Source organism: Anser anser (assembly GCF_964211835.1).
Source record: "Anser anser genome assembly, chromosome: 5".
In the NCBI taxonomy this organism is placed as follows: Eukaryota; Metazoa; Chordata; class Aves; order Anseriformes; family Anatidae; genus Anser; species Anser anser.
The window spans coordinates 61757963-62334678 of record NC_139725.1 but is presented as its reverse complement, the minus strand read 5'-3'; the positions used below and the strand labels follow the sequence as shown (position 1 = coordinate 62334678).

Sequence of the window (576716 nt, the reverse complement as noted above, 5' to 3'; positions counted from 1 at the left end):
GGCCCTGAGACCTTAGTGTTCCCAATAGATTAACTCTGTTGATTTCCTAAGAGTGGCATTTCAGCATATCGAGAATGTATTGCTTTCAGAAGGAGGACAGGTGCAAGTCCCAGACGTCAAAGGAGTCACCCTTTTATTGTAAGGAAGCTGAAGTGTATTGACAGGTCTTACAACGAAAGCCATTTCATTCATCACATGTTGACTTTGGCAAGTTTTTGCCCTGCTCAGTGGAGCAAGAATAAAATAAATTTAAAGCAATGACAACCGAGGTTTTGCCAGGTGGGTGTGCTATAGAGATGCTCTACCGCTCTTCCACTGGATGTCACTCTGACATTGAGCCGAATTCTAGACTTTCTGCAGACCAAAGTGGCTTTGTTCGGGGAATAATGCAAGAGCTGGTGGAGAGAAAAGCTAAGTGACTTCTTATTAAAGCAGCTTCAGATATCCAATAACTCCTTAAGAAGTGGGATCGTCCTTTGTCACAGGGATTGAAGGGGGCAAGACAGCACATAAAGAATAATTCTTCAGCCCTAGCAAAACAAGGCTGGAAGGGGATAGATCTGCTCTCTGTAAATAAATCTGAATGTTTAATGCCTAGAGGGAGAAAGTACTGAAGCTAAAGGACAGCAGTGCACATGAGCATAAGAGAGTTGTGATCTTATTTAGACTGGAAATTAGAGGACAGCCTCAGCCTATACGATCAGAGGGGCACGGGGCTGGCTGGCTGGCTGAGTGGCCTAGCAGGACAGCTCTCCCCCTCCACCCAAGCAAACAAACCCCGGCTAGGTCTAAAAAGGACCTTGATCTGTTTATGAATGGCACTGTAGCATGTCACTGCATGGGCTGGGGGCTGACCTAGCTCAGTGACCCAGGAGGTCTCCTCTTTCTTAGGTATCAGCAGCACCTTAGCTACTGCTCACCTCTGTGGCGTACTAAGGTGAAGGATTTCACATGGAGCCCAGCCCACAGCACAGAACAGCCAGAGATATTTCTGCCTCCTGGCATCCTCCTGCCTCCCTACACTTGGCTCTGTCACTCTCAGAGGGGAGGACAGTCAAACAGGACTAAAAAGCGAACCCAAACTGGGCAGGTTTTACAGCACTGTAGAGGAAATCAGCAGGAAATGTATTCACATCAAGCCATTAATATTTAGTCTAGACACAGGACTGAAAGTGAAGCGATACGTCACGTACTGCTACATCCGCTGGAAATGTTACTGCAGTATCCCAGGAAATTCTTTAGCAGAGACAAGCTCGTTTTTCTTCCAAACTGAGAAGCTGCTTCACGCCACCCCGACCACTGGTAGGTTCCTGCTGACCCCTGTCAGCTGCAGGGGCGCAGGTAAGCGGGGCCTGGGCAGAGGGTGTCGCCGTGGGATGCTCAGCACCTCGGGCACCTTTTACCTGAGTTTCCATCTGACCACCAGGAGCACACCAGGACCTGGGCAGCGATGCTCGCTGCCAGCTGGCACTGGTACCTGAGAGCCCTTCACCGCTTGGTGAAGCCGGCAGCAGGTGACACACGGAGGCCACCCAGGCAGAGGAAAGCCTCAGCCTGCTCTGACAGCATCTGTCACAACAAGCTGTGCAGTGCCCAGCCTTTGGGGCAGGTCACAGGCCTGCAAAAACACCCCCCTCACTGCACAATAGAGCCGCACAGCCAGCAATGCAGCAAATAGCTCGGTAACACTCCACCACCAAATCCTAAAGAGCTAGGGAAGGAAATGACTGCTTGCTATGAAAAGAATTTTTACGTGATAGGCACGGACAACTTGCAGAGGTAATCTCAGACCACTTCCCTTGGGAAGCCTCAGAGGTTCTCACAGGCGATGTTTCGGGTGCTCTCCACACTTCTCGTTTGCTCTTCTCCCCATATATCCAGCAGGTGGGATAAGGCAGTATCACCTGCAGCAGAAACATCTGGATTCCCAAATCTCTGGCTTCTCAGAGGTGCTGCACTGCTTGCCTACAGGTGGACCCAGCAGCTCTTACGGCTGCTGCCCTGCACCCTGCCTACAGGAGGAATCCCCAGAGGATCTTTCTTACCCCTGTTCTCCACCTTCCTTACTGGAAAGACAGCCACATAAATTGCTAACCCAGTAATGAAGAGAAACCCCTTCACAAAGGAACTCACAACACCTCATTTAAACAACAGCTAAAAGCCTAGGCACCTAGACCATCTCTCTGCTGTTGTCATCTACATCATCACCACGAAAAGTCTTCTCCTGCTCTTCAGACACAGCCTCCACCACAACATGACAACAGCTGAAAAAATGACAAGAGGTTGGATAAGCCAAAGTAGCTAACCAAAAGTAGCTTACATTCCCATGCCAACGTTACTTGTGCAAGGGAATCATTTAAAGGATCGCTGGTAGACTCCTAACAACCAGGGAAGCAAACCTTCAAACAGACAAACTCCTCCTCCTCCTGTCTGTGATCGTGGGTTCTCATCCAAGCGTTAAGCAGGTCTTGCAAATGCCAGCCAAGATCAGGCATCTTCAGACTGCCACCACTAATATTAGAAAAAGACCAAACTGCAACACAGCAGGGCTTCTTGTTCTCATATGGATGGTTACTAAGCCAGAAAAAAAAAAAAAAAGACAACAAAGCCCTACATTTCAAAATACAGCATTGATACAAATCCTGAGTTCAGACTGTACCCACAGAAAATTTAATAGAAAATAATAGAAAAGTATGGAAGGTATAGGAAAAATACAATGAGCATAGTGAAACTCAAATTATAGCAATAAATTGCAAATGCTGAGTGACTGAAGACAGGCCAACTAAGCATCTCTGGGAAGGCCACAGCACAGGCATTCATCATAGCAGACAACGAGAAGAAGAAATGAAATTGAGCACTTAAAAAAAAATTTAGAGCTTTATTAATTTTTACAAAGAACTACCAGCATGTCCTCGGCAGGGAGAAAGAGGGGAAGCTTTAACAGCAAACAATCATTTCTTGTGTTTGCAAAGCCAGGAATAAAAATGTTTTGTGATATAAAAATTATTCTTTATTTCCAACTATATGAATTACTGTCCACAGAATACAACTATTTGTAAGTGTGTAATAATTTTATGTAAACATTCAAGTGTCAGATGTACAGAGAAAAGATGTCACTGAAACTTAGCCATGTGACAAGTCTGAAGTGACTTTACCACCGTATTACTGAAATTAGCAAGGAAAGAAGAGTCTGACGTTCCTAATTTCTTAAAGGATGAATAATTTAATTTAATTCCCACACTGAATAACAGATTTACTTGTAAATGCTCAGACTTTCATTCTGCACTCAGGGTAAGCGCTGTGGCTTTGGGGAAGAAACACTGTGTTTTCTTTTGTATACAATACTAAGTTTGCGACAAGCCTCCAACTGCAAATCTCAATTCCCCTCATTTATTGGGCCATCATTGGTGCGTCTGTAACAGCAGAAGGCAGAGATTTGAGGGTCTTGTAAAGGGTTTAGATACACAAGACCCATTAGACTCACGGGAACTGTTCCTGTAAATCTTTCAGGCAGCTCTAAAAAATCTCAGCCTGAATTCCTTCTCTCTCTATTTGCATGTTTTAAGGAAGTTAGACAAAGCCCAGGAAAAGAGAAGCATGCAGAGAGGAGACTACATTATCAGAGGTACTGCTGTTAGCAAGGTAAAATAAGAGAATTAACTTTGCATGGCAGAAAAGCCTAATAAAGTGCACTTAGAAGTGCCTTCACATTTGTCCTGCACAAGTACTTGCCACATGTGATATCAAGCAAGAAATGTTGCAATGCCACGTGTGACATGGGACAGTTAGCTGCGTACAGTGGTTGGCCAGAGATGAACGTGCTTCTGAAAGACAGCAAGTTACCGAACACAACAAGAAAGATAAGTTTAAGTAGCTGAAGAAAGGAAAGAAATCCATTCCGTTTCAATTAACTGGAAAAGGCTGAATGGAAATATTTACTCCAAAATAACACTATCAGCTTCAAGTCTGATTCTCCTTTAGGGGACAGAAAGTTTGATAAAAATGCAGCACCCTGGTGCTGATTATGATAAATGCTCATTGAGGACGTACTTTGGTGGCGATAAGGAGCTGCATGACCTTGTGGAGACCCAGTGCTCAAAGGCACATGCTTGCAGTGGCAGCAGCCACACCTTCATGCAGGAGCATTCCTTCTGCAGAGAAAGCAAATAAAGAAATTAGCCCAGCACTGACACAAAACATCTTTTAACTCAATTACCGTTTACAAACAGAGCTGTGCTCCTGTCTGGGGAAGCAGAGCCCAGATACTGTCAAAGTGGATAAAGGAAAACGGGAGGAAAAAAAGAAAAAAAGGAAAAAACAACAACAACAAAAAGGCTTTGCCCCAGTATCCCTCCTATTTCTATCCGAGGTCACTCAGAGAACTGCCTTCAGTCCCACCAGGAGAAGCAGCGAGGATTGCCCTCCCGAGAGGAGCGGGCAACATGAAAGTCTGGAATGCGCTCCGCTCTGCACCCATCACGGCAAGGCATTTGAATATTGGATTTAGTGTTGTGCTTCCACAGATATAAAATTAGGCCGACAGAAGTCTGGATTCAGGCCCTTGCTCCATACTGCTAACTTGTAGAGAGCTGGTAGCCAAAAGCATTTGGAACGGTTGTCTCTCTCCAGATGCTGCCATTCATTTCTGTGGGAACAAGACCACTTACATCTAATTACAGTTTCTGCTCAAATTAACAGGACAGAAATGACAGCAAAAAAAAACTTCTCTGGACTAACTGGGAGACCTTTCGTCGGCATGGCTTGTGAAATGGTTGACTTTCAAATACGTCGACTTTTAAATAATTTAAAGTTCATGTTTCAGCTGCAGAGTTTGTCTCATCAGCATATTAAAGCATCAGCAAAATGGGGGGAGTAGGGAGGGGAAGGGACAGTTTTAATAAAAAAAGATTTAATTTGTGAAATATCTGTGGAACAACCATGCAGATGACTATAGAACTCAGATCATCATGGCATAAAACATTACTTTTTCTATCCAAATAAATGCCAATTGCACATTGCATTATATGATGTAGACTACAAGTTATGTAAAGAGAGGTACATGTTTTCACCAAATATTGCATACAAACTGAAACATACACATGCAGACTTACACATGTATATGTAACTGCATCTTACTTAATTGTGGAAATCCACTGCAGGGTAAGGAAGTTACATGGTCTGCAGTTTTCAGATGAGAATCAAGCCACCCATGTACACCTCCCTTCCCTGCATAACACGTACCACCTGGATTATATCCATAGCTCATCATATGCAGAATATTTCTGTCCTGAGTCCATGGGAGTTTTGTTATTGCTTTCAGCTGGACTATGTTACCACCATAGGTGTTAACTGACACTGCTTAGAGTGGTCCAGGCATGAAAAGGATGGAAAAAAGGAAGGTGTAAAGCTATGAAATACCTTCCTGCTGCCTCATCAGGCAGTAGTAATGGAGTGGCTATAGTCTCATAAGGGGTCTCCACGTCCTGCTGGTGAATCAACATCCTATTCAGGCTCCTCCCAGCTGAACAGAAAATCTGCACATGAAAATCATTCTGTGGTATTACTCATTACTGATATATTATTCTGGTCCAACCTTGGATAAAAAATGGGAGTTACATCAACATTGTTTATAGCTTAATAGATTGAATGGAAATTGCTGTCTTTTTTATATTTTTTTTAAACACAAGCTCATTGGAAAATAGGTACTTTTGCAGCTCCATACTAGCAATACTACTGTATTTGGATATTACATGGATGTACAGGCACAGCCCTGGTCTAAATACGAAAGGGGGAGAGAGAGCCGTGCACAAGTGCCGTACAGTGCAGAGACACACACTGTCCTACTTAGTGTTTAATCATTCCTAAGCTGTGAGTGAATCTACACCTGATACATGCAGATATATACAAGCAAACACTTACCAGCTCAGAATGAGCAAACTACAAACCTGAAAAGAAAATGAATGGACAAATAACCATGCACAGAAGTTGCTGCTAGATATGGGCCTTCTGTCTGATGTCACAGGTAAGCAAAGGCCAAACACAAGCAATGACTTGACACTTCACAGCACACTGGCAGCCCATCTCAAGACCTAAACTACCACCAAAAAAAATTACCACCAAAAAAAATTAAAATGAGTCTGTAGCTGGCTTCCCGTACACCAGCTCCTAGATTTTGAAAGCCATTTCTCCTCCAGATTTCACAACTGGGCACAGTTTTAAAGAACCTGGATCTAGGTCCAGCTTCTGACTTGTCACAAGGGGCAAAGTGAAATCTCAGTAACTGTGAGGCATCTGTTTTGTGTGTGCCAGTTGTGAAAGCAGCAAGAATTTGCAGACTGCGAGGCACAAAATTTGGCTCTCCCTTCTGTTTTAGCAGCAGAGCCCTCAAGACACAGCAGTCAAAGTAAAAATCTCTCACGAGAAATACTGGACTTTTCCTCGTGCTGGGCAGACTTGAGAAACAATTTCAAACCTGAAATGAACTGAAGTGGAGGAAACATACAGTGTGGATCTAGACCAAATTCATAGGAAAAGCATGAATTCATTTTAACTGTCTTTTGTCCCGCCTTTCTTTAGCAGAACTCAAGGCTCTCCATTTGTTCTTACATAATTATTCCAAACACAGGAGACACGGCATGGTTTCAGCACATTATGCCTGTTTAAAAGTGATTTTCAAACAAACACTGTAAAATCTATGAGACATGCGTAGAATTCCTTGCTAAGAGTCCAGCGAGGCCATTTCCATTGAGGTTGGCACTTGGAGTTGAATGGCAGTTGCATTGGACCTTTAAGGTGAGATTTTCAGAAGCTTCCCAGTGACTCATAGTGTGTCTACACAGCTAGTTAGGCTTGTGTCTGTCCTTAACTCGCTAGTCACCTCCATTGTTAACCCTAGATGCTCCTCTAGACCGATGCTCGAAGACCTTCAGGAAAAGTAGAATCAGTGTTTTTGGTGAACTACAAGGGAAGATGCGAGCTGCAGCACTGTTAACTAGAGCACATGAATATTCCAACGAGAACTAATAGGTCATTTGTATACTTAAAACTAAGGTATGTTCATCTGTTCTGCTGAATCTAATCTAGAATCTTGCAGATTTCCTGCTTTTCACAGAATACATATCCCAGCTGATCTTCAGGTAAGTTCAATGGAATAGGGAAATACAGAAGTATATTATTATTATCATTATCTTTATCATTATCATTATCATTATTATTATTATTATTCCAGACAAGTTAACATATCTGTAGTTTCCTGAAATTAAGCTTGCATTGATAGCTGTAAGAAGAAACCAGTATCTATGAACCAGATAAAAGAGAAATAAAGCTGCTAAAAAATTGAAGTTCTTTGCAAGAGACTAGCTAAGAGTTAACTTTTTTTTTCCTAGCAGAAAATCATAGGGCATTGGAATTTGTATAACAAGGAAATGGACAACTATCAATTTGTGATCAGCTTGCACTATTTTAATCTTTCCCAGAAGAGATTTTCTTTCTAGCCAAATATTAGGGATATTGTCACTTGGTTCCAAGGATAAATTCCTGGAACAAGAGCCACGAAGTTGACAGGTTTAAAGCTTTATCTAGAGGGAACATGGTGGGAATGTGCTACAGAACAGATTTTTCATTTGAGACTCATTCCAAGAGCTGCAAAACTACAGCAGTTTCCAAAATATAGGACAGACCTCCTCAGGTTATTGCCTTACAAACAACATGTCTGCACAGCCAACAATGAAAAATTCACAAGAACAGCTTGTCACATGGCTCAGCATTCAACTTGCTTTCCAGCCTCTGAATCTAATCTTACCTTGAGCGTTCCTTATCTCAGGAGGAAGGTAGTCTCGCAGTTAAGACGGGACTAGGCTGCAAAGCCACAAGAGTTCAAGTCCCAGTCCTGATTCTGAGTTTTGAAGAGCTTGCTTAATACTTCCAACATGCAGTTTTCCATCTGTAACATGGGGATAACAGCACTTTTGGTTTTCTTTTCAGTCCTCCCAGATCTTGGAATTATTAGGAAACAGTCTTGTTCCACATATTTACTTTCTGTTTTGTGGAACAGGACATGAAATGCCATTTGAACCCTTAAGCAATTTAGCAATATTAATGAAAGCTAATGAAGCAATTAAATAAATTGCCCACAGATATTGTGGTCTATGTAACTCTTAAGGCCAGGTTAGACCAAAAACTTCCCAGAATGATTTAAACAAAATCGATCCTATCTTGGGATAAGTGGTCCAGCTACATCATTGCTTCTCAGTATTGTTCACCACTGAAGAATCCTTTCTTGCTTGGCTCTGGTATGACACTTCTGGGTCTGAAGAGATTTCGTCTCTAACTCAATTGTTTATTCTACAAACACCAGGGAGGCATCAGTGAAGGAAAAAATTTTGCGACTAAAGCTAAACTGTAATTCAACCTGAAGTTGCTGGGCCTGATAGAGTAACTTCAGGATGAAATTCTCTGGGTAATGTGGGCCAGACGTCGGGACAGACGATCGCAGTAGATCCTGCAAGTCTTGCAAAAAAATGGCTAATCCACTGTGACCAACTGTTAGCCAGGGCTCATGAGCAATTAGTGATTTCTTATTCTAACAACACACAAGCCATGCAAGGGGTAGCTATAGGGAAGCCTTCGCAAAATTCAGAGGAGCAAACATTGTCCCAGATATTGCTGATCGTTCAGTGATTTTCTGCACATCAGATGAAGGCATACGCTTTGAAGAATACAGTCTGCAAATTGTTCACCCTGTTCCACTAAGCCTACTAAATCATCTGGAGGTGTCCCAGTTAAGCAGAACAACAATCCCTATTAAGTGGCACTCATTGCCACTAAGCACCATTGGACTTACATGATTTCCCTTGTAGATGTCTGGATTAAGTGGTTTTGCCAACTAAGCACCTCCTTTTTCTGATTCAGCGGAGCATACTGAATCGTACGTATTTTACTGCTTTATATATTTCAAATAGCATGAAAAACTGGCCGGTTTTGTGGAAATTAAAATACAGTTTATCTGTTGCACAAGTTTTCAATACACGTGAGCTCCCAATGCATGTGGAATACATTTCATCCCATCTATATATACAGTCCCGCATTATGTATATAGAGGTTTTCAGAGAGCAGCGAACAGCCTTCCCGTGCACTTACCCTGGTCTGATAACATTCTTAGGAAACAGAAATCATATGCTGAATGTTGGAATAATGTCAGCGCATAAAGGAAAGGGAAATAAATAAATAAAGCGAGCCCAAATCCCGGCACCTTGAAGCAAAGCTCTGAGAAACCGCCTGCCTCAATGGAAAATCCTAAGGCTGGTGAATTTGGCCGCTTTCAGAGCGCGGTTCAGCGAGTAATGCCTCTTTCATTGGGCACTCAAAGCTCTAGAGTCACATCTGTTTGTGCTGGCGTGAGATTGGCACGTTGCTCCCGCTGATGAAAGCCGAAGCGATGGTGCCAACCTACAGGGAAAAGCATGGCTTTCAGGATTTTCCTTTCTTTCCTTTTGCTGCAAGTAGTCTAACACAGTGCCAAGGCAGCAGAAGAGGTGAGCGCGCACAAGTTTCCTTTGGAGGACAAGGAAGGAGGGGGTGAGGTGGAGGGGGGAAAAGGTTCGGCTTTCAGACAAGATGCCTTGTCATAGATTTCTTTCTTTTTTGGTAATAACAGAGCAGGTCAACAATGATCTGGACCTACTGAAGGCAACAGAAGGGTTGCCATTAACTTCCACAGAAGCAGCTTTAGTCTCTATGCCTCTGCACAGCAAGCACACACGTCCCCTAGCTTTGAATGTGAATGTGCCTGATTTTCAGAAGACATGCTTCAAAAACTCCTTCCTTTTCAGAAGTGGCAGAACAAGCCCTCATAGGTTTGCAGACTCTCACATTTGCCCCAGAGAAGCACTTAGGCACTGATGAGCTATGGGCTGCAAAGCCTAACATTCAGGCAGCTGGTCCCAAGAGCCCAAACAGCTTTTTGGTGCATGCCTAGGTTCCTTCCCCAAGGGATGGAGAGAGCTAGAGGCCTCTGAATCTGGCTGCCAAGCATCTTTTGCAGCTCATGCTTAGAACAGTAACCCTGTCAACTTTATTCAGCATGGTTCAAATAACTCGCACTTCCATTTTTTCTCCATCCTTTCCTCAGAGCAGTCAGGGAACAATATCCACGTCTATAGCTGAAGAGATGCAGACTAGGTCCCAGCTGCTACCTCCACCCAGGATAGCAGGGATGGGCCAGGAACATGCACTGCATTTCTAGGTAAGCTCAAATTAACAGGAAACGATGCTACATCCCACAGACGATCTCAAAATAGGGCTCAGCCAGGAAGAAATATGAGACCCAAGGCTCTACTCGTCTGACAGAGCAAAGACTGCAAATTGTTTGATACCAAGGTTTCTGATATGGTTCCCTAAGCATCATGTGGAAAACAGGGCCAGGAAAATAACACACACCACACCTCTTAAAACAGTGTCACCAGGAGGAAAATAATACAGGTAAATGAGGCTAGAACTCGGAGGTTTTCAGTGCCTTCATAGAGGAAGATAGAGACAGAATTTGGGGTTAGAGCAGGACTGATATTTCAGCTAGCCTCATTCTCATGCCTTGTAAAACATCTGAGAATAATTAAATCTGTTCCTTTTCTTTAATTAGCCTTGTGTCTCATTAGACTAGTTCACTGCCATGTCTTTATATATCTCCTCCACACCTTTGCTTCCCTTGTTCAGCTAATCTTAACATCTCTCTTTTCCTTCCCTTAAAGCTCTTTACTTTAGTGCTTTGATGTTGTACTGGCTTCCCCCACAACCTCTTTATTTAAAAGAAAAACAAAGTAAGAAAATCTATACACAAAACAGAAGAGTCAACTGCATCTTGACAAATCAAGCTTTTAAAAAGTCAGGAAAAGCAGATTTAAAGATGAAAGCTCATCCTTAACCCAGCTTCCTTTTTCAGAGACCTTAATATGATCTCTTTATGTAACTGTTTGCCAATTAATTCAAAATACAATGCAAGCTGCAATTTCTCAGAGACATGCATTCATTAGGTTTGTGGAGAGTATATAGTTTTCAGATATTGATTGATTTTTAAATGTTGTTGAGAAGTACAGAGAATGACTTCTTTTAAAGACATCAATTATGCAAACAATCACTGTTTAAATCTACAAATTCACAAGGAGTGGATGTTTTTCACACGAGTGGAAAACAGAGTTTCCCTAGAAGGCCAAATTACAACATTTAAGCTTGGAGCAGTGACAAGCCATGACCTACATTTGAAGAAAACAACAGTTCACCGTCACAGAGTTTGCCTTTCTCAATGCATTACCAAAGCTTATAAGCAAAGGCTAATTTTCAGGCTATGATAAATCAGATTCTTGAGCATGCAATATTATATAATTTACAAAAGTCATTCCAAGCAGTTCCTGAATTTTGTTGTCACTTCCATCCTCTTGAAGATGCCCTCGCATTGTATCTGTGGTACTAGGACACATGGTTTTACAGGGTGACACATGTCTAAAACCAGTCCCAATAAAAATAGGCATATGAAAGTTCTTTCCCACCAATTTTGTTTGAGAAATACAGTTTAAACTGAATAGACATAATTTCAGGGACAGAGATTTCACAGATGCTTTTTGAAAGGCCTTTCAGATTTCATATCCAGGTAGTGCTACTGCCCCAGAGTTGTTCGGCTGATCCTTCATACCATACCTCACTGGCATATTCTGACATACAAGGAAAGATAAATAAACCATAGGCTGTGGGATATGACATTAGACTTTACTGGTATGTGTTTCAGGTACTCAGAGTATTCATTAAAAAGGAAGGGGTTTAATTGAGCTCAACAAATTTAATTTTCAAGGACTCCTGAGTGGAATCAGCAGTCCAAACCCTGTTGCTTTTCAGAACTTTCCACTCCTGACTTACTGGAAGTGCTCTGAAAAGCCCCTGCCCTGCTTTGCCTCCAGGTGCAGCATTGTTATTAGACAATGATACAGCAACAATATGCTGCAGAGGCAGTCTGTCTGAGATCCCATCTAAAATGGGGTGACTGCCTGAAACATGACAGATATCTAAATCCTGATGTGAACCAAAGTATTCCCTGCATTTTTCACATATAAATGGCCTGAGGCACCAGCCACAATCCTATGGTGTCACACTTAACAAGACCAAGTAGGATGATGGCCAGAATCTCTCTGAGATGTATTGCAGTAGACACTGAGTAGCTTCTAGGTGAGCTCTCCTCAGCAAGCTGTGTGTTCATTTCCCTGTTCTGATTTTTTAAAAATTCCTGCCCAGATATTTTTTGTTACATCGATTAAATGTGTTAGTGCCATGTAGCTGCCATGCACGTATGGAGTAACAAAGCTAAAATAAACTGTCAGCTGAGTGTTAGCACTCACAGTACATGGTTGGAAACCATCCCAGCTGTGCACGAAAGAAGGCAATCTTCAGCCCCTAGTACGTTCTTCAAATACAACATAATACAGGCCTCATATTAGAAAGGGTACAAAAATATGTATGCAGATAGAGCACTTTGAGTATGGTAGGACCCAACGTTCTTATGCCACTAGTTCTTAGGTGAAATAGGCCAGGTAGAAGATGAAAAATTAGCTGGGATTGACAATGAGAGAGGGGGGCACAGTACAAACACAAAGCAGATGAAGGAAAGCTCGTTGCTGTCAGGCGAAGGGGTCAACTTCTGGCTGACCAGAAGAAGACAGAAGCAGAAGAGAAAGTCCATTACCAGATGTATGGAAGCCAGGCACAAGACAGAAGCCCCGGTCTGTGGTGCAGGCACTCTCTTCCCTTGAGCCTGGAGAGGTCCAGAGGTAATCATACATCCTAGTTGTGCTACCTTACACAAGAAGATCAAATTCCACATCAACATTATATACATTATATATATATATATATATATATAAACTGCAGCTGAGTATGCTCTGACCAAGTCTCCTTGCTCCTTTGGCCACCACATTCTTACCCCAGAACCTCAGTGAGGATGGCAAACTGCTATCCCACAGGCACCCACAACTTGGATCTGATTTCCTAGTGAGACCACTCAGGATTTTTCTCTCCTGACGTGTCACATCTCACCAGCTGCCTCAGAGGACCAGGAAAGGCCGAGTGCTCAGCTGCAACCCCATAATATGAGTGCAAGATGCTGTGGGGGAACACGACCGAGCTGCAGCACAGCACCATGCCTTTCCTCATGCTCCAAGACCCTTCCCTCAGAACAGCTGTAGGTGGCAGTCAGGGTGGGAGAGCAGGAGGGTGGTGGCTGCACTGCTCTGCAAGTGTACAAGGTTTTCAATTTATGAGAGCAGGAGCCTCACATTCAATGCATGAGGCCAGAAATTTTGAAAGGAGGTGCTCTTAGCATGGGAACAGAGGCCAGAACACTGCCTTAAGCCTGATTCAGAGAGAGACTAATGCTGTTCCAAAATCTGATGCCATCAGAAGTTAGGGAAAAAAGATGTAACAAGATGACAACATAGACGGGTTCCTCAAGAGTCCCAGATAAACAGGATCCTGGTCCTGTCTTCTTTGCTTAGACAAAACTACTGAAGAGAGGAATTTCCTCTGCGACAGAGCACGCTGGAAGCATGCCCAGGCCCACCACGGCTCCATCCCAGTAGTTCAGCATGGAGCCCCCAGTGCTATTCACAACCAGGAGTGAATTCTATAGCCCCCTGCCTTCTCCTGCCCCGCTGGCAGCCAAATTCCAGTGCTGGCATTATGCAAATCGAGCTCAGGCCCCCCTTCCCCACTCCTTAGCCCCGTGCAATATTTGATTGAGCTATTGTTTCTCTAAGACACTGCAGAAAACATCACATATTGTCCCCCTCCACTGACAGTCTCAAGCCACAAAGGACAATATTCCTGCCTTTAGAGATGAGTTTTGCAAGCATGCAGTGCGTGCTCACACCCCATTCACGGTAGCACACCCTCCCATGCACTGAACTGCGATCGAGTGCAGCCTGTTTTCTCAGCTCCTGCCACCCTAGGCACCGTCCCAGCAGCGGGCTCCCCCCTCAGCCAGCTGACAAGCGGCTTCTGCAGCATCCGAGGTGCACAACTATGCACCCAACATCATCCACTAATCGGCCCATTGCAGTTTACAGGCAGCTGTATTCCCTGCAGACGGGGTTGTGTAGCCGGGGTTTACAGGCATATATCCTACAGCACCGGGCTCTGCTGGGCTCCTCCGCTGACCCGAGGAACCAGCGGGCACATCCAAAGCAATTCCAGAGGCATGCCTCGTTGAGGCGGTTCACCGGTGTAGCAACACTTTATTTCTCCCACCTGACAAAATAAAAAGCAGGAGAGAATTATTTGTCAGCTCAATCCCTGTGTTAATCTAGTTGCAAGTGTAATGTGATTTCCCTCCTGCCCCAGTAGTAGGTATTGCAACACCTTACATATGGATCATTTTAATCTAATATAATCTGGCTGGCTAGAAAGAAGGTTTCCCTCCACCACAGCTGCTTGTGATTAATGCTAAATATACATGCCAAGCTTTAATCAGCAAGAGTGTGCATCTTAGCTAGCCTGTATTTGGCAAATCAACAGTAAAAGCTATAAAATGCAGAAGATTTTGCAAAGCTTTACACGCTTAAGTCACACCAGCTTTTTTTGAAGGCATCTTCTATTTGCCATTTCAAATGTATCATCATCTTTTACTTTTTTTCTTTAAGCAAAATGGATTTAAAAGCTCCTGATCACAGAAGATACGCGCCACCTCACCTTTACAAATAAGAAACCATGGGCAAATGTTCTTTAACTATTTTGTCCTCTTCATTTTACATTCACGTACTGCAAACTTCAGCAAGGAGAAAGGCATTTCTGTTGAAACGAAGATCGAGCACATATGTTGTTATGTTAAAAAAAATAAAATAAAAAACCACAACCACAAAGCCAACAAATGATAGCTTTTTTCATCATTATCAAATACAAACATGTATTCTTATTTTACTATAATTATCAAACTAGGATTAATATAATCTTGTATATTGCTTCCCTTCACGGTGAATTAAATTATGTAAAAAGTCTCCCACTAGTATTCTTACCCAGCAAGAAACATTTTAATTGTAAATTCGCCTTTTGGAGTCTTTAAATTACACACACGGGCACATTAAAAAAAGGCGAGTACTATGGATACTGTGTATCCACTAATCTGTAAATAGACTCCCAGTCCAGGACTCATCTCTGAAATGTGGCATCAATTGCACAGGCTCCCATTTAGTTTTAGTTGAATAAAGCCATACTAGATACGCAAATAACATCAGACTTGCCGGATTAGAAAGGGGCACCTCGTACTCTAAATCATGATTGTCAATCATCACCCAGGATTAAGGGATATAGTTTAAAAACCTAAAAGCAAGCACTTCCTTTTAACTTCTGCCTACTGTGCATTTTGGATTATCGCCCAGAAATAGCATTACTTGAAGCAAGACTGCCTCCCTTCTACCGTCTCAGGGAAGTGCATCCTTACCATCTGCTAACCTCTGTCTAGGGGGAAAAAAAAAAGTCTCAGCAAAGCATACAATTTAGATTTGAGATCTACTGCTGACTGTGATTATATTTATAACTCGCTTTTCACAGAAAAATGGGGGGTTATTTTTGGCTTAATAAGTGCTTTCTGAACACAGTCACCATTCTTATCACAAAGATGTAAGGCAGTTAAAAACCAAAGCAGCTACCCTATTCTTATACAAAACTGGCAGCCTTCCTGAATCGCTGCCTCTCACTTGAAGGGTTTTGAGAGAATTACTCGGAACATATTTCATTGTACTCCTAAAAACTGAGCAGCATCCCATGGATAACTCCACCTGCTCTTCTGCACACAAGACAGCAAACTCTCAGCCTTCCTATTTTGTCCCCTGCCCATCTTGGCATGTTCTCTGGTCGAACTACAAGACAGTTCTGCAGAGCTAGAGCTGATACTTTCAAAGTCTTTCCTCCATTGTCAAAAAAGGCCACGGAAGGGGGAGATCAGTGAACAAATGCTAGTGCTGGACGTATATGATAGCTCGGTGAACTGAGCTCAGGACTGGATCATAAACTGGGAGCCGTGGCTGGCTGCTTTGCTTGGTCCTTAAATCACCACTTAATACCTCATTTTCCAGGCAATCAGGTACGTGGTTATCCATACTTGATGTAAAATTCAGATCTTCCTTGAGTTTAATTGCACTTAACTTTAAGTTTAATTGCACTTAACAACTGTCATGGCAATTTATGTACCTGCACGCTCAAGTTATATAGAGAGAGGGACACATAAGCACTAGTGAGACTCAAATGTGGCTAAATCCACACAAAAAAGAAGGCACAGAAGGAAGTGGGCAGAGAAGGTAGCTGTCTACACAACTGAGGACCTGCCACTTTGTTTGGAGGTGTTTCCACCTGTGGCTCTGTGGGGCACCAGTCAGCAACATACATCCCACCACTCGCATCATCCTCGTGGCCCCAGCTAATGCTTGCAGAGCACTAAGGTATGCCACGTTATGGCACAAACTCATTAAAGTCAGACATGTAAAGCCCCTTAAAACAACAGGATTTGAACATCTAGTCACTTTGGTGGACCTAAGTTTCTGAAATGGAGGCTGCAGTGTTGAGCCTACTCGCGGTTGCTCCAGTGTCCTAGGAAGTGATCCTTTACAAGCAAAGTTTTCTTCCTACATCTGTTCATGAGTTTGTGTCTCTTCCTCTCTCTCTGTGTATATTTACACACACACATTTGTAACATTCCTAACCATATGGGATGTGAAGTAGTCAAGTTATACGGAAGAAAAAGCCAAACTGAAAGAAAATCAAGTATCACCACTGCTATCTTATTCTATAAAAAGTAGGATTAAATCAACTTCCACACCTCATCAAAATCTAAATTTTTGGTATATCTTTATAATTAAGATGCTCACCAGAAACCATGGACAAGGGTCATATACTCAGCTGGTGTAAACTGACTTCTTCTGCACTTGCACAATCTAAATGAGGCAGTGATCTTGCCCCTAAGGTACAGTTTATGACTGCATACTGATTAAAGAAAATATACTCTGGTTCTTTAAGCAAGAAAGGGGAAAAAACTCAGCTAAGGCTAATCTTATCAACATATAACCTTTTAATCAGATTATTGAAACAACATGTTAATTTATGAAAAGTTCAGCATTCTATTAAATTGCAAACAACGTAGTGAATTGCAACCCAACAGGCTGCTTCATTGAATTCATGCAGCCACTCCTGGCAAAGGCATTCCAAATTTGAACTTAATTAATATTCCTACTCCTGGTTTCCATAGTTTCTTTTTAAACATGAGTACCAGCAGAAACTGGCAGTAACTTTACCCATATTCTCAATAATAACCCCCCTCTGGCTGTCAATATGTATGAAAGGAAAAATTTTTTGCATACCCCAAACAGCCTGTCATTTTCCTGTCTTTTGTCAAAAATATGTTGGCAACTTTTCCCTCTCTCTCTCTCTCTCTTTTTTTTTTTTTTTTTTTGCTTACACAGCTTAAGATACTTAACTATTTCTCTGCTTGGGTTACAAGTAAGGCACCTTCCCTATTTCACATACCGTAAAGTGAAATTAGTAACGATGCTCCTACAGCCTCAGATGAAGGCCACATTATGAAATTGTTATTGGACCAAATAAGAGCAGAGATCTGAAAAAAAAATTAAATTAAATTAAATTAAAAAAAGAAAAAGAAAAAACTTCCTGTAAAGAATCAGGAACTTACATGGATAAAATACTTGGGGAAGTGTTTCATAATTTCCTCCTTGTCTAAGAACTTCAAAAATGTCTATTTTTCTTCTTGAACCAAGGAGTTATTCCTCTAAATATGCTTTAAACCAATGTTTTATTTATATATAAAAAGGGACTGCCTTTCACACAAACTATACCTGAGCTAGCCTGAATACCAGTAACACAGACCAGTAAAGTCTCTCTCGCTCACTACCTGGACAGAAAGCTGGAGAGAAGCATAGCACCGGATTGCACTTGGGCAGACAGAAAGAAAAGAGGTATTGCAATTTATTGCCTGAATCCAGTACTGACCCTGCTTTTAAAGTAGGACCAGATGACTTTCTGAGTTCCCTATCAATCTGAATTGTTCCATATTTATGATATACCTAGGAATATAAACCATAAGACCTACACCTGCCATGCAGCTAAGTACAGCCAAAGTGGCCATTTTAAAGGTTAGACTACACAAAAACAAAACAAAACAAAAAATAAAATAAAGATTAATCTCACCTGTGACAAACTGGCACAGCAAGCCTCTGGCATACTCTCATGGGTACAGAAAACAAATATGGATTCAATGAACCAACTATCATACATTAAAACATGAAGCACGACAAGGGCTGGGCTGGACAGGAGTTGTATTTCATTCCATCAGTGCTGACATCAACCACAATTTCCCAGATTTTGCAGAATAAGAAGCCTGCCTTCAGGGTACCACAGCACAAAAAGGTGATCTTTCATCTTGTCGTTCCAAATTCTTTGGTTTTGTTGAGTTGAATCAACTAGGCTGCGTTAGCAGTTGCCTCTTGTGTTGCCAGACGGGGAAGCTCAAAGCCACCTGTGCATCAGGAGGGGACAAGATGACAAGCAACTGCTTGACTGATGAAGATCCTATTCTTGGACTAGTTCCTGTCTATTCTGCCAAATATGCCTTGGCTGAAGAGTGCGTGGTGGCTTGGGAGGAGGGATGGAGAGAGGGAAGGGAGCGCTGAGGATCAAAACTGTCTCCAGGTAAAGTAGGCCCAGATTCGAAAGAGAATGGCAAGTCAGATGGAAGCACCCTAGGAGAGACTGGACATCTGAGAGGATGTCCAGCCAAACCCAGGATTTTCCTCAGAGGGAGATAAATAATTTCTCCTTGATGTGGGAGGTATCCTTTACTTTTATGGACTCTCAAAGCCCTAACCTCAGGGAATTAGTTAAAAAAATAAATTATATATATATAAAAAAAAGTTCAGGAAGCTCTCCTGTGGCTAGATCCTTTGACAGGACAAAAAAGAAAAAGTTTTACAATTCATAGTTCATACCACAGAAAAGAGCAACTATGATGGTTAGAAATCCCATTTCCTGCTGCATAGGGAAAAAAATATCTCTAATTCTTCAGCGTCACTGGGATATTGGGAAGCACAGCATCATTTTTATTCCTATTACAACCTGACAAGCATTTGCCAAAAGATAGCTCCAGGAAAACAAGAGGGTAACAGTAGTGAGGACATACAAGGGCAGCTCATAAACAGAGCCCTGCAGGAAGCAGACAGACATGAGGTGCACCCCAACAGACTGCCAGAGTAGCTCTAAACTAAGAAAAAGCCTGAGAAGTCAGACAGGACCAGCACTGCAGAACTCCACCTATGAAGGAAAGTTAACTGTGTTCGATGTGGAAGAAGAGATCCAGAAAACAAACTTCCAAGGACAATGGAAGAAAGTCAGTTTCCAAGAGGAGATGGTGATGGAACAGACGGATGGCATCTGTAGATTGTCTAACTTGCATCGTCCCTCATTGCACAGCCTTAGACAAATGCACAATCACCAGTCGACCAAATGGTCAGACAGCAGCTGTCACTCTTGCAGGCAGAGATGGGATCCAAGGGGGAGCGAAACCAGAGGGCCTGTTCCTCTCTGCCAAGCACCAGCAGGTGTGGGAGCGGAGAGATGCCAAGCAGAAGGGAACCAAGCTAGAAGAAAACTCATTCTGTTTGAAGTTAGCCAGTGTCAGATTAAACAAATCAAAGACTTGTTTAGAGTAAAGCAAAGAGGAATAAAGGAAGCGTCTCTCAGATTTCAGTCCAAGCCTTTTGTCCAGTTTAACCTCTTTCCTCTTGTTCCTCCATTTGCTCGTTTTCTTCATCAGTCGCAACAGAACAGCCACTCCAGAAAAAAAAACTCATCCTTTGGCTTTCAGATCACCAAAGAGACCAAGATCAAAGCAACCTGGGAAGCACAGTTTTCATGCCTGCATCACCATGTACACTAACGTGTCTTTTCACACAGCACTGTCACTGGGAGATAAATCCATAAGAAATGTCATGCCATAGCAGCCAGAGCTACTGTTCAGCCTTCGTAAAGATAACTAATGAACACTGAAAGGCAGTGTTTGCCTGCTATTATATTCTCCGTTCTCTATCAGCAGACTTTGAGGCAGAAGGAAACCACCTCTAGATTCTTCCATTTTCAAGAGAAAAAGGAAATCCAATGGGCCAGGCAACCTGAAAGGGCTGAATTCATGACAGACAGTCTTCAGGGGTAAAAACAACAAGGATCAGTAGGCTTTCTTGGCCTCTCCAAGTAGTTGAAGCAACCTTACCCCTTCAGCATCTCATTTAAGCTGCTCTAAACAAATTCCTTGCTATCTGTATAACTGATGAAGCAGCTGAGACTCCTAGGAAGCAAACCAGCTGTCCTACTTGAGTTAAATGCCAGGATGAAGCAGACTTTGAAATAGCTCTCTTCTCTTAGTCCATTTTGTACCAAGCCTATACAACTAACATATTACATATTTAACGTCACAGAGAGGGAATTCAGTGATACCCATGCCTGATGGTGTTTCTGTACCTAAAGAACTGTTCCACTTTTGCCTCTTTTAGCTCCATTCTAGCATTGCTCTCCTCCATAATCTTATTTCATCACAGTACTGGCTTCATTACATTTTCCCCTTGGAATCCACATAGTTTTGCATCCCAAAATAACTTTTATTATTATTATTTTAAATTTAGGGGAATGTTATGCCACTCTCTCCTTGTTCCCTCAGGATATCTAGACCTTTCTACATCTATTTTATAAAGAGAGCTCTGCTCAAGAATGTCAGCCTTTTCTCATCTTTCTGGCATGAAGCAATTTGTTGGCACTAAAAATTAACAGAAAGTGCACTCCAAAGTTCTAGACAAGTGTAAGAGCGTCTGAAACAGCACAACATATCACTTGCACAGTTTTTTAAACCAAGTTGACAGACTCTGACAAGTTTCTAAAAGTAAAGGGCAGGCATTTCCTGAGCCTGATTAAGACTTTATTCAGTCCTGGAAATAAAGAATCAAGATGAACTCTCTGCCCTGGCTGATACTGCTGTTGATTTCTGCCCTCACAACATGAGTGCACAGTTGAGCACCGAACACTCCCATTGAACTATTTTCTGCCTTCTCTTTTTAAGCTAGGCCCCTAATGTTTCTAAACATACCGTTTTTACACGAAACAAAACACAGAACTGCCCACCTTCCCGTTCATTATCTCATACAGTGGGTCTGAACTGAAAACACCAACACGGATAGAATTACAAGTTGCACAAAGAGGAGCTTGGGTTTTCTCCACATGTGCAGTGTCTTAAATGGGAAAGAAACTACATTTAGGATCATAGCACTGCTGTACAAGGCATTCTCCCTCCGGTGGTCTGATCCTAGGGTACATTCGTAAACAGTGTCCTAGAGGGAAACTGACAGCTCTTTCCCACCCTTTTCCTTCTCCATGCACACAACTCGCAATACTACTCTTACAGGACTGTTATTTATCAAAACCTTAGAATTTCTTTTAAAGCGGAGCACCTCTGTGGAGTAAAGACTTGAAAAGGATCTTTGCCCATCCCTGTAGAGACTACCACCTACTGCACCTGGGATTTGTCTTTTTGTCCCCCAGAAAGCACTTTCACCTACTTTTCCATTTTCAGAAAAAAAAAAAAAAAGGCTTTTGTTGTTGTGAACAAAAGCAGCACCTCAGCACCTAACCCACCAACAAATCAAGTGCTATCAGCTAAACATGCTCCACCGTCTTCTCCGAGTTACACACCAGTCATGGTAGGTTTTAATTCGATTAGTGATTGGACTAAAAGCAGCTAAATAAAAATTATAATGCCCAAGAGCCACTTAGACTTGTTCAGACACTTTAAATACCAAATCCCTTCAGCAATATAACATTATCTTTACAGACAAAACTGAGTTTAAAAGTACAAATCTAATTGATCTCAAGTGCATTGGAATTACTATATTTAGGCATTGGATTATGTACTACAGAAAGCCTTGTGCTATGTAAGCAACAAAACTAATTGTGAAGAGACAAAGGTATGTGTCTAACATGCTTATGGACTTGTAAAAATTGATATTTTCGTTGAAGCTGGCAAAGTTACAGCTGCTCACACCAGCAGAGAATTTGGCACGGCGCCCTATATTTTGAGTGAACATAAGCTGGCTATTTCTGGTCTCCTTCAGAAGGCCTGGACTTCAAGCTCTGCTTCTAAATTACTATTTAAGGCTTTCACCATTACAGGGGAAAAAAAAATAAAAAAAATAAAAATTGTGCATTAAAAAAAAAAAAAACAGAGCAAGTTATTGCTCAACAGCTATGCAAGACTTTTCTTTCTTAATAATAAGAACACGACACAAAAATAGAGATTAACTGGTCTGGTTGAAAATCAACTTGTGTTAGGCTGGACAGGGAACTCATTTTAGTGTCTTGAGATGGATGCATGGATTGTGGCTGCTTTGAACTCTGCTGTTGCATTCACCTCCCAGCTGCCTGCCTGCAGACAGACATCCCTGGGAGGGAAAAGTAACTAAGTCCATTTTTTCTTGAACAGGACACCTGCCCCAGGCCTGCACACCACCAGAACAGGTCTCAGATCAAAGCGACTGTCAAGAAACACTTGCAGACATCATGACTCGAGACATGCCTCTAAAACTTAGTGGCTCAACCCACGTCACGCTTTCTGCTTAACGCGGGGTTTGCCAGTGCTAACAAGGGCCAGAGAGACCTCTCCTCTCGCTCCTCCTTCGTAAAAAGAGACGTTCACTGGCTAAACAGGCTATCTTTGCCTTCAGAGGCTTCCAGAAGGAAAACGCATTAAGAGGAAAAACAACAGTTTACATGGTAGAAGGCAAAAACAGGTCCTAAAAAAAAATAATAATAAAATAATAATTCAGGAAAATCTCCACTGGGAATCCACCTATCAAGCACCTAAAATTGTATGCCAGTATTAATACAACGGATTGAGCCTTGGAGGTCTCATTTCAAGATGTTTCCTACCAGGCTTGGGAGAGCAGGAGTGAAAGCGGTTTGGATAAAAAATTCCACACAAGAGCAAAAATCTTTCTAGCTTGAAGGTTGCTTTTTATTATTTTTTTTTTTATTTTTAATGAGAAATTAAAAACACACACACAGGGAAACAAAGTTAAGTTAAATCTAGCCCAGCTTTGCACATTTTAACAATTCACTCTGCTGTCTGTAGAACACAGCAATATAAATATTGCTATCTCTGTTAAAATGAATTATTGACAATTTTAATACATGTTGCACAGTACATATTAATATAGAAAAATACATGTTATCAGCAGTGTAATGTTGACCATGTACTAATCCATTCCACCTGCTCAAATATTAGTGCAAATAATTATATATTTGTAATGCATCATTGCTGTCTAGCTCGAATCTCTGCCTCCAGAATAAATGTCTCTTCTCTGAAGTTGTTTGTTATTATGAGTAAAATGTTATATATTCATACTCAAATTGACTTTGGGTGGATAAGTGAAATGAGCAACCTTCAAAAATCCACTTGCCTAAGACTTAGCAAGTTATTTTAATGAATTGTTTACAGCGAAATGAACATTATAAAAATGCTTCACGCGCAAGTTCATGCCGGCTGGCTTCTCTGCAACACCCAAACACCACAAAATGACTGCCTTCACCTCGGCTCGTGCTGCCAGTTGAACTGTAACCACGTCTTCCAACGGGAGTTATTGACCTTGCTTTGGCTCTGTTACCGTGCATTTATCCAGCGAGGAATCAAGCTGGGGGTTCACCCCTCCCCAGCTTCACCTCTCTTTTCAAACAGGGAGGTGGCCTCGAGGAGGCTGGGCACTTGGTGGAAGAGCAGCTCCTATCCCCAGCAGGCCGATGGTCGAGGTGGGAAAAGCAGATGTACGACAGAGAGAGGAAAGAACAGACTGTGAGCAGAAACAGCCTGGATTTAGAGTCCCATTTCACACCCAAAAGGCCCTGTGCCTCTTAGTCCTTCCTCTCCTCCAGCCCTGCCAAAATCCAGGTTAGAGAAAAACAAACCCGCACGCCAAAGCTTTCAGCAACAGCCAGTGCTGCCACGATTCCTGTTGGCCTTCACACACCACGATCCCCAAATACCATTTGTTTTTCTTCACGCTCTGGCCCCAGCAGCCTCATGAGACCGTTTTGGTTTTCAGTGAAAGAAAATACCAGCTTTCAAAGAATGTCACGTACTGTAAGATGAACCGAACAATACAGCACTTGGAGCTAAGTGTCTCATGAGACCACTTCTGGCCCTGCAAGGATGACAAAATGTAGTGTGGAGCTACTGGACCCTTTGGACAGCCTAGGAAGGACAAACCAAAGTCTCTCCTTCAACACAAAGGCCTCACATCGCTCTGTACCAAGGCTACACAAGATGGGGAGGACGAGGGCAGGCAAGGAGCGTGTGCGCTGACCCTTCCCTCAGGGGTGAGTTGTCAGCAGGACAAGGACAGGCTTGAGCATGGTGAGGGTAGGAACTGCCACAGCTTGCCACGGGGACATTTTTGCAGCCTCTGTTCCAAGGTCCCCTCCATTTTTAGAGGGGAAATTGCACGTACAGATAAGCAGGATTTAGGACCACTCAAAGGAAGTCCCAAATTGATTTTTATCTCAAATCACTATAAAGAATTTATTAAAAACAAGACATTTGGACACTCAAGAATGATTTTTTTTTTTCATTTTAGTTTATTAAGCCATTTTAAAAGATACTATTCAGACAGGGCTCAACTTTAAATCTCCTGTTATTTTTCTGGACATTACCTAGTGGGCACTGGAGATGCAGGACACCTTTTCCCCACTGCTGGTCCCTTACATGAAATATCTCATATAATGCACTGCACAGCCACTTGGTAGGTGAGAGCATATTGAAACCATTGACCCGCAGAGGTGATGGAATATGGGGAAGGTAGCAAGATAAAGGGGAAGGGAGACAAACTCCTCCACTGACCGGGCTACAATTAGCTGAATTACCACTGCAGTGCGTGTAGGGGTCTTTAGAAGCCACGCTGTAAAGTTAAAGGACTTACTCTCTGGTAATGTTGTGACACTGGGGAAGGGACTGCAGTCCTGAGAGATCTGGAGAGGAAAATAGGACACAGAGAAGTAAAGCTAATAGAATAAAAGTAGAAAGCAGGGCTTCCACATAGACTAAAGGCTGTATTGACACAGGATAAGCAGTGCCCCGTACAAGTGAAAAGAAGACAGGCAAACACAGCTGCTTCTCCACTCAAAGATAAGCAGAAGACATAGTATAGAAATCTCCTGCCACCAAAAGAAATTAGGAGAGAGGAGGAAAAAAGAAAAGACAAGCTAAGCAGCGAACATGACTGGGCAGGCAATCTCCCTCCCTCCGCTCCTTTGAACAGGTGTAGAAACAACTGAGAAAGAAAAGCCAAACAATGTGCCAGCCTGTCCCCTCGATGTCCAGAGAGAAAATACTCCAATGCAGATAGCAAGACACAAACCTGCCTCTGCTTACCAGTGGGGGTTGGGGAAATGTTGCCTTGAAGCCAGTATCTAGCATAACAAGAGGGCAGGAGAGATACTCCTACCTTTCAGATGTCCTCTAGGAGAGCAGCTTTTGGCGTGGAGAGCTGGTTTATCCTCCCTGCTGCTCTGGAGCCAGGAAGTACAAAGCAGAGCCGTTACCTGCATCTGAAATTAGATGAGCAACTGCCGTGATCTGCTTCCTTCACTGAGAAGGAACGAGCAGCTCAGCCTGGACTGGTTTTCCTGTCCGTGACCAGTTTAACTCCGGTGCTAATCCAAAATGGGACAGTTACCGCAACAACAACAACAAAAATAATAATAATCCAAAGAGCACCACTCCTTTTTGGAATTTGTTACGCCATCTGAGTACGCTAGATTTACTGCCATGCATGTACCTTAAGAAATTTACCTTAAGAAATTTCCTTAAGAAATTTGGAACTAAGGGTTTCTGATGAGCAGGCCAATGCACACCTGGAGCCACAAAGGAACCAAAGGCCCCTCCCTTTTCCTGGCACTTCACGAGATGCAGCTTTTTTGTCACCCATTTGCCACATTTCCTACAGAAATGTTTCAGATAACACTCAGTCACAACACTCCAGCGCTAGACAGCTCATGAGAATTCCTCCTTGGGCAACAGAAATTTGTTATCTGTGGCGGTCACACGCTGAAGCAACCAGTCATTTAAAGTGACTTAGTGAAAGCTGAGAGGAAAAAAAAAAGAAAACAAAATCCAAACCAAGTTCTCTTATTGATTGTGAGATTAAAGAGACCTGCCCCCATCAATACTGTGCAGCTCTCCAGTCAGCCACTTAGCATTATCTGGATCGCTGCAGTCTTGGAAGAAATAAAAATACAATTAATAAAAGAAGCTCAACTCTGGCAATTTTTCCTTCCATCCAATCAGACTGCACATTGCCGAAGCATTCCTACTCACGGCAGAAATAAGCAGAGCTCACGTTTGCAGCATTATTACCTGTCCTTCAGAGCAGATTGACACTCGAGTATGGAAAGCTGTTGAATCCAATGGTTTCGAGATGAACAAGCAGCTCCAAGGCAAAGCGTTTTAGCCAGTCCCCCTCCTCTGGAGGCTCGCTTCATTTCAGGATGGGAATGTAGCTGAAAAACAGACTTTAATTCCAATCCTGCTTATTCTCACAGGTTGATGTGTATGCCAGGCTTCTATTAATCACACTTTTAACCTCCTTCTTCCACGTGCCATGCTACTTCATTTAAAAATGCTTGTTCTCCATATCCTTTTAGTTAATGTCTCCACTTCTTACTCTAAATATCTAGATCTTCTCTTTTTCCAAGCACTTCCATTTCCCAATTTCATTTTCATTTGCACTGAGAAGTATTCTAACAGAGCACCAACTCCTCCTTGCGCTCTGTGTGCACGCGAACATTATACAACGCCAAATAATGTTACGAAATTATAGGACTTCTAAAAACACAGCTTATTTTCCAGCCTACAACAGTTTACTGCAAAGCCATTTTCACCAATTGTAGACAACATAATTACACACACATTCACACACCTCCTCTCAGGCATCCACTTGGCTGCCAGCCTGTTAAATGCCAATGTTCTAGGAGCGAGCATTAGGAAGGCAATACTTTACTTCATTGCATGAGCGTTAAAATGCATATTTGTATTTTGGATAGTACTTTCTTGTATTCAGAAACCAGCGGAAATATTTTCCCAAATTACACGCTATAATAGCTCTAAACTTAAAAATGTGTGAAAATTACAGTTCCCTGCCCCATCCCGATCCCAGTTGTATTGCAAAGTAAACTTACTGACAACGCAGTCTTCTCTCGAAATAGAAACTCTGTGTGTGTGTGCCTGGGGAGGTTTTTCAAGGAAAGGGGAAAGGGAAAGCTCACACCAGTGATAAATTTGGTCAGTAAAGTTACTTTTATTCTTTTTTTGTTTTATTTTTAAATAGAAGGGTTTTTTACAATTGAGTATAAAGATATTTGTAGAACGTGGAAATGAAATGAAAAAAGTATCTGGAGGAAATTCTTTTTATTGAGGAAGAGTTTACATATCTACGTTTTTAAGTATTCACCTACTTTATGCCGCCTCCTGTTAACAGGCATAATGAGAATATTGCACTGAGCATATGCATGGGAAACACAGCTAATAAAGCAAGAAATATGGTAAATACATTTCATACAACCTTAAAATAAAACAATCATACAACAAATTCTGAAGCACTTCTGTGATCTGCAATCTTACAATGATGTTCATTGTTCTTAAGTCTTTATTACAAATTGACACTTTTTGTAGAAAGATTTTGTATTGGTTAATAAAACCACAGCCTTAAAATTGTTGGCTTTCAGTTACAGAGGTAAGAGAGGTATCATCTGAATTCACATCAGAGCTTTTGAAAAAAAAATGGCAGCAGTGCAAGCATGTGCCTCCTCCAGTGTCCAAACCTCTTTGTGGCTCTGCCATGGCCAAGGAACAGAGCTATGCAGCTCAACAAAGCAGCCAGTCTCACAGAATACTTTGAGAAAGTCTGGCACCCATTCTCTTGTTTACCGATATAATGCTCTGCTAAATATAAAATGAAGCAGAAGAAACTCAGCTAACCAAGAGAAGTTCCACACAAGTCTGTCAATATTGACTACACGTGGGAAGTCATTAACAAAAGAGGAAAATAATTTTATTTGACCAACCAATAAAGTAAATTTATAGAAATGCTGCTCTAACAATGGGAAAGAAAGAAGTTTTCATAATATATGCTGAGCCCACTGTAGAAATAAAACGAAGTGTTACAGATTATCTGTTCAAGGATGATGCAAGTCAGGCTGAAGACACAAACCACAGCGGTTCCAACCTGTTTTCCACATGAACTTATTCTGAACAAAGGTCTATTCACAACAATTTTCAACTGTTTGTGGAAAAGCCACCCCAAATGTTTCAAACAACGCCATTGCTTCCGTTTACTATATGCACACTCTGGGTCCATCTCAGAGGCACCTTCAACAAGTGCTGGAACATAACTGACCTAAAAGTAGTCTGTCTCCAATATTGAAATTAAGAGCAGTGGAAGAGAAGCTTTTGCACACTTCACCATTTCATATTGCTCAGGCACTGAGGATCAATTATCTTCAGCACAAGAAATTTTACCTTTAGTTTTTTTGCTAGAGCTGCCGTCCGTTCCTCCCACATACAAATGAACAGTTGGGCTACATTTTGTCCTTTCACTTGTTATAATCTGAATTTATTTACATACAAAACAAGAGACAGGAAAAAGTTGTATTAACCCAAACATGTGAACCTTTGCCTTGTAGCAAGAACGCATTTGACAAGGCAGCTGCATTTACTTTAGAAGCATATATAAAATTCAGTGTGCCAATATCAAACAAACAGAAACAAGAATGTCATACAACCCCAATATATTCCAGTGGGCCCTTGACTATTAGGTACAAAAAAAAATTAAAAATCTTTTCACCACTTTAGTTCTGTTCAGGATGCTACACAATGAATAAATTACATCTTTCTGGGATAGCGTTCCTTTCACTTCTACACCTCAAAGAAATTCCAAACTAATTAATTAGAGCAAGAAATTACATTGAGCAGGATAACATTTTAAATGAAAGAAATGACTTAGAAACACCAATCAAAGATAATTTTATTATGATTAGCTGTGCTGAAGTCTAAGTCATTAAAATTGATGAAGAATGTTTTTACAGTGGTCTATTCTATGTAATCCATTACCTACGCTATGCTCTGTAGTTCAAGTCTAACAAATGGTATCTGATAATTCAATATTGAAGACTAAAATACTTCCAATGTACCACTTGCTTTCCCACAACGTTTCCAATAAGAAAAAAACCAAACAGTAGCAAGTAGTTTTGCAAAAATTCATCAGTGGGAGAACTTTAGGTTACATGAGATATTCTGATTTTTACCTGCTCGCATTCTACATAGTCATGTCTAAATATGGCTGCTGTTTTAGTCTGAACAGTCATTATCCCACAAAAGTTACAACCATGGTTTGGTAAGAAATCATTCCCTGTGCTTTCTAACTGAGGACTGCCCAAAGGTACAACGTTTCATTCCATGCTCTCAGCTGAAGTGACGAGCAAGACGAGCAGACCTATAATCAACACGCAGCTGAACAAAGGAGTGAAGGATGTTCTTGTCCAGATTAGCAAGTTGTTCTCCTGAGCAAACTTGCTTTAAGTTATCCGGGGCTACAACCAGAAGGTTGCAAAGTGCATGCAAAGTATCAAAGAGCTGTAACACCAGTGCAATCTGTGGTTAAGAGAAAAAAAAAAGAAAGAGATGGGTATTAAGAATAAAAGCTACTTTTTTAAGTCTTACAACACAACATCCATCTAGATTCCCAAAACGCTTCATCCCTACAGAAGATTCATTGCAGTCATTCTTTCTTCATGTGTGCATAAGTATATATACAGGCACATGCTTTTCTAAGTTTGTGGCTTTTTGTCTTCTTTAGGACATGATAAAGAACTACCATTACAGGAACAGAATATATAACATCAGTATGTGAAATGCTGATGTTCAAACAGAAACGGAGTATTTTTATGAGGACTTCTTATGAAAACTGCTGGTGAAAAATAGTATCTAACTCCGAAACATGGCTGTACATCACCAACATACACATAGCTTACCTTGAAGTCTTTGGCACACTTCCTATATTCAGCCACATCACAAATAGCCAACATGCCTCCCATGCAACTGTAGGAATATTGCTGTAGGTGTTCATAGATGAGTCGATGAAAACGAACTCCAAGCTCCATCAAAACTGTGTCCACATTCTTACCATCCATAGAATTCCTAATCTTTTCCACCTGCTTTCTGACATAGCTGCAGACTTTAACGCAAGCCTTTAAAAAAATAAATAAATTCTAGAAACCTGTTCTCATAAAGTGGCTACTAGATCATAAGCTAAACATCAGTTACTAAGTTCTTTAAAATTCCTGAAGCACGACATCATTAGTTATTTTCTAATTAACAATTCAGTTTTTCATTTGCCACAGAGGCAAAAATGCAAGTAAAAAGACAGATGCAAGACAATATTCCACTAAGTTATACTTCATGTCAGTTCAGAAGAGAGCACTTCTGTTTGTGCTTTTAATTTAAGCAATGCTTGACCAAGGGGGAAAACAAGGTGATTACAAGCCTCATCAGCAGTAATTATAAGCCCAAATTAACAGCCATCTTCACTCTTCCCACAAAGTACCAATCTTACTGCTCCACTTTTCCCATTTCCGTCTGGCTTCAGGTATTCAGGCAGTCCTCCTACTTTCTTCCATTAATAATAATTTGTTCTCTACACCTCTCTGCATTTCCCTAACAACAGACTAATGTAACCCAGCCCTTGAGCTGTATTTCTGCAGCCTGGAGTCTGGGATTTCAACAGATACAGCGGTAAAGAACATTTTACAGGAAAAATTGGTCTTGCCATACCCATCATGTTTTCTTATGCTTCTGACATCCTAAGGGGAAAAAGCACCCAGCAACTAGAGTATCTGATAATTAGCTTTAAGCTATGAGTTTCAGAAACTAGTTATCAGCTAAAAACCCTGTTTTAAATCTGGGCCTCTTGGGAAAGGAAAGAATGTGACACTTTGTCCAGCACCTACTGATCTGTGTCTGACGCTAGATACAAAACTCGTAATGTTCCTTTTCAGCTTGGGGAAGAGAGTCCAGAACAGTTTGCAATTGCTTAGTACAAAATGGAATTGCTAAGTAAATTAATCAAATACAAATGTTGTCAAATGCCTATTTGTTAAACATAATCCTGTACCTGATATCATTCATGTGCATTTGAAGCTATACGGATGAGTTGGAACTTGGTTTACTTACATTAGTATATTGAATCAAAACATTGTTTTCATCTTCTGGTTTAAAATCTGTCTTCTTTTGCTCTGCAGCCAAGATGTGCTTCATCTGTCCAATCATACAATTCAGCGTCCTTTAAAGTTACAAATAAATTTGGGGTTTTAAAGAGAACACTTTCATTTCCTTGATTTTTATATGTACATATATTGAAGTGATTCTATGCAAAAGCATGCAGCATAAAACGATGAGAAAAAAACCTCACTACCTGACATTTCTGTAATCTATAGAATATATACTAAAAGCAAATGTATTATAAGCAGTAAGGGATTGAAGTTGCAATGCAATTCTCTAGAGAAGACAAAGTTGATTTTAAATAAGCAGTTAAGAAAAGGAGAATGAGGGGAAAAAAACCCAAACACCTCTTTGCTCTAAGTTAGGTATCTTCAAGACCAACACACAGCATGCTGACCAGCTAGTTTTACAGTGGACACATTAACAGGGAAGTAAGCCATTCAAATCCAGCTCTTCAAAGAAACTGGCTAGCATTCTTCATTGCTGAGGGAACTGGGCAACTGAAGGAAGCGTTCCAAACACTTAGTTTAGTAGAATTAGATCACATTGCATCAGAAAACACTTGCAAAAAATTAAAAAAAAGGGGGGGGGAGTGAGGGCAACACCTCTTTCTGTGCTAGAGCTTGGTATTTCTCTTGTTCTAAAATGCCTAGTAGAGCTTTACAGTGTCTTTTATTCCTCCCCCTCCAGATATATTTTTTTCAGAACATTATCTAAGGCCAAGGCATTGGTTTACTTTTGAGCACAACCCAGAAGTTAAACACCAATGCAGCTGAGAGAGGCTGCATACCTGTCTCAGCACCTACCTTTGTCAGGAATCTCCTCCTGTCTCTCCCCGTGCTTTTTCCCCCCCTCAACCTCCACCCAAACTTCCCTCCTTTCCCCTGCTCCCCTCCAAAAAAACACAGTCAAGGCTGTTATGGGACTTGAAGGAGTCAAGTTCTATGGGTGAGAAGGAGAACACCACATATGTCCAAAGAGGGACTAAATTGATCCTTTAAAACTCATTCTTTTCTATACATAGAGTAAATCACTTTTATAGAGGTAGACAACTGTAGGGAATGCCATTCCAGAACGTGCTGTAGGACTTGTACAGATTGGGTGGCATTGAAACCATCAACACTGAGAAATTTGCCTTTTTTTTTTTTTTAAACTAGATCAGTTCTTTAAACAAGATAATCAGTTCCTAACAGCATCAGTGGTACTACAAAGCAGCATGTAAGCAGGCACGTAAACACATTTTACACGTAACATTCATCTGAAAGCTAATCTTGTTTGTACGTGCCAAAGCTTAAATGTTTTTGAAGACTCCATCCACAAACCTTTGAATGTACTCTTTTCCAACAGGGACTTGTTCTCCAAAGTCTCACTGCCACTTCTTAGAGATTAGTTATTTTACACAAACAGCTACAAACTATTCTAATGCTGTTGACTGACCCATGCCTGCTAGACCTAATCATACAGCCTTAATAATACTTCAAGTATTTCAAGCTTTGAATTTAAGCCTCTAGGTAAAGTTCTAGCAGGAGCAGCTCAAACTTCGATTGTTACTTGCACATGTTCCACCTCCACCTTTATTTTTGCACATGCAGAAAATGCCTTTTAAGAAATAACTCTTTGAGCTCTCTGCAAATAAATTATATCAAATCTCTTCCTTATCTCTGCAGAAAGTGCCCTGTAGGACGCAAATGCAATGCCTGCTTTTCCTATGCAATGCTGTTCTCATCCCTCTCCAGTACGGAGTGATTCTCATAAAAACTTCAGTGATAATTTCCAGAGTAGCCCTCACTTCCCACAAGTAGGTTTATTTCCATCACTGCAGAGACAAAACAGCGATGTAAAGGTTAGGTAACTGGTTCTAGGCTGAATACCATCCTTGAAATACTGGAAGACTACTTGCTTCCTGGAGCAAAGTAGGGCAGTCAGTCACACAAGTTTGGTTTCCTAACATTAAGCTTGTTACTTTCCCCTGCTGCAGAACAGCTATGATTTTCATTTACAATTTTTATGGCTATCCCCTCATTTTTATACGAAGAAACGGAAAAAAGATTTAAATGAGTCACAGCCTCAAAGCAAGTCAATGTCAGAAGCAAAATTATTCCAGGTCTACAGACTTCTATGACTAGGTCTAATCCATAGCACTGCACAGATTCAAACAAGTCATCTAACCTATTTTTGTCAAACTTTGCTCCTTATGGAAATTCTGCAATCCTTTAACCTATTTCAATCATCACTCCTTATGCCTTTAAAGGGAAAAAAAAAAAAACTAGCGTGAGACAATAAGATAAAACTGAATTTTATAAAATAAAATAAAAAGCACTCTCTCAGCATAACCAAAGACGTCAGTAATATCTTTCCAGAGGTCAGAAATCTGCCAAGGAAAATATACCCTCTAAACAAACAAAATCTAAACTTCCTATGCAGAATAAAGGTAGAAGAAATCAATTCTGTGTTCAGAAATAATTCACCTTTAAAAAAAAGGAAAACTAGTAATACATCACAAAGGAGTTTTACAGGAACCAGTGATTAACAGAAAGCTTAAATGTCTACTTGCCTATCAATGCCCATATCCAGCTTCACTTCCATTTGTTCTATGATGTCCTTTTTCTTCTGAAGGCATTCAGACAATTTAGGAGAAGAACTGCAACAGCATAAAGCGTTGTAGAAGTGAGGTTAAAATACCAAAACAAATTTGTTTGCTGGGGCTGTTAATTACAACAAAAATGTGCGAACATTTCCCATCCCATCAAAAAAAAGACTAGTTTAGATGGAGTTAGCTGTCTTTAGAACAGCAAATCAACAGCCTTAAAAGCCATCTGACCCTACACACAGGACTTGTGGAGTGCTGACGGGCAGTACTGCAGGACACTTCAGGCAGCATTGTGCCTACTGAACACGGTGCTTCTCTGCTGCTGCCAGCTCCGGCCACACTTAGCATGCAAACCCAGCTTTTCACAGAACATCTGTGAGCTCTGCCTTGAGCGATTCCAACCAGTGGCTCCTTAACAACATACAGCTTTTATGTAGCTCACACGTGGCTCCATGGCCTGGTGAGCTTCTTCCTCGGCAGAGACTGATGTAGCCCCCAGCAATCTCTGCAGCCCTGATACTGCCAGCTCAGCCCAGGATGCAACCAAAAAAACCCTTTAGTCCAGGCCTTAAATATAGCAGCGCGGTCTCTGCAGAGCAACTCGTCTTTTCTTCCTATCAATACTCTTGGAGCTCCCTCTCTCCCCCTGGTTACCCAAGATACAGATCAACTTCCCTTCCTCCCCCTCCCATTACAGTATTTTATCTTCCGCAACATCAGGCGGAACCACTCCAAGAATAAACTCCTCTTGACAGAGATGAAGAATAAAAAAATTGCTTTGTTCACCACAAATGACCATTCACAAAAAGGAAGGAACAATCAAAACAAAGGTACCTGATTAATGGCATTAGATGATCATTGAACTGCTTATCAAATAAATGGAAAATAGTATTGGCCTGGTGGACAACATCCAAGAAATAAAGATTTGCGTTCTTTGAATCAGAAGAGGGAATGCCTAAAGCAAAGAAGGTTTCGTTAGGACTGTAATGATATGCAGTTCTTTAATTAGCATGATGATGTTTTAAGTATGCAGAATTTTTCCATGAGTTATTAGATCACAGGCTTAGAGTTTGAAAAATTTACCATGGTGCCACATATAGAATACTTCTCTTAGCTATATCAGGTAAGCATAGAAATATCTTGCTTTTAAAGTTTCTGAAAGCAAAATGAAACAATTTAAATATTTATTCAGAACACAGTTTTTATGCTTTCACTGAGGAAAGACTGGTTCTCCTTGTCAAGATTTTAACTTCTTAATACAAGCAGTTTTCTTATTAGTGTCACTTTTTAAAATGCACAACTATAAAAACATGTTTGGAGCTCTTATAAAATGTGAAACACTAAGCCTTCATATAAAAATATTATTCTGCTAGGGCACAGAGAACAATTAATAGAGGTAGTGTTGATGTCCAGATCTTTGATACAAATGTTTTTGAAGACAGTAGCACATTCTCATCTGTGCATGAATTCTCCAAGTAGAAGTAACACTTCAGAAGACATTAAACACTGACTCCCAAACACACAAACCAAATTTCATTTAGCCAATATATTTTGAACAAAGCCAATCAATAAGGCAAGGCAATGATCTGTAAAGTTGGTCTGCACGAAAAGGTCAATGAGATGAAGCGTTCAAAAGATATTGTACTCACCAGCAAGGCCTGTTTCTAATGCATAATCGATGTGTTCAGTACATAAGAATTCTACAAGCATAGAAAAAATTCTGAAAGCATTCTTCGGTAAGTCAGACGGATCAGAGAGCTTTAAAGAAGAAGAAAAAAATATCCTAAAGGTCAGTTCTACATACATTTGAAAGTTTATCTGATATTGATAAGCTTAAAATATAGCAAATACTTCAAAATAACTGGAATTTTATTCTAAATTAAAAGTACCCATACAGAGAACTACTCAGGAGCAGCATTTAGTATCAACAAATTCTTCAGCATCTACAGTTAAAATGAAGATAATATGCCACAGGATGTTATGTAAAGCAAAAATATAAACAGGTTCTAATAGTAATAATAATAAATCAATGAAGCTATTCATTAAGTTCTTAAAACACAAGCATCTAGATGTAATCTCAGTAATCACCTGAACCACAGACTGCGGGAGAAGGTACCTGGAGAAAATGACTCTATACACGCCCTGCCTTTTTTTGTCTTTTACTAAGCTTCTGCTACTAACCACTGCTAGAGGACAGGACACTGGGTTAGATGGACCTTCAGTGTCAGCCACCACGGCTGTTCTTCCATCACTGTCACCATACCTCAAAAAATAATCCAGACCGAACGTCAGCTCCATTTATCACAGTTCAGCTGGAGTCAGAGCATGAAAATTTTTATTAAGTAGAGCAATGCTCACATATATACCTTCATGAACTGTAAGCAACACAGGATTTTGGACAGCAACCTGTCAGTAAATCCATTTTCTAAAGAAAAATGTGACAGGGCTTTTGCAGGTAAGAAATAGGCCTTTGGTTTCTAAGGAATTAAGTGAAGATTTATGAAGCTCGGAGTAAAATTACTATTGCAATTCAAGTTAATTTACATAACAGCACTCCCAAAGATTTCCTCTGTATGCCTAAAACCCAACCACACAAAACCCCACCCTGTTACAGAAATTTCTAAGCACAGGAATATTTCAATATACAGGTATGTTCAGAACCGTCGACTTATTTTTCCTAAAGCAGTCAGGACAAACAGTGTATCTGTATCTGTCACATAACATAAATATTAAAAGAAGCTATCCAGGGTGTTGTTTAACTTCTTCCTTTGCATAATGAATTGCCCCCATGACAAGCTTAGCAGCATGTATGATGACAAAGAAGTTTTTATGTACCTGTAATTCTAAAAATTCTCCTTATTTGCCAAGATCCATTTTGCACTGCTTCCCTGCTCCCCCTCCCAAAAAAAAATACAATTGGTTTTAGACCAAGTATGAAAAAAAATCTGATCCTAACAGGAAGGAAAAAAAAAAAAGCATGAACAATTACAAAAAGTGGGTATCATGAATTTAACAAGTTTGTAGCAACTACCATACTGAGAAAAAGAGATGTTCTACCTGTGTGTCCTGCAGTCACTGCCTTCCACCACTAGGAATGGCTGTCGTGCCTGTGCCGTACCTGTATTTTGTTACATCTTTACCCCCTCTTAGAATCTAAAATATTAATGCTTCTGAATATCTAAAATGGTAAAAGCTTTTATACACTGAACTAATTTAGAATGTTAGAGGCATAAAATATTGTTAGAATTAAGTGTGTTTAGCTAATAAAAATCCCAATTATTGATTTACGTCTGCAATTAAATTAAAAGGGGTTTCGTTTAAACTAAATATCAAACAGTAAGTGGCAGGCAGTAAAACAAGTGATTTAATTAAAACAAAAAGCTGTTTTCTTTTTAATCTTAAAGTATTTTTAAAGAACAGTAGAAAATTACCAAGGCAAACAATATTAAAGATTATTTCTACTCATGTAATAAATAATTTTGCTGGTGATACAGATGATTGGTCTCTTAAGCTAGAACAAGTGGCATTTGACACAAAAGAACAATGGCTGAACTACTCTCTGTATTCTTAAAAAAGGAAAAAGAATACACTAAATGCTTCCCAGTTTTTAGGTCCAGTTTATTTTTAAAAAAAAAAAAGCACAGACAGTATTAAAGAACACATGTAAAAGGAAACCTATAGCCCCCATCATGACCCTGAATCAGTGAAAACTATAAAAGAGAATTTGTTTAATAGACTAAAGCCCTCCCTATCAAACTGAAAACTGAACCTGAAGATTTAATTTCATACACACAATTATATCACTAGTGGAGATTACAGGAAGCAAACTTACCCTGTGACACCTTTCAAAGGCTTGTTTAGTTTCTTGCAAAAGGTTAACCACCACTTCTTGTGAGAGAAAGGTTTCTCCATGGGTATCAATACTTGGCCCCAATGGCAAGTTTGTACGTTGCCTTATTCTCTCTTTGAGGTCTTGAATGCTAGGACAAAGAAATACCAAAAGATTTCACTGGATGGAAATTTTGATGTTCACATTCAACAGTGATTTAGGATGTTTTAGTTGTTAACTCACAAAAACAGAACCCAAGACACAGTTTAGGATTTGCAAGCACTAAGACAGTCTTGCAAGCTTAAAAAAATTGCTAGTAAATGCAAAACAACCACCTCTGATCCCAGAGTCAACCATATTCTACCATGGCACATTTGCACCATGGGAGCAGCTATTCCCCCGCTGGGGAATAAAAATAATTTCAATTAAATTCTCTGGGATGTATGCTCTGTGGACAAAGTTTATCTTTCATACATTCACGCATTTTACTTTCAAAACACAAATGAGAGCTTTCTATCTCATCCACACCCACAAGGCCTCTCATCCTCATTCCTATCTACGCAGTCCTGACTTAGTTGAGCATGCTCCAAAACATTTCCATGCATAATGCAACCCATAAAGTCTGTCATTATAATCAATTTAATTTTCCCCAAGAAAATTAAATTTTCATCTTCGCTTTTTAATTCATTTAATTATTTTGTTATTGTTGTTGTTCCCTCCAAATCACTTTTCATGCCTGACACACTGACCCCAACAACTCTTTGAAAGGTGCAGTAGTCTCATCACTTCTGTCTCATAAATTTTAATTCTTCCTTTCCCACGTCTCACTACTCGTTTATTAGTTTCTCTACCTTGAGGATAATTAAGTCTTGTTTTTACCTTTCTCTAAGTCCATTGCATCTTCTGGGCTCATTAAGAGCTTTCTCACTGACATTGCTATGGTCTTTTCCCCTTCCTAGGTCTTGGGAGGGGACCACAAGACCTGGGCAGGTGAAAAAAACGTATGCTTTTAGATACACACATACACATGCGTTAGGTACCTTAATTTTGCTTCAGTCCTTTTGTGGATCTGGATCCTAAGTTGAAACATAGGTTTAACTGGTATTTTTCATTTTCCATGAGTATATAAATACCATGCATCACCTTTCACATGTATCAAGAGCAATACGCTTTTTAAGGGAAGTTAACATAAAATGATAGCAAATGTAAAAAGCTGTAGGTCACTTTAGAAGTGACTTTGCCCTTTTGCAGTTGATCACTGCGCATCTGGCATGGTAAATACTATGTTTCTCCCCTTACCACCTCCCTTCCACTTTAGAAGTAGGGAACTAATAGAAGAAACTTACCCTCCAGTGCCAATAGACCTCTTCTGGTGGTTTTTGGAATCATAATAGCGTTGCAGAATCATAGCGCTCCTACTTTTCAGATAACCAATTTCCACCTCAATGTAATTCTCCAAGTAGGAAATGAAAATGGATTTGATAAGCTTAGACAAGAAAGTCTGCTTATCAGTACCCAAGTTAAATTCCATCAATTTGCTTGAAAGATTAGTAGTTCTTTATGCAAAAGAAACAAAGAAGGGGAGAGGGGGAGAAAGCTGAATTTGTATGAATTACAGCATTTAATGTTTGTAAAGTACATAGTACAACAGAATCCTGATCGTGATTAGGACTTCTAGCAGCTTTATACTTAAGAAAAGAACTTCGCATAATTCATGTTTGATTACATACAGCACAATTGCAATCAAAGTGAGATATAGAGGACTGGCTTTTGCCCAGATTTAAAATTACACTCAAAGACCACTATACTAACTACTTCCCATTAAAAATAACAATGGCTATTTAAAGTTTTCTTTAGGAATGTGATCACCGGAAAGGATAAAAGCCATTAATTTTTTTCTATTTTTTTTTTTTGAGTTTACTTTTTTGTCCTCTCATCCTACATCTTGATGACATATTCAGTTTATTACAAGAGGATATCAACAACAGTAACTTCATCATCAATATGTAAATACCTTGTATACAGATCGTAGAGATTCTTAAGATACTGCTCTGCATCTGATTTCCTGTGTTCTTCTAGCTGGTCCTTTACATAAATCTGCAAAATTTAGGTACATCTGTTAGAAGAACAGATATCAAACCTCAGGTCATACTCACTACCTGTTAGGTTTACATATGTTTCCTTCAAAGCACACATTTTCAGTAATTCACGTATTCTTTGGTTTTAAGTCTCTGATTTACAGCCCTTGCATCACCTGCAGATAGTTAAATGCATCTTTTTGAAGAAAGTGATTTAATAATATGAAGTAGTAGAATGTGAAGCGAATAAAAGAGAGAGACTGCTCTGAAAAGATACTTGACCAAACACTAGATTTCTTCTCTTTAAGAATCAAAACCACTGGAGGTCTAAATGCGTTTCTGCATTTGATAATAAGCAAAAGACATATATTTGCTTACCATAATAGATACACAAAGCACATACAAGCTTAGAGCCTTCTTGTAATTGAATACTTGGCCAAAAATATTATTTACCATAAAATATTAAGTCAAAATTGATGCACAAATTTGGGAACGAAACACAAGCTCAATCCCTACACTATATTATTGTCAATAAGGGGAATAATGCTGACAGGGAAATTGCTTTCTGCAATGAGTAGGCATGCTGTTGACTTTACACACTTAACAGAGTGTATTTGCAGGATGGATAACAATATTTTCAACTACTACAAACTTTCATATAAACAGTGTATTAGCTGCAGGAAAATACTCCTGGCATAAGTTCTTTTTTCTTATTTAAAGCTAGCCTCATACATGAAACTTAATTCCAAGCATGAACAGAAAAAAGACACTATTAAATGTGAAACTTCCTTTCCTGCTATGTTCTAGGGATAGCATACAGAAAAGAATCAAATGTGTATGATATCTTATGAACTAGCTAGGGCAATCAGCTGTGATTCCACATCTTATACACGATTATGAATATTGTAAATTCACAATAATTGTTATTACCAGATAAAACACTTATGGAGGTAAAGCTTGCTTAATAACTTTAACATGCTAAATTTGAAATACCTGAAGTTTAACTTCAAAGATATTTTGAATGAGTTTGGCTAGCACGGTCTCTGGATTGCTAAAGACTTCTCCAACTTGCTTATTCACTCGTTGGCAGAGAATGGCTGCATCTTCAAACACATCATTCCTCAGGAATGCACCCTAGGGTTTCAGAAGCAAATTTAATATTATATTTACAATTACCTATAGGACTAAATAAATCAACACCCAAGGAGATGCATGTAAGACAAAAAATGCATTACCTCTTGACACTGTTTTATGTACACATCAACACAATGGGAATAGCCCTGTGGAAGGAGAAAAACAATTCAATGTTAAAGCAGGTTCTCCGTGGTTTTGGTACAGAATGAAATTAATGAAATACAACTCCTCTGAAAAAGTTATTGCAAAAAAAAATACATTCATCTAAAGTGTAGACTGTTTCAAATCCATTTTTATCACAAATCTAGCATAGCTTCAATAATCATCACTCTCCATGGTTATACACCACAGGTTTTAACACTCCTCAAGCATGAATGTCAGCTCACACACATTCAAGAAAAGATTATCTCAGAATGGTCTCTACTGACACTGCCTCTGATTCCTCATCATCTGCCTCCTTTATTCCCCTGCATTTGATTTCAGATGGAACACCTCAGTATTTGCAAAGGTGTATGTGTTATCTGATATGGTCATTGTGCCTGTGCAAATATTTTCACTTAAAAGAGGCATTTATTGTATCCTGGTGTTTTTTTGTTGTTGTTATTTGTTAAATTAAGACCCCTGCTTTTACCTTAAAATGAAGCAAGACTGCTGCTACTTCTCTCATTCTGGAGATTTCACCTCTCCGTTGTGCACTGGTAAACTCTTGAATTAGCTGGCACTCTAAATCGTGGTACTTACCTGGAAAGGAATGGAGAAAATAAGAAAAAATTAAAATAAAAAAATGAAATCCATCAAGCCATGTAATAAAAGCACTCGCAAAAATGGTATCACTAACAGTATTGCATATTTCTTTGATCAGTTTTAACAATTCATATATAGGAATATGGATTGAACTGGATAGATAACTTACTTGCTATCTTTGATTTTACTTCAGAAAACCTGTTAATATCAAAAAATACCATGATTAAATTCAAATCCACGTCACAGGAGAAATCAGACATCCTAGAGAGCCTGTTACCCATGATCTATTTCAAAATGAAAATACGTAACACAAAGATGACGGAAAAGTTACATGCTTCATAACCATAAAAACCTACAAGCATCTAATCCAAATCTAATTAAGTCAGCACACCAAAATTATCCCATTAAAAGTCTGTTAAGCAGTTTAGGATGTGTATGTAAAGATGATCCTGCAACATGAGTACATGAACACGAATTCAAGAATAGAGGGGACAGAAATAAGCACATGATCCATCTCAAAAGCTACAGGAATCACGAGTGAAGTAAAGCCCCTCTCCCATCTTATCCCTCCCCATGTCCCCCACCACCTCCATAAAAAGAGAAGCATCAGAAAATTACAGCTGTGAAGTAGTTGTGGTAATTTTTTTTTGTTTTTAAGAGATGTTCAGATAGAATTTTACCTGTCAAAAGGTAGTTCCTGTGCAATCAAATGCAGTTTCTGAATAATATCAGCTGCTTCTTTAATCTGTTAGAAATAAAAACATGACAGTCGATTACTAAAGATCTGATTGTGGGCTATTCCTTTCTTCCACCTCCACTGTTCAGCTTTCATACATGTAGTTCCTATCTCTAAAATTAATTGATATACCTGTGAAGAGATCACCTCCTTGAAGTATGCACTTCTATGATGCTTATGATAAATTCTAACATACAATTAAATAGATGAAAACATTAGAAAAATTCTTTCACTATATGTTCATATGGGACACTCCTCTACAGGTGTTTAAGCTGTCTGGACACATAGCTCAGCACTACATCAGGCCAACAAGGCTTACAGACTTACAGACTTAGTTTCCGAGCTAATCAGCCCCAAATAACGTGGCTAGAGCAATCTCACGTCAATAAGTACCCTTCCATTTTGTAAAAAAATACACAAATATAACACACACTGCCAGCTGAATTGCAACATGATACTTTACCATGAATTAAGATAAAAATCAGACTGACTTGCACCCAACCAGAAGAGCTCTCTGTTGAGCTCCAGAAGTGAATTGGCTAACAACCCTTTCAGACACCCCAGGAAAAGCACCAATGAATTCTTCAAGAAAGTACAGGATAGTTGCATCCAGAAAAGCCATGACTATGCTTGGCACGAAGAGGAAAAGAGGGGGGAAAAGGGATCAAGGCAGAGCATAGCTAACATTCTCCCCAGAAAGGAGAAATGGAAGCTGTACTAGAAATTAAAAACTGTGAGGTTTAAAGGAAAAATTAAAATGAAATTTCATTTAACATGCATCAACAAAATATGAATAGTCTCACGGATACAAAAACTAGAGAATAAAGGTAAAGCAGCATGCAGATTTCTGCTGCCCTGAACAGCAAGGCCTTTTACCATTTGTCTTTCAATGATCAATCAGCATGGCAAGCACATCTAAGTAGTGCTCAGCGACTGTTTCACCAGGCTAACTAGAACTACAGAAAACGGCAACTGCTAATTTTGAAAGTGTCACAAAAAGAGCTGGTTGAAACCAAAAAAGGGTAGATTTAGGTTAGATGTTAGGCAGAAATTCTTCACACTGAGGGCAGTGAGGCCCTGGCGCAGGCTGCCCCGAGGAGCTGTGGCTGCCCCATCCCTGGTAGTGCCCAAGGCCAGGCTGGATGGGGCTGGGGGCAGCCTGGGCTGGGGGCAGGGGGCCCTGCCCATGGCAGGGGCTGGAGTTAGATGGGCTGTGAGATCCCTGCCAACCTAAACCAGCCTGTGATTCTGCGATTAAGAGCAGCGAATTTAGCAGACAATGTTGACTGGTGCAAACCACGGCTCTGTGACAGCTGTAGTCTTTATTTGGTCTTGGTGACGGGAAGGCCCCTCAAAGGGAGCGATGAAAAGTAACTACTGCATCCAGGCAAAGCCCTCACATACACTGGCACAACGGATCACATGGAGAATGTGCTCATTGTGTCATTTTTCCTGTTAGCCACGTTCCAGGGAACGAGAGTGAGAGGAATGGAAGTAACGAAATCCTATTCTCCCACCACTTCAGAGCAGTTTGGGATTAAAACTTTTCAGGAACGGAACACCACACACAGGTAGGAAAACAGGGCACAGTCATCGCATGAGGATGGCTGTTCAGCAAAAACAGGGGCTCTAACAAGGCGCAGTCACTCTGCTTATTAAGAGCAGCTTATGTTTTGAACTGTCAGCTTACAATAGCCTCTTAAATCAAAAGCAGCCACGCTCCTCAAATAAATCCAATGAAACAGCAGTTATTTCTATTAGCTTAAAGCAACCTTAATACCTAACGAGCTTTTCTGTTTGATACTGATGTCATTAGGATAGCCTATATATTAGCAGTTATTCATCAGTATTACCAAACGAAAAAATCAAAAAGGGAAAAAAAGTCACCCGACAAATGGAACGTTTTCTCTGTCTTCTTTTCACACAATAGCTGTTAACTAACTTCTTAGATTTTTATTGAATTCGTGGCCTTTTCTTATGCACAACAGAAGCCATGACAAATCAATTCTCCATGGTTTCTGCTTAAATCCAGACATATCTCATTTTTAATTGAATCATGCTTCTGTAAACTATTACATCAAAATAAATATGGATTCTGTAAAACACAGACTAAAACATCTGAAAAAAAAAACAACAGAAGAAAAGGTGGACAAGGAATAGCAAGAGAAAATTTTAACAGAAAATATTGTTATGAGCCAGTTAAAAGGCATAATGGAATGATGTTGAATGCAGAACATAAATGAGGAAGAGGGTGTAGGAATAACAGTAAACATTAAATATGACAACGCTACTGCATGACGAACCAGTGAGGTGCTGCATCATTTTATAATTGAACTGTTTTAACTGGAGTGATTTGCTTGCTTTAAGACACTTCCGTGAAGAGGAGGTCCTGGTTAGCTGGCAGCGCAAGGCAAATCATAACGACTCTGAGGATGAAGACACACAACACCTAGCTTAGGACAAGAGAGCAAAGGAAAGCTATCACGGAGACAATATCTGGAAATTACTCAGTACAGCTAGGAGAAAGTAATGGGAGAAACAACAGCTTGCATATAGAGAAGAAAAGAGGAGGTAAGAATCCAACAGGTTTTAAAAAACTGACATCACTGAGAAAAACACGAATCCCTGACAAAATAACTGCTTCACAACTCCTTTATTGCCTCTCCTTTCTCAGTATCCCTTGCCCTCAATGTCTTAGAGAAAAACTCACACTTGTGAGGGACGGCATAGTATAAGAAATCCCAGCATCCTCCAAAATACAATCTAAAACCACATCAGTTCGAAAATCAGAAGACAGTGATAAAGTATTAGTGATTTACATTTTAGAATATCTGCTACTATGCCGTGCTTTAGAAATACTTTTAGTTCAAAGACGTATTAAGCTGTCACACCACACATCTAGGCAGGTTCTTTTATTAACACTATTGCTACCTGCTATTTAAATTTGGAGGCAGAAAGTTACAGAGCAGTACTAACACACCTGGGCTGAAAATACTCCGTGTAAAATAACATAACCGGAAATTTTCATTTGTGTTCTCACATGCTTCCTTTGCAGGCTGACACAAGACTTTTGGCCTTTCCTACGCTTGTCTTCCTCCAGATTTGCTGAATGTCTTCAGGGTGTACAAAGATGAATTTGTTTACCAATTTCCAGGCTTACCACATATATCTACCACAGAATTTTCAGACCCTCCAACGGGAAATATTACAAAACAAAGTTTTGAGTAAAAGTTGAATTCTTTACGAGACTCTTCAGGAGACAATACAACTTTCTTTAAATTATGCTTTGTTATTTACCATGCTGTTTTAAAGTCACTTTGAAATGCGTCTTTTATTTCTACTTAGGGAATAAAAAAAAAAGAAGACAACCTTGAACAGACTATCTACATAAGAACTTTTGTTATGTTGGAACCTTTCTGTTTTCCTTGGAAATCAGAAAAGTGTTTTTTGCACTCCCTCGCAGACTAGGGCAAATTATCAACTGGCAAATTACCATATATCCACAGACCATGATTCAAAAATCACTATGCAACTGAATTCTTGGAAATAAAAGTATATGAAGCTACTAGTTTTCCAACTCCCTGAAAGACGCTTTTGGCTTAGTAGTGAATGGATGACATTAACCTATTCTTAGGTCCTTTATGAGAGGCATTTCAAGAAAAAACACTTTTTGCTGAATGTGCAAACCAAGTTTTTGCTGTTCCCACGCACTGCAACTTTTCCTGACTACAGTCATACCATTGCACACAACTTAAGCAGAGCAGGATGATTGTTCAGGACACACTTGGGGGGAACAAACAAAACAAAACCAAAACACACACACAAAAAACCTACTTATCTTACTACAATGTGAATGCGTCTTTTTGCTTACAGCTGGACACTATTCCGTCAATTTATTTCTATTAGTCAGACCCCTCAGATTATATTTGCATCACGAACATACTTTTGAAGCATAAGAAAAACAAAATGCTTTAACGTTTCTTTGAAGTTTTCCTGCCTGGTTCCTCTAAATTCAGAGGGTGGAGACATAACAACAGGACTATACAAAGCCCCAAGGCATGCTGTGACAAAAAGGTATCCAAGGCCAGTGGACTGACCCAACAGAGTAAAGTTTCACAAAGAAGTTGTATTCAGAAACATTCTGCATTACAGGGTGGATCTGAGGCAAGGGGTTCAAAGAAAAGGCAGATATTGTACAGGCTCTAAAGTTGCCTCCCCAGCATTTCTCAAATCTCTGATAATTTCATAAAATGAAAAATGCCAACATTGCCACATTAAGCATCACTGAATACAAGTGCTTTATCAGCAATCTGCAGCCTAGTGTTGTTAATTTACATTTCAGAACAATGCAACTTTAACAAGTCAGTCACTCACTGGTTTGAAGTCTGACCATGGTAAGTCATGGTAGCAGCTTGTAATTAGGGCAGTACTGCTTATTGCTTTGAACTGCTTTCATCCCGCTGACAGCTCTTACCTTTTCAGAGTTTGTAAAAACATCAGACTTCAGCTCTCCATCCAGAAACTCATTAAAGTATTTCATCAGCTTCTGAGCCTCCACAGCCCGTTGCCGTGGCGTGTTTACCCCCTCCAGTTGGTCTCCAAGGTGACAGACCTTAGTTGCTACATAGCTGATGTGCTCGTCCAGCTCTTGGAAATGTTGGAAGGCAACCTGGGAGAACATGCACACGGACACAATTCTCGTCGTTTCCATTTACCGTGCTTTAGGAAGCACGAGATTTATATCGGTAAGAAGCGCGGGGAAGCCAGGCATCAGCTTTCCAGGCTATCTCAAACTGCAGAACTACTCGGAACCGCTAATTAAGTGCACATAACTGCTTAAAGTTTAGTGCCTTCCATTAAGCTATTGTGAAGACTCACTACTTCTGGACTAGCTAACGCTCATTAATGGAACATGCAGATAAGCACCCTCTGACAGGGGAAACTGTTTTCCATCAAATCCTCTATTTTTACCCCAAACAGTAGCACACTGTACCAAGAAATGTTAATGGAGCACGTGATGCTTTTAAAAGTTTCAAAGCTTAGCACTGACTATACGCTTTAGATTTTACCTGGTTGCTCTTCTGCAGCTCTTGTACTTTCTTGGCAAATTCCTTTGCTTCCTTCTGGCATTGCTGTTCGAGTTTCTCCACCTTTCTCTGAATCCTTTCATCCATTACCTGTAATTCTTGGATGTGATTTACAAATTCTTCCAATAATCTGATTTAAAATAAAATACGGTAAAGCAGACTTCAGTTTGAAAGGCATCGTCTTACACAGAGAGCTTTTTAAAAAATAAAAAAAACTCACAAGGCTGACGTAGTCATGCCTACCTTTGGAAGGCTATTTTGTTTTAAACTGCACCATCCTAGTTGTGTAGAACTCTATGTCTACATAAAAGCTTTGTGATCATGTAAACGGTAGATGAGAATGGAGGAAATGGTTAAACATTGATTGCTCAAGAACCTGGCTCTTTCACTGGCACAAGAATCCCTCTATCCCCATCTTCCTTAAATACATTTTATCAAAGCAAAGAAAGCTTAGGCCGCTACATCCCTTCAATGTAGGGGTTATAACAGTAAAGTACTTTCTACTGTACTCTAGATTTTATAATAAACTTGTAAATCATTGTCTATTTAATAGGCAATGAATGCAACTACATAGTCTAATAATGTTGTTTTGGTTATAACCATATTGCTTCCTGATTTTGTTTCTTTTCTTCCTATAACATATACTATTTAAAGCTTTTTCCTTGCCATTTCCCATCACTTTCATTTTACTTTCAGACTCACATTTTACTCTTTCCCAGCACAGTGTATTTGAATGCGTTCTTCAATTTCCTCTATTCTTTTTCATTCGATTCTCAATGTGTCCCTCTTTCATTCCTGTTTTTGTCCATTCTGTCCCATTCCAGTCAATTTTTCAGCTCCTATTTTTCTAAACATCTCAGTCACTGATGCACAGGAAATTGACTATTCCCACATCCTCCATAGCCATAAAACTTACACTAATAACTGAAAATACATGAAAGATTGGAGAAGTCTGCTGTCCATATTTCATGTCAGAGCAGAACTGGGAGGAAGTCAGAATCCTTTCCTGGGAGCTTCTTCCAGACTGCCGAGGAATCTGCATTTTCACATATACTCTGTTCAGGAGGTATCCTGTGAACCTGATGCCCTTCCAACGTGCAGTACTGCTGAAAGGCAGAACGAGCATGCTGTTCCTCTCCTGGCTCCCCTTGCACTTGACAGAGACTCTCAGCAAGCAGAAGGGAAAAGCGGAATGCGTTGTTCTATCCTCACATGACTCCTTCAGCACTTCATGACTACAGCACCTCTTGGCCAACATCGAGGGCTTTCTCTGAGCAACACCTCAATAATATAAAGTGACTCTCTCTAGTTGCATGGAGGGTCACTGAATTTTCAGGTTTAATTTCTGCTAAAATGAACGGGTTTTTATCTTGCTGCTTAGACCATCTGAGGCACCTTTTTTTCTCACTGTATTAGTTTAAAAAACTAATTAGTAATACTAAAAAAAAAATAGTATTTCAATTGGTATTTTTACAACAGTAAGTGACCAGAAAAAGTCACTACTTATTAAAGAGAACCTTGATTGTGGCAGGTGCTTATGACTTCTTTCCTCCATTTCCTGCTTGCTAGAAGTGCAAAAGGTAAGCACGTTGCATTAGATTCCAGAGAAAACTATGGGGAATAGGCTTGAGTTTTGAAAAGTATTTTTAAAATAAAATTTTAATGATACTAAGTAACACAAAGCATACTTTCAAACAAAATCATAGAGAAGTACAGAAAGTTTCTATTCATTTTACAAGCTAATTCAGTTCAGTTTGGGGGGTTGATTGGTTTTTTTTTAAGTAGGTATTGTGCCAATTCAGCATTTAGTCAGCAATAGCATTCAACATATAGCAAGAGAGGAAAATGCTCAAATAGAAGAGGTAGCTGCTGGTCAGGTTTCTCAGACCAGAAACAAGGAATTCAACATACTTTCTACAACAAAAGAAAGCACCACTTTCTAAAAACGGAAAAGAAAAATCATATACCAAAAAGAAACAGAAACCTTCTGGTATTACTTTTACCTCCCTTTCTCCCCATACTAGAAGATCCCACAAGTAAACTATTTACTGTGGCAGGAATCCCCCACTTGTCCTGATACATATAAAAGTACATCACAGAAGTTAACACAAGCAAGCCAACACAAATTAAGAGAAGCTACATTGACTTGGAGTTAGTACCAATCACTAACTACACTGAAGTATACACCAGACACAACTGCGGAGAAAGAGCTAGAGGAAGCAATGCTGCATATTTCCAGGCTTCTTCATATTCACATTTCTTCCTGCTTAACTTGCATGTAAAGATCTCCATAGGATACTGGCCTTAAATTCAATGTTAACAGTTCATCATCTTGCTACGAACTCCAGCAACAGCCCCCCTTCTCCAAAGAGCCAGACTGCTCTTGAATGAATGTCCTTTGACTGTCCTAAAGAAGCATTTCATATCTGTTTCAAATAATAACAGATTGTCTACAATTGGTAATTCCTAAATTTCTTAAGACTTCCAGCTTAGGTTACTACAAACGACCTCAATCTGGAACAAGACTGTGTGAATGAGAAGTCACTAAACCACTGCACTTTGAATTAATTCACCATCATAATGTAAATTAACATTCAGGTAGCTAAACGTTTTGTTGAGCCTCCTAGCTCAAAAGCATTCCAAAAGAATAACAGGAGGACGATCAAGCTCACCTCCTTAATTATAACCATTTGAAAAAGGAAAACATTTAAATTAATTGCATCTCCAGAAAGAATACTAATACTGGTACAAAAGCTAAGATGCAGCGCTACTTGAAATGGTCGCTCTTTTGAAAACGGAAGAAGATCCAGAAGTGCAAAGCACAGAAGCTTCCGTGCTGAAAACTACTGTATAAAATCATGCATCTGAGTTCCCACCTGTTCCTGGCCCAAAAACCAGAAAGCTTTTTTCTTAACTTAGGGTGAGGTTTCTCAACAGAGCCAAGCCAACTCACCACAAGCAAGAGGAGAAGGTCCTGCTCTGCTTCTTCCTTCCCCACTTTCCTGACCTCGCTCCTTTCCTCACACACATTCCTCCTTGCCACCAGCTCACAGACACACCATCTTCTTCCCTTCGCACCTGTTCCTAGGCTTTTCTGTTCCCCCAGAATTGCCAACTCAGCTAGAAAAGAAGATGACTTTTTGTCAGGTTAGTTTTTTAGTCAAGTGGATTAGCTTATCCCAGGACCGCATGCCGAGAGCTGGCTCAAGATGAGCCATCACAGCATGCAGCTAAGTGCAAGGAAAAGGGGCACAAGTCCACCTCCATTCAGCAGAGGCAAGCTGTTCATTTGGTTCAGACTGTAGCGCGCACATTCAGTTTGAAACAATCTAAGCCAACATTGCCATGTTCCGGCCTTTCCTCCCATCCTGTTTGTTTGTGCCTTGTATTTGCACCAATACTGTAAACTACTGGGTCCTACAAGTCAGTGTAGGGAGCTAAACTAGCAAGAAGCTCATTAAATTGACTTAACTATCATAGCAGCAAAGCCTAATATTATGCTTTAATCCAGAAACTTTTGTGCTTCAGAACATTCATGTCCGACAAAGACAAACAACATCAATTCTCCTTTATTCAAAAGGTCTAAATCAGAAAGTGACTTTCCCTACTCTTGTTACTAAATAATTGATTCTGAATAATTGGCTCATTGTCACAAATTCTAGCAATTCTCCCAGATGGGTATTTCACTGGATACACACCAGTGCCACATTCAGGCCTTTTGTTGTGCGTGTAATAGAACAGTACAATTCGAGATGCATTCATTTTGACCATTATGCAATTTTATTTTACCTTTTTGGATCAAAAGCTTCTCCACCTCTGGAACCTCCTCCAGGTGTCCTCCATGCCAGGCGTTCAATGTATTCATCTGCCACAAAAGGCTCCTAGCCACAGAATAAAAACTCTTTACAACGTGCCATAGCAGGGTTGTTCCTTAGGCAGCTGCTTACGCATCATTTTGAAAGTATTTAGAAGCTTTACTACAACCAAGAGCAAGTACAGCATTGACAATGACCCCATCACCTCTTTCTTATGTTTACATATTTAAGAGAGAGCACTGTTTTTAGTGTGGTGGGTTTGAACATCCAGTCTAGCAATTGTCAGACTACTAGAAAGTGCTTTGTTAACAGTCTGAAGAGGCGGCTCTACGCTACCTGTAGTCATTTCCAGGTGAGCTTATGGGTTGTCATTACAAAGCATCTGACACATGCAGCAGCCACTCCGATCTGAGACACTGAGAACTGAGAGAGCACCAGACTCCGCTGCAGCCCAAGAGCTTTTCATTGTGCAGCAAACCAGATGAGAGAACAGATTTGTTTAAAAAATTATGGGGCAAAGTACGTTTTCTTTGCAGATGCTCAGTTCTCTGATTCAGTTCGCAACATGTCATCGCAAGCAAAACTGACCAAGGCATTGCCCTGACCAAGGACAGTGCCAGATTGCCACGGGACACTATGCAACATCCAACTGCAGCTGCAGAAACAAAGCAGATAAAAGGGAAAATAACAAAGGCAGCATAAAAACAGACAACGGACTTTACTTTCCCAAGAAAGCGGGGCCTGAACGATGCTAAAAACACAAGGTTACACAAGTTTATCCCATAATATTTGCCAGATCTTCCTCAAGAAATACTGCACAACAGTGAAGAGTTAAGAAGATTATTTTCCCACATGACAATGTTTTCTGAAGGCAGAGACCTCGTAATAAAACCAAGAGCTCATATTCTAGTTGACCTCATATCAGCTCAAACATTTCTTCACATAGTTAACATTAAGTGCCCAAAACAAAGCGTAACGACACCTATCCTTTAAAATAAAACCCACATTATTATTTATCCCTTCAAATTCACTGGTAACCCAGCTGTATCACTTTGGTGCTAATATTAGCATATCTGAGCTTGGTAAATGAAGTATTCTTGCAGACCTTAGGACTTCACGGAAAGCTGTTACAGAACACGCAGCAATGGGTCTAAAACTGTGCAACACAACCCAACACCGAGCCAGGAGTGGCTCTGGCTGATAGTGGTACGTGCCACAACTCCATTCTGATAATGAAACACACAAACACAACATCACTGCCTTTGATAAAGCTTGGGACAGACAGACAGAAATAATAGGGAGGGAAAACCATTATTTTCATAACTAAAAGCAAGGGTTGGAAAGCAAATATTGCCAGTCATTGCTCACATTAATAAAGCCACTTTAGCGTTCTCCTAAAACACATTACGCCCCATCCAGTCAAGCCCAGATATTAAACAGAAATATAAAAGCTTTAAAAATATATTTTGCAACTTGCAGAATCCTGCTAGACAGGGCAGAAACTTCAGCAGATCACCCGGTAACTCCTCTTTCAAAGACTGACCAGAGTAACTGTTTTGCTCAGCCAGTTAGGCTGACTTGTACTTGGGTACAAGTCACTCAGCTCTTAGCCCCAGTTCTTCCTGATGCACAACCTTGTTTCCTTTACCTGAGTCCTTTTCATCAAAAGTTTTAATGCAATGTTTTCATACTAAGTATAAACTCTCTCCTTAAGTCACCTTTACATCTCAATGTCTGGGAATGTTTTTGCAACTTTAATTACAGGCGAAACGAGCCATTCAATAGAGTAACACTCCCTTCAGGGGAGTCCTCCAGCTTCATAATTACCTTACGGCTCTTCTCAGCACTTTTCCTTTATATGAAAATCACAACCACAACTTTTCCTCTGAAGATCCCGTAATCCTGCTGGAGTACCGCTCCACTTACAAGGACACCAGTGTCAAGCACAACTCTGTGGAAGACCCTTATATAGAGGGTGCACTGTTTAGTGATGCTGTGTGCATACATCTATGGATGCATATATAGGGAGAGTGGGTATATATATATATCATAAATATATATAGTGATAGTGCTTATAGTGATGGTTTTTTTGGTCAGACAGTATTTACAGGGCTTTTCTGCAAGCCAGAGTACCAAAGCTTTGTCTCCTAAGGAAGTTTGATATACACACCCTAGAACCTCAAGAAATAATAACTGTGCCAACATCACCCTATCCATTACACCTCTGTTCTCCTCTAAATCTCCCTTGAATATACGTGAACGCAGAGTGTCTGCAGCTCCCTCCCCTACATCCCAAATGCCAGCAACAAACAACTCGGTCAACTCCTAACCAAACCGTGCTGCCCAGCCACACGACCAAACCTAAGTTGCAGCACCCGTGTCCCCTCCGCTGTCCTTTTGTGTGCCCTGCTCTCCTGCAACACTCCTCCTGCCTCCCTCCTTCTGCACCATCCGCACTGCAAACCTGCATTGTGTTTTAACAATTTGACACAGCAACAGAGGGTGTTAATTAGTTTAGTCAAACCTAAATGATGGCAGAATCACTACTATATGCAGCCATAGTATTTTAAAAGGGCATTACTCTGGAACGCGTCTGTTTCTCAAGAACACTTACATAGACTGAAAGAAGCTTTAAGTCAGGTCTCCTTTGTCATATAAATAAACCCTGTTCTGTATTACTCAAATGGTAACCGTAGGGGATGTTATGGTGTGCAGCATGCTGACCAGCAGAGTAAGAAATGAGCTCCTTCTTCTGAATTTTCACAAAGGGTAAACTAAAAATAATCTCTCTGATTTATAAAGAATAAATGAAGCCTGGGATGATCATTTTAAGACATGGTTCCATGATTTCAAATGTTCCCACTGCAAATCCAAAGTTTTAGTTTTGTTTAAAATACCTCTAATATAGACTTTTTAATGTTATCTTGATAATATGGTCACCTATAGCTATCTGACAGCCTAATTCCTATTTTAATTTTCCTCTCCAGTTCTGCAGAAACTGCTGAAAATCAGTTTTTACAAATGTCATTTGCAAGTTCTTTGCCTGTTATCTGATGAGCCTCAACAGTCGATTTCTTCACAGCTTTGAACTTCGCTCTAGCTCCAGATGAATTAACGTGATCCTATCCATTCAGCCAATACTACTGATTTAATAAGAGATAGGCCTGAAGTGGATGATAACCTGGTTTGATCTGGTCTGTATAAATGAAACTAAACTGGACCTAGCCATGTTAAAATCCAGTTTAGCGATAATTATTTTTAAATTACATGTTGAATTATACATAGGAGAATGAGTCCCTGTCATGTCCATTTTCAGCACAGATCCTTCTACATAATTCTATATATCTATACTGAAAGTTACTTTCAAACATGCTTTCATGTAAACATTGAAGCCAAATACCACCCTCAGTATTTGGCTCAGGATTACTCCCATAGTATCTTCATGTTCTAACCTTTATGGCAGTCACCTCAAACTAATACCAGGCAATATTAATTTATTTAACGTCCATATAACCTCTCCTGCCTTTGTAGTGAAAGAGAAGCGAAAGCAGGAGAGAAAGAAATCTGGGTTTCCATATTGAAAAACAACATTTCAAGCCTTATCTCTAGGCAAAGCTCTCGCCTACTTTGCAATTCCACTTTTATTGCTATTGCAAAATGAAACACGTTGTTGCGAGATCCAACACTGCCAAAACAGACAGTTTTCTTTCCACATACAAGTCATCTCATATTCACCATACCACAAAGAACAGAACCACAGTCGTCATCTTGAGAAACGAACAGACTCCTAGAGAAGAGTGTTAAGGAGGTGTAGAGAAGGTATAAAGCCTGGCATCTACCTGCTTAGACCATACTATATTATTCTTATTTTTTTTTAAACCAGGCAAGCAATAAGACATGAGTCATAACACTCGTGTGTCAGAATAGTGATTCATAAACACAAGCGAGCACAATGCGTTTATGTAAGCCGCATATAGAGGACCCTACAGCGAGACGTGAGGCCTCTCCTGAAGGCTGGGGAAAGCGAGTCCTGGTGTTAACACACCAAATGAACACCAGGCTCTTGAGTGACTCAACAAGCAAACACAGGACATCTGGTACCGATACCTCACCCCCAGCACTAGCAATGGGGACAAACACCGCCTGTTAACCACAGATCCCATCCTGAAATGCCATGGTCCAGGCCAGAAGAGAAGTTGCCGGCGCGTTGTTCGATTTCCTGCTTGTGGCCTTGGGCGAGCAAATTGGCTCCTTGCACCTCAGTTCCACAGCAGCTCAAGGCAGGGCAGAGGTATTTCCTTATTCTCAAAGGCACAAATTGCACTAGGACACTACGGTGCCAGGGTCAACCCGATGTGCGTGTTCAGGAGGAGATGGGTTACTTTACCAGCCAGCCAGGCCCTCACAGACCCAGGACCCCCAGGAGAAGGGGGCCGCGCATCAGGGGCGCTGCAAGCCCTCACCTGGGGGGCGAGGAGGGACAACGCCCCCGCCGCCCATCACCCAAACCCCCTCACCCTCCCCATTTCCTCACGTTTTCGGTGCACACCCCCGCCCTCCATCAGGGCGGGAGGCCCCGTTTCCCTCCCCGGGCCCTCCCCACCCGCAGCCAGCCGCCGCCCCCCCCCGCACCCACCTCGAAGAGCTCGGCCGCGGCGGCCATGGCCCGCAGGGCTGGGGCGGGGTGGGGGGGGGGTTCCTCAGCGGCCCTCCGCCGCCCCACGGCCGCCTCCCATTGTGTCCCGGAGCCCCGGCACCGCCGCCACCGGCAGCAGCCGCCTCGGCACCGCCTCCACCCGCCGGAAACGGGCCTGCGCCGGGCGGCCACCGCCGCACGCAGCTCCCGGCTCCTCCCCGGCCCCGGCCGCCATCTCCTGCCCGGCCCCGGCCGCCCCTCGTTGCCCGCAGCCGTCCCCCCCCCCTGCTTTGCCCGGCGCCATGGCGCTGCGGGCGCTCTGGGTGCTGAGGCACGACCCCCGGGCCGGCGGCGCGGTGCTCTTCTCCAGGTAAAACCCCTCTGCGGGGCCGCTGCCGCCGGGGTTGTGCTCGGTGTGGGGTTGGAAGGGGAAAGGGAAGCTGGCAGCGGGGGCATGCCGCTCTTGTAGCGGGGCTGAGGCTGCTCCGGGCACCCCCTGCAGCCCCCCCGTTGCCTTGCGGAGCCCCAGCGCTCTGCTTTTATCGCTGGGGGGTTATCTTGTTATTTTTAACAACTTCTGTATTTCGCACGGGGCTTTCTTGACTCCGTTCCTCTTCCTGTGTTGCTTTCTCTTCTAAATCTTAAAATTTTTGAAAGATTTTGCCAAGCTGCTCTCTGCCTTGATATGAATATTGACGAAAAAGCCAAAGTAGCCATAAAGAAATACTGTCAGAGGAACAGGCAGGGCACAGAGCACGCATTTTGTTTATAAACTCTTAATCTTGCTCAGTAATTGTACTGAGAATACAGCATTTTCAGGCAGAAATTTAACTTTCAAGTTGATTTTAATCTTTGCATACAAAGAGGTTTTTAAGTTAGTGAACCAAAGCAGGACTTCTTTTTTTGTTACTATTCAGAACTCTTACACAGTTTTAAGTAAGACTTTGGGCGAGGAGAGTTGGTTTTGTCAGTCTGGGAAATGTTGTGCCCCTTTCCTTGCACTCTGTGATTCCAGAGGACTCGGTACCAAAGAACGAGAGGAAAAACAACTGGGGGCTAGGGAAAGAAGAAATGCTGGGACCTGGATAAAGATGTGACTTACAGTCCTCACCTGAATTCAGAAAAGCTGAAGAGAGAACCTAGAAGGAAATAGAAAAAAAAGAGCAAGTGCAGTATCTTCCATTTTCGGGTGCAGACAGCTCTCCACATTGGGCATTCCTCTGATTGTTTTAGGATTAGTATTGTAGTCCTTGTATTACCTACGGGACTAGAGATGAGGCCTCCCCTCTACAAACACAGAGAAAGAGAAAGCCTTGTCCCAAAAGTCTGCGAGTGTAATCACCATGGAGGACGGGGGGGCGGGTGGCAGGGATATGTGAAGTAACTTGTCACACAGTGAGCGGCAGAGACAAGGAATAGCGCTCCTTTGAAAAGGGCAAACTCAACTTGATACTTCAAGTGATTTCCAGACTTAGATCTTTCAAGTTCCCAGAGGAAATAATAGGGCTGTGGAAACCCCAAGTTTATCCTCCTAACTGACCTTAAATTCAACAAAGCGCGTAGACAATATAAAGAATGCTGGATCACATGGAAACTGTTGGTTTCGGGACTTAGGCACTCAGCTGGAGATACGTGAGCCCTGATCTTTAACCTTAGAGAAGACATCTGGGACATCAAAGCATTCCAGTTTTTTGAGCTGATCATAACTTAATTCAGGCAACAAGTACGGTCTCTCTCTTGAATCACCAAAGCTCATTCATCCATGGAAACTTTCATCTTTTTAAGTTTTCATCACTTTCTAGAGGGAAATACTGAAAAACCAAGATCAGAAGGGCTAACTAATCATCTAATGACTCAGCTAAAGCTGAGAAGGTTCAGTAGGAAGAGGAAAAGGTTGCTGTGGTGTGGGGACGGCTTCAGCAAATGCAGCAGGCAGATTGGGACAGAAGACAGACAAAACTAGACTGAAATATGTCCTCTTCCTTTGCTTTGGAAACAGCTGCTGAAAATAAGAGATTCTTACCAACATTCGTACAGCATCTTATCAACAACCTTGCTCAGGAAGTCCTCATAAATTTCCAAGCAGCAAAATCACACTGTTTCCTTGCTGTTCAAAATAGACATGAGACTGTAGGGAGGCGTTTTACTGTCATCAGTATCCTGTTTACGAATTTTGTAGCTCAGGCTTCTCTCTGCTTACACTTCCCTTTTCCTTACAGAAAAGAAAAAAAAAAAAGCCCTAGATGCCTGATTAAGAATCAAACAAAAAAGCACAGTCAGTGAAAATAAGCATGAGGAAGCATAGCTGCCTCCAGCAAAAGACTCTGCTACGCAGTTAAGAAAAGATGATGTAGGTGGGACTTGTAGGCAATAGGATAAGAGCCATGCAAGTGTTCAGGAACAGAAGGGGGACGTTACATGTGGAGGTCACAGATAAAACAAAGTACTACATTGCTGGGATTACAAGTTCCATGGCAATTTAAGAAACAGCCTGTCAACATGTCTTTAAAAAAATTGCTTAACAAGGAGAATAAGTAAAGGTTCACGTGTCCATGGATTTGTTTCTCCCATTTTCATTTGTAAGTGTGGCCCTGAGCACAAACAAGCATATGGCCTGAGAGCAGATCAACTGCAAGGTGATTCATGAAGTGATTTTTCTAGTTCCCTGCATATAACCCGTGATAGAAATTTTGAGGGTCCACAGATAACTACTATGGGAATCCACAAAGAAGAATAAAGAAAAGCTAGCCCGTTATCAAACTTAAATTAAGGGAGAGTCAGGGGAGTCTGTAGTTCCAAAAAGGGTGAAAACCAATGCATTAGTGGAAGTAATCATTTTTCTTTTCTCTGCTATTTATTAAAAGACAACTCTTTAGTTCTTCGTGATAGATTTAGTTTAGCTTATGAAGAAATTCATCCCTCTTTCCTTTAAAAAAATACTGCTTCAGAAGAGAATAAGATTTTTCACAAACATTATCTCTAGAAAATTTGAATTGAAATATGCACATTGATACAACATAGCAAATTTAAAATATACAAAGCTTTGTCTCTGAAACATGAAGATTACATCTTAAATACTCCAATGTCAAAAAAACAAAATGATGAAGCAGCCATAACAGCTCTTAAGTCACGCATATTGCACCTGCACTGTAGAATCCAGTTTGCCCCCTTACAAAAACCATGCAACTGTTGCTGAAATTATTGGACTTATTCACGGTGAAGTCTTTTTGGCTTTACAGTATTGTAAAGATTTGTAGGTAATCTTGTTAATTAGTTAAAGCAACTGCTGCAGATCTATTGTGCGAGTTCAGAACAGCAATGCAAAGCCTGGACGTAAGTAACTTCAGTGATACTGTCTTACAGGGTTTAGCAGAGTAGCAGAGTTAGAGCAGTAGCATACCATAGGTAGGGAAAAAGCTCTTGTAGTTGAATTTGATTACATGTAGCATCCATGTTCTGATGCGTCTAAAAGCTTGTCTTCCATGTGATCTCACCTCGTAGAAATATTTTGTTGTTGAAGTTTCATTGCACTGGTAGGCCATGCTTGGGTTCATTAGTGTCATTTAAACGTCCTATATACCTTTGTGCAACAAGACAGTAGACAGACAGATACACATTTCGTTTAAGAAAAATCATTTGCTCAAAGTTTCCCGTGAAAATCCACCTGCTAGTATGAATCCTAATTAAATGAGAAATAGTTATAATGACTGTGGTTTAGTTTGTGATCCTCTCATTCTTTCTATCAGGACAATGCCAGTGTCTGCTGGCTCAAGGTTACTTCTAGGAGTTTGGCCTTCAGGAGTTACACGGATACTTGAAACACATCCTTGACTACACCAATACTCCAAAGATTTTTGTGGTGTTTTTGCGTTCTCTGACAGCCAGAAAAGGGATGGTGTGCTTCTGCTTTTCGGAATCCTGTTGGTATGATATTCTGGTTGGAAAAGTTGAGATAAGACACTCTTATTTCCATGTTGCAGGCGTTACCCCACCGTTGAAACACGTGCAGAGGCCTTCAACGGATCGACGCATGTGGCTATCCCATCCGACGGCGATTTTCTTAAAGCCTTGCTCTTTGAACTTAGGCTCACAGATGACCAGAGTTTTGTGGAGCATCGGGATACGTGTACCCGAATTGATCATTCTTCGGTACGTTCAGTTCGCGTCGAAGGAGGGGATCTCTGGCCTGTGGTGGCTTTCCAGAAGAGTGGTCTGATCTATGCCTGTCTTCCGCTGGTTGAAGAGACCCTGGAGCCCCGGCCACCCCTCCTTACCATCAGTGGGCTCTCACAAGGACTTGCTCTTCTGTTTGGCATTCTGGACTACATTTCTCCGAGCCGGAAAAATGAAGCTGAGATGAGTGCAAAAATAGGCCAGCTTCGAAACTTGCTTATACAGGCCTGTCCGCTCGGCACCCCCTTGAACACAAACATAAGCAGTTTAAACAGCTCTTTTGATGACATTCAGGTTATTCCTACAGATGAGAAGCAACCGGTTTGGAGATCCAACACATATAAAGGCAAACCTCAGGTTAATGTCTGTATCACTGAAAAGGTCAAGTGCATGCAGTATGACAAGAGAGATGTTGTGGACATGTGGCAAGTTTACGGAGTGGTGAATTGCAAGGTGAGAGCATTTTTTGTGCCAGTCTCACCAAAGTGCTTTTCTTGTAAGCGCACTAGGAAACTGAATTCTCATTTCATTTTACCCTGGTATGTTGTGAGTGAATTTCTAATATGGTAAAATTTGAAAGCATAGCAAACTATTGCATATTAGATTAGTGTGTTAGCAGTGTTCTTTATTTTGGTCTTTACTGTTTTTTTTTTCTGCACACTTCATACATTTTTCAGTAACTATTTTTGGGACTTAAATCTCCAGCAGTAGCTAAATTGCATGTATTTTCCCATTTCTTGTATTCTAAATGAAATAGGGAGAAGTCATTTCGTACAGCTTTTGCATGTAAAGACTAAAAAATAGTAGTGCTAACACCACATTTGTTTCCAGCTACCTAATAAATAGTTAGAAGACTCATTCAGAAATAGTCTGCAAGTGTCTTTACGTGAGCATTTTTACTTAATTTTCTTACCGTACAAAAATTTAAACTTCTATTCACTTACAACAAAATTTTGAACCCACATAAGAACTGTTGATACAGAATCCATGGAAAGAAACCAGTAGTACAATTAATTTGAATGTTTTTATATATGGCAATGACTTTTATTGTTTAATACTAAAATTTGGGGAATGTTGACTAAATAGATTAATAGTTATTACAGAATACATTAATATTTTTGTATAATCTATAATTGATGTATTTAACATTCTTTGTTCCAAATTATACCTTGTATGTTATCACAGTACACTGTGTTTGTAACTGCCATTGTTTTAAGAGGAGAAAGACGTAATAAAAAGTGGATCATGCTAATTTAATTATTAGTAAGAGGTGGGATACTCGTCTCCAAAGGAAGCCAACTTAAGTAATGCACTTCTGAAGACTTGCTTATTTCCCACCAGCCATGCTGGTAGGGATTATGTGGGTGAACAGCATCCTGCTCTCAGAGGGACAAGTTTCTAGGTCATCTTGCAGAGTGGATGGTCTTACATAAATGAAAGCCGTGGTATAATCATGCGCTGCTGAGCTGGCACGCGAAGGGACGAGACAATGGATGCACTGCACATGGTTGCTGTGAGAAAGCTGACATGGGACCACAGTGGCCATTAATAGCATGCTTCAGTCCATTAAGTGGATGTTGTAAAAGTAACTGAATTAATTAGACTGTCACCAAGTCCGTTTATGTAATGTTCAAAATGATTTAGCTATAGCAGTAAGTCCTTGGCTTGCTTATGTACTGTTTTGCTGCTAAAGAGCACTTGTCAGTTAAGAGACATCTAGCTAAGGCTGCTGAAGCCAGATGAAAAATTTAGTGTGATGGTTTAATATTTGTATTTCATTTTTGAACGTCTAATTCTGACTTGAGGGAAATACTGTGGAATAACTTTTTGTCTTCATTTTTTTCAAGTGTGATATAGAGGGAGCTGCGCCAAATGTAACCCTCACTTTGAATCTCCCAACTAATGGCTCTCCACTCCAAGATATCCTGGTCCATCACTGCGTGACTTCCATTGACCCTGCCATGCTCATGTCCAGCAGTGTTGATCCACTGGATGATTCTGTGTATAGTGGACCTTACAAATTTCCTTTCATTCCTCCTTCAGATTCGTTCAACTTGTGTTACTACACTTCCCAGGTAATAACATCCCTGACCCTTGTTGTTTTCCAGCCCTCAGACAGGAATTAAAAATACGTGTGGTGTTGAATGCATCTAAATGACTTTCAGTCCAATACAGGCAGGTAAAATGTTCTTTATATCGTAAACTGCTTGGAAGGCACTTCAGGACTTGAGTCATCTGCGTCACTTTCAGAAGGTGCCAGTACCTTTGACTGCTTTTAATTTGTGAGCAACTTAGATGCCTGAATTAGACAGAATGAATCCAGGCTGAGATGTCAAGTACATACATGACAAATCCATGTGTTGTAAGCAGCCCAAAGAGTTTGGCGGATACTGCACAAAACCAGTCAGCAATTAACAAGTTTATTTTCTTAAGTACTTCAGAAATTAAAACAGAATATAACTGCTCTTACAATGGTATTGTTGACATATCTTGAGAATTAATGTGGTTTTCTCCAGGTGCCTGTTCCACCAATTTTGGGATGCTATCAACTCGTTGAAGAGGGATCACAGTTAAAATTAACAGTTAATTTGAAGCTTCATGAAAGCATAAAGAATTCTTTTGAATACTGTGAAGCTCGTATACCTTTTTTCAACAGGTAAGAGTAAAAGAATCCTAAATACATTTCTTCCTTTTCTCTGTGATCTTCCAAAAATTAACCTGTCAGGAGTCAATGTTGTGCCCCATCAAAGACACCAGCTTTGCAAATATTGGGAAACAGCCTTGGAATTCTTGTAACTTCTGACCGGAATATTTGGTAATACTCTCAATACTTCCACTGAGTATCCTGTTTCCCTGTGTTATTTTTTTCCATGTGAAATGCTGCCACAATCCTTCAGGTGGATTAAGTCTTGAGATCGCTTCTAAACCAGGGTTACCTGTTCCTTAAGACTGCTAATCCTAGCTACAGATCAGCTTATCAAAAATACAGTTATTTAAAATTAAAACGATAGTTTTCATGTAAGCCTCTCTGACAACTGCCGTGACTACACTGTCACATAATTATAATGAAAATTTATAGATGAAATGATACAGAGTTGCTGATGGTGATCATAGTGTTAGTAAAATGCTATCAGGGAACTAAAGACAGTAAAATATCAACAGCTCTCATGATTACTAGGTTGAAACCACAGTGATTTCCTCCTGCTCTGTAATTTCTTTCCATAAATTAGCCGTGTGCTTAGATACGTATGATTTGTCTGTATGCACATAAATGATGTCTTTCAGCATTTGTTGCTTTCTTTAACAAAATTATTGTTAATAACCAAATGATATTCATTCCAGTGGCTTTATTGCTCCTTTTTTCATACTGTAGGGGCCCAATCGCTCATTTGGAGTACAAAGTTAGTTATGGCCAACTGGATTTGTCACGAGAGAAGAGCCTACTGGTTTGGGTCATTGGTAAGTAGAATACCCCTGTACACTCGTCCTGCTTTGGCAGGGGGGTTGGACCCGATGACCTCTTGAGGTCCCTTCCATCCCCTACAATTCTGTAATTCTGTGATTCCTCCCCAACTTGGTTTTCTCTAGTGTAAGCACAGCTGTATAATTTCTTATAGATGCTGTTTCTGGCTTTAGGACAGAAGTTCCCTAAATCTTCAGAAGTTTCTCTTACTGGAACTGTGACTTTTGGTGCTGCAGGTGAAGAGCACCCAACTGACTATGTTTGCACTGGGAACACGGCTTATGTAAAAGTAAGTCATAGTTTCTGTGAAATGCTGCCTTAATAGCCAATTTTTTTATTATTTTAAACTGGCTATGAAAATACATTGACTTTAATGAGGTGTACTCAGTGTAGAGTCTCCTGTTGTCTTGCTTACAAGATTTGACATCCTGTCATTTTGGGGTTTGCTTGCACACCAACAGCATCTAACACAGGTTGCCAGTATTTGCACAGCAGCCATGATGCTATGCATCTTACCGTGTATTTCCTCTTTCTGTAGATGTATTTTAGGATCCCAGACTTCACACTTACTGGATGTTACGTAGACCAGCATTCTGTCCAGATCTTTGCACCAGGAAAACCCAAAATTACTGCATGTGAGTTGCTAAAAATGTCAATTATAACTTCAGTATGCAGTTTCAGTTAAATAAATCAGATATCAACGATTAAATTTATGTAGTTAAAATTGCACAAATCTATTTCCTTGTTTCCTTGGGACATCCCAGAAATTTTGTTTTCTGCTTTGTACTTTTTTTCTTGCAATGCTTCATGGTTTCTTGGAGTAGAGACTGGCATCACCCTTATAGATGAAAGCTCTTACTGCTAAATGACCAAGTCAATCCCTCTCAGGCTCTGTCCCATTCACCCTGTGGTGTTTTACAACATTCTGCGTAATGGCAGGACTTTATAATAATGGGGGGACAGAGAACACCTTTTTGTAGTCTGGCCTCTTGTTTAGGACACTTTTATTTAAAGATATGTGTGGACTGGAAGTACAGTCTGCAGGCACAGAACTCAGCTCTTGCATGCAAGCTGAGACTCTTTCTGTCTGTCAGTGTCATCACACCAACATCCGTTGGTGGATGTGGTTCTGCATTAAATCTGTGGAGCAGAAACCACCGCCTGTTCTGGAGTTAACATGTCACTTCTTCCAAGTCTGTATCAAAAATATACTAAATGGGAACACAGTCATTACATCTGGCAGTCATTAAATTTGACCATTACTGTTTAATAGCAACATTTTTATTTGTTGCTTTCTATCTGCTGTAACTTCTGTTGGTCGTGTTAGAAATAGTCTGTAAATGCCTTTTGAAAACTGTGATCTACACTGTTAAGTTTGTGACGGGTCACATTCAGTCCTAAACTGTAACACAAAAAAGTATCATTTTCATACTGTGTGTTTTATATCAAGTATGCAATTTATATTCATTCAACAAAATCCAAGACATCCACCTGCTTTTGACTTAACCTCTGAATTTTAAGCTTATGACTGGTACATTGGTAAAGGTAATTGAAGCTGAGACTTTAAATGTATTATTATCAGAAATAATTTTCAAATAATAAGAGTCTTACAGTTTAAAGAGGCCATTATATCTTTTCTGTAAACTAGTAAGGATGTATTAGCAGTCTCTTGGATGAAGATACGTCTGATTGTAAAGTACCCTGTAATGTATGCTTTTCTTGTCTTTTTTTTTTTCCTGTTTGTTTTTTAGCCCGGGAACTGATTTCATCTGATTATTACATCTGGAATTCTGAAGCATCGGCACCTATCATGTACAAAAGTTTATATTACTGATGTAATTGTGAATGATTTTTGTGTTTAAACAAAATAGCAAATTAAAGTAATACCATGATACAGTGAAAATAAATTTGATCCAGCATTCTTCTGTTTGTTTAAAAACGTCTGTTGTGATTAAAAACAAATGAATTCACTTCTCTTAAAAACATAAGTTTATTTTAGATTGTTTAGTCCTGGATAACAGCCTAGAGAAGACGATTTGAATTGCGTTTTCCCTGGCCTTTTTTACTCTCCATTCTAACATTAACTGGTGCAATATAAGTACCTAGTGATACAGATGATAAAAACGGGTCTGTGTGGGCAGGTCTTCTGGAGGACACCCAGTTACTTCATTGGTTTTGTGAAACGAAAAGCTTACCAAGACATGAAAGCTTTCAGTGTCTTACTCCCTTCCTGAAGTTAAAAGAATCTGATTAGTTTCCTGATTAGCAGGACAGTCAAAAGCAAGAGTTCTCTTCTTTTCACAAGATTATTTTGTGCATGTATGTACAGAATATATGAGTCAATAATCAACAAGAATCTTATTAAGAGAGGCAGTATGACATGAGCAGTGCTTCTAAAAGGGGAGACAGTACAGGAATCTTTATGGCCTCTGTCAGCAAAAGTGGTGAGTTCCCTTTCATACATGCATGCAAACTCTAATTAATAAATATTAGGAAGGATCCAGAGGTGTGAACCTGTTTTTTCAAATCACAGGACTAACTCTGAGGAGGCAAAAGCAGCTAAGCTTGCTGGAGGTTCCAAAAAACATCACCGAGCCATTTACCTTAGAAAAATAAGCATAAAAGAAAAGGACTCAGTTTACGGAGGCAGACCTCTAATTTTGAGAAGAAAATTGGTATCTGCAGGAACACGGGAAATGGACTTTAAGAGAGTTATCAGGAAATGAGCAAAGTCTGAAAGGCTGGTGAAAAACTGAGAGAACCTGGAGAGCAGCACAAAAGAAGAGAAGAATGCCGTCTAATAACCGAGCATGCCGGCTGCTCCTGCTATACCTCTTGTTTAACTGTACGCTGTGAGATAAATAAGATTAATGATTATGTACAGAAAAAAGTTTTAGGCTATAATTTAAAAAATGCTTAGATTGAGACAGTAATCTAATTGGTTGGTTAAATGTTCTAAAGGGTGGATTAATTCATGTGAACCATGACATTCAGCTGAAACATGCAAACTTACACGAGAGCGCTGTGTTATGACTTGTTTCACAGAAGTGATGCATCTGTTCTGATTAGCAGACAAAAGGTGAGTTAATGAATTTGCCCAGAATCCAGCCCCCACTCATTACAGCTGTCTGCATGCCTCAACACCACAATGTCAGTGGTGAAAGAGGTCTTTCTGTTGGAAAGGGTGTGGATCATGTTCTGCACCGTTCAATGCAGAATTTCAGTGTGTGGTGTTCGCTTTCAGCCTAGCTCTAAGAAAGATGGGAGCTGTCTGTTCTGCACTGCAGCACCGTGGAGGAATGGCTTTTCTTCTTCACGGGTGTTCAAAGAGAACTCCCCGAGAAATGCTCTGTCAAAATTCTGTGCGTTAGAATAGGAGGATCGCCTTGCAATTAATAGGAGGGGGGAGGAGGCTCCACAAGTCGTGTTCCATTTCTTTTTCCTCTTGTCCATGTTTCTAATTGTCACATGCCATAATCAAGTGGTCTTGTGTGACAACCACGAGACACCAATGCTGGTGGAGAGAGGGTCAGGCGAGGCCATTCCCCCGGCCTGGGGGCTGCACTTGTCTTTGGTGAAGGGCCCATTCTCATGGATCTGGTGTCAAAGAGAAAAAATAAGAATTCGCTTTTGGTACACAGCACTGTTTCTTCTGTGAGAGCGCTTGAAGAGCTTATAATTTCATCACAGGTGTGAACTGTATGAGATCTATACAGATAGCTTTGCGCAAAGAGTTTTTCAAGAACTGGCCGTGGGTTTTGCCAGACTTAGTATTGCATTTCAGAGGACTAGAAGAAAACTAACATGCAAATCTTTGAAAAGAATAAACAGAAGGATGTACATAAGTATTGTTTGTCAACCCAACATTGTTCTCAAATAAAATTATGGATATAAATAGCAAAATCTAATACGGAACTGACTTCATTAATAAAGTGTACTCACCATCTCATAAAAAATTTGGAGGTAATGTAACTAATGCAAATTAACATTAATTTAAAACAAAAATATAGTACCAAACAAAGTTTTTAGATGAGACTGCACCTTTATTTGGGAAAGAGAATTGATGTAACAGACCTCTGAGAAATTAAAATAATGCAAAATCCATATATAATGTAAAAACTGGCTGACATTTCCAAACACAGTGGCAGTGGGGAGCCATCATCAAACATGTTTTGGATCCCAGCTGTGTTATTTAGCACTTAGTGGAAGGTGTGGAAGGAAACAGAGAATTTGCATTGATGAAGTTCACAGAGGGTGCGAAGACCAAGATGCAATATTTACTGAATGTGCTGAAACCCTCGTTCAGGATGGTTTGAACGTTTCAAGGGGGAGGAAAAAAAAAAAAAAAAAAAGTAGGTGTTCCAGCACAAGTGCAAAGGTACCAATGTGAGAACAGATGCCCTTGATACATGGTGAGAGGGAGGAGACCAAGAAGTGTCAAGACCTGGTATGAGGTTTAGGTGCACATTGCTGTGGCCAAAAGGGCCGATGCAATCACTGAATGTTTAAGGAGGAAAAATACAGGAGCATTTATCACTAGTGCAGTTGTCACCAGCCCACACTGCTCCCATTTCTATGAAAATGTCCAGACTGAAGCTACTGAGAATTTGGGAGCCCTCACCAAGGTCTCCTTGGTTCCTCATGCCCCGACCCGTTGGCTCCCCTCAGTAAGACCTGCCTCTCCCTGCAAGTGTGAAGTCCAAAGGGTTGGGGTGTACCAAGGTGCTGGGGTGAGGAGAGACATCCCCTTGGTTGTCACGTGTGACCTCTTCCCCCTCCAATTCCTGAGCTGTACCAGAAGCAAGACAGGACCAGTAAGTCCCTCTTCCCTCGACTGGAAACTATGGCTGGACAGCAGCTTCCCAGCCCCCTGGGAGCACCCTACCACCTCTGTCACCTCAACCATATCTCCTCACTTACTAGTCATGTCAGTCATGGCAAGGCAAAAACACCACCAGTGCACATGTGTGAGACACCAGGTGTCCCCCCCAAATCCACAGGGCTTGTTCCCCTCACTGCAGAAGGAATTAGTCTACCTAACATGGCTCGATGTTGTCAAATCTGTGCTGCCTGTTACTTATCACCACTCCCCTTAGAGGTAATCTGTTGCTTTTCTATTTTTCTTCCTCCTACCAAGCTACTCGGTGACAGCTCCAAGATAGTCTCTGCCAGTTCCTCAAGTACTTAGGGGTAAATCCTGTTACTTCAGATAATTTGTAAGCAGCTACTTTTTCTACATACTGCCCAATTTATCCCTTCCCTCCTCCACATTTATATGCTCTCTTTCAGCAGTGTTAATTACTTTGGCCAATTGGCAATGAGTAAACACTGAAAGAACAAAGCATCTACTTGTTCGCGCTAGCCTAGAAATCTGCCACACTTCGTCCTATTTGTACAAGCCCTGCTGACTTTCAGGTCATAGCACAGCTTGTGAGCAAGCCCGTGTTTGTCCTTCATTACATTTGCCTTCTCCTTCATCGTCACCTACCTCTACCCTCGTTCTCTCATCCCCTTCCTTTAGAAAAGACCCATTCCCCTGGGCAGCCTTGTCTCTGACTTACTGCCTAGAGGCTCCCACTGTCATTTGGTCCTGTTACCCCTCGTCCCCATGACTGGATTTCTCTGAGCTTTATTTTACTGCCACTATTTCCCACAAAGAGTTTTGTGGATCCCAGTCGGGGAAGTAGCAGGGGTAGCTGCTATAGCACTGTATGGCTGTCAGTGGGAATCCCATGGGGGCACCTTGGGTTGTTCCTAAGCTCTGTTCCCATCGTGCCACCCCCAAGTTATTCAGGCACAGGGCATAGAAAACAGTTTTAAGTCTCGGTCTGACTCCCACTGATGTTGATGCTAAAAATTCCTTGGGCACGACTAAGACACTGTATGGACCTGACGTGGGCTACTTGGCTAGGTGCATCTCCAGGATTATCTAGAATTTTTGCCCTAAGATGCTCCAACCCACCAATTTTTGCAGGAATGGAAAGATGATTCATGCAGGGGAGGAGGATCTGAGAGGAATAAATAAATAAATAGCTTTGTTCTCCTAAAAATGTGAATTCTCCCACTTGTGAACAGATGGGAAGGAAAGCAACTGGCCCTCTGCCCCCACACCCCGGCCCAGAGGACCAAAGTTTCATGGCCTACTGCTGCCCTTCCAGGAGACAGGACACAGCAGCGTGTCCCCCAAAGGCTTTCAGGAGAAACCAGCATCCTTGGAGCTTAAGTGCTGGTCCCTAAGGAGCTTCACCATGTGTGAGATGCCTGGAGGGATTCCCAGACAAGTTGGTGGGGTCATGGAGAAGCTGGAAAACAGAGTAGCTGTGCTCCTCCAGGGGACGGGGTGGCCTGCTGTCCCCCAAACCTTGCCTTGCCACCCCCAGAGTGGCTCCTGTGGCTCTCCCAAAGGTCTTCTGTCCAAGCTGCACCTGTCGGCATAGATGGCTCATCCTCTATGAATCAAGCCAAATGATGATGGGGAAGGCTGAAGCCACATGGAGTTTTTTCAGGGACTCAGATCCCACAAAGCAGCTAAAAACCTGTATTTTAGGGCAAAGACCTGCTCCTTTCCCTTTTCTGCCTTCATGGAGCATCTTAGAAACCTGGCTAAACTCTAGATAATTTTAGTCTGATGCCATCTGTAGAGACATGTAACAGCAGAGAACTAAACCCAGCCCATTTTCTCCCCATTGAGATCAGCTGGTTGCACTGCGATGCTTTTGATTTTCTCTAGAAACCTATCTCTTCAGGATCTTTTTTTTTTTTTTTTTTTTGAAGTCAAAGTCTGTTTCCCGTTTGGTAGGTGACCTGTTTAATGTTTTCCCTGTGTCTGGGAACTCCTTAGTGTAATTAGCGACCTTTGAACTCCACAACTAATCCCGAGCTATTTTGTATTCCTTACTCATCTTTAAGGCTGGACCTTTCTTTTCTTTTGAGTCCGCTGCCACAATTAAAGAAGAAACAGCTGCATTTCAAAGGGATTCCAATTCCAGAAGCTTAATCGTGATTGACATGTTCTTATTCTAAGCTATAAGAAACTCTAAGAGTCCTTTCTTGGGTTAAAACTTCAATCATTTTCTAAAAAATTATCTCAATATGGATTTTATTCATTTTCTTTGATAACCATTCTTTGCAATTTTTTTAACTTGAAAGATGCTTTGAGTTTGCTGTGAATATGAACTGCGCCCGCTGAAAGAATGAATGGTGTCAGCCACATTCTAGATGCAGAAGTGGCTAAATTCCATTTATTGTCAAAATCTGATTATGAAATCTGACGTCCACCATGTAGCTTGTCATCCTTCCATATGCCCAAAAGGTAGGAGAGGTGGAAAAGCTTGCAAATGAACCCCAGGGAGGGCTGAAGAGAAAGCACCTTCCAGAAACCAACATTTTTAAGTGTTTTCCCCAATTTTTATAGTGCAGATTAAAAAACCATTGCCTTACAGCCATGGAAGAGCCCTTTGTCTCCCTTCCACTGCAAATTAATTTTCCACAAAAAGTCACAATAAAATGAGGTAATTCATTTAGTTTATAAACACTGATGCAATTGTACAACAAAAACTGAACAAGGCTGTGGTGGTTGAATCTCTTCCGAGGACTGATCTTAGAAAATTATGGAAGCCTATTTGGTTCAGTTATTTAATTATACCCGTCCCACTTACATTTGAATTCATTGTGACCTCAGAAAGGCGGGCTTGAAAAAAAAAAGGCCTGAAAATCTGTTTGTGTGTGGGTGTTTGTGCAGATACGTAGACGCAGTGGGCACACAGATACGTGGGCTTCACTTATAGCCCCGTGTATAAACCTATACCGAATTATCAGGGAGAGCCCCGGGGAAGGCAGCAGGCAAGAAGCATTGTTTCTAAGACAAAGGTCAAATAAAAAAAGGATGTTAATAAACAGCCCTCTGGTTTAAGGGACTTTTTTTAAGGATTACATCTTAAATTCCAACAAATCAGATTTAGGAGTTACTGAAAGTGAAATTGATCCATCCCTCATCCAAACTTTGCAATACTTTCCTGTTCTGACATCATTTAGATAGTTAGCTGCATTATCAGATTAAAAACCATTGTACAGGGCCGCTGAAAGGCAAAGGAGCCAAAAAGCTAAACACTGGATGAATTCCGAACCTTTTAACCTGGCTGAAGTACGCGGGTCCCTGTTATGCAAATACCTTCAATCCTCTGCTAAGTTCAGTGGAAATAATTTTCTTGAATGACAGGTTTATTCAGCAAGGATTCAGTTGGCGATTAATCCCCCTTTGATCTAAGGTATTTCACTTAACGACCAGTTACCTCGTTCTGACAAAGTGCAACTGAGATTAGCGAGATCACTAGAACACGACCAGGGTGTGCGCTTATTCTCCCCAACCTTTCAAAGCGAGGGCCAAGAATGCAATCTATTTTCAGTATTTGAAGATGTGAAGTCCTGTCTCCCGAGTTAGAAAGTCAATTGAATGCCGAATGGGGTTTGTTTCTTACATAACGGGACAGGCGGCTCCTCTCGCTCTTTGGCAATAAGGCTTCAGGACATTGTCTTCAGAAAGGCGATATTCCAGCTAGCCGCAATTTTTTGCTACTTGACCTGTCCGGGGCCTTGCTTTGCAACCAGGTTTTTCCTCGCTCTTACAAAGCTGCTGTTTTATTTCAGATTAGGGTGTGGCGCATGTAAATGATCTTTCCTTTCTGAAAATCCGATAAGGCACACCATTTCCCTGTTTAATCTGATCAAATATTGTTCCTTAGGATTCACGTTGTGTTTTGCTAAAAATCTCTTTTCTCCTTCTCCAGCTGCAGCCCTATGAATACAAGGAAAATATATCACAACAGATTACAGAAGTCATTCACTAAAATCAAATATTTCGAACCATCTGACATCCGAAGCTAGATTTGTACTTTTTTTTTCTTTTCCATTTACCAACATGTTGTCTTTTTGCTGAATTATTGCATCATTTTGTACAAGCATAAACTACAAAATATTGCACGGAGCCAGACTTGGAGCAAGGTCCTGAGCCTGTTTTTGTCTGGGTCAGCCACGATTAGGCACAAAGTTACATTTTCTTACGGCAAGTGGAAGGACAGAACAATATCATTTGTGGGATTTTTTATTATTATTATTTTTATTTTTGTTAAAGCAACTGCCAGGATTTTCACTGTGAGCTCTCTTATTTGAAGAGGGTTGTTTGTGTGTAAATGCTGATTATGTGCCTAAAAGGGGAAGAAAAAATATTTATTTCCACTTTTTATAGTTTGCACATCCTGAGATATTAGATAGTTTCTTAAATTAATTTCCTGTCAGCAAGATCTGTTAAAACCAAGCTCCTAAAGCCAGAATATGGATGTATATTACTGCAGAACTGAGGCTGTATTTGGGATTTCTATGTTCTGCAGGCAACCTGTAAACCATTCGCTAGATACATCGTGTGTATGTTTATTCCTTATATTAAGCACGTCGAGCTTTTAAAAAGACACTCTGCACTGGGGTGCCCCTACCTGGATTTTGTCCCCTCCTCATTTTCCTCCAATTTCTAAGCATTTCCAAGTGAGACTCCTTGCTCACAACAGCCACAAAATCTCCCCCAAGGCTCATCGGCAGCCCCCATTGCACTTGATCAGGTCAATAATACACAAACTAAGAAGGATTTACACTCTAGACAGTAACGGCTTCTTAAGAGCCATTACAGTGTAGTGGGTTTAGGAAAGAAATCCCTTTTAAGAAATGCCAAAATCTGGAGTAACATGATAGTTTGTAAGACTGCCGAGGGAACATTTAGGGTGTTTCTGGTAAATATAATGTTGCATCTCCTCTTGATTCAGTGAAAATAAAAAGGGAGAGTTTTAGAAGGTTGTGTATATTCACCAAAATGACTATATGTACTCCACAAAAAGCCAGAGAGGGAGAGAAAATGAGCTTTGAAAAGAAGCCAAAACGTTGCCTGCCCAACGTTATAACGTAACAAACACAACACAGTGACCACAAACAATCAAACCAAAACCCCACAAGCCCCATGCTGATCTCTGCACTGCCCCATTGGGGATTGAAAATTGATGACTCGATTTAGCTAACGACTGGGTTAAATTATTTAGGAAGATTGGGTTGCATTTATACAAGATATAGAAAATGCCTTGACTGCATCACTCGTGTTAAAGCAAAAAGAAAAATGTGGAGAGGATGAGCTTTCTTTGCAGTTGTTGTGTGTGTCTGTGTTCTTGTAAATACAATATTTATGTATATAAGTATGTAATATACATATATAAGTATATAGCAAAAATAAGATGAGAAATATCTAAGACAAAATATCTGAAGGGCATTAATCAGTTTCATTTTTTTTTCCCAAGTCAAGCAATAACAAACTTTCATCATACGATATATGATACAGAATCTGTCCCAATTACATTAAAATCTATTTCCTAATTCATCACATTAATCTATTGCTTAATTTCCTAATAAATATCATTCATTCGCAAAACAGAAGTTATCTTCACCACCATTACTGTGCAGCTATTCTCCCTTAAGAGTATTTCTAGAGCACAAAGGCCTTAAACTACCTACCACTGCACTGACCACTGCTTTACGAGCCATGTGCACGATAGGTCAACCTCCTAATTTCAAGAAAGGGTACAAATATGCGAGAAAGAAAGGAAGAACTTTCGTCACTTGAGAAACGCCGCAGGTTTGATGGGCAAGGCTCCTATTCTTCAAAGGCCTTTTCTGCCCCCCGGTGGTGATGCCAAACCACTGCTACGGCTGCAAAAAAAAAGTCTTGCAAGAAGGGAACGGTTCCTAGTTGTCATTTATTTGTGTTGCTTGTGCCTGTCGTGCTGGTTAGCCAGCAGGTCACCGATTTGCAGACACATTTTGGCATGAGCACTGCAAAATCCATCTCTCTATTGCCTTGGGTCCAGCCATCCCTTTTTATTTTGTATTTCCATGTACTGCTCCTCTAGCTAGATATTCCGTGGAGTCTGGCTGTGAGGTAGATTAGTTTGGGGGACGAAGGAGGGTTGGGAATGACTTTGCAACCCAAGCTTGGCCACTGCAAAGAGTGAGGTTCACTCTCAGCTTAATGCTGTAGCAGTTCCAATCCCTTCTGAGCCCAGAGCAGACATGTCCTCAGCTGGGGACACGGCAGCTCTCTGCCGTGGTCGAGGTGAGCAGAGGTTCGTCGTGCTGCTAAGGCTCTGACGACTATGACAAGGTGTGCAAAAGGCACTTTTGAAATGGACTCAGGGTTATATTCTCACAGTGCCATGAAATCACTTTACTACTTGCAGGGCTTCTCCAAGGTTTCTCCCAGAATTCAGGTTCCACACCTGCAAGACTCAGGATGTGCCTTTCACCCCCAAACCCCATTAAAAATGCAACGGCAACCACAGGCTATGATTTCGTTTCCATTTATCTATTTTCTGATGGAAGCATGTCTGTAGTTAACCCCGAGCTTAACTGGAAGTCAGCAGGCTTTGCTGCAGCAGCAGGCACGAGGTCAGAATCCAGTTGGTATCCCTGTATTTCCCGATACCAGTGGGTGAGCTGAGACTGTAGACTGAGCAGTTAGAAAAATAACACCTCTTGTTGCTAAAACAGGCACATTGGCCCTCAAATCAGAGAGAGACAAGCTGCATGAAGCGACATGAACCCATTTGTACAGAATCACCTTTCAAATCACTGCAGTTTCAATCCTTTCCCCAACTCACTGCTTGTGCTCCTCAATCTCTCGCGTTCACCTGAAGAACAGGCTGGAGAACGACTGCTACAGCCCGGTGTGCCGGCTTATGGGAGTTTCATTGTCAGACCGATTTGAGAAGCGAATCGGGGGCTATCATCAGGGGAATAAGCCATCCCCAAACATTTCTTCACCTTCTCACCAGGTGCACGTATCTGTTTCTGCAGCCGAAGGGAGCTGGTTTTCTACATGAAACCGTAGATCCGCAGGCAAGCTCCTGGTGGCACTTCTTAATTCAATTAACTTACTCATTGGAACTACCGGGGAAACTAAATATGAGGAGAACAAGAGGAGAGGCTGGGCCAAATTAATAGAGCGAGATCCTTTTACAGGCTCGCCCGCAATCCTGATCAGCAGCCCTGAAAAGCAAATTGGAACAAGCAAATTGCTGTTGAAAAATTCTTTCAGCACTCTGCCGTTGCCACTCAGCCGGTCATTGCTGGGAGTCAGAGGTTGAAAAATCCCGGTTTGGTGCTAACAATGGGGGCATTATTATGACAAACATTTACATTTTATTTATTGAAGTGCTGGAGATTGATTAGCCTCATCTTCAACTGCTCTGGCCAGACCGCCCCATTCGGACCAGTGGAAACAAGCAGTTTATTGTGGGGGAAAAAACTGCATTTCCCACTCCCAGCCTAATGAAAGGAAATTCGGTTTTTGAAGATTACACTCAGGAGAAAGCTTTCTTCCCCCAGGACTCATTCTTTTTAGGAAAAGTGCAGCGCGGGGGATTTTTCCTGATTCCAAATCAAGTTCCCTTGAAAATAATGTCATTTTATGTATATGGCTGACTTGACGTGTGCTTTATGCAACAGTCCCGCTGATTTCCTACATGGAGTCCAGGGTACACAGCAAACAATCAGTTCAAAGTGTCCAATCAAAGCTTTATACAGATGCAAACTAGTGTGTGGGTATTGTTTAAGTGGTTGTGTAATTGAATATAGTGATCAAATATGCATGGGATATTCGTTAGCTTGTAAAAAGAATAATTGCATGTTCATAGCTGCAATTTCCACTGAACCTTTTGACTTTAAATAAGCAGTGGAGAGGGAGAGGGAGGGGAAGCTGAGCTGGGGGAGCAGAGACAAGTAGTAAATTTTATGCACATCATCAAGCATCCTGCTTCAGATCTACATCCCAGATTTTACTTTATAGATAATAAAGCATAAATGCATCTGCAGAATAAAATGTTGGGGAAAAAAAATAGGGAAACTTGCCCAGTTAAAGCCCAACTGAATGATTTCAACTGGAAGAATAATTACAGCGATTAAGCGCAGTAGTTTCTCTCCCTCGTGGCAGTGCTGGCTCTGGTGCAGCGGTGCCCACGCCAGGACTCACGTTTCTGGGTAGGGCTCTGGCTTCGGATGTCCAAGCAGGGGAGCACCACTACCCAGCAAGCCTGGGGACTGCTGCTAGAGAGGTACAAGACCCTTTGCCACCCTCTTTTTCGGTTCTCGTGTGACGGGGCTCGCAGCAGAAGGCTGTGATGGTTTTCGCAGTAAGAGCTTCAAAGCTGTCTCTGTCCTTGTCAATTATTTGGGAAAGCTAAGCCCCAAATCCTCTTCTGCTCTTCTGCTGCTCATGTCTGCTGGCCCACAGACAGGAGCCAAGGGAGCTCTTACTCACAGAAAGAGACATTTTTCAATTGTGTTGTGGTTACTGTCACTTCTCCTTGACATCTGGGGGCAGTGGAGAAGGAAAGTCCAGCGAGGGCAGCAGCCAGTCCCTGCTCCTTGGGTCAGGTGCCTACAAGGAGGTGTTGCTTCATCTTCCTTCTGATGGCCCCAAACAGGCACACAGCACCCTTTCTGTGGCTGCCCCCCAGTGTTCCTTAATTCCCTCTTGTGTCAGGTGATGCCCTTGCCCCAAGGCAAGGACCGTCTTTGTTTTCTTGTCTTGCACAGTGCTTCCAGCAGGTTCCACACAAGCACAACCAAAACAACTCGCTCACGATGAAAATCCACAGGTGTTAATGCCAGCATGCATCTCGATTCTATTATACACTGAAACTTGGAGCACCATCATACACTGAGGAAGGGTGCAAAGGAAGGGCATCCACGGCATTTCTTTTGCAAAAGCATGATCAGATATGCAAGGGATTGCTTCATCCTTTTTATCTGGGAATAGCAATAACTTGTCCCTGGAGAATGGGTGTTGGATACTTTAATGCACCTTAGCAGCGTGAATAGTTGGACTACTGGCACCCGGTCCAAAGAGCAAAATCACTGTATTAAATTCTTTGCACACTTGTAATTCCAGTGCCTTTATTTAAAGACTTCAATATTTTCTATCATTTTTGTTTCAACTTATTTTTAGCCTTTCTTTCACCCTCAAATGTATTGAAGCTGACATAATTATCGCCCTGACTTCCCCAAAGGCATGTATTTACCTACTTGTTAAAAGGCTTTTTCCATGCTGCCACGCTGTTGCTGTGACAAGATGACTTTGAAGGCACAGTAGGTAAAATAATATTGTATATTGCACAGCAACCCCAACAACGAAATGTTAATTTAACCAATAAAGTAACCACATCGTAATTATAATAATCATTATTCCTTATCTCTTAACAGGGCTAAAAGTGGAGTTCGCATTTGCCATGTAGTGCTTGTCAGCTCTGAAATTACTACTCAAATCACTCCGAGCAGGGAAGGTTTTAGCCCCACCATTTCTAACTCATTGGAAGTGAAGAAAGGGTTCTCCCGAGGAGACCAATGTGGTCTCATAGCCATCAGCTTCCTCCTCCAGCTCCAGCTTCCCATCCTGGTATCATTTTCCTTGTCAATGAATGGGATCTTCTTGGGTAGAAGGGTGGATATTTGAGGTTTTTGCACCTTAGGACTTCTCCAGTTGCTGTTAATGCTCCGCAGCAAAGGAGCTCAAGTGAAAGAGCCATCCCTAAAGCAACCAGCTTCAAGGCATTAGCCCTGAGGAGCAGGTGAAGTGCAACACCACTGCCAACAGAGCAAGAGGAGCTCTCAGCGTGGCCAAGCCTGGTTTCAAAGGCTGGACCTGCACGTCCCTGGGTGCTGGGCTGTGCTGGGCACGGCCATGCACTTCATCCAGATGGGGCCAAACTTGGGCAACACATGGCTCCCATGTCTTTTACTTGTTTGCATCTTCTTTCCGTCAAAACTGAGGCTCTAAAGCAGCCGTGCCCGTGCAGGTCTCACTCTGGCAGCAAGTCATCCAGGAGGCATGCCAGGACATGCTCTGTGATCAGGTAATTTGAAATCAGCCATGGGATTTAGCTAACGTTCGTTTGCGCTCCTAAACCTCTCTGCTGGCTTTGGATGTCCTGTCCAAAGGCTCATTCCCAGCGTCTCACACATGCATGGATGCCAAATTATAGAAAATATAGTGAGTCTGTAGGAAAGATGGACATTTAGGAAGGCAGAGAGCGTACAGGAAGGGAGAGAGATGGAGAGAGACTCGTGTTTGTAGGCATGGCAGAGATACGATAATGCTGCAAAAACTGCTTGCCCTTTGGCTTAGCAGCAAGTTAGAAAAACTGTGGTTCGGTGTAGCTTGAGGGAGGATGATCTAAAGCTGTGCAAGGAAATTAGCATGTCCTAGTCCATGGCTGCTCCCCAAATCGGCGTGGCGGGAGCCCTCTCAGGGTGGTTGTCTCAGCCTCAGCACGGGGGAGTCTGGCACTGCTGGTCCCACCGCGCTGAGGTCCCACCACCAAGGTGGCTGTTGTCCCCCCAGGGGCCTGTAGGTGCTCCCAGGAAGGTCCCTGCTTCACCTGTGTCCTCAGCAGAGGGGTTTATGAGGACTGTTACGTTACGGGATGAGCAGCGGGGAGATACGGCAGCACCACAAGCCTGTGTGAGGCCCGAAAAGAGATTTTTCCCTTCTCACATTTTATGGGGTGTGGAAATAAAGCCAACCCGCATTACAGGACAAATGCCCCTGCCAGATGCCAATCTGGCTCCCAGCTGTGATCCCCAAGCCAACATTAACTTGTCACAGAGGCAACAACAGAAATGAAAAACGGAGCCGGGTTCATCTTCGCTGTGAAGAGAGGGCCTGGGTCCATGCCAGCGTAGGTTTTGAGTTTTGCTCCAGGGTTTCTGATGTGAAAGTTGATCTACGACTTCACAACCCTCCTTAGGAGTCACCATTAAAAATCGATATACCTAGCATTTGCTCTGGGTGGGTTTTCAGGATGCGCTGTCCAAATCACCCTGCACGAAACGAAGCAGCTCTTGGTGAGAGCAGCGTCTGTTATAAACCAGAGCTCAAGCAGTCCTTTTGCAGTAACAGCCTGTGTGAATCCAGCAAGGTATCTCCTATATTTCCTGTGGCTACTTCCAAAGCTGATATTTCTTCCTTCTTCTCCTCTGGGGATATCGCAGGGCCTGGACAGCAGAAAATTGTTCACATCCTCTGCTCCAGCTAATGAGGCAATGTACCAGTAACTCCTTCCTCCGCATTAAAAGCGAGGGGGTTAAGCCATCTCCACACGCCTTCTCGTCGCCCCAGCGCTCCCAAGAGCATTTAACACCAGATCCCCAACACGCACGGCATTTCGCAGGTCCCAGTGGTGAGAAACGTTCATTGTCACCAGCAAATGCCACGTCGTACATTCTGGGAGCTAATGGTGAGAAAATCTAAGTGTGCCTCTTTTTAATTTTCTCATCGGGTTGGAGGCATGTACATCGTAGGGGTTAATTGTCAGAAACTTTAATTGTTACCCTATGACTCCTGCTTCCCTTGTGTGTTAGTGGCACGCAGTCGGGGCTAATAGTGAGAAAATTTGACTGTAGCTCTACCACACTCTCTTCATTAGGCTAATGGAACATTTTCCTCTCATTTTCTCCCTAGGGTAGCTGTAGGAGTGCTACCTTATAATTGTTGCTCTTACTGTAATTGGCAGTAGTAGGAGTATGTATAATCTCATTGTCTTTCCCGTGCGGCGGTAGATTTATTTATGCCCTATTGACAATTCCCACCCAGCAGCTGCAGCACAGTGAGTGTTGCATTAGCCTTTCCCCCCAGCAAAGCGAAGACTACGCAAAGGCTGTTATTATCCAGAAAGAACATGAACCAAAGATGTCCCACGGGACCAAAGATCAACTTCAGTAACTGCAGACAAAGGTGCTGCTGGCCCCAAAAATACATAGGTGCCATTGCTGGGATGGGCATGGTTTCTGGCATGCCTCACCTCGCCAGGGATGCACAAATGCTTATATCCACTTCCAGGGTTGTGCCAGAAGATTAACACCAAAGATGGACCATAGCTGGGTGAGACGAGCGAGCAGAGCGTGTAAGTGAGGGGCACGTTGTGGCCCCATGCAGCAAAGCACAGAAAGAAGGGCTTTGTTTTCAGTTCCTGCTTTGGGATTTTGGTCCAGGCCCTGGACCACAATGCTGTACTGTGTTACAGCAGCCTCTGTTTTATGGGACTGTGTTACAGGCACTACAGTGGAGCAAATAAATAGAGGTAAGTATCGGCGTAGGTCAGTGTAGGACCAGGGCACGAAGCTAACGCAGAGCCCTTTCGCCACCTGTTTTTCAGTGGGTGCAGCGATGTTTTTTTTTGCACCTCTCACTGTCAAGGCTAAGGCAATCAAAGCAATGTCTGGAAAATCCCTGTGTCGCCAAAATCAAATGCACTGGGAGTACATGAAAAGCAAATCTCTCTCCTCCACACTTTTCACTTTATTTATTTATTTTCCTTCCTCTCTCTGCTTTTCAAAAAAAAAAAAAAGCAGAGAACAAAAAAAGAAAAAAAAAAAGAATAATACTGACCTAGATTCATTGGCAAATCAGCAATAAAAGAAAGCGAGAGGGAAACATGAGATATTTGCACCCTGTTTCTGCATTTACCCTTATGGCAAGAGTCCTGCTCACCTTCACGCTGCCCAGCCAGGTCTATCCTTGCTCCCAGCTCTTTCCAGCCTGGGAAAAGCAGGTCTAGAGAAGGTCAAAGGCATCTGTTATCAGGCATGACGCTCTCATGCAGACATTTGCCAGCTACGCCCCAGAACTTGACCAGGTAATGAGCTCTGCCATTCGCCACACTGCATGCAGTGTGTATTTTGGGAGCCAAACCAGCTTTTCCCTGCCACTGAAATGCTCTCAGCTCGGAGGGGCTGTCTCAGGGATGAGAGCCACAACACCAGCCATGGCATCTTCAGCACAAAGTTCCTCTGCAGCAATGGCGGAGGAGAAAAAAGAAGAAATCAGAAAGGGGACAGGCACTCAGCCAACCCAACCATGCACCCAGCTTGCTGAGTATGGGATTTTCAATGGCAATTTGGGGTGCCTTTGGAAGAAAGAGAGGCTGCCCCTCTGCAGGCAGAGCTGCAGGAGGTGCTCAGACACAGCCTGGCATTAACACAGCGGGAGACCAAAGTGTGCAGGAGTTTTGCAGGAGTGAGAGCCTGGGTTGTCCCGTGTGAATGAGCCCTGGGGGCCGTGAGGAGTCGTACCCTGAAAATGAGGTTTGTGAAGAGCTACTGGCACATGGCTCTAGCAGGACACGTTGCTTGCACAGGAGAGAAAAACTGCCCTTATCAGCACAGGGTCAACCCCCACAAACACCGGCACATAGGTATTGATGGACAGAATGGATTTTCAGAGTCAGAAGAGTGGTTTTGCTTATCTTTCACTGCACACAGAAGAGTTTATTAAGGCAAAGTGGGTTAAACACATGCTATAAGAGCACAATCTATGTAAAAGACCTTGGGAGGTGTTCATTGTGCTCCCCGCTCCTGAGAGATTAATTCCTCCTTATACAAAACTCTTGACCAGAGCCAAATCTTCCCAACAGATGCAGCAGCAAACTCTCCACTAACTTCAGTGAGATTCAGTGCCAAGATTTCAGCATCATGCACGGGTTTGTTCAGGGACTATTTCAGTGGGTCCATGCAAGGAAATACTCTGGGAAGTGTGAAAGAAAGAAAAGAAAGAAAAAGAAAAGAAAGAAAAGAAATAAAGAAATAAAGAAATAGAAAGAGAAATGAAGAAAGAAAGAAAAAAGAGAGAGAGAGAGAGACTCAAAGACTTTTACAGGTTCCTGAACGCAGGAAAAGCAGTTTTGCAGCTCATGAGGTGCATTTGCTGGGCTCCTTCCTTCCCAGTACACCCACGTCTGATCCCTGGTCCAGCTGACATCGATGAGGTCTTCTCCTGCTTCCCTCTCAACTGCATCCTCTCCCTGACCCAGCTGGCCACAGCACAGATGCCAACACAAGCCTGCAGGCTGGATACAGCCCAGGACTTCACCTCCTAGACAGCAGATTATTCTCATTTAGTTGTTAGCTAACCCTGACTTCTCACCGGTGGGCATCTGGAAGCAGTACCACCTTCAGCTGGTGGCAGAGCCAGCAGAAGATGCCTGCCTCTGGCCGGGGAGATAATCTCTGCCTCATGTGCTCCCCAGTGACGTGCACCATCCAGTGTTATCAGACCAGCTGGTTAGCATGGCTGGCTCGTGCTCAATCAACAGCTTATTTAGAAAAGTCAGTTTGCTAATTGAGAAAAGTTTAATGAATTTTTGTTTTATAAAAAAAAAAAAAAACACACACACAAACTCTATAATTACTTTTTATTACCAATGTGCTCATTTGAAAAATTCATTACATTTATGTATTGTGTTTTCATGTAAATACATCTTCCAAAATGTATTAGCAAAGAATACAATATTATGGTTCATGGTTCATGTGGTATCTGAAAGGAATAATTGTATAACTAATCAGTGAAAACAAAGTAAATGTTCCTCTTGAGCTTGTACAATAAAAAACTGAATTAAAACTATTCAGGCTCAAAAATGCAAATACACCATGTTTCCCATCAGCAAGAAAATAAAAAAATAAAATTTAGAAACCTTATAGGAGATGCGGGGTCTCTGCAATTTTCTGGCAGTATCACTGCAAGGTGATGTGTTATTGCGCAAAACACTTGTCCTTGACCAGATATCTTGGGCTGCACTGGGTAGGGTGGTTTTGGTGGATGGCCTTTAATTGTACTTTTGGCAGTGCTGCATCGCAGCCCAGCTCTGAAAGCAGCTCCTGGGACAAGGGGGACTTGGTGGCTCTCCTCTCCATGTGACAGCAAGGATGGGGGACAGGTAGAAAGGAACAGCCAGGGCAGGGAAAATTTTCCATTCCTCCTGCTGCTGGAGATATGGTGCAGGATCGTTCCCTCCGATCAGCGCTGTTGATTGCTGTGAGCCGTATATGGCCAGCAGCAGGAGCCAGGCAGAAAGGCAGCACGAGCAAAGGAAAAGCAGGTCAGGAAATTAGGGCTGTCAGCAGATGCAGGGTGAGAGACAGACGCTTTGATAAAAAATGTGAAGGTGTTTGGTGAGGTGAAGGTAGCTGGTGTGTGTGTGCGCACTGAGAGCCGCTCGCTTCACTGCTCGGAGAGGCAGCAGCAGATGAGTTGGAGGAGGATGGATGAGGCTGTGAGGCAGCAGGAGGTAAACACTCTGCGTGCACGTGTTGGGGCTGGTGTGCATGCAGAACCAAGAAGTGTGTTGGCCGCGCACAGCAAGGTCACAGACCTGCCTGCTCCCTGTGCATCATCCCATCCAAACCCACTGGGTGCAAAAAGCAGAGGCTACCTGTAAAATCCAGGTAGGAAGCAAACAGCAATACCACCGGGTAGGAATATCTATGAATTGGTCATTTCCTCCAGGCCCTGGGTGCTTCCAAAATGTAGGGGAAAAGGAAGCTTTGCTCAGAATACAGAAAACTCAACATGGTCCCTCATGCTGTGTCTCTGATAGACCCCAGGTAATGCAGAGCACTGGAGCAACTCAGATAGGATCTATGTGTCCTGGCAGCAAAAAGAAAACAAAACCACCAAAGCAGCATGAAGCAAAGAAAATCCACTTTCAGCACCACTTCAGGGTTTTCTGTTTTTCACAGCCAAGTGCCAACACCTTTCTTATTAATCAGGTGCCAGCAGGTCTGAGGGGCTTTGCCCAGGCTGCCTACAAAGAGACAGCCTCCCTCAAGCAAAACCACAATAAGCAGGGGTGGAGGAGGTTCCATGCAGCGAGGCCAACTGCTGAGGCTGCAGGGCACAAGGTGAAGAGCATCCCAGGCCGCTCAACTGGGAAGGATGTGTGGGCAGAGTTGCCTGTTCCCAAGACAAGTAGAGCTATCCAGGATGCCCCATGCAAGGTGACACGAATCCCACCCCTCTTCACTGTGTTCACAGAATAACAGAATCACAGGCTGGTAGAGATTGGAAGGCATCTGGTCCAAACCCCAGCCCCAGCAGGGCCACCCAGAGCAGGGTGCTCAGAATCACGACCAGGCAGCTTTTGAAGATCTCCAAGGAGGAGACTTCACAACCTCTGAGCAGCTTGTGACGGCTCCGGCACCCACACCACACCAAAGTGCTCCCTGATGTTCAGATGGAACCTCCTGTGCTCCAGTTTGTGTCCAGTACCTGTTATCTTGGCACTGGGCACCACTGAAAAGAGCCTCTCTCCTCTTTGCACCCTCCCATCAGGTGTTTATGGACATTGACGGGATCCCCCCGAGCCTCCTCCTCTCCATGCTGAGCAGCCCCAGCTCCCTCAACCTCTCCTCACAGCAGAGCAGCTCCAGGCCCTATGTTGGACTCTCTCCAGTATGCCCAGGGTCTCTCTTGTACTGGGGGGCCCAGAACTGGACCCAGCACTCCAGGTGTGGCCTCACCAGTGCTGACCAGAGGGGAAGGATCCCCTCTCTTGACTTGCTGGTGATACTTTGCTAAATGCATCCAAGAATACCATCAGCCTTCTTAGCGGTGAGGGCACATGGCTGAGTTGGGACCCCAAAACCTCACCCTGTGCAGTACAGCAGCTGAGGTGTCCCTTTTCCCAGAAGCAGGCACGTTCCTGCAGACTGGTTAATAGCTGCAGTGCTAAATTATTAACCACCTCTGGGCACACGCTGCTGCTCTGAGCTAAGACTGATAAAAGCTCTCACGCAGGTTTTTAAACCATGCTGGATGCTACCGTGACAGCCCTGATTGTTACGGATGCACTGGCTGAGGTGTGTGAGCTGGTGCCAGCCTGTGCCCCGAGCAAGGAGGACAAGCCCCGGGGTCACGTCTGCAACTGTGTGTGGAGACAGCCTCGTCCAAATGTGCACTAGCTGTCTTCAACCACAAGAGTGTGCCTGGACCACAGTTTTGGGAAAATGTTAGCATTTTGCTAAAGCTGTTAAAACTTCTCCTCCTTTCATCCAAGGGCCATCCATGATGTAGGCTTGGAGAGAAGAAGCAAGAGTTTGGAGCAGAGACTGTTGTTATGTGTCTAAATAGGGGCTTTCTGTCCCAAGGATGTTTTTATTTCCAGGTATATAGCACTGGGCATCAGTAATGTTCCTTAAAGCTGTAAGCTCTGCAGATGAGTCCCTGCAGCTGCAAGGTGGAATTCTTCTCGCCAGTCTTTCTAACCTGGTTACCCAGGTATCCCAAGTTGGAAGGGACCTACAAGAATCATCAAGTCTAACCCCTGGCTCCACACAGCACCACCCAAAAATCAGACCATGTGGCTGAGAGCGGTGTCCAAATGCTTCTTGAACTCCAGCAGGCTCAATGCCGTGACCAGTTCCCTGGGGAGCCTGTCCCAGTGCCCGACCACCCTCTGGGTGCAGAACCTTTCCCTCACACCCAGCCTGACCCTCCCCTGTCCCAGCTCCATGCCGTTCCCTCGGGTCCTGTCGCTGTCCCCAGAGAGCAGAGCTCAGCGCCTGCCCCTCCGCTCCCCTCGTGAGGGAGCTGCAGGCCGCCATGAGGCCTCCCCTCGGCCTGCTCTGCTCTGGGCTGAACAAACCAACGGACCTCAGCTGCTCCTCATATGTCTTGTCCTCCAGACCTTTCCCCAGCTTTCTAGCCCTCCTTTGGACACTCTCTAGTAGTTTTATGTCCTTCTTATACTGTGGTGCCCAAAACTGCACACGGTGCTGGAGGTGAGGCCGCACCAGCACAGAGCAGGACAGTCACTTCCCTCAACTGGCCAGCGGCAAAACCTATCTGGATTGCTTCAGCTGGTGGCTGCAGGATGAGCATGGACTGTGGGATTAAAAAACATATTTCAACCCACATAAAGGGAGCCAAGGGTGTCTAGCTTGGTTGTAGGTGTCTGTGCCTGCAGACGTTGAGTATGGTCAGCAAATCTCACCTCCAGTGTCTGGATATGGAGTGTGTTTGTATGATATTTGGGGGTAAGGTGTCCCCTGGGGGATTTTTTTCAGGGAAAACCAAACTGATTTGGAAATTTCCTCCTGCAGTTTGATACCTTCTTTCCACGCAGGACTAGTCAAATACATGTATCACTCACGTAGCTGGGAGTGACTGCTCTGAGCACGGCTTGATCTCAAATCATTTGAGCATCAAACCTGACCCTTTTCTGCAAGCACTCTGTTTTCTCCAGGTGCTCTGAATCATCCCATGCTGGTTGTTGCCAGAAGTAGGAGGTGGTGGAGCAGTGAGTCAGTGCTGCATGGCTTCACCTTCTGCACAGATGGGCAGCCTTCTGCAGGCAACACCAGCTGCAAGGCCCAACAAAAAGACAAGTTTTGTTTTTTTTTTTGTCTACAGAGAGAAGATGTGCTTCAGAGTAAAACTCTGTGCCCCTATATCCACCGTGACGCATGTACCAGACCGATAAAAGTGATTGCTGACCTGCATAGGGCTGAGAGTTTTCGTAACACACAGCTCCATATGGTGGGCTCATGCTGGGGATCTGAGGTCTGACCTGAACACTCCCACATCCACGGGTATTTGGATGGAGCTGTTTGGGGAGACACTGCAGGAATCAAGTCAAGCTGCCAAGCCTTGGGCTTGGTGCAAAGCTGAGCTCCCTCAAAGCAAAGGTGATGGGTAAGATGGGTTCAGGCTGGCAGTAGTTCCTTGTCATTTTCCATTTGCGAATGAAGACCAAACTCTGCCGGCAGTTGCCATCTGTATCAGTCTACGTGGAGACAGCCATGTCTCTGCATGGGATCCAGGCAAAATAAGAATGCCAAGATAAACATTTGGTTCAAAAAGTGCTCACAGGCTACCAGGAGCAAAACGACACGTTGCTCATCTGAAGGCCAAGGCTCCTACTTGGCCACTGTTTAATTCTTCCAAAATGGGACTGGTGGCCTGGACTATCTGTTCATTGGTCTTTATGTCATCTTTTCTTATGCATATAGGTGGGAGGATTGAGCGTAGTATCTGTGCTATAGCAACCTTTGAGCAGAGAACTTTTTGGAAGCTACCAGGCTATTTCATCAGCAGTGGCTTCCTGGCTCTACATCTACATGATTTCTCAAGCATACTCATTTTGAACAGCTTTTATTGTATTAATTCAGCAGAGGTGTTTTGATTTTTTTTTCTTTCCACGAACCTTTATTTTTATATTATCTTTCTTCTCTTTAAACAATTAGTAATTTCCGAGAGGGTCTACACTCTTACCCTATGTTAATGTCATTTCTTTAAGAATTTGCTATGATAAAATTGCTAAAAAGCTTTCTGTAGTGACTGACCTTCCCCAGTCAGTACACTAACTATCCTAGTACAGAAATTAGATGATACATCTTACTGGGTTGCCTGCTAGAAATAACATGTGCCAGTCCATGGTTTCCAGGGTATCCCTTACAACACCTAGCATTGCAACACACTGAATCAGACTAATTCAACCAACGCTTGTTTTTTTATCTCATCTCCAGCACTGTCCAAAGTAAACATCTAGGAAAACTACACGAACAGGATGAGCATAAAGTGGGGTTTCCTCTGGTGCTATCTCCATCTCCAATTATTTGCCTGTCGGGAACTTGATGAGCCAAAGATGTTTGCAGATATTTAGTAATCGTCAGTGGATGATTCTCTCTGGCCTCTTGAACCCATGTAAGCTGTTGTCATTTCCAATTTCACTTTATCTGTAGCCTTTTGCTATTCCCCTTTATATATCTAGATCTAGATCTATCTATCTATAAATATATATACCGTCTATATCCATTGAGGGACCAGAACACTGGTCAGATGGAGGGAGACAAGGATGTATGCCACGACATATCAATATTTAAAAAAATTGTGTCACATTTACCACTGTTCATTCCTCTGTTAAGTATCATTGTGTTCATACTATCTTTATGTTACATTTCTGATGTTTATTTTTCTCTTTTTAAAACTCAGATTTGGAAAGTTTCACATTTTATGTACTCAGATTTAGAAAGTTTCACATTTTTTGTACCCTGAATGTTTCAGAGAATGATGGAAAACATCCAGTACTCATTTCCTCGCTTTACTTTTTGGACAGATTTCAGTGTAGCTTTTTTTTTCTTTCATGCAGAATTAGAAGATCATAAAACAGGTTAGTCTTTCATTTAAAAAAAAAATTAGTTTAATTTAGGCTCCTTTTGTGTTCATTTTCCACAGACTTTGTACTCAATATGTTTACTACCAACTGAAGACATCATGAATATATGTGTGTATTAGAGGATAAATGCAGAAATTACATTTTCAATTCACTGACACACACATTCACCCCCACAACATGGTTTTGAGAGTTTAATCAAGAAACAAAAACTTGTGAACCCAAACAAAACATCTTGACTTTCTCATTTTAATTGCTAAATACTCACCCAGGCTGCATATGAATGAATTACAGACCAGAAATTATGTGCATACATTATTTGGCAAACAAGGCTGAGTAATGAACAAATGTGGGTGAATTGCTGTGTTGGGGAAGAGAAAGCAAGGCATGATTCATTCAATCACTGACTCGTTATGGCTGATTCCCAAGGCTCAAATTAGGTGATAATCAAGGATCCGCCAGCACAGCGGCTGCGAGCCTGCCGACACAGGATCTGAGAGTGCCTGTGCAGCTGGGGCCGTGCCGCCGGCATCCAACTCTCAGTCATGGCACCAATGCGCCCGGCCACTCGGACACCCAACGCGAGTCAGGGAATTACCATTCCTGATCTCGCTTCAAAATACCCTCAGGTTTCTCTATCTCTGTGCCAAATATTAGTAAAGGCTCGCCTAATCCAGACAGGCTGCTATCTTGTAGTGTGAGAAGGGTTATCACGAATGCACAGGTAAAATGTGTCATGTGTTGTATCTGAGTCCAAGAGCTTACACTGCATATACAACATGCCCTGAAGCCTAATGAGGATGGCTCCTGCAAACTCTGCTTCCAGCCTGTCCTGCAGGCTAAGTCCCAGCAAGGTTTCAGTTGCAGGAAGCTCTTTATTCCAGCCAGAAACATCCATTCTGAATATCTGTCCATAATCCTTGTCTTTGCAGAGTGGCATGGCAGAGAGAGGACGGGCTCTCTGCAGCTTCTAGAACATGAGCCTGGTCCTCCTGAAGCCTTGCTCCAATGAAACCAGCTGGGAGAACCAAATCCCTTGTGCTGAAACAGTCACACCACCCTGCCACCATGCTGCTGCCTGCAAAGCTCTCTGCCACACTCTCCCAAAGGCTCTACAGGGCATTGACAATGGGCTTCCAAGCAGGTTGTGTTACAGGATATATTACCCCTTGTTCTGCTGTCTGCTGTGGGATGACTTCCTCCTGCTAGGAGCAAGAAATAATGTTATCATAATGCACATCTGCAGAGCAGAATAGCCATTATCTAAAAATGGGAAGATGATGCATTGACCAAATCAGACCCCAATTTGTATTCTCAGATATTATTACAGAAGATGTTTAAGAGTGATTTAGGAGTTCTCTCTCTCAAGAATAAGCCTGTCATCTAACCATTTTTTCAAATGCACATTCTTCTTTTTCCATGCAGAAATATCAGTCTCTTGGATTATGAGGTTTGCGTGGGATTTCTGAAAACCTTGATCTTGATGAAGGACCATGACCAGCCTGTACACAGCTCACACACTGAGCGCGACCTCTCACCGACAGCTGCTCTCCATCCAGCCTTGCCTTCAGCCCCACCTCCTGCCTGTTGGAACTGCACCACACATCAAGGCCACCTCCCCAGCTTCCTGACTGCCCTTCGGCCTCGCCATGCATGTGTTTCATAAGTCTGATGTTTTGGGATAAGCATTGCACTAGCTGTGCTACATGGGTACTGTGTGCACGCACGTAACAGAGCCTGCATCCAGCAAACATCCAGGAAGCCTGAACATCCTCTGTCCTGAAGCCTTTTCTTTAAACACTTCTCCAATCTGATTTTTGGCTACTTTTGCTGAATTACAGGACACAATGCACACTGTAGTGGAGAGCAGCAGGTGGATGTTTTCTGTGCAAACACAGGGCTAGATAGATAATTAGCAGTAGCCAAAATGAGCTATGTTCTCTCTTTGTGTGCCCCCATCCCTTTTGCAGGGTCTGTCCTTGAAATACCCACAGCCTGGGTTTAGCTTGCAAAGCTCACTTATTGCTTAGGCAACATGGAACATGTGTTCAAAATGCCTTGAGGAATTCAGATACTACCATCCCCATTTTAAAGGAGGGGAGATATAAAAGCAGGAAAGAGATTGAAAACAGCAGTCACGTAGTGGAGAAAGGTTTCCACTGTACAAGTCCATTGTTATGGCAATAGCTTTACAATTAAATATTTTCTCTTGCAAAGGCTGTAGCAGTCAGTCTTTTTTTGTTCTTTTCCCCAGTGCATGGACTTTAAATCAAGACTGTAATTGTAACAGTTTTGTTCAGAGTCATGAAAGGGTATCAGTGAAAGAACAGAGTAATAGTATTCAGAGAACCAAAGGCCCTGTTATTTTTCTTTCAGGGAAAATACACAGCCCAACAAGACTGAACATTCAGCTAACTCTGAATTTTGGTCGTGCTGAGCATCAAAACAAGTCTATAGGTGAGGTCCCTGGGCAACCTCTACCCCATCCATTCTCCTTCAGCCACTCCTGATTTCCTGAGTATCAGCAACAGGAGGTGAAGGAGACACTGCCAAGGATCTCTTGGAGGATATTTTTGAAAGCATTAAAAAAGTTCCCTTGTAGTCTTCTGAGCTCTGCAGGCAGCACTCTTCTGCCTCAGAAAGGAATCTGGAAACTTGTATTTCCTCACTAAAAGCAAAATACCACTGCATATCCTTGCCCCTGCATGAGCCAGCTAAGCCTCAGTATAGAATAGGCGGTAACAGTTGAATTCTTGCCCTGGGAAAATCAGAGCTGAGTTATTGTTCATCAGCATCAGGATTTGATTCATCATGAAAGGGAGAAAAATCAAGGCAAAACTATGAGATCCCAGCCAGCAATACACTTAAACCCACATCTAAGCTTAAGGTCATGAGTAGTCCCAAATCACATACAAGTACTGGATGTACTGGTCTTAAGGGAATAAAAATGGGGTTATACATTCACAGTAATAAATTTTAAGAAGGATGATGTTTTAAGTTGCCTAATTCCCTGCAGCATTTTGGAGTTTCTGTTTCTAGTTATCTTAAATATCTACACCATGACTAAGAGAGAGTGACAAGATCAGCGTTGCCACAGTGTGGTGTGGAGCACGCGGGAGTTTCACTTCTCAGGCCAGCTCTTCTCCCTCTCTGCTCCCCGAGGGAGTCCCACTGAAGGGGAAACTTGCCACTGTAGTGTCATATAAGAGAACCAAATCATCAGTTTCATATGTGATTTTCCACTGAAAATTTGTTGAATACTCTCTGTAATGTAATCTTGATACAATTAGCTTAGCATTCACAAAATACTTTTCTAGTTCTGCCCTCAGTGCCCTGCCAGCGAAGTCAATAAATCGAGTGATGTGGCGTTGGCTTCCTGTTTGCCACATGCATCTGCAATGCAAAATCCACTTCTGACAATAGAAGACACTGCTGGAATTTGAATAAAAGCAGGGTAGGAGGAGACCTCAAGAACCTTTCCTAAATTATTCATCCATCACAAGGCAGGACCAGCTATATGTTTTTTGTTGTTGTTCTTAAAAGCTTTTCATGATAGGCTTCTCAGGAGTTTATTGCAAGATTTCACTGCCTTCACAGTTAACATATTTTTCAACTACTTAACCAGAATTCTCTTGGTCAGTACTTCTTGTCCTGCCACCACAAACACAAACAAGAGCCTGATTCTGGGCTGCAGGTCATGCTTCCTGATGGTCGTGGAGAGAGAAGGCGCACCTTTTCATGCTCTTTTCTAAAGAAGTCCATCCAGCACAGCTGTTCTCCAGCTTGTATTTGTGTAGCTGTTTGCTCTTTCCGAAGCGTAGCAGCTTGTGCTCACCCTTACCAAATACTGTCCTTCCCTTTACAGACTCATTTCTGTTTTCTCAATACTTTGCAATTTTGGCCCTGTCTTTGCAATCCATCCCTGCATGCTTTTGCCTCCAAATGTAAGAAATATCCTTTCTAGCCCATTGAAAATATTGAATAAAGCACAAGCTCTCATACAATTTATCATACACTTTATTAATGAGCCAGAGAACTGTTCTCTGAAATGCCTTGCATGTAGCCAATTTATAATTTCACATTTACCACATATCATTGGCTTGCTTATGAGAATGTCCCCTCAAAAGTCTAACTAATGTCAAGACTTGTGAGTTGAACTGTTTCTCCTCTGTCTCAGAGCCTGTTACCCTGTCATGTAAGGAAATGAGATTCGTTTGACATGATTTGTTCTGGACAAATCCATATTGACTGTCACTAATATCCTTGTTTTCTCTTAAATGCTTACAAATTGTTTGATTATTTGTTCCAGGATGTTTCAGGAAATTGAAGAAAAGCTGATGTCTCTGTAATTCCCTAACGCTTCCTTCCAACCCTCCCCCTTTTAAATAAGTTTCCATTCCAATCTTCTTCATCCTCCAGAGTTTCTAAAGGTACTGTCTTCCCTAAATATTGCATACTATAGGGAACCTATCAGCAAAAGAAAAACAGGAACATGCAGAGGAACTTCTAAAAAGATTACCATACTTTAATGACTAAATATGCTACATCATATTTTAAACTATTTTTGTTAGATTATTAGTGGGTTTTTCAAAGGACTGTAGTGTTGGTCTGCCTCTGTTCCTGCTGAAGTAATAACAAATGTCTCAATGGCTCCATTGAGAAATCCACTGAGGAATCCAATGTGTAAGCTCACAGATTTTGAAAACTTCTTTTCCTAAGTTCAGAGATGTTAAGTATACATTGACATGGAAAAAAATGAGGAATATGTTGCCTGTTGTACAGGTTTCAGCAGGCTCCTTTAAAAGTACAGAGTCACATGATTTTTGAATTTAGAGTATCTACGTTTTCTTTTTGCTTGACAGGTGTAAAACAAACCCAGCTGAAGCAGTTAAAATTAACCTAAATCCATTGACTGATGTTATTGTAAGAAGGTATGCCTGAATTTCCTGCCTGTGAGCTCCTTTCACCCAATGAAGTGGGATGGATCAGAGCCTGTGTGTGAGCAGTTCGTGCACTAAGATCATCATAAAGACTTGCTCAAGTTAAAATGTGTCCTTGTGCAATACCAGGAGCACCAAATAATGATGGAACAAGCAACCAGCTGGATGAGAAAACCAAAGATGTGTACTTCTCAGAATACTTTTTCTTCTGTGCCAGCTGGGCCTACATACACCAGATGAGATCTCAGCTACCGGATTTAGCTCTGCAGCATATATTGAGTTTTCTCGTATATCACATCTGCAGCTTCCCCCAAACCCTTCCTTCTGTGCCTTTTTGAAAAAGAGTTTGGAAAAAGAGAGCTGTCTTGGGCTATTCCCAATGAAGCAAATCATTTTAAATTAATCAGTTCTCATCAGCTTTACAGGCCAGGTGCCAGGCATCGTGGAATCAATCCTCTTTTATGAAATAATCTCTAAATAAGCATCTCTGCTCTTACATACATTTTCACTGGGTTTCTAAGTACACATCAGGCCCTGGTGTAACAGAAAGGCAGGGAGATTCCCTCTGCTCTCTCTGTTGTTTCTCCCAGTACAAGTGAGGGCCGCTGTGTCCCCATGAGACTGGGAAAAGTGAGCAGAATCGTGACAGGGTAGCAAAGACAGAAAATCAGCCTGAAAGGCTTCAGAACTCATTAGAAGAAGCTTGAATGAGGCTACTGAGACACCTTTACTGCTCCTGCACAACCATGACTTTTTCCTCCCGTAGAGAACAGGCTCTGGTAAGAGAAGCCAGCTTCGGTAAGTTATCAGGGACTTGTGTGATTTCACCTGGAGTAGGAAAAAAAAATAAAAAATAAAGTAAGACTAAGAAATGGAATGAATATTGTCATGGTTGACTCGTCTTTCACAGACCTCTGCTTTGTTTATTTTATTTTTCATTTTTGCACCTGTCAGGTCTCTCACTGTCATTTCACACTTGGTTTCAATGCAGCTGCAAAGGTGGAGCTGGCAATTTCACTGGTGTACTGATCTTGACACTACAAGTCCCAGTCTTGCACAGAGACAAATGTCATCCTCCCAGGACTGCTGTCAGAAGCGATGCAGACAATGACTTTTGTATCTTCCAGTAAAACGAACTCGGTTTACGGCACAGGGCCGCTGCTGTGGGAATTGCAGAGGCTGGAGAGCTGTACAACACTACCCCCTTGCGATTTCTCTCGTTAACAACACTTTCTAAAGTACAGTTTTTTCGGACTGCTCATTTTATATGGAATATTCCCTTTCTGAGCAGCGCAAAACCTACCACTAAGCAGCCAGTTTCCTCAATGGGAACTAAACAACAGTATTTGATAGGAACACATACTTTTTTTTTTATTTTTTTTTTTACTGAATTTCTCTTTTCCTGTGCATTTAACCTTGTACAATTTTTATGATTCTGTATTTGCTGTTTAAGGAACTTGGGCAGGCCTGATAGTCCCATCTCTGCCTGCACACATTGCACTTCCCCTCTGAAGGCAGAGCACAGTGCAGAAATTCCAGACTTGCTTGTACACCTTTGCTATCATCTCGCACGTATTTGAGGTGCAGAGGACCAAAGCCAACGTGCTTGAGGTGGCCTCACTGACATAGGCACAGTCCGTTAATACCTGAACAAAGCAGGTGACGGAAACCAGGCTCAGCTGAGTCCAGATCACCAGACAAGTCCATGGCAATGGGGCAAGTGCAAGGCCACACAGGCATGGATGTGCCTGCCAGCCACCAACTGCACTATCTCAGATCTGTCCCTGAGCCCAAACAGTCAGACCCACAGGAAGGGAGATGTGCTCAGGGCTCTAACACTAGCAAGGCCCATGGAAAACTTTCATGTGCCTACCTGAAAAATCAGACTCCAAAATGTCTCACCTACGTTTGACTTTGACAGGTGGAAAGGAAAAAGAGACAATTTCATTATTGTTTTGCTGATGAACTAAGAGTTTGAGTAACATGATCACTGTTACATGCAGGGTAACTATTTTAAAGAATCACTACGGATAAGTGAAGAACAATGGAGAACATGTTATCTGGAAGGAATTCTACTTCCATGTCAAACGCTCATGCCAAACTACTTCCCCTTCTTTGAGAAAAAAAAAAAAAAAGGACAAAAGAAAAAGAATGCTTCTTTGTAAAGCATTGACCTGTTCCTACTGCTTATTGCCTAAAGTACAACTCAGTACTCTGCGACATCCTCATTTCTGGTGCATCTGGGATGTCAACTTTAATACAACAGAGAATATGGCACGTTTAGATGTCAATTTTCCTTGAGTTCAGATCTAACGTAGAGCAACTGTGAAGTTAAGTCAGTGCATAGACACTTCCCTTGAATGCTTTAGAGAAAAAGAGGAAGGCCATTGACAGCTATGTTTGTTCTCCTAAATAACAGAACTCCACAGGAAGAGTTTCCTAAGTGTGTGCTGTTTTGTTAACAAATAAGTTAGCCATAGAAACCCCCACGGTCACAGAGTTACTGAAAAATGACCTAGAAACAATGAGACTTGTGTTCGAGCCCCATCCCTCCTTCAGATAAAGGGATGGCTTGCAACAGTATGAGGGTGCTCAGGGTTGATGGAGGTTCGAAAAGCAGTGAGAGAAGTCTATGGAATAAAATACACTTGAAGGTATTTAAAAAAATAAATGTCACCTGGTTTAGAAAGACCGTTTTAAAAGCAGTTATCATAAATACATACAAGAAATAAGACAAATTGCCAAGTGGGCACTCAGACCAAGAACATATCAACAGCGGCCGTAGGACACCTTTTACCTAACTTCAGACAGTGATAGCAGGAGTATCTGAGATGAACCAGTTATGCTGAGGTCCCTTTATTTAATGGGATGATGACACCTCCAAAGCACAACTCACCTAACCTGCTTTAGGAATCGGCTTTAGGATGACCTGAATCCCACCACAGGAGTGCCTTTTCCTCTCTGTGGCAATAAGGGAAATCAAAGGCACTAGCTCAGAGGAGTCTGCCCTATCCATCCCTACCTTTGGTCAGATCCTAGCTGTGGGCAAAGAACTGTTAAGATCAACATAAAACGGGGAACCTTCCAAGTCTGGAGGTGGTTCAAGAGGTAATGGAAGTGGAACAAAGGATGTTACCAGCAGGTCAGAGCACAAACGAGAGGCTTTTTTCCATGATACCTGTAACCACACTGCAGGTAACACGGTATGTATCCATGATAACAGAGATTAGATCCTCTTCACCCTATCTGACAACTTTTGCAGGCACTGGATTATCTTCCTAACATGGACACCACCATAGCATGTGTCTCTGATGCTTTCAATCACACTGCTCTAACATGGCAAATGAGAACTGAATTTAGGCCATTACTACACTGACAAGACATTTGTTTGCTCTTTTTGTTTAAACTACCCGAGGACAGTGAACTTAGCTGCACTGCCAGTGTGCCAGAGCAGTTCAGATCAGGTCCACAAAGGCACTTTGGTGCCTGAAAACACACACACAAAAAATCATTAGACCCTTAAATGAAATTATGTACGTGAACACCTTTCTAAAGCAGACAGAAAGGTCTAAAAACTGGTAGGCAAAGCAACTGTAGAATACATAAAGCCAACCTGAACAGAGATAACATGCATCACTCTTTCTGAATGGAGTCTCAGAAAAGAAGAAATAAATCTAAAAGGATACAGAGACCCATTTCATTCGCAAAATCTAAGTATTTCCATCATTAATTACTTTGGATAAAAGCTTTATAATTCTCTCTTTCAGTCAGATATTTTATTTTTTTCCTGCTTTACTTCAGAACTCAGCAATTCATAAACAGAAGCCTGAAACTCCGCAGCCTATTTTCTTCCTCATTAAAGAGCCCTGTTAGGACATGTACAGAAATTGCTGGATTTTCCTTGTAAGTCCAGACCTGTCACTTCCTTGAAGAATAACTGTAGCAAAGGAAAACAAGCAAGTCTTACAACAGCCCTGCAAAGCTTCCTCGGGGAAAAAAAGGCGGAATCCACCATTTCTCTGTGTTTTGTGGGGCTATGTGTGTGTTTTAATAGAAAACTTCCCATGTAAAGGACTTGTCTGATGCTGTGAGATCTGGTGGCATGTTCTTAAAACATGGATTATGTAATGGAACAGAGTAATAGAGAAATGGGATCACTTGAGATTGTTATCTGTAGGTTTATGCCCAGTGCTCCCCACCAATAAGTACACAGAGTCAGAATTCATATGAAGGTCTTTTAATGTTTTTTTTTTTTTAACTTTAACAAGGTTTTTTTTATTATTATTATTATTCTTTTTTCTTTTCCCAGTTTAGGACTACTAGATCACTTCTGTCATCTTTGCAGTTTCCACTGTTATCAGTCGAACAACTTCCTTGCAGTCCGAGGCCTGCCTTTGCCTGCCCTGGGTGAGGAACGACACCCCTCACGCTGCTTGTGGAAGGCAGAGCAACAGCTCCTGCACTCTGATCCATACAAAAGCCTCACCGAAATACTGCAGGCAGCCATCCCTAGGCTGAGCACCGCTGCTGGCCCCCTTCTTGGCAGCACCTGTGCCTGGCCGGGATCGGGGTGAAGAGAAAAACAAACCAAAACAAGGTGCCAACAGTGACGTGAACATGTCCTGGGACACGAAGGGGGCCGCGGGGCAGCCCCTGGGGTGCTGTGAGGGCAGGGGCGCCGCCACCCAAAACTGCTGCGGGATTCACAGAGCGGGGCCGGCAGCAGCGGCCTAGGGCTCGGCGGGGGCAGGCGGCGACCCCCGGAAGGCGACACCACACCCCTGGAGGCGACACCAGACCCGAGGAGGCGACACCAACCACGCCGCCATATGGAGCCCTATGGGGCCCTACGGGCCCAGGCCCGCGGCCCTAACCCCGCTTCAACCCCCCGGGCCCCGTTGCTAAGGCCGGCCCGCCCCGCCGTCGCTAGGCCGCGCCGTCAAGGGAGGAAGTGTCGCAAAGGCTGACAGGAAACTCGGCCGCGGGTTACGGCAGCGGCGGCCGCGCTTGGCGGCGGCTGGATGAGCGGCGAGTGGGAGCCGCGGCGCTGAGGGGAGCGGCGGTGAGCGGCGGCGGGCGGGGGGGGCCGCGGAGGCCGCCCCGGGGCCCTTAAGGGACCGGGGAAGGGCCCCGGAGGAGGCAGGGGGGCGTGGGGCAACGGGAAAAGGCGGCGGCGGGGCGGTGAGGCGGGGCCCGGGCACCGGCTGTGCCTTTGTTCGCGCCCCCCCCCTCCCCCCCCACTTACCCCCCCCCCCCCTCCGTCCAGGCCCGTGAGGCCGCCGCCTGTCGCCCCGTGTCGCCTGACGCCCTCCTCCCCGGGGGGTTTGTGTCGGTCTCTCCCGTAGGATATGGCCGAGGTACCGCCGGGGCCTAGCAGCGTCCTCTCCCCGCAGGGGGACGCGCTGTCCCCCTTCCCCGGAGGAGGAGGAGGAGGGGGGGCTGCTTCCTCCTCCTCCTCTTCTTCCACCTCCGCCGCCGCCGCCGCCTGCGCCGGGGCCCAGGACGAGGAGGCCGAAGAGGAGGAGGAAGAGGAGGGACCCGCGGGCGGACGGGAGCAGCAGCGAGGAGGAGGAGGCAGCGACGGCGGCAAGGGGGGGCCGCAGCAGCAGCAGCACCGCCTCCACCACCACCACCACCACCCCCCGCACCACAACCACCAGCTCAACGGCCTCATCAGCCCCGAGCTGCGGCACCTGCGGGCCTCCCTCAAGAGCAAGATCCTCGGCTCGGAGGCAGGGGCAGCCCCCGAGGGGCAGGAGAACAAGCGAGCCAGCAAAACAATGGGCTCCGGACAGCAGCAGCAGCAGCAGCAGGCATTGCCTCCGGCCGCAGCACCGTGCTCGTCCCCCCTTAGCAACCACGTTCCTCCCCAGGGAAGGACTGCACCCTCTCCTCCTCCTTCTCCCCCAGCAGCAGCACCAGGGGACAGGAGCCAGCCTGCTGCCACAACTCCGACTGCTGCTAAGACTGCAGCCCGCAATGGACTGGCAGGAGGGACTGGCTTGGAGGAGGAAGAGCAGGAGGAGGGGGATGAAGGAGGGGAGGAGGAGGAGTCCCTGCTGCTACTCTCTAGGTCCTTAGCAGCAGCCTGCAGTTTGAAAGGCTCGGGAACGGACTCTCAGCCCGAGGAGGACCTAACGATACGATACGTCCGATACGAGTCAGAGCTGCAGATGCCCGATATCATGAGACTGATCACCAAAGATCTGTCCGAACCCTACTCCATTTACACGTATAGGTATTTTATCCACAACTGGCCGCAGCTTTGCTTTTTGGTAAGTGCTGGGGAGGGAGGGCAGGAATTGGGAGTGGTTTGGGACAGGGGTGGGGAGAGGATTAAAGGGCTGACGTTTGTGGGAATGCTCCTGCTATTCTTTTTATGGCTAAGGGGAAAGACCAAGCTCTTCTGGAAGTACTTATCCCTGCTGAACTCCTTTTCTCACCTGTGCCTGTACAAGTAAACCCCGTGTTTAAAAGTCCTGTATTCATTAATACATGTTTTAAGTGGTGGGGAAAGGCTTTGAACGCAGGGCTAGGATCCAGGAATTCAAGGCTTCTAATCTTGGTTTTGACATTGACTTTTGTGACCTTTGGTAGCTCATTTTGTCATTCTGCCTCAGTTCCTAGGTTTCTATTTAAAAAAGAAAGTACTTAGTCCACGGGTGTCTTATGAGTGCTTCGTAGTTCTTGCACAATGGCTTTCAAACTGCCCTCAGCATGACTGGCATAGAAACGTTGACATGTGGGGAGACACTGTTAAAGGTCTTGTGGACTTTTTGATCTATTTGCTTATTTTAAAAAGATCAGCTGCAACTGTATTGCTTCTTGCGAGCGTGATAGCGTGTGCAGCAGTTCTGATTTTACTTAGGTTGTCTTGCTGTACTAACAATACGTTTATTCCTCCTACTGCACAACCAGAAAGATTGCTTTAGTTGTTACCCAGTCTTTCTGAACGTTTAGAGCACTTCTTATGGCTAAACAACAGCCAGACAGTTTTAGAACTCGAGTCTCGGTAGAAAAGCATGCTTTCAGCACAGTAATTCATGCGCAGGTATACGAGAGTGAGCTTAAATTGGCCTGGGGGGTGTATATGCACAGTGGGAGCTTAGCTGTGTTTGATTTCCTCGTAGGAAAATTTGTCTGCAGAGCAGAACGTTTGTGGGAGCGTGTGGCACTTCCTCGCTAAAGTAAATGATGAATTCTCTCTTGATCTTTTAATCAAGGCTGGACACCTCTCTGGAAGGGATGGTGTAGCCAGGGCCAAGGCGCCCTTCAATTCAGAGGTTCTCTGTAAAATTTTAATAGGATATGAGTACAGGAGGTGAAGCTAATGGAATCCATCTGGCCTTAAACTTCCTGAAAGTTCTTGTTTTAGGGTCCAGTGTAATTTATAGCAGGATTTATATGATTTATGGGAGGATTTTCAGAAATGTGCCTCTTGCAGCCCTGAAGAGGGAATACAGTAGGATTATAGGAAGTTGAGCAAAGCATTGCCATCTGGAACAAAACAAAAATACGAAAATATTTGAAATCATTCTTCAACACAAAGTCATGTTTGCTTTTACACAGCGAGTTAAAAGGATGCTGATCACAGCAAAACTGTAATTTTTCAGGCGCTGAGCATACACCTAGCTCTGTGCGTGACTGATTTGCCTCACACTGAAAAGAAATGCGTGTGAACTGCAAGTGTCTGTACTTTCAGCATCAAGTGTATCGTCGGTGATGCCAAGGCAGCGTTGGATATTAGCTCACTGTGCGTCTGCTTAGACTTCAGGTCTTTGTGTTTTTTTTTATTTTTTTTTTTTGTCAGGGAGTAATTTGAGAATTTTGTTAGGAAAAGAGCAATGGCAAATTAGTTTGACAGGGCACTAAACCGGATTATTTCTAATATTTACTTCTAACAAATGCATTCAAAGAGCAAGGTTTCACTCAAGGAAAATAAAACATCTTAAGCTTATTTTCTAGGGACAACTTCTTTTAATAGTCTTGAAGAATCGACAAAACTTTATTTGAACTCCAATTCTACTCAGATTTGCCACTTTTATGAAGGGTGGAACAGTATGAAGCACGTAAAACAGTAGAGAAGAATATGTGGCTGCAAGTGTCTAAAGCTCTTAGCACATTGTTTTACATACATAATCATCTGAAGCTCTTCCAGTATCTTGAGTCAATTTCGATGGGTTTTTGTGAGTGATTTTAGCGTTTTTAAGGCTTGGTTTTTAGTGGTTGTCTTGAAGACTTTCTGTTCTATAAAATTAAATTTGTTCCTGCAGTTAATGGATTCCTGAACTACTTCTATCTAATAACTCTTTAAAATATTTATCTTGAGCTGGAACTGCATATTCCAATTAGCTAGAACAGTGTCAGGATGGTGAGCAGAAGCACAGCGCCTGATCCCACAGAATCATTTGTCTTTAATGCCTTAAGGCCTCACAGCCTTCTGGCTTCAGGTTTTTCCTGGGGACAGGGGTTAGACTGTAATTTGTTCGTATTAGAGAAAAATATCTGCAGGGTTTCTGTCAGTTCAGTTACTGAATTTCACCATCACCACTTTCAAAAAGGGTGATGAGGGGAAAGACCAACTCCATTTAAATTTGAAGACAGGATGAGTGCTTTCCTGAAAAGATCAGCGGTTGTCCGGCGCTGATGTATTCGGTGAGCGACCTTAAATGTTATAACGCTGCTATCGAGCATCTTGGATACCTGACAGCGCAGAAGTTTTCCAGGGGCATTAGGAACGTTATTGCTGTGGTGATCTCATGGGCTTGAAGCTTGCTGAGTTTCAGCTTGGTCTTCCCAAGGTGGGCTGTCACTAACAGCTAGCACCAGTCCAAGGCTGCTGCTTTCTCTTTCTCTTCAGCTGCCTCTGCCCTGCCTGTGTGCCAGCCCGTGAGTTTATCTGCCTTGGGAAGCTCAGCTGGCCCTCACCCCCAGCCGTGTAGTCATACGTGTGTGCGTGTGCTTGTGTGTTGTGTCTTAGGGTCAGGTTTCTGTCTGTTTAGGTCTCCAAACATATTCATAGCGGGATGACATGAGCACTGGTGTTGGCACGAGGAAAGAGGTGAGAATACACAGCTGGAGGGAAGGCACGGGACCAATCCGAAGTAACCACTAGCGTGGTTTTGCTGTATCAAACTGCTTCCTAACTATACGCTCAAAACCAAATTCATAGTCCACTTTAAAAGGAACTGGAGATCGTAGGATAATCTTCAAAACCCACTCATTTTAACATCAAATTAATCCATGTAACTGTCCCCTGACTTTTGAGGTAACACGTTGAGAATACTTGGTAAATAGTACAGGTAAGTTACGTGGCTGTGTTACCTGACCGAGCTGTAGCAAGGTAACAACCTTCTCCTCCCCAAGCTGCAGCTGTCTGCTGAAGCTTGGATTTCTCCTGCCTCTGCAAGAGCAGGTTGGCAGCATGTGCTAGGTGTGGGGGCCCTCTAAATGCTTGGGGTTTATCTATTCCCAGGAGCTCTGTCAGCCCAGTTTTTCTTCAGTTGACCAATGATGACCGTTTCCCCATCAAAGACGGGAGAGGATGGGTATTCTCGTCAAGTGCTTTTAAGCATTGCTACAGCTTTGTTCCTGTGTTGGTTGTAAGTGCGTTTTTGAAGTTGTAGCTCCATTTTGAAGTGGTTTTGCAGATTCTTGTCCTAGCAGTGTGAAAGTTCTGAAACACCTTCCATTTAAAGCTGGTAAATCAGCTATTGCAGAAAATTGTTTTCAAAATACTGCAGCGTGGGAGAGGTGAGCTTGGGAAACCTTGCCCTGTTCCAAAGTTTGGATAAGGCAGGACGTAATAAACGCAGGGTTCTGACTGAGTGTTGTAACCTCTCCTGTAATTCACCGCTGCAGACTTGCTGCACTGCTCAGCTGCCTTTTAAGAAAAATCTGGAAAATGCATGCTTTTATTGGGTTCTTAACTTTGCCAGTAGCTATAGCAGCAATTATAATTTAAACTTTCACAATTTTAGAAATAACTGATTAATTCCATGTATGCGGTTTTAGATGTGCTATAAATCCTAAACGACTGCAGTTAAGATCCTGTTTTCTAATAATACTTTGCTTTTTTTTTTTTTTAGTTGGATTTTATTTAAGAGGCTCTGTACTTCATGTTGAAACTAACGACTTGTGAGACACCATCGCTGTTTTTCAGTTGCAGAGAGCTTGAGGGATAAAGGAAGAACGAGAAAAGTTAGGAAACAGCGCGGGAAGTCTTAGCGGCCTCATGGCAGACCTGGGAAGACATCCTGTAATATCCATTCCCAATTTGCAAACTCCACCATATGCCAGTTTCCTCTTAGGAATGATCATGGTTTGAGACACGGCTGGCTGTGCTGCTTCTTGCTCCCACAGGCTTTGTGAAAGCCTCAGTCCTTGTAGCATATGGGTATTTAACGACAGCCAGTGTAGTTATTCTGGCAGCGGCCCTGCACAGGAAGGAATTACTCGGGTCCAGTTTCATAGAGTGGAAGCAGGGAGAGTGACTTAGTGATTTGCCCAGTGTCGTAAAGAGCTCTGACCGAACTGCCGGACTTTGGGTTAAAACCATTAGCCTAAATGCATCCCTTAATGGCATTCGGTAACACGATCGCTAGATGTAAGCCAAAGGATTCGTGCAGAGCTGTTTCTGTGATCCTCTGAGGTGGATTTGGGTGCGTGTGTGAAAGGAACCTGCAGCCGTGCAGGTTCTGCTGCATTTGAATCGCAAAGTGTTTCTCTTTTAGGGGCTAGTGGGTTGGTTTCACCTTTAAATGGGAACAAATATCGCGGGCTCTGGGTGTGAAAGGCATGCTCAGGCTGTGCCTGACAGAGTTAATGCCACCTTTGCCAAGGAATTAATGCCGATTGTTTAATTTTGAGGGAGGTAACATTCCTGCTGTTTTATAGACATTTCTGTGCTAACTCTAGCAATCCATGGTTGCAGTACAAAGATATTAACATCTAGTTTGTTTTAAACATTCAGACTTATAAGAACAAAGTTGATGCAAATATGGGATTTGAATACATGGATGTTAATCTTGCTAAGAATTTAGGATTGAAGTAAATCCTATAGTACTCCGTGGGGCTTATAATATAGTAACTTGGGCTGAATTCTGTTTGTAGAAACCTGTGTGCTTAGAATTGCTCTCATTTGGCCCGTGATTGTTTTCTCATAAAGGATGTTGTATGGGAACTAGTTTTCCTCTTGCCCCCCTCCCTATTTCAATCTGATTTTTTTTTTCATTTACACAGTTTAACCTTCCCCAGGGAGTTAAATTGCAGTTCTACATCACCTTTTAGGTTCACTTCCAGCTTTAGATACAGTCGAAAAGAAGGAGAAAGGAGAGGAAAGGCAACAAAAACTCCAGTTGAGGTAGAAATGTGGCACTCACCCCAGTCATAGCTTAACTGGCAGATTTACCTGCTTGAAGACAAGAGAAGGAGATTTAAGTGTTCTGGGAACTGGCAACACCGTGATAGTTCATGCAACTTTGTGGCAACGGTGGTGAAATCAGTGGGTATTTCCTTCTTTGATCACTGAAAATGATTTTAAAATACGCCTTAATGAACACAGCTCTTAAGAAAAGTGCCCCTAACGAGAAGGAAAGCAAGGCTGCAATGTGTCACTACTTTTGAAGAGCAGGGGGGAAAAAAATCTAAAAATTCTCCGTAGGACTGTTACGATCAACAATTTGCACGTGTTCGCTTCAGGGCAAAGCATAACTATAACATGCTAGTTTGTGGTGTCTTTTTTTTTAGCTAGGTATAAGATTACATCTAGGTACTCTGCATAATTATAGCAATGTTATGAACAGGCTGTCTGATGATACTCTTTATTTAACTCCCTGGTTTTCTCAGGTCTGAGCCGAGATACAAAACTTGCCTTGAGCTGACACTTTGCATACACAGTTTTAGTATAAGTACAGCTTTTCTTTCCTATGAAATAAACTTGTGTTTTAGAACAAACAAAAGACTGCTTAGAGGCTGTGTATTTCAGTCCACTTAGATCATGTTTCGGTTTTTGTTTGTTGTTTTAAAAACCACTTGTTTAGATTGTTCAGGGTTGTTCTTGGATACTGTTAGAAAAATGTATCTTCCTGCCAAATAAAAACTCTAGAAATAATTATGTTTGCGTGACGAGCTGAAACTATATTAGAAATGGTGTTAGGCTCGTGCTGCATCACAGTGCTTTGGAATTGCAGCCCGTTCGTTTGGGGCTGCTCCATTTTACCTTTGGTAGGGGCTTTTGGCCGGCAGCTGGCTTGGTTAGTAACCCGCCGCTCAAATGGAGATGCTAGAACATTATGCTTCGGGTACAAACTCCCTGTGGATCGGTGCCTACAATATGATCTCTGTGTAAGAATTTTCCGCCTGTAGATCCTTGTGCTACAAGCTACAGAAACACTCAGGCGGCTGAAGGCTATGGAGTCCATACCACGGCCTTCAGAGAAGCTGGGTTCACAGGAGGTCTGGTAATACTGGCTCGGGCAGGTCCTTTTTGTTTGACTTAGTGGAGTGTTGTGAATTTGGATTATCCAGGGGCTCTTGTGCCAGCACATGCTTGTGCCAATCATGTGCTGTACTCCTGGTTTGGGAGCCATGCTGGAGCTGAAGGCTGCTTCCCCCTGCAGATACAGGTCTCAAACTTCTGCGGATCAGTTTATACGCCCATGCACACGGTTCGGAGCTGCTTTTTTCTCTCTGTCAGTCTTTCCCTGAATATATAGTAATTCATACTCCCTTTGGATGCTATCCTACTCTGCAGCATTATTCGCTTTACTGCTGCAGGTTATAATGTCATTAATGCTGCCTAATCCTTCGGTTAACATATGACTTAGTTATTCTTATGCTCTTTCTCAGTGTATTTCATGGTAAATTTTTTGTAAACGCAGTGGCCGTGCAAGTGGCTTGATAAGTGTTTGGGGAGGGGGTAGGTATTTTGTTTGTTTGTTTTCGTCTTAATATTTCAAAATAATTGTGTCTCCTCGACCACATTTTTTGTGACAACACCATTGGGATTAACTGTCAGCTCTTAATGAATGAAATCTCTGAACGGTTAAAATGTGTGAAATTAACTGTATGCTTTTTTGTTTGTTTGTTCCTTGGATGTCATATGACTGAAAATGACGGTTTCTAAAGATTAAGCGCAAAGACATTTTTCTCTGATCCATTATGGCCTTGACATCAACACCAGATAAAAATTAAGCAAGTTATCTGCCCAGCCCTTGCGCATGAAAATTCGGATCACTGTAAAACAGGAAAGGACTTTTTTTTTCCCTATGTGGCAACCCACGTTAAAGGATGTTTTATGCTTCAACCTGGTCTTTTTCTTTTTTTTCTACCCTTTCCTATCACATATGATCTTGCTGGTAGAATTGATGGAATAATACTATGATTCTTTCCCAGACAATTCATTGGCTGTTAATAGACTGTGACTTTATCTGTGTGTAATACAGAAATAAGAGACCTTTAATCTTATTTGTACTTTTGGAGATGGTGTTTATTTTTTTTATACCTTTGTACAAGCAAATTTAGTGTGGCTGTCTCATTTTAAATGCACTGGTTTACTTTTTCTGGTAGCACTGCAGATCACGAACTGAGAATGCATACCTATATGTTTGTCTTTAAGGCCATGGTAGGGGAAGAGTGTGTAGGTGCCATCGTCTGCAAGCTGGATATGCACAAAAAGATGTTCCGCAGAGGTTATATAGCCATGTTAGCAGTGGATTCCAAATACAGAAGAAAAGGAATTGGTAAGAATAGCCTTTTTTTGTTGTTTTCTACTTAAATCCTATAGTTTGTTGGGGTAAACGTAGGCGCTGTAAAGATTTAAGCAGAACTGAGCCTCTAGATGTGGTGGTTTGTTGTCATCCCTGCTTTACTTATCCACACAAGCTCCCTGCTATCTTTTTTCATTCTGTTGAAATAACCTGAAATGCCCGTGCCCTGTGAGATTAGCATCTGGGATATGAAGCTAAAAAAGAAACTCAGTCAGCAGCCCCTTACCTCTGCAAATTACCATTATCAAATAACAACTGCAGAAATTGCTCTGCGTTTTTATGTGCTCTCATCATTGTATGTCTTTATTGTGTTCAGGTGTGGGTTTTTTTAGTGAATTTATCCCCTGGCTTTCCCATATCAATTACATATATATTGCCCACTGGGGATAATGTATATAGCTAATGCTTGAAGTATGCGCTAATACTCGAAGAAAAATAGTTGTGCATTACTACCTGCATGACCAAAATGAAGAGCTGTTTTGTTGGCAATTGCATGATGAAAGAAAGCTCTCTTGGCAGGGAGCTTGCCCTCCCCCACGGGTCAGTTTTGCCCTAATGGAAGGGACTTTCCTGCAAACGCTGGTTATCCTAGCTTGGTTGATTAAAGAACCGTTCTTATGGAACTCCATTCTTTTTAGTTTGGTATTGTGAAATTACACCTTGTAACGTATTTTTAATTTTAAATGTAGATGTCAGCTTTAAAGGCCAGAAATGTGCTTTACCACCCATTCTCACTAACAGCTCGTGCTCTGATTAAAGACAGAAAATTACTTACTATGGAGAAATATGGGAGCAAGTTACAGATTAATACCATTATGTTTATTCTCCTCTTAAAAAAACAAAACACAAAAACCTTTAAAAACCTTGAAACAATTAAGTATTATCATGACTGTTTTAGCATATGTGATTTCTTTGTTATTTCAGTGCAGTTCAGAAGCTGTTGGTGGTTTCTGTAGTGGAGCGGAGGGAAGAGGATACAGAGAAATCATTCTCTCCTTTCTTTTTAGCTGAGTCATGAAGGAGCCTGCCATAATTTCATTGCAGGTGCTAGGATTCATAAGTAAATAAGAACTAATGCTGTTCTTATGAAGATCTCTGCAAGATTTTTCTCCTGCTTTAGTCAGATCATCATTTTACAGTTATATAAATAGAATTTATATTTAACGTTTTGCTTACTTTAGCATTATATAAATGTTAACTTTTTCCCTGCATTTATCATGTTGCTGTTTCTCATAAATTATGCTGTTAATCTGAAGATGTTTTATATGCAGTAAAGTTTTGTCGTATGTTCAATGAAAATCTTAATTGATTAAAGCTTTGAGAATACTTTAAAGCAATCTCTAGATTCCTTGGGTTTTTGTTTTTCCTTTTCCTTAGCTTTCTTATGGAAGTGAGATTTATACAATTTCATTGAACAGCAGTTTTTTCCACTAATAACTTTGAAATCAACTTTCAATTTCACCCCAATTCTACAGACAGGTAGGGATATTACAGTTGTAGAACTGTTGTGAAATAGATGAAAAGTAATGATACAGAATTAAATTAATGCTTGACTGAAGGGAAGGGATGGGCTTCAACCATATTATTAGATACTAGCAAATCCAAATGGGAGTGAGCCACAAGAAAAGTGGTTTCATAAGTTCTGTTGCTAATAGAAGTATTTGTTTTAGTAAGAGGAAATTCCCTTGGAAGATGAATGTCCTTCAAGTACGTGCCAGAAGATTTTGACTTTAAATGCAGCAAAAGGGAATGAATCACATCTTGGAAGGCTATATATAACACTATGTTAAACATTGAAGCCTGTTTCTAATATCCTTGTGCTAGAAGACTTTTGCACTCAAGCTGGGTCTCTGGATAACTTTAGGGATAATTTTAATGTTCAAACTTGAGACTGCAACTTGACTGCAAGTTTTTGTTGCATTCTTTCCTCCCTGATTTCCCCAGGAGTCATGCCATGTAGGTAGCACACAGTAGTTGTATATAAGCTGGCATCTTTTGCATTGCAACTCTGACACTTATTGAAATCTGTATTTCAGGTACAAACTTGGTTAAGAAAGCTATTTATGCTATGGTTGAAGGAGATTGTGATGAGGTAAGACTTTATAATCAACAACTTTCATAATGTGAACGGCTTGTATTCTCCATATGTGGATTCATTTCTTTTTTTGTTTTGTTTGAGTTTTGTTTTTAGGTGGGAGGTGGGTTAGCAAGAAGCTCTTTCTTTCATAATAGAAGTAAAAATAACCTCCAAAAACATATGGCACAAATAGAAGGGCTTTCTAAATTTGTCCTAAGTTCTCAAATACAGAGTTTTGGGTTCTGTTTTACTCCGGGAAGTTGCCTCAGCCTTTAGTTGCAGGCACGTTTTCCTCTAAAGATTCTCGTTTAAGGTGCTGTTGACCAGTGTAACTTGTATGTTGTCGTAATACTTCCATGCTTTCAGAATATACAAAGATACTGGAACAGTACGTGCTGTAATATTGCAGAATGTAGTTTTATCACAGCAAGTCATCATTGTTATTCTGACAATGCTTAAACCATGTTACAAAGCACTAACAGCTCAAGTGATTCAGCATGTCGGTGAGTGCTTCAAGGAAAGTGACTGAATCACTGTCAAACTTTCTTTGGCCTATATATTATTAGTCTTTCCTTTTACGAGATTACAACCCCTCTGTCCCTCTCTGTCTCTCTCTTTTGCATAAATGAAGCAACTATCTTTATGTGCCCTGTTTAATTTGTGAGGAACTCTCCCTACATCCATTCTCCTTAATCCAGTTATCTGTACCTTTAACTTTCATCTGCTTGCTACAATGCAATTGTTAGCTTGTTCCTTATACCTGAACGCTCTGTCATTTCGGCGTGTCATAGTTAATGATCCTTTGATCTCTCTGTTATCTCCTTTCAACTGCTCCCCTGATTGTCCTAATGAAGTTTTTTATGCAAAATTACAATTTTTCTTACAAGACTTCTGGCACGTACTCTGTTAACTTTTCCACATGTTGCGTTACATCTTTTGCAGTATTCTTTTATATGTTCTGCTTTCATTCAACAACTTGTTTGAGCTATTTATTCCTCCCATCAGATCCCCTTATGCCTTTGTTTTCTGGTGTCATTTTTTTCTATGATTCCTGTTGTATTCAAGCATTGTAGTGCAGTTTGATAGTTCTGCAATAGTTTAAGTACTTTGTTTTGTCGTGATGCTTGTATCACATGTAATATGCTTTGGTCTAATCTGTTTTACTGCTTGCGACCTTGGGCTATTCAAGGAAAGCTTTTTGTTTGTTCTTTTCCATGGCTTTCCACAGTGGTCATGCGTTCATTTGCCATCGCTAAGTTCCCAAGATTTAAAAAATAAAAATAAAGAAGTATGATATCAGAGTGTTCATGTCACATTGGGAGAATTGAGATGCAGAGACACGAAGTGAATTGCCTACTGCTGTTAGAGAGTAGCAGAGCTGTGTATTTCTGCGCAGGCCACCAGATTTTCAATACTCCCCATATTATTTAGGAGTATGTGTGTATTACTTCTCCTGTAACTTCATTTCTAAATTGGACTATCTTACACGTATACATACAATGATCTCTCCTGTGTATTTGATCCTCTCCTGATCTAATATTAATCCCAGAGCCCTTCTTACTGCTTTTTGTCATTGTTAAAATGAAATAAATGTGATAGGGATTGCAGGCTGCTCTGCAGTAAGACCTCATTAAGTCTTAGTCATAGATTTTCATCTGTGGTGCTGCATAAATGCTTTGTACTAAATTTGTAGGTCGTTTTTCAGAGGCCAGTGCTGTCCCTCTTTAATCGAATGCACTACAGTTCCAGCTTCTTGAAGTGTGTGCTGGATGGGTGCAGGCAAGTTTCAGTTCCAGTTTGGAAACTGCGTGTTTGGGGGGTGATGGTTCAGAACCAATTATGCCCTGCTTCTTGGGGGTTTTTGTGTCAGCTCAGTTTTAAGCTGGCACAAAACTTTGAAACGGGAACTCATGTCCAGGCAGCAGGGAGCACAAGCAGAGTGTATTTCTGACTTCCTACTACACCAGTCTGCAGAGGCGTGCCCGAAGTAATACGATATGTTTGTGCTGTTCTTTTTCGTGTATAGGTTATCTACAGCAAAATAGAAAATGTCTTCATGTTTTCTTCTTTTCTTTGGCAGCAAGTGTAGGTTTCTTCTAGGTATATACGGTACAACAATAACGATGTTTACTTCTCCTATGTGGTGGATTGCTGAGAAATTTTCAGGCTCGACCAAGGTTTGAAAGACCTAATTAGCCACCTGTTATTTAAAGCTCTCTGACAGAGCTGAGAAACTTCCCTCACTGCTTTCTGCAGCAGTTGCTGGGGAGAACAGTTTCTGGCCATCTGATTGATGCCTGGCTGATCAAACCTGAAGCAGTGCATCACAGTAGCTTGTCTTTGTGAAGTGTGTAAACAGTTTAATTATCTCTGCTGCTCTTAGGATATTTTTCTACATCCCTTAATAAAATCAAAAGCGTGATGAAAATCCAGAGATGCTGCTACTTGATGTAAGGTGAACTGAAATTCAAAAAGACTCTCTTCTGAAATTTGCTTGGAAAACAATTAAAACCAGGAGCGTGCACATGTGGGTGTCATTGAAAAATTCCAAATTGTGGTATGTAATATGATGGTAATTTGTGGCATATAATCTGATAAATTTTTATTTCAATATAATACTTTTCAAAGTGCCATAAATTGGTACCACAACAGTCTGTAATGTTGAGTCTTGAAAAGTAAAGGATTTTTACAACACCAGAGATGAAAATCTTGAAAAATCACTAGTGCTGTCCTGGCATTTCAAAGTCTGTCACAATATTGTAGTGATCAAAGACTTTTTTTTTTTTCCTGTAAGCTAATTCAGTGGGAATAAAACAAAGGCAGGCCTATGGAGCAAGTGATTCACAGTGCCAGCTTCTGCCTAGCAGGTCGTTGATGCTATGTTGCATGCTTCAAAGCTGAGAGGTAATATCCTTCCAGCCAGTGGCTGTTTCCTGGCTTGAGGAAATTGTAGGGTGAGCGAGTGAAGAGGTGAATTGGCTGGGATGGGATCTGTGTGGAGAGGCAGAGGTGGTCATGGCCTAATGCAACAGAAAGAAGGAAGTGGTCTGATGTTGGGGTGGGTGGTTCAACCAGAAATGGCCTTCAAGCCTGAAGAAAGTACTGAACAGCGTGCTTTGGGCTGGAGTGTCTAATAACATTACAATATTTAGGGATCTTTGGTTGTTTGTTTGGGTTTTGTTCTGTTTGTTGTTGTGGTGTTGGTTGATTTGGGGGTTTTCTTTTCTCTTTTTGCTGGTGGTTGATTTTTGCTTTTTCTTTTTTCTTTTCTCTTTTATTTTTTATTTTTTACCTTGGTGACCTTCCCAAAACATCTTCTGTTAAAGAATTCTAATATTCGTAGTATATTAGATTTTCAGGTGTATAATGGGCTGAGTTTCCATTAAGTCACAATGATTTAGAATAATTTTATTGGGCTCATTACATAGAAAATGGGAACTACTAAAATAAATCGGGTGCAGGTGAATAGTTTTCTCCCATCTCAGGACTTTTGAAGAGATTTTTCTTCTAGTGTAAAAAGGAAAGTGCATGCAAACTCCAGCAAGTCGAGCATCTGGCTGCCTTTTGTACGTTTGCTCGGCTTTTACTGACAAGCAACTTTCAAAAGTTGTGCTCTTAAGACTGTTGCATGGAACTGCTGCATTCCTTAATCAAAATTAGGAAAGGGAGAGTCGTATGCAGATTTTCCATCTGTAACAAATGACTAAGTAATCTGCAGATGATTCATTCACCTCATATTGCATTATTTCAGCACCATGCAACTGCTAAATAATCAAAGTAAGGCTCTAGTAAGTGGAACTTTCTTAAAAACTTTTTCAGCAAAATGTGGAACGTGAAAAGGAATTGTGACTTATTTTGAGAATTTCCATGAAACTTTAAAGTGTTTTTAAGAGAGATGTTTCTGACTTCACCACCAGGAGTGTCATTTTAATTCAGTACCATGCTTCTAAAATTAACTATGTATTTTTATATAACCCTATTTGAAATTATCAAACCATTGACAACTTAAATTTTTCTTCATCTACAGATCATTCAGTGCATTAAATGTTATATTTTGGGTTCTACCTCTCTTTAAATGTTAAAACAGTTAAACTGATGAAGGACACTGGATAAGCGCCTATAACTTGAATCTTAAAATATGCCAAACTTACTTGTAAGAATAGCAGCTTCTTCTTTGAGTGATGAAAGGATATTTTCTTCATTTGTTTATTCGATTTGACTGTATTCCGTGAGTTGGTTTCTAAACATGTGCACTCAAAGTTTGAACTAGAATCAAGAAAGCCCCTTTTTTTTAGTTTAGGAATAAACTAGGTATGAGAACATAATAACAAGAAACACAGTATTCCACTCTCACTACGGTAAAAGATTCCTTGCTTCTAAAATGAGTTAAAATTAAAGAGAGTTGAGATAAAATTGTAGGTTTATGAAATTTTGGAAATAAGATAAAATAACGGCCTTCAAAAAGTTGCAACTTGTGCAGAAAATCAGATCTTTGCTGGTTGACAGGAGCAGATGATGATATGTTATTAGAAGGTTTAACAGACGCATTTGTATGACAAAGTAGACCAGAAATAAAGGTAACAATTGAAGATTTGGAGCTTGATTGAAAATCTCCCATGGGAAGAAAAGGATCCTTCACGGAATCAAGCTGATGAAACCTGTATAAAATACAATCAGGTTCCCTACTAGATTCAGGAACGTGTCCATAGCCCTTTGTGAGATCAACAGGATATGTTGAGGTCAGGGGATTGTTTTTCAATGTGCTAAGTCTTTCTTAGAAATACCCAAACAAATCTATTGCGTTAGCTTTCAAGATGAGCATTCACTCAAGTACTGGGATTCCAACAAACCTGAATTTCAACATTTAGCCACTCCCTTAAATTCAGTGATCTGTGGTGGTGGAAATCATTTAGCATTGCAAGGTGTGCAAGCTTGCAGCTGAATACAGACATGTTGTATCGCTCTGCCAGATTACTAAACTTCTGTGCGAGGGAATGTCATTTGTAGTCAGAGTTCAAATAATGGTTTCCTGCACTGTGGATTTTAATGGGTCAGATTTCCTGTTGGTGTAATGCTCTAATTTGAAGGAAAAATACTGCACTTTGATAATTGATTATAATTTGGAAGTTATCCTTTTTAATAGAGTAAAGTTGCTAAGAGTAATTATCAAGTCACAAGATCTGACAGTACTGTTCCATCAGGTGCTAGCAAGAGAAATGTAATCCCTAATTCTTCCCATAAGACTAAGAATTGAATTAGCCCTTCTTAAGAGTACAGGTATGACAGACTGTCCTGCTGTAACTTAAGAACTCTGACTATTAATGTCACTCTTCCGTTTAGAAAAAACAAACTTCTAAGTTTTATTTTCTTCCAGGTGTATTTTGTTCATTGTTAGCTCCAGCTTTACTATTCTTTCAACATTCATGTGTTGAGAAGCACAGAGGGAATTATCTGTTGGGATGTGGTCAGAGAAGCTTGAAACTTAAGTAATGGCCAAATGTGTACGATAAGTGGATTTTCAAACCTTACTGCAGGTGACCAGTCTAACTGCAGTAGCCTCCCTCTCTTATATTGACTTAGCCGCTCCTCAGATTGCAGAAAGCAAATGTAACAGAGAGAAAAATGAATAGTTTTTCTACCAGGTTGCTTTATGAAGTAGATCAGCAAGAAACCTAGTGAGCTGACAGAAGGGCTGATGGAGAATAGAAATGCCTGCCTGAAGGCAGGGGGGTGAGAATCCATAAGGTAGACTGGCTTAAACTGATGTACAAGTACAGGCTTAAATATATATATTTCATTTATAATATTTATATAATTATTTATTATATACATGATAATTTATTATATATAATTATTATATTTAATATAACATATATATCCTGTTTTTTATTGGAAGAGAAGGAAGGAGGTGGGGTAGTTGGGGTAGATTGCTATTCTTTTTGACTGTGAGATTTTTCCATATGTAATTTTAACAACACAGAGCGGTGGATATTAGATGCTGGTTTGGATGTAGCTGTTAGTGGGCTTATTCCGACACTGATCGCTGGCTCACTGCGTAAATTGCTTAGGTTGTATATTCATTACATGATCTTTCTACAGTGCCCATCAGCTCTTGTTTAATAAGTGAATGTGCATGGCCATGGGATTGCAGGTAGTCTTGTCGGCTTGTTGGTTCTGTATGTGTTCTTGAGCATCCAGGATCCATCCTTAAAAATAGAATCCTTAAATAGTTGAGTTGGACAACAGTAAGGAGGCAAGATTTTTTTTTTTTACTGTTTGGAATGGGTGCACAGCTTACCAGATATGTCAAAGGTCTGTTCACTGCATTTGGAGAAAAGGAAAACCATTCAGAGGGACGTGCTTCAGCAGTTTAACTTCTTGTTAATGCTTTTGTAAATTTTTTTTTTTTTTTTGCTTGTGCTTGAGGCTGCTGGGACAACTTTCAGTCCTTGCTTAACTTGGACTGCACTTGGGTTTGTTCTGAGCTATTGATGACAGGTCTTCCTGGAACTGGGGTGTTACCATCATAGAGGACAAAAAAAGAAAACGGGGAAAAAAAAGCTGCTCTTTCTTCCTGCACTTTGCCAGGCTAGTTGAGAACAATAAAGGCCAAGACTTCTTAATCTTCTGAAACCGATGCAGTACTTGAAATGCAATTAGATGCCCTTGACTTGCTCACTAGAATTGATTACTTCCAGGGCAGGCCTATCTTGCACCGGCTTTGCTGTCCGTAACCTCTTGCATGTGAGATTTTGGTGCGAGGCACCCAAGAAGCCCTGAACAGAGCCTTGTGAGTGTGGGACCTGTGTGGTGTGTGCACTCTGGTTTGAGTCTGGGATTCCTGTGTTGAGCACAAATACACGCTACAATCATTGGTGTGACAGCTTGTCACAGAACGGAGGAGTTTGTATGTAGGTCTAAATCTGTTGAATTAGAGGTGGAAGATACTGAATGACAAAACCTAACGTGTGTCAAGTTCAGTTCATTCAATGCATGTTTTGGAGCCTTAGATGTTCAGTGCTACCATTTTTTTTAACCATAGCTTTTAGGTAATGATTTGATACAGTATTTACAACAAACAACTACAATCTAGATATGAATGAAACTAGCTTACAACTGGTATTGTTGATTAACTGCTGTGTTCTTTTAAATGTGAAGATTGAGGAGGGTTGCTTGTATAAATAAGGACAAGAAAAAAATGATTCTGCTGACTGCTTTTAAGTGTACCTTTAAATAAAAACGTTGAAATTTGTTCAGTAGCAACATAATGCGACTGCTTTCTAACATGATGTACTTTTCTTTTTTCTTTTCTTCTTAAAGGTTGTATTGGAAACAGAAATCACAAATAAGTCTGCTTTGAAACTTTATGAAAACCTTGGTTTTGTGCGAGACAAGAGGCTGTTCAGATACTATTTAAATGGAGTTGATGCACTGCGTCTTAAACTATGGCTGCGTTAAAAGAAACCATCACATCAAGCAACTGACGTCCCAACAGCGCAGAGTTGTCCTTTGCATGCAATGCAATTTGTACAAAATTGCTTTGCAGGTGGACTTAGTAATTCCCATGCAGCTCTTATCTGTCAGTGTCTCATTTGAGTGTCGCACATATTTGTTGCACTTTGGCATGGCGCATTTGTTCAGAATTAAAGCCGATTGTTTCAAACTTCGAGTTCTTTTGGTACCAGCAAGATGTGCCAGTTGATAGCCAAGATATGTTCGTTCATTTGCAAGTCTACTGACTGTATTACATACAACGTGAACATTTTATCAAAGAACCTGTATGTGGAACACGACTTTTGGTTCCAGCAAAAAGCCAATGTAGATTGTAAAATTCTATAAGTATACTAACATTTCATACAAAAAATTGCCATAGTTTTCTGGAAAAAGGCTTCAATTTTAGGTTTTATTTTTCAATATTGAATTTTCCATTCTTAAATATTGGTACCTCAGTGATTAGTGAATGAAAAAATGTATTGTAGGGTGGGGTGTGTGTTACAATGAGTAACAGTAACAATTAAATTGCGTCTGCCAGTGCCTGTATAGATAAGTATATTTGTCTTCACCTCTAAGTTTGGAGTGCATGCTTTTATTCTTTTACTTTCTTCAATTGTCTTTGCAAGAAAAATTCTGCTTTTATTTAAATTCTGGATTTGATAATAAATTATTTCAGATTTTTATAATTTGGATACTTCTCCCAAACAAGGGTTTGGAAGGCCCTTCTTTTCTTATAGCAAGAAGTGTAAGCTATTTTGAAAACCTTGAGTAGCTGCTAAAACAGAACCTGATGTTGCCAGTAAATCTCTGCTGGTTTTGGATGCACTTTTTTCTTTAAAAGAGTGAGGGACTTTTAAAAGAAGATATAGAAAATTAATGTAAATTGGTATGATTTTATTTAATCAAAATTATCGCTAGAAGCTCTGAAAAACATCTATTTTAAAATAGTTGGAACAATTTTTTTTTATCCAGATTCAGTTTGCTTTGCTTCAGTGTTCTAAAATGCTTCAATCTTTGGTTCTTGGTCTTGGAAATAAATTTCAAGGTGTATTGTATCCATTTTTAGCTGCTCTCATTTTCTCTAAACTTACATGAGCTAAATTATTGGGGGATTTTTTTTTCCTTCCAAAATCAAAGCAGTGGGGAAGAGATTTCTCTTTTTCTATCCCCGCCCCTCCTCCCTCTCCCATCCCCTATCTCTGTCTGTCTTTACATAGGTTTTACCAATACCCATCAATTTGTTCAGTAATTACAATGTCTAGGCTTTCTTGTTCAGCGTGATTATATAGCCCAGTTCTATGAATCAGTTGGGGTTTTTTTGTTTTGTTTTCTGTTTATTTGGTTTTTTTGTGGGTTGGTTTTTTCCACTTTGAAAAAAGGTATTAGTTGGCTTGTGGAAGAACCTGTGTAATCTGTGGAAAAAAGGATGAGCTCAGTGAGCCCGCTCTTCTGCAGTTGAGCGTGCTCTTCAGATTTGCCTTACTACATTTTTTTTTTTAAAGAGTTTGGTTTGAATCATGGTCACTTTGCTAATTACTGTACTATTAAAAACAAAAACAATAAAACCCCTACCTCCAGTACCATTTGGAAAAGATCCCTGTGCAGGAAAACTGGATTTAAAGGAAAGCCTTATTTTGCATAGACCAATCGCACATGGTGATGGGCATTTTTTACCATGTACAAATTATGAGTTGTATTTGAAAATAAAGACTTTTAATGGGAATTGGCCCTTCTGAGTTTTCCGCTCGTAGATGCTATTTGTGCTTTTGAGGGGGCTTGTTCCCCTCAATAAAGAAAACTCATGTTTAAGATGGTGCCTGAATCAAAGCGTTATAAACAGGAGTGTCTTACAGAACATGCTGGAGTTCAGAGTAAAGCCTTCTGTTTGCATTTTCCTGATCCCTCAGGTTTGCCAGCTGTTCTGAGCACTTCTTCAGGAGGTTTCAGACATAGTTAAGACTTTAATTGTTGGGAATGCTAAATCAATAGAAACAGACTTCTCTCAACCGTCTTCCAGTTGTCTGGGAAATAGTGGCTGCTCTGGCTTGCCTGAACTGAGGAGGCAGATAAGAGAAGCTTCATGCCTTGTTAGCAGCTGCTGGGCTTGTATCGCAAACTGCAAACCAGGCTGTCTTGTGTGTCTGCTGATGTTTAAAAACCGAAAAGCCAGACAGGCAAGTTTCCTATAGGTTAATATTTAAGCTGTGGGTGTCTTGAGATTGAAAAGCAGGCTTGAAAGTTAGCTTAAGTCACTTTTTGGGAAGGCACTGCCAAAAAAAGTGACGTCTGAGCAAACTTCAAATACAATTCTGTTTGTGCGTTGTAAGAAGCCGTTCTCGCCATGCCGTTTTTGAAGATGCTGCGCAAAATAGGTGCACGTTTCTTTTCAAAGAGCGTATCGCCTGAAAGGTTCTGGTATTGCTGCTGTGTAACACGCAGTTCACTACGGAAGATACTGAAGCTGTATGCGTTGGTTTATATTAAAAGGAACAGATTTATTGTCTGTGTTGCTTGAAATTGGTTATCAAGTGGGAAGTTATGAATTGCAAAGAGATGGAAATGGGTTTTCAAAACAAATCTAGCAATGAAAAGTTGTTTATTTCTCATGTCTGTTGCTAAAACACAGTCTTCTTCCCCCTCACCTTTTGCATTGACAAATCTTACTATGGAGTTGATCATTTGTGTTTGACTTTGCCCAAATATTGCTATTGGCTGACATGTCAGTATGGATGTTTGCTTTATATTGTTGGTTTTTTATTTTTCTTGTTGTTTTTATTCTTTTTTGTTTTTATTTTTTAAGAAAATGATCAGGTTCATCACCTTTAAGAAAAGCAGGCATAGTCTAATTGGCATTGCATAGTACACCGCAAACTTTTTCAGGGCACCAGAAGACATTGCTAAAACTGAGTGCTATGTTTGAAAAAGAAAACAAAACTTTCAGGTCTTGTATAACCATTACAACCTATATTGGAGTTCAGGTATCAATGGGCATCTATGGAAATATCAAGTGTATCTCAAAATACTGGACTGCTGTTTTGAGTGGATTATATTCTTCTGTCCCTTTATCCTTTTTGATGAGAACAAAAACAGTGGGGTTATGAAATGTACAAGCTGTCTAAATACAATGCAGTCAAATAAATGGTTAAGTTGTTTATCTATTTCCTTTTGAATAGAAATGTTCTGATAATTGTTTTGCTTTGTCTACAAATATGTGCACACACTCATTCCTAACAGAGAAGTGGTCAAAAAAAAGTTTTACAAGAAAATTGTAAACATTCTTTTTTATATCACTATTTGATTTTTAATTTCCATGCCTCTGCTAGAAGCGTCTTGAATGGTATTTGTGTGAACTTCAGTTTCACAGCTGAACTGAGATGGAGCCTTTTTCCATGTGTATTAAGTTAGGACTAATGTAGTCAGTCTGGGCTTTTCCTGGGAGATAAGGGGGGGTATTATTATTTAGGTTGTAACAAGCAGGAGTTGGGAACTCCTTGCAGCCCTTGCAAAGATGAGAACAAGCTCAGTTTTGAAGATCTTCTGTGCTTTATTCCCTCTGCAATTGCATTTAGGCTCCTGAAACTTCCCAGTTTCTCAGCAGCCCGTGCTGTGTGTGTTCAGCTGTGTCTCGGTCACCTGCACGCCTCCTGTGACCAGCCGCAGCCAACTTCTGCTGGAAGCAGCTCCAAGTCTCTTGGGCTTGCAGCAGCTTTGCTGATTCCTTACAACCAGGCTACCAGAATACTAGTTTGTCAGGAACTAAGCCTCCACAGGCATCTTACTGCTTTTTACACTTCTTTCCGTTTGTCCCAACAATTAGGAACTGTTTATGCAAGTGAACATCAGGAATCAGATGCTGGGTTTTGCATATAGCTTTCTGCCTGGTCAGAACTTCAACTCTTTCCTCTTCAAATTCCTCCACGTCATGAACTCTGTGCAAGAAGCAGGTCAAATTATTTTTCTGTCTTGCACTGTAGTGTATTTATAGCTCTAGCATATCTGGTTAGTACATGCAGGCTAAAATAGATTTGGAGAGACCTAACATTTCTTTGAATGCAAAAGTTACAAGAAGTATTTTTCTCACAGCTAGCTCAGGCAAGACTGGTTTGGTGATATTTTTAGGAATGAGTGTTTTTTGTGTTGCCCAACCATGTGCACTTTTAAAATCTGTGATTTCCTTAAAAATACAGTGCAGAGGGATCCCAAACTACGACTCGTACAGGGAAAAGGGAAATGCTTCTAGGGGTGGGCACGAATTTTTGGTAAGGAAGCCGAGGCTTCTCGCCTTCCCTTGCTGTCTGGCTCCCCATGGGGAAGGCAGGGCTGCGATTTACTCTTGGTTATTGCTCTTCGTTGTAAGGCTCAAGGGCAAGGTAAAGAGCAAAATTCAAAGGGGCTTAGAACAGATGAGGTATTGATCTCTTCAACTTGATGTCCTCCGCAGGAGGACAGGCCCCTCCACTGAAGTCTCTGTGAGCTCTCTTCAAAGGAGCTCGTGGATGCCTGCGGTTTCTGTGGATCACAGAGACTTTTTTTTCCAAGTGCTTGAAAGAGAGATGAGGGGAAAGGTGCTGTGGAGACAAACTCTGTCAGGCTCAGGAAACTTCCAGAGCTGAAGAGCCTTGACAGCCAAGAGAGCACGGAATTGTCAGCAAGTACACTTGCCCCGTTCTTCCTTTTCCCAAGACATTTCATCGTGGCAGCTGTTCCCGTGCTCCTGTTTTATATCAATGTTGGATGTAAGAGACTGGAGGGGATGGGCCCTTGGCATGAGCTGGGGTGCCAGCGCAGGACTGAGTGATGCTACCACAGCAGGCCTTAGAGGGTGAAAAGGCTCTCGATATGCAGACTTCAGAGCTGGGACCCTGTAGGACAAGTGGCTTTTACGCTCAGTCCTAATCCTTTGCTCTAATGCAGTGCCAGGAAAAATGCCCTGGGGATAATTGGAGTTTTCTCTGCGTTTTGCTGCCTGAAGGTCTTTGTACCTGTGCAGTCAGGGAGATGTCAGCGATACCCCATTACAAACCGAGTGCTTTCTAATGGGATTTCCCTAAAATGTGCCTCATTAAATGGCACCGGTTCTTACACCTTGCTAGTATTGCAGTTATTTTGATCCATCGCTCAAGTACATTTGTTTTCTGACTTCGCTGAACATCTGTTATTGTTTAGAAAACATAGCTAAGGAGAAGAAACAGCCCCCGTCTCCCTGCCAGCAATCCTTATTGATCTTCCTTCAGCTACATAAAATAGGAAAAAGGTCAAATCCAATTTGTGATTTGTGGCCTAGGCAGTCCTCTGCCAAAGCTCGAGGGCAGGTTGCTGCATGCTTTTCTGTGTATGTTGGTGCTACCTGCGGGCCGTAGGTTGATGATTCTGGGATTTTTAGTAACTGAGAGTAGGAAATGAGAGATTTTCCTGGTCTGAAAAGATCTGAGTAGAAACAAGAATTCACCGGACAGTTTTTAATGATTTTTCAGATATTTTAAGGTTCCTGAGGTGTTTGGGGGGAACCTCCCAGATTCAGATTTTTGTTAAATTAGTTCATTTTAAGCAGGAATGGAGAATGAATGATTCCCTGAGCTTTTCTCATTGCCCTGCAGGTTGCTGGAACTCATAATTCACAGAATCACAGGATGGTTTGGGTTGGGAGGGACCTTAAAGCACATCTGGTTCCAACACCTTGCTATGGACAGGGACACCTCCCATGGGATCAGGGTTCTCAAGTTTGGAAATACAGATTTAAATACCACCTATGAAATTCTCCAACAATCAAAATCATGAATCCAAAAGGCGACAAACAACAAAAATCATCCAAATTGCTTTTGTGAACCTTCTGATAGACGTTTTTTTTTTTCACTAGTTAGTGCCTTGAGGGTGTTTAAAACATTAAAAAAATGCTAAAGCAGGAAAAAATCATTTTTGCTGAAGTGAGCACTTCTTTCAAGGTGCCTGGAGAGCGGGGAAAGCTGATGAAGAGGAGGTAGTGCCTAGAGATGTAATGTGGCAGCTTAATAGGAACAGCTTTCTGCTTCTTTGTAGCAGTCTGTAGTAAGATGCAAACAAAAACAGAAGCAGCAGATGAGCTCCATTAGGAACTGCCAGGTGTAAAATACCAGTAAAGGTGAAGTCTGAAAAAGTAGGTGGCCGAGCAGCTTTGCGAAGGCAAGAGCTGTACGCAAAGCTCAAATTATTGCTGGTATCATCAAGGAGGGGACAAAACTCTTAGCCATGCAAACCCTCCCAGGTAGGTCTTTGAAAATACACCGCCTGTCCACATGACCACGCTCCTCGCCGTGAGTAATTTAGAGCAGACAACTAATTGAGTGCTCTCACGTTGCCACGGCTCCCTCCCAAGGGATGGCTGCGCTGGAAAAGGCTCTTAGTCTCCACCAGAATTAGCCTTTAATATTGGGAAGAACAAACAAACGAACCCTCTGAGTTTGATGCGTCTGATGGAAGCAGTTGGTGTCATTGCTGAATTGAGCTGAGTGTGCTTCAGCCTCCTTGAGTCAAAGCACGAGGGCCTGCTGGAGGAGCTAATTATATTAAGAAGAAAGCCAGCCACTCTTCAGCCAAATTAAGGGTGGCCTTCCTCCTCCACTGTCCTCTCCGCTCAGCTGCATGCTGATCTGCAAATCCTGCAGCTTTCCCGAACTGCCTCAGGTGTGCAAAGCTGTCCTTGCCTAATTAAGGGCTCACACCACCCCCGGCTGGTGCTGCTGCTGACAGAATTTGCCAGGAAGTGCGACTTGCAGGGTTTTTTTTGCACAGAGTTCATCCAGAAGACTTTAGGTGGCCTTAGGTCCGACGTCTGTCTCGTGGCTGGCACAGAGCGCATTTTTGCAGCTCTCGGACTGGTTGGGAAGGAGCGAGCTGGGCCAGCCTGCAAATGTAAACTGCCTCAAAAAAAGTAAATAAATCGGAAAGTGGTTCAAGCTGCAAATGGCAGGCAGAGTCCTTTTCTGCAAAATGCAGAGATTTTTATCTCGCTGTCTGAAAGTGACATTCAAAGAATTGCTCTCTTGGGGTTAGGAAAAGAAGTTCTTCATTACAGAAAACAGGACTGGCTATGATTAAAAAGAGAAAGTGTTCTCCTTGGGGTTTTTTTGTTTTATTGAAGTGAAAATTGAAAAGCTGGCAATCTCTGGACTATCAATGAACCAACAATGACTCGAACAGTTTCATGTATAAGTTAACAAATGGAATATGTCCAGTGCATCTACATAAAGAGGTTACTGTGTGCTCTGCTCCCTCTTAAGAGACCGCGTTGATGTCTGCTGTATACTCAATCCTATACGCCTTACTGAAGTATACAAGAAATGCATTTATTAAAATGTAAAACATCGACGTTTTGCCTTTCTCCATGTGGAAATAGCTTTTGTATCTCTCAACGGGAATTCTGTAGTTCTTAGTGAGATTGTTTTGCAGTAAGCTATGCATTCTTGGAAAGTTCTCCGGAAGAAGTGCACTCTGAAAACCTTGCCAGCATCAAAATCCCGGTAACGTTTTGAGACCTACAGAAAGAAATCCTTCTTCCTTCACAGGTCTTGGAAGGGACTTCTCCTGGTCTTTGCTCACCAGCTAAGTAAGTTCTTCCAAACAACGGAAATAAAACTTATATCAAAGGTTTGGAAAAACATTTTAAATTATCTTTTAAAATATCTTCTGCCAGCTTCATCCCTCTTCCACTGCTGTTTGAGCTTTGCAAAGTTTTGCTTTTCAACCCGTCCTGGTATTGAAAGAACGGTCACTGTAACAAAGTTTTCTTTGGTAAATTATTCCTAGGTAATTTTAAATTTTCTTAAGCTGTGAGTTTCTGAAACTTGAAATTCAAAGGTTTTCTGAGGTTTCTTTCAAAATGTTTCCAGCCCCCAGACTCTCTTCTGTTACTGTGTATAGGGTAGCTGGCAGTATTGCCTACTTATTTCGCAGGATTGCTTTTAAAGCCTTCCCTGGTCATCTTGTGGAGGCATGAGGCTGCACCACGGGTGTGCGTCCCTAGGAAACCCGCGGGCTCGTCCTCCGCACTCCGTCCCTCTGCACAGGAAAGAACAACTTCACCTGGCACTGGCCTACTTAAGACACCAGATCGTATGCTGGTGGAAGAAAAACAGAAAAACAGAAAGTGAGAATTTGGTTTGTGAGCTCCCCTTTTCCTGGGTTTGGATACTACAGGAGCATGATCTCATGGACTGGAGCCAAAGCAGGTTTTGCTGTGGACTTGATGCAGCTGCAGGGATTAATCCTCAAAGCTGGTCCTGACACACAGGAGAGGGTTTCCAGCTTGTGGGACTCAAGGGTTTGAGAACCTCCCTTCGCTGAACAGAAACCAAATCCTTCTTTAAAGCTAGGACTTGAGGAAAAAATGGTGACCTGCAGGAAGTTGTAGCTAAGACAGCCTTATTAAAGTATGTCCCTTGACCATGAAACTGCAGCCTCAGCCATACTCAAGATATTTTTGTCATTTTTTCCTGTTTCTAACTGTTGGCCTGTCCCTCCTCCTCTTTCCAGCAAGAGGTTTTTATCTATAGCATTTAAAGGCAGCTCAATTCAATCCATGCCACTTAAAGGCAGTCTATGGGGTCTTATACATGGGAGAGACAAAGTCGGACAGAAACATCCACTTGATGTTTCCTGCCCCAAATGCCCATTTGTTTGTTTGCTACAAGGGCCTTTGCTCTTTTTCTGGTGCTTATGGGATGGCCACAAAAGCACACCAGGCTTCCTACTGCTGCTGGTGGGGGAGTTGGCTTGGGTATGTCACGCAGCAGGAAAAAAGAAGGCAGAGGTGAATAAAAAGGAAATTCTAGTGTGTTTTTTTTTTTTCACCATCCATGCTTATGTCAGGTGTAGGTAAATCTGCAGATCCTCTTAATGGGAAGTCAAATCTCATTTAGAAATCTGCTAGTTTCCTAGCATGTTTGGCAAGCTGAATTTCCTCCCCAAATCTACATACCACAGTGCTGCCCTCGCCTAGCCCCGTTCATCCCTGCACAAACAGATTTAGGCAGTGAATGAAAGCTAAAAGCACCTCTCTAAAACCTTAGGCCATGCCCGATTTAAATGGTGCCTGCAGCCTACTTTTCCCCAACTTGCTTAGAATTTTTTTTATTTATTTATTTTTTAACTTCAGAGGCTAAGGGGAAGCATCTCTCAGAAATGGTGCCCTGTCTTCACTGCACAGCAGCGAAAGTTTTACTGCTGATCTGTGACTCCTTGGCTCACAGCAGATGTGCAAGTGAGTTTCAGACTGCTTCTCAGTGCTGGGCTCACACGTTTAGCTTACGGGAGGTCAGCGTGGCTGAATTCATGGAGCTCACTCAGAAGCATCAGGGTTTGGACCCTGTGCAAAGCGTTTGTCCTTCCAAGAGAAACCTCTCATTCAGTGTAGCATCAGTTTTTGCCCAATGTTAAATCCGGGCACCTTCTAAAGACGAAATCCACTGTGGTTCAAGCTTACCTCTTGCGAAAAGCTCTGTAAGACTTCAAAACTAGCTCACAGCCTGCTGGCTCCCACGGCTGCTCCCCACGCCGCTCTCCATCCAGTTGGACGAGTATTGCCGGGCTGCTTTCGGAGGTCCTGAGCACCAACGGCGCGTCTGGGTTCTGCTGCAATCTGCTCAGAGGCTGCTGTGCAGCCGGGGAATTGTCTGCAGCAAAGGTGTTTGGGGCTTGCTGGTGTGTCTGGTGGGAGCTTTACATAGAAATGAGGCAAGCGAAGGTTGGGGAACACCAAGACCCTGCAGGGAAAACAAACGGGGTGAAAAAGCAGTCTAGGTGTGTGCCTTCACTGAGGAGCCCATAACCAAGGGATAGCTGTGAAATTTGTGAACACCTTCCTAAAAACCAGTGGCCCTGGCCTTTATGGTAGCCAAAAATGACCCTACTAGGTAATACGTCCTCAAGTGAAATCACAAGTGGGTCTGTGTGAGGGTTATCGTCCCTCAGTTGAGCGTGGCCAAGGACGTGGAGGCTCCAGCAGCTCCCAGGCTGCAGGCTTTGCTTCCAGCTGCTGTTCTCCAGCTTCCCATAGGCTTGGCTGTTGCTTTTTGTCACTAAAAATGGAACTGCTCCAGGAGGTGTCCCAACAACAGCCGTGCTCTGCCCTGGGAGCTTGCCGTGGGCTGACAGAAAGCAAGGAGGAAGAAAAGAAAAGGGTTGGTGACCTGCGAGGGGTGGGAAGCTCCAGTTCTCACAACGTTTCCTGAAAGTTCAGCCCCTCTTGTTAACCTTTTTTCCTGCAGCAAGGGCTGTCCTGGAGGCAGAGGGGCTCCCCAAGGAATTTTGGTGCCCACCCGACACGTACGTGGCCAGGGAAGGGGCACCTGGTGCAGGCGTGCTCAGGTGCGCTGTCCTGCTGCAGCAGGCCCAGCCGAGCCTCCTCTGAGGCGGTTTAAGCAGGCAGACAAATGTTATCATGTTTAAGAGCAGTGAATTAATCACAGCTGCCAAATCCTTCTCAGTAAATAGGATTAAAGCTCTAAGACTCCACCTGGAGAGCTGCACCCAGCTCTGCGGTCCCCTGTACAAGAGTGTCATGGACCTGCTGGAGCAGGACCAGAAGAGGCCACGAGGACTCTCAGAGGCTGGAGCCCCTCTGCTGTGAGGACAGGCTGAGGGAGCTGGGGGTGTTCGGCCTGGAGAAGGGAAGGCCCCGGGGAGACCTCACAGCGGCCTGACAGGGCCTGAAGGGGCTGCAGGACAGCTGGGGAGGGGCTCTGTGTCAGGGCCTGTTGGGGAGGGACTCTTTGGTGTAGTGACAGGACAAGGGGTGATGGCTTTAAACTGAAAGCGGGTAGGTTTATATTGGATATAAAGGAAACATTTTACATGATGAGGGTGGTGAGGCACTGGAACAGGTTGCCCAGAGAAGCTGTAGCAGCCCCATCCCTGGGAATGTTCAAAGCCAAGTTTGGGCTTTGAGAACCTGAGCAAGTGGAAGGTGTCCCTGCCCATGGATGCCATTGGGCGGGATGATATTTAAGGGTTCCCTCCAACCCAAAATATTTTGTGCTTCTAAGTTTTATCAGAAAAAATGAAATCATACACCCTACTTTTTCAATTGAAAAATCATTTGTTTCCTTTTAATAAAACTTCATGTTTTTGTTGCTGTTGTTGTTGTTTTTGCCTTGTTTTTTAAGAAAGTTCAGAGTTATTGTCTGGTCCTAGCCAGTCACTGGGGGAACTGTCTGAAATGGGCAAAAATCACACAAACTTCTGCAAAAGCCCTTTTTTCTGCAGCCGGGATGAGCCACCTTCAAAGCTGTGGGCTGTGTCCCTCTGAGCCCCCCGAGTCTGCTCTGAAGCATCACAAAATATCGGATGCTCAGAGCCTTTGCAAATGCCACAGCTTTTACCTCACCTGGCATCATCCCAAAATATTGTGGCACTCAGGTCCCTCTGGAGGCCCCTGAAAGAAATTTGAGCAGGAGCCCACATCCATCCCTTTTCACATCTCTAGAAAACCACCTCGGGGAAAATATTTTGGCTGTAAATGACTGAAGAACTGCAACTGCAAAACCTTTAGGCAATGTGAAGCTGCAGCAAAAGATGCTGGGGAGCATGGACAGAAGCCGAATAGCCTAAGATAATGTCACCTGGATGGGTGGGGACAAAAAGTACCCATCCCAGCCTGTGGTTCCTCAAACCAAGCTCCACTCCTGATCCTCCAGCACATTTAGCCCAAGATCTGTATCTGCAAGGAAAGGCTGGGTTTCACCTCAACAGGCTTTAATTGTGTGGGTAATGTGCTTGCTCCTCCAGGTGTTGGGTTACTGGCTGTCCTCTGAAAGCAAAGACGTTTCTCCTCAAGGTTAGGAGCTTCGTGTGTATTTATTTGTCTGTTCACTGAAGTAAAACCTTTCCTCTCGCTAACGCAGGAAGGTGGTGGTGCTTTCTGCACTGTGAAAAAAAAAAGAACCAGCAGAAAACATTGTTCGCGGTTGTTTGCTTTACATTTCTCTCCAGGCTCGTTTTGTTTGTCTTTTAAAGAAAAACGTCATCTTTCTTGGTCAGCCCTTAACTCTTTGAAATGCACCACATGGATGATTAAGCGCAGGAAGCATCCAGCCTCTGAGCGTGATTTGTGTGCTAATCAAGGAGAGCGGCGCTGCTGAATCATATTACGCTCGGACATCAAAGCAGGCCATTAGGCCGCGGCTGGCAGAGATCTGATTATAACCGCGGGCTGGCGGCGGGCACCGGAGGCATGGCGAGGCGAGGCTCCGCGCAGGCCTCGCCGGGCCGGCTCGTGGAGTTGTGCGTCTGGCTGGCAAAATCCACCGCTGAAGGGAAGTAACTCGAGGGAAAACGTTGCCCCAAAAGCATTTCATTATTTTTTCCTGCGACGGAAGCCGTCTGAATTGGAGCGCTTTGGTGTGGTGAGATGAATTTTGTAAGGCCCCGCTCCCTCATTTTGTGGAAGCTTTGCAGAAACACCCCAATTTCAAAAATAGCTTCTAATGACCACCAGTCCCACGAACCCCAAGGGCAAAGGACTTCATTTAAGGGCTGAAGAAGCAAACACAACAGGTAGGGTTGCCAAAGGGGGGGTGTTATTTTCTCAATATGGGGCCTGAAGCTGAACGCGTCTAGGTTAAGAGCAACGATTTTCTTTGGAGGGGTTTGTTACCTCGGATTCAGGCCCTGCTCCAGATCTTGGTGCCCCTCTCCGGTTCCTTGTGTGAGCACAAAGGCAGGGCTCATCGTGCTTAACTGGAACATCAGTTACAAAATCTGAGTGCCGGAAAGCCGGGAAGTGAAGAGGTAAGACAATATTCACTTTAACTATTTCCACATCATAACCACCAATCATTTGACTTTTTTGGACAATAAATAAAAGCCTTTTCCATCTCTTCAGTTTACTAATTCCTACTCAGACACATGCTTAGCAGTCTTCTCTGTTTTTTACAATAGATTTTTAAAAGTTTTTGCTCTTTGTGATTATTTTTCTCCTTCTTACCCAGCTGAAGACCTGGATCAGAAAACTTATCGATGGATTGAGTCAAAGGAGTGTCACTATCCTTGTGTAATGTGCAGCTGGACATCCATTTTCCCCTGGTAAATGAAGATGCATTGTGCTGGCTGTACCCACGTCCATCAAGTCCCCTGCCCAGACGTGATGCCACCCTGTGGAAGACACAGTCCTATAGAAGGGAGTCCAGCACCGGATCCTACAGCTGCAACATCACAGGCTCTGCCACCTTGCTTCAAGGGCAGACCTTTGCCACCTTCGTGGACTGACATACCCAGCAGGTCTGCCATCAACCCATACAGCCACGTGCTCCCCCGAGGCCTTAAAGCTCATTCCTGCTCATGCACAACATTAACAACCTCCCATCAACACAAGCTGGTGCACATGTTCACCTGAGACTTTTCCTTACAGAGCACTGTAAGAGGGGTGGAATTTGTCAGGCGGCCACTGACGAAGCAGTATTTCAGTGTCACTACCTTAGAGTAAAACCCCTAAGAGGTTGAAGCGTTCCTCTCAGCTCCCCGGACCCACTCTCCTGTGCCTCTAGAGCAACCACGGAGTTGCTCTCCCAGCAGCTTTCCCAGCTGTTTTTAGCTGAGTTGGAGGAAAACCTCACTTTTGCTACTCCAGAGATGTGTGTCTTTTGCCATGGAAAGGTGGAAAGGAAAAAACAGGGCATAGCGGGGAAAATAAGTCAGAGCTCTCAGCACCTGGCTATTGGTGACTTCTGCATGCAGGGAAGCACAAGCTGGCACTGCCTGCAGCCTGTGTACCCCAGTCTGAGCAGCACCCAAAGGTTGCTTGAGCACGGAGAAAGTGCCACATTGGCACGGAGTCCATTGAGTGAGGGATGCTGCAGACACCCGGGCAGGATGGGGCCCTGTGGGGGTGTTGGGAACGGCCGGGAAGGCAGCAGCCCCCCGTTAGCATCCCTGCGAGGCTGCCCCTCTGCAAAGCGCCTTCGCAGTGTTAACCCTGCTGCACAAGATCCCTGCAGGTAGCGCATTAAGTCGCGTCTTCTTCTGAGAGATGAAGCTGGGGAGGAAAAGAAAATGAGGGCAGAGCAATGTAATGTGCCCTAAGCAATGGGAGGAGGCAGTTATCAGCACCTAGAGCAGCAGTGGGCTCTTCCCAACCCCTCGTCCTCAGCTGTGAGGAGATCAGGTAATTTGGTTTTCCAAATCCTTCAGGTAATCCTTCAGGGGAGAAAGGAAAGGAAAGGAAAGGAAAGGAAAGGAAAGGAAAGGAAAGGAAAGGAAAGGAAAGGAAAGGAAAGGAAAGGAAAGGAAAGGAAAGGAAAGGAAAGGAAAGGAAAGGAAAGGAAAGGAAAGGAAAGGAAAGGAAAGGAAAGGAAAGGAAAGGAAAGGAAAGGAAAGGAAAGGAAAGGAAAGGAAAGGAAAGGAAAGGAAAGGAAAGGAAAGGAAAGGAAAGGAAAGGAAAGGAAAGGAAAGGAAAGGAAAGGAAAGGAAAGGAAAGGAAAGGAAAGGAAAGAAGAAAAATGTAGGCTGTGCAGGAAGTTTTTAACCTTTTTGTTTATGGCCACTTACAGTCTTTCTGTTTGCAACAACAAAGTGGATTTGGCAAGCACTGGGAATGAGAAAAGTTCAAAATAAAGGTTGAAAGCCAGGGCTGTGGCAAAAATTGTTCTTAGAGATGAAACAGACCCCTGAGTTTTTGCCTTTTTACTGCTCTTTTGCACAGCACTTTCATCCACATCTTTGTGCTTACTTTTAGCAACATCTAGCTAAGTCATTCTTACAAATTAAAGAAAGAAAGAAAGAAAGAAAGAAGGAAAGAAAGAGAAGAAAGAAAGAGAAGAAAGAAAGAGAAGAAAGAAAGGAAAGAAAGAAAGAAAGAAAGAAAGAAAGAAAGAAAGAAAGAAAGAAAGAAAGAAAGAAAGAAAGAAAGAAAAAAAGAAAGAAAACCCCCAAACCCAAACTCCTAATCTTGTTTTGAATTGCAACTCTGCAAAAGTTTCAGGGAAAAGTGCAAATTTTTTTACATTTTTTTTTTGCACAGACCTACAGATGCATTTTGTACAACCTAATTTTTCTCAAAAACCCATCTCTTTCTCTAAGCTTTGCATACGGAAAAACACACCGAACCGAGTTAGTTCTGAACGTGAATTCTCCATCTGCTGCAAAAAAAAATAATCTACAAGCGTGTTATTGTATCAGCACCAGTCAGTAGCGTGCTCAGGGGCACGGCGTAGCGCAGCACAAGAGAGGTGCTGCCCCAGTGCCCGCACAAACCCGCACCGACGGGTGCTGTCCGTGCTGTCCGTGTGCTAGAGGAGATGGGAGGCTGCGTGCAGGAGCTCTTTTGAAGACAGAGGAGCACTGTAAGAAAAATCTGCTCCAGCGAGTCTCACAAGGGAGGCTTTGTGTAGCAAAAAGCTGTATTTTTAGGTCAGCTTGGCTAAGCTGAAGGAGGTGATTTGTGTGTTAAATAGAAGGGGTGTTTGGCTTTTAATCTCAGCTCTTTTGCAGTGCAGACGTAAGTTGTGAGCCAGGTTGATTACTTTGGCGTGGTGTTTGCAACGGGGATCAACTGGTGACCAGCAAGAGGCCAGTGGCTGGCCCCAGAAGTTCAACGAAAGATGAGGGAGGACCACAAAACTGACACTTTCCTGCTTCTCTTTTCTCCCAAAACAGTTGTTAACCAGCAAGTTCTCAGTTAATGCAGTCATTTTGGTTGATAACAAGATCATATGCTGTATAAAACCTGATTTGATTAAACAGGTCATTTGCAGTTTGCCTGGACTACCAGCTAATACCAGCACAGGTATCATCTGTGTCACAGGATGGCTTATAGGGACAGGGAAATTCAAGGCTGGACCAGCAACATAGCAGGTTTTTACTTTTATTTTTATTTTTACTTTTTTAGGGGGTGTTAGCAAAGCATGGTGCTGCTGGAAGTGAAGGTGAGCGAAAGCTGGATGGACCAAAATGAGAGAAGCGCTGAGCAGATGTGGGTTCCCCAGCTTTTGGGCTTCCCAGGACCAACACAGGTATCTCTTAATACTGAGGACACTTTGTAAAGGCTCCTATTTCCACTCAGAGCCCTTGAGAAGCCAAGGGTTGAGCATGCTTGATAAGCACAGAGAGGGCTCAGCTCAGATGATCTTCACTGCAACTGCACAAAGGGACAAAAGAGGCATCAAAATTGCCATGTGGAAGACATCCTCATCTCGAGTGGAGACAAGAAAATGTGCTCTTGCAGAGTTTGCAGTTCACTCTGAGCAATGAGTTAGCACTATCAGCTCCCTGTGCTGCTCAAGGCATCCAAATAGGATTGAAATGAAGCTTTGCAGTGCTCAGGGTCCTGCAGAGCCCTTCTGTCTGCCGGTCACAGGCCCTCAGCAGAGCTAAGGAAGGAGGAACCCTGGGCGAGGGCAAAGCCAGCAGAAACTTTAGGAGGAGTCAGTGGGGAAAAAATGTTAAACTGGGGAAAAGATAGAAGGGGAAGAAGCCAAGACATTGCTTTTCAAGTGAAATGCCAGGCTTCTCCCGTGCTACTGCCCTCTGGAAGGATGAAGTTACCGTGCCCAAGGGATGTGGCAAGGAGGGAATTATCACAGGAACACAGAATATCCCAAGTTGAAAGGGAGCCACTAGGATCACCGAGTCCAGCTCCTACATAGCAAGGAGCAACTGCTCACATACATGTGGCTCTCCTGCCAGCGTGCCAAGTGGGGTGTTTGCTCTGGCTTTTATTCTTGTGGGTGGCTCAGGATGCTGGGTGCGCTCTCAGACAGGCAGCGTACAAGTAAGCCTATCTGCAGGGATTCGCAGGATGAGCCATTCCCACAACGTGTCAGTAGGTGGCAAAAAGCTACAACCCTTGTGCTCAGCAAGGAATCAAGGTTTTTTTTTTCCTGCTCCTGCAGGAACAGGAGGTATCTGCAAGCCGCTCCATCCCATCGGTGGAGATGGAGCGTGTGCCTCTTGGCCAAAGGTCCTGCTCTGCTAGGACAGAGGGAGCATCACAGAAAGGGCAGCATCCCCTGCAGGTCCCCCCTCTTTAGTCATCGGGGGACCCCTGTGCCATCGCTTGACCTTCCTCAAAAGGAATTTTTAAAAAGCAGGGAACACAGAGGGCTTAGTCAGTATTTCCAGCATTGGGAAACAACAGGTTTATGGCTATTGCAGTATAGTCTGAGGTCACCTGTTAGACAAACCAAAACTGGACGTGGCTGGTGTTTTTTAAGCTGATGATGACACTAATCCTCACGTACAGCCTGAAACAGAGCCGCTCACGTCGGTGGTTTGGGGCATTTCTTTTTTTCTTGCAGCTTTGGGTAAGGAGATTGAACCGATCCCAGTTACCTGGCCCACACCTCCCAGTGAGTCAGGGAGGGAAGGATTTGATGAGGTTAGTGGAAACTGCCTCGTGCCTTTGATGGTGGTTTTTAATGCTGCTGGATGCGTGCATGTGCTGGGGAAGGGAGGCAGCTGCGTGGCGCTGAGCATTCCTGAGGAGGTCAAAGGCGCTGAGCACCAGGTGGGGCAGGGCCTGGGAGGATGAGAAGATCACGTTAATGCAGGGTACGTGATGAGATCCGATTACAGCACAGCGCTGAGCCTTGTTCTGCTTTGTTTACCTCTCTTTGCTAAGTGTAAGTAAACCACATTTCTGCTCGAGAACAATAAAAGATATTACAGCAACCTGGGCCTCGAGACCTCTGAGATAACTTTCAGCTTTTTTAAAGACAGAGATGAGATTCTTCAAGATTTCCTGTTGTAAGTAGCATACTTCATTGCTAATAATTTTGCCGGGTATTAACCGTCGGTGCTGAATTTCCCCAGCTCAGCTGGCTGCATGAGGCCGAGCACTGTCATTTTGCTTTAACATTTCACCAAAATCAGTCTGGCTAATCCTGAGCGAGAGGAACTTGCATTCCTCTGTCCGTATTACTACCTATGCCAAAAGCAGCCTGTACCCATTTCACTGGGAAGATAAACACCCTTGTGTGTTGGGGCAGGGATCTGTGTGACCTACATTTCCCCTACTTCAGGACTGTGCCCTGTGCTGATGCCTGTGGCCAGGTCATTACCTGCATAAAATCTCAATGCTTGGGCATTTTGGTGAAACCTGACAGCTCCAGTTCTCCAAAGGTGCTGCACCCGGCTGGGCAGCCCCTGTCTCAGCCCAGCTCCTGCTGGGGATGGGTTTAGCTCACAGGATGACTCCAGCCTCGTCTCAAGGCTGGGAGGAAATCGCAGCAACACCTTGTTAGCCAGCAGGAGACAGCGTGTCCTCTCCAGAGGGTAACTCATCCCACCACGGGACAGACAGGGGACATCTCTTCCCACTCTGACCATCGCTCTGCACCATCCAAATCCAGCCCAGCTCGGGTTTTGTCATCATTATCCATCAAAACTCATCCCGTGCCTGCCAGCTGGGATGCAGGAGAGCTCCAGCCTCCCCCGGCCGCGGCAGCAAGCTCGGACGGAGGAACTCGCTGCTCTTGTGCGCGACTTGCACCAGCGCTGCGGGTGCTCGCTTCTGTCGAGCGGCAAATTTCCTCCCCTACATAGCTGTCTGTAGTGACTCATCCTTCAAATGACGAGATGATATCAAACGTTTGGAATTGGGAGCTATTCAGAGAAAAACATCTCTGCAAGGCTCTCCTTGCTGAGTCGCAGCACATGCATCGTGGGGTTCTTGTTGTTGCTTTTTTTCCCCATCTTCTGTAATTTGTAAAAAGCCTAAGTTTCATCTTTAGTAATAGAGAAAACATTTTCATTTCCAGCCTCTGGAAGGATGTTAGAAAACATGAGAACAGAATGAGTTGCCGTCTGCCTCTCTACAGGTTATGATGAGTTAACACAATTGAAAGCGGCTGAAAATCAAACAGTTTTGAGCACCAGAAGCAGAAAGCAGGTTTGCCGGCTTTATTGCCTCCATAAGAGCAAATTCTGCACACTGTAAATTGATAAATTAATGCTCAGAGTCCCTTCTCTGCACAGTCTGTGATATGGATCGACTGGTCCACACGCTCTTCTCCGTGGGCAGCACTCTTCCCAAGCGCTGGCAACGTGATTATTGGAAAACTAATCAGCTCTATCTGAGATAAATTGCATTTCCACCAATTATCGCTTAATTGTTGACAGATGGGAACACAGAAGGGAGATATGTCGAATCATTAAGAGGACAGGTGTACAGACAAGTGCCAGATTAATTGTTCCAGCCCATTAAATCATTGACATTTTCAGCCTACCCTCAACACCGAATCCAAAGCTCTCACGATACTTCCAGATCGCACACAATGCCCGTGTTTATGAGGAAAGTTCGCAGGGGCATTTTTGAAACGCAGACTCCAGACAAGGACTCATTAGCCACTAACAGTTCTCCTTTCTCATTAAAATCACTTCCCTTATTTCTCCTTCTCTGAGCCGGGGTTTGTTTTCTTGGCTTTTCCATGAACTCGCACACGGCGTGTGGGCTTGCTCCAAAGAGCAGTTTTCTCCACGAGGCGTGCAGACGTGCTGTAATGGGCTGTACATCCAGAGACGGCGAAAAGACAGAGAGGGGTGAAGCCAGGACAGAGAAGCTCAGCGCCGGGCAGCTGTGCTAGAGGCTCCAGCTTTGATTTGGGGCTTTGGCTGTGACTTCCAGCCCCTGCTTTTTCATTTTCAATAAAGTTCAAGAGAGACAAATGGCTAAACACTGTTGAAACCGAGTCAGCCACAGGTGTCTGATTCCTCTAAACACGTGTGAAAATGTGTCTTCTGCTCTTTTTCTGGCTATGTTAAGCCAGGAGGCTGAGGATATAGAGCTGACACATCCAAAACAGCCCCGTGGGAGGACACGCTCCACTTGAGCCCCCCAGACCCTACCCTGCCCTGGGCACGCAAGAACTGACTCCGGATCAAGTTGTTGTGGATGCCCTGCCTTAAACAATAAGGGGGGCAGGTTTCCAGCAGAAGGAGATGGAAGCAGCTGTGGTGGTGATGCGACCTGTTGTTTGTAGGGTCCCTGCCCTGTCCCAAAATCCTGGGGAGCAGCCCCAACTCCCTTCTCGTGCATTCGAAAATCCGACATCGCTCAGCTGAGATTAAAGTCAGCCAAGGCACACGAGGGAAACGCAATCAAACAGCAGTGCAGGGCTTGGGTTAATTAGGTGGTGCCTAAGCGAGCGCATGGCACGTGTGTCTGTCTGTCTGCCTGTCTGTCTGTCTGCAGGAGGCTTCCAGTCTGCCCCCGCTGGTGGCCAGGCCAGCCAGCAAGCTCATCTGAGGATATTTTACCCTCTGGTCAGTTTTAGGCAGACCAAGGGGAAAGCAACCCAGGAAGACGTTCCCAGGGAATCGTTTTATGCACGTGCCTGAATGACTTTATGCTGTTCGCTGACAAAGCTGATGCACTGCTACCTCACAGACCTACGGAGAAAACCACGTAGGAGACACGGGAACTGGTTGTAATTCTCTCTGAGATAATGGATGATTTTATATGGAAAGCCAGAGAATTTTATGAAAAAATACAGGTGGGAGAGACGGGAACTGTAAGATAAAACTGACATCTTTCGTAGCACCATTGCTTTGAATGTATTTGGAGATGACCAGCACCCTGCAGCACCAGGGGCTGCTGGAGACCCCTCTGTTCCCACCACTCTGCACAGTGCCGAAACCTGAATGCAGTGGGCAAGTGAACAAAAGCCAGTGTTTTTTGGAAGATTATCCATAAAACTGGGGGTTAACACTGAAGAAAATACATACATTTCTCTTCCTGGAGCAGGGGAGGAGAGGAAATTCAAAAAAAAAAAAATCAAAAAGGAATTTCAGAAATGCCAAAATATTTATTTGAAAGACTTCCTAAAGCGATCATTCTACCTTTCATTTTGAACTGCTTTTCTGTGGCTTAGAAAAGGATGTAAGGCTGAAAACAAGCTAGGCGGAAAGGTCGAGCAACTCAAAGGCAAGGGAAATATTTCATCCCAGCTGGAACTTCTGCTGGAACATTTTCCAGCTTCTGCTTGTTTGTTTTGCCAGCCTCCTCCTCCTCCTCCCCCTGCCCCCACGTTACTGCTGCTCAGTCCAAACTGTTTTTCCCCAGCTGTTCAGACGCAGCCACGTACCCAGACCTGTCGCTACCGACCCCATCGGCCACCTCCGTGTTTCCAGTGGCCCTGTCCACCCGCCCTGCGCACAGCACCGCTGCTGACTGCAAACACCGTGCCCGCACCCTGGCACCGTGGCTCGGTCCTTCAGCACGTCCCGAGGCACGCCACTAGAAATCTGTATCGAAGAACTCGTCGAAGAGAGAAACCCTCTCCGTCCTGGTCCTCACCAGCGCGGGTTTGCGGTGAAGTTTCCTCTCTTCCCCCTCGCAGCCCCCCGAGTCGGTGCTGGAGGTGTCCCAGAGCAGGTCCCTGGTGCGCGGCTCCCTGCAGAGCCACAGCCCGACCTTGCTGTTGCCGTCGTGCTGCCCTGAGAGTCCTCCATCCCCTCTGTTTCCTGGTAGAGAAAGTGAAAATAACTGGAATTTTGCTGAGCGCCATGCCCCAGCCCATGGGATTCATGTGGCAACCGCTACGGGCAGCTGGGGGTGTGTAAAGAAGATCCTGAGAAACCCCTGCAAGACCAGACCACGTGTCCAGGGCTGGGCAGGCCAGGCATAACCTATTTGGGATTATATTTGGTAAAATTAGAAAGCCTGGTGCGAGGCAGTGTGGTTTAGCACTGCCCCACAGGTGCGGGTGGCTGGATCCTCGTTCCTGCTCGAGATGCTGGAGGATTCCTGCTGTGTGTGTCAGGGAGCACCGTGCCCAGTGCCTCCACGTGGCAGCAAGTCTAGCAGAGCCGTCCCACCAGAACACCCTGCCCAGTGGCCTTCCCACAAGGGAAACCCCCCAGTGTTTTTTTCCAGGACGAGAACTGTGCCCTGCAAATCCCTTCCTGAAACCAAGCTTCCCGCGTAGCTTTTACCCCCAGGCAGAAGAGAGCTGCGGCACAGAAACGTGGTGGCTCAGACGGGACCTGGACAACCCTGGGGACATGGTACCGCAGGTCTGGAGAGGGCTTACTGGAAGGTTCAGCCCCTAGCATGGGCATTCACCCCCTGGCATGAGGAGAGGCCGCCCCAAAGCCCTCTGGCCAGAGACGGAGCCGCTGCTGTGCAGGGAAACCCCATCCTGGGGACAAGGTGACAGCTAAGGACTTTGCCACCAATATCCAACAGGCGCCTGCTTGATCCTGTTTCTTCCCCTAATGATTCTGTGATATTCTGTGATATTCTGTGATATTCTGCGATATTCTATGAATCCAGCACATTTTGTGACATCCCCATCCCACGCATGTGGGCCGCAGCCCATGGCACGGTGCTGGCACCGGGCAGGGACATGGGGAACACATGGGACACGATGAGAATCTTCTGCTGGTGGGAACCCGCTCCTGCAGGAGCCTGTGGTTTTATGACCCTACAGCTATCCCACAGCTTCCACGGGGAAACTGTTCTGATGGTATTTAAGATGCTGGGGAGCTTTACATCTCCTTGGGAAACTATTCTGCTTACCAGGGTCTCCATTAAAATGCTGATTGTGCTCAGCGGGGACAAGGTCTTGGCTGCCGGTGCTGTCACCTCTCTGGCGAGTGTCAAGGACTTTCTTCGGGCTGAACTCCTTGATTTTTTGTTTATTGATTTTTGCCTCCCTGTGGAGATTTCGCTTCAGCTCTGCCTGGGTTTGCAAATGAGTCGTCAGCACAAGCAGCAGAGGAGCAAACACGTTTTAACAGCTCGGCGCGGCATATCATTAGGGGGCTGGCACTGAAAATAATTACACAGCCAGGTAGCTTAAGTAAGGAAAATCATATTTGCCAACGTGGGTACGTGACAGAACATGACCCGGATGGAGGTTTGTGGTTTCTCCATGGGCTACGGCCAAACGAGGGCAGAGCGCTGAAAAAAATCAGAAGTAATTACTGAACTTTTCCTAGGGGGGAAAAACCTCGTGGGTTCAAGAACTCCACTGGATAAAAAAAGAATGAGAAGGAGCCTGCAGGAGGGTGTTCCTGCATCTCTGGAGGGGAGGAAGGCTGTGGGCATGGGGACAGGGAGCAGGGCATCAGCAGGAGCCGGGGCTGCCTCTCGGTGCCAGCATCTCCTTCATGTGTGGGACATTCCCCAGCCCAGCGGGGAGGTGTGGGTGCACCCACCACCCTGGGGCTGCTCCCCAGCCTCATCCACACTTCCCAGCCACAGGATTGAGACCTCCTCGCCTATGGGGGAGACCCCAGGATGGGAAAACCCCGCGGAGCCTCGGCCTCTCCCCAGAGCCCTCCCCACGTTACCTCTCGGCGCCGGCGGGTCAGCTCCAGCATCTGCAGCTTGTGCAAGTGCTGCCGCCTGCCAGGGAGGGCTCTCAGGCTCTGCCCGCTCTTCTCCAGAGCCTAGAAGGGATTTTAAAACATAAATAAAGACATCTGCCTGTGCTGAAATGAAAAGAAACAGCTACGGGCTCCCAAACCCACGCCTGGTCCCTCGGGTTCTCCCCAGATGAAGGCAGTGAGCATTTTCCTGCCCGGCCAACTTGCAGCAATTCAGAGGATGTTTTCGCAGCGCTTGCAGTTCATCTCGCGGCTCTGGGGCATGGTGGAAGATCCTCATTAAAACCACGAAAGCGTGCTTCTGCCCCCTGAGGTGCTTCTGCTGTGGGCTGCCTGAGCCGACATCGCGGCCTGCAGGGAGAGGAGGCTGCGCGTGGTCGGTGCGGCCCCACCTGGTCCTCACCTTGGCTTCTGGGGCTGTATCCACGTCGTGCTGGCTCCAGGACTTTGCAGGAGCAATCCCCCGTGGAGGGCCGGCGGGTTCAAGCCTCTGCAAGTGCAATATTTACAGTGTTCAGCATTCCCCCTTCCACGCCAGCATGAAACCTGATGCGAAACTACCTTGACGTTTTTCCAGCTCCGGTTCTGGCCTGGCTGCTTGGGATACAGGAAGGAGATCGGCATCTTTAGCAAATGCTTAGCACACACAGGTATTGTAATTTAATAAAATGTCTCCTGGCAGGTCATCCAAGGCCAGATCCCAGTTACCTAAGACCCCAAGTCCAGCCATTAGCCTAACGCTGCCAAGCCCTCCACTAACCGTGCCCCTAAGCACCACGTCCCCACGTCCCTTAAACACCACCAGGACGGGGACTCCACCACCTCCCTGAGCAGCCTGTTCCAGTGCCCAACCTCCCTTTGCATGAAGAAATTCTTCCTGACGTCCAACCCAAACCTCCCCTGGCACAACTTGAGGCCGTTTCCATCAAGGGCTCCATCCCTAAGCCCTGCCTTGCACTTTATGCGGGACATCATTAGCCCCCTGAGGATGAGCAGGCGTCCTCCAAATGGTGCCGTGCTGTTGGCTGGCCGCCCTGAACTGCTGCCAAAGCCTGGGCTGTCATTTTCAAGCATCCCGTAAATGAAGGCATCATTGCAGGACATAAAAGGCAGCAGCAGTGAAGGAGTGCTGGAGAGGAAGCCCAGCTCAGCCCAACACGCCCAGTTAAGAGCAAACCGGCTCCCTAGAGTCAATGGGAAGCTTCCACGTGGCTTCCCATATATATATATGCTTCTGCTCTGCCCTATTTTGGGTTGTACCAGCAGGTCACCTCCAAGCTGGTGTCTCCAGCCGAAGTGGAAGGGACGCTGTCTGCTGCTCCCTTGTTCACCTGCATTTGGAGCAAACCTTCGCGTGCCCGCAGCGCTGCACCGCACTCGCTCCTCCCGTCCTGCTCCCCACCCGTGCTCACGGCTTGTGGTCGGGTTTTGTGCGCACAAAACTGAGCATGAAGCTGAAAGAAATGGCACTAGATGGCAGCATGTGACACCACAAGCTGCATCACTCAGAGGCACCGCTGAGGCTGAAGGCAAACCGAGTCCTGCAGGGAAGGGAAATTTTGGGGCTGTCGGATAAAGTTGTGTCAGGGGCTGGAACATGGCCCTTGCAAGGGCCATGCCGTCCTGCTCTGCGCTCCTTTGGAAGCCTTCCTGCAGGGAAAGGGGCTTCTGCTGGCAGTTAGAATCACAGAATCACAGGATCATTAAGGTTGGAAGAGACCTCCAAGATCATCTGCTCCAGCCACCCCCCTACCACCAATGTCACCACTAAACCATGTCCCCAAGCACCACGTCCAACCTTTCCTTGAACACCCCCAGGGACGGTGACGCCACCACCTCCCTGGGCAACCCGTCCCAACGCCTGACTGCTCTTGCTGAGCAGAAACGTCTCCTCGTTTCCAACCTGAACCTCCCCTGGCACAACTTGAGGCCGTTCCCTCTGGTCTGCAGTGGCAGCGGCCAAAGCACAAGGTGGGATTAGCAGCGGCTTTGTCCTGCAGTGGGTGTTGCCAGTGCCCTAACAATACTTAAATACAGCTGGGACAGAAATAAGATCAATGACTATAAATAATACATGTGGTTAAGAGATTTTTAGGCAAGGCTGTGATTACACCTGGCAATTTACAGGGCGTAGCTGGGTTCATTACTGCCTCATCCTCCCACCGATTCAGGACATCAGTGCTTGGTGTCCTTCAGTGCTCCCGGAGCCACCCATGTTGGCCAGGGCTGCGTATTTTAATCCCAGCAAGGAAGGCTGGAGCAGAGCACCCCTGCTTCGGGGGGGGGGGGGGGGGGGGGGGGGGGGGTCACCTTAGTGCTACACGTACAGCGGACTGCTCGATGAATTTTGGGAAAGCAGAGAAGCTCTCGGGGACAACTGGGATCGTCGGTGTGACAGGGGTCTCAGAGCAGGGCAGGGAGGTGAGAAGCTCACCCAAGGACTTGATCTGCAATGGGTTGACCAGCTGGGGAAAATACGGCTCTGCCAGGGGAGCCCCTCAAACCCCTTACTTGTGGTCGCCGAGGCGGGTGCAGTTTGATGATGCTGCTGCCTTCATCTGCCGGCACGGTGTCGAAGGAAAGGGGCCCTTCAAGGTCAGAAAAGGAGAAGACAAGGATGAAGTCACTTTGGGGCCAGTGTTGTACCCAGCGACAATTTTCTGCCCTGTTTTTTGTTTGGCATGTCCCACTCCCATCTCTCTCTGTGTACTCCGATAACACTGGGCATAAATTATTGTTAGCTGCAGAAATAACATGTGGATGTATCCGTGCCTGCAGCTGCTAACAGCTCTGCCTGCCACGTACCTCTCTTCTTCCCTCTACAACCTCTTAAATACCCTATACGTGACTACAACCACCCTCCATGTCTCCTGTGTCCTCGTCCAAGCAGCGATTCAGGTCCCTTCTTGCTGCTCAGTCTCTGAGATATTATTATTATCACTACTACTAATAACATTATTATTACTACTAATAATAACATTATTATTATTATTATTATTATTATTATTATTATTATTATTATTATTACTACTACTACTAGGTGGAACTGTGAACTATCCCTGGCACTTTTACTGGCTGCAGAAGAAGTGGGTGACATCCAGCCCTTCATCTGTTTTGGAAACCAGCCCAAAATACGCACGTGTGGGGAAATGTGCTGCACACCAGCAGTCCCCTGTTAGTCATTAAAGCTGAGCTTTAACGAGGCTGAGCAATGGGCCCGAATCTGTTCTGCGCTGTTGGTCTCGGATGGACGCTGTTGCCTTTTTTTTTTTTTGCTTGCACAAATAAACCCATGGGCAGTAGCTATTTCTTTTACAATTTCTCAATCCTCCTCATCTCCCCCAAACCTGCCTCGTTGTGTCTGGGTGCCATTTTAAAGCAGTGACTGAGCTCCCACCTGGCAGAGCCCCAGGGAGGGGAACTGGGGATAAAACTCACGAATTTGGAGTGGAGGCTGGGGAATGGCATGGGGATACAGGGAAAGGGCATTTCGTTAGGGTTGATGAGAAACGTTCCTAAAAATTGCCCATTTTGACTTTTTTTTTTTTTTAACCTTGCACTTCAGGAACAACAGATGCCCCCCACTGGAGGAGGAGGAATTTAACACTAGCCAAATTGAATCCTTGTAAAGTAAACAATATCTGTTCTCTCGGAGGCTTTGTTTAGTTAGACAGCAGGCTGAGCTAATACATCACTCATGTAGTTTGAGAACGCACTTCTAAAAATGAAACAGGTAAAAGAAAATGGCATTTACTGATTTCTTTCCCTTGCCTGTGGGGAGGTTTTGGGTACAGGAGGTTTGGAGCACCACGCGCATGGACACACACTGCTATGGGACTGATGCCTTGTGGGGTTACCCCGCTGCGAGACATGGCTCTAATTTATTTTAATGCTGAATTTTGCCTGCTGAGCACCTTACCCAGAGTCTAACTCCAAGTAAAGTAATACAGATGTGCCCAGTGGTGCACATTATGGGGTTATGCTGTGACAGCCCGAGGACCAACCCCCCCCTTGCCCCTTACCTGTGGAGGCCCTCCAGTAGGAGGTGTTGCGGAGAGGGGGGAGCTGCCCATGAGATGCGGGGGTTCCCCACTCCCCCACGGCCGGCGGGCGCAGGATGGGCCCCCCCAGCACCGCGGGGTGTGGGATGGGGCGAGCGGGCAGGTCCTCGCTGGAGAGCATCGGTGCCACCCTGGTCACCTTGGGGTGCGCCTTGGAAGAGCTCAGGCCCATGGTGCAGAGCGGGGGCCTTGGGAGAAGGAAGAAACCTCGTGCTGTGCCCCCCTGAAGGCAGAGAGACCCTTGTGCTCCAGCACAGGGCTCCCTGCTGGCTGCCCGGCTGGGGCTGGCTCCCACGGATGAATGCACCTGTGTGTCCTTCCCAGGTGGGTTAAACATTGACTTGGCCCCGGCATGTCCCTGCAGGGACAGGAGGAGGCCACTGCTGACGGGTGAGCCCCGAGCAGGCCGGGAAGGCAGCGCCAAGCTTTGCTTTTCATCTGCAAGCCACTTTCAGCAAGAAGCACCACCACAGCTGGCAGCCCTGGAGGTATTTCTACAACCGGTTCTTTGGCTAAATCTTCAGCCTTTGGAAGGAAATTCAGTGTTCAGAGGATTAAAAGGGTTACAGCACTTCCAGAGCCTGCCCTGGCGTGGGAGAAGCATCCTCTATCCCTGCTCCAGGCTGTGGTGGCACTGCTGGAAAAATACTACAGGTTTGTCACCCACCCGCCTGGGGCACGGTTTGCTTCGAGTTGTTTGTGTCCAAGGCTGGAAAATCTGCAGGGAAGATTATTCCTGAAACAAGATTCATGAGTGCTGGGACCAACATCCCCTGCCAGGGGTGCCTCAGTGCCTAAGGATCAGCTGGAAAATCCCACCTTGTTAGCCTGGAAGCACCGCTCAGCACCTTGAGGCTGCATCCATCAGGACCAGCACCTCACAGCGCACCCCTAAAGCCCCCACACCCCTGTCCATCAGGGCTGTAGGGCTGCACTTCGTCATGAGCCGTGCGTGCTGCAAGGCACTGCTTAAAGCTGGGAGGTACTTGGCTGTGCAGGACTCCACGCAGCTCCTCCCAGGAGCCCCGGAACCTCTTTGTACCTTCCTCTCATTTCATGTATTGCCTGAAACCTTCCTCTAAATTCAGCTAGGTCTTGTAAATACTGGCATTGCCTAAAGTGGGTTTTCCAGCAAATTTATTATGTTCGGAAAGAAATAATTGGCCTGCAAGTGTTCTGATGCTCTCATTTTAAGGAAGATGCATGGAAAAGCCCAAACCACTGAGCAGCAAAGGAGAACCAAGGCGGGGATTTGGCACAGGGCACCTGTCCCATGCACAGCCACAACCATGGGCTGCTTCCCCCCCATCTGCCTTGAAAAGGTGTTTTGAGTTAATGTCACAGCCACATGTCCTGTGTGTTTGTTTCCAAAACGCACATCTCGCCCCCAACGCCCAGGGAAGGCAGCCACTCTTCAGGGCGTCACGCCTTGTCACCATGACTGGGGTGGGGGAAGCTTAAGGTCCGAAAGAAAAACGCCAGGAAAAAGGTCCCCGGAGGAGCAGATGGTGGTGTGAGTGTGCGCAGTGGGATAAGTGTGCTTTGTGCTTTTCTTGCCAAAATACTACCTGGACTTCATGAAATTCCCTGGCAAGTAAAGCAGGAGGGAGAGAAATTATGCGAATACTCTTGTTGTCATTTATGACGTTTGCAGCGTGTTTAGGGGGAGTGTGAACAAATCAAGCAACAACGAGAGGACAATAACCCAGCATCGTTTCACTGGCTGGGATCCACGCTGGTGAAGAAGGCCAAAATAACAGCAAAATAGCCTCAATTTATTGTCTTATTTCTTGTTTTTAGTGAGATTTCTCTCGTTGAAAGGCAGAGCTGCACTCTAGAGAAAACAATTACCCTCCTCGCTTCGTAAGAGGAGCGGCGAAAGCCTTCTGCTGCCCTGCTTCCACCCTCAGCCCCGGGTAGTGCCCAGGCAGCACGGCTGGCCCCAGGGGAGGGCTGGGGGCCTGCACCCCGTGCCTGCCAACTCCATGGCTACAGTTTTTGCCTGCTGGGCCGCAAGGGCCATCGCTGGACCCCAGGGATGGGCTGGGAGCGCACATCAGGGCTGCTTCATGTGCTAGGCCTCACGTCGAGCCCGCTCCTGTCGGGCTGGCACAGTAACACCTTCTGCCATGAAACGTCTCAGGCAGGGGAAAACTGACTCAAACGCTGGGATTTCATGTTATTTTCCCTGCTGAATACACAATGAGGTTCCTTGAAGGATCCAGTCCTGTGCCTGAAGATGCTGCCACGAGTGCTTGCCAAAAGGTCCTCATCAACGCGTACTACAAGGAAATGTTTGTGTTCTCCATGTGTTCAGCTTGGCAGGAACTAAAATTTCAGTAAAACACATCTCTAAAGCTCTCTGTTAGTGTAAAGGAATATATCAGCTCCAAAATGGGCTCGGGGTGGTGCTCCAGCAGCCGTGTGCTATTTGCTCTCAGCCGCATCATCCCATCCATATCGCCTGTTCGGCACGGGTCACTTTTTCAAGATATTTTTAAGGACTGACTTCTTCAAAAGCAGCGGTTGAAGCTCTGAGCCCATCTCTTCAAATGCTAGAAGAGACATTTAAAAGACTACGTGGGTACCAAGACCTTACATGTCTGGGTTTAGCGCAAGGGGGATGCTTGTTCAGGTGGTTCTTCCAGCTCTTGTTGTGTAGCCATGTGATAAAAGAGCCTGAGCTATGGTGTTTTGTTAGTTTTCAATGTAAATGAGTATTTTGTTAGCTCTGCTGGTTGCAGCAAACAGTTTATATGGACAAACATTAACGATAAAAACCATCAGGTAGAAGAGAGTCAAATTAAAGGCTGCATTTGTAATTATCGCCACGAATGGCTGCACTTGCAGCAGCATTAAGCCCTAACGCCCATGGGGACAGGGTGATTTCTGCACCACCCTCCGGCCCCAGCCCTGCCACAGCCCTGCCACAGCTGCTCCTGAACTCACGATACCGCCAGGGTCCCCCCAAATTGTGGGGTTCACGTGGGGCCCCACGACTCACAAACCCACATGTGCCCATTGAGAGGTGAGCGTGCGATCAGCACTCTTGTACATCGTGCTGGCTGTGCTCTTATTTAATAACAAACACTGTTGTTGCTATCATATAACCAATACTATTCATCACGAACCCCTTCTTAATCTTTTTTTTTTTTTTTTTTTTCTGGCAGAAATACTGTCAAAAAAGCCCTCCTAACTGGAAATCAAAAGCACAAGCACTGGGCAGGCTGGTAAAGCTCAGCAATCTGCACTTCCTTCCAGTTGCTTCTACTCTTCTTAAATTAAAAAAAAAAAAAAAAGGAAAAAAGGAAAAAACAGTTTCTGTCCGCATATCAAGCACTCTCAAATATAAGTAAGTCATCTTGCATGACTGATCTTAGGAATGCTGCAACAGAAAACAGCCATCCTAAATTACCCAGTGAGTTAGGGAAGGAGCTGGCTTGGTTGGTTTGTTTGTTTCGGCTTTTGAAAGGTTTTGCACTGCGGAGCTTAAGAAAAACATGTTTGGCCCAAAGGAAAAGCTCTAGAAAATGGGAACTGGCATTTCCCAGGGATGCCGGTGATTTGGGGTGCTCAATCTCTCACGAGAAGCTCATTGTTCAGGCAGGAATGCAGCTTTTCTGCAAGGAAAAAATGAACGAATAAATAAACAAAGCTGTTTTGGCTTTACTAAAGGCACCCCCATATCTAGGTTGCTGGAAGGAGGCGCAGCTTGGTGTGGCTCTGGCTGCTGCCGGGCTGGTGCGGGAGCTGGGTCCCTTTCAGGGGGTGAAGCCATGGGGTGGCGCCGGGAGCTTCCCAGGCTGGCTGCAGCTGGGCGCCCACAGCCATGGGAGCCCTGAGTGGGGTCGGTTCTTCTGCCGCATTCACTAAGGGATTTCTTGCTTCCAACAGACTGGGAGGGAAGGTGTCCCGGCAGCACGTGGCCATGTCACTGTCCCTGACAATGTCCTGGCTGTCACGTCGATTCAGGCATCAGGAGCGAGCCTTTGATTTCCACCGCCTGCACGCACAGCACGTAACGGAGAGGAGACGAGCGTGCAGCACCAGAGGGCAAACAGCACTGCAGCATTCTGTTATTATGTGCGGAGTAGCTTTCCTCACATATTTCACAACAGTGTAACCTAATGAAAGATTAATTCTTTGTGTGACACGGGATAATTATTCTGATAACAATCCCTAATAACAATGTGAACGTCAGCTTCCTTCACAAATGGCTTCTCGAGACTTCTGTGAGAGGTTTGGAGCTGCTTTCCAAACCCACTGCCTTACTGAAAGATTGGTATATTTTGAAGCTAAATTCATGTGTTCAATTCTGAGACTTAGCTGGAAACGTTGAAAATTTGTATCCTCAAGAACAGCCCTACTTTCGCCACCAGAAGACCAGTGATGTAGACTTGATCCATATTTTAAACCTACCAGATCAGTAAGACAAGAGCTTAAATGTTTTTTATTAGAAAACATTTTATTGTGGTTATTTACACCCTTTCCTTGATAATTGTATAAATGTAAACATTTCTTATAGATGTATTTCTCTTATCTTACAGTTCATCCCCAGCTCAGAGTAAATGTCATCGTTAAGCATACAAGTAGTGAGGAAATTTAAGCTATATTCACAGAATATACATCCGCGTGCAGTTCAAGTCCACCAGCCCTAAGCTAGTGGTATAGACACTGTCCCGTTAGCTCTACTTCTGCTTCTCGTGTGTACGCTGGAGTCTGTGATGTCGTCAGCGTGATCCTCGCTCTTCTTCTCCTTTAAGCTGTTGATGAACCTCAGGGTGATTTCATCCCACTCCTCGGGGAGCAGCATCAGCAGAAACCCAATGCAAATGATGATGGTGGCTCCCAGCCTCACCACACTGAAGATCATTTTGTGCTTCAGGAGATCTACAGCTGCGAAGGAGAAACAACAAGGCCATCAAAATGCAGCAGGATGAACTACAGCATCAGAGCAGCCTGGCAAAAACCTGCGCGTTGTGCTCTGGCTGTGATCGCCCCCAGTCCTGTAGTGACCAGCTCCTAGGGTTCAGGGCATGGCCTCAAAAAAGGAAGCCTCAAAAAGCCAGTTTAGCCTCAAAGCTTCCATTTCTGCTCTGAGAGGGAAGGTGTTTTATGGTAACTCTTTATCTATAGCAGGCTGAATCAGCATAACACTTCCTTGTGCTGCAGAGGTCAGCAGTAGGGATGTCAGAGAGCTGGAGATGTCTCCAGGCCCAGCCTCCCAGCTCCACAAGCCGCAGTAACAGCACATCTGAGCCCTTCAGCAGCCTCGTCCAGGTACCGACAACCACATTTCACATCTCTGACCTGCACACACCTATAAATAGCCGTCTATTTGAAAACATGCTCAGACACCTCGAGTTGCAAGGCCAGGGAGGTGGAGGAGGAGATCAGAAGAGCAGAGAAAGCAGCTGTTCAAGAAGAACGAGCTTTGGCCAAAAATCCCACGTACGCACCCTGCCCTGGTGCTGCACGGCAGGTCACCAGCACAGCACCGAGCCACGGCAGCGGCACGCTGCCCCCTGCCACGTCTCAGCAGACATGGTGGCAACCAGCCTGCCCTCTCCTGTGCACAGGATGGACATACCCCATCACTTCCACAGCAAAGAATAAAGATTTTAAAAAAGGCTTTTACTAACTGAAACACCCACCATCACCAGGAGCAGCTGTGGAAGGTGAATGAGACGGAATTGTTTGTGAAATATGTGGCAGCAGATTCTGAGCATTTAGACAATAAAGTGCCTCTGCTGTGTGCCACCACGTTTCTCTTTCAACCAAAGAGCGTATTACTATACCTGCATTGCCAGGGACGCTGAGCACCGTGCCGATAGAGATCAGGATGGGGTACGTAAGCACGACGCCAACATTAACCAGAATGTTGAATGCTGGGGAAAAAAACAGAAAAAATAATATATGATTATGCAGAAAAGCATTAGAGCGAGGCATTTTTCCTCCACCCTGACCCCACGAGTGTGATGGGGTGATAGCAGCAGGGAACTCAGGCTCTAATGGGCAGTAAATACAATTACCCTGTGAAGTTAACCAAGCATGCTGTAGTGAGACCAGGGTTTTGCTGCCATGTTGAAGGCAAGCTGAAAGCGGAGAGAAGTACAAATGCTCAACGCCTTTAATTTATGGATTTATGGGGTGCTTTGTTTTTAGTAACAGTCTTCCCATCCAGCTTCAATTTTCTTGAGATAACAAAAGCCAATTGTAAAACTTCCCTTTCATACCATCCTTCAGGGTGCTGCCGTAAGGGAGCAGCAAGCTCTCAGAGCCAAGGCTGGTGCTGAGCAGTGTGGCACTCCCTAGGCGTTCCTCTTCTGCCGGTGGCAGTCCCCTGTGTGGAAGGAGCAGGTCTGTCTGCTCCACAATGCTGTTTCCTCCTGCCTGGGGTTATATTTTCAGGCGGAACTCTGGGTGGTAAGTCATCCCTATATTTCTTCCCTTGGGTGCTGACAGAGAAGCTGCAGCTCAGGTTAGAGTAGCTTCAAGGAATGGCAAAGGCTTGCTCTCGACACCTCAGCCGTCAGTCCTGCCACCCCGCAGGATGGCTGCACTATATGCTATGTACTGGCACCGGCGTCCTCTTTGTTTCCTTTTAATATACTTGCAGTGGAGGCAAACCTCTTCAATTATGAAATAATAGAGACTTTAGTAAAGGGAAGTATGTTCTTATACCTCTAAATTAAAACACCCTGGGCTGAATCCAATAGCTATTCTGCCTGGCTACGGGATAGCCGTTGGGGCTCTGAAAGAAGTGCTGTGGAAGAGAGGAGGGGAGGTGGAGGCTGCAGGAAATGATACAGACAAAGTGTCCCACCCCGGTGGGTCCCCATATTGGTGTGTGCATACCAGTCCACATCAGTGCACAGCAGGAGCTGCTTGAGTACATGCAGCCCTTTGAAATTCAATTTATAGCGATCAGACTGTGCCAGAGACAGAGAAATATCAATAAAACCACCGTAGGAACGTGAAGATGAGACGTGGACAATTAGTAAGGCTGCTTCGTGTTTATTCTCTGCTACTAAGATTCGTGTTAAGGCTTCCTATGAAATTGTTACTCGCTCATCAAGGAGTACCCATTTGCACTGGGACCAGATTTCACTGTGAGAGCTTTGCTGCTAATCAGAGGGGAAATGTTTGTGTCTGACACTCACCTGGTACCGGGGACAGGAGGAGGAAACAGAAATGAGTACACGTTATCACATACCTAACCATAGGCCAGCCACTCCGCACAGGTAACCCCACGGCACAACAGAGAACGGCGACCAGTACTCCACTTTGGTAAAGTACAGTATGATGGGGGTAACCGAGATGAAAATTAAATTGAAGAAGCCCAAGGTGGAGACAAAATGAGCGGCCTCCCCGAAGTTTGCACTGCCAAGAAACATCTTGAACAAAACCTGCAAAGGAGAGCAAAGAGGAAGATTTAGGCTCACGTCTGTCCTGGAGAGCAAAGTCCTCCTGCACAGGGTCCTCTGTTCCTTCGGGGAGAGCCGGGCACAGGGGCAGCCCTGACCAGGACACGGTGCCACAGCCTAGGCTCTCACTAAAGGAGAGTTTTGCAAGGGAGATTTGGGGATGATTTCTGCCTTACTTGCATTTTAGCACAACGAGAGGTACCGTGTTGTTGTTAACAGGGGGAAGGTTGAGTCTGTACAACAAAGCTTAGCACAAAGTGCCAAGAGGAGTGAGTGTAATTATGAAGCCAAAGACAACGTGGTCCTTGCAGTGAAAGTTACTGGAGGGGGGCTGTGAGAGGAACGTCTAGCCTGGAGAAACTCGCTTCAGAGTTGCTTCAAGGCAGCACGAGCCTTGTGGAGGATTTGCCCTAGACGACCCTAAATTCATACACTTTGAGGGACTCACGAATGCTCACAATGAATTTATCCGAGAGACAGCAAAATCTAAAACCAGGAGGGAACTTCTCATCCTGCTACAATGAAGTCTGAACTTCTGCCCGTCTTCACACACTCTCTGCCCCCCCCTGATCTGGCAATAACCACAGCCACCTTTAGCCCACCCTGCCTCTAGGTCATACATCCCTCCCTTCTCCACCCCTCACCTTCAAGGGCAGCCACTGCTTTCACACAGCGGGGGCAAAGCGCCGCACGTCTGCAAGGCACAGGCTGCACCAGGGGCTCCCAGCCTGGCACGAGAGCAGAATATGCAAGAGAGCTGCACTGCGGACCGGGGACGAGACATCTGTCCTCGCTGGAGGAGAGCGGCGCTCGCCGCATTCTCCCTCTCCTCCCGCTGCATATGGCAAGCCCGTTCGAAACGGTGTCAATAAAGCGCGGTGGCAGGAAATGATTAAAACATGATACCGAACTCCTTGCAGCATAATAATGGAGATTTCATTAAAGGCTCATAAAGCAAAGGCACGCTGAGTATTCGGCAGCTCCAGACTAATTGCTCTCCTAGTAAATTTTCTGATGTTGTGACATTGCCCGGGCACAACACGAATGATGCGGGAGGGGTGAATAAATTAAAGTACTTATTTCATAGGGATTTACTTTGTACTTGTGCGTTTTTAACATCCAACGTTACAGAAATAAGAATATTAATAAACAGTTGTGACTTACCTTATATAATGCAGATGTAGAGGCTGATCCAACAGCATATGCTACCCCGATAATTGAATCACCCTGGAAACCATCTGCATATGCCATCATTACGATTCCTGTGATTGCCATTATTGCTGCCACTATCTGCACAGACAAAGCAAAGCGACATAAAGCTCAGTGCAGTTTCATTACACGGGAAGAGATTATCGCTGTGTGGGGTTTCAATGAGTGTCACTAGCTGCTTTCTCTGACTTTCAGCCTTACCCGTTTCCCTTAAATAGGTGGTTAAGAACTGTTGGGAGAAGCGGAAAACATAATGAAAGGCATCCACTTGGGAGATATGACTCCAAGAAATCCTAAGATGTTGTGCTCAACTATACAAGAGGACAAATATTCAGCAAAGCCACCAATTTGACCAATTTGAATTGAAATCTAAGCACTGAAATGCAAATGTGTGTGTGTCCCTCATCTGAAGAGCCCAGACAGAGCTTCTAAGAAACTTCAAAGACAAACAACAGAACTAACTATCAGCACCATGTCTGAAATCCCGGGTCTTGACTCCAAGGAACTCCAAGCAGTGTCAGGGATCCCTCCATACTTTGTTCCTTGAAAAACTCCTTCTCTCTGCCTAATTGCTCTAAGAAGGTAAATACAGAGTCTACATTTCAAAGGTGCTGAATAATTAACTTCCACAGACTTAAAGGAAAACGCATTTCCTCAGACCTGTGGAAAATTGCAGCTCCATTTCTGGAAGATTTTTATATAGATTTAAAATGAATTACTGTGACATTAAACATTTTGTCGTTATAAAAAAGGTCGCTCATTACTAGAGCTCGGTGTAGAGCAGAGGAAGCACAACTGCAGATACCCAGGGTTGGCTGTTAGAGAATCACCAGCGGTATTTAAGGATCAGACACTTCTCTGTCATCAGATATCCATTAAATCACACAACTCCCCAGTGAGAAAGAGGAGGAGGGCTCTCCCCGTTCATACAAGCTAAGAAACAAATGCGGTTATCCTCGACAGAGTAACCCTGTGTGCCTCCCACAGGTCAGATTAAGCAGACGTGGCTCTGGGTCAACTTCAAGGCTGGCATTTGAAATTCAGGTCCCCCCAGCCTAATGGCGAGGGCTGGGGTCCCATATATACCCACATCTCTCGGGTGTAATGCAAAGGTTCAATGAGATTTGGAAAAACCTCAGGAAGAGGGGACAAGGTGGCTTCCCTCCCCTTCCCTGAATAACAGCCTGGTGGTCAGGCCCCTCTGGAGAAGGGCTGAGTCCCTTCGTGCCCCCAGGACAGCCACCTGAGGACGCAGGACTTTCAGCTGCAGCCTATCGAGGCAGATAGGGGAGCACGTTGCATTTTTCAGGGCCTAAATGGAAACCTGGCCTCACTGCTTCAGTGAGTTTGGGTCCTGGGAGAGCTGACCCTCTGCTGCTCCCCCTGCAGCACTCGGGGCAGGGGTGGCACGGGACCACAAACCAGCACCCAAGATGCAGCAATGCTGACTTTGACCTCAAACCTATTTCTATCCAAGGACCTTTGAGTAAACTAAAGTTAAATTCTCTTAGAAGAATGAGTTTCAGTGGCATTTCAGGCCGCCCCCAGCCCCATCCAGCCTGGCCTTGGGCACTGCCAGGGATGGGGCAGCCACAGCTCCTCGGGGCGGCCTGCGCCAGGGCCTCACCGCCCTCACTGTGACGAATTTCTTCCTTATATCTAACCTAAACCTACATTCTTTAACTTAAAACTGTTACCCTTGTCCTATCATTACACTCCCTGATAGATGATGTAATAATTCTGTAATACTGCTGTTCCTCCTTACGGTTTATCCTAGCATACGAATACCACAAAGGCCCGGCCTGGAAGCAATGCAGAATTAGACCCAGGACCTTTCAGAAACCAGCACGACACCTCCTATTAGTCCTCAGAAGCCTCCCCCTTGCCCTGCTGCGCTGCGTGTCTGTTTTAATCTGAGGCTGCGTTATCCACCTTGCCTCGCACATGAATTCAGACGTAGCGTTTCAGCTGTCAGCTGCAATGCTTCAGCAGCAATATCTCAAGCAGTATCTCCCACAAGACAAAATAGAAAAGTCCGATAGCGATGCCCTTCTCCAAACGGAAAGGATGAAGACTTAACACCCAGACCCAGCAGGAGAAACCTTGCCTTGTGCTAGGGGCGAGGAGTAAATCCATCATCCCCGCGGGGAGATCCTTCCCGGTGGGAAAAACACCTCCCCGGTCTGACCACACCAAATTCAGAGAGACAGCTTCCTAATTTAATCAACGATTTAGAAAGCCAGCCGCCTTTTCCCCTGAAACAACTAAAATGATGGACACTATGGAGCATCATCTCATGAGATTTCAAATAAATATGACCTGATATGGGAAAAGAGGGAGAACGTTATTTAAACTTCATGTTGGAAGCTCGTCCTGCAAATTACACATCACTGCATTAGCACAGTTGACCTCTGCCTAGCAATTGTGGCATGTTTGCTTTAGAAACCTGCGAGCGCATCCTGCAGGCTCCTGTGAGCTGACGAGCAGCAGCAAGGTCACAAAGCAAAGCCGGCTGTTGTAGCTGACAGCTCGTTAAACGAAGCTTTTAATTAACAGAGGAGCGTAGTAACTTTCTTTTGGAGCCTCTTAGGTAAGGAATGAAATTAGCCTGCCTCTTTTTTTTTTTTTTTTTTCCTGGAAGAGAGCTGTGCCAACTAACATTTAGTCAAGAACATTTGTTTTTCCACTTGGAGCATAGCAGAAAATGGGGTGCTGCAGTGAAGAGATCTGCCTCCGTGCTACAGACAACCTTCTTTCGGGGAAAACTGTCCCCAAAGCATTCTGCACCTACCTAATAAGCATTAATTCAGCTTAACAGATGAAACACAACCAAAGGCTCAAACATTGAGAACTTTTAAGCACATGGCTACAGCAAAGCATCATAAACCAGCAGAGCTATTCAAATACATGAAGTATTTTAAATATTTGTGCTCGCTCTGAGCTACAGCTGTCTGGACTTCCCCAAGTCCCAGTGTAACGTGGATACAGGCTGCCTTATTAATTCATGAGACATTCACAAGTGGCCAAGCAAACACGGCTATGGCACAAGCAGGGGCTGTGCCGCTCCCCTGGGCAGTGCAGTAGGTGCTCAGGGTGGCTAAGGGTCTACCTGCACTGAAGCTCTGACTCTTTGCATTTTTATAGGTAAATAGCCACACACTCATTAATGTATACATCATTCTCATGCGTATATTCTTCCTCCGGTGTGAGTTTTGCTCTCTGTGGCTGGGTGCAGGCTCCTTCCCACACTACAGCATCCCTGCCAAGGGCACTGCAGAGCGCACACTCCAGGTAGCTCAAATGCAGCCAGGCGTGGAGCCCTTGAAGCCCTCCTGCAGCCAGCTGATGCTTCCACAAGCAAGTCTACGCTGCACCATAAGGCGGCTACCACGACGGGTTTGTCTTCAGACAGCCCACCTGAAAATCCAGCTCCCAGCAGCTGCTTTTCCAGGACTGGGGCGCCAGCAGGGAGCTGGCAACGCTGGCGATCTGCTGCAGAGCTGCTGAGCCGTCACGGCCGCTGGTTCTCGAGCCCAGGCAGCCGAAAGCTGCCTCAGGTACACGCACCGGCTGCTTCCCCACCACGATGCGCTGCAGACATGCCCTGCGGCTCCACGGCCCTGCCAGAGCTGCTGGGAGCTGAGCTCCTTTGAAAAAAACCTGGCTGTGCTCCTGGCTGCCGAGTGCTTCTGTACAAACACTGGCTCGGAGTATATCATTACCCTTATTTCTTCTCGTCCCCTCGCTGTCCAAATAACCTAATTACACCTGCTGTCTGAGAGCCTGAGATGCATTCAAAACACACGAGGCTGGATCCGTGCTGCTTTGTCGTATTTCAGTTCTCAAAACACTTTCCTGCGTGGTTATTAACATCATTAAGTGTTATTCTGGCAGGAGGGCTGCTGGAAAACGCTGCTAATTGCCCTTCCAAGCACGCTGCATACAGAATCTGCCAGTTAGCAGCAAAAACGGTTTCTTTTACGTGCAGGATTTGCTCTTCACTTCTTCTGCCAGGATTTTTTGTACAAACCTCGCAGTGTTTACAGCATTAATACCAATGCATATTTATAGTAACTTCTTTTCAGTCAGTGAAAAATGGCTAATAACTGAGGATAGCTGTAGTATTTTTTACCAGAGTGTTTTTTTTTTTTTTAAGAGAGTGGTCTAGGGAAATACAATAGTTGTGTTTGCTCTTCTAGAAAGAGGCTGATTTAGACAAAAACAGTAGCTTAAAAGGTACAAAATTTCCTATTTTTTCTGCAGGGCTCAGTAGCACCTTGCACAAGTGAGTAGTAACAGCAGGAGGCTGAGATGATCAAGGGATGGGGAGGGAAGTACAGCCTCAGAAGTTACTGCTCCTGTTAACTGCTGTAGAGAGGAACTGAGCATTTCAAACCCTGCTTATTCTTTGAGTTAGCCATCAGCATGAGGGCAGGTCACACTCATCTGATGTTTTCACGTTTTATGAAATAAATATACAGATGTCTGGCTTTAGCACCGTAAGGTGAAATGTCCGTGTCCTTACCTTCAAGGAAACCATGGCTGGGGTCTATGAAACACCAGGGAACCTCCTTCACTTTGTCTGGTCTGGTTTTGAGTTGACCCTGGTGGGACACGGACCCTCCAGTGAGCCCGTCCAACAACCCCCTGCCGGCGGATCCCCACCCAAAGGAGAGCTTGCTCGTGTGACGACACGCAGGTGTTTGATGCTCAGCCTCCATGCCGTGACCAACCACCCGGCCAGTCCCGTCCTGCTGGGAGACCCAAGGAACTGTTTTCCTTTAAATAGTTCCCTCTTCTGCTCCCAAAGGCCAAGCACAGTGCTCTGCTCAGCAGGCTACATCAGCTGCCCGTGAATCAGGATGCCTTGTCCTTTCCTTTCTGAGCCCCTCTACCTCACTATTAACCAAAAATGTTGGTGTCTTTGTCATTTTTCATAAAAGCCCATTTGGATGAGATCCCGATCCATCATGCTTTCCACAGAACTTACATCCAACTGCCCCTCTGGTCCTGGGCATCAAACCTACCCCAAGGAGTCCCTAATTAAGTTCAAGGCCCTTGGCAGTTCGGTCAGGATTGTAGCCAACGAGACCATGAGGCCTTGGATCATTTCAGTGGGACAACCTGCATGAGCAGAAACAGCAGAAGGGGCATACCTAGTCCTCAGCCAAGATATAAAGGCAACAAGTTAAATTGCTGGCTACTAGGACATTTGGGTACATAAAATCACAGGAAACACGCCTGCTCTTCCCCAGGTCCATGCACACATAATTTTGCTTGAGTTCTTTTTTTGTTTGTTTGTTTGTTTTTCAAGAGTAAAACATTTCCATATGACTCACAGTGTGTCCTGTAAAGGCTTTAATGAAAAACACGCCTTCATGCAAAGCAGCTGCTGTCACTTTTAAACCCTATTTGGCACATGTATGGAGGGGTATGCATGTGTAAAATGTAACAGGATGGCATAAGAAAATACGCTACTTATTGAAAAAAAAAATACCTATTCAAAGAACTGTTAAAATTGCTTTGGTTAGAACCTAAGCATTTATCATTAAGTTTAAAATAAAACTGAGTGTTCTTCAGCACTGTAACCCAAGACAGAACAGTTTTATAAGAATTTGGAAGTCCTCCTATTGTAATTAATCTAATTACACTTAGTTGTAACTGCTAAGTTTGTATTACCTCTGGAGTCTGACATCTCTAACTGATCTTAAGGCTCAGGTTCGCATCATTAATCGAAATGAGAAATGGTTTCATGGTATATGCATACCATAATGCAGCAGCACTATGGTAGCACAATAGCTTATGGATTTAAGGGTAGGTATGAAAACAAGAGAGGTGAAAATCAGGCATGTCATTACCCTTGCTCCCATGAACCTGTCTTTCAGCACGATCCAAGAAAGCAAGAAGACAAAAGCTTTGTTACAACAGAACAGGGCAGAGACGTCTGTGGCTGTCAGCTTCTTTAAAGCCAGTAAATACAAGTAGTTAGTCAAAGTCCACAGAATAGAAAAGGGAGCAGTCCTTTTAAGAAAGAGTTTCAGCGTCAAACCGTCTTCACCAAAAATCCGACTGCATTCCCTAAGGAAAGAAAAGAGTTTAAAGCTCAGCTAGAATTGTGCTTAGCATTCACTCCAGCACAGCAGACATTCATTAGACTTTTATCACACTCGATTAAGTGCTTTTCTTAACTACTCTGCACACCCCTAAGAAAGTATTGGTTAATTCACATAGAGCAAATAACCTACATTTTTCTCAAACAGCAGTTTCCCAAATAGAAAAGAAGTAACTTACCTGGAATAATCACACTGTGTGCAACAATGATCCCAGGGCCTCGCTCACATAAATGAAGGTTATCTATAAAATACTGACAGTTCTCAGCTTCTGCCTCCAAGGCCGTGAACACGACGATTATAACTGCAATTTTTTTTTTCTTCAGCTTGACAAATTTTCTCTCGCTTTACTCTGAAACCTGCTTTTATTTTTATTTAAATATATTCTAGTCTACGGCCAAGCAAGCTTTGAGAATCGCCCGGGATGCTCAGAAGCCCTGCCAGCCACATCGCCGCAGGGGGACAGGCACCCACCGCAAGTGGGGCTGAGCTGATGGGGCCGAGTCTGGGGAAAGAAAGGAAAGGGGAAGGGAAGGGTGTTTTACAGCTGCATTTTATTGTAGAGGGAAAAGTTGTGTGCACTTAAAGACTTCTCTTTGTGGATCCAATTGCAAAAAGCCCTCTAGCACAAGCTAGAGCTGTGTGTCACACACGACTTGGGCGAGCTGTTTGCTTCTTAGGATTTCAAGAAACAGAAGTGTCAGCTCGGAAGACTGCCCACCTCTACCTTACCCAACTGCGAAGGCCAATTTTTAGCAAATCCATTGTCTGTGTGCTTGGTTAAAGGGATTCCTCGAGATACCGTGGTACGATTCAGTTCTTGACTTCAGTGCAGGCTCGCTGGCATATCTGTATAAAACAGGGGTTGTCCCAGACAGGAACGCGTCACAAAACTAAAATGCCAGGGGAGCAAACCAAGGTACGATCAAACCACATCATTACGAGGCAACATTAAGGGACTCGTTGAAATCCCATGAGGCCTCAGGGCCCCAAAGTGTTCACAGCCAAACATGGCTGTGGTTGGAAAATTCCTAAAATACCAACTACGTGGAACTAACGAGCAACTTCAAAGAATGCATTGCAAAACAGAGCCAAAAGCACTTGAGGGTTTTGGTGGTGGTGGTGGTGTTTCTTTGTTTGTTTGTTTTTGAGGTGGGAGGATAATCATTATCCAGTTTTGAGCTTTCTTTTATAGACAGAGTTGTTTTCAGGTGTCCTAAACCACTTTTCCTAAATTTGGGGAGTTGAACTGTTGAAATTTTTCTTTTTTTTTTTGCTATTACAAATAGAAATCATCTCATTTTCAGGAAAGCTGAATAATAACATCTACGTAACAAGTAAGATGAGCTATGTCTTACTTAATAACTACTCATTCCCTGCTGCCACTAAAATGACCCAAGATACAACGCAGTCATTTTTGGTAACAGTAAGTTCCTTTCTCAAATTCTGTACTGGCGTGTGCAACAAGCTAATGCTCAGGCAGGTGGATCTGCAAATTATCTCCTTCACTCTGTCTGACCTAGCCTTTCTCAGAAGTCAGCCCTTTTCCTATAGGTCTGAACACGGAAAAAGAACAGCTAGTGGTGTGTACCATTTATCTGGGATGCAAAGCAAATTAAGTGCAGCAAACAAATTAATGCCTAAGTTTGAACATAGGCTGTTGTGCCACTCATTTCCACAGGAGTTAAATGCGATGAAACTCCTTGTCTGAGAACAGACCCACTGGTAGCAGAGACGTGAATGTTTGTTGGCTTGCAGATGTAGCAGTTGATGTTTAAAAGATGTTTTTCTCCCCATGAGACTTAGGTAAATGCCGAGATGATTCTGAGCTCAGACAGATGGCCTCTGACCTGGATGCACCATACCTGTGCTAGCATTACATGACACCAGGGCTGGTGTTCACTGTCTTGTCAAGAACAGATCTGAATTGTGAGCTCTAGACTTGTACGGAGCCTGATGTCCAAACCAGTGGGAATTCCGTATCGATTTAGAAGCACGATCGGATCGTTACAGGGTTGTAAATCCAACCTGACTCAGACGCCGTCAGGATCTGTCTTAGAGGGAACAAGCTTGTGCTATATTAAAAGAGAGAGAGGTGCTTGGGCTGCTTGCAATAACGCAGGGCACAATTCACTACCCCAAAAGCAACAGCAAAATCATCCGAGCACGTCACTGTGGCACAGTCTGCAAGGCAGCAGCACAAGCTCTTCTAAAAATGTGCCACGGGAAATTATATCCCTGTAATCCCTGTGCCTGGCAAGGTGAGGCACTGAGAGCGGGCAGATAAAAGGGACCGGCAGCTGTAGCTGCAGGCCGGCTGGGCCAGAGCTATGCACGAGACGCTGGGAATATGCCCAGCACTTCTGCTCGTCTGTCCGTGGGGAGGGCAGGAGGCTTCCAAAAGTCAAAAAGGGGTGCTGGAGGGGGGAGATGCCAGAACGGGTCAGGTTTTCTTGTCCTGTAGATCTCCAGGATGTCTGCACCCCGACGAACTCCGAACAGAGCCAGGAGGATGGGGTCCAAGGTGCCCTGACTGTGAATGCTTGGAAGGAGGAAGCCTCGGCAAGTTTTGTATTATTCTGGGTTGGGCTCTCTGGGCTGGTCAGCTATCTGGCATGGACAGCTGTGGCACTGCCAAACACGTCGCTTCTCTCTGAGTTCTCAGAAGCAGTGGGAGGGATGAACACAAATTCACAACTAGGAAAAGAAATCTGGAAAAGCTTCATATGCCCCAGGCAATGAACTGTTCAAGTACATCAAGGAGCCTTCATCACACACAGGAGAAAGCAATGACCAGACAGAACAGAGGCCAGTGATTCAGTGGTTCCTCATCTGTCAGCTAAAAGAAGAAGGAAAAAAAAAAAAAAAAAAAAAAAGCAGCAAAAATTTGTGGCAGGGTCGTGCTGAGCAAGACAGAGACCAGATGAACTCACCTCTGTGCCCAGGAGAGCTCCGAGTGCCCGATGAATAATGCTCAGCGAGTGAGGAGATGGGACGAATACTTTATTTCCCCATCCATGTCTACAGGAGATTGCCTCGGCCTTTGTGAAGGCTGGCTGCTCAGTGGTTAACTCAGCCTCTTTGGCATGCAACTAAAATTAAACTTGCAGAAGTCATCAGGACCTGACAGTGATTAAAACCCTGCGCTCAGGGGAGAGGGCTCGGCGGATCCCTCCTTGATACAGATATCTGCAGGCTGTTGACTTAAAGGCAGAGACAGATCTAAGGGCAGCTGACCCTGAAACTATGACACAAACTATTTCCAAATGCACAAGAAGTCTATTTAAAACCTGCCCTCTAACACAAATAGCTCCTTTTATTTGCAGGTAGCCCTCAGCCATCAGCTCTGGGCAGCGTGCCATGCTCTCAGGAATTACAGCACCTCAGGCAGACGTGTAGCTTTGCCTCTGGCACCCACCGAACAGCTTGCACCACCTCGTCGTTATTCTGATGCCAGAGCCTGCAGAAGAATAGGTTTATTCACCCCTGACGCACGGCAGACTCTGGAGTGCGATGCAGCAGCTGGTTTTAAAACAGCTTATAGAAAAAACAGAGCTAACAGAAGCTACCTGGGGTAACATGAATATGAGGAATGTAATTACCGCATCCAGAGTAATACTTGACAGGGCCGCCAGTGACATTAGGGCAGCGAGAAGCACTGCAAGACCTTTTGTCAGCACGAGTTGTTTCCGTGTCGTTCGGTCCTTCTATCCCAATGCTGGCACCTGTGCACTAAAATGTCTTCTAGCTCCGTCTCAGGAGATGGACACCGCAGTAGTGGTGGTTTAACAAACGTTGAATTGTTTTCCAGGAATGACCGAGTTCTCATTTTGTGTCTTGTCTAAACATAAAGAAAGAGCTCAGTTTTGTGTGAACCTCTCACACAAGCCACGTCTGGCTCCAGAAGCACAGGATTGCTGTCTCCTAACAGGAATGGCCCAAGGGAAGCCCTGGTTTTGTGCTGCTGGTCTTCCTCCCTACCATTGACCCATTTGGGGCAGCTTCAGGAAATACAGATCCTCATGTCTCCTCTGGAAAGACCTTCGCAGTGAAGATCTAGAGTTGAGTGCTATTCTAGAAGTGGCTGAGGAAGCTGGGACGAGCTACTGCTGCAACATCGATGGAGACATTTGTAGATGACAAACTTGCAGATGGCAGAAGACAGCAAACATCAGCCACTTTGGGCTCTATTTAGCTTAAGTGAGGCTCACATCTTGTTGTCCTTCTTCCTAGAAAACCAGCTCTTCCCAACATGCTCATCTTTCCTCAAACCCACACCAACAACACCCTTCCTTGAAGGCTGCATAGCACCTGGCATTACAGCAAGCTATATTCTGGCAGAAAGCCGTCCTACATTACAGAGTTTGTCCTTGAGAAACCAAGACAGGGCACAGGGAGGCAAAATTTCCTGACATTGAAAATATCTTCCACCTAACCCCAGCCATAACTCTATCAGGGCCCTACGCCAAGCCTGTGAAGTGCTTTCTGCTGTAGTAAATATCAGCAGGGTTAAAATTTCCACTGCTGAGCTTCAGGACTTCTTGTTCATGGCTATTGCAAGGACTCTCACATTTCAAGATCTACATTATGTGGGACATACCTGTTATCTACAACACTGGGAAGAGACAAAGAGCTGTGTTTTCCACCTGAAGATAACTAAGATACTTCACAGAAATGCAGCAGGGAGGTAATAACTGTGAGTTAGTTTTTGAGACCACAAAATTTAATCTCTAAGGTAACGTATGAGAGGTAAGAAGCACACAATTTACAGTCTCAAGATTATAGCCTTTCAGAAAGCCAATGTAAAGCTGAAGACAGACTTCTATCCTTCCAAGCAGGATTTATTTGTTGAGCCATAAAAAGTAACAATGGCCCTATACAGCTTTACCAGCCTGGGGCAGCACTCTGCAAGTCACTAGCATGATCACTGGTCTCTGCCAAGATACCTCGACATTGTTTGTTCAGATCCACTGGGAATATCTGCTGGACAAAATGTCATATGTCTTTAAAGCTCATAGTGAGTAACTACATCCTCCAGAAACACGAACACAAATTTCCTCTGGACTCTGAGGCAGGCCTGGAATCGTTACAGGACAGGCTTTACCGGCAGGAATTGGCTACTCACTCCACAGAAATAAAACCACCAAATGAAGCAACAAGACACCTTTGTAAACGTAATAATAATAATAATAATAATAATAATAATAAAAAACAGTAGCAGGAACAGTATCAAAACCACAAAACAAGTAGTTATGCAAGCAATTGGTCTAGTTGGAAAACAACCCTGCTGTGGGTAGGAGGCTGGGTTACATGACCTCCACAGATCCTTTCCAAACTAAATCTTTCTATAACTCTGTGGATTTAAATACCACAGATGATGCTTTTCAATTCTTTAAGTCATCCGAAAACCAAGCAGTCATCCTGAAGAGATTTCCATTCCCATATCTAAGCAGACAGAGTTTGGCTTGTCAAGTCATAGCGCAGCACAGACCAAGTAGACTGGTCCCCATGATGAAGTCAGTACTTGCCAGCAGTTATTTGCCAGATCCTCCCTGGGATCTGCATTCCCAATACATCTGGAATGGGAAATACTCTGGGAACACGCCTCACCACCGGCCCATCAGCTCTAGCACTGGTCTCTTCTTTGCACACATTCACAAACCAGCTTCACATCTGTGAGCAGAAATTCCTCTGGGCATGTAAGCATGTGTCCTCAAATTTAACAGCTGAACTCTTAGCAGCTTGGGAAATGTATCTGTTATTTAAGCATGCTTTTATTATGCACTGCCACGAATGTTTGGACCAAAACTTCGTTCTGATGGGTATGTAATCAACCAACCAACTGCTGAGGATCTATCTGCAGGGATATTTATTCTCACCTTGTTCCTTATTTGCTCTGCATTTGTTATTACTTTACCCCATACCCAGAAGCCAAGCTGACAGTGTTTATGTTCTCACAAATACTCCAGAAAGAATCTCAATGAAAGCATCATTAATGTACAAAGCACCAGGGTTTTCAGAGAAGCAGTTAATTAAGTGCAACTGTTCAATTTTAGCCACGCTGATTTGACAGAAATGATAATTTAGGGCCAAATTATATCTCAGATCCTGGCAAAAGCAGCCGAGGGAAGACTTTGGCCCCGCTACACTCCAGCTCTGACAGTCACAAATCCAATTCCCTGAGTGCTCAATGACAGACCTTCAGTACCTTGCAGAACACACAATTCTGTTGGAGGCAGTAAGATTGTTTTCAAAGCAAGTCTACACTGGAGTAACAGAAATGGGTCCCAGCTCAAAACTGTCCTGTGAATACCTTCCTTCCATGGGCAAGGCATGTTATACCTTGGCACACTGAATTTAGCTCCATCCTTTAAAGCAGCTTCTACTTCAGTGTCAGATCAGTAGAGTAATGGAAGTAGAGGAGGTAGTTAACTTTACTAGAGTAAAGTTAACTGCCCCAGAAGGTGGTGGCACTTCCAAGCCCCAAGAACAGGTTAGATATGGCTTTGTTAATGATATGGCTTTGATATGGCTTTGTTCTAACAGGTTAGATATGGCTTTGTTAAGTACTGGCCAGGGTGGAGGTGAGCCAGCTTGGTCCTGATGCAGTGCTGGTGGTGGGACTGGATGCCTTCTTTGGGTCCCCCGAAAGAAGGCTGCCTTCTAAAAAGAAATGGGCATTTATACATCTCCACCCCTGCAGACTAATATTATAGCCAATACTGCAGACTCCTACAGTCTTTGCAGTTGAGGCTGAGTTCAATTGCAACTTGCAGCCATGGAAAGCCTGGGGTCAGAGAGCCATTCCTCTCGAAATAGAGAGGAAAAGCTATTTCCATGTGGAGGTTTACAGAACTTAGCCTTCACATCCTTTCCTCACCATGAGTTGTTTTGGTTGCACTTTGTACTGCCATTCTGTCATAAATGGGCCAGGACAGGTTAATTAATGGTGAGTGGAAGCCTGATCCAGACGGGAACACAAAAGGTAGAGATCTTAGATAACGGCAAGATTATAGGCAAATTACTGACCTTTCCAACTCAATAAAAAGCCCTCTAAAATCAATTACCCATTTATTCAAGAATATATCACTCATCTGTTAGCCTTTTGTAAGATATTTATGAATGAGATTTTCAGCAGCATGACCTTCAAGCTGTCTTCTGACACCACGGGTCAAACTGAGAAGAGCAGCGATTTCAGTCCACAGAAATCAGGCTGCTTAAAGTGATATTGCCACGATAAAGCCTACCTGATTTTTTTGATTGGAGACTGCTTCTCCTGTGCAGTTGCAAGGTGCCCAGAATAATAAATGGGAAACACCATAATGTTCCAGTTTGTTGAGAACCAAGTCATGAAAAAAGGACAGTCAAAGGTCTCGTACGTGATTTTGACAAACTGCGTGGTCCCGACCCAGGAGGAAGAGACGGACAAAATGATCAGAAATCTCCAGATAAGCTTAAGGAACGTGGATGTGCAAGATTGGCATCGTGTCTGTCCCTCAGCTTCTTGGCTGCTGCTCTCTGTGTGCGTTTGTGTTCCTTCTTCTCCTGGATTATAAAATAAAAAACAATAAAAAAAAAAAAAACACAGAAAAAGAGAAGAGTTGCACACATAATGCATTCAAAACAATTCTTAGCAAAATCTCCCCTTCCGATACAGACACAAACCATCCCCTGCCTTCTCTCTGTAATTCCCGCATGCCTGACAAACACTTAAATCCTGCTCAGAAATACTTCAGTAATACTATCTTCAAGGTGATAGGAACAAAATATAAACACAGCACAGAGGCCTGAGGTACCAGCATTACAGCTAAGCTGTTTCCACTGTTTGCTTTATCAGCCCTTCTTTCGTTCTGTCAGCCAAACCCCTAGAATAGAGCTCCATCTCTTGGAGCCAGCTACATTATAAAGTCAATTACTGTGCATGTTTGCAACATAAAAGCTATCTGAGCCTGTGCATCTGAAGCCAGAAACAAGTTCTTATTATTCAAGATTTTAACTCAAAAATCACTTTTCTATCTGCAGGCTGAGAGGTGAAAAAGAAACAGTCTGGTGGCTCTATATTCCAAAGCAGAGAAAGGTTTTTTTTTCAGTCAAGCTTGAGTATTTACACTTTTGAAGTTAAAAAATGAAACTGGACAAAACCGAAGCTTGGCATGCCTGGAAATAAACCGCTAAAGATAACCCAGGAGGAATTGGAAAGTTGTCACTTTCTATTTTAATGCAGTACTTTTCAGACCTAATCTGCAGATCACTGGAAACAGAACTGTGGACTGCGTAGCGAATTACTCTCACTGGCAAATGACTTGCTCTCCAGACATACCTTCCAGAGAGGCAGCCCATGAATCCTATTCTGATTTCAGATCCCAGCTGAAAACAACTGATCCAACGGCACTGGATGCTGAGCAGCAGTCACACCTGATTTATTTAGGTCCACGTGCTCATGTGGCAGCGATGAGCTCCAACCATTTACCACATTAGAACACATCGCGTTGGTTTGATACAAGAAACTGGAGTTCCTTCTAAAAATCATGACCGGCAGCTATCCTCAACTATTACTAGCCACATCGACACCTGACGTGATATAGCGTAAGAAACAATCTAATTGTTGATGTTAAGGGGAGCCATAGATCTACTGCAGTGAAAGCACACACTCTTAAATGTGAGAAAGGTGCAATTCAAAATCAGATTTGACTTTCCTTTTATACTACTGTTTCTGCTACAGCCATAAAGAAACATAAAAGTGAGGTTCCAAGTTATTAAATTAGACCTACTTCACATGTAAAACTTATTCCTCATAACAGGGAGTACATTTGTAACCAAAAATTTTCCTACTTTGGACACGAAGCTTTTTGTAATTGCAATTGTATGGTGCATTTTTTTTTCCCCAAAACTAATGAGCATTTAGCTGCTCCACTGTTTACTGGTGAATCAAGAATTTAAATAAAATTACAGGTTTATTAAAAACATGCAGAGGATAATCAGACAGAGTTCTGAATAGAACAGCATCATTTTAGCATTCTCTTTGGCTACTGAGAGAAAATAGGTATTTTTATAGTACTAATAATGACTGGCATCTTCTATTAAGAAGTAAATTACAGTTTATTTGCAAGTTAGAATGGCTTAGAAAGAATATATTTCGTACTATCCCCTTGCAGATTTTCCTGCTAAGCAAAGCAAGCTATCATGCAATTAGTCCTTCAGCTAACAGTTAAAGTAATCATACAATGAAGGAAGACTAAAGCACCTTTATCTTCACATTAGATTTTCCAATTACCAAATAACACTGTAATTGCTGTTACTGTGCATGACACTATCATTAGCATTTGACTTGGATGTTACAGGTTTGAATGTTGGGGAAAGGCACAGAAACATACACTTTTTGCAAGTCTCAGCTTGGTTTAAAAGACCTATGTAAGTTTAAGACTAATCAAATGTGCAGTGGGGAGTTTTTGTAAGTGCTTAATGGGTAGGGTTCACCCCATGTAATGTAGTTAGCAAATAATTGCATATCCAGACTAAAAACGTTCTCTAGGCCCCCTCTTTACATAACAATAATGGAAAAGCATGTTGAAAAGGTGGTTCTCGTCCTCATGTATCTAAGACAGATATGTCCCACTGGAGGCTCTTCTCTCCCCTTAGACTAGATATCTATATTTGAAGTGAAAACCCCAGTCAAATTGGCATAGTAGCTTGACAGTCACCTTCAAAATCCATGAGATGTGCACACCTAAATCTTGGCCAAAGATCCACAAGGACGAGATAAGAAACAATTTTAACAGAATCACAGGGCTTGAGCTCAAAGAGGGTAGGGATGTACGGAAAGCAGACACACAGGTTGGAGGATTTCCACGTCATGAGGTTGAGGCTGGATTGAGCTAGAAAGGAGTACTTCTGTTCAGATACTGAATGGTATGTTAACGGGGAGAAAACACATTCATTAGCCAAAGTGGTTGGTAAATAGCATTTTACCGTTAGCAAGGTAGTAGAAATCCTTGGTGACAGTTCAGTCTGAAACAGACCAACAGACTTAACCTGACAAGAGCATGGAAACAATCTGAGAGCTCAACAAGGATGAAAAGGCAGAGAAGAATGTAGATGACACTGCAGATGACACATGAAGACGACACATGTCAGTGGCAAATTATGTTGAAAGGCAGCTAGCAGAAACATCCCTTCGTGGTCCTTTTCCATCTAAGTAATGTAATTTTTGCATGTGATGTCTCTGTGACAAGATGGTAACAGAAAAAGCTTTTGCTTTTGTTTTCAAAAGAATGAGATGAGGAAAATCAAATCCTACAGATTTTCTTCTGAACTCTTAACTATTTTGTAACTACACCCTAGAAAATAACATCTTTGTTAACCTACCTATCAGGTCAGTCCTACTTAGACCTCACTGATGAGGAATGGAACAGTGGAAGAATGGAAGAATGTATAAAAAGGGAACTTAAAAAGTTGCAAAATAAACATTTGGAAGAGTATGATGTCAAGGCACTACTCTTTTCTCAAGTGGACTAAAGTCCTTTCTTAAAAAAGATAGATTCTGATTTTGGATGTACCCTAGTGCCAGCATGTACAGCGTTATTTCAGCCTGATATTTGCGAAAAAATGAGAGCAGAGTGGTCTTCTGATATCTTAGGTATGATCCTTACTGCAAGATGCTGTATCACCCACTCCTTGTTGCAGTCGTCACCTTCAATTGTTTTCAAAGGGTTTCCATCAAGAGAGTACTCCTGGAGTACAATATTCCTCCATTTTCCAGCACAACACAGAAAATGTCAGACTCTTGCTGCCATCGGTGGAGAAGTGACAAGATAAAGGTTCATCTCCCCCAGTTCCAGTGTGCAAGGGAGATCCAGCCTGTTCTTCCTCCCCTTTTTGCTCACAGTATCTACTCAGACAGTTTTCCAAAGCACTTGGGACAGTTAAATTATTTCAGTCATTTAACTGCCCTCTCCTCAACAGCACAATTCAGCATACTCAAAGGTCTCTGGTTGCATATTGTAACTGCTCCCATACCACCCCTGTTGATGACAGATGGACGTCATGGTGAAGAATTCAGTGTTCACAATACCTACGGGTTCATTCGAGCTAAACTTCTGCAGTAAAGTGTGTGACACGTTCCTGCTGGAAGCCCTGATGCGCGGCTGATCGATGATCTGAACTGCGATGGTCTTTCCTAGATATCTTTCCACCTGTTGCTCCTCCTCTTCCTCTTCATCAGACCGTCCGTGGTATGAGCTGAGATTGTCATTGTCTTTGAGAAGGTAAAATGCCTGGCTTTTAAGGGTCCTGGTCTCTGGCCAGGCTGAAGCTGAGGAAACCTTGTAAGACTAACTTGTGTACTAACGTCAATCATCCTTTCAACATCTTCCGTGCCTACTGGCCTTACGATCTCTCAGACAACACATTCTATGTTCCTACCGAGGCCCAGAACTTTCTCTCCCATCTTTGTTTCCTTCTTGCCTACCCCCAGTTTGCACACAGGTACATGAAGGACCTTCACATGGCTGTGCGGTTTGCAGCACTGAAAACAAATGTCAGCACGTTCGGACTCTGCACCATCTTTCAGAAAACAGACGAAAGAGGCCTTGTGCAGGCATACTGTGACGCCGAAAATGCGGCTTTTTATGCCTACCTGATCTGCTCTGCCTCTCGACTCTGCTGTGCCGACAGATTCCCGAGGGACTTCGATTCTGCAGCTCAAGAATGGGAGCAGCAGAATCTTCAGCAACAGATAGAGGGGAGAGCTGCCTAGTCATGCCTCTGTGTCTGCTGGGGCAGTTGCCTCCTGGCTTGCATTGGATGACAGATGATCGTGAGGCACCTGAGAAGAAAGAGTTTGCATCAGTTTGGCTGTAAACTCCCTGGAGGAAAGCGGGGCTTTCAAACACTGTCAGTGAAATGCATACAAACGATTCAGCGGGAGAAAGGAAGCACAGTGCAAAAATCAAGCTTTCAGCTTTGGTCAGAATCAAGTAAATAAATAAGTAAATAAATACTCAACTCTCTCCCCCCTTATAGATAAAAGGTGCTGTACAAAAACCAGTCTTTCCCCTGAAGAAATGAGAGCCCTGTGGTGCAGTATATCCTTAGCCACATGGCTCCATCCATAGGGTCTGAACAGTCAAAGGAATGTGTACTCACGTGGGCCCCTTCCTGAGCACTGACACTGAATCAGGCAAAAGGAGAGGTCACCATCCTTTCCTAGGGTAGAAAGAAGGGCTGAGGAACGACTGCCTCCTGGGGTCAGTGCTGGGAAGCTCTCAAGAGGAGGGCTGCCCCTTTTCATCCTCCAGAATGATCCTTGAGACTCTTGCACGGAATGAAGCCTCAGCCACTGACAGATCTGTAGGATAAGACTTCTTCTAACTCACTGAAGAGGCCAGATTTAAGTCTTTATGTGCCCCACGTCAGGATCTCCACATCTTCAGAGAAGTTCTTTTTCTTCTGCTGCTAGGCGCAGCCAACACCGCGATGCTGCACTTCACATGGAGGCTTTGCAGAGGCACAAGGCAGCAGACAAGACCCAGGTCCCAGAAATACCAGCAGCACCAGATGAAAAGTTCGTCAGTGAGAAGGACACAGCATTATACAAGTAAGAGCTTGAAGGACCGGACTAAGAACCAGCAAACAACAGAAAAGAGCGCGGTGCTGGGATCTGGCAGAGTGAGCCTGGTCATCATCCGTGTACTCCCAAACTGATTGAAGGTGCTTGTTTAAGAGGTCAACACATGAGCACATCAGAGTCCTCTTCGGAGCCAATAAGTCGAGATGAGAGGTCATTTTGGTAAGCACGTGTGTTCGTGGTCAGCTGAGATCACCCAGCACTTCTTTTTGCAGCTGCAATTTCAACCGGTGACCACTTAACCCAACCTGACAGGAGTCGCATTGCCCCAGAGCAGCCACTGACTTTGCCATGACTTGGAAGGATTCAATATGACAAACGTAGGCTTCACATTGAAAAGAATAGAAAAATAGACACAAACCCCACGTGTAAGGTGCCAAGTATGCAACAAATACGGCAAACATCTCAGAAGGCAACATTCTGCAATGCAACACGAGCCATCTCGGTACCCTTTGTGCAAATATCTCCACGCCAAACAACCACATAAAAGTGTACTCTAAGGCCAGGACTTCAGTATTCTGGAGACTGTATGAATCAAGTCAACACTCTTCTGCCAGAGGAGGCTCATGTAGGCTCTCGTATAATCTTCAAAGATTAGCTTAAAGCTATGTTTGATTCACCTGCCCTAACTACAAAGACCACAAAGAAAGAGATGCATATACTGTACCGTACACAAAAGCCCTCTCAACCTATTTAGAGCCTCCGAGTTCAGTTTTTACTCAGTAAGTAGACTGAACCAGCAGCTAACCCCCTAGAGATGATCCTTCTCCAAGATGCTCTTTGCTTGCTCCCACCTTGCCGCACAGCCCTACAAATTCAAGCACTGCGGGGTACAACACACGGTCTGTGACAGGACAACCACTGAAGCTGATATTGAAGGATTAACACCTATATGGTGTCTAAGCACTATATTGTCTCTGTTTTTGGTGAGCATCAATCTCTACAGAACTTTTTAGAGTCTACTGGATGTTTTCAAAATTTTAAAAAAGCTTTTCATCTTCATATATTTATTTTTAATGGAGAAAATCTTAATCTAAGAGACGTGCAATTCCCTCTAGGACTTTGTTCTACTCATTTCCCAAGTCCAAGCCTCCAAAGTCCACCACAACACCTTTATTTGACAGCTGAAAGTTAATTCCAATCTCCACAAGGTTAAGACAATCAGTACTTTCTGGCCTAAATATTCAATAAGGAACTTACAAATTTTCCAGTCCACAACTTGAAGGGGATTTTTTCTGAAAGCATTTGCTGACTGCCTGTCCTCTGAGAATCTGCCGCCAAGGTGCATCGACCCAAATCACTGCTCACTTTGATATGCTTCATTTAAAGAGATTTCATTAAGTTGAAAGACACATGCTACATCTCAATTCAGGTAATTTAGAGCAAGCTCAAGATTCACATTATGCTCAGCAGAAGTCTAGCAGATGATCTGCAACCGAAATTTCAAGGAAACCCATTTTTCCTCATACGCAAAAAGAGCTCCAAGTTATTTATATCTGGTACAATAAAGGAGCATCAGTCTTTTCCTGTACATTGAGAAACTCAGCAGTTGAGACCAAAACTGCAATTCAAGAGATTGCATTTAATTGAAAGTCACTGCTTGATTTAGTGAAATCTTCTTCTATATGTGAAAGCAATCAGATAGCACAGCAATTTATCAATATTTCATTGTTACTGTTAGAAAGCCTAGGCCATCTAATGCTACTGAAGCTGAACATATTTTAAGGAGATACTTTGACAGGGAAGGTGAATAGATATGTGCTGGGATAATTTGTCCAAACGTGGTATCAGCAGCAAGGACAACAAATCACCTTTTACGACACACACCAGCGAAACCCTGCACGTGCGCGCTGCTACCCCCGTTAGAGGAAGGGAAGGCAGAACGATACGTGACTTCTGTTCTTTGCCTCACAAAGCAATTACCAGTTATCAAACAGGCATCCGCTGAGACCTTCCAAACTTAGGGAGACATCAAGAGCAGCATTTGCCACTGAACTTTTGCATACATGAATCCCACTTGCCTACGGAGACCCCACGGTCTTAAGTGGTGAGCCCGTGCCCCCTCCAGAGAGGATGCTACTGAAAAAGATTGGAAGAAACCTAGTAAAGAGGAAAAATCTTGCCAGATTGCTGGATCTGGCTGCCAGAAGTGTTCCTTGATTACCTGGAGCTTGTAATTGAGCGTCAAAGTCTCTGGACTTGACAAAGGAGGGAATGGAGAACAGGAAAGGACCGCACAGGATTGTATCAAATTCAACAGGATGACTTTCCGTTATCAGATATAAACAACCCTCTGCTCTGTCCCATTTTTAAAGATTTTTTTTTTATTCTATTTCAGTAAATCTTTTTCCTTGCCCTGCAAATGCAGACACTTTGTAGTTTAGGAAGCAAAGCCATTTCTCTGCACATGGAGACTGAAGGAAAAGCAGCAAGGAGAACCTGGGGCTTTCTGCATGCTTCTAACAGTCTGTCCTTGTCTGGCATTAATTAGTACATACTTACTCCAGTGCACTTCCATTTAGCAAGGTAATTATGCTTGTGACTACCCCAAACCACATGATTAATGTCACCCAAGTCCTCTCCTTTCCACGTGCTTGAGCACTGTTCCAAGCCCAGGCTGCGAGAGGAGGTGAGCCACCATGAGCTGCTGCTGCTGGGTCGAGTCAAACCAGGAGCCCGCAGCACACGTGGCCTGAGAACCATTTTCACCACCCACCTGTAAAGCTCCCTTGCCCCTCTGACAGATGATGACTTGTGGCTTTCCATTCATACAGAGATTTCCACATGCAGCTCACACGGTGAGAATATTTGCCCCCTCCTTGGCTTCAGGCTACACAAAACACTGTTATTACGCAGGAGGCTTGAGAGAAAGGATTATTTTGAGATTCAAAACAACTTTCAGATTATTTTTGTATATATAGGACATATTTATCACGTGACAACAGTGCTCTGAATACCAAAAACCATGCCATTCTGTAGGAGGGACCTTTTCTGGTCTCAGAGTTGCTACTAAAAATGGATTGAATGGACTTCCAGTAAAACAATCAATGCCATATAAAAATGTAGCCCTGGGAGTAACTTTTATGGCCTGGTCATCACAGAATTGATTTTTTTTTCTTTTCTTTCTTAAAACCACCCCAATGGAAATTTAGAACCTCTCAAACAGATAACTGAATTCTCTTCCAGAACCTATCTGTGGGTCCATGACATGAAGTGTTTCCTTTTTTGAGACAGTAATATCTGGCTTGCTGGCATGTGTTTTTTTGGCTTTGGTTTTTGTGCGCGAGTTTGTGTTTTTTTTGATTACACAACTAAATTGATGGTTGTATCAGTGATATGTTTATGAGCTGGACGGTTTTTGTATTATGTTCTCAATGCCCTGCAGAGGAGTGCTCACCCACAGCTACCCCTGTAGCCGGGCAGTAGACAAGCTGCTGCAAGAAGTCAGTCAAGGCATCTCCAATCTCCCTGTTACTCATACAGCATTACAATACGTTTATTCTACCGAGCGCTCAAAATCTCACCTCCTAATATATCGTTCTTGCATTGACAAAATGATGTCTTCATATCACGGCCGCAAAAACAATTGCTGAGTTTTGACAGATGGACGGCGGAAGGAGCCAGTCTGGTGTTATGTGGGAAGTACGTCAATCGAATGTTCCTGCTAAATCGGGCACGGGTGAGAGAATTGACATTTCCTTTACACTGCCACGTTACCTGATAGAGTGAGCATCCGCTGCGATGAAGGCCTCGCTCACGCATCACAAGCCTGTTTCCAGCAGCCTGCGTGTACATCGGTAAGTCAGTTCACAGCCACGAGGGCTGGAGATTTTGCAATGGAATTTGGTCTTAATGTGCTGCAGTAAGGGGAAGGTGATGTCAGTTTTATGGCCAGGGAAATATCTGATGCACGTGGCCCAACAGAAATAGGAACTGAGGTGCGGTGCTATTGGTAGAGGTGAGGAAAGCTTATTCTGTCCATTTTATAACAAGGAAACATCATTAGATAGCAGTAGGTATGGCTTTAATTAGGTTGTTTGCGACTGCTGTCACACAGCTGCAGGCAGGGCTATCTAACGTTACCAGTCCAGTGGGGAGCTAGCTCCATAGTTTATTTCATTTCAGCCAAAGGGATTCCTTCTAAAATCAAATCCTGTCCTTCCTTACGCAGGAATAAACCCACAGCAACTCAGTACAACCAGGAAGCAAAGCCGCTCTGGACATACCTTGCTGTACCTGAGGACAACAGCTGACCAGAGAAGATAAAATTCAAGGGCAAACTGTCCCCAGCTTTTAATGAGTTCAGAACCAGCAGCTTGACTCAGGGTACGAAGCCACAATTACATTACTGCCAAGCAAACAAACCAGAGACGGAGCGTTGTTACAGACAGCGTGCTACACTGAGGTTTGAGGAATAAGCATCTCGTATTTTGTTCTGTGAAGAAAAATTATTTCAGCGTATCTCAGACATTAACAGTGCTTTCCATTTGAAGGCATCCTCCTGAGACACTGCAACTGGCCCGTGTGGCTGAGTTAAGCAAGGACGCCTGCTCAGAGCAATGCTCTGTTTGTTTACTACTGTTTGTCTTGGAAGTTTTTATGTTTGAAGGGGATGAGAAGGTTACAGCATTTTATTTTATTTTTTTGCCTGAGGGGAAAACAAGATTTTCAGATTTTAATGAAAAACAAATGACTCAGTGCTGGTGCACATCATTTTCCTTGTACTATGATTAACTATTGTCAAGAGCACAAAGCAAAAAAGCAGAGATTTGTGTTGTAGTTTAACTGTGACATCCATCTACAATTTCTGCCAATTATCCTTTCGGTGTCTGCACACAACAGTTCGTTTCAAATCAGCAGATGGAAACTTCACTCGCAATTAGAAATCTCAATGATTTCAGCACGTCCTCCTGTCCTTGCTGTAAAGGGAGCGAGGAGGCAGCAAATAACTTACATTTTGCCATCCCATAACTAATGCAGTGCCTGCCCAGGGACGTGTCACGCTGCACGTGTCACCAGCACAATTGTCAGGGGAGGAAACCCAGGTTAGCCAGTCTGAAGACCACCCCCTCTCCCCCACTCCATACACAACGGATATGTCTCATGCCTAGGAACCAAACCTCACCCACGCGGCTTCCCACCTCCCACCAGCCAACACGAGGGGCAAAACCCCTGCCACGTCCCACATCCTGCACTGGGAGAAGGAAAGCTCTCACTGCGGTGATCAGTAAGTGCCTGAAAAACCGTCTCACAGCAGGGACAAATGACAGAGATACCTGTCAGGGGTGATGAAGGTGTATCTGGCTCTGCCTTAGAGGACGGATGACACATAACTTCCCCAGGTCACCATCCAGCCCTGCATCTCCTTGGCTTTATGATGATAGCAGCCCTGGGACCCAGTCCCTGCGTGCTAAATTCTCCTGATTTAGGATACAGATACAGACTGCAGCACATTACAGCCATGGGTCTTGATATCACTTTACAAAAGATCTGGAAAGAAAAATAAAAAATCTAAACCAATATATAAACAGGGAGAAAACCTGACAGTAACTATAGACTGAGGATGCACCACTAAATTGAAAGAGATGTGTGCAACTCTGCCAACTATGAGGCTGTAAGTAGCTTTGAGCAAAAGAAATACAATGAGCTAATGAGGAGTTGAGTGCATCTGCATCTAACACCACGAGACCTGAAGAATTCAGAATTAAAGGAAAGCAACCGGAATTGGGCAGGAGCATCTTCACATAGCACAAGGCAGCTGTGAAAACAACGTGGGGTTCCACTTGGTCCTGGCACCTGAAGGTGTGCCGGGAAGGAAGCAAGAAAGGAAGGAAGCAAGGAGAGAAAGAATAGGAAAGAAAGAAAAAAAGATAGAAAAAAGAAAGAGAAAAGCCCTTTGCAGGAAGCATATAAGCCAGGCTTTGCTGGCTGTAAACAACCTGCAGACTGCCTTTTGGGGAGCTCTGATGCATGAGCATAAGGGACAGCCATCTCTGGAGGACTTCACAATTTGTTTCTTACTGAAGTAAAGGGCTGCTATTTGTATTACTCCAGTTTTTCCCAGTCCCTTTTCCTCCTTACCCACTTTAACCAAGATGACCTGGGGGGTTGGAACTAGATGATCTTTAAGGTCCCTTCCAACCCAACCCATTCTATGATTTTATGACTTTTTTATTATTATTATTATTTACCCATTCTCATTTCAGCGTAACTCAAATACTACCACCTCTGTTTAGGCACAGACAAGGAATCCCATTGATTTGAGATCAGAAGTAATATACCAGCACCAGAGCGTGGGTGTAAGAACAGTCTTGAAAATAAGTTTATTTGATATTATCTGTATTGCAAATGGCAGCAAGAGAGAGCATGAAGCATTTTGAAACACACTGGCTACATATACTTTAAAATTACCGGTCAGAACATGGTATATTTAGAGTCAAAAGGATTATTTCATGGCCCTGACTCACATCAGTGCAAGGCACAGACACGAACAAAAACTGGAAAAGGCAACACAGCAAAACCAGAATTAGGTTTATTCTGGATATACAAATGCAGAAAGCAAATCGTGTGCATTTGTAGTAGGAAGAGCTAATATCATGTGCATTTGTAGAAGGAAGAGCTAACACTATAGGTGGAGCTTTACATTTTACTCAAAGAAAGACAAAAGCTTTGGAATGCAGAAAAAGTGATGCAAATTACGAATGACTTTTATATGTCAAAAATTAAACTTCTACGACTTCCATAGAAAATTGCCTATATAAGTCTACAAAAATAATGTAAAACATCCATTTGGAGTGGCACATTTTGGACTGAACTCTGCTGTCAGAAAGGCTTGCTGGCATTCCCATTTGCCTCAAAAAAAAAAATTCTTTGGCAAAATGTCATACCTAGCTGTGACATCTTTGGAGTTTGAGAACACTGACTGCCAGGAAGGGTACTAGCTTCTCCTCCAGCATGGAGCACTTCCCATGCAAAGAGCCTCTGATTATTGCTCCTTCCCTGCCCATCTGGACAGGGCATCCAGAAGGAAGCCTGGGAAGGGCAGGACCAGGCACACAAACACCCCACCTCACAGAGATGTCTCAGGAGGGATCGGCAGACACCTTCCACACCTGGAACTTCTGAAAGGGTAATTTCCTCTGATAAACACAAATAAACACAGATAAACACAAATCATTTGACTCAAAGCCACACAACATCCCCTTAAAGAAAACCTCTCTTACAAACTTTGCAATAAGTTATACACCAGATGCCCCTCCGATAGGTTCACAGATTTATACACTTCACCCTGAAATAAAAAGTAATGAATATCACCAAAAAACCATCCTTTTAAAAGACAGTGAATCTTGTCATGGCTAAAATCTAGTGACGATTCCAGAAAGTAACAGACGTTATGAGTTAAATTCTCATTCTACTTTCACAGCAGTAAATCAAGAGTGTGATCAACGAAAGCCACGAGGCTGCTTTGACATAAAGTTGTTGTGAAAGGAGTTTAGACCCAGGACACACCTGAAATCACCCATATGCACCTCATTATTAAATAATTATGAGATAGCTTCTACTTTCAGGAAATGCTGCAATAAATCCAGGCTGGCTCATGGGTCTCCTAAGATAAGAGGGTGAAAGCAGCACGCTGACATACAACTCGATATCAAATTGCTCATATTTATCTCCTACACAAACTATTGCCTCTCCTGGATGATGGGTGCCTCCAGCGGGTGATTCATTCCCGCTCCCTAAGATACCAATCTTAGGAGATGAATCACCTTTCAGAGGCATCCACCTCTCCTGCGGACTCCAGGAAGCTCAAACAACTTTCTCAGCGCTTAGAGAGCCTCACGTTTAGATGCATCTGGATGAGTCCACATCTGCCTCAAGCTCGTGGCAGCTCTTTGGTACGTGCTTCCAAGCTAGGCACTAAGCTGTTGCTTCAATCTCCTTGCCTGCCGTCGAGCCCATTTAAGCACTTTTGAGGAAGAGTGGGGTACAAGAATATTTCAGAGGTAAGCAGGTGGGGCAAAAGCGAGCATTTATCACGGTTGTGTTGCATTTTGTAACCCCTGGAGATGCGTAAGACACCTCCACACTGGTTTTTTTTTTTTTCCCCCTGCAGAGCCCTTTCTTTGATGGCACATTTGGGTAAGTGTCCTTCGGGCACTCACGTACCTACAGTCAGTCTTCTTGTAGCTGATGCTGTGCTGGGGTGCGAGGGCTCGCCACACAGAGATGAAGACGTCCTCAAAAGCATTCACATGGTTGTGGGTCCTGGCTTGACACCCACCCCACACCTTCCAGAACCGTTCACATCCCAATGCCAACCCTTCTCGGCAGCTGTCTCTGCTCCATTTTCTTTCCATGGTTCTTCCAGAAAGGTAGAAAGCCTAGAAAGCCACAAACCTGAACAGCTTGAAAACTGCCATGCTAGAGCGCAAAGCTCCCCCGCTCTCCTCCCAGCGCATGGGCCCAGCGCCCAAGTCCCTGTGGCATTTCTGCCACATGCTTTTCCCATGCCTGGGAAGGAAAGCAGAGACAGCTGCAGCGCTCTTGGGAAGTTGGCCGCCCTACCCCATTAGGATTCGTTGGAAATCCCTGCTAAAATCTTTGCTGATCTGTAAAACTGGCTGCACGCACATTTAACGTATGGGTTAGCGGAGGCCCCAGTATTAGTTCTGCCTGGCCAGCTTCATCCCTAGCAAGGACCTTTCCATTTCCAGCCCGTTGGCTATGACAGGTGCTGTCATGTAGTCACTTCCAGTCTGTTGCCCTTTCTTCCTACGACGACTGGATTTTCCCTCCGTAACGAAACGGGCAGTGCAATTTTTGAGCGTTGGGAGCAGGTTAAGACAGACTCGCAAAAAGATGTGGCTGACAACAGCTGGATGAGGTTAAGCTGTAGGCAAGCACTGGCCGTGCGCTGTCTGTGCAGAGTAGGGGGGTCTTTAATCCTGTGCGTTCACCGCCTTGCATGACACGAGCCCCGTCCGTGCTGGCAGCTGGAAATAAACAGCGGCACATCACCACGTCAGGCAGCCCAGCGGCACGCCAGCCAGCTCATCCCACTGCAATGCTGCTCCTTTAAAACACCCTGAGAGCACACTTCACAATTTTACGCTTCCTAAAACCTGGTGGCCCAACGTAAGCAGCCATCTCTGTCAGCTCCTTCAACTTTCTTTAGGGCATTTTTGCCTCAAGGAAGAACCACCAGGTAACTGCTCAGACTGCAGAATACTCAATACTGCACAAATACTCCCAAGAAACATGACAAGACTATAGCCTGCTGTATCAAAAGCCAGCTCCGTTTGTAATTTAAGCCACTCCGACCCGGGTAGATTGAAGAACTGAGAGTCACGCTCCGCTGACAAGCACCGGGAGGCGTCTCTTGCCTTGCTTTCATCCTGGACGTCGTGCTGAATTCAACCCAGAAAAAAGGAATCGCAATTTCACTGGTGTTCGGAATAACAAAAACCAGAAGGGAGACAGCACACACCTTGCGATTTTACAGCCCGAGCATTGCTAACGCCGTCCCACACCTGGTGGGAAGAGAGTTTGTCCCTGGCAGAGCAAGCAGCTGCCGAAAGCAGCGCTCGGCTCTTCCAGCCATCTGATGCTGCGTGCAATAAACTTGCAACAGCACGGTTAAAGGCTGCGATTGCTACAGACGTTAAGGAAAAAACAAAACCACAAACCCGAACCTTAGGAATATTTTACGCAAGCTTCCCTTTCAACCTTTGATTCATACCACACGTGTCTGCGGTACGTTTTCAGCATCCCTGCCGCAAGCAGTGCTATCCCTCGCCGGACACCGCCGCGTTTCCAGCTGACACCGAAGTGTGCTGCGAAGTTGGCAAGCGCTCCGCAGGGAACGAGCCTTGCTCCTGCACTTGGCGTTAGGCTGTCATGTCAGGGGGAGAGCACACCGCAGATTTCACAATTTCTCTCTCGTGGCCGTTGTATCAAGGAATTGCTTCACAGGTGACGCTCGTGAAAATAAAGGGGGGAAAAGCAGTGCAAGGGAGCAACTGCCACCTCAGGCTGAGGGACAGCAAGCACAGAAAAGTTGGAGCCTCTGCCTTTAAAACAAAAAAGATAGCTCTAGAGCACGCTATTAAAATACTACAGAAAACTGAGTAACGTGGAATACACCTAATTTCCCAGCTTTTTAAAAAGCCAGAATCAAAGCACAATAACTTTTTTCAGTTCTTATTTCAACATTAGTTTCTTCATCAGAAAGCATTCACACAGCAGTTGGACACAAGAAAGAGAAATATAACTGCACTTATCCTAAAAAGAGGAATTTAACTGCACTTATCCTAGACGACATTAAAGTGCTAAAAATGCTACCAACACATGAGTTACTTTAAAATTATAAAAACACACACACACACAGACACTCACGTTACTTTGAATGGAACAGAGCAGGAGTAGCATGCAAAGTAAATTCCTGCCTAGGCTCAGATATAAAGGGAAAAAAAAAAAAAAAAGCATTTACCGTCTGGCACAGGCGAATTTAATTCAGAAACACTGTAGGACGGTAACGGCGCCACTCTTGCCGAGTGTTTCTTCATCCTCTGAAATTGCTCTCTCACTCACACACTCGCCTCGTCTTTGGTCTGCATCGCTTTTGGTCCCGAGTAGTATAGTAAACACTCGGCTATGGCTGGTGGCTGGATGTTGTTCTGGAGATGCTGCAGTAGGCTAGGAGTACTGATTTGCTGTTTCCCTGGGAAACCATTTGCAACACATTCAAACAACGCTTGACCTCTGCTAACACTTACCTTTCATTCAATTGTTAAGCGCAGCAGATAAAATACAAATATATTAGCTATTGCTCTTCTGTAACTTGCACGCGCGGCAGGCGCTTTGCATGAAAAGAAGGATTTCACATCAGCCCTGTGCTCAGTGCTGGCAGAGCAGACGGGAGATTTCTCAGACAACTGCAAGGGAATTATGCAATGCAATTTGCTGATTCCTTACGCTCTGACAATGTATGTACGACTACGGTAATTATTTCAAATAAACTCTGAGTAATGTAGCTCCGATAGAGCTGTTAAACTGGGAATGCCTTGGGCGAAAGAGTTGGTAACGTCCCACTCTGTACCAGACAAGAAGCAAAGGTATTGTAGGAGTCTCCTTCTCTTCTAATGCCCTACAAGAACTGTCACAACCAGGCCATATATAGGCCACAGCTGCTCTAGGTTCTTCCTCCCTTCCCTTGAGGCACCCAGGACATTTTTACACTATTTCTTCTACATCCACTCTCTTCTACACCCTTTTTGTTATTTCTACTACTGGAGACTTGGAGCAACAAGAAAGTTTCATTGAGCAAACCAGTGCCAACCCGTAAAGTTTTTGCACATCTTAGAAAACCCCGCTGACTTGGGTATCCCAGCACTGTGCTGGGAGCTTGCTTTGCCCCCAGATATTTATCGGCTTCTCATAAGGGCTCTGCCTTCAGAGCTCTTCACCAAAACTGTACCAGGTCTTGGCCAAGAATTTGTAGGTAGAAAGTCTTACCATTTACATTCAATGTATTTATTATAGCAACTATGGGAAATATAAAGATATTGGACAGAAAGAATGGCAGCAAGCTATACCAACATATGCTAGCAAAGCTGCTGGATTTTTAAGGGCCCCAACTATATAACTTTTACCTACAGTCTTTGTGCCGTTGCTAGCAAGTGGGAGCAGCGATTCCTGACCTGGGGCTTGGTCCTCTACCCCCTATTACACAGCCAAACAGGGAGAAGTTATTGGCTATAAGGAAGGCAATAAAGTGGTTTGAAAAGGATCAAGAATCACTGACGCAGAATACCACGTGCTCAGCTTCCTAAAGAGGGCTTGCAGGAATCTCAAATGTTTTTTTTCCAGCAGTAACAAGAGCCTCTTTCTGGGCACAAAATGGCTATAGGAGAGGACGTCAGCTATACAAATTCCTCTCCTGAGTGCTGTAGAGGAAGAGCTGCAGTAGGGCTAGACCTCCAAAGTGCTCACAGACATCCCTGTGCTCTCTCAGGGCTGGATTGCCCGAGTGAAGGAAAACACATGTGTTTTTTAACCCAGAGCCTGCTCCTGGGCTCCCTCACAAAGGGCAGTTCCCGTGATGAGGTATGTGTGCAAGGACTGCTCCCTTCAGTTGCCCGTAAGGAGCCAGGACACAAGGAGGGCAGAGGAAGACGAGTCCTGGCTGGATCCTCTCCAGATGCAGCCAGAGGAGACCTGGCACACGCAGAGACCTACAGCATCCTAACGGGCACAGCACCCACGACTCCACCGTACCCAGAGCAGGTAGGAAGCGGCTCCAGACTCTTTAGAGCAAACAAGTCAGCAGCATAGGATTACCTTAAACACACAGTCTTGTTCTGCACATCTTTTGCTGCTGTTTGTGTGGTCTGTACTCTTGATTATTAGGGAGCGGTGACACAGTAAGGAACAGACAGTGATTAACGCTACGGAAGAGAATGAGAATGGAGAAAGTACCTCGTCACCCCCACCTCTCATGGTCATTCCCGTGCAGAGTACAGCAGCCCTGGGACAGGCTAGGGAAGAAGCACAGGGGAGAGAAATGGCTACAGCTGCCTGGTTTTCCACCCAGCACGTCCTCTCCTGGAGCACTCGGAGCTCCCCTCTAGGATCTTCATTGTATCCCCCTGCGACTGATAAGGCTCACCACCGTGACAGCCTTTTCCAAAGCATCACACTGCAGCGCGTAAAGCTAACCAGCTTTTACTGCTTATCTGCATTCGGAGGATTTCTCGCACTGTGTAACAAGCACTTTTCCAAAGAAAATTATCTTCCCAATTCGCAGAAGGAATTTTATTCTCCCCTCCGAAGTGCTGAGAGTCAGCAGACTCTGTGATAGAGTAATCACAAGTCAAGTAATTGCTGGCTCCACAATCACAAGGCTATCTATTAATACATGTCTAGTCCTTGAGCGTTTATATAATATAAACAACATAATAACATAACACAGAGATGGTTTTTAGAAAACCATTTCTGCAAATAGGAGTTTATAATGGAATCATTAACGAACCTTAACAACGGTGAGCGTGAAATGCATGAGACAACGTCAAGCAATTCGAGACATTTCTTTCAGACAATTTCAATGTTACCAGCAGAACATGGTTGTATCTAAAAGCTGCTGCTCTTTTTTTCTTTTTCCAAAGGAAAATCACCCACCATTTTACCACAGTAACTCAGAAATCATATTCAAACCCAGAAAGAACCCTTTCAAAATACCTACCCCAGCAATCTGTTTCATACAACAGTTATAAGAGAAAAGAAGCAGATACCAAACTGCTTTAAAAATGTGTGATGGGTACCTGTACCTCCCATTGAAGACTGCAGCTTGAAAAACATCAGCTTCTCTGGCTACACAACTGAGCTTTGGCCACATATGTCTACTCCTGCTATGAACAACTGATTGCATGTATGTACGAGAAGCTATTCATATAGGTGCTCCAATCCTTCCTGTGTACTCAGCATCTCCTCTCCAAGCGTGCCAAAGAAAGGAATAAACTAATATGGAGCAGAAGGGAGACAAGCAAGCTCTGTCCTTGCCTCCTACAGTACCTCAGACACAAATCCATCCAATGTGGAATTTTATGTCCAAATTTACCAGGATGGCATGGTAGTTACTCCACAGACTGGAAGTCAACATGGAATACATGGTCCTCTGCCCTCCTCATGCTTATGCAAGGTACCACAGTGGGAAAATACGGGATGTTTTTCTAAAAATCAAGGGCAAACTCGTTTCCAGGTACCTCTAAGACAGATCTTCATTAGGTGTTGCTTGCCTCACATTCTGTGTTTTCAGCCGAGAGCACGTTAGAAGTTTTGTTATTTGCCGGAGTGGCAGCTTTATGATACCTGGAAACGTGGCCCACAGCACCAGCCAGGCTGGCCAGGCAGTCCTGAATTAATGAAATCCAGTGTGCCACTTAACCGATCTCCACATGCAAGTATTTTCACTCAGGGTGCCCCTGTTTGTCAAGGAAACACACAGGATGAATTACAGCAGTGCAAACTATACAGTGTGTCATTAAACAGCGTAAATTACAACCCAGCCTGCGGGCTAGCAAGCTACCTCTTTGTTCCTACTTAAGGCAAACACTGGTAAGACCCTAACGAAAGCTCTCAAGATGGATGAAACATCCCCGGTGCTGTTTTTTTTTGTGAAGATACCAGTGAATTCGATACCCAGCTCCCCCATCCCCATGTGCTACGTAGCAGCCAGGAGTCCCAGAGCTCCGAGGCTCCGGACTCCCCACTAGGCCGCTCCCTGCGCAGGCACAATGCCTGAAGCCATCTCTGTCCCCTGAACCCCTAAATATTAACCCGGATGAGCACATGGGGAAGCTGCAGGGTTGCTGCCTCACTAACCAGACGGCAAACCAAGGCTGGGAGCAGGCAGAACCCCAGAGAGCTGACTCACGTTTGCTAACAAGTGCTCCACGCTCACAGCAGAAGGGGCTGATGCTGTCACAACATATACTGCCCTCTTGGCTCACAACTCCGCTGCTCACAGTAGCGAGTCATGCATATTTAAGGGACCTCCTGTAAAAGTAAAGACTATTTACTCTTCTTCACTAAAATTGCAGCCTACATCACAAGCTGCAGCTGAAGCGTTGGCCCCACAGAGGGTTGCTTGCTGACAACAAGGACTGCTCCAGCCCCAGATGGACACAGTTTCTGCCGACAATACTATCGAGATAATAAACCACTTGGAGGTGTATCTTGTGGTAAGATATAAATGATAAGTCCCCACGAAGGACACTACGCCACCTCACATCGCTAGTTGGTTATGGTATCTATAGTCCTAACTAATAAACCACATGAGCTACACCAGGTTTAGTTTGGAGGGCTTTTTTTCTCCATATGGGAAACAATTAACAACCAAAATCACAGCATTAATATAATCCCAGTGGGAAGTGACAGAATATTGAACACATTTCTTTCCAATGGCTGTAAAGGCAGCAAGGTGACTTGCTCACTCCTGGTCATCCGGATTTTACACACCAAGTTAGGGCAGATTCTTCCAATGGGAAATATTGTTGACGCGTACTGAAGACATGAAAAGACTTTCTTTGACTCTAATTGGTTTTAGAACAGGGTTCAGATCCAACACTGTAGTCCTTGTTTGTTTTAAACGCCGCTAGTTACAAGATCTGTATGCAATCCACTTTGCATAACGCCCCACAGCCACCAGGTCAGTCTGTTCCCGATCACTAGACTATATGACTCTCGTAAACACGACTTTATTGGCTCTCCCAGGCTGAGCATGTGTTTTAAGATGACAAGCTAAAGGGCTGTTATCAAGTTCATTTTATCTCATTGGAATATAAATTAGATGCAAGGCGCAGAAGAAACAAACAGTCAAACTGAGATCAAAACAGATGTATCCTACAAAAGGCATTTTTATGTAAAAGAGGAGTCAAGGCTTTAGTCTGAACATTTACCAGAAGCAAGCAGCAAATGTTACTTGATTCAAACAGTAATCTCAATCCAAAACAACTTCTAAGGCTTGCAGAAAAAAAAAAGAATTGTTATTTTTTCTGCTGTCAAGTGATGCCACGTGGATTTTAAAGAATCAGATCCTGAATTCCTTGATTTTTCTTAACTCAGACAAAATCCTCACTGGTTTACATACTGTTGGATACCAGCATATCAACACTGCTCTGACAAGCATCCCACAAACATCTAGGGCATGGTCCTTCAGCCCCACCAGTCCGTGTTCACACATCACATGCGGACAAGACAGTGCAAAACTATTTTTCCCTCTGTACTTTCACACATCCACTGGCTACTTGGCCAAACGCCCGACTCTTCCAGCACAGGGATACGGCGATTAATCAATCCCCAAGTGTAAATCCTGCCAGCGTTCCCAACCCATGCTCAGGCAGTGAACACCAGACTCACACGTACTCAGGAGATGCAGTGCAGCCCCAGCTCAGAGCGATATTGAAGCGCTCGGAGGGTCCTACTCACTTGTTTAAAGCAATTCTGTTCTCAAGAGCCTTCCTGATGAGCGGAAGAAAAACCACCATTGTCAGCAGCAGTGAGCTCCTGCTTGTCTTCCCCGAATCTTCTGGCCAAAGAGCCAGAGCCAGGGGAGCACTTCAAAAACGGGATTTCAGCCTGGGAGCTGCTGCTCTGGGCCATCACTTGGTTTGTGGTAGGAAGCCTGCCTTAACCTCGACTTTTCTAATAATCAGACATGTTATATTTGAGAACATTTGTACTGAAGGTGCACTGAAGTCTCACGTATTATGTTCACTGAGACAGAACTTTATGCAGCTTTTTTGATATTCGGCAAACACCTAAAAGCAGAGTACTCATTTCCTGCTAAAATCTCACCTAATAACTACAAGCAATACTACTACATTTGAAAAGATTTTAATTCCCTTGGGGGCTGGGTGTTTATGTACTGATCCCCAGAGGCTCATGTTAACATGGGTTGCTATTTTCAGTAAATCAGCCCAGGAATTCGCTCCTTAATACCCACTGTTTTTCTAGCAGAAAAATGCAACGTGATCTATTTCTAGGCTTCCCAAGCAGGCAGTTTACAGAAATAAGATTAGCACTACCAGCTAAACATTAACTCAAGGATGATGATAGGAAGATTTGGTGGTGCTCAGCTATCAGACAGGACAGGAGAGCTCCCTGCTGCCACAAGCAAGTGCTTTTTCAGTACATTGTGTCCCACCGGACCTCAAGAATGCTGCAGGCAAGCAGCTGCAGCTCGACTCTCTGCTGCTGGCTCTCACACCACTGTCACCAGGAGTTAAAAATGCTCAGGTCACGGACAGACCATTGTGCCCTGGCTGCCACAGGCCACCTGGAAAGCACCTAACAGTTTTGATGGTGCTACCAAGTGGGTACAACGTCACACATCATGCAACACTGTGCCGCTTACAAGCAAACCCCGAGGATGCGAGAGCTCCCACCTGAGGTACACAGCTGACTCGACAGCTCCAACATCTTCTGTTGCAGTGCTTTTGGAAAGCTTTTTATTTGCTACAGGATTTTACAGACCTGATAACTAGTGTTTTCAAGCTTTCCCTGGGAGGAACAGAGACTGAAAGTTTCAGTTTAAATAAACTTCCAATTTTCCTTAACAATGTGACTTTTAGAACATAAAACCCCTCCCTGTAACGATCACAAGATACACGCTGAAGTCTCCAGAGCTGGCAAAGCAGCTTCCTAATTTTTTTTTTTGTTCTGTTGTGACGTGACAAGATCATACAGTTAGAAATAATAAGCTTCTAATGCAATTAAAGGAATAAAGAAGAAATGTCAATTTTTGCATGGACAAACCTTCCTTCAGTTTCAAAAAGGGCCACTCAGTGCTTCATGGGAACAGCAAATACATCAAGTTAGATGCACCTTCAATATTGTGGCATTACAGGAAACAAGACCTGAATTTCAGGTTGACAAAAGTATTAAAAGATACCTACAATATTAGGAACTCTTTCACGTTCGTATTTGCAGAAGAACAAGGAGGTGCTCAATGAAAAAGAAAAAAGGCTTCCGGAGGAACCTCACTTCAGCTGCACTGGGCGCACTTGCTACTGGCCTCAGAGCCTGAGTCAGGTTGAATCGATCCTGCTGTCCTAATCCTGAATCAATAAAACAACGTTTGTTTAGCGCTGCATCATAAATTTCAGCTTACGGGCTATACTGACAGGCAGGCACAGCAAAGAGCAGGAATCTCATGAGCAACACACACAGATTTCATTTGTAGCATGCACAGACCTCATTTGAAAAAGAAAACCAAGCAGATCTCAGCGGCCTCCCTACAGCGCAGCCTACCTGTAAAGGTGGACGGATCTGCTCAGCAGCACTGGTAAAATTGCAAGCCTAGGAGCTCACGCTGTGAGCTTCTGACACACAATCTGGGTAGCCTTCAGCTCCTCGGAGCCTGGGCGTTCCTCATCAAAAGTCAGCTGAATTTCAAACCCTTTTCAAATTCAAGAGATTAGGAGAAAGTCTCCTGCTTCAGCCTGGCCTCTCTGACATTGCCGGCAGGAAAACAGCACAAGCAGACACCCAGCTCACAGTCTGTGGCAATAAAAAGACTAGGTCTGGTATCAAAATAGCCAACACGGAGCTTCCGAATAAAGTTGGAAGCCCAACATTTACATTTTTGTTGTTGCTGGTGGGTGTTGGTTGCTCTCCCCCCTACCTCCAGGGAAAACAGCTTAGATGTAAGTGCATGTCAGATCAATATTTGCCTTCCCTGGGTTTTGTTAACAAAACTGCCCCAAATGAAATAAGCTGCCTACATTTTCTAATTCAGCAATTATGAAGTGCCTCTCCTGAAGTGCCTGCCACAGGAGAGCATTTGAGTTGAGCCAACTTCCATTTTGTGTTTGTCATCGTGTCTGTAGTGCACGTCAGTGACACAGTAAATCACCTTGCACACTTGCAATCCTCTGTGTAGCCAGCAGTTTAGGAGATGGCTTCAGGTCGGGCAACTTCAAGAAGACAGAGGGAGCCAGCAAAGCACGGATGGATGGCGTGGATGAAGTGGAGCTGACTCTGCCTCAGAGCATAAGGACAGGATAGATCCACTTCCTATCATGAAATGTTTGTGAGAAACAGTTTTTTACCTCCCAGTGAAGATTACGTTTCTAGAAGGTGTTAAACATGGATTCAGAAATGGAGGTCCTTCAATGTGACTGCATTTGGGTACTTATGGCCTCGGGGAAATGCAGGCCTTGCATTTAATTTACCTCGTCCCATTCATTCACTCGATTCATATTCATCAAACAACACCGCGCTAACAATAAAAAAGGCGCTAACAGTAAAAACTAGCTATTATTAGCTGAGCTAATAAAAACTAGGCAGTAGGAAACTGGCTGCTAGCTCAGAACGGGTGTCAGGAGTAGGATGCTCTGCACAATTCCCAAATAAGCATTGCCTTACTGCATGCAAATCATTACAAGTGATGTTCTCCAACCTGTGCACCACAGGCAACTTGGGACTACTTCTAAGGACAGACATGAAATGTTAGAAAGAAAAGACTAGTTACTATTAAAAGACACTTACTATTTGGGCTTCTCTGGCTTCTTTGGAAGGTACTTGGATCTCTAAAAATCAAAAAGCTTGACAGCCCCTAGCATCAGGCATGGGATTTTAGGAGATTCCCCAGGCAGATGTGAAGCCTTGCGAAAGATTCCTACAGCAGAGTGTGAGGGATTCACACGGAAGGGACCCAAACAAGACACCCTACCCCAGCTTGGCTTCAGGAGCTGATGCTGAACACCGTACTGCAGCTTTTGAAGGAGAACAAAGCAAGTCCTGATTCAACGGGTGATAAATTCAAATGCAAGGTTCTGCTTTAGGCCCCACGGTAAGATTAATTTCCAGTAGCTTTGATGGTTAGTCATAAAATCTACTACCTCCTGGTTTCTGCTATTTTATTTAAAAGCATTTTTATTTCCCATTTTAATTGCTGATCTGCTGCCAGCGTGGCTTTGCCTCTGCAAAATTCCTGCTACATTTATTTACGGAGGATGAAATAACAGGCCAAAATCTCAGCTGCAATACATCAATCTTGCTCTACTGCAGCTAGTCCTCGGAGTTAGCAATTAGGTAATTGTGGTTGTAAAGACTCAACACAAAAAGTCTTCCAGCACCCGCAGAGCCCCTCTGAAATCAGTGGTCTCTGCTGGGTGCTGAATGCTGCCCATACCCTTCACTGGAGGTACCACAGGGGATGCTCACATATCCCTGGTCCAGCAGAAGAGGGATCCCACGTGAGTTTAATTCCCCTTCTTTTTTCCCCCCAGAATTTGGGTCCACTGAAAAAACACAAACAAATCAGATGGCTCAAATTCCATTAGTACAAGTCTGAGCAATAACCACTGGTGAAACTCAAGGTAAGTCTTTTGAGCAGTAGCAACTTTTTGATCTTTGCAGCAGACATTCTCTACAAATTCTTTGAAAAAAAGTAAAATCATTTTGCGATAGAAATTTAAAAATTTGGTACTATCATCTCCAACCTTTTGTGAGTGCTTCTTGTCTAATCTTCATATAATCCTGCCTAATACCTTTCAGTGTAAATCTCTATTACGTGCAACATCTTATTAGCAAGACAATGAAAATAACACAAGAAAAGTCTACTGAGCAGCGTAAGGGGATTAAGGAAGGATTAAACAGTAGTGACACAATGAAAACGTCGAAGCTGCGTATTCACCGTAAGTACTCGGGCTTTTAATACTCTCGCTGGGTCACTAACTCTTTGGGTTGTCCCGAGGGACCGTGCTCTGCATGAGGAGCGGTGGCAGCACCCAGCCAACATCTCACGACTGGGGCCAGTTTTCCAATGTCAGAAGAGGGACAAGGGCTCTGTTCTTCACATACGTGGACAGATGTGTGCACACGTACAAGAACATTTACGAGAATTATCCTCAGGCCCTCACCCCACTTACAGCATTCTCTGGCAGTTCAAAACAAAGTGTTTTCAAGAGGAGTTGCTCCAATCAAGGCTACTTCTGCCGTCACCCAGCTCCAAAGAGCTGTACCCCTGCCTCCACGGGCTCCCCAAACATGGCTTCAAGGGGACTGAGATCCAGGGGATCGCCTGGGGGACGTCCACCCTCCACAGACTTCATCTGTTCTCTACTGGAAGGACCAGTGCACTCTCTCCTTTAAAAATTGGCCCTTAATCAGAAATAAATTCTTACTCAATACTTAAAATCAAGCCTATTTACTGCAACAGAGCACAGTATTGATCTGGCACTGGTTTAACTTGTCAGAGGTAAATCACAGCCCGCAGAAGGATTCTATTAAGTTACCGGAGGGCCATTCTCCTCGTTAGGCAACACACTGTGCCATCAGCACTCCGTCCCCAAAACTGGCGAGCTGGCACCTGAGCTTTCACTTACGTCCTCTGCTGGCCAGAGTCCGGGGCTCGAGTGGATCAGCAGAGATCTGCACGGCCCATGGGACACTCACCCACCCAGAGGTTTCTTCCTAGCTCCTCAATATTTAGGTTACTTGGTCTAAAAACCCAAGGAGGGTTTGTCCCACTCTTCCAAAAACTTTCAGCACTTGGAGTCCATGTCAACGAAAAGAAGGGGAGCTCTTTTAGACACTATTTTTTCTAATGACTCTCTTGCAGACAGCTCTCTTGCAGTTCAGCTTCCCAGCAAGGCGGTGGCTTTGCTGGCACTCACAGGTGCTGCAGGCTCTCCTTCCAGGCACATCCCACCAGCAACCCTCAGCTTTGCCTCCAGCAAAGACAGTGGCTCAGATCCCTGCGAGCTGGCACTGCACAACAGGGCTGGCCCAGCACGCCTGTGACCAAACTGATAACACCGGGGATTAGAAATGCAAAAAAAAATCCAGAAAAGTCCAAAACCAGGTGGCAGAACATCGGTGAGGAAACGCAAACTTGTAGTGTAACCACCCTCCTCGGCAGGAGATTAAAAAGGGCACCGAATTGGGGTACACCACGGAGTGTTTTGTGGTGATCTTCCCTCTGTGTCCTAGGGCTGAATGGATGCACACAGTGGCAGGGAAAGAACAAAAAGCCACTGCTGTGTTTCCTCTGGCGTGGTGGGTTCTTGGGCAAGAAGCCCCCCAGGAGGCAGAGCAGTCACAACGCTGCTGGCTTTCCAACAGGTGCCTTTTTGCAGTGGGCTGCTGGGATCAGGCAAAAAAGGGTCCTTTTGAGCACTGCTCCACGGTAACGGGAGTGCAACATCATGGTGCAGAGGCGCTGGCAAGTGCACAGACTCCTCTGCCTCTTACAGCCACGTCTTGGCAGCAAAAATCTTTGCATTAGTTTTTCCTGCTCTCAAAATGCCTGCAGGCTTCACGCTGCAGGAGCTTAGTAAAAGCGCACCTCACTGGGAGAGCTCGCTCTGCCTAGGAGCCTTTTTTCCTCTCTCAATCAGAACTTCAAGGGTCTGAAAAGGCAAAAAAAAAAAAAATATAGAAGACTCCCATGTGTCATGCCCACAAAAGCCTCTCCAGTTTGCTGGCTTGCACTCCTGCAGCTTACCCAGCACTTGAGATCTGCAGGTACTGCCCACGCCAAGTGCCCTCGTGATGGGCGTCACGTTGTCCAAGACATCTCCTCCTGCCCCGAGGAACCCCACTTCAGAAGAGCTTCTCCAGCTACAGCCTCCCGAGGTTCGTAACGGATGGCAAACTCGGCATTAACCTAAGTAATTACTTCAAAAGGACGTTCCTCTTTCATCTCTCCCTTCTCTTTTCCGTATATTCCCCTGCCCCATGCTCTTTCCATCGCGGGACTCTGAGTGTTTGATGAGACTGCCTCCCGAATGCCAAAAGCAACAAGAGACGTGTAAGAGAACAGAGGCACAGGACAGCCCATCGGATACGGGGATTTTCTACCGGTCAGCACGTTGGTCGTTAAAGCAGCGCTCTAGCTAATGAAGTTAGCAGTCTAGGGACAGTCAGGATGAGCCGTGGCCCCCCAGGGGTCTGTTTTCCACACCAAGCCCAACCAGGCTGCGGGGGTCTGACCCACATGCTGGGCACAGTCTGACAAGGTGCTGGTTTGGGCAGAAAAGCTAGTTCATAGCATTTCATAGAGTCCTAGAATCATTAGTTTGGAAAAGCCCTCCAGGATCATCTGCTCCAACCACCCCCCTACCACCAATGTCACCACTAAACCATGTCCCTAAGCACCAGGCCCAACCTCTCCTTGAACACCCCCAGGGACGGTGACCCCACCACCTCCCTGGGCAACCCGTCCCAACACCTGACCGCTCTTGCTGAGCAGAAATGTCTCCTCATTTCCAACCTGAACCTCCCCTGGCACAACCTGAGGCCGTTCCCTCTGGTCCTGTCACCAGTTACCTGTGAGAAGAGGCCGACCCCCAGCTCCCCACACCTCCCTTTCAGGTAGCTGCAGAGAGCAATGAGGTCTGCCCTGAGCCTCCTCTTCCCCAGCCCAAACTCCCCCAGCTCCCTCAGCCGCCCCTCACAGGACTTGTGCTCTAGGGCCTTCACCAGATTCGTAGCCTTTCTCTGGACATGCCCCAGGGCCTCGATGTCCTCCTGGTACTGAGGGGCCCAAAGCTGAACACACTTCAGCCCTGCTCTCAGGAGCCAGGCCCTCTGCTAGCTCACTGCATGCTTCGCACCCGCAGGGTGTGCGCAACGGCGGGGAACGCGGCACTGATCGGAGAGCGGCTCTCCAAGATAAAGCTCTGGGAAGTCAAGTAAGTCAAGTCCAGCTTTGACCTCCTCCTCCTGTAATCCCTGCTCATTTAAGATAGCTATTTAAACACTCTTACCGAAGAGGGAAAAGCTGCCTTGGGAGAGCACATGGAAAATGCAGGCTGAAGCAGCTGCTCTTTCCCCAGCACAGCTCTGGAGAGCAGAGCAGGATGCCAAAAACCCGTCCTGACGTGCAAGCACGCAGGATGCTTTAGAGAGAGAAGTCAGAGACCGTTGAGCTAACAAAGAAAAATTCTCTTGGATGCCCTGCACGCAAACACCTTTCTGCTGGATACTCTATCTCTGTTTTGGTTTAGTAGAGCAGAGCCCCTAGTTAAATAGCTGTAGAAATGAGAAATCTGGCATCCACATCCTCTGCAGCTTTTCTCATCATTAACCTGTGCCCTCCTAACCAGAGGCTCAATTTAATTACAAAAGCTGTGCTACACTCAGATGCCAAAGACGCAGTCAGAAGCCCCAAACCATTTTCCTGGTGGCAGGTGAAGCGGCTCTCTCTCCCTTTGTGGTGTCAACAAGCATCTATCAAACCAGCCCCTCTTCCAATGTTCCTTCCCTTTGTGCTCCAGCTGCAGCTCTCCTACCTGCTCGCAGGCAATCAACTCTGCGGAGTTGTTTCCTAAAGCACGAAGCAAATTGGAAGCTGCCTGCACTCCGGTGAGATGTGGCCATTCCTCCCTGTTTTCCAGGGGGACTCTCACAGCTCGTCCAGGAGCAAGGAGACGTGGCACGGTGACTGCTCAGAGCCTGAGGACCCGGCACCAGCACCTCTCGCAGCTGCCCCCTGCAGCCTCCAGCAGAAGGAACGCACCTCACCTGATGATGCTCTCATGAATGAGCTCCTGTGGCACCTGGAAAGTAGCCTCAGCCTTCGTTTCCTTCAGGGTCATCCCTAAAGAGCTTACAGATCTCCAGAAACTATTCCAGATTAATTGCTTCTCTGGCCGTTTTCCAATACGTGCCCACATCGGCAGGCTCAGGCAGGCTGCAGAGCTGCAAAGCTGTACGTCCTCTGGTTCTCAGCAATGTCACTAACCCCCCATACGGGTCACAACAGGCTGCAAGAGACCTGCAGGGGCCCCAGCAGCACCTCAGCCTGCCCCAGCCTTACCAGACATCAGCTGCACTGACCCGGGGCTGCCCCAGCAGCTGGAGAGCACGGCACGGGCACGAGCGTGGGCAACAGCAGCTCTTCGGATGGCACCAGCCAACGCATCCACCCTGGGAAAGAAAGTTGTCAGAGCTGCTATCTTCCTAGCAGTAACAGCTGTATTTCGGTTCTTTTACAGCAGGGCACTGGCTCCTCGATGCAGGAAGCAATCCATATGATAACCTACACTTCAAAAGTATTTTGCTTTGCATTAGTGGAAAACGGGACAGAGACGGTGATCTCAAATAGCGAAACCACTGGGTAATACCAGTGTGTTACACACGCTTCAAAACACAAACTGCATCATTCAGCGAGCAGCACCTAAGCAGGGTGCGTTTTCATCAGCACAACCGAGCTGTCCCTGTTCTGATTTTCATCAGTTCTGGGAGCACTGAAGTCAAAGATCAGGAAATCTTTCTGTGGGCATTTCTTCTTGTGCTCAGTGCCACAGACTCAGCTGGGCAATCTAATCCGATTTGAACACCAACCCAAGAGCTGCCGTGACACCCTCAGCCCACATCTGTATTTTCCCGCATGCCTGAAGTCCGGATTTTATTTTCTTTAGGAAATTCTCACTCCTTCTCCTGACCAAATCCCGATTATACTCCCACGGACAGCAACACTTCCAATGACTTTAACAGGACAGAGCTGGTGCCACGTGATGATGGTTACAGAAGAAAGTTCTGCGGTTAACCTCCAGCCGTAACTCACCACGACTCGCCCCCAGCACGGTCGCAGCGCACACAAAGCCTTTCAGCAGCATTCACGTCGGGGGAACACTTCCAGCTTTTGGCAAAGGCCTAGAACCACGTTTCATGCAAGCCAAAGTAAAGGATGTGAATTCAAGGGCTTGTGATGTTTCACCACAGGGATGGAAGGGAGTCTGTGGTCGCTCACTGAGAATCTCCTATCCCTTATATACGGAAGCGACCTTCCCAAAATCCCTATTTCACTCTGCTACCAGGCAAGTGACCAACCCAGAGCATGCTCCTGACCTTTCCATGTCTCAGTCTCTCCCCTTACAACACAGTGGTGGAGGCCAGGCTCTTCCATCCATCCTCAAGTCCCAAATACAAAAGTGACCTGATTTCCAGGAGTCCTGAGCACCACAAATCCCCATTGAAATCAAGGATAGCAACAAGATTCAGCACCTCTGAAAACGGGGACATGCACACTCCGAGGTGGCTAGGCACAGATTTAGAAGCGAGTTTGAAAATCTGGCCTGCTAATTTTACTTTCCAACAAACTGCTTCTTATTTATAGCTCAGACTGTATCAAGTATAGCACGTAGTATCCGCCCAGGAACTGGGGTGAAAGGCAAGAACGAGGACAAAAAATGCAAGAGGAATTTAAAAGGTTTCAAAAGGGAGAGGGGGAGGGAAAGCGGTGATTTTCTCCAAGCAAATTTACCCTGGATATTTGGGAAGAGGGACAGCGTAACACAAGGGCAGGGTAACGGACCAGCAGCAATGGGCTGCTGACAGTGCTTGGAGCCACCCACCACCTGGTAACTCACAAAATCTTATCCAAAAGGTGATTTTAAGCTGGGAATGCAGGAACTGGAGACCTGCAGTCCTCTTTTGCCCGTCTATAACCTGGTATCAAAGAGCCTATGAAGTCCAGAATAACTTAGTTGTTTCTTTTTTTAAATTTTATTTTACAGAAGTCTGGCCTTAAGGGAAGAAGAAATAAATAAAGGTGAGCAGACGCCTTCATAATGCCCACCAAAGTCTCACACGTTGAGCAGTCAGCTTGCAGGAGGACGTTGAGATGGGTCTTGCTTCTTGGGAAGCGTACCCATTGCTGTGCTACGATGCAGGTACGCACCCTGCTTGTCCTCCCCGACATGATTTTGAAGCAAAACACTGTGCTGTGTGTAAAGCACCCTGCTGTGAGACGAGCAGGCATGGCCCTGCCCATGATCAAAGCGCGGGCTGGCCCTAGGGAAGAGCCCGCAGAGTGCCACGCAGCGTACTAGCCCTGGAGTCGCACAGCAGCAGATCTGAAGCCTCTAGGAAGCTCTGCTGGTGAAACTGCTCCTTACAGACCTGGGAAAGGCTTTGGAGGAATCCCTGCACAGGTCTCACACATCCTGCATTCCCCATAAGTCTCATTTCTAGATCCAGGCCCCAGGGAACATCTTACACAGCCCACGTGAGATGAACTTTAGACCCTGCGCCCAAAACTAGCATTTTGCCCTCAGGCCATCCTTTCCCTCGCAAGACGAAGCTGGAAGAAATACTTCATACAAACCAAATTTAAAAAGCATCGACCATTTATCATGTGGAATTACAATCAGGTGTAATTTAAAATAAACAGGTATCTACGAGCAACAAAGCTTAACATTTGGCTTACAACTGTAATTCTCGGCAGCTCACTCACAGCCCCACAGCCATATCAAATTCAGGAACAACCAACTCTCTCTTTTTGTATCTTCTTTGACATTTAGTTTTTCTAAATGTTCTGGTTTTTCTAAATTTCCTGGTTTTTCTTTTTCTTTTTTCTTTTTTTAAATTTTCTTTGACATTTTTATTTTCTTTGGAATTTAGTAGCCGAGTAACCCAGGACCTATAAGCATAACGGACGCCTGATCTGTCTTTTCAGAGGCTGCTGTGCTCCAAGATTTATTCCCCTACCCATTCACATCTGCATCTATGCCTGGGTGAACCCTGGTGTATCTCAGGAGAGCCCACAGCTCCCTCTTGTGTCACCACGGCATTGCAGGTAGTTGCACCCATCAACGCCCCAGCCACCCTCTGCGCCTGGACACCTCACCTCCGAGCACAAGCTCATCCCACGAGCGCCGTAAATTCGCTTGAAACCCGCAGCGCCTCTGGCTCGAGCTGCAGCCTCCTATTTTTCATGCCTCCTGCTTGCACACGGCGCTTTCCAGGCTGCAAGGTCACAGAACAAAATCTCAGGGCGGCGTCCAGGGGAGCCGGGTGAGCAGATGAAGTCAGCTTCCCACAGCGGGCTCTGGGGCAGACCCCGTACCTGGACGTATTTGCAGGAAGATGAGAGAAGCCTGCAGTGGCACGCCGCTGAAATTCTGCACCTGATGAAGCAGCTGGGTTTGAGGTTTCAAAGTACATTTTAAGTCAATCAGAGAATAGTGGGTTTTACATTTTAGGAGCCTAAATTATTCATTGCTCCAAAGAATGGAGCTTTTTTCTTTTTTATGAGTTAGGAACAAAGTCAGGAAGGAAGAAATCAAATAGAGAAAGATGCCCCAAAACACATTTATCTGAAGGGAAGCAGGTTAAGCATCCTACATCTTGCAGAGGAGAGCTGTCACATTGCCTGACTACAGCTACAGCAAGACAGTGTGTTTTCACTGGCATTCTCCCATGGATGCTTTTCGCATATTGTCCCTCTCTAACATTCCTCTTCAGATTCAGGGGAAGCGAAGGACCAGCTGAATCAGAGCCAAGATGCATTTGTATCCATTTTTGCCCATTTCCTCCTGGTTTCTATCACCAATTAAGCGTTACCGTTATGTATTAAATGGAATTAGCTTGTTGTTGAAAGGCAGCGACAGAAGGAGCAGAGATTTATACGCTGGGCTGTTCTCCGCTCAGCAGCTTGGCTCTGACGGATGTTAGCAGGTATTCGTCACCATCGAACGAACCTACCCGAACCACGCGGCCACGCAGGTAACGAACCCTGCCGTAGGAACTCCTTTTCAAGCTGACCCCGTCACAGCCACGAGGATCCGGAGGGATCACGGTGCCAAATACCTGTGAAAGACTCGGTAGCTGGTGAGCCTCCAGGGGGTTTCTGCCTCTGGTCTCTGCACCCCAAGGACTTTCAGGCAGTCCGTGGGCACGCACACAGGGCACATCCCTTCCAAGCAGGGATGGGGAACACCTGGGAGCAGATTTGGGTCCATGCAAACATCACCCTCATATACACCTCCTGCCTTCGCCCCGACAAGTCTCCCCCTTGTACAGAGATGAGCGTGGCTCCAGGTGACAAAGTGACCTCACTACGAGGCTGGACTTTCCCCTGATGCTACGCCACATCATTTTGCTCCATCCTCTAGAAGCTCTTCGCAAACAAGAATTATTCTTGCCAACTCTCTATTCCCATAAGCTGTTTGTTACACTTTTGGAGCACTCAGAAATTTCATCTTATTTCCAGGGATTTATCACCTTCCAAAACTGCTCCCTCTCAAGCCAATATTTCGCACCCTGGCGTTCAGCCTGGAGGTGAATTTCTTTAGAGAGTTTAAGGATAACCTGTTCGGTATTCTCCTTGTGATAATCAGCATACACAGCAGTATGATCTTCTGATGACATATTTAATGCAAAACTGCGCTCTTTGTTTTGCTTTAAAGGATGTCTGTCACAGAAGACCGAACGCCCGGATGGGATTTTCGGTGAAAGCAGAACTGAGACCTTCAGCCGTGCAACACCAACAGTCGGGGACGTGCGGCTGCAGCACCACCTCTGGCTCTCTCCCTTAGATTAATTTCATCCCTATGCAGTAACACACCAGAAGCAAACTGACGCATGCTCAGAAAAATGCTACAGAGTGGGAAGAGATGGCTTCTCCTCCAGCAAAGCCGCATATGACTTCTGGTTTTTATACCAGATTTTACCTCTATTTTCCTGGGAACTACCTGCGTACACACACAGGGGTTTGGGGTCTTTAAAACGTACAATCACGCAGGAGGTAAGTGTAGCCAGGGGGACGCAGCTACAGGTAGCTCTGGGAATCTTAACCGAATTCCCCGACTTCTAAGTCAGTTTAAGATCTGTAATTGCTGCAAAGGAGGCTGTGGGGTTTCTTTCCCTCAATCATTTTAATAGAAGATTCTAACTTCCCCAGAATCTCAGGAGGTCGGGTAATTATTTACCTTCCCTCTTCCCTTTAGGAAATTTCAAAGGGTGATTTTTACTCTCTTTGCGTAGGACTTAGAGTCTGAGCAAGAGAAGTGCTGTAAATTGATAGCTAGTGTTAATTATTCATACGCCGTCTTAAAATCCTCTCGAGCACTCAGCAGAAACTGAAAATTAAATTATAAGTTTGGTTACTTTCAGATTTAGGACTTCTTACTGGACATTTACCCACCAAGAATACCCCACGGCAACTGCCCAGCACTGAAGCTGTGCACAGACACGGCGTGACCCAGAGCCAACTCCGGCTTTGCACAAGGGTAGAGCACAAACCCTGCAACTCACCTAGGGCAGAGCCAGCTCTGCCCAGGCTTCCTTGAAGGCTGGGAGTCTTTGGGAGATAATTAGCGTGATGGTTTTGAGCAAATCTATACGGCAGATCAATTTGGACAGCTGAGTTTGGACGTTTGGGCCAAACTCCCAAGTGCACAAGTCTCACTAAGGTGACAGTGATGCTATTAGTTTCACAGATGCCACACTTCACGCTTCAGAGACAAACTCAGCTCTTACAGACTTTATGTTTTACCTTGCCTCTGCTTTCTGCCTCTCCTTCTAGCTCTCTAGGACAGCTCATGGTGGTGACCACGGCTGAGAGGGGAGCACGAGACGGCTCAGCAGCTGTGCCACGCTCGCAGTTCCTCTCCCCTGTGATTCAGCCCTGCTGCAGTCCAAGCCAGAGCCAGACCAAGCCTCTAAGCGGCAACTGCAATGCACACTGCAAGCAGCTCTTCTAAAGACACTGCCTGCATCAGCTGTACACATCCCCCACAAAGTGAGTGAGAAGCTGCAAGTGCTTTAAAAAAAAAAAAAAAGTCAATGGGGGAGGTAATTCTTCAAAGCTACAGCCCCAGGGAAGAACCACAAGAAACAGGGCTAGCAGGACACCTCCAGAGGTCACCTCATCCATTTCTCTATCACAGCGGAGGATCCAGGATGATGCGTGCCTGGCTTGCTAGTTAAAACCTCCCCTAATGACTCCACAATCTCCTCCAGAGATTCACTGCCCTTAACAGAGAGCGCAGCCCTGCCTGAAGCAGTCGAAGCCCGTTAGTTCTTGTCCTGTTCGAGGGGCCACCAAAACTAACGCGGGCTGGGAGAGCCTGCGAGCTTTTCCAGCTTTGCTGTCTGCCCTGAAGTCTCTCCGTGCTCTGCGCTGCGGAGCTGGCACCGGCTCAGGGCCATGGTAATTTGGTTAATTCTCCCAGGCATGGCCAAGGGCACGTTACAGCTCTTCCCCTGGCAGCAGCGAGCGGCCGACTGCGAGCACGTTGCCTTTGGGCTTGAAAAAGATGCATGCAACGGTCACACCGTGGGTTTTGGGGGCAAAATCCCGGAGGGAAACTACTGCTTTACACAAGCAAATATGGTATTTAGACTTCTGTAGCACAGCCCATCCTAAAAGGGATTTCCCTGTAAATTAATTGATGGGAGAGGGACACAGGCCAAGCAAAACTTACCCAGCTCAAAGGTGGGTCTCCCCGCACAGAAGCCAGCCCTACAGGCAGCGGGGAGCCTGTGCTGGTTATAGATAGGAAGCATCGTTAGTGCTTGAAGGAAGAAGGGTTGCTACGCCTCCCGTCAGTTCTCTTTGCCACCTAGTTGCAGGCTGCTTGCACAAGGCCTGGGGGTGGCACCACCCCACCCCAGGGACCCTCTCCTCACTGGCCGCAAGGGGAGACGTTGTCCCTCTACGCTACCCCTTCTCGGTCAGTGCTGGAAGGGAATCCAGGGAATCCCATCCCTGCTCTGCTTTGTGCACCTGATTAAAAGCAGAAAGATCCCTCTTCGTTTACGGATGACATCCAGAGACGCCACGTTCATAGTTCTCACAAAGCAGGTAGCTCATCCTAACACTCTCTGCCGTCCCCCTCCCCAGCCCCATGATAATATACACAAATAAATCCCAAGAGGCAACCCGTGGGCAGTCAGGGGCTCGAGCTGCTCCTTAGCTTTGTGAGCACAGACGCCCTGATGGCCACAGGACCCAAATTAGGGGTCTCTGGTAAGCAGCCTACGTGAGACCTCGAGTCGGTGTGCGCGAATCGGGACGATTCAGCAGGCAGATGGGCATACGTTACTTATCTGCTGTGACTCCCAGGAACTGCCTTGAGATCCACCAGCAGAGAGAGTCAGAAAAACAGTCGCGTTATCACAGGCACTAGTGAAGTTCCTCGGCAAGTAACTGGACGTTGGTGGGTTTATGGAGATCAAGGCAGCAATGAAGTTATAAAGCGTCACAGACCCGACCTTTGAAAATACAGCTAATGAATCTTTGACCCATCAACCAAGTAATGTGGAGACTGGACAACTCTTTACCACTGCTCTGAACAACCTTAACAAAAGGCAGCACGAACAGCTTCTTGCTGGCTTTGCTGGCATTTTGGCAACCAAAGTCTGTATTGTTTTCCTTCCAGTTTTCCAGAGAACGAAGCACTGGTGCTTACAGCCCGTCTAAAGGCCACCTCCCCTGGCAGTGCTGGCCTTCTTGGCCCCAGGGGCCTGGTTCAGAAGCCTTTCCGTGTCTGGGTTCATTGGCTTCACGCACCTCTAGGTAAAAAGTGCATCAGGGATGCGTGAAATGGTGCCAGGATAGAAAAGTGCAATGCTTTACATGGTTTTGGAACAGGTGTCCCAAATAACGGCTACCAGTGAATAGAGGATGAGCCTCCAGGCTCGATTAGTTTTAGTCATTTAAGTTTTGTTCCTATGCCAAAAAAAGCGCGCGCGCACACACAAAAAGCCTCTGCCACACTGAAGTTGATGAAATTTCTAAATCTCCAGCATTCACCTTGTTGTGCTTAGGACTTTGACCCCACATATCCTTTCCTGCCAGCCAGCGTATCGCAGCAAGCAACACGCTCCCAGTCAAAACCCAACTTGGCTTTTGATTCTGCTTTTCAGTAAACTTTGGGAGTAGGGGGAAGGGCAAAAGAGCTTCGCTACAACCCACCCAGCAGTCAGAAGGACAGACAGGCTGTCCTGGGGCACTCAAAATCCACATCACGAGGGCTCTGTGCCTGCTTTGAAGCAGCCTCCCAGGGTGATGTGGGCGGCAGAGCCCCGTACCGCGACCCGGGCTACGAGCAGCAGTGCCATCAGGGCTGGAACTCGCTGTCTCTTTTCTCATCTTCCTAGAAAACACAAAGGGTGAAATGCTTTAGGGCAAGACACGTCAAAGCCAAGCCTTCTTCTATGGAAAAGATCCACGAAGCTTCTTTTACCACTGCTTGTATTACAGGATGCAACCACGATGGTGCCTGGCACTGCAGGTGTACCAGGAGCAGCTGGTTCCCAGCCTGGGGAGGCTGGGATACAAGAGAAGTATTAAAGGAGCTCTAACTATCTTCGTATCACAGAGGAGGGAGGCGACACGGTCAGAAATTAAGCTTTTTGCATCCCCAGTGATAACCACTCACTTGCGAACCCCCTAAGGCCCGGAGGCGAACCACCCCGGCCCTCCGCACTGCCACCCCGTGTGCTTCAGGGCAGGGAAGAGAGATGCGCTGACTGTCTGCTATTCAGTATCGAGAGGGAGTACACACTCCCTAGAAGACTCCAGAAACTCTGATTACAACATCCTTTTCCAAAAAAACCAACCAAATATAAATACCTTGTATTAGACACAATAAAATCCTCTAAGCTGGAGGCATCACTGAGATAATGTGACCACCCTCCTTAGGAACACATCAGCAGGTAATTTTCCAAGCAAGAACTTTTTTTTACAAATGTTTCAAGATATATTTCCCAAGGCAGGGTTTGTTCAAACCAGCTGATTTGGGGTCTGTGCACTTAGAAAGCTGAAACGGGCCTGGCTTTCAGAAGACAACGGGACCTCCACTCTGAAAAAAGAAGTGGTCCTTAAAGCGTAACACCCCAAAACCACCAGGCTGTTTGAAAACTTTTGTCCACATCCTCTGCTACCTGCAGAGCCCTACAGAGCACATTCCAGCCCTGTGAGCACAGGGAAACTGGACCCATTGGTGCCCCAACCCAGGTGCCCCCTGCACGCAGCTGTGGGGGCTGCTGAGCTGGGGTGACAGCTTCAAGGGAGATCCTTTAGGTTCAACGACGTCCAGCCAGAACCTCCATCAGCGGGTACAGGGATGAGATGCCTCCCCCACGCCTGCCCTCGCTCCCCAGCCACGGCACCAGCAGTGCCCAGAGCCAGGAGAACAGCAGCACAGACCTGCGAGCTGTCCCCGATTTCGTCTCAGGCCCCAGCCTGCACGATGCCCGCAGCCAGGACTGGATGCATTTTTAATCAACTTACCCAACGCCCACCTCAAGCCCTCGTGGCTCAGTGCTTCAGTGAGAAAAACCACAGCAGCTGGGGGGAGGGAGTACGTTCAGTCCCTCCTGCTTATTCATTTCGGTGCTTAGCTCAGTATCAGCTAGTACCCTGTGAGTCGATCCCACAGTGTGAGCAGCACACGGTATATACGGTGTTCTGACTCCTTGTGCCAAGGAGCAGGGACTGCAGACGCTAACCAGAAGGGAGGGCTTCACTTTCTGCTATTGCAAGCTGACAAGAACAACGAGGAGCACACGAGGAACTGAGGTTTCGATGCTTCGAGGTAGCACCAGCTGCTGCGGGGCCTATGCCTAACCAGATGCATGACCGTATGTCCCATTCACCTGCAGAGCATCCGGACTCTTCCTCAGAACTGAGCAATGAGTTTGCCTCTGAGTATTGGGTGACGGGTTACAGGACTTGCTGTGGGAGCTCGGAGAGGAGATTTTTAAGCAGAGATCCGGGAAACAAGCAGGAAGGACGTGGCTGCTTGGAGAACGCCTCCCTCGTGCAGTGGGCAGCAGAGGTGGCAGTGTGAGGGTGCTTTGCGAGGCTGATTTAACAGCGCAATGAAGAGCAGCCCTGCAGAGCAAAGACAGCCAGGAGATCGCAGGCAGGACACGGGTAGGTCAGCAGAGCCCTTACAAAGGCAGGCACGTGATTTGTGTCCAAAGCAGGGGAAAAGAGAGGAGGTAAAAAGGACCCATATTGTGGCTGCACCGCTCCAGGACATTTCGCCTTACAGCAGCGTTTGGAAGGCCACAGAGGAGGCCAAGGGGAATGGGCACGCACAGGGATTCGTCAAGACTGTCCCCGGGACTTAGCTCACGTACTTTCCATTTGAGCCAGAGAAGACAAGAGTGGCACAGCAGCAGCTGCTGCAACTGGATTTTCTTATTCACACAGATTTCTCCAGCTATCTTTCCACTTGCAGAGCTGTAACAGTGATAGATTTCAGCTCCAGACATTTAATTTGTGACCAAGGTTAGCCATGTTCTGTACCGTTGGTTTTTCTTCCCAAGTGCTGCTTGCCTTGGCAGAACAGGACATTTCTGTACCTTCATGTGCTTCCCAGCTTCCCGCAGCTTATTTGTTCCTGAGGGACAAAACACCGATGTATCTGGCATCTCGTGACTGCTTTCCACACATTTTTCTCTGACTAATCTGAAGTTGAATCCAGCTGAAGACAAAATCACAGGTCTGACCTGGCGTGCCTTGCTGTCCACCCCCCAGTTAGAGCTCGTTGTGGTCTCTGACTGCGACTCTGAAGCGATAAATAGCGACAAGTCCTCACCTGCACTGCAGAGTCCCCACGCAGAGTCTGACCCCGGCTCCGGCTGCGCTGTGCATCTCCGCCGTCACAGAACAGCCACGGAGTGGCAGACAAGGTATCCTGAGAGCACATCACAACAACCCCAGGCAGCTGACAGCCTCACAGCAACGTGAGTTCCCACGGGGAGACAAGTGTTGAGGGCGGCATCCCGCAAACCCCCACCTAGCTGAGATGCACCAGCTGCGTCCTCCAGAGAGCAAAAGGCAAGGTGATCTCCAGGGAGGGCTCACAAGCAGCGATCAGCAATCCTCTGAAGGCTCACTGCTCCCCACGGTACTGGGGGATGATTTCTGGCTGCCCTTGCTGCTGTCACCCTGGCCAGCAGTCCCCTCTGTCCCACCGCCCGCCTCCATCCTGCTGCTCCTGCTCCACACAGGTCCACTGCCAGCTGCACGCTGCCACCCTGTTTGTGTTGCTAAAGCCACACGTGTGGCCCAAAAGCCACAGGTTGGCCGTGCTAACCGCAGGATTCAGCCTTACATAAAGCCCAGAGCAGAACTGGGGCTCTTTTCCCTATCACACCGAAGGGGAATTACACATACAAGCCCATAACCCAAATAGCCTGGCTTTTCACCTGGAGTCAGCGCAAAGAGCTGGCTTCAAATAAAAGCCACATTATCTTCTGGGAAATATCTGTGCCATAATATGCATGAGCCAGAAATAGACACTTCAGGAGAAGAGAAACTGCCTCTGGAAGCAGCCAGCTGCCTTCAGTCCCCTGCTCCATCCCTCCTGTAGCTCTCTGTTTGCCCACTAGGACTTCCCTGCTCAGCTGTCCCACAACGATAAAAAGATGCTAGAATGTGCTTCTGACCAAACACACCACTTCATGACTTTATATTCTTTAAATCACTCGACTCTAAATATTAGGAGAGCTGCACGACGTGTTACCTAGCTCACGTTTCAGCACTTGTCTCTCAATGGGAATTTAATAGACGCCTGAACTTCCCATTTCAAGTCACATAAACAGAATGAGAGGATACAGGCTGCTCGTTTTGACAAAGCAACCAGAAAAACGCTAGCAAAGAGCCAGACTGCAAACGTCAAAACAAGCGATTGGCTTTGAAATATGGGGAGAAGATCCTTCTAATGATCCTAGCAGCTTACATGCTTATGTAATGCAAAAAAACAAGGCACCAAAGGCACCCTCCAACTGTCCTTCACTTAGTGGGATGATGGCAGATGTGCTATGCCTACAAAATGTCTCCTCCTCATCCCAGTCAGGTGAGAAAGCAGCCTGCTTACAAAAGGTATCATGGTCTGTAGCGGTAGGGAGCTTGTGAGGATTTTGTTTAAGTATCTACCTCTGTTACAGATGCCCTCGTGACCTTGTCTTAACACATTCACCTCTCTGCAACTTCCTCGTCTGCTCGAGCTGGATGCTCTCGGGAAGGACCTGTACCTAAAATTCAAGCGTATGAACAGTGTTTCAGCACAACACACTTCACAGTTCAGAAACAACCTCTCAGACGCTACTACAATAGAAAGAAAAGCAAATATTTGCTGTAATCCTTCAGTACCATGGGATTTAAGCTTGTCAGATGCTGGTGCAAAAGCAGGTCAAAAAAACTGGAAACCCCACAGGCCACTGAGCTGATAGCTGATCTGCTGTCCCCGCGGGAAGCCATTGAGTCAGCACTCCCAATATGCATTCAGACCTAGGGATGGCAACTGAAAAAGTCACTGGTGGCAGTGATGGCCCTGAGCTGGGCTTCAGGATGGGTTCAGGAGCTGGGGATGAGCTCTGGGAGGAAACCGGGACGCTGACGGCTGGGGAAGGCACCCGGCTCCTGCTGAGGGGTCACGCCATGCTGCAGCCCCAGCAGCAGTCTGAGAAATGCCGCCTGCAAAGCAGCCTGGCCCTGCTCAGTCACGTACTGCAAAAGAGGTTCAAGGACAGGACTTCACTGGGTAAAATTCCAGCACATTCTTCATCGCTTCTCGGCAGCCCGGCAGCCCCTCGAATGATGAACTGGTCTGGGCTCATATGGCGCCGCAGAAATAATTATTTTCCAGAATTATTTAAACTGAGGGGAAAAGTTATTTATTCTTCGTTTTATACATCTTTACATAATTTATTCACTTTTCGCCCAAACAGTTCACGGCTTCTTAAAACGGGGCTTCAGAATATATTTATTTCATTGATTAATTAGAGAGTAAATTAGTCTTTACTTACTTTTTGCTTAATGACCTACCAAAGGCCTCAGAATTTGGCTTAATAACAGTGCTGCAAGCTACTTGAAGCGATGAATTATGGCATAATAATTAACATCCTTGCAGTTGTCAGGCACAAAGCCCAGCGATGTACAACGCCTCTGCATACCCAGGATATAAATGATTCCAGGAGCCCACGCTTTGATGTGTGATATCATAGCTAATATTGGACATACCTGTAAAATATCTTAAAACCCTTCTTTCTTTCAGCTAAAGAAACTATGGACATATTTAAGCTATAGAAATGAGCAGTGAGTTTAGACCAAACTTTTCATGAAACAAGCCCCCACCTGGACATTTTTGCCTCAAGAACCTGTTACGAATACCAAGTCAAATTCTGCTTCCAGAAGAATCCTCTTGGCATAACCCAGAGAGCTGCTATCAGCTCTACAGTTCTCTAATTGGAGTTCACCTCAGCCTGACCTAAGCCAGAGCAATTTATAGCTATTAAATGGCTGCTTTAGTTTATGTGATGCTGCTGTGGCTCTGCTGAGAGTACCCACCCGTCTTGCACGGGTCCATGCCCGTTCCCCGCACGCCCAACCCAAGCAGCACACAGCACAGAGTTTCATCTCTTCCAGCTTTCACCCAAACATCTTGTAACAGCACGGAAAACTCAATTTTCAAAAACAAAGAGTAATGCAATCTGGAAAAAGGGAAACAATATAGCATGCTTGGATGAAGCCACCTGAAAACGCAACCTGGAATCCAATTCTCTACACGTCATGAAATAACTGTGAGAGGTGAAGGAAAGAAAGCTACTGACTTCCCTGAGCACTAGTAAATGCCAGGCAGAAGATTCAGGTAGCTCCCAACGCTCCAGCGCTCCGATATGGCTGATATCAAACTGAAAGGGTTGTGAGGTTTTGGAACAGGCTGCCCAGGGAAGTGGTGGAGTCACCATTCCTGGAGGTCTTCAAGAAATGTGCAGATGTAGAACCTAGTGACACAGTTTAATAGCGGACTTGGCAGTGCTAGATTAAAAGGTTGGACCAGATGATCTTAGAGGTCTTCTCCAACCTAAATGATTCTGTGATTCTAGGACAATCCAGTGGGACTGGAAAGTCCTCAACTTGCACAGCAAAGATTGACCTGGCTGTTTCTATTCTTTTGCTAAACAATGCAAATAAAGCCAACAACGGCCCAAGTTTCACTTAAATTGATAAAGACCACAAGACGGAGGAAAAACAGCATAACAACATCATTGCAGCCTAAGTTGTCTGGATATAGCCAGAAATATCAGAGCAGGAACTTCAACAAAGCCCTGCAGTTCTGGGCACCTTTCACTCAGAAGCCAACACGAACGTCAAGCCCATTTTAAAATCTGCCCTTGAACAACAGAAGAAAGTGCCCCTCTTCAAAAAGGAGCAGCTTATAAAAATCATCTCAGCTCATCTGGCTGCAAAACAATTGTGTATGTGCAGTTGACAGGGCTGCTTCACTGGAAGCTGTACACCTCTGAACCTGCTCTGAGGATGAGTCAAGTCCCATGGGGTTCTTTGTTGGGCTGTGCAACACGTCCAGCGTCTTCTCTTCACCTTTCATTGATCTTCTCTGTGGAAAAGGACCTGGAAAAGTGCGTGCACACATGGGGTGGGGAAAGGAATCTAGAGCAAATGCTATACCACGGAGATATTGAAACCCATCTGCTTTACTAAAAGCAGCAAGAAACGAGGAAGGCAGCAACACACTTCCTAGGAACTGCGTCTGTTGGAGTGTTAAGATACCAGGCAAACCTTCAAGTCAAAGCTAAAAGTGAAGGCTTGAGCTGTGACTTTAAACCATATTTTGCTGACCAGGTCAGTCTAGCTGCTTCGATACCTGGTTAAATCACTGTTTTCCACTGACATTGGTGTCACTGCTCACCTTGACTTGGTGGTACGGTCCCGTTCCCATCAGCGAGGGTGCAGCTAGCAATTCATGCCCCTGCTTCCCCCTTTGCCCGACGAAAGTTTTAAGTTCAAGAGTGCAATTTCTAAGAAAACAATTAAAATGGAAGCTTTGCAGCAGCTCAGGCTACCAGGGAAGTTGTCAGCCCTCATGACACACAAGTACGAGTGAGGTCTCTGGCTGCCAGGCTGTCTAGCCTGCTCACTTCTTGCTTCACTTCCAAAAACGACTACATTGGCATCAGCAGGAATCACAGGCCTTCAAGGGCAGAGCATAAACTCAGTGCACAGACTCACCACGTACCTGATGGCACTTCAATTTAGCTAGTACTGAATTTATACACACCAGATAGCAAGCGGCTCTTTCAAGAAAAGGAACAAATTTGGTTAAATGCAGCTGAATGCTTTTGAATGCTCAAGTCTGAGCTTAACTAGGCCCTCTGCTTTCTTAAAGGAAGTCTCAGGAATGAAAAGGACGTTTCATCTGAGATGATCCAGTTTTGGTAGCACTTGCCTCATTGAGCACACTTAAGCAGAACATTTAATCAATCCATTTAACATAAAGTGACAGTTTGCCCGCACATGCAGAATTGAAAGCACTTTATTTTTAGGCTCCAGTGGTAGAATTTCAAACTGACAATGGAAAACATCACAGTGATTTAATGACCCCATGATTTTGGCCAACCCAGCAGTTTGCTGACATTCTGTTTGTAAAAGCAGAGCAGATGCTCCTTGGCTTTCTTGTAATGACTTTGAAAAGCAGAGGTTTTAAATGTGCAATATGACAGATATGAGGTCCAGAAGCAGATATGGAAAACAACAACAAAACACCATAAGACACTTCTGCTAACCCCACCAAAATGGCTGCAAATGTAGTCAGGATGTGACTGCAAAAGTTAAATGCAAAGGACACGTATTAGGAAGGAAGGAAGGTGATCCAGAAGGGTGCAAGGAGGCACAAGCAGAGATGCCACAAAAATTTGCCAAAGGGCAAGTGAGAAACCGTGGAACTTGGCGTGAAAGAAGAGTGCACAGAAAGAAGGAAATGGGAAAAGAAGGAGAAACTCTGAATGAGAAGATAAGAGCAGGAGCTCCAGAGCTAGTGTATTTGAACAGAAAAACCTGCAGTGATTTTGCCTGTACAGACCAGAGGCAGAGAACATCTCAGAGCCAGCAAGGCAAGAGTCATCTGGGACCAGTTACAGTACCTGTGTGCTCTTCCAAGCTCCCCAGCACAACAAACAGCAATCAAGCAATCTTGTGAAGCCTCAAGACACTCGATAACCCTTATGGGCCCTTTCCAACTCAGGATATTCTATAATTCTGTGACACCGACCTACCCTGCCCTACGTATGGTGTAATAAATCCAATCCAGGTTAACCCTGCAGGCAGTTTTTGTACACCCCAAAGACGACACTGCCAGAGAGGTCTTTCAGGAAGAGGATTTTCTACAGCCACACACTGCACTACAGAGATTTCACAAGAGTCCTGAAGCCTCCATTCCTAGAAAGACGTAAAGAAAGCCAAATTTTTAAGGCTCCCTCCTCCACAAGGGCAGTACATTCAAAGAAGGGGTTTCCTGGCCCCTGGTGCACTCTAGAAAGTGCCAGCAATTTGGTGATCCAGCCTCTTTGAAGAGCCCAGCCTTTTGAAACATCCTCCTTACGGTCACCTCACTTCCTCTCCAAAGTACCATGTAAGATACCAATATCACACCCCATTTTCTCATGTTGTCCAGCAGCTTGCCAAAAGAAGCGTTCAGGTGATGGAATTTAAATATTTCCTACTTGAGACCCAGCACTAGGCTTCTTTAGCTGTATTCAGAGAAGGATAAAGCACCAGTTTTTGTTAGTTCAGTGTTTCTTGGTCACGCTACCAAAAGCGCCCTTGCATTAAGGGACTGGCACCGACGGCTACAGGCCGCGGCCCAGGCTTCGATGGGAAAAGTCATTTTGGAAACCCAGTGTCATTTGGAGAAGGTGAGCCCAGCATTTTCTGAAAGCCTGTATTCTTGGACACAAGTCCTACAGAAAAGCACAGCGAGAAGCCCTCCTACACAGCCAATACCAACACCACAGCAGACTCTCACCACCCAGGACACAACTCCTGATGAAGGGACGCTCCTCGCAGCAGCAGGGCCAAGCTGACACTCTCCTCGGGCTCTCAGGGTAAAGTCTAGCTGCCACTTCATCTAAGGGAACTTCAGAGGCGGACTGCCCATCACGTGCACGGCTCAGCGACAGGTCCAAGCTCCAAGAGCTCGTGCAGCAAGGAACAGCGGTATTTTAGCAGTGAAGCCACGGTGCTTCAGCTCTCAAGAGACAAATCCGTGAAGAGGTGTTGATGAAGGAGGTTGTTCTGATGACACCCTGTACTCCGAGGCTCCCCTGGTTCAGATGTCCCCAGAGATCTCTGCGGATCTGCCAGCACAGAGGGGACAATCCCCGGGGCAGGGCAGGAGGCTGAGTGGCACCGAGCAGTGGCCCTCTTCTGTCAGGATACAGGGCCGAGCCCACCGCGGCACAGGAGCTTTGCTTTTCCTAATGAGGTCTCAGAGGAGACGAGCTGCGACTGTCTTTTGGGAAATACACAAGGTTATTTTGCAGGTAGGTAGCAGACCAGCCGAAAGGCCACAGTTTGAAAGCTTTTGAGAGCTCCAAGACCTGAAATACCTTCAGAATAAATTGCTCGGAGTCTTTGAAGAGACTCATTTTGGCAGGAAGCTTCGGAAGAAAGGGTAAAGTGCAGAACTAAAGGTATGGCCCAAAGAACAGACTGGTGGCTCGGGTACCTCACGGCTCCGTCAGATACACTGCACAAAGTTCCTGGGGACTCCTGGGACTGCAGAGATCCCGTGAACCTCCTAGCAACAGCTGTGGCTCAGGTGTACGTGGGGTGCCACGTGGAAATAATCACCAAACACAGACGCTGATAGCTAAAACCCCAAGCCAAAGCTGCAAAACCCCTTCGTGCTGCAGCACGGCAAACGACAGGACTCCTTTTTCAAGGAAAAAATGCTGCTTGGCTGAAAGCAGACTTATCTCCTGCAATTCACGGCAAAAACTGGTGTAAGGTAGGCTGCTAACAACATGGCTCAAAGCCTTCCTTGCAGCTACGCTGTCGTATAATAGAATTTCTCAAACCTAAGATAGGAAAAGCAGGCAGACTCCTTTGCATGAAGATTAGTGAGGAGGGTGGCTTAATCTTTCTTTTGGGCTGCTTAAATCCACGCTTCTCTTCACAAATCCAGAAGGCAAAGTTAAACGCAGGTGAGGTCACTGTCAGCACAGGCAGGAAACAAGGGAGTTAAAAGCAACAAACCCTTGGAAATATCTCCATTAATTATAAATTATTGAAAAGTGTTCAGCCAGTTTAGGTGCTATAGATCGCGGCGCAGAGACACAGCAGAGCGCCTTTTCCCCTGGTGATCAAGGAAATCTGAGTTTTACTTTGAAAATTTACAGAAAGCTGCAAGCCAGGGGCTCTTTGGCCATGACCAGCCAGAGTCACTACGAGCTTTAAAAGCTCCTCTGATTTCCCAGCTTAACCAGTGGGCATAGATGGTGGCAAATTCATGCTCCAGTCGCTGAGGATGAAACCCCATCATCAAACCAAGACTGAGAAAGATCCCAGTCCTTTACAGACACTGGGAATAAAAGGAGACAGATTTAGTAGGACTTGGTTATGAACAGAGACTACCAACCCACAGTCACTCCCCATCTAAAATGGGTGCAGCAAATGGAAAGGAGACAATTTGCCTAAGATTAACAGAAAGCTTAGGAATATCCCCAAGGTCACATATGGTGCTTGTGAAACAGAAGGGAGATGAAACCAAGCCTCACGGATCCATTTCCAGCCTCAACCCCAAAATCACCCTTCGTCTCCTCTGCGAAGGCCCATCTGACCAGACCCAAGATCACTTGGAAGCTCTAAATAGAAAGGGTATGAAGAATGGAAAATAACTTTCAGCGCTGACAATATTGTCCCTATTTAGCTAACAAGTATCGATTTTTTTCCTCTGCCACTTGAATGCAGATGAAAGCAGCACAGATTTGGCTCTTTTGTTTAATTCCCTGAGTCCAATCAGTGTTACTGATGCTATCACCAGACTCTGAGGACTGATTACCCATGTGCTATTTAAAGCCGGAGAGGTGCTTACATCTCATTTTGTGTGGGACCAATGGGAATCGTAGGTTAGGCAGGAAAGTCTAATTTTTTTGCTGTTGTTGATAAAGCTCCCCTATGTGAAGGGACAGATCTCTGAAAAAACAAGCTGTTCTCAGAGCAACAGAACAGATGATGCCTTGTTTTCCTACAGATTTATCCCTCTTCAACATGAGTGTAGAAACCCTACTTTTGCTTTTGCCACAATTCCACCTCTCCATGAAATTTTGGAACGAACTTATCTTCCATGAATCACCTTATAACCTCTTTTCCAATCATTTCAAGCTGCAGGAGCTCAAGAGGTCACAAGCTACAACGAAGTTTTCCACCTGTGATGGAAAAAAAGAAGGCAGTGCAGGAAACAATTAGTCTACATATCATTTATTCCATCTCTTTAGGTTGTTCTTTCCTTCCTTAATTCAGGTGCAATGAGCACTCAGGCATTTACCCGCGGTCTCACCAGTTGTCCTCAGCTATTACAAAGAAGAGCTGTCTTGACCAAGATGACAAATGAAGCCCAGAATTTATCAACTGCCAATGTTTTTGCCAGCTTTGCATTAAGCAAAAAGCCCCAGGTTCTGCAGGCAGCAAGGTCGTAGGGTGCCCCTCCAAGCCTCACAGCTGAAGGCAGGAGCAAACTTTGGGCATTTTTACAATCTTTACGATTCTGTAAAGCCAGAACAGCTTTAAAGCCAGCCCAGGGGAAAATCCACTCCTCCCGCTCAGGCCACGAAGGCCAGAGAACCTCATTCAGGGCTTTGTGCTTCAGTCTAGCTTGGGTCTTATGCCGCCAAACTGAAGACATCTAATCTTGATGTCAAGATTGCAAATGAGAGAGGATCACAAGCTGGGGAGGTGTGTCTGCCTGCACCACACACACCCACCTGGCATCCCCCAAATCCTGTACAGGCTCACTTACCGGCTGCGTTCCCCGTCTCTGCGAAAATCTTCCCCAGGAATCAGGCACAGCATTACATGCAAACCTTAAACACCTGCTAGTCTGCAGCTCACCTCCAGGCCAGGGTGCAATCACAGACAGGCCATCACACAAGTAAATACGTGAAGTTCCCCCGCTGCAGCAGCACCCCTGTGTTTCTACACCATCCTTACGAAATACGAACACCACAACCTGGGCAACGGCAGCAGCAGAGAGCCATCGCCACCCCACGCCCGTACCACGCTCCTTTCCCACAGCTGTAAACCTTTCACCAACCATACCCTCAGACACGGTCTGGGACGCATGCCTGACACACACGGTATCAGGCTGTACATAGCCCCATGCAGGCAGTCATGCTAGATATACTGAAGATGATTTGAATAAGCTGGGAGTCTGCCCTTCCAAACAGGCTGCGGTCCGTAGAGACGCCTTGCAGAAGCCGGCTCAGCTCAGCACAACATCTCCTGGGATGCTGAAAGGCTGCAGTTATAGCTGGTGCCCTTGTACTCCTATGTTCCTGTAGCCCACACAACCCGTGTATTTCCAGTAAGTGGAAAATCTCTGTAAGAAATAACTCAAGAGTATAGCACCTACTGGAAAGCCCGGTAAAGCATACACAAGTTTCCAGCTGCTTTTTTTTTTACTGGTCCCTGCTGGTTTGATTTGGGGATTCGAGATTAAGCAGCCGCTTCCTAGATGCACTGCCGCATTCCCAAAAATACTTGGCTGGCAAGCGCCAGTGGGGACAGACTGAGCTGGACTGCCTCGAAGGCAGGCAGGCAGCAATAAGAGATCAAATTACTCTACACACACGCTATTCTCACCTTATCCGATACCTCTGTGCAAACCACAGACACTGCGAAACCCTTAGCAGCAGGGGACAGCTCTGAGCACATGCACTGAACTCCCTCCTGGGTGTCACACCTGCCTGTTCGTCTTCTAAGGCGGCAGGCTTGATTCCCCACGTGCTTTGTACTTGCCACTGTCACCCCCATTCCCACAAACTAGTGTTTAACTTTTCTCAGGTTAGCTTCTCCAGAGCACTTTCACCCCATGGACACTTGAGTTTTGCAAGCCATGGGCCACAGTCCAACCCAAAGCCTCAGACAACCAGTCCTCAGGGCAGCAGCCCCCTCAGGACATCCAAAACCCACACCTGAAGCCCAGACCGAAATTCCCAGCATGAATCCATTCCCAGCCGCGGCTGACAGTGCAGCAAGCTCCCTGTCTACAAATGATAAATTATATATGAACCACGCTACCTGCTGCGAGCATCCGAGCGCTGTTCCGACTTGCTCTACCACAGTCGTTTTGGGTTGCTTAGCTCACTAAGATCTCGGCTTGCCGCAGCAGTGACCGCACTGGGACACAGTCTAGGGACAGTCAGGACGAGCCGTGGCCCCCCAGGGGTCTGTTTTCCACACCAAGCCCAACCAGGCTGCGGGGTTCTGACCCACATGCTGGGCACAGTCTGACAAGGTGCTGGTTTGGGCAGAAAAGCTAGTTCAAAGCATTTCATAGAGTCCTAGAATCATTAGCTTGGAAAAGCCCTCCAGGATCATCTGCTCCAACCACCCCCCTACCACCAATGTCACCACTAAACCATGTCCCTAAGCACCAGGCCCAACCTCTCCTTGAACACCCCCAGGGACGGTGACGCCACCACCTCCCTGGGCAACCCGTCCCAGTGCCTGACTGCTCTTGCTGAGCAGAAATGTCTCCTCATTTCCAACCTGAACCTCCCCTGGCACAACTTGAGGCCATTCCCTCTGGTCCTGTCACGAGTTACCTGTGAGAAGAGGCCGACCCCCAGCTCCCCACACCTCCCTTTCACGTAGCTGCAGAGAGCGATGAGGTCTGCCCTGAGCCTCCTCTTCCCCAGCCCAAACCCCCCCAGCTCCCTCAGCCGCTCCTCACAGGACTTGTGCTCCAGGCCCTTCACCAGCTCTGCAGCCCTTCTCTGGGCACCCTCCAGGGCCTCCATGTCCTTCTTGTAGTGAAGTTGAACTGAACACATTTCCATCCCTTCCCTTCCCAACTGTTTTAATACCATGCTCTCTCCAGCTGCACCACACTTGCGGGCCCACTTCATTAACCGGATCACTGAAGCAGTCAGGACTAAAACAGCGTGCCAAGCCCGGGCAGGGAGCTGCTTCTGAGAGACAAGCTCAGTTTGCTCCTCCAAAGGGCTGTGGCAGCAGAAGCAGCACCACAAAAACCCCAGGGAGGCCTGAGACCGCTGCTTCCCCTGTTGGAGCTACCCAGGTGACCACAGCGCCATCGCCGAGACACTACGTGGTGCTACCTGCGCGGCGCGGATGCTGCCATCCAGGGTGGACAAATACCACCTCTTGTTCCCAGCTGGGAAGGGACCCACTGGGAGTGGTGCAGCTCCTGCCTCAGCCCCCAGTCACCCCAGTGAGCCGCCATCACATTCGACCAGCTCTGCAACGTGAGGCACAGGAGGAGCAGCCCTCGGTAATCCCAGATTGCGTCGTCTTCCAGCTCACAGACAGCTCTTCGAAGGCTGCCACCAACCATTTGGCCACGGGAAATCTTGAGCGTGTAACTCATTGAAATACCATACAGCAGTTTCCCTGCCTGTTGGACGTTTGCCTGGTCTGCACTAGGATGAAGAGAAGACCAGTCCCCACGAAACAAACAGAAAAGAAAGCAAAGGGCAGTCACTATGAGGCCAGGGGATCTGCTAAGCATGGCATCTTACTCTGTGCGTAAGGAATTGGCTAGAAACACCAGCCTTGTGGCCTCCCAGCTTCATTGCTCTGTGCATGTTCCTGGTAGATTTACAGCACGAGCTTCAAGGATGAGATCCCAACCTGTACTCAGCCTTTCCTTATTTCTCCAACCCAGCTGTGAAACAAACTAAGCAGGCAGTTTGGCGACGTTACATCCTGCACGAAGAATGCAGAGGGGACTCTATGCCAGCACCACATACCTTAAGCCGCCTACAGACTGCTCTGAACCGTGCAGGACACAAAGTAGATCCCAGGTACTGCACACAGGGGGTGGGAGGCTGGAAAATGTCACCCACTGCTGCTGTGCTGAGCACAGCTTCGGGACGCAGCTCTGACATGAGTCAGAATTTAAATGGTTTGAGGTGAACCACTCAGAAGCAGCACAGCATATGGCTCCCTCCTCTTTCAGTGCTCTCCTAAGCCTCAGCAAGCTCTTCTAAGCTCTTCTTCCTTAGCAAACTCCACAGATGAATGCAACTCCAAGGCCCAGAACAGATAGCCCTGACAGCTGCTCCTAACGCAGCACTTAACTCGCTGCCCAGACCCAGAACAAAGCCAGCTTCCAGTCCTACATAACCCCACGCAAAGCGGGGGGAGCCCTGCTGCAAAACTGGCTTCAAACACATCTCCTCTAGGCCTGTGTTCCGAACCCACAGAAGCACACGGTGATGTGCAAGCGTCCTCTTGCACTTTTAGCCGACCCGTCAGACCCATCGTTCCCATTAATCACACGTACCAGTGAAATCCCAACTTGGGCAGTGAATTTAAAAGCCAGAAACTGGCCGTTCTTTGGGGCAGATAATTCTCGAGGCTTTTAGGATGGCATAGAAATCCTTGGAAAGAAGGTGCCACCATTTGGAAGGAGGGATGCCAGTGCCAAAGCTGACATGGTCAGGCTAATCACAAGTATTAAAGCAAATGACAAGCCCCATGAGAGAAATATGATGTGCCTGCATTTCCGTAACATCACTGTCTCTTCGCTACACATGCATACAACCCACAAAAAATAATAATAATAAAAAAAAAAGCTAGTTAAGCACACAAAACTAATAAGGAAATAAAAAAACAATTGACAGAATAAAGCAAAATTTGTGGGGAAAAAAAACCACAATGCAAACAAACAAAACCACTGATGCTTTCCTAACAGAAAACCTCGTTTTCTATGGTTTTGCCTCCTTCAGTTGCTTGCCTTGGTTATCCAAGAAGATGAAGCATTGACTGAAGCATTTCTTGTCATTAGAAAGTGAGCAAGGACAATCTGGTTGTTGTTCCTCTGATGTCTAACAAGGGTTGAGCTCATACTCTAGATTTTCCCACAGCCAGGTGCTGAGGACTTGTGTCTTTATCGGGTCTACTGCACGCACAGAACTAGCAAAAAGACAGTTTTGTTGAATTTCAATCTGAATGCAACCAGACTGATCCAAGACATTCAAGATTCAGGAGACGAGACGAGCAATATGCACACACAATGGCAGCAGAATTATATTTTGAGAAAATGAGGTTGAAGGAAGTATTGCAACTAGTTGGAAATCCTACAGCCAGCAACACAGAGAACAAGACCCCAAGGACATTCAGTAGGAAAGGGTTTGCTAAAGGCCCAAACAGCATCTGCTGACAACAAAATGAACCTGTGTGAGCCAACACCAGGCAGCTTCAACCACCTGTCATCCCTGGAGTATGTTCATCGTCTGGCCAGCAGCAAAACAAGCAGAGGGAAAGGGATAGCCTTGACATGATGGATGCAACGCTGCTGGCCTTGCCAGCCAAACTGATGTTTTAGCTGGCACAGAGCTGTGCTCACACAGAGCCAAGGACTTTCTGCTCCTTGTGCTGCCCTTCCTGCAAGGGGCTGGGGTGCACCAGGAGCTGGGACGGGACACAGCCAGGAGCTGGCCTAGGCTGCCCAAAGGGGTGCCCCATGCCAGGTGGCACCGTGCTCGGCAATAACAACTGGAGGAAAGAGGGAGAAATGGGGGGAACGTTGGGAGCGGTGCTGTTTGTCTTCCCTTGAAACCCTTACACACGATGAGCCCTGCTTCCCTGGAACTGGCTGAACTCCTGCCTGCTGATGGGAAGAGAATGAATTCCTTGCTTTGCTTTTGCTTTACCCGGTAACCTATCCTGATCTCACCCCACCAGATCCCACACTTTTCCCTCTCGGACTCTCTCCCCATCACACCTGGGGACAGCGAGCGAGTGGCTGGGCAGTGCTCAGCTGCCCGCCAGGGTTAAACCACACCAGGAGAGGCACAGCCTTGAGTTACCCAAATTGATGCACAGTCATTAAATCCGACACTCGAGAACTTCCAGCTGCTAACGCCAGGGATATTTTTTTAAAAGTCCCATTAACCAGCAGAGTTTCTCCAACAAACCACAGTTGTCTCTAGGTGAAGCAGCTCACTGCAAAGAAGAAATCTGGCTGAAGACGTTTCTGCCTTTCAGACTGTTAGTCTTCCTTAGCGACTAATTAGTTTGTTAAAGGCTTAGTGATTTTATTCTTTTTTCAAATTGCATGCAAAGGATTTTCTGGCTTTATCATGTTCGTAAGACGTTTGTGCAGGCCAGCAGAGCATATGCCCCGTTCCCTAAATTAATAGGTTGCATGCTTTCTTTTGGAGGACAACAAATTGAATTAAGTTGTCTGGGGAGCTATATTCTCCTGAGAATTCTCACTGGGGATTTAATTTGAAATACGGATCTTTTGCAAGTAACTGTGCTTTTGTTAGAACTTGAAGAGAGAAGCTACATTCTGGAGACAAATTCATCTGTAGGTAGTCACAGGCTGATGTGAGTATAAATCTGAAAAACAAGACTTTTTTTTTTAATGAAGAAAAGTCTGCTTCAAACACTTGGTAGCAGGGCCCCTTTAGACTTCCCTGTCCCTGGCTATGTCGGGTACCTTAGATTATCTCTACTCCAACGTAAAATCTCCAGGACAGCTCATTACTGGTGTTGGCTTCCATCGGCAGGAAAGTTATTAACAAGCAAATATCTGCCATAAGAATCTAGGAGATGCTCCATGATTAAAATGACAAGCGGAGCACTGTGACAAGTACTTAAACTCTTTAAATTCTCTTTAAATTAATTTCTTTAATTCTCTTTAAATTCTCCTCCCACTGGAGGAGAGATCAGGACCCCTGGCAGCCACCCAAGCTTCCTCAGCCGCCTGAAGCTGGCCAAGCATGAAGGACCACTTCTTCTACCAGCCACCAGGGCCCAGAGCCAGCTTGCTCTCAAAAACCAATTCCAATCAGAAACCAAATCACAGAAAAAAAACACCCTGCACAGCCTCAAACCCAGCACCCCGAGCGTACCTCCTGCAGACTGAGCACTTGCTCGCCCCAGAGAAGGGAATTGCAGTGTGCACGGGACACAAGTTGTCACCGTGCTTTTATGAGTCCTTCCACATTCCTAACTGAGCAACAGCATAAAGACAAAAAAAAAAAAACAAGTCCCACCTCACCAGCTCAGCAAAGGTCAGGTTTTTTGAAGTGCATAAACCTCTCAGCAGCCATTCTAGCCACAACGGGCAGCGTGGCCTCAGCTGGGTGAGCGGGAAGTCTGGCAGAGTCCGAGCAGGCATGGAGTCCTTTTGGAAGCACCTGCGGCTGCTAAGAAGAGCCAAATATTTGGTTCACAGTCTTCACACGATGGAGAGGAGGAACCACAATCTCCAGCATTACACGGCCGTGGTCCTACAACCCGCAGGAGCACACCCTCGATGCTGCCTTCGCAACGGAGCCGCCTGCGCTCCACTAATCCAGAATTGGCCTGTTTAGCAGCTGGCAGTAAAAAGAAAGTGCCAAGTCATCTACTTCCACATTTAGGGATGATGAAAAGCACTTGAAAAATCCTCGGCACTTGTGCAATAATTATAACAAGCACAAGTACTTGCTTTGGGAAAGTATAATGTATTCGGGCGAGCAGAACCACATCAAAGTGGAAGCTTTCAGACACTTCAAGGAGGAGCGTACGAAGACATTTATAGAGACAGATATAATTGTCACGGTCACGAGCCCCTCTTAGGCAAGGATCATACGAAGGAGAAGCAGATGAGTGAAGCACAGTGGACATATAGCTGAGGCACATAACTTAAGTTCTTATTACCTGGATATAGTGCAAGCAGTGCTACTCATTTTGCGTGCATTTTCTACCTCAGGATGAGCTGTAGCTGCTCCAAAAAAGAAGTCTTTCACTGGGGTCAGTGCTCCACAGCTGCCTGCTTGCTGTAAAGGGCTCCGAGCTGGTCAGCAACTCCCGTGCAGCTAACCACAGCCTTGTCTAAGGTCTCCCTGTGAGTCCCCATTCCCCCCTCCTCATTTTGCTACACACCAGCTGTTAGCATGTGTGTGTGCCCATCGGAGTGATGCCTCCATCCCACCGCCTAACGGATGAAGCGCGCGGCTGAGGTGAAGTCCCATCTGCAACCTGCCACTGTCTCTAAGCCCAGACCAGCCCTTTCCCTGCAAGGGAAAGGCAATGGAAATCAACAAAAAAAATTCAAAAGGGCTCGGGTAAAGTCTCTGCTGGCTAAGCCACATCTGGGAAATTTGGCAAAGTCTTCGTTGTTTAATTAGGAAACAAACCAGGAACTTAGTGTAATCAGCTCAGCTTCGCCATCAACAGCTGACCAGAAGTCTTACGTGAAGTAACACGCAACATGCCCTAGTCACAAATACAAGGCGGACTTATAAGCACAAATACTTGTCTTTCAGTGTTGGCAGGACCTAGGAAATAGGAGGATATGACCTCAGATAGAGGAAGGTGAAAGAAAAAGCCTGGTGCAAGGAGGCTTTCCCTCTCTACTTCCCAACTAATGACTCGTGGAACTTGTAGGACCTTAATACTAATCATTAACTGTTATTCCTCTAAGGATAATTTGGATCTAATAACCTAATAATCTAATAACGAGATTTATATCTACCTTGCTTCAGCAGTGGAGGCTGGAGTTACTGCATAAGAACAACAGGAACCGCACCTGCACCCGCTCCCAACCACCTCCCAGGGAACTGTGTTAGCGCACAGCAAGGAGAGAAATCCCCACAACATTTTTCATCGACCCGAAGCCAAGCCAGCCCAGCAAACACCGTGCCGTTTCCCGGCTGCATCCTCTCTGCAACGTTTCATACAGCAACCAGTTATTTTTGGTGAAGCAGATTAAGAACTGAGGTCGTCTGCTGAACACCGAGGCTGGCAGCTTTATCTTGGTAGTTACCCACAGCACTCCTTTGCCTGGCAGGGTGCAAGCCTGCAAACACTAAAAATATTCAGCTGAGACGGGGCAGCGTTATCCTAGCTGAGGAAGAGGAAGGGGAGCACAGAGCAGCCACTTGCACATTTGCATAGACAAAGAAGCTCAGCCCTCCCCCAGCCCCTTTACCAGATACTCAAGCTTTTTTCGGTTTGTTTTATTTCTGTTTTTACTCAAGGTTTCTTTCCTTTTTGCCATAAAACTTCAGCCACAGAGAGAAGGAGATGCCGATGGCACTGTCCCAGGCTGAGAGCAGCAAAAAGAGGTTTCCCCCTCCTACCCATCCGGCAGCTCTGCTGATTCAGAAGGATTTACGGCAAGGCAGTGAGTGACCAGCTCCAAGAGGAATTGTGCCTCCCCCTCACCTAACAGCTCTCCAGAGGGCAGGAAGGCAAATCCTGCTCCCCACGCTGCTGCCAGCACTGCTCATTAAGGTTTTGCAGCTTTCTTTTTTTTCTAGAAGCCTGAGATCCCAGCGCAACGTGACCGTGAGACCCTCTGCTTGACTTGTGCACCGACAGAGGGGTGGGAGAAGAGAACAAGGTGCTCATTGTAGCCCATCTTTTGGGCCACGTACTGGATGACAGAGTCGAGCAAAAAAAAAAAATGACACCTGCATTAGAGCATTCAAGAGAAAGGCAAGAACCGAAGCATCTCTTGTCCTGCCTTCGTCCTTCAGGAGCTCCCACAATACCTGCACCTGATCCACATCCCACCTCTTGCCCAGCCGATGCTCTGCTCCTCCTCTCAACGGGAAACGTCAGCAAATGCCAGGAAAAGTGCCCGATGATCCTAGAGACTCCCAGGGCTCTTCGGAGTTTGGGACTGCTCACCCATGCCTCACGCTTGTGGAGCGAGCCAGACGTCTGGGGCCAGCTAAGTAAAGGAGACTTTAAAATGCAAAGAGGGCGATTTATGCAGATGGAACTACAGGAGGGCTTTCAGGCAGGAAGGCTGTAACTGCCCAGCGAGGAACATTACGCGACAAGGGTTTCAGAGGTAACATGGAAAAAATGGGGGAAAAAGAAAAAAGAAATAAACTTCTTCCCAGCTAGCACATCGGTACGCCCCGAATCCTGTAGCAGCAGCTCCTCGATGAGGCACTTCAGCAATAAATCCAGAGCACGCGGTCCCCTGAGCAGCGAGGCTGTAGACGCACCGATCATTAGCAGCAAGCAAACACACTTCAGCTGCAATTCAATCTAGACTGCGTGGCATTTAAGTAAAAGGAGGTCATCTTTATTTCCAGCTATAAGTGGGTTTTTATTATTATTTTTTGCTCTTTATTAGCAGCGTGGGACAAAAGGGAAACAAACTCCCGATTTGCTACGAACCTCACACATCGCAAATGCAAAGGGGTGAGGCCAAGCGACTGCCACCGGGCTGAGAGCTCTGGGAGATGACTTCTGCCTTTCCCCCTAGGCCTGCGAGAGGAGCTATTTAACTTCACGGGGCACGGTGAGGGTCCTCAGCCATCCTCAGGCCCTGCAAAGAGCCGCTCATCCTCCTGTTGCCCAGCCCTGCACAGCCACTGCAGAGCTCGAGGCGATTCCCTGCTCTCTGCAGCGAGAGAGGAGCCACATCCCCAACCCCAACAGTACAATAAAATCGGGTCAAACCCTAAGTGCAGGAAAAACCTAGCCAGGAAAACACCTTCCAGCCCCATCTCCTAAAAACCCCTAACAGTACAGAGCCCTCATGAAGCATTTAAAAGAGCAAACACCCCGATGGGCTGAGGTGAAGAACCAGAAACCCCTTCACAGGTAATTTTTTACTAAGGTACGAGCAGCCTGAGCCACGACTTCGAATGAAAGAGCTAACTCAGCTTCTGCTGGGGAGCTCCTGTACTGCAACGCCAGCATAAATTTTAATAAAACAGCAACACAAACACAGTCTTTTTACCCCCTGAAATGTTGCTGTAGATAGGATGAGACTCTCAGGCCTTTAAATAAGTCTGCTCGAGCACCACGACGTCCTGTTCTGCCCGAGTAAGGACTTATTCTGTTCTGGCAACCTGACAGTGATTCAGGGAGTTGCATTTCGCTATGCAGAGCCATAACGCCACTCCAGATACCAACAAATTGATTTGTCAGGCCTACTACCACTATTTTTTTGCCTATTAGTCTATGCCGTCATCACCAAACAAGCCATGAAGTCAAAGAGCATTAATTTTCATTTATTTATTTATTTTTTAAAAGGAACAGCTGCTCTTCTTTCTGTCACAGCGCTGATTTAAACCGAGACCAATGTGAGGCATCAAAGACGGCTGAAATACGTGGTGCTCCTCGCGCGGTGCCGATGCACCGTAACGCAAACCAGCCTCCAACCAGCAGGGGAGGCAGGGAGAAATATTATTGCTTCGAGGCAGGGATTATCGGGGGGTTTCTCGCAGGCTGCTTTGATGAATCCGACCGCAGTCGCTTCCAGACAGACAAGGCTGGGCCCGAAGGACCGACCGACGCTCTGCTACGGTTCTTCACTGCCTGCTACGGCTGGAAGCAAAGCCCCGAGTACCCAGATGCATCCTTGTAAACCTATTTAATTTTATTTCCTTTAAATTACGGAACAGCCACGCTGATTTCACAGTGAAGGTAGGAACAAACATTAACATTCGTAAGAAATAGTTATTTCTAACTTGCCCCAAAAGGCTGCTTTCTTCATGAATTTTCTCTGCGTGTCTTTCTAACCCAAGTAGAGCTTGGCTTGCAAAGTCTACCGTAAATCAGACACAGCAGAAGAGAGATGAGGTTCCCTTCGGCACAAATGCTCTGCCCTCTGAGAGCTGTTCCTCAAAGAGGTCAGCCTGGAAAACCCAGCGCTGCCTTACTCACAACTCTTCCGAGAAGGCCAGTAGCTGAGAATTTAACGTCTTGGGGGTCAAAAGAAGAAAATCACGTAATTTTCAAACCAAAGTATTGGCTGATTTTGCTTTCTGCTAACAGATTTCATTTATGGGATTTACGTAATTCCTGCAGTAAAACGGTGCTGAGTGACGCATGGCAAGGTGAAGGAAAGGGGAAGGGAGCATCGCTGAGCAGACCACGGGGAGCCTCTCCCCTCGGATCAGGAGCTCTGGGGACCTCCAACCCAGGATGAGAAGTGAGATCCGTTACATAAAGGTGCTTTTTTATAGCCTCTCTCATTTGCCTCAGCATCCCTTGGGCTCCTCAAACGGCACCATCATCAGTGGCAAATGAGAGAAGAAAAAAAGCTTCCCTTGACTTTACCCGAAAAAGCTTCCCTCGACTTTCCCCCCAAAAAGCAATGGGAAGGGAGGCGATACAAAGGCAAATAAGACTTTACGGGGGAAAATATCAGAAAGGAAACCCCTCGGACAGGATCCCAAAATTATTCAAGCAACACCGCGATTGGAATACATCAGCAGGAGAAGGGAGAGGAGCTCCTCACTGCAGAGGCCACTTGGACAAACGGCTGCCAGGACGGACGATGAACGTGCCCGCTTTGAACACCGCATGGCAGAGCACAGCCCAGGCACCCTCGCTCTCTGTGAAGCAGCAGCCTCATTTCAGGCCCGAGCTGCCTTTTGTGCCAGCCTCGCAAATTTGCTTCAGTGACCTGAAGCAGAACAGCTTGTTCTCCCGTCCACGTTTCCACAGCCCCGGGAGCTGTCGAGCTGCCTGGTGGTGACGGATGGCCTCGTGCCCACCGCCAGCCTCCTGGAGGGCGGCAGGAGCCGCGCCGCTTCCATCTGGATGGCTGCAAACCTGGACAATGGGCGGCACGGAAGGTGCAGTCGCGGCCCCTGAGCTAGAGGCAGGACAAACAGCTCCAGTTTGCACCAGGCTGTGCTGTTCGGCAACCGGCGAGGGCAGGAAGAACGGACCCATGGCCAAGTTCGCCTCCTTTTTGTACAGATACCAACAGACCCACGGAAAGAGCAACCAGCCATGGCAAGGAGCGTTTGTGGCTCCCTGCCTCCTGTCCTCTCCCGCCTTGCCCTTCACGCCAGAAAGGCAGGAGCCACTCGGACATCCCTCTCTAACTCCTTTATACCCCTGAATCGAGGAGTCCTTCAAGCAGCAGAACCAGTTCCATGGACTTTAATGAAGCCTACCAAAGCTCTAGAGTCAATGGTTTCTGCTTCAAGGCATGTAAAACCAATCCAAAAATGCACAGAAATGTGCCTGGGTCTCATCTTATCCTCTCTTGGTACAAGACACAACCAACCCAACACAATCACCGCTAACACAGGTTTGTCTGGACTGGGAAGCCACCCCTCACTGAGCACGACACCCATCCTTCAAAACAACCTTGAAAGACATCTCATAAAGCCTAAGGCAAACCTCCCTTGTTGCAGTTTCAACCCAAATACTTCTTTTTCTTGCCATCGAGATCACGAACAGCTCATTTCCTTCCTTTTAATACTTTGAAGACAGACCCCATATACAACCTCAGCCTTTAGTCCCACACTGAACAAGCCCAGGCTCTCAGTCTTCCAGGACACACCACAGCCACAGAGGACACCATCCATCTATTTCAGAAAAGCATAGGAGTAAATTTGTCAGGACACAGAAATTGTGATATTGGATCCAGGTGACTGGCCCAACCAGTTTAAATTTTACTCTCCAGTAGCTGGGATGGGATTTTCATTTGCTGAAAAAGGAAAAGGTCGCAGCTTTTGCCTTGAAAAAGGCTGCCAAACTGGGAGGCTCACTGCATGTCCTCCAGATTTCTATGCTTTTCACATCAGGATTGAGATTGTTTACCTGCTCTCGTGCTGAAATTAGTTTTCCTGACACCCAATCGCATTTTCCTTGGTGCAACACACATCTGTTGCCCCACGTCCTCATGCTGCACAACTCTGAGAAGAGCCTAGCTCCATCTTCTATACGAGACCTCAACTTGCTGTGTCCCAGACCCCGACCATCTCGGTGGCCTCCCCTGCACGTTCTCCAGTGTGGCATCCTCTCCCAAAGTGGGGGCAGAGGGTGCAAAGCACGGCACTCTAGGTGTGACCTCACCAGTGTGACCCTCCAGCGCTGGGCTCAACGTTACCTCCTTTTGACCAGAATTCCTAATTTGACCTGAAAATATCCCTCAGTTGTCAGTTCAGACGAAGCATTCCCACAAGAAGGCCATCTCTCCAGCAAGCTGCCATCTTCTGCCATCAGTCAGGTGAAAATTCCCAGCAGGATATTGTGTCCTGAAGCCACTGCTCGCATCTGAGACCTGTCCTGCCTCAAGCAGCCGCTCGTCACTGCTGCGTGCTGGTAAAAACACGCTCCGATGCCTCCAGAAGGTGTCGGATGATAACCAGGCAGGGCCAGCTTCTGGTCGCTGATGCACTGACAGAAGAAACGGTACTGATAACAAAACAAACAAGAAATAATAATTCGAGCTTGGCTCAGGCTGCGCGGCCCTTCTTATGCCAACGCTCAGGCCAAAAAAAGACATCAAGATAAGCTGAGCACGCACATCAGTAAGTTAAGGCTCAAGTAGAAGACAGGGAAGTTTTAACATCTTTGCCACCTAAAAGTGGCTGAATCCCTTCCACAAGCAGAACGCTGGTATTTGGGGAAAACCAGCGACAACGTTCTGGATTGCTCTACCTGGAGGATGCAACAGCTCTGCTAGCGTGGAACGGATGGAGAGAAGCAGCAAGCTCCACTGTGCTCCAAGGAGACAGACGCTGCACCGCTGTGTTCACGAAGGGCAAACAGGAGCCAAGAAGCACAGAGCTGGGGTGCAAGCAGGCTGCCCCATCCTCTGCCTGGTGCCTGCCACTGAATAGCCTGAGAAGTCCAGACAAGAGAGGTAAGATTATCTGCATAGTGGATTTGGCTTACCGAGCCCATTCCCTCTGCAGAGCTGGCGCACAGCCTGCACACCACAAGGGAAGGAGCGATGGAGGGATGTCCTGAGCAGCGCCGAGTACCAAAGAGCCCCAACAAACAGCCCCGGGGGAAAAAGCTGTACAGAGACCAGGAGGCTCACCCACTTCTGAGTGCAGACGTGGCTGGACTGCCTCACCCTGAAACTTCTCTCTGCTGAGTTATGCAAGCTGCTGTCTGGTCCCCACTGCTGAGGCAGGTAAGGGTTAGGAAGCAGCCTGGCCCCTGCGTCCCTTAATCTCAGCCGGTGCCAAGTGGAGATGCTCCAGTTTGCTCCAGGAAAGCCCCAGGGGTAGACTGGGCCAGGAGTAAGCCCTGCAGGAAAGTGTATCAGAGCTGACACAGGGAATGGCCAGGCCCAGAGGAGAAGAGGTACGCACGACTTGGCTGTCCTCACGAGCATGGGAAGGGTCCTCAAGGCACCTGAGACATTCCTGAGTGCACCCACATCCCTCAGTCCATCAAGACTAGCCCATCCACAGGTAGCAGCACCGTGCTCTTCATCATGCAATAAATAGGATTCCGTGGGCGACCAAGATGGGACACGAATTTGTTTTACCATCAGTCAAAAGCAGGCAACTGCAAGTCCCACTAACAGCGACAGGACCAGAGCAGACTGCTGAGCAGATCACCAAAAAGCACTGTTACCTTGTACAAATTTACTCACGCTTCAGCAAAACAGGTAGCGGAATTATCTAAGGAACAAAATTACCAAGCGTGCCACAAAGACCTCGGATTATTGTGCTGTTGCGTTGTGTCAACAAGGCGGAGATATAAAATACCCTGCTTGCAAGTAAAATGAGGATTGTGCTCTCACCTGCCCCATTGCCACACCTCCGAGACATCAAACGTGGATATAATTTTGCTGTTTGTTGAAATGAAACAGTTCAGTCAAAAATAATGGCTTCTTCTCTAACCCACTGTGACTAATCCAGCGATGCACACACCAGGCAATCTACTTCATTACTGTTTTAATAAAAAATGATTTCATGGATTCTTCTTTCTTTTCTCCCCCGAGATGCCAACATATTGGTGATTACTTAGGATTATAGCGGTGCTCATTCCATTAAGCAATCCATTTCACAAGGCATCTGTGATGTAGACGCGCAATTCTGCAAAAGGGTTGAGGCTACCGTGTATTTCTTTGGAAACAACAGACCCCAAAATGGGAAACACAGAGTGGGAAGTTCCCACTGACCTGAATGCCTACACAGACCGAGGACTAAAGCCTTGGGAACAATTTAACAGGAAAAATTTGCCAAACTTCTTGGAACTCGGTGCGGAGAGCTTGCTTTTTACTATCAAAGTTGCCAAACGCTGGAAGCGCGTTCGTACCATCCAGGTGTGGAATCCAGCTGTTGCACCACACAGCGCGGCAGTCAGCAGCTCAGATTTGTATCATCAACGCGAAGACGAAGCCTGAAGCAGAAGATATTTTCTCTTTGCCTTCACTTCAGAGCACGATCAGCCCAAACGCTCCCACTATCCCGAATGTCGTGCAGATCCTCATGGCGAGCATCATCTGCGCCTGGCCACATCAGAGGAGGCACGCTGGTTGCTGCTGGTCATCCAAACAGTGCAACAGCTCTGAGCAGAGCAGTCTGAAACACATACCAGGCCATGTGGGAGCATTTATAACCACTCTTCACTGCTGCCAGTCTCTTCTTTCCATTCATGTGCTCTGTACCGAGTCCAGACGTGATCTTTTTGGATCGTTGTTCATTCCTGCAGGTCCAAGAGTCAGCTTCTTCTGAAGATAACCATAAAATTCCCATCGACACCAGCAGGGTAAAGCCCAGTAATGCTTTTATACCGTTTTCTTACATTTAATTGCAAGACAAGAACAACCACCCCAAATTCAGGTATTTTTCTAGCTAATGTGCTTGGTTTTTACAGGATTAGTGGGGCAAAGCACCACTTGTCTTGGTCCTAAGATCTGTTTTACAGTCTACAGGAAATTATCTGCATCCAGTCACAGAATCTCTCCAAAGAAAGGAAGAATTCAGCTTTGATGGAGACCAAGCATTTAATTAACGTTCCAGCAAAAGCGTAAGAACCTCAGGGAGGAAGGACCTCAAAGCAGCATCGATTTCTCCCTTCCATGTTTTTCACTCTATAACAAAGATGTTTGAGAGCCAGAAATTCAGCAGCTGCAGTAATACGATGCAGGAGAAGTTACAATAACTAGCTATCAATCGGATCCCAAATTTGAGTTTTTTCTTTCTTGCAACCTTATAAAACCATAATTAAATATTAGGAGGTGAAGGAAAAACATGCTTAGTACAGTCCAAATCATTTCACAGCAGTATAAAGCAAAATCCACAGAATCCAGGGAAGTTAACTGGGTGGAGATCAAAACCAGAACCTTTGTCTGCATCAACCAAAATTGACAGTAATACTGTTAAGGAGAAAAGCACCACAGGAAACCAAAGCAATAGTCTTAATTTACTGCTGAATCTTTCAGTTCTGTTTCCTTCCTTTCCCTTCCTTGGAAACTGCATCTTTTATTTATGCTTAGAGGAACTTATCCCTGAAGGGCATGTCTCACCAAGATGATCTTCTAGGGAACAAAACAAATTTAATACAAACTTTGTCTGCTTCAAATTGCCAGGAAGTTAAATGAGCCCATATATTTACATCAGGCTCCTTTATCAAGTTGCTGTGCCTCGCTTATAAAGGACGGAGCACGCTCTGCTGCTGGAACTAGAAAGGATTACATACACTTGATACCTCCTTTCACCAAAGACTTCTTACAGACAAAATAACCATCCTGAAGGACAGGAGAAGGTTCTTTTACTGATAAACTCTGCCAAAGCTCTGTGAAAGGGTAAGCAAAAACAGTTTAGAAATCCACATCTTTGTCTGATACCAGAATTTTAAGAGATGGATCACTGTCAATGGCGGGCAACAAAGTATAAAACAAAAACAGATGAGACACACACCCCTAAAACCTCGTGCAGCTGAAGTTTCCAAGCACCCAGCCCTTTATTTAGCTGGCTGAAAACTCTTTCTAGGAGATATCCTAGATGTCCTGGGACAGCTGCTGGTCAGCTTAGGAATGCCAGCCCTGGATGATGCTCCCAGACAGGGCACGCTCCTCTTCCCCCACCAGAGATCAGCCCTTCCTACCACAAGGGACAGCTCGTATTTAGCTCACAGCCCAGACTTAACCAGGGGTTAGATGGAGAGCGAGTGAGCTTCACTGGAGGATGGATGTGTGAATTAATCAGCACAACCTGCACCTTCTGCTGCAGGACTCTCCATCACCAAGGACCGTACCTAAATGTTACCAGGTTTAAACTTCTTTGGCTCCACACCAGGATGAATTTGGAAGGAAGGATTACAATATTTTGCTCAGTGCATCGCTTCATTTATTTCCTGCCTCCAGCAGATGAAAGCAATCCTACCCTAGGCTGATGACTAAGTAGTTCAAGAAGGGGAAAAAAATAAAAAAAGCCAAGGATTACTCCTATGAAGCTGGCCTTTCTGGAGCTAATCAAATCTCATTTGTTCTAATTTGATCCTTATTGGACTCTGCAAGGAAGATTTTCCTTAGGCCAGCTAAAAAAAATTCCTTTTTCCTTTTTCATTGCCATGCTGTTTGTAGGAAAAGAACACATTTACATACAAAGAGCAAGCTGTCTCCAGGTTTGCCAGCAACCCTGAGATGCCGTCTGCACAGAAAATCCTTTATGAGAAAGGAGAGAACCAACAACACCTGCTCATACCCAAAGTGCAAGTTTTTGTTTGTTTTTTGTTTTCTCTCATTAGAGAACTCTTACCATTTGCAAACTACATTATCATGTCCCTGCCAGGACAGTAACGTTGAGCCAAATGCTTCACTATCCATGGTGACCCTTGTCTCTAATTATCCCTTCAGCCCCTTGCATCAGGCTTCACCTCCAAGTTTCTCACCTTCATCACATCAGCCTTAAGCTGTCCTGGCTCTATCACAACGATGTTAGCACTTAGGTGCTAACATCGTGGCCTAGAAAGACAAAACTGAAACACCCAGCAGGCCACAGAACCTACAAAAAGTTTCACTACTGCTTCTGAAGAAGCAAAGAAGTCAAACTCATCTCTCCAAACGTGAAGGATCGACAGAGGACGAAGTGCTTCATTCCGACTCCTAACACACGGGATGTAAGTACGTGCTCACACAAACTGAGGTGCAGAAGCCAAGCCATGTGTCAAGAATATATCCTTGACACAGTAGTATCTCGTCTGCCTTGCTGCCCAATTCCCTGTGCAAAAAGAGGCATATAAGGATAAGTAATAAAACAAAACCACTCATACCACCACACACGCACAAGATCTCCTGACAACAGCAGTGATATTGCTAGAAACCCACAGTGCTGGGCACTAATGAAACGCTGCTCATTAATCAGTTATTAATAAAAGCAGCTGTTCTGCATCATAGACGCAAAAATGTACTGGAGACCTTCAAAGGCCCCTTCCCACCAATTCCCTGCTCCGAAGTGGTACCGTGGCCAGTATTAGACCATGCCAGCCCATTTTATCCAGCTGAATCTTGAAAAACCACAGATGGAGTCCCCCTGTCTGCTGTCTGCACCCCTCCTGGGCTCCAGCGCTATCTTCTAGTGGAAGTCCCCAAAATGAGCCTCCCGAGCTGCAGGTTGTGGTCGTTGTCCCTTAGCGTACCGTTTGCTATTATGCTGAAGAGTTTGCCATAGAATCATAGTTCCATAGTTTGCCTCTACCACCCCTGTAACGCCCTGTCAAACAGGCTGCTGGAGTTCACCTAGGGTCATGTTAACATCCAGCGGGGGCAGCAGGACACGAGAACGATTCTGAAGGCTCCCAGAAGGTGAGACGGCAGCTTGTCAGGTACTGCAAAGTGAACACCAAGGCAGTGCTGGTCAGATGGAACAAGTATCGAGGTTTTCTTCAAGTCCTTGGCTCTGAATAGCAGAGGACAGATTTTAAAAGTTCTCAGTAGCATTTCAGGCCATGAGCAAAGTCAGAAAGGCAAGCACAGAGCCACTGCACTCCAGGATCTACCTGGGGGCAAAAGAATCAAACAGCCAAAATTCAAGCACGCTGCAACCACCCACCTGCACACACACAGAGAATGGCAGAACCAAATGACCCAAAAAGAGGCCAAAGCAAAAGACTCTTTGGCTGGACACACAAAGACCCTAAAATGAAAAGTCACAGTTTAGGGCAGAGCTGATGCCACCGTACCTGGGACAGGGGGACAGCATTCAGTTAGCTACGATTCGAAGCTGGGCAGTGTGGATCAAAAACCAGATGTCAGAGCTGGTCCTGTGCCTAGCTCTGCTGATAACAAGGTTTGTGGTTGTGCCCCGCTCTCCATCCTAGTCTCACCCTCTCTTGCATAAGTAGACGGGAGATTTCTTTGTGCACGGAGCTGCTCCCTCATGGTGGTGGCAGGATGAAGCCCTGATTCCATCCGGAGTCTTTCAGCACCTCTATAAAACAAATAACAATTCGTTTCTTGGACACCAAAACATCCTGAAGGCTAGATGAAAAGCAGGTATTTCTCCTTCAGTAAGTCACTGGTATCACACAAACTGCAAAACTGCAAACTTCTTTTCCTTTTTTTTTTAAACAAACATTTCTTAGGCTTTGAAGCATGAAATAAGTAAGCCCCATAGAGAATGGTATTTTTAGCTCCCAGGATCACATGATGTGCCAATAGCTTCTGTCAGCATCATCGGTCTTGCAAATTTAAATTGATTGAAGTAATAAGAGCACTTGGCAAACATACCCAGCTGAAATGTATGAAAGTCCAAAACTTCTCATCAGACAGCATGAAGTTTTAAGTGCACTTCTCTATAAAAACTCCTAAACGATTCATATTGCTGAAAAAAAAAGCTTTAAAATGTTTTGCAACATGGTGAAGCCTTACTTTTTTAATTTTAATTTATCAGCACAGCAGTTAACCTCTTTGTCAGAGCTCTGTTCCTCTTTTCCGACTGTTTACTTAAATCAGTCTCTTCTGCATTAAAAACTAATTAATTCAGTACCGCACAATAATTTCTATGACAAACAAACAGCAGGATTCTTGGAGTTATTCTTGCATTGTTCTTATATTATTCTTGGACGTGGGATGCAGTAAGCAAAACTGGCAGAATGTGACACTCTTACAAGCCTGGATTTATACTGATCAAAGACAGAACAGCCACAGAAAAGCTTGAGGAATCTCCTCGGGTGTTTTTTTCTTCATTGTGATCAGACACGGGGTGAAAATCTTGACGGATGGAGGTTTTCCATACCCTCAGCGTTGTGACTCCAGCGGGGCAGGTTTGCTCCTGCTGAGCATCTGGGCAGCACACACACATCCCTCCTACAAAAACACGAATGCATTAAGGGCAGGAAAAGCTCAAATAACTGGGGATGGCAGAAGAACGTGTATTGGTCAAGGTCAACGAAATGGCAAATGAAAGTCAGCCAACCTGCATGGTTTTCGAGGATTTTAGATTTCTCCCTGTTTCAGTCATTTCTGGGTTATGATGCACTGACTGGAACACAGGAAAAAGGGAGAAAAAACCACATTGGCCAGATTCTTCTTAGCTGCACCACGATCTCTCTCCAACAATTCCAGTAAACCCTCTGGGTTTCCACTGAGGCAAAACAGTTGGAAATATCTCCCCTCATTTCCATTGTTATACTTGAATTATGCTGGTAAAGGGAAGAGAAGAATTTCTGATAAAGGCTGGCACTTTTTTACTTTCCGAATATGACAATAAAAGCTTCATTCAGGGATACAGTCTGTCAACTACAGCACATAATTACGGCCGAATCTAATTGCTAAAAGATGACTTGCAGGCAAGCACCGCTGACACGAGCTGGAGTTAGTACATACAGCAAGGACGAGGTGGTAGAATGAGTCTGTACATGACAAAAAAGGCTTGCGTTTGCTCACATGACTAATAACAACTGTACTCCCTTTTTAATTGATCGATATCTATGGATATCCACTTTGAGCCTGACATGCCTTTCCCCTAAGCAGGGACTGACCGTCCTGTGTCCGGACACGGGACTCCACGTCCCCCCGGAGGCAGAGTGGCAAGCTCTCCCCTCGCTAAACGCCAGGGACCCTGAGTCCAGCTGCAGCTAGAGATCACCCTGACCCTCCAAAGGATTTGTTGTGGCTTAAAGAATAAATAACGGACTGCTATACCATGGCTTTAACGTGGGCATTAACAGCATATAATACATCTGACATGTTTTTACGTATTAAACGTAATATGTAAGCGGGTATATTTGTATGTAATGTAATAGAAAAAATCAAAGGAGGTCAGATTAGATAATTTACGTGCCCCTGCTGGCCTTCCAGACACCTACACATCAGGAAGCATTAACAACACATACGCAGAAGCAGCTGATCCAGCTGCCAGGCAAGCTTGGTCAAGGTCCACCAGCTATGCAGCTCACTACTTTTGAGCATCTCCACACTAGAAGGATGCCACCAGCAGCAGCAGACGAGCAGAGATCACGATTCGCAGCTTCCAGACTGACACTGAAGGAAGTATTACACAAACGCGGTGGCCTGCGATACTGCTGGGTGATGCTCAGCACCTTCAGAGGTCCTTCCCATGCTTCTGGCTGGACAGCTTCCTTCCTGGGATGCTTCCTGGAAGAGTAGCACTGCTCCTTTCTGACGGTACAGGGATACCCGTGAGCAGGTAAGGACCAGAACTGGTAGAGGTTGAGGCTTTACACCACCGGCATTTTGAGCTTGAGCGCACACTCTGTATCCTGCCTTTAACAAAATAAATAAATAAGGACACCCTGGCCATCCACAGGAGCTCATGGGTCAGATGCTGAAAAGCTGTGCTATAAATAGACTCCAGCAGTCTTCTGAAAAGCATCGAGACGTAAGAATTGTCAAACACAGACAGAGCACCTAAATACTCAGCGATCTAATTTTGATCTCCCTCACACAAGGTATACATACCCTGGCGTAAAGCCGTGTTTGTTTTTTTTTGGAAGGAGAGAGTCCGGATTTATCTAGGCACAAGATTACTACTCTATATTTACTTCTATTTTTAATCCTTGTGATTAATAATTAATGTTACATGGCATGTTTAAGATGAGAACATATTGCTGCTCTAGAAAAAACTAATAGAGCAGGCTTTCCTGCTTTTCCAGATAAAAGAAACTAACAAAGAAACAATCTTCTCTAATTTCACACAACAGTGCTGTCTTCTGTGATTGCTAAATTAACAGTGCTGCTATCACTGTGAAATGGTATATAAACTTCGAGGTTATTAGTCAGCTGTTTACTTTCCTGCAAAAACCAAAGAAACCTTAAACAGGCAAACAAACTCTACAGCAGGGCAAACAAAACCTGAACACGTCCCAGGAGTAAGACCGATTCCTTGTGGTCCGCAAGTTGAGATCTGCAGAAATGGCCACTGAACAAGGCAAAGGAAACAGTTTCAGAGACAACACCAATAAAGTTCCAGCAAAGCAGTGCAAGATCAAAATTAGCGCACTTTATGCACCAGCAAGTACAGCAGATTTGCAGATTCACACGAGACAAAATGCAACAAGAGAAAAAAAAAACAACTGAGGGCTCAATTCTGTAGACCTGACTCAAGGCAAAATTCCCATTAATTTCAGTAGTTTTGCCCGAGTCAGGACTCCAGCCCTGGAACCTTAATGACAGCTGAACAACCAACCCACCACCAAGTCTGTCAGCACATCGGTACCTCTCCGGCCACGCAACAGAGAGGGAGATTTGTCCTTTCATTAGCTGCTTCCCCATTCCCCGTGAAGCAGCGAGTGCTTCGTGCCCGCCAGCTCCAGCTGTTGGGAAAGTCACGAAGGGTTTGTCGCCGGCATCGAAATCTCAACCTCCGGGGCTCGTGCTAACACGAAAACTAGGCGGTTCTCAGGAAGACTGGCAGCGGACAGTTGACTTAGGGCAGCTTCTCCATGTAACACAAAATGAGACCGTGGCACTCATTGCCAGGGGTTGTCATAGATGCTAAAAATAAAAAATAAACAGTTCAAAGATTCAGAAGTGATTGATAGCCTAGCGTTGGGAGGGGATGACAGAAAGGGGTCACTTTGTTCACGTCCTGTTTCGTTTCCTACAGCGTCCCTGCTGAACGAGGACCCCGTGCTGAACAGGCTTTTGGAAGACTCTGTGATGGGCCTCACTGGACTAAAACTCCAGTTAATCAGACGCATTTCTCAAGACACCAGTGCCCGGAGCTCCACAGCTACATCCAAGAAGTTAACTTTTAGCTTTTAAAATGATTAAAATAATAAATAAATAAAACAAGCTGAGAGTCTGATGGAAAAAGGATCACATAAAACACACGCTGCCACGGTCTCTGGAGAGATAGGAACAACGGTTTTAAGACAGCTGAGCGGGCACACCACATGGAGTTGTACGGGGAGTTTGATGCTTAAACCAAGCCAGGCCACCAGGATTACAGCCCTTCACAGGATGAGTACCCAGTGCTAGAAGAAAAACCCTCAAAGCAAGAAACACGCTGATGTTTATGAGCTCAAAAAGTGATTTTCAGAAATTGTGAGAAATCTGTACGATCGTGACTTACAAAGATGGGACTTGGTATGCAGCAAGCGTTGAAGAGTTCAGCTTCTTTGGTCCCTTTCCCTAGATGGCTAAATGGAGAAATTTCCTCCAAGACAGGAAAGATGCAAGAGACAGGAGAGAAAAGATAGAAAAGAAAAAGAAGGAAAAAAAAGCAGGAAAAAACCAACCCTACTCTTACTACCATTTATAGTGGGCTGGAAAGGAGATTCTCCTACACACAGCAGGAACCAATATATGCTCTGGCAGAGAGGCCAGCAGCCTGCTCCAACCTTAGCCCAGTCAGCTCCTTGTTCAGAAGATGCCCTTACAGTCCACTCAAAGATTATCCCAATTTTTCAGACATGGGCTAGATGTCAGGTTTGGATCCCAGCCCCTTCACCCTTCAGGCCTCTCACATGGATACAGCCGCAAGCTCGGTCCAACCCTAGAGCCTTTTCCTGGGGTGAGATGAAGTAGGAGATGTTTGCCTGGCGGACCCAACTCTTGGTTTTTAAAGGATATTCCTGACTTCTCAGCACCACAGCACAGAAGGCAGCAGTCCAGATGGCCTGGATTGGACAATCACAAGCAATCTCCTAAATTTGTTAGTTTAATGGGACCATTAAATACAGCTCTTCTGGTATTTAACCAGTTCTGCTTCACTACTCATTTGGCCTCCTGTAAGTTGTTAGTTAATTTTTTCAACCTGTGCAAAGGGCAGGGCCATGTCTACAGAGCGCTTGAGTCTGACTCCAAATGGTACCTGAACCTTGGCTTGTCACACACCACATCTGAGAATGCCACCATCTGTGAGCAATATGTCGAGATGACTTCACTTGCAAAATGCTGGCAAAATACCGGAGAGAAATATGACAAAATCAGTTACAAAGATTATTTCAAAGTCACTGACAAGCTGGCCAACATTTTGTTCCTCGTTATCTGCTCCGTCCTGCCCTCCATCATCTCAAATGCAGGCAAAAATGAGAAACTCATCATAACATATACATTTAAAGACGTTAATAGAGTAATGAAATACCGTATCTTATGAGTGTCTCAGCAGTCAGTGCTCTGTGGAACACTATATTCTAAAGAATAACGAGATGGCAATGACCCAAGGTTTGTCTGGAGCTTCTGTATCTAGAGGGATTCATCTCATATCGACAACAATTTGGTCTGGTGTACCCTGCAAAAAACCACTGTCAGTTCAGGGACCTTAGTTAAACACCGCTACAGGAATCTCTGACAACCCTAGGAAGGTAAAAGAAATTCTGAAAGAGTGGAAAAGAAAACTTAAATGGAAAGAATATATATGAGCAGCTGGAGAGGCAGCCTGAACTCAGTTCCCAAAAAAACAGCAGACCGAATAATCAAAACAGACTACATGTAAGAAAACAAGGAGAATGACCGTCAGAGCCTCATCAAGACTAAATCACATCAGTCTAATGTTGTTTCTACGACAGAGTAACAGGTCTGTGAATCGAGAAGGACAGGAGACATTACAGACCTCGGCGGCAGTAAGGCTGCTGATGCTGCCCAGCATGACAAGACAGGGAAACTTTCAGTGGGTGGAAAAGTGCTCCTGGACCAGACCTGGAGCTGCTACCAGTGGCTCTGTTAAACAGAACAGTGTTAACTAAGGAGTCCTACCAATAAAAAGCGAAAGGTTGTTCCCACCTAGCGCAGAGAAGCAGTTGTACAGACACGGCTCGGGGAATAGCCACAGTTTGCTGGAAGAGGACTGGGAGGTGAGAGGAAACCCCAAGGTGAAGTTGTCTCACCTGTGCTGTACTGTGGCCAACGATTCAGACGTGGAAGAAGTGAGACGGATAACCCACGGCACACTACAGAAACGAAGGGTTCTCTCCTGCAAGGCTGTGCTGGTGAGGCCTTAGCTGAAGACTTGTGTCCAGTTTGAGGAATCAGATTTTAAGAGAGGTGTATGCTCACTGGAGCGAGTCCAGAAAAAAAGACGATAAACAAATTTCTAGGAAGTATGACTTTACCCAGAATAAGTGGAAGACTTCGGTTTCTGCAGTGAAGATAAAGGAAAACGAGAAAAAGGCTGTCAGATTTGTAGTATTTTGCTGTAGAGGAAGAGACCAGTCTGGTCTCCATGTAAAAAGTAACCAGGACAAATATTAGGTCTGAACCTTCCAATAAAAAAAAAACAAAAACATTTAGCCATAAGGAAATAACACGTAAATGAAGCACTGGCACAGGCTGGAAGGAGGGATGTTTTAAAAGGGGTTAGATAAGTATCCACGAGGAATGCTCATTAGGACAAATACAGTAGCTATTTCTCCATACCTCTTCCAGTTCTGCCATCCTCTGAGATGATCATGGCTCAACCCATGCACTGCACCAATTAAATGTTTTAAAAGTGACCAAATCCCAAACACTTCACTCAGGCAAACCTTCTCCTGGCTCCAAAATCTAGATCAATGGTAAAAACATCAAAGACCATGTCAGGTTCTGCCACTCTTCATCATGTACCTTCAGCTGAGGAACAAAACATCCTCCAGTCTGGGTAGCAGCCCACTTGAGAAGGAAGATCATAGCAGACTGATTTACAATTTAGATGCCTGTCCATGATTTTGCAAAGTTTTAGGACTATCTTTGTGGTTCTACACTTGCATCCGATCTCCACAATTACTTTAAAATGTTCTGCTGTAATAGAATAATCAGAGGCAATTATGGAAGGTCAGAGAAAGAGCAGGCATAATATATTCTGTTAGCTCCTTCTAATAGTTCATGATGCGGAGCTTTATTAATGTGTCTGGGACACGTCCCCCAGCCCACCTGAGAAATGCCAATGCTCCTCAGGGGAGGGCACTGAAAGGACTCACAGTTTGCAGGTCTCTCTTCACAAAGATAAAGATGAGGGCTTGCAAAGAAGCCAAAGGCGATTAGAAACTTTTTCCCCACAATGAAATCCAGGCATGCAGAGCTGTAAGAGTAAGTGCTGTGGCAGAAGGATTAAGACAGCCTTTCCCCGATCCTGCGAGGTAAAGTTAAGATTTGCACCAAAGACTGCATCCCCAATTAATCCGGCTCTGAGCAGCTCCTTGCTCACTTACATCAAGTGTTGAAAAGCGGCTGGCTACAATATTAGCCTCTTCATAAACTCACGTAGTGAAGATGGTAAGCACTGCGGTGCTTTTCACTTCATCCATCCACCAGGGCACGAAGGCCTGAGTGAACTGTCTCCAGGGCCAAAATCCCCAGGAGTAGTTGAGGAAGGAAACCCCAAACCTTCTCTGCTCATCTCATGCATCCATTCTAGGCAACGGCTGGTTCAAATTTTTGGGCTGGTTCCCTTCTCGCCTGATCCACACAACACACAACATTTAACTTCCCCTGCTCCTTGTGCTTTTATGCTCTGATGGAAGATACAGATGCCTTTGCATCTCCCCCACCAGAAGATCTTGCAGAGGACAAGGAGTTAAAGCATTTGATAGCAAGCCACACGTCACATTAAGGGCATGCTTAAGAAAAACAGAGTGTGAATAAGTTACTAATTATCTCCTTAACAATTAAAATCAGATCACCAAATAAAACCTATGAAGTCACCTGCTGGTGTGCTTCCAGTCACCTGCTTATGCGTCTGACTTTATAATAAGCCTGATCATCGTGATTGCCCTTACATTAAATCCTTAGTCTGTTTAGAAACAGAGGGAAGAAATATTTCCCCCCGGGCATGCCCTGCAAACAACTTCCCTCTTCTTAGCATCCCTCTCTGCCACACCACAACCAACAAGCTACGAACAATCTCAGTTAACTTACAACTTTTCCCTTCTTCTAGTGACAAGACTTGCTTGCAACATTCGATGACGAAGTTGGTAAATGCTGACACACCAGCTCCTTAACCTATTCTCTCAGAGCGTTACTGAAATTCCAGGTATTTCCCCCCAGCCGTCTGTAGGCAGACATCAGCAAGCTGCAGCCCCATTCAGAGCCCACCACATACAACACAAACCCAGTTGATGTTTGAAACTGGGAAGCCGCAGGGCTTATTAGAGCTTGCACAGTGCAGAGCTGCCGCGGCACTGTTTCCTAACTGGGAGTTGCCTTCCATCCACACGGCTTAGAGCACAAGCAGAGCGAATTCTCCTCTACCCAAAGACTAAACATCCAGGGCAAGAAGCCAGCCCCTTTACAGCCTGTGGCTCTGCCAACAAAGCAAACTCATTCACTGCCAGCGCCGCCCTTCTGCATCAATCACCAGACCCCTAGGACTTCCCCTACAAACTGCTCCAGTACCTGGTTCTGATCTTGGCGCAGGAAAATAACAGCAGCAAAGCGATTCAGACATGCCTTGAGACTACTGCGCATCTCAGGCCATCCAGACTTCCCTGCAGCCTCTGCCAAAGCAGAGAGAGTCGGCTCTAATTTGCTGCCCAGCTGTTAATAGTGACTTTCTAGTACCCACCAGCACAGGATCACTACCTGATAGAGCAAGCTCCAGCCCAGCCCTCTCCCTCAGCACACGCAGCCCTCCCTTGCCCTCGTTATGCAGGGAGAGCTTTAGCAGCACAGGAACGGGGTGACTAAGTTTGCGTCAGCAGTGACTTCCAGCATCTCTTTTCCTCAGTGCCTTCCCATCAGGGCTCTCAGCCTGGAGTTTTCTACGTGCTCCCGGAGGTCAAGAGCCAGCCCAGAGAACCCAGCTGACGGCACCCGGATGGTAAACCTGCTCCAACGGTCCCTGCCCTCAAGGAATCTCTCCAAACCTGTGATGTAAAAACAGGAGATAACTCCATAAGCCACCTGCCGCTGATTTGCAAACATCACCTCATTATCAGCCGCCTCTTTGCGCTTATGCTTATGAAAGCAAGACCTCCATATTTCACCTCCGAAGCAGAGCAGAGTCATCTAATCCAGCAGCATCACATAAATGAGCTTCACACCAGTGGGGAGAGCCTAATAGATTTTGTAGGTCAGTGCTTCTGGCAGATATTTCTCTAAAGACTACGATGAGAGTTCAAGGGGAAGGAAAAAAAAAAAAGTCATCCTTCAACCAGATTTTCGAAGGCAGAGTCCAGTAAAAGTTAATAAGAGTGGGAAAAAAAACATAAGGAGCAAGAGCTCAATCGATTTGTTGTAAGCTGATCTGAAAGTGGTTCGAAAATTTGGGGCATGTGAGGACAAAAAAAAAATATTCTCGCAGAGAACAACTCAAAAATAAAAATAGCAGCATTAGCTAAGAGCAGCTCTTCAAAGGGATGTCAGACTTTACTTTGTGCAGCAGCAACTCAAAAGGCTTCATATCGTCGCTACACAGCAACATTAAAACCAGTGTTCAGTTCTTTGGGAAATAAACATACAGCAGAATAATAAAATGCAACTAAAGGAAAGTTGATTTAAATCCTATTTATAAACACCTGAGGCATTTTTCCTTGTTCAGTGCAGTCACCACGATGTCAAACTCTAATTTTCAGCAGAGGTCAGAAACGGCGTAACTGGCAACTCCATGCACGGCACGGGTGACAAAAATAATTTCTAGGAACTTAGCCTTTAAATAAACAGGACTAGTGGCAGTTCTTCATCACTTCTTTAAAGCTAAGAGTTACAAGCAGTACCAGATTTGCTCCAAGCACAGAGAGACTTAATGCTTTCAGTGACTCCTTTTGTGCAGAAATGTTTTCTTTGCACTTAAGGAGCCCAAGTGTTGGAAAATGCCTGCGGAGCCCTCTTCTTCCCTAACCTGCAGGAGAGGGGGGAAGCCTGCTTTTCGTTCCCAAGGCACCATGACATATTTGTGAGCCTAATAACAGCCCTGCAAAGTAGATAAAATATTAAGCATTATTTCTACATTACAGCAGGAGAGAAATAGAGGGCTAATAGTCAGCCACCGGTTTTCTGCAAGTACGAAATTAACCTTGGATTTATTATTTCAAATAAGAAGAGATGATCATTATGAATATTTTATAACATTTTCTGTAGCCTTAATAAAATAACTACATTCTCTCCATTTTTTAAAACTGCAAAGGGTTCACAATCGTCATCTGGGGTGCTCTACGGGTCTTTACCAATAGCGTGGCTCTGGAAATCAGGCTTTTATTCACTGAATTTCAGAAGAAAAAAATGAAACTGTCCCACTGAAACATTTTGTTGTTTTTACTGCATCATCTCAAAGTCCCAAAGAAAAGGAGGTCTATCCTATGAGACCCCTGGCATCCCTGTACAGCCCGGAGAAGCAGGCAAACAGGAGACAGCAGGTCTCTCCTGCCAGGTCAGTACCTTATCTGTGTGCTGGGTGGAATTAGAGTACATGATGTGTTAGCTTCACAGGATGCTTATCACCCCCAACAGCCCCATGCTTTGTTTTTCTTTCCATCTGTCTTCACAAATATTTAGGGGAAGGGGAAGGCCTGGCTCCAGGACTTCACTGGAGCTACCCTCATCCACCAGCTGAAGAACCTCATCCAAAGAACGAGCAGCAACAGAGACCAACAGCAAAACGGACGAAGTTGCTTCCCTACAGCTTTGTGTCTTCCACCTGGATTCTTTGGTGTCTAAAAAGCAATTAGACAAATTCGTGGAAGAAATACCCATCAGAGGCTACTAAAACACATGCACCAAAAAATTCCCAAGGCACAGATCAATGAAGGATGGAAACGTGCCAGGAAACTGCATCATATGCTTCTCTGCGCATCTCCTGCTGACCTCTGCCTGAAGCTGAAAGTGAACCAGATGCACCTCCGGTAAGCCCCACAAGATTTTAAGCAGTACACCTCTTCTTCAGGAGGGAGCTAATTCTACAGCTCTCCTACTGCGGGAGAACCACGAGGCCTCCCATTTTCACAAGGTCCATCAGGGCACCTTTGCCTTTCATGCTCTCCAGCTCCTGTTAAGTTTCCTAAAATTTGCTCAATAGATTTAAAAGTTATCGAGAGAGGCGGCAGGGACAGAGCCATCATGCTCACGTAAGCCTTGTTTCCTCAAGAAACCAGGTTAAAGAACTCCACAGATGAAGAGTTACAAGACATTCCGTAATCTGCTTTTAAAACACCCCAGGAATGAGGTGCAAAGTCCTAACAGGGCACACGCGGATGTGTTTGACAAGGAGCGAGTGCTTACATCAGGCAAAACAACAGCATTTCTAAAAAGTGCTTCTGTGATCAAAAGAGACCCGGCAGCAACTCCGAAGAGCAGGGACCTGCTCTCTCACGGAACGACCACACGGCACAGGGCTATTCTCTCTGCTTTAAAATCATCCCTTTTGCTCTCTTCCAGACCTTACCAGCCTGCTACGAAAATACCATAAATTATAGAGTATGAATGATGTCAAAGCCTGCTCTCAGAGGGAGGCTGGGAGCAGTAATCATGTACCCTTCAGTTTGGGAACGCACAGACAATTTTTTGTTCACAGCCTATAAAAAAGGCTGCGCACATCAAAGGCACCAAATATATTTCCTTTTAGGTCTTCCCTTCGACCAGCCCAGCCTGCTGCCGTGGGCACAGGGAGAGACGGGAGGCTGACAGGATGAAAAGGGAATGGCAGGACCGAGGAGAAGGGCTTAAGCCACTGAAACACAAAGAGAAAGCGTGAATGCAGCAGCAGACCGGCATCTGCATACTCAGGTCAACCCGCACTGCACGTGTGCAGCTGGCTTCCAGAAAGACCTGCTTCCAAATACCTGAATGCAGCAGGAGATGGTGACCGTAACCTGCAGATGAAGGGCTGCGGTGAATCTTCTCCTCACGTGCATAAAGGGTGTTTGGTTATTCGGACAACCCCAGCCTGCTCTGAACTGCAGTGCCCGTCCACCTCCCGCAGAGGGGGATGGGAACAAAACGGAATGAGTTGGCTCACTCAGCCTCGCACCATCTGCGGGAAGACACAAAAGGCAGTCTTAAGCCACCGGAGGATTTTCCTGCTTTAATGTGATCTTTCCAGGTGACAGCATTACGACCGTTTCACCCCGGGAAAAAAAGAAGCAGAGGAAACGATCGGGACCTTGATGCTGTTCTCCAGAGCTGCACTCACCTGAAAACACTTTAAAAAAAAAAAAAACGACTTTTGTCTACAACTAAACCAAGAGTATCCTCAGTCGTCAACATCCCCCATCTGGGAGCAGCTCTAGCATTAAAGTAAATCTGAACCCAGACAACTTCACCTGCCCCTTACTATTATTTGTATGGCAAATCTGAGACCCCAGCTCAAGCAAGAGACCAAAGGCACCACCTGCACTGATGGATTTCTTCTACTCTCCATTCCTCTACGCAGGATAAATCTGCGGCCTGTGCTTCCCATTCTGCTTGCGTCCTTAAGCCAGTAAGCTACAAGGGACGTCTCATTTCCACAAAGCGCAGTGAAACTTCACTACCCTCTATAAATATTTTACGACAACAATAATCAAGGGGCGCGTTTGCAAGGAAGTGACTCTAAAAGCTACACCTGCGAAACCGGAGGGCACTGCAGTTAAAGCACACGCACACGCTCCCAGCAGTGGTATTTCCAGGTGCCTGCCTTGGAAACCGTGGCCCTCAGAACAGCCACTGCTGAGAACACGCAGGGCTAAGCGAGTCCTCTGGCCCACGCGCAGACACCTTTTCCTCTAGCAGACTTCTCCAGGCCCCTGGCTGAGGACGCCTGTCTTCACAGGGATACTCAGAACAGTTGCTCTGAACTCACTTCAAAGCAGATGTGCACAAAGGCGCGGCACAGACCCTACCTAGAAATGAAGCTGTCCTGATTTCATCAAATTAACCTCCTTTCCAGCACTGAATGCGTGGAAACAAACAGGCTGCACGGGAAAACCCAAGCGAGCAGTCTCTGTGCTGGTTCTGCCTGCACCTGAGAGCTGACAGCACTCAGCGGGGACCCTCACCTCTGTAAAGGCACCAGGCCAGTGGCAGCTGGGCAGCTCACTGCGCTCTGAAGTCAGTCCAATGTTCCCTGCAAGCGTAAAGCTTCGTGGTACACAGCTCCAGGTAAACCCATGCCCAAGGGTCCCTCAGGAGAGGTGGCAGCAGGCAGCCCTTGTACTGGATCACCTCGACAGGACACGCAGCTCAGCATGCCACCGACAGCTCAGCTACTTTTTCCACCTGAAAAATGTCTTTTGCTCCTTCTTCCGAAGCTTCTTCAACGCACGTGAAAAACAGCGCTTCTTCAGTGACACTCCAGACGCTCCTCCAGTCTAAACTGCTTTCTCAGAAATATTCTCAAAATGTTTAAGGTTTTCTTCCTATCTAATTCCCCACTTTTTTCTTTTTCCATCACATCCTGCCCCGGGAAAGAAGTAAGAAATGACAGAAAACCAGGAAACTTCACCAGATGTGTTCTTCTCTTCCACCTTCCTGGTACACACTAAGCTCAGTGGTTTCCCACCTACTCTCCATGTTATCAGCCTCACTGAGAACTGACTGAGTGTTTCCTCATACGCAGAACCAATCCTCCTCAGGTAGTTTCAAGCGCAAGCCACGGTATGGAAACACCATGAAGAGTTCGCCTTCCTACCATCCATGCTGTCAGCAGTGACGAATTTCCTCTGGCAGGGCGCTGGGAAGCATCCCACTTGCACACGAACTGCGGCCCCTGTAATGCACCGCACAACAGGTTATTTCTGGCGCCGCAAAGTAAAACCCCAACCTGCACCCACACAGCTCCCGGGCTGCAAATTCCACGTGGCAAGCCTGGTCTAAGAAAAAAAAATAAAAATAAAGACTCCTAGGTTTTAGACGTATAAAATGGTCGTAAAACAGCATCTTCTAGTGCAGTTGTTATTTCAAGATGTTGAACATAAATCACTGTGCGAGGCACCGCAATCACTTCTCAGTCTCCGAGCTCTCCGACAGAGAACACGTGTTCCAGCCCTGGTTTTTGCTTATCTTACCCAGGCACGGCAGCACGTGATTTCAGAACTGTCCTCAGCCGTCCAGGTGCGCGGAGCCCATCAGCTGTACCAGGCCTGCAGAGTCGTGTCCCTGTCAATCACACAAAAAAATCAGCCCCCAGTAGGGAGCTGTTTCTCAGCAAGGTGCGCAGCACCTCCGACTAAGCCATTAACAATGAAGGTGTGTGCTAGCCCTTATCAAAAACGTCCCCTGGAAGACTTTGTCTCTGCAGGATGAGAGGTAGCCGCGCTGTATCTTGTTTCAGCAGGCAATTGCTCAAGCAATGCTGCCTCGGTGCCATGAACGGCCACTGACCAGTCGTGAATTCAGTCGTAACGCAAGCACTGAGTGCTTGAAACAGGAAAGAACAGAAGAAAACGTGGAGCTGTCGTCAGGTTGGCCTCGTGCTACAGTTTCCTTCTCGTTCTGGATGGAGAGATCACTGCCGGGCTGACGGCTGGTCCAGGAGGGGGTTGGAGTCACATTTACCCGTGAACTGCAGTGACGGTGCTTGCTGCTCCTCTCCCTGTCCAAAAAGGGAAACTGGAAACCGAAGGAGACCCAAAGCAGGCAGAGGAGCTCTTTTTGCACCGGACAAAACAGGCTGGGCACCTGTGAGACAGCAGAGCTTTGGGACCACCAGAAGCAGCAGGAAACAACACCTTCCACCCTAAAAATGAACCCTGCTCCTTCACCTTAGCTCCCAAGGGAGCCAGAAGAGGAGCAAAGCAGCTCCCCCTTGCCTCCACAGAAGGGCAGCAGGGACACTTCTCACTGCCTCGCTCTGCTACACCTCACCCAGGCCAGCCCAACCCAAAGCAGGAAAGGGCACGTCTGTTTTATCAGCAGTATTTGCAGGTGAAGTCTAGGAAGAATCAATGTTTTTTAAAGCAATAACAGAAAGGTCTTCCTTGCAGGGCAGGTGTACTGGGAGCCGGTGCCTTGAACACACGCTGCATGCCTCTGAATAAATTCACCGTTGTCACTCAAAGCTCCTAGGACGCTCGCACGTACGGCTCTGCCATCGCCGTGCAAGCAATACCCTGGCTGTCAGCTAGGCACAGCGCTGCAGATCTCATCTTCGTGCTGTGGCCGGCCCAAAGCGTCGGCCACCAGGTAGCCCCTCTGCACCTCACCGCAAGAAAAAAACAACAGCTGACTCTCACAAAGCAGAGCTGGCCCGCTTACCGTTGGCGAATAACTCAACCAGCCAGTTAAGCACTTCACTTCTTGCCCCCCACGCTCTATCTGCACATTTGCCACAAAGATGCGGTGATTTTTTGGCAGGCGTTCTCATTATTCATTACTGCGATCACCCAGCAGCAGGTCTGTGTGAAAAAACGCCTGCCACCCGTTGTTCAACTACCAGCAGCCACGAATTCACTTTCATGGGTGAATGACCACGCAGGGAGTTGAACAAAAGCCCATCAGTTTCCAAACGTGCAGAAGAAATGATTGCAAACGCCCTAAAACACCTAATAACAAAGGTGTTTAAGCAGGAGAAAGACAAAAGCTCGCTCGGAACTATTTGTAATGTTATTTGTACAACATTTAACCAAGACCAGAGCTGTGCTTGTCTGCCTAAGTGGCCAAGCTTGGTGAGCCTGGGAAGACAGAGGGACAAAAAAGCAGACAGAGAGCACACAGAAATGCACCCAGGTACTGAAATCACCCCTACCCAGCCTCAGCACCAGGCCAGGCTCAGCACAAGAGGTGCTGCACAGTCACCAGTGGAGGAAGAGATCGCTCCATCAAACGTTGTCTTGTTCTGTGCAATCTCCAGCAAATTAACATCCCTCTCCCCCACTTTTCTGTCTCAACTTCCCCTGCCAAATACGAGTATTTTTTTCTCAAAGCCCTGGGAAACTTATTTATGAGAAATCTTTAAAGCTTGGGAAATAATTCTTATTTAGGTACAGAAGACTGGGAGAGACTTTTTGGCCATTAATCCCAGCCTTCTGCTAATTTCCAGCCTTAATTTATCCGTGGGCTGTCCAGACCCATTTGTACGTGTGCCAACAAGCTATTCCAGCTTCAATAACTCTTCTCTCCTACCTTTCCCTGTTCATTTTCCCAAGACGTATTTGCAGCAGCAGCCATGTTCCCGTCTTGGCTCCCCGAAACGAGCCAAGCTCTGCCTGTCCCCTCCTGCAGGCGCGTGTTCCCGTGGCCCTGCTCACCTCGTTGTCCTTCCCAGCTCAGATTCAGCCTTCTTGCCCACCGTCGTTCAAAGCTTCCTCTCCTTCCAGCTAAGGAGACCCCTCGTCCTCGAGTCCCTTGAGGGAAGGGGAGTTGCCACGCTCCAGCCACTAGCGCAAGGCTGCCACGTAGCCCTTTGCGAACAAAAATCCACGCAAAGCCTGGCCCTGCTCCAGTACCGGATACATACCTGATCCTGCCAAAGTTAGCGGGCAAAGGAGTATTTACAACGTGATTTCTGCTGAAATAAATTACTTTATAAGTTATTGCTACTGATGCTGATGCACAGCCATACATATGTATATTTTGCTTGGACAGACAAGTCTGCAAGGAGGAGGCAACTCCTCCAGGACTGCATCCCGTCCTCTGACATCCCCTTTGTGCCCCCAGAGCTGGCGGGGGGGAGAAAATAAAAGAAAAGAGTTAAATCTAGAGTTTGCAATCCAGCCCCTTCTGCAGCACACCCTCCCTAAAAGAAGAGCTGGGAATAACTCTCATATGGGAAATCCCTGCCCAGCATGAAAGGGAAGGGCTCTGAAATAAAGCTTTTTCCAGCTAGGCGTGGGTTTTAAGAACTTGAGATGCAAACACGGGGGCAGCTGCCGCAACTGGTACAGGCTGAAATAGCCCAGAGACTTCTTTAACTTACACAGAGGCTGATTCAGGCCCCACCGCCTCCCTCCCAGACTCCCCACCAAGCACAGCCCAAAGAAACCAGCCTCATCCACCAAAAACGTCGGAGCTCCTTTCCTCGACTCCTTCTTTCCAGCCTCTCCCGTTGCGGGTGCTGCGCGTGGAGAGGCCGGGGGCTCTGCAGGCTGCTGGAGAACCAGCAGGGCGCCTCCGGGAACGAGCGAGCCTTGGTTCCCCCTTGGTTCCCCTCGCTGGAAGGGACGAGCCGCCAGGAGGGCACGGTGCTCAGCAAGCAGGGAGAAGATCTCGGTTTGCCATGGGATTCGTACTGCAGCAGAGCTGCTGGCACAGCTGCTCCAACAGCCAGAAGAAAATTCCCTCCCGTGTTCTGGAGGTAGATTTCCCCTCTCCGGCCTTCTGCTCTGTTCGGGGAGCAGGAAAGCAGAGTTGTCAAGCCTGTAACGCCAGCGTTATTAAGCCAAGCAATTAAGCACGGACGTCGCTTTAAACACTGTGTCAAAGCCCAGTGGCTTAGCACAAGTCCACACCTAAGCAGCCGCTTAAGTTCATTGCTGACTTGAGGCTTAACTCGTCAAATTAAACCGCAAAACCTCGCTCGAGCTGCTCTAGTGGAGTAAGAAAACACAAAGCCTGTTCTCTACAGCAACTGTGCTTGTGCTAGGGCAGGCTCAGCACTTCTTCCTGGTGCCCAGCACTGCTGAGGACAGAGCTGGGAGGGCGCCTGGCCCCGCAGGCTCACGCGACGGTGCTGCTGCAGCAGAGGGATCGCCCCCAGAACGCCACCGCATGGGCACAGGACCCCAGCCCTGCTGCCAGCACCTTGCCCCCGGTTCGAGGCAGGTCGGAGGAGAGAAGGAAGGGGGCTTGGAGCAGTGTGGGGCACGTACAAACCTGGTTGGGACCTAAGTGCCTGCTGGAGGCTGGTGTTGAGGGCCTCCTGGGGTGGGAATCAAACCCTCCAGACCCGAAGGAGAACAGACGGATGGGTGGAAATACGCTTTGTGTATTACGGCAAGCTCTCCAAGCGCAGTAAGATGAGGTGATGGCTCACATGAAGAGCTAGGGGAGCAGGCACAGCCACTGCAGCTTCAGTACCGTTATGCTGTCCGCATCTGGGCCAGAGATATTGGGTTGCAAAAAAAAAAAAAAAAAAAAAAAAAAAACCAGCTCTGCAATGCTAACAGACAGGATAAGACATAAAACTTTGCGGATGGTGAAAAGAGCTCCATCAGAAAAGACATCACGCAGGCAGAAACCGCTCGACTTGGAGGTGGACTTGGTGAAGCTGATGAAGATTGGAGAGAAACTTTGGCTGGAGCAGCTTTAATTCAGGGGAAGGCACAGGGAGACTGGAGCCTCTGTTCTACGCCAGCACAGAGCTGACGTTGATGCCCTGGGGAATACGGAGTCATTTTGAGGAAACTCACTGGAAGAGAGAGAAGCTGTCACAGAAATTCCTCAAAGTTATTCCATAAACTCTTCTTTCCTACAGGAGCCAGGGACTTCATACACACTCTGTACATTGTAAATGTAGGAACTGAGGGACCAAGCCACGCATCCAAAGACAGAAGGTAACTGGGATCAGGAAGGGCCCTTTTCATCTCTGGAACAAGTTGGGGGAAAACCAAAGACAAAACATCACATCTTGCTCTAACACTCACGTCTTACTATGAAGGATATGGGATTTTTGCAATATATGTGGATGCAAATACCAGATCAAAATCCATGCTTCTGTTTAATGAGATGGCTTACAGAGAAGTAAAGAAGCTGTTTTCCTTCTCTAACAGCTTTTAAGGATAAATAAAATAACAGAAGTGCCTGACGAAATTAACAAAAGAACCATCATCACATGCACAAGCCCAAGGCTGAAGTAGGTTAGCGCACACAAATACAGAAGCAAAAGTCTCTAGAAAATACCCCAGTTCTTTGTAAAGACAGCTGTTGAACACTACAGACCTTTGGCACTGGATTTCTGAACCATTTGTGAAGAGTCCTTTGCCTTCACGCTGAACCCTAGGCTTGTTCTCCTGTTGAACCATGAAATACACGCCAATCCACTAAACGAGGGATGTAAATCACCAGCACAATTCATTCCTTGGGCTTTTTTTTTTTTTTGTGTACGTGACATTTTCCGGGACCCACAGCAGCTGCCCAGCCCCAGCCTTCACCTTTTCTCCCTGTGCCTAGCTGGGCACAGCAATTAGGGGACAAAAAGAAGACTCAGCGAAGGCGGGGAGCAGCTGCAGGACATCATCATCCAAACAACATCCCCACCTGGTGCCCGGCCCGCTCCCTGATGAGACCTGAGGGGTAGCAGAGAAGTAGACAGAGCAAAGCCATGCTGGGGACAGCAGCTCATCCTCAGCTGCCCTCTTCCCCAGGCACCCTTCAGACGCGGGCAGGAGCAAGGTGACAGTGGCAGAGATTGGTTCCACGTGCTAAAGGTCTGGGCGTGCAGCAGGTCAGCAGCTCTCAAGTACGTGCAGAATGAGCTGTACAGACTGCCCACGTGAGCGCTTCCACTTTGACAGAGCTGTAGTTGTACAGAACCAGCTGAGAGAAGAACTGTCCACAGGACTTTGAAGCAACACCCCCTGACGGCGATACTTCAGCCCAGACACAGGATCAGAGTAAAACCTCCAAGCTAGGACCTACAACAGTGCCTAGGGACTCTCGCTGCTTCAGTGCCAGGAGGCTACAAGGTGCCTGATGCTCTCGATGTCTAAAAGATACCTGCTTTTTCCCAGATAAAGTAGAGCATCTTTGTGAAAATCTTAAGACCTTAGGCCCAACAAAACACAGCCAAGAGAATAAGTTAGTAAGACATGAGACCCAACAAAACACGAGGATAAGTTAGTCATTTGCCAACTGCAAGCAAAAATCCAAATCCAAAAAATTATGATGATGGCTCCAAAACTTATGAGACTGCTTTAAAAAGTGTTCTTGGTTTAGAAGGAACACATAGTTTTCATTTAGCGTAGGACATTTCACACTTCCAGTTTTTCTTCTTTAAGGATGACGACCACAAATTTTGCCTTTTTTTTCTTCTTCTTCAAACAGCAAGACTTGAGACACTGATCCCCCCCCCAACACACACACACACACGTGCACCCCTGTCAGCATCCACTCTTCCACAGTGGTACAAAAGGCTACAAGATTTACAATAAAATCTCAAGAGTCAGCACTTTCATGCGCTTTCCCCTCTCCAGGCATGCTTTATCTAATTTCAAGCAGATGCAATTTGTAGCATCTGCAGAACCTGCTCCTGGACTGAGAAAGCTTGTGTGTGCCTGGGCAGTCCCCCCCCGCTGCCCCCGTGCAGGGCCAGTTACGCTGCCAACACTGAAATCAGGTCTGCATTGGGATTGAGAGTGGGAGTGCTGCTGCAGACTGAAAAATCGCATTCTGCCACCAAAGCAAACTCATGACAAAGTACGAAGCCGGTTCCCTCATCTTTCACGGGTAAATCCCACTGGGGAGCTCCCCTGGAGCTGCTGCAGGACACCGGTCCCACCTGGCTCAGACCTCAGACAGGCACTGGACAGCCCTGCATCCATTCCTGCGGATTGCTCTCAGCTCCTTCCCAACTTCCCTGCCTGCAGCCAGACCGCCTGACCTCGCCGAAGGATCCCACCGCCTGCCGTGCTGTCGGCGCAGCGCCGAACAGCTGAGCAAAACCTCGGGGCTCGAGCGCTTGCTTATTCACCTGGCCCTCACGCAAAGGGATTTCAGTTTGTTTTTTGAACACACGGCTTTCTTCCCTCTCTCACGCCAAGCCCCCTGACACGCCTGTCTGAGCTGAGCAGTTTATTTACCGCGTTTGGGCTTCTTGTAGCCGCGCCGGAGAGCGCCGCACTGTTCTGGAAAGCAGCTCGCCGCCTGGATCCCAAGGGGAGCTTAAATACGCAGAGGAAAGTCTGCTCCTCGGTGCTTACCTCACCTGGGTTGTTTTCTTTTTTTTTTTTCCCCCCTTTCCTTTATTTCCTCTCCCTCCCTTACCTGCGTTTCCCTTTTTGTTTTCCAGTTTTTTTAAGCTAGGGCACCTTGCAGCTTTTGCAAACTGCCAAGTAACTATCAGACAATAAAACCCTAACGCATCCATTTCCTCGGTGGTAAAAATGAATCATTTCTTTCATTAGCCTAACTTTCACCGCTAAACAGCCCTACAGAGCCCTGGGACATCCACAACCTCACAGAAACCCACGGAGGCTCTCCCAGCCGCTAGAACCCCGCTGTTCCTAATTAAAAACTTCAAAAGCGAAAATAGTGGATCTCTGCAAGGACCGGCCGCTTTAATCTCAGCGGCTCCTCTTAGGAAGAAATAAAAACACAAAAACCCACAAAACACCAAAACCATAAGCCATAAACGTTTCGCATTAAGATGGCATGAAGACAAATCTCTCAATAAGTCCCCACCTTTCTGGAAAAATCCGATTAGTTTGGGGATTTGGGGGGAGGAAGGTGAATATTCTGAGAGTTTTTAGGCTTAAAAGGGTTTGGGAGGGACCCCACAGGCACTGAAACTTTGCCGTGCCCTCAGCGAGCCAAACCCCGCTGCTGGGGTTTGCTGGGCTGCTGGGTGTGGGGGGGTGGATATAAAAAAAATAAAAAATAAAAAAATATGGAAACTACAGAGAACAGGAGAACCCCACACCCCTCCCGAGCGCTGGCTGCAGGATGGCGCCGCGGGCAGCGAAGTTGTGAGGCGAAACCCCGCGTCGTCCCCCCCCGGACACACACACACGGCCCCAGAGGGGCTCCCCCAGCTCCTGGGGAGCCACTCGGGGGGCTGTGGGGGCGAACCCCGGTATCTGGTTCCCCACCAGCCCCGGGAGGAGCCGGCCGCAGAGCCCCCGGCTCGGCCGCCTCCCCTCAGGGGCCAGCGGGGAGGGAGAGGGAGGGAGCCGCCAGCCGCCCCCGCTCCGGGGGACATTTTGTGGGGACACACGGGGGGCTCTGCCGCTCCCCCCTGCACACACACACACACACACACGCACAGGGGAGAGGCGGGGAGGGCCAGCCTTACTTTTCTGGCTGGAGTAGCCCGGGTAATATCCATAGTAGCCCGTGATCCGTAAGATCCTGTCCTCGATGGTGGCCACGCCGTTGGGTGCTGCCTTCCCATCCATAGAGGGAGGGAGCCGCGGCGGGGCGGCCGGGCGGGACGGCGAGAGGAGCCGAGCCGAGCCGGGCGCTGAGGAGGAGGAGAGAGAAAGACGAGGAGGAGGAGGAAGAAGAGGAGGAGGAGGAAGAGGAGGAAGGCGGCGCGGGCACGGCCGCCGCAGCTTGTGGCGGTGCCGCCTGGCGCAGGACGGGCTCCGCAGCGCCCGGCCCGGCCTCTCCCTGCCCGCCCTGTTCCGCCCAGCCCCGCCGGGGGGCCGGGGGAGGCCGTTCCGCCGGGGTTTTTAACGGCACGGGCATAAAAAGTGCCGGGGGTCCCCGAGGGATGCAGCTGAGGGGGGACGGGGTGTGAGGGGCGTCACGCTGAGGCGGGGGGGGGGGGGTCGGCACGGTGGGGGGGGGGGGGGCAGGCTCTGTTTTGTGTAACACCCTGCTGTTTGGTGTGTGACACCCTGGTGTCACCCTGTTCCTGTCACGACCCCCAAATCCTCCCCGAGCTGGGGACGGTGGTCCCAGCAGGGCGACTTTTGCCACAGGGTTTGGGATGGAGAGCTTGAGGCTGGTCCCTCTTGGTGCCTCAGAGCAGAGCTGGCCACCACAGCCTGCACCGCAGAGCCTGAAAGGACCTGGAACAGAAAACACCTGCAAACCTCAGGGAGCACGGCCACCCAAGGGACACCGCTGTGTGCAGAGTTGAGGGGGTTACTCCATCTTCCAGGGTGGTCCCACACATTGGTAGCTCCAGCCTTAATGTCCTTGAGAAAGACGACCTGAAATGGTAGCTGCAGACCACGAACCCGTGGGTCCCCAGCTGCGGGGAGAAGAACCCTGTCCGCAGGCTGGTCTCAACCCTTCCTCCTGCCCACAGGCATTCAGCATGGGGCGGTCTCCATCAGGTGCTGGGCTGTTGTGGTACACAACAGCATGAGCTACACACGGCAGGCAGGAGCGCAAAGCATCGTGCACGTATTCCTAGCACAACACCGTATCGTCAGCTCTGCCTCCCCAGGGGCTGCACGCAGATGTCAGGAAAGGGATAGAGGCCAAATTTGACCTCAAAGGACTGTGAGGGGCGGGAAGTTTTCGCCACCACGTGTTGTCTGTGTCCTTCCAGAGAAGCCTGTGACTGTTTTTGTGTGTCACTCGGAGGCACATCACCTCAGAAACAGCAGCTGTGCTGTGCCGTGCTCCAGGAAGGTTCAGAGGAGGAGAGTGGGTATCTGCCCTCTGTCTGTGAAGAGCAGGAAGCCACTGAAGCTGGTTGTACACCTGCTCTAACTAAGGTCTATCCATAAGATATCCTCTAAATCTTTCCCTGCATTTGAAAAAAAAAAAAAAGAGATGAGAAGTTCATCATTTGATTTTGTGACTCATTCCAAAGGTTAATTCTTTCATTGGTAAAAATTGGGCGCTGAATTACTTGACTTTTCCTGATACTGGTCCTTGTTATGCTGTTCTCTGCTAGACTGAAAAGACCATTAGTAGCCAGCCTTTTTTCTCCCAAGATGTTTTTATATCTAGTAATCAGCCCTCTTTTTTTTTTCCATCCCTTCAATTGTTTTTTGGCTTTTATACTTTCCCAGCTCCTTTTCTGTCCATTTCCATTAACTGGTGTACGGGGAACCTCGTCAAGCCATTTCACATCCATTGCTTCTTCCCCTCTTTACATTAATTCTTCTCCCTTCCATGCTTGGCTAAATAAGCTGGTAGCATGAAACAGCCTTTCATGAGCACAAACAAATAAGAGATGCATTAAAAATAGCCGTCGCTGTGACTTTGCATGGGGAGTCATTAGCTGGTTAGTGTTCATACAGTGCTTTGAAGATCAACATTTTCATGTGTATGAATGAAGATATAATAAAGGCACTTAAGGTATTAAATAGTCTTTTGATCTTGATTTCTTGTCTCCTGCTGAGCTGCTAGGTAATACTAAGGGCAGTTACAAATCAGTGAAAATCAAATACCTATAACTCAGGACTTCAAGACATAGCTCATTTCACAGCTTCTTCGTTCCCTTTTAGGCTAGTTATATGAAACAAGATTAATGACTTTTAGTGCTTTTCAGTTTATGGATTTGTTTTTCTTATTTGTCCGACAGAAGCACAGACTCCTGCATGGCAAATTTACACCTACTGAAAACAGACATTTTTGTTTTACTTCTGATCTCTAGATTGTTTTATGTAGCTTGCACCTCTCCAGGATTTCACAGACCACGGGACAGAAATGGCTGAGAGCCAGACCGTGTGTATTAGTTGGCTTTGAGAGGTGCTGGGTCAGACGGAGCTGGTAAGGCTCTAACCCCTTCTGCAAAATTAGAATTCTCTGTCCTAGTTAAGGAAGCACAGTTCATGCAAAAATCACTTGCATGGTGTGGTGTGTGGAGTCTCTGAATAAACCACAAACTCCCCCTTCCCTATTTCACCTCCAGTGGGAGTTGGTGTTATGAGAACATTACCAGCATTGATCTCAGCTTCAAAGTCAGATTTGGGGACTTAAAATTGTTAGTTTGCTGAGAAGGAAAAAAAATGACTGGTTCATTTGAAGGTTAAGCTAATGTGCCCAGAAACAACTCTAAGCTTCAAATTCTTTCCAAATGCCTTAGTTCTGGCTTAATTTTTCATCTCCTCTCTTCCTTTTATCCTGAGTCTTTCAAGGACATGCTGTGCATGTTTAAGCATCACTAGATGATAATATAAGCAAAGCTATTCTTGAAATTGCTCCTGACTGTGGTTGCCTTCCAACACCACTCTATGCAATAGATGCACAGTGGTACCCTCTGTCTCTTTGAAAGCTTATAATGAGTTGCAGCTTTGTATTGTTTCTGAATTCCTACTATGCTGATGATTTTTCTTTTAAGAAAAAATAAAGCAGATTGCTTTTTCTGCAATTAGGCGTTTTTTCAAGTTACAGTTAAAGGAGTGCAGAGGAAGCCCAGCTGAGTAAGATGTATGAACTACCATTTATTACCAAGAAAAAAAAAAAAGAAAGAAAAAAAAAAGGCAAAAAAAAAAAGCACTTAAATGATTAGGGACACATGGGAACTTACTTGTTTCATCTTTTCAAGTTAACAGGCCCATCAGAGTTTCTAGATGCAGAAATATGCTGAAGTGATTTTGCAGAGAGATTTGTACTTTTACCACTCTGTGCCTAAAATCCAAAAAAGAACTTTAAAAGCAGCAATTTAACTTGAGGCTTGTTGTTGTGCAGGTTAAATTTCCCCCACTCTGTACAAATAGAAATCCTTCTCTAGAGAAAGAAAAAGGCTTACACCATTAATGGCCACAGAATTCGGCCGTGTTTTTTCAAAGAAACACAAAACAAACAATCAAACAAACAAAACCCCACCATATTTAACTCCAGGCCATATGTTTGCAAAAATAACATCTCAAGTGAGAGAACAATGTAGATGTCTCCTGATCATCTTGCTGAGTCTGCAGACAGACAGTCCCAGTGTCTTTTTTTTTTTGCTGCTCACAGCTTTCCCAGACAGCCTCAAATAGAATGGAACAAGGTTCTGGGCATATTTCACAGCTGTCTTTCAAATCCCTTGAGATGGTGCTGGAACTGTGAAGACTCATGAAATAGTGAGTATCCTCACATAAGTAGAGCCTGAAGAAGCAGACCTTGCCTCATCTGCCTGGTTTTCAACCACATCAGGTCTGCTGCTTTCTCCACGAGACAAGAACCATCATTTCTTCCTTTTTAGATTCTTATGTTGCAAGATACCCTAAAGACCCAACGGCGATCAAAGCGTAGTAGGTCCCCCCGCTGGACACAGCCCGATGGTTTTAGGGAAAGACAAGGGACAACAGAGACAGCAAAAATGCTTGGAGATGGAGAGATCTGCCTAAAGGAGATCAACAACAGGCTTTGGGGATTGCCACCCAGTTTTCCTGTTTCCCAAGCCACATCCTTCACTTCTTCCTTCACTTCATGCCCTCCCACTTCTTCCTTCTCCACGCACCTCCCCAGCCCACCTGAAGCAAGAGAAAGGGGTGATCTCCATCAGTGAGCTACAAAAACCACAGGCAGCTTTGGTCTGTCGGTGCCTGTTACTTTCTGAGTGCAGCTCACCTATGAACTGGTGAACATCTGAAAAAAAATAAAAAAATTGCAACACAGTGAGGAATGTTTAAAGCAAAATGACTCTTTTAAATGAAAAATTAATTACAAGTTGACCATTCCAAATTAATTGTTTTCATTCCAATATCCTGTTGGCTTTTTTAACAAGAACGTGTCCATTTGGCTTGGACTGCAGCTTAACACAAATCTTTAAAAATTCGTGGCAAATATAACTTCTGTCATTACAATAAAACTACTTTGCGAGTTATGGACCCAGCGCTCCTCTCCGACAGGTCCATGAGGTTGTGCTGGTGTAAAGCTAGCATAAATGGGAAGAAGCTGGCCCCACAGATAGGGAACAGAAGGTCTGTAGCGTTAGTCTGTCCTCTAATTGTCTTAAGTGGTGGCCACGAAAGTCACTGGAGCATATCCAGTTCTTCCTCGCTCAGCCTCACACCCACGAGGGATGAGGAATGGACTAGTCTCGGTGTTGACATCAAGGTCAGAAAGGACTCATTGACAATATGAAACCATTTAGTGTAAATATGCCTGAAGCTGGCAGCTCGGTTTTAAGAGCTTTTCCCCTCTGTTTGCAAGCTGGGGAGCTTCCAGCTTGGAACAAAATTTGTAGGCCAGTTCCAAAATATTTCAGAGCATCACCAAATATTAAAAGGTTTTGATTTGGCCATGAGCTAGGCAGTTTTTTTAATGCCAGTTGATTTCATTGAAGGGAAGCAGAACAAGAAACAATTAATTCTTTGTGAAACTAAGACGCAAAGATGGTATTAAGGATGGAGAAGAAAGCTGCCAGCAAAATAACAAAAGGAAAACTGTAGAACAAGAATGAGAAATGGGAGTGAGTAACAAAGACAAGAACTGAACGAAACAGAAAATTTGAATAAAGAGGAGGCCAGTGAGTGAGATGTGTCTGTGCAGACACTGTAATAGTGATAATGTGTGCTAGAAAACAGCAGCGCCTTCTTGATCCCGATCTTGGCTGTGGCTTCCACTCCTGGAAAGGGACCAGCTCTGATTCACTTGGGGCACTAAGAGACAGAGGTAGGTAGCACGTGCTCCCAAGATATACAAAAACACAAACTCCCAGCTCTTACAGTTATTATAACCAGAGCTAGCAAGGAAAGAGCTTTCACAGCAGTCATTACTTTTGTTTGCAAATATCGAAGGGAGGTAGTTACTCCTCCGAGCCCATGCTCTCAATCATTTCCTGGAAACATTTATTTAGCAGGAACACTGTCAATATATTGATGTTTGTTTCAAAGAGAGGGGCAACAGGGAAGAGCCTCTCAGAATCGCAGACTGGTTGAGGTTGGAAGGGACCTGTGGAGGCGCCTGGTCCAACCCCCTGCTCCAGCAGGGCCACCCGGAACAGGGTGCCGAACACCACATCCAGGCTGTTTGGAGCTCTCCATGGAGGAGACTCCACAGCCTCTGGGCAGAAATGCTTCCTGACGGTTAGACAGAACCTCCTGTGCTCCACTTTGTGCCCGTTGTCTGTTATCTTGGCGCTGAACAGAGCCTGGCTCCTCTTTGCACCCTCCCATCAGGTGTTTATGGACATCGATGGGATCCCCCTGAGCCTCCTCCTCTCCACGCCGAGCAGCCCCAGCTCCCTCAGCCTCTCCTCACAGCAGAGCAGCTCCAGGCCCTATGTTGGACTCTCTCCAGTATGCCCAGGGTCTCTCTTGTACTGGGGGCCCAGAACTGGACCCAGCACTCCAGGTGCGGCCTCACCAGTGCTGACCAGAGGGGAAGGATCACCTCTCCTGACCTGCTGGAGATACTTCGCTAAATGCAGCCAAGAATACCATCGGCCTTCTTAGTGGCAAGGCCATGTTGCTGACTCACGTTCCATTTGGTCTCCACCAGGACTCCCAGGTCCCCTTCTGCGGAGCTGTTTCTCACCTTGGTGGCCCCCAGCACTTTGGGGAAGGGGGGAGGCTGTCCAGATTGCAACTGGTTGTTGCAGGTGTTTGCTCCCTAAGGACCATCCAAGTCACCCCTGCTCGTTCTCAATGATAAAAAAAGAATATCTGTTACAAAACTCCATACAAATGCAAATAGCATGTGGGTGCTGTGTTCTACATCATGGACCACGGGTCAAGATGCCAAGAAAGGACTCCTTTTTGCAAAATACTGCTTTTTACTTTCCTTCTTTGATAGCTAAGCTCATTACAGTACATTACAGCTCATTTACAGCAGCTGATGGACTGGTTTGCTCTGCATTTTCAAATCCCACTGCTTCTGCAAGGTCTGAGAATGATCAGTGTCTCTTACGAATGGCCACAACCAGGTTCTTCTGCTGTTCTCAAGAGAGCTGTGAAGGTTTAGACCCACAGAAGATCCTTGTTGGGGGCAGTGAGAAGCAAGGCAGAGAAAGAACAGCTAGACATTCAGGTTCCAGGCTGACTGCAGTGGTAGGACTGGGAAAGGAAATGGCTATTTGTAAAGACAACAAGTTTGGTATTTAATGGGTTATTTTGGAGGGTTTTTCTTTCCCTTTCCCTTCCCCCCCCCCCCTTTTTTTTTAAATAACTCTATGCTGCTATTTCCAAGGAACCACTTTCCTGCTAATGCTTGTCCTTCCCACTCAAACCAGGATTAGATTTCTGAACAATCTGCAGTGTTTGGGAGGCATGGTGGAATTTGATTTCTACGGTGTGACTCAGAAATCAGCTGTGATGAGACCCACACTGATTTAAAGAACATCTGGTAAGATTTTGGGTACTTCTCCCCGTCCCTGGAATTAGGGCTGGTGCCATCGGGAAGCAAGCACGCTGAGGCACTGACCTGGAAGAGGATGGCTGGCAGTTAGCACAACACTGAGCTTACGATTCAGTGTCAGAAATTTCCTCCGTCCTGCAATCTTCTATGCCAATTTTTTCAATTGCTTTTGACATCAGCAGGAAGCACAGCAAGACCCACAACAAGCAACAGTCCGTGTAACTCACAAAAGAAATCTGCAACCCTGGGCTGTCTAACAAAACAGCTTTCTTGTGGATGATAAAGTCCTGGCTCTTTTAGTACATCTGCACCTATGAAGTTTCCCAGATGGTGTTTTGAGGAGATAAGAGAGTTCACAAAAAGTGACATGCAAAAACCTAAAAATCTCTACTACCTCCTGGTGGCAGAGACTTGCTCTCTGTATGCATAGAAAAGATGCTGACGGAACGAGGCTTTTTCATGTGGCATCGCTGTACAGATTTTGGTGGCTTCAGATCAGCTCCATAACCCCTAAAAGTTCCCCAGGGATATATAATGTATTACCTGAGCAGCAGCTGTCGAGTCTGTCCTCAGCTCCTCCTTCCCACCCTTCTCCCTGCCTATGTCAAGCCAATTCTGTTAGGCTGCTCCCCACTCTGGCCAGCCGAGACAAAACGAAAGATCTTGTCCTCTGCCTCCTTCCTTCTGACATATCTTGTGCTGCTGGAGAAGGTGAGCTCGCCCCAGGCTCACCCCTAAACGCAAGGAATTTAAAATAAGCAATGCGACAACCCCAGCAGCGAGATGAGTCGTGTCCCTTTGGGCTTCCCAGCTCCCACGGGAGGATAGATAGAGCCTCAGCTCCTGTTGGTGTCCTCACTGAATCTATACCTGGTGCCTAAAGAGACGTGTCGCCTTGCTGATCATCTCCTGAGGACTGAGCAGCTGGGTGACACATCTCAGTGCACCCCGGGACTCTGCAGAGCTAGCTCCTGGAGAAGAGCTTGCAGCTGCTCCCCAAGGACCCTTTGTGACCGGTTTCCCATCACACACGTGGCAGTTTCGCTCCAGGAGGCAAAAGCTCATTCTTAATGTGAATCAGGGCTCAGTTCGGTGGTCTGAACATCATCGTCTGGTGTTGTCAGAGAACACGGAGCTGCAGAGAGCTGGCAGGTAGGACAGGGGACCTAAGGATACGGTACGTTTCTGTGCTGGCAGCAGGCAACCATGCAGTGTATCGTAGCACATCCCAAATATCTCTAAATGTTTCTATGAAGCCCTCAGTGTCATCGCTACGTAACTGGTCCCTGTGCAAATTGATTTGGAAAAAAGAAAGTCATCCTGATGCCTCTAAAGGCAGAGATGCTTCATCCTGAGTCATGTATGCTTCCAGGAGCCAGAAGAGCAGGCTCTTGCATCGTCCTAAGCTTGGCAGATTTGCTGACTGCATGCCTTGAATTGTCCGAATTGCACCTGGGAGGTTACAGAGCAGCATAACTCAACAGAGGCCAACAGCAAGCACTCAGGTTGGCTAAGTGTGCGTGCACATCTCCCTTGAAAATATGCCATCCAGTTAGAAACATAAGTATGTGAAGAGAGCAAGCTGCCCCAGACCTGGGACTGCACCTCAGCTGTTTTCTGCTTTCCCTGCTAGCCGCAGGATGCCGGGTACATCAGTCTGGAGAGGTACAGATGCAAGCTGAACCTTTTTGCTTTTGGGAATTAGGTTCTCAGGGTGTAAACCGTGTGTGAAGGTGCATTGATTTTATCTTTTCTTTCCATCCTTCCATATGTTTACCATGCTGGGCTAAGTCAAGCAGATTGCAGCCCTCCCTGCCCAGCGTCAGCACCCTGACTTTGTCACATCACCAAGCTGAACTGACGTCCCTGACCCCTCTCCGGGGCGACCTCACAGCCCTGTCCCTGCAGAAACACTGCATCACACCCAAAGAGCCTGCAAAGTGTGTGAGCACCTTGACAGCCTCCCTGCCCAGGTCCCCTCACATAATGCAGCCCCGTCACCAGAGTATTCAGTCGTATTTCTATCATATGCCCCAAATCTAGGATTGCTCATGACAGGAGATAAAAACCTGGAAGGGTCTGACCCTTCCCTAAACCATTCTGAGTCTTTTCCACAATATTTTCTGCAATGCATATTTTGAGACTTCACATTTCCCACCTTGGCAGCTAATTCATAGCTGTGGGAGCAAGCCTGCATCAACTAACACTTTCTGTAAATGATCGGAGGGCAGAGTATGGTTTTTAACATTTGAGGAAACTCCTCGGATTAGATGCATTTGTAAGAAAGAAATCTGGTGTCCCGCTCCCTCTGCTGGTGCAATTTTTCAGCCATTACTTTGTACCAAAGATGAAGCTGTCCCAGTGCTGTTTTCCGACACCTAACACGGCTCTGCCTTTTTGAAAATCTATCACCGTGTCCAAGGAGAAAGCTTGAGAGAGATGGCAGATCTCTTCTGCAACCAGTTTTCTCATTAAATCCAGCTTGTCCCAGGTGGCACCGCATGTTTTATGGCTGCCTCTGAACTTTCTGCTTGAGCTCTGCTATTGGGAGATTTATTTCTGCATCTGTAGAGACACCTCATGCTACCCAAACTTTTCTGCTATTATTTTTTTTCTGCTTCCATGACCATTTCAAAATTCACATTTCTTCCTTCAGGATCACCCGTCTGCTTGTTTCATTTTAGTGCTTCAGCTGTTAGAGGTAAGATCCCAGTGTACATGTGTCATTCTCCTCTTCTCAATGACATCGCATCAAAGAGCTTTCCAGACTGCTGGGCAATCCTTTCATTCTGACATCCTTATTATAATGAAGCCTCCTAGCCTATGCTGGTCAAACAATACATACCTGTATAAAATGCAGTAGAAAATGAGACAGGCTGCCTGGTACCAGTAAGCACAGGCAGGGATATCTGTTCCAGAGCCCTCGATATATTCTGCCTGGAGCCAACGCTGATGAATTCAGGACTGACCTGATCCAGGCGTGCCCCTCTAGAGCCAGAGGCTGTCCCCAGGGTTCCCAGGTCCTGAAGCCATTGAAAGCTGCATTTGAAACAGCATCTCAGGAGGTCATTGCGACCAGTTTTTCTCCCAGCTGTAGGATCAGCTCTATCTGTAACCACCCTGTGCCTAGAACGATGCCCACCCCACAACAGAGAGACCATCCAGCCCCAGAGCACCAGGGAAATGGTCCTAGATGCTGTGATCTTAAAAAAAACCATTTTCTTACTACCTCTTTATCACAATACCCAATTCCAGTTCTAGTTAGTTCAGTTTTATTACGCAAGATATGATAAAATGTGATCCCATAGGGTCAGAAGGAAAACGGTGATCGGGTTCTTCCTTTAACAACCCCCCTATAACGCACTGCAGTCATTTAAACGTGGTCTTTGGTGTCTACATGATCAGAGTGTGGCTCGTATATCTAACAGGGTTGTCAAATATCAGCACAGACCAACATATTCTGCAGCGAGAACAAGCTATCATATTGAAATACTGACCGGGAAAACATCAGAAATATTCGCTATTCATCACATAAATTATTAAACCTTCCATCAGGAACAGAGCCAGCTGTTACTGTCTTCAGATAAATAAATTATTTTTAAATTGTAGCATTTTCTTCTGTTTTCCAAAGTACTGCAACTTGCCATGAATGTTTTCAGTGGCTGGTGGTGATCAATTTTCTACTTAAAATAATAAACCCTTGCATCATATCAAATGCTGTTGGTAGCATCAGCGTTTAAAGACAAAAAATGGTACTTAGTGTGGCACAGACCTCCTCGAGAAAGTGTCACAGACCACTGGCCCCAGAGAAGGGCTTTTGTTGTACGATAGCCCAATGGTATTTGACAAAAATCACACTGCAGGGCAGGAAACCTTCTCCTGTCTCAGCCAGAGCTGTGCTGGGTTTCTGCTGAAAGTGTAACTTGGAACTGACATATTTGTTAGCATAACGTCTAGGAAAAATAAGCTTGCTAATCCCAGGGCTGTGATTATTTCAGCATTGAAAGTTAGAGCAGTAACAAGTAGTTCCTGGCATTCTACATGAAGGATAAGGCCTTCCAGTTATTTTCCTTTGTTTGTAATAAGCTGCCTCCCTGCTAGCTATTTCACTGTGGTATAAATCAAACGTTTCCATTTCAAGGTGATGCCATGTGTCTCACCTTTCTGTTGTTACCTCTCAATTTATTACATTGAGAACCCGTCCATTACTGCTAAGGTCACAAAGTCGAGCACTAAAAAGTTCAGAAATACCAGGCATCAGGGCTGTGCTGGATGTGTTTTAACCACCTGTTAAAACCGTGCCCCACACCCAACCCAGCTGTTACAAAATGGCTCAGACAAATCCCCGGTGCAGGTGCTCCACTTCCAAAAGCTGTATTATTTATGCCTAGTTCAGAGCATGGCTCTTCCTCCTACACCCTTGCCATATGCCTTGACGTGGACTCAGAGCCATCCCACTCTTGCTCCTACCACACATCTCTAGGACTTGGTAAGCAGCACAACCTCAAGGCCAGCCTGTACCTATCCCCCTGGCTCCATACTCCGTGACACAACAGCACTCAATTTTTCCTGCAGGTCTCTTACCTCCCGGAGGTGCTGACAAGACCCCAAGTCACTATTTTTCTACACATGGCCTATGTGAGAGCTGAGACCTTATTTTCCACAGAGCACCAAACCTCTGCGCTGAGCAGAAAGTGAATAATTCCCCGTGGGACTTTTCTAGGACACTGATCACAGGAGAAAATGGGAGCTTTGCAAAGTGCAAAAGTCACTTTTTTGACTTGATCTTCACAACACACTGCTAGCGTCAAAAAGCATCGCTGCCCTCCTTTCAGAGGCAGGGAAGAAGGTGCAGAGACAAAAGCCCCAGTTGTTGAAGGAATTTGCCCAAGTTCTGTTTTTGTTTGTTTGTTTTGTTTTGTTTTCAGATATTGAACCTTGTTTCAGTAGTTTAAATGTTCAAAGCACAGCTCCTGGTGGCTTTGGATATAGCTTGAAGAGCTCAGTATGGTCACAGATCAGGCCCAGAGGTTCTCTGAGTAGCCTTTACAAGTTAAATCCTTGATAATCACTAACTACTTGGGAATAACACCGGTAACATGGATAACCCTTCTTTACTCTGAGGGCGGTAAGGCCCTGGCACAGGCCGCCCAGAGGAGCTGTGGCTGCCCCATCCCTGGCAGTGCCCAAGGCCAGGCTGGATGGGGCTGGGGGCAGCCTGGGCTGGGGGCAGGGGTCCCTGCCACCCCAAATCAGCCTGTGATAAAGGATTTCTCCACCATTCCTCTCCCTGCTTTGGTTGCCTTGCCATGGCACTGCTGGCAATGAAATGAAGTAATAAGTAAATGAAGTAAGTAATGACTGACGCTGGTTGTGTGCTGAGGCCTTGCCAGTTGTGTACCGAAGGCCTGGGCCACCTCCCCTCCTGCCCCTGGAGCCACCCCATCTCGCCCTGCTCCTCCCAGGTCTGCTTCGCGTCTTTTCAGGGCACCGACTGCTGTCCCCGTGCTTCGACAGCATTAGGCCAGAGAACTCAGCTTCTTGCTGACTTGCTTGATCACAGTTGAGCTCCTCACCTTGTAGATGAAAGACTTTCTCTTCCTACAAGCCTTGGCCAAGTCAATTCCAAGGAGAATTTGTCAGAGATGATGAGAAGAACTATCACATCTTTCTTCAGCTGTCCAAAATGTACACATCTAGACTGAACCAAATCTTTGTATTCCTTCTGTAATCAACAGAGGAAGCCAGCTCCAGAGGGTGTTCTGTCCCAGCCTGTCCAAATGCCTAAGACAAGTGGCATGACATTTTTCCAGGACTGCCAAGCTGCATCTTAAATGACTTTTCTACCCTTATTTTTGTGAATGCCTGTAGGCTTTTCCATAAAAAAAGTCCTAAAGCAACATATTCCATGCGTAAAAATGCATATTGTGAGAAGAAATTCATTTTTATTTCTTTAAAGCCTCCCACCAGAACACTCACTAGTGCCCCTTAGTCTCTTCACTATGAGAAGAGTCTTTAACAGTTCATCTCCGTGCTACTGCTCCTTTTACAAACCTCCATCATATTCACTCCACGTTCATCGCTGTCCCAAGCTGAAGAGTCTTTTTTCCCCCATAGCGCAGATCTTGTTCCATATCTTTAGTCATCTCTGATGTCCTTCACTGTGCCTTTCTCTTGCTCTGCCTGTCCTTTCCAGGGCAGGGGAGCAGAACTGCACACAATGCAAAATGCAGCCACACTGTCGATGTGCAGAAAAGCCCAAAGGTATTTTCTGATTTGTTTATTCCTGCCTAATAATCCCTCCCATGCTGTTCTGATTTTTGAGCGCTGCTGAGGCTGGAAGTGTTTCAAAGACGTTGCCACCTTTTGAAGACCTCTTTTCTGAATTGCTGCTGCTAACCTAAGAGCTCATCCTTGTGAATGTTTTGTAACAGCATATTGCTCTGTATTTACTATCTTTGAACATTATCCAACATTTTATCACCTCAATATCTGAAGATCCTTTATTTGCCATTTGCTCTTGCTTTGCATTTTTACCACCCTGAAGAGAAGGCACTTTGGTGACAGCCATAAATAGATTCCTGCCTTTTAGGATCAGAGCTGAATAAGCGCTTGAAAGAAGATTAAACAAAAACCTTTCCAAACAAAAATCTCTGAAAGCAACACAACAATTTCCATGACTTGTGGCTCAGAGGAAACGTCTGGCTGCCAGCATGACTTTAGGCCAAATTTTCAGTCCTTTTGTCTCCGGCTTCCCCAGATGGAAAACAAAGATGCATCCATAGCACGTGACAGAGGCCAGAAAACTTCCTCCAGACACGTGCATCACCATCAGCCTCACAGACTGCCAGAGCTTCTGCAGGTTTTTAAGATACCCTGTGTCCCTGAGATTTCACCTGATGGAGAATACTGAAGTGACTTGTCCAAATAGACAGTTACTCCCACTGTTGGGGGGAAAAAGTTTATATAGAGCCTCAGCTTATTAAACTCGCTTAAAAGTTTATTCTCCTTTGTAAGTAGCTTGTAGATCCTACAGGTCTGAAGCACGACACAGCCAAGGTTAATCAGTTTTCCCTGTAGGCAAATACCCCTCCTGCCTGATCCCCAACGTGTTACAGGTGATAGAGTTCAAAGCATCACCTCTAGCTACCTGTAAAAATAATAATAAAAAATTTAAAAATAGACATTTATCCTTTAAACATCTCCAGTGTTTCTTACCCAGTGCATCATCAGGAGGTACCCCATCATCTGGAGGTGCTAACTCTCAGCTCAATCCTACAGCAAAGGGAGGCAGACCCTCCACCCCACTACATTCAGAAGCATTTAGTTCTGTAGGTTAGAAGGCAGAGTTTGCCAGCAGCCTGGGAAGAGAATGATTTACTTTCAGTACAGGGTTTCATTCCCGACAGGGAATGAACAGGCTTTCATTCCCAACCCACAAGGAGTAAGCTAGCCCCTCCAGCAGCCTGGGCAGCCAAGGGCATTGTGTGAGCAGGGGATGGAGGGCAGGAGAGACCACCAGATCTCCAGTCTCCAGACCAGCCCACAAGGACCCTTGTCTAGCTGACACTTTGTAATGCCAAAGAAGAAATTCGCTTGCACCAGCCACTGTCGAGGCTCTCAGCAGCCGGCCCATGAAGCAGTGTTAGCATCCCCAGCCAGCGACTGCCCGTTCCAGTCTGCGGGATGCACTGTGAGCAGGGGATGAAAGGCAGCATATGGTGATCAAAACCAGCAGCCAAAGGCACAACGTCAAATACGAGACAGCCACAGCCCTGGTGAAGACAGCGCAAGGGAAGAGAGGAGGCTTTGAGCTCCATTTTAACCCTGATTTTGTGCAAGTGATCAAAGCCTCCCTGACACGCTGCAGGCAGGAGCTGCTCTGTTTTGTCTGCACTGGGTGACATGCAGACAACAAGGCATGAATGTGATGCCGTGCCTCTTACCTGGAATATGGGGTGGCAAGAGGAGGAAAGAGCACAAGATCATGCCAGAAACTGGCACCCAGAAAGATGCGACCCAGCCAGCAGAAGGTGTTTCTTTGCTACAACCTGTCATGAAGTCTCAGCTCTGCTCCAGCAGCTCCCTAAACCGGGAGCTGGCTCCTCAAATACACAGCAGTACCTCACGCCTTGCCACTGGAAATCCTCAGAGTGCGGAGCTCCAAGGGTCACTACGCAGCATGTAGGGAGAGCTGCTATGCTCCGAAACCAGATATACAATACAAGGCTGTGCAGAGAGCAAGTAAGCCTGGGTCTTGGAGGGAGCAGACGTTATTTCAGTGCTTTGCTCACCCTAATTAGCACAATTTAACCTATGGCTGCATACAGTATCTGAGCAAGCTTCAGTTAACGCCTTTACAGTACAATTCATGTACAGACAAATGAAAGGCCCTCCACCACTCAGAAGGGCAAGGTAAAAGATGGGGTTGAATTTAAGGAATAGAAGAGTAGCTCAGCGGGAAGAGCCCTGCAAAAATCATCCCATCCAACTGCCCGACCACTGCAGGGCTAGCCAAAAGCTGAAGCATGTTACTGAGGGCAACCTTTTTCTGTCTGGGATTAATCTATTGCTCTTAACATAGAATAAATCCATACCAAGAGTGGGCAACAGGCTAGTTAATTGGGCTTGGACACGTAAATAATCTCTTTGATTTGATGTGGGAACTTACACATCCATATCCCACCATATCCCATGTCCAAATCAGAGCATCCCAACCACCAGGATAGTGACATATGTCTTGGTGGGTCTCCTCTCTTGGAGCTGTTCTGTGCAAATAAGAAAGTGTTCATTGGGCCACAAAAAAAAAAAAAAAAAAAAAAAAAGGACAAAGATGCTCTCCAAGCAAAAGTTTGGGCACTCACCAGCAGGATAGGTTCAGCCCTTCATCCATCTAGGAAAAGTAGGTACAATGGTGGCAGATTGGCTCCCTCCTTTTCCCAGTGAGTTTATCCATTTCTCAGAACAATGAGTTCTTTACCTCACCTGGTTTTGGGGGTTGAAATCAAAACGCACCACAGAATAAAATCTCACTTGGAGAAGCCAAATGCAGGAGTCCGGACAGGTCTGTCTCACTTCTGAAGTGTTGTGGTCCGGGAGGAAGAAAACAACAGGGGAGGGAGAAAATTTAAGACAAGACCAAAACAGTTGGCCTGGAGGCTCAGAAGTCTTCTGCGACCATCAGTAGCTTCTGCTGAAGTCAGAGAGCATCTTGTAATACCTAAAGCCTGACTTTGGTGTGTTTCTGATCTGAACTGGAAGGCTTTGTCTACAAATTGTCTATGGGTAAGCACAAAAATGACAACTACTTCTCTAAAGAGAGGGGAAGGTTAATTCCCTACAGATGGTGGCCAGCACCAGCTTATTGCTCCTCTCACTTCTCTAACAGAGGCTGCCAAATGAAACCCTCCACAGGGACCATGTGTGCAGATTTAAAGCATTTAGCATACAACCAAAAGAAAACATCCCAGCACTGTTTGGGGAATGACAGAACACACAAGTAATAAGAAAGGAAAGAGCCATATTAAAGCAAAGCACAAGGAGGGAGTTAGTGGTATCTCTCCAATCAGCATCAAAATTTCTACTAGCACAAGAAAATGAACGTAGGCTGACTGTAGAAGTCATAGCTGAGTGAGATACTTAAGGCAACAGGCTGAACACCTCCAGCAGGATCCCAACGTGATCTTCTTTCCCAGCAACTGAGTATGTTTTGCTCGAAAATTGAGTGTTTTAGGGGCATCATTCCTGACCAGCCACTCACAGTGGGGTGGCTGGTATAAACACTGTATTAAAGTTGTGAACTATATGGTCAAACATTCCGAAATGCCCAAAAAAACATTACTGAAACTCCAACAGAGGCTGAAAATAGAAGCCTCCCACTTCTTCCCCAGCTGCACCGTGCGGTCTGACAAAGCCCATCTTTCTCAGTCTTTGTTTCAAGATTCGCTTGCACCAGGGAGGTTTGGAAGCAATTACAATGGTTTTCACAAACCTGTAATTTTTATATTTAGAGTTCAGATACTGATAGTAAGTATGACAAAGGGGCAATAAACCTTTAAGTAATTCAAAATATTGCAGTGCTCAGAGTAAGGGAAACTGAATAAGGAGCCAGAAGGATTCTTATGCAGACCGTGTTATCAGAAACATTTACGGAGACTGCATTTATAAAGGAAATTCTTACAGCCAGTTATTAGTCAATAAGTGGAGCAGTTCATTGGCAGAGACACAGTAATACACAGCAGGCTGCTGCAGCTCTTAGGGAAAACACAATTAACTTGATAACAAAATTAAATATAGTAGAACTATAATAAGCGCGAGCAGCTTATAGTAAACCCAAAGGGAGTATTAAGAATTCAATCCATCAATCATCACAGCACGTAACCACCTCTGGACAACATTTCTGAAAACCCGTTTGCAATTTTATGCCTGTTCCAGTTACCATGCATTTGAATAAAGCTGATCTTTGATTTAACTGCTACAGCTCCTCAAACTTTAACGCGGAAATGCTCCTTCGTGTTCATCAGTTTGATATTCTCAGTCTTCATATGCGTGTTAACTGATGCAGTCTACAGCTATACCACCGGACTGTTTTTTTAACAAGATTTTCACCAAAACGTAACTGTCTCCATCTATAAGGTATGAATAATAGCATTCCCTTCAATTATGAATTGACCGGAGCCCTAAGGCTGTTTAACAGAAACATGTTGGTAGTGCTGCAGCCAAGTCTCCTTTAACTTAACCTACAGCAATCATGAGTAATGCCATGAACTTATTGAAGTTATTATGGTAAAACCCCAGCATGAGGAAAGACTGTCTCCAACCATTCTAAAGAAAATCAACAAGAATATTATTGCAGCTTACAGGAAACAATCTGATGTAAAGAATTGTTGCCTACCCTGTCTTACTATGATAATCACACTCAGGCTCTGCAGCGGTGATTTGAAGTTACAACACGTCCATTCAACAAGCCATCCTTCTTTGCAGCCGCTCCTCATAGGACTTGTGTTCCAGACACACCACTATGTCTAACAGAGTTGTGGCTTTCAAACGTTATGGTGATTTTCAGAAACAGCACCTGGATCACTGACCACATCTTCTCAATGCTCCCCTACACGACAACATCGCCCACTCACTGCTGCTTTCACCTCCCCTGGGACTCCTGCCAGCCCAGCCATTCACAGCCCTGGCTAAACTGAATTTTTCCATGAGTTCCCCTGGAAAATATAATATCTTCTTCTTCTTCCTCTTCAAGATCACATTACCCCAATTCGTCAAAAGCATCTTTAAGTGGAAATCTCAAGACACTGGCAATTGGTCATAAGACCACCTTGTACTTCTGAAGCTCTCCTGAGGTGGACAGCCCTGGCACATGCTGGCTCCCTTACCCCTAAAACAGCAGAGAAACCTCAGTTCCCAGGAATTTACACCAGGGCGGGGAGACCTTGAAGGACCCAGGACCTCCAAAAACGCAGGGAGAGGCAGAAAGACAGAGCGTGCGCTTGTAAGCGGAGGAGCGCTGCCAGTGAAACACTTGGGGCGAGCCAGGCCTGAGAAGCTGCCGCTGCCTGCATCCCCAGCGAAGATGAAGGCCGACTCCAGCTAGAACAGAGTGGTGGACAAGGATTGCCTCCAGCACACAGCTTTCCCTTCCCCAGGGGAGAAATTCCCACAGCTGGAGCATTTTACACTCAGTTTCCACCCAAGGCAATTACAGAGGGGAGCTGTTAATCAGCATGCAGAACAGGGTAACCTTTGAGAACCGTGCGATGAGAATTTGAGGGGCTGGAGTAAAAGTGTTTGCTCACACCATTTTGATTCCAGGACTGCTTTTTCCTTCAGAAATATCAATCTAAGGTGCGCCTCCCAACATTTTCCCTTCTAGGCCTATTCACCCAGACAGAAATCGCCAGAGACCACTAACCAGATCACCACCAAGGAAGGGCTATATGAAAGCCACTGTTAACTTCAGAAAACACGGCATCAGCTTTCATTTTGCTTCCGCTCTCAAGGAGCACTTATTCAAGGGCGGAGGCAGGATGGGTCGGCACATTTGCCACGAGCAAAGGATGGCCAACAACACAGAGCCTATTTACAGCTGGTGATGGAGAAGTTTGTTACCTGGCTGTTCTCCAGAGTGCAACTCAGGTGAGGTACTCGAGCAGAGCAGCCTTTCACGTTTAATAGCACTAGCAGCTTAATCACCGAGGAGCCCCTGGGCCCTGAACATGAGACATTCTGATTTAAATAGCCCTGCTGCCTGGCTACAGAGACTTACAGATGCTCTTCCTCTCGCTGCTGGCCATAAAGCTGGGAAGTGCCAGCAGAGATAACTCACATGCATGTGGGAAAGGGGGATGCACTGCTTCAAACAGGCTTTGGATCAGTCCATGAATACGCTTAGTTAAGCTAGCTATTTCATTAAATCACCATGCCAGCACATGCGTGCATGGATCTTGACAGCTTAGGAGAAAGATATTAATTTTTGATGCGGAGCTGCAGCTTCATCAGCGGAGAGCCATGCGTAATATTTAGCAGCGCCGCCACGCTGCAGCTCCCCAGTAAGGCATTATGTGGGATCCCGACACCAAAAGCTGCTCCCCGTCTTGCGTTATTGCTCTTTTTGTTGTTCATTGCTGGCAAGTTTGCATATGCCTAGTGCAAAGTTCTCAGCCCTGTACAGAAAAGAAAGCTAAAAGTGGGAAAAACTCCTCATTAAAAAGTTTATTTACTACTTATAGTGCATAAACCAGAAATTTGTTTCATAGAAAATAGAGGCTGTCCAAAAATTCCCTGAATAAGACAGAAAGCTGCATGGGTGTTTAACAGGTACATCTACATAAGGTCACAAAACGCTGCTGCTCGCTGGCTTCAGAGAACGGCCATGGTGCTGCTCAGGGCTTGGGGCTCTCCTGGTCCTGGGAGGGCTTCTGAGAGCAGCAGCTCCTGCAGCCAGAGCAGATCTGCTGAGACCTTCGGCTGCTTTCAGCCTTCGTGGAGATGGGCCTTGCTCTCCTGTTTGCAGGAACTGCTGGAACTCACAACAGGAGAGAACAGGAGCTCAAAGGGAAATTAAAAGACGTTCTTCCCCTAAGTTTGGTTGTGTTTGGGGTTTTTTTGTTTGTTTGTTTGTTTTTGTTTGTTTGTTTTTTAAGCTTGCAATGCAGGGGCTGGAGAAAGTTTTCTTTTGATTTTTAAATATTTTTGGTGGGCCAAACAGTCAGCGTGAAGGCACTTATTCTTTGTCAGGCTTGAGGTAGAGATTGGTTTGCGAAGAGCTTACCATGGGTTTAAAAAAAGGGAATTTGTAAAAATCCACCTTTGTTTGACCTGGAAACAGAGGGACCAGCTGTAACTCTTCTCCAGGGAGGGCCAGGCACCGGCTGCATCAGTCCTGAAGTCCTGTGCTTCTTCAAGCACCCTCCTCTAAACCAGCTACAGCTGAGGGAAAAACAACCTGCCCCTAAAGCAGCCGGGACAATAACACCCAGCTGGGTCTCTGCTAGTGTGAGTTGTGTCCACTCCACCACGGCTGATGGAGCCGTGCTGGTTAATGAAGCGTGAAGGGAGCTGAGGAGCCTTAGTTCTGGTGAGCTTTGTTTTTTTTTTTTTTTTGTGAAGAAAGGCGCAAGTGGGATGGGGGCTGAGATACACCTGGACACGTGTGGGAGGGCAAGCAGGGAGCCACCAGCTGGTGGCCACGCGACTTCTTATGGCCAGACGCAGAACCCAGCTGAGGTCCTGTGCCCGCAGCCCCTGCTGCCCAGGCCCCCGGTGCATCACCCTCCTGCCCAGGCAGCCTTCTGCAAGGAGCTGCAGGCAGAGGACATACTCCTTCTGTCAAAGTCCAGGGCACAAATCCAATTGCCTTCAGAGAAGGCACATGAGTATTTATTTTAAAGAATTAATATGCATGCTCTCAGGGCTTATCAGCCGTCAGAGCAGGGCAGGTCACAGCAGCGTTTGATCTATAGGCTCTACCAGTGGACAGCATGTTCTTTACGGGCAGCCAGATGCCTCTTTTCGTCTGTGTCAAGCAGATCTTTGCACTTGCAGCCATTTTTTCTTCCCCTTTAAGGACTCTGTGCTTTTAAATAAACCATTAAATTAATGACTCAGGCCCCAGCATCACCCTCAGCGGAGAGATGTGCTGCAAGGGCAGCGTGAATGGCACCTGTGGCTGCCTCGAGCCGTGGCAGTGGTTTGCTGGCGTCCTGCAGCAGTGTCCCCATCCCGAACCAGAGCCTGGGAGAACAACGGAGCAAAAGGGTCCAAAACGGGGGGCAGCTGATGGGCTGCCATCAAATGGGGAAACCGAGGCTGTGTTTAGGCACCAGGTAGATCTGTCTGCCAATGTGTCCACCCAGGGCTGGAGGGTTTTCCCCGTCGTTCAGGCAAGAATTCCCCAGTTTCTCCTTCTGCAGAGGACAGCTGTGTCCACTGCTTCCCCATCACCTCAACACCACACTGGATCCCAGATCAGCCACATCTAAAAAAAGGCTGGGGTGCCCGGCTGGGAGCTGCCGTGGAGCGAGGTGGAGAAGCGAGGGGCAGATCCGAGCTCCCCCTCCCTAAGCAAGACCCAGCAAATCTGAAAGTCGTGCTTCTGAGCAAAGGAAAGGGTCTCGCTTGCCTTGAAGCGGTGGGAGCTTAGGTTTTGTTCAGCCTCTCTCTTTCCCCTGAAAAGCAGCTGGTGGTAGAGGGGAGCTGGAGGGAGCATCAGGCAGAGCCATCACAGCCACGATCCTCCCGGCACTGGAACCGCCGCGTGCCGGGAGGGTTTTCCCGTGCAGCCTGTGATGTGCTGTTATACCACATGAAAAGGACAGAAAATGTCAGGTTTAGAGCAGCTTGGCTATTTCCAGTGGATTAATGCTGTTTTGGCCCTGAGGTGAAGCGTGGTGCCGTTCCTTGGGCAGGCACACTTCAACATCCAGCCATGGGGCATGCAGCACCCGCCTGCGGTGCTGCTCCAGGACATCACTGCAGGGCTACTGAAGTTATCCTCCTTTACTCAGCACCCCCCCCCGTCTTCCCTACGTGCCCCCCTCCCAGCCTCCAGGCACCAAGGGAGCTGCCTTCTGGGGCTTTCAGAAGAGCTGCAGATGTGGGACTGTTTAACTGTAGCTGCACCAAAATCAGTGCCACAAAATCGACAAAATCAGAGGGAGGGACGGGCACCTCCGAGGGGCAGCTGGCCCCCCCGATATGTTGGAAGGAGTCTGCACAGAGCAAAAGCTGGAGACCTGTGCTTAGAGAGGGTCAATGCGGATCCCGCGGCATCCGCAGCAACGTGAAGAACTGAACATTCGTCTCCTGCATCCCAGGTCAGTCCCCAGCTTCCGAATCATCATTTCCCCATGAAAGGAGCTCAAAAAGATCCATTGAACCAGCTCCTTTGTCGTCCTTTATCAGACGATCCCAGTTCAGCTTCCAGCTGCTCAGGACACCAGCACTTCAACAACTTCCATCTCATCAGGGATATTATTTTAAAGGGCAGGATAATCAAAAGTCGCACACAGCTTTCCCTTGCAGCGTTTGAAAAGAAAGTCCCTTTAATCTGAGATATAACACATCCTGATCAGGTACAGGGAAAAAAAAAAAAGCCACAACAAAACAGATCAGAGAGATTTTGCTTCCATGTGGCTCCAAGATAAATCATCGTCCAGGGCACCAGGCAGTAATTGTAACTCCCCTTTGAGTTTTACAGAGCATCAGAGGTCTGCAAGGGCTGAGATTGCTCGATAGCTACCGCTCCTTCCAGGCTCCAATTACCCTCCTGGCTGCTTCCAGTATCAAAAGCAAAAAAATTGCTTTCTTCACGCTAAATGATCCACGGAGTGGAACCAGACAGGCAAAGGGACTTGGAGAAATTACTGCGGGCTCTGCTGTGCCCAGGTCTCATCTGTTGCTCCAGCTCCTCTGAGAGGAGGAAAGGATGCGCAGGAGATGTGGGACAGGAGGTGCTGCTTTCTGCACATCTTGCTCTCCCCTGTGAGCTGGTCATGAGCTTTAGGCAAAAAGAAAATTCATCTCTGCTCAGAGTGTTCGTCAAACACCTCAATATATCAGAGAGGAAGAAGCAAACCCTGGAGAAAAGCCATTCTGTCTCCCAACGCTGTGTTTGCACTCAGGAGCAACGCCTGCCCTGCAGCAGTGACCGTCAGAGCTCCACGTGTGAGCCGCTCTCCCTCTTAAAGAGGGGAAACTGAGGCACGAAGCTGGTGAGATGAATTTGCTGGAGCCTCACCAGCGTGTGAACAGCAGCCTGCAGTGGTCCCAGCCCGCAGCTCTCCGGGAAGCAGAGACAGCCCCTTGCCAACTCACCATCCCCAAATGGGGTTCCCCCATCCCATGCAGAGCAGGACCTGCCAGGATGCTCAGCCTTTATCCAAATTGCTGTCAGGCATTGCTACTATCAAGGACACATCCTTCCTGTCTAATAAACCAACGTACAATGAATCTGGGTGCAAGCTGGCTTGGCTTTCAGCCCCCCTTAATGCTAGCTCCCCCCATAGCAGTCGGTGGTGCTGTTCTGGCCTCCAGGCACCTCGCACTAGCAGTGCCTCCTGCGTACGCACGGACACACAAATGTTTCCCAGCACCACCAAAAATGCTGCTGCTCCATTCCGGTGTCCTGCGTTTGGTGGGCCCAGACTTTGGTTAACCGGTGGCATCAGGCAGTACGTGCAGCGTTCGGTTCGCTTGCAAAATCTGGGCAATCGGCAGCCTGGCTCAGAGCATTTTGCTTTGCTGTAAGGTAAATGGTAAATACGAGGATGCTTTTCGTGTTTCCTTTCTCATGAAAGTCCATGCTTGGCCATCCAGATGTATATTACTTTTGGCTTATTTTTTCCACTGCCTCATCTCCTTCCTACACCCAATGTGATCATTTCACTGTTTCAGGGCAATACCGTATATTTTTAATCCAAGTAAGCTGACTGCAAAACAAATATCTAATTAAAACTCATTTTTAGTAGATACTGTACAGCTTGCATGCAGCCAAATCCCTTTACTACCCTTCTGTTTTTAATGCTATTAAACTACATACTTTGGTTTCACTTTTAGAGGAATGTCTTTAGTGCATCCACCAGCATATCCACCACCACTAAGCATTTAGCAATTCGCTGCTTTGCTGTAAATAAGGACGGACTTGGGTTACTTCTACTCAATTTTATTATTATTAGTTTTGTTTTGGTTTTATTATTATTATTATTTTATATATTATGTATTTGTTTATTTTTCCACCCACATGGCATCAGGGCCACCACCTGTTCCACGGCCTTATCCCACTCAGAGACCTCAGCGATGTGTCACTGCCGGACTCCCCAAGGTAACAGGGACGGTGATGGTGACACTCATGTGACAACACCTCCCAGAGAATTGCTACAGACAGAGCAGCTTTCTGCTTCCACGCGGGTGAAGCAAGGCATGGGGTTTTAAGCATCTTCCTCTTCCTGTTCAAGTGCCTGGGGGAAAAGCATTTGCCTCCCAGCCATATTTATTTATTTGGCTTCATTATTTCTGGCCTATTTTGGTCACCTGCTGGGATTTGGGTGCCCTCAGCTTCTTGGGCTGTTCCTGGATGTCCCCTCCGGCCTCCTGCATTGCTGGTTCTCCTGTCTCCATCCCTTCTCCCCTGACAGAGACAGCACCAGCACGTCCTCACTGCCCCAAATTTGTCCTGTCCTGATCTCTCCTGCAGATCCGGCACCACTGATTTATGCACCGATATCCACACCAGCACCTTCTCTGCAACCTATTTCCCACCTGCAGGCCCAGCACACGGACGTGCCATCCCTGTCATTATTCCTCCCTTACAGCACCCTGGGGCTGTAAAGCAGCCGCATCCAGAAACCCATTTAGCACCTGAGTATATTATCCCCCGTAGAGGAGATTAAATGTCATTCTTTAGATTAAGTTTGGCATTAAAAACAATTACACTTGGCAAGGCAGGTTACAAAGTGCTTTTATCCCGCACTGCCTACAGACAAGCTTCGCTTGCCTCTTACAGATAGGATTGTGGTCCTTGAAGACACGTCCAACAGCCCATCCTAACAGCCTTCAACCACCAGTTTTGACGTAACTCACCCAAACACATGGTTCAGAGAAGCCAGAGACCCAGAAAGAAATTTTATGTACCCAGCACAGCTTTCTCTCACCGGAGCCCTGACGTGATGCATTTTACTACGGTTGAGTTTCAGTCTGTATCCAAGTGAGATTTAACCTGGCTGGAGTGAAACAGAAAAGCAATCAGGTGGTGGATTGGAAAAGAATCATATGCTATTTTTCAATATTAAAAATGCAAAAGGTAAATAATCTAAAAAAAAACTACATCGGAGGCCCTGAAATTGGCTAAGCGCACATAAATGCAGGGTAAGTCATAGAATCACAGAAAAATTAAGGTTGGAAGATATCTTCAAGATCACCTGGTCCAACCATTCCCCTACCACCAATGTCACCCACTAAGCCATGTCCCTAAGCACCACGTCCAACCTTTCCTTGAACACCCCCAGGGACGGTGACGCCACCACCTCCCTGGGCAACCCGTCCCAACGCCTGACCGCTCTTTCTGAGAACGAATGTGTCCTAATTGTTTTAACTGTTGAAGAGTAGTGCTCTTTGTCCAATTCTTTGTTTTAATAGTTGAAGAATAGGGGCATGACGTTTCCATTTTTCCACTCACCACAAACATCGACTGACTGCCAGGACTTTTCAGCTATGATGGAGAGAGGCTTGGCAACTCCATCAACCACTTCCCTCAGGACCCTGGGATTCATGTCATCAGGTCCCACAGACTTGTACCTGTTTAGATTCATCAGGTGGTCTCGAACGTGCTCTTCACTTACGGTGGGTGGGACTTTGATCCCCCAGCCTCCATCTACGGGTTCAGGGAAATGAAAGACTTAGGAAGCCCATCTACCAGTGCAGACGGAGGAAACGAAGTTGCTGAGTACCTCAGCCTTCTCCATGTCTGTCATTACCAATTACTCAGATATAGAAACTCTTAATATAAGAAATTAGCCACCTATAATCGCTTACACGCTACTATTTTCACCCCTCGGTCTATTTTAACAAATGTTAAAGGCGCATGGTGGCCCTTGGGGACTCCTCCTGTCACCCCAGCGCAGCAGCCCGAAGGGAGCTGGGTCCTCTCTTGTGCTCTTCCTCGAGGCTCTGTGCAGAGGGGCTGCCACCTCTCGCATAAGGGCTGGCGGATGGGAAAGAAGCACTCACACAACCCCCGAAAATCGGCAAGAGTTCTTTATTGCCGGGTGTTTGGTGGCTCCAAGCTAATGCCTGGGATGGAGCCTGAGCGACGACGAGTAGGGAGCTCGCCGGGCCCTGCTCTATAGCTGTCGGTGTTCTCTGATGGCGCAGAGCAAAGACCTGCCGGGGTAGTCCCAGGTCTGATGTGGCTGAGGTGGATCCACTTCCATGGGCTCCTCCGCCTCTTCTTGTGGACCCACCTCCATGGGCTCCACGGTGTTAGGCAGGAGGACAAGCCAGTCCTTGCCTGGGACTGCCCACACGGGACACCTTCCATCAGGAATATTTTCAGGCCACGGTGCCGAACCAGGGGGTCGCCCAGTTCCACGTTTAGGCCCCATGCCGCTGTCCAGTTCGTTTCCAGGCATGGATTCAACGCTGGCGCCTGTTTTACGGCCATGGCTGGGTCCCTCGCTGCGTTCTGGCCGATGGGCACGCCTCTGCTCCCCACGGCTCCCCGCCTCACGCTCCCGCCTTCGCTCCGCACCACCACTGCACCGCTGGCTAGGCCCAGGCCCCCTGCTGCTGGATGTCTGAGGGGCCGGCCTGTTTGCCGCATCGCTGCGGTGCCAATGATATCTCCGATACATGTCTGCGGGCCGGGCACCAGACGTCCCCCAGGCACTGGTGTCTCTTGTGCCGGAGGTGCCTTCCCTCTGCCCACGACACATCTTCCTCTTGCTAGCTGCCATCCTTCTCGGTGCTTCCTCAGACCGCTTCGCTGTCCTCACACCGAGGAGGGCTGCCGCTCGCCTTGCTCTTTCTCTGGCCTTCTTCCTGCCGCGTGCGCTGGCTCTCAGAGGACCGAGTCGCTGAGCAAGTGGCGGGCCAGCTGCAGGGGGGCCTGTTTTATAGGGCCCGGGGCAAAGGCAGGGCAGCGGTGGCCACTGTGACCTCAGCAAGCCTCTGTGATGCCCAACATGAGTGGCCCAAAGGCGGCCGTGCTGGGAGCAGCCTGGAAGATGCCCTCACGTGGAGGGAGGAGGAGGGTTGGGGGGGCTGAAGGCCCCTTTGCTGAGGCTGGCTCCCCCAGACCCAGGCAGGGAAAAAGCAAAACTCATGGGCACAATCTCCAGAGGCAAATAAGTGAATGTTAAAGGGCGTACTGACCAGTGGGAATGAAACTTAGAAAAATAACTAAAATAATAATAATAAAAATTCTAGTCAATCGATTATTCAAAATAAGGATTTTCAGCTTCCACTTTTCAAGCATGATTAAATCCAGTAATAAATATTTAGACTGCAAAATCCCAGGTCTAAATTACACCCTGACCCTAGCAAATGATCTCATCTAGACTTTGCTTGTGTAATAGCACCTGTTTTAATTTTCCTGCAGAAATTCATGATTTATTTCTTAATTTATAGGAATAGGGGCACATTTTTTGCATTGTTGTTGTTGTTGTTTTTAACCTCTTTTTTTTACCATATTACCAATTTGTTCTCTGTTAAAGGAAAAACTGAAGTGCAGAAAAACTCTGTTAATATCAGCTTTTTCCTCGTAGCTTAATTCCGTTTTCTTCGCTTCAGGTGAAAATGAATTCATTAGCAATGATCCTCAATGACTGCAGCCCCTGCAGCTCCAGACATTTTGAATGAACGCAGTCCCAGTCATTCTGCATGTAAAACCCGGAAAATTTATCTTGAGTGAACTCCCACCTGCCAGTCCCTTTCCAAACGCCCCTGGAAATGTATTTTCCTGCCAAGCCCTTGGGCTCTGCTGTGAGGATGCTGCAAGCAAGAGCTGCAAACGCCCATGGAAAGGAGCCACCACGTTGGCCTGACACAGCACCCCCCTGGATCTGCCCCCCGAGCACTGAATTTGGAGCAAAACCTTTACTGGGTCCCTCCAGCACCCTCATTATACATCCTGCTGAAATAAGAGCTTTGCAGGAATCCCTGGCAGCCTCCGGGAAGGGTGGGCGACTTTGCAGCCGGTGCTTGCTTTGGATCCCTCCTGTGCCTCCTCCAGCAGCTTTCTGCGGGCAGTAAGCCTTCTGTTAGACGTGGGGTAAGTCTGCTGGGAGCCAGACTGAGAGAAGGCAGAAGGCAAAGGGACTCGGGGTGAATCACAAACCCCTCTGTGATCTGGCAGGTGGAGAATGTGTGTCACAAACTCCATGCACTTATGTGTACGTATAGCCCACCGGTTAAACTTCTCTATATCTATATATATATTAGTACCTATGCACGCTAATAACAAAATGTGTTCCCAACCAGCCATGTGGGTGCCAGCCACAGGGCGCCCAGCAGTTAGCGTTGTGAAGGGACTCCCTGGTGGAAACATTTCTGCTAGGAAATGCCCCTATCGCCCCCGCTGGCTCCCTGTGCCAGCTCAGACCAAATCCTTTCCTTGCAGACAGCGGCTGTCCTGCTCCTGAGCCCCTGGGAGAGCACCACGGGGCTCCCGAGCCCACGGGAGGCTTAACCAGCAGAGCAGGGAGGCAATGCCTTTTGCTTTGTCCTTCCAAAACACATGGATTTAAACACCCCCAGGCTGGGCTGTCCATGCTGCTCTGCACTGATCGTGGCCTCACGGCCGACCGCGTGCTCGTGATTGAATTAGACCCACTCCAGCGTGACCTTGGGCTTTACTCAGCCCCGGGGAGTCCACACCAGCAGTGCAGGGGAGGTCCAGCTCATCCCCTCCACCAGGACACATATAACCTTGTTCATGTGGTTTTTTCTGTGGCCTCAGAATGGCTCTGCACGTGGTTTTCTGGGGCAAGAGATAAGGGGGCTGTTTTAAGATGACCTATCCCCTCAAATCCATGGTTTGCTAGCAGTCAGGGGCATTAGGAGACCTAATGGATAGAAAGACAGAGGCTTACAGCAAAGCAGTGTGATCACAGAGTCATTTCCTTAGGGAATAAACCTATGGGAAAAAAAAATAAATAAAAAAGAACATTGTCATTGTTTATCTTCTTTCAGCAGGTTTTGTTTTTTCATCGAAAAAAGTCAGCAATGCAGCAAACAGCTTCATGAATACACAGATTGCTTCTGGCAGCTACCAATTAACAAAGACTGGGCTGGTTCAATCCCCACGTGGCCACCTCCCTGGGAGTTTCTTGTTTTGTACAAGCCATTTTTCATTACAGAAAATACACACGCTTCACCCAACAGTTCTGGCTGGCTCCTGCTGTGAGAGGGAGCCCGATGTGGGACGGGCAGCGCCAAGGGCTGGCTGCGTGCCCCGCTGTGCCCAGCCCTAGGACCTCCATGCGGGACCATAGGACGTGTGTCTGGCCCATGCAGTGAACCAAGGTGTGCCAGGACACCTGCAAGCAGGACTGGGAAGGCCACTATGAACCCAGCCCATACACCTCCTGCTCACTCTCAAGCCTTTCTGATGCTTCTGCTTGGATGGCAGGTGCATGGAGGTGCATGAGATAGCACAGATCTGCAGTCAGCCTGTGCTTCTATGAGCCATTGCAGCACCTACACGTGAGACCCCAGACTCACCTGTGCCATAGAACTGAGGTTTTGAAAGGTTTGTGCACTGGGTCAAACCAGACAGGAAAAGTGTCCTGGTATGGACAAAGAAACTTCTGGCTATATGTAAATATCTACATCATACATATAGAATCATAGAATCATAGAATATCCTGAGTTGGAAGGGACCCTTAAGGATCATCAAGTCCAACTCTTGATACCGCACAGGTCTACCCAAAAGTTCAGACCATGACACATGTCAGTGTTGGGTTCCATTACAGCTACTGGAAATCCAGCCAGAGGAATTTGTGATGTTATTCATTGTAGCCTAAAGCCGACACCTACCTGCAGGTAAACGTCCTACCCAAAATGTCCCAGAGTGAGACTCCTCAGTGTGCCCCACTGCAAGCCCAGCAGTAGTCCTTGCACCAAACATGGAAGAAGAAATGCAACATTTGAGTCTCCAAGCAATCACTTTACAGCTTTACCCAAGAGACAGTGCATGCAATGAACCACAGATCAGGGAGACACGGTGCTTAAAGTCAGCTATGATGGACAGCTTTTTATTTTCCAATGTTTTCATTTAACAAAGTGCTACATTCCATAGTTACAGTATGAGGAGTTGGTCTCATCCAAAATAGAAAACCACAAGAAAGCACAAGGACTGCTAATATCACTCTATGGAAGCAGTGCAGTCCAAAGGAACCTCACCCAGGGTGAACATCTGGCCTTGGAGACACCTTTAAAAACCAGCAGCTGTGGGGTGCAGGACCACTTCAGGGCAAGAACTGCGCCCCAGGTGGGCTGGTTCCTCCCGCTGGAGATGGGGCTGTACATGCTGAAAGGGTGGCGCGACGCCTACAACTAATTCTGGCTTGTGCTATCAGGAAATCCCAAACTGGGCATCCACAGGGAAACAGAGGCGAGCTGCTCATCTTGTGCCAAGCCAGGAGATGGTTATCGCTGCAGCACAGTCGGCGTTGCAGCTGTGCGGGGCTCGGGCTGCATTAGCAGTGGCATGACCCACCTCTGTGTTCAGCATCTCATGGGTCACCCAGCACGGAGCACGCAGGGGCAGAGGGCACTTCTCTGCTGATTTGCTTTGTCCTCTGTTTTTCAAAGGAATCTGCTTGTTTGGCTGTTAATTTTAGAAATGTGGAGGTATAAATTAAACAGTAGAGCTTTAAGAGACCAGAGGCTTCAGCTCCCACCTGAAACCCTCTCCCTGCCCCATCAGCAACCTGACAATTTCAATCAAATGAATCTTACTCCAGGAACTGCGTATAAAATATTTTCAAGAGCCTGGTCCAAAGTCTACTGGCCATGGATGAGAGGAGAAGGAGCTGGGAGATGTTTGTGCTTTAAGGACCTGCAGAAATTTCTGACGTCAGGGGCACTGCAGAAAACCCTGTCTGTGCTCCAAAAGCTCCTACATGTTTCACTGGCACCTACGGCTGGTTTTGGCTGTCCCTCTTGCCTCCACTCCAAGGAGAACTGAATTGGAAGATGTGGGGAGCATCCAGGCTCTGGGGCAGATGCCTAACCAAAAGTAACTATTAAACACCTGTACTTCAAATGGACGTTGGTTGGAACTCTCTGCACTGCTGAGATGCCCGTAAAGTTGGCCAACAGAAAAATTCTGCCAACCAGCAGCTCCCAACCAAGCCACCATGCTCTTGGACAACAAACCTGGGAGCGACGCCACGGCACAGCAGTGTTCAGAGCCACGGCCAGGCCTGTGAGTGAAGCTGGACCGCAAGCAAAGTCTGTGGGCAGCCCTCCCAGCCCACAAACTGGGCTCCAGCACAGATCACAGAGCCAAGAGCGAACCGTGCGTTTGGCTGGACATCCCTCTTGGCTGCAACTTGCCCAGTTCATCCCACCATACCCACAGAACAGTCACTCAGATAGCGGCAGTGATGTCAGCGCACCCGTGGCACAGCTGATGTCCAGCATCACTGCCACCCACGCCATGTCCTCGCTCTCAGAGACACCAGGACAGCCGGCCGATGCACCCAGACGCCGCCTTTGTCACCCTGACAGGCAGCACTGCCTTTAATTTCAATTCGTTACGTTGGGGAGGGAGAAGAGAGAGAGCGAAACTGATTGCCACTGTGGAAAGTTAGCGTTTCCCAAGCTGAGGATTTATTAGCACAACGAAAGGCCGCGGTGCCTCCCCACCAGCCTTTCCCATCCATCAATTTGACAACCCGCCCAAAGAGCTCTGCCAGGGCTGCGGTGTTTGCATTCAGATCAGCGCCTCGCTCAGCCATCCCTCCTCCTTGCTGGCCAGGAGCCGGGCGTCTCGTCGGCCATTAACGCAACGTGTGCGGTAATCACAAGCCACACAGGCACGTTACCCTTAGCAGGAAAGCGAGAGGAGGCCGCCCTTCACGGGCTGCTGCTGCACCAAGCCCCGCTGATTCCCAGCTATTCGGATCTCAGTGGTACTATTTGGCAGCAACACCAGCAGTTCCTCTTTTCCAGCGTTAGCTCAGGTCTCTCCTTCAGGCTGCAGTTGTACGCAGAGGCCTCGGCCCGCCCAGCTCCATGACAGACCCCCTCACGCAGGCAGGGCAGCGCCCGTAGCCACCGCGTGCCCGCCCAGCGTGCCGGGCCATGCTCCCCAAAGCACCTTGCAGCTGCCTGCATGGCCTGGCCTGCTTGGTGCTGTACCTCACAAGCTTTTCTGGAGGTGATCTCAAGCAGAGCGGAACAGAGGACCAGTCGCTCTGCCTCACAACCCCTGTCAGGAACAGGTCGTCAAAGAGCCCAAGGGAAAATGTTTCCTGGTTCCCCAAACCCCAGCTGCCAAGACTGGACAACAAGCAATGCTAACCGGGCTGTTAACACCTCCCAAGCACCTCCATGCTCCAAGAGATTTAGAAATGAGAAGAAAACAGGGAGAGATAAGTCCAGAAGGAAAGCTCTTAGCCTGGACCTTTGTTGAAAAGAAGAGGCTTCAGCGTTGGACTGGGGCACCTGGATTTAACGGCGGGCTGCCAGTCAGTGGTTGTTGGGAGATCTGGGCTGCTTTTTGCAAGGCAAAATCCTCCTGATGAATTTTCAGGAATGAGAAGGTAGAGAGGAGAAGGGAGCCCTGGCTGGGAGAGCCTGTCCTAGAGGGACTGGGGAGTGGAGACAGCCCGGTGTGCTGAGGGACGGCTTTGTCCTCTGCCTCCCCCAACCTGCTCCCCACGCGCTCGATGGGATGGATGTGAGGGCCTCGCACAGCTCCTGGGCTGGAAGACTAGCATTGGTAGCAGCACTTGGAATACAGGTGGTCCCACCTGGCTTTCTCACTGGATGTGAGGAGCAGGCCTACAGGAAAGGCCCTGGGCTCTGAAGAGCGTTGCTTGTCTGGAGCCAAACATCCATCTGATGACTTAATGCCCAAGAGGCCCTGACCCTCTGAAGAGAGAACTGAGCTTCAGGCTCTTCTGGTCTGGTCTTCTGAGTGTTGTCTCTACCACGCAAACCCATGAGACATTTGCTTACCACCACCTACATCTGTCTTTGCAGCCTGACAGGCCTCTTCACCTTTACAAAGGATGAAGCCCTGCGTGGGTGCTCCTCAAACACACTTCCACCTCCTCAGAGGCTCAGCGGGACTTGTCTCGGTACGCATGCTGTCTGACCTTTTTTCTTTAATCAAGTCTCCTCTGGTGACAGCCGCTGTTCCTTGTATGAAGGATGGTTCCCCACAGAACAGTGATTTCCACCTTGGAAACATGAATATTTTGCATAAATGTAAGATTAAAGAGTCATTGCACAACAGGCGAGAGAGAGAAAGAAATGCAGCCCTTTGTTTTTAGCTAATTTGACTGTGCAAAGCACCATTACCTTCCCCTGCTCGGTTCCTGGAAGGTAAGGCACTGACTGTCCCCCTCTGCACCCTGGTGCCAGCAGCATGGAGGCTTGCCCTCACCCCATGCTTCACCTCCACAGCCTTCTGCAGCTGTCCATCCTACAGCTTCATCTCTTCCCCCACGTTCCCACCTCGACCAGATCCCCTGCCCGGAGCAGACATTGCTCCGGCCGGGGCAGCCACTGCTTTCCAAGCATCCCCTCATTAGCCGTGAGTCCCTCGGCAGCTCAGCCACCTTTGGTGCCTTCCTGCATTTGGTGGCACAGAGACGAGACCCGCCAGATCTCTCAAAGGTTTCACGAAGCTTTCAGGGGCTGAAAACGCAACTCGCAGTTGGGAAAGGAGGCAGACGCTCCGCTTCCACCGCTGTGTGAACGCAGCCTTGGGTTAGGGGTGAAGCAACCACTAGTGCCTACGGACAGGGGGCAGAGGCTGAGGCAACCTCTGCCCTGTCTTTCCTTTTACCTACCTGCACACTGAACAAAAGCTAAGAGATCCATGCAAGACTACCCGTCAGTACGTGAGCGCTGGTATTTATTGTGCTGTAACAGACAGTGCTGGTTGAAAATGGACTAAGATTTTTGTCGTGAACCAAGTGTTGAGGCCATTCCCGTGTGTTTCCAAGAAGCGTGGAGCAGAGCTGAAGGGAGGGCTTGTAAAAGAAGGGGCGGAAATCGGGGAACAGAGCGTAGAAATGTGCTTCAAACTGTATTGACAACACGGTACTTGGGCACTTCTCGGGTGACGAGGGATACAGTTCAAGTGGATAACTCATTAATTAAGCAGAGCAGCTAATCTCAGCACTAATGAACTCTAGCTCAGGTAATGTAACATTTAAAATTAACAAATTGGACAGAAGTCATTCACAGCAAAGATTTCCATTCCCAGGTTAGGTGAGAGCTATTGTTATGATTGGATTACTGCCAGCCAAGGACCGAAATAGTACACCGGGGTAATAGGAAAATAATCATCCGTACGGATCAGCTCCCGCTGTAACAAGACGCGCTGCGGATCTGAATGAGGCGCCGGGTGCGAATGTGAAATCTCACTACGGTACCAAAACAAACATCACTGCGCGGTGCACGTAGAGCATAGCATGCCTGGTTCGCCGGGGTGGTACCAACCACTGCTTGGTGTTCGGGGTGGCTGAGAGCAGCGATGCAGCAGAAAGTCCTTCCTTCTTTTCCTCCCCCTCCCTCCTTTTAAAAGTCACTGGATATCACAAGGGCACTGCAGTTCGATTCAAAATTCATCTTCGGAGCTGTCGGCTAAGAGCATTACTCGGTCTTGCATGCTGTTAAATTCCCTCTGCTAGGGGAAGAAAAGAAACGTTAAAGAGCTCAATATGCAAACCAAAATGAGCAGCGTCTGGATCCCTCCCCCAGTACTCCAACCAAGAAGTCCAGCGCACGTCAACCCAGAGAAACCACTCTCCATAACCTGATGGCGCTTACATTACAGCCAAAACAGTTAACTGGGGAGTGGTGGGAACAGGCCGGGGTTTTTCCTTTGCAGTTGCTCTACCTTTCTTTTATGCCTCTTCGAGCCATTTCTCCTCCGGCGATTCATAATCTTAATGCTGTAGAGCGCTCCGAGGATGAAGAGGGCTCCAGCTATCCCGACTCCTACAGGAACCAGCATCCCCGACATGTATCCTGCCTGCGTTGGAAAGAGACAAGCAGAGCAGAACTCACAACAGCGTCCTTTCAGAGGTATTTTCCACTACTCCAGGTGGAAAATACGGTTGGACCAGCTGATCTTGGAGGTCTTTTCCAACCTTAATGATTCTATGACTGCAACACAACCCTACGCTTTCATCAGACTTTATTGTATTTGAGTCCTTCTCCCACCTGCATAGGATGGGATCTACTTCCAGGATTCCAAAAAAAGCCTCGAACCAGCCCCACTGCAGGACCTGGATGGCCACCACAACTGCTCACTCACGCTCAGCTTTTGCTAACAGATACTTCTTTCCAATAACAGAGCTCAGCATTTGCTCCCTTTGGCATGGAGCTGCGAGCGCGGGGGTGACGTGTCTGCTAATACACTTAGCAGCATCTTCCTGGCTAGCTCTTATTGCTAGAACATGTCTTGCCACAACCAAACTGCTAAATATACCCTGGTTGAAGAGATTTACGGAGCTCCCATGCTCCCCAAACAGAGACAGGTGTCATGGGAGAGCAAGTACCCCGGGACCTGCCGGAGCCCCCTTGGCTTCATACTCAAAATCTGTGAACCAAACGCTTTTGTTTTGCATGGGAAGGAGGCACTCTGAGCAGGGCAAGGATGCGGGGGGGCACTCGTGCCTGCAGCTGGTCTTGTCGCAGATCAGATGCAGATCAGCCTTAATTCAGTAGTTATGATCCATATGTTTGCATTGCCAAGAGTTTAAAATGCCAATAAATATATATATAGCACAAATAATTTGCAAACATTTTAAATCCTTTCCAAAATCTTCCCAAGTGATTATTACTTTACTGTTTAAATGAAAATTAAGCCAAGCTTTAAAGTGCCAACTTGCTCCAGCATCCTCGCCTAGCTCAGGCTGGGGTCTCCGTGGAGGAATGGCAGCAGGTACGGCTCCCCCAGGTCACTGCTGCCTTCATTCACGCTGCAGCAGCGCCGTTCTCTGCGGCTTTACCCTTCTCCTACACACCCCGAATCAGATTTTACACCTGCCGAGGGACAGATGCGCGATCCAGAGGATTACCAGGCGCCTCTTGGCAAGACTCAGTCCAGTGCTCGCAACCATGTTCATCTGCATTCCCAAACTGCAAGACGACCTAACAACACATGCTTACGCTGTAATTGCTTTTCTTCCGTAATCCGCTGAGTGGGAAAAACAAAGGCAGTCAGTGCGTGCTGCCCTGGCTTCACAGGCTTATCCGGAGAACGAAAATACCTGCTTTCACCTGGGACAGACACAGATGAAAACGAGGGCTGTTTTGCCTTCACAAGCCCCTCCAGATCCCGCTCGGCTCTTTAAATAGTAACATCTTTGTGTCTGCATTGCAAAGCTGGAGGGCTCAGGGCTTCAGCTGCATCCCGCAGCTTCCCCGCGACGCCTCCCAGAAAACCCAGCCCCGCTCGGCACGCGTGCTGGGGGGAGCTGTGTGTGGCACCCTCGTCCCCAAAAAGGAGGTTAGTGAGAACACAGCTAAAAGGCTGCATCGCCGCGAGGCAATTAAGGTGCCTTAATTGGGTGACCTAATTAGCGCAGCGTGGGTTGTGCTATTTCTGGAACTTTGCTGCTGGCACAGGCGGTGAGGGGAGGCTGGCAATGCCTTTTTAGCTGCTGCCCCGTTGATTTTCCATACCAGAAATCGCTGCCTTTAATACAGTGAATTCTCCTGTCTGCCCGTGAGCCCTTCCCAAGCCTGGCCAGCAGATGCCCTTTTGCAGCATTTCCCCCCAAGCTGGGCCATTGGTTTATACCCCAAATGCCAGAGATGTGAGCCAGGTGCAGGACCTGTCCTCCCAGCCCTTCTGCGTCATGTAGCCCAAGCTGTGAGGGCTTTTGCACTTGCTTGATACAAAATCCCATCTCACAGGAAGCTCCAAAGCCACTTTTTTTTTACCCCTTGCCCATGGGGAAGATAATGCTTCTTTACAGACCCTAGGGATGCTTTTAGTATACCCAGTCCGTCACTGTGACCTTCCTGGCTCTGCTGGATGTTGAGATAACAGCAATAGAGGACTTCAAAGGAACTCATGCCCATTATTTTCTATTCCTAATGCAACATTTGCACAGCATTTGCAGGAGATGGGACATACATACCAGCTCACTGCCCCATGCTCCTGGTCCCACACTCACCACGCAGTCCCCTCTCAACAAGGAAGAGGAGGAATCGGGGTGAGCAGGTTAATCTGTGAGTGATGTGAGTGGGTTTTGTTGGGCTTTTCTAAGAGAAAAAAATAATTAAGGAAAACGAGCAAGGTGAAGGATCTGCCTCCACGTGTCTGCCATACCCTGCAGGAGGGAGACGTCTCTCCGGTCAGAGGACACTAGCAGGTCCCTGGTTATACCAACCCCGCAAGAGGTTCAGACCCTACAGAGCAACTCCGCTGGCGAGTGGAACATGCACCCAGCTCATGGGGAAGGAAAGAGGTGGCCAACAAGATGCCAAAAGGGATGAAGTGAAAGCTCTGGCTTCAGTGAGAAGACGCCCGATGCGCCCAGGCTAGTGTGGTGCTGGCAGGGTAGGCCCGGCGTGAGCGGGTGCCACGCACGCATGCTGCATGCACCCCGGGCACTCTGCCGGTCTCGGTGTCTGCTTGTTACCTTCGTCAGGAAAACCATTCTCTGTCCTTTCAACGTTCGCTCTGGCTGAATCCCAGGCCAAGATGCTCTGCTATGAGCAAAGATGGTGCTAGACATGCCTCCTTCCTAGTGTGGGCAGAAAACCAACTCAACAAGGGCTGGGCAGAAACCCTCCTCAAACCTTCCACTCCCCCGTCCTTGAAACAGGTGCCCAGAGCCCTGCTCTCTTTTCAGACTTGGTGCTGCTGAAATTTGCTGGGGGTGATATTGGAGGGCTCTGCTCGCTGGGTGACAATCTGCTCAAACTTAGCCGTGTGTTTTTAGGGGCTGAAGTTTCCTATCGAGTCATCATTTCTTGAGTTTTTGGGTTTTTTTTTTCCTATATTAACTCTAGTCCTATTCAAGAGTTTCTAAGCCCCGCTGAATTACAAAATGTTCTTGTCTTAAAACACTCCTGTCACCTCATTTCTAGCTTCACTGCTTTGCCGTCGTCAACATAGCATTTGGAAGGTTTCACAACCATTTCAAAATGTTAATATTTGCCCTAGGGTAGCAGAGCCTGAAAATCCATCAGAGTCTGTTCCTGGTACAACTCCTGATTCCACGTACCCTCGCTTTGTAATGTCAGGGAGAAAAGATCAGGAGCTGGTATCTTTTCATTCTTCCTGTGTTTGCTTTTTGTCCTTCCAGGAGCTTGCAGCTCCTCCTGCACGGGGGGCAGGAGAGGTCTGGCCCAGAGGCGATGCACTGAGATGCACAGCCAAGTTTTGGGCTTAAAGAAAAGGGGTGAGGGCAAATTAGAGGGCAATAAAAAAATGTAACTTGGGTAGTGCAAAGAGAAGGCGACTTTCGGGTGCAGAGAAGACCCTCAAACACCCCTGTCCCTCGTCCTGCTCCCAGCTGCTACTCCTCAGGGATGTGCTGTGGATTTACACCAATACACGCAGCAGCAGCATCTGGTTCACTGTATCCTGGAGAAAAATTTAAGCCCCTTCTCAATCATCTTTGTAGAGATAATGAACTGCACTGGCAAGAGCTTATTTATTCCTGCAAGTAAAAATGGTGTTGCTTTTAAAGTCATTGAGAGAAACACTGAGCCTCTTACCTTATCTTTCAGCTTCTCCATCCAGCTTCTCACTGAAAAATAAGACAAAAAAGCTGTAATCATGTTACTTATACTAATTAGTAACAAATGATAATGATAGTATTGAAATAGACACTAATTAACTTGACAAGCTGATAACATTTTTCATTAGATCTCCTCTTTTGTTCATGAAAAAGAGCAAATGCAGCAAATCAACAAGAGAAACTCTTTATGTGAGTTGGCAGGCAAGAAGCTTGCTTTTGCCTGTGCAACCCACATCTTTGGAGTGATTAAAAGAGGAAGATGTGAAACAGGATTTCAGGTTGGGGGTTTCGAACCAGTACTTCTCATACACACACTGGGATGGCTGATAAGGAGATCACCTTACGACAGGGCCATCCCCTTCACTGGCCAACTCTACGTCAATATTGCTCTTTCTGTTAGGCATAAACCTGTACAGATCCCTAAAAAAAGCAGTATTCCCTGTCTTTTATTCCCTTCCTTTTCTGGAAGCAGCGACTGCCTGCTCGGGGAAGTCACCAGGTACCATCTGAGGACGGGGAGAGCACTGGAGGTGCTACGCTACTAAATCAAGGAAAATTGTGCTGCCATCACAGAGACTTTCAGCTCTAACAGTCACTTCGAGTCCCATGAAATATGGTACCCGAGAATTAAACGTCTTTAATGGCATCTACTTGGGGATGAAATATTAAGCTGATCTCAAAGAACTGCAGGCACTTGGCAGTGATTCCAACAGCAGCTCTGCATTTGCCTGCACTGCACGGAGGACCAAACGCTCGGCATTTAAGGTATCAGCTGTTGTTTCCAGCAAAGAGCTGAAGGTATCAGGGCTCAGCAACTGTGCTTTAAGCCCTAAGCAAGGATCCTTGGTGCTCCAGGAGGACAGCGCTACAGGCACGAGGGGGATCTCGGCTACACCAATGTCTTTCTGAGGGTTATTTCTCCCAGGGTACATCAGATCCCAAACGTAACACGCTGTTTATGGTGGGAGACCCATTTCCAAGCCTGCTTTCTTACAGAAGCTCTCTTCAGAGCTTTTGTTAGCAGCATTAGAGCCTGCCTGTTGGTGTGCCACTCAGGGTAGCCATCCTTCTGCAGTGACAGCACGGCTGCGAGGGTGCAGCTCCAAGGCCGTCAGCAAATTACCTTTTTATGTCTCTGACACAATATTGAGAAGCACAGCCGTAAGGAACCAGTAAGACTCGGCCCAGACATCAGCACCACTGAACTAAACTAAGAATTTGAACAAGTTTGAAGGGATTTGAATACTCTCTTTTTTAACTGTCAGTAGCATGACACTTTCCAACCAGAGGATCCTAAATTATCTAGAGGTGAAAAAAGCATGAAACAGGCAGAGGAGCATACACACAAAGTCAGCTAGCTCTGAAGGTAACTAAGAAAAAAAAAACTACCAAGGAGACATACTCGGACACCCACAACACTAGAAGAGGACGAGAGGACTTCTGTGACCAGCTCTTCCCACCGGTTGTCCTGACCTGCATGGACTAGCCCGTGGTGGTACAGAGGCACCACACAAACTAGGAGGGTTTAACTCTGTTGATGAAGATGCCTTCACCGCCATCCTCTGCCAGGCCAAGACTGCCAGCCTTGGATTTCACTCCCATGGGAACACCAAAGAGGGAGGAAATGCATGGTTCCCCTGGGCTGGGTTTCTCAGATGGGTTTCTCAGCATAACACCAGAACAAACATGGTTTAAGCGTCACGTAGACTTCAAGTCTAAGTCACTCATAAGCCCCAGCTCTGCTGCCTTCCTGACTGGCATGGGAGAGACCCAACACCGGGAAAATTCTGCTTAAAACCACAAATACCCCAAACCAAAGGAAGCCATCCCAAAACTCTGGCCAAAGAGCCTTCTGATGACTCTCAGTTTTTAATGATGCTGTTGTGCTGTATTCCAGGCTCCCAGGAGGAGTGGTGACGGTGACTCAGGGGCGCACAGCAACAGCCACAGCTTCAAGACTGCACCGCATGTTTGGAAGCTCTCGACTGATGTCCTCCATGCACACGTACGGACAGCTACACGTGTACAGAGCCACCTAAAGCTGCCACGATGCCCACTTGGCCCCACCTCAAGCTAAGCACAAAGCTTATTTTTATGTGCCTTTCACGGTAACTGTGTCGGATCAGTGATTTCATCAATAGCCCACCCACTTGCTCGTCGCTGAACAACAGCAGTGCCTCTAAAGCAGCAGTTAACTCCGGAGTAGCTCCGACAGTTCACATGTAGGGCTGCTATTTCCACTGGGCAGATGATCTCATAATACTCTACTCCCTGCTTTCAACAAATACAAGTTCTGGCTTCATTCCCCTCTGCTCCACAATACGACAGCAGCACATCTGTTGGGACTGAAGGACACCACGGTACGAACCCAAACTTGCTGTTTATACAATCGCCTGTTATTAAAACCAACCTCATTTTCAGCAGGGTAGAGCACGTGTCGGATGCCTTGAGGAATCAGCCCAAAGCACCGGGCTGGCCGTCTGGATCTTGTGACAAGTCAGTGAGCATCACATCGAGCACTTTACAAACACTCCCAGTGCTACTAAGGCACAGAATTATTTTAACACCTTTGAGGAAATGACAAAGCGCTGTGCCATTAAAACCGGGCACTTTCTGTTCCAATTATTCACATATATGAGGACACTACACGTGGGGAGGAAATAAGGCACTTTTTGAAGTTAGGCTTGATATCTATGCTAAATGGCTACCATCAGTTAAATCTGGACTGCAGCCTGTCATTAGGGATAATTATACATAATTAATATTCTGAACTTAGTCTTGGAAGAGGAACACGGTGGACGGCATCACCTCAGAGAAACGAAACACTCTCCAAGAACACCAAGAGACTTGCCAATGAGGCCAGGCAAATAATCAGTAACAAATACTCCATTCCATGTGTTTTTCATCATCCCCCTTTTTTCTTTCCTTCCCCAGACACTGAATGTCCTGAACAAATGGCAACAGCCTCAGGGTGTGAAATTACTAACAAGGGCCTGCAGTGCCAGCCCCTATCCTGTGGCATTTTAAGGATCACAACCAGTACAAACTCTGCCTCAGCTTAATTTTGAGCCCCGGGTTTCAGAGGGAGCTGAGTTAGACCAATGTGGAGCCCTTCTGAAAACCGCGTGCATAATCTGACATTTCCTCAGTGATTTATATAATGTCTGCACCTCTGCAAATTAATTTTAAGTAACACACAGCTTAAGAATACTGACACGGGTCAGCCTGAGCACTGAGTTGCACAGGGGGAGAAACGCCTGTGCCAAACACAGAGCACGTCTGGAACTGCCATCGGAGCAGCCCGGGATGAGTTCAAACAGTTACAGATGCACGGAGTTACTTTTAGTCATTTTTACCCCTCAGAAGCGTGCAGACAGCTATTAAGAAGCCACGGTGCCAACAGCAGGGAAGTTACGCTCACTAAACGAGGTCCAACAACCCCTTTCACCACTGGGCTTTGCAACGCTACGTATCCAAACCAGCCCTTGTGGGAGATGGCTCTGGTTTCTGCATCAGAAACCTGAACGTCCAGGTGGCCTGGGGTGAGTTGCTCTGCTCTAGTACACGTTTTCTAACTGGCCTTCAACAAGTGGCTTGCAGCAGAGCAGCTCAGGTAAATGCACCGCACCTCACCCATCAGCTACCAGCACCTTTTCCCACCTCATCCCATGTCTTGGCTCCCTGGAGAGGGCTGCAGCTCCTTGTGCCTCTCCTGAACCTCTGGACTTCCTCCCACTTATTTAAGCTGTGGTTTCAGAGGAAAAAACGAGCAGTTTAAGACTACAGATTATTCTCTGCCAAGATATTTCTGGCTGTGTGTTCCCATCCCTCAACTTCCCGTGTCCTCTGCAGTGACTCCCGTGGCTACCATGCATCCCCACCATGGAAAAAAGTGGGTCCATAGGTACAGCTAATAGCTGGGCTCCCCTTCCCTCAATCTTATGGGTGGCCTTTGCTCACAACCTCACTTGTTGCTGCTGTTCAGAGGACTGTTCAACTTCGAATATGTTTTTCTCTGTTGGTCAGGCCTCCTGAACCTCCATTTATTCTCACCTCAAACCCGAAGGCTGCAGGGTACCAGGGCCAGGCTCTGGGTTTCCACCCGCTGTAACGCACTGCCAGATCTCACCAGAGCCTTTTCCTGCCCTCAGGAATCAGGAGCACAAGTCCTCCGGGCTGCACGCTTTGTCAACTTGTTGTAATCCTTGCTGCCTAATTATCCACTCCAACGCAATGATAAGGCTGCTTAATGATTCTGTTCGTTCGTTCATTCATTCATTCTCTCCCTTCTCCAGATAAGAAAATGCAAAAACTGCACCTTCTGGTGACGATTGTGATCAATAATTTGTGCCCTCACACCATCAGTTCCAGCTCTCCCTTCCTCTCTTGGAGGCCCTGCTATTTTATCTTGTCACTTCAGTTTCCATCTTCTTAGCTTGTTTTAATCATATTCCTTTTTTTAATCACCATCTAAAGCAACTCTGTTTCTCCGTGACAAAACAGCACATTTTCCCTCTGCCCGGCACACCTTACTGCATTTTCAGATCCAGCGTTTGCATTTTCATCCCAGAACCGCATGTTGGCATTGATCTGCACGTCCAGCACCTTCTCTTTGAACAGTTCTCCATCGTGACCACAGAGACCGGTTCTGAAAACGCGGCACCCAAGTTCCTACATACGCCCCAAAGGGAAATTCTGTCCTTAGGACAAAATTCTGACCTGACAATTACATCTGTACCTCCTCAGATGCAACAGGCTGAGAGACCTGCACAAAGTTTAATTCTGAGAAATCAGAAAATATCAGCCGCTTGTATTCTGTAAGGGCATGAAACGATTTTGCTCCAACAGCTACCGGTAATTGCTTTCACCTCTGTCTGAAGTCAGAGCGCAGGCCTCCCTCCCTCACCCAGCTCTTTTTATCAGCTCACAACCCAGGTACGACATTTCAGAACAAGACCCCCGCTGCAGCAGATGCTGTAGAGAACAAAATGACCAGCTTGGCATATTTGCAAGGATGTGGGCTTTTTAAATGTGTACTGGTGTGTGTCACTGCAGGGGAAGAATTCACTGCGCTCTGCAACCGATGCAGTTCATCACAACTCTACCAGCACTTTTTTCTCTAAAACAAATGTATTCACCTGTTCCAGGTCTGCACATCACCCTGCTCTTCCTCGTCACCAAATGGCTGGGGTTTGGTGTTGCTCCTGGCCAGGGCTAACAACGGGTGGTGGGCAGAAGGAGCAAACCTTGTCCTTAACGTTAAGACTTTGCTACGGAGACCACCCTGGCAAAATAGTTGGCTCATCTGCAGTGAGAAAATGGGATGTTACAGTCCCCTAAAGCACCTGCAACACCTCCATGGCATGCACCGGGGCCAGCAGCTTGCTGTAGGAAGCTTTCCTCCTCCCTCCGTGACATACCCAGAGGCACACACAAACCCCAAGCTCCGCACCTCGTTCCTCTGCAAGAGGTATAAAAATAAAGAAAAAGATTGATTGCTTTAAATCTGCCTGGAGACACCAGGCAATCTGTCCTATTACGTTACAGATTTCATCTCTTTCAGGTAAAACTTTCTGGTAAATGAGGCTACAGAGAACGATTTTGCAAAAAATGCTCCGTGCTTCGTCTGCTCAGCTCTGACAACTTAATGGCACAAGGCTGCACCAGCTCCTTTTCCTTAGGAAACACAATGGCCAATTTACTTACTAGCACAAATAAATAACACAGAAAATAGCATTTTGCTGGGAGGCAGCGTATTTTTAATTCCAGAAGAAAAACTATTTCTACTTGATGGGAAATTTGATGAATGCTTTTCTCTCCATGCCCGATTCAAAAAGACTTGAAAGGCAGATAATCAGAGTCAAATCAACAATTACCATTTATGGTTTTTGGAAAAAAAAATAATAATAAACTTCTCCCAGGCAAACTTTGAATTGCCCAAGGCAACTTTTACAGTTCCCATGCAACAGTCCATTTTTGCAAATTAAAACTGAATGTCAGGAGGCTGTGATGGGGGGAGCGAAAAAGCCAGAGATGCTGCAGCTGGAGAGAGCCCCCCGCATCCTCTCTCCGCTCTAACAGCATCCCTCTGCTGCTGCGGGACGGCAGCAGAACAGGCACTGTTATTGGGCCGAGTACCTTCAAAATCTCCAGCTGAGGCCATGTGTTCCTCCTGTCTATGGAGAGGAGAGGTCGTTTGGCCATGCTGCTCCTCAATCCACCCGTTCACCTCAGCCTTCTCTAAATGCAAGCCACATAAACTCCCATATCTTCCTCACACGTCCTTAGCTATCTTAAAGGATCAGCAGTTAAACAGAGAAATTTACCTCTGTACCTCGGTTTAAGTCTCATACTCATCAGGTTCTGAAAAAAAAATCTTGGCTTGTTTTTTTTTTTCCTTCCATTTAGAGCGAATGACTTTTCAAAATCATTTTTCCTGGGGACGCTGTATGAGTGATCTGTCCGCAGCAAGCAATACTGAAATGGGCTACTTTCCATTTTTGTATTTAAGACAAATAACGTATTTTTCTTATTTTGGCTGGAAAGATGCAGCGCTTGTCATGAAGTGACATAAAGATCAATAAAGTACTAAATGGCTGGAAATAAAAATGATGGAGTTGACTTTCAAAGGAAAAAATAGATATCGAACTCTGTTTTCAGCAAACAATTATTCTAGTAATTAAACCACAAAGCCCTGAGCATCGATTAGATGCTAGAAATAAAATCTGATTATCTCAGAGACTCATGTTCATGCAAATACTACAGAACATCAGCAGACTGCGCAGCGTGCAGCGCTAATCACAAAAGGAAGATGTATTTGCCTACATTTGCTAACAAAAAAAATCTGATTGCAAACTCCTCGTGCATCAAGAACTGAACACTGATTCTCACCGCGATGCAATGCTCTTGGGCTGCAAATAGCCAAAGAGGGGCTTAAGGTTCCTGGTTTGAACACCGGTTCGATAGCCTTGCAATCGACTTCATGTATAACCGCAGGCAAGTAAATTAATCTCTGCTACTCCATTTCCCATCCTTACTATGGGAATATTACGGGCATAACGGATAATGTTTAGTTTGTCTTTTCTGTTTCTCTTGCTTGTGTCAGACTCTTCCTACATATTTTAATGGCCTTTACTGTAATATCGCCATCTTGGTGTGGGATGTTTTAGGGTTTAGAAGCTAATACAATACAAATAAATCTACCAAATAAATCACAGTAAGACAGTGTTATTCAGAAACAAATGCTCTTTAGGAGGCCATTAGTTTGAGTATTAAAGTATCTAAGGTGCTAAGGAAAAACAAATATATGACCTTTCCCTGTTCTCATTAGCATGCACTCAGGCAGAACATGGTAGTACTTATTCTTGAATGCAAAACATGCAGGGAAGTTTTTAACAAATGCTTGCAGGGAGAAGCAAACTGTCTTATAAATATAGGACCGAAGAGAGAAGAACTTTGCTGCTCAGAAAGCAGCTCTGCACATGTATCAGTGACAGTGCTTAACTGAGAAACTGATCCTGTCCTCACTCCTGCTCCAGGAGGGGGATAACAGACCAAACTCAGCCTTCTCCTAAGTGGTGAAACTCTAGTGAATTCGGCAGAGCTGCATCATTTCTACCACAGGATGTGCCCTGTCCAGGTGTGCTGCCACATTTTTTGCCTGTAGTGTCCAGCGATACCTGCAAATAACCTAAGCAGAATTCTGCGTGGCAGCAGGAGAAGCCCAGCTGCAGAGAGGAGGTGATACACAATTGCTACTCAACGATCTGTGCACAAACTTCCTACCTGGTGCTAACGAAGAGTCCACGAAAAGACGCTGCTTCATTTAATTCACATAGTGCCTTACCTGCTCTCCACTAAGGTCAACACAACCCTGACTGAAGACCACACATATATGGTCTTATATATACCTTATATATTAAGTCCCAACTGGTCAATACCCATCTCCACTTACGGTAAAATTCACAGGTCATTTAAAAAGGGACAATTAAAAAATTAAGTCAAATACAGGCTGACTTTTTTAATTACTTTTTGCTTGGAGCCTTGATGGGCAACTCATCCCTGCAGAGACTTAGCAATCGCTTAATATCTCTCCAAACAACTTCTCTTTGAATGCGACAGGAGAATCACAAAGTGCAAAAGGGAGAAAAAAAAATAATGTAGTGCTACAATTGTACAAAAATTTAAAAACTTCTGATCCAAATCATAAATAACTCAAAGGAGCACCTTGAGCCCTAGGAAAAAGGAACACCTTGCTCAGCAACCTCCTGACATGCAGAAAGGGTGCCAAACCCTTCAGCTTTGCTGTCGCTAATCGCCACCGCGATGAAATATCTAGCAACACCACATGTCAGTATTACGTTTTCAAGCACTTTGCCAAAGGACAGCAAGGAAATTATAGCGCGGAACAAGCAAACCTAGGCACTGCTGTGTCTCAAACACCATCCCGCAGCACGGAGCTGTTGCACCTCCCTGCTGCTTCCCAGGCCAGCGCGAGCTGAGAGCTCAAGGCAAAAGCAGGCAGCACCCCTCGGCCAAGGCTCCTGCTCGTGGTGTGCTTTGCCTGTGACTGCAAACTCAAAACTGACCCGAGAGGACACAGCTATAAAGGACTTGCAAGGGGGAGACAAGTCTGGTGGAGACAACACGGAGGGCTACGCGGACATGGTCTGACTGTCACCAAACGTTCCCGCAGCGAGGTCCCATCGCAGGTGCTACCACGCTGCCAAGGAGCACAAGGGCAGAAGATCTTTCCCTGTTCTTCTCCAAGCTGGGCCGGCCATGGGACAGGTCTCCTTGGTGGTCAAGTCCATAGAGGTGTTTAGGGATGTGACCATTCAGAAATTAGGTGCATGTAAGGGGAGATCAGACATCGTCCCAGGAAAGCTGAAAAAGGGACAAGCCCTAGCTACAGTCACAATTTCTAAGCCCACTTCTGAGCCAACTGCAATTGCTGCAGCACTGCAAATGAGTGCTTACACCAGTGTAGGCTGAGCAGAAAACACTGTGGTGTTTGAACACAGGAGGAAATGGCTGGGATGGGGGCAGGACACAGGTCCTCTAACCCAATTTGTGTCCTAGAGCCTTACTGACAGCATTACTACCAAGGGGCAGAGTTTCCCTCTCCACTGTGAGATGAGCGATGCTGTCTTGAAACAAGCAGCTCCAGGACGTCCAGTGTTTGACCAGAAAAGCCGAAGTGGATCCAAGCACCAGCTGTAGGACCTGCTCGAGGCTTTCAGCAGGGACACGACAGCAGAAACCCACACGTCCATGCCCCCCTCCCTGCACCTTGGCGCTCAGCATCCCCAAACGGGGGCAGTCGGAGCTGTCACAGGCAGGCACTGCTGCTTGTTGCAGGCACTACGTTGATGCCTGCCTGCAGTTAATGCTCTGGCAGCTCTCACACCTTGTCAGGCCTGCCGTATTTCACAGGCTGCCTTGTGCAGGGAACAAGCCTGGGTTGGGATAATTGAAAGCGGAGCCCGCTGATTTATTCTGCTTCAGACACATTATGTGCCATCTCCTGGGCCCTCAGCTTCCTATCCAAAAGGCAGGAGCTTAGAGTATGGAAAGGAGTGAAAGTTTGTCCCATTTTGGGAGGTTGGAGGGAAATAAATCTCTAATTTATGATATATCCTAACATTGAGGATCATACCCTCGCACTCTGCACTGGAACATCTGTCCTCAAAGTAAGCACATGCCTCTGGCCCATGCAATGTGCCAAACCCTGATGGTATTTGTAAAGCATCTCCTTGTTGCTGGTTTCCCATGATCTTTCTCAGAGAGTTGCATCCACGTTCCTTAATGGGCAATGAAAAGCCACATACAGATGTCTGTAACAGGCTCAGACGGTCTCAGTGCTAGGATGCAAAAGCAGAAACTCGTTTACAAGTGAAAACATGAGCATCTTGGCTTATTCAGCCATAACAAAGGCTGAAAGGGAACAGCACAGAACAGAGCTGACTTCTGTAAGCACATCCTGCAAGCTCCAGGACAGGAAGAAGAGGTATGGAGAAGAGGTAGTTAATCTAAATAAGTACGTTGCTCCAGGGAAAAAGGGACCATGGAAACTCAAGACTGGAAAACAAAAGGCTTCTCATGACCAGAAGAACAAGGCAACAGTTGGACCAGATGATCTTGGAGGTCTTTTCCAACCTGTATGATTCTAGGATTCTGTTGCATTGGCCACACCTCAAAGTAGCTCTGAGATGGAGCTTGCCAGCAGATGAGAATGGTATGGGATGGCTGCCCATCACAGAGAAGTGAGGTGGTCACCAGCATCTCAAGTCAGTGAGCTGGGACCCCTCCCTCTCATCGCTGTGCATCAAAGCTTCTCCGTGGTGTGGCAAAATTGCCTTTTGCCACTCCACGGAGAGAAGCCCAGAAATGATGAAACTTTCCCACCTCCACCAATGGGAGTCAAACCTAGCCTTGATCAAGCAAAATGAAGAAACAGTCTCAAGTTGTGCCAGGGGAGGTTTAGATTAGATATTAGAAATAATTTCTTCATGGAGAAGGTGGTCGAGCATTGGGACGGGCTGCCCAGGGAAGTGGAGGAGTTCCCATCCCTGGAGGTATTTAAGAGATGTGGGGTTGTGGTGCTAAGGAACAGGGCTTAGTGATGGGACTCGGTAGGTCATGCTGATGGTTGTACTTGGTGATCTTGAAGGTCTTTCCCAGCCTAGATGATTTTCTGATCCTATGATTCTGAATTTTCTGCAATATGCCCGTGAATGGGGCTTGGGGATCATCTTTGTGACTGTGGTAACGTCTGCTATATCACTGACCAGAACAAGCCTGGAAACCTAGTTTAGAAAATGATAGCTTATTTGCCATCAGCACAGTAATTATATCTAAAACTTCATTAACATGGAAAAGACAAATAAAAAATTAGAATCAAGCATCTACAATTAAGCTAAAAAGCCATAGCAATTTGTTGTTCTTTGCAAGAAATCATTTTTCATACCATTTACTGCGAATGAGGTCTCATTACGTTACGGTATTTAGCTCTTCCACCACTTTTCGGCTTTGCAGCTCTATTAATTGCATTGTCAACAGTTCTCTAACATAAGCAAGCAGTGTTATCTTCATCTACCAACTGGGAGTGCAGACCTGATGGAACCAAATACAGGATTTGGATATCTACAGCCAAAAGGAGGCAGGAAGACCCAAGGCCAATGGAGAAAGCAGGGCCAAAATCTGCAAATACCTTGAGCACAGACATAATCCTGTTACAGCTGAGAAGAGGAATTTCCATTTCGACACCAAGAGGTTCAGACCAGTGCTGAGCTCTGCCAATCTCACCCAAAGCCCTTTTTTTACTGTCATAACAAAATTACCTAGATGACATTTCCCATACAGCTAATAGCAAAGCTTCTTATTGCAAGTTGGGCCATATGAGGCAACGAGTGCTCAAAGTCAGTGGGTATTCCTCAGTAATAATGACTCATACACATGATGACAATCACCAAAATGGTTTCACTCAGCCTGTACTGGCTGAGGATAACGCAAGTCTGACAGATGAAAACTCTGCTGGGAGGCAGAACGTGACAGCCTGATGACGGGTTATCCAAATGAAGGAGCCACAAATATATTTGGTAGATAAAGCTGGAGAAGGCAGCTCCCTTTTCATGGTGGGAAATGGCTGATCTCAAACATGTTCACATTGAAAAGTCTCTGAAAGGGAGTGCATTGAGGGAAAGGAGCAGTTTTCATTTCTGGCTGCACTGGCAACTCCAAGGTATGCACCTTGGGAGGCTGCAGCTTTCTTTATTTGGTGTTTTGAACCAGCACGAGGCCAAATTCAACCCCCAAACATGCAGGCCTGGTTCCATGGGGCTGATGGTGGAAGCCCCTTCTGACAGGCCTCGACACTGTGCAGGAAAGTGGTACAGGGCCTGGTCTTCCCTTGGGCCCTGCATCTCCTGGTTCCCCCTCAGACTGCAACTACGCGCCATAGAGGTGCCCTGGTTGGAGACAATAAACTCCAGACCAGGCACCAGCCCTACCTCCCCATCCTTCTGGCCTTGCACCTTTATCCTAGGTCCTCATATACAAAGTTAATTGCTGCGGAGTGGAAGTTTCAAGGGCTGCGGAGAAGCGAAATCTCTTTTCTCTGCACCTCCCGGCCAGTTCTGCATGTTCCTGTAAGTGAAAGGGTTAACTTATCCTCAGATTGCCTGTTTTCTGCATTTTCCACTTATTTCACTAATGGCACACAGCACTGTTCCTGCCCAACTGAGAGGCTACATTAAAGTCTGGGTGACTCCGTTCTCCATGGGGTTTGCTGCTGTGGCACACAGTTACTGGTGCTCCCTCTGGAGAGCCCAACCTGAATGATGGCAAACCCACCCAGCTCCCCAGAAAACACGTTTCAGAGCATCAAGATGTGCTTCATAACACCGAGAGATGCAGTTTTAGCAGCAAGGCTATCTGCAGAGCACGCCAGCTCCCCTGGTCTTGCCCATGCCTGCCTTTCAGAAGAGAAAACCAGGAGGACGGGGATACAGAAAACAGGATAGGATGCTCCTGCGCTGTTTACATCGATGGTGGTGTCCTTGGTCTTCAAAATGCCTCAACACAAAATCCGTGAGTTGTCAGAGGATGCTTTATGGCATTTTCTGCCCCAGTCCTTCTGCACAAAAATGAATGGATCTGGTGTTTCTCCAAGCAGATTAAGATAATCTCTAACAATTTACTTACACTGAAAGGGCATTACCTTGATTGGAACTGGTCGGAGACCACTCTCTGATGAGGACAGCAACAAGGTGAGGCTCTAAGAAGACATTTTGGAAAATGAACATCCCTGAATAACTCCTGATTTTGCTGCCATCATCTGTTCAAATAACAAGGAAATGATTTGATATGTGAGAACCTTCATGAAATTATCTGGATAAAGCTCAGAACTTAATCTGCTTTCAAAGCAGCAGCAAATGGTTATTGTCTAAACGCTGATGGCCACTCTGTGCAGCTCAACGTGAGACAGAACAAAGTTTTCTGTTCACCTGACAGGTGTATCAGGGTCTGATCAAGGCTCCCTCCTCCTCCGTGGCCCCCTGCACCAGGCAGGTCTCATTCAGCCCGCGCTGATCCGGTGCTTCGTGCCCACCGGGTGAGACGTGAAGAGGGGCAGAGCTCAAAGGGGGCTTCCCTTCTAGCTGCGGGGCACGCACTCCTCCTGAGACCTCCAGGTCCTTGTCAGATGATGGGATGTATCCTGCTCATGTGCTCCATCACACGCAGAGACTCACTCATACCCTGCTCATAGCGGGGAGACCTTTGTCTGAACTCACCGCGGTCAACTCTCACCTCCAGGCTGGAAGGTTGGTAGGGCACAGCAACACCCACCAGGGGAAGAGGATGAAACAAAGGTCAGAAGAGACAAGAAGCAGCAGCAGGGGAAGGCACAACGAAATATTGAAAGACTTTTGCCAGGATTCTGTGTCTCCTGGCGTGCAGATAAATCTCCACATTACATGCTAAAAGTAATCAGCCTGGAGAAAGACACAGGCATTTCATCAGGCTTCAAGCAGGGGGCTGCTCGCTTATCTTCCAAAAAGTCTCGCAAAATCCTGCAAGTAAGTCAGTGAGCAAGCTCTAATCTCAAAGTCAATGCTAATAGCCTTCCCTCAGAAAGAAATTATTATCCAACAGCATATTTTAGAAATACACAAAGCCTAAAAAAAAAAAAAAACGGTTAGTAACCAGAATTTTCTTCTGGCTGTTTTGGAAGTATCACAGCCCCTTGGTCAGGAGAGCTCTGGATTGCATTATCTTTTTCTTTTTTTCATTTAAAACAGCAAAGAATATGCACAGGGAATTTCCTGGGGAAAGATTTCCTTTTCCACAGCATGAGCAAAACCTCTCTGGATCACCTAAAATCTGCGATTCTTTGTAGGTACAGAAAGAGTAAAACCGCAGAGCACTTCTGAAATGTAATTCTACACATGAAAGATAAATTACTGGCCTTGTCCTGTAATGCTGTGAATTGGTTGACAGATTCAGGCAATTACTGATCAAACCCAGTTAGAGGTTTGATCGACAGACCAGGTGAACTGTTGACTCAAACCAGTTCATCACAACATCCTGATTTATAAATCCGTACACTTAGTGAGAAATGCTATTTGTCCGCATTTATTTGAACTCCCCCTAGGCATACAGGAGCTTAAGTTTCATTTTCGAAGCCATTTTCTAAGAGATGACAAACAGATCCACGGAAGCCAAGAGCTGACAGACCACACGTCTCAGGATGAGCTTTTGGACCCACAACCTAGGCAGCTGTGGGAATCCACAGGCATTTTATGCATACAAGAAAATTTCCATCCAAATATCCATGACAGCAAACAAGACCCTGCAAAACAGAGCAGAGAAAGCCTACCTGGTGGCTGAAAAGGCCACTGCTTTCTGTGCTAGCGCACCAGCTTTTCTGCTTTGAGGACTCGAGACACGATCCTGCCTGTGCTGCAAGGGAAATTAGTTCAGCCCAACAGTTGCAAGCACTGCAGGCAGAGCAGCCAAATACAAAAATGAGTCCTCAGCAAGGGAAGGGGACGACGAGAACTCACACTGATGTCTGTACTCTGCTGCACGTCTGGCCCCTGGGCTAAATTATCAACAGGCTCATGCCTCTGATTTCAGAGTAACAATGCTTTATGTGAAGCTCTGTGAACCTGAAAGACACTGCACAACAAGAGCCTAGGGAGGTGCCTTGGGTTACTGAGTCACGTCTCCCTGCAGCGAGCAAAACCAGCTGGTTGCTGGGGTTTCTGTCCTTGGAACAAGGCTAAGGGCTTCAGGGCAAAGCTTGTGCCAAAGGAAAAGCACATAAGAGTGGCTGTACAGGATCAGCTTCATGACATAACCCATCCCTGAACGCTCACCAGACAGCATAAAAGCAGGGCAAACTCACAGTGACACCTCCCTGGCTCGCTCTCCAGCCCGTGGCCATTTACTGCTGATCCAGGGGCCACGTTACCTCTTCAGCCAGCTTCAGCACACGCTTTTGTCTCAGCAGCTATCAATATTTCTGTTTATCAGCCAGAAATAATACAGAGAGGAAAGGACGGAATTTCTTGTGAATTATTCCTATCACTGTAAGCGCTGAAAGCCCACCTGAGATGCTATATTCATGTAATAAATGCTCTATAAACTCATAAAGAGAGACGGTATCTGCTCTGAAGAACCTGAATGAACAAACCACATAGGAGCACTGATACCAGCCCGTTTATGGATGCCAGGACTCAGGAACAGGAGAAGTAAGGGATTTGCTCAAGGTCACATAAGAAAAATGCAGCACTGCTTCTTTCTGAAATTAAGCAGAGGAGACCAGGCTATCTTTTGGATTGCCTTTTGGTTCTTGTTGTTCCTCCATGTACCTTTTCCAGCTCTCCTACATCCTCATCTAGATGGGTAGAGCAACACATTTATGGTCAGAATGACGGCTGTTATTCTGCCCTCTGTTCCTTTGCTCCCCCCATCCCACCAGGCCAGTGTTCTTACTGTAACATCCTCCTCTTCCTCTCAGGAGGATCTGGAGCAGAGGATTTGTTTTAATTTCTACTCTCTGCCAACCAAGTCTCCAGATGATCATCCCAACTCACTGTTACAGTGGTAGGACTAACAATAAAAATAACTCTCAGCTTAAATTTTCCCCCTGGAACTTGACTGTCCCTAAAAGTTTCTCCAGGATCTGTTTTGGAAACATTCTCCACGCTTTCCTCCTCACCCAAGCATAAATACGTCCTGTTTTCTTCCATGATTCAGCGAGGAGCAAATCAGGTTCCAGCCGGGCTCTGGAGCGTTCACGCCTCATTTGTAAATCTCCCCCGTTACCTGCCAGCAGGACCACAAGGTCGCACACAGAAATACTGAGCCCACGACACAGTTCTTCTCTGTGCAGGTGTTGGTATCTTCAGAATGGGATACGAGAGTGAACGCTGTAACGGATGCCTTGAAGCAGATTCAGAATACATGAAGAATTATGAGTTCCACTGGCTTTTCAAACCCTCATATTCATCTTCAGAGCCCACACATTAGTGACTACTCGGTGCTTAATAACTACTCATTGCTGCTGTCAGTTAGCACCACTGAAGCGTGCTTTCCCTGCAGCAGGTGATTCAGAGCTGGGGACGCCAGCTCTAGGCAGCAGATACCTATCGGAGGACTATACCCCTGCCCACTAAGCCCCAGAACATCTCCTAAATCAGCAGCATATTATTTACAACCAAGTGAAACCCACCCTTCATAAATAGCACCCCCAGAAGCGTGTTCCAGCTACAGGAGAGCACGTCTCCAGAAAGCACTGCCTCATCGGGGCTCTCCGTTCACTCTAATGCACACTCGACCCTCTATACAACACTCCCTACAACCAAAAAATAGAAAGAAACTGCATTTAGCCACTTCTTCCAGATACAAGAAATAATAACGCCCAAGAGGACGGTATTTTCCTGGCAGGCTGTCACCTGCCGGGCCATACGGGTGGTGTGGGGAGAGGGAGGTGACCCAGAGCCCTCTGAGATCCCCCATGGGTGTTAGAGCACACCACAGAAAGAGCATCACGACCCCAGGTGTGCAAAACTGGTCTGTGCAAATACCTGAGCAGCCAGAGGGAAGCAGGGGAGGTGTGGGGAAAGCAGCCTAGAAAAGGAACAAAATGGAGAAAACTGGGAGAGCTCCTGGGCTCACTTCACATTAATAAATCCTCAGGCACTGATGGCATTGCCAGTATATTAAAAGAAATGATAGGTTATTGGGAACAGCTTTGCTGAAACCCTTTATTACATCCCAGGCTTGGATGAGGCTGTGATTAGAGTTATTCAAACACAAGGCAAAAAAAATAAAAGCAAGCAAAAGCCTCCAGTAATTCTCACCGTATCGACCCCTCTTGGTGATTAATGCTGATACACAGCGTTTTCGCAAAACACCAATTGCTTGCAGTTTGAGGTAATTATTTTATTGTCAGTCAAAATCCGAGCAATTTACTTATTTCCAATACGTGTCCCTAACTCGCTCTCAGGCAGGGCAGGATTTATATGTTTATCAAGAGAGCACCCTTCCAGGAAGGAACTTAGATCTCCTTTGATCCTCAAGTCATCTGAATCTGAACAAACACCAGCGGGGAGGCAAGTTTAGCATCAGTCATCTGCGGCTTGCACTGCCCAAGCGGAGAGAGAACATATCTACTTTCTCATTAGAAAGGAATATTTTAGAACCATCTTCTCAATACATTACCACCGCTCTTTCTGGTACTAGTCGCAACGAGCTCTTTTCCTCCATTTTTCTCTTATCACTCTGCGATCGGAGGCTACATTTTAACCCAAAAGATCAGGCTCTGACGCAAATCCCCAGAAGAGGAGAGGAAATTCAAGGCCAATGAACCTTCACATTCCCTCTCTCTATTATTTTTTTTTTTTTGAGGGCTGAAATGTCATGAAAACAGATTTTTTGCACTGTAGTATATATGTATCGCTATTAGAAAATAAATCTGATTGCTCCAACGTAAGGACAAGTCTCGTTTTACGAGGCGAAGGCCACCTAGACAAGGACATCAAGCGCAAATTAATAACTCTGGCCCAGGGAGAGCTGCTAGCCTGCCTGCGTTCTTCAATCAAGCTAAGTGATTGCTGCAGCCCAGTGGGAGAGGGGGCTGAAAACCATCTCCTCTGCCTGAACGGAGCCGGGATTTCTGACATATATAAGCCGGAGGATAGAGGGCGAGGTAAGGCACGCTGAAATGTGACACAACGCAACTGCAGACTTGAGAAGGAACCGGATTACTGCAGATTAAAAAGACAGCCGAGATACTCGGGTTTCTGTTACAGCGGGGCTGACAGACAGCAGGATGGACAGACTGTGCCAAAGTAGGTGACAGCCTCAAACGGTGCCAGCCTGACAGCCCCGTGCAGGCACAGGTGGTGCTGGGCTGGTCCAGCCTCTGCAGCACGGAGCAGTGCGCTGGCTAACAGACCCTACCCCTTAATTCAGGAAAAAAAAAAATAAAAAAAAAATCAGATAAATTACCTGGAGTAGTCAGTGCCAATCCACATCAGAGACATCCTAACTGTTAGACTGCCACTAATGGATGGATGGAGCCAGACAGCTGGAGGTCAAAACGTCCAGCTGCTGGCGGGATCCCACACTTTTTGTGGGCAAGGAGAAGGAGGGCAGAGCCAAACCTGGCCCCACACGTGAGCAAAGCCCTCTACACCTGCCCCTAGCTCCTGGAAGCAGCCCTTGAGGACTGATAACGAGTAGGCTTAGCTAATCTTACCCTGAGATGGTTTTAACCAGAGGCATAACACTCATGGCAGGGCTGCTATTTCGAAGTGATGTATCTGAGGCGACAGTGCTGCTGTTTCTCAACATACGCCAGCAAAAACGTCAGGGCTAAAATATCAGCTGAAGCTTCCTGCTAGAAGTCTCTGTGTAGCGAGGCCCCTGCTGCCTTCCCCTTCCTTCTGATAAATTGCAGGCACACTTTCTTTTAGCGTAAGCAACAGCTTTTTTTCACCTGTTTCTGACAACTGTTTGCTTCCAGAGCCAGGTACGAGCGACCGAGTCTCATATCTTCTGTTCCACTCATTGCTGTTCCCTTCTCTTGGTCTTTATTTCTGCTCTGAGGACAATGTCTGAAGAGCTCCCAATAGGAAGAGCGTGGCACTGCCAGCTTCTCACCTTTAAAACACGCAGGCTGCATTGGCAGCGGCACGGCGGTCTTGTGCTGGACGTAAAAATGCAGCAGACACGATCCTTAAAGCACCTCGGGATGAAATTCGACAAAAAGAAAAGGCTGACTGATGTGAATTATTCTCTTTTGGGAGCTGCTCTGTCATTATAAAAGCGTATGTCACAACAAGCCGGGAAAGAGGATCGCTGTTGCTGAGAGGTATTTGGATGCAAAATTTCCCTTGACAAGGCAAACCTGACTGAATATCAGTCTGCTGTAGGATTGAGGTACAACCATGAGCAAACTCTTAAAACAGTTAAAAAGAAGTAATTCCAAACAGTACACATCCTTATGAGGAACAGAAATAAGAGATTCATGCACAGGCTGATGATGGGAGCTTTATTACTGATTTGGAGAGGGAAGGGAAGCTGCTGGGGAGCATATGGAACCGTATAAATTCCTTGAAGCACCCAGGAAGACAGTAAAAATAATCTATATTTCCGAGACTGCTCATTTAAGTCTGCAGCCGTCTGGAAGACAGACCTCGCGTGGCCAATGCTGTGCGCAAAAAAACATCAATAAACACACACGAGGCAAAGCTAAAGAGGGCAGGACTGCTGCGAGGAGCCACGCTTTGAACAAACACACCACAAATTACAGCTGCTGCTTATCCTGGCTCCTGTCGGCCACTCTCATCTGGGACTCCTGCAGACTCGGTCCCTTCTGTTGTAATGGTGGCTCTGTCTTATCAGTGCTTTTTCTGCCGTGTGCGATCCCTGGCACTTATCCAGGGAGAAATGCGGGTGCAAAGTCCTACCTCAGGCACATCAGCCAGAGAACGGTGATGCCCAGGCATTGCTTCCTTCACCTGAAACAAATCCCTGCTCTGCTAAAGGCTCCCTGTGAAACCGCTGGGGTCACTCGGCCTTTCCGTGTTTTTGCTTGGCACCTGTAAAACATGGATAACCTCTCCAGGGTAATTAAGAAGATAAATGCATTAAAGATTAAAAGGCACTCTGATATTCCAATAACGCGAGCTGTAAGAGTGCCTAAAATAGATCCGTTTGGGGCAGCAATTAAAGAACACACTACTAACTTCTGAGTCTCAGATTCTGTCTGCCTAATGCTGGTTATTTTTGCCCACAAAAGCATTAATCCCGGCTTCCTGTAAAAATGTCATTTCAAAATTTTACCATCTTGCACTACTCTGCTGCTGCGCCTTACCACCACTAATCAAAGTGATAGAGGTTACATGGTTTATGTAGTATAATTTGCAGCCACAGATCTGCAATACGGCTATTTTCTGTTAGTCAGAGCTGAGAATATGTTTATCCCTTAAAAAAAAAAAAAAACCACATGCTTCCAAAAGCGTGTGTTTATTAGGTAGCGACAAGGCACTTGCATAACGGAGACAGTTTTATGGCTTTCCATTATCGTATGAACCAAGATCATACACTCAAGTACATGAAACACAGACTGGGTGTATATTCTGGAAACTGCATGTTGAGAATGATGTTGACACACTTCATAACTTCTTTATAACTCTGCTGATTTTTTTTTTTTTTATATGTTTAATTTCCCATCTACAGCGATGGTCCAAACTCCACCGTGTACAATACCTACATGGGTAGATGGAAACCAGTAACGGGTGTTGTGGAATCTAGCAACTCATGGGACTTCTTATGGGCTACAGCATGATCACACAGCCCTGTAACGTGGTACTGCTGTCGCCTTGCTACGAGGTTGTAAGGCCTCAGGATGGAGGCTTGTCAGTCTTTCTCTGTCTGACATTTCCTTGACCTACCTACAGCTTTGTTTTTCTTGATTTAGCTGCAGCAGCATTTTTTGTTTCTAACTGATGGTGCCTATGGCTATTGTGTTTTACTTTTGTTTATTTTTGCACAGTACTGAATGGTTTTAGGACTCTAACATAACGGTTCCATACGGGGAAACACATGCCAGGTATGATAACAGAATCCTCGAGCAATGGAGATACACTGCTGAGTACTGCCATACGACAGGACAGTGCTGGCACTAGAGTCCCCGTGTCTATAAGCAACACACCAATGGTCAGTTAAAGAAATATAGACCTGGACAAAAATGTTTTTGGGTAAAAAAGAGAACATAAATAGTACCTAAAATACATAAAAGCCACCATAAATAGCAAACTGAGATGTAATATGGAGCTGCAGATCGATAAAGAAAGGGCAAGGTGAAAAATTGTGTCAGTAAACACATAAAAATGGCTTTAAGTGTATCCTAGAGTGAGGAAGAAGAAACTATCATGAACATCATATTTCTCCCAGCAAAGGACTCCAGACCATGATGACCCTACGCTAACGAGCCCACCACCAACCCCAGAAGGAAGCCACCGACCTTAATGCTAACAGATGCGAGGGAAGGATGAGGCCAGGAAAAGGCCCAGAAACTAAGAAGTGTAGGTACAGCAACTGTATCAGCACAATTATTTCCTCTTTTTTTTCTGTTATAGTAGCTATATATAGACTAATAATAATTAGATTTCAATTATATTAGCAGTAAATTATTGGTTTTAGGTATAGATGCGATATGCCTTCTCTTTGCACATAAAACAAGATTTTGAGCATAACAACAGGTTCCTCTGTTAAGATTTCTGGCTCATATCAGTTTCTCCTCTGTTTACTGTTATCTCATGTTAGCAGTGGCTTAGGATAAGCAACTCTTGGGTTTTAGTCAACGTATTGAAGAACCAAATTCCACCATAACCCTTTACGTAGACGATGTGAGCCATACATTCAAAAAGTCACAACCCTGTAAGCCTCAAAAAGCAAATCCCAGTGTTGCTCCAAACAACTGCATACATTTTGAATGCACAGAACAAACTAACTTTAAGCCCCAAAGCAGCAAGATTAGAGGACTAGCAAATTGCCCTGGTCCTCCTCCCCCTACCTGACTGTGGGCAAAAATGATAAATTTTCATTCATTCCCAGAAAGCCCAAGTTTCCTGCCCTTCTGATGTTCTCCAAACAGTTTGTGTTCACCTGCTACATGCCACCCCGGTACAAATCCAACAAGCGGAGACAGGTCATCTCAGGGGGATCCCAAAGTACTGCCAACATGTCCTTTGCTAGCAACATCTGAACACAAAGCATTTGAACAGGACACCGACAGAGATCCCAAAGCATATTCAGACCTTCCTTCTCCAGAGACACATGCCAACAGAGCAGCGTTTGGAGGATCAACTTCTATTTTTTTTTGTCTAAATACTGCTGTTTAGAGAGTCAGCCGACTGACTGTAAAACTGACAACCTCATTACTGGTGCATATAAATTGCTTTTGCTCAGCTGGAGTTAATGTAGGACCATCTGACTTCCCAGAATTGACATTTTTAATGATTCTCTTTCTCTGGCATGTTTTCATTGACCACTACATAAATCCAAACCGTCTCTTGCTTTGCCAAGCTGTCTGTGGATCAAGTCACTCGTTCTCTATGGATTTGGGGCACTCCAGCTATCAGACAAAGTAAACTCAATAATAACTGACCTGAGTATAACTACTCCGATACTTCTGGACTCTTCTGTGCTACAGATTTTAGAGTTAAATCTCAAAATTCTGAAGGCCAGAGGACAGATGCACCCCAGGAGAAGGATGTATGTGCAAAGAATTTACAAAACGGAAGATGCCAACTGTAAGTCTGATGCTTAGGGAGCAAAAAAAAAAAAAAAAAAAAGAGAATCCAGAAGAAATAAGCCCATTCCTCTTCTCCATTTAACAGAACAGTGACAGAAACAAACACGGGTAGAAAAATTGACTGCCGTGTGTGTACTGTAATTTACTCCAACCGAAACATCTTCAGTTATCTCCTAGAGAAACCAGCCATTAATAAAGCAGACTGCAGTAACTTCACAGGATCCGTTGCAAGCTATTGAGCCAATAATGTGCAAACTAAAGCATACAAATTCATGTTGTCCTGGTCACAGGACTGCATTGCCCTGTCTCTTCTTGTGCCCTTACCTTGTACCCCACTGGGTGCTGTCACCTTTCTTCAGGACTTCCTTACTGTGCCATATCCCGGGTTAGGCAGAATAACCTCCCCTCTAAGCCATATTTCATTTGCACACAACGGGAAGTTCTTCACTCCTCAGCGCTGCTTGTGGATCCCAGGGAAGAGCTCTGCACCTCCCTTCCCACTCCTAAGACTCACCATGGGCTGAGACAGGCAGGTGGCACCATGCCCTGGCCCAGGTGGATTCAGAACCGCAGCCCTCCCTTCTCCAGAGCAGTGACTAGGGACGTACAGTGGTTATGAAGCTGTCTTAAAATGAAAGTCGAGTTAATTTTAGCTGTAGAAGAAAAGCACTTAAAGGAAATGGATTTCAAAGAGCTACCTTTGGAAGAAAAGCACTTAGAGAAAAAGGGTTTCAAAGAGCAATAGTCTATGCACGTGTCCAGCACATCTGAAGTTTTACGAGCCCTTCACAGTACATCTGGTCTCTCCACACACTCCAGCAGAACAATGTGGGCAGCTCTTTTGGCCTCTCGTCAGGTTTGGGATACTTCTTTTCCTCTTAACAATCCTCCTCCTGCTGGCACAAGCTATACACTTTTTTCCATCCTGTCTGTTCTCCTTTCTGAGCACCCCTGTTAACACACCCCGTAAAGAAGCATGTAACCAGGACCAGGTGCAGACAGAGCAACAGCTCAGGCTGTGCACGCTCACCCTGGACAAGGGACACAGGACAGAAACCCCCAGCTGGCACAAATGGGAAGAAGGAGCCCAGGGAGGGGAGAAGGAGCCCAGCACTGCTCACGGCTGCCGTGGAGATGCTCCAGCCTTGCTGGCATCTCCTGCTCCCCATCCACCTCCAGCAAAGGACACTGTGAACACCTGGGTTCAGTTCCGTGTGTGGCCTCGGGTTTTCCAGGTGAGCTCATGCAAGTCCTTGTTTTTCTTTGTGCCTCTGTCTAAAACACAGATAATTTCCCTTCCTCTTAGGAGCACTGCAGATGGGGAAGATGAGCACATAAGCACACTCTAGATGGGGAAGGAGCCAATATCAAAGAGACATTTAGGTCATCCAGCCAGAAAAAGAATAAATGGTTCTTTATGACAGTGTTTACCTGGTAGAATAAGAGAGGTGGGTCAAAGTCTAGAGACTGATCCCACCGCTCCCCCTCCTTTCTCCCCAGCATCTCAGCACAGAAGTCCCACCCGGCCCCTGAGGACGAGCTCTGCTCACCCCCTCCCTCGTGGCTGCTTGCGCAGACTGCAACAGCTTCAAAATGAAGGCAGGCCGAACTTCTTGGAAGCGGTGATGCATAACCCAGTCGTTAATAAGGCACTTACAGAGAGAGCATAAATTCACACCTGCCCGGTCCTTCAGGTGCCTGGACTTGGCGCTTTGCAGCTGGACTAACGCGACAGACCTCACAGCAGGCTCCTCCAATTTGCGTGAGGATAAATAAAACACACGTGAGGGACAAAAACCTTGTGTTTTGCTGCACAGTCAACTCATTCCATGTCTGAAATTTTTGGAAAGACAACCTTTCCAAGGTCTAAGAATGAGAGAAGGTGGTAGAGGATGAAGGCTGCACGATGCAGTAATAATAAACATCAGAAACAGAACTGGGTCCCATATGTTCAGAAAAAGATACCGTAAGGAGCATCCTGTTCTAGGATAAGGATCCCTCATAACAAATAACAACACAAGGAGTGTTAAAGCTACGTGTTGTTTCATAGCCTAGGTCTACTTATTTTCTGTGCATAGTTATTACAGTTTCTCCAGGCAGAGAGGTTTGTCGCACACCAGGGCACCTTCAGCCTCTGGCCACTGCTTATTCTCCTGCCTCATTACCAAGGTATGTGACAGGTACCTCCCACCCTGAGCCTTCTCCTCCAGCAGTGAAGGTGGCAGGGCTGGAAATACAGCCATGACCCCCCTCAGACCTGCATCAGCCTTGAACACAGCTGTGCCTGATGCCTTATGCAGAACAACCTCCTTCGCTGCCTCCTGCTGAGGATATGAGGATATTCCTCATGATAACTCTGTGTTTCCTACGCTTTTCCTCCTAGCACTGCCATGTATCTCTCTAATCCAGCTTGTCAAGGCCTACCAGAAAGCCACTAAATACTAGAATTATTCCCCTCACACAGCTCCTGTCCAGCCTGGTGGGACAACGGGACACGTGAACCAGATCTGACATGAACCACCCGAAACAATGCTTTTCAGGCACAAGTTAGCGGGACTGGGAGATCCAGACCCGATGCAAACTCAGCCTGCAAAGAGCAACCTTCCCATGGGGCTCTTGAAATACGTTCTTTGATTCATTTCAAAGGAAGCAAATAACACTCAAGCGGGCTGAAAATAGGACTACACAGGGAGAAACACCAGGTTATGTCAGAATTAAAAATCCAGAGGAGGTGACAGTTCATATAACTCAACATATAAAAGAGTTTTGGGGTTTCTGTGTTTGATGAGCCTCTCAAAAGGAGCTAGATCACTACTAGTCACACACACAGACTTTCCCTACAGATGTGGTTCGGCTCCCACTGATTCACCTGAAAGGTTCCCTCTGCTTTTGATGGAGTTTGGCTTGGAAATTGAATTTGCTACAAAATGATCCCAGTACTTTTTCCAAGTAGCCAAACTGGGCAAGTTTCCTTTTAAATTCTACCTTGTTCCACACCAGCTTTGGCTTACATCAGATGGACAGCACACATGCAAACGTGAATCAGCTAATTCCAGGCAGAATAAATTAGTCCTAGCCATAAAGCACAGGGTCTATACATACAGTGGGAATAAACTATATAAAGCTTTATACAGGCCTTGCAGGTCTGTCTTCCTTAACCACCACGGGGTCCCACGCCTGGACGTGCAACACTGAAGAAATGTCAGAAAAATGGCACAAGAATGCTGCTGCACTAGCAATGGGCTGATTAGCAACTACCCTATTTGCTTCATCCTCGTGGGACTTATATCCCTGCACCAACCCAATTCAAGCAAAGGGCCCTGAAATTTCCCCAGGACTCTCACTTGAGCAGTATTTTTTTGTCCACCCTCTGAGCCACGCAACTCTAAGCTCTGGGAATGAAGGAACAGGTCTGGAGTATTCAGAAAGGCTCTCCCCAAACTAAAACCTCACTCAGGGCACATCACCTGGCACCCATCCCAGTTTGGCACTGGGGGACGGGGTTTCCTCAGAAACACTCCCGCTCTGTGTTTAGCAAAAGATCTTGAAGGCCAACCCATGAGGCCTTCAGCATGACGGGCTGTCCCACACAAAGCGAAGAGCAGGAGACGTGTCCACCATGAGGATAAGGGAAGAAGGGACTTTTCCTCTTACCCAGACCCTGGTTCTGCTGCTCCCACTCAATGGTGTCGGGAACCTGGTAGGACACCCCGGCCAGCTGGGCCGCGGGGTTTTCCAGGCCAGCTATGGGCTCCTGGGAGGTCTCGCCTGGAAGCGTGAAACCTGGCAGCTCCGTGTCACCTTCCAAGCTTTCATCCATTGAATCTATGTCTTTGTCCTCTTCATCTTCCTCTTCCTCCTCCTCTTCCTCCTCCTCCTCTTCATCCTCTTCCTCTTCCTCACCCTCTGGACAGGGAAAGACAAATGTAACATCAGGAAAGGTCCCACAAGGCAGAAGGTTCTTACATCTCTACCAGCGAGCACCAAGACGGCCCGCTGCTACCACCTCTCCAAAGGCTAAGTTGTGCCTTCCCTTTTAGTTATAAAGACTCAAGGACTTCTCAGGCCAGAAGTTTTGTCCCAGCTATTTAATAGCTACAAAAGAGAACCACCCACTGTGAAAAAACAGTGCCTGGAATAATGACATAACTGAATTTTCAATGGTTAATTTTTCAAAGCCAAAAAATAATGCATAATATTCAAGCGCTTTGCCTAATTTACCCGATGCTCTGCTCAGCCCTTTAACAAAACTCTGTCCTGGTGTACCCAGCCTGGGAGAGCCATCACCCAACAGCTGAGGAGCTGGTTTAGCTGGGGGGCCGAAGACCACATTAACAACTAATGACCCAACCAAGGTGGTGCAATAAGTTGGAGCAGCTTGGGTAGGACACTCCAGGGGCTGGATGTGTTGCATCTGTTGTAAGCAAAGCAAGCTGCACCTTAGCAATTGTGTGATGTTTCACCCTTTTCCCTTCTGTTCTGGGATGCAGTGGCACTCCAGCAAGGCTGCTCCCCAAAATAACCAAGAAAACTAACTAGGGAACTTTGGGGAATCTATTTAATTGGTGGTTATCCAGCTTAGTAATTAACGGGAGGAGCTGGCCTCTACTTCAGAGATCAGAACACCTAGAGGAATCAATGTACATCATAAAACCAAGGCGTTCACAATGCTGTTACATAGCATTTCCTTTCCTCCCAATTCAAGGATTTGCTTTAAAGCACTGCATGTTTTTTCCAGCTCACCAGACAGGACAATTCCTCTTGCCACCTTTCAGTTTTAGCCCTGCATTTCATACAAATGAGCTGCTACTTGAATTCCGCTGCATCATTCTGCTACAGCATGTCTTTCGGTATTTGGAAAGGAATGATCACTCCTGTAAACAATTACACCATGCAGAGCATCTAATGGAGCCTACAGGGATGTAGTTCGCCACTTAAACTCCCATTACATTTTACAGACAGCTTTTGTCTTATAACGTGCCCATCATTTCAAACCAACGTCAGAATTTTCTCTCTCAAACTACATGTTTTCATACAAAACACACAGCCTCTGTACACACAAGAACAGCAACCAGAGAGCACTTGGCAGGAAACCTGCAAAGACAAGTTAAAATAGGTCTTCTGCCTCTGCCGAGAGCAACACAGCTATAAACAAAAGATTTCCAAACTTCAATAGCAAAGATGCTAAACAGCCAACACAATGGAGAACAGGACCATGAACGCATTTTCCCTAGATGGACTGGACGAAAAAGCAGTCAATAGAAAACAGGGATCAGATTTTCTCTCTGAAAAACTACCTTGGAACAACATTTTCAGAAGGTTCTTGTGATTTTAGCACGCTAATTGGAGACACCTGCCAGGAGCTAATTTTGAAGAAGCAGATATCCATCTCTGCACCTCCAAACTCTAGCAGGCAGTCAAGCTGAACACCTGAATCGAAGTGCCAAGACTACATATCACATCTGAAAATCACCCAGCCACATCAATCATCCCACAGCCACAGCATAAGGATGAGAATAATGTATAGCCCTCATAGCACAGCTGCTGCGAGGAGGAAAAAAGGGCTCTTGACTCGCTGCTTCTTCTTCTCTCCAGCTCATTCACATGTCTGAAAACAGCTTTTGCACCCCCATCCCAAAATGCTAAGAGCTTGCCTTCCTGCAAGGTGCAGCACAGAGCACCACTTGGTGGTCACGAACAGGAATTTATGCTTCTAAAGAAATGCAGACTTCACAAATGTCGGATTTCAGGTGCGGAGGCATACCAGGAACCTGGCAGGCATGGACAAAGCACCCGATGGTACCATGGGATAGGAAAGGATGCACACATCACACGGCTGAACCCCAAAAGCTGCAGCTTTGTGCCTAGGACCAGAGCCTTTTTACAAAATTACGTTTCTCCTCCTAAACCACCCTGCTTGGACATTCAGAGCTCTCAGCGGCTGCTTCAAAGATAAGAGACTGAAAGGACCAAAACTGCAAAGGCCAGCAGACTCAGAAGGCATGTGGGTTTCCACATGCATGTTCAAATCCCTTGTGAATTATTTTGTGTAGCGTGCTTGTGTATACTCGTAAGCCTTGGCTAAGGTTCTTCTCGCAAAGGAAGCAAGATAAATGTACGATGAAACGTATCTCATGGTCAAGGCACTAATTCTTACAAAAAAACCCATGTAAGTATGGTTTTCCTGGCTGCATGTGAGTCTATCCAAACCAGGCACTTGGGTATAGCCCAGGTGTTTGAGCTCTTCTGAACATCTGGCACTGGTCACAGGCGTCCCCTTGCCCACTAGAGCAGACAGGCACACCGCACACAGCAGCTCCTACTGGGAGCTCTTTGCTCCACAGATCTTTGTAGTGTTATGTGCAAACTTTATTTTCTTTGCACACATCAAATTCTAGCTCTTACTTGTGACATGCAACTTGAATCTAACAAAGCCCTAGAGAGATGATATCCCATCTCCTCTCCCTGCGACCCCGTGGCTTCAGCACCAAAACACAGTCCAAGATGCCCATAGTTTCTGCTCCGGTAAGGAAAAGGTATAAATAGGCTAGGAGTGAATTAGTGTTATCTTCAAGAGTGGAAAAATGCAAAAATCGTCACCCTGACAGACTAAATAAGCAATGTATTCTGTAACAGGGGCTCAGTTCTTCCTTCTTCGACACATGAAGGAAAAAAAATAGAGATATTTAACACCTCCCTGCTGTGATAACAGTGCAACCTAAGCAGCAGGAATCCCCATAAAAATGAGATTCCAGCTTCAACTGTCAAAGATTTTGGTTTTAAAGGACCTGACAACCCTGTAACAGGCATTGAAGTGTTTGGTTTTGGAGAAGGTGTAAGAGAGCACCAAGAAAACACATTTGAGAGAATAAAAAGTTTTTAGGAGTGTTTTGGTGAGTTGCTACCTTTATTAACAGTCTGCAGAAACAGCAATGGCTGGGCTTTATCGTGGGGTCAGGGGTGATCCATCAGCACCCCTGCTGAAATCCACAGCACGGGATTTATTAGTGGAGGCTAGTAGCCAAAACTCCCCTATGCCCTCACAACCCCTGGGCAAAGAGGGCTGGTGGCCCAGGGCCCATCCCATGACATGGGGAAGGGGAGCATTGGACTAGTTCTTCCTCCTGGCCCTTCAAAGTGGCAACAGCCCCTTCATTCTTCACAGATGGCTTCAGCCAAGCTTTGCATTTCTTTGCAGTCTTCATACACCTGCAGAAAGTCCTGCTCCCCCTGAGCAGGAATAGATCCATGTTATTCAGTGTTACTTGCACAGGGCAGTAGCTATAAGCCCAAGCTGCTGGCAAGCACCATGAGCAAGGCACTGAAATGTACTACCAGCCCTCCCAGCAGTAGAAACAGGGTTTGGGAATGTGCTACAAACAGGCTGCAAAGGCAGTGAAGTTGTTTTTTTATTTTTTTGTATAATGCCATATAACAAGCTGGAACTGAGGCACCCTTGTCATAACCCCACTGCAGTCAGGGGACCTTTGAGGTGAAGAGATGTGCACTGAAGATAGATGTTTAGATATTTTCCATTAACATTTGCAAAATTTTATTCATTAGAAGACTTAGGAAATCATTATTTGTCAGAGTCTGTGCACACTAGAAATATTTTACTATGCCCTGAACAGCAATACTCACTAGACAGCGATAGTCTTAGGCTGCAATTTTATCAGGTACCCAGCACCATGGGGTCTGAGTGCCTAAGAGCATCTAACGAGTGCCAACTATGTTGTGATTAATCAGGAGCCACTGCTAATTGGTTTCCAGCTGTGAGTCCACTTTTCACATGACTTCTCAGGAAGGTGGAGCCCCCTCCTGTGCAAACACCAAGCAAAGCAGCCCAAGAGCTGGGCAACTGCTGCAGAGAGCTAAAAAGGACCTAGAACAGGGACCTAGCACCTACCTGCACAAGGTGCCTGAGAAGAACACACGCCAGGGAACCCAGGGGCTGCTTTGACATCTGCAACTGCCCCAAAGACAAAGGCGGCATGGACCCCACAGCTCATTTTCTGCCCTCATCCACTTCCACCCACACGGCAGCACCGGGCCTCGGTCACACACATGCAGTATAGGAAGCAGAAGTTTGTAAATAAGGACAGGGTTAGGGAGGCCCACAACTACCTTCTCTTGCCAGAACAGGAGGAAGAGGCATTAAGAAGTCTCCGCCAGCTCTTCTCTTCCCATGTACTTGCAGTGTTGGAACACGGCTCATTTTCTGCACTGCTTTGATAATCACAGCTGACTGTCAATCCACGAAGACCTTTCTAGGAGAACTTTCATTATTAATCTGTTGCTTTCCTGTGATCAGTAATAATGTCACCATCTGATATTTCCAAAAGGCTGCCAGGAACAATCAGTTGTGACAGAACCCAGCGTGGAAGGGGAGGGCTGGCAGGAGCTGGGCTCTGCCCTGCCCAGACAGCTTCCTGAGCAGGGCAGGGGCACCCAAGCCCGCAGGGTTTTTATCCTGATAGTTCAGCTAAACCCATCTACTTCCAGTGTAAAGCTGTCGAGGGTGCCTGCAGACTCATTGAAGGACTGTAGCCTTAAATGTTTTGCTGTAGATGAGGTGTCCACAGGAGGAATTCAACACCTGGCCTGCTGCACAGATAAGGAAAGGGAATACTGGGAAGAACACATCTGTCGAACGGGATCCTGTCTCACAAGGCAGGGCACTAACCCTACTATCCTAAGTGTCAAGAGGAGAGGAAACATTCTAAGTTTTTCTGTAAAAGAAGGATGTTCTTGCTACATCTAGGAGAGGGAACAGGGCAGCAGTGTTGAAGTTCAATGTTTCTTTACGAGCCCCAGGAGGTCTCCAGCATCTACCAGCCAAAAACCAGGCTCTGCAGAAACTGGTCCCCAGCAGAGGGCTCTGTGACATTGCAGAGATGGTAAGAGGAAAGATTTGGGTTCTGATCCTAACCTACCCCCACCCAAACTTGAGGGACTTCACACTTATATTCAGTCCTGGCTCATCTCATCGCAGTGGAGCTGAGGCACTGAGGAGCTCTTGAGGTAAAAAAAGGCAAAAAAGGTCCAGCAGGGACCATGGGTCTGCTTCTGTATTAAGATCAGAAATGACCATTCCTAAGAGCTGTATTTCCAGCAACATTCACCACAGAATTGCTTTCACACTGAGCCAGGCTAAGAAGTAGATTTAGCCATGCAATGCTATTTTTTGAGAAAAAAATGAATACTGCAGAATAAAACAGCACTGACTCTAACAAGAGAGCTCCATAATTTGCTGCAGTAGAGCTCCTCTAGCCTGGGGTAGGCAGTTGCTGAGCTGCCAACCAGTTAAAGAAAGGTGATTTAATAAATTTTATCAAATGAGGGTATGTGAATCAGTCCAGATTTAACTACTGTGACCTGTAAGTGGATAGACTGGAGGAAGACAGATACAGAGTTTACTTCTCTCAACAAAATGCTTTTATTGTAAAGAGGGCTGTGGGCATGGTATCCCCCTATCCCCAAAGGGGTCTCAAGCAGAAATATTAAATCACACTTCTTAAAAAAGTTTTGATGGTGTCTCTTTAGAAGTCTCCAATTCAACCACACTACCTGGGAAGGGAGCTACTAAATGCTTTCTTAACTCTTGGGCTGTTAAGCTTCATTTTCTAGGCAAATCCACAGGTGCAACCAGCAGGGATCCACCACAGATAACATGAACTAGGAGCTGGGTCTGTTATTATGGGCAACAGCCTCCAGGATACTAAAGTTAACTCAAGTCCTATCCCATGCCAGAAGGGAGGATGACTGCAAGCCCACTCAGCTCATTTCTAGTCAAAGCTTCACACCACTGAGCATGAAGCTCTAGGATTATCCTGATGGAGGCCATAAACTGCCTTGGAAGTTTTGAGAGAGCTAAGCCAGTTCAGTGAGGTTTGCCTTGCACCTGATGCCCAAAGCTCCACACAGAAGCCTCATGAGCAAGCCTCCTACATGTGCTGATGGACCCCAAGCATTAGTGGCTCCAGAGAGAGATTGCATAAAAATGTTCCTTGCAAAGCCTTCAGAAGAAAATGCCATATACCTGCTTACCTGAATCTGCCTCCCTAAAGCTGTGAGGGTGAACTAATCCCCAGATTAGAAAACAAGACGTAATTAAAAACTTTCACCCACACACTCCAATTACCTCTCAATAGCAACTGCAGGGGGGTTGTCATTTTTGTTCTAGCTGAAAGATAAGCATGGGAAAGCTACAACATTTAGCTGATGTTTAAGTGAACTCCCATTTTTTGGGCAAAATGAGAAGTCAGATAAAGTTAAAAGGTTTCAAGCATGGCCTGGCCAGAACAGCAAGCAGAGAGGATCAGACTGAACCAGGCCACCTAGGCAGCAGGAGGCAGAACAGTGGCAACCAGGATCAGGTCTCTAAACATATGAGAACGAACACAGTAACAAAGACACTTTTTCCTCCTCAAAAGGAGACTGTGCAGCTTATTTCTGCCAGAGAGCTGGGCAGACACGTGCTACCTACCAGACATCTGGGAAAAAGCAGTGACATTAAACCATTCCTAGCAATTTTTACAGGAGTTGCTGTTAAACTATGAAGCACAGCAGATACAAACTTCTTGTACTTGGAGGTACAAAGCCCTAAAGTGCATCTCCTTTGGCATACCCAGTCACTTAAGAAAGAAGAGATGCTGTGGTTTTAGTTACTCCAGGGCTGCCAGCACACCTGCCGTGGAGCAGGACAGCTGGACTCATGTCTGCCTCCCTCTGCAGGGAGTCACCAACAAGGCATCACACAGCAGGAGTTTCCTTGCTCTTCTTCTAGCTATCCTTCAACTAGCCTAACACCCTCTTAGCTGTTTACCTAAGAGTTTCCAACTTTAAGGGCTTGATCACCCTCTACACCCCTTGCTCTCATGAAACAAAACAAGGCATCACCAGATCTGAACAACATTGCTGGTGCTTCGGTCAAACAATGTACTTGGTAAATAATAAAAGGCTTGGTTTTGATATAAAAAGCTGTCACAGCTTTTTCTCCTCCCCAGGTTTTCACTACAAAGGAGAAGCAGGGATGAACTACCATCTACTGTGAAAGACATCAAGGTCAACCTACAAAGGGACAGTTCTCATTTAGTAGCAACGATAAACCAGAAGCAATAGGATGCGTGTACTAAAAACATTTAGTTACTAGTTTATCTTGCATGGGCTTTGTCTTAAATCTTAAGATTCTCGCCAATTTAGTTGATATCCAGATGATCATATCAGGCTAGTTAACATGCTGGGCTAAGTACCCTTCTTATTTACACCCCTGCAACCTCATTTAAATTTTTAATGGGGCTGCAGAAGTTTAATGAGGCATGCCTTAATCCATGCAATCATGATCCACTCAAAGCCTTAATTTTCATTAAAAAATTCTTCTTCACATCCAAAAGAAGGTTCCATGTACTGCAACACAGCTCAGAAGTAAGTAGAATGAAGGTGTTTGTTTTTTTAAGATGTAAACAACTACAAGTTCTGAAGTATTTTCCTCAAATAAAGGCAACTGCTGCCTTCACTTCTAAGTATTATGCACAGCTTGGATGCCTCTGCACAGGAATAAGACCAAGTGGAAGCACAGAACTGCCAAAATAGGTAGAGAAAGGGGAAGAGTACAAGAGCTCTTACTGAGATTAGCTAAGCCCCAGTGTATGGGGGAAGGATAAATACAGGTACACAGGTCAGAGCAAAGAATGACAGGAACCACTGAAACCCAAAGACCAAGGGGGCATCATTAAAATATCATGAATATGGTAAGGTCAAAGTCTAAAGCTTCATACTGACCCTGTTCTGGAGCAGCCTTTGTTGTAGACAAAGCAAAAGAGAGTTAAACCTGCAGCCAAGATTCTGCAATGAGGTGCCCTACAACTGCTGGACATTGGATTTGCTAATCCCAAAGGCAGGTCCAGCCCCTTGTCTCAGGACAGCCAAGGGACTTTGCAGCCAGATGTGGCATTAGGCAGGCGTACAGCAGCTCACTGGGAACACTGTGGGCACAGCAGGGACCTGGTACTCGTGAGATGGTTGATCCAAAAAGAAGCCTACCAACTGGCTGGTGATTACCTATGCAGGTCAGAAAGCTTTTAGAGCAGGCTGAGAACAACACTTTCCTTAGGTTTTTTTTTTTTTTTTTTTTTTACAATGCCCATGAGTGCAGCCTCCCCATTGCTCAAGACAGGTTCCTCAGTCTGTAGCTGGCTTCTCTTGTGGCTACCACCAGTAAGGGGCTCTGTACAACAGACCCAACCCTACTGCTCGTTGCACTTTCACACCAGCACTTGCTGGTGTTAGGAACTGTGTTTGATGCTATGAAGAGCAAGGTGAAATTCCACCCTCAGGCTGTTGTTACTCAGCCCTGACTCACAACTAAACTCCATACTTACACATTCAGACTCACCCAACACAGCTCTTGGCTGAACCTTAGTTTCTCAGCATGCCTTCCCAACCCTGGGATCACTCCTCCACACTGTTGACAAGGACTTTGCCAGCTACGTGGTGAGAGCCAGCCTGATTAATCAGGAGCACCTCCTATTCAAGAGCTGTATGGCTAAATTCTCCGCCCTCTAGAACAGAGAATTTCAGTCGCCTATTTTCAGAGATGTTCCTGACACTATACAACAGGCACTAAGTAGAGCATCTTCCAGAAGTATCTTCCATCCAGCAGCCTACGTGAAAAGCTGAACTGCGAAAGCAGCTCAACCCGAGCAGCTATACTTGAAGCAGCCTAGGTGACTGAACAGAAACCAGCCCAAGGGCTTACACACTGCTGTAGTCATTTGGACTTCTTTTTGAAGGAGTGCCTGAAAAAATGCAATGGGCATATTAGCCTGCAGAAACACCTACATAAACAGACCCTTCTTTTTAATTACCTTTAAAGCCCCCATGGGAAAATAGTAAGAACCAGATTGTGTCCCTCCTTCCATCCCAAAATCACCACCACAAGTAAACATCCTCTAAATCCCCAGTTAATACTGAAGTGGGACAAGCTGGAGCTTATTCAGCTGCAGGAGGTGGGCAGCACTGAACTTGGGCTGGTTTTCACCATTAAATTTAGATATAACAAGGGTGGGACTAACATGCAGGAGCCTAACAGCTGAAGAACTCCTAGGGACTTGCAAGTTAAAACAGCAGCAGCCTAGGAAGGCAACCCACCATTGACACGTCTGCATCTCCAAGATGTTAAACTTCACACAGTCGGATGAATATCAAGACATTGCCACCTTCCACCCTGCATGTCCTGCTTCACACCCCCCCCCCCAGCTGCCTAAACAAGGTGGCAGCATGCAAGAAAACCCACCCTCACCAACAGCCACAGGCAGTGGTGCTGCAAGCTGTGCACACTGAACTGTTTTTTGGATGCCGGTTGTGACAGGCAAGGCATTGCTCTTAGCAGCAGGCTAGTTCTGTACCTGCTGGTTTAGGATTAGTACAGGATAACACGACCTACAGAGTCCTCCTAGGATCTTCTGCTTAGCTTCAGTGCATCCCCAAGTCACATCCAGTGACAAAAGCTGCTTGATGAGTTGAGGGGCGCCAGCTGATGTTGTGCTCTGTCCACAAGGCTTCAACTAAACACTGCAAGGACCTTGCAGAAGAGAGGATGTGACAGACTACTTGCCACTTTATGAAGTCGTATCTGCCAAGTGCTGCCATGCTGAAGGAGTACAGCATCCCTGCACAGGGCTGATGTTATGGCCAAGGAATCTAGTCCTAAATTAAAATAGTTCGTTTTAAAAGAGCCACTTCAGGAAGTGTGTTGGGAGGTTTACACAGTGCTCCTGAATAGGTAAGTTAAACTAGATTTTCTCTTTGGACCCTAATAGCCCCACAGAGAAAGCTGAAGTGTTAAGCTTCCCAGAGAGATGCTCAAGTTCTGGGCACAGAAACAAAATATAGAATTAAGTCTCCCAGACAAGTAAGGCTCATCCTCTGATGTGTCCTGTTCCCATACCCTGTAATCTCTTTATAGGATTTCCTTGGCTAAGAAGGGCAAGTAAAACCAGTCTTACTGCACAGTCAGGATAGGAAGATGCTCGTTACTCAACTGATCTCTCCAGAGTCCACTAGAGATGAGGATAAGCTCATCTAGAAAGCTATTCAAAGCACCTCATGTTTGTCTGTGCAACTTGATTTTTTTTTAAAAACAGTTTTGCATCCAAGCCAGGCAGGTGAATATACTGAGGCAATTAACTGCAAGCAGTTTAGCACAGATGGTCCCCAAGAAACCACACTAGCTGCACAGCAGGAGTCCATATTTAATGATGAACCAGGCAAGTCAACAAGCCCCACTGAGGGCTGGGAGGCCAGCTGATCTCACTCAGCTCCTTGCACTTCTTTCATGGGTCAGCAAGGCACAGCCTCCCTGCAGAGGGCCAGGACCTCTCCCCGGGGACTCCACTGTACACCTGCAGCAGTGTCCAACCTCACATCCCCCAAGAGCCTGGGCTGGAGCTCCATAGGAAAGCACTCCCAAGCATCTCATCTCTGGCAGCACAGATATTTGAGTAAGCACTAGGTACTGAAATTCAGGAGGGAACAAACCAAACTTCCAAACACCACTCCACCATGAGAGGGAGGTATCCACTAATTGCCATTAGAAAAAGAAATATTAGAAAAAAGAGTTGCAGCTCAAAAGTTTCCTCTGTACTTAATTGGAGCAGTAGCATCCCCAGGCAGCAAGCCTATCCCCAAGTGGTAGTTGTCCCATTTTACAAGATGTAGATTGGTGATAATCCCTAACACCAGAGAAAGTTCTGGCTCACTGCACTAAAGTCTAGGTTGTTACGAAGAGTTTTGTTATGAAGAGCTTTAGACCACAAAAACCTGTGCCAGTTGTAGTTGTCAAAAGAAACACACAGCATGCCAAAGAGCACCACGTACCTTTGATGACAGGCACCTACAGAGCCATGCCTCTGAGCCAAGAAACCCACAGGCTCCAGTTAGAGTCGTCATTTAGGAAAGCTGGTCCTAGCCACAGCCTGCACCTGCCCTTGCAGGGGCTGGGGGCTTATTCAAGAGCAGAGGAAGCAGGCCTGCAGCTGCATAAGAAAGCTTAGTAGGAATGCAAAAAAAAGATATTCCTACATATGAGAAGTTTTTTTTAAAGGCTATGCAGAAAGCCTCATTAACAGGAGGACCAGTGTGCAGTTAAAACAGAAATCCTCTTATCTTCTAGTGCAGAAAACCAGGCTTCCAGAGGAGATCCCAGAGGGCTCAGGAACTGTTTAGCTTCCTGAATCACACAGCTCTGGCTAAGCAGGGACTTCACTTCCCAGTCTGAAGATCACATTTTCTTCACACCTCCCTCTCCCCCTGTTGCCACCATCGGGGACACATCCCTGCATTGCTGGATGCAAGGAAGAGTCATCAGGGCACGGAGCATGCGCTGTAATTCCTGGCAGGTTTCAAAGAAACACTGACAAAGGGCAGGAGCTGCAGCATCTCACACATGCAGTGGGGAGGGCTCCCTGCTTCTGCTGCCTTCTAAACTTAACAGGAGTTAGAGTTATCGCTTCACGTGGAGAAAAGATGCTGATTAGCTGTTGTCTGTGGCACCCTACCTCTAATCAGAGGAAAAATACCATCTGGCATGCCACCCCTGGAGGGCTGCCAACCTTTGCAGTAAAATATGAAGGCAGGAGAAGGTCAAGATAAAGGAAGGGGAGCAAAACAGGCAGAAAGATTAATCCCTGCCAGGTGGTGTCAGCCCAGACATTGGAGTACAAAATTGTAGATGGATGAGCAAGCAGAGAATAGTTCAAGTAGGAGAAAGAGCAAGAAGCACAAGTGAAGAATTCCCTACAGGAAAGTTAAAAATGAGCTGAAGAAATATCAGGTCTGAGTTCCAGACAGGCTCCAGAGTAGAAATCACTTCAAAAACCTGCCTGTCAAATATTCATCAGGAAAGAATTTGCATCACTGAGTTTCGAGCACCTGAAGGCTAGCAGACAGGGAGCTGAGACTCCAAGCCCAGCAGCGGGCAAAAGCAGCTTAAGAGAAGGGAGACCAAGGGGTGAGGTGTGACTAGAGGAGCCAGGGGTGGGAGAACAGCTTAGCAGGCAGTGCCAAGATGGGAAAACATCTGAAAGGGGTTGCATTCTTTGCCCCTCCCAGCACAAGGACATGAGCACAAGTATTGTACCACTTGCTCTGGCAAGGTGAGATCCAGCTGAACACAGGCAGCCATCTCATGCCAAGCATCCTGATTTGGGAATGGGGCTTCAACAGCCGTGTGGCAGGGCCTCTCCATCTATCTGAACGTGTTTCTGTGACTGCCTGCCTGGTACAGAGGTTCTGCAGTGGATGTGCACACCAGCAGTTAGTGGTGCACAGACCCAGACCCCGCTGCAGCTCCTTCTCCAAGGAAGAGTCCACCCCTCCCACCACAACCACCTGAATTTCAGACATCTTCCATGACACTGTTCACTGCTAGCCTCCTGTACCACCTGGAAGGGGACAGGTTGTCCAACAACTTTATTAGGAACACTAACATGTGCATAGCTGTGTGCCAGACAGACCAACTGGGGAGCCCCCGCTGTCAAGGGAAGCGTGCCTCCCCACACGAAGCCTCCTGCCTTTTCAGCTGGGGAACAGCAGTACCTTCTGACTCCAGCCGGTCCAGCCCATAGGTTACAGCAGTACTGATCTTCCTCACGGCTGGAAGAGCTGTCCTCCTGACAGAAGATGCCACTGATGCTGGAGTTACCAGGACCACCGTTCGGCTGGATGGCTCTTCTGTCTGTCCAGGCTGCGTAGCAGACAGCCCGCCAGGAGCTGAAGCAGCCTTCTCGCTGGTGACCAGGATCACGTCCGCAAAGTCTACACGGGACAAGAAGCAGCAGCGTTTTGGCACAACACCATTAAAAAAAATCACCATTTAAGAACAAGCTGCTTAATGAAAGCTTACTTAGAAGCTCATCAAAAGATGTGAGCATTTGATATGTGTGACTCTAATGAAAGCTTTTCCTCCAGGACAGCCAGCTCCGGAGGTTCCCCCTTTGCAAGAACTCAGCTAGGATTTACTCCCATTGCTTTGAGGACTGCCAGTCACCACCCCACAGAAAGGTCAGAGCACTGAGACACTGGGTGAGTTCTGAACCAGTGACAGATCTAGATGTTTATCACAAAAGATAAGAATTTATAATTAAATCCCAGAAGCAAATTAGTGGTAATTGCTGGAAGAGCCTTCCCTCCCCTGCAGAGCAACTCTACTTCAAGGGATACATTGCAAGTGGATTTCTTCCTTTGATGCTCTGCAATAAAAGAGCTACCAGAAAAGTTGCCCAGCAGCTGTTTCACTGCAGTGGGACCTACCACAACAGAACTAATCTCAGTCAGTTTTGTGCCAAGGGAACCCTTGCTATACTCCTGTCAAGGCTCCTACATGTACCTCTCAAGGTGACACCAAGCTAGTAGGCAGCAGCTGGAGGAACATGACTGCTTAAGCTATGTCTGTATGAGCTACATCAACTCTGCACACAACAGAATCAAGAGCTCACTATTGCTCAACGCAAGTGGCTACAGTACAGACTTCCCCAAAGGCTTGCTAGATTCTCACAAGAGAACCCCCTTATACAACTTCCATATTCTAGCCTAGCTAAAGTTCTTTGCTCCTTTGGATTGAGCATCAGCAAGCCAGAAGTAATCCCTCCACAAATAGGAGCTGGCTTAAACGATTAAGGCCAAAAGTCAATTTGTTAGCAAGAATAGATGTGGAGTTTTGCTTGGTCATTTGTGTTTGTTTTTTTTTTTAAATCTCTACTTCACTGTTATTTGGAGCAAAACTTCTGCCCTGCTGGTGTATTTCAACATGATGGATCTGCACAGTCAAAGAGCAGTGGCAGCCCAAAGCTAGATGCAGCCTGCAGAAAGCTAGGGAAAAAAAGCAAGTTTGAGTCTGGATGCTGTGTGTTAAGACTTCAGTGTCTAAGCATCGATACTGATTTCAGACGCGCTGTTGTGTCTTATGGGGGAAGAAGCCCGCAGAGCAGGAGGCAGAACCCTACCTTCCACATCAGGAGGTTTCGCTGTGGAGCTGCCAGCTGCTGTCAGCATCTGGGTGGCACCAGGGGCAGTTGGCATCTGGGTGTCCTCCCCACTGGTTTCCTGGGGCAGGCTTGAGGCTCCTGTTCCCTGGGGAGCAGCAGGTGCCAGCGTCACAACCGACAGAGCAGCATCAGCCTCCTGGGCAGCAGTTGTCACCTCCTGAGTAGCACCTACAGCAAGAACAAGCATCAGCACCAGCTCATAGGACAGCTGCTGGTTTGTGATCAGGCAGTAACAGAATTAACACTCGCAGGATCTACCCCATGCATTAGCACTTCCAGAGCCACAGTACAAGCATGTGCAGCTGTTTTACAGTGTAGAAACAGAATAGACCCCCGTATAACAGAAGAAAAAGCACCAGAATTAGTCCTCACTTGGTTAGCCAACCCTTAGGGACACATGGACCTACAGGCGAGCACAGCACTGCAGGCCCATGGTGAAACACCCCTCAAAGCAAGCAAGGCTGCCAGAAGGGTACTTTTGGTGGCCAGTGCTTAGAGCTAGACTTAAGCTTTGTAGAAGGGTTTATTTTCACTATACAAGCCTTATTGATAACTGCTGTTTCCCCAACACCTGGGAATAGCGCAGGGGAACCTGCTGACAAGTCAAGTGGTTATAAATTAATCTAGGAATTAATCGGTCTATTTTCAGCACCAGCATGCAATTAGCTTTCCATCTTTTACAGCAAGAGCTATATTTGCTGGATGCAGCAAGGGGAAGTCCGCCCTTGCTCTTCCCTTTGCCCCTGCAGCCAAATAGGTAAGATCAGAGATGTTTGGCAATTAAAACAAAGTCCTAAGCCACAGCTCATGTCCCTCACCAGCCTAGAAACACATTACTGCCCCACAATTGCCCAGACAAACATTTTTCCCAGCATTTTAAACACAAGTGGAAGTGTTGTCAGTGGGCTGAAGGTACCATCTATATGCATGTAGGGCAGCACAAGCACTGTAGAGTCAGAGCCTGGCCACAGCTTTTCCTGGTTCTGTCTCCCTGCCCTAGAGAACTTTTGTTACAAAAGACAAAATAAGTCTCTGGACAGATCATTTAATCTGCTCTGGTCATCCTTGTATTGTCAAGGAAGACCTCAGTCACAGGCTGCTGGTACAGTTCGCCTATTCCTCAGCTTAAGAAGCATCTCCAGCCGCCTCCACACTGACATGTGCTCCCTTTTCCTATGGGAGCACCAAAACTGAAGGCTCTGCTTTAGGGGGTATGCCACACATGCAAAGCTTCTCCAAGTCATTAAAAATAAGCTCTTTAGTAAGCACCAAGTCATTAAAAATAAGCTTTTCAGCTAGCACCAAGTCTCTGCTGTGAGATAACTCTGAAACCTATTCAGACATCCTATATTCCCAGCTGCCACAGCCTTTCGAAGCCCAGCTTGCCTGTTTGGTGCTAAAGCTGTCCTCTCAGCTCAAGGAGAGGGAGAGCAGGCAGCTCAGAGCAGTGGCTTCACATCGCTCAGGGCACTGTACCACCCAAGTGACCACACCAGCCTGTGCTCTGGGTGTAGAAACACCCTACACCAGGAGCAGGCAATGGATGCAAGTTACCCATTCAAGCTGTTACCCCCAGACAAAGGTTCACCTCTTCTGCAAGTAGGAAGATCGCACCTTTCACTGCTTTTATCTCCACGAAAGGAAGCACAGGCTCGCAGAAGCATCCCTCCTAAACCTACACGTAAAAGGAAGTGCCTGTTAACAAGCAGGTTTTACCTTTCAGTGAGCTTTCCAGAGTAGAAGAGAGATCAGATCCATCTGTCATCACAACAGCCTCTGGCTGTGATGGAGGGATGCTCTTCTCCTCTGCTGTGACCACATTTATGTTTTCCAGAGAGTTCAGACCAGCAGTGTCTACACCTGGCAAGTCCACTGAGAGGGGAACATTGCTGCTGGCTGTGGAAGTGACCAGCACACCATCCCCACGCACTGCTGGAGCTGTGCAATTGCTCTCCTTGGCGAGCCCTGGAGTTGGTGGAGCAGATGCTGGGGATGGCACCACTCTCATCACATCCTCCTCCTCACTTCCCAGTGGGGTTTGGGACGCTTCCATTGCCACTCGGTCCTCTCCCACCTCCTCATACAGCATGCTTCCCCCTTGACTTATATTCCCCGGTTTTGTGTCATCCCAGTCAGGCAGCACGGAGCCAGTAGGGTGGCTGGTGACGGTGCTAGCTGTGGTGGGCAGCTCTCCTTGCCCAGCACCCACATCTGCTTCCAGATGGACGGAGGCCTCAGTGGTCACAAGGGGGTGGCTTGCAGCAATGGTTCCTCGAGCAGACAGTAGCCTCAGTGCTCTCCCTGTGCTTGTTTTTAGTGCTCCCACCTCAGAGCTTGCACTTGAGGCTTGTGGAGTTGGGATGAGGTGGTCACCAACCGTCTCCACGCTGGGAGTGCCAGGGTGCAGCGTGGGCACCCGCTCGCTGTGGGGTTGGGGTGCCACAGAGGGGTGCAGGCTGCTCTCTGCTGTCCCCTCCTCTGCTGCAGCTGTCACCGAAAGGGGGCTCGCCAAGAGGCTGGCAGAGCCCTGCCCTACCTCACAGTCCTCCGTGGTGGCCTTGCTGATGGGGCCGCTGACAGATTCCTCCTGGACAGAGGGGTTCAGCGTGGTCACAGCTGTGGTCAGCATGGCCTTGAACTCTCCATTTTCATCCAGCTCTGACTTTGTGGGGCTGAGCTCCTTCTCTTCCTCGGCAGCCACTTCCCCAGCAGGGCTGCTAACACCCAGGCTCTGGCTGCTGAGGAAGACATGGCTTGGGCTTACAGGCCGCGTTTCTCCTCCTGCAGTGAAGGCTTCATCTAAGGGCATCCCAGATGGCTTTGCTGACACTCCAGATGGCTCTTCAGAGACAGTTGGCTCAGAAGGACCCAGGTTATTTAAGTTTGGCATGCTCGTCCATTCATCTTCTACCCCATTCCCTGCCCACAGGCCTTGCTGGACCTTTGTCATGTCGCTCTCCTCCGGGAGCGGAGAGGCAAGGCATGGTGGCCTGGAGGACAGGAGCAAGATGCAGCAGGTGACCACGCAGATGTTAAATCCTATTGATCTACTCATCGCTGAACAGAGGTGTGTGCAGAAGTCCACAAGGCTGACAAGTCCAGAAACCAAGACCTATGAAGGGGAAAAAAGAACCCAGATTACACACATCTATGTTTGGAACTTGTCATCCAGTTATTTAGGGCATGGGGTCAATAGATGGTTATGGAAATCCATGGTCAGTTTCGTGCAGATCCCTCCCACACATCCCAAGCAATGGATCCCTGTGTCTCATTTTATTTTTCCTAACCTACCAATTCAAGGTCTTACATAGGCAAAACCAAATCTCAATCTGAAGACCAAGACAGACCTTGCCAAGCTCTTGCCCCCATGGAGTGCTATGTTCCACCCAGCAAGCATCAGACTTGCAAGTAACCATTGATGATCAGTTTGTCTTTCTGGACTTGGTGAAGGGAGACACATGAGGCTTGTCAGGGCTGACCTGTTATGGCAAATCCTGCCTGTAAGAACTACTCTTCCCTTCAAGCTGCAGGGGGATAAGGGATATTAGGAAGGAAAAGCTGTGGCTGTCAGAATCACCCCCTGGTTCTCATTGAACTAGGCAAAGGTTACCTTTGCTCATGGACACCAGGATGAGTCGTCTTCCCCAGCTTGCTATACTCCTCTTTTCCACACACGAACAGTATGTAGGCAAATACTATTTACATTTGAACACAGTGTAGTAGCAAGCTGCCTAGCACTGCTTTGTTGCACAAGGGTGCCTCATCCCTCCATACCCTGTCACACAACCTTGTGATGCTGTGACAGAGGCAGCTTCTGCCATAGGGTGAAGGACTTCAGAAATACCACATTAGTGCTAATGCATCCAACACAAAGACCCTGAGCCCTGCTGTTCATGTACATTTGCCTCCTCTTGTGGAAAGAGTTATTGTATGTAACCAATCAGCTAAACACAACCAAGATACTAGAAAGCTTATTATAATAGGTCACTCAGCTCTCTGTGCATTTCCATCATCAAGTGTACCTCTTACTCCACACAGATTCCTCCAGCTGAAGGCCCCCACAATGGCTATGCACCTTACAATCTATACACCTGGCTGTAGCGTATGCAATAACCTCAGCATTACCAGCCTAGAGACAGGTCGTTAGAGTTAACTACTGCAGACTCCATTATCTGATTGAGCCTCCTGGGCAGAGACATTTTCCCCACTCTCCTCACAGCCCTGTTCATCAGGGGTTGGAGCTGCTGGAGTAATTTGCTGTCACAGGCCACACACGTGCACCAGGTGCTCAGGCTCCAAGCAGAAGCCACCAAGAAGCTGTCCACCAGCAGCAGCACAGATCTCCCACAGCACAGGTCTCCCACCCTTTCAACAGCTCTTTTCCCTGGAGGATGGGTGGCCACCCGTCCATCTCCTCTACCCTGAAGGGAAAATAGTTGAAAACTGACAGCATGCAGCAACTCCTCCAGGTTAATCCTTTATGTGCTTTCATAATTCAGAAGCACTAAATATATTTTGCAAATTAGTAGCGCTCAGTAACATGCATCAGCCTCACTGTATGAATTTAAGTGATATTCACCTCACACCCCTTCAGCAAGTGCCAACTGAGATCATACACTGTGAAATAAAGACGTGTTTTTTTACCCACTACATGGATAGTGCTCAGTACAAGCCTGACAGCCCAGTTCCTGAGGAACTTCGGACAGCCTCATGCAGTTTCTCCCAGGCTGAAAAGTGCTGCTGGCCACAGCTCTGTATTTGTAAAGGGTAGAGATAGCAGTGGAAAGTTATTTGCTCAGGAAATCCACAACATCTAGATCTAAGCTAACCTAGACCTCTGCACTCAATAAGATCCAGAGACAGTGGCACAGAGCTTGCTGCAGGATAATGGCACAAGTTCATGCTTCAAAGAAGATTAGTCAGAGCTTAAGATCTACTTAACTTTAGGAAAAGGCTGGATTACAGTGTATGAACAGTAGTGACCTAGCTATCTACTTAAACAGAGTTTAACACCTTGCTGTAGTACTTCCACTCGATACAAGTGATCCAGGATTTAGCAGCTGGCTGCAGCAGCCTGTTACTCAAGCTGTTGGGCTACACATCTTTCCTCCTGTCTGGCTGTGTAAGTCAGCCTGCTCTAAACAAGTAAAGCAAGCTGGAGCATGCTGCTTTCACCCAGCACCTCTGCTATAGTGGGCTTAAGGCATTTCATTTCTAGCTTGAAGCTGGGGATAACCCAGTATTTCATGCTGCAGGAGCTCTTTGTCCCCAGATTTCACCTGCCATTCTCCAAGCTAAAGCCTGGGAGGATAGCTACCAAGCAGTGGTCGGGCTCTGGGGAAGTCTAATCCTTGCTTCAAGTAGGAAGCACACCCAGGGGGCAGGGGACACCACCAGCTACTTCCCTGCACATAACACATCCCAAGAGATGCAGCTCCCCTGCCTGCAGAGGCAGCACAGCTGCAGAGAGCCAAGCAGCTTCACCTTTAGCACAGAGAAAAATTCTTTTTAACTCCTGGTGAGCTGGAAAGAAGCACAAAGGGCTGCTAGGCTAAAAAAAGGTGCTGGAACTGAGCATCTCTGAAAGATGCCCTTCAGACAAAGAACTGCCTGCTATTGTTGGCTAGTCACCAAGCCGGGGGACAATAAATACAAATGCTTCACGTGGTGACAAGTCTCACAGACTCAGCTAGATCTTCCTGAACCAGGCTGCTTCCTTTCTTCATACAATTAGCCTTAGCAGTAGCTATTAAACCATCAACTCCCCTCCATCAAGTTTAGAGAGCCATTTGTAGAGTCAGCCCTCAGGAAGCCTGACACAAGCGAGCTCAGGAGGAACCCCAACCTGTTATTATCGCTCCAACAGCAGGCTCGAAGGGGACAAGCAGAGATTCATCTAGTTCAACAGCTGATCCTGACAGGGAACAGCAATCAGTTAATGCACACTGCAAACGGACTAAACTTCCCCCTCTGCCCAGCCGCACACAGCCGTTCCCTAGGATGTCTTTCTAGGGTTTTGCCCAGTTTACTTGATAAAACACACAAGAAAACCGTTTGCTGTTATTTTCTGCTGTTGGAAAAATATAGCCAGAACTTGCCAAGTTGTTGAACTAGCAAGAGAAAAGGATCAGGCTTTTAACTCACTTGAATTAATAACCCTGTTCTGGCAATCCCTCTCCCAGAGAGGACACTTGTACTCCAAAGCTGAAGAGGCTGCATACATCACAGAGCACAGGCGATTAACAGGTCAGCTCCAGACACATCGCTGCCCGTGCAGAACACAGCCTTCCACACCTCCAGTACATGCTTGGATACACCAGCTTTGGCCAGCTGAACAGTTGTAGATGCGCTCAGCCCTGCAATTCTTCCACCAATTGGTATGGGAAGTTGGACAAAAACACTGCAAATCTTTTAATGCGAAGATTTAGCCAAAATGTCCAAGTCAAGCAACTGCCAGCAATCGAGTGGTATGTTACTGGAGTGCTAATGTATGCTATCCAAGCCTTATTGCTTGAGCTGAATGCAAAAGCCAGCAGATAAATGATCCGACACTGCAGAGCTCCAACTCCTACTTTTGTGCACAAGCTGAGAAAAATGCCTTCATTTCATCTTACATTGTCCTCATCCGGTTGAATCAAGCGAATTGCAGACCGGTGCTCTTAGAGCACATACTTCAGATAAACAGACCTCAACCACCTCCAGCAGCTCACCACAAAACCCCAGCAATAACCACCCCACACCAGCCGCTAACACAAGTCGGATGAGCAAAAACCACGCAGGCACAACTGCTTACCACTCAGAAGGGCACATCTTCCTCTAGCTTTGAGGACAAATTGCTATAAGCAAAGAAACGAGATTATTCTGTAGAGCCAGCTTGCTGCCAGCCCTAGCGAGGCACCTTAATACATAATACATTACCTCCACTCGGAGCATTTGTGTTCCAGCGGCAGCTCTTTGAGAAGTGAGAGACATGGTTCAGGCATTATTCCCCCCGGCCATTAAGCGACGGCTTTGTTCAGAAGGGCACAGACCACCTATGTCAGTCCCCGCTCGGATTTGTGATTAAAAGCCATGCACTTCTTTGGGGCTTCTGACCTGTGCCAGGTCCCCAGCACCACACAAGTCAGAGGTCTGCTGAATTGCCGAGCGATTAAAAGGACCGGGAGGAGGGGTGTTTTAAGGGTGAGCCCAAAGGGTGGAACAGTTTTCAAACAGCAAAAGCACGGAGATGTCACTCTCCAGATTCACTGGGACCAGAGAGGTAGCGTTGGGGTTCCAGCAAGCAAGAAACACTCGGAAATTTCAGTGCCCAGCTCACACAGGCAGCGAGCCCGCACAATAGACCGCAAGTCTCTGCGGGTGAGGGTTTTAAATACAAAATACACCCCGTCTGGCCCTTTTTAGGGTTGATCTGGCTCTTCGGTGAGGGAACGGGATTCGGGGTGGCTCGAGACCCGATGCCACCGCCCGCTAGCTGCGGCCCCGTCCCATTGTCCCCGCCTGCAGCCGCAGGGCAGCGCAGAGCCCCCCGCCCCAGCTGCCCACCGCCGGGGCTCCCCGGGACCCCCCCGAGCCGCCCCAGGAGCGCAGCAGGGGGGTACACACACACACACACCCCTCAACGACGACTGGGCCACCCCCGACCCCCCCCTTTGGGCTTTCCATACTGGGGTGCTGCTGACCCCCCCCCCCAAACAAAGCGAGTGCAAGGCAATCCCAATCAATTAAAATAACTAAAAATAAATGAACACAGGGAAAATCCCCCCCACCCCCTCCCCTAGAACAAAGGGGTTTTTATTTAATTAATATTTTTTTTTAGGCACCCTCCATCACCCCCACCCTCAGCATCGCAGCCCCCCCCCCCCCATAATGTCCCGGGGCTCACCGGAGCTGCTCCGCCCGGCCCCCCGGCGCCTCGCCGCGCTCCCCCGCAGCATCCCGGGGCCGCACGGGGCCGGGGCGGGGCGGCCGCGACACCGCCCCCGCTTGGGGAGGAGGAGGAGGATGGAAGGAAGGAGGGATGGATGGAAGCAGGGAGGGATGGAGGGAGGCCCGGCCCTGCCAGCACCGAGCCGCGCAGCCGTCGTGCTCAGCCCCCCCCCCCCCCAGCCCCTTCCCCAAGGGGCAGCTGTACCCCGCCCAGAGCGAGGGCTGGAGGAAATAAGGGGAAAAAATAAGAAATTATTCGCTCAGAAAGTGGGGAGGCACGGGAAGAGGCTGCCCAGAAAGGTTGGGGATGCTCCAGCCCTGGGGGTGTTCAGGAGCAGGTTGGATGAGGCCCTGGGCAGCCTGGTCTGGTGGGTGGCATCTCTTCCCCCTGGTTGGGACTAGATATTTTTAATTTTTAAGGTCCCTTCCAGGCTGAGACATTCTATGACTGCTTCAGGAAATCAAGCAGTGGGGGGTTATTCAGGGCTTGCCACCCACACACGTGTGCTCCAGCATTAAGACAGTGGTCTTAGGGCTGCCTGCACCCCTTAAGGCAGCTTGAGAGAGGTCACCCACTGCCCATCTGCTATTCACTCCTTGCTGAAGGAAGTTTGCATCCAGCCTAGCAGTCCACACCATACACAAACCGAGCACTGACTTGATTTCCAACTCCTGTGCAAGAGCCAGGGTCAGAACCCAACCAGGCAGGCTCCCTCCCTTTGCAGGAGGCTTGCAAGAAAACCTAAAAGCAAGGCCTGCAATGCTCTTAGCAGTTTTCTATCCATTAGAGATGCTCCTCCACTATCTTCAGCTTTAGAGGTCACCTTCCCCTAACAGTCTCTCTGCAGTTTTTTTTTTTTGAAAACAATACCTCACCTACACACATATTAGAAAGGGCTTGTTTCATTTTTTGTTGTTGTTTTAAACACCTATTTGGCTAGGGAGAAAAAAAGAGTAAACAATTTTACTCCTGCTTTATTCCCAGATGTTTTTTCCACAGGGATCCCTGCAGCTAGACCATCACCAGAAATAGAAAACCTTTACACCATCAGCTCCCAGGGTATACACGCTCACTTCATCAAATAACGGAGAATTACTGCAACTCAGAATTCCATACCTTGTCTCCAAAAAAAATGAGGAAAGCAGCTTCTCACCTTCCCTTCAGCTAAGCATCAGGGGCACCTCAGGGGCCCAGCTGCACTCCCAGGATTTTATACACTCCTGGGCAATGAGTCATTGGAAGCGGTGCTGCAGCAGGTGCAAGCCCTTCTCGTTGGGCAGGGACAGGTGAGGAGAGACGAAAAATAATCTTCCAGAGGAAAGGGCTAGGGCAGAGAGGCTGGGGGGGGATAGCTAGGAAGGAATAAAGAAATAACGCAGGAGATGACAAGGAAAATCAAAATCTTGACTTTGCTATGAACATGAAGCAAATGAGCAAATTCCTCTGTACTTCCACCTATAATAATCTATAAAATGAGGCTCCGTTTTTCAGGTGGGGGTGAGATTTCACCTGCTTGCACCTGCCAAACGCTTGACTCTCCAAATACATAACAGAGAAGAATTGATGAAGGAAAACTGAGATATTCCTATTCCTATATTCAATAAATCCTCTGGTTTTGTTTATTGTTTTTTCCTGTTTGTTGTGCTACTGGAAATACCATTTATATCAGTGGTTTTTTCTCTTCGCTACACTCACCCCAATGCTTTACCTATCTAATTTTACACAGTGTTTTCTACTGGAAGGCAACCAAACTGGAAGCAACCCAATTCATTTTGCTAGCATTCTGCATCCAGTATTTAAACTTTCAGAGACAGATTTGTTGTAGGTCAGGGCAATTTCTTCCAGAGTAATATTGCTAACCTCTGCATAAGTTGAAAATAAAGTGTAAAAATGCCTGTATCAGCAGTAAAGACAGCCATTGCAAAAAGGCATCAAAAAGAACTCCGGAGTTAGGCTTGGCGGAGCTAATGGTCACACAAAGTGATTGGAATAGTCACTTCTGGCTTTCCATCTATGAATTGTAAAATCTGGGAAGGTATTCATGAATTAATATTTCTAGTGCTGCAAAATCTTTAATTTAAAAAAAAAAAAAAAGGAAATACGTGAAAAGAAAGGATGTTTACTTTCACCTATAAGGGAGATGGGGAAAAAAAAAAAAAGGAAGAGACAAGTTTTGCATTCTTGTGGCCATTTTAAACACCATTAAACACCAGATTAGGGATCCAAAACTTTCTGCAGGTTCAACTTCATTCTCCTCATTTCGTTTTGGCTGAGGGCTCTGCTTCAGCAGAGGGGATAGCTCGGACATGGAGGAGGCACCGGCTCTGGAGTTACCGGTGTAGCAAGACCTTACAGCAAGCTGAAATCAATGAGGGCTTATTTTAAAACACAGCAGTGCATGTTGTGGTGGTTCAGGGATTGATTCGCAGGCAGCTCAGTCACACGTGTACGGGGAGGGGGAGATGCCCCTTGCAGACAGCAGAGCTGCCGGCGAGGCCACCAGGCTCTAGCCGGAGACTTGGCATCGGTAGCTACAAAATTCACACTCAGTGTGAACCTGTGAGTCCGAAGGAGGGGTTTATATTGAACCCATTCCACTTTTCTTCTAACGTTTAAAGTTATCGGGACAATGTTAAAATTGTAAAACACGCGTAGCTGGTGCCCTGCTGTTCTCTAAAGCTCTTACCAGACTGGAGAGGATTTTCCTTTCCCCTTGTTATTCCTCTGGGTAACTGACTCCGCACCCGGATTGTCACTGTGTACTGTCAAGGTTAAATATCTCACTGATAAACACTGTAACCAAAATAGCTGTTTTTCCCCCATCTGAAATTGCAAATTCCCCATACACTGCAAGTTTCTCTACCCCGCATAACCTGCCAAAATCATGTGTTTCTGCATGATCAACAAAAATTCTGCAGACTGAAACGTGATGGAAGGATGCATGATGGAACAGGCAGAATTCAGCTCAGAAATCAACGAAGAGCACTGTTTTGTTATTCATTTCTATGGTTTATTAATTGGAAATGCTATTTTTTTAACTCAGCTCAGTATGCTGCAGAGCATACACATAACCAAGCAAAACCCACCCAGCTTCCACAGCAAGTTAAGAAATTTCCATTCCTTCCCCTTCTTACCAGTGCTCTGGTTTGAGACACTTCAGTTCAAGTATCTATTCATTGGTCTCATCCTTGAGAGATTTCCCACAGGCTCAGGTGAAATTCAGAGGGATGTAAGCTGTTTTGTTCTTCCATGCGGGTAGCGTATCTATAAAAATAGCACGGGACTCCTGTCCCATCCCTGGCTCTGACTTGTTAGATGACTTTCAAAACTCACCTTCATCGCTCTCTGCCTTCATTTCCCTTTCTGCAAAATGGAAATGGCAATACGTAGTTTTTGTCAGAGTCCCTTGTAAGATCTGCACATTGTTATAATTGCAACCCCTGTTGTAGGAAGCAATAACACAATGCGGTAGATTTCTTCAGAAGGTGATATCCCTGTTGCAGCCTTATTGCTCAACCCAGAAAGTACAAAGAACATGTCCTAATTAAGAGACTGGGTCACCTCAAAATTTACATGAAGACACATTTTGTATGCGTATGTACAAAATGAACTGAAACATCATTGTCCTGACATCAGAGTACTGCACCTTACAGCGCAGCTCCCGGCATCTGTGGTGAGACACTGTCAGGTATCCTAAGTATGTCAGGACATGCCACAGAAGGTAAAGGCAATTTTAAAATAGTTAACACTAATTTCTCTGCTGAATGATGTTCCCAAATTGAATATTGGGGACATTCAGCACTCAAAGCAGCGCACACCTCCGTCTGTATTTTTACTTCACAATCCACCTTTATGTCAGCTGGTAGCACCTGTTTAAGGGGACCTGCTCTGCCCATTAAACAGGAGTCACTGGAACAGAGCAACAATGAGTCTAAATCAGGCTGATGTGAAAGTGAGAACAGTATCCCCATCTTACAGGCAGGGAGGTATGCGTAAAACAAGCCCACGTTGAAAAACATGAGGAAGTTTATGGCCAATCGATGGTTCTGTTTGAAATGTGATCATCTTACAGATGAAAAGATCTTATTTTATTTATATTTTGCCTCAAACTGCAAACCCAGTAAATGCGATCTGCAGTCAGAACTGAATCCACAGGATCCCCTTGGATCCCTTTCTTCCACGCTCATCACCATTGGCACTAACAAAAGCTGTGCAAGGCCTCGCGATGCCAGAGCAGCCCCACTGCTGACTGTAATTTATAGCAATCCATCCTACACGAAGGCTCAGGATCCAGCTTCTGCTTTCCCAGCTCTTGAGATTCTGCAGTGCTCAGGGAGCAGGAAAGCCGTAAAAAACTTATTTTTGTCACTAAAGTCAGCAGATGTGACTTGGAGCACACGCAGCGCTCAGATCTGCTGAGTAGGAGAGTGCCATTTTTACACAGTCACTTTTAAGGGCAGAACCACGATTTTGCTGACTTGTCCAAGGTCGCTGGAATCAGTCGCGGTTGCTCTGGGAATACAGCCCAGGAGGACCAGTGCTCATGGCCATAACTGAATGTTGTACAACCCTCACTCTTCATACCCTTTAACAAAATCAATGCAGTTAGTGCACTGCCTGTTACAATTTTCCCAGAAATAAAGTGCTGAAGAAGCCATCCCCATGTATATTGGAGCCTCAGCTAAAACGTGAACCATCTGTCAATTCCCTGTAGCGCTTGGATATTTTTTTCCCCCGTCCTACATACTCCACTATGAAATTAGGCTGCTAATAAAAAAAGCAATTGACACGCCACCCCAAAGCAAGCTAACCCTAAGCAATGCTCTGACTTTAAACTCCCTGCTTCTTGATAATCTTAAACGGAGTCACTTTGAGAACTTCAGCTTTGTTTTGCTTCCCAGAACTTGAGGTTACACCAAGAACCTGCATCCCCAAGTTTTAAAGACCTGCAGCCTGAGTTTGAGCCCTGCCACCCCATCCCTTGGGGCACAGCCCTCACTAAACTAACTCAGAGGGGCTGGAGCATGCAACCACAAGGACGAACAGGAGCTTTGCCATGGGTAGGTTGATGGTGTTAGGGTGCCTGGGTGGGAGGCAGGCTGTGTTTTAGTGAGAAACAGCAGTTTCAATCCAGACACCATCAGTGTTTTCATTATTTCCCCTTTGGGGGATTTTTAGAGTAATGCAGACAACTTTTTGGGTGGTTATGAGCAAAATATATATATATATGTTTTGGAAATTAATATTCAAAACAAGGTGAAATCCTACAGCAGGAACCAGTTCCAGCTGTTCGCAAAGCACCAAGCAGTAGAAAGACTGCGGGGTTTCTTCCTCTTTCCCTCTTTGAAAAAGAGATACGTGGATCTCCATCAATCCTTGTGCTGGGAAAAGTTGAGGAAATGCGAGCTCCAGGAACTAAACTAGACCTCTGAGCAATTGCTTTTTTACTGTGCTTAAAGCTGCCTCTAAGTATGCAACTATGTGATTTTGTGAGAAGAAATGGGTACGTGACTCGGTTAGCTGGTATATAAGGATTAAGAAGGCTTAAAGGCAAGCACACAGACAAAGCCGTCCAACGAGGGGACACAAAAGACTGTTTATTTTGTGTCCAAGAAAAAATTATTCTTTGCCAATGAAACATGCATAGGGGTTTACTGAAATCTGAGTCTCTGCGGGGGTCCAGACAGGCATTTCTGCACTAAAGGCAGCAGAATATTAGTTGGGCAAGGTGCCTCCGTGCTCTACCCACTTGGGCCCGCAGTGTTTATGCTGGAGGACACGTTCCTTTATGTCTGCAATGTTTGCAAGGGCACTGTGGGGATTAATTCATCCAAGAGCTGCCGTGTTTCAGGACTCATACAGAAAAGTCATTTTCTTTATGAAAACTGCTCCCTTTTAATCCTCCGGGGCAGTTCTTGAGCTGCCACCTCGAGGCACCAGCTTCGCTTTCACCACCGCTCCCCGCAGACGAGCGCACAGCACTGCGTGTGACAATAACTTGTCTGCAAGATATTCAAAAAGATTATTTCTGCCAATGGCTTGAATACTAACAGAGTCTTAAAAAACTGAAAAGCACTCCACTAGCCAAAAGAAGTATCTTTTATATTTGATATAAACTGGATACTTGATATTTTCACTGATTTCAGTAGACTACAATTCATTCCCTGTATTTTTAGATATTTATGCAAGCTCTTCCCTGCATATCAGAGCATACCACTACTTAACAAGAGTTATAGGAGCTGGCTGCATTCAGGGAACATCGTCTTACTGCGTTAAGGAGATCCTGTGTTTTACTCCCCTCAACCTCCTGCTTAGCAGCAGGCTTAATTGTCCTACCACCTCCTTAGATTGTGAATAATTATCTTTATTTATATTGTTATCTTGAATGTATTTATAGCCTGATTCTTATGGGTTAGCATCACCATCTGTTTCTTCAACAGTTACATATTCGGGATAGCGAGCGTGCTTTCCACATTATTATGCAAGCAGCTTCCTTGATTAAACCAGCACGATGTGGATAGATTTTGTTATGAAACACTGGCACACTTCTAGGCTCTCTGGCTTCTATTATCAATAACTGCTAGGCTCTGGAAAGACCATCCATTAAATTAAGCCACTTCTAAGCTGCAGCTTGCATTTCAGAGCTCGTGTTAACTGTGATTGATTAATGTAATTTAAGGAAAGATTTCCAATGGACTATAAAGGCAGTGATGTGATTAGCAGCAAGCTCTGATCTTTCCTAACCCAGCGATAATATGTTTAGGAGAAAGCAATGGGCTATATATTTCAAGTAGGGCCTGTGACCTCTAAAACATATCCAAGTAATTTTTTTATTTAAAACATAAGTGTGATGTAGGCATAATTATGACGCAGTAATACACCATAAAAAGGTGAGATCTGGGGCTGGAAATGGTCATGAAAACATCATGCTCAGATTTGACATTAGTCATCAAATTAATCACATATTATTTAATTTTTTAGTCCAAGTTTCAAGAGCCTCAACGTTAAGCATGATAGGTTACATCTTTATAGGATCCTTGTCACAGAGATATGCAGGAGCATTATATGGAATTTAAAAGAATGAAAATTCACACATCAGCGTGAGCACATTCTCAACAGGCCCGGCAACCTCGTGAGCTTCCTCCCACTGTCCTCAGAAGAACCCAGGGCAGCAGGCAGCACTCAGTACCTGAGCTTGGGAATTCCAGGATCGTTTTCCTGACAGGAAGTCCAAAGAGAGAAAAGCACCTGGCAGGGATAATTCTAACTGAACGTGGCATCTTGGTACACTGGGGCATTGCTCAGACATGGTAGAGCTAAGGCTCCGTTGTGAGAACAACATTTTAACATATTTTCAGGCACGGTTGTTTGCATATGCTTTAAAGGTCAGCTGCATTTCCATATTTTGGAAGGGCATATAATACTAACTATAAAATATAATAATAAAAAACGTTAATAACATAAAAACACACAAAATCAGAAGGCAATTTGAACTGGGTCTTGGAGCATTTAATAGCTACAGGGTTTTGTTTGTTTATTTTTTAATGTGTTGGCATCCTCCTCTGCTGCCTTGGCAGCGCTTCCTCCTACTCCAAGAGCCTACTGGCTGTGTGCTGGTCCCTTTGCTGTTCCTGCATCCCACATCACCGCTACAAGCTTCTTCCTTCTCCTCAGTTTTCCTCCGCAACAAGAAGGAGCTGACAGGATATCAAAATGGCGATGGGTCGTATGAAGAGTGCAGGGGCTTATACTGAATTATGGGACAGAGTTTGAACAAAAGATATACAGGCTTTATGAGGAAAATACAGGCTTTGCGAGGAGTTTCCCCTGGGTTTGTCACTGCAGAGTTCCCCTTCTTTAAACCTTTCTTGCACTCCCTCTACACTGCCTGGATTCCTTGTGTTTCCTCCAAATATACAGAGCCCTTCCAGGATGCTCCAAGTGCTTCGACTCCTCAAGTTTCCAGTCCTTCTCCACACACATGGACCTTCTCTTCTCAGCTCTATGTTCCTGACTCCACTTTGTGACCCAGTTAAATTTAGGGAGGCCAGAAGCGGGGGCAGGTGACAGGGCTGTGACAGGAGCAGAAGAGCAAATGGATTTGCAGAGCCGCTAGTCCAACGACGGGCTAGTGCTGAGGTTTGCTCAGGCGATAGAGCAGATGGTGGCAGCAACAGCTTTTGGTGTCTCACATCACTCCTGTTTATCGTCCAGCTCTACCACACAGCTCCACCTTCACAGATCTGAAATAGAAAGTGTGGATGTGGGACAAACAGCACTCCGGCAAAGTACGTGAAAAGCATCTAGAAACTAACAGCAGCTCACAGCTCACATAGCTTGCGTTTGGGGCTACAGAGCACCCCAGTATGAGCCCTTGAGTTCACTGTGACAACAGCCTACATTGAAATCTCACTTCCTTGAGAGCCCTTGTCTGGCTGCACATGCACACTTCAGCCTCTTTGGTTTGCCTATCCGGCATGAGCAAAAACACAACCCACCAGTTCATAGCTTTTCAGTATTTTTTTTTTTGAATATTTATTTTGTTTCCCTGAAAAATGAAATGGGTCCCACGCACTCCTTTGGTACAAATACCCTACAACGGATCTTTTGGGGATGTGATCATGCGTGACACTCCTGGGCATGCATAAAAATGCCTGAAAAGCAGCTGATTTTATAAGTCTGGTTATTGTGGGGAAAGGAGATGATAGGTAGGGGAAAGGAGGTTGTTGATGGTAGTGGGATAAACGTTGCTTTAGGAATTTCTTTCTCAAGTGATCCCAGATTTGCCTTACACTAGCCAACATCTGTTATAAATTCCCTTTTCCCAGAAAAGGAATCAAGTCACAGGGAGTCATATATCACAACCAATATTCATTAGAACAACTTTTATTAATTAAGCTCTATTTATAGTGCCAGGCAGTTATTACTAATAGTAGATAACTAATGACACGCTTCACTCGCATGCATGCATGCTCTCATAGGTTTCCAGTTGGATCAACAGTTGGAAGGCCCAGCTGTTTATCCAGAAAATGACAGCTTGTCAAAGGACACCTTCTTTCTTCGGGTATACAGATAATCCTGTTGTCTCTCTCAGCACAGAGCAGCCTTTGTGGACGCTGCTGGATTTATACAACCCACTGCTGATGTTGGTGTGTGCTGGGGGCCTTGCGCAGATGCAGCAAACTCTTAGTGTCCTGTGTTATTTCTTGCAGATTCACATTGCCTTTCAGCACGTATTTTTCCTCTCTTTGGTCTGTTTCTGGGTAGCAGCTCCTCCATCCACACTGGTAGGTACCTACAGAACCCATTCATTCAAACACACTAAGAGGCTTTCACGACACAGCTGTTACCAACCAGAAATGCCAAGACCGTCAAAGCAAGGCTGCGTATTTCAGAGACGTTAAGTAACTTGTAAACAGAAAGTGGTGACCGAGCTTACCTACCGCAGAGCTGGCATCTACCTACAACACAAAGATTTAGGATTATTTAGAATAACTTAACATTTCCTAACCTTGATGGAGTTAAAGCCTCAGTACTGTGTCAAAGTATTTTATTATATATAGTTATATACAAACTTGCACACATACAAACACAAATTTTTATTTTCTCCAAAACTGAGGAAGGTCTTGGTTTCAATGGCTTGTCATTTTGTGAGGACTTGAGGCAATACAGGGTTCCTACAAATTCTGCAAAATGCTGATGTGGCTCTACGGTTGAGGCTGGACAGTAATTCACCCCTTCAAAAAAAAAGGCTGATGAAGGTAAACCCCAACTGTACTGGCAGAACGATATACCTTCATGAAAGGAAATAAAATAGAACTAAATCGAATTACATCTTTAGCACATGGGTCCTATCAGTCAGCTCCCACCAGAGCTCACCGCCATCTACCTCTGACCGCCAGGCACAGGCAACCCAGTCCTGGATGCATGGGGTGGCACGGTGGCGTTTGATATTTCTACCCTCAGTGTATTTGCGAGTTCTTATCTTCACTTCCTAATGGTCATTTTCTTGGGGTAAAGAGGTATAGTTTGTGTTTTTGGTTGGTTGGTTGTGGTTTGTGTTTTTTGTTTGTTTATTTTCCATGAGAGATCTCTTATAGCAGTAAGGAGGTATGGTGATTTTTATTTGCTTTTTGTTGTTGTTGTTTTTCCGTGACAGACCTCTTATTTCTGGTGGAGAGCAAGGCTGTTGCATCCTAAAGGGTTACACCTACCACTTTGGTATATTTACATGTCATCCTAATAGCCTCCGAAGCGATAGCTTCCTATAATTTACTTCATTTATCCCTGCCCACGGCAGAGGGGATGGATCTAGGTATCTTTTAAGGCCCCTTCCAAAGCGTTCCGTGATTCTCGGATTTCTCCTGCCCTCCTCCGCCCTGCGCTCAGCGGCGCAGCGCGCCTTGCTTCGCGCCCCGGCCTCCATTTGCAGCGCCTGCCCCTCCGCTCCCCGTGAGGGAGCCGCAGCCCGCCACGAGCCCCCCCCCTCAGCCTCCTCTTCCCGGGGCTGACAGCCCACGGCCCAGCGGGCAGGGCTGCGGGGCGGAGCGGCGGGGAGGATGAGGAGGAGGGAAGGAGGCAGGCAGGAAGGAAGGAGGCAGGGAGGCAGGCAGGAAGGAAGGCAGGAAGGCGGCTCCGCCATTGTGAGGCCGCGGGAGGCGAGGGGAGGCCGCGATGCCGCTCTACGAGGGGCTGGGCAGCGGCGGGGAGAAGACGGCCGTGGTGATAGACCTGGGCGAGGCCTTCACCAAGTGAGTGGCGTGTGTCGGCGTGTCCCCGGCCTGTCGCGACACGCCGGGGAGTCCGTGTCGCGACCGCGGGGCGGACCTGGCGCCGGGCGGTTGCTTCCGGCGTCCGCTGTCGGGAGAAATAATTAGTAAATAATGAGTTTGGTGGTGGTGTTCCCCCCCCCCCCGCCGCCTCTTTTCTATGGCGATTTGCTTTGTGCAAAGCTGACCGGAGCCTTGCTGTCTGATCTCGTGTTTTGGGTTAAAAAAATAAAAAAGCGACGTCTCCCATGGGTGTCGCAGAGCCGCGTCCCCCCGTGTCCCGGGCTAGAATAGGCTGCAAGTGCCCCTGAGGTTTCAGTAGCCTTGCACAAAGGAAAAACAAACAAACAAACAAACATTACATTGCAACAAAACCGTCTCTTACTAGTCCCCTGTCTGTGTTCTTTTGGGGCATTTACCTGCTCAAAACCCTGGTGCTGTCTCTGCCCCCCTGATGAGGCACACTTGGAGCAGGGTTTCTTGCCCAAATCTGTTTTTGTGTTTTGTTGTACTTGCTTTTTTTTTTTTTTTTTTTGAAGTGACCGTATAATTACATACCAGCAGCCTGGCTTTGTTACCTGGAAGTCACTGGTTGTGGAAAGGATTTAATAAAACCCAGCCCAGACGGAGACAAGTAACTCCACGAGTGGCCTCCTGTGGGTTTGCCGTGTCACTGATCGCCAGCTTTTCCCAAATTTGGGATGCTTTTGTACTTTTATCCCGTGCTCTCACACAAAAGCGTTTCTCTTGAATAGCATGCTTTTAGGGTCTGTTTCCAACCTGCGTTCTTACGGAAGTGGTGGCAATTTCATTACCTGTGAGTTACCCGTCCTTTTCTAAGTATGACTGAAATTAACAGGAAGTTCAGAAGTCGTTAGGATGACAGGTAAACACAACCACGTGTACACGCTGGGACTTCTTCAGAGTTTTTCTGAAATGATCTGAAGAAACGTGTTTACAGTTGCCAAATACCAGAATAAATTGTTAGTTGACCTTTTGTATTAAAAGTACTTGAATTACTCCAGTTTCGAGCTTTCTACTAGTGTTTTCTACCATACTTTTCTTCTGATGTTTGTACTTAATCAAATCTTGAATTTCTTTTGTTTTTTATTTGCTTTCTTCAATCCATGCTGCTTATGTGTTTTAGGGTGTAATCTATTTATGAAAACCAAATAGGTTTCCAAGAATTTTGGAGTTGTTACTATTTGTATTGTTGTATCTAAATTGGATGCCGAGTTCTCCTGTTTTGTCAGGAGTCCTGCAGCGGTGACCAGACATCAGGAGGCGGTAGTGCCTAAAATCGGATACCTGTAAAGGGAGTGCATTACAAAGTATAAAACAAGCTGGAAAAAAGAGTCCATGGGCCAGTGCTGGTCAGCAGTGAAATGGGCTGCAGGACCTTTTTGATTGCGGTCATCAAGTCTGTCTTCTGTTTCTGCCAAATGTGCAGCCAGCAGGGCGAGGGGGGGGAATCTAGATTAGCTATTAGGAAGAAATTCTTTACTCTGAGGGCGGTGAGGCCCTGGTGCAGGCTGCCCCGAGGAGCTGTGGCTGCCTCATCCCTGGCAGTGCCCAAGGCCAGGCTGGATGGGGCTGGGGGCAGCCTGGGCTGGGGGCAGGGGTCCCTGCCCATGGCAACAGGCTGTGAGGTCCCTTCCAACCCAGACCATCCTGTGATTACATAAACATCACAAAAAGTGAGGATCTAAACAGGACATAATGACTTGGTGCTGCCTGTGTTTACTGAGAGCTTCAGTGAAAACTGGGCTGGTATGGAGGATGCAGGAAGGTATTTCTCTGGAAATTTAGTAGGCGGTAAGAAAGGTTGTAGGTGGAGAGTTGTCAACAGAAAGTTGTATTCAGTCGAAATTAGGAGGCACATCAGAGTTGAGCTTTACAGTCCTTACAGAAGCGAAGAAACCGTATTTCACTTAATGCAGCTGAGAGGGAGTCAATAAAAAGGTATACAGTGTTTCTCATTCAAAATAACTAGATAGAAAAGTCGTATGTAAAACACCTCCTTGCAGTTACAGAAATACTCCTAATTAATTACTCTGATTCATAGGCTTGTCTGCTAATAGTGACTTCCAATGATAAAGTTTTCCATGTTTTCTTTTAGGTGCGGTTTTGCAGGAGAAACAGGACCAAGATGCATTATTCCTAGTGAAATAAAGAAACCTGATGTCCCCAAGGTAAACTGTTTTAGCTTTGCAATGTTTAGTATGTTATAATTTTCAGGGGGAATTTTCAGATACATCTTCTGTTCATCATCAGCAATTTTTCAACAGCTGCTATTAAATATTGTAACTAGATACAAGTAAGTGTGATACCAACATGTATTAGTTGGTACTCATTGCTCACCCATCTTATTTTGGGGGCATTTATTGAGACATTTCTTTGTCTCTGCTCTTTTTTTTTGTAGAAAATGGCAGCTTTGGAAAACTAATATTGAGATAAGTTACCAGTATGAAAAATTAAGATCAATAAACTCTAAGAGTTTAGTTATAGGGTGAATTATGAGGTACATTGTTAAGTATATATAGCAAAACAGGCAAAAGTTAGTATTTCTTTATATGTATCACATTATATATATTCAGATGTATGATAGGAACATTTCTTTTTATATTATCACTGTTTAATATTTATGCTGCTGATGGATATTTCTTTTCTTTACAGCCTATCAAAGTAGTCCAGTATAATATTAATACAGAAGAGCTATACTCGTATCTGAAGGAATTTATTCATATGTTGTATTTCAGGTAAGGGATACATGGATGTTAATTATTCATGCCTTCTTGCTGGAGAAATTCAGTGGTGCTGAGATTCAGGTGTTATTACAAAGACTTGGTGGCCTGCAGCATCAGCCTCTCTCTAGAAATAAAATATATTTTGTAATTTGCCTTTTAACTATGCAACTCATAAAGGACTCGATGGAGAAGCTGAAGGAGAACCTGAGGAGTTGTACTGATTTTGGCAGGGCTGAAGCTCATCCTACATCGGTGCAGAGCTCATTGCCACATGACCATGGTTATAAGGAGGAATCTTAACATATAGGACACTTTTGCCTGATTAATACATCTTTTTGTTGTATTTCTAGTATCAGTGAATAATGAACTTGGAGCTGGTAATTTTCTCTTTATTTCCAGTCTGTACTTTTATGCAGCAGAAAACATTGTTTGACCCAGGGCAAATGAGTACTTAATTTCTGTACCTCAGATCTCCAGCGTTGGGTACTTTTTTGTGTCCTTTATCACTGATTTGTAATTGAAATCAGGACATTTGTATCCTCTCTTTTATGGATATACTGTATGACACTGGACAAGCCATTAATGACTACCGTGCATGCCTATTTTTGCATTTCTTTATGTTGCTTTAGAAATGTATAACGTTTGTAGCTACAGGCTGCTGGCGGAGAGCTCTATAACTTGCTTTCTGTAACTTGATTTCCTAACTTTCTATTAGGAATTTGTTTTTTATACTTTAAATTTGGGAAGAAGACTGAGATCTGCCATGGAAAATGCTATCTAAATGCAAATTATTAGGATTTTCAGGTAGAATGGAATATTAAAATAAGGTAGGGCTTGTAATATGTGCATAAACTTGCCAGTTTTGTTTTACACATCTTGCCTTTTTCAGACATCTGCTGGTGAATCCCAGAGACCGTCGTGTTGTTATCATAGAATCTGTCCTCTGCCCTTCGCACTTCAGAGACACACTCACAAGAGTCCTTTTCAAGCATTTTGAGGTATGTGTTTCGCATAATTACTGTAAGCGTAGCACTTGACAGTAGAACTCTTACCGATGATCACTACCGTGTGTGGACAGACATGGAAATAATGCCAGAAGAATGAGAGAGACATAAGGAAGTTGGAAAAAAATCTTACTGGTCATTTGGGAAGGTGGGGCTTGGAGATCAGACTAAAGCACCTTAAAGGCTGCAAAAACCAGCAGCTATTAAGAATCTGAAAGGTTTCTCTGGCTTGTATGAAACTACAGCTCACATCATCCTGTTCCAGACAGATCCAATAATTTCTATTGAGCACTGCCGGAAGCCAAAATTTATATTTAAACACTTCTTAGTGCTCTGTCATCAAATCTCATGACTTCTATCAGAGTCAATATCTTTGTCTAGCACATGATCTAACTTTCAGCTGTACTCATTTAGAAATGAGAGCTTACCAGAAATTCATTATCTACTCAGCTTAATCTCTCTTTCTGATAGAGTCAAATAAAATCTGAAGCTAACTCTTGGTTAGTTCTAAAGTAAAAAGTATTGGAAGGTGGTTCCATAACTTTTTCAATTCAAATAGAACAAAAGTTGAAGTTCTTCTATAAAAAGCAGTGAAACTAGTTTGTCTGCAGTCCTACTCCTCTATGCTTCCACAACACAATTTAACAACTGATCTTGAAATTCTGCATAATTCTTTCCTATGATAGATACAATTTTCTGACTTGAACTCGCTGAAATATTTGTGTGTTTTTTTGTCCCAGTCCCTCCACCCCAAATCCCTTCCTGGGAGAAAAAAATGTCTCCCAAAAAAGCACTTGCACGCAGAATTGGTTGTCTAAAGTGACTCGTGACTTGGAGAATCATATTTTGATGGAGAGGCTTTGTAGCATGTTAAGAAGCCAGTTAATACTGAAGTGAGGTTAATTCCCTCTGGCTAATACTTCCATCTGGTGCAGTGCATAAGAGTGGCATTTTAATACACGGTCAATATTGTAACTTGTCTCTGGGCCAAGTACCAGTAATGTTGCCCTTTAATGCAGGCTTTATTGAAATTGCTTCTTTAATTCACGCTTCAAGGCATGATATTCGGTAAAGGAACAGTCACAGTCTAGGAAATTTGTTTTGCAGAATTCTAGGGGAAGAAAGTAATTCTCGTGTAATTATGACCTGAGTTTCTACGTCGCTTTGGGAAAAGCATTATAAATCGCTTCTCCTGTGCGGTTGTGTGTACAGCATGTTGTAGGGCACACTTTCATGGTTTTTCTGTCGCCTTTAATCACATCTTCAAATCTTTATGCAGCATTCCAAGTAGTCGTGTTTGTTTCTTTAATTTCTTTACAAATGACAATAGGAAATCTGAACTATGACTGAAGATTGTTCCGTAATTGCCATTTTTCTTACGAGTCCATTCCAAGATTAATTATTACTGAAATGCCTTGCATGTACCATAAATTAGACGAATGCAGATTTTAGTATCCTGTTGTATTTTGTTAATTACTACACTACCTTAAAAAATAAATTAAAAATTGATAAGATACAATTGTTTGGATTTTGCTTTTAATATAACATTTAGGGAAAGCATCGTTGTTTTAGGTGTTTTATGGGTTTTTTTGTTTGTATTTTTCCCTCTCCTGTCAATTGCCCTCTTGGTTTCCATGTAGGTACCTTCTGTATTGTTTGCTCCAAGTCATCTGATGTCTCTCCTGACACTTGGGATCAATTCTGCCATGGTGCTGGACTGCGGATATAAAGAAAGCTTGGTGCTGCCTGTATCCTTTAATAATACAGAATGAACATTTTCAGCAGTAAGGCTATCATGACAAGCTGCTATTTTGTAGGCTTTCAGGTGTGATAAAAAGCAGTAGAAACAGATCAGCCAATCCAGCTTTTAATTATAAGATATCATCGCTTGGGGAATCTCTTCACAGCTGATATGTTAAGTCCGTGTTCCACTGAAGTTTGGGAAAGGTGGTATGGGATTCTTAGGTGGTTCATAACTCCGTTGTGTATATATTAGTAATTAGTTTTGGAGAAAGGCAGCTAATGTAAGAAAATGTTGAGGAGAAGAAGCAGTTCTAGCAGTCTGAAAACTCGTGACAACAAAGGAGAATTTCCTGATCTTCGTGTAGATATATGAGGGAATTCCGATTCTGAGCTGCTGGGGTTCTCTGCCGTTGGGAGGAAAGGCTATCCACAAGTAAGTTCACTGTTACACATCCCAGGCTACTGTCAAGTGATTTGTGGAAGTTACCCTTTGATCAATGACCAAAGATTCCTACTGAACATTACTTAAATCGTAACTGTTGCTATGCCAGAATTCCATTTTGAAAGTTACCACTTTCTGGCTTTTGTTGATGTAGTAAAAGTTGTGGAAACCCGATCTACTTCAGCCTGTATTTAAAAGAATCTAGCTGAAGGGGGTAAATACTGTCCCTTAAGCATGATACAGAGAATTGTCCTGAGTTAATAGCTGCCTTTACCTAACTTAATTTGCAATGTTCTAGGGAGCTGGAATATCAGTTGTTGGAACAGTGCACAGTTGATACAGGATTAGCCAAAGGACAAAGCCTTCCATCTGTGATGGGTAAGGTCTGTTTGCTGCAGTGTAAGTGCTGTGAACTTCCACTGGGGAAAGGGGATTAATACTGATAGTGAATGAAAAATATGTATATAGTATTCATCATACCTTACGTGATCTTCTCTCATGATTTCTTTCCGTATTAAATGAGTATATTACTTCAAAAGTAAGCCACTTAGTAAGTTTAAATGAAAGCCCAGATAAAAGGTCAGTAGTATTTTTTCGGTCTCTTTTGAGAGAAGGCTTCTTTCTGTAATATTCTTCTACTTAGAAATCTTTAAAAGCTGCTGTCAAAGTGGAACTGTCCTAAATGTAACTCAAAGTTAGTTCAATTGTTAAATTCTCTTTCTACTTAAAAAGTTTTTGCTCTAACTGATTTTGTTGTTGTTGCTGCAGGCTCAGTTCCAGAAGACATAGTAGAAGATATAAAAGGTAAAACTTTCTTTTTTATGAAACCCTAGTTTATTAAATTGTGCAGTAGAGGAGAGAATGATAATAACAAGCATGCAAAACATTGTATTCAGGTACTAATTTTGGCTTCTCTGTGTATCGTATTTCTCAACCTACCAGAAGAACTTGCCTTGTTCTCCCTCTCTGAAAGCAAACCCAAAACAACGTTGAAGTTCTCTTTCAGGTTTAGCCTTTGTGCTGTCAAGACAGCTCGTATTTTGATAGAATAGTGCAGTAGGGGTGTTACATGTTACATTATTGCATATATCCTATGATCAGCAGGTCAGGTTAACTTGGTGTTGCATTTTTTTTTTAACTACCAACACTTTGTGTATGAATGTGTACAGTGTGTACTGCAGATGGTAGAAAGTTAGCAGATCTAATTTCAAAAATTACTATCATAGAAATATTTTGCTTGTAAATGCAGCATTTAAGTAATTTTAATATCATGAAATATGAATATTTTAAACTGGTTTTGTTTAGAAATTAACTACAAAGTGTCCATTTGCTTCAAGATAAACTTTGCAAAAAAAAAAACCAAGTGTGTATAAAAGAGATGTTGATACATTAATTAAGTAGGCAGGAGGAGTTGAGGGCTACATTTACACCAGAAAGAAAATAGGGTATCTCTTTAGGCAGAACTTAAATGGGCTCCTATGTTATGTTTCATGTGATATAAAAATAGATATAATTGCAGAAGATAGTAACTAGTATCTATCTTCTGGACCACATTAGGAAGAAATCCATCAGTGAAATGCAAAATAACTGAAATAGAGCTGGTGCTTTGTCAAGTGGAAGCTCTTTTTCTGATTCCTGGACTTGGATCACAGTTTCCTGATTGGTTCTGGTTTTGATGCAATCTCTTGGAATCAGATACAATGTGTTAGGGTTGAAATTAGGATTGCTTGTGTATTAAGGGTTGTTCCTTTGTAACAACCATGTATGAAGAAGATTCTTATTATATGCATTATATTATTATTTTAATATAGCACAAATTAATCGTAGTAGGCATACTAATAAAATTGTGGTCTGTCAGTGCTGCTTAGAGGAAAAAAAAAACTGCTGGATTTCGTAGGAAGCTGAAGAGTTGCATTAGGAAAAATATTTACGTGATCAGTGATTGTTTAAAAGAAAAAAAAATACAATGTCTTACTTGAAGCCATACTGCAAGACCAGGAATGGTGTGTTTGACAGTGGAATTCAACCTCTGCCACCTTGTGGTAACCAAAACCATGATTGATAGAATCTTTTGTCTTTAAATCTTATGTAGCTTGTTTGAGAAAGAAATCTTGCCTGTTCTCACATAGTTCTGGTGTCATTTTCATTTAAATTTATGATCTAGATACATCTGAATTCAGATGGAAATGTAGAGGCTTGTGTTGTGTTTTTCTTTTGTTTGCTTTTTTTGTTTTGTTTTGTTTTCTACCAGCAGGGCCTAAAATGTGTTCTCTAAGTTAAGCAAAATTGTCTGTTTTATTGATGAAAGGATCTGACAGTCTTTCTTCTGTCCCTTTCTTTTCTTCTGTGAAGTTCGCACTTGTTTTGTGAGTGATCTCCAGCGTGGACTGAAGATCCAAGCAGCCAAGTTCAACATTGATGGCAGTGCTGAGGTGGGTGGAGAATGAAACTTATCCTGGTCTTTTGGAGTGGACGTAGCCGTTTTGGCCTTTAAAACAATGCTCATGTTTTTATTTATAGCGTCCTCCGCCACCTCCAGATGTGGACTATCCTTTAGACGGAGAAAAGATTCTCCATGTAGTTGGCCCCATCAGGTGAGAAATACTGTAGTGAAGTGTTTGTCTTTAGGAGGACGTATTTTCAACTCTGAGAGCACATAAATTTTCGTAAAACTGAATTGTAATGAAGACTTGCATTTTTTTATGTCGCTTAAATAAAGCCTTTGCGATAGGCACAGTGCAAAGCCTATAATAAGGGGTTTCTGCTTCCCCAAATTGCTCACAGTTGAAGACGAGCCAGCAGATCAGAGGGGTGGGGGAAAAGAGAAAAGGAGTGTGAATGCATGATGGTGAGACTGGTTTAAGTGGAGTGAATGAGGCTGTTGCCTCCCCTTTGGCACTGCCTGGTGCATGCGCTGCGTGACAGAAGAAGCTGTGACGTTGTGCTGTCAGCAGGAAGTCTGTAGTTATTTCCAGCCCCGCTGTTAGCTCACGGCGTAGCATTGCTTCTCATTAACACTCATTTCCTGTCCTTTCAACAGAGACTCAGTTGTGGAGATACTGTTTGAACAGGATAATGAAGAGACATCTGTTGCCACTTTGATCTTAGATTCGCTCATTCAGGTATCTTTGTCTTCTAAACAATTGCTTGCATGTCTCCAGAGTTAGGGAACCTGCTCTTAGAAACGTCTCTTTTTAGAGTGATGCCCCCCTGACTGCAGGTTACAGTTGGTTTCAAAATCTCAGCACAGCATGACTCCTCGCGTTCTGCCACATGATGAATTACTGTGGGGCAGCAAGTCACAGTGTGTCATCCGCTCTGTGATTGTTTTTGTACTCCTGGGTGTACAGCAATTTATTTAGAGCAGTTTTCAGTCAAGAAAAGAAGCAACACTGTGCGTGTTCCTCAGCAAAAGGGAGAATCCAGCTGCGTTTATTTTGGTGGTGAAGCTCAGTACATACATATATGCGTACATACAAAGGAGTAGCTAATGCTTTTGTTGTTATAAGAATTACACTGCTTGAGCCAAAGTAATAGGTATTCTATTTCTTCATTTTAAAGGTGTTTTGCTCACAGCTAGACTTTCTGCATCCTGCAGACTGTTTACTTACCTGAGGTAGAATAAAATTAATGTGGACATCTCTATTACAGGCAGTATTTTAGAAATAGTGTGGAAAGTTTTCTCGGCATATACAAACAATTTCTTACTAGGTTTAAGAAAAAAATGATTAGAAAACCAAAATAGATGGAAATTTTCATTATGATGTGGTGTAAAGTTCACTTCCTTCCTGTAGTTACTAATGTTATTTAAATTAGTTTGCTGAGACATATTTTATTGGGGAGTGACAGACTTAGATGGCATGACAATCAGTTACAGCTCCTGATGTTTGACAAGATCTGTTCCTGGATCTGTTCCCTCCCCTCTCTACCTCCAGGCCTTTACCTCGCATCATTCTTCGGCTAGCAAAGACAAATGTTAAATTTACAAACGTCAAAGAGTGTCCAGTGACTTCTGCTGGACAAGAGGAGCACAGCGCTCTGGCAATAGATTTTTTTTTTTCAAAGGGGTACCACAGGTCTGCTTGTTGAGGGGCAGAACTGACAAAGCTTGGTGTTCTTGTACCCTTGTGTCTTCTTGTTAGATTATCTGGTACCAAAGGCATGCTCTAGCTTTTCTGCCACGGAGGCTTCTGTGGCATCTTTCTCCCATATGAAGCTAAAACAAGTCAAGCTCATATTTAACAGTTTTCTCTCTGAGAGCACTGGTTGGGGTTTTGTGCGTCTCTTCTGGCACATCTTCTCCCAGAGCTCAGGGGAATTAGTCACTGATACCTCTGTCCTCTGTTGTCTTGGCCCGTCTCAGCTACAGGGCTTTACAGCAACTCACGGCGTGCTCATGCAAGCCCCAACTGGGCAGGTCCCTGAGCCTGGTTTTCTTGGGAAGTCTGGGTAAAAAGATGTAGATTATTCTTCAGAGAAGTAATAGAAAACAACGATTGACATGCACAGGAAAACTAGCTGAATTTCAAAGAGACCTTTGAATGCTCATACATGCAATTTCAATTAGTGTTTTTTTTTTTTTAATGTGTTTTTTTTGTTGTTTTAATTCTCTTTTGCTTTAGTGTCCAATAGACACCAGGAAGCAACTGGCGGAGAACTTGGTGGTTATTGGTGGCACTGCCATGTTGCCAGGATTCCTGCACAGACTCATGGCTGAAATCAGGTACCTGGTAGAGAAACCAAAATACAAAGAAGCACTCGCCACCAAAACCTTCAGAATTCACACTCCGCCTGCCAAACCCAACTGCGTGGCGTGGCTGGGAGGTAAGAACGAAAATGACTAAGCACAGGTACAAAGTGGGAAAACAAACTTCCCAGGTGGGATTTGTAATGAATAAATAGCAGTAAAATTTAGATGAAGTATTGAAAGTAAGCTGCACCTGAGCTCTGTGGAATTGTTCTGCCCTCCTGGAAGAAATCTTGCAGACCGCAGCTCCCTCGGGGACACTTGGAGGGCAGAATGGCACCGCGGTTTGTGGGAGCTTTAAACAGGTGCAATTTGAACCAGCGCCGAGTTGACTCGAGTGCAGTGCATGGCTACTGCCATGGGGTGGCACCAGTGAAGAAATTGGGGAGAGCAGAGACCTGCGGCGTGCCTGAAAATCGCGTTTGAAAATCAAGGAGCTGCTGGCTGCGGCGAGGCTGCGGGCTGTTACCGCGCTGTGCTGCTCCAGGGTGCCAATAACAAGTGCTTCAACTGTGCAGTGGAGTTCGGATGCACTACTGACAGGACAGGGAAAAAGGGTGGTCAAGAAGGGCATTGCGTTGTTAGGAACTCTTTCCAGGAGGATTCTCAGGTTGGAAAGAATTGTTGCTTCTCTAAACTTCTGGCTGGTAAGCTGAGACCATCCGATATGTATGAGGAACTAATTTTAATTTTATTTCCGTATACTTTTGGTATGTGTTTATCATATTTTAGTTTTAAAACTTTGTGAGTCTCATGTTAGGATTAGCGAACAGGGAATGACTTATATGCACCAAGTTCTCTGACACTTACTTTCACTGGCAGCGCTAATCAGCTGCTGTGCTCTACATCTTCTCACAGCTTGGGGGAACTTCTTGTGCTGCATCCTTTTTTGGGAGAGGAAATCTCCTTAAACACATGAGGGTTTGTTTGAAGTGCTTAAAATCAAAACTTGTAGAAGGCTTATCATAAGAAGGGGGTCAACTAGGCCAGTTTTGTTCTCAGCAGAAACTATTTTTTCTTGTTTTCACTTACTTTCAAGGGACATTATTGGAAGCAATTTGAGTCTAGCTACTAAAAAGGAAGGTGACTAGATCCTTTCATTCCTTTATTTGTTTATTTTGGACAAAGCTAAAAAAAATTAAGATTCTTGACGAGAAGTAGGAAAAGAAGTTCAGTACACCAAATAAATGCTTTTTGTTTTTTTTTCCCAACAACGTAGGAGCCATTTTTGGAGCACTTCAGGACATCCTTGGGAGCCGGTCTGTGTCCAAAGAGTATTACAGCCAGACAGGCCGCATACCTGACTGGTGCTGTCTCAATAACCCTCCACTGGAAATGATGTTTGATGTTGGAAAAGCACCCCCACCGTTGATGAAGAGGGCTTTCTCTACTGAGAAATAAGCACCTAAATGCTGCGCAAGGATTCTCCTCATCTATTTCAAGTACACACACATGCGCGCATTGGGAACTTTTTTTTTTGTATTAAGTAATTTATGTAACACTTAAGTATGACCAACGTGGATGGTTTTGGGGAGTAGCATGGTATGTACTAACACTGTATTTAAAACCGTGTCCAGTAGTTCGAAAAATTAACTTTGGCAACTACTGCGCTATTCTGTCCTCTTCTGATAAAATGTATAGTGATGAGATGTAGCTTTCTGAGTTTTGTTGTTTGTCTGTACACTAAATGACATGGTTGAGATTTGTTTTAAGATATTTTGGTTTAAAGTATGCTCAGAAGAATGACAGTCTACTTTGGGAAACATCTGTGAAAGCTTTTCTGCCACATTCTATATGAAGTATTCCACCCTTGAATCACCTGTGAGGACTGTTAGGAAATGGTTTGGGGCTGTTTAGCAAAGGTGCTGGAACAATATTTCCCCTGCACAGAGAGTCCTGCTTGCAGAGTTTTAGCAGAGAACTCGTCTGCCTGTAGTTCTCACATAGCTCCCCCAGTGCTTCTCCTCCAAGGAAGGATTCGGCTATGTAAGGATTATAAACAGGCGGAGGAGGAAACCTTGAACCCGTTACTGAAATGCCCCGTTCAGAAGTCACTTCTTTGCCCTCCTTTCCCCCATCAGAAATATTAAAACCTCATTGTACTGCAACAATATGTATTAAATGCAAATGCACTACAAAGTTCCTTGCTCCGGAAAACGATGTACATTTTGACATGAACACTGCGTTTGGGAAAGATGCTTTTTGAGGCCGATTTCCCCATGATGTCTGCTAACTACCTGCTGTGGTTCTCATAGCACGTTTCTAAAATTTAAGCATTTGTTGAAAGAAACATTCTGGTGGTGAAACTTAACACGAGGCAGCATTTAAAGAAGCTTCTGCATGACTTTGCTGTTCTGTTTCAGATGTTTTATTTTAGCATGTTGGGGTTATTTGACACATGGTAGATGATTCTTTTTATCTTATTGTTTTTGAAATTAAAAAAAAAACATTGAAGTGTTACAGTCTGTCATGGGGGAGATTTTGCTGGTTGGTAACAGAGGTCTGATAAGCATTACAACAAATGATTTCTCTCCAGTGGTGTTGGCAGGTGTATTTTTAAATCGCCTTCTTCCTACTTCAGATGAGCTGCTTGGCTGTTGTACAGGAAAATAAACAGACATCGCTGTGAGCAGTTCTCAGTGCTTGTTGTGTACTCCCGGGACGAAGCTGTTTTTTAGCAGTGATTTCTCAGCCCTCGGAGCACGATGGGGCCTGGCCAGGGCCTCTTTGAACTGATGTGAGAGTCTCCAGTCCAAGCAGTGGGTTTCCAGGTGAAGCAGGTTGTGATCACCACGCACAGGAGTTTTTCCGTGGCAAGCTGAGGGCAGTACTGCTCTGCTGTGACGGAAACAGTTCTTCAAAATACAGTGTGGGGTTTTACCTGTCAGGCCATAGCCTGACATCATGTCTGATGTTTAGCATTCTTTTATTTCTTAGGCTTCTTGCTCCTGTAAACCTCCAATCGTTTAATGGTTTAATATCCTTGGGGCTGCTTGTTGCTGAGCAGATCCTTGAAATACTGGCATTGCCCTCGTTTTCCTACGGGTTCGGTACCTTCGCTCTAACTGCTCTTGTTCCAGCCTACCAACCCCTTTCTCTCCCTCCTGCGCCGACACCAAGCACACTGGGTTGCACACGCGTTGGAGAGCATTCCCTCCAGCAGGCCCTGCTGCGCCGCGTGCGGCTCTGCCCTAACCTCGCTCCTAAAGCGTGGTGCCTGCGGGGCTGGCTGGGAAACTCCAGGATCTGACGGCTTCTGGCATGGAAACTCGGGGTGAGAGCTGCACGAGGGAAGAACTACTGAGGACGTGAATTTGAATTTTCCGAGCCTTTAGCAAGTATTTGGGATGCCAGCAGTTTTCTTGACTTCATAAAGCATGTCTGATTGCAGCAGTTATGCTTAAAAAATAAAAAGCACAGCAGTAAAAAATGCAGTTTTTGGAGACGTTCAGAGCCAACTTCAGCTCGTTTTCATTTCCAGCGTGAATAATTGGGATGCGGCTCCGTGACACAGGTTGTGTCCTGCCCGGCAAGAACTGAGGCAGAGCCTCAGGCGCTCCACAAAGCTGCTGGGTTCTGCCACCAGAGCTGGTGGGTTCTGCCACCTTGTCTTCCTTCTGCCCGCTCTGTCCCGTGGTGTTTCCGATCACCGGGCGGCTCTGACGGCGCTGTTCCAAGCGCACAGCCCGAGGTAGCGCGTCCCGCCTTACCGGCAGGTTTCAGAGCAGAGCCCCCCCGCCCTGTTCAGGACAGAACCAAGGCTTCTTATTTCATCCAAGGGGTGAGCTAAGTCTGTGCTCTGCTTTTTAGAACACCCAGCCCTGGGGAAGCCCTTCATGTTACCACGTAGAGAGAGATTTGGCACTTTTTTTTTCCAGATTAAATGTTTTAATCCTTCCTCGGCATGGCAGAAAAATTTGCAGTGTAACTTGCGTTAGTGACAAACATGAACCACAGCAGCACGGCTGGGCTGTATTATTTTTCTTCCCCCCTCTGAGGTTCTCGGATCTTTACTGGGTGCCATTTTTGACGTTTTGCTGTAGCCGAGTGACCTGCGTGAGCCAAGCCAGGCGCTGGTGGAGCAGGCACCGATTGCCAGTGCCGTGCTGTGTCTGGGGGCACGACACCAACACTGGTGGCTAGGGCAGGGGCCTTAACAGCTTCCCATCACCCAGGTTGCTGTAGCACAGCGATTATCGCGATAACCGACATAATTGCACGCCCCGTGCCCGCACCGCCCCCGTTTGCTTCGGGAGCTCCCGCAGCACACCCCGAGCCTCCGCCGTCGGGGTCGGAACCCCAGCAGCGTCCCCCCGCCCGGCGGCTTCTGCGGGGGAGGCAAAAAGCTCCTCGCCCAACGTGGGGCTCGAACCCACGACCCTGGGATTAAGAGTCCCATGCTCTACCGACTGAGCTAGCCGGGCGCTGCGACACCGCCTCCCGCCATGTGCCCTTCACCGCCGCACGGGCGCGTGCGCGCTGCCCGTGGGTGACGTCACCACCCCGCCGTGCCTCTCCGCCCGCCCAGCCCTCCCGCAGCGGCGGCCAATGGGAGCGCGCCTTGTTGGGCGGTGGGGAGCGCGAGGGGGCTCCGTCGGGCTGCGGCGCCGCCATGAGCTCCATCGGCACCGGGGTGAGCGGGGGGGGGGGGCACCGGGGGGGGCTGGGGGCGGTGGCGGCCGCGGGGCCCCGGGGCGGCTGTGAGGGGAGCGGGGGCCGGGCCGGGAGCGGCGGGACGGGGCCGCGCTGAGTCACGGCTGGGCCTGCAGCTCCCCCAGCCGGTGTGGGGCCGGCCCCGGGGCTGCGTTCGGTTTGGGGCCCTCGGTACCGCAGGGACGGGGAGCTCGGGTACTGTGAGGGGCGGCTGGGGGGGCTGCGGGGGCTGGGGTGGGGAAGAGGAGGCTCAGGGCAGACCTCATTGCTCTCTGCAGCTACCTGAAAGGGAGGTGTGGGGAGCTGGGGGTCGGCCTCTTCTCACAGGTAACTGGTGATAGGACCAGAGGGAATGGCCTCAAGCTGTGCCAGGGGAGGTTCAGGTTGGAAATGAGGAGACATTTCTGCTCAGCAAGAGCAGTCAGGCACTGGGACGGGTTGCCCAGGGAGGTGGTGGTGTCACCGTCCCTGGGGGTGTTCGAGGAGAGGTTGGGCCTGGTGCTTAGGGACATGGTTTAGTGGTGACATTGGTGGTAGGGGGGTGGCTGGACCAGATGATCCTGGAGGTCTCTTCCAACCTTTGTGATTCTGTGATTACTGCACTGCACGGAATGGAGCAGCTTCTTTATAGTACCTCTTTATAGTACTTAATACCCATGGATGTCCCACAAGTGACAGTCCTACATTTTTAAATAAATAGACCTGTTCTGAAAATAATGGGATGCTGTAATAATGCTCTCTTGCTGAGTACCATGTTTTCATCCTCAGTATGACCTGTCAGCTTCGACGTTCTCTCCAGATGGCAGGGTGTTTCAAGTTGAATATGCGATGAAAGCTGTGGAGAACAGTAGGTAAGATACAACTGCCTGCATTTCTGCTTCTTGGATGGCCGTTATTAAAGCGATGTAATTGGATTAGCCAAGCATGATGGCATTGCAGATGGAAATAATTTTAATGTCTTTTTAAGCAACAGCGTCCCTAACTTCATTTTACAAGGCTTTAAATTAAGCATAAAAGTAGTATAACAGCTTCTGCTTGCTTTGCAGTTTGGTGGAAATTGGTATTTTGTGGAGAATGCAAAGGCAGGCAGTAAAATTACTCATCTGTGTTAAGGACAACAAAACCTTATGCTTTGGGGCAAAATCTGGATGCAAACTGAGTCACTGAAAGCCTGGCATGCTCAAAGCCTCATTAATTTTTGATGACTTCTTTGCATTCGTGAAGAACTTGAGGACGTCCAAATTCTCTGAAAGCTACTTCAGCTTCTCTGAGAGCGTCTGTCTTCCTTCAAGTATACACGAGGCAAAGCTGTAAGGCAAAAACCCCAACTGCGCTGTAGCAACAAGAAGCTGATGGATTAGCAAGGCATGGGCTGGATCACCCGAGTGCCAAATAAGGAGCAGTGAAACGTTTGTGTGGGGACTTGTCAGCCAGCTCTGCCTTCGTCTGAGGAAACGTTGATGTGTTCGGTCTGCTCTGTTTTCCCCCTCCTCCCCCTTGTTGTCTTCAGTCGTGGGGTTGTAACAGATCTACTTCTGTGGAAATAATGTCACAGTTTCTAGTATTTTGCCAGTTCTTCATTAGTTACACTACGGTTCAGTTCTGTGTGAGAAACTTCCATTTATCTTGTCTTTCAGTACAGCAATTGGGATAAGATGCAAGGATGGTGTCGTCTTTGGAGTAGAGAAACTAGTTCTGTCCAAGCTGTACGAGGAGGGTTCCAACAAACGTCTCTTCAATGTTGACCGACACGTTGGAATGGTGAGTTACAACTTCTCATAGCCTGAAAGGGACTTCCTGCTCAAAAGTAGAAATATATAGACCTGAGGATCACTAGTGAAGAGTGTAAGTAAGTTATGCTAAGATTTGCGTGTACATAGAAATGCTATAGAATTTTTGACTAGTTTTATGTAATTTATTCTTGATTGCACACACACAAAGTTCTAAACTTAAAATAGAAGATATGTACACATTTTGAGGCTGCTATAAACTTCATGGAAGTTTTTTCAGCAGTCCAGTTGCTCAGACTTGAATATGAATATAAACACGTCCCTTTTTTGTAGTAAACAAATGAGGTGTGTTAAGAGGGAAAATACTGCAATAGCACTTGAGTACAAGATTATCTTTTCCTTCTTAACAGTCTGAGAGTCAACTGAATTCTGTCAAGGCTGACATCAGTTACTGGCTAATCCGTACCAGTGATGTCAGGATGACACCAAGCAGTGGCTGCTGGGTGACAAAAGTGCGTGAAGCTGTATTTACTGGTGATGTCACCGGTATCGGGGAGAGAACTGGATTTTCTTGTAATCTAAGCAGCCATACAAAATGGAGGCAAAAAAAGGACATCGCTATGGATCTTTTGTGAAGTGTTACACGAAGTATTACACCAAACTATGTGTCATGTATAATACATGACATGTTCATAATTAATACTCATGTTATGAATACTTCATATGAAATATCAAGTATAAAATATGAAGTATTGCTTGGATTAATACAGCCCTGGCAAATCAGAAGACGCTACTTAAAATGAAGATAATTTCAGTTATTGATTTTTCCTAGAGAAAAATTCTATACCATGTTAATATCTAATCATCTTGACGTGGCTTGATTGAACTCACCTGTAATAAATAATACATAGAGTTCAGTAAAGATCTCGGTTAAGTCATGTGGTTAGACTTTTCAAGAGTTTTCTGTAAGAAACGTTTGGACTAGCTGATGGTCATTCTTATTTCAGGCAGTAGCAGGACTTCTGGCCGATGCTCGTTCTTTGGCAGACATAGCTAGAGAAGAGGCTTCCAACTTTAGATCTAACTACGGCTATGATATTCCACTGAAGGTAAGAAATGGGCACGGCTTGTGTAGGGTTCTTTGTTTTCTTAGTCTTGATTCTGAGAATTAAATTTTACTGCTTGAGGCTTGCTTACTTCTTCAAATAAAGACATTAATTTTTGTTTCCACTTAGCATCTTGCAGACAGAGTGGCCATGTACGTGCACGCATACACTCTGTACAGCGCTGTCAGGCCTTTCGGTTGCAGGTAGGTCTTTTGAAAACGCTTGTTTGTAAGGATCTTGTTTCACACCTGCTGGAACTAGTTAGATCGGCTAAAGTCTCTTTCAAATTTGGTGTTAGTAACCTAGGAGTCATTTGGTAAACAGATCCCTTTTTTGTATGTGTGGAAAAACTTACGGGATAAAATTCATGTTTGCATGAGAGAACACCAAGCTTCTAGGTGGATCACATGCCTGTCCCTCAGTTTTAAAGCTGAGGCAATTTAAAGATTTAAATCCGGGGCAGTTCTGAAAGCAGAACTTTTCCTCTGTGATCATCCTGCTTACCCTCATAGCTAAAGAAGAGGTTAGAGCTGCCATGCAGCTACAGCACAGAAGGACTGATAACCTGAGATCTGCTGTCTAGTTACAGATCAAGCACAATGTTTCTTGCGCACGCTTTGGTGTCGTGATCACGCTAAGCCGTTCAGACAAACCACGTAATAGAATGTAACGGAACAGTAGGAGTTAGGCACCAAGAATGTAGGAAACCTGCTTTAGTCTTCATAGTTGTGTGCATCGGTAGAACAAATGTTTTTAATTTCCCTTTTTCTCCATCAGTTTCATGTTGGGGTCCTATGATAACGATGATGGCGCACAGCTGTACATGATTGATCCGTCGGGAGTTTCATACGTGAGTGTGTCAGAAATATTTCCATCTTAGCGTAAGTTCCCCCTTTAAAAGCTCCTAATTTGGAAACCAGTAAGTGCCATTCCAGAAGTGCTCTTAATTGTTGTTCTCTTCCCCTGGGAAGATCTCCAGTGAATCGTTGCCTAAGATGAACAGAGCTGTTTTTTTTTTTCTTTTGCATGCCTTTGTTAAACAGACATTGTCTATTTATTGGAAGTAGCGCAGTCTCCATGAAACTAGTTTTTTTAAGCTTGTCTCTCAGAAATTTGGGAGTTCACTCCACCTGATTGTATCCAATGAAAAGCCCCATATGTTACCCCAAAAATGTGAGTATTGTAGTGATGCCCCGTTCACAAAATACTTTGTGTAAGAGAGAGGTTTAGATAAACAAGGGCTGCTACTCTGATGCTGGCTGCTACCAGCAAGTCAAATCAAAATGGGTACTTCTGTTTGTCTCTTCAGCTTTGTGTTACACAGGATGGTCCTCTTTTTTTTTATTTCAATATGTCTAATACAGTAACTCTTGAGGGAAGCAAAAGTGCTCAGTTTTTACGTGCTTACACTTCAATGTATTTTCATGGTAGGCGGGGCTTTGGGCTTTTGTGTTTTGTTTTTTTTTTCCCCCTGCATGGATCCTCTCCAATTCTCGTTTGCTTTTCTTTTGTTTTCAGTTACAGTAGATGATCTGTTGCAAGAAATTGAGCAGATGCGTTTCTGCCCAGAGGAACTACTGAGTGCTTATCTATCAATGGTGGCAGTATTTAATCTAGTAATTGGGTTCTGTTCTCCAGTTTAGGAATCTTACTTGAAACAGAATACCAACGTTTACTGTGCATTTGCCTTATTATTATGGGATTTGGGGGGGGTTGTCATATGTAATGGTAAGAACCGTAGAGGACATAGTATTTAATTAAACTTTTTGTTTCTTTTTTTTTTTTTTTAGGGTTATTGGGGGTGTGCCATTGGTAAAGCCAGGCAGGCTGCAAAAACAGAGATCGAAAAACTTCAGGTACGATGTTCCAGTTCTGTTGTGTTGTTTCAAGGCAAATATTCCTACGTTATAGTACTACTTTTTTGGATGCCTAAAATATGTAAAATACAAGAGAAGCAGAAGAAATGTTTTGTAGATGGTTTTAGCCTCAATGATAGTATTTCTGAAGTCTTGCCCCTGGGCAACGCGTAGTCAGTAGGGAGTCCGTGTTTTTAAAACAGGAAGCATGAACATATGCTGCCACGCATGCCAGTAAACAAAGTCATTGAATTCATATAAAAATGTCATAAAGTTTTTTTAGTTGTGAATGAAAGCCTTAGGGCAGCATTGTACAGGGTGGTATATCTATTTTTTCCCAAAGGTTTTAGATGATTCTTTTCTTAAAAAGTTGAAAAAAGCTGGTCTTGTTAAGGACAGTGAGTGAAACTGCAGAATACGGAGTGACCACTGGAATATTATGACTTTGAAAATGTTAATGGAGAAAAAGAAAATCCTTGCTAGCTAAGACAGTGTTTCTCAGCTAGCTGATGTTGAGGTACTGTCTCTTTTCCCTTTCTGTCTTTTCTCCTTTTCTGTCTTTTTTTCTCTTCTCCTTTTCTATCTTTTCTTTTCCTCTAGCTGCTTGTTGTTGCTGACTGTAATGCACCCTCCAAAAAATCTGTTACATCTGATGAAGAGGACTTTAGTGCTGTGAATGCTAGAGGGAGTAAACTGTATGGCATGCTGTCACGGAAAACAAAAAGGGCAGTTTTTGTTCAGCATTTCTTGCTTGCACAACACTGTAATTAATTTTGTGAAGTGTTACAAGGAAGTTCTGTGGATGCACACTGAGAAGTTGTTTCATAGCCTTCTGAATGAGCGTGTAGACAGTTAGCTGTGTGAAACTGGTCCACTGAGAGAAGCTGACCGAAATGTATCAGCGTGCCTTAAGCTGACTTAGAGTTAGGTTAGAACCCTGGAAGACTTCTGTCCTTCTCTTGGGTTGTCGTATTTGAATCACTTGGAACCAGAGACAGCATGGGGCAGCCCTGCTCTTGGCCTGTTCGTTGTAATTCTTACTTTATACTCTTCTTGAGTGTTATTTATAGTTTTGATCTACAAAAGTACATCACAGCTGTTCACTGAAAAACTCAAGTTCATCTGGTTGTTAGACTCTTAAGAATAGTCCATTTATGGTGGTGCAGCATCACATCTGAAAAATTACAGGAAAATTGAAAATATTCCTAGACACGATTCATTCAGTCTTGAACGTGGTCAGATGCTTGAACACCAAATCAAAGGTTGGAGTCCTACGAGATGATCTGATCTCGATATTGAAATCTTGGCGTCTGAGAAATCATCATTTCAATTTCCACATGTGCAAGCTGACATAAAGATAATATGTTGAGTAATAGATAATTTACTGAAAAAAAAACTTCTCTGCAGTTCTGGGATTTTCAAAACCTTTATTGCTTGCTATTTGTGCAGCTAATTAGTATGTGTATTGCTTGAGCTGTACAGTAGGGCCTATGAAGTGTAGTACATGGGAGGAGTGGTGTGCCACACAGCACAATGGCGTTGATTTATTCAATGGCTTGTTTGCAGAATGCCGTCAGTAAGGCGTATGATCCTGTCAGAGCAGTGTGAAGCAAGCGCAGTCTTGCATGCTGATGGTTTTTGTTAACCGTAGGCTGGGCAGGTTCCCAGGGCAGAGTTAATTTTGCTAAGATGAATTTCTGATCGAATGACAAAACTGAAGTGGGAAAAAGACAGAAGTGCACAAGCTTTTGTGGGGCGATTTGCCTGTCGGGGCCTATTGACTAAAACTCTTACCATGGAAGAAATGACTACAGGTGGGAAGAAAGAGGCACGCATGTAGGCATAACCTGAAAACCTGCCTTACAGGTACTGCGGAGCAGAAGCTGTATCTGGGAGGGGACGTAGCATGCGAAACCCTCGTGTGCAGCTTACACTGCAAGTGAAAAACACTGCAGGGATCACATCTGTTGCGTGTTATGCAAACACTTCCTATCTTGAGCTGCGGGGAAAACTTGTAGTCACGTGGAGAGGATTTGAATCTTCTCATCTCTTCTGCAGCGCTTCTCACGCATCTCCAGATACTATTTAAAATCTTTTTGATATATAGACGTAATTAACCCTTGTGATAAACCGTTACGGTGTTTCCTATTGTTGTCTGCAGTTAACATTATCTAGGATGGGAAAAGGATCATGGCAAAAGATAAACTTAACCTCCAAGTTTTGACTTGTAAACACGCATGATGGTAACAGAATCACAGAATCATCTAGGTTGGAAGAGACCTCCAAGATCACCGAGTCCAACCTCTGACCTAACACTAACAAGTCCTCCAATAAACCACACCACTAAGCTCTACATCTAAACGTCTTTTAAAGACCTCCAGGGATGGTGACTCAACCACTTCCCTGGGCAGCCCATTCCAATGCCTAACATCCCTTTCGGTAAAGAAGTTCTTTCTAATATCCAACCTACGACCTTTGGGTTCTCCTGGTTCACTGCTAAGTTCATACACGTAAACGTACATAGTCATTTAAATGTTCATGTGACACAAATTGTACTTGTAAATAGCAGCGAGCGTCAGCGGCTGCGTTACGGATTAAGTGTCACAAACGTAAGGGCTGGCACAATGGGTCTCTGTTTAGGAAACTTCTTGGAATGCAAATATGATGGCACGTCTGTCTGACCAGGCATGTTCCTTTCCCTGCCCATTGCTTACTCAGGCATGTGCTTTACGCCTAGAAAGTGCAGTGAGACTCAACATGAACAAAGGACTGTTGTCATCTTAGTTTTGAGCCATGGGTGAAGGACCTAACTTCTATACTGGGGCTTAGAAAACTTTTTGAAAATCTGACAGAGATGGTAAACTGCATAATTAGTGGGTTTTACTCTGAGCTCAGTGTAAATAATGGGAAAAGAAAGAAATAATTTTGAACTTGAAAATCACTCTATGCTAGGGAAAGTGAAAGTGTTAGTAAAATGTATAACATATTGGTCTGTATCCTGTGACTGAGGGCCCGTTGGTTTCAATTAATAACGGCAGGTGAGTTTTTGTGAGTGATAGATCAAAGGCTGATGTTTGTTTGTTTGGTGCAAATGAAACATTGAGAAAGTAGGTAAGATTAATCTTGTTTCAAACCTGCATTAATGAAATACAGTGGTCCAAAAGAGTTGACTGGCAAGAGATTTGATCTGCAAAACTTGAGTTTGTCACAGAAAGTGGGATGAGACTTCATTCTGATTAACTGTGAAGCTGTCAGAAGACTGAGATTTAACAGTGGAAAAAATACAAAATGAGTTGCTGATACCTTGCTCAGCCATGTAGTTGGTTGCTAACACGCTACCAGTATTCCTCTCTTTAGGCATCACTTACAAGTCAGACTTGCTTGCAACAGTATGTTGGTAAGAGCTAAAGTATTCGTATGCTACCTAGAAAGAGTGTGGATGTTGTATGTGAAAATACAGTGCCTCCTCCATACTGTACGTGTGGGTATTTTTACAGTAGTTTATCAGAAAGCATCTAAGAATGAGTCAAGCTTTGATGATGTTACAGTTAGCTGTTCAGTTTCTAGGATTCCAGCTGGTAAGTGCTTTAAAGTGGGGAGTCTTTCACACTGACACTTTATTTAAAGAACCATTCACATATAAAATTCTTCACTGGAAGATGGGCTTGCATGTAGTAGGATGAGCAAAAGTGAAAGGTGCGTTTGTAGAGAATAACAGCAAGCTCATCAGGTATGTGCACCCTCAGTTTCGGGCCTTGTGGAAATGGAAAACTGGACGTTCTCTTACGCTGTGTATTTTTTTGCCTACAGATGAAGGAAATGACCTGCCGTGACGTCGTTAAAGAGGTTGCGAAAATGTAAGTCTCCAACCTGTTTTTCCAACTTGAGAGAAATTGGTACTGGTGAACTTGCTATGGTTTCAAACTGAGACTGTTCCTTTTATATTAGGTACCGGGTCTCACTTCTCTTAGATGCGTGCTCATGTTGACTCTAGTACATTACTATTTGTCCTCTTGTGAGGTGGGATATGCTACCCAAACACTGCAAAATGAGAAAGGATGCAAAAAATACTCATCTCATCTGCTACTTGTTAAAGGTGCAGTTTTGTAGCAGCAGTGGGTTAAAGCTTAAAATGTCTGAACACAGTCACTGGTTTTAAAATATATAAACCAAGTGACAGGTGGGAGAAACTCAGTGTCCTGGTCCTGCAGAGGTGCATACTGTGTTGTGCAGATTAAACAATCACCTGGGGCTTCAGACATGAAGTAGCAGGCCAAAAATGAAGCTGAGGTCTCTGACCTAGCTTTCTTATTTTCCTAAAAGATTCAAGTGCTTGGAAAAGAAACACGCTATAACTCTTTGTTTAAAGAGGCATATAGAATATAGCTGTTTTCATTTCACTGATTAGGTTCGTACCACATGAAGATACAGGAAATATTGAATTTGCAAACCTGCTGGGCGGTTTATTTACTGATGCAATTTAAGATGATGCATCAGTGCCCTAATCACCTGAACTTGCTAATGCCATCCCACAAACTCTGGGTGTAGCTTGCTGACTGAGTGGCATGATGCAAATCACATACTAGTAAGGGGAGAAAAGAGACCAGGAAGACTTCTGCTAGGTAGAGCATGAATTGGCCAGTAGTAATCTTGAAAATACTTTGTGAATTTAACATTGTCAAACAAATACAAGTATCCTTCAGCTACCTACAACACTTGATGTTTTCCAGGGACACTTCTGTGCTTGTCACATCTGATACTGATCTCAGGTGTTTTATGGCTATTATTTAGAAGGTTATAAAGAAGGAACAAATGTTTCCGTCGTTGGTGTTGCAGCCTGTGAGTTTATTTCAGAGTTTGTGTCAGAGGCTATGGTGGTAGCAGCTAAAGGAAAGAATGTGTGGACTCTTCTTTAAACCTAACAAGGACCGATTCTAAAACTACAAATGAGGCACAGATTCTCAAGTGCTCAGAAGCCTCCTGTTCCTTAATTCAGCCTCAGCTCAAAACTAAACAGCAATTCTAGATACAGTTCTGGTTTCTTCTAGCTTAAGGCTAGTCCCTAGTAGCACTTAGCAAGATACCAAACACTTTATTTCTTTAAAATCCTAAAGTACTTGCCAGAGTCCACAGTAATGATTTCTTCAAGAGCTTGTAGTAGTACGCTTATATATATATTTTTATACAAGATATGTTCATATTTAGTCTCAAGTGTAAACTAAAGTAAGACTTACAAGAGAAATATACGATGCTGCTGTGAGTGATCCAGCAGGAGCAGGCCATGATGCCTTGGTTCTGCAGTATCTGAATCTTAAATAACACTTATTGTAAAGGTGCTGCTGTTCTGTTTAAGATAACTCAGGCATCTCAACTCAATAAATAACTTGCATCTTAGCTGTATTCATTTAACATCCATTTATACTAACAACCCTAGAATATTCTCTGGTGTGCTCTTGGTTTTGTGGGGGATACGCATTAGGGAAGGATAAGGGAGAAAGCAGAGCTTGTATTAACTATAAGAACAGTATTTCAACAGAATAAGAGATCTGTGAAAGGAGGAGAGTATATTTAATCTGTTGACAAATCTGTTCTAATCTGTATTTCTTTACAGAATCTACATAGTTCACGATGAAGTAAAAGATAAAGCATTTGAGTTGGAACTCAGCTGGGTCGGAGAAGGTAATGCATTTCTAAACTTCTATAAACACTATATAAAACTTCTGAGTTCCTGTAACTGAAGTAAAATATTTGCTTCTTAACTTTTTTCTGTATGTCAAGGTCTTTATATGAATTCTGCTTCATATGTACTTTTTATTTGCAGTAACCGGTGGAAAACATGAAATCGTTCCCAAAGACATAAGGGAAGAAGCAGAAAAATACGCCAAGGTAAGGTCCAACATCATTGTTGTCATCTCAGGGCTCACTTGACAAAGCTGGAATGGAACGAATCAACAGTAGGATTCCAGCATTGTGATGGCTGGAAAATGCAGAGTCACACATCACTTAGGTAGTAGCTGATATTATTCTGAAGAGAATTATGAGTTTCTCAGTATAATCCAGAGATAACTCTTACTTTTAAAAACCATACTTCAGCAGGTTTGCAGTTATCATTTCTCTTTCAAAAGCAAATATATTCCTCTTCAATAATGGTGTAAGTAGGAAAGGTAAAATTATTGCAGTCAACGCGACTTATTAAAGACAAGCAGCTGGAGAAAGTTAGCCCTCCAGCATTTAACAGCTTTAAATTTGTTCTAAAAGTAGTAATGGTGCTCAGTGTTAAACTCCTAAAAATAGGAACTAGCCTGCTGAATACCAACCTTTGTACAGATTGAGAGGATTGTCAAGTAACAGCAGAACTCCCTTTGCTTGTTCCAGGCAAGCTGTAGAACAGATATTAAACCATTCTTTTCATTAATCTTTTTTTAAATAGGAATCTTTGAAAGAGGAAGATGAATCAGACGATGACAATATGTAACACATTGTTACTTCAAGACAAGTTCAACTTTTTTTTTAAACTTAGTACAAGTTTGTTTATAATGTATTAAGCATGGGATGCTACTATGTACTTGCTGGAAAAACCTGAGTGACCAACTTGCACTAATAAATTTTCCATTTTACTGTCTGCTAGCTGTTATTTCAATATAGTACAGGTCAGCATTATCAAGAGACAACTGTGTTCCAAACTGTAAAGTACTTCAAAACGGCCACTAGAAGGAAAGATGTTATCAGGTTGGCGTTGCTTCCTCTCACTTCAGAGTATTGAGCTAGGCTAAGTACAGAAGAGTCATCTGCCTAGAAATCTGACAAGTCTCCTGCTTAGTTACCTAGTTTAGTACATAGTAGAACTTTGTTATTCCTGCAAATCATGATGTTAGTTAATCAAGTTCATCTGTCACCATAGTCCCTGATTCTCCTTGGCAGGATACAACCTACCTAGCTGTAAAAAAAAAAAAAAAGCTGGCTGCCAGTTTTGGTGATATACACAGCTGACAACTTCAAACAGCCTATGTAACAACCAGAAATGCAGGGGGAGAAAAAACTTGAATCTGTAGTATTAAGACCACACTAGGAAAAGTGAACAATGTGAAGCATTTGAACAGTGCTTGTGTTAAGTTGTAAGTCTGAGATCTACTAAGCTGTGTAACTGGAATAAAAAGAAGTTCAGTTCAAGTACTCAGCTTTATTCAGCTGTGGTTTCTCAAATCAGTTTTGAATCAATAGTTAACTTTCCCAGGAGCTGCAAACCAAACAAAAAAAACTATTCCCCGCCTTTCCTAGGAAAAGGGGCAGCATCTAATCTAGTCACTTCAAAGTCTGAAAAGATAAAGTCTATTCACCACTTTAAAACTTCAAATGCAAGTCTTATACATTGTATTAAAATTGAGGTCATTTTTAATCTAAAATGACCACTTTCCTCCTAACAAATCAAATGCCTCAGCTTCAGTACTACATATTAGTAATGACAAGCCCATTAAAAAGTTTCCTTCATTTTCTTTTTTTCTTTCCATGCTTCTGCTTTCTCTTTTCTAAAGGGATTACAGGATACAGGTAGTGTTTCCTTTTCTTGGCAAAAGAAAGAAAATAGAGATAGATGGGTCTGTGTCAGTGCTTAATGACCATCTCAGCTTACGTCTCTGCTGCAGTCAAGCTACATGAACCCTTGTTTCTCCAGCTAGGCGCAGCTTTCAAACTCTGCTAGAACTGTCAGGCCTCCCTGCACTGACATGAATGGTGACCATGATGGATAGCTTCAGTCAGCATTGTCTCCTGAGGCAACAGTGCAGTTGTTACACTGAGTCAGGGCTTAGTTCTGTATTGCATTCAGCTGGAATTTACTACTGAAGCTTACTGCTGATTCAGCTCTTTGAGTCAGTGAGAGCCAGTTAGGAAACTAATCAGCAGTCTAAAGCATTTGCTGAGGGCTGAGCTTCCACTCACCATATGTAACAGGACTCCTTGATTCTCTTCAGGCTGTCTTTATTCTGCACCTGAAATATCACTAAAGGGAAATTAAAAGCCATCCTTATGTGGCTACAGCTATCCTGCTAATCCTTTCATTAAGAGCCATTCAGAACTAGGCCCAGGCAGTACAGCAGTCGTACAAGTTAGGTTTCCAGGTTAAGTGAGAAGAACAAGATCAATCCTGCATGAGAAAAATATTTCACCATGTTAAGATATAGGCAGGAACATAGCTGCCTCCTTTCTTACTCGAGTTTCAAAGCAGATACTTATCAGAGAACATGACAATCTAAGAAGTTCCTTTGAAAAAGCATGCTCTGGTTTGTTGCTTGGTGTGTAAAAAAGCCCAACAAGAAGCAATTTAAGAGCTTACACATTTCCAGTGAACTTACTTGTCATGGCAACATTCAGTTAAACAATACCAAGCTGAGTGTTACTGTCAGGTTTTAAGTAATCGGAGTGTGAGAACTGACCTTCACCTATAGTAAGGAAAAAAGCCACTCTTATTTTCATTGGCTGCAGATGGGGAAAGATAAAGAAAGCAAGAATTAGAAGGATCTTTTTTGGGGGAAGAATATTTGCATTTATTCAGGGGTGGTAAAAAAACAGGAGGAGAGGTAATTACTGAACAAGCTATTTTAGTACTGAAGTTTTCCTTAGCATTTAAAAGGGCAACAGTAGAAATCTAGCAGGCTTCCAGTGCATTACGAATTGCTACCTTTTAGCAATAAGAGTTGTGGAACTTCAGAACTCATTTCTGCACTAGGAGGATCCTTATTTCAGGAGAGGAAATGGTGCAAACTCATTACAGCTACTGTTGTAGCCTTCATCTAGTTGCAGAAGTGCCCACTGGGATAGCCAATGAGACAACCATTCTCAAATTAATAAGGTATTAAAGTGCAAAGATGTTACTTAAGAACACATTTATATTTGCGCAGTATCACTTTTCACTAATTTTAGTCTACAGCTGATAGGCTAAATGCCAGCCTTTGTGAATTTTGCTGCTAAGAATTAGTGTTGCTGTGTCAAACAGCAAGTTGATCAGGGGAAGAAGTCTTCCAAGAGAAGGAAAAGGCAACACCAACTACATAAAAACTTGCAAATGCTGTAGGACAGCACAGCATCATTAAACTTTGATTAAATGAAGACTGTGTCCTATTTCTAAACATACAGAGCTGAGGCAAATCACTTGGTTGGAGCTAAGCTTGAGAAGGGCTAAAACTAGATCTGAGATCACCACGTACACAAGGACAGGATTTGTTACAGAACAAGAGAGAGGAATATTAAAAAGAAAAAAGCTTCCCTTTAATAGGGGCCATTTCTTAAATACAGGCCTGGAAAAAACAAGTATCTAGCTGTATTATAGAACTCAGTGAGAGGCCTGGAAGTGGTTGATTGTAGTTTGAGTTTAACATTGAAATGTAAGAGTACATTGCAAGGCTAAAAAAAAAAAAACTTGTCCTTGGTAAGGTAAATTTCTGAATCACAGGTTTAAGCAAGAGACGATTCTTAGCACTCATTTTGAGTATTTCTGCCAGGAGTACTGGGAAGTTTCAGTTCTGAAGATAGCAGAAGAGCCTAATTAGCCCACACCATGGCAGCATTTCTTGCTGCGGGCTTAACAAGTAACCTTCTTGGTCTGGGCTCTGGCCATTTATGGGAATACATAATAGAGCAGAAAGTCAGATACGCATTTGGAATGCATAACTGTAGTTCTTGCCATGCTGGAACATGACTTCGGAGCATTCATGGCAAATACTGCTGCTTGAGACCCAAAGCATGTGCCCTAACAGCACAACAGAAAAGAGACTGTACAGACCAACTCATCTCTTAGCTTAAAGTCATCCTTCACCACGGAAGGTTTTAGAAATACACAGATCTAGCAATGAACGAGGAAGGATGTACATTATAATCCTTCCTCTTGCATCTCACACACCCACTGATAGTTATTCAGCACCTGATGAATCACTGCTCTGATATTTAGTACAACTGGGTACGTCACATTCCGTTACAATCAGTTAGTCAGCGAGTCCATGCACAGAGGCCTTGTTTGAGGAAATTAAGGGGACTGCAGATGACAAGTTTAAAAGTAATCCTTCCAGTTTATATTCATCTCCATGACTGCACCAAAACAGGTTTTAGAATATGCAAATTCACTTGAAGCCTTCAAAAATGAGATTTAAACTGTAGCATCAGGGTAATCAATTATTTGTACTGATTTACATGGCCATTAAAAAAAGTGGTTTTGGTATTGTCTTCATTAAAAATGACTGGTGTTGCTGATTAAACAAAGGTAAGATTGAGCTGTTTGAACATCTCAGAAGTAACCCATACATAAAATCCAGCATAGCAGATATACATATCTCCCTAATACCTATTACTGCTCCATAGTTGGTGTTGACTCAAAAGAGCACTTGAAACAATTAATTCCATGCAGATCTGGAGCGTGCCAAGCATCAGGTCATTTGTTACTTCTCATAACCAAAAATAGCTTGATGGCCTAAGGTTAAAAGCCCCCCACGCTGCAAGTTTTGCTGTCTGTACAGACACAGTAACGCTTGAGATGCTATTTGGCTCTGCAGTCCAAGTCACCCTTAAGGAAGGAGCTTTGGTCTAACTACGTAGGTGATACTGCAAGTCTCTTCCTTAAGTCAAACTGTAACCATACAACAGAACACCAAACAATGATTTCCACAACATAGCTTAAGCATTTATCAGCAGGAAGGCAAAACAGTCGGACTTTTAAGTGCAGAACTTCAAGATACTGAAGAGAAAAGTAGCATTAGTTGTCAGGAAAATTTTGAGACTGTACCACCACCAAAAATTTAGTAGGAAGTGTTCTCTCCCCCTTGTTTTCTTCTTTCAGTTGCCTCCGAGACAAGGACTAGTTTTTCCTCCACCCACCAGTTTTTCAAGTTACATACAGCAAGGAAGTTACTTTTACCTAAGAATTGGGAGCTATTTTGAGACATTAACTGCTCCTAACTTTCTATATTAGATGATCTTCTACTTACACCCTATTATAGAGCTGCAGAAACCACGCTGCAGAAGAGGTAGGGGTGTAGCCTTGCTGTCTATCCAATAGATAGATGTTGGTATTTGAGAACACCAGACCTACAACCGAGTTCAGACCAAGTCTCCCATTTCCAGGAGGCCTAAACCACCATGCAGTGCTCTTCATCTTCAGCACACTGCTATTAAAGGACTCTGAAACAGTTGTTTAAAAACAGTTCTTACAAATTGCTATGCCAACCAAAAATGGACAACTAGAATAAAGCAGGCAGCAGCCAGGCATAGTTTATAGTCCAAACATGTGCATATGATCAGATACAGAAGAAAAAATGGAATCCCCTGAAGTTTCCCCTAAAGACAATATAAGAACTACCCACCAAAAAAAAAACCAACCACAAACCACCAAACACACTTTGATTGACACAAGATGAGACAAGTAAGAATTTAGAAAAAGTTTTGTTTATTGTTGTATAAAGTTAGACATCATCTGATATTACATGTATAGCCTGCAAGCCCCAAATGCATGCATTAAGAGTCCACTTTCAGCAACAGATTGCTAATCCCCCCCATGGGAGGGTGGAATCAGCTCATCTTTAAGACCCCTTCCAACCCAAACCATTCTGTTACTCTAAGGGTAGGTTAACTTACAGTGAATTCACCCAGAGGCTGATACATTCTGAACACACACAGAAAGCAATGCTTAAATTAACACCAGGAAGCTTTTGAAAGTTTTGTTCGCAGAGCTTTTAGAAAATTTAGAAAAGCAGGAATCTGCTGCGTTCATTATTTGGGGTAGGAAGGAGACTACGTTAACGGGTTCCAACAGCAGCAAAGGAAGTTTCAGGTGACTTTAACAGCATGCTTACATAAAGCGCAATTTCAGCTCTCATTCTGCGCATTTCCACACTAAAAAGATGGCCACTTTAGGAAGCTGTTTTTCCCCAAACCCGTTTCTCTATACATCAGGAATAGAAGAAATCTGAAATGCTGTCTCAGGAAGCAGAATGAAAACATAGCTTGATGTGTTTCCAGTAGGAAAGTCAGTTTAACAAGCAACTATTTCACCCAGCCAAATGCTCCTTTCCATTCTCATACCAGTTTGTCACTTCATTTTGCTGCTCGCAAGGAAGAGACCAGTACCACACTAATAAGACACATTTCGTTGACCCAAAATAATTAAACTCACAAGAAGTCACACATTGTTCCTTGACAGTTCTGTACGTCAACACAACACAGCTCATCTCAGCAGTTCTGTTTACACTGTGCTGGTGTAACTAATGGGGTGGCAGAGTGCACAGCAGAACTGCAGCTCCTGACAGGAGAAAGCTCATCCCTGAAGGTACCAGCAAACAGCGCGATCTTGCAATTAATTCACAGCTTAGCTGTGCTAACACAGTGCTGGCTGGTCAGCTAATTCCCTCACCACTTGGAAGTTAACTACCACTAATATCCTTCAAGCAAAATACACAAAGGAGAAAGTAGCTTTTGAAAAAAGGCCTAAGCAGGAGGAAAATCAGAAGGTAATCACTGGCCAAAGTGATTCTCACTAACAGCAGCTACTTACAGCTAATAACATTTAATTCAAAAGACTGAGGGCATTAATGCTTTTAGAACAGAATCAATACTGACGAACTGCAGTCTTGTTAGCTGAGGCTGAAAAGTAAATTAACCAGAAGTGATTAAAGTAATTTGGACAAGTAAAAGCCCTAGAAGAAAGGGCATAACTACTGCCCTCACAGGCTTTCTTTTGCTGAATATCCCTGCTTGCACAAGTAGTTTTACTTCTTTCTGCTGGGCTGCATACTAATAGTGGCATACACATTGCTTTCTGGAAAATTGACAAGGAGAGCGCATGCAGCCCTAGCCCTAAGCCAGCTGGGTGATGGTGCTCGACAGACTGCATCTGAAACAATCCCCCATTTTAATCAACAGCTCGTCAGTGCTGACAGGCTTGGAGGGGACACCTGTGCTAGCAGGTTGACCACATCCAAGGACTCACCTTCAGCATCAAAACAGTATTTTCTTTCTCTGCAAGTATGGAAATGTGTCTTAGTAAAAATCCAAACTGAGCAAGAAAAAGGCTGTGCATATGAAAACACAGCTTTTAAGTTTTATTTCCTCTTATACTTTTTAAACTACTCCTTCTGCAGACAGAAAAAGACAGTCAAGATGTAAACTGGCAACAGGTAGCATGAGCAAGGAGGACTCTTACTTCAGATTGGCTGTGACAAATCACTCTGAAAATTACTTTAAGAACAAAGAAAAAAAAACAACACTATCCTGAATATTCTAACACAGGTAGTGAGAAAAATAATCCAACTAGAGTTACTTCTCTTTACCAAAAGAAAAACAACTGATTTTAGCTCTCCAACTTCAGCATCAGTCAACATCTTAGATATGAACAATGTGGACACGCATTTAATGTATGTTTACTCCCAATCTGGTTTCACCAAAAGCCGAAGAATTGAATCCATAGTTGCTTCCAACCAGGTTCCAAAAGTTCAGTATTTGAGAAGGAGTCTATTCTACCAGAAATTTAACTTACTTGGAAGATTGCAGTAGGATTCTTCAAACACAGCATGCAGCCTCATTTAAATGTTTAAGTTTAAATTATGTAACTACAACTCCCCAAAGCAGTTTTTGCATTCAAGTTTCCCCCCACATGTTTGATTTAGATGGGAAGCTACTCAAGCACTACTATTTATAAACAAGATTTGACTCTGTTAGGAAGAATTAGAGTTAGGAGTATCTAGAGTTTCACATGGCAGTTTAAAAGTTTTCAACTTGAGTTTATTTCAGGAACACTAAAACCATATTTGCTCTGTAGACTAGTGACTGACTATATTTACAGAGAACCACTCTTCCAATCCCATAGAAAACGTCTCTTCTCACTTTGAAAGATCAAAAATTGCACAGGTAAACTGTTTAGACCAACAATAAAGCCTACACATTGGAGGCCAGGCAAAAAAAAAAGCTGCATGCAGTAGAAATGCTTTGGAAACCAGTTAATTTTATTTTAACTCTGTGCTCATTAGGTTTACTGTGCTAGAATGGTTGATGCACTTGCACAGCCCACGTGGATATACGCACTGGATACATTTCTAGTACCAAGTTGCGCCTGTTGCAAACAAGTTACATGGAAGGCTGAAACAAAGTTTGATGACACATGAATGACAGCTAGATCTAGTCTTTCACCTTTACTCCTGGCATTTAAAATACCAGTTAGCCTGTGAAAACGTACGTAAGAATATTCTCCTTCAGCAGCCATGTGAAGTAATGTTACCACCCAGAGCAGTAACAGAATCCACACTTGATCTCAAGCACTTACTTCAGGTTTTGGAGGACAGACTGATCACTTGGTTCCAGGTGATGGCAACCAAAGCTCTCCGCCACACTGAAACAGCAGCTGCTACACAAGTCTTCAGCTTCTAGGATGAAAGCAGCAGTTCCATCAGTTGAGAACTAAAACTTCTCTTGGTACTACGCTGCTAATAACAGATCGGCTGATGCGTCACTAGTTTCTGCACACATCTTATAGCACACAGGATCGCATTTACAAACTGCAGCCACAAGCACAACAAAGTCTGGATGTAGTTTATTCAGGAAGAGCAGGACCATTTCTCCCTGGAGATCTCTGAAGCCACTAACAAGATACCTGCTCAGCTTGTCAGAGTGTATCAGCACTTTACTCATGTTACTGGAAGGAGAAACTGCAAAGTGAGTACTACGGCTAGGTCAGAGCTAACAGGAAAGCTGACTTTCAGATTTTTTCCCCTCTCCCCTCATACAAAGTACTACGTTAGAAGTATTTTCATAATTATTCATATCCAGAACTTACTGCACTGGTGCAAAACATGCCTCTAACGGGTTCAAGAAACCAGTAGTAAGACTTGGGGAACATAACGCACTAATTCAGGTTGAACTAGTGCAGGTTGAAGGGTTGCTATGCTTTCTCCAACAGCACTCATAATGAAGTGTTCAAAGATAGCATTCACATTTATGTTTGAAAAACTGAACACCCATTTTTCTGAACATGGGAACCGGAAAGTGCCAGTTCTGGGGTAACTAAGCAGCCAGTATTAGTTTTTTTTTTTTTAAATAAAACATACACTTTTTATATCTACCTCTATTTTATATATAAATAAAAACATGAAGGAACTTGTTGCTGAGAGTTAGCAGTAAAGCACAACTTCTTCCATGACAAGGAAAAAAGGAAAAGTTTGACCTTTCATTTTTACGATGTAGCTATTAACAACTGATCCTTCTGGTGTCATCACTTTCCTGTGGGGTTTGTTCCTCTCGTTCCCCCCCCCACCCCCATTTTTTCCTTATAAAAGTATACTAAGTACTCCAGAACTCCTTGACACACTCTTTTGAGCCAATTACGGAGAGTCAGACAGAGCTCTGTGGCAAGCACACATTTGACCTTCATTTATGCAGAAATACCGGAGTTCCACACAGACAGATTTTGAACCACAAGGCAGATGCTTGCTCAACCACTGCTGGAAAAATATTGCCTACTTACTGGCAGCACAGAAACACCAAGGGGAAGGGCATCTAAAAAAGGAGAACTGAACACTAGAAACAAAAAATAAAAGCTAGCGGTGTCCTGAACATCTGTGAAGTTTGACAAAGTAACATAGTGTTTCACTTTATACAGAGAAGCTCAGTTTAGAACAAGAATCAGTATTTTTAACACTCTTTGAATGTTTTGGCTCTTATTGTATACATATTCTGAGTTTCTAATTACATGTAAATGCAGTACATCAAGAGCAGTGTCTGACTACTGAACAGAATTAGAACACCTTACTTATCCCAGAAATCTCTCTTCTCGTTATATTCTCTTTTCCTAAGGAATCCACACTTTAAAAAAATTATATTAAGATGCTACTCATAGTACTAAGGAAATTGCAAGACACAGAAATCACTGTATTTGCCTTTTCTTATTGAGTGCCACGTATATGCAAGACTGAACAAACTTCCTGTGAATTCTGCAACTATTACACCAAAGAAATTTGAAGGAAGTTATCTTTTCTAATTTACTGACAGGACTGAGCCATCAAGACCAGTTATGCATTTAGAGTATCTTGATGCCTCAGCGTTCATTGCTCTGCACGAGCTAAGAGCAAAACACAGAAGGTGATTATTCTGTCCTACAAGGCCTTTGGTACTAACAGAGTACACATAATACAAGCGCCACTGCTTTGAACAATGGTGTTAAATATTTTTCTCTTTTAGTGTGTCTATTTACAGAGAGATTAGATAAAAACCCCTACTGATTGTTTCATACTATAACTCAGAAGACAGCGTTAGCTTTGTAAAGTTAAAGCGGCTCATGATAGAGTGGCTCACACCAGAAAACTGCTGCTCATTTTTTCCATTCCTGTCAACTGTTTCCCTGTAAGAGATCACACAGTGGGGGAAGGGACACAACTGCAAGGATACAGTATAGCCAAGCTATATTTAATCCTCAAGGGCTAGTTCACACTGACATACTTTTAGATGCAAAACTTCAATATCCTAGTGCTGCTCCGAGTTTGGAAGTTCATGTTTCAATGAAAAGTTACTTTAAACCAAAAATAGGAGTTGTCTCCAGCTTGCCAGAAGCGCAGCCTTTTCATTCCATTATACCAGACATCATCCCCAAGTTGCGTGTGAATGTTTAGGCTCTTTGGTGTGCTGCCTAGCTAGACATTCTTAGGTGCTTTAAATGCCATAAAAGCACAAGTCACCTCCTCTGATGACTAACTATATAGAAAAAAAAAAAAAACTTGCTCACAGTAGTTAGATGGATGATGTGCCAAGAACTTCCAAGGCACGCCAGCTGCAACAGATACATCCAGGTGGACAGAATTTTTCTGCTAGAAATCAGAAACACGACTGATTAGTTTTGTCACAAATTTATTTATTGAGTGGTACTCTACTTAGTACAGAGATATAAGCCATTGCTCCAAAATCTCACAGTCTAAGTCATGATTCAGCTAATACAATCCACAGAAATATCATAAGTTTACATTTGAAGTAAAGGCTCAAAGTTTTGCTAACAGCAGAGTTAAGTTTGATGTATTCTAGATAATTATCTGCTCTTCAGTTTATTCACTGCATCAGCCGGAACCACAACACAAAATCAAAATTCCCTCGGCATTAAAAGAAATGCCCCAAGCCTTCCTATAACTTGTACGTCTTTACAACCAAGATCCGAACATCAGAAACCTGAAGCTATGCTTCAGATGTGTTATACGTGATCTGTAGTCAATTCTAAACATTCTTTGCATGCATTAATCCTTACTACAGATATTATACTGTACTATAGTATACTACTACACTATTAACTGGCACTTAAACCCACTACAGAATTGTCTCTTTGCCTGCTGCTTCCTAAAAAATCAAGTTTAGTTTAAAAAAAAACTTCAAGTCAGATGTCACATGGAAGCTACGTGTAAGCTAACAATCCATTCCTTTCAGCATTAGCAAAGCAGGCTTTGTAATTACACTGATAGGTCCCATCACTGATGCTTTAAATAAGCCCAAGATACAGATGTAGCTGAAAGAAAGCTACTGAAATCAAATAGATTTTCGTTAACGTGAGGAAAAATAATGGATCTACGCCAGATCTGAGCACAGAACAGGCTTTACACACAGAGTCAAGACGCGAGGCTGCCGTTAAAACACGAGCACGGCCATGTGTAACCGGTTCCTGTCAGTAACCGGCACTAGGCAGCACCGCCTCAAGGCGCCGGGAGAGCCGGCAGCCTGTGGCGGTGCGGACCCCGGTAACAACGAGTTACTCCTCCACATATATACACGCACACACCTCCCCCTTCCTCCCCCCGCTAACCGCCCCCTACCTGCAGCCGCCTCACAGCCCCGCGGCCGCCCGTTCCGCCTCCCGCCGGCGGGGCGGCCCCGCCGAGCACCACCAGCAGAGGCACCACCGCCGCTTCTCCGGAGCCTCCCCGCTGCGCCACGGCCGCTGAGGAGCCACCGAAACCGAACCGCGAGGCGGCCCCGGGGCGCTGAGGGGGCCCCCGCAACCGCCATGTGAAGGTCCGGCCCCGCGGCGCCGCCACCTACCCCCCGCCCCGCGGCCGCCTAAAATGGGAAGGAGCCGCGCACAAAATGGCGCCGGGAGGCTGACCGCCGCCGCGCATGCGCGCCGCGCCGCGCCCGCCGCAGCCTCCCCCCTCCCTCCCCCCGCCCCGCCCTTCTCCTCGTCCCCCCGCCCCTGCGCGGCTCGGAGAGGCGGCTCCAGCCAATCGCGTCGCGCCGTCGCTGTTCCTCGCCTCCCGGTCTCGGCCAATCGCCGCGCTCGGAGACACATCCGGCTCCGCTTCTCGCCAATCAGCCGCGGGGAGGACGGTGACTTCACTTCAACTGCTACCAATCTCATCACTCCCCGGTGGAAAGCCAATCAAAAGTCCCCGTGGCTCTACCTGCGTCGACGTCTGACCAATAGCCCTCGCCGTCCTCACCGCGACCAATAGCAGCGCCGTCCGCGGCGCCCAATCCGGGCGGGGCAGAGCCCCGGGGGCGTCAGGAAGGGACCAATGGGAGCTCGAGCAGGCCGGATTCTGCTCAACAGCTTGTTATTGGGCTCGGCGCTGCCCGGCCGCTGCCAGTCCGGGCGGGCGGGCCGGGGGGGGGGCGGAGCGGGGCCGCGCTCAGCGCCGCCGCTCGCGGGGGGGGCGGGGGGGGGCGTCGGCGTCGTCGCGGCGGGGCCGAGCCGAGCCGAGCCGGGCAGAGCCGAGGCGAGTCGAGCCGAGGCGGGCGCTGCCCACTTCGCTCCGACTTTCCAGGTACGAGGCAGAGCGGGGCGGGCGGGCAGCCGCAACTCCGCCGCTCCGTCCCCGGGGGGGGGACTCAGAGGAGGGGGGCTCGGAGGAGGGGGCTGCCCGTTGCTGCCCCCCTCAGACCCCCGCAGGCAGCCCGAAGCTCGGCGGTGGCGGCGGCTCGGCGCGTCCCCCAAACTTGCGAGGGCCGGGGAGGGGCGGGGAAGGCGGCGGCGGGGCCCCGGTTCCCCCGTTCTCTCCCCCCTTCCCCCCCCCCCCCCCCCTCCTTCCCCGTGCGGTTCCGGGAGCGGGAGCAATGGCGCCGTGACACACCGAGCGGCCCCGGGACGGCCGGGAGCGCGCCCCCCCCCCCCCCCCCCCCCATCCACCGCCCCCTCACGGGCAGCCCCCCGCGCCTCAGCCGCTCTCGTTGTGTTGCAGCCCTTCTCCTGCCTGGCCGCGGCCGAGAGGAGTCCCGGAGCTGGAAGCCCTCACGTAACGGCCGAAGATGAAGGTAGGCTGCCTCCCGGGCCGGCCCCGGCTCGCCTCTTCTCCTCCTCCTTCTCCTCCTCCTCCTTTTTCTCCTCCGGAGGTTTTCGCTTCGCTTCTGCCTCCTCTCGCCGCCAAGCTGAGGGGGGAGAGCGGAGGGAGCTCCAACCTGAAGGTCCGCACGGTGCCTGCGAGTTGTTGTCCTTCATGCTCCTGCCCCGAAATGCTTCCTGTACCAGCAGCCGCTGTTGCAAGTTTGCAAAACCACAGCTTTTGTCCTCTCTTTGCTGTTGCCGGTGTTGTTTTTTCTCCGTACGTAGCCTTAACTACTGCAGGATAACTCACAAAAGAGAGAAAAACTTTTCTTGCCTTCGCAGTCGAAGAAATAATAGCAATTAAAAAACAACAACAAAGCGGCGTCTTAATATTCCACGCTGATTTCCTGTCCTGATGGACGTTTTCAGCACGGGGGTTTTGTCCTTGTTTATCTGTTGCTACAAGCACGATAAAGTGAAACGTTAAGTAATAAGATCCAGATTAAGGAAAAAAAACACGATGACAAATATTTCTTTCTCTCAGAATGCAGAAGCGGCTGAACTTTCATAAAGGCGTTCCAAGAAAAAAAATAACAGTTAACAACTGTTTGAAAGAGCAGAGCAAATTTCTCTAGAGGCCTCCTTTCAGTCCGCAGGAGAAAAAAAAAAGTCCTATATATAGAATGGTACAGACTTAATTGTAGGTATTGGGATGATAACAGTCTCAAATGCTTTAAATAATCTGTGTCATTGAATTGCTTATAACTGAGAAAAGTGCAGCTATCTTTTGTACTGCAGTTCTGCAGCTGAAGTATTTTCCTTTTGTATGTTGTACGAGAGTAACTTGAATTAATTGTCATTCTTTCACATTATTACCCTTTTTATAAGAAGATGTTTGAAAGATCAATTTAAAAGTCTCAAAGATATTTCTGGGAGAGTAATTAGGCTGACAGAATCGGGGGTCAGCGTCACTATGTGAAACAAAACTTCCTGTAACTTGTTTGTTTGTTGTTTTTGTTGTTTTTTAATTATTATGGGAAGAGCAGTCTGATTGCAGACATTGTTTATCACTTAAAGATCAATAAGTCTCAAAGTTTAGATGGAAAATTAAATATATGGTGCTGTAGCTGTAAAAATAAATAAGAACTAAACTTTCTTCCTATTTTTTGTTTCTTAATAGGCAGCGGATGAACCTGCCTACCTGACAGTGGGAACTGATGTCAGTGCCAAGTACCGTGGTGCCTTCTGTGAGGCAAAGATTAAGACAGTGAAAAGGCTTGTGAAAGTCAAGGTAGTATGCTGTGGTTGTTGGTGGTGGTATTAAAACACTGTGTTGAAAGGGTTATTAGAAAAGATAAAAATCCTGAATATTAGGAAATGTTTATCAATTTAGTAAATGAATTTTAAGAACACTTGAATGCTGGTGCAGTTATGATTTTCATGTGTTTTTTTTTCATTTTTTTTGGGTTTGTTTTCCAGATTTTTGAGTTCACTCCTGTTTCAGCAGGAATGGGCTTAAAAATTACCTATTTGTGCTACTTACTTCCTGATCACGGTTGTCTTCTGTTTTGAATGCATCAGTTTCACAGCAATCAGTTTTGATGTTACGAATAGAGGCTTATGGCTTTACATGAGTAATGAGAGATAAGAGCAGATTCTTCAGAAGCAAAAATTACATTTCCTTCCAGCTGACGTTGTCAATTTTACTTAAGAGACAATGCCAAAATAAATCAAGGTTAGAATGAAAAAGATGGCAATAGCGTTTTCGGTCAGGTTTTAGAAATGTTTAGGATGATACTTGTTAGTTTTGAGCATCTTGCTGCCACTTCTAAAGTAGTGTTCTTTAGCTGTAGCTGACTTCCTATGCTAGTGTAGAACTGGCACTTAATACTCATTTACGTTTACAGGTCTTATGCCAAAACAACCAAAACAGAAAGTCATTATTTTGATGTTGTAGTACTGTTGTTAATGTTAATGTGGGAAAACAAAAATAAAACCTAGTTAAATAGAAGTTAAGGATGCAAAGTAAATATAGAAGTCGTTCTTGTACTTTGTTCTCTCAAATTCTTCCCACTTCGTACTTTCTAGTCTACTGTCCAGGATATGTAAATAAGGCACTAGTGACCCAGTAAAACTTACCACATAGAGGTGAAAGCTGCTTTTTAGAATGCATCTAAGTTTTCACGTGCTTTAATGCTTAGATCAAGTAGAACAAGCTATCAGTCTCTTCAGTTACATATATAGATCATATCACTTTATCAGAGTTCTTTTCATGATTTAAAAAGAAAAAAAAAACTATTCAGATATTTCAGTTTTTCCCCCGTTCTTAATGAGTACTTCTAGAAAATTGCAATGTTCTTTGAAATCTGTGTTAATGAGGTGCTCTGTAGGAAGCAATGTGCTCCCTTTCCTCGTGTGATATCCTTGATTTTTGTATCTGTTTCTTTGGTCTGAGCATTTAGATTGTTCATGGGTGTGAGTTTCTTTTACTCTATAGTTTTTAAAGCATTTAATATGCTTTATTGCTCCACGGAAAGAGTTGTAAGTATAGGAGGCTGCTCTGACTTGGTGGAAATTCTTGTCACTGTATCTCAATTGTAAAATAACAATTGAAGTTTTAGCAAGCTAAGCCTGATATTGTAATTAAGAGCGTGCGGGCACACCCCGGCGTACTTCCCAAGTGCAAAGAGTCCAGCAGTCTCTTCCTGAGTAGCAGAACTACCTGTATTTATCTCAATGCTGATAAAAAAAAAAAAGCAACTAAAAACTGCATGAACTGTGTTATTGTTTGGAACTCATAGTACTGCAAACTGCATGTTGGCATGCAGCTGCCATGTAGGCTGTGGTTGAATGATATAAAGAGGGAGCTAGATCACTGGGAATCTTTATAGGTAGAAAGGAAGTTCCTTGAATTTTTGGATCCTGGAAAGAAGTAGGAATTTTTGATTAAAACATGTTTGACACTTAAGTAGCTCTTTTTGCTATAGAAAATGGCAGAGAAACAGTTAATAACCATTAACATTAAATATTTGTTTTTAATGTTTCTAAATCCGAGTCTTTGCAAACTTAGGGATTCAAATTGCATAGGCTTATGTTGATTCTGTGTCATCAGTGTTACTCTCTCAAACACAGGATTTTAAATGGAAAAACATGGCTTACTTGCAGTGTAGCTGGTCCTTATTTTAATTACACTTTTACTGGTTCACATCTTTACCATAGAAACTTTCTCGTGTTTGAGATAGCAGAAATGGTGGTATTGTGGTCAGTTCAAAGATTTTTTTTGATATGTTTTAATATAGAGAGCTTTGTATTTTGGTTGCAGTTTAGTACTCAAATGATGTGTTGTTAATGAAGTGCTACGGTTAGAGAGAGAGAGAAAAAGCCCATTAATCTTCTGGTCTGCAGACCCGGTTCCAGGTATACCCTGGATTGCATTGATATTCAAACTCCCATCAAAAAGTTGATATACCTGGTGTTTGATTTGCCCTTTTTTTTAATTATGATATTTCAGGTTGAGTGTTAAGTGTGGTACTTGGGGCTTCCTGTGAGTAAAACCATCCATGCCAAAGGTTTTGCGTTCAATAATGTTTGAGTACATTTGTTTGATAAAGATCTTATTTTCCAAATTATAATTACACTTTCATATGCTTTTTATCTACCATTAAAAATAAGATACGTATTGAAAAGTTTATGAATATCTTCCAGGTGGTTCTGAAGGGGGATAACTCAACTCAGTTAGTGCAAGATGATCAAGTGAAAGGACCTCTAAGAGTATGTATACTGCATGCCTTTTTTTTCTTAATCACATCGTTGATTCGTAAAATAGAAAGTTTTGATGGTGTTTATCTGGGTACCTGATCTACAGAATTGAAATCAACAGGAGGTGGCCCTTCGCTTTCAATCAGATTGATTCTGAATAGTTAGCATCAACTCTTGTAATGTTTGGAGGCTGTTTATGCTTCTCTGTAGAATATTTTGTATGCAAACAATATCGCGCACACTGATTTTTCTAAACTTCTCATAAGTAATGGAGATCTTGATTCCATGAAGCTAAATAGAAGCCTGTTAGATAATAGCAAATATGATTGTTCTAAATGTGTTTTTAAAGTAGTTAATATATTTTATATAAAAATGCATGTTGGTGTGTGTTTTTATGATACCTAATAGTTGTCTGCCAGAACAGCTGCATTATAGAGCTCTTCATAGATCACCTTTTTTTGTATTTTTCTTTGTAGCTAATGCAAGAACACCAGTACATGTTGTAGGCTGATACTTAGATTCTGATCTAGTTGACGGTACAACAGTGAATAAACATGTTTGAATTTAGAGAGAATGGTATAAGTGTTTTAAAATATAAAAACTAGTAGAGATTGTATGCACATCAATAATAAAGTACCAGTTACTTTGATTGAATAGTTGAATATTTATTTCCAATTAGCTTTCTATTATTTCTTGTAAGTCATGCTGAAATTAGATGTTCCAAGTTTTTTACTGCTTTACTGTCTACTTAGAGTTCAGCTTTCACGCCTAGGAACCTTTGTTCGTACCAGCCATGTAACTACATTTCACAGAGTAACATATAGCTAAAATGCATCTTAAACAAACAAACCAGCTTAGTGGAAGAATTAATGCTTACATGAGTTTTACCTCCATTATTTGAGTTAGAGATTATATGTAACCTTGAGATGCTCCCTTTCACAGGTCGGTGCAATGGTTGAAACAAAAATGCCTGACGGATCCTTTCAAGAAGCTGTTATCAGCAAGTTGACAGACGCTAGTTGGTATACTGTAGGTGAGTAGCCACATGTTTTAATTTATGGCCTCTAATCTTTGAACAATGTATTTCTAATTATAGATAATAATGTAAGTAATTATATCCTGTGTCGTAAAAGCTGAGATTTTGGAGGGGACTTTGTCTTCCAGGTCTTGTTGTCCTTTTCCTTTTAAAATAGGATAGTAATTATTTGACGTTGAGGGAGGCTGTTGCAGAGATAATTGCAGAGCTCAGCAGTCAAGTGTTATTTGGCACAACGTCTGTATACTGAAGCTGGTTTCACTCACTGGAATTGAGAGCGTTTTTGCCAATTTTAAGACATAAACTTCAAAATTCCAGTTCTAGCTGAAAACTCGTGACATGTAATGAGTGACTGACATGCAAGCATTCTTTCACTAGATGCAATCTTATAAACATGAAAAACATTACTCCTACCAATAGCTTCTATGTCTTCTGAAGTTATTTCTCCATTTTGTGTAGAGTTGAGAGTCATGTTTTGTATGAAACGACAGCAGAAAGTATTTTTTTTAAGGAATTGCCTTTCAAAGAAAAGAGGATGTTCTTTTGTGACTTGAAATTAACCATTGGTTTAAATCATTAGCAAGTAATGAGTATATCTAAAGTAAAATAGAAAACAACTTTGCCTCTTGTGCTGAATGCTCATGCATTTCTCAGTTACTGAAACAAACCTCAGAATGCACTGTCAGTGAAATTTCAAAGTTGAATATGGATTTATTGCAAGAGAAACTTCATTATTTTCCATAATTAGTATCGCTCATTATGATATCCAGATTTTTCTGCAATAACTTTTAACAGTAGAATGACAACAGCCAGCAACACTCAAGTAATAATACTAGATAAGCAAATATTTAAAACCACAGTAATTGAATCAAATAGTTTTGCAAGTACCTGGCTGAGAGGAAAAGCTGTACATGATAATTTAGTCCACTGCTTTTGAGATAGGTACTTGTAAATTTAAATTGGTATTTGTTTCTTCTTACTAGTAGTGTTATATATAGAATCTATTCAGGTTTTACTGCATATGCTTCAGTACCCTGCTGAGGCATCCCATATAGCATGACGTGTCGATTATTTTGATTCAGTAGCCCTTTTTTCTTTTCCTAAAGTTAGAAGGAAGGTATTTTCAGTAATCCAACCTTTCCATTGCGGTAGGCGAGACTGTGTAGTCTTTGATGGGATCAGGATAAGACTCACAATCTCAATAGAAGTAATTCGGAAGGATTTATCACTACGTGATTATTATTATTGCACACTTTAAATGTAAGCCAGTTCACTTACCAGTTGACAAAGCCCCACTGCTCTTTGCATATTCATATCATCATATATCATTATCTCAAATATCAGGAAGCACTTCTTTACTGTGCAGGTGAAAGGGCACTGGCACAGGTTGCTCAGAGAGGTTTTGGAGTCTCCTCTTTGGAGATCTTCAAAAGCCTCCTGGATGTGGGGTCCTGCGCACCCATTCTCTGGGTGGCCCTGTTTGAGCACAGGGTGGGACCAGAAGACCTCCAGGCCCGCCAACCTCAACCATGCTGTGATTCTGTAATTTTCCTTCAAGGATATACCACTACTATAAAATTCTAGATTTAGCTTTAAAATTGTAGTGTGTGTCAGGTCAGGGGGAAAAGGCAGGCTTATTTTGGAGTGCAGATTTTAAACCTGCTTGGCTTTGCACTATGATGTAACATACTTAGTGAAGAGCATTGGACCTTTTCTATATGAGACTTAGACTTTCACCGTTCAGATCCAGAAGAGATAAGAAACACGTTTCTTGCACTAATAATTTTGTGGTTAATGAATTAGCATTTCCATTTTGAAACTTCTCCTTATTTTAGTTTTAAATAGCATTTTTTTTGCTAAATCTGAATTTGAACTGGAAAATTTAAATCAGTAGACCAACCCTCCACATTCCCACTTCAGTGATTAAAAATTATTGATACAAATAATTAAATTTCTATGCCTTTTTACATTTGACAGGTGAACTTCAAATCCCATGTTTTGGGGGGGTGGGTTTTTGTCTGTTTTCTTTCTTCTTTTGAGCAGAACACTTCTGTCAAAAATCTTTACTTGATGAGTGGATAATTTGAAGTGTGAATACATACTTTGCCTTGTTTTAGTGGATTGTTGTTTAGATTTAACAAGTTTTTCAACACTCTACAATAACAGATAAATCATGCATGTCGTGGTTTTTACCTTATACATTTATTAACTGCTGTTTCTCAGAAACTCGAAAGAACGGCTTGATTTATTATCCCTTTTTTTTCCCTGAAGAAATATCTTTTGACAGCTAGAATAGAGAAAATAAGGTCATATGTTTTCCCTATGCAAATGTATTAAGACTGCTAGGACTTTGTCAAAATTTGTAACTGTTGGGAGTGGAAGGGGATTTAAGTAATTCTGTGGTAAGTTAACATGCAGTACTGTAGTATGGCACATAAGAGTCTATATACCTTTGACTACAAAAATACAATTGTAACGCACTGGAATTGTATTTAGATGTTAAGAACATTTTTATGAGCAGTATGTGGTGGCAGGTTTATAGGTATTGAAAGCAGAGGTAATATTTTCCAGATTAAGCAGATTATGAAATACCTGTATCTTAATATCTGAGTATCTTAATAACGTGGTTACTTTAACTTTTAAAGTTGGGGAAATGCTCTAGCTTGAGTACAGAAACACTGAGGTGTGAAAAATAAGCCTTGTTTTTAGCCCGTTTCTCCCATTGTATCTTTGTAGAAAGCTTTGGATAGATATTGAGTGTATGTTTATGTTGCTGTCAAGTAAACAGAGTTGAATTGGTTCCTTTTTAATAGATGGTGGCCATACTGCTTGGCAGTCTTATTGACGGATTCAGTCAAAGCTAAAAGCTGAAAGGAAGTGGATTAAACAGCTTTTCCAGTTCGAGAATGTTTTCTTGAATGCGGTCAGGCTTGAGTTGGAAAGCACAAGGGAAAGCTTGCTTTTAAGTAGTGCTTTTCCTGTGCTATTTATTTTCTGTTTTATGTAGCATCTCGTTCTCAGTGATTTAAAAGTAGTCTGATGAGGATAGAGAAATCAGTAATAAATACTCGTTAATAAATAAATAAATAATTTGCTGTGGTCGGCTACTTTGTCACCAACATAACAAGAGAGACACAATGTCAATAAGTCTATTTTAACAGTACATCTCCTGTCTATTACTGGTGTTCTGCCCAAAATAAATCAAGGTTTTCTTTCTTTGCTAGCTGCCGTGGAATTATTTCACCTATTATTACATAGTAATGGTGTTTCTGTAGCTGTTTAGTCATATTGAAATTTTCAAATGTGATGTGGAAATACCTTCAAAATCCAGCTCTCTAAGAGCTTAAGTAGGTACAGAATTATAAGCAGGTAAAGAAACAAAATCTGTTTGGAGTGAAAGTTTAATGTCTGGAAAACTCCATCATGCGTCTCTGCCCTCTCGTCTGCTCAACAGAATCTAAAAAGGGATGACAGTAATAGCAGTTTAAGTTCTCTGAGTAACAAATGGCTCAGTTGGATGTTTTAATCTTTTAAAACTTAATTATTTTAAATGAACTTACTTAAAATTTTTGAAGTGCTGCCTTGATGCTTTTGAAGTGCTGAATATTTTACTAGGTGATAATTATACAGCATTAGAACAGTCCATCAGATCTGTTTTCAGTGGAGCCTTGTTTGAATTGCTGCTTGCTTAGTGTACCATCTACCCGATTCTCTGTTAATCTGTAAAATGCTGCGGGTAAATACTGCAGTAATGTCTGAAATAACTTTAAAATAAAAAAGAAAGAAAATGGGCCACACCTAACAGAGTGCATGGTTATATTTTCCTTCCTTAACCTTCTCTGGAATCTTAGAATTGTTACCATAAGTTCAGAAAACAGAAACCCCCGTGTGTAAGTTTGTTAAGGAAGTACTTTTATAAAACTTTTCAGAGGTGAAAGCAATGCGGTTTTTATATAAAAGTGCAAAACAGTATTTTCAGGAAGCATCTGAAGAGCTGCTGTTAAATCAACCCTTTTTTCTTGTCTCATCAAAACAAGTATCATCTTTCTTTTGACAAGGCTAAGGCCAATAACATGCGTGTGCTTAGATCTCTTGTTGAGGATGTGTAATTTAACCATACCTACAACTTTAAATGGAAGTAAAAACAGACCAAATAACGTTGTATACGTACAAGCCTTGTGCCTTGTCTTTTGAGAGATAGTCATGGAAAAGTTATTCTGAAGAAAGAGAAAACGTTAGTTAAACGTTAGTTAAATCTCAGTTATTTTTCCTCTGAAATGAAAAGGAAATAGGAAATTAAAAATATTGAGGGGCTTTTGCAGTTTCTAGCAGACCTTGCTGTCCGTAGTAGGGCTTATATACTGGTCAGAGTGCAAGAGAACATGATGTCTTATTTCTTTGAGAACTATGGTTTTCAGGCAGAATATTTTATTATAAATAGTAAACTATTTCTCTCATTCTTTTCAATACCACATGAGTATGCAAAGCCAAAAGGGTTTTCCTCTGGCTCTGGTGCCGTGTTGTACATCGACATGGCCCAGCTTTGGCTGTGCTGTAGGCTGGGCACCGCTTCTGAGACCTCCGTGAGCCCCTGGCTCCTGCTGGCGCCGCTCTCCAGGCTCGTGTGCTGGTGGTGGTGGCGGCGGCTTCCTCGTGGCGTGTGGTCGCTGCAGGGTTCGCAGGGAATGCTGTCGGCTGAGGGAGTGAGTGTGCTGGGAGGAGTTTGGCACCTGATGCTCGTCCTTGTGCAAGTTGGGTTTGGGGTGGCACGAGTTGCTGTGGAAATGAAGTACAGCGTGAGCCACAGGTTGTGTCACCCAGGGGTATCACGCTTAGGAGGGCAGGTGACAGAGATGTCAGGTGGTAAATATGTTCTGTGGGTTTTAAAAATTCCAGTTGACAGTTCTGAAAACATTTTTCATAAAATGAGCTGTGATGTCCTAGGACTTGCAGTAGCAGGAGAAACAGGAGCTGTCTATCTGTAGTATTTTCCTCACCTGTTGTTGAGTGGGGATACTTCTACTTAGAGGAAAAATTCACTTGGTCCTGTCTCCACTACAACTTGAAGCTCCTAACTTGCCCTATTCCTCTATGAAGGGTGATAAAAGCTATCAGAGCCATGACAGACACTTGATTTTATCCATGCCAGAGTCCTGCTAGTTTGCCTTTTTGTAACATCAACAGCACGCTTCTCGTAGTATGTGCACAGCACAGGTCATGTTTGTGCGGCCAGTTCGACCAGTCCGTCTTCCCTGCATCCTGTTGAGTACTACATCCCAGAAGCATCACTTCATCCTCTGGCTGTGTGTGTGTCATCCCGGAATCCTAAATGACAAGTGTGGCAGGGAAACTGTCCGGTTGTCCCCACCTAGCTGGTGCTCCGGACTTCTCTCACCCACCGTGAGTTTGCTCTTTCTGTCTCCAAAATGTTGCTTGGGTGGATTTTGAAGAAATCCCATATTTACCTGGAATCCTTCTGTGGGGCGTATCATGAATTTAGTGTATCCGTGGCACATATAAAACTGCATTCGTTGCTTTCTGAAGAAGCTGAAAGGAGAAGAGCAGCACCATGTTTTGTACTCGGACATGTTCAGGAGGTAGATTTTTTTTTTTAAATCTCTTTCTGTGTTACAATAGTAAGATTACTGTAACATCTCAGGAAAGAAGAAACAGTTTCAGGCAGTAGGTTTTTGTGAGGTGATAGTTTTATATGAGTACTCTCCAAGTTCATTCTTCTGTGCCTTCAGCTGTATTTCTATACGTTTCTGCAAAGGAACTGAAGCTCATTTAAAATAGTTTTCCTTAAAAAAAAAAACACAAACAGAACACTGAATTCTGTAGTCTCTACGGTAGCACAATACTCTGCAGCGTCTTGTTACAAAGATGAATCATTGATTAGTGCAATCCTTGGCTCCAAGGTCATTCAACAAGTATTGCCTGAACCCTGGTACTTCCTATATTGTTTCCATGGTTGAAAAACAAAAACTACGGAGCTTTCACAGGTTTGTGGATGCATTCGTGGATAGCATCTCTGGTAGCTCACAAACTATTATTTTGTCAGGCAGCAAGTGAAAATAAGTAAGTGTGTGCAGTGGCACAGGAACAGTTTCTACTTGTTGGTGTGTGCCTTTGTTGTCTTGGTAGACTTAAAGGTTTTTCAGCGGGAGGGGGGAATGAGATGAAAGTACTTGCTATGCTGTATAGAACCTCTCCTCCTTTGGGCAACAGCAGTACCAGAACTTGTTGGATTTGAAGTCAGCAAGCAGATGCAGCCTTGAGGGTTGTTTTCCATATTCTCTCGTCTATTACAAGACTGCCTTGTTCTGGTAAGACTGATGGCTCTATGTACGAGTAATATTGTAACTCTTATGAGGATGTTATCACTAGTCTCCTGCTTTGTTCTGCTTTTTCTCTCTCCCTAAGTAAAGGAGAACAGATGTTGAGACAGCATCTTGGTGAGAAGAAGATTAATATTATTTTTGTTAATGGCATATGTAGGCACATAAGGCCTTCTACACTGCTCATCCGTAGCGTGTGGAAAGTTACACTGTTTAATGCATTTTGGAGGTACTCAGTTTTTAATCAACTGAGAAGTACTCATCCTGGTACTCCCTATATTTTTTGCACAGTTGAAAACCAAAAAGCTACAAAGCTTTCACGGGGTTGTGGATGTGTTCATGGATAGCATCTCGGATAGCTCACAAATTACTAGCATTTTGGAAGCATTGCATTGATTCCCAGTGGAGAGTTGTGTTTTTCTGTCATAGCTTTGGCTTGCCTAGGCTTCCACAAGCAGGAAAAAAAGATGATTTCTGTTAATTTACTGTTATTATTGACAAGGGATGCAGTGAAAGTTTGAATTTTTCCATTTTGTTTCCACTGTTTAAATATGCTCTGTATGGAGCATATTGAGCTCCAAATAGGGCATCTTGGGAACGGAATTAGAACAAACATTATAACAGGGACAGTTCCTCCAGGCTGCGCTGCTTAGTCATCTTTTTTTTTCTTTTCTTCCTTCTGTCGGTGTTCCTCATTAAATAACACGTATTGGAAGAAAGGCCTCTTGTCCAGCTTTTCCTCTTGTCATCCCTACTTTGTTAGATTGACTCTTCAGTAGTAGGTTTAGGTTCCTGCTCGTGTGTGTCGTTCTCTCTCCAGATGTACATGCTGCTACACCCCATCGCCACAAGTACGTGCCCGCTTCGAGGTTAGGCAACAGTGGTACGTAAAGGGCTTCTGCTTTTTCTTACTTGCGTCTTTGGAAGGACAGGATTGTAAGTTCCTCTTCTAAGATAAATATTGTGGCCCTGTAAATACGTCCTCTGATGACTAAATTACATGTGTATGGAGAGAGAGCTCCCTGTCTTCCATCCCCATTTCCATCCCTCCTTTACACAACTGATTCTGTTCAGTAAAGTCTTTCTCATGGAGAACAACCTGTAGAATTCCTGCTGGCAGAGAATTTGGAGTTATAACAACAACTTGTTTGGGAAATGATAAAGCATTAATATTAATACAATTAATTTTATTATTATACAATATATACATATTGTATAAGAAACTATATTGTATATATATTGTACAATATATATAATTATACAATTAATACAGGTCGTTCAACATTAATTTATCATTTTTTAAATTTGTCTCTTTGTTAATAATAAGCATTTTAACTAGAGTTAAGCACTTTTACTTCTGGGTGTGGTTTAACAGTGGAAGGAATTTGGAGCTTATAGCATATCCTGAGTGCATTAAGTTCTGCCACGACTGCTGTCAGACTGTCAACGTACTGAATAGCCAAAACCACTCTGCTGTCTTACCTACTGCTCCTATTCATGAAATCCCTAATATACCATCCCATACGTTGAAAAGACAAGCACCTCGGACTTGCTTTAAAATGTCGTGCAAAAGGTGGCAGTAATATGAGCAGTACTTCTTGTAAAGTAGAGTTTTCATAAATAGCAAGTGAGGTGGAAACCACAAGGCCTTTACTTAGTTTTGGAAAGGTATATATATTAAAGGTGCTAACAATATCGATGCGTGGTTCTGGTTACCTTTTAAGTAAGACTTAAATACTTTCACTAGAAGGGAGGGAAGTTTAAAGTAGCTACAATTACAAAATATTTCATTTATTGCAGTTAATTTGTGAGACTTGTTTTGCTTCACTTTAGAAATTCAAATTATATTTTTATATGGAAAAATGGTTCTTTCCTTCCTCTGTTGACACTTCATAAAACATGACGGCTGATTTGGTTAAGGAATTCTTCCTCTTTCTGATTTTCTGTAATGTACATTGTTGTTCTGCAAGGATATTGCCTTGCTCTGAGTTGTCCAACCATGTGGTCAGTTGCATGTGCTGTTGCATGTGTCCACAACATAAATTGCTGTAGAATGAGCAGAGAATTTCTTAGGTATCTAAAAAAATCTTGTATGGTCAAAGGAAGTTTCATTTTGCCCTTGAAGCAATTAAATAAGCATGGCTTTGAAACATGAAAAATGTTAGGGCCCTCTCATGCCTTGTCCTCATTTTGAAAATTGTTTCAGTTTATGAATGGTTTGCTTGATTTCTTCGTATACTATGCTAGTTTTAATTAAATAGAGCTTCTGAAAGTGGGGAGAAACTATGCTGATTTTTTTTCTTCGCTGTCACGTATCAGATTCTGTTTGCGGTTTCCAATAAAGTTACCTGTTTCTAATCCCCAGACTTCTGTCCCCTAAAATTTGTGAAAAATGAGTTCTGAACGTGTTTGGTAAAGGATAATGATGATAATCTGCTTTTAAACCTCTTTAGACCAATGAGAAATGACAAGCACTGCAGGGTCCGTAAAATATTTTTGTTTTGTTTGCTGTTTTTTTTGAACACCCTAAAACTTAAAATATCCTGATGAAATACTGATATCAAAGTATACGTAGAGAGATCATGAGTGATACATTTGGATTGGGTAATGAAACTCAAACTTCAAAGGAGTGGCACACATATATATATATATATATATATATATACATATATGTGTATATAGTGGCATATATATATACACAGACACATACACACGTGTTAATGTACAGTGCTGAGAGGAAGGCCTCATATTTTGTTTTCCCTTTTAGTGCAAAGTGTATCAGCGGTGGTTTCCTGAAGCTGTAAACCGAACTAGAGGATTTTGAGAGTAGTGTATTGACACTGGGGTTGACAGGTCTTTGTGGTATCTCTGTTTTAAAGTTTTCGAAAAGATTATTGACTAGTATGGCTAATTAGGCTTATAGCTATCTGCTGGTTTTAAAATATTATGGTTTTGGAGGGGAAAAAGTTACTTGCTTCATGTTTGCTATATTATGGTTTAAGCCATTAAGATTATTTGGTAGTGGAACATGTCACAGCAGTATCTCTACTCTGAAGATCTAGGAACCTTAAAGCTTATCTTAGCTTTAAGGTTCCTGTAAGTGGAACTGAATTTGTGCTCATACCTTTTTATAGCTATTATTGTAGTATTATTCCAGTCTAAGGATTCAATCTCAGATTTTGAGAATGTGGCTATTCTATTCTTTTTTTTTTTGACAAATAAATTGTTTTTCTTGCTGTAACCAAACTGTTCCTGCTAACAATACCCATGTATTCCATATTCCTGCTAGATCATGGGATTTCTTATTTTTTTTACTGGAAGTCAAAATTATCATATTGATAAGCACAACAATCTTTAAACTTTATTTTTAAAAAAAAAAAAAAAGAGGTTCACTACTGGACAAAGCATGTTTCAAGTAGTTTAAATACAGAATTGTATTCTGCACTTTGACCCGGACAAATAAACTTTTACCTTACTGGAATGCCAGACTGCAGCCACCTGGTCTCTGCTCTCTGCGAAGAGCTTGTTTGTGTGGCTCAGACAGAGGGGTCTGAACCAGAACCGAGGGATGTAGGACTGCCAAAACATCATGTGCATCTTAAAATACAAACTCTTTCTGTGACTTACTTAAGTTAAAAGGAATATTATTGCTGACTACAAATTGTAGGTACCAAACCATTTAAAAATCTTCAAAATAAAATTTGGGGTAGGGGTGGGGAGGATGGGGAGGGGATTAATATCTTTTCTTTCCTTCTCTTAAAAGAAATCTTTGTGAAAATGTTTTATTTAAACCTACTAAATAGTAGATGTTTCTTGGCCAAAACTCATTGTGTCCTAGCCTTCTTTTGCTGCATGTTGTAAATTAATGGAACTTCCTTTGACTTACCCTGTTCTGTTAAAACTCATGTTTGTCTGACTATTCTTTCTATACTTTTTCTGAATCGGTTAGATGTACAGTTGCAAGTTTGTAGTACTCTCAGGCTGTTGGTAGCACAGTACTGACAGTGTAGCAAAAACTATCACACTTGGAATTCTTTCCATTGATTTGTCTTTTTGAGGAGTCGTTTGTAGGAAGAGAAAGAATTAAAATGAAGAATGTATGGAATAAATGGATAGGCTAAAAACAACAATCGTAAAAAAAAAAAGATTGTTACGTAATAGTAACTGGTGTGCAGCCAATAGCTATGTTACAAAGAAGTGCAATGTATTGATAAGTAGGACGTCTAAATTAGACTGAGACTGTTGCCTCCAAAAGCCTTACTTTGAACTGACTTGAATCTCTTTGTGAAAATGTTATCTGTTCTGAGACTGAATCTTGAATACCACCCTTCCTTTTGTTTGTGAACCAAAGAAACATTAAAATGAAGGTCTTTGAAATCATGTTTTAGAGAATATTCTAAATCGTGACATAAATAGTAGCTGACTTGTTTTGTCAGCTTGGGAAGGAGATCTGATCATCTTCTGCCATTGTGTTTTCTTGACTTCATTCTAGTTTTTGATGATGGTGATGAAAGGACCTTGAGACGAACTTCATTATGCTTGAAGGGAGAAAGGCACTTTGCAGAAAGTGAGGTAAGACAATGATGGATATACTTTGAAAGCTAAGTAGTACAAGCTTTTTTTTTTTTTTAATATAATAAGAAATTGCAAATTAATTTTGTTTTCTCTTTATCCATGTAGACACTTGACCAGCTACCACTAACCAATCCAGAGCACTTTGGAACCCCAGTTATTGGGAAGAAATCTAATAGAGGAAGGAGATCTTCTATTCCTGTGTGAGTAGTGCTCTGTTGCTTTCCTTTCCTTTAGAGTCCTTTGCTAAAACTGTAGTAGTACCATTGAAGCTGTAATGGTCTGAAAGCTTTATCGTGCAAGCTGCTTGCACACATTATGGACTTAAGTAATTCAATTCATTCAGATGTGTTCATATCTTAGCAGTAATTGGGAATTGATGTTTTTTTCCCTTTTAGTAGCCTTCAGAACGTTTATACTTCTTTCATATAATAGGAATTTTTGTCAAGATACATAGGATTTTTAACCTTCTTTATACTGTGCAAAGTAGGAAAAAAGATGCTTTTAAATTTTGAGGGTAGAGACTATTTATCTTTGTTTCATATCTATACACAATCAAACCTGATTCATGCCTCCAATTCCAACATCTGCTCTTGCAAAATGCTACTTCTTAGAAAGAATTTCTACCAAATTCCTCTAAGTAAGATCACTTAATATTCAGGAATATTTCAAGCAATTTCAGCTCTTAAAATTCTGTTTGTGAAGCTTTGCAGAAGAGCAAGAAAGATCTGGCTGTAAGCTGTATTTGCTCTCAAATGTTAACTTCAGTTGAAAACTTTAAAATACCGTGTCTTTTAATAATTCAGTACCGAAGATGAAAAGGAAGAAGAAAGTAGTGAAGAAGAGGATGAAGATAAAAGGCGTCTCAATGATGAATTGCTTGGCAAAGTTGTGAGTGTGACTTGTAATTCTGAGAAGTCAGACTGGTATCCAGCATTGGTAAGTGATTTAAAGCGTTGACATCTCTAATGTCATAGTACTTAATTTATTTTATTTTTACAAGAATGTCATCTGACTTGTTGCATTGTTCTTATAGTGCTTTTCCTGGATAGGAAAGTTTGCAGAATTCACAACTTTCATAGCGAAGTTGTGAATGCAGTCAGGCTAAACTCTGCTGCTTGTATTCTCTAAAAATCCGAATATTCTGCAGTATCTGTGAACAGTAGGAGAGTAAAGATGATCATTTGTGTATAACTTACAGTTTAATGGCTCTTAAGTCTTTCAAAACTGCACATAAAATGATTGGTATGCAAAGATATTTTTCTACTAAAAATAGAGTAAGTTAGGACTTGCACTCCCAGGCAGTTAAAGAGCAACTAGGTTTATGAGTCTTAAGTGCAGTGGAATTTTTATCTTTTTGTGTTTAATGATTGCCTTTTTCCTTAGACTTGCATTTTAAGTTGAAGTATTAGTTCCTTTCATCCTTACATTTACGTGAATCGCTAGTTTCTCTAGCTCTAGAAATTGACAGTCAAATAAAAATAGCAGTCAGTGTAGGATACAGATGTTCATTGCTATTGCTAACAATAAATATATTTTGAATAAATTCAAGTGACTAGGCTTGTACTGTAAAGACAGACACTTGGAGATTGCGTGTAAGCACAAAAAAGTTTATAGATATATATATCAAAAGTTGCTTTCTTTAGTAAACTTTTAGTAGACAGCTTTAGTATTCAATTTGTTAGACAAGCTGAATATGCATCTTCTGTCATCCATCAGGGATGTGCGTATTTTAAATTAAAAAAGTACTTGGAATACTAAACAGGCAGGTTTCGTTCACTAATTTTTACAGATTTCATTTATGTAACTGAATATACCATAGTCCTTTGTTTTGAATCTTGATTTCCTTAGATGGAAAGGGCCTGGCTTTATAGCAATCTTCCAACTTAGTTTAACATTTTATTCCCTACATAAATCTAATATCAAAAGGTAATGAACTAATCACTGGCTAGTGGTCTTCCCTTCCCTGAGAGAACATAATGATGTAATGTAGGGTGAATAGCTGACACTTACTTAGCCAACTATACCACAGTTAAAAACGTGAAATGTGGTATTGTTACAAGTGTTCTCATTGCTGTATATCCCTTCACTAACGGCAGATTTTAACTTTACGTGGTTCCAGGCAGGGGATTAAGTTACGTAGAAGCCGTGTACCTGCTGTGTTCTTTGCTAGCTGAGAACCGGTAATGTCTTGTTGTGGTTTGGGGATGAATTCTGCCTCATTGGAATGGGGTGGCACAGCTTCCACTGAATTCTGGTAGATCAATCTGCATTTCATGGTTTTTGTCCATACATGGTGTAGAACAGAACATAAACGTGTTTGTGGTAATACAAATACTGCAAACACATTTTTATCACATTTTTAGACTTCTGGAGATGATAGTGCTGTGAAATAATGAAATCTGTACTGGTTTACATTATTCACACCCAAGAAAAAATTGCTACTTAGCTATCAGTTTGACTGCTTAAGATCAGATGCTGGTATAAAATAAGTGGGTTTGTGACTTTCCATTTTAAATAGATGCTTTAAACGGTTTTTGTACGAACACGAGAAAAAAGCTGAGTGCATTAACAGGATTCCGTGTTGTCACCCCTGTAGAGTACTTTTTGAGTTTACAAATGAAATAGTAAACTTTTCTAGCTTGTACATGACAAGTAGAGTAAATAAATAGTTTGTGATAAACTGCTTCTTGAAATTTGTTATTGTTGGCTTTAGTAATGCATATTGTAGTACGTTTCTTTTCTCAGAACTGGTAACTATGATAGAAGAAACAGGAAAACAGCTATTTTCCTGCTGTCAGTCCTTTCAAGATAAGCTTTTTTTTTTTCTTTTTTGCTTAAAAAAAGTGTTTTATTTGAAACTTCAGGTTGTATCTCCCAGCTGTAATGATGACGTCACTGTGAAAAAGGACCAGTGTTTAGTTCGATCCTTTGCAGATTCCAAATTGTAAGTAATAGCTAACTTTTATTAGACTTACCATTTTTTCATTTTTTTATAAGACATTACTTCTGAAGATGTTAACATTTTTTTTTCCAAAATTTCCAAAAGGGTGCAATTTTGTATGTTGTTGCTTGTAGACTGTTGCAGTTTCTTAGTGAAAAGTGCAAGCAAATGGCTTACCACTTAAGGGCTAGAAATATTGTGTGGTTTGAGAAACACACCTGGTTAATGACTGATTTCAATTCAACAGAATTGAAATACTTTTTTTTGTTAACCCTTGTCATTCATAGTTCAACTATTTTCTTCTTCTGTGTTCCCCATCTTACCCTTTACATTGTGTTTGTATTACAGATTGGTACAGTTTTGGTGTCTTTAAAATTAACAAATTCAAAAAAACCAGATGTTAACCTTAAGTATTTCCTGTTCTGTAATGTGTTTGTATAATTTGTGATTTGGTTCTAACAATTACCCTGAAAGTCTTAGTTATTACAACTTTACAGGCCCCTGTTGCAGTGGTTTCAATATCTGATTGTCCCATTACCTTGAGTGCCCAGATACACATTGCTATTTAAATGGCAAAAATAAAAAACTTTAAAAAAAACTACTTTTTTTTTTTTTTTAAAGTAGTGAATGTAAAGTAACTGTTTAATTAAAATGTTTATAGAATCTGGACCAAGAGTTCTGGGAAAAGAAAGAAAGGTCCTTTTAATCTTACCTTTTCCGTTCCCTCTCCATCCACCCACCCCACCCTCCAAAAAAAGGGTGGGTGGAAGGAGGAAAGAGAGAAAGAGAGAGATGCATGTTACTTAAGGAATAACAAATTCAAAAGAATACCAAATCTGTTTTTCAAAGCTGTTTCCCCTTATTTGTCATCTTCTTTCTAAAGCATTTCTAATGCATCTGTCTCAACATATTGTAACTAACATCCTTGGTGAAGGCCACCTGTCACCCCCCTTTCTCTCTTTCAAAGTGAACAAGTTGTGATTTTTAATAGTCTTCATGTTGACTAGCATGTGAGGTTTTGGTTACTGAAACACGTTTCAGGTAGCTGAAGGCTTTATTCAGTCTGGCCTCTTAATGTAGACTTGTATCATCAGCCTTCTAGATTCGTATGGTTCCTTAAATACCAAAGGTAGAGTGTTATTGGAAAAACCTGCAGCCTTGCTCTGTTTTACTTTTCCCATAGTATTATGGCTTTAACTTCAGAAAATGGTGGCCTCCAATTCCTGAGGTTTTACTCCAGTTTTTCTGAATATAGTGAAAGAAGAAAAAAATCTTATTATAATAACTCACTAGTAAGGCTTTCCTTGCAGGTTGGTTAGCATTTCTATTGTAGTAATTCAGTAACTGAATATTTATTATAATTTTAGAACAAAGCAGCTTCCGTATATTTTGCTATAAAAGCACTTTTTTAATTTAAAAATAAACATCAACCATGTATCAGTGCAGATATGTGAGTCTGGCTTCACTGTTCTTTTGTGCTACTCGAAATGCATTTTGAAAATGGAGGGTTTGGTTCCTTTTAACTCAATTGCTATTTTGGGTAGCAGCTGTTGAATGGTGTGAGCATTTTAAATCTGGAAAGTGTTTTCAGCCTATGTCGGGTATTTTAACTTTTCAAATTTGTGCAATTTTTTTTTTCTTTAGATACAGAAACTTTACAAACTTTTCTTAATTTTAAGAGTTCTTTTAGTGTCTGAATTTCAGAGGAATGTTGGAAACTATCCTGGTTTTGAATCTTATATTGTGGCTTACAATGACAAATGCCCTACACATTTATTTGTTAGGAGCTTGAAAGCGAATAATACATTTCAAGAATTTTTAGAAATTGCTATTTTTCGAAGTCAAACACTTGCTTTACTGTGTTTGCTTTACTGTGTTATGAAAATAACAGAACCTTCTTCTTTTTTCAGTTACGCAGTAGCAAGAAAAGACATCAAAGAACTAGATGCTCTAAACTTACCAAAATCCGAGTCCTCCCCTAAAAAAGGTAAATTAGAGTAAATTCTAGATTTACAAAAAAAAAAAAATCATACAATAGTAATTTACCTTTTGCAAATTAGTAACCACATGTTGTTTTGAGATGAATGCTCTTGGATATTTCGTAAACAATTTTAAATGTGACAAATTAGAGAAACTGTGGATACAGCTGCCTTATCAATAGAGCAACTAGTAAAAGTGTTGTTTACTTGATTTGACTTTCTTCTTTTGTTCTGCTCCAAATTCATGCAAATTGAAGAGAATATTTTGAAGGTACAGTATTTGAAATGTCATTAAACAATGGAATATTTAGTTACCTCTCCTAAAACCACAGTTTTGTGCTATAGCTCAAAATACTTTGTCTTTACGTGAAAAATACCCAGGCATCAAGGTGTAAACTTTATTAGAATAGCCTCTGTGAATAGCCTGTGATTAATGTTTAAGAGTATAATTACAGAGGTTGGTTTTTCTGAATGCTTGGATGATGTGACTACAATACTCATGTTTTTAGTGAGCTTGTAAAAGGCCAGATTCTCACCTTAATATACATCATTCTTAAAATTTTAGTGCTATTCATTCCAGTCGCACCTCAAAACATAACATTTTTTAAGGAAAAAAACTTAAAACATGTATTAAAAAAAACAAACCTGCCACCAACGGTTCCTCCATTTTGAGTCAAGGTGTGGAACAGCTCCTTTACAAGTAAGGATTTAACATAATTCAAGTAAGACAGTTTGAGGTGGTTTTGATTAAGATTTCCCATATATCTTACTAACTATTTCAGAATACCGGAACTTCAATGCAGTCAAAAGTTTAAGGTAAATTGAAGAAAGGATTGTGTGTTTTTTTTTTTTTTTTTTTTTTTAATGCAAAACACAGTTGGCTGTGAGGGACATTGAGAAATGAAATGTAAAAATGGTTTCAAGAAGAGAGCAGACAAGTTTGTAAAGGCTACTCTTTATCAGCAGCTGTTGAATATGCTGTTAAATATTTTATTCTCCAGCAATATTGTGAATGGTTCATTGCAGTATGTCCCTCTTTTGGATGCTTTTCTGATTCTTCTTCATTAAATAATTTGGGGTATTCCCATTGAAATATGATATATATATATTATATATAATATAATATTGAAAAATAATTTGGGGTATTCCCAAGTTTGACCTCTCCCCATAGCATCACTTCCGTATTCATTATTTTTTCTCTGTTCCAACGCAGTTCTCTTAAACAAATTATCTGTATATCTAAACTTTAAGATGCAAATAACTTGTAAACAACAAAGAAATTTATGGTACTTTAGCTGTGATTTTTTTTTTTCTTCATAGCTTTATTCCAGTATTTGTTACTTTCATACAGAAACAGAACAGCTTCACAGTTGCACAGAACATATGTGAATAAGTATAGGTGATTGTCTTTGCTGTGTAAATAAACAGGTGTAAAACTAGTGTTCATGAGGACATATGCCTTGAAAATACAAATGGATATTCTCGATCTAAGCTCCTTGACTTACTGGTACTTGATTTTTAAAATTTGACTGTCTTGAAATATAAAGCATGTAGACTGATCTTTTAAAACTGAAGTACCTACTTTATCATTTGGTTTAAGTTAACATTGAAATGTACAAGAACATGAAATTCAAAAATGCTTTGTGATTATGAATACTTTGGATAAGGTAAAAACAGGGCCCTTTCTTCTGCAGGGCTACAGGAAGCAAGCACGTTTCTCAACACAAAGAGTGTTCCTCGGAACTGGAAAATGGACATAAGTGAAATTATGGAATCCTCTAGCAGCGATGAAGAAGGAGCTACGGCAGAAACTGATGAGGAGGAAATAAAAAGAGAAGAGAAAAACGAAGAAGTAATGGTAAGTCTGGACAATTTCAGTCATTCCTCAAAGGTAATAGAGTAATGTGCATGTCCAACATTTTACCCTCAGACTTACTCACTTTGTGTTTTTAGACCTATTCATCTTCCCTTTGCTCCCATCCTCTTTGTTGGTACTTGTGAACAGTGGCAGATTTCCTGCTGTTATCTGCTAGGTAAAGAAGTATGTAAAGTAAAGAAAAAAAAAATCAAGGCGGAGAAGAGTGATAGAAAGAATCTGGGTGAAAGAGAAACATGAACAAGAAATTGACGCTGAGCCAAATAGTAGTAATTATAGTATTAAGTAAAAGTAGCTTTGTATTTTTTCTTCTGTAGTTCATATGTAGTTTACATAAAAAGTAGCTTGTTTCTGAAAATTAGTTTGATAAAAGGTCGAATTAAACCACTGAAGCAAAAATAGAAGCTTGACAAAGAGTGAGGTAGCGCATAATGGCTGTTAAAGCTATTTGCTTTCTAAGACACTGAAAGCAGTGCAGTACTTACCTTTGTAAGTGAGTCACAGTGGGTTTTCTTCTGAACATTACAGGTTATATTACAGGTTAGGAATGGGACAAAGTGGATGAATATTCTGGTTAATGTTCAGTTGAAACTTATGGTAAAATGTTTTTCTGTGTTGGAATATTTTGAGTTGTTCCTTTCTCGTGAAGGTTTCATGTCAACAAAATGTATTTGCATATTTTCCTTTCATTTCTTCTACCTGTTTTTAACCTTGATGTTAAATTTAGAAATAAAGTGTGTGTGGAGGGGGGAGGTGGGGATGGGCAGTGCATCCTCGGTTGTGTCTGGGTGCATTTCTTCGCGTTTTTGGTAATTTTCACAATGCGCTTGGCAACGTTTGGTTCTTTTCTCTAGAAAAACACGGCGAAGTTTGTCTTCCGAGGAAGGTCAAATATCGTTTCCCTTTCACTTCCCCTGTAGTATGCGGTTTGTCACAGCGAAAACAGAATGGCTGTTCATACTTGGAGGCTGCCTACGGTGTTGCCTCAGCAACACTCTGTTGGTTTCCAGTGAGCATGCTCGCCCGGAGAGGGAAGATTTAGCTGAGCCTTGGCCGCCCGCCAGGGGAGGCTTGCCAGATGCTTTGAAATGGGCTGTCTCTTTCTTTTTTTTTTTTTTTTCCTTTCATGTAATGTCTGATTTTTTTATATGGAAGAGAATGTAAGTAATGCCGTGTAACTGCGGATGCCGTGCAGTGCGAGAGAAAGCAAGCAAATATTTGGAAGGCAGGCTGAAATTATGTCCAGGCACTGGGCAGATTAGATAGAAAGGAAATAAAAGCATTTTTACGTTTGAAAGAATGCAGCTCATAGGTAAGGACGTTGTGTTTTAATCGGTGATGTTAACATTTTTGTTGAGAATGGGGGTTTGAGGTAGATTTTACAGCTTTCTGATCTGTGAACTGTCTGGTGGAGCATGCAACCAGGGTAGATCTTTCCACGTAAAAAAAGACAATAAGAATCTATTTTTGGTGTTAATTTTGTGCCTTAATAACAGTGTTCTGCAAAATGGAGTGGATGTCTGTATGAAAATACTGGTCTGGTTAGATAAATGCAAGGCTAAATGTGTGTAGAATATAAAAAACCTTTGGGTTTTTTCCTCTGTTTGCAGTGAAAAGGACTGAATAGGCCACATTTTGCAGGGTGTGAACTGTTGCAGTCTGTACTGGTCTGTTTGTATTAACATTGGCTAAAATTGCAGAATATCAGGCACTAAAAATCAGGGATTGCTATACTGGTTTTCTAGTATTCGTTTTTAAAATCATTTTTCATGGCTATTGCATAAAAGTGCTGTGTGTTTCAAACAAAGAAGGGGGAGGGGGAGCTTGGTGGCTTTTTTTTAAAGAAAAAAAAAAAAGCATTTCTATAAAAGAAATAGGGATATTTTTAAGGAATAATCTAAATGTAGAGTAGTGAAGCGAAGGATTCCAGACAGGTAGGTGTGCTGTTAGGAAAAGCTGTGGAATCCATTAATTCCAGGTGACAGGCAGAGATATAAAAATAAGGTGAGCATCTTCATGCTGAAGCTATGTAGCAGGGGATAGATATTAATCTTTATAGACTGTCAGAGCAGAACTGTCATTCTGGCCCATTCAATCAAATTCCTGATTCAACTGTTACCATACATAATCTTATTTTAATTGTGGGCCAAGCTAGATACTGCAGTTAAAGATCATTTCGAGAATTTTGTCGTAATTTCCTTTTTTCTTTTCCCTTAGAAGGGCAGTGATATCGGTTGCAAAGAGAATTGACAAATGAATGATAGTGCCTTGCCTGTATTTCACTGCAAATGTTGAATTACTCAAATTTTTCATTTACCTTTTGTAAAGTTCCTCCTTTATTATCAAGGTCAAAACAGCTTCTGTCCATCCTCTGCCAGAATACTCTCAGCAAACCTTTTGTTTTAGAACTGCAAGGTGCAATGTAGCTGGAGATGTGACGGAGAGATTTCCAAAATGCTCTTTTTTCCTCCACGCCCTGCGCTCCCACCGTCTGAAATGCACAGCAGCTTTGCTGTCAAGGCTTGGCCTGCTGCTGACCAGCCACGATAGGCCTTCATCACATCAATCAAACGGACCCAGGCCTACTTAATATATAATGAGAGCATAAAGTCAGTCAGAAGAGCCTAATTGTGAGAATGGAAGGGATCCTGTTTTTCGGGAGTAGAATCTTTTATAATGATAATGGAGCAGAGACCTGCTGTAGCTGGTGATAATAGATCCTACTATTTTTCCAGTAGCTGGGTTAAAATCTGTAACTTTGTTTTGACAGAGACTGTCTTTCTAATTATGCTGCCTTCCACGAAATATGCAGAGTGTGGTAGAATTAGCACAATTAGAATTATTATTTTCAGGGTTTACACGGTTGTTCTGTGATGTCTTTCATATTCTGAGGAATGGGAACAATATGGTGGTGGTGGTGAGATGCCAATCCTCGTTGCTGGTAGCTGACTTGGGTGGCCCAGAGTTGACTGTGACGGAGGAAAACGTGGAAATTGCTTGTCATCGGCTTTACCAAGGGCTGTATTACAGTGAGTTGCTCAGCATGTTCAAAAGGCTGGATTTTTGGCAATAATTGCAACATATGACGCAACTCAGGATTACTTTTGATTCACAATGTGAAGTTTGAGTAACAGAACAGATGTTGCTTTTGTCACAAAAGATGAAAAATGAGGAGGTACTGTAGAAAAAAATCTTTAACAAATGGAAGTTTTTAAAAAATCACTCTATTGGGTTGACTCCAGATAAGAATCTGGATATCTCTTGGTTTTTCTCCAATTTTCAACATGGCAGAATAAGAGGGATGGCTGTATTTTCAGGGGACGTTTGGTAGTCAAAGAATACACTGCAGTTAGAAGGAAAGAAAAAATCTGAATTCCAGCATCTCCACATGGAAATAGAAGCTTTTGGAGTATTACTTGATTTTTATTATAAATCCTATTACATATATTGCTGTATTTGTTTCTACTTTAGTTGTTCTGTCAGGGAAGAAATTATACCTATTTGTTTCTCAGGATTAAGTAATTAAATACTTGCCATTTTACAAGGGAATATATAGGCAACGTCTGGTCCTCTTAGTCTCCCTGTTGTAGGCCTTCCCGTTTCTGAAGGAATCAAGATTTCAACCTACAGTTATTTGAAATATATTTTCAGTACGTGTTCTTAATAGACCTATTTACGTAAGATCAGAATGAAAGTAAGGAATTTGTTCTTTAGAGTTTGAATTTTGCAAGTTTCGAAACTGTATCTTATAACATCATGAACTGGAAAAGGGGATTTCTGTCTTAGTTGTGGAATTAGTTATAATACCATCTTTGAAAGACTTCCAACTTGTTGCTTTAGTACAGTTTTTTCTTCTTTCACTTTATCCCCTCCTAATTGAACATGCCTAACGTGGTCAGAAAAAATAATCTAGCTAGCTTATCTCCATGCTTCTCTTGCCGTTGGGGAAAAAAAAAAAAAAAAGAGTTGTAGCACCTCCATGTGTGTGCTTAGGGGATTTTTCTTTCATTCTTCATTTTGACTGTCACCTGACAGACACACGTGTAGCAGGTTTAATAGTGTGCATTAACTTAAAGTGTTTAGGGTTCTTCTATCACAACAGCAGTCAGAATTGCTTTACACTTTTGAGCAGGGAAAATGCCAGAAGAAATTCCAATGTAGCCATTCTGCAAATGAGCAAGGATTTGAGTTCTCACGATAATCATTATCATGTATTTCATGAGCACTAAGTTCATAAAAGAAGGATGAGTGTATGAAATCCGTGGTGTGTTTTAGGAGCCTTGAGAATCCTCCAAATGACCGGTGGTGGTCATCTATTAGTTATAATACTTAAGTTTCACTTCAAAGTAGTTCTTGGTTTCCATGTAGCCTTTTCTCTTTAAGTGACCAGGTAACACCTTACCTCAATTGTGCGTTTCTGCTGCATCCTATGTGTATGTAACAAAATATAGAAAAAGCTAACTGCGTACAGAAATATTGTAACTTCAAAGTTAAAGAAGTCTGGCCTTCAGAAAGAAGTGGTCTATGTATTTTAAAAAAAAAAATGAATTGGCATGTGTAGGAGTTTGGCTACTGTGAAGCACGGCCTGTTATACCACGAGCAAATGTTCTTAAAAAAGAATTTCTCGCTCCCAGTGTCATGCTAACAGCCATTCTCAGAATATTCTTCAAAGGTGAGTAAGAAGGTTACAAACGAGGTGTAGCTTTTGGGAGAGCCACTGCTGAGGATGATTGGATTCTTGGTTCTTATTGATAGAAACGAACATTTTAAGACTTCTCTCATCTTCACATGGTATAAAGCTGTTAACTTGTTGCAGTCAGTTTAATTCTTTTCATTTCCTTAATTAGCATTCAAACTCAGTATCAGAAAGCAAATATGCAAGTGACAAAAACGTAATTAAATACTCTGAAGCAACAGAATTACGCTGTTTCTGGCACCTTATCTTGATGGCATACTGTTCTGAACTCCAGATCCTGCACACATTGTTCTTCCTCTTTGATTGCATTTCTTTCACACGAGTTTATGGTATTGTCAGCCGTTAATAACATAAAAGAAAGATCTGTCCCTGGTACCTCGGCTCAGTGGTGATTGAGTATATCATGTAGGTAGGGATTCATTCTTTGTTTTATAAAACAAGCTGCTGCTTCCTTTCTGCTCCCACTCAGCTCCACAGGTTAGCATCCACAGAAGCTTTAACAGCTTCCTGGAGAGTAAATGATGAGTCAGGGTAAGAGAGCTGTATTCTTTTTTAAAATCACACTAAAGATAGAGGGAAAGCTCCTGGTAAATAAAGGGGCTTGAAAGTAAATGAAGCAAAGCCAATTACAAGTTTTCTGCAAGTTTCAGTGGGTTTTATGTTGTGCTTATTTTGATAACAAGAACCACCAAATACTTTTACAAGATACTTACAGGTGCTATTAGTATTAGTTGGAAGGTCATATGAAATGGAAATTTGGAAATCCATTATACAGAGATCCTGTTTTTATTGCTGCTCTCATTTTTCAGTGTTTACAGTATTCTCTAACTGATGGGATCTGCTAGTTAGAAAGGAAGAACAACATCTCAAGCACCCTAATTTTTTTTTTAATTGAAAACGGACATTTTGTTGTTTTTTTATGAAATTCAAATGTGCTTTGCCCTGAAACAAAACAAATATTTTCATGTTGCATTTAGTTATGGATATTGGATGAACAACAAAAAGGTCTCACTTTTGAACTTCTGCCACTTAAAAAATTCATACTGTTTTGCCTCTCGCTAGAACTTACCTTTGGGTAGTGCCTCTCTTTTTTCAACATCTATATAGGGAAAAAATGAATGGAGAGACAGAATGCTCTAAAGAAAACTAATTTTGAAGAATCATCACTGTGAACTTACTTATGCCCAACCTAAAATAAGTATATAGTATAGTAAGGGTATAAGTGTCTGGATACAGAAGTGAGTTCTGGAGGGGAGAAGCGTTGCCCCAGTGCTTGCTGGAAAGACATTTGGGGAACTGTAGCTCTTCAGTCCCTCACTGATGGCAGGTTGTGGCATCAGTGTTTCTCAGAGGTTTTCTTCACTTCAGGTGCAGCTTGGAAGAATGCTGATTCACCATCTTGGGTAATGGTTTGTATAGTTAAAGAAAACATCAGACACTTCTGGGAGGTCATATGCCCAGTTACAAATACGAAACAAATAACCTTGATGAAAAAAATGATCGCTTAAAAAAATCCATGTGTCTCAATGTTGCAATAATAATGCATGTGAAGGGTTGATCTCTCTAGTGAGTTTCTCATCTCTTTCTCTTTTTCTTAAATACAAAATTTTGGTCACTAGGGAAAAAAAAAAAAGTCTATGACTTATTCCTCTGGGGATAGCATTCAGGTCATATTCAAGTCACCTCTCAGAAGGAGTCGGTGTCTTCCCTGGCGTGGGCACCAGGCACGAGTCAGACTCTTGCTGTCGAGGGGTGCCAGCCTCGCTCGTGCTGTCACCAGAGAGAAGGAGGTGCAGCAGTCAGGGTGTCTCACGTGGATGAATGAATACTGCAGGCAGGTTTTCTGTCCTGCTTCTATAAGAATGTAAAAGCTTTTCATCCTTCCTTTTTTGTTCTTCTTCAGGTGAAAAGTCGTGGTGTCCGTGAAATGGTTAACGTTCTGTCTGCAAGAATGCTATTCCTAACCTCCGTTTCTGCTGTTCTGACCTACAGCTCTGGTTTGGCATTATGCCCACGTAAAAGAAATGGTTCGAGTTCAAGTATTCAGAAATATTTCTGAATGTTTACAGTTATTTAGATAGATTGAGTTAGTGTAGTGTGAGTTGTATTGCCTTCAATCGGTAAACGTTACAGTAGCTGTTAGAAATTTCTCGATCGTGAAGTTGGTTCACAGTCTAGATTGTTAAGAGGAAAAAAAAGCTGTGGTTTCTATAGCAATAATTCATTGCTTAACCTGGAAGAACATAATAATTCTTGAGATAACTGTTTCTCTTTATGTAATCCCTATAATACACAGCATGAGTAAATGGTAGATGATACTGTGCAGTGTTCTGATTCTTCATTTAATTTCCTCAAATTATTTCACAAGAAAAAATGGGAAAATAAGAAGCAGATCCCGTCTCTGCCTGACTACAGGTGATCCCTGTTGGGCTTTGAAGCTTAGAATTCACTGAAGCAGAGAGGGCTGAGATTCACGATGCTTGGCAGATTGCTTTCTGGTTAACAAGGCAGTAGCATATACATTTACATTTTACTGCATATCTTCCTGCCTCGAAGCTTAAAGTTTATAGAATGCAGAGAAGGCTGAAACTGAAGTTACTGTTCTGGTTTCCTTCTGGAACTGCGTGTGACTTTGCTGTTATTTTTAATAATGTAAGGGTAAGATTTTTGACACGTACTGTATGTCTTTCCTTTCAGACAGCTGCAGTCTTCCCTGAGCAAACTGCCTTACCAGCAATCCCTGTGATTGCCAGGCTGGCAGGAAGAATGTGGCATGCGTAAAGTGTTGCAGGGAAAAGATATTTTTTTTTTTTTGGTCTCTTCTAGAATCTCAGAATGCTGTTAAGTTTATGTAGATACGTGGAAATTATTTCCTCTTGCCTTCTGTCTTCCCCCCTTCTCTCCGCTTCCCAAATGTACTTTATTTTCACAATTTTCACCTGCAAAGAATAAAATCTTTGTTATACAGTTTAGGTTCCTTCCCATAAAGTTTGTAAGAGTTTCTTTGAGGAGTTAAGTTTTAAAGATAAGATCCAGGAGTTTATAATAATACTAAATTATGGAAGATAAGTGGTCAGAGAATTGTGGAAGTGACTGTAAAAGCGTTTCCAAATATGAGCTCTGAGGGGAAAAAAAAACAAAACCTAGCATTCCTGTGAACTGCTCTGGTCCTGTAAATAAGAGATCTTTTCTGTATTAGTATCAGGTATTATGTATATTTTCATTTTGAGGATCACACTCAGGCTCTTTCTGTCACGGATTGAGGTTTTCTCTAACCTGCACTTCCTTTTTGTCCTCTTGAGGTACCCACTTCAGTCTCCTGAGGAGATTTTGTCTTCTGGATGTTTCGCCGTCCTGTGACTGTAGGGCCAAGTGGAAAGTGGTTTTGATTTAGTTTTTGCCATTATGCTTTTATACAAATAAATTGTTGCTTTGCATGCTTTGTTTTCATTATGACTGCATTTGTTTTCACAGCCTGAGGAAGAGCTTGATCCTGAAGAGAGGGACAACTTCCTCCAACAGCTTTATAAGTTTATGGAAGACAGAGGTAATAGCAAATTAATTATTTAAAACAAACAAACAAAAAACTTCAGTCCACGTTTTCTAATAGCTTTAAAAGTATCTTGAAATGTAATGGATGTTGTTATGAGCATATTCTCACATCAGTGGACCGGGGTGAGAGCTGGTCTGGTCAAGGATAAACACTTCTCATTTTCACATGTGGCAGATCTACTTCAAATACTTTGAAGCACAGTGCACAAAGGAAACATAAATCCCCCCTGAGGTGTTCTGGTTTTGTTTTGCTTTTACAAAACCTTTTTTGTGTTAACAATCGCTGTTAAATAAGCTCTTGGTTGATTTCTTGTTGTGACAGCCACGGCTGGGAATTCTGCTGCTGTTAATCTCAGGCTGGAACCTGAGGCAGCTATTCACGGATGATGAAATTCAACCAGCAGATAATAGGAGATGTGCCATCTTCAGCTCCTTGCAGAGCTGTCTTAATCATGATACTCACCTGAAGAATCAAAATTCTGCCTTGTCCAGTAGCTAGAACAAGAAAACAGTGTATTTTAAATGCTTTTCTTTACAGAATTAGGTGAGACTGTTATAAATTGGAGCAGTTAAAGTTGTGGGGTAAGACATCCATTGGTAGTACACATGCAGTGTACAGATAGAGAGCAGGATGTACCTGCTGACTTGGGAGAACTGTTACATAAGCTGTTCATATCTGAAGTTGTGATGAGACTGACACGACAATGGAATGCATGTAGCATCAGAATATTTCTCCTTTATTTCCTTTTAAAGTACAACATTTTCTTGGATTTAAAGTGAAAGCAAAAAATCAGGTTAGCTTTGTTAAAGAGGCTCTGCGTCCCTATGGATGAGGTCTGTTCTTGACCACTCAATAATAAGAGTTCCAAGTCTGTTCAATATTACCAGGTGCTTATCACAGATCATGTATTATGGCAGGGTATACTGCAGTACAGCATTTTGAGGCCATTTGTGTAGAACCAGTGTTTTTAGAGACAGCCTGTTATTCTTCCGAGGCAGGTTATTTCAGGGAAAAAAAGAAAAAGAAAAAAACCTATGTTGGTTGTGTAAAATCCAGATTTCTAGTAGGCTGGTTCTTCCCCCTTTTCTGTTTTCCCTGCTCCCTTTCTTAAACACTCTTACCAAACCTACTATGAACCAAGTAGAGAGATGATGTCAGTGATCTGCAGAGGAGAAAGAAGTGTTTGTGCACTGAATTTGAAGTCCCAGTCTAGAAACTGTTCTTTAAGCTAGCATGTTGAGTGAGCAGTATGCATGTCTTCTTCAGGACTGGGTCTTTCTCCCTGCCCATCTACGTTTTTTCCCCCTGCTCTTATAGCAACATTTGTTCCCACCAGATTTGTTCTACATTCTCTTCTCTCACTAAGAATATTTTGATTCATATAATCATGTCAGCATTCCCAAATAAAGTTATTTTCAAGATTCCAAATACGATTGCGTGAAGATGAAGGAAGATGACAAGCAGCAGGGAAGAGTTTTGATATTCCTCCATGCTGGGATGAATACCATCTACACAGGCAGCTGCTTTCCCAAGTCACTTGGTTTCTCCTTTTGAAATTATTATTTTTTATATAATTCCCACTCATCTGAGTCAAATTCTTTCGTTTTCTCAGAATTGTCCCAAATATTCACGTCCTGTTAGGACCATACTGTTTCACATCCTGCCTGTGTATCTTTTCATAGTTCAGCATTTCTGCTTCTTTCACATTCCTTTCAGACCACAGTGTTTTGAGTTACTGTCTTCACACATTGCTATATTCCAGCATTTATCAGGCACTCTGCAGAGTTTGCTGCAATTCTGGCTGCCCCCACCCTCAAGAGAGGAACAGTGGGATGCAGCCAGCTGGATAGGGATTATTGCACAAACTGGAAAGGAGATCAAGAAATCAGAGTTATCAAGCAGCTGGTGGCAGTATGCTAATAAACCACCCAGAAATATGCGATGTACCCAAAAGAGGGGTTGGAAACTACTAAACTGAAACATACAGAACTATTAAATAGAGATGTTAGAATGTAGAAAGGTGTCAAGTGTGAAGAGTGTGTATCCAGGTAATCAAGTGGGCGCTATAGGAATGGAAACAGCAGTTTTCTGTTCTGTGTGATAACATTTTATTTCTATCTTTGTTCTATTTAGGTACTCCTATCAACAAACCACCTGTTCTGGGCTACAAGGACCTTAATCTCTTCAAACTTTTTAGACTGGTATATCAGCAGGGTGGGTGTGACAATGTAAGTGTCGGATGTTTCCTAAACTAAACATGTCTCATCGTTCTTAAAGGTTGTGAACTGTGTCTGTGTTAAGTGTCATTCCTTAATGTTCTTGGCTAACAAAACCTGAGAACTTACCTTTTTTTTTTTCTTTTTCCCCCATCAAAGATTGAGAGCGGTGCTGTATGGAAGCAAATTTATATGGACCTTGGCATTCCTATTTTGAACTCGGCTGCTTCCTACAATGTAAAAACTGCTTATAGAAAGTAAGTTCTCCTATTGTATAATGGTGAAAACATTCTTAGTTGTTTGTTTTGTTTAATAACTTGAACAATATTAAAGCAATTTTTGATAGTTTAATGAAACAGTAGTTGACATTCTTCAGTTAATGAGGAGTTTTGAGCGTTTTCCAGTGCCAAGGATTGAAACAATGGAGAAAAGGAGGAGTGGTCAGGACTGGATAAGTTCTTGCTGCTGTAAAACAGTAGAATCCTGCTCATTTTCTTATCAAGAAGCATTTATTTTCAGCAGGTGATGCTGCCATTTCAGAATATAACAGTCAGTTATTTAGGAGCAAAAAGGTTTGGGCAAATTCAGCTTTGCAATTTGTGGTTATTGATCTCAGTCGCATGCTCTTTGAAGCCTGTAGATGCTGCATGCTGTGAGCAGAATTTTATACCAGTTTCTTTAACTTCCTCACACATGTTGGTAGACAAAGATGTGTTCCAGGCAGCATGTTTAAATGTCATCTTTGTGTGGCGTCTGTAGAGTAATAGCTTTAGAGCATAACCGATGTACATTGCTATGGTGATGTGACGGTATTGAGTAGCAAAATTACTACTGTAATTGAAAATGCGTAACACTTTTTATTCTGACCCCTGGTTTTCAGTGAGGCTATAACTGTTGAAGTGGAAACCTTTTAGGAATTACATTTTTCAGTCTCGTTTTCTAAATAAAGATTATTTTAATTATTTATTCTCCTGAAATTTTGAGCGAGAAACAATCGGGCTTTTTGAGTAAAAGGGAAGAATGAGGTTCTCTTGACTCGAACCTAAGGAAATTTGGCTGATTGAATAGGGATCGCTAATGACTCAACTCATGTTAATGTTGATGAAGTTGAAAATATTCAGACTATCTTCAGTGGGATTTGAACCGGGCACATGTTTAAGGTCTGTATTTTACAGGGAAGAGTATGTACGATAAAAAAAAAAAAAAATGTATGCAAAGTTGCTATTACAGTGGAGGTAATGATGTTGTATGGACACATGATGGTGTGTTGTGATTTACATATTTATTCTTTGAGGGATAAGCTAGTTCATACTTCTCTCACCTGTAACTGGATTAGAGTGTGTGCACAGGCAGTTACCAGAGGACAAGCTGATGCACGACGATTTGTTACCATGTGGTAACTTGTTTGTATGCCCGTATTATAATACTGGGCTGATCTTAGCTGTCAGTGTATGTTTGCAAAATAGTGTACATACTCGTAAGCTTTACTGTCATGAGTTCTTAATTGGACAGAGATGAAGTTAAATGTGTGAGAAGCACCTGTGTGTACATGCAGAGTTTTCTTTTTCGCCGCTTGACTTGTGTGCAGAACTGTTTCATTTCAAAACCTCCTCTGGCTTTTTTTTTCCTGAAGTTACTACTCCTCCTGCTCTTCCCTACAAGCAGAAAAATAGTTTTTTTTGCACTTCAATGAATTAAAAAACAGAAGGTGAAACATATAAATGAATCTTTATTTCTACCTGTAGGTATCTTTATGGTTTTGAAGAATACTGCCGTTCGGCAAACATTCAGTTCAGGACCATCCATCACAATGAACCAAAAGTGGTAGAAGACATACAGAAACACGAGGAACCAATGGAGGAAAGTGTGAAAGAGGAACAAAAAATGCCTCCAACAGAAGTAAAAAAAGAAGCAGAAGAAAATTATTCCAGCAGTGAGAGTGAAAAAGAAGAAATAGAACTAAGATCCCCAAGGGTAAGTAGTTCGAACTGATTTCTATTTAGTACTTAACAAAACCCCTTTGTATACTGAACAGTTTACATAATGAGTTTTCCCTTGTGGAGCAACTGTACATTTGAATTAATGTGCTTGTAACTAGTGAACGAGTTGGTGTTCAGTTGTTAATTACATTCTACCTGTGAATAGAATCGGTTTTCACTATTTCTTTGTGTTCTAAACCATCCATGGGATTTGCTAAGGCTGTGTTGATGTCAGTCATGTTTCTATTCAGGGATAGTTTGAGAGCTACTGAGAGCTGTATATCATCAGAACAGAGAAACCCAGCAGGATAATCCTGGTGGTGGGTGGGAATTTCCACAGGCACATGGAATTCAGAGCTGTGCATCAAGAAGCAAGGATATCGAGGGACTGCTACAGCCTAAAGAATCAAAGGAAGTCCCATTTTGAGTTGATTTTTAACACAATATCTCTTTTAATTGAAGAAAACATACAATTTTACAGCACATAGACAAAATAGGAGAGGGAAGATATCTTTTTTTTTTTTTTTGTCTTCCTCTGTCTTTGAATGCTGTATAGGTGAGGGTTGTGTTAGTAGTTACATAGATAAGATCAGTGACCCATCAGCTGGTGGAAACTGAACCTGATGGAGAATACAAGGATACTTCTAAGGTATTTGAATATGACTGAATTAGGGTGCTGTAGTATTCCTCTTGGATCTCTTAAAAAGTCATTATGTGCTCCTTAAAAGAGAAATATTACTGAAGGACAAGGAAATGCAACTTTTAAAATCACTGAAGTTGTAAGCATCCTGTTAACTAAAATGTAATTCTACTGAAGCACCTCTTGTAAATCAAATTTTCAAACAAGGATATGGCCTTTAAATCAGTAGTTGAAAGACATAGTGTAAACATAAGTTTAGATTTGCATTATGTATTCTATCTAAAGGGTTTTTTACAAACCTATCAGCCTTGATGAAATTCCTGACATGACACTAGCTTTGTTTGTTTGTTTTACCTTGACAAACTTTTTGGAGAAAAATAGTTCTGGAGATGATAAAGGAATCAAAGATTTTTTTTTTTTAATCGTTTGTTGTTGATGTTAATTTGACAATAACTAAATATTACTTGATCATATATTTTATTACTTTATTAACCCAGTCAACAACTGTCTGTTTATGAATGATTTCAAAGTATTTACCGATTTACTGTGAATCATAATTATAGTGCCTTCACTACTGTTGTCTTTGGATAGCCTCCAAATAACTAACCTTGCATTCATAATGTATTTTAAATGCTCTGGTTACTATGCAATGTCCTTATCAAAGATAATACTAGTAGTTAGTAAAATTGTTAATCTGTACAAGACCCCCAAGAACCTGTCAACAGTGCCAGACACCAATTGACCAGGTACTCAAAGTACCTTTTAAAAATTTAGTATTTCTAAAGCTGACAGATTTGTTCTGTAAAATCAACAGGTAGCTATCTGGACAGAAGATGCGAAAAGGAAGGTGTCAGTATTAAACAGATTTAAACAAATTTTGTTTCTGTTCTAGGGACGAAGAAGACTTGCCCGTGATGTAACCCCTGCTAAAAGAGAGAGTGAAGAGGATAAAACACAAGATAAATTAAAAGACAGTAATAAGGAAAACAAAGATGTAGAGGAAACACTTGAGAATGCAGAAAAGAAAGAAAATGAAACTCCCCTGGGGAGAAAAAGTACACCAAAGCAAAAAGAGAAAAAAATTAAAAAACAGGAAGAGTCTGATAAAGAATCAGATGAAGAGGAAGAGAGGCAGAGGGAGAGGTAAGAATTAATTTGTAGCACCTTCTTAGGAGTATATCTGTGTCCTGATAGAGCCATACTCCAAGCAAGGGTAGCCACAGAGCTGGAGATCAGACCAGTTTTTAAAACGTGAAAATCAAAGACCTTAATTCACTCAGCCAGACAGGAAAAAGAAAATACTATTTCAAGCTTGGAGAGTTTACTATACTTTTAAGGAGTGACCTTTTTCTGGGAGATGGCAGGCAGTATTTTTCACTTCCATTTCCTTGAAGGTCCTGCCAAGGTTGTCTTTGTGTTTTATCACCCTAGTACGTATAGGTGCTAAGTAGAGCAGGCTGCTATACGGATGGTGAGCAACTGGGCAGTTAAAATACAGGTGGAAAAGAGCCCCTCTTCTTCTGTGCTGAATGCTGAGCACTGAACCTGCAGCTTGCTTGGTTTTGTTGTTACTTAAATGTATTGTAGGTAGGTAGGAGAGGATCTGCCAAGAAGGCAAAGGAGGGAAAAGGAGTTTGAATGAAACCTAAAGACGGGTTGAAAAGGATGGCACGGAGATACGTGGCAGGGCAACAACAGAGTGACTGAGTAGTGGATGGGGGAGGAGACAGCAGAGGAAACAACCCATCTGCAGAGGGGTATCGGGTCTGGCTGGGATGGAGGTAACGTTCCCTGCAGCAGCCCCCGCAGTGCTGTGCTCTGCACCTGTAGCTGGAACTGCACTGGTATCTCACCAGTGTTCTGGCTGCTGCTGAGCAACACTGGCACCGCATCAGGGCTCCCTCCAACCCAGGGTGGGCAAGAGGTGTGGGGAGGGGACATCACCAGGACAGCTTGCCTAAACTAACCAAAGGGATATTCCATGCCGTATGGTGTCACACGCAGCAATAGAAGGTGGGAAAGGAGAAGGAGAGGGGAGACTTCGTTATGAAGACGTCTGTCTTCCCAAACAACCGCTACGCCTACTGAGGCCCTGTGTCCCAGGACATGGCCAAATATCGCTTGTTGTGGGAAGCAGAGAATCATTTTTTTCCTCTCCTTGTGCTTCTTCACGGCCTTTGGTATTTTTTTTTTCCCCTCTTCCTTTTCCCTTTAATTAAATTCTTCCCCTCTTCTTCTGAGGGGGAGTAAGAGAGCAGCTGTGGTGGAGTGTGGCTGCCCAGCAGGATAAAACCACCACACGAGGGAAAATTGCGTCCAAAGTCTGACAACTTGAAATGGATTTACGTTCCTGGTTAGAAACAAGCTGCGATCAGGTGTCTGAGTTTTTACCAGAGTAGACGTCTTCTTAGCTAACAGCTTCTGGCTGTGGTCAAGGACAGGATTTTAATTGTTTGAGCTGGTTTTCCTACCTGTTTTGCTGGTGCATGTGGCCAAGTTGTGTGGGACACAGTTGATAATGAATAGGATTTGTTGAGTTAGGGGTAGGGATATTGCATCTTTTCTGCTAAAGAGGTTTGAGGAGTGGAGGCAATGCACAGTTATTTTAAAGAAAATGTTACTGTGCAGCCCAAAGAGAAATCTTGCAGTAGACCGTAGCGTGCAAAAATGCCTCAAATGGAGGTACAGTGTGGGTGTGTAGCAGGTTGCAGGGGTATGTCAAGTGACTAAGACATCAAAAATAGTTTTAAGTGATACAGGTGGTGCTTGTCATCTTTGTTTTTCTTCCATCTATTTGCTACAACAGGATAGTTCATCCTTCACTGAGGGCCAGCAAAAATATTGTATTAAAAGAAATCCACAGTCTTTCAGTATTTTCTTTCCTGGTGATATTTTTTTTTTAGTTTAACTTTTACATTACTCTTAAGTTCACCCTAAAAATAGGTTAGACTGTGATTGTTGGAACAATGTTTTGATGCTGTGTTTAAATATTGGATACAGCTAATAAGATGTAGATACAGCTAATAAAAGCTGCGTAGACACTTCTGAACTTGGTTAAAAACTGTTGTAATCAAGGTTTGTTTCAGATTTATTCACGATTTGTTAGAACACCATTCCATGGTGTTTCCAACCATGAGAGGGCCACTGGGATGGCCATCCAAACTTCCATACGCTGTTAGTAAACTATAATCTATTAAGCAAAGTGTAGATGAAAAAAAAATATTTGAAAGTAGTGTGTCAAAAGCAAATATGTTTTAAAAACAGCACAGGATGCAAAAAATCAGAAAATTTTTGACACAGCCTTCTTCTTTGTAGTACCTCGGCTGTGTTAGTTAAATGTTAAAACTTTGGTTGCCACTAATTAGTGGGTATTTTGAATATACTTCACTGCAGGGAGGAAATGGAGAACAAAGGAGAATCAGAAGGTGAAGAGGATGAGGAGGACACAGAACCCTGCCTGACTGGAACCAAAGTAAAAGTAAAATACGGACGTGGAAAGACTCAAAAAATTTATGAAGCCAGTATTAAAAGCACTGAAATTGACGATGGAGAAGTTTTATATTTAGTTCATTACTATGGTTGGAATGTAAGGTGAGAACACATTGCCTTTCGCTTCTTGTTTTGTTAAAAAGATTATTACTTCCAAAACAGTTTTTGTTTTTAGGAAAAAAAAAAAAAGAGAAAGATAGTCGGTGACTTGGCTCTGAGTTAAATTATCAACATGGTAACAGGATCTGACTCTTCTTTTTTCAATGGTAGTAATTTTGTTCATGGTATGACGCCGTTGCATTGAAATCTTAGAATAGACTTGTGTGTTTCCAAGTTTCCACCCTGCTTGAAGTGAGTAATCCTCTCTCCTCACAGGAGTATCCCTGTAATTTATTGTGTCAGCTAGCGTTAGCAGCATCAGACTTTTAAACAAGAGTCACTGGGAACGGTGAAGACGTCTGCAATTAGAAGATTATCAAGCACTGAGATTTTGGCAACAAAATTTATTCTTGCGTTCAGTGTTAACTGTGATTATAAAGAACGGTTGTTACATGTAGAGAGGGTAGGAGAGAGCTAAGCAACAAAGAACTACAGGAAAAAAATTATCAAAAGCTTCTCTTGGCAGCCGCGCTAACACTGCTGTAGAAATCGCCGGGGTTTGTTGTTTTTAAGAACATTGTGATTATATAGGCAAACGTATCACAAAAGTGATATTTTTTTTAAAAATAAAACACTTCTGTTGTATAACTTGAGACATGATAAATCCGTAAGTTTTTAAGTAAATTAAGCAAATCTATTTTCGAGGCAACATTAAGTTTGGGCGGAAGGAGAGGGTGGTATTCTCCCAGGTACTTACAGGTTTCCCTTTATCTTGATAATAAATCAGGAAATTTTGATAAGCACTAGCAGTATATTTTGTGCTTTTCATAATCTCATTCTGTCTGTTGCTATAATTTAAAAACTCAATGAAAGAAGGTATATTTTGTTGTTGATGCGTGATTTGGTGAAAATGGACTTTTGGTATATCATGTGAAATTATTCAGAAATTGCGTAGCTGTCTCGTTTCCCTGACTTGTAGTGCTTTGCTAGCAAGAGACGGGGAACTTTGTACCTCCATTCCCCCATGCCTCTGTTCATCACAAATTTTCTTAAGATCTTAGAAGGTAAATTTTTAATGGCAAATTAGAAATTATTATTAGAAGAAAAAATAATAATAATAACATTTATTAGAAGTTTAATCTTTCTAATGGCAGATACTGCGTGTATTTGTAAATACATGCTCTACTCTTCTACCTTCCCTTGATAAATATTTTCTGTAATTCAATCTTTTAAATATATTGCAACCAAGTTTTTATATGCCATAATAAAAGTATGCTGATGCGTGCTTTCAGGTATGATGAATGGGTGAAAGCTGATCGGATTATCTGGCCTGTGGACAAAGGAGGACCAAAGAGAAAACAGAAGAAAAGAACAAAAGTAATACTGATTATTTCAATAAGTTTCTTACAGTACCTTACTTTATGACTATGATTGTTCCTAATTTAAAAAAAATAAGATTATTTAGTCCATAGTCTAGCTTTTTAACTGATGTATAGGGTAAAATAAGAAAAGGTTTCACGTTAATAAATACCTAATTCTCTCCCTCAGAATAAAGAAGACAGTGAAAAGGATGAGAAGAAAGAGGAGGAGAAACAAAAATCAAAGCGAGGGCGGCCCCCTCTGAAATCTACTCTTCCATCAAACACGTCTTTATCCAAAACACCTAATAGCGAAGGTAAATCAGGAGCCAGAAGTGCACGGAACAACTTGTCAGATTCCTCACCATTGCCAAATGGAACAGAAGGTACCTCTGATACACTCTTGTTCTGGCATGGAAGTGCATGTAAACAGTGATGTAATGCAGTGCATTAACATGACAACTTCAGGGAACAGAGTGCTTTCAGCAGCTTTGAAGTCCTACTTAACCAGTCAGTGTGCAAGCAATAAAACAAAGAATTCGGTGCAGATTTTACTCTATAAAAATTAATATTTTCGATTTTGATTTTAGCAACACCCCGCAGGCAGACGAGACGTAGCTCAGGAATGTTTGATTCTGATAGAGGATCAAACGGTGAGTGATCTCAGTCCTGTGTATGTTTTTCAGGTTTTTTTAGTACCTTTTTTGAAAAGAGGTTTTTATTTATTTATTTACTTTTCCTTCCCCTCCTTGTGAATTTTACTGAGGAAGTAGTTGAACTGAAACTGCTGAAGAGCACAGTTTGCTCACAGGCAAGCTATGGCATGGAAATGACAGTGCAAGTCATCCTGTCTTCTTTGGCCAGAGCCTTTCAGTCTTAATCCTGAACAGACCAAATCTAGGGGTATAATAATAGTTTTTGTAATGGCAATTATGTCCTCAGCCTCAGTAGTGCATCATCCAGTAAAGAAGTTAATTATATACAAATTACAACGATATTTTTGATATTTCTAAGCCTCTGTGAACAAGAACTGAAGTGAAGTCAACATCTTCTTTTAGTACAGGTCCCTTGAATAATCTTCTGGTAACATAATAGTGCTTGTGTTGTAAATGGTGTGTGATGGGCGCAATAGTTTAGCAATGGACTGTCCATATTGTGGTGTGGGAGGGATGTTTGTTTGTTTTTTTTTCCCTGATTGGGGGGGTACGTGGAGAGGGGGAGAGGGGAGTTATGGTTTGGTTTGGCTGTTGGTTGCTTGGTTTTGCTGATGCCAGATAGGGTGACGATATCTACAGGTCATGCAAATACGTAAAATCATTTTTGCTAAACTCATTTGTTCATACCAGATAATTTGGGGAATAATACTTCTACTAGTACAGCAGTTAATAAGGATTTTGAGTAATAATAAGACCTGTAATAAGTGTGTTCATTAATACACATTTTTGTTGTTGTTGAAGTTTAGAATTGTTTTAAATCGATTTTAGTAGCATAGAATACTGGTAAAAAGTTTTTGTGTAGTTGACAAAAGTAATTGTAATTGATGATTTAGGGTGTTTTTCCATTCTGTTTTTTTTATTTTTATTTCTGCAGACTCTGGCTCATCTGACAGTGAAGCAGATGAGTCATCTGAGAAGAATTTGAATGAAGAATTTTCTCCAGAAACTTCAGAACTGGAAAAAAATGAAAAACTAAATGATGAGAAGCTAGATGAGGAAAGCCCAAAGATTCCTCATGCACTGAGAGAAAATGACAGGAGTCAAGTGCAGCCATTAGAAACACTGAAACTGGAAGTTGAAGAAAGCGAACAAATTGTTCAGATTTTTGGAAATAAATCAGAACAAATGGAAGAAATCAAGAGAGAAGCTGAAAAATCACCTAAAGGAAAAGGGAGGAGGAGCAAGACAAAAGATCCCTGTTTAGAGAATGCAAAGATTTCACCAGGAAGTCAGGAAGATGTGGCAAATGAATCTCTTACAGAAACTGAAAGATTAGACATGTCTTCCTTGGACTGTAAAGAGATTTCCAGCACTACTGAAAGTGAAATGGAGCCTTCTACAAAAGATAAGAAGCTTTTGAAAAGGAAAACTTCGGAGCAGGCTTCACCTGAGAAAAGGAATCGACGGGAGAGTGAGATGGAAGTCCCAAATATTGTATCTGATGAGAGGACCAATGAATGTACTGGGGCAGAGGAATGTAGAGGGCTGAATGCTGAAGAGTCGCTCAGAACTGAAAATGAAGAAATGCCATCCCTGGTGGCAGAATCGGTTCAGCATGGTCAAGAGATGAGGAATGAGAACTTTGAATGTCCATCTGAGGAAAATGATAACGTTCCCTTAAAAGATGAGGATGATGCAATGCCTCAGATTGGTCCGGAAACTTTGCTCTGTCACGAAGTAGACTTGGATGACTTGGATGAAAAGGAGAAGAGCAGTAGTGAAGATACAATATCAGAAAAGCCAGACCCGAATACTTCAAATTCAAACCCGTCTGCCTTACCCCCAGCTGCCCAGTCAAGCTTTTCAGTGGCCTCACCTCTTACTCTTAGTCAGGATGAGTCCCGCAGCATCAAGAGTGAAAGCGACATGACTATTGAAGTCGACAGTGTGGCAGAGGAATCTCAAGAAGGGCTCTGCGAAAGTGAGTCTGCTAACGGGTTTGAGGCCAGTACTACGTCAAGCAATTGTAGCATAGCGGTGCAAGAAAGAGACATCGGAGAGAAGGGTGAGCGTTTCCTCTGACAAGTCAGTCTAATGGTTTCTGAAGTCATCTTAAGTCTGGCATTACTTTGCTAAAATTGACTGGTTTGTTTTGTCTTCTAGCTTTACGTTTCTTTCTTGCTTATAAAGAGTTTGTAGCAGAAATATTGGAGGTGCATGTTTTTTTTTTCCCCTCATGTAGGTCAAAAAAGACCCAGTGACAGCAATAGTGGAACACTGGCAAAAAAACAAAAGCGTACTCCAAAGCGATCAAGTGCTGCAGCCAAAAATGAAAAGAATGGAACAGGTACGTTCCTGAGGGGGGTGATGGGGAAGGGTGTGCTGTCATATAAACATCTATAGGGCCCCCTGCTTTCGTTGTTACATACAGATTATTTCTGTTAGATGGAACTTAGGTTACCATACCTCAGTTTTGGTAATCATTGTTACCTTGATCAAAATTTGAAGAAGCTGAATAGAATGAGTCAATGTATTTGGGCCTTGTGAAAGCTTTGTCAATTTTTTTTTAAATATCAACCTAAAATAGTTAATTATCTGACATAGAATATTCAGACATATTTTCCGGCTAATGTAGAATATTGCGATTATTGTGTGAATCTAAAATGTTTGCATACTCTATAGCTTAAAATGTTCTGTTTCTTGTTAAAGCTTCTATGCCATTAGTTTCACAAGTGTTCTTTTAGGTGTTTGAAGCAATTTAGTAAATGTATAAAGCAATATACTGTATATCCAGAATCATGTGTTAGCTATCTGTATTAATACAGTCTTAATCTTTAAAAAGGGAGTTCTAGTGTCTGCTTTGTATTAGAACCCCAAAATATGTGACTTAAGATAGCTTATCATTGTGCTAATGTCCGTATTTTAAAATAAGCTTCCTTATTACTTCTGTAGAAAAAATTGATTATTGCTTCTTAACTAATGGGCCTGGTCAGCCCTTGACTCTGCTGCGTTAAAGAGCAGTTCACTTGAGAGTTCGGCGCATGTTGTATCTGATTGTTATGTAGTGAATCTGATGATTCAAATTTTCCTGTGTGTATTTTGGAATTTTCCGAGCAAGAAGGAGCAGTTCTTTCTTAATCCTTTTTGTAACTTTAACATTTATATAACATTTTTAAAATGCCAGTGTTTTGTTTTGAAGTCAAGTACATTTCTCTTACTGCAGGACAAAGCAGTGACAGTGAAGACCTTCCTGTCCTGGACAGTTCCAGTAAATGTACTCCTGTAAAACACATGAACTCTTCCAAACCACAGAAGATTTCTCGATCACCTGCAAGAGTGATGTCACCTCACATCAAAGATGGAGAAAAGGATAAACACAGAGAGAAGCACCACCACCAGAATGCTTCTCCTAGAGTACACAAATGGAGTTTTCAACTCAGTAAGTTGTTGTTTTTTTTGTGGTGGTGGTTTTTTTTAGTATCATCTTAAACAGTGAAGCATAAATTTTGAGGCATAGGATCTTCAATATTTTAGAAAAGCTTCAGCAAAGTCTTCAGAGTGAATGCTTGAATTCCATAGCTGTATTCACTACTATTTCTGTACTTTCCAGCTTTTTTTTTTAATAGACAGAAATTTGATCTCCCCCCCCCACCACCCCACCCCACCCACACACATCACTCACCCCTTCCTCTGCTTGTTGATCCCAGATGATTCGGGGTGATCTTCAGTACATTTTGGGGTTATGAAGCATCTGTACACTGCAGTCCTAACTCTCTCATGGTCCCCCAAGAAGTGAATGTAGTCTGAAATCCCCAGTTTTTGGTGCCATGGTCAAAATATTAAATTAAAGGTCTGGAGTCAATGCTGCTAAAATTGAGGTTGTGATGTGAAGAGGTGGTGATTGGATGAACAGACTGATAAGCAATTATTTGGTGTATTTTATCATGCTTTTGTTTTTCTCACCTGTCATTTAAAAAAAGAAACAGCCTAAAACTAAGGAAGATAAAGAATTTTTTGAGTGTTATTCTTCCCTCCTCCACTGATGCCTTGTTGTTAAAGAAAGGTCTTTCATTAAGAGTGCAAGGATTCTGGAAAGGATAGTTGAATATCTAACTTTTCCTCATGGGCAGCATGACTCTTATTAATGTTGTCTGCCTGATTTAAGTGACTTGGATTAGAGGGAATTTACAAGAATTTTTTTTCTGAAAGAAAAATATGTGAATTCTCATATTCTAAATCAGTCACAGGCCTTTTTGGTGTAGTGTTACGGAAGTGATATCTTTCACACTGCATCTTGTATATTCTGAAAGTTGCATTCATTTTTCTAAGATCACCTTAATGAAGCTTTTATTCCTTTTCTTCCCACTTTTAAGATGAACTGGACAATATGAGCAGCGCTGAAAGGATCTCTTTCTTACAAGAAAAACTACAGGAAATCAGAAAGTACTACATGTCTCTGAAGTCAGAAGTAGCAACCATAGACAGGAGAAGAAAGCGATTAAAAAAGAAAGACAGAGAAGGTAATTTTCAAGTTTGCTTTATGCTTCCCCTGAGATGTTCATTTTCTTGAAAATACAGAATCTGAAGCAACTAAAGTTTGACAGTATTATTTTTTGGGGAAAAAAAAAAATGTTATCTGCTTATTCTGTTCATATATATGTATTTAGAAAGAGCATCTGTGGCTTTTCAGAACTTGAACCTAACAAAAACATTTACTGATTTATTTTTTTTATAATTGTCCATTGAAAATTTGGACTTCCTAGTTGTAAGCATGGTCTGAGTATATCAGTTTCTGTGACATGCCAAATCTTTGAGGTCTTTTTAATATAATAACTACAGAAACCTTCATTCTGATACATACTTGGACAATCTGATGCTGATAGGTTCTGTATATTCAGTGTCTCATACAGGAGCGTCTATGTCATCTGCTTCATCAGACACTGGAATGAGTCCGTCGTCATCTTCTCCTCCCCAAAATGTGCTTGCTGTAGAATGCAGGTGATACACATTTCTCTGCCTTGCCAGCAACTTGCTGCCACGGACTTAAATCCTGAAATTCAACCACAGAAAGCACTCAACTGGTTTGACATTGCCAAGTATACCCTGTACACACTTCCACTGCTGGACTATCTGTTCTACCCTCCTACCCTCCTTTTTTTTGTTGTTTGTTTGTTTGTTTTTTAATTTACTGTTCAGAGAAATTAAGCTCATTGATAACTGAAGGTTTGTAGGCACAATGTGACATGCTTGTCATTGTGTGTTTTTTTGTTTGCTTTTTTTTTTTTTTTGTTAATTCAGAGAAAGGGCACTTATCAAATTTGAAAAGTTATGTCCAATGAAGCATTCAGGTGTTCTAGGGAAATCTTAGAAGAGCAAGTGCACCAAGTAGACATCAGAATATTATCAAAATGAACTGAGAAACTGCTGCACTTTCACCGAGCTGTATGTTAACTCTTGGTGAGTAGTTCCTCTTTGTGGAAGCACTTGCTATACAGAACTGCCAAAGTATGTGTTCAGCAATGTGCCCAGTTTTAAAGATGTAAATGGGACAAAATAAATTGTGAAAGGAAGTGTAGTTGACTGAAAACTACAGTTGTAATAAGTCTTCCACTTTTTATAGGATTTTTGAGCACACAATTATGCAAATATTTTAATGTTTATTAATGTTTACAGTGGAATTGTGAATAGGTTTTCAGTGGACTATCTTATCCCTTGACAAAAATATTTTGTCTTTTTTCTATGTAATTTCAGAGTTTTTATTTTGTTACAAAAAGACAAAAAATGAAATATATAACAACGATGAAGTTATTTAACAAGATTTCTAAAGCTGAAATTTTTGTGTAAAATAAGGTATCTTGCAACTTGTTAAATATATTTATTCAGACATTGGATGTTGTATTTTTATGTATTTTTTAAAATATTAATAAAATTGGAAAAAAAAAATCTAGGTTAGTTCACTCTTTCGGTAAAACATACCTATCAGTTATGGCTCTTACAGGAGGTTTTATCCAGTGGCCATGCCTGTATTAAAAGTGGGTCCGTCGATGTGTCCTCTACAATATAGATCTGTAAGCGGGCATCTGGATTAAACTATGACGTTATTTGGAAACTTTGGCAGTCCTAGTACTTACCTTGTTTTGAGGAACAAAATTTTTTGGGTTGCCCTTAAGATCCTTTGTCACAAGTTCTTGTGTTTGCTATACTGCCGAATGAATTTATATCTCCCGAAGTTGAGATGCAACAATAAAGTAAAGCAACTGTGTCTGCTTTGTCTGTGGATTGTCCCACAGACAGATACATTTTGTAAATAACTCTTCCAAAACCATGTATTTAAAGCAGTTTGCATATACATTATGTATAAAAGTGATTTTTTATCAATTTTTTTATTCATGTTTGTACATTGGAGGGGGTTCTTAACCCCTTTTTCTGTGTTTAATATGCTGTAGAGTAATAACATAGATGCTCTAGACTGTATATCAGGATATTCTGGTTCACACAGCAGAAAGTCAGAACGAAACACTAGTGATGGAGTAGCATTACTAAAATTGATGTTTCTTGAAATCTCATTTTACAACATTTGTCAACTTGTGATTCCGATTCCTTCCATTTTCGCAGAAAATTAAAGAAAAAGTACTCTTGTAAATGCACTTTTTCTGTCTTTTCTTAAGCAAAGCAGAACTCTTTCAATGTAAGATAAATATGGAGCTCACTAGACAGCATTAATAAAGGCTATGTTTTAAACATAGGCTTTAAATTCTATTTTTATTTAAATGATTGTTCTTGTAAATGTCCGGACTTCTCTAAATAGGGAAATTATTCTCCATGAATTGTTGTAAAGGCTCTTTTTTCAAAGTTAGCTTTCACTGTTAACCTCACAGTAGCTGTGAATAAAATAGCAATACTCATTTTAAAGGAAATAACATGGGTCACGGGTTATCAGATTATCTTCCATGATTGGTATTTATAGAAGTAAATTTTAAATTCAGCAAAACAAGATTATATTTTATGCAGATATCTAACCTCTGTCTACATACTGTGTGAAGGTTTAAACAGACATACACACACTCAACATGCATAAATGATGGATGAGCTCTCCGTTTTGGCATTGATATTGACTGTATGTACACGCACTGCTTCTCCTTATCTCTTAGGAATGTTTAAAATAGTGCATGGAAAACTTCCATGAGACATGGAAATCCAGTCTAACAGATTGCTGCTGCTTCACATAAAGAAAACTCTCTTCCCCGTTCCCTCTTTCCACCTGTTTACCTCACACTAGTACTCATCAGAGCCCTGGAATAACAATTAACATTGTTATCCTGAGAGAAAGTTAACCAGCAAGAAAAGGTGGACGAGTTTCTGCCAAGTCACCAGCAAAACCTCTCACGTGTCTCTGGTTTCCTAGTTCTGTCTTTTTGGCAAGAAGTATATCAGTTAGCCATGATTATTCAGTAGATGTTTAAAGTAGTATTTATTAATGTCATAAGAAACTATAGGGAAAAACAGATGAACTATGTAATATGGGACTATGCTGCTCTAAAATCGAAATCAACAAGACCCTAATAGGTCTTTTATTTCTTAACTGTTATAATCCATTCATTTCTATTTTGTTGCCATAAAGCGAACCCCAAACTGCCTTCTAATGCCTTGAGTTAAAGTTCATACTGTTGAGGACACAGTAATTATGATTACACTGAATTGGGATTTTTTTTAACAAGAGATTACATATCATGTTTGCAGGAACAATCAAAAATAAAGCACCCTCTTGGCAGTCTTCCCTGTTCTGCCTTCTAATCTGCAGTTTTTGACAAAATGATACACACTATTTCAAGCTTAGTTAGGAGGTAGCAAAATTGCAAAGGATTAAGGGATCAAACTTAACAAACAACTACTAAAAAGAGCAGGTCTCTTAAGAAAATTCAGACCTTCCCCTCCCACCTACAGCTGATATGAAGAACTTTCAGATTTCTGGCAGACTTATTAGTTTAGATTGTATCAGTAGATAATTCGAAAGTTAGAAAACAAAAATTTTGCATGCAAGGACAAAGGGTAAGAAAAGGTTCACTTCTTTACTTGAGTTTTTACTGTCTTTTCATGAAAGTGTGTACCAACTACATGTATACTACTGAGTTTTTATTTTATCTCTAAGGTGTAAGTTAGGCAACACCCGGTTTAATCTCCTTGTTTCTGGTTCCTCTGTCAGATTGCTTGTGTTCGAGAACCCACTTAATCACTTTGCTTCTGCCTGATCTGTTCGAAGATGTCGGAACAAAATAACAAAGCCTTATTTCAACAGAAGTCAAACAGACTTACAGTAATAACTGGAAGTAAAAGCACGAGCAAATAAAAGCGTGTATCTTCATGAAACATAATGCATTTGACTTTCACAAGGAGCAGCAAAGACCTTTAATTTGAAGGACGGCAGTAGAGGAGAAAAAGTGAAATCAGTTGCTCGTTTTGAGGTATTTTGTACAAGTTCCACTGAGATTCTAAATTTATTTTAATACATCGTAATAGATTAATGTAGGCAGCAGTTTTTGAAGTGGATTCATATTCTTATTTTACGTGGTAATGGATACCAGAATTACACAGAATGTTTTTGGTGTAGAGCTGGATGGAGAAGTGGGATCTTAGGATTCTCAGCTTGTGTCTCAGTCAGACTATCCACTCGACAGTGCCTTCTTTCTCCAGATAGGTTTGTCAAGAAGATGGCATTTCACACAGAAAAGTCAATGTTAAATTCTTCCAGTGAAATGTTCTTTTCCCTGTTAAAAATGCTCTTGGATATCTGAGGTGGTCAAATGAGTTTTCTGGGCAGCATTTACTGGAATTCTTTTACAGCAGTAAGTCTAAGAAACGCTGTTGTGCTCTTTTTTAAGAGCATGTTTGGTTTGATCACTTGAAACAAATCTGACAGTTGGACTAGAAGACTGATTCACAAGTTGAAACAGAAAATGAGTGCGTTAAAAGTATGTTGAGCTGTTTATTTCACTGTGCCCTTGTGTTTTGCAGATATTGTGCACTAAAACCTTGTTTATTTTTAGTTCTCTGTACTTGGAATTTTATTATTTGCTACAATGTGGAGGATAAAGACTACCTCTGAAGATGTAAAACACGACAGAGCAGTGTAACCAATGGGGATGTTGCCAGAGACTGACTCACTTTAATTCCAGGGCTTAGGGAAAAAAAAAAAAAAAAACTTTTTATAATTAGCTCACACTCCTACCAAGCTGTTGCCCTCAATTTTGGGGAAAATCTGTCATTCTACCATGTTGTCTTCCTACAGCCTGATGACAAATACTCACTGCACTGTCATTTAAAGAGAGCTGTAAAGATAAGACAATCTTAATTATGAAAGCAGACCACTTCTCAACCTTTCTAAGAATAGGACTTTTCTGGCTTCCTCCTTGTTTTGAATTATCTCACCCCTTTTTATGCTGTTATTCCTCCTGCTTCCCGTTTTCAGAGATCCTACTTTCTGTTTTGGAGTGGGACTGTGCTGGTTGGTTCTGCTTTAGGTCTCCAACTGCCTGCTATTTATATTAGTACTACCATTACGCTGTTGCTTGTCCTATAGTAATAGCTTTTGAAGGTGAAAAAGTGTCCTGGTTTTATGCTATTTGGCTTTAATTTACCAATACAGCTCATACATTGTGACAAAAAAGCAAGTACTGTGACTGTTACTTACTTTCTCTATATTTCGTTGTTTGCCAGCAAAGAAAATCGGAACTAGAGCTCCATTACAGCTGTGAAAACCTGCAGGATGTTTATCAGCAGTGCATTTGCTTAACTCACATTGTGAGCCTTGTTCTCAATAGACACAATTATTATGTGTTATTGGCTCCGTCTCCCTATTTCCCTGGTTTTCAGAGTAGCCCAGCAATATTTCCATTCCAGCCCTGTCAGTTTCTTCAGCTATTTCTAAACCACTCTGTTTCTAATCCCTCATCTGGGTACAGCTTGACCTAATTTGCCACAATCCTGCCAGCTATGCCAGTTACATAAGGAGGGGCAAGATGTGGAATTTGTATGAAATACATTGTTTGTTTCGCACAAGGGTGATTATTTCTTTTTTTAACAAGCCACTTGTTTACATCTATGGCCAGCTTAAAACCGTATCTCTTGATGCTCATTCATTTTGTGAAAATTACTTCCTCTAGGGATTGGTAAGGTTTAAAGCTATTTTTGAAGAAGAAAAAAAACCAGCTTGATTCCTTCTGCTTACACTCAGCATAGAGGAGTGGGGGGGGAAACTATCTCAGCAGCTTCCTTTCATGTGGGGTACAGCTTTTCATAGTGCAGCCTCTGATGGTCTTCTCTGTCTGCCTACGTCAGGCCCAGTCTCTTAAAACTGATATTTATTACGCTGTTCATTCTTTTCCCTTTCAGTTTATTGCCCTGTACACCCAGCTGCTCTGCCTGTGCTGCCTTTCCCTGCTCCCTGCTCTGCCCTGGGGCAAGGCCACCGCACTCTGTCACCTGCAGCATCTCTCTGCCCTCCTCCCTACGTCTCTTGAAGGCAATAAAAAGCAGTATGAATGTATTTTTATTATGCTTTTCCTCACGTACTGACTGCAGGACCTTTCCCCTGCACAGGGAGGCCCCGCCGGCCTGCAGCGCCTCTCAGGCTCCACACGCATGAGGGGCCAGTTATCAGCAGGGCTCCCGCCCTTCCCTCAGCCTTGCCATCGCCTCAGCTCCTGCCAAGGTGGTGTTTCAAGGCCTAAATGGAGGTGCAGGAGCTCAGATGCGGTGGCTGAGGCAGCTTTAACCATGGCTAAGGCGGCTTCAACCACTGCCTCCGAGATCAAACTGCCCTGAGGCGGGCGGGAGAGCCCGCCATGGCGCTCCAACCTCCCGCCTGCTTCCCGCAGGGCAGAGGCGCTTTTTCCTGAAGAGATAAGCAGGCCCCGCTGTGCAAACATGGTTGGAGAGGCAGCCAACACCCCTTTCCTTACCGATAAGGTGGTTACAGTGCGCCCTGTGGCTGAGGAGGCTTGAAATCCTGTCAGCAGTGGCTCCTGGAGTGTCCCTGGAGCCACAGCGCGCACAAATCCATCACACGCTTGGGCAGAAAGTGAGGAAAATGGGTGTTTAATTCCATACCCCAGTAAGGGCAGGATCTGTCAAAGAGAGAAACAGCCACCTACTGGATTTCTGCTTTGATTATTTAAAATTCAGATATTCTCCCCTTCACATTACATAAAGAAATGACAGTATAGCAAGTATGCTACCTTAGTAAATATTTACACAGTAAACCCAGCTCCCTCAGCATTCCTCTCACTTTCCCTTAGAGAGGACCCAAGTTACAGAATAATAATAAAAAACCAGCCATGGTCAGTTCAAGCATTGTGTGATATTATCCATGAGGGTAGTCAAGCACTGGAACAGGTGTCCTAGAGGTGGCTGATGTGCTGTGGGTGTCAGGGTTCAAAGGACCTTTGGACAATGCCCTCAGTAACACACTTTAACTTTTGGCTAGGCCTGAAGCGATCAGACAGTCGGACTTGATGATTGTTGCAGGTCCCTTCCAACTGAATTCTGTATTTTTTGCAAATGTAGACCCTTGAAGAGCAATTAGTGTGTTTCTTGTGTCTTTCAGTTGCATCTGTTTCTATATTTGAGACATCTTGAGCAAACAGACTCACCCATCCTTTTACAGTCCTAGTCCTGAACTACAAAAGCTTGAATGCTGCCTGCTCTATTTAAAGAAAGAAGAACCAAACACCAAAAGGCTAAGGAATATGATGTTAAGGTGAAATATAATTTTTTTAAATCATGATATTTAGTAGAACTGTAATGATTTAGAATCCTTTTAACACTGTCTTGAAAATGTGGGTATAAACACAGTGTAATTTAAGTGTCAGATTTACAGATTTTACAAATTGGGCCAGACTCATTCAATAAATTGGGAGCCGAACTGAATGGCCTCCCCAAGATTGGAACGAGATCCCTCAAGTACTGTGTGCTGACTTCCTAACCTAGCTAACAGAAAATGCTGAGAAGAATTGTTGCTTAAACCCCATTTCTCTGAGTTTCAGTATTTAAGAGTAGAGAGGAATGCCTCCGTGCACTGAAGTCACAGCCACACTCCTCTTGGCATTATTGTTTAGCCCCCACTTTTCTTACAAAAGATTGCTTTTGCATCCTTTGCCTCCCTTCCAGCTAAGAGCTCAAGCACTCAGTGGGGGTTACAGAAATTAGGACTTTGCTCCCATCCCTGAAAGAACCCAAGGACCCGCTATTATAATCTTCCAGATGATTGATCTGATCACTCTGCCAGTACCGCTGTTGTACAGGGCACTCTGCAGCAAGGCTCTTATTTGACCTTTCGTGTTGAAATTGTTCCATTCTGTGTGGGCTGACTAGTAATTGCATGATTTTCTAGCCTTTTGGTTCAACACTCATCTAAAGAGGAAGGACCTGTGTTCCTATCTGTGCTGCAATGAATGTCGCCTCCAAAGGAGTGTCCATTCACCAGCCCAGTCTCATCAAATCACTTTTAGGCAGACTACTCAGCTGTTGCCTTCTGTCCCCTCCCATCTCCACTCTGGCTCCTTTTTTCAGTTTTCTCAGTACTCCCTCCTCAGCACCGCTCCATTTTTCATCCTTTCTCCTCCTTCCACCAGGATTGTTTCCATTCCTGCACTTAAACTAACATGCTTTGTCACGGTGATTCACTTACCCTCCACACTGCACCTTACCTTTACTCTTGCTGCCTTTCAGTTGGGAGCTCAGGTAGGAACCAGAGACTATGCTGTAGTCTCTTTTTTTTATTATTATTATTATTCTGATTTAGGCTGTGCATGTCACTATCCTGTGCAGAGCTGAAGCTCTTCAAAAGGAGGGATGGAGAATATATGTGATTAAGCTATGTCATGGAGGTTTAAATACTCTGCTGGGAGAGAAAACGTGGATTAAGTTCCCACCAGCAGAAACAGGATCTCTGCTCATTGCACTTAATCACTGGGATAGCTGAAAAACCTGCACCTATCATCCATATGCAGTAGGCAAGCCCCAAAAATGCATATCAGATAATCTTGCTGGCAGAATCCTACCACATTTAGGTACAAGATAAATACCAGTGCTATCAGAAGCTAGGCAGTTAGATATATGACTAGCGATACACTTTATCATTACACACAGAAGTGTATTGCAATTCAGTGGGCATTTTGTGAAAACCAAAGGAGACAACTGCTAGAAATCTAGCCTTTTTTTTTTTTTTTAAATGTTTGTCCCTTTGAATATCTTCCTCTTTAAGAGAGGCTTGGGAGGTACAATACCAAAAGTAATTTAAATGAACTGTTAGTTAATTATACTTCAATTTAATTCTATCCTTTAAAGACTAACACATGGTTAAATCCAAAGGTAAGGCTTTGAGTCAGCAAATCTGTAACCGTTGCAGCAGCTCATCTTCAGGTTATGAGGTTCTGACCTGCTAGACGTGATGAAGGAGGTAGGGCAGGACTTGTTCCCTTAAATGATAAACTGTTGATTATGAGAAAAAATTTTAACCTGGCTTGCCTTTGTAGACATTCCCAGCCTTCGCTGTAGGTATCTGTCCAGGCACTCCTGAAATACTGATTTTGTCTTTGCAGCTTTTTGAGAAGAGTACTGGCAGCAACCTGGTACCGAGGAGGAAAGAACAGCTACAGCCCTTTGCTAATACACGATAATAAATACATGCATAATGAAAAACATGTTACTAAAATGTATGCAAGACACTGAAACAGAGTGACTCTTTTAGTGTTGTGGATCATTCTCAAGCCACAAACCCAGTTGACAAAGGCTTACGGGATACCATTTTCTGAATAACATCATTTAAGCTGTTTGTCAGGTAATGCTGCCTCACCAAGGGAGCAAAGGGAAGTCAAAGTTCAGCAAAACAAAGTAACCTTTTAAGAAAATTTTCACTGTTGCTCTGTGCGCACCACCCCAGTGGCTTAGTTACATTGATGCACTTTATTTCCAAGCTAAAATATATTTGTATCATCATCCTTGGGTCCAGATACCTGGATTGAAAGAGGTGGAAGCACTGCAACATCCACTAAAGGAACCGCAGTCGGTATAAGCATACTGTTCCTGCTGCAGTCAGTTTTTATCCAGGCAGGATCATTTCAGGGTAGCAGCTATCAACAAAACGTTCAATCAGCGACACTTTAATCCACTGTTTGCTTAGGGAGCATGGGGAGGGCGAGGCAGGGAGAACTGGTGCCTGACTAGATTTTAAAAATGCATGTTTTCCCTGGATAACAGGGAGTTAAGGTGGCTTTAAAACTGGAGTCCAAGGAAACTGGGGAACCTGAAAGTAATTTATTAATTAAGTCTCTCTAATACTTGCCTAACCTTTAGTACAATAAATCTGTCTTAACAAATATTTACACATCTTCCTACCCCCAAAACCTGAAACACGAGGGAAAAAATATGTATTTTTTTAATCCTCCTCACTTTTTTTTAACCCTCCTCACTTCAGCCTCAAGGAAATTTGCCCAAAAGATACGAACATCCTCCAGTCCCATCACTTAAACTCTTAAATCACTCTTCCGAGTAAGTGTCCTCCTTCCACACTAAAATGCAAGGAGAAAATGGAATAATTTCAATTATGTTACCTTAAGTCTTTTTGTTAGACATTTAAAGGAAAGCCTTAAATATTTAAGATGGATACATTGCTTCTAAGGGCCATAGCATTTATCATCTAAGTATAGCAAGCAATCTGGATGTTATTAGTCTGTTATTCCTTTGAAAAAACCTGGACTTTCCAGTCTTGCTGCCTTATTTGGGCTATTTTTCAGCCTTTACCATTTTAGAATTAGCTGTTAGCCATCTCCAAGGTAACAAGGCATGGGCTATGTAGGAAAAAGCAGTGATGTGGATACTACAAAACACGTCAGTGAGAATATACGAGCATATTTGTTTCCTCCACCTTTGAAAGGCATACAAACAGATCTCTGTGGAGAGCTGGAGCAGCTTTAAACAGCAGCAAGCAGAGCAGTGTCCAGTGGAAGGGGCAGGTGTACTGTGCTGCAGTCAGTGCCCAGTAATCCACAGCCTGGACAGCTGAGAGTTATAGTAGTAAAGAAAATTATACATAATTTCCTGCCTTTCTTTTTTTTGTTTTCAAACTGCTGATGGAATTCAAAACCTACAGACAAGCCAACAACAACAAAAAAGCACGCAGGCAGGCCTCCTGCCATTTCTGTTCCTTGCTGTTGCCTATAGAAGAAGAGCTATTTCACGTCAGCTGCCAGGTTCTGTGTCAGTCTTCATTGTTTGATATCTCAACGTATATACTAATTCTGACATTCGTTTCCATTTGTCACTGTGTTTTATTGCTTAAAACTAAAGCAAAATGTGCTTGCTAGCTATCAGGACGTTACAGTGGTTACTGACGAAAGTGCACTCTATTTTTTCTCTATTCTGTACTCCAGAACGCAGCTATTTGATAACGAAACAGGAATGAGCTGTCATTCGACTGTACTAACAGTCTGACTACAGAATCTCAGCTATCAGGAGCCTGTCAATGGAGCACAGTTTTTTTCCCAAACCAAAACCACATCATCAGAACAGCCTTCACAGACTCCTCTGTACGCATCCAGCAGCAAAAGAGGCACCATCCTGTGCTTACCTTGTACTTCAGTTGCGTGAATGCCACCGGAGTGGAGCAACCTGCCAGCAAGCTCAGTGCTCGGAGTACACCACACCTGCATCAGGCAACGAAGCCAGTTTTACAGGACCCCCGGGGCTTCCCAGAGGGAAACGAGGAGAGCACAGAAGCTGCCTTGGGCACAGGTGCTGCTAATGACACGCTCATGTTGCTTGTCAAGGAACGAGCTGGTGAAACAGGAGGCAAACATAACCTAGGGATAAGCTGGCAAAGCATCCCTGCCTACCTGAGCTCATTAGTTGCAGCAGTTGACTGCCATTTGCAATAACCCTCGGCTCCATGCTCTAATAATCACCAGCCAGCGCTCCAGGAGACTCCGAATGATCACAGGGCTCTGAGAGGGCGGCTGGTAATGAAACAACCGAGTTCTTCCTGAGTTAAGAGATATAACGCATCCACAAATACCTCCCTGCTGAAACGAAGTTATCAATCTGGTTATCTATCAGCAGCTTCAAGCAGCAACGAATGAACGAGACTCCGTGAGAGAGGATGAGGAATAAGGCTGCAAACGAAATGCGGCTCCCAAGCAGCGTCCTAAAAAGTGTCTTTGGAAAGAACATACATACAATCATATGAGTTCATTCATTTTACTTGAATTAAATAAAAAAGTGCATTTCCATATTACACTTTTATTTTGCCTCTGAATCAGTCCTAACAGAAGAAATGCAACTTTCCCAACCCCCCCAAATTTAAACATACCAGTCTGCAGGCCCTGAAAGAGGTTGTATTAGTATTATGTTGTTGTAGAGTGAAAAGGACCTCTGAAGCAGACTCCATTGCCAGCCAACACTTGCTAACTTCACGCGTAACCCTTCATGGTTTCCACTTTCCAAACAGCACCTAGAACTCTCTTCGGAGTTGCTGGACATGCAACTTGACAGTAGAAAATCCGAAATGTGTTCCTGCCCAACGAACACTGGCACTGCTTACAAAGTCTGAACAGAGGGCTCTTGTCTAACGAGGCTGGCCAAGCAGTCCTGCTTTAGCTGCCAGAGCTTCGTTCTGCTGAATATGATACTCCTGGAATCTCATGGAGATCCTCTGTGTCATTTTTAAATACTTCTGTAGGCAGTGGTCTGAGCAAGTCATCTGAAGGAAAAGGAAAAGAGAAGGCTTCAAACAGCAAGTCAAACACCTCCCCAAACAGGACCCAGAATACAATCATCTACAGGGATGTAAGGTTCGGTGAGTGCATCTCATGCCTGTGTTTAGTCTCAAGCTGAGGACCTAACTGGTCACGGTCTCTCTGTGCAGTAGAAAACAGTAAGTTTAGCTTTCAAGGAATGCCTGAAATGTCTTTTAATACTCATTCTTAATAAAACATCTTAGATCTAGGAGATATTACCATTTCATCCTTGGACCACTCTTGTGAGACTTAAGTATATAAAACATTTTATTCTGCAGTAAATACTAAATCTATTTTTCTGTTGTTGTTTTCCCTTTTCCTGAATTTGGTTTTACAAACCCCTATTTTTGACAGCCAAGTATGGTGCGGTGTGTTAGCTCAGTTTAACCTTTTTTTTTGATCTTGTTCCTTTTAGCTTTATCATTCTTCTTGTACCTGCTTGGTTAACCTTCACAGAAGCAACCAGAAACCCTCTGAAGCTCTGTCAGCCAGCTAGCTGGACAGGGACAGTAATAACAAAGCCCATTCCACTGGTACTGTTATTTATTTTTTCCCCTTTCTCTAATTGTAGAGAAAAAGCTATGAAATCTATTCCTGAGCTCCAGTTCTACCAATCAGATATTCTGTGTCATGGTTGCAAACCTTGCTCTCACTGTCAAAGTCAACAAGCTCAGATAAAAAGGAAAGACGACCTCTTTGCATGCTTACTAGAAAATCAGAAATTGCTTTGATTCTGCTCAGTATAAAGGGATGTGAAAAGCAGAGGGGCTGGAAGCGAATGAGACAAAGAACCTGCAACTAAACACCCTCTCAGTTCCACTCTTCTCTCTCTGCCTGACCTGGCACCAGTTAGAGCAAAACCTGCTAAGCAGGAGTTAAGTCTGACTAGGAAACAAACGCTGCTGAATTCTGGAACTACCCCAAGCCACATCTTCCCGAGGGCGTGGTATTTGTGATAGGGTGCCTGGGGAAGTCTGGACTTGCACTGGAGACTGCTGTAAGGAAAGAGGTCAGGAGCTGCTTTAACAAACGCAGAATCTCAAAGGAAATTCACGGAGGTATTTGTCTTAACTATTCAATAAGAAACTACAACTTGAAATAGGACATTAGGATTAGATCAGACCAGTGACCCATCTAGACCAGTCTGCTGTTTCCAGCAGGGGTCACAGCCAGACGCTTAGCAAGAAAATCCATAACAGATAAGTATCGAACAAGCTCCCCTTCTGAATGTTTCTTCCTAGCCTCCACTCTTAAACAGATGGCTCTTCTACAGCCAAACACGGCTCCTTTGCAGATCATAGAAGGGGAAGCAAAAAACAGATGATCAGAAGCTAAGAATATATTTTTTCGGATGAGCTAAACAACCTTTACAATTAATTCCTCTCCAACAAGCATTCTTTGGTTTTGAATCCAGGTCTTTAACAAAAGATGATACGAACCCGTATTTTTCAAAGAAATCTTTGTAACTCTTTAGCAAAAAAAAAGAGCTTCAATCTTCTAGTAGAAATCAAATGCCATCCCCCCCCAAAAAAGAGGTTGTGCCCCTAACACTTCTGTCATGTCTCATACAATTCAAAGCAATTCCAAATGAGCTGGTAAAAGACAGTGACAAGACCTTACTCAGAACTACTCTGATCACCTGTAATCAAGAAAAATTCCACTAAAGCAGACACTGAGATCAGGGTAACAAGAAATGTGTCTTGGAAAGCTAGGAGAGCTTCGCTTAGTGCAGCAAAACAAAAGCTGGAAGGAGCCATGATTTTTGCCTGCACCGAGGGGCAGCTGTTAAACTGATTATTAGACTTGTAACCAGCTTAATTAGGAAATGCTGGAACAGCCTCCCAACAGGAGAGAAAAGGTAGAAAACACACAACTCATTTTATCCAGAGCCTAATCTTTTTTGCAGGTGACTCTATGACGGAGCTCCCTGCAATGCAGAGAACTGGATTAAGCAGCCAGAGTTCTGAAGGCCTGCGTTTCTTCGACTCTACAATGCAGCAAACGCGGGTAGGATTCTGCCTGTGGGGAAACGGGTGCAGACTGCAGAGGCAAGCAACTTCCACGCCCCTAAAGCTATCATCCATCGGCACAAGAACTTCCTCTGATAGCTCAGAGGATAAAATGCACTGAACTGCACGAAGCAGCCACTGCTCACAGTGAGACCAGGAAGGTTGCCTCTGCGTACATACACTGAAGAGAAGACAAGGACAAAACGTAAAGAGGCCCTGGTTCATTATTTGTGTGTAGCTGATGACGCAACACATGGAAAGCATTTGGCTTTTTCTTTTTGTTTGTTTTGGCTTTTTTTTTTTTTCCTACAGCAGACCGTTAGGGTGCAAAGAAATATTGTTATCACCTTTGGACGTGTTTACAAAAGCAAAGCTACAAACTATTTCCTTTCCTTCCACTAGCACGCTTCCTTTCTCACTTGGAAGCTGCACGCCACAACACCTACACTCCTCCAAAGACTGCTAGCTTGCTTTTTAGCTAGTTGAAAGATCAAAACCTTCTAAATTACTTTTGAAACTTGAACATTAAACAGCAATTCTACCAAAAGGTAATTAAAATCATAGGAAACATTTACATACCTCTTCTGGTTTAACCTCTCTGCTAGTGAAATCCTTTACACAGTCTAGGAAGCAGTTTTCTGTAATTTTATTGTATGTTCCCAGGAACTCCTTGAACTACAAATAAAAATTGAACACACAATGAGTGTTTAAAAAAAAAATCTACATCAATTTTTCTTGCACACAGCTTCACGAGCCATCTGGTGACATTAAGATTTAAATGACAAGTCACTAGAAAAGATCTTACTGTCAGTCATTAGATTCGGCACAAACTGTTGTTAGTGCTCAAATAAATCAGATGTTACGCAGTGTCAGTGGTCAGACGTTTAAACGTTGGTTGTTACAGAACAGATCTCATCTCAGAAGACAACTGAAAGAACCTTGTCTCCTTCTCCAGGCCCTGTGACTTTTACTCTGTGTGACAAAGCAACACAAGACCTTCAAAGCCACTGCTCGTGAATACAGCATCTTACCTGCTTGATCTGATCAGATTCAGATATTTGTCCAGCCATATTCTACTGCCTGCGATTCAGTCACCTGTTCTGAAGACAGAAGTTGAGTTTGACATGAGAAGCACACATCCCGACTGCAGCATCTTACAACAGAATGGAATTTTAAACGTTCCCGAAATGTATTTACACGCAACGTTGCTAGCAAACTTTCAAGCCATCCACTTGAAGGAAAGTTATCTCCTCGAGACATATTCAAGTTAAAAGAACATCCAAGATAATTCCAGATACTGAATCTTCACAGATTCACCTCGAACTGCTGTCCTTTAAACACTTTTAAAGCATTTCAAACAGTTAGTGACGATGCAGGGAAGAGAAAAAAATCATAAATGTTTTCAAACACAAAGTAAAAGTGGAGTGGGGGAGAAGCAAGCAATAACATTATCTAGCCTTGTAATTTCAGTGACTTTAGATGTCATTTGTGACAACTGTAAGGAAAAGTATAAAACTGTAACAACTCTGAGTAGGTCGGCATGGATCAGAGAAGCAGACGAACTGCTTCTGTGCAGCTGCGTTCTCACCAAACCCTTTAACCAGAGCAAACGTGCTGGTCTTTTATACAGCAAGTTAAATGCAGGAAATCATACAGGAATGAGAACAGCCTTAAATGAAAACTAACAAATTAAAATGGAAGAGTGAGAAGCCAGGGATGCAAGAATTTAAGCAAGCATCCTTACGGAATGCCCACATTCCTAATTCAACACCGTAAACAAGTTAAGGCTTGAAAGTGAACCTCCAGGCTTCCTGGAATAGTGAAACCTAGTCTTCGTTTTCCTTACTTTACAAATTATCCAAGCCCTGTCACAGATGATAATGAAAGTTAATATTACACCTTGAAGAGAACAAGCTCCTTCAATTTTATTTGCATTAACCAGCGGAAGAAAAATTAGTACCAAAGTGTAATTTGTGAAAAAAGTTCATCTAGCCCTGTAGCAAGGGCAACTTGTGATTATTCTTGCATTATGCGTTGTCAAATTTTGAGCCAGACGTCCACGTTTTAGAAAGCTTAAACTATTCCAGTCCCTCAGCAGGGGCAAGGGAGACGGTAAGCAAGCCTTCTGAAGGAGCACAAAAAGACAAAACTTCTACAAGAGAAAGAAAACCAAGCAACTAAACAGCGCTATGGAGCTCTTGCAAGCATGCAGTCTCCCTCCCCCTCCCAGTAGCGGAATAATTATTATGTTTGCCTGTTAAAAGTCCACTTTATCACTACATAGGAAGTATGTGGTGATAGAATTCAGGGACTGAAGATAAGGAACGCACATGAATTTTGGATTTAAGATACCTGTCCCCATGACCAAGAATTACCATGGACAGATAAACTACACAGGCTATTCTTTTAAAAAGAACCTGCAAAATAAAGTTACTGAGAAGAAACAAAGCTTTACTTGGGTTAATGTAACCTCTAACTTGTTTTAAGGGAAGAGGACGCGATTGTCATCTGGGACAACTAGTGAAAATGGATGGCATCTCCACTCTCTCATTTCTCAGTCTGTTACTAGAAAAAAAAAATAAACAGAGACAATTCTGGCAAGTCACTTTAAGGAGATTATTAAACAGGCAACTAAAACACACTGAGAACAGAGAAGACTTTTGTCCTCTCCCAAGCACAGAGAGCGAAAAGCTTCAGCTCCTGTCAGTGCCGTTTTCTCACGCTGCGTATTGCTTCACTGTTTGTTTATAACAAACCTGATCTTTTGTTCTTCTGTCACCGCTTTGGCAAGCTTAAAGTTCCACCAAGCTGTCACACTTGGGAAACAGCTCTGATTCGAAGCAGCCCAATGGCACTATCTGATTGTAAATGTCTGAAGCACTAGTCCCTCTACAGGTGTTTTACACTTTCTACACCGCAGACAGTGGAATTGTATGGCTGTAGTGCACTTCTTCAGCATAGCTACAAATTACAGGCAGTTCCCTTAACATCTAAAAATGTGCTGCCTGCGTATTTCCAGAAATGTGCAGATCTGGTTTATTCTTAAAGGACGTTAAATGCATCATTTCAAGTTCTCCCGTTGTTTGTTCCTTTCCCCCTCCAGCCTGTGAAACACCAAAAAAGCCATCCCAGAGCCCAGTGAAGGGCTGGCACCTTAACTAACCTTGCAGCCAGCTTCATACCTAGCTGCCCAAACAGCTCCAGCACGCCTCAGGTTTAAGCCCACGTAGCCTGCACTACTTTCCTCTGGGATAAATGCAATTTCAAAATTCTGCATTGCACTTTTCAACACCTCACACCGAAGGAAGCAGACAGCTCTGAAGGACAGTGGGTGATGGTGTGAGAGGGCCTCACAGTCCGTGTGTTCTGGGTCACGGGGAAAGCAGCAATAGCTGGGGGGTCTCCCTTCTCAAAGGGCCCTGGTGCTCCTCCAGACATGTTTTTACGTACAAGAGAGATGTACTTTGAAAATGAGACTCTCTGAGCCAGATTAACAACTAAGGAGAACTTGGGGTTCAGCCCATTTAAACCTATTCTCCATGAAAGCCAAATCCCAGCTCCCCGCCCTGCTTTAGAACCTGGAAAGCACTCCTAATATTTCCTTCTGCTGCTGCCATGGAGACTTGAAATCAACAGATAGTCACAACTTCTCTTTAAAAAGGTAAAAGTACTTTATTAAACAAAAGCAGCAGTTAGGATAAGGATTGCTAGCCAGTGTGGGTCAATCATCTACCAGGAGCCAGAAATACAGATATCAGAGCTCTCCTAAAATTGCACACGTGGGAGCACGATTTCCCCAGCTGTATCTGCAGACTTTTAGAAGCAGAGGGCTCACAGACACAACTCCTAAATGATAATAACCAAAAGCTGCATTCCAATTATCATTACTGTGCAGCTGAAGAGCCTGCCTCCATTTAACAGCCAGGCATTCCTACACACGAGACGCACGCTGCAAACTCCATTGAGGAACTTGTTTGTTGTTTTTTTTTTCCTTTTTTTTTTCCCCCCCACTGATGTAATGAACATTTGTGCCAATTACCTAATCGTGAGTCAACAGGATCCTTCCCATGGAAACTAAACAAACCCAGCGTTTTGATTTTGATTTTTTTTTTCCCATCAACCTTTTTGCTGGGAGCTGAGCACTACTGGGAAAGGTTGGATGTGGTGCGTAGGGTCACGGTTTAGAGGGTGACATTGGCAGCAGGGGGATGGTTGGACGAGACGATCCCGGAGGGTTTTTCCAACCTTAATGATTCTGGGATTTTACTGAGGGCGAGATCCAAAGACAACGTGAGCGCGGGGCGGGCACCGCACGCACGAGGCTCTAATTTTATTTTTATTCCGCTCTCTTCCCCCTCTAAGCACACAACGCCGCGGAGGCGCCTCGGCACGCGCATAAACGGGACAAAACGGAATAAAACCCCACAAACAGCGGCGGGGCCCTCACAGAGACCCCCTCCACATTCCCCCCCCGTCCCCTCACCTCAACGCTCCCCCCTCCCCCCCTTCCCGCCGCCCGCGCGCACTCACCCGCCCGCCACGAGCCGGCCACGCGGGGAGGGGAGGCACAGCCGCGGGATCCGCCGATTCGCCACCAGGCGCGGCGAATCAGCGAGCGCGGCCCCGCCGCCAGCTTTACCTTCCCGGCCCCGAGCGCGGTGCAGCGCCTTAATGTGTCCTCCTCCCGGAAGTGGGGCGCCATTACGGGCTGCACCGGGCGCTGTTGCCATGGTGACCGGGTGCGGGCTGCGGCCTAGGCCCGGCCGTGCCCTGAGGGCCGCGGGTTGTGCCCGAACCCGCTTTTAGCCTTTATTTCTAGGCGTAAAGCGCCGAGAGCCGCGCTGCGGGAGCCTCATGGACGGGGAAAGCGACTCCAGCGTCAGCCAGGGCTCCTCGGGCAGCCTCACGGCCGGCGACGTGCTCGTCCGCTCCACCAGCGTCCACCGGGAGCAGCCCCTGGGGGCCGGCGGCCGCCCTAAAGCAGTGACGGTTGCTGTGAAGAAGCTTCGCGGAGCGTCTTCCGCCGACCCCGCGGCCCGCGCGGCTTTGGGGAGAGGCGGAACGGCGGCTGCTGCCCCGGCCTCGCTGCCCGGCAGGGCTCCGTGCGGCCGGCCAGCTGGTGCCGTGGCCGGCAGCGCCGCACGAGGTACGGCTGCGGTAGGGACGCTCGGGTTAGCTTTATGACAGAATCCTACTGCATTGGTTCCAGTTAGATGGCTCTTTATAATTTAGGAAGTCATTTCGTCTTCTAGTCCTGTCGACATCAGCATATAGAGGTTGGACTAAGTGATCTCGGAGGTCTCCTCCAACCTAAATGGTTCTGTGATTTCTGCAGCACTTTTTCAAAGGTGGTGTTTGTTTTCACAGATTCACAGATTCACAGATTTCTCTAGGTTGGAAGAGACCTCAAGATCATCGAGTCCAACCTCCGACCTAACACTAAGTACTCCACTAAACCATATCCCTAAGCTCTACATCTAAACGTCTTTTAAAGACCTCCAGGGATGGTGACTCCACCACCTCCCTGGGCAGCCCGTTCCAATGCTTAATAACCCTTTCGGTAAAGAAGTACTTCCTAACATCCAACCTACTTTTCTCAAACTTTTGTAACTATAACCGTGTTTCCCCTGTGGAAGGGGACTCCTGCAGGGTCAGAGCTCCGTGAACTGAGCTCCAGTCCTGACCCTGCATTCAGAGTCTGTAGAGATGAAGCTATCTAATCAGAAAAATCATGACTGTAATCAGACCATCACATTTCGCAAATGCCTTAGGCAGGAAAGGTGTTAGGCAGCATCAGAGGGTAAAACAGTGTGTGTGTGCAGGGACCTAAAGACGAAACTTAATCCAGCTCAACAACTTAACCCAATTCAACCCTACCACCTTGGCACAAACTACATATACTGATGAAGTGTCTGTACCAATGAGTCTTGTGTAGATGAGGTAAACAAAATGAAAAAATGAATTACGTCTTCATCTGTAACTTTTTAAAACTATTTGTGCTAGTATTAACTAAAGCATTCAAATTTCTCTCTTTTTTTCTTTTTTTAATAAAATCATCTTTTTACCTTTTCTTTGTTACAAATTTTATAGTTAAGATGTCACATTCCCAGCATATAAGAAGCTGTAATGATGTACCTTGTACTCCTCAAATTCAAAACTGACGTATACGGTGCTGCTGGATCTAGCCAGCTAGACTATTCTTTTTGTTTCTTTTTTTTTTTTTTTAAGTCAATTACAGTCTTTAGAGTTCAGAAAGGATTTTGTTGTTGTTGTTGGGTTTTTGTTTGTTTGTTTAGGCTTTGGGGGATAAGGGCTCAAGCAGCTCCACCAGATGTTAGTTTCATAGTGCTAGGAAGACAGACTAGTCTGACATTAGTAAAACGTGTACTGTACTCGGTGTCATTCTGTAAGATGTTGATGTATAAGTGTTACTGTCTCTCTAAACAAGTAATTTTCTGTGTTCCTATGATCCTTAGACTTGATTTTTCACTAGTCATTGTTGATTTTTCAGATACTCTGTCTCTTCAATGAGTTTTTAATGTACTGTAGAAGAAGCCTATAATTCAGTTTCACAGAGTCTGTTAACATTTGTAAGTTTCAGGTTGATGACTGTGGTCATTTGTGTTAGGAAAGTCATTATATTTGGGTATTCAACGACACAGAGAAAAGATTGAGATTTGAGTTAGGGGACGATGAGAATGCATTCAAAATTATTGTAACTACAGTAAAGTTGCTTTTATTTTAGGAGTCCAGAGTGCTAAAGGACACCCAGAACATCTTCCTTCAGTAGAAACTGCTGCAGAGCCCCTGTTTGTATCACAAATGGTAAGAAAAGTTACTGTTGCTTCCTGCAATCTTGGAGTAAGAGAGCAGTGTTTTTCTCAAAAAGTTGTAGCTTCTGTAAAAGCTTAGCAGATCTTCATTCTGAAGCATTTGGAGATTTATTTACTGCACTGCTACCCGTTGCATGGTTAATACCCAGGTATGGTTTTAAATGTTAGTGCAATTCCTCCTTTGAAAATGCTGTTGCACATTGCACAATATTTGTTATAAAAACCTAAAGCTTCTTGTTTTGTTTTGTTTTTGTTTTCCTCTTCGTATCATAGGTGTTGAAATGGACATCAGTTTATATGGAACTCTTTAACGCTTATAATTAAAAGATTTTTTTTTTGATTCATTTATTGTATATCCCATACAATGGAGACTTGTCTACAGGGCTTCCATTCAGTAGTGAGCATGCCTGAGGATAAAATTAGTCTGCACTGTGAAAAGATTGCAGCAAGGTCCCTGCATGGCTCAGTAGACTTAGTAAGTTGAATAAAAGTTCTCAAAAGGGTGGTGCAGTACTGTTTTACAATGCAACACCATCAAACACAGTTAAGTAAGAGATTTTCACCTTTCTAAGTTGGCTTTATGACTCCTCAGAGACTCTGATTAATGATGGTTTCCAGTTCAAGGAAATTCATCTCTGTCCCTTCAGTTCCACAGTCAGTGGCACGTGAGATTAGTTCTGTGAGCATGGCTAATCCCGAATTGTTTGAGATTAGGTACATCAGGTACAAAGCCTGAACATACGTAATTCCGCTACTACTTCTTTAGCTATAAATGAGGAAAATACCTTTTTTTTTTTTTTAAAATCTGCACTCAGAATACATACTTTTAATTGTGTTTGTACTTTTTGTTCCTAAAATGTCATGTGAGTTCTTGACTACAAAGCCCACATGGCTCTATGGTAGAGGTAAGCCTTAACGTACCTTGTTCCATGACCAGGTGTTACTGTACTGTGGAATTGCTTATACTTACGTATTCAACAATTCCACCTGCTTGTAAAATTTTGGCTACTGTTACCACAGGCTTTGACGTGTGCTTTTCTGCTCTTTTTGCTTTGAAGGATTATCCTAAAGAAGCTGCAGTACAAGAAAATCGTTCAGTGCTACCAGAAGATAGCAGAAGCCCGAAAGGTGAGACAAGTTGCTGTACTGCGACAGCCCTTTTTTCATAAGAAGATTGATTAGAGGGAAAACAAGCTTTAATTTTATCTTGGATATTCTTCAATATAGAAAATTTTGAGTGCAGATATTCAGAGGTGTCTTTGCTATAAATGAAGGTAATTGTAATTTACATTTTTAAATGTTGCAACCACAAATGCATGTTTTCTGCAAGCAACCTACACTATAAAGAGTATATTTTTAACTGCCTAGGAGGTCTCATTGTCGATGCCTTTCCCTTGGATAAGGGAAATTTCCCTTTGGTTTCTTGGATATCTTTGTCTGGGTAGAGAAAAGGAACAGAAATCGTTACCTCCGTTTAAGGCCAAGAAGCAGTATTTTAGTTTCCTCTTCTATGACTTACAGAGGTAGCATCTGGCTGGCTTATCAGCATGTGTTCTAGCTGGCTAATTAGCAGTAATGAAACAACAAACCTGCTGCACCTTGGGTTATTACCTCTGCTCAACAAACAGTAGATACAGGGGAGACTGCAAACTTTTTAGCATGATTAATAACTATTAAAATATTTTGTTGTTATTCATGATGACTGTGGGAAAATACTTGTTCACAGTTCTAAAATACTGTTTTAATTACATTTATTTCAAGTTGAAATTTGCAGGGTTTTACTGAATGGGTAGTCTGAGCTCAAGCTAACATTTATATAGCAATCTCTTTCACGTTTTACAAAGTTAAGGTAATGTCATTGTCTTTTCCAGAGCATACCAGAATGGGTTTTAGTGATAATGACATTTGATACCACGTAAAATTGTGTTATGTGAAGCTTACTGCCTACCTGTTATTTCAATAACACTTTGTGTCTACTTCTACACTAGGTGCTTTGTGTCAGTTAACCTAACAAAATGGTTTTTGTCTTTCCACACAGATGATGTTTTTATTTCTCAATATGCTACTGGCCAGAAGGAGGCTTTGAGAGCAGTATTAAAGCAAAAGTAAGTCCGTGTTGTTGTGCTGTTCTATTTTTGTGCATACAGTACATAACTTCCTCAGTTTCTGCCAAAATGTATAGCTGGTAAGGAAAGAGTATTTTTTTTTCCCTCTGTTAGTATTTTTCTGTCTATAAAGGTGTTTTCAGTTTATTTTATCATTCAGAGGTCACTGAAATATCTTGTTTGTTTTGCGTATCTTTGTAATGTCTTTAAACTACTTAATGTTTTCATGATACAAGAGCCAGGCAAGATTTGTTCAAACAGAAAAGCCATCTAGTGCCAAACTCACATAGGATGTTTTTAAAGACCTATAAGAATATATGCTGTTTATCCGTAGGCTGGAAATCTTCAAAATCAAAAATGATTTAGGAAGACTACATGAAATATAACCTGTAAACACATCTGTCATTGTGGTTGCAGTTGTCATATGGAAATGATTTTTATACTAGAAACTGTAACATAACCGCAAGAAATTTCTTGTGTCATACTAAAATATCAGAATATTTTTTTTTCTTGGACATCAAGGAGAAAGAAATGAAGTAGAAATGCTTGTATATTTAGTGATTCCAGTGGTAAATGTAGGAAACCGTTTGCTTGGAGGGCATTTTGATGCTTTCTCATTGCTTTCAATGCTTTTTATAGGAACTTGTTTATTTTTACAGAACTCAGAATACTCCTGTATTTAAGGAGGTGAAGGTACAGCTCTTGGGAAATGCCTCCACTGAAAGAAAGGAAACTGTTACTCAAGACACCAGGCCAACACACAGGGAAGCTGATTCTGCAACAACCATCGCAGCAGCAACTGCTGCTGCCATTGCTACCACAGCTCCACTTCTCAAAGTAAGTAGCTTGCGGTAATATTAATTCTTTGTCCTCTTTAACATAATAGATCTTCTAAGGAAGCTTGAAGTGATTGGTGGTAGAACCAAAGGGAACTGAATGTCTTGAATGTTTTCTGTGCTAGTGATTTCAGACTTACCGTTACAGCAGAGAGAGCTAACTTGGATTTGACTAAGTGAGATTTGGCTGCTTATGGACAGAGACCATTTAATTTATCCTTTAGAAGAATTTCATAGTATGGCTAATCCACCAGACATTATGGCCAGCTGGTATTTTTTTGTGTATGTCTTTTGGGAAGCAAATCCGTCCACGATGATGAGAAGAGTGTTTTGCTGTCTTCACGCTTGCACAATTTTTACAGTAAGTTTTATTTATTTATTTATTTATTTTTCCTTAGGTTCAAAATGATTTGGAAGCAAAAGTTAACTCGGTTTCAGCATTACTTCATAAACTACAGGAGACCGATAGACAACTGCAGCGTGTTGCTGAACGGCAAACAAATACGAAGACTCAGTATGAGAATCCCCAGTGTCATGAAAGAGTTGCTGAGCTTGAAAAACAAATGAATACTTTAATGCAGCAACGGATTCAGCATTTGGAAAAGTTACAGGAGCAACAAATGAATATTCAGGTATCTGTGTAAAATGGCAGAAACTCTTGCTTATTTCTTTTGTATCTCAGTGTCAATATTATAACCATTTGTTTTTAAAATTTGATTTAGATTTTGATTTGATTTATTTCTGGTTCTGGAAAATCAATAAATCCACCTGTTCCAGATTGCTGTTTCCTCTCCCTGCGCCTCCCAACCCCAGTAATTCTTCTGTCTGCAAAAAGTTAATGCAAAAATTGTGGGAATGAGAACATTTTCCTAAGAAGTTGGTTAGACCTTTGCTAATTGAGGGAACTTTAATTTAGTAACTAGCTGGTCACACTAAAAATCTAAGGAAAATTAGTTTGTTTCTTTGGACGGTCTTGCATGCTTCTTGGAAAGGAAGAGTAACGTGCAAACATGTTTGTGTTCTGAGACTGTTGTAAATGCTTTTTTTTTTCTCTTCTAAGTATCATGTCAAAATCTGATTAATATGATTACATGACAAGTGTTCCTGTTTAAAGTTTTATTGAGAAGCTAATGCATGTATAAGAAATTCATTATAATTCTTCTCTTTTAGTCTCATCTCATTAGCTCTGCAGGCAACGTAAGTGGCTTACAGCAAATTCGCCTACCATCTTCCAGTCTCATGACAAAACAGCCTGAGAAGGCAGAACAGCAATTGCTTACTAACAATGATATGTCTTCATGTCAGAAGAATTTATTTTCTACCAGAGGTCCACCTGTCCCAGGTGAAGACAAATTCTTAAGATCTTAATTTCAGTGTTAGTTCTGCATTGATTTTGTTTCAGTTAATATTGGATTACAGACTGCAATAGCAGTGAGTAGTAAACATTTCTTCTGTATAATTGGTTTTATGACATAATATACTGTATATCATAAAACACTTATTCTGAAAATGTTCCAGTTTAAAGTGAGAGTTTGGTACTTTCTAACTGTGTAGTCTGCACCAATTTGATTTCATTTGTGAGGCCTAGATTTACACAAAATATTTTTACTGACAAATAAACTGTGTGGAAGCTTGTATTGAGCTAGCTCATAGTATTAGTTGGTGGTTTTTTGTTGTTTTTTGCTTGTTTTGATCCTTTTATAGTAGTACTTGGAAATATGACATTTTCTTCCTGTTTACTTTTTTATCTAGTTCTGTAATATTTCACATTTCTGTGAAAATTTCTTAACGTTGGCATGCATTTTTTTCTCCAAATTTGTTTTCATATTAAGAGAATTCTTAACATATTTAAATAACTATATATATTTTTCCCCCCTCTGAAGCCTATTCAAGTCACTTCCGGAGTAGTGGAATTCATACACAAAAATCTCCTCTAAAGACACCAGTTCCTCGGAGTTATGTTCCGGAACCTGTATCAAAAAATGTGAAAATTTCAAGGAAAGAAAACCCTATAACAGAAAAGGAAAATGTTCCCAAATCCACACATGAAGGTATGGTGAGTAAGTTACTCCTGTCTTCCACTAGCATGAGCAGTATGATCTGGGATTTATTCTGTGTGTTCTTCCCTCTTCTGAGGTGTTGTGTTGCTAGTATGTAGATACTTACACTCAGAATATTGGAAAGTGCGTTTGGGAAAGGTTCATGTTGGAAATGTCAGCTACTCGTAACCACCTAAAGATTTAATGACAGTACCATGCTATCCTATCGCTTTAGACAGAATTTGTCACTGAAATATATTGTGACTTCAAAAGTTAAAGACAATAACTACTCGTTGTCAGGTTTAAAGAAGATGATACAAAATAATGTAAAATGGGAAAGCTACTCAATAACTTTGTTATCACTGGCTGAATTTACTTTTTTCACACAAATGTATCCACAGGGTCTCTGGGTTACAGCAATTAAAATAGTATGTGCAAAGCAAAATGAGTCATTTTCTTTTACTACTTGAGATCAATTTAATGGTGTGAAACTTGGTTTTGAACATTTCATCAAAAAGTAAAGCACCTTTTTTAGTTGGTGTTTAGGAGAATTGCTTGAGGATCTAAGACAGAAGAAGACCATTTAAAAGATCCAGGCATTGTACTTGTAGCATCACGGACAAAATGCCGGTTGGTGTCTTCATCAGATTTTTCTTAGATGTCTGCTTCTGTCTCTCTTTTTTTCAATGCTGTCACTTTGTTCTCTGGGCCAAGAATAAATGAAGCCAGGTGAAGGAAGAAGAACAAATCTGTGACCCTATGGACAAAATGTTCCTCTGTGACTCAGTTAATTGCTTGTCATGGTTTCATTCATCTGTTTTTTGACGCTGCTAATAGAAAGCAATCGCAGTAAGATAGATCAGTGTGAATGTTTTCATGTGACTTGTCATATCTAAAGTAAGCATTTATTAAAAAAAAAAAAAAAAGGCAACATTATTTTTACTGTCCTTGTTGGGTGTTACAGAATAATGCAGTATTTGGAAAGGAAAGAAGGCCACAAAGTTGATCAAAGGGCTGGAGCACCTCTCCTACCAAGGCTGAGGGAGTTGGGTTGTTCAATTTGCAGAAGAGAAGGGAAGACCTTAGAGTGTCCTTCCAGTAACTAAAGGGGACCTACAGGAAAGCTGGGGAGGGACTCTGTCAGGGAGTGGAGTGATAGGACAAGATGTAATGGTTTTAAACTAAAAAAGGGGAGATTTAGGTTAGATATAAGGAAGAAGTTCTGTACTATGAAAGTGATGAGATGGTGGAACAGGCCGCCCCGAGAAGTTGTGACTGCCCCGTCCCTGGAAGTGCTCAAGGCCAGGTCGGTTGGAGCTTTGAACAACCTGATCTAGTGGAAGGTGTCTCTGCCCATGGTGGGGCTGGAATTAGGTGATATTTAAGGTCCTTTCCAATCCAAACTATTCTGCGATTCTATGAAAATAAAGTATTATATGTATTGAACAAACTTAACAGTACACGTAACTGTTTCTTCTGTTCTGCTGTAGGTGGAGGGAGACTTCTTGAGCATATTCTGAATCCTCAAGAAACTCTAGTGAGACAAAGGGATTCTTCTGAGAAGGCAACGTTAAACAATAATCAAACAAGCTGGCATTCCAGGATAGACAGGTAAATAAATGCAACAACCCTAAATTGAGGAACATTGTTTTTTGTTAATTTTAATGAGATTGATGGTGTAATTGAATCACTGGAGTGGTTCTTGAGTCTGATAAAGCTGTGCTTGAAGTAAAACACTGGAGCCCAACTATTTCTGTGGTGCTTTTGCATTTCTGTCGTACTGAGGGCAGATGTAGGCTAGTTGGTGGGTCAGGTTGTAACGCCATTTTCAGAGGTGAGGGGGTATCACTCGGAGTGCTTTTCTGCCTTCTGAACATATTACTTCTATCCCAGTGGCTTGGGCAGTAGTGTCAGGAAGCCAGCTATGCAGGCACTGTGTTAAAATGGAATTCTCTTGTCAGTGAGACTCCAAGCTATGTACTTATTGGAGCTATATGAGAACATTTTGTTGGGAAGGAGCAGCATCAGTTTCTAAGGTTTAGAATAGGTCAAAGACATTTTCTTAGCTATCTAGTCTGAAACACGTTTTTCCCCAGGCAATAATTGGATATCATAATTTCAGTAATATAATGAAAAATGCCTAAAGATGTACTGTCTTATGATAGTATGAACAAAAGTATGATTTTTTTTTTTTCAGATGGACAGGTTTTCAAACTTAAAATGCTGCTCTGCTAGATCTGAATTTTAAATGTAGTTTCACTGTTCAAAATGCAAGCATACAGCTCAAGGTATTAAGCAATAAACAGAGATCTCAATAACCTGTCTGTAACCTCAGATAAAAAAGCAAATTCTGTTTTGCATAAAGGTTTGGTAAGTGCATGCGCAGTGTCAGTCAGCTACTTTTTTGGGCCATGTGAGGAGCCATGAAACTTACAGTAACAAGTATTTCTTCCATCAGGCCTACTGCTTTGCATGTAGACTCATGCCCTGCTTTTGAAAGCCCCTTCCAAAATTGCAGTTCAATTGAGAAAACGGTGAAAAAAGCAGATGATTTACTTGAAGATCTTGGCCAGTTAAGAAAACAAATGCACAACATTGTACAGGTAAAATACATAGTGTTAGAATGTCCCAGAGTTTGAATAAGGGGAATAAAAAAATGCTGAGAAAAACTTACAAGACTAACATTTGTATATTTGTTCACAATGGCATGAAATAGTGGTTTTATTTTTATTTATTTTTTTTTTAATGTGGAAGGGATTTGAGCCTGGGTAATGGTGTTGCAATGGGTGTGCAATAGCCTAGACTGTAGAGAGTCTTACTTCCATTCTACCATATATAAGACAGTGAAAAATAAAAAAATATTTATTCATTTTATTGGAAGATATTTGGATATTTTCAGTGCTTGTTTTCTGCTGGCTCTCTTCCCGTGATGTTGGAGCTACAGAGCTGATGTAATAGTTCCATTAGGGAAAGCTCAATGCACTCGTGCACTTTAGCACTAGGGATGATTTAAGCTAATTCCTTTCTCATTTTGCCATTTCTTTGTAAAGTGTTGCTGTATATTCAGAAAACATAGCTTAATCTCATTGTATTGTACAGTATAGCTGATACATTTGATACCCCATTTCACAGATTTTCGTAATGTGTTAGTGGATGGCATTTTTAACTTTTCATATTAGTAAGAGAGCATATGTCACGTGCCCCTTTTACATCACAAATATTTGCATACCACTATTGCTAAAAACTTACATTGAATAACACCCTGGGATGGACAACACAACAGGGTGAGACAGGAGAAGCAAAGGTGGGTAAGAAATTGCAGAAGTAAATGGTTTCAAATTTTTTCTTTATTGAAGAAGAAAAAGTCACTAGGAAGACAAAGATGACTTCAACAAATGTGGGGTTGAGTCGACTAGGTACTTAGCTAATGACTTCTTATCATTGCTTGAGTTCTGTAGAGTTAGAGAATAAATGCTTGGGATGAATGACCACTAGCTTACCATGAGTAAGTGGAAGGTCTGAGGTAACTGAGATTGGTGGAGATGGAACAGAAGGTGGTGCTCTAACCCAAAAGAAGTGTTTTGTGAGGTGTAGGTGTTCACAAGAAATTCATTGTGCCCATTGAAATTGATCGAATATCCACTCTAGATTTTACCTTGACAGCTCTGTCTTTTGTGTACATTTCAAGATCTCTTCTGTCTTTTTAGGAAGCAGATTTATGGAAATCAGACATGAATGATCTTATTAAGGTATACTTTGAATTTACTTTTTTTAAGAGTATAGTACTGAAACTGTTTTGAATATGCTTGCAGTGAGATAACACTGTGGTAACTATTGCATATCTATTTTTTTTTTGAAAAAAAAAGTTGCTTATATGTACAGATTACGTTACTCAAAGTAAGATGTAACTTGTTCATTGTCTTGTCTTATTCAATCTTAATGAACTGTCTTGAGGGAATGATGCAGAAGTCAGAAAGTTTCCTCCTTGAACAGGCATGGTGTGGAATGCTAACTTAATTGCCATTTCATTCTCTGGGTCTAATTGGCAAGTCTACATCATTTTAATTTGAACGTGTATCTGTATTTCTTAGGTGAAATTCATAAGAGTACGTAAGTGAAAAGCTGATAGTTGCTTCATTGTTTCTTATGAAAATGAAAAGACAGCAAAAGGGAGAGGGGATCATGGTGAATGTTGAGATGTGGTGCTTTGCTGTTAAAACTCACATATTTTGCCTGGTGTTTCTTGGGACGGTGTTGCCAAATGAGTGCATGTATTTAGTGGACTTTGGTTTTTACTATGTTTTTAATTATACTTTACTGTTACATGGACAGAGTTGCATGTAGTACCTCCTGCATATACCCAAGTGCCATTTTTTCACATACTTACTAGCTTTACGTTGTTTCTCTAAGTTGGTACGTTATAGATTAGCATCTGAGTCCTTTTAGTTCTCGTCCCTCTTGACTTTTAAGTGTATTTGCAATCTACTGAAAGTTCTTGAGTAATTGAAGCTGCTGATAGTACATGTGGACAGTCTCTCATCTGCTGGGACTTGAACAGAAATTCTGATCAGGGTGTAGCAAACTGAATTAAAAGATCTGATTAAAAGGTAGTGGTTCTGTTTCAATTTCAGTCAAAAAACCCTGCTATTGCATCAGATGTTCCTGAAGATCATCAGCTCATTAAACCATCCATCCTTCAAAATGTTAAAGCACCAAAATCTCTACTGAGGGAAGCTAAAAGGATTTTGAGAGGAGTTCAAAGCAGTAAAAAAGTTCTTGAAGAAAATTTGGAAGCCATTATTCGTGCAAAAGATGGGGATGCCATGTATACGTTTATTAATGCCTTGACAACGAACAGGTTAGACCCTATTATTCAGTGCTTTGTGTGTCTATTCATTCCACGTGCTCACCTTTCATTACCTCTCTTACAAATTTTTGAATTCCATATATTGAAGAACTAGTGCAGTTCCCTGGGGGAAAAAAAAAGTATTTATTGATTGACTCTTCTTAGAAGTCACGATGTGATACTTTTGAACTTGAAATGTTTTTTGAACCTTGTGATGTGAATTGAATTTTTTTGATAGGTACCTGTTACTTCTTTGGATGTTCTGTGCTCCAGAACTTGAAGCTGAATTCTCACACTAACAACTGGACAAACTGTTCAGCTATTGGTAGCAGGGACTAAAAAACTCACTTAGCTTTTTGTAGACAAATTTGCAGTAATAGGAAGACAAAAGAGTAACGTCATCATTCAGAGCTGAAGAGGCTCCGTAAGCCTGTAAATGTTAAAGAATTAGTCATCACGCAGCAGATCTTTTGGTTTTTGAACTTTTGCTTGTCAACTGTTAGTCAATTGTGTTAAATACACCTACTTCAATCAATCATAGTTTTCCAACTGAAATATTGAGCAAGGTAACTCTTCATGTAAAGATCTTCCAGACGTGATATGTGCTATAATTATCTTTTAGAGGAAGTGATAATCTTTGTCATCTGCTTTTTATCTTTTGAGTAGGAATGTTTTTGTAGTCCTGTTTTACCAACTTCTGATCGAAATAGGAACTGACACGTGATGCCACTTGTTCAGAGGTCTTTGTAATAATGTTAGCACGTATCAACAGGACGGTTTTTGTAGGTGGCATTATGTAAGACCAGATTTAGGTTTAGGAAGTTCAGGTAAAGCATGCTCAGTGTCTTTTGGAGACTGTAGACATGCATAATCTTACTTTGTCTGTGTTCTGGTTTTTTGTTTCTGTCATGTTTCGTAGAAAAGGCTGCTACATTCCCAGGAATGGATCAATGCAATTTAAGAAGCATTGTCCTAAAATATTTCCTTCTATTTCAGAGATATATCGGAGGAGATTCGTATCAGAAAGACCGTGGATGAGTGGATTAAGGCAATCAGTGCAGAAATCCAGGTATGGCTGGGGAAAAAATGAGTTCAGGTTCCTTGCGTTATGCTTTTTCATCTCACATTGCTCTTTCATGTTGACAATTAAGCACGATTCATTCACAACTTAAAAACATGAGAAAACTGCTTATTATTACTAGCATGTAGTTTGCTATAACATAATGTTTGCCTCTATTCTAAAACATTCATTGCTTAATGAAAATCACTTGGTCACAGTTGCTCGCTAACATAAAAAAACACTGGCCATTTCTTAGATCTTCAAAGTTATCCACAAACTCTTCTGATAGCCTTGAAGATAAAATCTCCTTTTGCTATGTTTGTTTTATCTTTAGGCTGAAATGGTAAGAAATGATATGGAGCAAGTGAAATATGATCAAAAGGTCCCATGGATCAGGAGAGCCCCGAACATGAAGGCTATGAAGACCAATAAAGAAAGTAAATCAAAACCTCAGAAAATTCAAGGATGCTCAACAAAGAAGCTTTTATCTGTAGCTAAGCCGTTGCAGAAGCAAGCAGAAGATAAGATGAGCAAACAGAGTTTTAGAACTTACTTTTCTTCTGAAAGTTTGCAGGGGAAGGAAAAAAGGGCAGATGTGAGTTCCCAAGTAATTGTTTCCTTTTTGGTAATGACTGCTTTGCTTTAGATTGTAGGATTTGTGTGAAGAAAAGCGTTTGTGTGACTAGTAATTTTAAATGAAAATGATGGTCCTGTTCGGTGTTTTTTCTTGTCAGAATTGTCTTTGCATAACAATGTAGAATTCATTGTTATGTTACAAATTTGGACTATCCAGAATCTGCTATTGCATCTGGCTGTTCGTGTTCTGTATGCAGAAGTTTTAATGTGTACATGCAATGTCTTCTTGCAAAGCTTCTTACTTTTGTTTTAATCTGTAGGCTTTTTGTAACACTACTGTTTTCAAATTTTCATATATTAAGAACTGTAAACCTTTTTTTCTGTGTGTGTGTGTGATAGGGACCTGTTGGTGGAAGTGCACTGGTACAAAATGAAGAGTATCTCAGCCAAGTTTATGGAAAACCAGTTTACCAAGGCCATCGTAGCACACTTAAAAAAGCACCATATCTGAGATTCAACTCTCCCTCTCCCAAATCTAAAATTCAAAGACCTAAAGTGATAGAGTGTGTTAGAGGTAAGTAATTCCCAAATGTGAACAATGTGTTCCTTCCCTTTTTTTTCTATTAGGAATTCCTTGTATTCCTTGTGTTTACCTGCTCGTTCCTTGTGTTTCCCTGCTCTACAATTTAATGCTTAAGCAATTGCAGGAGGGTTGTAAGATACTCCTTTCAAAACTGAACAATAACAGCAGGTCTTCAGATTTGTTTGCCTTGTACCTCACTTATTTTGGATTGTCCAGTTCATACTTACACTACTGTTAAGTTTAGAAATATATTTATTATTGCACAAGTCTTAAACTGAATTGCTGAAAGGAATAGAAAGTAATTACAAGAGTGCCTGGAAGTTGAGTGTGTTGAAAGACTAACCCAGCTTTTGATAAAGGTTAGTGAGGGATGTGTATTCCTTGTGTAAGGTTTATCCAGTCATGTCATTTAATTGACTTAACTTATTCAGAGTTAAGAAAACTTCTGAGATTTGGAAGATTAAAGAAGCCTGATACTGCTTTTCCCACCTCTAATATGTGAATTGAGAAATGAAAATTGAAATTTATTGGAATGAAGATGACATCTATTAACCTGTAAAAATTGAAAGACGTTAATCGGAAGCATTGGTTCAGTTCACTAAATAGCAATAACTCTTTTGTTACTCAAGTCAGATTTAAATGCAGAGTATAACTTTTTTTTGTACTAACTTGTTATTTAATTGATGAAGGTTATTAGTTGATAATGAATTTTATTCATTAGTTATGTACAAAGTGTTAAGATCAGAAGATTCTAATTTTCAAACCTATTAGGAATGTTAAAAGAAATGAAATCGTATCTGGCACAGGTAAGTGTAGATAAACTTTATCTTGAGTTAGTAGAATTGAATGCGTACTCTGGTAAAATTCATCCATTCATTAAAAATAGTCTTTATTTCGGTTTTTAAAATTAATGTTTTTAAGACTACTAGTGTTCTTTATTGAAAGTTGTTTTACACACTGTTAGGAGGTAAAAAAAAACAAAACCTTGCAAGATACCAACAAAACAGTGAGGACTAGAAAATCAAAGCAAAGGAAGCAATAGTAGAGTAGAGTGAAGTAGGAAAACAAATTCAGTGTTTGCCTAGGTATTTATGTTGGAGGTATGGAAAAGTGTAGGATTGTATCTGAAGTGGATGTTCAGAATATGAGTTCCTATTTTTCTTTGTTTCAGAGGCCTTTTGCTCTGAATATTCTCACAGTTGATATCTTTATGGAATTTTCTCAGTATTTTTTGTTGAGTCTTTCACAAATCATTAACAGTTTGAAATTATACATCTTAGATTTGTCTGTTTTAATGGGATCTGTTTTATTTTCCAGTTATCTTTTCAAAACGTACTGTTTCTTAATATGGTGATTAAGATTATCTACAATAGATCCATCAGAAAAACTAATGTGTAGGATTAAGGGGAGACTTAGAGGTCATTACTACTGTTACTGTTAATAACTAGAATGCTTGTTACGAAGGATGAAGCTTAATCAAAGAATTTTCCAAAGTGGTTGTACTGTTATTTTCATTATGACTGAAGCAATGGAGGGTGACTGCTCTTCTTCTCTATATCTGTACAGAAAAGAGTGTAGTCAAGATACTAGTTTCCTTAATTGAAAGTTGTTAGGAGGTAAAAAAGATTGCAATCCTAACACATTGTTAGGAGGTAAAGAAGATTGCAAGATACCAACAAAACTGTGAGGACTAGAAAATCTCAGCAAAGAAAACAACAGTGGAGTGCGGAAGGAAAAAAAACGACAACAAACAAGGACTTTTAGTTTCTTCTCCCCGCATCAGAGAGCGAGCAAATTACATGATAAAGGATCATCATCAAGAGAAATATTGTATTAAGTTTAAGAGGCAGTTAAAGTGATGGTGGGCACAATCAAGATTATAGGGTGAGCATCAGTGGAAAAAGAGTGCAGTATTTGTTAGCTTTCCTATTCACTTCTTGTTCTCGTGCTGATGGCACTCATGCAGGAAAAATACACTTGATGCAGTCTTAACTGTCACTTCTTTTTAAAAATAGTGTTTTCATTATAACTGTCAAAATATTATATTCTGTATGAAATAAGACATTAATATGACAAAGGCAGCCACTTAACGAGACCATGTTTTTAGGCCATAAAAATGTATGGTATAAAACATTGAATTTATGTCCTTGGAAACTAGCACTGCTATTATTTTTTTCAGTTATGGTGTACATCCGTAGTGTCAAATCCTCAGAATAGTACAAGAATCTATTGTTAAGCATAGTGTAGTCGTTAGGTGATTTCCTGGCACTTTTCTTATGACTGCTCTATAACTCAGTTGTGATCCATGAGGAAAAAGTGTTACTGGTAGGAAGTATTTGCAGTTCTCAAAACTCCCTTGAAAACATGTTGTGTAGTCTTGGTAAAGATCAAAAAGACTTCTGAAAACTGAATTTATTTTTAACTGGTGAAAACTTGGTATGTGAAAACAACCTGCCTTGTTTTTAGAAATGACAGGGTGCTCATTTGAAGGATCAGTATGATATATCACTCTTTTTGACTCTATTGGCAGTGCTGCACACCTGTAATTTAGTTTATTCTGTACATAATTTTTTGAATGAAATGTGTGTTAGTAAGCACTTAGGAACCTCATAGTTAATGCTACACTACAGTGACCTCAAAGATTTGGACTGAGAACAGACACTCCTTTAAAAATATTGAATCAGCAGTTCTACTTTTGCTGAGTCCTGAATGACATTTTTCATCTTGATTTATAGGGTTCTTGTCTTTTGGAGGTCACAACCTTTCCAGGGAGTCCAATTTTATCCTTTCAGAAACAATACCTCGTGAAGAGACAGGACAAGTGTGTTGGGTGTTGTCCCCACATCCCTGCCCACACCCCCCACATAAATCCAATTATCCTAAGTAGTTCATTTGATCTTTTGACACTAAGGATGTTCTACTGCTGGCATGTTTAATTTGGTAGTGGCGATGAAACTTAAAGGTGCAAATTGCATGCAGTTGTAATAAGCTGCTCCTGTGCTTTAGCTTGTTTTCTGTTGGAGGCAAATAGTAAATGAAAGAGAAAACTAGGTACTGGATCCATGCTGAATTTAATCTTCCAGGTCTCCTGAATGTGGCAAATACAGTTTAAAAGGTATTTGCTTGAAAACAGAATGAACTCTGGATAGCCTTTACCCAAAGTAATACTGTTCCAAGTCATTAAGTCATACTACAGCAGTGCAGCCACATGTGTGTTTGCAGTAATAAAGCCATCATAAAAATCATTTCTCCATTTCACGTCAGATTGCAGTTACAGAAAATTGCAGTTATTTTATTTGCTGTCAAGAAACAAAATAAGGCACCCTTGTATCCTTATCTAAGGGAAGAAAGGAAGAAGATGGAATTTCTTTGGCGTGTCATTTACAACAATAGTGCTCCTATGAATATTTAACCTATTTCCAAGTTTTCTAACTTTGACGGCTTTAGGCTGAGGACAGCCTTTGTTTTGATACTGGCATTACTTGTCTTTGACTTTTATATGACAGTTGGTCAGGTTGCTTAACTTTTGTGCTCTCCTGCATCTTGCTAATAAAATGGAAAAGTAATGCTTCAGTGTTCTACATGAGTCTCATGATGAAAAAATTGTTGGATGTTTTTGTGGACTGCTATTCTGAAAGAGGCAGTTACAGCAGGAAAGTATAACTAATAAAATTAGAAACAGATCCCTACTCCTCTATAATAAAAGTGTAAATAAAATGAAACAAAATTGAGTAAGCACTTTAAAGCATGAGGCTCTTTAAAAAATCTTGCATGTATTAGACATGGTTAGTTTTTGCCTTCATGGAATTGCACCCAGATATTCCCTTCCTGGCCTTGATGTACCAGGTGATAAAAGGCTTTAAAATTATTGCAAGTAGTTGGCCTTGAGCTTGATTGGTTGGAAAATCCAGACTTATTAAATGACTCTTTTTTGTTAGAGCAGTCCACTGAGCTTGTGTTAAATTACTGTTAGAATAAGGATGTTTATTTAAGACTGAAATGGCCATCTGGAGAGCCTCTTTTCAGTCATTTTATAACTTTCTCAACCATTTTCTTTGCAAATAAACTGTAGTGACTAGTGCTGTAGTGCTTGGTTTCTTCTGGGAAGTTAGGAAAAAAATCCAGCTATTCACACTTTAATGAGCAAGTGAATTTCTTAGAGGGAAAAAAAAAAAGCTGGAGTTGTTTTCTTACATAATTTGAACTAATAAATATATGTAAACACCAGGTTTTTAAAACTAAGTTTAATTAAATGTCTAGTTTCTGCCCAGTGCAAATAAACTTTTCAGGGGGAAATGAAAAGTTGAAAGCAATTAAAATGAGGTGCTGCGTGTATACAGTACTTAATCATTCTTACTGTGAGAACCGTGTTTTTACAAGTTGGCGGTATTACAGATACGTTGCCAATTTCTGTTTTTACTCAGAAGTTCAAGGCCAGGGGAGACCGTTAGATCATGTAGTACGACCTCTCCTAAATCACAAGCCACTGAACTGTATCTATTTATGTTACTGAGTCCAGTAATTTGTCTTTGACTAAAGAATGATTTTTCTGGCTAATCTATGCTTGAAGAAAGGCATGTGTGCATCATTTAAAGACATGAGAAATTCTGCCCTTAATTACTTTTTCCTGTGGCTACAAGTAACCTTATGGTTCAAAAGTAAATGGGACACTTTAAATTTAGTACCTGATCTGTAGTGAGTGTTTGGATTCAGTTTACAGCTACTTCAGTTTCCAGTTGACTTCCCTAAAAAAATTAAAATGGTCTTTTAATGCCCAATCTATTTTAATATTTACAGAGATACAGGGTTAGAACTGAACGCTGTGTTGTCATAGATGGAAGTCATCTGCTCCACCTTACTTCTGTCTTGTTGAGATATCTGAGGACTACGTTTATCCACTTCACCACAACACTGTATTCTGTTTTCTCATTGCTTTGTTTATCCAACATGACCTTAACGCCTTTTTCAGACACTTCTTTCTGATCTGCATTTTCTGATTGAAGAGTTATGACTTGCTGTTCTTGTTTGTATGCTTATAACCCACAATCTGTGTGCACTAAAAGGCCACTCTTTTGAGTGGATTGGCTTACTTCTGTGTCTGTATTCTTAAAAGTCAAGTTATCAATCTTTACTATCCCTAAATGTTGACTTTTATTATTCAATTAATTAGTAATACGAACAAAGCTAAAAAGAGTGTTTATTGACATGTTAACCGGTCATTTATATATGAAGGGTGATGATTAGTAACAACAGAGGTCTAAGATATTTTATATATATTTATATATATATATATAATACAGATTCAGCTACTCAAAAATTATAACTTTAACTCATTTACTAATGCCAATACTAAGATACTTGACATAGCACCATTAGATTCTGCCCTTCCAGTCTTGCACCCTCATTCCCTCCATATTCCACAGCAAAAATTTGTAGCTGTTTCAGTTGAAGGGTTATTTTAGTAGTGTGTGGTGTTACTGTGTTCGGACATGCATTGATCTGTGCAATTTATCTGGCTCTTGTTTCAGGTACAAAGGTAAAGTCAGCAAGAACACAGACTTGTTCTCATGCACAGAAGGTAGTAACCAGTCCCAAAAGCCAGCATCCTTTATATGCTCTTTCTCAAGAAAATCAATATCTTTTTAGTCCAAATAAAGATGTACCAGCTGGCTGCGGTCCACTTGAAGGTCACCTAATTCCTATGGCTATTCCACTGGGTAAGAGCAAATAACCTGTAAAAGGGATGTGTGTAGGTTAATATGTGCTGTTTTGTGGAAATGCAACTTCCATCTTCTCAAGTCAGTGATTTGCCCTGGTCCGTGAGATTTACATCTGCCTTTCTTTTGGGAAATGTTTGTGGGAGAACATTTGAAATGTGCTGGTTCTTTTAATTCTTCATGCTGGCTATCTGGCTGCACCCTGGCTGAGGTGTATATTATTTGTATAGCTGTACATACCTTCTTTGGTATGCTTTCCATTTCTAGGGCTCATGTTCTGGCTTCAAGTTTGGTATCTGTGTAAGTAAGAACTAACCATTAGGGCTTGAATTCAACATCAACGATGACTTCAGCCCAACAATTTCAGCATGATTCTGCCAAACACACTAATTCATTTTCATGGCTTCAGTATTTTTGGACTTCCAGTAGAACCTCTATACAGGCCTTGTTTCAGGAAAGGTTACTATTATGTTAGCATTTAAATATGATAGTTATTAAATAAAAAGTAAGGGAGTCTCAAATCAAAATTTGATGGATACTAACCTAAGTGTAATAGTATTTTGAATATAGTTAAGAAAATGTGAGGGGAGGAGGAGCATGGTACGTAATTTTTGACTGACAAAAACGGTGTAGTTATTCTTATTTTCAGCAATAGGTGTCACCCTAGTCAAGTAAACTGAATAGTTGCAGAAAATGGCTGTGGCAAGTTTACAGTTTTCGCTCAGAAAGTCTTAAATTTACTTGGTGAAGCATAGTGCTTTAGTCAGTTGTAGTGGGTAAAATACAGACTTGTTCTGTAATTGTGTATGAGATCTTAGTCTGTTTCATGTAAAACACTGATACAATTTAATTTTACTTAGTTTATTAATTTACAGATTTGTTTTAAAGATTTTTATTTATATATATAAATATTTTTTAACACTTTTCTTAGGTCAAACCCAAATTAGTGACATCTCCCTGCAGCCTGCTGGAGTAGTTATAGGTAAACCCCATCCTGTTACAATCACGACATCTCTTCCTCAAGCACCACCAAAGCCTCCAGTTGAGATAAAAAAACCAAACATAGCTGTGATAGAGATGAGATCAGAGAAAAAGGATCCACCTCAGTTGTCTGTGCAGGTATGTATCAAGAATGATGGTTATTTGTTTATTTTAACAAATGAATGCTAAATAAAGACAGTCTCATCCACCAGTAACTTACTTCGACCTCAGTGGCTGATTTTTCTGTAAGCAATAGAAATGTGTAGAATGGTCCAACAAGTTGTCACATCTTAACAATGATTTAACCAAAATAGAATAACTGTTTCTTTTGTAAGTCAACTATGTGTTTGTAAAATAGTTCTATGTCATGTAATATTTCACTTTTTTTTTTTTATGAGACTTTCAAGCCAGAATAAACTTTGTATAAAAAGTATTAAAATAAATGACAATTTTCTTGGAAGGGTGGTTTGACCTGTAAGACTTCTTTCTCAAGCATGACATTGAACCCAATAATTTCACTCCTGATTAATCAACCATTGAAGTCTTTATCTAGTCTTTTCTTATTTTCACATGAGTCTGTTGTCAAGGAAGTTAATGTTTCTTACACGTTGAGTATCTTGGATTCAAACTATAGAGAATATGTACATGCCTATCTGCACCTTTCAGATACAAATGATTCATAGAATAAAAGCTAAACACAGGCAGAGTATGGCTTTTGTCCTCTCACTGTGTCACTGGATTCCACTCTCATACCTTTTTCCTGTTAATTGACCCAGTTCTTAAATGGGTATGGTGATTTTTTTTAAATTTTTTTCCCCCCGAAGAATTAAGCAAGTATTTAAATTTTTGTTCTTCAAAAAAAGTTTTGATGTTGTAATGGACATGCCTTTATTACAAGATATATTGTAATAGAATTATCCCTTTATTTTACCATACCAGATATATGACAATATGAAGCCACCAACCATCCTTACACAGTGGCTTGTAGACCAACTGAAATACATTGCACGTCAAACACATGTGCTATGTGAATATTTATATTTACCTGTCATCACGTGCAAGACGTAGTATCAGGGAATTAGAGGACAGGAGAAATCAGGCAGCATGACAAAAAAGGATAATATTTCTGGGGCTAGGTTGTTGGTTTTGGTTTTTGTGACTTAATAACAAGAGGAAGATAATACAAAAAAGTGGAAGAATATAAAAAGTTCAACAATAGTAGCTGAGCTAATACATAGTTTTTCAGACTGGTTATTTGTTCTGTCTTAGGTGTTACCAAATGTAGATATTGACAGTATTTCAAGTGGCAGTGGCAGTGTAGACCATGTGCCTTCAGGCTCCGAACCTGCGCTTCCTCGTGTTGATGCTGTAATCCAGGTATTGATTGGTCTAAATGTGTGCGTGAGTTGAATTTTGTTAAAACAGAAAAATCAGTCAATTATGTTAAATTTCTGCAACATTATCTCATATTTTGTTAGAGAAATATATTTTACATAACATATAAACATAAACGTAACATAAACATTTAATGTGAGGGATTTGTTTAAGGAAATGAAAAATTGTAGCAAGATGCTCTTCCAAGATTAAATCGCTATCGTGAAAACCTGTGCCTTGTTAAGAGCTGTAATTGCTTATTGGCCAATGTAATGTCTTAATGTCTTATCCTGGTTTCAGTGTTTTCGCATGAAGACTGAGGATGTTCTTCATTCCTCTGTCTGTTCCTTGGCCATATTTGAGTGGTTAGTGACATGCAGGCGTAGCCTGTCATTAGTATTCTAATGTGTGTGGATAGGTGACACAACATGGTTAGGCTGTGGAGCTGACTGGTTCCCTCCATTCTCTTTCCACATACCTTTTTCAAAAGTGTTTTTAATATAATCTAAGCAGTAACGAAGGCTTTTGTTCAACTAAAACGTTTACTGCTGTGTGTTGCAAGATAAGGTTGTAAACTAGGGCACATATTTGCAGGGTGGCACGTTTCCAGTGGACTTCTGTCTTGTCCATTGCACAGACTGGACAGTGTGAATTGAATAAGGCACGGAGGTGCACTGATTGTTTCTGTTTAGTTATTGTACCTTCTGTTTTCTCTGTGTCTCAGATGCCATTTTGACTTAAGGAGCTAGGTCCTCTGGAGTCCTATGGTCATGATATTCACAGCATAGCACAGAGACCAGTGGCGAAAATAACAATGATTATTTTAAAATTTAATTATTAATTAACACTGTAAAATTGTACACAAGCAAATTGCTTAAGACACTTTCAGATTTTTGCATGCTATGTTTTGCAGTAGTTTGTGTTACTGATGTTTTTTAATAAGTTAGAGGTATTGCCCTAGAGCTCTTGTTGGTGAGATACTCCATTAGATTCAATATCAGTAAGGTTTAGTTGTCAGCGTACAACAAGGAGCTATAATAAGCTCTGTTTATGCTATGCAAAGAAATTTCTCTTAACTTTTAAGATAGATAAAGCACTTTTCCTGGATTCAGGCTGTTGACAAGACTGACAATTTAACTGCATTCTCGGCATGAAGTTTTTCCTGCTCATGCATTTTTTTTCTTTTCCGCCAACATGAGATATCTAATAATTTCCATCTGTCTTTATAAATAGACTCCAGAAGATTTACATAGTGAGGAAGAAGACACAAAGTTTCCAGGAACAAATTTAATTGATGTTACCGATGTTATGCAGGTAATTATATTGCAAAGATGTCCTTTCCTTCTAAATGTTTTTCTATTTGCTTTATATTATTCTATCATAATGGAAAATGCAATGTAGAAAATTAGTGTGCTTTATGAGCAACTTTAAAAATACCCATTGTGAGCAATACTGAACTGTTCACAGTGCCATAAACAATATCACAAATTCCTGTATGTTAGTGAAGGACCTTCGAAGAATTACAGTAAAAAATTAAAATTGGCTTTTATTTATATGTGTTAGAATCCACTAGAAATAGAAGTAGTCCTCTAAAATCAGTGGTGATTATAGCACTTAGATTTCACAGTTTCAAGCTCTAAATGTAATGCATATATAAGAGGCTCTTACAGATTTTAAGTGAGATGATGGAAACTTTAAAATGTGAAAGTATTTTCTGAGGTTCCCATTTTAGAAAATTTTAGTATAGAACAATTTGTATGTGTTTTGGAGGTCCTAAAACACATTAGTATAATATCTCATTTTAGTCAGAAATTATTTTCATGTTTTTTTGTTTGTTTTTTTTAAAGCGATATAAGTATGTAACGTACTACTTACCTCATTGGGCCCATTAAGAGGTGACAAGATTTTGTTTTGCTCGATGTCTTGTCTTGTTAGGATGTCTGTGCATATTTAACAGCATTGATGTTTCTTGAATATGATGGCATGGATTTATTGGAGATATTCTTTTACAGTTTAGTCTTTTTAGGTAACAAGTACTCTGCTTGTCAGTCAGAGTGGGGGCTGACAAACACTGGAGTCTGGTGAACCAGGCTGTATTTCACTTCTCTGGATTAAGAGCACAAGCAGAAACTCAACGGTAGCTGAGAAAGGCTGCCTCCAAAGGCAGCAAGGTGCTCCTACCCAGCTGTTGTGTAGTATCTTGCCTCTGTGGAAGATGGCAGCTTTTGTCTCCTGCTGCGTTTAAGTCAAGTCATCAGGAGCTTGAAAATGTGGTCCTTTGCTAGTATCCTCCTGATATGTTTTTTCCTCAAACTTCTTTCTGGTGAATAGACTTGCTCTGTTCTAGTCAAAATCTACCCCAGTTGTTTTTGTTGTTTAAACCCGTTTTATGTGCTCCTGATCCCAGGATTAGAGCATACATTAAATGTTAACTCTGTAGCCTATAGTCGAATACAGTAGATTTTATTTTTAATATTTATCATTTAAACTTATCAGTTAGTTAAAACATTTTTAAAGATGTAGTTTTTCTTTCAAAAGTGGGGAAATGATTTATTTTTTTATTCCAAAATTATCTTTTGTTATTGGAAGGGAGGAATTAAATCTATTTGGACAAGTTTCTCTTATTGGCACAGCAAAAACTGTTTAAGAAATCGCAGTCACAGAATGGCTGAGGTTGGAAGGACCTCTGAAGATCACCTCATCCAACCCCCCTGCCGAGCACGATCACCTAGAGCACGTTGTGCAGGATGGCATCCAGACAGGTTTTGAATATCTCTAGAGAAGGAGACTCCACAACCTCTCTGGGCAACCTATTCCAGTGCTCTTTCAACCTCACAGTAAAGAAGTACCCCCTCATATTGAGCCGGGACCTCCTGTGCTTCACTTTGTGCCCGTTGCCTCTTGTCCTCTTGCTGGGCGCAAGTCCCACACAATTTTTTAATGTGAATAACAGTTATTTGTCCTTTATTTTTTCGTTTTTCTCTTGGATTGCTTTTATCTTTTATTTTTGGCAATGGGATATATTTTAATCACAATACCAAAAAATGTTCCAAGTGAAACATATGTTTGGCTTATGCCCATACAGACAAAGTTCTTAAAAATGTGCAAGGCAAACACAATGTGGAAGCATAAAATCAACCTCTGGAGTGGCAGGAGTACTTAAGACATCAAAATAACTCTTATAACAATAACTTTGATTCAGATGCATGAAAGAATGTGCACAAAATGCTATATGGGAAAATAACTTATTGTTGTGTCCCCCCCCCCCTTCTTTATGGAAATTTAATTATGTTAGAACTGAAGAGAGTATATGTTTGCATGAATTTTTATTTATTTTTACACTGATGGATGCCACAAAAAAGCTTTAGGACCTTGGCACAGGCACTTCCCTTTCCTAAGCGTTGCTTTACCTTTCCAACCAGAAGGTACACACATTCAAGAGCTGCTTAGGAGCTGAAATGACGGTTGTTAGGGGATGCCAAGCGGGGCAGCCTGAGAAAAGGAAGGCTGCTGCAGAGCCTGTTCCAGGTCCAGCCAGTAAAGAGACTGAGCATGTATTGCCGGTAGGCACACGCACAAACACAGGTGTGCAATACACAAGTGCACGTATACAAGCACACAGGGGTGGCTGCACAGATCAGCACTCAGACAGCACCACCGGGCTGATCCCCTTCCCTTCTCCAGCAGCTCAGGATGGACTGACTCTAACTCTTCTAACTTGTGCACACACGTGTATCCTGCCCAGACGTAGAGCTGTCCCATACCTGGTTCCCAAACCATTTGTCCTGCTTGATGGCTGCTTTGGGTTGATACTTGCTGGTGCTCGCTGCTGGCACCAGAAGCACTCAGGCCCCAGGACCTGTGGGCTGACTCCAGTTGCTGGTGCTTTGACCTCCTTACATTCACGCATAATGGAAAGCCCCTTTATGGTTCCTTCTGGTAAACAATACAATTTGTAGTGTCCCAAAATATTCTTCCCTACATCCTTTAGTAATTCTCCCTCTCCCTACTATCCCAGAACATCCCCATGGAGCCTTAAAGGATCTCTGGAGGGTCAATCCATGAACTGGGTTTCATGCCTGGATATTAGGGCTGATCCCTCACCTGCAATAGCCCTGGTAAGGGGTGCTTGGTTCTTGTAGGCAGATGCACTGTGTCCCAACTTGTAAAATGCAAGTTCTGCCACAGGCAGCGATGATGGATGTGTGTTGTTCCCCCATTGCAACTTCACCAGAATTGAAGACCCAGAATTACATTTTCCAGAACAGTTGAGTTGGGTCCTCTTATTTCATACTAAGACAATTCACCTATGGAATAAAGCAAAAAGGGTTGTTACAGCTTTGCTTTACACACTTCTTTATTTTTAATCCATGGTTGTACCTACGTGAGTTCTTCAGACTGTCTGCACAGAAGAGATTTCATAATGCCAACCTTTGCATGGACACTGTCTTGTTCCAGAGTGTGGTACTTGTTCAGTTAACGTGAGCCCCAAATGGACTTACACATTTATTGATTCTAGCCTCCTGATCATGAGCAGCCACAACTGGCAATAACTTTGACAAGTTTACAAGGCAAAAGCCTTGTAAAGGCATCAGCCAGACATCTTGCTCTTTCTGAACGTTCACTAGTTGCAAGGTGGGGACGTATTTCTCAGTATTTTTGCTTGAATACTGCCCCAAAATGTGTAACCTGCAGAGATTATAGAATCATGGAATGGCTCAGGTTGGAAGAGACCTTAAAGATCATCCAGTTCCAACCCCCCCTGCTGTGGACGGGGATGCCACCCACTAGATCAGGTTGCCCATGGCCTCATCCAACCTAGTCCTGAACACCTCTGGGGATGGATCAGAGTAAACATATTCACCTTAACCTCGGTTTTCAAGAAATGCTCTGTGGGACAGTGTGATTGTGATTTTTTACACATACAACTCTTCAGGTGGAAGTTCATAGATGGCACCTGCAATGCAATCTGACCTTGCTGGGAGACGTGCTTTAGAAATCTGTGACTAAGTTTTGGATAGCTTTCATAAGGGTCTACACATATACGTGCTTGGTAACAGAACAAAATTAATCCATACTACCTAATCATCTCAAACATTTTTTTTAATTATCTGAATGTAATTTGGAAAATATAATTTAAGCTTGATACTTTGTAAGAAAGTATAATGATTAATATTCCAATCGTATCTGAAAGACTTTCTAATTTATGCCATATTTTGATTGGGAATTGTGATAGATATTTTCAACAGTCTCCGGGGAGTTAAAATGCAGACTTGAGTGCAGATTATTCAGGATTGGTCTACAAGGTGATATATGTGCATGTTCAATCTCTATAATTAAATGTTGATTTCTTTCATTTTTTAAGAATTTCAGCAGAGATAATATATCACCCCCAAATAAATATAACCTTCTTTTGGATTTGTATGCCATTAAATATAACATATTTTGTGCTCATAATTTAGAAATGCAGGAGAACTGCGAAACTTTGTCAGAAGTTACTAATTATATGCAAGATTTATTGTATGTACTTGGTTTATTTAATCCAGATGTTTGCATCTTGCATACTTTCAGAAAAGATTATATTAAATAGGCAACATCAAAGAAAATTTATGGAGTAGTGCAGTCAGAAGAAAATGCATAATGAAACACTGGGCAAAGACATCTTTACGTTTGCTGTCAGCATGAGTTATGGTTATGAATACATACATGCTAACAGAACGAACTGCTTATCTGCTTGCAAGTCATCCAGTGCCATTCTGAGTTTAACTTTACTGTCTTCTTTCTGAATGAATGCATAGAATGACTGTGAGATCTTTGTTTGCGATTCCCCAGATATACGTATTCTGTTTTGCCTGCTTTGTAAGTTACAGCTTTTATTTGAAAAAAAGATTACTCTCTAAACTCATTAAAGATCCAAAAGTTCTCCAGTAGCTATTTGTTGTAATACTCGTCATGGAAATCTGTCTGACCTTTCAGTTTTAAAGTATGTTAAGGTAGGAGAGAAGCATTTTAATGCTGGATTGGGGAACGAGAGAGGAAACTGTTAGTCATTTTTTTCTCTTCTCTCCTTTCTTTTCATGTTAAGTAATTTATTTATTTTTTTATTGGTTAAAAGTAAATTTATTTTATATAACGGAAAAGAAACCCTTTTTTTCCTTTGTGTGTTGGAGATCGTTCTTAATAAATGTAGATTTACAGTGAGCTTTTTTATGCACCATAATATGCTTTTCACTCGTAATTTGGGGCTCAGCTCTTCATCTCCTTTCAGCATGCCCAATCTTTGTAGAGAATTATTTTAGTTTTTGAGATGTTTGCTTCTAATTTTATGAGAGATGGATACAGGTTCTCTTACATCAGGGGACACTTAGTACAATGCGATGGGTTGGTGACTGTTTTTGGGGACTTCATGCTGTCTGTGCACACAGGAGGAAAAAGGAGGGTGATATCTTTGGAAACACATTTTAATGAGCACAGGTTAAATTCAAAATGTCTCTTGTAAATTTGTTGCCCAGAAATGTCTCCTAACTTTTTAGCAATCTAAGTTAGCTTAATTATAAACGTATATGGAACTTACGTATAAATTATTAATGTCTGGCTTCAGTGATGGCAACTTTATTAGAGCTTTGAATGACTGCACGCTTGTTCTGCACACTTCTGGCAATGTATCTTTCAGCCAGGCCAGAAAGTTTAATTTTTAAAAACAAACCAAAACAACAACAAAACCCAGCAACAAAACCCACTAATCCAACAAGTGACTGTAAAAAGTTTCCTAAGCTTGCTTTATTTTTTAAGGAGGTGTATTTCTCAAATACGTATTTAAAAAAAAACAGTTATGTCACAAGTTAATTAATCCAGTATTAGTATTACCGTTGGCTCCCTGCCCTGTGTGAGAAATAAAAGCCCAATCCTGTTATTTTACCCAGCAGTTCTTATACCCTTATGCCTCTGCAGATTTATGATTTGCTAGGTTTAGAATCGTGTCAATTAACTGCAATATAATAAGAAGGGAGAATGTAGTTTGTGTTCTGCGATATGCACATAACTGTTTCTTGAGGAAAAAAATCTGATGGTTACCTCAGTGACACTGTCTTCCAAAAATACATTATAATTTAATTTACTAACTATTTTTTAGGATCAGGAAGAGGAGAGGGATGAAATTCCAGAATTCACTGAGCCTCTTCTAGAGCTTAATGGACATTTTAAAGTTGCCTCGCCAACATACAGCGGTCCTGTGTTTCCTCCAGTGGCATCTGCTCCTCAACAGTCTTCTGATGTTTTGGATAAACTGATTGAAAGGAGAGAAACTATAGAAAACAGGTTGATAAATTGGTGAGTTGCAGTATAACAAAACATCAGAATATATGGGAAAGAAGGAAGAAATCTAAGAATACTTTCCCTTTATTCCTCACCCTCTCTTCCCTTCTCTTTCCTTTGAACTTCCTTATATTTTGTGACAAGAATACTCGTTTGTATACTTCGAAGTGTCTTGATGGTTACTGATAGTTATACACATTTTATTTTTGTAGGGTGGAACAAGAAATAATGGCAAAAATTATCAGTGAGATGTACCCAGTTCAGAAAGAAACAGTGCCCAGTGTTAGCACATCAGAGGGGGAAGACAGCGAGAGTGTAACCTCTGACATTGGTAAGTAGGAGTTAATGTTCTCAGAGGATGGATTTTCTCAAGCATAGGCTAATTTTAACAAGTTCTCTAGATAGCTGTGCCCAAGAGCAGATTATGCTGTACCAGTGAAACTCTTAATATACAAAAGAGCATACTTTAATTTGAGACTGAACAAGTGTTATTAGACCACTGAAATTAAAAAAAAAAAACACAACACACAAAATGCACAAATCATTGTGCAAAAATTGGCCATCTAAATTCGATTTTGCATGTGCATAGCATTTTGCTGAGCTTGTAATGTTTGTTTGCTTTTCTTTTTTTTAATAGATACGTCAAAAATTATTTCCCTTATAAAAATGTGATAATGAGAGATAAATGCATTTTTCCTATGATGTCACTGCTATTTACTGGCTTCTTTTGTGACCCTGAATTGCTTTTCTTTTGTGACCCTGAATTGCTTCTCTAGTGTTTCTTTCATCTACAAAGTACAAAAATCACTTTCTTCAAAGGAATGTTTAAAAGTTCATAGGGGATAAAATGCATGGCTGCAGTATAGTACACATTTTTAAAACTGTGTGTGCTTTGTGTTCCTTCATTTTCAGTTCAAGTTGCAGGTGGTGGAGGCTTTCAACTCTTTGTCAATGCTGGTGTACCAGTGGACTCAGAAATGATTAGCCATTTTGTAAACGAAGCTCTCAGCGAGACAATTGAGACCATGCTGGGTGACAGGCAGGCTCAGAAAGCAGTTGCTGCTACAAATATTGTTCCAAGTACAGCAATTACGACGGTAAGAGTGTTTTACTTAAATGTTCTTACTGAAGTTCATAGAATCATAAGGGTTGGAAAAGAACTCCCAAGATCATCTGGTCCAACCATCACCCTACTACCAATGTCACCCACTAAATCATCTCCTAAGGGATAGTTTCTTGGTAGGATGGTGAAAAAGACTGAAGCTGAACGTGTGTGATTTGCATTTTCTGATTATTCCGTATTATACCCCAACAATCAACAAGACAAAACCTTTCTCACTTTGTTGAATATAACATAGGTATGGTACTTTCTTACAAAGTTGCAAAAGTAAAAAATAAAATGATCCAATTGATATTTTTGGTCTTACAGGCTGGCAGCCTACAGTGAATATATGTAAAAACAAGTATTAATTCTTTCTAATTTTTAAGTTCAGTAGTTTTTAGTAAGCACTTAAATGATTAGTAGAGCTTCCTGTAATAAAGAATAATTTTTTGTGTTCCCTTTGATAACCAAATGACAGCTGTCTCTTATTTTGATAACAGCATGGCTGTGCTACAATCCCGTGTTGTATAAGGTCTGCATTCAAAGGGCTCTTCCTCACTCCATTATGGATTAAAGAGGGCTGTTCTTTGGATCTTGTTCTTCTGATACTCAGAAACTTCTCTCCTCATTACCATTCTGAATTAATTAATGGCCCTTTCAAATATTCCTATTTCAGCACCAGCTTAAATTGAAATGTCCTTAACTGAAATGGTTGTTTTCTCTTTACTATATATATTCATTTACTTACTTCTAGTGATTAGTTTTGTCCTTTTTGGCCTTTGTTTGATTAGGCTAAATGAAACAATCGTCCATACAGGTTTTGTTTTTCAACTCGCGCTGATGGGCAGTGCTTCTGTGTTTTCCAATTTAGTTTGGTCTTGACCATGGGTAGCACTTATATGTTAATACACATTTTTAACAATAATAAAGTATTCAAGATGGGGTTTCCTTAGTGCCTTGTGCCATAGTAGCAATGGTCTCCTGCCTTAATTGCAATCTCAGGTAGCCTTCTTTTTTATTTTTGTTATTTTTTAAGTTTTTTCCAACAGTCTGGTGGAAACTGTTAGTTAGAAACAGTCTGTCTAACAGTTATCCTTTGGCTAACTTGTACATTCGTAATTTTTCTCTTCCCCTTTTTCTATTTATGCTTAGTTTATAGCAGAAGTTCTTGAATATGTAGTTGTGTGTTCTTGATCTACCCATTTTTTTCTGTGAAGTTTATCTAGAACTTAAGTCTAGCTACCAGGTTCTTCAGTGTTCATGATTTCATGTGTTTGTGTGTGAACTGCTAAATGTGTTAGCATGTTTCATTTCCCATAAGAGTTGTTAATCATCAGTTTGAGGATTTATTCTTCAGAAAATAGCTTGGAAGCCTTCCTTAGCCTGATTATCTTGTTTTCTTTATGAAATATCAGAAAACAGAACTGGAGAGATCCATCACGTTCCTCTGTAGCAGGCTGAATGAGAACCAACATCATACTTGCTTGTCAGATTCATCTCTATCACTGATTTTTTATTTTTATTTTTTAAGAACTGTTTAAGAACAAGTTTCTGTGCTTTTTTCAGTGCTTCACTGTCTTGGCAGTTGCATTGTTTGTAATCTTACCTTTAACTGATTTCTCTTGTGGTAAATATATTGATTCAATTTTGTCCATGTAAGGATGTATTTTCTTACTTAACATTGTATCAAATGCTTTCTTAAAATTCTTGTAAGATAATAATTCGTGTAAGATAATTTACTGTTTGTTTGTTGTTTTTTTTTTTTTTTTTTTTTTGTAAACTTCTTTTGTCCAGGCAAATAATTTAGCCTGGTGCAACTTTATGTTTAGATGGAGGAGTTAGATCTGTGAAGCACGTGTCCTAAAGCAATGACTGTTCCTGTTTAGAGATAACTTCTTTCTCTCTCCCTATCTCCTTTTCCCTCCCCAATGCTGTACTAACTCTGGGGATACTTGGAAGATAGGAGTTTTGCATTGAGATAACAACTTCATTACATTTTTCAATTTTTTTTTTTCCACAGGAGTCTCTTGTGCCTACTCCATTGCCAACACCCCAGGCCACACCACCACAAACCCCACCTTCAGAAAAAGAATTGCCTCCAGTCAAAACTCCAGAGTCTTCTCCATCTATTACAGAAATTGGTGGAGATGTTCATGAACAAGAAAAAATGAAAGAAGCAGGTAGTGAAAATAATAATTGAACTTTAGAAGGAGCAAATATGCTTTAATCTACTGCCTTTAATTTTCTTCTTCAAAGACATGTTATCTCTCAGGATAAACATTCTTGAGGCTATGATTCAAGTGGGGACTCATGTAATACAAAAATTATGAGCTAATTTGTATAAAAAGCAAACATCTATCTGGTAACAGTTCTATTTTCAAACTTCATGCACATTGTGATTTCCACTCCCCTAGTCCCCCCACCTTTCATATTAGAAAAATAGCTGTCTTTTACTCCTTCCTGTGTTCCTAATGTTATTTGAGCCAAATTTACACTCTCCAAGTAAAGCAGCATAGTTTTTAAAATGCAAAGCAGTCTCCCTTATTAAAGGAAGTAAACAATTGAGATTTTATTATAGCTCTTTCAACTGCCACCACTGTACTTAAAAGAAACTACCCTTAATCTAGTCTATCAAAAAGATACCACAAACATTACAAGTGCTACTTCCTGCTTTCCTTTCTGATCTGAAATTTGGCTTCACACATGCAGGAACTGATATTCCAGCTGCTGCTAGTCTTGTTGGCACACCTGTGATCACTCCTATCAATACGCCTCCTAGAATAGCCACTCCAAGTTCTCCTGCCTCAGAGTGGGTCTCTGAAGCTGCAAAAATGGGGAAACCAAAGCCTCCAAACCCATGGGATGATGCAGAACTTCCTCTGGAAGAAGAGAAACCCAGTCCTGTAGCTGAAGAACCAATCCATCCCAGGGCTGTGTGAGTTTAACAGGCTACGTGGTTTTCTTGTTTATTAAGAAATAAATATATCCTCAAAAAGCCAGTAGACAGTACTACTCAAAGTATATTTAAGGAAGTATTGAGATAAACCAGCATTCTTTTTCTGAAATACTTAACTTATATTTTGGGAAAAATGTAAAATGGGGACTTTTCTCAGAATGTAGGTGTCCTTATTCGCTGTCACACTGAATATGAAACTGATAGTGTAACATGTCAGGAATAAATGTAGTGACAATTAAAAACTGTATTATTAGCATTTTGTCTTTTCTATTGCCTCAATGGGAACGCACGTGGTAATTTTTATTTATAGCTAGAAATTCATTGATGTTATTTAAGCATGTTGATTCTTAGACTAGGCTGTAAAGTGCTGCACTCTTCCATTTGAAAATAATACTTACAAATTAATTTATTTTCAATATTAATTTAAGTTTTTACTCTGTAATGTTCTGTGCTTTTTGGTGTGTTCATGGTGTATATTCTTACATTTTAGTGAGATGTCAGTGGCTAATGATGAGGAACCAGAAGCCTTGATTATTCCATCTTGGCAGTCATCACCGAGGCCCGTCGAATCGCTTCCTTGTGAACCACAGGTTCCATCAGCCACATCTACAGTTAGTTCTGAGCAGTCCACGCAGGAAAGTAGTCTTACCCTCACAGAAACAGAAACTGCAGACAGACCCATCTCAGAAGGGGAGGTCGTGTTCAGCTATGGCCAGATGCTGGCTGCAAGAGGTAACTAATGAAACAAATTTGTGGAATTATTTTTTTTTTTGAATTTGGAATTTTTTTTCTTTATACAGTTCTCATCCAGTCTACCGGAATTATGTTTCATACATTATCAGATAAAACTACAAACCTGACCTTTAATTTTCACTTCATGTTTTTGGATGAATTTAAAAGATGACATTGCTCTTTTTCAACAAAAAACCAAAATGAACCTGCTTACTAATGAAAAAAAGATTAAATCTGCTGCTGAGTCATAAAATCAACATCGAAAATAATTTGGACTGTCTTGCACAAGTCCCACATGGTACTAAATTTTTATTGAAAGCAAAGTGTAAGAGTGATTTTCTGGAAGCTGGAAGTCTGTTTTTACACTACACATCCGGTAGCAGCAATTTCCAAATTTACTACAGCACTGTGTTGCAATAATTTGAAGAAAGTGACATAAGCTTCCTTTCATACAAGTAATATGTTTTTTAATATTTCTAATTTAAAATATTTTCCAACCTTAACAGAAGGAGGACTGCCTCTTCCAAACATCACTGAGAGCTTAATGAGTACTTTACAAGATGCCAATGAAATGGTAAGGGAATGGATTTAATGTGGTAGTCTGCCTTGAGCAGCTTTGTAAATTGGAAGACCTTTAAGCATTTTCATTTATAAACTTACGCCTTAAATTTACACTTTTAAACTGTACACTTACAAATATCATTAGAATTTCATAGCTCCTAAAAGCCCATTGTACAAACTAATTTATTTTAAAAAAAAAAAAAAGGAAAAAAAAGTTGAATGGTTTATATTCTGTAGGTGAGAGAGAGCTAATATGCATTTTCATTTCCAGTGCTTTTAACTTCAAGACAACTTAAAACAGAGTAGAACATGGGTATGCTCTACTGTTTCAGTTTTGAGCCATCTTTTAATTGCTCGTGTCCTTAATTTATTAAAGTAGGTTAGCTGAGACTGGAGTTAGTTAAAGCTGCTTAAAACATCGGTAGAGTTTTTTTAATCTGATGTCTGGTGGTGTAATGCTTTTGTCTTGGAAGGTTCTGAAGTCAAAGTATTCTCCACTTTCTTAACTGTTCTCTGGACTTGAAGACTTAAAAGACCGTGTCCTTCACAAAGTATTGCAATCTTAGGTATAAAGCTTTTTAAAGACTTTGCATGTCTCTTGAGTAAAAGAAGAAAGCAGCGTGTCACTTTGCTTACTTTTCGATGCCTGGATTATCATGACACAGGTTCTGAATGTGGAAACTGTAACAACTTCCTTTGTAAAAGAAAAAAGCTTAATTGTGAGCTTAAGTAAGAATGATGCAGATTCCTACGGGGAAAAAAAAGTTCAGGATCAAGGATTATATGGATTATGTTTCTTTGTTTCAGGATTATGATCCTCCCAGCGAAGGGCAGGTGGTGAGAAGACACCATAAAGGCTATCACAGGGATCCTGTCCTGACCCTTTTAGCCAAATTAAATCAAGCACCTATTGCTGCACAAGGAGGAATGCACTATTTGGAGGTAGTTTAATGTCTTTTTTTCTAGCAACACAGAAGTGAAACACAAGCATGTGAGGTGTGAAGGAAACTATTTTACTCAAAAGTAGACAAAATCTTAAGTTTATGAAGTTTCAAGCTTAACCTTACTGTTAAGTTTGTACACCTCAATCCCTACTGGAAGTGACCCCATTGCCATTGTCTCTTCTCATGTAAAACTTCTAAAACCACTGAAGGTTACACATCTGTACAAGTAAGTTAGCCGTACATAGTGTCACACATACCTTGTTTTCTAGGTGTGTATGTGACTATTTCAGTGTATCAGATTTGTCCTTTGGAACACCGGGGAAGTGTTTCATCACTTCAGCAATGTAGCTGGTATGTTTGGCATTACGGGTTCACTGCGCTTACCTGCCTAACACGCTAGTATGGCTGTTATGAAGAGTAACCATCAGCAAATGTTTTCATGCACTTTTGCATATGCCGTTGATACTGATCTTGGAACAAAACCTCAAAATATTCATATTTGGTTGGCAGAAAAATCAGGCTAACAGAAAAAATACAACTGCATCACAAAGGGCGAACGTCATTTATTGTAACACATCTAGGTATCTTCTATGTGGAAAATAATAGTTTGGATTGAGTGTTTATTCTAAGTGACAGCTGGAGGAAAGTTTAAAGGAAGTGAACTTTGAATACAGCAACACAGTTCATGAGCACCTTTGTTTAGGACAGATCTTGCTTTTTGTGATTTTTACTGATGCATATGCAGTTTCTTCCTTCTGTCTTGGTCAGTTTAGTCTAAATAATTACTGACTTCACTCGCCTCCTTAACTGTTCATTTGTCTGTCTTTATTTTGCTTAATGAGCTCTGGTGGATGAACTTAGAGAATAGCTTTCTGCAGCGTCAACTCTGAGCCTAACTGTAATTGTAATGACATTTTCTCATCAGCACTGCCAATTAAAAATGCATCTCTGATTTGGTTTTTGGCTTTCCCATAGCTACAGACTGCTCGGTCTGTCCATACAAGACACTAATAAATTCCTCCACAGATTCTGGCAAGGTGTGTGCAAGCATACCTTCCTGTATACAAGGGAATCTCTTGTAGATGTTGCTAGTATTGCGTTAGAATGATTCCATGCATGTATGTGTATTTAGCCATCTTTTTTTCCTGCATAGAAGCAGGTTAGCTTATTTTTCGCTGCAGCTTTGAAAGTCAGAATCCAGAGAACCATCTGCATTTATGCGCAATTCAAACATATTTTAAAGTTTTTATCTGACATGCTATACAAAGACATTCAATAGCTTTTAGGTGCTTCCAATGTTACAGGCAGTCAACAGTGGACATATCTGTAATATTAAAGACTTCTGTGCCAAAATATAACTTAGGTTCTTATCACATTGTGACATAGCTAACAAAATAAGTGGTGTTCTTCAGCTCCCATTCTTTTCAGTCCAGTGTTAATAAAAGTATATCTTGCTTTCAAACCCAATTAGATGATAGCTTTTCAGTTTTAGCTACCTTTATTCAATGCTAGTTGTATCGACTTAAGTTTGCCTTGTTTTGGAAGAAATTCTTTTTTTTTTTTTTTTTTTTGTCTACCTGATGTTCTGATGCTGCTGTTCTATGCAGGATTCTGATGACAGTGTTGGGGAGCTCAGTGAAGGCCAAAGACCTAGGCTGACCAGAGCAGCAGAGAGAATCCTAATGGGGCACGCAGTTAATATGGACCATGCAGCTGCTCAGACTTCTGAGAGCAGACCATACCAGGATTTCCGTTCTCTGTCACCAGGGCAGCTTGCCCAAACTGCAGGTATGATTTGACTGTTATTTCAGAAGAGAAGGCTCCGGGGAGATCTTGTAGTGGCCTTCCAGTACCAAAGGCGGCCTACAAGAAAGTCGGAGAGGGATTCTTTATTAGAGGGTGTAATGACGGGACAAGGGACAATGGCTTTAAACTGAAAGAGAGTAACTTTAGATTAGATATAAGGAAGAAATTCTTTAGTCAGACAGTGGTGAGGCACTGGAACAGGTTACCCAGAGAAGTTGTAGATGCCCCATCTCTGGAAGTGTTTAAGGCCAGGCTGGGGCTTTGAGCAACTTGGTCTAGTGGAAGGTGTCTCTGCCCATGGCAGAGGGGTTGGAACGAGGTGATCCTTAAAGGTTCCTTCCAACCCAAATCATTCCATGATTCTATGATTTCTTCTCTGTGCAGAAATTTTAGAGATTGTGTTCAAAATCCAATATTAGAAATGTAAAGGCAATTGATGCAGTGAAAGAATTAGCATTCTGTTTCTGAGAACTGGATTGGGTTGACTTAATTCAAGATGTGTCTTCACTCTTCTCCATCTATAATATCCTACAATTTGAAGAAAATCATGCCAAGTACCCACTTGTCTATACAAAAGTAGACCTGTAGAATACATATTTTGTTCTTTCAAGTCAAATTCAATTCTAAAAAAAACTTAATGATTGTTTATTTTTTCTTCCAAATGTTCTGTATCCATTCACTGGTTTGTGAGATTTCATGTCCTTCAGTCTAATGCAAGTCAGAACTATGTGCTATGTCCCAGTAGCCACAACAATTAGGGTGCAGGTCCAACATTTCATTTGAGAATTGTTTTTAGGGATGAAATGAAGTAATTGTTGTACCAATATAATGTTTACATATTTCAGGGTGTCTATCTCTGCACATACAGCCTTGTAGTGGGTACCTAGTTTCTTTGTCAGAATGAGTCACTTACTTGCAGATACATCTTGTAAGAATTCTGGGGATTGTATGTGTATGGCTATTTTCACTTTTGTGACTTCTTTTTTTTTTGTATCGTGGAAACAATGTCCCTTTGTAGGATGTTTAAGGTGTTGCTTACGTAGGTGTGTAACAGCATCTTGATGAGCAGTCTTTCCTTTTTAAATCCTTGTTTTCAGTGCTTGAAGTTATGGGTATAAAAACCAACATGCAAATGAGAAGTGGCACATGTATTTAAAGTGAACAATAATTACAGTTAATTAAGCAATAATTGTAGTTAATTAGACTTAGAATTCATTCTTTGGCTCTGTATGATAGCAGAAGGGTAAAGTTAGTTCATGATCTGTCAGTATATTTTTCATAAAGATGCTTTACACACTTGCAGGCTGTGAAAGCGTGATAAATGCAAGATTATACAGCAAATTACCCCTTAAAAAAAGAGTATATACAGGTTTCTTTTCATCCACACAGCAGAGTGAGCAGAGTGAAACATTTTCATGAAGAAGCCTTTCCAATCTCTTTCCAGTATGTGTGGTAAAGTGCATTAAGCCCATAATGGTATCATGAACTATACATCTCTGAAGCTACAATAAATGCTTGCCATGTTAGAAATCTACAGGTGATAAGGCTGATTTTTTTCTCTGATCTCCACAGAGATGCATTTCCTTTTTCTTTTCACCCCACAAGGACAAATAGATGGATATCCGAAGCACCATGTAAGGAGGGAATCATTCTCTTTAACAGTGCATGTCCATTGTTGAAAAGGCTCCACATCTTGTCACATGAGCAGTCTGGGAGATTATTGCTCCAGCTCATCAAGGTTTTTTTTTCCTTAATTATTTTTCTCTCTCAGCAGAAACTCTTGGAGATGCTGATACGAGCCATGGTCCAATGCTTATAGCTGAACTGGAATCGCAACCCGTTTCAAAACGTGTTCTGCAAGCAGCCCAACCAGACTGCAGCGTGACATCTCTCTCAAAGGGTTCCTCCCAGGTAAACTCAAAGAATCTTTTCTGTCACTAGTCAGAAAGTGCAAAATGAAACCTAGGAAAATAAATGTTTAATTTTCATGTTTAGTGTGAATAATCACAGAACTGATGTGTTTGAAGTGACACATTCAGCTGAGAAGCTGTATGTGAGGTACACGTGTGTAATAAAAAATAATTTTACTGTGACAGAATCCAGCAATATGTTTTCTGTTAGGCTCAGATCCCCTTTTTACCTTTTCCATGCTTCCTCGCTGCTTCACCGGTCTCACAGGACCTGGTAGTATACATACTCAGTTCAGATGGGCTATGCCAGTGGTGGAGGGACACAGTACTTCAAACACAGAAAAATAACACACAGAATATACAGGAAAGGAAGTAATAGTAGAGGTTCAGCCTCTCTCGTTGTAAACCAATGATTTTAGCATTTCAGGAGCTTTGGCTGAAATAGTAGGGGCAGGGTTGGATAGGCAGTAATGGTGATGTACCTTAGGATACTTGAAGGCAGAGAAAGATCCTATTGATCTCTGCTTGAAGCCTATAAAGTTAGTCCTTTACTACTCTATTAGTGTGTGCTGTTACCTAGAGATTTAGTTACCTCACTAACTAAAGGTAAATTTAAATGGCAAGTGGCAAAAGCTATAAATGAGGTGGCAGATATGTTAAGCTTCACAGTGTGTTTAAAAGTAATGATGTACTTACCATAGTTGTTATGTTCCTGGATGCATTCTGTCCTTACCTGATAGTCTATATTAAGAATAGCCCAAAATATCTTATATTTACCAATCTTACGTTGTTGTTGTGTTGTTGTTGTTGTTTTTGAGGCTTGATATGTATTGTGCCATTGTTTTCTGAGCAGTTCTTAAATATGTCATCTGATGGGACGTGTTGCATCTTCAAAGAGGTTTTTAAATGGTATATACCTCTTTCACTTTGAGGTCATCAGATTATATTATTTCTTGGAGTGATTGTTCATGGACAAGACTGGATTCTGTTAAATGTCAGTGTCTGTTGAGGTGAAGTTTGTATCCTTGCTATCCTTTCACTAGCCAAAAATAACAGGGGCAGGGAGTGTAAAGGGTGTGTTTCCTTCTTTTGGTACCAGTAGTTATGATGAAGAACCCAGTGATATCTGCATCTCATACTCTGAAGAATTAGCTGATAGAATTGATTTTTGTGTGCCAGGGTACAGGCAAATGGTAATGTACCATGTGTAAGATGACTCCATGTTACATAGTCTCACCTATACAAGAAATGTAAAGTGATCTGACCCAGTGTCTTTCATAAAGAGAAAATATACATACAAATTTATGTATATTATGTATATATATGTATATCTCATCTTTAGAAACCTATTTTTGCATCTGAACCCTTAGTGTGGTGGGGTTTTGTGTTTGTGTTCTTTTTCTTTTTCGCCTGCTGGCATAAAAAACTCACCCTCCCTCCAAACCAAACAGACAAATCCCCAAACTTTGTGTGTGTGGTTTTGTTTTGTTGTTTTCCCCCAAATAAAATATATTCTTCCTGCATGTGGGTGTTCCTCACATAAGACTCTAAATCACATTTTCTCATGGGCTAGATTTTTAGCTATTCTATGATATGTATACCTATAAGTGATAACCAGAGTAAACATCTGCCCTGCATGGTGCAAAGCCACGCTTCTGAGATCCTCCGCTAGATCTGTGTATCCTTCTCTGAAAAAAAAAACTCGGTACCAGGTAATTTGAAAGCAATTTGAAAGAAGAGGTACTCAGGCATTCAGAATGAGTCATTCTATGAAATGTTTTAAGGTGATGATCACTTTAAACTTTAAATCTAAAAAGATTTCCTCCCCAGTTAGTTATTGACTCTGACTGACATCAGTCATTTCACAATTTGTTTTTCATCTCTAGGCATTGTTTTTCTTTCTTTGAACTAAAATTCTATCGGCTGTGTATGAAGCAAGAAGACCAATCCATTTAGGAGCAAAACTAGGCTTTTTAATAGTGTTTGCAGAGAGGCTTGAGAAAATATTTCAGGTGGCGTCCAGCTGGGCCTTGAGTTCTGTAGAGCTTTGTTCTTATTTAACTGGGAAGGCACCTTTTCGATGTTAGGATTTATTACGGCAAAGCCTGGGTGGGTTTTTGTAACCTACCTGAACAGGATCTTCTTTTCAGAGAGGTTGTGGGCAGCGGTGTGGAGCTGCCATATATGTACCACTTGTTTGTTCCCTCTCACAGGTGTCTGGGCCAGATTCTGACCAACAGAAAGAGCATTGTGTTTTCATGGAGGGCAGGAGCAAATGCCTTCTAGTCACGAGGAGTGAAGTCTGTGTGGTCACTTCAAAACGAATGACTTTAGTCATACAGGAATTTTCTTATCTACCCAAATTCCTCAGCTGCTCCTCCATTTCTGGCATTGGACTTCTGTGAGATTTATATGTGCTTTTAGCCACTGTTAGACAGAATGCCAGACTAAATGCATCTTTGGTTTGACCCCTTCAGGCCATTCTTGTGTAACAATATAGGAATGAACTGCTGCTTGTGGCCACTTTACCCCTATACTCGTACTCTAAGAAGCAACAGAGTGACTTGGAGGAAGCCGGGCTCCTCCTGTTCTAGATAAATCATTGTGCCCTCATGGGAGGGTTATGAATGTTGATAATCCTAATTGTGTGGCTAAACATTTTGAAGATGGTAAATCTAAATCATTGAAAGTCCCCTATTCATTGTTAGAAAGTCGGTTGCAAAATATTTTCATAATGTTCTTGTACAAGTCGGAATGTTTTTCTACAATCAACATTTTTTGAGTGGGATTGTCACTTTGGTATTCTCATTAGCTTTCATTTTTGGTATTTCAAAAGACATGTTTTCTTTTTTAAGTCCTCCAGGAATGCATAATTGTAGGTTATGAATCTGTGTTATCTCTCAACTTCTGCTTGCACCTCAGTTAAGTTTAATTTTTTTTAGCTTGTCTTATTTAAAAAAAAATAAATACAAAGAAACAAGCAAACAAGAAACAAAACACAACAAAAACACCAAACAAGACATTTCAAATGGACTCTCACCGGTATACCTCTATGCTTACATTTAATGCCCTGTAGCATTGATGGCCTTCCATCACATTTCCATGAGACTTAAAGCTAGACCTTTTCTGCTTTCAGAAAATCATCTTAAATCTTTCTTATCTCATCAGCTTCAAATTGTGAACAGAGTAGGTCAGCATCATGTTATGTAGAGGTGCCTGAGTTTGTGCCAGTCCTCATCGGTCCATCCATGCACATACTGCCTTGAGGAGATGCTAGGTTGATCTCAGGTGCATGTATATTCACTTCGGTCAACCTTAGCTCACTGCTATGCCGGTGAGGTTGTGTTCATGCCTGTTACAGAGATGACATGCTACCTGCTAGTGTAGGCTTCTCGAAGCCTTGTTCACTGGGGAGTATTAACTTGGCCATGCAGCCAGTGAGGAAGAGAGTGACTGAATGGCTTACCTTTTTGTTCCTCCTTGATTTCTGCAACACTGGCTTAAACAATCACTGAGTACATGACAAGCATTATCATTACTGTTGAGATGCCCCTTATTCTAGGAGATGGTTGTCAGGAAGCCCTGATTGTATAGTTGGCATCGTGTTTATTGTGTGACGGACATATATTTTCTCCTTTTCATCTGTATTTTTGGCTGGCTTCTGTTTCACTTGTGGCTTCTGTTGTGGAGAGTTTCTCTTGCAGAAATAAAGTATACTTTTCTTCCTTGTTATCTGTGGGGGAGCAAAATACTGCTGGTACTTTGTCATCAGGTCTTCAAGATAATACCCATGCTATCGCTTCTCAGGGCGTATAGTCTTCCCAGAAGTCAAACAGCAATTCTATCCATAAGTTCCAAATGCTCTATGATATGCAAAAAAAAAAAAAAAAAAGTAATCTTTTTTAAGAATCTCCGTTAAAAAAACTTTTATTTATGGAATCGACAGAATAACTAATTAAATCAATTTTGGCTGTTGTAGAGGATGCCTGAGTTTTCTAAGTCTCCACGCATCATTCTAAGTCTTACAGCATCATACAAGCTTCTACAAAGAAAATAAACTCTATCCCAGCCAAAATCAGGACAACTCTGTTTTGGACTTTCCATCTTTCCTATGTATATGTGGTGGAATGTTCTTGGGTCACAATTACTGTTCCAGACAGTTAGCACACAAGACAACAAGCATATTTGGCCAATGTGCTGTCTCTCTTTTCAACATGCAGTGTGTTTGTTGCGTCTAATTAACTGTTTTCCCATAGGCATTGATGCAGACATACATCCTCATGAAAATTTAAGAAAGAGAGGAAAATTAGTTTAAAAACATTGTCAGGGAAATACATTTTAAACTAGGCATGCATTTTCTAATATGGGTGCTGAAATGTTTAGTTGGTTTTTTTGTTTGTTTGTTTGTTTCCCTTTTTATTCAGTAGGATAATACCCATGGAGAAGTCCTGGGTATGGAAGAAAGCCAGAGGAATCTTATGTTCTTTCTGCCACATTCTTCTAGCAGGAGTTAAAGGTCTTCTGTGTCTTCAGGTCTAAATGGCGCTTTGCCATACCTACTTCTGCCAGGATGTTAGTCGAGAGGAAATAGAGATGAAATAAGCTAATTCAGATCTGAATTCTTTTGAAGCTGAAAGGAAGCAGCACAAGTGCATAACCTTTAATGAATCTTTAAAAACCTCTTTGAATGTTTCCTGAAGCCTCACATAGTTTTACTGTGCTTTTTAAATTAAAAATCAGCTTTCTGACATGATTTTAATGTGTGATATGTAGGAGGAGAGCCAAGGACATGCACAAATTGTGAGACCCCGAGTAATTCATGTGAGAAGGAAGTCTGAAGAGATGCAGCAAGAAGGTAAATTGTCAATAAGCAAACATAGTTCTTTCAGTTAAGCACTTAACTTCTAAATGTTGCTGTATACTCATGTATACTAAAGATTTGATTTTTAAATTTTTATTTTTATTACTATGAAATTCCCAAATTTCTGAATGTTTGTATGCAGTGCAAATCTGTGTACATACTTTTGGTAATAGCTGGGGTGCACCAAAAAGGTTGGAAATGCATCTGTCTGTATATGTCATGAGAATCCTTGCAATTAAGGATTTATTTAAATTTTTATTTGTCAAGAGCTTCACAGTGTGCATATTATGTAGTCAACTGAATCATTAATTGCTGTTCTGCAAACAAAATACTCATAATGTGGTGATAGATGGCAGTAGTTCACACATATGAGAAAATGCAGGGGTACTAGAGGAGAACTGAAAGATAATACAAAGTATTAGGATTGTGCAAAGGTGAGAAAAATAGAGATTTTCAGTGTTAAAATGGCCTGGGTTAAGATGGGTTTCAAGCTAGTGTGTAACAGATAATACTATCTGTCACGAAAGAAAATCACTATCTATGCATAACCATTCTATTTTTAGAGATTATTTAACAGTGTTTGTTAAAAGTATTAATGATACTGCATGAGATTTTTTTTTGTTTATTGTAGTTCAAGGCAGTGTTGGAATAACATGAACTATGCATATTACTGCTCTACTTAGTTACGTTAGCAGATAATAAGTTTGTGGAGGTGACAGAATGAGAAATAGCAATTTTAATCTTAAGTGCTAAGAGCAGGAATCTAAAAACCTGCATGTGTACAATATATGAATTATAATTGCTCCACCATAACATAGACAAATTCTTCATGCAAGCCCTTTTAAAAATAATTCTTTGAACTTCTTCCATTCCATTTTTTTTTTTTTTAAACATGTAATTGAATTCTAATTCTGTTGGAATTATTATGCTTCAACTATTTAAAAGTGGTAAGAAAAACCCTCGGCCAATGTTATGGTCATGGGACTTGAAACCTAAATTCAAAACCATGGTTTACGTATAAAGAATAAAGTTATGAGTAATGTAAAACTTAGCTTCAATGCACAGTTAGTGGAAAAACTTACAGAGGTGGCATACTTTAGTGCATGTACAATTTTTGTTGTAGAGACATTTATCAATGTGTTTTTAAGGTGGGTACATATAAAAATAAATTTGATTTATTTTTATTTAATAAATTATTAATAAAATAAATTTATTAATAGAAATAAAACCTCGATTTTTTTAATATTGGTGGAAGGTATTGCAATGACTCTTTCTAATAGGAAGAACTATATCTTTCCTCTACTGTTCAGAAAATCAGAATTGGAATTGAATTTCCAATAAATTATGACCTCTGTATTGCAAAAAAGGAAATTATGTACCAGTTCTGCCTTCTAGGATGGTTGACCTTTCCCAACATGAAAAGCAGTCTTCCTCACTAGTGGTTATATCTTCCTTTTTTTTCCTTCTACCTCACTACTTCCTAGTAAGTGTCAGAGAGGAGGAAGAAGGGCGAAGTAATCTTCCTAATACTACTTCAGGCTTTCACACCTCAACTTTGGCTCAAAGTCTTAACAAGGCAGCACGTCCAGTCTGTATCATCGAGTAAAGCATTGGAGACAGCTGGAGTTGGAATAAAATATTTTTATCAAATCTGTTACTTTCTAGAGTATTTATCTTAAAATAAAATAAGGTATTACCCATAGTGTAATACAAGGTATTTGAGCACGGTCCAAGAATGTCCGATGAAAATGTTTGGCCACAAGATGGCAGTAGTCAATTTTCTTTGCGAGGAACTCAAAAAAAAAAGATGATTTATATACAAGGATAATTTAAATCTCATTCATAGTATACATATTTAATGAGCCAATAAAAGTCTAGAGGATTTGCAAATGGAAACAACTGTCTGTCAGTTTTAAGCAGAAGGTCTTGCCTGTATAAGCTTTACCACATTGAACTTAGTCAAAAGGTGGAGGGTAAAAATTAATAAGAATCATTTGAAAGACAAAACTTGCAACTTGATAAGTGTACATGGGTTTAAGTAAATACATTTGAAAATTAAGCACATCTGTTACGGTAAGATCAAAGCACCCTGTTTGTTAAACTTCATGTCAAACAGTTGTCTTTACTGAGATAGCAAGGGACAATGAGCACTCGCCTGAAAATGGAGAAGCATTCCAGAGGCAGAATCATTTAGGTATTTTTTCAGAGTTTCAAGGATAAGTGGTTTTATCAATCGTAGAGCTCAGATAATCTGGAGCCCTGATACGAAGTGCGAATTCAGGGTGTTGTGAGAAAAGAGAAATTGTTTTGGACTTAAAATGGGATGTAAATTAGTCTTTGCTTTATTTAATTGATAAATACATGACAAGACTTGATTTATCTTTTGTCTACAGTCATAAATGTATATACGATAGAACTTTCTTTTGTTGTACAAGAATTTTTTTGTGGTTTGCAGTGAACATGTGTTTTTACTGAAAGAAAGTTGATTGATGTCCTTTAATGAAAGTTGAAGTTCAGTAGGACTGTTACAATATCATGCCTGAAAGGGTAATGTCTCCTGAAAGTTACAACTGAAAATAAAGCCTGAATGTATTATTAATTGAAATGTGTGCCTTCTCTAGACATAGTGGAGACAGTGGTTTGAAAACATATATTTGTAGTGTATAATATACATGCATATGTATTTTTGGCTTTATAATACCCTTTAATCTTTAAACCACTCTTTCATACATCTTCATAAATTTAATATGATAATAATTGTTGTGGTTGGTGAATGTAGATATTTCCAGAATACAAGCGTTTTTAAGGTTTGCATTAGCGTAAGTCAGAGTTCTTAAAATAAAAGAACAGGTGACAATGCTTGACTGCAGAGCATTTTTAAGCTTTAATATGAGCAGCTCAGAACCAAGAGGTAGATGTTCTTCACTTAATTATTTTTCTATAGCACAGACTCTCAAAATGTACCTAGAGAGCATAACTCCATGATAATAATTCCTTTTTATCTCTAGCTAGTGCACTATATTCAGGCAGCCATAAGTACATGGGAAAGTAATATTGGAAAACTGAGCAATTGGCTTTATTGCCACAGAGAGATTGCACAATTGCTTGTGAGAGGAGATGATCTGTGCAATAAATGAAAAAGAGGGCAAGAAGCCCTTAAAATAGTCTCTCTATATATACATATATACGTAAAAACAAACAAAAAAGAAAAGGAAACAACAAAACAACCAAACTTCCAGAATCTTTGCTTGGTTTTAAAAACGGGCTGCTACTTTGTTCGCATTGACATAATGTTGGATTGAAAAAATAGATATAACTAAATATTTTTCTCTCTTCTTCAGCCAGAAATTGCTCTGAGTTAGGTTTGGGGTTATTTTTTTACTTAAAACTTCTGTGGCATGAGGCAAATATCTAACAGATGCTTCAATAGGAAGGAAGAAGATTAGGATAAGGCTAAAGGTCTTTTTTTTTTTTTTCTTGGAACTGGAACTGTTTTGGTCAAACTCTTAACAACTATTCTATTGAAAGTTTACTTTCTCTTTAATATCCTGCTGTTCCTTTTTTTGGACCGAATCTCTCCCAAGACTTTTGCTAAAGATTGTCCAAAGCACCCTGAAAATGCAGCTAGTGAAGCAAAACAGAGCTGTTCTTTCACACTGTAGGCAGAACACCACCACAACCTGACAGGTAGGAGTAGTTTGTGTAGCCTAGATTGTTCCTTGAATTGGACTAATTTCTGAGAGAGAATCCTGGAAATTGAAGCCATGAAATCAATTAGATACAATTATGGCATTTGACAAGCAAATGTTTGTTCTGTAGAGTTTTTATCTGATTTTTTTTTTTTTTTTTGCTGTGCTTCTTCAGAACTCTCATTTCTGGATTATTTTGACTCTGGCTTTCCTATGCAGTTACCTCCACATGAAATCAGATGGCCCATTGACATAATTCAGTTAATACATTTTACATTCAAGCAAGTCAGGAAACACAGAGCTGTGTTTCCCACAGAAACTCTGCCTTTTCTCTAAGTAGCTTTTAGGTGATCCAAGTGCTCAGAACACCAGTTCTCAAACAGTACTCATTTGCTTTTTCTGCATGAGCGACCATAGCAGTTATATGATAACCCATGCGTTAGAAAACATGCATCTCAGTAATAGGAATGCAGTTTGTATAATATCCCCACGTAAAATGTTCAGTAGCCACACTTCAGGGTTTCTACTTTGAATTACTGTAAGTCAGTATGTAGCTGTTACAGGACGTTTAGAACAGTAGATTAGAATTTCTTGGTTTTGTAAATATTATTTATCTGGTACGTGTCATTTATACCTGTTTGTTTTTTTTCCCCACCGAATCACCTCAATTATTTTTCAGAAAAAAAAGGCACCTTAATTAACTGAAATACAAATAATCAGATGGAGAAACAGAAAATCAAAAAAATGGTTTATACTTAAAGAAAGCTGAGCCAAACATTCTCATACTGCCTTGCAGGATGAGGATCTGCTGGAGACTGACATGCTCAAGAAAAAGATGCTCTCCTCTCCTCTGTGTTCATTTGCACACCATGTATTTACCTGGCCCTTTTCATTTTTGATTTTCATGTATTAGGTTTTTGGTCACTTAGCAATTTCCTTCAGCTTCTCAGAAGTTGAAAGTAATTTCTGAGAGTTCTCCTCTTACTGCATGCCTCCTTAAGTGGTACAGAGGGAGACAGCACTGCCTTACTACGAAGTATTGCCAAGGCACTTCTGACCTTGTGCTGAAGCTTTTGCTGTGAGAAGGGTGTGCAAAGGCAGAGAACTTCCCCTTTCAGTCTGTCTTTGGTGCCTGTGCAGATAATGCCTTACACCCGTCAAGAAATCTGCATTGCTTTATCTGTGTTCAGGTTTCCCTTGTACACTCCATGTGAGAATCAACTTCTGCTCCATGCTGGATGTATGCATTGTTAATTTTTGGAGGGAAGGTATTTTATATTTTTGATAAAGTAATAGGAATGAAGTGGGAAACCTTCCAGTGTGGGCTTAAGGAATTACTCCTGCTCAGAAGTCTTAAGTTCAGGATGTTGGGCTGGCATCTACAGTGCCATAGCGTAAACAGTTCAGAATTGCTTCATCCTTCCTTCTGATCAGATCTTTGTGTTTGACGTACGCTTATTTCGTTGAGTTTCGTGGTGTGTTCCTCTACTAAGTCACTCCTTCAGTCTATGCACATAGAATAGAGATTTTCACTGAAATTCCAGCACCAGTTGGGTTTTTTCAGCAGAAAGGGAAGGAGAAACTCATTCATACTGACATTGTCACTAATTAAAGGATTTCTTCCTCTGGAGACTGTGAAATACTTGGATTTTTACTCGTCTTTTTTCAGATTTACTGGGGCTCAAGTTGAACACTTAGGAATTCTCATCTGATTCCCTCCCTAAGCTCAGATTTTAAAAAATTGCAGGTGATCTAATCCAGTGATATGTGGTAACCCTCAAAGCACATTTTATATATCATAAACATGAAGTGCAGAGCAGTAACAAAAATAAGCTTGGTACTTGATTCATACATGGGGTTATGATGTGCTAGTAATGCTGGACTGGTCCCTTTTTCATACTGCAAAACTGAAAAATCCATTGAAATACTACATCAAGCATCTAGTGCACCTTCTGGAGTTTGCATCTCCTTTTTGCCTCAAAATATCATACGATACCTGGTGTGGCTGTCTGCATCTCATGGCAGAGACACCAGAGGGTTCTTCTGTTCTAAAGTTAAGTGTTTCTTAATAATGTGAAGGATTTTCCTTCCAAGTTTACTGTTTTTTTTATTTTATTTATTTATTTTAATTTGTAGATTCATAATTACATTTGCTTTTTAAACTCTTGCGGCTACCTGCTGGAACCAAAGTAGTCCACAGTGTCAGGCACTTCTGCTAAGCTGCACGTGACACCCCCTGCTTTATCCTTGCAATGTGGATTTCTCTCTATTTTTCCTTTAAAAAAAAAAAAGGTTTGTTTATTCTTTGGTTGTTTTTTATATCTTGTACCAGTGGCGGGGCAGATTCTAGGCAGAATTCTCAGCACGAGGAGAGAACCTCTTGCTGCTGCATATAGACTCTTAAGAGAATTGTTACATACTAGCTGAGAGCTTGAAATTGCTATTTCCACTTTGGCATTCTACCTTTTTCTTTTTTTTCTTTTCTTTTTTTTTTCTTTTCTTTTCTTTTTTTTCTTTTCTTTTTTTTCTTTTTTTTTCCAGTTCCACTTTCCAGTTGTATAAATCCACCTACTGTAAGCCTGTCTGGTGGCAAGAGGGATTTCATATAAGTAGGTTACAGCAGCGTTGCTAATTTCCCTGATGCTCATCCAGCCAGGAGCTAAGCACCAAAACTAAAATGCGATGCTCTTTCTTTTGTGTATTTCTCGTGCTGGTGAATCCATTGGAGGTGCTGTGCATTGCAGGCAAGGTATGGCTTTGATAGCAAGTATCAAATACAGGCTCAGATCTCCTGGACACTAACACACTCCTCACCAGGCTGTCCAAATAGTTGTGCCAAAGCAGCCTTTCTCACAGCCTGTGGAGGATTTGTAAACACGCTGGGATCTGACTGAAGCAGCTTTGTATTGTGTATTATGATTTGTATGCACTTTTACAAACTTACAGTAATTGCTGTTGCCTTCATTGTAAAGAGCAAAAAATAAACACACACAATAAACCTCCTAAATGGGCACTGGTCCCACTGGCACTGATCTTGAGTAACTCTGAATAAAAGCAGATGGTAGCAAGCCGACGGGGCTGACCTGCTTTCCCCTTTCATGCAAACATTGCTTATATAAATGGGGGACACACACAAAAAATTAATGGGCTTGGGCAAGCCACCTAAGGACAGAGACTCCCCACGTACTTCATGCTTACATCAGCCTGAGGGCTGTTTCCAGTTAGCTCTTCTCTGGAGGGAGAAGTTTCTCACAAATTAGTGGTTCCACAGCTCCGTGCCATGGTTTATAAGAAGGAACTGGTGTGTGGCTGGGAAGCGAGCACCCTGAGCTGCTCTGTGCCATGTGTGTTGCAGCGGGTCATGGTAGGTATCAGAATAGTCTCTCCTGAACGTGCTGCTCAGTTATATAGGGCATGAAGTCCCTTTACACGTCGTCTTCATGGTAATGTAATCAGCTGAGCAGCAATTAGTACCCGTCCCAGCCATCTCAGCTAGACTGACTCCAAGTTGGTTCACTCGGTGGGTGCACTATAAGATCTCTTAGGATGAACATCCTGGACTTGGGTTAACAGGCATTTCAGAAAGCCTCTTATCTCGCATTCCCTTTGTAGTGTGAAAGTTGCATTTCTTTCTTAAAAGGCACTGGTATCAGACCAGGAAGTCTTTGAGGCTGGTGACACGTTGTGTGGATACCGAATGGTGACTGAAGGAGACAAGGAGCATTACAAGCACATATTTCATCTCAAAGAAACATTTACAGCACAGTAATAGGAGAAACGTAGGCTTTCCATCCTCAGTATACACTGGGTTTGTTTTATTTTTTTGGTTGGCAGGGGAAGCAGATGTTGCCCTTTATAATTTAGTGCCTTGTATACATCTGAGAGAAAAGCACCAGGACGAACAGCTTCTGCTTTCCTGGCTGTGCTGATCCTCGGGCAGGGGCAGCTGGACACCCTTCAGCTCTACCTGTTCTTCAAAGGCTCTCGGTTCATCTTTTTAAAGCACTCCATCAAAATCAGAAGGAACCAGCTGTTTGTGTGAGGAACGCCTGGGTAGAAGAGAAATTACCAGGACAACGGTATATACACCGTGTGGAGGTAGCTTAATGTGAGCAATGAATAATCCACAGTCTTTGCCTGCAAACCTCTTTTATAAAGGGAATGAGGGATTTACAAACGCTGTCATTCTCAGCCATTAAACTTGTTTCTTTTTTCTTTTTTAATGCCTTGTATTTTTTTTGCCCTACTAGCCGAGGCAAGGCATAGCTGTGAAGTTGTTCTTAATAAAAACTAACTAGCCAATAAAGATGGATATTTAGATGATTGGTATCCACAGTCAAATTGTAACATTATTATTTTTTTAATTTTACTGCTTATTATATTGTGAGAGGGCTTGACTTACAGGCAATTCTCATGTTCTTGAACAGTGTAGTTACCTACATATTTTATTTTACTCATTTTTCTGGATCCTTCAGGAGTAAGCAGGCCTCCTATTTTACGCATTGAACAGAGGCCAGGTTTTTCTATCACCTTCTTCTCCATACAGTGATACAAAGACTGCCCATAATGAAATATTAAATCTTTGCAGTGCCCACGTTAAGATATGCCATGTCAAGGTTAATTGCTTAGAGTTAAGAGTAGAGAAAACTTTCAAAAAAGGCCCTAAAGTAAATGTTATTTAGGAAGTTTTCCGCATCAGGAATACTATATAAATAATTGCACTGCTACTCCTTGATAACATGCTGATTTGGAGAAAATGCAGTCTGCCAAAGTAGCTTTCTTCTTCAAAATGGGGTAAGAACTGCTGAGTGAAGGTTGAAGATGTAATGTGTGACCTGTTGCTCTCTGCTGAGGTTGCATGTGGGACTCCATTTTATAAGGGTTGAATATGTGCAGATGTAAGGCTTGGCTAAAGTACTTTTTATCTTCCATAAAACTAATTTTGAAAGTAAGATACTAGAGATTCTCGGCTCTGAAATACCCGCTTCAAGTATGCTTTTGGTGGCTGCATTTGCAAGGAACAGTAGTAAATAACGGAGATGGGTTACGTTTTGTCTGTAGGCTACTGTGTCCTGGTTTTCATCATGAATGCTGTCTTTCAGGAAAAAAAATAGAAGTATACCTAGCAATTCTTAATTTAGATTTAGAACCTTTGTATCTCTTGTCACTTAGCGACTGTTTTTCTTCTCTAATGTAAAACTCCTGGTTTGCTTTTAAAGCAGGAAGAGCTGTTTTTAAGCCCACTTATAAACAACTTGAGTGTAAGTTGCTGAGTGTGACACAAAATTTGTAGCAGTTCTGTAAAATGTGTTTTTCCCCAGTGCTTTAGCTGCAGGGAAGTGACTGTTTCTCTTTGTGTACAGCACGACTTTGACTTTCTATTAACACTTGCTTTTTTAGTGTCAGATAGGCACACGTCTGTAATGCAAAATAATACATCATCAACCATAAGCAAACAATGAAAATGTGTATCTCACAGGCAGCATAGAGTCTGGTAAAATTACATTTACGGTTTGGGTCAAAATTATGTATTCAAAGCAGGTTAGGCTTAATCCGGTGTGACCTGCTGATCTGCATCCTACCTCTTGTTGTTGCAGTAAAGCAATAATCTCAGCGTTGCATACTGTGGCCTCGTTTTATGCACCTATTGCAAGACTTAGGCAGAGCTGTGTTTGGTTTAAAGACAGCACAACAGCTGCAGTTTCTGTCCCTGGTCAGGGCACTGTATCTTCAGTGGACGTACAAGGCATGGAATTTGCTGGCAGTTGCTTCATTTCTGTTTTTTTTTTTTCTCGTTTGTTTTTATAATCCTAAAACCGTAATTACAGATCTTGAGAAAATTGTTTTATTTACTTAACAGCTGCCATTGTGCGCTGTTATGTAAATCACAATTAATAAATGGGAAATATTTACTAGCTTGTGTTACAGTGTAAATACGCGATTAGCTTCTTTAAAGTGCATGTTGCTTCTTTCGGTAATTGGAACCGATCCTAGAGGCATGCAAGCAGGGAGATTACACAGGGAATGCTTGTTTCTGAAGATGAAGCTTCCTTCCTGAGTTAAAAAAAAAAAAAAAAGAAAGAAAGAAAAGAGGGGGGAAAGAGTTTCCTGTTGAGAGTCCTCACGTTAATGGACGGCCAGTCGTGCCTCCCCCTGCTCCAGCTGGCCTTTACATACAGCCCTTTGTGGAGGCGTTCTCTGACTAACGCTGTCTAAAACCATTTTTACAAGAGCTAGAAGCATTGGGGTTTGCCTGTGCAGGCAGACGTGGGATTTAGAGAGATTTTTGCTCCTCTCTCATCTGCTTTTAAACGCGAGGCTAAGACAGGCGGTATCTCCGTGGTTAGAGGCTGATAAAGGCCGTTCTGTTCCTGGGGTTCCTAATCTGGAGATGGCCTAACGAAGGGACTCAGGCCAAAGTTTCAGCTGTACGTAAAAAAAAAAATGTGTTCTGACCTCGATATATATGATGTGCAAAATGAATAATAGCAGCACTGCAGGCAAAATCCTCGCTGCTACGATGTGACAACCCGCCCCTTCATCGGAGGGTTCAAGAATTTGGCTGCGCTTTTGGAAAGGAGCCTCGTGGTCCTGCTGGAGAGCTGTCTGAGCTCAGACAGAGCGCAGCACACAACGGCTTTGTTAGAGTGTTGGCTCCGTGCTTACGGCAGGACACTGAAGGAAAAATGTCCTTTTCTACCTACAGTCTTCTCTGAAGTAAAACCGTGCTCACGGGCTCGAGCTCCCCAGCCGCTAAAAGTTAGAACCACTCAGGACAACGGCGAGCCTCTGGCCCCATGCTCTGTTAATTCAGTAAGTCTTTTCCTCCGTTTTAGGACAAGCTCCCTAGCTCTGGCTATCCAGTGCTGGCTGTTAAACTAGAGCCATACATTCAACTCTTTAACTCAGCTCTTTTTGCCAGTCTGCATGGGAAGTGGAGCACTAATAAAGAAGAGGAGTCTCCATGCGTACCTGTTGTAGGCTGGAGTGATATATTTAGGAGATGTTTACTTCATGCAACGCTGCTAGCTCAGAAATCCATGAATCAAGCCATCTCCGGTGATAGTGAAGCTCAGGAGATGTGTGGTGGTGTGCTGAGGCTGACGGATCCCAGGACAATGGGATTTCATAAGGCATCCAGGGCGTTGTTCGTCACCACATTTTGTAGGTACGCTTGCTTGGGTACCCCGAGGATGTGCTGTCCAACCTTACGTACCGAGCACTGCAGCGTGGAGCTTGCCAGAGTGAACATTTTGAAGTGTATGAAAAGAAAGTTCAGATGTTTTCAGTCTGAGAGTGAAATTGCAGAAGGCCCTTAGAGGTCTGACTTATTGTGCAATCTCTGTAAGTAATTTGTAATCAAAATACCTTTGCACATGTCACTTTTATATTTCCTGTAATAAAACAGCAAGAGCAATTAAGATTTTGGACCATAATCTTCTACAAACATGCTTCTCAAACTGAAAGGGTTGGGGATTTTTTGAGTTATGGCTGAAAAAGCTGTTTTTAAAATTTGTGATTGTTTCCAAAAAAGCTTGATAATAGCTTTTTTAATAGACTTTCCACTGTAGCCTGACAAACAAGACTGTTATGTGGTAACATAATTTATCTGAAGTTTACTTCTGAGAAAGCAAAATAAATAAAAACACAGAACTCTTCACTAAACTGGAAGACATCTGTATTCCAGTAACTCAGCATGTGACCTACTGGGCTTTATTCATTTAAAATCGGAACGAATCGGTAAATATACTGCTGTATTCATGCAAATGTCTCAGAGTTAGTGTGCCTATATAACACGCTGTGTGCTGTTCATCCGCAATGTTGTTCTGACACAGTTCAGAAAGTTGTCTGAGGTCTTGGCATTCTTCAGGAAACATTAGATTAATACAGCCTTCTTTGTCATGTAATTTTTTTCTGTTTAAGTAGGTGTGTGAAGGCTGGTGCTACATAAATGAATTACACGGACGACTTTGGAGGAAGAGGGTGCTTGTAAACTGGACTGAAATTAATGAATATAAGAATTAGAAATCAAAACTTTATGTTTAGTCTGAGGAGAAACAATTCCTTAAACCATAACCACATGGCTGTTTCTTGTTTGCATCAACTCTGGTTGACTGTTATTGTCTTCTGTTAATTCTCTGGGGCAGTGGCCTGACTTTGTTGAATGAGCCAATTGTTTTCCTTTGTGTTGCCCATCAAGTAAGTCCCCATCTGGTTTGTATCAGACTGTTTTCACAGCCAACAACTGCTGCCTTTTCTATATCCTGACACTTAAGGGCCCCATGCTATCAAAGCATTGCTGTGATAGCCTGTCTGGCTGGGCCTATACAGCTGTGCCTTGCAGCTTGAAGCTATTACCCAAGTAATGGTAACTTAGAACTTGAACTGGCTCTTATTCCCATCGGTGTCGTGTGTACAGTGAACAGAATACATTTTTGTTGAACTCAGGCCTCGACAAAAAATTCTTTAAAGCTCTTACTTTGGTTTATATGATTGGTGAGTTTTTATTTTCCAGCAGCTTCCTGTATCTAGAGGCAGTTATGTGCGCTTCTAAAACATTAATGAGTACAAGACAAGCGGTATTTATTTAAGGCACTGTTGTTATTACTTACTTTTATGGTACATTAAAGCTCAATAAGTGAAAATTAAACAAGCAAATGATTCTTAATGGGGATTTTTCTTATCAGATTTAGAATACATTTCCAGCAGTAGACAGGAAACTTTCTGGGCATGATAAATGTAGGTTGTATGAATAATGCCGCACCTTGGCTACCACTCTACTCGCTTTCAAAGTAGTTCCCTGAAAATATAGAGCAGTGAACAGTGGGTCTGCATTAACTTGTTTATTTCTCTCCTGAAGGAGCAGGGGAGGACTGGACAACTCACTGTAACCTGGGCGGTAAAGCTGTGCTGCAGTTTGCATTACAGAACCGTGAGAGGCTCCAGGTGTGATCCAGGCCCGTTTCTGCCAGGCTTCCCGTGTCGTAGGAGACAGTCCTGTTCCCAGAGACCTTGCAGCCCATGCATTCTCTCTCTTAAAGATTAAAAAAAATACGTATCAAATAACAGTGACATTCAAATGTTGTTCTCTAGTAAAGATGTTCTTTTCCGCTCTTGTGTAGGCAGTGCAGCCATATAGCTCTTAGTGACAGAATAGTTGTGACTTAAATAGTCATACTTAAACCCAGACAATTGATAAATGGATTTCATTCAGGCTGCTTACAAGCTATATTAATCACGCGGCCCATGGCAATGAAGAAAGCTGTTGGTGAACTGAGTGCGAGCCAAGTTTGGCACCACCACTTTGGACTGGGAAAAGCAGCTGTCAAAGAGAGCAACACTCTCTGAAGGAAGTTGGCACTGGGCAGTGAAAAGAATTACCACCACCAGTTAGCCCAGCCAGCTTCTTTGAAGTTTCAAGTTTTGTGTGTGCGTGGTTTTGGAGGTGAAGGACACCTGCCCAGGTGAGAAGCCAACGTACGCGGTTATGTTGATGTCTCGGACGGCACTGCCGGACTGCTGCTGCTCGGGGATTTGTGCTGAGCAGCGTCTGGGTCGCTCGCAGCAGTCCTTGGTTTCATGGCTGCTGTTGGGACCCTTGGGCAGTGCAGAGATCTGCGAGAGCCACGGCGCTGCTGGGGGCACCTGCAGTGTTTTCCCTGCTTCTTACAACAGTTAGCAGAGATGGAAGGGTGTCATTAAAAATAGGTAGTAAAGTGCATGAGGGAGTTAAGAAGGTGAGGGAGTATGCTACATAAGCTGCGTAGCTGTAGAGCAGTGTTTCTGCAGTTCAATGACTTCACTGATTTAGAGCTATTTGTGAGCTCTTCTATAGAATCAGAATGGCTCAGGTTGGAAGGGACCTTAAAGATCGTCTAGTTCCAACCCCAGCCAGTCAGATTCACCCAAGTATTGTAAAGGGATTTTGTTTATATCCTTTCCCACGTAACAGGTTCTTGGGTTTTTGTTTCCCTCTTCTCTTCTCCCCTCCTTTCCTTTTTTATTTTAGGAAGAATGGTCATCTCTATTGCACAAAGTTTAAACATTTTAGACTTTAACAAATGTCAAAGTAGCAGAGTAAAAAAAGAGGTGTTTGCTGTTAGACACTTCCAAGTCTCCAGTCCAGGGCACAAGATTGTAGAGGCAGTGTTACTTGTCATCACGTTGGTACTCATTTCAAGAGAAGGCTTAGATGGACTTCGTAAGAACAGGGTCTGGACACTTGTGTATTAAGTGTCTCCCAGCAGATCTTCCAGTAAAGACATTTAATGTTTTCCTTATTTTAAAGTATGTCTACTTACGTAGGTTAGTATGGTACCCTTTTTGAGCTATAGAAAAATTATTTACCTCCTTAGGCTTCCTCGAATTGCGTATTCCCAATATATCTTTCAAAGTTAATTCATGGGCATAAATGGTAAGATCTTCAGTGGCCATCTTCTACTGTTTAACAAATGGCTTGAAAGGAGGTCTTTTAACTTTGACTTTGTCAACGTGCATGCTAGAAATGTGTGTGTAGAGATGTAGTGTTTATTGAAATAAATCACCAACAAATGCTAACTGTATAGGGCTGGATTGGTTCTGCCTTGCTTTGCTTTGTTTTCCTGGGGAGGGAGAATAATCTTTTAAAAAGGTGCAATTACAAAACCTGATTAATTGTGCTGTAGGTATAGGCTTTTTAATAAGCCACGTTTTTGTAAGGGTAGTACAGTAATGGCAAACTGTTTCCATATGGAGAATCCCATGACTTTGAAAGTGAAAATCACCAAAAAAAATGCATGAGGTTGTGTGAACATGTAAATATTCAGGATAGAGAGCTACAACGAGATGAAGTGGTCATCTAGAAGAAAAAAAAAAAAAGGTTGTTATTTGAACAGGTTTTTATTCTGAGTATATGTCTTTTATAAATTTTTACGATAAGGATGCATTTAGTGACTTCAGTACATGTGGAGAGTGACTTTCAGTGAGGAAATTCTGCCCTGCAGCAGTGCCTGAGGGGCCGTGTGGTACAGAAACTTCTCTCTTTTCTTCCTGATGTCCATCCTAGAGCCTTCATTGTGACCCGGGTGTGCATTGCTGCCGTGGCTGCAGGGAATGTAACCTCCTGCCCAGGAAACCCTCTTGTCTGTGTGAGAGAGAGAGCGCATCAAGGGCTCCCATCACATTTCAGGTGACAGAAAGCACCTTGTGACTTCTTCCACATTCACTGAAAGTTGTTCTCTTACATTCCTAACAATTGTTTTAATAGTCACGTAGCTGAGGAGTTAATAGAGCGTGCCATGTTTAGTAAGCACATGCAGTGCAAACACCACTGCGGAGAACATGCTCGGTCTTGACCTGCGACGTAGGGAATCTGTCTGATAAGTAGGGATCGTCATTTGCCTTGAACACACATCCCAAGTGCAGGGACACCGCACGTCAAAGGCTGCGTGAGACCAATCCTACCGTTGGTAAGCTCGTGCCTGGGCCAAACTGATCTGAACAAAAATTCCGAGGCAGAAACAGACTCTGGAGTAACCCAAAATGTGTTCTGGGCACTATGTGAACTTGTAAAGGAACTTTATTTACTTAGGGAATTCCCTCCCTGGGACACCCATCGTTCACTATCCTGGAAGATGCTCGTTTTCAAGCCCACTGCAACCCTCATTTATGGTGAAACATGATTGCATTTGTTTGTTCAGCTCCAATTGCACGTGTAAATTACTGCTTAATTATTTTAAAATAAAAACAAGACGTGTAATTTTTAAGAATTAAAAAGGTGCTTTGGTTTTTTCCCTTGCCACTCCCCATGTAGGCTCTGAATGCTATTATGTCTAGCGCTGTGGTATGATGTAGATAAGCTGGAGGCAGTATTGCTGGCAGTATTACTGCAATTAATATGTAAAGATAGGAGGTCTCAGGGGAGCCAGGCCTACTGCTAGGACTGTAGTGAGTGATTCTGCATCCTGAGGGAGGTCTGCGTAAGTTCATTTTGACAATTTGCTCTGCATTCCTGCTATCGATCATGTAAGTCCGTTTTCTTTTGAGCTTCTTTAATTTGCTTCAGCACCTGGCATTAAAATGTCTTTTGGATCCCCAAACATGAAGGTGTGAATAATGGAGCTAAATATATTAGTTTTATATAACCATACTTTAAAATTGTCTTCCCATCCACTTGCCCGTTAGATTTTGCAGAAAATGAAAAAAAAATAGTATCTAGGAGATATTTGGTTTTTAATTATCACTTGTCAGATTTTCCCAGTTCCACCAGCTGTTACCTAGGTTCTCTTGTGGATTTAGAGATTGCTCTTCCCCCACCACCACCCCAGCCTTGCACAAGCTACGTGTTTTCCTAGTGTTTTTTCAAAGACTCTGGACAAGTAATGGGCCAGCTTCTTCTCCTGTTTGTTCATTGTCTCTTTTACTTTTGAATAATTACAATTTTTGAATACCTGCTGCTTCAAGGTTTACTGCAGTCCCCTCCTCTCCTTCTTCTGCAAGAAAATGGTTGTGATCAAGAGCAGCAAGGCAAAAAAGTTCCAAAATGATTGTTTGTTTCCAGCCACTCGCATGTCCAAAAAACCACAGGCTTCCATACGGACCATTGAAGTTGACTTTCAATATTTCTTCTTCATATTAATAATTGTTGTAGTTATATGGAAAGATCGTTACACAGCTTTTGGAAGTGGTTTGCTGGGAAACAACAGCAAGAGATATGGCTAGGGAACCTCATTGTTAAACAATGAGATATTCTGCAGAGCAAACTATGCCAGATCTCAGGGAGTAGAGGAGATTTTAGTCACCAAAAGGAAATATTTATTTAGTAAACTCTGCAATCTCATTCCTAGATGTTTTTGGAGCTGCTTTCTGTCTGCCCTTCCCTACCGGTCTCTTGCAACTGTATTAGGACTTTGAAAAATCTGGTTCTAGTTTATTTTATGTATTTCTAGTTTTTGTTCTGTTTAGTGTTGCTGGTGGTGGGAATATAACATGTTTTGGAAAACCACTGAACCTTGAACTCAGACTTGAGAGGAGGAAAAATCATTTTCAAGTATTCTGCTTTGAAATATTTGTTAGCTGCTTAGCCTGGGTCCCACCCTCCTTTACCGACTTGGGATCTGATTTATTTTCTTTTCAACAATGTTTATAGCTAGGATATACATTACGGCTTAAACAAACAAACAAAAAAAGAAAAGTGTGTGTGTGTGTGCGTGTTTATTCTCTGTGCGTTGTTAGTACACACGGTTTCTGTAAGTACATTACACCATGTGAAGATGGAATTTGCCAAGTTTAGGTCAAAACTTCGACTGAGCTCATGCTATATATTTTTCTGTCTCCTCTGGTGGCTGTAGCCCACTTATGGGGTTTATGAGTTGGCTGAAGCCTCTGAGAATGAAACTGTGTTTTTTCAGCTCAAGCAGTCGACTCGTGCTTTTAGATCCAGACATTTTTGGCTCCGGCCCTACAGATGTCAGTCCATTTTTGTAGAGTAACTGATGGGTTTGAGTTGTAAATCTGTCCCTTTCATGTAACTCAGCCCTGGAAATTTGGCCTAAGTTTGCCTAGAGTCTTTCCTGTTTGTCGTGAAACTGGTTAAGCTAGGGATAGGCTGTATGGGGGATAGAGAACAGAATTGCCTGCCCTTGCAGAGCATCTTGTGCTCTTGCTTTTTGTGTTTCGGTCCTAGTGGGAGCCAGTTGTCTGACCTGCAGTCAAGGACCATCTGCTAAGCAATGCACTTACACAACGAGAACAGAGGCCCTGCCCTAAAAAACACACGTGCTTAAACATTTTCTCTTCGTTTCTGGCAGAGCTGAGGAAGGACATCTCCATAATAACATAAATATGCATATGACTTCAAGGTGGAAGCGGGCCAGGGCTGGAAGAGCGGAGGACCTATCGTGTCTAATGAACGGAGAATAATTTAGTCCAAACGACCGGGTTATTTGAGAAACTGTTGATGGTCGTGCTCATTTCTGAGAATGTTGTATTCTTTGCCATCTTGAGGCCGTGTGAGCAGTCCCTTACCATACCAGGTTTCAACTGTGTAAGCCATTAAATTCCAGAAGCCCTGAATTATGTAGCCAATATACGGGGTCTAGCTAGACGCGAGTCTGGACTGGAAATACTGCTGCTTATAATTAGTAACACGACTGACACTGGAGTGTATTTTCTCTTTCACTTTAGCCTTCAGAATTGCTTACATCAAAATATGGCTGTTTCTTATCAATATACGTCAGCCCAGCAAGTCTGGAATAATTTGGATTTTGCAGAAGATCCTGCTTCTTGTGTTGACGTACTGGGTAGCTTACCTTTACGAGCAGGTACAAAAATGAGTGTGTTGCTGGGTTTTTTTTGCTGCCCTACAGAAATCCATGGAGAAATAGACTGGGGACACAGTGGTGTCCCCAGTACGTATCTCACATCTTTAATTACAGTTAAGAGGAGCAGATAAAGTGTTTCTACTGGTAGTGGTTCCGTTATCTTTGGGCTCGTAGATATTCTTCTACTTATCAGTCATTACCATAAAGAATTTTTGACATCTCTGTCTTTGCAACTATATCACAGATGTAGAACTATTTTTTGTAGGGAAAAAGCAAAAGGAGGAAAAAAAAAATATTAAGGCACTTCATTGGAGGTTTTAAGATGCTGAATTATAGATCTGCAGGTGCTCTGCTGTCCCTGAACACTTGAGATAATGCCATCTGGAGGAAGTTATTTGTTGGGACAGGACAGCATTTGAAACTTTGAAGTCGGTAATAAACAAAGTGAAGCAGCTGGAAGCTGGCAGAAGAAGAAACAAGCCGTTGAGATTACCCCGCGCTGTTAAAGGAATGAGAGTGCTGCATTCACGTTGGCTTTTTTCATGTGCTTGGAAGTTTATTCTTGCTCAAGAAGTTAGCTGCTTCAGTTTTTACATCAGATAGAGAGTAGAGGGAGGGTTCTGGGGGGTGCTGATTGTTTATAAATTTCAGGAAGTCATATGCAGGTAATTACAGTAATTACAGCTCCGGTTTTATACCGAAACAATAACCTGGGTCCTGGTCCTCCCTATTCATTGTCTGTGAAGATAGCACTCATCGTCTATGAGATAAGGGTCTGCTTTACCTCCCAATAGATTAAAATTGAAAGTATTTTATTTAACGCATGGACACCGACCTTAAGGAGTTAAAGCACATGGTTTTTATTTGGCTTAAAAGTCAGACTTGTTTAGTCTTTTTATTTTGCCAAATAGAAAAATTTAAAAAGAAAGATTTAAACATTTTTCTTTGTTCTTATTGTTGCCATATGGTGTTGGTAACCAAGCCTCCCTTCAGTGTGTTTCAGTTCCTTTTCCATTTGGCACACATTCACAGTGCACTTGTACATAGCATGCTCGCTGTGTGACGGTACGTCGTAGAGGAAAAACTCCCTTCACAGGTCACCGGATGGTTGACACACCATTAATTTTTATGTTTCTGTTAAACAAAGATCTGGAAATTTAGTACCGTACACGAGTTTGTTATAGATTGCCGAGCCCGGGACAAATCCCTAATCCGAAACCTGACCTTTTCCATCCAAGGGTCACCAAGATGTTTCCAGTCACCGCTGAGTTTCCACCAGCCAAAGACCCTCGCACACTCAGGAGGGGTGTTGGTTTTCACAGTTTATATGAATGTATCCCATTAGATGGTGACGATGAATTTGGAGGAATGGAGGGCACCTTAGGTCCCATGTTCCACTTACTGGATTTTAACAAGGAAAATTTTTATAACTACATCGACGTACGTGATTACAAAATTGTATTGAGTACTTCCAGAGCTTCCAAAGAGGAAAAAGCTGTGAAGATTGCCTGTTGTCCTGCCTTGCCTTGCTTTGTAAGTGGAGGAATTTTCCATGCAGTTTTATGGCATATCAGGAGATTATAACCATTGCTATTTGCATATTTGCGGCTGTGAGAAGTTCAGTGTGTAAGAGGAAACCGACTTCGTATTGGTTATGAGCTGTTCTCTGATGGGGGGAAAAATAAAATGGAATATCACGGTGTTAAAGGAGGTGCTGGCCAAAGGCTGTACAAACTATCACTGATGTACAGCAAAAGCCCACTACAGACATCAGTATATATGCATGCTTAAAAACATAGATGTAAGCATAAATATGAGCATTTAAACGTGTGCTAGCATTTGCGTATTTATTTACAGAGACGTCTCTATGTATATGTGGAGGTGTTTTTTAAAACGTATGCACTGTGCATGCCAGAGGTTAGATTAAGTGAGAGGTGACGATGATAAAGTGCACATGAAAGTAACGTAATAGTTGCGTCTTTGAGCCCACGTAGAGCGTAGGACTAGCAGCTTTCTGTCCTGGAAAGTTACAGTCATGGAGTAGAGTCTGTTGAGTAGCTGAAATGGGATACCCATCATTTTTTATAGTTAAAGTGCTGAAAGTTGTGTATTTTCTGCGTGTATCTAACAAAGTCAAAGACTTCAGATTTCTTCCTTTAGAAAAAGGGAAGTGTTTACTTTGGGTATTTTTTTAAGCTTATCTTTAAGGGTATTTGGATAACTTGGGACCTGGTGGTTTTTCAGTTGAGCAAGTAGATGGAAATATTCTGTTGATTTCTCTGTCCCTTTAGCATTTTATATCTATCTTAAAATGGAACTATACTATATCTGTAAAATGAAGTAGAGTACATGTTAAGAAGAATGTAGACTGATATGATATGGTCTTTCAGCACCCCAGAATCAAATGCTTGTAAAGTTCCTGCTGAGCCTTGGGATAAGGATATATATATATATCTTCTTATACCTCCCACCCCCTTTTTTTTTTCCATAAACCTGAAAACAGCTGTTGAAACAATGACCTCATGGAATGTGACATGACCGTGGAAATTATGAACAAAGTCAAGCTTTGAAAGCATCAAACTCCATATAGTGACGGAGGGTTGCTTTAGCGTCTAGGATGATTTACAGAGCTTCCTTGGGCATTACACATTCACATCTTTTACTGTGTGTCAGCTTCACGTCTGACCAAATAAACCCTTTGCTTTTCTTCTGTTCCTGTTCTGAATAACCTATTTTTGTCATCCAAGCATGGTTACAGACTAAGCTCATGGAATGACTTCTGGAAAAAGCAAAACACATATGTTCCTTGCACATCTTTGGGGTGTTACCGTAAATGTGCTTTTGAGTAACGTTCAGAAGATGCTGAGTTCCTCGTGGCTTCCTACTGCCCGTGTGTTAATTTGCTCGGGCCCATGCCAACACAAACTCTGGGGAGGGTTTCAGGCTGGTAATGAAGAAGGCTGTCCAAAAAGTGAGGGTAGGCAGTGAAACTGTGGACGTTGCTTCTCGCAAAGTACGTACGTCGCTGAGGCAGGGAGGTGACGTGGTGGCTCCCAGGGGACGCAAAAATACTCTGGTGCTCCTGCTACCTCTGCAGAGCCTCCCTGTGCCTTGGCTGGCACAGCTTGCTCCATGGACTGGCTTTACCATCTTTGGCTTCATTCGTGTTTGACTTCCTAGGCTGTTGGCAGCTGCTCGAGCATGAAAAACACCCAATGAAACTTTATTTTTGCAGTGGGGTTTTGTTGTTTTAATTAGTCATTTGAAGCGTGCTTCGCTACAAGTCAGATGAAAGCCGATTACTACTACAGTGACAGAGTAGATAATTAACTGGGGTGAAAGAACTTTTTTTCATTGAGAAAATAGTGTTTTAATTACCTAGCCTATCATAGAGGAAGGGAGAATTATTATAGCGTATTGGAATAAGAACAAACACCAGGAGAGCCTTTGCTGTTGAACACAGACTCATGTATGTTTGTTTTGCTAGTAGATGCTGCATTTAAAATAAATATCACAAGGACACCTGAAATCTCCAAATACTCTTCCTGTAGCTCTGTGAATGCTATGCTATTCATCCAGTGCCATTTTTCCTGCCCTGCTTTGTACCGTTTCTGTAGCCTGATTTACGTCTTGCTCCTTCAGCCCCACGGGTTAATGCATCTTGTCTCCTTCCTGTGGCTAAACGTAGGAGCTTTTGCCCGTCACCCTTCTGCCTTCCCACCTCTGGTGTCCTCCATAAGCAGTCAGGGAAATGGGTTGGAGCTGGGAAAAGCTAAAACAGCTTCTTACTTGTGTTTTGGGCAGCCGAAGCACTCACAGGGTGTTTTTCTTCATGGGACTTGTAGCCAATAGCTTCAACCTAAATTGCTTTGCTTTTTAGGATTGTATAAAGCTATGTGGTATTGAACAGCCTTAATGTTTTCTAAGGTTTGATGCAAACAGACGTACACATATTGATGGATTTTAGAGATGCTGTTAGTGTCTGCAGATCTCATTTGTTTTGTTTTGTTTTTTTCCTATGGGAAGCAGTATGTGTGTTTGAAGTTGTTCCATGCCTATTGGAGATTATGTATGTATTCGTGTGTGTGTACACACGATGTATGTGTATGTAAATACAACACTTTCTGTGTATGTCCAGATACTCATCCCTTTATTGTCTGATAAAGAGAACTGAGGTGGCTGAACTAGCACATTCTGAAATGCCCCAAACCTGCGGGCAGCGAGGGGTCTGTCTCTTTGTATTTCCCTGAAGTGATGCAATACTGAATTGACTCCAGTAAAGTTGTACCTGTTATAGACTGCAAATAATTTGGTTTTGTTCTGCTCTTCTTTTTTTTTTTTTCTAGGAGAAAATGTTGTCCCACATTTAAATTCACATGTTTCTGCAGCAAAGGTGTCGGTGAAGCTGCCTTCCATGAATACAGATAACCCAACACAAAGTACGAGCAGTGTACACGGGGACTCGGATTCTTCAGGGACAGATACGTTTTAAAGCTTGACAGTCACTGTCTGAAGGTTTTGTTTGGTACGTTTGTCTGCCTGGTGTGATAGTCTGGATGTTTCATCACAATACTGTTTTTTCAGTACTGCTTATTTTGTACTGTTTTTCTTACAATTTTGTTACGATCGTGATTGTAAATTTAGGCAGTGATTCTGCTTGTGAACATATCCGATATTTTTAAACAAATAAAATAATTTTTTGGAATCACTGTGCTAAGTCAATGATCATGAAGGTCATTTAAGTATTTATTGTATATACAAATGACTGTGGAAGGGATCAGTATTAAAATCCATGGCAGAGGTCTCTCTCAATGATGGGGAAAAGAATGGTTGGCTCAATACAGTGTCAGTACTATTGAAATGTGGAGCCAGAGGAAAATATATGCAAAATCAAAGTCTGCAAGAAAATTGTTTCTGGATACTTGCAGAGCTTGTTCATCCGTAGAAGACCGCTCTCACAAGATAGTAATTCAAAAAGTGTATGTAAAAGAGACCTTAGGGTTCGTGTTGTTACTGCGAGACACTTCTATTTGTAACAACCGCAGGGTTTTTTCAGCATTTTGATAGTTATTTCCCTAGAGATGATTTGTCTCGTCCTCCTTGAATGGAGAATGTTATTTGTTTACATTCGTTTTATGTAAATTCCTTCTTCTCCTGGGACAGAGCTACTTGGTAGTCTCAGCCCTTCGGAAGCCCAGTGATCTCTAGTCAGAGCTGCCACGCCGTGATTAGCAGCAACGCTGCCACCACCAAGGGACTGCTCAGTTTGCTCACAGCAACGTGGCCAGTCCAGCAGTGGGGAGAAAGGTAGGATTGCCTGCCCCAAGCAGCATCTAAGTGAATCAAAAAAGAGGGATTTGGATGTGCTCCAGCAGGAAAACGAGGAAAGGAGCTTTTCTCCAGGCAGGGCAAACACAGCTTTTGCCCTGTTCCTTGTCCAGTCTGAGCTTTTCATAGGGTGCCTGGAAAATCAGAGACACTGTGGCACTTTCAAAGGCATGGGACATGCAAGCAGCTCTCAAAAGCTAGGGAAAAATACTCCTTTTTGGTTGACTTGCACCTTGTTGTGACACTGGAGCATATAACTTCATCTGCACAGCTTCGCTGCATCACTTAATGGGAGGCGCTTTGTTGTTGCAGATAGTCATAACCGTGAGCAGTTCCCATTACTCTTATTTTATGGAGCCTGCACTGATTTCATCTCCCTGTAACCGAGAAAGATTAAAAGTTCCCATCGGTTGTATTTTGATCTCATTGACACGAGGTTCGGTTGATTTGCTGCAGAATCTGCAAGGGTAAATGGAAAAAGAGAGAGCTTCAAGCGTTCAAGGTCAGTAATATCGAGGGGATTCAATTTTAAAGGAGGTCTCCTGAGCACGTTACAGAGTTGTGTTCTTGTCTCTCTTGACAGACATGAAAATAGCACATCTGGGTTGGGGGGGAAAGCGTGGCAGGCTTCATGCAAAATGCAACAGAGCTTTAAAAAAAAGCAAAGGTACCACTGTGAGAGCATTACTAGGAGCTGGCTTCCACCGTGCAGTGTCACGAACGTGTTGTCCAGGGGTGAAGCTGCTTCTGGACGTCCTTACGCCGTGGGGGTGCTGACACCGCCGGTTGGGGAGCTGGGCCTTCAATCAGACCATAGACATGATCGATGCTCTGAATGGCAGCTGTTTTTGGGAGGGTAGGGACATCCTTTATCCTGTGTCAGTTTGCTTCAGCACAGCATCAAGGAGCTGCACTGGAGCTACTGATGGGATAACGAAATGCAGTGGAGAGGGGGGAGAGTCTTAAACCAGCTTCCCAGCAAGAGAAAAACCTTTATCAAACTACGCTCCAAGTGCTCTATTAATCTGCCAGGCTTTTTAGGATGCTCATATATAATTTAAGCTCCCTTTGTCAGCGTAAACAGCAAAAGAGCCCGGAGCTGTAGGATCAGGACAGCACTTTGCTGAACAAAGTTCAGTTACAGAGTCAAGAGCAGACAGACAGCTGCCAAACGGGGTGAGACGAGAGATGGCAGATGGATGGACACACGGCGAGGAGAGTGCACAAGGAGGCGACGGGACGGTCCCGGCCGGTGGGAGAGGCAGTTGTCATACCAGGAAAACAACCGTGTCAGGTTTTACTGTCTGCAGTGTTGAGCATCATTTATTTATTTATTTACTTATTTAATTCTCTTCTTTTTACTCTTCTTGGGGACAAATGCCTTTAAGTCAAAGGTATTTTCGTTGACTGAATCACAGAATCACAGGATGGTTTGGGTCGGCAGGGACCTCACAGCCCATCTAATCCCAGCCCCTGCCATGGGCAGGAACCCCTGCCCCCAGCCCAGGCTGCCCCCAGCCCCATCCAGCCTGGCCTTGGGCACTGCCAGGGATGGGGCAGCCACAGCTCCTTGGGGCAGCCTGCGCCAGGGCCTCACTGCCCTCAGAGTGAAGAATTTCTTCCCAATATCTAATCTGAACCTACCTTTTTTTAGTTCAAAACCATCACCTCTTGTCCTCTCACTCCACCCCCTGAGAAAGTCCCTCCCCAGCTTTCCCTTAGCCCCCTTTAGGTACTGGAAGGAGTAGAGCCGCGTGGAAATGAGCTGTGTTTTTAAGCAAATATGTCAGAAAAGGCCCAGTGCAGACCACTTCCAATTGGTTTTGAAAATTGCATCTGGAGTTATGCTCTGTTCCACCTTGGCATGACTGATGTGTGGTTTTGGAAGCCTCTGGATGCCTGGCGGTGTGATTCAGGTGGTGCTGGTGGGGATTACGCTGTGGCAGTGGGATGTCCTAATCACTCACCCCACTGCAACCTCCACTTACCACTCAAAGAGAATTGTGAGGGTGGAGGAAGTGCAAAGTATTTGCTTTTCTTCCCCCCAAACATACCCCAAACAAAGTGTCCTGGCACATAAACATAAGGGGACCTCTGTAAATCCGGCACCCTGCGCACAGCTCATGTTACAAGTCAGTTTTTATAATCCTAGGAACAAGCTAAAGGCTGTGGGGGGGTTGGGATTTTGCTTTGTTTTTAATCAGCCTCTCCATTTTTTCCTTTGAAATGGAAAAAAAAAATCATCTAGAAATTTATCTATTTCTTACTTTGGATTCAGTCTTGTATTTCAGATTCCTGTAAATAGTTTTCCAGAGTTTGAAATGGTAAGCACATGTTCGGTGAGCGCAGCCAAGCTGCGATAAGGAATTCATCTGTCTGCGTCTCCAAGTTCCATTTTGTTTCTACAGCTTTTGTGATTGAAAATGCACATTTCTCATGGGCACTCACAGAACTGAAACAGCGTGATTTGCGAGCTTGCTAAATGGATTTCTTCCAAGCAAGTCATTGGGGTATGTCATCAAAGCTTAACGGCATCAAATAGAATTCCATCCAGGAAAAGTATTAAAACCCCACCTCTGTACGGCTCTATTTTTCAGCAGCAGAGAGGTGGGGGGAGGAGGTTGCTGCTCTATTTCAGGATTGTAGCGTGGAAACCAAAACCCTGGCTTTATTTTTTGGTTCAGCTGAATTCCTGGTGAAGGTGGCCGGAGTGTGACACTAGGAAGGCCCCAGGACAAGGGTGTTTGCTCACGGATTGGACTTGCAAGCTATGAAAGTGCGAAGCTGAAATGTCCGAAGCATTATTTGCTGACCATCATTTTCTGATTTTGGTAAATAAAATCTGCAGTTTGGAAGTGAGGTCCTCGGAATCTGATTCTGGTAAAGTAAAATCTGGCAGTTTGGAAGGGAGGTGCTCGGAATCCAATTTCTTTCCCCTCCTCTCCCACACACCTAAGAAAAAAAGAGATGCCGTAGGATGAGGGCAGCAAAAATAAAGTGACTGATCCACAGGGACAGCACGCAGCTCCTGGCACAGGCAGGAGCCCCTTGGGACAGGACTTCAGCCACGAGCTGGTTTTTGGCTTGTCTGGTGCCAGCAGCACCCTTCCCCCTACCCAGCTGAGTTATCCTGGCTTTCAGTATATAGGAAGCAGAGCACTTCATGTGCACGATTAATCTTATCTGAATTGTGGGAAATTGGATAAAGTGAAGTTTTTATTACTGCTACTCACCTTCGTAGCTCAGGGATGGAAGTTGTCAAAATTAGCTGCTGAAAACATGTGCTGACCTTCCAAGGTGCTTTGCAGATCAATACAGGATAACGTTTCTGTCCTGACTTGGTACAGATGTAAGTGCCAACCTTCTCCCCGTGAATTAAGTACTCACATGTTTAAAATTACACATGTGCAAAAAATTGCTGGATCTCACTCTGAAATGTATCCGTTTCAGAGAGGGAACCCTGCAGCTATCTAACAGCTCACTGTTAACACTAGACACAAGAGTTTAAGACAGAAGGGCAAGAAGGTTGCATCCTACTGAATTGATACGACATGAGAAGTTCATCCTTTCTGTACAGGTCCAACAGGGTTTTATAAGTGGACTGAAAGCTACTTTGTGAGTTTGTAGTATTTGTACTGGCCAGCAGCTGTGTCCCAATGGATTTCTCCTTTTTTTCCCCTTTCTTCTGCTGCACTCCTGATTTAAATATGTCTTTCAAAAGCTGTCTCTAAAATATTCATTGTTAATGATCGTGTGTTGACAGCTCCCCTACCTTCCAGGACTAGGCTGTGATTTTGCCTCGTGGTCCTGCAGGTGTGACCCTATCATTTACCCAACCCGATGCTGTAGCATCTTTGAGCCACACCGTTGCACGTCTTAGCATTCTCTTATTTCTATCAAGGCTAGTGGTACAGTTATTATGAAACGATTAGATAATGCCAGGAAGAATTCTGGCCACTTCTTTATAACTTCTTCAGCCAGACAGTGCTCTTCTCTGCTTCTCCAGGGTTGTCCTTCTTTTGACATCTCATTACAGAGGCAAGTAAGAGAGCTGCAACAGATGCTTTTGTCAGAATTCCCCAAGAAAAAAATGGAAATCTCACAACACTCGTGTGGCCAGTTATGCAGAAGCCATAACAATGCCCTGCCCCTGTGAGGGGAATAATACAAACCCAAAATTCTCTGACCATGTCTAGAGCTTTTGTTATATCTTGGGGAAAAGGTGGAACCTGCTGTTGCCTGTTGCTCTCATCCTCTGCTTTGAGAGATGAGAAAGTAGCCTCTTGTAGTTTGGGAAGTATTTTTTCCTTATACATTGCTTCATATTTAGGCTAGAAACCAGAAGGTAGGAGAAAAGTCAGATCAGAAGTGTAACCAGGAGCATGTGAGGCACTTTCTCCATGGAGGAGGCCATTCCCTAGTGCTGTCAGTTGAAGAAAAGGCTGGGGTATGGGTGCTTCATCACCTGCTTGGGGCAGGGAGGCATCGTCCTCCTGACCAGATGGCACCCCCAAGGCCCATAGGTCTTTTGATCTGACATGTCCTGTGCTGAAGGTGTTGAGAAGGGATACATGAAGCCCGTGAAATGGCTTAAACTAGGAGCCAGTGGGCTTCTCGCCTTTGTAGTTCCCATTGCAGGACGAGGGCAGTTTTCAAAAAATAGTTGGGAAAAAGAGAAATGCAAAAATTGGTCATCTGTGAGTTAGTTTAGTGGGTGCTGAGCAAAAAAATCATGTGAAACTCAAAAAGCTGAAGCCATGGCCAACTCTAGGTAGCACCAAGCAGAAAGCAGCAACCTTGCTGCTGCGTTCTGCTTTGCAGATAAAATTTAAAATGTAATAAATAAATAGCAGAGCTATTTAAAAGCTTGCTGTCAGGCAGGTGACACAGCGATTTGGGATCTCCAGGCCCTCCCTCGGCTCTGCCTTTTGCTGGCAGGAGTGCCCAGCCCTGCAAATTAGGATTGCTAACATCTCATTTTGCCCTGAGCTGGCCACAGGCAGTGCCCCCTGTGCAGGGATGTGCCCCTGTCACACCGACGGGGTCGTTCCCTGCTCTGCCATCTCAGCGCACTCATTTCTTACCAGCCCCTGAAAGACACTCCCCTGATCGGTGCCTGTTCCTTAATATATATAAATTTGTACTGGTTCTGCAGCCTGTTATCACCTGGGTAGCTCGCTGTTTGATCGCTATGTGTAAATCTTGCCACCGTAATGATGACTTAGAGCTTATTTTTAATGGGTTCCAGGAGACGCTTCTTGCAGTGACTGGGGATTTTGCTGGCTGAGTGGCATCCTGTCATTTCTCCCCCTCCCCTTCTTTTTATTCTGTCAGCCTTGGAAATTGTGCTCTTCCTGCGTGATGTGCCCTTGGAGAAGGGCATCCAGCATCCTGCAGCTGTCACGTAAATGCCGCCTTCCTTCCCTTCCGTGCTGCAAAGCCGCAGCTCCCTCCCCGCTGCGTTTCCTTAATCAGCACCTGTGGCACCGAGGCATGAATCAGACGTGGTGCTTACTTGCTGTGAAACCCAGCGTCTGCTTAAAACACCGCTTAAGTCTGTTAATGCCAGTTGTTTAATGCAGCTTTCTAGGCAATAGGATGCCAGGTAAGGGATTCTTCTGGCCCATAAACTTTGCAGCTCAAAACTGATGAGGATTTCCAGCTCTGTGCCCCTCTGTGCCAAACTTTGTTGACTGATTTTGTTCTTTTTCCCCGGTATGGCTGGGAGGGAGGGGATCAGTTAGCTACAACCATCTTTGCAATCACTGTCCTCTTTTGGTGCACAGTTACGCTGCTGCCTCCTCTAATTTTCGTGAGCGTGTTTTTCAGGGTAGGGATGCAGATGGTTTTGTTCAGGTTCTTGTAGATTTCATTGGGAAACAAAATTTTTGCAGAATCTGGCTGGTTTCTGCAAGTCCTGCTAAAAGCAAGAAGGCACAGAGGGATGAGACGGGGACCTCAGCACCACGAGGAGTCCTTACAGACAGCAGGGTGCAGGAGCACAGACAGGAGGGTGACAAACCCCTCCTTGCTGCTCACGGGAGCAGATCTGTACCTTCTTGCTGTCCTGTTTGACAGGTAAAGATCTTTTAGGGAGGCACTGTTTTTTTTTCTCTGCACTGGGCCAATCAATAACAGGAAAGGACCATTCATCCCCCCATACTTGGGTTATTTTTGCTGTTATCTTAATTGCTTCATTCTCCCAACCCACACTCAATCTTTTGAGGGAATCGGAGCCTTAAACTTCATTCCAAGAACTTGAGGAAATCTCACGTCTCCCTGCCATTTCCCAGCACTGCTCATCTCGGAGAACAAACCCTATCTCTCCTTGCCTGATGCAGCCTGAATTTCCTCAGGGATTATCTAAACAGTGCCACGTGATCCATTTCTCTCAACCACTCTACAAATGGGAAAGCATAAATCATGTGTCCCTGCAAATAAACACAACTGGCAAGATGTTATTTTTCTTCATCTGAAGTAACACCAGCTCTTTAATCTGCCGCCTCCTGCAAGCATGTCTGCTCAGAGAAAGTACAACCACTACAATGTATACACAATGTTCTTCTGCCACTTTTCGTTGCGAGCTATAATGGGAACTCTATGCCAGAAACATTTAAAGTAAGGCAGCCAAATGAATACCTCTTACTGTTTTTGCTTCTCTTCTTCATCTTGGCTTTGAAAGCAGAAAGCATTCCTGCTTGTAAGGAAATGAACAGCCCAGCTACGAAAGGGAAAATCCTAACCGTGAAATCCTGGTGTAGCTTTATTTTCAGACCTGCGACTTTCTTTCAAGCATCGTGTTATAGTTAGGGGGGTGTTGGGACATTATTAATTCTGAAAATATTCTTTGTAAACTGAAAAAAAGGGTGAGTTCTTGCCTTAAGTAAAACAACTCTGAGCTGAGCACTTAAAAATGCTTCAAAAACTGGAGATGTTTTTACAGTTAAACCTTGTCTGGAGTTCATTTAAAATAATCATGTTTACATGGAGGTGAATTAGTGCGCTGAGCTCTGCCAATGCCTCACTGTAGCTAAGAGTGCACAGCCAAGAACTATAACGGCGGTGGTTCTGTCTCTGCGTGTTGCACTGCAGGGTGGCTGCAGGAATCCAGGGGAAAAAAGCCCAGGTTTGGAGGGGGGTGGAAGCTGAAATCGCTTTAGTCAGTGACAAACCTCGTAGGAATATTCCAGGGGGAATAAGTGCTGGGTCCATGCTTTGCCTTGCTATTTTTTGTGTATGCAAAAGGCAGCCAGTACAGAGGTCCCACTGATGGATGGGATTCAGTTTGCTGGGCAGTGAAAATCACAGAATCATAAATCATTGAATCACAGGATGGTTTCGCTTGGAAGGAACCTTAAAGATCTCTAATTCCAACCCCCTGCCATGGGCAGGGACACCTTCCACCAGACCAGGTTGTTCAAAGCCCCCATCCAACCTGGCCTTAAACATTTCCAGGGATGGGGCAATGTCCACACTTCTGCTGGCCCTCTGATTCTCCTCATGGCTTTTGGAACAGGCCTTTTAGGACGTGAGCTCTGCTTTTGGAGACATCTCCCAGGTGGGGTAAGGTGGCTGTTCCCCTTCAGTGGCTGGAAGGGAGCCTTGGTGGCAGGGAGCAGGGGGTAGTAGAGGTGAACCCACCCCCAGGGTCACTTTACAATAGCACCGTTGGCCTGAAAGCCTCATCTTGCAAGCTTTCTTTGTGGAGTGTTGGGTGTTATGTGTGTGTTGGGTCCCTGAGAATGTGTGGCCATTCCACTCCTGCCCTTTGGTTCTGCTGCTCCTATTTTAGGGGCTTTCTGCTAGAGATTAAAGCATCCTTATGAAAATAGTTATGTATCTGATGCCTGGGGATGTCTCTGTGCTGTGTGGTCCTTCCAGGAGCCTGAGAAAGCATTTCTCTCCCTAAAATGTTCAGTGCCAAGGTAACTTCCCAGCTAAGGTCTGTGAACAATTGCAGAGACCAAAGCCTTTCGGTTTTGCTTTGATGGTTGAAAACGCAGTTGCCTTGAGTGTCACCTGATAGGAGAAGGAGTTTTATTTCAGGCAGCCTGCGCTGTTGTTTTCTGTTACTGAAGCTCATGGTGGTTGCAAGCCCCCTCCTGACCCTCAGCTCGTCCCCTATCTCCATCTGCTGATACCGAGCTGTCACCAGAGATGCTGGTCCTGCTGGGCTCTCAGCCTGGTCCTGGCAGACTGCACCCATCGGTGCCAGGCCACCTGGCAGCAGGGACACATGGACGCGGGGACACATGGCCTGGCAGCTGCTGCCTGCTGGGGACTCGGCCATCACCGCCTGCCACACTGCTGAGCCCGTCGACATCCCACAGCGCCCTGTGCACGTGCCTCAACGAAACCAAGCTTTCAAATGCAAGCCAAAAAAGGTGATATAAGGTAAAAGGGCAAGAAGCAGGGTTTTAGTTCATAGCAAAGAGAGATGAGACAGAGACAGGCAGGGGATGTGTGTTGTCAGCAGAGCGGCTCTGTGCTGGGTACTTGCTCTTGGTCTGGATCTGCATGACCATGGGAGGGGATTGTCCCCCTCTGCTCAACCATTGTGAGACCCCACCTGGAGCCCTGCACCCAGCTCTGGGGCCCCAGCACAAGGACAGGGAGCTGTTGGAGCGAGTCCAGAGGAGGCCACTCTGGAGCCCCTCTGCTGTGGGGACAGGCTGAGGGAGCTGGGGGTGTTCGGCCTGGAGAAGGGAAGGCTCCGGGGAGACCTCACAGCGGCCTGACAGGGCCTGAAGGGGCTGCAGGACAGCTGGGTAGTGATAGAACAAGGAGTAATGACATTAAACTAAATAAGAATCATAAAATTATAGAATATCCTAAATTGGAAGGGCCCATAAGGATCATCAAGTTCAACCCCTGGCTCCACACAGGACCACCCAAAAATAAAACCCTATGTCTGAGAGCGGTGTCCAAGCGCTTCTTGATCTCCAGCAGGTTCGATGCTGTGAGATCCCTGCGGAGCCTGTCCCAGTGCCCGACCACCCTCTGGGTGCAGAACCTTTCCCTCACACCCAGCCTGACCCTCCCCTGTCCCAGCTCTATGCCGTCCCCTCGGGTCCTGTCGCTGTCCCCAGAGAGCAGAGCTCAGCGCCTGCCCCTCCGCTCCCCTCGTGAGGGAGCTGCAGGCCGCCATGAGGCCTCCCCTCGGCCTGCTCTGCTCTGGGCTGAACAAACCAAGGGACCTCAGCCGCTCCTCATACGTCTTGTCCTCCAGACCTTTCCCCAGCTTTGTAGCCCTCCTTTGGGCACCTTCCAATGTTTATGTCCCTCTTATACTGTGGTGCCCAAAACTGCACACAGTGCTGGAGGTGAGGCCGCACCAGCACAGAGCAGGACAGTCACTTCCCTCAACTGACCATCAGTGCTATGCTAGCCAGGGTTCAGCTGGACCTTTTGGCTGCCAGGGCACGCTGCTGATTCATGTGCAGCTTTCTGTTGACCAAAATCCCCCAGCTCCCTTTCTGTAGGGCTGCTCTCCAGCCTCTTGTCCCCCAGACTGTCCATACAGCCAGGGTTGCCCCATCCCAGGTGCAGAATTGCTCTTGCTCTTGTTAAACTTCATGGATGGGGCTTGGAGCAACCTGATCTCATGGAAGTTTCCTCTGCCCATGGCAGGGGGTTGGTGCTACATGCTCTTTAGGCCCTTCCAACCCAAACCATTCTGTGATTCTATGGCTAGAGGAACCTCAACAAGATCAAAGGGAGATAATTTCATTACAGTGGCTGTGAGTTCCTTTTTTGTGGGTATTGTTGCCACTTAGTGTAGGGGACCAAATTATTAGCCGATATAAATCTGGATGTGGCTTCATTGCCTTCTGCGGTGCTACAGCCGTTCACAGCAGCTTGTGACTTGCTGGGTTTGCATTAGCATCCCGCTCGGACGGTTCCCAAGCTGTCATCTGCAGACAGCCACCACCATGGGGACGTGGCTCTCAGCTGTATGCAATCACCTCCAGAGCAACTTCATTTAAAGACTCAATAAGGAGACTGCCTCAAATTCCACGATAAATTTTGTGTGTTGACAGTGGTCTGTGGTCCAAAAGCTATGGATGACACTGCTATAAGCACTTCTTGCTAATTCATTAGTTTTAAATTCATGTAAATTTGTGTAAAGATTTATTTTATTTTATTTTATTTTATTTTATTTTTTTTATTTTATTTTATTTTATTTTTGTCGCTTGTGTGACTGAGGAAGCTCTTTTCCAGTGCTGGCAGCTTTGCCCAGAGATTTGCTTCTTCAAATAACAAATCTTGGGACCGGCAGCTGAACCAGGACATGCTGCCATTTTAATGAACTGTAAATTCAGAGCATCTTAGCACACTTGGAAAAAAACATAAATCAGAGGTTACTCCTGATTTTTTTTTTCTCATTTCAAAAGTGCACAAGCAGCCAACATTAGGTTTCTTTCAACTGTGGAGGCTAATTGTTTCAAAATGGGGCCGCGTCACCGTCAAGCGCTGCGATGCGGGATCAGCCTGAACATCTGTTCCACGGAGGAGCATCGCCTCCAAGCAGAGATAAGCCCCTTTGAACAGGATGTGAGGGAACCTTGCAAAGCTGAGAAAATTGCTGTCATGGCAGCTGCGAAACCCAAACCTCTTGGAGCTGCAGTCCAGGAGCATCGCTCTTAAACAGGAGCACAGAAAGGCAGAGCGGGGAAGCATGGCAGGGAAGCACAGATCCCTTGAGAAACTCTTATGGCCATTGCTTCTTCCAGTTCCTGGCTGCAAAGTCATTTTATGAACTACAGGATGGCTTAGAATGCAAATTTCAAATGAGATAATGAGCTGGAAATTCAGATCATTTTCAGTAAATGCGATACAATTGTCATAGATTTCTTTTTCCTACTGTGGGCATCTGCTGGTGGCCACGACCAGAAACACAAAGCAAAGCTCAGTGGATGCAGCACAGCTGTTATGCTTCTCCAATCTGTTATTCTGTTATTTTCATAGCTATTTCTGTGTCTTGTTAGGTATCTCTGGCAGGGAAGAGGATTTTTCCCCCCTTTTTTTCCTTTTTTTTTTTTTTTCCCAGTATGCGTTTGGAGTAACAGGGATTTTTAGCTGTGGTACTTAGCTTTAGCATGGCAAATGAAACATCTGAAGAAAACAGTGCTCAGAAATTGAATAGTTTAAGGGGTGCAAAGCTGAGCTCATGCAGCAAGGAATAAATCAGAATAAAGGTGATGCAGACATTTCTGACACAGTCCAAGGACCTAATCAAATGTTGCTTTTCCCTTACTTTCTTTCTAGGAGTATTTGAGTTGCTGGGGCTGCTGCCGCTGCTCGTAAAACTGACACAGTATCCACACAAAATGGAAAATTTTCATGTGCAAAGATTTTGAGCAACTTGAAAGAAGCTCTGAAAGGAGTCGAGCCTGGGACAAGCTCAGAAATGTGAGAGTATTTTGGATTACTGTGCCCAAGCCTCAAATTTATAAGATATTTAAAACACATGCCTGCGTTTAAACATACAAATACTTGCACTGACTTCAAGGAGACCCTTTTCTAGGGTAAATTTAGGCACAGGCTCACCAGCCTCACTGAAAGAGAAACATAAAAGGAATCCACATGCTTCCTCCTTGGGTCCCAAATAGTCACAGTGTGAATGTAGAGTAGATCCCAGCTGAGTACATGGAGCAGATGAGTGCGAAAACACGGTGATGAATCCTACACCAGTCCTTAAATCTCACTGACCACTAACATGATAACCTTCCTCTCTCTGTCAGGCTGATGTGCATAGGATTTTGGCTCTCAGCCCGCACACTGGCACATGCAGAGCATTTCTCCCACTCCTGCTGCTGCCCTGGCACAGCCGTGATGGGTTGGGGTGGGCGGTGAGCCCCCTCCCCATGCACCTCCCAAGGACCACAGTCAGAGCAGGTGGCTCAGGAGCTGCTGGAGCAAAGCCACTGCGAGTGGGGAGCCCTGGTGCGTGCAGCAGCACAGCCAGGTCCTCGCAAGGAGGATTTTGGAAGAGCCATGGCTCCAGTGCTGTGTTGGACCTGGGCACCTGCAGTTTCCAGAGCTCTCCCTAACTGGGGGCTGCTCACGGACCTATATTGATCCACTCATGCATTCAGCAGGGCTCATTTGGCTGCACCGGCTCCAAATATTTCGCTGATACCACATTAATCTGCCTGCACACTCCTCTCCTGGCCGCTTTGCAGCTTTGCCCGGGGCAGGAACACGTTTCTCATCTTCCTGCTGTATTTGCAGAGCTGCGGATGCCTGCTCACTGCCCTGGCTGTAGCAGAGAAGTTGCTACCTTTAGGTGGGAACCCAAGGCTCAGTTGGTTTCTCTTGTTTTGCTGATGGGCTCGGTGCTTGGGCTGCTAGTTACTGCTTTTGTGCTGGGCCTTGATGTCTCTGTCATGTTCCCACAAGACGCTGGGATCTCATGTTCTTGGTGCACGCCAGCAGCTCAGGGAGGGGTGAGTTGAACCAAGCAGATTTCCCACCTTCGGGAGCAGGGAAAACGCTGAACTGTTGCATAAATCATATTTATTGTGTTTATTTCTCTGAAGAGAGCTGGCAAAGAAAGGCTTCTGCCTCTGTCTTGCTGCAGGCCCAGGCACTTTGCTGGGATCCCGGGGAGTTGTTCGGGAGGGATCGTACTCGCCTTGTGCTCTGCCAAAATGCTCCTTGCTCCTGAACAAAGAAACCCCTGCTACTCCAAAAGAAACGTCTTTAAGCAGTTACGAGGCAATAAAAATAAATAAATAAAACGTTGGGAGAAATTTTGCAGATCCTCCAGTGGCCAAGGATGGAAAAATGCACTCCTGCAGCTTTTGCCAGCGCATGGCTCAGGTACCTGCAGCAGTGCAGCCGGACCTGCACGCAGACCTCTGCTCCTGGATCCTTTGCAGATTGGGAACCAGGAGTGTCCTTTTTTTTTTTTTTTTTTTCCTTTGTAATTGCTTAATTTTTGGTGCCATTGCTTGTGCGCGTGCTGCTGAATTGATTTTTTTTTTTTTGACTCATTGTGCAGCAGGTCCTTGGCGAGAGGGGAGGTGGGGGCTGCACAGCCATGGCAGGGGCATGGCAAGGATTTGGGGCAGGCAGAAGTGAGGGTGCTGGAGCTGGGTGGGACCAGCACACCCCTAGTGCCAAGTCCCCATTTCAGCCTCTCCCCTGGCCCCCAGCAGGGAGCGGGGAAGCGTCGCCTTCTGCACCCGCCTGCTCCTCCCCTCGCGTTGCAGCAAGGGCTTTTTCCCCAAGGCGCAGCTGTAAAAAGCAGGGTTTAACAGCAGCCCCTTTATAACTTTTTACGCAGCCACATTCTAATTAAAAAACAAAACTCGCCAGCAGTCGCTTTCCAAAGGACTGACCCCAAGTGGGGACCGAGGGCTTTTGCCGTACAGCAGCCAAAACTTTTTAAAATGTTGTTTTGGGAGTGCAACAACTTCAGCCCATGGGAACTGGCTATTCCCTGCCTGAGAGCACTGAGCGGTGCTTTGCTGAGGACAAAAAAGTCTTGAACAAGTGAAAAAAAAAAAAAAAAACCTTCAGCTCAAGGGTTCAGTGCGTGGTCATGCTGGAAGTGAAGCATCAGCAGGGAAAGATGCTCACCGATGCTTTGGTTGGATGTCAGCGTTTTGGAGATGCAGCTACCCTGCAGGCCCAGTCCTGGTGGATCCTAAAGCTGTCAGGACACTCACTCCTCGGTGGTCTTTCAGGTCTCGTGCATCACAAAGCAAGCAAGGAATAGGGTGTCACCCCAGAAAAAAACAAAAAACAAACAAACAAACAAAAAAAAACAAAATGTGTATTACTGGGATGAGAAAACCATGCCCTCTGTAAGGACAGATTGCTCATGCTTCTTGTTAGTTTCTGGCACTGCAGGTCATGGAGCCGATGTGCTTCCAGTGGTTTCCACCCAACAGTCGTAAGAGTAAAGTGTTACTTTGTTAGTGGGAGCTGGCGTGAGATGCTCTGGGACTGGCGGCGATGCTCTGCAGCAGGGCTAACACGGTTCTGTGATGTCTGCGTGGCACCAAGCGACGCCGGTTGCTCTCCGTGGCCAGTGGCTGCTCCAGGGAGGTGGTGACAAGGTGGTCCTGGGTCAGGACACTTCATTAAGGGCATGGTGGCACCTTGGTTTTGAAGCCACTTAGTTTGGAAGGGTTTCTGTGAAAGACCTTGGATACCCACGTTGCATGGAGTTTTAAGGCACCACGTACACACACACACGTATGTACACACACACATATCTGTATGTTATACATAGCAAATCAGCCTGCCCACAGGCACTTTGCAAAATAGGCTGTCCATCTCTCCCTTGGGGGGAAAAAAATTGAGCCAGGCTCTGCTGAAAAGAAAGAGAGAGGAATATTGAAGTCAATTAAGAAAATTAAGAAAAGAAAAAAAAAATTTAAAGGATTGATCTGTGGCTGGGGATGTGGAGGCACGAACTGCTTTGTTTTCCTCCTGGTTCCTTGCCTGTGGCTCTTGCCTTGTCCCTTCTCCTGCCAGCTGTGCCTCCTCCCTGCCCAGGCTCCCTCCCAGCTCACCCCACACCGTGGCCCCGTCCCACCTGCCTTGTCCCCCTCTTGCAGCCCCCTTCTCGCTGCCCCTGTGCTCGTCTGCAGCCCCTTGCACTTCTCCAGTGCTCGGGAACCCCTCGCGAAGCCTCTGCCCAGCCCTAGCAGGGGAGCAATGCGATCCGTGGGGCTGCTGGCGGCCGGCGAAGCAGCTTCTCTGGCCGGGGAGCCAGCACGGAAAAATCCAGTTGCAGACTTTCTTGAGCCCCGTAAGCCCTTCCTGCCTTCCCTCCCACGACTGTTCCCATAAATCTTGCCTCCTGCTCACAGAGCCCCTGCCAGCACAGAAACGAGAGAGCATCAGCCGTGAGCATCGGCAGAAACGGCCCCAGCAGAGATGCTGGGTGCTGCTCTGGGCAGGCTCGGGGCGCGCATAAATGCTCTGAGCCTCTCTAAAAGTGGGTGCTGAGATGGGGCAGGGAGAGGCATCAGCCAGGCTGCCGGCTCAGAGTCCCCTTGCTGGGAGGTTGAACCAAAATTTTTGTTTGAAACGTGTGTTTTCCTTGCAACAGAGGCATTTTGCCCAATAATAATAATAGTAGTGGTAATAATAGTAATAATAATGGTGATAGTAATAACAATGGTAATAGTAATAGCAATAGTAATAGTAATAGTAATTACAGTAGTAATAATAATAGTAGTAGTAATGATAATAATAACAACAACATCAACAATAATAAAATATGAAAACAATGATATCTACCAACTACCTTTTATTTTCTGTTCCCAGTCCAGCCCAGAAGAATTTAGATCGATTCCATCTCAAACACAGAACTGTGGGGAAGTGCTGTGTCCAAGTGCTGCACATGTGATTTTAACGCAGCCAGCCCCTGGCCTGGCCTGCTCTGTGTGGCCGCACTGAGCTCACCCCAGAATTTAAGCCCAAATGTTGGGGAAAACCCTTCACTTTGAAAAAACCTGCGCTTTGATGATGGCAGCATTTCTCCCGGTGGGTTCATTTTCAAACCAGGACCGGACAGGGGCACAGCTGAACCTGCAGGAACCTCATCCTACAGCGGAATCATTCATTTTCTTCCCTAACTACTCATTATACTCCCTGTTCTTAGGGAATACAAACTGTCTCCCCATGCTATTGGCAGCATCGGGCCTGTCGGTACGACTGATGCCACGTTTTTGTTCCGGTCACCGAAATTTAATCTCGGGCTCGGAGGGAGCTTTAGCAGCCACCTGTGCGGGGACACACGCCGCTCATTTTATTGCGGAGCAGAGGGAAATGCCTCCCGCGCTGCTGGGCCGCGTGCTTCCCCCAGCCGATCTATTATTAACGATGCTCCTGCCACCGAGCTCATTAAGAAAGACCTTCCCCAGCTCTCTCTTGCCCGGTCCTGCCTCTTTTAAAATTGAACCTTTTAATTTGGATGAATCTTTAATTTGGCTCCGTCTCCTTCTGCGCCTCTCCCTGTGAAGAGCTATTCCCCCAGCTGCTTAGGATGAGGAGCGATTTGATCAGGCTGAAATGGGGAGGTGTAGCCGGGGGATTGATCTGATTTTGTTGATGCGGCTGCGGGATTTCATTGCCTGCTCGTTGCGGGGATGTGCAGTCATAAAAGGGCGGGAGGGGGGGAAGTCCTGGGGTTTCTTCGTCTGCTCCACTCATCTCCGATGGATTTAGCACATGGAGCAGCACAGGGAAGGGCTCACTACTGTATTGCTTTCCTTGGTTTCTCTGGGGGATGCTTTATTTTCCGCTGTGCCTGGTTTGTGCTAGAGGTCTCCGTGCAACAGGATGCTGGGAGGAAGGGGAAAGGGGTGAGCAGGCTTAGCAAAGAAAATGGATCCATGAAGCTTTTTTTTTTTTTGGTGGGGGGGGTCTAAAGGCTACTTTTAGGTCCCGATCCTATTTCTGCGAAGTAAACAGCTGTAGGGTTTGGAACTTTTGTCCTCGGAGGAATGACCGGAGCTGGGGAACAGAGCCAAGCTGGAGCGTGGCTCTGCGGGTTTGGGCTACAGGTGGGATGTGTTGGGACTGACGGGCAAAGCCCTGGTCTGGGCAGCCCCTGCCTGCTGGGACGGGGATGAAATCCCTCCCCTGGCCAGACCCCGGCTCCTTCCAGGAGCAACATCAGCCCCAGCTGTGTTTGTACCAGGACCAGCAGTGTTTGCAGTGCTGGGAGGACGGGGGGGCACAAGGCAGTGCCATGTTCCCAAGGGACAAGAACCATGCCTCCCCAGGGGGCTAAATTACCCCTAAACCCCAGGTGTGGCTTTGCGTGTGAATCCCACGAAAATCCTCATCTGCCAAAGAGCTTATTTTCCATTCGGGGTGGACAGCACGGGGGGAAAAAATGCAGCTTTTGTGCTGCCAGATCCCAATTGCCATCTGTGTTTAGGAGCTCAGTACTCAAAACGCAGGCGATGGGACCTGGTTAACCTGTGCCTGGGGCACCCAGGAGCACTGGCACCCAAAATGTGCCTGGGTCCGGGCACAGGGAGGTGGAGGTGCTCTGCTCTCAAGTGAGGTGCTGGTGATAGAGATAAAACCGAGATTGGGGCTGATTTAGCTGAAATCAGAGCAGCGACATCGCTCCCAGCCTGGTTTTATGCCTCCTTTCCCCTCCCCCTTCAAATGTTTTATGGATTATGCAGCTCCTGCCAAAGGATTTAAGTCTGAAACCATACCATAGCTTGGCCCGTAAAGATGTTGAATGAACGATTTAAAACTCTGAGTCATTAAAACTGTCCAGGAGAACCTAATGAATGTTATTTACTGTGCTTCCCAGCTCAGCTAAAATCTAGCCTTTTCTTCTCCTGCTTTCTTTGCTTTCCTTTTAAAACCGGCAGCCAAAATTGTCTGGAAAGCATTCCTTGCAAGAGACAAACTGGATCAGTAAGTGGAAATGTCAGTTTTTAAGAATCTCTGCTGCTGCTTTGAAGTAACTTCATTTTTTGTTTGATTGCTCCGACTCAAAAGCTTTATCTCCTAGGCTATCTCTTAAAAAAGGAAATTTGGTGGCTGCAATCAGTATTAAAGAAATAAAAAGCAGCCAAATCCTGATCTTTTGATGGTTGTTTCTTCAGAGGGCTGCCTAGGTGGGCTGGCTCCTGGGCTCCGCGCTCTCCGGGCAGCGCTGCTGGTTTGAGCGCTGCTACTCCCGGCTCCTGCCATGCCGCGGAGGTGGGAATAGGACCCCCTGCTTTAATTTCTGTTTGTGTTGCCGAGCTTAGCCTTGGAAATGGAAATCTGACTTGAAAAGAAACTCCTTGCGATTAGAGGCTGCGAAAAAAAAATAATCTAATGAGTTGCTGCCTTTAATTCCACATCTGAAAGGCAATCTATTACTGTCTTTTATCACTTCTGTCTCCTATTAGAGAACCAATCTCATGCTGGGACTCTTTCAACACCCAGGCAGTTAATATACATTATAATTATTGCCTAATGTATGAATAGCCTGGTGTGCCTGAGCTCTCTGTTCGTTTCTACTCGGCTCCTGGAAAGCTCGTGCAGTACGTAAGCGGGGCTGGAGTAAGGGGCTCGTGAGATTGATGAGGGGTTTATTTTAAATTATTTATTTTTTGCAGTGAGCTGTCACCTCAGAGGCTCTGCTTGAGAGCAAATGCAGAATACACATGCAACAAGAGACTGTTCCCGAGGCTATGGAGAAATGGGTAGAAGACGAAAAGGACAGGGAGGAGTCCCAAGGGATCGGCAGGGGATGGGGCTGAGTACATCCTCTTCTGTGAGCTCGGGAGGCCTGGGTTTGTGGGGGGCTTCCCACTGCTGTTACAAACCAAAAGGGGAAAAAAAAATATAAAGGAAAACATCCCCAAAATTTCACTTCAACCCAAGGAAAAATATTTTATTTTGTCCCTGATTGATAAATCTGTGCTCACGTTCAGGCTACATAGCCTGAAAAGCAGAAGGAAAAAGGAAAAAGGCTAGTACTTTCCAAGCAACATGCTCTGTGTGCAGATCAAAGCAAAACCTCCCCCTCACCTTCACAGGGGGTTGACTTCAGCCTGGTGCTGCGACAGCGATCTTGCTGCCAAGAGGCACTCAGGACCAGCGCAGGGACACATTTGGCGCCCTGACCAACAGGCAATTCAGCCCCAGCCCTGCCATCACCAGGTGCCTGGGCTTTGGGACACGGCAGAGGGACGTCTGCTGCCCTGCACCATGCTGGGTGGCTCCATGATGCTGCACGGGCAACATCTCCATTACCCACCAGTAGCCCACACAGTTTTATCCCTTGGGCTTTCATTGAACCCTCTCCCAAGGCCATTTGCAAACTCCCTCTTGTCCCTTTTCCCCAGGGCGCTTTCCCTGAGGACCACCCACACCCGAGGACGATGTCAACCCCAGACCCGGTCGATAAACTGCCCCACAAACCGCCACCACCGGGGGACCAAGGCCTGGGCTCTTCCTTCCTACAGCAGGGATGCTCGGCCCGTCCTTGCCAGCAGCCTGGCCACAGCATCAGGGCCAGCTGCAGCAACCCAACCCCACGGGATAACTCTTACCTCTTCCTAAAATTGCTCTCAGAGCGCAGTTAATTATTTCCAAGCCTTGACACTTACAGACAAGCGGACCCAAGGATGGAAGGGCATTAAAATTCCACTTGATGCTCACCAGGCCTGACTAATAAAATAATGTCCAACAAGGACATCAATTAGCCGCCGATTCGCTAACGCTTTGCGAGGCTAATGACAGCTGGGGCGAGGAATTTGAAACCTGAGTCATTTCTCCAGCCTGCACCAGGGTGCCGGGGATAAAAGGTTACTCATGTGTACCAAATGCAGCGTGAGCTCCTCCATTATTTATGTGTGTCAAACAGACAAGGAGCGTTTCAATGCCTGCAGTCGCTCTATGGTAATTTGTATTGTATAAACAGATATAATCTGGTCATTAATACACATAATTCTGAGGGAGCTGACAGTAATGAATCTGGAGTATATTATTGCTTTGACTCGCTCCCTTGCTACATAACAGTCGGTATTAATAAGCGCTGATGTCGCCAGCAGCACCCAGGAGCCTGGTGGGTTTCTTGGTGGACTCAAGCTTTGCTCTTTGCCTCTTGTCCTAAAGTTTTCAGCCAGGCCGTGCTACAAGCTGATGGGATTTGGCATCCTCTTTCATCAGGCCAGGTCTCTGCTCTTTCCTGGCTCAAGACTGCTCACGTTGCATCAGTCATGGCTTGGCAACGCACGCCCCGCATCGCTGGCTCTGGTGAGCTGGGTTGGGCCCATCGGCTTTCCTGTTCTCTCCCACCTCTCGGGAGAATGTTTTTGTTCGTCGTTAATAATTGAGGGTTCATTGCCGTGCTGGTGTAACAGGCGTTTTCTGGGAAAGTGGAGGTGGGCGTGTGTGGACATTGCTTCGAGTCTTGTCTGACCACGAACACAGCAGGTCGGTGCCACTCTGCGTGGTCTTCCTTCGCTCATGGGGCCCTGGAAGTGGAAGGTACCCTGCACACCTCCACACGTGCACCTCGACCTCAGCTATTGACTGTTGAGCCAACGGTGGGACACGTTTACTTGGGGTGATGTCGGTGCAGCTGCAGTGGAATCAGGGACAGCATTTGGGGTCGGTAGCAGGGTGGCCACCAGGACATAGCAGTACCAAGGAATATCAGTGTCCCCATCCTGACAAGGGAATCTGGCTGCCCTCCTGGGCTGGGAGGTGGACACCAGAGCAGTGGAAGCGAGCCCGGCTGTGTACTTATCGAGCTGCCCTGGGCTCACCCTTCCTCTGGATCTGTCCCCATCAGTAAAAGGTTTATAGGTGACTAACTCTGCCTTCCTGGGCAGCTCTGAGGATGTTTGGGGAGCTCCCAGGAGGGCTGGATTTCTGCTAAACAGCAGGGAAGAGGCTGAGGATTACTGAGTTTCCAAATTGGCTTTGCAATATGCAATCTCTGTTAACAAACCCGGATGAGGTGGGTGTGGGAGTGTCCAGCTGGAAAGGCGAGCACTTGATCCCCCAGTGAGCCCAAGCCCAGGATCTGTAGGGGAGCGTCAGCCAGATCCTGTCCCACCCAGCACCTGGGACCTTCTTGCTGCTCCGAGGGGCTGTGGCTCTTGTGCCACGGAGCCAGCAGCAGCACAGGCTCCTCACCAGATTTAATCTGCTCTTTGTGAGGACAGGAAAGAGCTGTTTGCTAGTGCCGGTACCACTGGCTGATACATACCAGTGGAGATACGGCAGAGTTTTACTGTAAGGCTGCTCCCAGTGCCTTAGCAGTTGCGTTATCTGCTCTTACCCAACAAGCTTCTTGGCGGTGCCCCTGCATGAAAGCTCCCAGTACTGCTCGTGTCAACAAAGCAGTGACAGAAATTTCAAGGCAAAAGCCTGGTATGGACAGTTCTGCCTTGCTGCAGGTTGGATAAGGCCATTTATTTTAAAATATCAAGCCTCTGTCTAATGACCACCTTAGCTACCACCGGAGTGAAAAGTATGTCATCAGCCCCATATGATGTCTCCATGCCATCTGGCCGCTCTCAAAAGACACAACTAAAAATGGTGCTTGTCCCTCGGTGCCTTTTCTGCAGGGTTATTTTGCCCCCTGCGTGGAAAACAAGAAGTTCCCCTGTAATTAAAAAAAAAATGCTGCAATTGCCCTAATTCTTTTGGCTGTCTCCCACCTCTTGTGCCCCTCTGTTCACCATACAGACGATCTATAGGTCCTACCTTCTGACTGTATTCACTGCTGTCGGCTCCTCTTTCCCCATTTGTTTCCTAAAGGATACACATATTCTCTGCTTGAGGAAGAAAGGCTTGTTGATTGAACCCATGCGATAGTCTGTCTCCGTTGCGGGACTGTAGCTTTTGGTCAGTATAGAAAAACGTTCTTAAACACTCCCCAGTTATCATTCTTGTGTGTGTGTTTTTTTTTTCTTTGTTGTTTTGTTTTGTTTTCTGTTTAAATTCCTTCTCTGATCTGATTTGGCTTGTGAGTGCTTTCAGGTTTGTAGCAGCAGCCTGGGAGAGCAGCGAGGCAATCTTCCTGGGTTTGATTTTGTTCTGCCTGCACATAACAAATGTTTTCAAGTGGCAATCACTTCCTACCTAAGCTACTGTACATTTTCAGTCCTGTGATCAAATTCTCTGTATCTGCCAAGAAAAAAGGTCTCATATACAATTCCCCCCTGTTGGATGTGAGAGTTCTTTTGAGATAGGGAATAATCACCATCATCTTTACAAACACGGAGGCTGTTTCAGCGCTGGAGGCAGCTTTCCTGCAGAACTCACTCCATGTGAAGTTTCCCCGTGACAATCTGGCCCTTTTCCCCTCCATGCCTTTGGCAGGCACCCAGAAGATGTTCAGCTGGTGCGCAGGTTTGATTTTGTGCTCTGCTGCAGATACCAGTTGGTCTATTTTGTGCTTTCTGCTTTAGACGATTAAGCCATCAATTTTCAGATTAATTTACAACTGAGTCCAATGACCTGGATGTTCATGATCCTATTTCTAATGCTTCCCCTTCTTCTCCCCACTTCAGCCTTCCTAAAGCCTTGCTTTTAACACTTCAATCAGCTTCCCACCAGGTTTCCATCATTCCAGCTATGCCAAATTTATGCCTGTACAAGAGCGATTCCCTCTGTTTATTAGCCAGAACCTACCTTTGGTGGGTAGGTGATGAAAGAATTTCTCTGCACTTCCTTCAGTGCTTTGATTAATTTTATTCTCAGCACCTTCATTATGTGCTAAATGAGTTTCCATTTGTTCCCTCTTTGCACCTTTCCCTTTTGTTGTTTGTCTAACACCTCCTTGCCTGAAGCAGCCTGTCTTTCCCTCAGAAAATCATTTTCCAGTTTGGGAAAGAAGCTTCCAAAATCCTCCAAAACCCTCTCATGGAGAGGTGAGATAAATGCTTTGCAAATGACACTCACCTTGCCACTTCCATGGTCAGCCTTCCCGCCAAAAACCTGTTTATTTTATTTTATTTTATTTTATTTTATTTTATTTTATTTTATTTTATTTTATTTTATTTTATTTTATTTTATTTTATTTTATTTTATTTATTTTAATTTTATTTTATTTATTTTTACACTTACAGGAGAAGCAGGATCTTTTAAAGCTCTTCGGTGTACTGTGAGACAGCCTAGAAAACAAGAGAGGGGCTGTGATTTAGGGGCATTGGAGCAGGTATCCAGGTGCAGCTGGGCTCCTGGATTCCCATCTCAGTGGTGTACCTGCCTGGAGCCATCACAAGGTAGCTATGGCTTTCTTTTTTGAATGTATCTGCCCCCTTGGAAAGCAGGTTCAACTTGTTAAAACAGTAGAAAATTGACTGAGGGAAACAAAAAATAAATAAATAAGGAAGCCCAGCCAGAGACCAGTCTTCCTGCAGCACCCAGACATCCTCCTGGGGCTGCCCTCTTCACTGGCAAGCCAGATTTACTTCATTTCAGCTTATATTTGAAATGCAATTAATTTCACTGGGTTTATCCCATTGATTTTGACTCCCATTCAGAAAAAATGCTTCCCCTCCCTCCCAGACTATACACATCTGCAAGCATCCTATTCACCAAGCACTCCAGCAGATGCAAAGCATCCCTTGGAAACCACAGCGAGAGCTACACACACACTTTGGCGTTCCATGGAACTGGGGCCTCTCTAAATGAGAAGAGGCCATTAGTTTTGGCTCATTAGCTTAACAGAGATGACTATTAAATCCCACTCCTCCCGCCACTTTCTGTAAAATAAACTTAGAAATGAACCATCTTTGCAGCTGTGACTGGTAATAAATCCAATTAATTTCCATGTCTTTAGTGTTAATATATGCATTAGACGTGTCAGCTCTGCCTTCCTGTTTCCTTCACGGAAAAGCTTGTCTCAGAGATGTTCTTTTAATTAGAGTGGGAATTTGATGCTTTCTGGATTTATTCCTTCAGGAAGCCACATACTGAGATGCAGCATCTCCAGTCTCAGGAAGTGGTGTTACTGTTTAAAAAAATAAAAAATAAATGTGTATGACAGCTAGTATCACAACAAATTCATACTTCCCCTGCTAATTTAAGGGTTAAGGGAAAAGCTCCGCTTTGTCCTGTGAAGGTGTGAGCAAACAAACAAAGCAGAACCCAAACACACAGATGCGCCTCTCTTTGAAATCTGCATAGTAATTAGTGTTTACAGTCCTTCCCCCTTTATTGATGACTCCGGTACAAAGGGTACAGTAAACAGCTGGGTGGGATTCGTGGTCAGATCCATTAGCAGAATCACCTCTTGCAGTGACAGCGAGTCTCACGCCAGTCCTTTGAGACTGGATAACAAGCCGAGAGGAAAACCACACGGGCCACCACTCCGTATTGAAGTTTTTTAGGAAGTGTTGCCCGCAGTGCTCTTAGTGATTGCAGGGAGATCAGAGACACACGGTGATGGGGGGGCAAAGTGCACAGGCTCCAGCCAAGCCTTTGAACGATTGTCAGCCCTTGTACTCCAGACCTGCCCGTAGGTGCCTCGTAGCTGTGTGTCCTGCAGGTTGAAGCTGGAACTCGAGGCTTGTAAAGAATCAGCTTTTAGTTGTAGCACACCCAAGAGAAAATCAGCCCAGAAGCCAAATTTACAAACTCCAACCTCCTTTCCTCCTCCCGCTGCCCCATGACTAACCTTTCTTCTCCACCCTTACAAACAACGCAGACTCCCATTCCCTGAGCTTCCCCAGAGCACTGCGGATGCTTGCTTTCTCTCTCGTGTTACACCCAGGAGTGGCTATTTCTCCTCGCAGGGGTTATTTGCGCTTGAAGCCTCCTCCCCACGGACAGAATCATTAGGTCTCTGCTGACGAACAGCAGGTCTTTGTTCACCCCTGACGCACTGGGCCGTAAATCCTCTGAGGGCAACTGGGGAAACCGAGAGCTCGCCGCCCTCATAAATCAGCCAGGCATCCCCTGCTCTCCATGGTCTCTGTGATTGTAGGGTAGAAAATACACCAGTGGAACAAGGAGGCAGGAGGGAATGATGTTTTAGGTCAGTTTAGTGATAAAGTCCCCTGGATGAGCTGCTGGGGGTGGTTGGGAAAGACAAGGGGGTGTAACGGCCTGTGGAGCCTCTCCCCTGCTTCTTGACTAAGCCAGCGCTGATCAGCTGTGCTCCTCGTGGCCTTGTTTGCGTGAGCTAGCTGGCAAGATGCCTGCTGTGGTAACATTAGGGACTGCACCCACATTTGGGGTTGGTGCACCCCTGTGGGAATGGCCTGTGAGCAGGGGAGTGGTGGAGAAGGCCTGGACAGATCAGCGCAACCCAGGCAGCACCCTGTGCTCGGGATGCAGCCCTTGGGCCGAGTCCGTCTGCTCCCCACCCTGGCTTTGGAGCAGGACAGGAGAGGCCAGAGGATGATCTCCAGGGTGGCGAGTGACACCCAGGAGCCCAGCCCTTGTTATTGCACCAGCACTTGGCACCTGGGCCTGACCGTGCGTGGCCCTCTCAGGCATGCCGTGGTCAGTGCCTGCGTCCATCTACCCATGCAAGATAAAACTCTTGCCTCATCACGGCGGTGTGCTGTTTGTCTCTTGCAAGGCAGTGGGGTAATTTTGAAAGCTGGTTGCACCAGGACATCACCTGTTTGTAAAGGCAGGGAAATGTGTGGCCACATCACGCCTGGCAGCACAGAGGTGACAGCCCCACGCCCAGGCTGAGCCCAGCCGAGTGTGACAGGCTCCAGGAATGCTGCTGGGCTGCAAGGGTTTGCTGTCAATTTTTATTTTCCTTTGAGTTTTCCAAGTCTTATTGATCTGTCTCAGGGAGAATCCCTGTTTAACTGTGTCATCCAGTGGTGCCCAGGAGCCTGGTCTGGTGGCATTAGCACCAGATGGTGACAAGTAAAACTCATGTGCGTGGCCAGCTCTGTCCTCATCGCGGTGATGTAGCTGGGAAGGATGACTCGTCTCCCTGCCTCTGCTTCCTCCTCCGTAAGACGGGGCATTTGCTGCAGGCTCTGCCTGCTGCCCAAATGCAGGATGCTCGGTGTTCCCAGTGCCTAGGCTTTAGTTCAGAGCAGCCATAGCACTAAGCCAACTAACAAGGCAGGTTTAAGGCAGGGCGTTGTCTTTCTGATACTGCCCACAAGGCCGTTGTCATGCCAGTCTCTCCTTATTACTGGTCTCATGCTCAATCTTTGTTCCAGCCTCCCCTTGCATCTCCCTGCCTCGCGAGGACAAGTGAGCCTGAGTGAGCCTGTCCTGCTCTGCCTTTCCTGGTGTTCCATGACCAGGAGGGGGCTGCCCACTCTGGGCCTTTTTTTTGCCAAAGTGGCAGCCTCTTATTGCCCTTGTCTGGGTGCTCCTTCCTCTTCTCACCCTTCTGGAAATGATTTAATAAGCGGACCCTCCTGTGATGCCCTTCCTGGAAGGTCCCTGATGCAGCTGTTTGCGCTCTTTTCTTTCTAACCAGGTTCGTTTTCTTCCTCCTCCAGGCAATGGGTGTTGTCTCTGGGAGGGCTCACATCCCCCTGCTGCCTCAGATGGCTGAGTACCACTTCCCCTGCTCACGCAGACAGCTGGCTGTCTATTTGTTTTCAGTCTCTCTAGAACAAGTCTGGCCTTTTATTCCACAGCTTTATTCTGCCCTGCCAGCAGCCCTGCAGCTCCCTCGCCAAAGCAAAAGCAAAGAGCTGAGCTCCGAGATGCGACTGGCACTTGGGAAGCAAGCTCGGATTTGGCCACGTGGCCCAGATGTTTTTATTTGGGTTTCTTTGTTTGTTTGCTACTTTACCCGATGCCTGCTGCTTAACTCTGGAGGATGTAAGCTTTTGTTATAAACAAACAAAATGCAAAAAAAAAAAAAAAAGAAAGGGAGGAAAAGGTGTTGGAGGAAGCAGTGACATTTGGAAATGTGTGCAAAGCAATGTGGTGATGCTTGCTGCAGTCTGCCGAAAGCTTGAAACAGCAGCTGGGAGGCTCTCGCTGCGGGGCTGGGTGCTTTCTCTTGGCTGCCAGCCCCCTGCCTTGGCTGCAGCCCCCGGGCGCGCAGCGCGCCTTGCTCGCTCCCTCTGCGCTCTCCCTCTGCAGCGCGAAGGGAATGCTACATGGGATTTTAATAATAACTGAAGTCTGAGGATTTCACGTGACTCTGGGAGTTGGGCTACGGAGCTGTGCTGCGGTGGGGTTAGATTTCTGAAAGAGCTGCCAAACTGGAGGAGCTCTGCAAATCCTGCATGCTGCTAGCTTGAGCATCTGCACAATGTGCACAGAGGTGGTGGCTCAGATTTGCCTCTCGTTAGGCGGAGTGGGGGAAAGTCTCATCAATCTCATCTATTTAAACCTTGCACGGGAACACTGCTTAACAGCTCCCTGCCTGCAGTTCAGTCTCTTTAATGAACATGAGCATAGATGAGTGAGGCACAAGCTGAAAAATTCAGATCCCAGGCCAAAGCATGAATGCACCAGCGTTTGGGTGTGTAGGTCTGGGGATGGAGTCTGACTCACTTGCAAATAGGGACCCTTTGCAAAACATGGATCAAGGTTCAAATTCCTGTCCCTCCTCTAAAATTAAATAAAATCAGAAGAAATTCTGAGAACTGGGTGTTTTGGTTCTGGACCATCTAAGACGGGTGAAGTATGTGCTTAAGTGCTTTGTTGAATAGGAAGAGACTTGAGCATGTGCTTAATGTTATTAAGTGCTTAGCTGTTTTTGTTGAATCAGGGCCCCTGGCTTTTAAAGTCAATACTAACCCCTTAGGCTGCATCTGAAAGGATTTGGAAAAGAAGTGGCATCCAGATACTGCTGGATGTTTGACTGCTGAGCTCTGCATTCCTGCTTTGAAGGCTTGTTCCTCTAAATCTGCTCCCATTGCTATTCCGAGTCATCTAAATGACTTGTCCCTGGCCACCAGGTGATTATGCAAGTGAGCCCAGGGAGTTATGGATATTCAACACATGCCCCAGCACAACTCCTGGAGAAGTTGAACTGCCCTGCAGTCTGCATCAGAGATCTCAAGGCAGCTTGGTAATACCGGCATGCTGACGCGTGATGCTGTTTCACTGGCCCAGCTGAGGCCTCTGAGGTCCTCTTCTGCTGGCCACCTTCTGCCCTCCAGAACCAGCTTTTCCTTGTGGCACAGCCCCTGCATCCAGTTTATTTAAGAGGAGAGGGTGAGTGTGGGCTAATCCTGCTCCCTGTGGATGGGTGATGTGGACTGAGGAGAGAGGCTGGTCCGTAACCAAGCGCAGGGAGCAGAGAGTAGCTGGAGGCAGTGAACTCCTTAGCTGCTGGAAAGGAGGTGTCCCCAAAAATCTGCAGCAAGAGGGTGAATACAAACCTCTTCCCCTGAAATAATGTTTTATGGTACGAGAGCTGGAGCCAGTGAGCAGCGTTTGAGAGCAATGAGAATGCAGATGTGGGGAAAAAACAACTTCTGGTGCTTTACAGGTATAAGAGTGGCTGAGTCCGGGATGGAAATAGATGGAAAACTTATGCACAGATGAAAGGCTTGAAATGAAATACATTATGCATGAGCCTAACAGTTGGAATCTGAGAGCCACTTGGAGGTAATCATCTGAAAAGCAGGAACGGTTCCGGGCAACAATTTCAGCCTATTGCAGAGGCACCAAAATGGTTACCAGAAACGAGATTTCCCTTTAAAGTGAAGACAAAGTTATAATCACAGGACCAGAGCGGCATTCGGCCAGCACACCAGACCCAGTGCTCCCTGCCCTTGGTGCTCTCGTGGGCCTGGGCAGAGGCAGGCTGACTGCTGAGCCTGCCCCGGGACAGAGCTGTGGTCCTGCAGGGGCTGGCAGTGCTGTCCCACGACTATGAGAGACAGGCTTTGATGTGCCACGCCAGCATCTTTCGGAACGAAATAATTTCTTAGTGCTGCCACGCCGTTGCCGGCTATTTTTCTAAAAATTGTTCCCGTCTGCACATCTGATGCTCATACCGCAAATGGTAATGCACAGAAGCAGCGTGCCCTGAGTCAACGGTTCAGCTGTGAGACTCAGATTAAAGTTTTGGGCCAATCTTTTCAGGAAATTGAAATGCCATTCTTTTCTCTTGCATGTTTGCAGATAGCCGGGTTGATAGAAAATGTGTTCTTCCAGGGCAAAGCCTTCGTTAAAGAAGATTAGAAATGATATTTCCTCCTAAGCCAACATTGATAACAGGATTAATACTCAGAAAATGATGGAACAATGAAAACAACAGAGATTCAGGTTGTGCAGCAGGTCAGCTTGCACCTGAAGTCAAAGCCAGCCTTTTGTGTGCGGCAGGTTCTTGGCTCGGGTTCACCGCGAGGATCAGAGACTGACAGCAATTCCCTCCTGAGCGCTGTCTGTTCCGATTCAGATCACGCCGTGCACGTGTAGCAGGCTCCGTGACTGCACACCTGACCTTCCAAGTTTTATGGGACTCGCTGATGCAAAGCTGGAGCCAGTGACACCTCCCTCCCTCCAGGCACGTGCCTCAAGCAGCAGCAAGAGGTCTGTGTTTGTTCTCCCCAGTGCAGTGGAAAGGGGATTTGTTTCAGGCAAAGAGATTTATGTGTGTTTTTTTTTTTCTTGCTTTTTTTTCAGTGGTTCCTTGACCTGTTGTTGTTGCACACAAAATGAGACTCGCTCCTGTTAACCCTCTGAGCATGCAAAAGCAGCAGGGAGATGATGCGTGGAGAAGAAGCGGAGAATTTTAGGCTAAGTTCTTCAGTGCAAAGTTAAATTCCTGGACACAAAAAGGGGAGGAGGGTGAGATAGTGGGAGTGAAGTGAGGTACTCAGGACCAGTGTCCTTTGAGGTCTCTCCCTTTATACCTGGGACATCTCCATCTCTGGGGGATCCCATATGATGGGGGTTGCCACACCTTAACTCTTTGGCCTCTGGCACTGAGGTCTGGTGACCTTGTTTGAGTTATTTAGCCCAACTTGGCTTGCCCATATCCAAAAGAAAGTTAAAAGCATCGGCCAGCCCATAAGGCGTGCTGTTTGGTGCACAGCAGATACAGGCAGGTGGCCTCAGGTTCATGCTCACTGTGTGCTGAGAGGGGAGCTGTGATGGGCCCAAGTGAGCATCAGCTGGGGTTGGACGAACTCTTTAAAGGCTTTAGGGTTGGAGTTCGCCAAGAAAAAAATAAAAAATAAAAAAAAAAAAAGGGAAGGGCTCACTGCACCAGCAGGAACCCCCCTGGTGCTGGGTTGAATGCTGAGCCGGGGCTGTTACAGAAGCACTGAGGTGGGTGCAGTGTTTCAGGTAGCAGGGAAAGCACAGACTGCACAAGCTCGCTTTGGGACAAAACATTTGGGCCGTGCTGCTGTCACTGTAATTATGTCTTCACCATTTTATACCATAGCTGGCTTGGTCAGCCCCCTGAGGGGACCTTTCCTGCCCTGCTGTGTTTTGGCCCTGATGTGGGAGGAGAGGGGAAGGCTTGAAGAGTTGTTGGCCCTTGGAGAGTTTTATCAATCCTGACAAATCCATGTTTAACATTTTATCAAAGACATCCCATGATGGAGAAGCTTTCTATTCCTCAGACTGTGCAAGTTCCTTCTCCTGGGAAATTTTCCCAGGCTGTCTAAATCCTAAACTGTAATTTAAGCCCATCATTTCTCTTCGTCCACTTCTGGTAGCTGATTGTTCATAGTTTAACAGATATTTCTCCACAGACACCGTACTGTTGCCAGCCTGATGTGCTGAGATGAACACTGGCAGCAAGGGAACAAGAAGGCATTAACCTGGCAGATGTCCATCACCAAAGGTTAGGCATCCTCAAATGTAAATAGGAAACACAGGCCAGGAGAAGGAAAGGAATAGAAGCACAAGAGCATCAAACAAGAGATTGGGAAGGATGAATCAAAAAGCCATCATGGCAGAACTCAACTGACATCATCTGCTTGGTCATGAGGGAGAAAAAGAAGAAAAAGAGGGAGATCAAATGTGTCACTGGAGCGGCTCAGCACTGATGGATTTGAGCAGTGTTCACAGGCCTGGGGAGGGAATGCAGCAGGTAAAGTTTCTTTATAGTGAACAAGAGGGTGGCTTCAAGCTCTGTTTCTTGTCACTTATGACTTTTGAGAGTGATTCCAGTTTGTTAGCCCCATGTTCCTTCTCCCTGCGTTGTCTTTATCAGACTCTTATCCTTAAAAAAAGAGGTAAAAAGGGAGCTGATCTTGCCTTTCCAACCTTTCCATCCAATTCTCTTGCACGTCTTCCCTAATCTAGTGACTAGAAGCAAGTTTTGCATCTTCTAGGCCAGTCTGGGAGCTGGCTCAGCCCGGAGGCATTGCTAGAGCAGCGCTGCAGCACCTCGCTGGGCTCGGGGCTTGCCAGTTCCCCAGAGGTTCTGCACTGCTCGGCCTCCTTCCTGAAGCAGAAGTTCGGTTTTCGTCACCTGGGGAAGCACCACGCCATTTGAGGCAGCAATGGGCGATTCCAAGTCAGCCCTTTTCCTGGCTACGCAGATGGGCTGCTACCTCTGGAAAGGAAATGGATGTCTTCGCACGGCTCACGGCCTGACAGGGACGTCTGGAGAAGCTCTAATGTCGCTTCCCCACCAGCAGCTGTCTTCTGCATCCTCTCCCGTGGCCTCCTGGGTGACTTCTTGTTTTGCAAACAGTCCATCCTTCCTTCCACGTTCCCTCTGGATGAAGCTTTTTGCTGGAGGGTTTCCTGCTCTTTTCCTTTCATGCGTACATTGAGCTCTGCATTCTCGAACATGCCAGCGCAACTCTTCCTCCTGAAAACTGCATCACCGAAATATCTGGGTTAAAAAAAGGAAAGAAGAGGCAATTTTTTTTAACTCATACAGGGGCAATGAGCTGTTTTCCAGCCATGGTCCCTGCACAGCTGGTGGGACAGTGATCATTGGCAGAGGAATAGCCCAATGTAGGAAATGCCCAACCAGGTGGAGTGGAAGGGATGGTGTCACTGTCCTGGTTCCAGCACATCTTCCCCTCTCTTGCATCAGATCACGGTGCACGTGAGGGTCTCAGATCGCTGCAGGGACCCCACGGGAGGTGTCTGTCCCTCCACCTGACACACAGGCAGTGTCACCAGGGGTGAGGGAAAGCAGGACTGCTTCTCTTCAAGGGAGACCGAAGGCAGATCAGGTTAGAGTAAGGGGAAAACGGACCCTCAAGGGACCTAATCGAGTTGTCGTTGGTTCTTAATGTAGCAGTCATTAGTAGTTTCTGCCACAACAATACAAATGTGGTAATGTTCTGACACGCTGGGGTAGCATTATCAACTGAATATTGTGAGTTTTGTGTTAAGGAGCCTATTCCACGTTTAAGGCCTGTGCATCTTGTTGACAGCATGGACATGTTTCAGCACTGTACAAAAGCAAGGAAATAAATGTAAGCTGAAGGAGCCTGAAAAGAGTAAAATGAATCGTAGGCACGCAGCAGTTACCTATCACCCACAGAAATTGTTTTCATTTGACAAAAAATGGAAACGCTGCCAGGATATTTTGCTTCAGTTTAGGTTATTTGCTGGAATTGTTTGTGGTTAGTAACAAGCGCAAGGTTCACTTGTAATAATAATGTAACCATGGAAATATGATAACTCAAGCTGATGTCAGTCTGATTTGCTGGTAAGATTTATACCCCATTATATTATCCAACGCAATTAAGAAATGATTAGAAAATTAACATTAGAATAGATTAAAATAAAGTATTAGAGGCATAATGTTGTCTGTGGGTCTTTAGCATGGTCCCCAAGTGGATGTTTCTGGATAACGCATCGCCCTGCCTCAGATGTGTTGTTACAATAAGCAAAGAAAGCAATTGCCTTCGTTTTACAAACAGGGAATTGTAATGTTCCTCTTAATTTCTGCAATTTCCTGCACACGTTTTAGTGTGGCTGGTCAGAAATTAACCTAGGAAACATAACAAGTGTTAATTGGCCTCATTTCATCTAAACTGGATTCAAAGATCAGCAGGGGTGGAGGATGGGAAGTCAACTGCATGCATCGGGATGTAGGGGTTTGATCCCACAGGGAAGGAAATCAGTGGTGAGATGGAGGTCCAAAACTCTTCCCCCTTGCTGTCTTGGTTTCTCTGTTGGCAAAATTCACGGTAATGACCTTGCTGGCTTGTGGCTACTCAGGGCTGCCACAGTACTCAGAGACTTTGGACGTACAATTTTCCTCTGCCCAGACCTGCAGTATCAGCAGTGTACACAGACTCAGTCCTTTAACCTCCTTCATCTCTCTCTGCAAGATGTCACTGTGGTAGCTCTGAAAAGCTTCTCTGGAGCTGCACCTCTGTGTTTTGGATTCACTGCTCATGCAGCCCCTACCTTCTCAGGGCTCCTTTCATATTACCAGTGGCTGTCGTCTGCTGCTTCTTGTCTTGTAAGCTCTGTGGGGCAGAGATCATCTCTTTACTCCCTATGTACGAAATGCCTGGTGCAAAGGGAATACATCATTGCTACCACCTAATAATGTAATCATAAGGGATGAGCCAGGATAATCAAAGAAGATGAGCCATTTCATAACCGCCTCTGTACCAGACAGAATTACACCTCTCATAACATCCTAGCAACAGAGCTCCTCAATCGCAGCCTCTTCTCCTTCCTTGCAAATACCTCACTGACTCCTTGCAGCTTCTGTGTTCAAGTTCAGAATGGGGAACCTGGGATTATTTGGTTTTTGGAGATTTTGAACTGATTAATCCAGTGAAGGAACAGCAACTTTACAAAGGAGTGTAAGAGCAAGTCCTGCAGGTGTTGCTGCACACCAGGAGAGGAATGGAAGACGCTTTCATGACTTTTTGTTGTTTTCTGAACAGTATTTTGCTGTTTTCTGAACAGTATCTTCCTAAGCAAATGAAAGAGACTATTTCATGCTCATTCTCCTTGATCTTTCTTCAAACTCTGTCTTTCCGGGTTCTCCCTCTGCTCCTCTCCATGACCTATGCTCTGCTGAGCTTCATCCTAGTTCTTGCACAGTCTTCTCTGACCCTTCCCTCGCTCCTGGTGTCTTAGGTAATTTCATGCTTTCTTTCTGGTACTCACATCACGTCGACATTTCTTTCTGGCTGCTCACTCGCACATCTCCCATGCTGCCCAGCCTCCTAACTGCCAGTGCTTCGCTGGCACCTTCTTATTGCTCCGTCCATGGGGTGAAACCCGTGCTCCTTTTCTTCACATTCCCCTTCCCTTCCTCTTTGCTGTTCCCAGCCATTCAGTGAGTTTGGTTCAGTTGAACCAAACTGCATTCTCCTCTCCATGTGATGGACACGGTCGACAGTTTTGGCAGTTCTCGTGCTGCTTTTCCCTCCTGTAGCTGATGCACTGCAAAGGATGAACAGGGAAATGTAAGCAGGGAGCACGGGAGACTGGCAGCAGCTGATACTCGTCAGAGTGGAAGAGGTGCCTTGGGAGGGAGGAATTGAACGGTAATCTGCAAAATGATAAGTGGCAAATAAATACATCTGAACATTAAGGCAGGAGCTACCTACCACTGTATTATTTTATCTGAAGCTACGTGTACATTGCACAGTGCACAATAGCACAGAAATAGTTGAAATAGCTCTGCATAAATATTGCATGAAGCCTTGTGTACGAATGCATGCAAAGCACAGAGCTACATGTGAAATTTGGCTAAAAAGGGTGAAGGAAAATGTATGAGCTCTGTGTTTCCGTAGCTGGAGAGCTTCTGGTACCTGCTTGGGAAAGTAATTGGCATTGCAACACAGCTTTCAGCATAAACATGCTCAGAGGGTGCTGCGTGCCAAGCTCCATGCAGGATACGGAGCCATGGAGCAGGTTTTTCGGTCAGCAGCGGTGGCCTATAGGTTGTGGGCAGGGTCCGAGTCCAATTCTGGGCCTTTTACGGGCAGAGAGAGATAAAATAAGTAGAGGGGCATTGGTCCAGTACGGGCCTTGGCTTTTTTTTCCAGCTTTGCTTAGCAACCTCAGTCACTCCTTTGCCCTTGGGGTATCCCTTGTCCTTTCAGTGTTTGTCAGTTCTTTCTGTGGCTGCAATTTCATGGTCTTGTGGATCTGGCAGCACTGACACTGCTCCCCAAAGAAGTGGCCCTGCCTTCTCTGGCTGCTTGCTCCCGCACCGCCTCGCCTCCCTGCTTTTGCTGGCACATACGGCTACGTCTACATTAGTAGCCAGGACAGGATTTACCACGCAGTATCGCCGTACTGAGGGCCTGCCATCCGTGCTGTATGTGTTTCAAGGGTGCTGCTAGATGTGTTCTCATCCCACAGACTGAATGGCCATTAATGACCTCCCATTAGTGGCTGCAGCACTTTGGGTGTGCTCCCTCCTCCTGCTTCTGTTTTGCCCCAAACCAGCTCGGTGCATTTGCTCTCAGATCAGCCCGTGATGTGAATCGAAGCACGGCAAGCCGGAATGGTCTCGAGGGCTGGCTCAAAAAGGCACTCCTAATCCAAACTGAAATATTAATGTAGATGCATTCTGTTGACACGGCTGTGTGGTGAACCAGGTCTGGGAACAGATCAAAAGCAAAAAGAATGGAGCTGGCTTTAGCGTCAGCCATTCTCTGAGGTGATGTATACGGCCTCAAACATTTGGGAGGGACTGAGGGCTGGTTATGAATGCTCTTTTTAGAAAGCACTTTACGTTGGCTTGAAATGTCTGTGAAGTAGCGATCTGTGTCAGCTGCAGGCTCTTTGCAACGAGAACCAGCACCTACAGTGGACAAAGCAGGTGGATGGCACCCCACAACCCATCGCCTTCTGCAGACAGCATGGGAGTGGGACACTAACTTTGTGTGAGACCTCTCCATACCACAAACAGTCCTAATCTTCTGCGGAGCAGAGGGAGAGCAGGAAAGAGCAGTTCATTATGTCTGGGAGAGCTGCTGTACCGCGGACTGGTGTGTTTCCAAACAAACCCCATATTGTGAAGGGCTCCCTGAATGCTTTCTTCTCTCCTCTTCCATTCTCTCCCCTCAGAACACATCCGGAACTCAGTTTTTGCTCTGTTTTCATTCTAACATTTTTCTTTTTTTCCCTTCAGCGTCTGCATTTCCCCCCACCCCCTCTCTTTCCACCGCCTACCCATTGTAAACCTAATTGCACGTCCCAGGCTGCAATTAGTCCACATGCTGCATGAAGTTCACTTCATTATGGCTTTTTCGGCCAGTCCACTCCAACGGGCTTTGCAGCAACACCTCGCCGGTGCTTTGATCCTCGTGCCCACGCTGCAGCCTGGCACGAGAATGATAAAATCCCAGAATCATTAAGGTTGGAAGAGACCTCCAGGATCATCTGGTCCAACCACCCCCCTACCACCAATGTCACCACTAAACCATGTCCCTAAGCACCAGGCCCAACCTCTCCTTGAACACCCCCAGGGACGGTGACCCCACCACCTCCCTGGGCAGCCCGTCTCAACGCCTGACTGCTCTTGCTGAGCAGAAATGTCTCCTCATTTCCAACCTGAACCTCCCCTGGCACAACTTGAGGCCATCTCCCCTGCGCTCCCCACCTTCCCCCCGCTCTCCCCGCCACCCTGGGCCGCTCTCTCCCCATTTATTTTCCTCTTCCAGCCGCGCTGAGCTGCCCAGCGCCCCGACGTGCCGCCGAGGGGCTTTTCAGAGCCCTCACCCACCCCCAAGCCGCCCCCCGGCTCCTTCCACCGGGGCACGGCGGCGGCCGCCACCGACCCCCGGCGGCCCCGCAGGGAGGCGGAGCTGAGGAAGAGGAGGAGGAGGCCGAAGAGGAGGAGGAGGAGGAGGAGGAGGAGGAGGGCGGAGCGGCGGTGGGCGGGCGCGGGGCGGCGGCGGCAGCCGGGCTCCCCGCGGCCCATTCGCCACCGGCACCGGCGGCCCCGGAGGCAGCGGCGGCCCCGGCAGCGCGGAGCTCGGCGGCCCCCCGAGGGCAGGGCCCGGCAGCGGCGGAGCCCCCTCCCCTGCGGCGATGAAGGCCAGCCCCGGGGCCGCCGCCTCGGCGGGACCCGGACCGGCACCGACAGCGGGATCGGGTCCGGTCCCGGGAGCGGGGCCGTCGGGGGGAGCCGATGCTCGCTGGAGGGAGAAGGGCGAAGCGGAGGCGGAGCGGCAGCGCACCCGGGAGCGGCTGGAGGCCACGCTGGCCGGGCTGGGCGAGCTGGACTACCTGAGGCAGAGGCAGGAGCTGCTGGTGAAGAGCCTCCTGCTGCGGCGACCCCCGGGGGCGCAGGGGGGCCGCGGGGAGCAGCAGCCGGGCGAGGGGCCGCCGCCGCGGAGCCTGGAGGAGAAGTTCCTGGAGGAGAACATCCTCCTCCTGCGGCGGCAGCTGGTGAGCCCCCGGGACCTCGGGGTGCTGGGGGTGGCGGCCGGGCGGGGGGGGGGCACCAAAGCACCGCAGCCCGACACCCCGTCCCGTCGGGGCGGTGATGCCCCGTTCTCCCCGCGGCTCCCTGCCCTCGTCCCGGGGGAGCCGGGGGATGGCTGGAGGGGACCGGCTGGAGGGGAGAGCCCCGACGGGGGGGGGGCCACCGCCTCCCGCAGCCCCGGCGGCGTTTTGCTGGTGGCTGCCCGGCCCGACTGCCATTCAAGGCAAGAGATGCGCTCCCCTTGCCTTGAATGGAAGTGGGAAGCGAGCTCCTGGCTCGGCGAGCCCCAAAGGAGGCGCCGGGAGCTGCGGCGCGCTCGGGATCGGGCCCCGCGCGATACGGGGTGCTTTTGTTGGGGGAGCGCTTGGGGGCTCGTGCGGGAAGGGATGGCAAGCGGCAGATCGGTTTGCAATGAAAATAGCCTACAGCTGTGCCTGGCCTTCTTTGTGCGCGGCTCAGCATTTGCTTTCACCGGGGGAGAACTTGGACGGCGTGATTTATTTGCTCCCCTCACCCCCCCCCCCCCCTTATTTTTTTTCATCCTAGCCTTTTGGTGCACCTAATATAGACTCATTTCCTTCCTTAAAAGAAAAAAAAAATGATCTCGCTGCTCGGCAAGAGCCGTAGCCAAGTACCAGGGCACCACCACCCGAAGAGGGGCTTTGTGGCAGCGCTCCCGTTTGTGCACTTGACGTTGCAGGCACGGTGCTGGCTGGGCTGGGGGGGGGACACTGGGGGCAGTAGGTGGCGCCCTCAGGCACCGCTCGAACCCCAGCCCGGCTTCCAGCCTGCTCCCAGCTCCGGCCAGAAAGGTGGGAGAAGACTTGGGTCACCCCTTTGGTTCTCCAGGGATGGTGATCAAAGGCAGCGCGGCTTCAAACGGCCTCGTTCGTGCTGTTGGCGTTCGCTTTCCCTTTGCCCAAGGACTGGCCCACCCCAAGGAAGGGCTGTCCTTGATTTAATGGGTTCAGAGCGAGCCCAGTTATGAGCATCAAAACTCTTTGCGATGAGCGTATTGGAGCACCGCTGGGCGCAGATCAAATGATGCACTTAGAAAAAAAAAAAGAGATAAACCTTCCCCCTGCTTCCCCCACTTTCCCAAAAGCCAGAACAATTAAAGAGTATGAAGCAGAACAGATGATGGATAAGCAACATTATAATACACACAGGGAAACTGATTGCATTGACCGTGGGTTAATGAGTGCCTTACAAAATCATTTCTTATTGCTTATTTTATGCCATCAAATTACCTTCATAAATAGCCTTAAAATTCATCTCACAGCAATTTTGTACAATTATAATGGGAGAAGAGGAAGAATTTCTCTTCCTTCCTGCTGCACTGCAAAACTAATAAAAGGGCAGTGATCCCAGCTCTGGGAATCTTGCTGCCTCTGTGGTGGAATATGGGCTTACACCGTGCAGCAGAACGAGGCGGTTCCCACACTACAGACACTTGTTGGCAGAGCCGCTCGTCCCATTGTGTGAACAGATGTGATCTCTGACTAGCATCACTGCGGTGGCGAACGTCCCCTATTACACTGGCAAAGCTGTATTTTCACTGAAGTAACCCATTTCGTATGTGCAGGTCTGGTTTTACCATATCATACAAAACAGCTTTGTTGTTACAGCTGTGTTCTCGCAAAAGAGCGCTTTGCCAACACAGTGTATTGTGGGGCATGCTCCTTATGTAGAGCTGGCTGGAAAAGGCTGGAATGAAGTGCCTGCATAATTCTTCAGTTAAGTATTTATCCAGAGCATGTATCTAGAATTTCAGGACTTTGTCCTGTTTGTAATTTTGTATTTTTTAAAGAACGTTGACATGATGCTCAGAGGGAGAAGACTGATAGTCTGTGGAACCCCTTCATGTCTGCCCCACTGAAGAAGCTGACGTTTGTCATCTTGTTTTCCAGAACTGCTTGAGGAGGAGGGATGCCGGCCTATTAAATCAGTTGCAAGAGCTAGATAAGCAAATAAGTGACCTCCGTCTGGACGTGGAAAAAACGACAGATGAACACCTTGAGACAGACAGTCGTCCAAGTTCAGGTAAGGCCAATGTGCAGCAGGACGGAGCCTCTGAGTACCTGGAATTAAGCAGCCTGTAGTTTTCAGTACTAAAACAGTAAATGTATATTGCACATTCACACTCTGATAATTGGTGCCAACTAGGAAAGTTCACCTACTACTAGAAAGGTTGCTGTTTGTAGACAACATATTCAGAGGGCTGTTTCAAGCTTAATTAGGTTTTTAGTGTCTGGGTCATGTTTTTTTCTCAAGGCCACCCACAAAACGTTCCAATCTTCCTGTGTATTAGGAAGGAGGTTGCAGGAAAAATGGTAAAAGCAAGCAGCTACAGCAAGAGAAAGATGTCAAAGTTAATCTTGCAGCCAGATGGAACAGTGAATCTTAATATCTGATCCCTGATGTATTGAATTTCATTCCATTCTAATTGTGTTGAAGCCAATAAATGGCATTTAACTATGGGGAACCTTCCTTAGCGGCATCTAGACTTTTGATGGCACTAAAAAGTGGAAAACCCACCAAACAATCACTTGCACTGTTAAAACCATTGCTTATTTCTAATTTGAACTTGACTTGCTCCCATACTGATTTATTTTCAAATGCTTTTCTCCCATAGACTAAGGTCTTTTCTAGTGCCCAGCTTTTTCTCCTCTTGGAGGTGCTATACATTTTAATTCCCAGCTTTTTTTGATGAGCTAAACAGGTCAAGTTCATTAAGTCATTTGTTTCAAGGCATTTTTCCAAGCTCTTAAATAGCTTTATGGCCCCTTTCCAATTTTTTAGCTTTGTTTTAAGCGTGCTGGATTTGAGGACTAGGCACACCGTTCCAATGTCTTTCTTACCAGTGCCATATAGACTGGTGAAGTCATTTTCCAACTGCTATTCATTAGTCTCTTTGTACATCCAGCAATCTCATTAGCTTTTTTCTTTTTTCCCTTTTTTTTTTTTTTCCATATCATTAAGCTTGATTGAGCTGCTTTTCCATGCTGACTAAGTCCTTTTCAAGAGAATTGTTTTCCAGGATGCATCCTCGTTCTGTAGACATGATCTGCATTCCTTTTTCCTAAATGTACAATTTAAATCTTGATTATAGTGTGTTGTATTTTTCTTGGATAGACCCTATTTACCAAGAAATAAGATTTTCTGTGTCTGCACATTATTTACTATTCTTCTGTCATGTCATCCTAAATATTATATCCATGTCCAGAACTTTGGTGAAAACAATGGATTGCATTGGGCCCAACACTTGGTAAAAAATTCTGTAGTCAAGTGATAGCTGGGGAGTCTGTGTTGGAATATGCTATTAAATGAGTGGGCTGGCAAACACAGCCTGGAGCCTTCTAGCTAAAATCCATAAGCCCCTGTAAAGGTTAAAACCCGAGCCCCTATAAAGGTTAAAAAAATAAAGTTAAAAAAATCATATGCTGAATAAAGTTGTGCTCTTTTACTTTTAAGTGCCTTACTATTAAACTGAATTCTTCGTAGCAGTAAGGGTATTACTAAATTGTGCACTGCTTTTTTGGATGACTGAATGAAATCGCATAACTAATTGCAATAGGGTAAGCCAACATAAACATGAGCATGACTGCCTTTCTAGGGACACAAATGGTAACTTTGTGTAGACATAACTAATATAAATCCAAACTCTTATTTTTATAGGGTTTTATGAGCTGAGTGATGGAGCTTCTGGATCGCTCTCGAATTCGTCTAACTCTGTCTTCAGTGAGTGTTTATCCAGTTGCCATTCTAGCACTTGCTTTTGCAGCCCTTTGGAGGCAACACTGAATATCTCAGATGGACGCCCTAAATCTGCAGGTATAGTAAAAGCAGGTCGAATACATCATACTCCAGGAGGTGGCTTTGGCTTTGGAAATACTGCCTCAGGAGTATCTGGGTTGGATTAACCCTTCTTCTTTTCATTTGATGTGCTGTGCTCTGAAAAGATTCCAGTGCCTATCATGTACATGTGTCATGAGGCAGGCCCATTTCCCTTCCACCACTCCAGCCTTACATGTGAATCTGTCGCCCTTAACGTATGAAAAAAACTCGTGAAAATATGACAGCTGCTCTACCCAGTAGAGGGCAGTGGTACATACGCACATAAACACATTAGTCGGCTATTTTCTCATGATTTCTTTTAGAAAAGCATTTTTACTAAACAGCAATAATTAGAAGTACCTCCACAGCCATGCAATATAGGCCCACTGTTGTCCTTATTAAAAGTGACAGAGTAAGGAGCTAGCTGCAGGTCGCAAGTTGGCCTGTTTGTAGCAGTCATTTTGTCAGCTCTGAAGGTCCTTAACACGCAGGTGATGATGCTCAGGTGTGTTCTTCATGTAGGTATTACAGGCAAATAGACATCATGAAAAGGGAAAACGTATTTTGTCTCCGGCAGAGAGCTATTGAGTTTCCATTGTCAGTAGGCTGAAGTTGCAATCCTTACTGTGTATGATGGTAAAATAGGAAGGCCTCCTCTGTCCTACTCTGTCCTGCTTCAGTAGGACTTTTGTGATTGAGCACTACTGGTTGAAGTTGCAGCCGTACTCATTCAAAAGCCTTAAGTCCATTCTGGGTTGTGGAGGATGCTCGTAACCATAGTATTTCTAATTTCCATTCTGCTCTTTAAGGTTAACTTATAGTGAATTTTTGTGAAACGAGGACAAAATAATTCATGTTCTTCTGACTCAGAAGTGGGAAAATTCAGCCTGGGATACATTCCTTCTGAGATGCTGAGAACTCCTCTAAGTTATCCTTTGAGCAGCTTGAGGTAATTTAATGTTCCCTGTTGAAAGGTATATGGGATTTTCAGCAGCCATACATAAAAAGAAAAAACATGCATGAGGCTTTCCAGCAGATTGCTTTGCTGTTTTTTTTTTTTTTTTTCTGTGTACAACATGAAATCTAAAACTCTCATTAATCATACCGTCTCACTTTTAGGACTGAAATTTCTCAAACTGGCACGTTTCAAAGAAGTCTTTTTTGGCAACATTTCCTGACTCTGACATAGAATTTAGGAAATGTGGGAAAACTGTGAGGTGATCTGGAGGAAGTGCCTGTTCCTACCTTCCCTGTTCTCCCTCTCCTGCCCACACAGGAACATCATCTCTATCAGCTAATTTCATCAAAGTATGTGAGACCTCTTTTGAAATAAGCCTTAGATAAGTGGCAAGCACTGAGCATTCAAATTTGAGAACCCTGGCTGAAGTTTCTAGCCCAAGGGTAGAAAACAAAACTGACAGTAATCTGCAAGGATCATTTAGGTTGTCCCCCTACCCAGGAAGACAAAATGAACTAAACCCTAAGAAAATAATAATCTTAGGTGCTTGGATTGAAGCCTTGCTTGTAAGGTTGCTTGTCTCCTACGTAAGTGCCTTAGCCATTAAATCTGACTCATGCATCTTGAAACGCACTGGATTTCTCTTCCACAACTCTCTTTGCAGAGCCAAGGCTAGGTGATCGGCTGTATTGACCTGCAATCCTTGTACTTGTGTGGAAAGATGAGCCTGTTTCCCATTCTTTCACCTCTTATTGTTCAAAATGCAAACCTATTATTATTATTTACATTATTGCAATTATAAATAGTTATCATGCTAATAGTAATTATAATTATAATAATAACAACAATAAAATTAAATCTGGGTTTTCTTTTTTGACCCAAGACATACTTGGAAAAATCTGGAAGTGAAATTTGTCAATAAGCTAGAAGCAATTCATTGTCTATGTTTTTTCTTTCTCTTTGGGCAAAGTAAAATAAGAATTATACACCTGAGGCCCACAGTGAGTTATACAAGTGACAGTGTAACACACAAACATGAGAGACCCTTACAGACTTCTGGGTGGCTTGGATATGAAACAGGAAGCTCTTAGCAGTCTAGGCACAAGTATGAAATCAATGTAAATATTCTCATCAGGGCTGAGATTTTTATTTTTTCAACAATTTGGCCATGTTGGCGCGAACCCTCCCTAGATGCAAGTGGGAAGAGACCCACAGAAGAATAGTGCTGCTTTTATAGCTGTTGAGCAGCAACCCTGGTAGAGAGATTTCTCCTGTTTGAACAGCACTGCCGTAGTGAAAACGTTACACCGCTTGTGTAGATGAGACCAGAGCCCCTGACAGTGTGTGAAAAACAGCAGGACTGTCACTGGTAGGCTCTCTAAACTCTTCTAAAATGCCTTTCAGATCTCATAGGCTGGATGGATTATAATAAGGAAGGCCAGCATGAGGACCAGACCGCAGGCTCTGTCTGTCGCTCTTTGTCCACACCGCACTCAAATTCCCTCGATGTCGTTGCAGATGTACATCCAAAGTACCAGTGCGATCTGGTGTCTAAAAACGGGAGTGACGTCTACCGGTACCCCAGCCCTCTCCATGCGGTTGCTGTGCAGAGTCCCATGTTTCTTCTCCCTGTGACTGAGAACCCCCAGCGAGAAGAGGAGAGACTTGGCTGTGATATTACCGACGTTTGCGCTGGATCTGAAATAGACTCAGGAAAAGCAGCCGATGCCTTTCTCCCGCCGGGTTCCTGCCCTGCATCGTGCCCATCCGCCAGCAAGAGGATAGACGGCTACATCTTAAGCCTGGTGCAGAGAAAGACTCACTCTGTAAGGACTAACAAACCAAGGACAAGTCTCAACGCTGATCCCACCAAAGGGATCTTGCGACATGGCAGCATGTGCGTCAGGCAGGCTGCTGGGGCGGTTTCGCACAGCAATGTCGTGAACCTGAAGAGCACGAAGCAAGCGTGCTTGCCGCCCAGTGGGACGGCCGCTTTGGACAACGTGGTGTCCTCCCCGCTCAAGCAGAGGCCGAGGGAGGCGGGTGGTGAGCAGGTGGAGAGTAGAAAGGTGCCTTTGCCACCGGCCTTTCCACCCAGTGCGGCGAGTGAAGCCCAGAGCAAACATCTGCTGCGGGGGGCCAAGCCAGCGCCTTCAGAGCTAAACCGGCACGTGGTGGCTACCACGGGGGATGTTCCCAAGGAAAGCGGCCAGCTCTTCACGGTGTCTCCCAAAGAGAGCCCAGGGAAGCCGGTGGTGCTGCAGCCAGAGACCAGGGTCAGCCAGCCTCCCAAAAAGGTTCTGCTGAAGAGCGGCTTGCAGGTGGCTCACTCCTCCTCGCCTCCTGTGGAGGAGAGGCCCACGCTGGATTTCAAAAGCGAGGGCTCTTCTTCTCAAAGCCTTGACGATGGGTTGCTGGTGAATGCCCAGTACATACCGGCCCAGCAGCAAAGCGTTAAGCTCCACAAAGGCACCCGAAACGTCAAGATTTTGAAAAGCTCAGCGCTGAAACACAGGCCGCACCTCACCAATGGGCTGGAAAATGGCGCGCAGACATTGCGGGAGAAAGGCAAGCCAGTCGGCAAGAAGTGCCGCTTTCCTGAGGAATTGGATACAAATAAGAAACTGAAAAAGCCCTCCTCAAGGGGGAAGAGGAGCAGCAGCTTGCAGCCGGAGTCTGGCCTCCAGGGCCGGCCTGCCGGCCTCCATAAATCGGTAATCAGATCCCACGGACATGGCCGGGAGGTTGTGGTGGCCAAACCGAAACACAAGCGGGCCGACTACCGCCGGTGGAAGTCATCGGCGGAGATTTCCTACGAGGAGGCCCTGCGGAGGGCGAGGAGGAACCGGCGGGATGGCGTAGGAGTCTACTCGCAAGTTCCCCTGCCGTATGTCAGCCCCTACGCCTACGTGGCCAGCGACTCGGAGTACTCGGCGGAGTGCGAGTCTTTGTTCCACTCCACCGTGGTGGACACGAGCGAGGACGAGCAGAGCAACTACACGACGAACTGCTTCGGAGACAGCGAGTCCAGCCTGAGCGAGGTGGAGTTCGTCGGGGAGAGCACCACCACCAGCGACTCTGATGAAAGCGGGGGCCTCATTTGGTCTCAGTTTGTCCAGACGCTCCCCATCCAGACGGTCACAGCTCCGGAGCTGCATGAAAATGCAGCAAAGGCCTTTGTCAAAATCAAAGCCTCCCATAACCTCAAGAAGAAAATCCTGCGCTTTCGGTCAGGCTCCCTGAAGCTCATGACGACCGTCTAGTGAAGGGACTTGGTGGAATGTATCTGTTTCTGCTTTCAGAAGCAAGGTGCTTTTGTGTACATATTTCCACAGATTTTTTTTTTATACAAATATTTAAAACTTAAGGTAAATTATGTCACTTGTCTTCAGAACTTGGGTGGATACTAGTGCCTTTTAAGTGGAAATAAAAACCATTACACTTGTTTAAAAAAAACAAAACATAACACTGCCATTTCAGTGGTGAACAGCCTCCAGTGCATAGTATCAGAAGGCTTTGAAAAAAAAGGCTAATGTTTCCAGGAATGGATCTTCTTTGCCTATTTTTTTTCCAGTTCTGGGTCTTATACAGGATATCAACAGCTTAAGGTCATAAGGTTTTAGGGGGTGAGGGGGAGGGAGTATGGGTGGTCTTCATGTTTTTGCTTGTTCCCTTTCTGCTGCTTCTCTTGCCACATCTTGAACTTGTTCCTCCTGATAGTCCAGCCTGATTTTTTTTTGTCTTTTTTTTCTTGTTGATTCTCTTCTTGATGCTGGCCTCTGTCCCTCCCCAACCTTCTCCCATGAGGAAAGGGCTCCTGTTAAATCTATCTCCAAGGTCAAGTTGCCTTCTCTGGAGTGCACTCTGCTCTGATTTCCTGGGAGTCCCAGTGTGGACTGTGGTGGTGTTCAGAATAAACTGTTGGAGCAGCTGACCAAGGCTTAGTAGCTTCAGTATATTGTGTAAAACTGCTTTTGAAAAAAAAAAAAACATATGCATGTCACGTGCATGAGTATCAGTAGTTTTAATATTCCCGTTGATGTCCAATTTACTGTACATCATCAATGGCTGTTTTTATATATATATCATTGTGTAAATTAATATAACACATCATATGCTGTAATAAACAGTCTGTTTTAATACTTTTTTAAAGTTTGTTACGCTGGGGCAGACCCAGTCAATGGTTTTGTATTGGCGTTGTCACCACCTCGGTGTCTCTTTAATGTGGCCTGTTAACATTCCCTGGAATTCGTCATGCAGGAAATGGAGCAAGTTTAAAATGTTGCTGTGTATGTGATTTGTGCTTTGAGGGAACTGGATTGTCATGGCTCCTCTTGTTCTTGCAGTAACTTGCATTTTTTTTAAGGGCAAGATGGGATTGAGGAGCTCGGAGATGTCTTCAGGTTGTTGCTTATGGGCAGCTCATATTGCGGAGCAGATGGAAATGTAATATTAATCCTCCTTGCTTCAGGGTGCTTGCAGACTAACGTACAACTGAGGGGCAGATGGTAGGTTTCTGTAACCAAACAGATCTGTGTAATGCAACGGGTGTCCCTCTGAATTGACCAGTAAAAGGATAGTCAAAAGCTACGTGCTCGCTCAGGTGCTGGTCTGGGTAGAGGGGATGATAGGCTTGGTGTCCCTGGTGCCGCCTTCAGGCGTGGAATCTGTCTGAGGCACAACCCTGACAAGGTTAGGAGAAAGAAGTGACAGTTGTGTCACCCACTGGACTCTATCTCAGTTTCTTTCTTCCCGTAGGACTGGAGGTGAGTCTGTGCCAGCAAAGGAGAAAGGAGCTAACCGCAGACAACGCTGCTTCCCTTTGCAGCAACAACTTTGCAGGTTGCCTGTGGGATGGCTGGAGGTTTATGGCAGGCATGTCTGGTGGAGCTGGGCCAGAGAATGGGCTGCTTTCTGCAGGTTCATCTTCTGCTCTAGGATCTGTGAAGCAGTGGGCATACAACTAGCATGGATGCTGTGATGGTTAGGAATTTCAGGGATATATGTGCAGCTCGTCTGGTCCATAGCAAGCCTGGCTGGGCAGAGGCCTTCCTTTGTGGTTTCTCTGTGTCCTTCCTGCTGTCACCCAGCTGTAAAGCAGAAAGGTACTTTCTCAGGTTTCCTTGCATTGCAAATGTCGGAAGGAGAGATCCACCAAGAATTAAATGTCTCTAGGAACAGCTTCTGAGATAGTGGTAACACTTTGTCTAAGCGGTGGATTTCATGTTCTAATTTGCAGAGTGTGGTGAATCCCTACCTATCTCTGATGTCTCTCATATTTTTATTTATTTATTTTTTTTTTAGTAGAGGAATATCACTTTCTGTTTGGGGTCATGCAGTATTGTCATAAATTTCTAGATGCAGTGACCCACAAAGTCCTTACATGTCCATCTCCCATGAAAAAGGAGAAGCTGTGACTCACCTTAGCTTGTCTTAATTCTCCTGTTGCTTTAAAATGGAAGGGTAACTTGTGTGTGTATATATGTAAGTATATACATTGTATACATTTTATATATGTTATATAAAATATTAATATAGAATAATTATTCCAGAAGTTGCTGGACAATGGCTGCTGCTACAGAGAGGGGAGGGAAGAAATGTTTGTTATGAAACACGGCATTACTGAAGCTGATCAGCAGCTCAACACATCCCTGTTAATAACTGACGGGTGTTATATCCAACAAAGGGAACGTCAAGAAGCTTGTCAAAGCTCGTGGTTTCTTTCCTAAAATCTCTCTTAATCATGCCACATAATCTCTCTCTGAGCAAGAAAAAAACATGCAAATCCCTGCAAATCTCCTCAAAGGTATAGCAGAGTAAAAGAGAGGATCTGCAGACGTGCAGTGTCTCTGTGGCTGTAAAGGAGCTGCTGGTGGAAAGAAAACTGACCAGTGGCTTTGGAAAGATAAGTTCTTAATTACAGTGCTATAGCATATTGTCTCTTACCGGGTGAAGGAAGCTGGTTTCCAAAAGTGAGTTGCTGAATAGTTTCAGTTTAAGTAATTGAGTAAAATAATAAGAAGTTAACCACCTAAATATCACTAAAACTGCATCAGCTGCAACCACTGCATTCTGCAGCACGCTCATAAGGTAGCTTAATACCAGATGGGGAAATGCGCCGATGCTATCGCTGTTTTAATTGCATCTGAGTCATTTCAGTTTGGAAAAGGAATTTTCCTTTTCCTACATGATTTAGGTAAGCATCCAGAATCCTTTAAACAGGCCTACATCTCCCCCTTTCCCCTCTCTCCCCCCCCTGTTATTTTTAAAATAAAAATCTTACAGTGCTGGAAAAGTACTTGGTATTGTCCCAAAACACAGCACACATTCTTTTTCTCTGGTTCTGATTTAGGAAACACATCTATGTTAGTAAGTTTTTGCAATGTTAGGTTGAAAAACATCTGCAAATCTTGGACAGCAGTTAAATATCTGGCACTTCTTTAAGCTACCTGGCTTTCCAGCTCTACAGCCTTGAGTCCTAGCCAACGTACTTTTCATAATGTTCGTGTTTTAATTATCCACAGTGTTTATGGTAGTCTCTGGAAGTTTGAAGCTGCGAGGTTTGTCTTCAATACACTGGGGCCTATTTCAAGGTGAGGACAGGTTATGGTGGGGAGGTTTGGGTTTATACCCCCGTGCTGCATGTATAACTGAGCCCAGCAAAGCACAGAAGGACATGCTTGACATAAGGAACGTAGCTGGGTTGCTTCTGAGTTAGGTTATGGAGTGTCACTGTGCATCTCTGAAGCACTATCTCCTCTAGTGCAGGGTTCAGCATCACATACGATTCGAGGTGCTATGATTCACAAGGGATATGAGAGTGTCACAGCAGGCTTTTGGGGGTCTGTCTTATGCTCCATAAGCCCAGTCACAGCTGTGGGTCAGTGGATCACAAAGCAAGCTGGCTCTGGTGTATGGGGGGTCAGAGAGAGGCCCTGGCTTTGTGCCTAGACGTCCCAACCGTGCGGGGCCCCTGTTGTGGACCTTGTGCTTGTCCTGAGAGATTTAATCCACTGGTGTCACAAGGGTTTGGAACAGCTGGGTCTGAAAGAAGGTGGCAACAAAGAGCCCATAAATGCAGTGGTCTGATTCTGGTTCATCTGTATTTCCAGGAAAGGCTGGAAGATGGAGGTGTTTCAGTCCAATGCCCAGCTTGGTAAGATGGACTGGGCTAGCCTGAATCCTCTCAGGGACGGTGTTTCATTTTTTCCAGTGCTCTTGGAATGATTAAGGCCACTCTCAGCAGTGGCAGTGGATGAGGTGCTTTAAGTGTCTGGTCAAGTCCTGCAACAGCGTTACTGGGACAAGTGATAAGCTCCAGTCTCTCAGGTCTGTTTTTTCCCTTCCATAGCCCAACTCCTTGCAGAGAGCCTTCAGCTCACAGCCTTTGCAACTTTCCTTGTTCTGGGCCTTCAGAAAGAATCTGTCCATCTCTTAAAAGCTTTCTAGTTTTTCTCCTGGCATGGGATTCATCCTGGATAAAGACTGACAACTGATTTCCCCCAACAGAGTCCTTTACCTTCATTAATCCCAAATCTATCTGTTTGTTGGCTCTGAGAAAGGTCAGGAGCTCCTCAGGTGGCAGCCAGCAAAGCCATCCCTGAGGGACCTGCATCCTTTTCTGCCACAAAGAGCAGAGAAGGTTTTTATTAGCTGTGATTGCCATTCGGCAGATGATTCACGACACAGGGCATGGCTCTCCCTCAATGTGCTTTTTCTCGCAGGAGGGAACAAGGACATGAAGATTGTGAAGAAGCAGAAATGGCTAAAGATGTTTTTAATAGCTAAATTCAGCATTTAGCTGTACCTTTGGAGCAGCCAACAATCATACATATAAGTGAACTGCTAGCACAAAAAAAGAACCATTCTCAACTCTTTCCAACATAATACTCAATTTTACAGTTCCTGTGCACAGTACAGAGAGGATACAGAGACTGCAAACCAGTGGAAACAATCTGCAAAACCCAGACCTATCTGCTTTTCTTGTGAATTTCCCTGAAACTCCAAGGAATTGCGTTGAGGCTCCTTGCATGGCATGATTTTAATTTATTTATTTTTTTAATTTGGCAAAATAATATAGATGGATCACTGTGGCAAGAAACAATTGCTCTGGGGTTTAAAAATCCCACAGTGCTGGCATGAGGGGAGATGTACAGAAACAAGTGGGAGATCAGTTAAATGGGATAACAGAAAGTGCTTTTTTTTTTTGCACAGCAAGGAATGTGCTGCCACAGGCAATAGCGGCGCAGATATAATGTCAGCAAGTTCAAAGGGGATAGACAGGGTATTGCAGAAAGGAGGGAAGGATGTGTGCTCTACCACCCCCAGTTAAAGACTGTAGAAAATGGAAGGAGCGTGAGGAGAATGGACTGCAGGTAGTGGCCAGGCTTGCATGTTTTCCCTAAAGATTGTTGCAACTGTTGAAGCACCGTTAGCTGGAGAGGTGAGACATCATGCTGGCTGAGAAGGCCTGTGGTCCCGAGAAGGCCAAGATCCCTGTGATCTTGGTTTAGCTGATAGAAGTTGTCTATGCAACTGAATTCCCTCAGTCTTTATTATTCTTTTGTCCTCCCAACCGCTGCTGAA

The 576716-nt window shown here is 44.0% G+C and overlaps 12 protein-coding genes and 3 long non-coding RNA genes across 56 annotated transcripts in view; 7 read left to right on the top strand and 8 right to left on the bottom strand.

Annotated features, from left to right (window-relative positions):
* Positions 1–23719: 23719 nt before the first annotated feature.
* Positions 23720–26612, bottom strand: LOC310899739. Its single transcript, XR_014584603.1, has 4 exons — positions 26483–26612; positions 25572–25674; positions 25047–25095; positions 23720–23854 (listed from the first exon to the last, which is right to left on the bottom strand). It is a non-coding gene; the product is annotated as an uncharacterized lncRNA (long non-coding RNA).
* A 905-nt stretch (positions 26613–27517) lies between these two features.
* Positions 27518–58278, bottom strand: EXOC5 (exocyst complex component 5). The gene is made up of 18 exons (XM_083836586.1): positions 56049–58278; positions 51387–51478; positions 47580–47727; positions 46985–47179; positions 42455–42519; positions 41944–41972; positions 41662–41771; positions 41132–41176; positions 40890–41030; positions 39833–39915; positions 39165–39374; positions 37822–37969; positions 35639–35747; positions 34824–34944; positions 33954–34040; positions 31352–31460; positions 30154–30369; positions 27518–29773 (listed from the first exon to the last, which is right to left on the bottom strand). The coding sequence occupies exons 1-18, from the start codon at positions 56502–56504 to the stop codon at positions 29585–29587; spliced, it is 2553 nt and encodes an 850-aa protein (XP_083692712.1). The 5' UTR covers positions 56505–58278; the 3' UTR covers positions 27518–29584.
* A 39606-nt stretch (positions 58279–97884) lies between these two features.
* NAA30 (N-alpha-acetyltransferase 30, NatC catalytic subunit) lies at positions 97885–120156 on the top strand. 4 transcript variants are annotated; one of them, XR_014584756.1, is made up of 6 exons: positions 97893–98720; positions 99004–99933; positions 107277–107400; positions 108805–108906; positions 109464–109519; positions 116825–116881. XR_014584756.1 is itself a non-coding variant. In XM_083837161.1 (5 exons), exons 2-5 carry the CDS (start codon positions 99007–99009, stop codon positions 116960–116962), a joined length of 1245 nt encoding a protein of 414 aa, XP_083693287.1. In that variant the 5' UTR covers positions 97919–98720; positions 99004–99006; the 3' UTR covers positions 116963–120156. The 4 variants fall into 4 exon arrangements, 3 of the variants coding, with proteins under 3 accessions (XP_083693289.1, XP_083693288.1, XP_083693287.1); XM_083837161.1 differs by lacking the exon at positions 108805–108906 and having other exon boundaries at positions 97919–98720; positions 116825–120156; XM_083837162.1 differs by lacking the exons at positions 108805–108906; positions 109464–109519; positions 116825–116881 and adding an exon at positions 108352–108751 and having other exon boundaries at positions 97892–98720.
* A 17593-nt stretch (positions 120157–137749) lies between these two features.
* CCDC198 (coiled-coil domain containing 198) lies at positions 137750–145371 on the bottom strand. The gene is made up of 6 exons (XM_083836769.1): positions 144319–145371; positions 142808–142884; positions 140700–140786; positions 140261–140359; positions 139485–139647; positions 137750–138427 (listed from the first exon to the last, which is right to left on the bottom strand). Exons 1-6 carry the CDS (start codon positions 144692–144694, stop codon positions 138201–138203), a joined length of 1029 nt encoding a protein of 342 aa, XP_083692895.1. The 5' UTR covers positions 144695–145371; the 3' UTR covers positions 137750–138200.
* Positions 145372–148801: 3430 nt separating this feature from the next.
* SLC35F4 (solute carrier family 35 member F4) lies at positions 148802–257362 on the bottom strand. Of its 18 annotated transcripts, none has more exons than XM_083836763.1 (9): positions 256938–257067; positions 234883–236008; positions 170739–170927; positions 166351–166648; positions 158852–159071; positions 152949–153074; positions 151574–151766; positions 150156–150245; positions 148802–149253 (listed from the first exon to the last, which is right to left on the bottom strand). In XM_083836763.1, the coding sequence occupies exons 3-9, from the start codon at positions 170860–170862 to the stop codon at positions 149012–149014; spliced, it is 1293 nt and encodes a 430-aa protein (XP_083692889.1). In that variant the 5' UTR covers positions 170863–170927; positions 234883–236008; positions 256938–257067; the 3' UTR covers positions 148802–149011. The 18 variants fall into 18 exon arrangements, with proteins under 18 accessions (XP_083692889.1, XP_083692890.1, XP_083692887.1 ...); XM_083836764.1 differs by having other exon boundaries at positions 234883–235130; positions 256938–256953; XM_083836761.1 differs by lacking the exon at positions 256938–257067 and adding an exon at positions 236118–237427.
* A 29711-nt stretch (positions 257363–287073) lies between these two features.
* On the bottom strand, positions 287074–345404 carry ARMH4 (armadillo like helical domain containing 4). 9 transcript variants are annotated; one of them, XR_014584767.1, is made up of 10 exons: positions 345215–345286; positions 337885–339280; positions 336127–336336; positions 334721–334939; positions 321779–322030; positions 308510–308626; positions 295766–295797; positions 291924–292058; positions 290869–291710; positions 287074–290253 (listed from the first exon to the last, which is right to left on the bottom strand). XR_014584767.1 is itself a non-coding variant. In XM_083837177.1 (9 exons), the coding sequence occupies exons 2-9, from the start codon at positions 339221–339223 to the stop codon at positions 291642–291644; spliced, it is 2373 nt and encodes a 790-aa protein (XP_083693303.1). In that variant the 5' UTR covers positions 339224–339280; positions 345252–345404; the 3' UTR covers positions 287074–291641. The 9 variants fall into 9 exon arrangements, 8 of the variants coding, with proteins under 8 accessions (XP_083693303.1, XP_083693302.1, XP_083693304.1 ...); XM_083837177.1 differs by having other exon boundaries at positions 287074–291710; positions 345252–345404; XM_083837176.1 differs by having other exon boundaries at positions 287074–291710.
* Positions 345405–354652: 9248 nt separating this feature from the next.
* Positions 354653–368179, top strand: ACTR10 (actin related protein 10). The gene is made up of 13 exons (XM_083837171.1): positions 354653–354849; positions 356987–357059; positions 357544–357626; positions 358504–358612; positions 360259–360366; positions 360727–360794; positions 361102–361181; positions 361572–361607; positions 363156–363235; positions 363324–363397; positions 363844–363925; positions 365426–365627; positions 366770–368179. The coding sequence occupies exons 1-13, from the start codon at positions 354773–354775 to the stop codon at positions 366949–366951; spliced, it is 1254 nt and encodes a 417-aa protein (XP_083693297.1). The 5' UTR covers positions 354653–354772; the 3' UTR covers positions 366952–368179.
* A 1851-nt stretch (positions 368180–370030) lies between these two features.
* On the top strand, positions 370031–381517 carry PSMA3 (proteasome 20S subunit alpha 3). Its single transcript, XM_083837172.1, has 11 exons — positions 370031–370183; positions 370972–371054; positions 371841–371964; positions 372941–373042; positions 373169–373242; positions 373817–373889; positions 374830–374895; positions 378706–378752; positions 380507–380574; positions 380717–380781; positions 381326–381517. The coding sequence occupies exons 1-11, from the start codon at positions 370163–370165 to the stop codon at positions 381368–381370; spliced, it is 768 nt and encodes a 255-aa protein (XP_083693298.1). The 5' UTR covers positions 370031–370162; the 3' UTR covers positions 381371–381517.
* Positions 381518–386309: 4792 nt separating this feature from the next.
* On the bottom strand, positions 386310–393399 carry LOC310899997. 2 transcript variants are annotated; one of them, XR_014584765.1, is made up of 3 exons: positions 392715–393399; positions 391646–391727; positions 386310–389294 (listed from the first exon to the last, which is right to left on the bottom strand). It is a non-coding gene; the product is annotated as an uncharacterized lncRNA (long non-coding RNA). The 2 variants fall into 2 exon arrangements; XR_014584764.1 differs by having other exon boundaries at positions 386310–391727.
* A 149-nt stretch (positions 393400–393548) lies between these two features.
* Positions 393549–442095, top strand: ARID4A (AT-rich interaction domain 4A). The gene is made up of 25 exons (XM_083837168.1): positions 393549–393662; positions 394077–394149; positions 395340–395450; positions 397865–397930; positions 398861–398951; positions 409785–409864; positions 409973–410067; positions 410671–410803; positions 412732–412811; positions 414719–414795; positions 416482–416645; positions 424835–424907; positions 427047–427141; positions 427289–427386; positions 428875–429103; positions 430641–430891; positions 433142–433339; positions 434629–434713; positions 434885–435080; positions 435285–435347; positions 436285–437415; positions 437593–437697; positions 438574–438789; positions 439724–439870; positions 440249–442095. The coding sequence occupies exons 2-25, from the start codon at positions 394144–394146 to the stop codon at positions 440350–440352; spliced, it is 3894 nt and encodes a 1297-aa protein (XP_083693294.1). The 5' UTR covers positions 393549–393662; positions 394077–394143; the 3' UTR covers positions 440353–442095.
* Positions 442096–451590: 9495 nt separating this feature from the next.
* Positions 451591–458820, bottom strand: TIMM9 (translocase of inner mitochondrial membrane 9). Of its 2 annotated transcripts, none has more exons than XM_083837174.1 (4): positions 458680–458820; positions 455181–455249; positions 454729–454824; positions 451591–452103 (listed from the first exon to the last, which is right to left on the bottom strand). In XM_083837174.1, exons 2-4 carry the CDS (start codon positions 455217–455219, stop codon positions 451969–451971), a joined length of 270 nt encoding a protein of 89 aa, XP_083693300.1. In that variant the 5' UTR covers positions 455220–455249; positions 458680–458820; the 3' UTR covers positions 451591–451968. The 2 variants fall into 2 exon arrangements, with proteins under 2 accessions (XP_083693300.1, XP_083693301.1); XM_083837175.1 differs by having other exon boundaries at positions 455181–455244; positions 458680–458796.
* A 37-nt stretch (positions 458821–458857) lies between these two features.
* KIAA0586 lies at positions 458858–529461 on the top strand. Of its 11 annotated transcripts, XR_014584758.1 has the most exons (35): positions 458858–459295; positions 460895–460974; positions 462041–462110; positions 463021–463087; positions 463747–463924; positions 464322–464555; positions 465094–465265; positions 465807–465974; positions 467453–467573; positions 468421–468565; positions 469670–469711; positions 470594–470820; positions 471805–471877; positions 472203–472463; positions 472844–473018; positions 478556–478744; positions 479676–479863; positions 480995–481102; positions 482333–482413; positions 488232–488428; positions 488626–488744; positions 489326–489510; positions 491536–491695; positions 492225–492450; positions 492962–493203; positions 493710–493777; positions 494572–494706; positions 496316–496496; positions 498286–498425; positions 503198–503279; positions 525621–525799; positions 526915–527104; positions 527678–527896; positions 529011–529112; positions 529287–529461. XR_014584758.1 is itself a non-coding variant. In XM_083837166.1 (32 exons), exons 1-31 carry the CDS (start codon positions 459004–459006, stop codon positions 525764–525766), a joined length of 4752 nt encoding a protein of 1583 aa, XP_083693292.1. In that variant the 5' UTR covers positions 458858–459003; the 3' UTR covers positions 525767–525799; positions 527678–529461. The 11 variants fall into 11 exon arrangements, 4 of the variants coding, with proteins under 4 accessions (XP_083693292.1, XP_083693293.1, XP_083693290.1 ...); XR_014584759.1 differs by having other exon boundaries at positions 529011–529461; XR_014584760.1 differs by having other exon boundaries at positions 527678–529112.
* Positions 498474–518009, bottom strand: LOC310899998. The gene is made up of 2 exons (XR_014584766.1): positions 513947–518009; positions 498474–502287 (listed from the first exon to the last, which is right to left on the bottom strand). It is a non-coding gene; the product is annotated as an uncharacterized lncRNA (long non-coding RNA).
* A 33320-nt stretch (positions 529462–562781) lies between the features above and the next one.
* Positions 562782–572272, top strand: DACT1 (dishevelled binding antagonist of beta catenin 1). Of its 2 annotated transcripts, none has more exons than XM_083837170.1 (4): positions 562782–563298; positions 565246–565378; positions 567014–567169; positions 569535–572272. In XM_083837170.1, the coding sequence occupies exons 1-4, from the start codon at positions 562939–562941 to the stop codon at positions 571391–571393; spliced, it is 2508 nt and encodes an 835-aa protein (XP_083693296.1). In that variant the 5' UTR covers positions 562782–562938; the 3' UTR covers positions 571394–572272. The 2 variants fall into 2 exon arrangements, with proteins under 2 accessions (XP_083693296.1, XP_083693295.1); XM_083837169.1 differs by having other exon boundaries at positions 562790–563298; positions 569649–572272.
* Positions 572273–572550: 278 nt separating this feature from the next.
* Positions 572551–576716, top strand: part of LOC310899995 (uncharacterized protein) — a 70275-nt gene continuing 66109 nt past the window's right edge. The window contains exon 1 of the mRNA XM_083837173.1: positions 572551–576716. This exon is cut by the window's right edge and continues 2951 nt beyond it. The gene's annotated coding sequence lies outside the window, so the exon portion shown is untranslated.

Bases quoted from the DNA above. Each gene is read 5' to 3' on its own strand.
- EXOC5 (XM_083836586.1), bottom strand. From the start codon at position 56,504: ATGCCCCCGCTGCCAGCTTCCCTTTCCCCTTCCAACCCCACACCGAGC. The intron at 41,772-41,943 runs GTAAGTTATCTA...ATTCCTTTCCAG, and splicing joins AGTAAAATCAAAGATAGCAA to GTAAGTACCACGATTTAGAG. The intron at 30,370-31,351 runs GTAAGTAAACCA...ATTTTTTTAAAG, and splicing joins TTTTGATTCAATATACTAAT to GCTTGCGTTAAAGTCTGCAG.
- NAA30 (XM_083837161.1), top strand. From the start codon at position 99,007: ATGGCCGAGGTACCGCCGGGGCCTAGCAGCGTCCTCTCCCCGCAGGGG. The intron at 99,934-107,276 runs GTAAGTGCTGGG...TTTGTCTTTAAG, and splicing joins GGCCGCAGCTTTGCTTTTTG to GCCATGGTAGGGGAAGAGTG. The intron at 109,520-116,824 runs GTAAGACTTTAT...TTCTTCTTAAAG, and splicing joins TTGAAGGAGATTGTGATGAG to GTTGTATTGGAAACAGAAAT.
- CCDC198 (XM_083836769.1), bottom strand. From the start codon at position 144,694: ATGTTTAACCCACCTGGGAAGGACACACAGGTGCATTCATCCGTGGGA. The intron at 140,360-140,699 runs GTGAGGACCAGG...AATCCCTTCTAG, and splicing joins ATACAGCCCCAGAAGCCAAG to GCTCTGGAGAAGAGCGGGCA. The intron at 139,648-140,260 runs GTAACGTGGGGA...TTGCAAACCCAG, and splicing joins TGACCCGCCGGCGCCGAGAG to GCAGAGCTGAAGCGAAATCT.
- SLC35F4 (XM_083836748.1), bottom strand. From the start codon at position 257,332: ATGCCCGTGCCGTTAAAAACCCCGGCGGAACGGCCTCCCCCGGCCCCC. The intron at 151,767-152,948 runs GTAAGTCACAAC...TCTCCTTTGCAG, and splicing joins CTACATCTGCATTATATAAG to GTTTTGTTCAAGATGTTTCT. The intron at 149,254-150,155 runs GTATAGTAATAC...TCTCCTTCGCAG, and splicing joins CAGCGTCCCTGGCAATGCAG to CTGTAGATCTCCTGAAGCAC.
- ARMH4 (XM_083837177.1), bottom strand. From the start codon at position 339,223: ATGAGTAGATCAATAGGATTTAACATCTGCGTGGTCACCTGCTGCATC. The intron at 322,031-334,720 runs GTACTGCTGTTC...TTCCCTGTCCAG, and splicing joins GGACCGGCTGGAGTCAGAAG to AGGGTGAGGAAGAGGAAGAG. The intron at 308,627-321,778 runs GTAAGAGGAAAA...TTATTTGAACAG, and splicing joins GCAGCAGAACCAGGGTCTGG to ATGATGGCAGCAAAATCAGG.
- ACTR10 (XM_083837171.1), top strand. From the start codon at position 354,773: ATGCCGCTCTACGAGGGGCTGGGCAGCGGCGGGGAGAAGACGGCCGTG. The intron at 363,926-365,425 runs GTATCTTTGTCT...CTTTTGCTTTAG, and splicing joins TCTTAGATTCGCTCATTCAG to TGTCCAATAGACACCAGGAA. The intron at 365,628-366,769 runs GTAAGAACGAAA...CCAACAACGTAG, and splicing joins CTGCGTGGCGTGGCTGGGAG to GAGCCATTTTTGGAGCACTT.
- PSMA3 (XM_083837172.1), top strand. From the start codon at position 370,163: ATGAGCTCCATCGGCACCGGG. The intron at 374,896-378,705 runs GTACGATGTTCC...TTTTGCCTACAG, and splicing joins CAGAGATCGAAAAACTTCAG to ATGAAGGAAATGACCTGCCG. The intron at 378,753-380,506 runs GTAAGTCTCCAA...ATTTCTTTACAG, and splicing joins GTTAAAGAGGTTGCGAAAAT to AATCTACATAGTTCACGATG.
- ARID4A (XM_083837168.1), top strand. The intron at 424,908-427,046 runs GTAATAGCAAAT...TGTTCTATTTAG, and splicing joins TAAGTTTATGGAAGACAGAG to GTACTCCTATCAACAAACCA. The intron at 438,790-439,723 runs GTAAGTTGTTGT...CCCACTTTTAAG, and splicing joins CAAATGGAGTTTTCAACTCA to ATGAACTGGACAATATGAGC.
- TIMM9 (XM_083837174.1), bottom strand. From the start codon at position 455,219: ATGGCTGGACAAATATCTGAATCTGATCAGATCAAGCAG. The intron at 454,825-455,180 runs GTAAGATGCTGT...TTTTATTTGTAG, and splicing joins AATCTGATCAGATCAAGCAG to TTCAAGGAGTTCCTGGGAAC. The intron at 452,104-454,728 runs GTATGTAAATGT...CTTTTCCTTCAG, and splicing joins GAGAGGTTAAACCAGAAGAG to ATGACTTGCTCAGACCACTG.
- KIAA0586 (XM_083837166.1), top strand. From the start codon at position 459,004: ATGGACGGGGAAAGCGACTCCAGCGTCAGCCAGGGCTCCTCGGGCAGC. The intron at 478,745-479,675 runs GTAAGAGCAAAT...CACTTTTCTTAG, and splicing joins TCCTATGGCTATTCCACTGG to GTCAAACCCAAATTAGTGAC. The intron at 479,864-480,994 runs GTATGTATCAAG...GTTCTGTCTTAG, and splicing joins CACCTCAGTTGTCTGTGCAG to GTGTTACCAAATGTAGATAT.
- DACT1 (XM_083837170.1), top strand. From the start codon at position 562,939: ATGAAGGCCAGCCCCGGGGCCGCCGCCTCGGCGGGACCCGGACCGGCA. The intron at 565,379-567,013 runs GTAAGGCCAATG...TTATTTTTATAG, and splicing joins AGACAGTCGTCCAAGTTCAG to GGTTTTATGAGCTGAGTGAT. The intron at 567,170-569,534 runs GTATAGTAAAAG...AATGCCTTTCAG, and splicing joins TGGACGCCCTAAATCTGCAG to ATCTCATAGGCTGGATGGAT.